The following is a 526,562-nucleotide window of genomic DNA, read 5'->3' as shown; positions in this document are numbered from 1 at the left end:
GAACTGGGCAGCTTAAGAGCAGGGAGCAATTAAAGCAGTACTGTGTTTTCCTAGAGAGTAAGCAGTGGACTACCTCTCATTATTCCAGAGTGAGGCCTCCAGGTCTAGGGATTTTGTCAATACAGTATGTCCAGTTTTTCTAAAAGTGAACAGATGGCACCATGCCTAGGCTGGATAAGAGGCCTGGTGTACCCAATACCCAGCAGGCAAACCAGCTGTGAAAAGAATTTCATGTGCAGCCTGTGGGCAGAGAATTCCAGTTCTGCAAATCTTCTCCCCTTGGCACAGCAACAGGCACGTCACCACAAGACTATACATCGCTTCAAATCCAAAGATTAGCCTGCATCTGCAAAGTTGTGCGTTTATATTTTGACTAACATTTTTTTTCCCCCCAATTTGAGACCATCAAGTTTGTGTTTGGATATTTCAAAGCGTTGTGTACTTTGAGAGCAAACATGTAGAACACAGTAAAGAGTTCTTATGGTTCTGTTGCAGTGAGTCACATTTTCTCAGCATGTTTTGGGTTCACTCTTACCTTTGATGGCAAGGTCAGTATCAGCCATTACTTAATGGTACAGATGGCATGATAATCCACCCCAAAATGACTTTCCTGCAGAATGGATGGCCAAGATGACAATACCCCTGTCCACTCAATGGTTTGAAGAAGCATTGACAACATTAATACTGTAAGTCAGGAACATCTCAGTCAAAAGACCTTAAGTCAGTTAAACATTTACTGGATAATTTGGAGTGATGCCTGACAATTATTGGGTCTAAAATGGAGATTATTAAAAGAGAGTGAGAAAGTCAGGTCGAGAATTCAGCCAGTACCCTGAACATGTGAAAGAAGTACTAATGAAATAAACAGGTTTGTAGCAAACTTTGGTTTAGCAAGCGAGTCTTTGTGGCCTGTGAAAAATGACATGATTACTTGAGATGATTAAATGCACTAAACTATATCAACTGTAAAAATGAATAGTCAGATTATGTTTTAATGTAGATTATAAATGTAATGCATATTATTTATGTTTGCATATTACCCCCACATGATGGCAGTATTGAGAAATTAAGCAGACTGTATTATACATCCTTTATAATTTTAACAAACACACGTATACACACACACACACACGCACTACTGTATACGACCAAAAGTATCTGGACACCCCTTGGTCTGTTTCATGGTTTGGGCTAGCCCCCTTGGTTCCAGTGAGGCAAATCTTAATGCTACAGCATACATTCACAATAGACAATTCTGTGCATCCCCAACAGTTTGGGGAAGGCCCTTTCCTGTTTTAGCATGACAATGTTAAAACAGGAATTTGATTGTTGATCCCCTTTATGAATTTAAAAGCCTCAGTGAACTACAAGAGATTCTTCAGGTTCAATTCTGTTAGTAGAACGAGGGGACATAAATGGAAATTAGCAAAAGTTAAATGCCATACAGACATTAGAAATATTTTTTTAATGCAGAGAGTGGTCAATGTGTGGAATAGCCAGGCAGGTCACATAGTAGAGGCAGAAACTCTGGGGATTTTCAAGACCAGGCTTGATACGGTGTTACACACCAGTCTGTAGGTAATCGGAGCACTAGGTCAGTTTAGTCAGAAAAAGTCAAATGCTAGTAAACAAGGCCATCATGGGATAGAAAAATCAGAATAAATCAGAGACAAAGCCAAAACAGTGAGAGTGTATCAAAATAAGCTGTTTGGTACATTGTTGAGAAGCAAAAACACACTGGGGAGCTCTGCAAATACAAACAACCTGGTAGAACACAGAGGACCACTGTAGACGATAAATGAAAAATACTTTCAATTGTGAAGAAAACCCCTTTTCAACTATCAAACAGATCAAATATGTGCTCCTTGCTCCAGGATGTAGGCATAGATAAATAAAATAAATAAAATACAGGGACCACACCAGCATAACTTCAGTGGGTTCACCACAAGATGCAAACCATTGGTAAGCCTTAAGAATGGAACAGAAGGGTTAGAGTTTACAAAAAAGCACATTTAAAAAACCTATGGACAGATGTGATGAGTATTAACCTGTACCAAACTGAGAGAAATAAAATAAAGTGTGGCGAAAGAATGGAACTGCTTATCTACAGTATATATTTCTTCCAAAATATATTCCCTCATTTAGTCGGAAGACCCCCGTCAGCTGTTCAGTTACTTCAAGTTTTAAGGTTGTTTTTCTGCAAGTTATCTGCAAATCCTTTCCTTTGGTGCCCAACATTGTTATTCCGTTATTCCCTCTGGTATTTGAGAAAACTTTTCTCTGGCAGCGCTTCATCTTCTAGCCTGCTCGCGTCCCACTCTGTCGGTAAGTCGTAATTTCAAATCTCTCAGCCTCTCTCTTCTTCTCTTATCTCAAGGCAGCCATTACAGACTACCTTTATTTTGGTCAGGACTGAATCTTGCCGCCCACTTCCATGAGGTAATCACAGTCTTACAGGAACCAACGCGCATTCCAAGAATAATATCTTGCTTTCAAGGAACAGGCGCCGCATGCGCCATCTGGAGCACGTACTCTCGATATGCCAGTGGTAACACCTAGTCAACCACATTCCACTCCTCTGCAGGTTTCTGGGGAGGCTGCCACCGCCGCATCAGGACTCCATCCTGCAAATAGTAGGCCCCAGTCATCACTGCTTCTCCAGCCTGAGCATCAGCAAGGCTAAAGGCCTCATTCAGAGCACAGTCGGCCCATTGAGCCCCCATCGATGCCTCTTGACTCAGGTGAGGATTCTGCTATACTCCCCTGAAGGTGGTAATGAAGACATCTGATAAGCCTGTAAGTAGTCCTTCAGTACCGCTGAGAGGCACAATCACAGTTGACTCTAGATTGAGCTCAAGAAACAGGCCATAAAAACTCTCCCCCCAGTCCTGCCAGGAGAACTCCACTACTAGGAGAAGTAGGTGCACGTAGGTTGATCACTTTTCCCAGAAGCAACGACTGAGCTGCACCAGTGTCTCGCAGAATTTTAATTGGTACCTCCTCATTACATTACATTTATTTGGCAGACACTTTTATCCAAAGCGACGTACAAGAAGTGCATTTCATGGTCATAGACAACTGCTAAACACAGGTTCAGTAAGGTACAATACTTATTTTGTACAGCTATTTCTAGCCAAGAACACAGTTTAGTTCACACAGTGAACACTATTCAGACCTAACCTCTGCAAAGCCAACTAGGCAGAAGAATAAGCTACAGTATTAGGACAAATACAAATTACCAAAAAGTGCTGGGATGGGGCAACATGTAACAAGTGTCATGAAAAGGGGGGGGGGGGGGATTTAGTCTGAAGAGATGAGTCTTCAGGCCACGGCGGAAGATGGGTAGTGAGGGGGAGGTTCGGAGGGGGATGGGGAGTTCGTTGTGTGTCATCTGCATAACAATGGTAGGAGAAGCCATGTGAATTGATAACTGAACCAAGAGATCTGGTGTATAAGGAGAACAGCAGAGGACCCAGTACAGATCCCTGCGGCACTCCCGTAACAAGGGGATGAGAAGCAGAGGCAGACCCCTTCCAGGTGACCTGGTAGGACCTATCTGCAAGATAGGAAGCGAACCAAGACAGGGCAGTCCCGGCGATGCCCATCCCAGCCAAGGTGGAGAGGAGTATTTTATGGTTGACCGTGTCGAAAGCTGCAGACAGGTCAAGAAGGATCAGGACAGCGGAGAGGCGTGAGGCTCTTGCAGTGGCAAGTGCCTCCGTCACAGCTAGGAGTGCAGTCTCTGTTGAGTGCCCAGATCGGAAGCCAGACTGGTGAGGGTCTAGCAGGTTGTTCTGACGGAGAAAAGAGGTTAGTTGTTTAAGAACTGCTCGTTCAAGGGTTTTGGACAGAAAGGGTAGAAGCGATACGGGTCGATAATTCATTACATCGGAGGGGTCTGAGGTGGGTTTTTTGAGAAGTGGGGTAACGAGCCATCTTAAAATCAGAGGGAACATGACCAGAGGAAAGAGAGGAATTAACAATGGAGGACAGATAGGGAAGGAACTCGCTGGAAATGGATTGGAGAACTGTAGAAGGGATGGGGTCAAGTGGACAGGTGGTTGCACGATGAGAGGTGATGAGTTGTAGAACATCGGAATCCTCCAGCATCTCAAAGGAGGTCAGTGTGGCTGTGGGTTTGTCCCGGGGGATTGGGGGGCTCACTGGATGGGCGAAGGAGTTCCGGATTGTAGCCACCTTTCCTTCAAAGGCAGCCAGAAAGTCATCTGCGGAGAGGGAAGAGGGAGGTGGGGGTGGAGGAGGAATGAGGAGGGAAGAGAAGGTGGAGAATAGTTTGCGTGGATTAGAGACACATGCACTGATCTTAGATTGGAAAAATGAGGCTTTAGCTGACGTGAGGGCAGATGTGAAAGTCGCCAGCAGGGTATGATATGCGGTCAGGTCATCAGAGGATCGGGATTTCCTCCACTTCCTCTCTGCAGCCCGCAGTGATGTTCTGCTAGAGCGTAGTGACTCACTCAGCCATGGGCAGGGGGGTGAGGAGCGTTTGAAGTGGTTGAGTGGTTTGAAGACCACCTCCTGTCACTGACACTGTACCTTGGGACATTAAAGCGTCATAGACATTCTAAGATGCCTTAGCAGACACCACCTGCTCGACAAGGTCACACCCAACTGATGGCACAGTTGACGGCATCACTAGTGCCACTCTGGCAGATGCCCCCTCCCTGGGACGCTCCGAGCACAGAGATCTGATATACCCTAACCTTCTACACCCATGGCAAATAATCGCCCGTCCACTATATGAACCACCTCAACCCCAGGACACAGACCGGTTAAAATACCTCTGGCTAGACTACTTCGGCTTGGACCCACTGGGGCCTAACCACCCAGCAGCAGGAACCTCTGAAGCACCCATGCAGTCACTCTGAGGTTTCCTAACCCCAGACCCATTTTCTTCACCAAACCTTGGCTTATCGGGGCCCCCTCACCCAGTTGTACCGTGGGGAATCACCTCATATTGATCAGCCAGCGCCACGGCTTCCCAAGCCATCCCCACCTGGTACTCTGCAGTATATACCTCCAACACCAAGGCATAATCTCTCGGAGTTGCTCCAATAAAACCAGCTGAGGCCCACACAGCTATCAACCTTACGAGTGGTCAACCAGCAATCAAAGAGGATTTCCTCCCGGCGGCAGGCATCAAGGTAGGATTTGCCAGGCTTGCACTTGAGCAGAAATGCTTTCTATGAGTTTTGCACACACCACCGTATGCAGTCAGCACAGCCTTCAGCCCATGTTGCACCTTTCCAACTAATACACTCTGGAACAGCAGTGGCAATTCCCAACTGACCACCTTTTCGAAAACCTCAAAAAATACATCCACCTCATCAGAATCAGTATAAACTTCACAGCTGACCCAATGTTAAACAATAGCTCAGCACCCACATTTCTCTCCCAAGGCCCCCTCTCATATTTTAAAGTCATGCCAGGCCTAACACACACCGATAACTAATGCAAGCTAACAAATAGGAAAGCAGCCACTCCCACACAATCAAGCAAACGTTCCTTTAACTGCAGGTGCAGATACAACAGTTATGCGCCCTGTGCCAGCACACCCAAGGAAACCTATCTAACCTAGCAATGTGCCCCCTATGACATGCCAGTAAGCCCCAGTGTCGCAATCCCAGGCTGCACAAAGGAACCGTTTACAAGCACCAAATGTTAGGCCTAACTCCCAAACTAATTTTAAAAGGCATAAAAATAAAGGGGTAAGCTAACCACCATAAACTTGATAATGAATTGTAAACAAGCTTTTTAATTGTTATAAGAATGAACAATTGTAACCAGGTTAATTTGGGATCAATGTTTAAAAGTAGACTAAGCTAACAAACAAATCGCCGCTCACTTGATTACAAAACATATGGCTACGCATAAGGCTCATATCTCGGACGCCAGCCACCAATTGTTAACGCCCGAGCACAAGAGGTAAATCCAAAGGTATCCATAAAGCAACGTTTCCTGTCTAGTTGACACTAATTGTATCGCTTCCGAAATACGCCACGTGCCGCACCCTAACACATCGTGCAGCCTCCCTTATATGACCCAAAATAGCAACAAAAATGTTGATGCCTACCATACAGACGCCTTGAATTCACGCCGGTGCTCTTCGGCGTCACTCGGCTAGCTCCGACAGACCGTCCTAGTTGGACGGACAGCCCCGTCAGCTGTTGAATTAGTTCAAAAGTTTTAAGTTTGTTTTTCTACAAGTTAGCTGCAAATCATTTCCTTTGGCCCGCGACTTCATTTTTCCGTCGTTCCTTTTGTATTTGATAAAACTTTTCTCTGGCAGCGCTCCGTCTTCTATCCTGCTCGCGTCCCGCTCTGTCGTTAAATCGTAATTTCTCCATGTTCCTCTTCTTCTCTCCTAACGAGTCGGCCATTACGGACTACCTTTATCTCCGTCAAATTGAATCTCGCCGCCCACTTCCGTGAGGTAATCACGCTGTTTTAAAGGAACCGACGCGCAACACAAGATTAACATTTTGTTTTCAAGGAAAGGATTCCTTCCATACAGTTACAGGTAAGCACACATAGGCTACATCGTGGGTCATGTATTTAATTCCTTGTTTTTTACCTGCACATTTTGCACTGAAATGATTTTGCAAGCTCAAGATTTAGCTCAATTGGCAGAAGACTATTCTGAAGATAAATTACGCATGCCTTCCAGATTAGTTTATCCTTACAGTAGGCTACTTCAAACATCTAAACACAAGCTGAAACTCCATGACTGGAATTCCGAGGTAACTTGGCTAAATTGTAAAGGAATTTCTTGACAAAAACATACTTGACAAAAACACACAGGGTCATAATCTGTAGAAATGGAATGTGATTTTAAACTACAGCATGAAAAAAAGAAAGTTACAGATGGATTAATGGCATCGTATAGAGGAATTATGACACACAGGACAAAAACCTCACCCTAGGACAGCTTGGACAACTGTGAAAGCTGGCAGCTGAATTCTCTCTTTTGGGGATTTATAAATCCACTAAGGTCATTATGGCAATAAAGACACATTTATGTTCTGGAGGGAAATATGAGATTGGGAAGGGTAAGCTAATGACCAGTCCTGGATGGGGAATGAGGGGTGAATGCATCATTGGGCTAACTTGTATAAAAGGTTTTCACATGATTCTCTGTATGGGGCTGGGTGGCGAGGGAGGGGGTGAAGTCATGGGGATCTGTCGTTTCTGTAGCCTAATAGTCTCAAGGTATTTTAACAAAACTGTACTGCAATAAAGTGATACAAGTGTTTTGAATTGCACTGCTCTTTCTTTTTTTGCTGATAAGAAATATTGGACTGAATTTAAGATTCAACATTTCTCAACTTTGATCTTTTGAATTGACAGAGGTGGTTGCAGGGACGCATACCGTAGGCATTGCATTGACAGATACGAGAAGTTTTTTTGTTGTTGTTGTAATTACCGGTTGGCACGGTGGAGCTGCATTGTGGTTAATATACCTACAGCAGGTAGACAATAATACAACACCGTCTAAAACACGGTGTTTCGGCATCACTTTTAAATGTGCCATTCCCCCCCCCCCCCCCCAAGTCCTTCTGCCTGCTTGTGAGAAGGAGGCTTCCGAGACATGCTTCACCAAGCCACTCAGCTTCCTTACTTCATCCTGATCTTAACCGGTGTGGAAGTCCCCCAACCCAAGCACAAACACTCCATCCACAAGACCTTCACTGAAGTGGTGCAGCTATTTAAGGATATAAAGATAGATTTTTTTTTTTTTTTTTCAGAATGAAGATCAACTGGAAGGAGCTCTGCTTTGATGCGCAATCTCTGAGCCGCCCACACTGTCTTGCTTCCTCTCACAGCTGTGTTTTCCCTGTAATGCTCCCAAGTGCGTACAAAAATCCATTTGGCTGGCAGAAGGTATCAGGGCTCAGGGTTCACACTTGCGGAATTTGGTATGTGCATTAACGGTTAGATCAAGCCATGAAGTTTTTGTCCTGTCCAACCATATGGTGATGCTGTAGAGATCCAAATATTTTTTTTTTAAATTCAAAGATTCACAACAAATTACAGTTCCTTAGCTGAAATGTTATAAAATGATAAAATGTCTCCATAGGAACATATATATTTTTTATGGGTCATTCATATGCAATTTAATTTAACTTTTTTTGGTCTTCAATGAAGAAGTTGATGCCTGGTTTGTGTAAAGTAGAGAATGAGCATTAAAATGAGATCTTAATGTTCTCATCTGCCCAAGGATATTCTAAGTGCTGACATCAATCTTTTGACATCAAGCTGCTTTAAAAAATGTGGCTCCTGATATGTTTCAAGACCAGGCAGGTTGAATATTGCACATAAGACTATATTGTTGCTAAATTATCAACAAGTCTTCTTTAGATATCAAAGGAGGGTGCTCTTCACCCAAGTTGTATTGTGAAAATGTTATCAGTCAACAATTTCAGTACCAGAGACAAGTGCACAGAATGAATTTGTAATGGAATTTGGAAGAGATCTATCAACAGTTATCACAGGCTGGCTTTTTCAGGTGAGGGCTTAGATGTGTATTTTAACTGATTAACTTATTAAGGATTCATTCATGCAGAAAATTAGTGGTTAAGAATATAATCCTGTCAGATATCTAGTTTTTGGATTACTGCCTTTGAGAGACAATATAATGTGACCTGGCAGACTTTGGACTGTCTCTGTTTTTTCCCCTCAAAGGCTGGGGAAAGAATGTCTTTATTACTTTATTACCTTCTGGAGGAAACAAAACTCAGCTTGCATATTTTACCGTTGTCAAGCAAAACTGTCGTTGGTAGTTGAACTTAGACCGTTGTTATGCAACAAATAGGATATAACAGGCCAGATAGTCAGATTGTAACTGTTTTATATATCCTCTCAAACACATTCGTTAGTATGTTTTTATGTGAACATTCACTTTCATGTCTTGACATCCGAGGCGACAGAATGCATTCACATTCCACAAATAACTGGCAACAACAGCAGAAAACATGCACAGGTTGTAAACAATTTGCTGTTGAATTGATTACTTTCTCATCATCAATTCCATATAGGCTAATCGCAAAATGACAAGAATAGAACGAATAAAACTCAGACTTGCATGAAAATTTTAATTAGCAGTGGTACAGCCACCGTTTGCTTTCCTTCAAAGTTACTGCTAGCCAAGTAGCGAAGTGTGCCCTCCAGATGCAAACCATGCACCATAAATTAGTCCATAGTCTTCCTGGTCTTTTTGTGGAATTGAAGAATGGCAGAGTAAAATTACGGCAGTCTGAAAAAGCAAAAGGGACGATTACTAGAATTAACCTGTTATTTTACCCTGACAAAAAGTGTGAAAGGTGATTTCCGGTTTGCTTTTACTGTATCACCAATGTAAATTACGCATAACTACCGCATACCTCACATAACTGTATCAAGCGTTTTGAGTCAATTACAACGGGCTAACGAAGAAAATCCGGAAGAAAATATTCAGCAACCAAATGAAACCGTTTGAATGTTTTGGTACATAATATGCTGTCCCAGCACGAATGCTTAGCATTTTATAAAACAAATACTAAAGCAAGAAAAGAACAGAAGAGCACACGTTACAATTCCAAGACGTTGGCAGGCTATAACCAAAAGTAGGCTACTGCGCCGCATAACATACAAGTTTGATTTCAAGTTATTATGAAAATAAATCTGTTTACGGCTGCAGATTTTTTAAAATGGCAGTTGAAATAAAACACTGCAAGTAGTCGACCAATCAGAAATTTTCAGCGCTTGCGCCCCACCCCAAAGGTTCCGGTACTTTTGGAAAGTACTACCCCTCGAGCAGGAACTTTTTTGGGTAAAATAAAGTCCCCGGAACTTAATTTAGACCCTAGTTCCTGCGGTCGAAACGCACTGAGTTCCTCAAAAGGTTCCTAGTTCCGGGGTAAAGTTCCTGCGGTGGAAACGCGGCTTATATAGATAATGATGGTTGAGGCCTGATAGTTTAAATCTATATTTCTTCAGAAGCAGTTCCAATTTCAAGCAAAAACCATCATGGTGCAATTTGGTTTTGTTACATTAAAAATATTTAGCCTGAAGGTATATTTAGCCACAAGGTTTCTGGCTGGATTTAACAATTATGTTTCAACAAATATCACTTCTGTTGTTAAAAAGCAGAAGCATGGCTTGATATTAACTCCTGTCACCCACAAAATGCAGGTATAATTCAGTGGCGGTGGCGTGTAACTGCATCACTCTTACCCATCGCTTTGGCAGATGACCTTTGGTAGCATTTTAGTTTACAAAAGGCATCTGAAATAATGAAGTAAATCTGAGGTGCTACTACACAAATCTGAGGTGCTACTACACTGGGTGCACACGGTGTGATTATCCCATTGGCCCATCCAGTTTGCTCTCTCTTAGTAGTCTTGCCTACATCTGCCATCAGACCCCTGCAACTCATTCAGAATGCTGCAGCTCGTCTGGTCTTCAACCTCCCCAGACACTCCCACGTCACTCCCCTGCTCACTACCCTCCACTGGCTGCCTGTTATAGCTCGCATCAAATTTAAAACATTGGTCCTAGCATACCAGGCAGTCAAGGGATCAGCCCCAGCATACCTCCACAAGATATTCAAACCCTACATGCCAGCCAGACCCCTCCGTTCTGCTACCTCAGGACGCCTGGCACCTCCCCCTCTTCGCACCTGTGCTTCCCAAACACGTCTCCTGTCTGTTCTGGCCCCACGATGGTGGAATGACCTCCCCGTGGAGGTCAGAACAGCTGAGACACTGACCCACTGCAAGCGACGACTGAAGACTCACCTCTTCAGGCTGTACCTCTCCCCATCCCTCCTTACCTCCCTGTAATCTCTTAAATGACTGTAAATTTAGGGTTGTAACTAGGTAGCTGTTTCGTAGGTGACTTAGTTAATGCACCTGTCTTAACTACTGCTTGTATTTTTGCATAGACTGCGTTGTTGCTGTTCTCGTTTGTGTTAGTGTTAATCAGTTTAACCTTCAGAGTTCAAGTTGAACTATGCGGTTGTTCCCTGCACTTGGACCGGTACTTCTCTCTAGGGTTTTCGACATACTTGTTCCTGGTTATGGTTATACACTTTGTTGTACGTCGCTCTGGATAAGAGCGTCTGCCAAATGCCTGTAATGTAATGTAATGAATATTGAGCATTTGGAAAAAGCAAAAAGAAAACATGCATCCTGGATGCCTGTATGGTGGGAGTAAAACATTTTGTAACTAGAGAATGGCTTTGCATCCTTGACCCTGTGGTTGCTACTAATAGTTTGTATTGCATTTGCTTACTTGCTGTTGGCAAGTAGTGTTGCAGCACTGTATTGCACTGTATTCAGTTCTGTAAATTACCCTGAGTAAGATAATCTTGACAACAACAAAAATACAGTACTTGCATCTTTGATTGCAATGACATCATTTCATGTTTATGGCTCATTCAAACACTTCTGAGTATCTCATACAACATTTTCAACAACATGTATTTGTAACATTAACCATGGCAGATATCTTCTTCAAATGGCAATAAGGCCATTGAAAGCATGTGATTAAATAATTAAATTAATTAATGGTTTATCTGTTTTCAAAGATACATGATATCAAAAAGAAACAGGGCAATTCAACACTGTGTTCATGGCTTTGTGTGATACTGCTGTGCACCACCTATCTGACTCATGTTTCTAGTCTCATTCAAGAATTACAAAGAGGGGTAGCATAGGCTGCTCACAATGGTCAACATGCAATGAAAAAAGTCTAAATAAAAACAGTGGCTTTATTGTACGTTGCAGTGTATCGTCAATAAGATATTATTAAGAGAGCTGATAGAAACATATGAAAGCCATTAAATTTGCACTGCAACATTGTTTGCCCAATTACTGTCCTGAGAAAGTATTGCTTGTGGCTCAATGTGAAATGCATCCATTTTGTTGTCAAACTAAAACAAAAGGTTCAAAATGCACTATATATTTGTTAAATAGATCCTTAAGTGTACTATTACATTGCTACATTCATAGAGCTAGGTATTCATTGGTTCAGTTGAGGTTAACCCTTTAAAGGAAGATTAGGGGACAATCTTAATCCACGAACTCAGACAAGTACCAAACTCAAAAATGAGCTGAATTAAAAAGGAAGAGTCTGCCCACTGTATATGCACCTGAGTAACATGGATTTATTAACACCAGAAAGTAATGTTTCAAGCCTTCAGACTGATGAAGAGCCATTAGGCTTGAAACATTAGTTTCTGGCATAGAGATATTGTTCAAGGAAAAAGCCTTTCCCTATCAACATTAAAAGTTCAGATGTGTGAGGTTCTTGGGCTATAACATGAAACTTGAATATGTCACATAATGGTATGATTAATCAGCATTGCTCTCAGTAGCTAAGAACTCAGGTGTTAGCTAGCTGGTTTGATGCCAAGGACTGTAATGTGCATGCCCTCCTCCTCCTGTCCAGTCTTGCAGGAAACACAGACTTTCCCTCAGACCTGCTGCACCTTGCCCTGTTTCTTCATCCTGCACAATTTTATTTCTTACAAAATGACTCCAATTTCAGCAAGCTGAAAAAATACCCCTGAGCTCCAACACAACCCAGTTCCTCTTGCAGTTTGACATGCCCATTTAGACTGACAAATGGTAGCAGGAGAAGTGTTGCATGGTTACAGTATCTGGATAGCTGAAAGCCACATAAATGTGGGGATATGAGATATTTGTATATGTGGCAATACTATGTGTCACTGGATGCTCGTTGAGGGAGTGTTGTGAGTAGATGAGTGTAGTAAATTGTCATAATCTGTGAGATAAGGTGTTTCCTCTCTACGACAACCGTATAGGCTGTTAAACCGTGATCTAGACCTAAAACAAATATTTACACTTACAATTCAGAGGCACATACCAATGCACTTGGATCAGATCACTGAGAACAACAAAACTGCACTTCATGTCTTGTCTACATAAATAACATTTCTGGGTGAAAGGAATTTGCAATCTTACCATACCAAAACCAATAACTACAGTGCTTAAATGGGTTTGGTGAAAGGATGACAACAATAAAGGTATACTATATTATTAAGTGATGATTTTCATCTTAGTTCTGTTGGAGTTAATGCTTAATGTTATATATATATATATATATATATATATATGTGTGTGTGTGTGTGTGTGTAAACACACACAGTATATGAATGATGGCTAAAAGTATGTGGACGCCTGACATCCAACAAATCCAAAATTATGTCCATTAATATGGAGTTGGTTCACCCTTTGCTGGTATAACAACCTCCACTCTTCTGGCTTTATATCAGATGGTGGAGCATTGCTGCAGGGATTTGCTTCCATTCAGCCAGAAGAGCATTAGTGAGGTCGGGCACTGATTGGGCGATTCAGCTGGGCTCGCAGTTGACTTTCCAACTGATCCCAAAGTTGTTGGATAGAGTTGAGGTAAGGGCTCTGCGCAGCCCAGTCAAGTTCGTCCATGCCATTCTTGACAAAACCATTTCTGTATGGACTTTGTTGTGTGCACTGGGGCATTGTTATGCTAAAATAGGAAATGGCCTTCCCCAAACTGTTGGGGCAGCACAGAATCGTCTAGAATGTGTTTGTATTCCATAGGATTAAAAAAATGCCTTCACTGGAACTAAGGGGCCTAGCCCAAACCATGAAACAGCCCCAGACCAAGGGGTGCCCAGATACCGCACACACACACACACATATATATATGACTAACATATGTACTAATATAACTAATCAATATTATCCATAGTTCATACTTGTCGTTTAGATGGGAGGGGGCCATGGCTTCTCTCTCTCTCTCTCTCTCTCTCTAAAGCAGTAAATTTATCTTATTAACCTTATTTTGGAGACCTGCGAACAGAATAAATGATGATCTGCTATGCCTAAGGTAAATACCAAGTGATATGATATGAATGTTATAAATGCTCAGAGGGACTGCCCCTCTATGGGACTTGGACATGCATTTGGTTGTGTGGACTCCCCTCAGCAGAATAAAGAACACTTCTTGTTTACAGTTCCTGCCTTGTACTTGTTCACTGCAATCTAATAGTTTGAGCACCATGGTTCTAATGCACTGTCACTTGATATTTTCTTGTTAGTATATTACTTATTTAATGGTGCGTTCTTGATGTTACATTGTGTTATATTTCTTATGACCACTCATGTTGTAAGCACAAGCTGGTGTGCTTTTTGGTAGCTGTCTTGCTGAACACCAAGAGGATTAAGTCATTTTTTGGCAGGGTTTGAGCATGTCAGCCTTTAATTCACATTGGAATGACAGTCTCCACACCTGCCGTATACTCCATTAAGCTTTGCCTTTGTCAAGTGAAGTGGTTGCCAGAACATGTAATTACATGCTGTGGAAGAAAATAAATAGCAATTTCTTTTAGAAGATGTCTGTGTTGAGCAACAAACAAAAGAGGTATGCATATGTTTACAATAGACATCTAAAATAAGAATTTGAATGATACATTTATAATTGTGACCTGGGAAATCAATATTTCCATATTGTTTTTAAATACCATTGGCTACCTAATTTCACAGTTTTCTGAGACTGAATTTCGTGACACTGGAAAATATGACAGGCTAAAGAACGTCGATTCTCATCGACAAGTCAAACTTATAGACCTTGGGGTTAACCACAATTTTCAGTCACTGATAAAAAGCTTTGGTGTAACCAAAAAATAATCATAGTTCCTGGAGCTGTCACGCGGACGTGACATTCAGGTACACTACACTAACAGCAAAACCGAGTGAACTCGTGCGGTGTTGAAATCCTAAGCAAAGCTTCGCTTTGCACTGAGTGATGTACTTCAGAATCCGTGGTCTTACTTCACAAACTTCACTGTTTAAAAACTTCCTTTTACTTCCTCATGCCACACAGTAGGCTAGTCTTCGTAGCGTACCTGGCGGAAACGGTATTCTACAAAAACCTTTAAAGGTAATTTCTACAATCTCGAAACATCTGGGGTACGGTAGGCTACCATCCCGGATGTGTCACTGTACTGATAAGGTAGAGCAACGTCACAACATGCCCTCCCACTCACTGTGAAGTTAACAAAACGTAGAGCATGCAGAAGTTTATTGAGGAGGAATACATAGCCTACGGTTCAACCGGAAAGCACCAAGTTGAATTACAGTATAGAATTTCGCCCTCTGGGTGTTCGGTAACTTAGTGGAAATATGGAATCTGCCACAGAGAAGATTTTAGTGGCGCTGTATATGGTCTTCAGTAAGTAACCTACATTTTAATTGTTTAAACTATGACGAGTAGTGCAGGTTTTCTTGATTAATTAATTCTGCGATTGCTGCAACGTATAAGGGAATGATATGTTCCAAATTCTGAGCGCACAATGCGATTTTGAATTCAGTTTTGCTGACATGTTTACCTAAATCCGCAGGTAAACCTTTACAGCATAAGTGGATTATACAATCCTGAACGCTGTTTTGATTAACCTTGTTTTATGACGTGTGCTTTATAAATCTATTTTTATTGACATTTCACCAATTAATTTTTTCCCGTGTCCATACAGAAATGAAAATTGAAAAAGGATGACCAAAGTTTTGGCATCAGTTTACTTGGATTGTCTTTTGAAATTGGCTTTCAGTCAGTTACCCTCACTCATGATGAAATAAATAAGTAAAGTAAAATGAATGAATGAATGAATGAATGAATGAAACAATTTTTAAAATATAAATAATAAATGTATATATGAGGCAGCAGTGCAAGGAGGTGATTGTTGTAGTTATTCTTTTTTGTGAACAGTATGGTATCTCTGCACATATTGGCTGCAGTTTACAATACTTTAGATATAAGATGTGCAACCTCCCAGATATAGAAATGCCCCATTTTCAAAATATATGAGATATAATTGCAGGACCATGTTAGCTGTAACCAGGCTAGGAGACGGAGAGTTTTCGCCAGAGCAGAGATTACACTGGCACACCCACAGGATATACTAGTCTGAAAGCAGCCATTGTATAATTACGCTGAACCCAATAAGAAGGGTCACTGGAGGTGACATATTTTTCAGCATATGACCCCTGTGATACAGACCTTACTGTCCATATAACCCAAACAGTCTGCAAAGTCCTTTTTACTGTAAAAACTTTGCTACTGAATACTGCTACATATAGGGCAAAGCTTCCTTCCTACTGTTGAAGACCTGAATGATTGTTAGCTAGGTTACAAATATTTGGCCTTTATAAAAAATACCATATCAAACACCATATGAAATGGGATAGATATGTCAATTTGTAGTTATGTGTTCTGGACAGCTGGTGAATAACTGTGCTTTTGTGTAGCTGGAGTGTGTCACTGCAGGGGTTATAATGAAACGGGAAGTTGAGACATTTTACGGTTGATGTGGACCAATACTTTGAAATGTTGTGTAATATTTTGCTTATTGAATGCATCTATAAGCTTTGAACATCATGAATGAGATTTTTTTTTTCATTCAGGACTAATAAACTATTGACTTTGAAAGTAAAAACTATTTTTAAAATAGGCAATTTCCCTTATTCCAAGAAAATGTTTGCTTTCCCTTCCTGGGATTAGCGTGGACTGGTCACTGAACATTGAAATGGAATTACCTGCATCACCAGAGATTTGGAATCACCAGCTACTATAATTAAAGCATTTACTTGGCATGGATTTGTGCAAATTAAAGTCAGTCCACTTTATAAAATGGATAAGCCTATCCTAGACCTCGGTAGGCTTTGGCTGCCTTTACCTTGCAACAAGAAATTTGGAAACACCTGTCTTGGTGGCAGTTTTGCATGCAAGTAAATGCAATTGTGTCTCTGCAAGGTAATTTCGCTGTGGAATTCCAGTGGAAATGTAGCAACTGTCACTGAAAAATGGGGTGTGGCCCAGGCCACAGCTTAAACCCCCTCATGCCCAGTCAGTGCGTTTCCTCGTTGTTTCCATGGAGACTGGGATTCCAGAGAGGGCTGGCACCGGGACTAACAAAGAACACTTTTAAATGTAGATGACAATACTTACTGACTAAGGCAGAGAAACCTTCAGCTTTGGCCCTTTTCACCCTGCTGATACTGTCACAATGTAGTTCCACTCAGCTGCCTGCTTTGTGGTTGCTAAGCTGGATAAACCTTTAATAGATTGGTGTTGTACAAACCATTTTAGGTGGATAGAGTGTGCTGGCCTACTTCGTCTTCAGTACCCACTGAAGCAGACTGCCAGATTTTTTTGTTAAAACAGCCGCCGTATTGACATTGCTCTTGAACTGCACTCATTTCTCAATGCTCATATTTTTAAGGAAAGTGTCAGTTATCCTACCCTTAATCTTGTAACAAAACATTTATATTCTAATAATGTTCTGACAATGTTCAGTATATTGACAGTCGACATTGTTTTGCCTATTGTAGTCATTCTATTATAAATTAATAATAAATGAGTTTGAATGACTTTAGGAAATAACTCATTTCTCAGTTTACTGCATGACATCCATCTTGAAAGGTCAAGTCTACAGTCACTGAGCTCATTGTAAATTTAAGACTATTTATTGCACATTGAGCTGCTAGAATATGATGATATCCATATCAGCATGTTAACTGAGATATAGCCCACATAGCCCACATTCCCTTTACTGCTTAAAACCAAGGCCAAAATCTGCGAGATTCAGATTCAGATTCAGCTTCAGCATTATCATAACATCATAATCAATTGTCCGTCTAAGTTATAGTTTGGCTACGATATGGATATCTTAGGCTGGGTGTGAATTGGACATATATCGAGCACCCATGTTGTGACCAAAGAAATTATTATAAAAATGAAATGCATAGTGCAGTTGTAATTCTCATCGAGGTCATTCAAGGTTGTAACGTTAGGATAGCTGCATATTGCGCATAGGCTATGGACATGTTGCATAGGGAAGGCCTAAAATTCAAAATGAGACTTTCTCTCTGTGTCTTCTTTATAGAGACAGGAAGGTACCTGGTTTTTATATTTCTTTTTGAATTCATTACATTATTGTTTTTGTGCTGTTGACTGCAAACACTAATCCTTCCCATTGCACCAGTTTTTTTTTATTTTTTTATTTATTTATTTATTTTTTTTAAATCTCACAGTGTTAATTTGCCCTATGAAGTACACTGTGAAGAATACTTTTCAGTACTGCTGACAAACACAGAATTTCTCTCACAGGATCGAAAGACCTTTTTACATTATTGGTGGTTGCTAGCTGATTGAAAGTAAGCTATGAGTCCGGTGGTGGATGAAGTTGCACCGGGTTCCATGTCGGTGGCTTTACTTTGGCATGAAGTTGCAATATTTTGGTTTAGTGATACAGATTTATACAGATGAACTACAGAAGTGCAAGAATCCAAATAAACCTGTTGCGACTTGCTTTACATCCTGTGTTTTTGTGATGCACCGAGTCTTGGCTAGTTATCTGTCTTGATGAGAGAGGAACAGCAAGAGCCTGTGTGGACTGGTATGTGTTTTTGGAACATAAATTAATGCCAGTACAGTATTAAATTGCTGCACATATATTGCTAACCGTATTTTCAGTTTCACACTGGTGAGTGTTCAACTCAATGTTCAGTGTTTTGACAACCTATTATAAGATTTGTTCTTATTGAGATACTCCCGGCAATAGGCGCCAAAGGCTACCATGCAGGATTGAAAAAATATAAGTTAAAAATCTAGAATTCATTGAAAATCCTTGAGCTGCAGACTCTTCACTGTTGTTAAGAAATTTACAGATCTAGGGTTCAAACATTACTTTTTATATCTGTGATATATTGAATTACAGCAATGGTCAATTATCTTAACATAAGCCTCTTTTTTCTTGGTGGAACACAACTGTGAAAGTTGTATTGCTTTGTTCTAGACCACTGAGTAAAATGCAGTTGGAAAGGTTTGTTTTATGTGAGGAAAAATCACTCCAGCCCAAACTTCATTAATGTTGGCTTTAACTGCACGCAGACACGCACGCAAGCACCAAGAGGCCTGCAAACAGAAAAAGGAATGGGTCTAGCACATAGTTCCTCTGCTTCAACTAACGTGTGGTCATATCCGATCAGGTTAGCTAGGTCTGTCATATGCCTTGGAGGTTCTGCTCATCAAGATATATATATAGCTGTCCGTTTGATTATTTGATTCTATAGTACACAAGCAGAGTTTCTCAAAACATCTCTGAAGTGCCAAAATACTTATTCAAAATGTCATTGTACTGGCATGCTTTGGCTGCAGTCTTATGTTATGTACCCACATCTTGTTCTAACTTGTTCTGATTGCTTATTACTGATATTGCTAGCTCTAGGTCACCAGCAATGGATCACATTTTCAAGGTGCAGATGTTGTTTTTCATCGGATTTGCCCCAACCTGCCATGACACAGTATAACCAATACTTAATTTTACAGGTTGCTGCATCAACTGTTCACACTCTTTCAATGTTGGAACATCGGGAGCCAAAGTATTCACTGGTCCGATGACTGAAGAGTTTGGATACGTTGTGAAACAGTTCATTAATCATCAAGGCAAATGGTAAGATGAGTTTGCTTTGTGGAAACCTTGCTCTTTAAGCATGTAAATTTTAGCTGTCTCTTGATGAGAAGTGAGAATAATTAAAGAAGAGACTGCTTCAGGCTACCTGTTTTCATGAACCCACAGTGCACATACTCCTGTCCCCATATCACTTTACTGATTAAGTCATTTTCATAAGCTACAAGATTTAAAGTCCTTTTTGTATTTTCATACATCTGATACACCGTACAATTGATATCCCCTGAGGGACATCTCCCAACCCTATGGTTGCATCTTGGTATCTAGTAATGTTCTGTTTATTTTTCCTTCACAGGACAGTTGCAGGCGGTTTTAGTTTGAAATCCTTTTAGTCAGAATACAGTGTTCTACTTCCTTCCAATAGTGACTCATTGCTTTGACACCTTCTGGCCATCTGGGAAAAGGTGATTTTTATCATGCTATTCCGGTTAATATTAGCATTTATTTTCATGAGGAAGTTTTCAAAAGATTGCATCTGTGACTTGAGAAATCAGTTGTTTACCGATTTTGAAAGATTTTCTTAGCTTCTATTTTGAGTAAATTTGGCATTTCCTGTAAGCTTGTAGTGCTCAGGACAAGTTCTCACAAACGTGTTGCGAATGTTGAGAAACCTGTGATATAATTTGATAATATCGCATCATTTACTTGTGGATGCAGGTTCCAGTAAAAACATAAACTTTGGATACACGGGGGTGGGGGTCACAGTATCCCATCATTCCTTTCAGGAACCTGCAAATATACAAACATACATACAGTGCTGGCCAAAAGTATTAGGCTGCCTGTAGTTTTATTTTTTCTTTTACTTCAGGTAGAGAAGAATTCAGTTAATATATGCACATTTGTTTAATAACAAACTAAAATGGTATTAAGCCTGTGGTTTAAAAAATATATTAAAAAAACTTAAGGTAGGCAAGATTTCAGTCAGTTTAACTAACCCAACTGTATGGGATTACTCAAACCACAACATGGCTGCGACTGGACAGCACTGGCGCGCGCTTCTGCAGTCCTCTGTGTAAACCAGGAGATTGCAATTTACAGGCCTCCAGTGTCCTATAATTCATTTTGTTTCCAGGAGATCTCTCAGGAGATGTGCTTTCCCTGTCTCAAGGGAAATTATTTTTTGCCTTCTTTCCACGAGAAATAAACACGTAAAATTCTACAGTAAGTTAATCTATGCATGTAGCAATATAGTACATTAAGAGGGTTTAATTACAAAGAGATAGCTGGAAATAATGCCCTTCCAGCCCATGTGTTTTACAGGGACTTCAAAGAATGGACTCAAGCTTGATCGCAGAACAAATAAAAAGTCTGTTTTACCTCACCTTGATCCACCCCTTAGCCTGAGTCATCAAGTTAGACATTACAATGAGAACATCAGGAGAATGTTGCTCACCCAAGAGGCTACTCAGCCACTTGCACAATCCGTTGTCTGGACTACTGTAGCGCTGTACTGGCCAGCCTATCAGCAGCAGGCTACCGCTGCTGATAAAGAACGCTGCTACACACCTGGTCTCCAACCTGCCTAAATGCCACATGCCATTCACTGGCTTCCCACTTTCAGTTCAGATTTCTCACACTGACATGCAGTACCAAGCTGTGAATGGTACTGCCTCTATCTGTAGACAGACCTCTTTGTTCAGTTTCCACTCGTCAGCTGCCCTTCCTGGTGCCCACATCCCCCAGTGGTGAAACAAACCTTCCCCAGTCAGTCAGGAAGGTAGAGATCTCACTTCACCTCACCTTTTCAGAATACAGCTCACTGGGGCTACCATGTGCAGTGCACCTTTTTGAGCCACAAGTGGTTAAATTACAAATTTTACGCATTGTAATTGTATGCAACTAATGTACTAATGCACATTAGAAATCCAATGTGCCTGTAAAGATTCAAATACACTCATTTATTTTGAAGTTTTTTTTTTTTTATGGACGGTTGACGCTGAAGTCAAATTAATATAGGAATTGATCATGAAGGAGTCAGTGTAGCGTTGAGTTATGGAGGTAAAAGATTCAGCAACATAGTGTGATATGGGGCTTGTAATTGGGGCATTTAAAAATGTTTATTAAAAAGACTGTGTGTGTACTGTGTGCAAGATATACATTTTCTTCAATTCAGCTCAAAGGGATATTTAAAAAATATATTTTTGTTTTACTCTCAACCATGTTAAAACCATTCAATATGAGAGAAAAGACTGTCCAGTCACAGCCAGTGGTGCTGCAGGTTAATGTGTAATTAACCACATCCCGCCACTGTGTGGGTGATTCTAGCAGAAGAGCAGGAGTAGAGCCAGACGATAGAGGAGCTAATTACACTGCATACTCTTAGCCAACATGCACTCAGTGAGCTTTCTTTGTTGTTTCCTAGTGTGCAGTCACCAGTGGACATCTGAGTAACTCTCTGACGACACTGCATTCCTGTAAATCTTGAATACTACGCTAGTTAAATCCATGTCCACTGTTGTTTCACCAAGCTGTTCAAGCCATGCTAATAAAATGGTTTTCAAACCAAATCATTTCATTGTATTATAGTACAGTATATTTGTACGGCAGTACATAAACAAAGCATAACCTGGGAGTTTGAACACTCTGAACAGGCGGATTCAGTAAAACACAAGCATTACAGACATTATTTAAAATTGTTCCATTTGTTGCCAAAAATGCTCATGCACTTTTGGAGTACATTTTCTTATCTCTCAGAAATGTTTCTCCTCGCATACATTTTTGGTACCAGTTGTGATGTTGCGTAACTTCCTCAACAGCCATCTAGCAAAAGCTGCTAACAGCTGATATCTACATTCTTCCGGCCTGAGCAAGTGAACTCTACAACATAATAGAACCGATAGAAAAAAATATTATATTCCATAATTCTGTAGAGCAACATTGTACGTAATTGCTTTTGTGCGAGCACTACGTAGATATTCATCGCAGTTGTTTACTGGTGATATTTAGTCCCATGTTGCAATGCTGGTGACTGGTGAGATGTTTTTTTTTTCAGGTCTCACTTCTTGTCCATGTGCAGTATAATAAATCTGTATGGAACAGGCACAGCCTCATTACAGTGTCAGATAACTGCTCATCTGAAAGTCCACCTTGTCATTAGAGTTCTAGATTGGCGTGAGTCACTTTATTTTTGTCGTGGGTAATTTACGCACGGCATTGAGCAGTGCTTTCACACACAAGTCGCACACAATTTCGTCACTCCCCGTCTCATGATTGTGAAATATCCTTTAGTAGTATATTTGCTTTACAAACAGGATGTGGGATGTGAGAATACCTCCTTGATATTGCATCTGTATGATTTCATTACTCATGCTTCTCGTCTAGCCAGCATTGAGACATACTCACTAGCTAATTCCCACACTAAATCTGGTCATCTTATTATAAGCCACCCACACTGGCTGGAAATTCCCCTTAAACCCCTACCATCTCGTGGCTTACCATTAATTTTTTTTACCCCTAGGTTTCTGAATATAGACTACAGAGAGAGTCTATATAGAATAAAGACACAGCAATAGGGAGATCCACCAAATGTACTACAGCTCCATTTACTCTGTGGTTCAACTGTACATTTTTCATCTCTCTTACTGTACGTTAGACAACATATTCTGATAATTTATGAAAAGAGCTGATGAATTTAATATTTGCAGACAGAAATTTGAACCTCTTTCAGTTTGCTACCATTTATAGCGGTGTTCTTTAATCCATTCAAAGAAAGATGTCAGTCTGGCAGACAGATTGGGAGGTTATGCTCACTAATCCTACACACTTTCTAATTCTCATTAATTACATTTTGTTCAACATTTTGTTACATTTTTTGTTAAATTTTTATTGCTGCATCATGAACAGCACAAACTACCAAATGGTAAAACTAGGTTAAACAACTGTACAAAGCTCTCAGTGTATCTAATTCAATGGTTGCCTCTTGTTGCAGACAATTTGCGGATGTGGTTTTACCATGCCAACACATAGCTACTGCAGTTATAATCAAGTAATAAAAATGAAAGGAAAAGATTAAATGAACAGCAGTAGTCAGCTAGAGCAAACAGAGTTAAGCTTTGCACTTAACGTGATTACAATATACCGTGATATTTTCACTGGAATGAAATTGACTTCACTTCCTCTGTTGTTTTCTGCTCAGGCTCCTGGTTGGTGCTCCCTGGAGTGGCTACCCACAGAACAGGAAAGGAGATGTTTACAAGTGTCAAATCCCAGGGTCCACAACCACTTGTGCAAAACTGGACCTGCAAAGTAAGCTTCTACTTCTCAGAGAAAGCACACCAAATGTGATTTTTATCCCACACCACAGAGAGGACGCTCTCACAGACATAACACTCTCTGCTTAGCGTTTGGATATTGAAGGAGATTTGCCAAAATGTGCAGAAATTCCCAGGTAAAAATGCTCTGTTCAGTTCTAAACTTTCCATTCTGTATTTCAGGATATGTCAGGATCCCAGATGTGAAAAACATTGACATCAACATGACTCTTGGTTTGACACTCACCCGGCCAGCCAGACAGGATGGATTCATGGTAAACTAAACTTGAAAGCGCAAAATTCAAAATTGTGAAAATTGGGGAACCCATGAAACAATGATGTGTTTTGGCATGACGAACATTGGTATTTCAGTTGCTTTTTACAGACGTGGTCAACGTAATTAAAGTTTGACTAATCAACTTTTTTGCGACACAGTTGTAGGTTTCCGAGTTTGTACCCTGTGTTACTGACTGTTCATATCACACTATATTCGCCATAAATGCCTTCTCATTTATTGTGTGAAAGCAGTGGGCCTCTCAGTTTAACACTGCTGCTTGTCGTCTGCTCTGTAGACATGTGGACCTCTGTGGGCCCAACAATGTGGCAGCCAGTATTTCACCCCTGGAATCTGTGATGAAGTGACCCCCCTCTTCAGTCCATTATCCTCATTCTCCCCAGCCATTCAGAGTAAGACCGCCCACCCAACATTCTTCTGTAATCAACTGAAGACTATTTAAAAATCCTTATGTTGTTTATTTTTTAAATCGTGTTATATCGTTTCAGCTTGTGGGGGTCCAATGGATGTCGCAATTGTTCTGGATGGGTCTAATAGCATTTGGCCTTGGAATCCAGTTGTTAATTTTCTCAAGAAATTGTTAGAAAATTTGGACATTGGTCCAGATAATACTCAGGTAAATGATTTGATTAAACTTGTTTACATAGTCTTTCATTATGACGCCCTAAAAGAGGAAATCCACAATAAAACTGCAATAGATGTCTTGATGTTCACCGTTTGTACATCAACATCTTGCCTGGATAGGTTTTTCTCAAGCTTCATTAGAGAAGGTTAGCATTTTATGTTGTACCAAATCAAAGATCTCTAATCTAATTGAAGTGTTTATACTACATTTGATTACACTAAACTACTAACCTTTGCACACTATTTTTTTATTTAATGATAGTGTTTTGCAGTAGGTTTGTACATATTGCATAATATTTATATTTATTTTTAAAACTTGTCATTATATTTAAGCAGAAAATGTTACTAACAGTGTTATTAGCAATATAATATATTGCTGTTCTATATTCCACCTAAACCTGTTGCATACAGTAAAAATAACTATTTTACATATGTATTTTTTCATGTTTGCTTCCAGGTGAGTGTTGTTCAGTATGCAGTTGACCCATCTTTTGAATTCAAACTGAACTCCTATAAAACCAAAGAGTCCATCATTGCTGCTGCCTCAAAAATACCTCAGAAACAGGGTACTGAAACAAATACATTCCACGCCATTGAATTTGCGAGGTATGTTGGCTATACTAACCACATATTCATCGCACAGACACACACATACATACTTATACTGTGTATGATGTTTAAATATGCACATGATTATTGTATTTATGATATTATCACAAAGTAGGCAATGATGAAATGTATCAGGATAAGAAAATGGGGTGTCTTCTCTCCCCTGAAATCAGATGTAAATCAGAATAGAGCGTTACCATGAACAGGTATGCCAGGGTGAATCTGAAAGAATGCCGAAACCCCAAGCAAATGTATTTGTGTGAGAAAAATCGGAGTATGCTTCATTCTAATATAAATAATTAAATTAAAAGTTAATGTAAAGCTGATTGATGCTTGTGGGAATATGACTAGCAATTTTCAGAGCAAACTGCGTGTTAACATAACATAACGTAACATGACGCCAAGCAGCCTATAGTGCTGAAACAAAATAGAAAAAACAAAACACATATGCTATATTTCCAGTTTTACTTCATAATTCACTGCCTCTGTACTTTCCAACAAGCTTTATTAATGTCATTCATTTGTTGTGACACGGGATAATCAAGGATGTAATGGTACTGTACATCTTGTTTTAAGGAAGAACGTTTTCTTGCCAGAAAATGGTGGCCGTCCCAGGGCAAGTAAAGTGATGGTGGTAGTGACAGATGGAGAGTCTCATGACAAGAGCATGAGGATCGATGTCATCGGGAAGTGTGAGGAAGCCAAGATCACACGCTTTGGCATTGCTGTGAGTATGGAGGGACTGGTCAAATCCCTGCCTTTAAAATGCTTCATGCATCAAGAAAGTAAGTTTTAGATCATGGGTTCCTGACCCCTTGTGGGGTCACGACCCCTTGTGGGGCCAGCTGATTTGAGGAGAGGTTCACCTGAAAATTTAGGGGAAAAAAAGAAAAATGGAATAAAAATAGAAAAAAAATTCTATTAAAAATAGAAATTTGTTGTCTATTTAAAATATGTGAATGTAGGCTACTACATGTGAGACATCACAACAAACCACCTATAATAAATAAGCATGAGGCACAAGATGCTGTGGTATATTGCCAATGTACTCACGGCTAATGGGTGTTGTTAGGGATGTGTGGGTGAGGTGTTGGGGTCACGTAATTTTGTGAACAATCGTTTGGGGTCGCATCAGAACAAAATTGGGAAACCCTGTTTTAGATTGCAGGTTTTATATTTTTTGAATTATATATAATTTGGTATAAGCTTATTATTTGTATCATGGAACACTAATAGATCACAACGGTTATATCAAGGATTGACGGTGTTTGTAATAAATTACCAAATGTGATTTATTAATCAAACGCCTGCTCAATAATAAACATATAGTTGGTAAAGTCAGAAATATCATTTTCACTATTCAAGTCAGAATAATATTTTAAATTTTTGTTGCTTTAATTTGCTTTTTGGATCAATAATGCATGAGCCCTTTCACCATCATTAAGATTACATATATTTATCCTTGTTATTCCTAGGTGCTTGGATACTACTTAAGAAATGAGTTGGACACAAAAAACCTCATTACAGAAATTAAGTCAATTGCTAGTGCCCCAGCAGAGAAGTACTTTTTCAATGTCTCAGCTGAAGATGCTCTTCTGGAGATCGCAGGGACACTTGGGGATAGAATCTTCAACATAGAAGGTACATTCTGTTGTAAAATTATTTCATTTTACCAGCAACTGCATAATTTCCCCAGTAAATGATTAGAACATACTTATGTTTACTATTTATTTGCACTGTGTTTCATATCTATCTCAAAAATGCACTGGGAATAGATGCAGAAAAATAAATGAATAACCACCATAATATAGATTAATCACCCAAGGCTGAATAGTGCTTTTTAGACTGATTTTGTGTCGTCGTCTTCTGATAGGAACTGGGAAAGGAGGGGAGAATTTCCAAATGGAGATGTCCCAAGTGGGATTCAGTGCTCACTATTCCACTAAAAAGGTATAAATGATCCCATAAGTTACAAAAATGTATTCAGAGTTTGAAAGTTTGAAATGATTTTAACCTTCGGTCCTTTCCCCTTCACCCGTAGGATGTCATGATGTTAGGTGCTGTAGGAGCCTATGACTGGAGTGGCACTGTGGTCCACAAAACAACCCTGAAAACAGACACATTCCCCAAAAAAGCCTTTGAGAAAATCTTGGAAGACCGAAACCACAGTTCTTTATTGGGTAATACCATTGGGCTGTTATTTAATATCAGTTCAATACTGGGTCAAATACGCAGTTTTGTCTTGTTTTCAGAACTTGGTGGTGTTTTTTTCTCATCATTTTTGTTTTATATCAGTAAGCATTTCCCCAATGTTGCATTACAGACTGCTGAAAAACAAGCTTGGACTGCATTCTATCCTCTTAGTAAATATGCTTTTATATGTAGTACCTGCCACTGTTGAGGAAACAGGATGTGGTACTGCCAGAAATACCCTGGGCAGATCACAACGGTATGCTTCCTGTATTTGTGCAGGCTACTCTGTGACAACACTGTCTGATGGAAACACAGAATACTACGTTGCTGGTGCACCTCGTTCCAATCACACAGGTCAAGTCATAGTCTACACTATCGATGCCCAAGGGCAGCCAACAGTCATCGATTCAGAAAGAGGAGAGCAGGTAGGTTTTTTTCTGTAAACATGGTAACAAACACTTAAAATATGCAGTTGCATTTACATTAGGCTAACATGATTTTCTGAGTCATGCAATAGGTCTGTCTTTTGTCGCTCTTTGCTTGCGATCCTAGATTGGCTCCTATTTCGGCAGCGTCTTGTGCCCCCTGGATGTGGATAAAGACAGTGTGGCCGATGTGCTGTTGGTCGGGGCTCCAATGTTCATGAGCGAATTCAAAAAGGAAAAGGGAAAGGTGCACGTCTTCTCCGTCACAAAGGTGAAGCACACTCACCGTGCCGAACGTGTGTCACTGTGTGGAATTTAGGAGCTGAAGAATCAGCGGAAAACATTTCGGACGTTGGTGGGATAGGCACGTCTCTTGGCGTTATCTGAACCCGGTTCCTCTGTCTGTTTCAGGGCGTTCTCAGTGATCAGGGCTTTCTGGATGGGCCGTTCTCCTCGGAGAATGCTCGTTTTGGCATGGCCATCGCCGAGGCGCCCGACCTCAACCTCGATGGCTTCAACGACGTGGTGGTTGGAGCCCCGCTGGAGGACAAAAACAGGGGCATCGTTTACGTCTTCAACGGAGACAGGAAGACCATCAGAAGACAGTACTCACAGGTGAGACTGAAATCATTGATTTTATATGGAGGAAATGTTATATATTGGATTATCAGTACTCAATGCTGCTGTATTTTTGCAAATGGTAAGTTCTGGTGATTCAAAAACAGATTTGGGACCTAGGCATAGTCCAGTAAGAAGCAATCAGTATTTGCAATCATCCTTTGATAAACATGGGTAAATTGATTGCATGATTTAAGATCAAAATGCCTGAGCACTCCCACTTTGCCCTTCTTAACTGGGGAGAATTGGATTATTGAATTGTTGCCGTTCTCGTTGTGTTAGTGTTAATCAGCTCAACCTTCAGGGTCCAAGTTGAACTATGCGGTTGTTCCCTGCACTTGGACCGGTACTTCTCTCTAGGGTTTTCGTCATACTTGTTCCTGGTTATGGTTATACACTTTGTTGTACATCGCTCTGAATAAGAGCGTCTGCCAAATGCCTATAATGTAATGTAATGTAATGATTAACATCATGGATTACTTTCAATGCATGTATTTTAAGAATTCAGTTCAATCTAAGGTTGATTATTGACAGTATTTTTTTCAGCACAGCCCAGAACATCAGCCTGTTTTATTACATTTTTTGCAACTGACTACTAACGTTTGAGTTTATTTGGATTATTTTCTAGAAAATTCTGGGATCTGAATTAGATCCCAAACTGCAGTATTTCGGAAGGTCTCTAGATGTTTACAGAGATTTGAATGATGACACAATCCCGGATGTTTCTGTTGGAGCCTACGGCAATGTGGTTCAGCTCTGGTGAGTTATTCTTAATGGGATGCATTAGTTTATACTAGGGCCGGCCCTAGGATTTTGCTGGCCCTAAACAATTCTGTGGGATGCGTTCGACGGGGGGGGGGGGGGGGGGGGGGGGTTTGGCATCTCTTGGTAAAATCATTCTTACATTACATTGTTATGAACTGTTTGGTTGCCTTTACATTTTAAATTTAGACCACTAGTTCCGCCATAGGGGATGAATAACGTAATTACAAAAATAACTTAATTTACCTTCGATAAACAATGGATCGTGTGGCCCCCCCCTCGTGGCCGTGTGGCCCCTCCGGCGGTTGTGGCCCTAAACAACCGCATAGAGCCTTTATGCTACGGGCCGACCCTGGTTTATACAAGGCTCGGTGCCTCACAGCTATACAGATATCCCATGTGCAGAGAATGGAATGAGATGTGCTACATCAGAGAATTTGAAGTAGTACCCAGTGGATAGAAGCATTTTATTTTCACTGGCTATCAGAGCTATTATTTTCAGAAACAGCATGTGCGTTTGTATCTGTTGCCACATACGGGGTGATGTGGTACATCTATATGAACCGTTGCGTCGTATCATAACCAGGTCAATACCAAGTGTGTGTTGTTCTAGGACCAAGGTGTAAAATCACTGCATTATGGTCCAGCATTATGAAGCGCTAATAGAATCTGTGGTTTCAGGTCCAGAGGGTTAGCGACTGTGAAGGCAACCGCCACCTTCTCACCTGATAAAATAAGCATCCTCAGTAAACCCTGCACTGTCAATGGGAGGAAGGTCTTCTGTTTCAAAGCCAAAATCTGCTTCAGTGCATCGTTTAAGCCAAAAGTACCAGTAGGACCTGTTGGTAAGAGTGTCTTTTCTGACAATTTCATCCTAAGATTATGTAATCGATGTGATAAATAACTTTTATTGTGATAAAACGAATAATGGGTTTACATACCACGAAATATCTTGAAATGATTTGTTTCTTATAAATCTCATCCAAAAATCTGTTGGCAGCGTTCTCTGTATTCGACAATAATTTAACTTCCTGTTTTACTCTCATCCCCTGTGGCAGCTGTTACCTACAAACTCACCCTCGATGCAGATCTGCAGTCATCTCGTGTCAGTTCAAGGGGCCTGTTCACTAACAACAATGAACGACATCTGCAGAAAGATATCGCAATTTCCGCACAGGGAGTGTGTGAAGAATATGAGGTTTATGTTCAGGTCAGTGGAAACTCAAACAGCCTCATCTGAATCAGTAATTCAGACAAAATAAATAAATAAATAAATAAGTAAATGAATAAATAAACCCAGTTTGAAGTTGATGACCTCTTATAAAACTACTATTACAACATATTAGAAACACACTGTCAATGTCTAATACATCTGAGAATGCATCATAAATGCTCTATTCTAATAATTTATAGGGCGTACTTTCTTGTAATGTGTTATTTTCTGCTGAAAGACTTAATATTGGAACAGACCTCAAGCCTCATCGGACATAACCACACCTGCAGACTTAGGAGATGATTACAAGAAAAAAGATTGCAACCCAAAAATCACAGATTCCAACACTGGCTGGAGTTTTGCTATTGTTTCCTTGAGCATGGTATTAAATTGAATTGGTTCTAGAAAAATATCCACCGATATCAGACATTCCTATTGGTTTGCCTCTGCTACTTTCGAACAGGAAGCCCCTGACTTTGTGAACTCCATTGGCCTACGAGTGGACGTTGACCTGCAGAAGCCTGACGCCAACCCTGTACTTGATGCATTCAGTCCAAACGCTTGGGAATTCTTTGTGAGTTTCAAATACATGGCAGATCTAATTTGCACTGTGCATTTAGATTGTACCTACTGCATAGTAATATTTTGTTCATATGTTGGCAGATCCCCTTCTCCAAGGAATGTGGTTCTGATGATGTCTGTGTAAGCGATCTGGTGTTGAACGTCAAGAGGTCATCCGACACATCAAGGTGAGCTTTCGTCAGTGGGCTCTTACAGTACAGTGTTCTTACAATACAATGTTCCATTGCGAACAAAACGCCTAGGTCTATCCATTCCATACAAAAACATGCAGTTATACCAGCAAGTGGGCTTCAGTCAAATATTAAAGCATCAATGGAAACTAATTTGTTCCAGTGTTTCTGAATTCCCCATCAGCACACTGAGCTTAGGGAAACATTGTGTGGCTCACTGCAGTGTCTTATTGAAAGAGTCTGTTTTTGTCATTTTTAAAGCCCGCTCTTGCATTATTAACATGAAAATCTTTTCTGGGAAGGTCTTCTATTTTGGAATTGTTATATATTTTCTAATTTGTGCTTTTTATTTTTTGAAAAACCATAACTGTTGTGGAATTCAAGTGGGAATGGACAACATCTAGTAAACTTGTGGTTCAGACTTTTTATTATCAACACCAATCATCATAAATGTATTGCGGTTATTTTGAACAGTAAACTTGTATCATGTCTTCAGTTTATCAAAACAACATGAAGAATTTGTATGCTTTTCAGCTTTATCATCAGTAACACTCTGGAAGATGATGACTGTACTTTCATATTACTAACTTTTTGCATATTATATTTTACATTACATTACAGGCATTTAGCAGACGCTCTTATCCAGAGCGACTTACACAACTTTTTACATAGCATTTTACATTGTATCCATTTATACAGCTGGATATAATAATATTTAATGTTTCATTAGCATATGTAATTATTATAATGCATTACTAATGGTTTAAGGAATTTATTATAAAACATCAGACTCACATGAAGTTATTGTATTGCAGCTCCACCCCGTTTTTGGTCAGCAACAAGAACAGAAGAGTTTCCTTTGACATTTCTGTGGAAAACAAGAAGGAGAATGCTTACAATTCCAGAGTCATTGCAACGTTCTCCAAAAATCTGTTCTACGCATCTATAACCCCACCTGTATGTCTGGCTGCCCTTCATTTACTAGCTAAAAATTAACTGATGTAATATATTGCAATTTCAGTTCTTAATCTTATCATTATCCTGATAAAAAAAATCAACATTACAGTGATTTTAGGTCTACATTTGATTCTTTTAAAGGGCACCTATATAATTCCAAGTTCTGTCATTGTGACTGTGGTAAATAGATAAACTTTTCTGTCGTTTTAGAGTGATGGAACTGAGGTCAAATGCGCCTCTCAAGAAACTGGAACGGTGTCCTGTCAACTGGGATACCCTGCTCTCAATACAAACCAAAAAGTGAGTCTGACATGGCCTGCATTGCTGCTTCACACGTTGTGTTTTATTTATTTCTCCTTAATTTAACCAGGAAGTGCCATTGAGATATGAGATCTCTTTTACAAGGGAGACCTGGTCAAGACAACAGAAGCAATAAAATCTACAGTGCATCACACATAAAAACATATAACATACAGTACATGAGAAAAAGTGCTTGAATGAATCCAAAACAGCATATTTTCAATGGGGACCCAGGCTACAGAAAGCCACACTCTTTCTCTAAAGAGTTTTGTAACACCGATTTAAATTTATCAGGTGTAACCGGAGTATCTAAATGGATAAGGTAGTGTAGCCCATTCCATGCCAAAGCAACGAAATGAGAAAAAGACCCTTTCTTAATTCAGAAAGTTCTCTTCGTTTTTTTCTTGGCTAACTTTGAGAATTAGCTACCATGTGGACGTGGTTTAGTAGCTACGCGAGGCAAAACATAGTAGGCTACAAAGATAGCAGGGAAGTTTCCCAAAAATGGCCTTATATATAAAAACCTACATGTGTAACTTCCTACATGGGCATGATAGAGCTGTGCATTGTGAGCCACAAACCGACAGATGCCAAGTAAACCTGGCCTACGACCTAGGTATCTGTACATCCCAAAAGCTAGACCTATAATTAAGCTATAATCTACGGCTAAATATTTATGGTAAAAACTAGCGCATGTTGTGTAGCCTAAATGTTGAGGTGTGTGTATAAACAGGAATACAGCATGACTCATCTACCAAGACCAGCTGTAAGGAAGATGACCATGTGTGCAGGGTTTTCTAGCACTGCTTCCAGGCCTCTTGTCTGGTGCCTTTGTTTCTTTGTTCAAGTATTACGTTTTGGTTCAGGTGGGAAAAGGACGATTATAACAAACAAACAAACTAAAACAATATGCACACGATGGTGAGGCAACAAAATGTTTAAAGTCTGGTGCTGGAAGAGGTTGGTAGGTGCTCCCAAAGAGTCATTGGTACATAGACTGGATCCAAAACAAAATATTTCTATCTAACCCAAAAACTAATCATAATTTTTTTTTTTTAAACAGCAGGGACCCCTCCAAAATTCTATCAGTCACGCTACCTGTCTGTAATTCTCTGTAACAACAATACTTAATTTTTACAAAATGCTTGATACACAAAATGAACAGAACAAACTACAGCTACAAACTCCTCCGTCCAAAGTCTCTCCAAAATGGCCCCACTTGACCTGCCGTCTCCTCCACTTCCTGTCAGACGGTCCTAAATTCAGACTTCCTGCTGAGGGAGGGATGTGCCCCATGTCTTGCTGTGCGTGAAGGATGCAGTGTGTGTGTAAACTCGAAGAAACAAAATATAAACGAAACGCATGTGACTAAACTAAACGTATGAGCAGGTGACCCTGTCTTAACAAATGACCTTTAAATGCGGTGAATCTTCTTTCTATAGGTGACGTTTGGAATTAACTTTGACTTCAATCTGAAACAGCTGCAGAGGGAAGCACAAGTTCACTTTGAGGCTGTAAGGTGGGAGAAAAGTTTGGTCAGTTTTTGCAGTTGAGCATGTGATCATACATTTGGAATGTGGCCCCAACCTTGTTCCGATTTCTCTTCAACAGTGACAGCACAGAAGAATCTCCCAACAACAACAAAGCTGATATCTCTTTTCCAGTTCAGTATGACTCTGAAATCAGTTTGACAAGGTATGTCCTGTTATGCTTTAACGAAATAAAAGATGAATATACCCATACAATTTCAAGCAAATAATTTTGGCCGGGAAACCCATTTTCATTTCAAGTTCCTCTTGAATGAAACTGAAAATGAAATTGAAAGAAAAATGCACAGATATGGGTACTAAAGTACATATAAACTACCAGTTTTCAGTTTCAATAAAGTTATCATTAAAGGGTTACAACAAACCAGTGTGGTAAGCCTTGTAATCTTGTAATCTTTATCTCTGCTTTTTGTACTCTCTCTGCTTTTCTCCGCAGAGAGGCCAATATAAATTTTTATGTTGTGAATGAACACGCCCCAGTAAAGACTACAGTGACAGACTACAATGACATTGGTCCAGAATTAAACTTCGCACTGAAAGTAAGAACATTTCAGAACATGTTTGCCGCAGTACGTCATGTTAGTGATGACATAGTGAAACTTCACGAGCCACAGAATGGGTGGAGCCCTCCCATGAGTTTAAACATCCCATTCCGACCCATTCCGTTGGATTTACTGGTGTCAAGTGATTTCCGAGAGCAGGCGCAGGACGTGCACTCTGACCTAAACTGGCTGTGATTAAGCTGCGTATGGTTTCTCTTTCAGGTTTCCACAGGGAACTTCCCGGTTAGCCTGGTCTACCTCACAGTCTCCTTCCCAGTTTACACTAAAGGAGGAAATCCATTGTTCTACTTAACAGGAGTCAACACTCAGCCAGTGAGTCAGGCAGTACTTCACCCACTGACCCTATATAACTGCAACTGGCACAATAATAGTTCTCGTAAACACAATGGGATAATTGTAAGCCAGGATGCCTTGAAGAATAGAGAACATGCGGGATTTCCTTGGAAATTACCCACTGCAGGGGTGGTTGCAATCTACCCGGCTATGGAGTTAGCATGTTGGCAGCAGGTACAACAGAGACTGTGTCTCTTTATGCATGGTCCCCTTCCTGTTTCCTGTTCCCTGCAGGTCAGCGATGTGAGCTGTGAGGTAAGCGGCCTGATCGACCCGCTGAAGATCAAGCAGAAGCCCCACACAGCCTCTTTCTCCAAGGAGAGCCTCAGAGGGCAAAAGGAGTTGGTGAGGCATTCATTTCTGCCACAACTATGCAACATCTAAACCTTCAAGGATTTGAAGAAAATTGGAACATAATGATGTTTGATTATAAGAACCAGTCAGTTATTTTGCCTGCTATATAGCTTTATTTGTGATGATTCTGATGTTTATAAATGCACATACAGTACATACTTTGTGTTTTGCTTGCCTGGCAGGACTGTGAGAGTGCCACATGTAAGTCTATGAAATGTTTGCTGAAGGATATGGGAATAAAAAGTCATTACTTGGTCAATATCACCACAAGGATCTGGAATGGTACACTGGCCTCGGTAAGTTTAACATCACAATGTGTCCTGTGTAATATGAATCCACTGCAAAATGTTTTACCTGCGACAACTGAACAGAAAGCTTACTGTACCAGCTTGAAGGCAAGCATAGATCTTTTTAATTCACAATGTTTCTTTCTTTCTTTCTTGATGTACAGTCAACCTTCCAGTCCATTGAGCTCGCTGCAACTGCAGAAATAGAGACTTCGCAGCCTGAACTTCTAGTCATCAGTCATAAGAAGCTTCCGGTAATGAGCCCAAAATTAAACATCCTCTTTGTGCTTATACTTCATATCTCTATATTACATTCAATAAATCTTAATTCATGAGAAATAACAAAATAATCAAACACATTTGATTATTTTGTTATTTCTCATGAATTAAGATTTATTGAATATAATATAGAGATATGAAGTCACGAGCAAGCCAGCTTAATAACTGCAGTTTTTACGTTAAACTATCCAGTTTATATGATCACTGTCAGTGTACTTTGTGTAATCATCAATGTGTAGTTTTCTACGGTCAGTAATTCTCCTGGGAAAATGCATAAATGCACATAACCAAAAACAAATCAGATACCCATCATGGTATGTCTTGCTCTTGAATTTGCTTGAATTTGCTTTCAAAGAGTGTTTTCCTTTACAGAATTCTTTATACTCAACGGAATAGCACTGTGACAGAAATGTTTGAAGTGCTGCTTTCTTCAGCAAACACTGACCTCTTGTGGTCAATATGAATAGCAAGTGGAAACCAACAAATTATCATTTCAGCAAAATGTTCTCATAGATGTGGCTGCATTTGTCCCTTTCCCCATCTGCAGGTAGCAATAATCATCAGTAAGCCAGAGGAGACAGCAGATGTGCCCATAGGAGTGATTGTGGGGAGTGTGATAGGAGGTTTGCTGCTATTAGCCATCGCAGTTTTCCTGCTCTGGAAGGTAACACTCTCTATGTCCACCCACCATGTTGAATTCAATGGCATTATTGCCTGTAACACAATCAACCTTATGCTTTAACCTGAGCTTAGAATTCCTCTCAAAGGAAAGTTCAAAGCAGCCCACTATGCGCTGCATATGTTTTCATTGAAATAATTAGTAATCATTATTTCAGGAATCTCATGTGACAGGATTTTTTTTTTCTTGTCAGCACATGACCTGAGAGCACATACTACAGGGTGCAGCTGTGTGCATATCTCACAACAGCCTTACTGAATCTCTCGTCCGCTTATTAGCTATGCTTAAACGTGCGTACAAGTGTGCAAGTCACATGCCAGCACCTCACTTGGCCCGATTTTTTTTTTTTTTTCAGTTTGGCTTCTTCAAGAGGAAGTACCAGCAGCTGATGAAGAATGAGCACGAGAACGAGGACGAGAGAGAGTACGAGAATGTCGGACTGCAGGCAAACACTGCTTGAGTCTTCCCTGCCAGACTGGAGGAGCCGGAAACGGCTGCCTGAGAGGTCCTCGTGCTCGCCTCTTCACCGCAACGGAAAAGGGAAATTAATTTACGGAAATCATTTGACACCGGGACCCCCGGAAAAGCAGGCCTTGCACTAGCTGCGGCCACCTAGCCGCAGACTCCGTCGACCTCTTTCGCTGGGTGGATGTGCTTGTTGCTTTGCAGGAAGGCTCGTTTAAAGGCCTGGGACGTGGGGGACACAATGAAATAGATGCCTCGGAGAGCCAAAATGAAACGCAGAGTTCGATCAATGTTAGATAAAGCTGACTCTCAGACTACAAAGCACAATGATAGCACTGTGTCTGCCTGCAAGCAGGAAAATTAAGTAATTACTGGACTTTTCCCCCCTAAAGCTGAACTGAAATATTGTTTGGCTCCTGATGCCATACTTGTGTATGGAAGCTTTAGCACTTTTCTCCATTCAGTATTGCTGCCTCAGTGTAGCTGATGGCAATAAATACTTGCATATGGTTTTAGCATTAAGTAGGATTGGGCAGGCTTGTTTGCTGAGGATAGCAGGATGGGGTTAGAATTTTTTCTTTTCATTGCAAGACATGTATCCTATCCATCGCAGGGCCCACACACCATTACTCACACACTGATATCTACAGGCAATTTAAACCTGCCAGGTAGCCTAACCTGCATGTCCTTGAACTGTGGGAGGAAACACACATGGGGAGAACACGCAGACCTCCACACAAAAAGGCCCCAGCGTGGATTCAAACCCAGCCCTTCTTGCTGTGAGGTGGCAGTTCTTCACTGTACCACAGTGCCACCCGTCTTATTTATTAACTGTAAATAAATTACTTGAAAATACAGATCAAATGGAATGTGTCCAAATACCCCATCTCTCGCATACGGCGATGTACTACTCAAAATAGGTACAGAACTTACAGAGCTGTAACTCAATGTAAAATGAAACTGCTGAAGCTGAATTGTTTTATGGATGGTAACACTGGCTGTCTACAACCCCCCTTGAAAAGCAATTATTTAGCAAGTTAAAATTTAACATTAATGTTAATGTTTAACAAATACAAAGCCATATAATGCAATATACAAGTAAGGGAAATCATTCCCAGAACTCTGTCTCCATGATGATCATGCTAACAGTGCAAAACCCAAGATATCAATGCCATTTGGATGGGCTGAATACAAAAAGCTCCAATGACAGAAACCATTCCAGATATTCACTTTGCGTGCTCAACTACTACCATTATGTTTGTTTACCAGGGACGGGGTCAATTTCATTTCAGTTTAAGAAATGAATTGAAAATTGCACATTTAACTCTTTTTTTAAATGATTAAACACTGTTACTTCGTTTCCTGAACTGACTGAATTGAAATTGAATTCCCGCTCTGTTGTTTACATAAGATGTACATACTTTATCAGTTATACATGATCCAGCATTTCATTTTCCCCAACAAAGGTGAGAAATATCGGCCTTGTTGTTTGTAAACATTACGCAGTTCCCATCACAGGTATAAGTGCAAGTTTATGTGGTTCACATATACCAGACTGATGGAATGTTGTGGACTTTTGCATTTCTTTGCAGGAGTTTTTTTTTTTTTTTTCTATAAACGGGTACGATGCTTCTGGTTTCTTTCAAATATATTTTGATTTCTATTTTTAAACAGATTTCAGGACCCCTTGTTCTTGATTGTTGAAAAGTATTTTATATCTGCTGGATGATGGATTTTTAATAAATATTTATGAAAGGGGTCTTTTGCTCTGTTTTTTGTAATTGCCATATGCAAAAGGCTAGGTACCCATAAAACAGACCCATGTATAAATGAAAACTAGCTTGCCTCATTGTCATTTTGCCATTATGTATTAAGCACAGATATTTAAGAATAGTTTCACACGTACCACATGTGCAAACAAGTCTGAAATCTTATTTCTTGTTCGTTTTATTTCATGTTCAAACTGGCACAGCACAGTCTATTTTTATGTAGTTTCTGTGTTCCACTTGGGAATAAGTAGAGCACACTGCACACATATTCACATTCAATTCAAAACAAACTGGTAATCGTTTTACTGTTTTAATAAGGTAACAGTGGTAAAATCGATAACAGATTGCTAATATACAATTATATTGGTGGATAAATGGAATTCCGGGACTGACTGTTGTTGACACCACCCATCATTACTTGAGCATCCCCTCAGCCCACAGGCATTCCTTGTTCTCCTTCCAAGTGGAATCTTCAGTTTCATAGACCTCCTTAACATTAAAATATTAAAATTAAAATTAAGAAGTTATCAAATCTGGGCACACAAATTACATCCAGCAATTTTCACCCAAAGACAATCTTAACAGGCTTTGGCTTAAGAATAATCAAACTTTTTTTTTTTTTTTTTTTTTTTTAAGTTGCAGCCATCTTTAACTTCAAAGAACATGCTTTGGTCTTGATTGATGTGGCACATTTGAAGCACAATGCAACCCTTCATAAAATTCCTGTTCAATACTGCATGCTTCATCTGGGCATGCTCATCTGGGAAGCATGACACAACATGCCTGCTTTGTTTCTCTACTCTGGTGGAGGAAATTTCCATTTAGACTTTAAACTGAATGGCGTGGATGACATTAACTAAAGTAATGCATCTTAAATACACCAAAATACAATGCAATAGGCATTACAGATAAGTAAAAGGTTAAATACAAGATTCATTTATGCAATACGATACTGACAAGCATGCAATTACCTATATATAAATAATTATAAATAATTACATACATAATTTCACTAAGTTAGGCTCTACAGATATACAGAATTCAGGTTGAACTTAATCTGTTCTGAATAAACCTGACCAAACCTCACTACAATGGTGTGTATGAGAGAGAGTATGATGGTGTGTGGTGTGTTTCATGGCCTAAACGGCCTCTCATACAAGCACACACTTTTCTTCCCTTGATGCATATACAGTAAATGTATCTGTGTATGCTCTTCACTTATACTTTGGATTATTAGCTTTTATAATCAATACACACACAGGGACACACCATTTATGAGCCCTTTAAAGAAAGTTTTTTTTTGTTTTTATGACCACATTTATCATAAAAACCTTTAAAAATTCCATCTTTAATACCTCTTTTCAATTGACAATTAAATCCCATTGTTCAATACATGAGAATGTTGACTCACTTTTTTCCAGATGGGCACACTTGCTTTCAGTGCATTGATGCAATACGCAACTGCATCCAGAGACTCACTCCTGTGCGGGGAGGAGATGGCGATGATGACACTGGCTTCTGTTACCGGGACAACACTGAAACATTGGGAGACATTTCTAAATATTTTTCCTCTGCGGGGGGGTTGAAGAACATGTACAAATATAGAGTAGGCTGCTGGAGGATCACTATTAACTAAAGATGATGGACCTGCATGAATACAGTGCTGAATCCTGGGAATCATGGATGTTGAGATCCGTCATTGGGATCTAACTTACTGCATGTCAAATCCACACAATCTGATGGCGTTAGGATTCTGGACTACGATACTTAAGCAGGCCTGCTGGAGGTTCTAATAACTGTCACTTTGCAGGCTCCACACCCCTTCTTTATGAATTCTATGAATAAATAACGTCTCACACCCAATAGTCCAATTCACAGAAATTATGCAATATAATCTTTGACAAAAAAAAAAAGTTTAAAATAAAAAAGACTCACCCCAGTCTGTGATGAACACAGATGTGTCTAACGGTTGACCATCGTTCCCTTATCTCACTGAATATTTTCTTCAGTTGTGACTCTGCCATTGGAATGTAAGCTTCATATTCAAGTTGAACAACCTTCTTTCCTTCAAAATTGTTCCTAGTGGTGCCTGATATTAAATGAGAAATATTACCAGCACCTCCATTGACAAACATGCGGTATTATTTGAAGCTAGCTTCAAGACCCACCAATGAACATGGAGACAGCTCCACAAGAAGCACACAACACATCTTCAGATACAGCACCAGCTGAGAGCTTGTCATGGGTAAGCTTGATAAGGTCCTGTGGACCTCGGTCATGGTCATTCATAACTGAGACAAACAAGATGAAAAGGTGTGGCATATCAAATACAATAGACAAGGGTTCCCAAATTGGGATCCACGAGTACACACAAAGGACAATAAGAGAGTCCCAGGGGTTTATATCAAAATCAACATTTTCCCCTTTCAAGAATTATTTTGTTTATTTCCATAATTCAAAAGTGACATTTTAGGTTGACCACTGCAATAACTAAATATTGTACAAAATACATAGATCTGACACAAATCCATGAAATAATGAGGTTACAATTTAGACACTGTTCCACCGATGTACTAGGATATGAAATCTCTCCATGCCAGATAAAGGTACTGTCCCAAAAGTTGGCCATGTTATTGAAGTAGGTTGGGGCCCACAGTATGATAATTGTAGCGGGCCTTAAACTGTTTGGGAAGCCCTGCATCAGGAAATAAAGGATAGATATCTGTTTTTCACTTCGTGGCTACTTTAGTTTCATTTGGAAGAAGCAAAAGTTCGAAAGATAATACAACTCGCCTCACCTGAGATCGAGGCTTAGCCACCGCTGAGCGGAGGAATGACAGCGACCTCGTCACCTTGCCGCAGACTCACGTGCTGATTACCCAGGACCACGTATTGTTGACGCACTGCAATCACCACTTGCTCACGAATCGCAGACAGTCTGATCATAATTTAACACTGTCAGCAATAATATTAACCATCTTACTAAGTAGAAAGTGAGGATTATTATAAATCTGATTATGCATCGATAAATGCAGTGTTAACTATATTAAAGGCTACTAGTAAAATTATACGTACCTAGGATGTCGGTTTTCCAGTTCCTGCCACAGTTCTTGGGACGTTAATTCTTGAGGGACACTAATGATCTCCGATTTGAGTCCTGCCAATTCTGCACTTTTGGCAAAATAGAGCACCAGCACCTATTGCCAAATGAGAAAGGTCATCCATGCGCTTGCTCTCACAACTATTGAACCCTGTTGCAAATTGCGCACGTAGCCTACCTATTAGCAGTAACACTGTCATTTGCAGGCTACGGTTCACCAATCTCAGCAATCTTTCACGCGTTTGACTTATTCAAACTGTATCCCTAGCAGTTCACGTAGCACAATTCAAGCGACTTAAAACAATAACGAATTAGTTTAATCAAGTTATTTTAAGGTCTTAAATCACAAATATGTGATTAGAATGCTCTTAACTGAACACTCGAATGCTGGTGTAACGGTCACTACTGGTGACTGAAAGCAATGGAACCTATTTTTATACAGTCTATGAATGGAACACTGACTTAGCATTTTGAAGAAGCAAAAACATTACAAAATAAACCTACAATTCAAAGGGTTAAAACAGTAGCCGACAGGTAAATAGTATACATTTCAAATCGATTGACTGGTACATTGATAGTGGTATTGCGACCGCTCATTCGAAACAGGTAGGCTAATATTAGAAGCAGAACAAAAAATAAACAAACTGTTATAAGCGTATATAAATATAATAATCAACATAAAAATAACTGACCTCGGTATTCATGAATGAAACTTGATCTTGTTACATAAGCGCAGCACAAAACTTCTTCCCCTGTCGTCTGTTCCTATTGCTCGAGCGGTCTGTCAGCTAACTATTTTAAACGGGAAATGAAGCGGATGTACACGCCTACTGATTGCAGTATGGATTCGCCCAGCAGCCGTCTGCGGTCTGGGAAATCGGAAGGACTGAATCGGCGGTTTTCAAACCTGAATTCTCGTTTGTGTCCATGTGTTGAACAACGCAATTTTACGGAGACATTTCACACGAATTTCTCCCAATAATTTCTATACGAAAGTTGTCCTTTTGAAGAGTTCATATTCTGAGTTTCAAATTTAGTCATGCAGCTAAATATTATCGAGTAGAAAATTACATAACGGTAAAAGAAAACAGAAAGTGAAAATTGCTTTGGTGATAAATTGTTAACTACAGAGGGAATATATGATTACACTTTTTCCATTTACTGTATGTGATTGAACTGTGGGTGTTTGTGTTCCTCAGTTACGCTGATAATATATGTGTGAATGGATTCACACGCACACACCGTCACATGTTTATCAAGACAAAGAAATATCACTTTCTGGGTTTATTTATTTATTTATTTTGCTATTAGTGCGTGTTTTGGCTCAGATGTTTCTAATGACCTGCTGGCCTTAAATGGTTTAAATGGCACATAATATATGGTTGACGTTTGTTTACTTTAGAAATTGACTGCATATTAAAATGATATAATTTAAAATAGCATGATATTCTTCTCAAAAATGTATCAACATGACAACAAAAAATGGGACAGTTAACACAGAGATTCACATTTCTTAATTTGTCACAAATTGCAGATTCAGGCAGCCAGTAGCAAAATGTTGTACTTTGAAATGCAACCTTGAGCACGCAAGTGGCATTTGTTCTTGAGATTTCCTCCAGAATCACTTCTGTCAATAGGCTACACAGTGTTGAAATAAAGTCTGTGTGCTCTCTTTCTGACGTAGTAGCATCTGTCTAATTTTCATTTAACTTTAATAACAACCTGTAGCTGTGCAAAAATGTGGTTGGATCCATCTTCTTTAGTGGAGCACATATGAGACAGTGTTGTGCATTTCCTGATAGAAGCACCAAATTTCACACACATGTAGAACAAGTGCCAGGCAAGGTTTTATACTATAGTGCCAGTGCAGATTTTACCTAGAATGACTGTGGTGGGTATTTTCCACTCTACAATTCCATTAATTAAGTTCAGTGGACAATAACTTCATGCAATATTTGATTAGTTGGACCATGATGGCTTAAAATGTTTGTAGGGATGTAGACAAGATAAATAAATACATCAGAGGTATAATTATATAGTACACTGCTGTTTAATTTGAGCTTTGATGATGGATGCTACTAAGCGGCTGTTTACCTCTGTGTGTAACCACTGTTTATATTCACTGATAAAATAATCCTTTGTGAACTCACACACAGTTTGATGGAAACTAAACACAGAACTGTGTTTGCTATTTGTATTTATGGATCATATGCATAACCCTAACCCTAACATGAATATATCTGATTGTCTTGTTTTGTGGAGGAAAAATTGCATTATTAAAAAAACATGCTGATGCAATTTTCATTCTAAATTACAGCATATAATTGCACAAAAAATTTGAAGTGCAACATTAAATAACTTCACAAATTTGTGCTGCCAATTTATAAACGTCTCTGGTAGGCTTCTTACCAGCAGGTGTCACCAAAACATAACAGTTAGCCTTCAGAATGTCGCGTATTGCAACTGTGTGTGCAATTCATTATTCACTTCTACTGTATTGGCCTGGAACGCACCATCACATAGATTGTTGAAGTGCAAAAATATAATTTCATGTATATGTTGATCCCCTTTTGCATGAGAGGTGCAACAACAGGGATATATACTATTTGAAGAAAGGATCCCATAAGTGCACTCTTCGGGAAGCTGATGTATATAGACATTGATCTCTTACTGAAAAGTAGATTATACCATCAAATTAATTCATGTTGACATTTTTGTATGCTGCATTACTTGTGTACATTAATGTGTTCAAACATGCATACACTCAGAGAGGTGCATACACTGCAAACATTCACAGCACAATTATAATATGAACTTGTTGGTCTGGATGTATAAAGCTGTATTATAAATGAAAGAAATAATTACAAATGTTTTTTTAATTTTTATTTTTTTATGAAAAACAGCTTGTATGTCCATACTATATTAAGACTATAACTATAATGTAAAACTATGTGATTCATAAATGCAATTCTTTGTTGGTCAGAATGACAGATTGGGTTCAAATTGGGTGAGGTTTTATTTCACTCAGCAGTAGTTACAATGATACCTTTTTGTAAAGCTGGTTGTAGGATCAGAAAGAATACTGAAGGTAACAACTAGGAGAAATTAGATCTTTGTCTAAACACATGAAATCAGATAAGCAGCTCATTAAAAATCAAGTTTTGATAGATAACCATCTAAATTGGATATACATATATATATATATACTTACACAATATCAAAACGTTTACACCAGAAGCAATTTTAAAAAAGGAAAATAAAATTTGAATTTGTCAGCTGTATCAAATATGACTGTGAACAGGACCCTTGCACTCATGTGAGAGGCAACTTCACAAAACACCTGGCAGTGCTTGACCTGCTCAAATTCAACCCAGAGTTTTAGTCAAAAGGGTCCCATTGTGTGCATGGGAACCATTGTCTTGTGTTAAATCCCGTAGAAGTGCAAACTAGTGGATACCGTCAGCATGACCTTTGGGGAAGAGTTCATGCTTATTTGCACAATCACAAATTGACAAAAATACAATTCTCCTTCTTTCTCATTTTTATTGTTCTTTCCCATCTGTTGTATTTACTATGCATGTGTATTTATTGTGCCATAGCTCTCCCATTATTGATGCCTTTTACTCATTTTCTCTCTGCTTAATTGAGCTACAATACTAGCATTCTTGTTATGTAATGCAGTAACCCCAATATTACTACTCAGACACATTACTGGTACATATTTGAATACAGTTGATCTATAGTTGGATTAGTATATTGTAAATAATGTTTTCAGATGCTTGAAGATGAGCGTTTACTGTGCATATGTATGTTACGATGCTTCGATATTTAAATGATCTGCTGCACAGGGGACCTTTGTGAAAGAAACCTCGGTGTCAAGTATGTCCTCTGTATAAACATTTTTTTTTTCAAAAATTGGTAATTACAAAAATAAATTATTATTATTATTATTATTATTATTATTATTATTAATGATAATAGTAATAATAATAATTGTAATAACACTACTACTACTACTACTACTAATAATAATAATAATAATAATAATAATAATAATAATAATAATAATAAATAGATCATCCCGGAAAGGAACGTCATCGAAACAAATCAGCTACTATCTGCTGCTATCATCGTCTGTCGCAGCTTTCAATGATAATAATGATGATGGCCCTCAGCGAATTGTTACGATTGAGTCGCGAAATTTTTGGATCAGACAGAATGCCGTTCATGGTGTCTGCCGTTAGAGGGAGCCTCATGTTACGTTTTACCTTAAGGCAGACAGTCTGGAATCACAGCACACAGACGGCGCGGCGACTGAAAACTGTCATCTTCCGCACGTGGACTTGTATGTGCATACAATAGATAGGCGTTGCTCAGAAACGATCTATGTTCAATGTATAGAACCCAGTGTAATGCAATACTCTACTCTGACGCCTATTTGGAAACATCGTTGGGTATATTTAAAAAGCTTGACCTGGCTGAGAGACCCAAACAACTGTCTGTTCTATTATTAGCTTGTATTCTGGTGTCTATTATTGCCTTTCCACGCAGATCTCATTGTAATACAGCACTTTTATTAAAAAGATTAACACTATAATCTGCAGTTGGTGGAAAACTATCTCTTATCGCAGCGCAATTCTGAGCAGGGGGTGTTGGTAGAACCGGACCCTTGTTGGCATGCCAGTGTGAGGACTATTTTTTGCAATTAAATTTTGACATGGAAATCATGGAGTATTCGATTTAAAGCAGTCAGACGCAGTAAAATACAACATAGAAACCCTATTGTTAAAATGTTGGTTATATCGTTGTTGTATTTTTAGTTAGCAGCCCTGAGGGCTGAGTAACCTTTAGATATAGCCTATAAATATATAGCCAAATGCAACAAAATCAGTAGAAGTCGCAATATACGAAGTACGCAAAGTCGCTAGAGTGTTAACAACAAATTCAAAATACAGCGTAATAGGAAACATTAAGATACATACAATTATTGCCGAGTAAAATTACATTTAATGTGTAGCCTAAACGTGGATATGTTTAGCCTGTACATTCTAACTGCAGTTTGAAATCGCAATGTATTTAGAAATTCAGATGAACAAAGTGGATGCATTGTTCCCAAAACAACGCAAAATGACCCAAAAAATAAACGCGCATTAGCGGGATTCATTGATAAATAGACTGTAACGGGCATTTGGACGTAGTTATTCCGAGTCTTTAATAAATACATTGCTATAACCGCTCGTTTACTCCTTGCCTTGAACAATAGCATGATATAGACGTATTCAAGCACCCCTGTTACTATACTTCGTATCACTTCACTGTGAAGTAAGACGCACAGCACAGGCTATACAAAACAGTACAGTTTTCTACATTACTGTTGTGAGGGAAAGTTTCGACTAGACATGTCACCTGATTGAGATTGGGGGGAGGAAAAAAACTTTTTTTAAAAATCTTTCTCCCCACCCCCACCGATTACAAGACCGCCCACCACAGACAGTCAGCCAGAGACCCCCTTATAGATTTAAAAAGAGAGGCTGCATCCACAGTCTGACATTCATTCAACAGTGCCATCGTAAGCAGATTACTTTTCCGCTGCCCGTCTGAATAGTTCACTTTGTCTCCACCATGCTAAGGATGCTAGAAAAATACCAGCTCCACCCGGGCATAATTTTATTATTCATATGGCTCAGTTATTTCATTGAGGATCACAAAGTTCAGGGTAAGTCTTATTACTTGTACTACTTAATTCCGCTGTATCATGATTTGTATTTTCTATTGATTTGATTTTTTTTTATCAGCGTGTGAAATAGCTTGTGCGCGTGTGAGGAACAATTATGGAACTTTGCGACAATGCTATTTATCGTAGGCCTACTTTACTCGATTTTAAGTTTGTTAATAAAAAGTGAAAATATATCCATATGGTCTTGAGTGCCAGGATATGAAACCGAGGATTCCAAACTTAATTAAATGAAACCTGAAATAGAACATTAGGTGAAATATATTAAATACATAGAAAAGAACTAGCTTTTCTCACCAGCTGTTTGCATATGTACAGGTAGCGTATCACATTCCTCACAAGTGATGTGCTATGCATAACCTACACTTATGCAGTCATATCTCGGCCGCTGTACGGTTCGCAAAAAAGTGAAAAAAAGGAAAGAATAAATCTACTGTTATCTGCCAAATTTAGCGATAGTAGTAGCCTACAATTTAAGTCTAGGGCTGCAAAGCAGAGTTAAATCAGTCGTATTATTAGTCGTAGTTTATTAATGTCGGACACATAACACATGATTATCAGTCTTATGCATCCTCTGTTTGTCAACTTATCTGAAAACTAAATGTAGATATCTTAAATCAACTTTTTTTTAACAATCCCTTTTGGCGATGGTAGACTCTAACTTTACGCAGAGTGTGTTGACCAACGGTATTGGAATCATGCAGAGCCTCCAGACCCCCCAACCAACTAAATCAATTGGCATTCAGATTAAGCAGGAAAGTAAGGTTGTCTCTAAGTGTCTACAGTAGTTTTAAAACTCAGTGACTTAACGCCGACTAGCCCACAGCGTATAAATTATTGACGTGCAATGAATAAATATGCTACAAGCTATGGGAACAATGAGAAATTTAAAGAAGCAAATTTAAATCTTTCCGCGGGCGACTTTCCGCCTGTTGCTTCACAGTGGCTAGTTAATTACTGAACTCAGATTCATCCTTGGAAATGCTGAAATAAAATCATATTACCACTCTTATGAGGTTAACGGCATCCCTTATTAACGAACATCTAAGCAATTAACGATATTTTGGAGGAATGTTCTGTGCGGGTACGGAAACCTGGTTAGAAGTGACGCTTGCAGCCTGTCTGGCGTTTTACGCTCTTTTCCTGAACAGCTGTCTGATTAAAACCTCCCAAGGTCGTAAGCTGGTTTTAAGGCTCCGACTGTTAATAGCTGGGCTAAATTGCCTAATCATAAAGAACCCTGACTAGAAAGTGTTAAAACAGCCGCCTTAAGTTTCGAAATGAGTCGTGGTACCGCCGTGCAGAGGACAATACGAAACACAGGCTGCACGTGTTGCGTCTGGGTCACTGGCTTCAGACATTAACCCGACTGGCTTTTCACAGCTGGTAACTGCTGGCTGCAACAGGGGAAAAACGGAAGATGCCAGGTCCTCTACATGCCTGGAATGACCAGAGAGGAGTGCTGCAGAAGTGGAAGACTGGGGACTTCATGGACAGAGGAGGATGTGCCGAATAGCACCTTATTTCGCTGGATGATCTTCAATGGGGGAGCTCCGAATTGTATACCTTGTAAAGGTACGCATTGAATGTGAACAGCCTATAAACGGAAAATCTTGGGGTAATAATTAGCCCACGTCTAGAGGCAGCCTAAGTCCACACTTACAGAATTAATTGGCATACATTGGGCGTTTTGTATTCCGAAAGCATGCGTCCTCGCCCAAGAGCGATGTATTTTCATTGTTGGCAGTAAATAACTGGCTGTTATCAATTGCATGGCTGATTAATTAAATACATATTTGATTCATTGTTTGTAGAAACATGCGACAGTGTTGACTGCGGTCCAGGAAAGAGATGTAAAATGAACAAAAGGAACAAACCTCGCTGCATCTGCGCTCCTGACTGTTCCAGTGTCACTTGGAAGGGACCTGTTTGTGGGTCCGATGGAAAGACATACAAAGATGAATGCGCCTTATTGAAAGCAAGATGTAAAAACCACCCAGACCTGGAGATTCAATACCAGGGCAAATGCAGGAGTAAGTGCTTTGGCATGTTCGCCGAGTAATTGTTGCCAAAAATAATTGGCTGTTAACGCTAATGGCTTTAGGGAAATATTCAGAGTATTCGTTTGGAACCAAGTTGCCGATTAAACATGTTAATACGTGATCATGAGTAAGATATTTCAAATATGTATATACACCATTTGAAGGAAGTCATTGAGCATTTTCAGTACTGTTGATATGGTATATATATATATAATTTTTATTTATTTATTTATTTTCAGAGACTTGCCATGATGTCCAGTGCCCTGGAAGCTTCACGTGTGTAGTGGACCAGACCAATAATGCCTATTGTGTCACATGTAATCGAATTTGCCCTGAAGTAATATCACCTGAACAATACCTGTGTGGCAATGATGGAATCACATATTCCAGCGCTTGCCACTTGAGGAAGGCTACCTGTCTCCATGGCAGATCTATTGGAGTCGCATATGAGGGAAAGTGCATAAGTAAGTTCTGTGTTTGATATTGTCTTGAAATTAAAAGTTGAGACTCTTGTATTTCAGTTACACTAACATCTAGTATATGACACATATTTTTGAATCATTTACACTTAGGCTTTGATAGCTTTGCTGTGCCAAACAAAAATGTGGATTGATTTTTTTTGTAGGGAAAACAGGAACCCACAGTTAGTGTCTGACCACATTAAAAGTTTGTCTTATATAATATATGAACTGATGACGTCTAGATGTCAGGACACATTCATTAAAGGTTTGCTTTCCTTTTGCTACCAGAGGCCAATTCATGCAATGACATCCAGTGCAGTCCAGGAAAGAAGTGTCTTTGGGATGCGCGTATGAGCAGGGGGCGCTGTTCCGTCTGCGAGGAGACGTGTCCGGAGAGCCGGTCAGACGAGTCCGTGTGTGCCAGTGATAACGCCACATATCCCAGCGAGTGTGCCATGAAGCAGGCCGCTTGCTCTTTAGGAGTTCTCCTGGAAATTAAGCATTCTGGATCTTGCAACTGTAAGTAGCCTAAAAAAGTGAAAGACCCCCCATGTATTTTAAGAATAACCCTCCCCGCACCATCCCTTTCCTAACACCCCCCCCCCTCCCCCCCGCCTCCCTCCAATGATTACGCAATAGAATGGACTTGGGAATGGGACTATTGCATGTTCTTTTGTGTTGGCTTCTTTCATTTTTACATTTTGCATTTTCGGCAAAACAATCGAACAAGTAACAATAAAGAAATAAAAGAGAGGACACAATTCTAGGAACTATTGAGCTGAGGTTGTCCTTCACAGCTAACAAGACTATATTCCTATGTCTAGCTTTTGCTGTTAAAACCTTGATATATGATAGACAAGTGTGTTCATTTTAGTAACCTGTTACATAGCAGGTTGCCTTAAAATACTCTTGTCATTGTTTTAGTGTTGTTAATATAGAGCAGCATTCAAGGCAATGTCTTAAGAGCTTATAAACATCACAGTCATTATGATATTGTATGTTAATTGTGTATTTATTTTCTAACTTTTGGCTGTATTCAATCACTTCAAAATGCACTGACATCAACATCTGCTATGACATACAGCTCAGTGTATATGTACTGTATATGAAAACTGCAGATACATATATTAAGTATTGTACATAAGGTGATTGTAAAATTGGTACCATTGTTTAAATTGACTTTAGAGTACAGCATTATTATGTAAACCACCTGCCTACCTTTCTACAAGCACATAACACTGTTAAATGTGCTCAATAAGCTAAGGCTAGCATTATATCCTGTAGTATCCCCAATTAAACAAAATTACATTCCAAGCAGCTATTGAAAGAATGTCTACAGAAATAATTTCTGTCTATTCATAAATTACATTTGTTTTCCACCTGTTCATTTTAAACAAATTACTTTAATGAAAGCCTGCCTTGAGGTATGGGAATGCACCTGAGGGACCAACATTATGATCACCTCATGAGTTTCTAAGTGTGGCATTTTACAGTTTGCAGGAAAACCTTTGCAAGCTTTTCAAATTATGCTCTCTTATTTCTACTCTGCTAATAGACATTAACATCTTTGTTTGCTGTAAATAGTTTTGCTTTGGTTGGAAATATCCAAACTTTCCAGGTAGATTATGAGGGATTGTCCATTTCCTATTGTTGTTGTATTTTGGTTGTTTTTATTTTATTTTATTTTATTTTATTTTGCCTTATTTTGCATTGTTTTATTTTTGATCTGCTTGTATGCTTGTTTTCATTGTACAATGATCTGTAGAAAATACCTCAAGAACATGCTGCCCCTTGGCCTTCAAAGGTCAGCCTGTGGAACACTGTCTCATCCAGCCCAGTAGCAACAGCTATATGCTTGAAACAAAAGATAACTTAAAAAACAAAAGAGCAAATCCTAGATCACAAGAGCACTTTTTGTCTGCTTTCAGGAATCTTGACAGCCTGAGCCATTGAAACATTAGACCCCACTCTCTTGTCACTGTACTGACTTCCTGGATTATGTAAATCTTGTTGCATAATGGCAGATGCTATAGCTTGTTGAACACTGCCAAGTCTGGTAAAAACAAAACATCAGAGTAGTGTGGCTTCTCTAAGGGCTTTAACAACATGCAATGAGATTCTGCACTGTTGTGATACTTGTTTATGCAACAGCTGTATTCCCCTATATAGCCATTACTGAAGACCAAGAGGAAGAGGAAGAAGATGAAGACCAGGACTACATGACTTATTTCCATTTATCTCCAACAGTGGATGGATAAACTACCATCAATAGTGGAACAGCCTTTATCCATCGATAGTGGAGCAGCCTTAGGGCAACAAATAATGTCCATATACTGTACATACTGTATGTGTATGCTTATTTATTTTTTAATAAAAAAAGGAAGTATACATATAGTTCAGTCTGCTAGATGTTTATTTATACTTTGTTTGTTTTATAATTTATACATTTACAATGTCTGGCTGACTATATACCATGTTATTTTGTATTTTCCAAAGAGAAGCAGTGTTATTTATTATGAGGTACAATGCTACCATGTAAAGTATAAATCTTCTGCAAGCTGTAAATTGCAATCCGTGAGCTGTATAAATCTGCTTATTGATGTCACTTTCTGTATCACAGATGTTTATTTCAAGCAAAAAAAAAGCAAAAACAAAAAGTATGCTAACCTGTTTATTTATTAAGAATTTATCATTCATAAATGTACATAAATGGCTCTGTTTTTGTTTACAATTCATAACTGACCAAAGGGACAATCTCAATGGTTCTGCAAAAGTTCACTAAATGGTGCAACACTGTCATATTAAAAAGTAAACTTACCAAATGGTAAGCAGTTGTTTCATTATGTCCTGAAAACAGATAAACACAGATTCAGTATTGAGTTTTCTACATTGGAACATACAGTAAATGGGGTCTAGAAGATGCTTTGTTATCTCAAATATGCCATTAACATGTATAAATTTTATATGTGGTTTTCCGATGTGTTTGCATTACACTCAATGTGTTACTCCATTTTGCAATTGCAGAACTTACAGAAGTATGTGATATACAGCATTAATTAAAAATATATCAAAATTATTCACTATGCTTTTCTGTTTTTAATTTTTTTTTTCAAACATGACACATTAAATACAGATTCAGTTATAAATATATAGTTTTGTATTTTTTTTTATGTAAATGTCAAATGTATATAAAAAGTTATGATGGTATTTGTACAGATATGAAGAGTGAAACAATAAAAACATGGATTTTTTTCCTTACGGGTTTTTTCCTGTTGTTACTTTCATGTTGCCTCTCCTCATATAGTTAACACTTGCATATCAGAAAAGCATCATACCAATGTGGATTGTAAGCATGGCATCCTTTGTTTTTGTTTTACATAACATAACATAATGGCGAGAGCAGGCCATTCAGCCCAAAATGCTTGCGATTTTCCTGACTACATAAGTGCTCTGATTACCTACAGACTAGATAGTATCTAATACCGTATCAAGCCTAGTCTTGAAAATCCCCTGAGTTTCTGCTGTTTTGTATTGAGAAAAACAAATTTTCCTGAACTTTCACTTATATACTTTTCAAATATTGTTCTACTTAATCAAGTATTGCCATTTCAAGTGTGGATATTTAAAAGAGGACATTGGGTCAGTTATCTTATGCAAGAAACATGATTCAAAAGGAGATATACAGTGATTAATCCGCCTGATGGATTACTTTCCAGCTTGCACAGTGTTGAAACCAATTATAGACATAAAGGGTCAAAAGAGAACTAGGGCTTTTGTTTATCTGAGAATTAGCATGATTTTTGGTGGGTTATATTAAAGAATGACTAACAAAGAAACTTGTAAAAGTGACTCAGTGGCTATGCTGGCAGGGTTGACTTCTGGCCAGGATCGGAGCAGGTCCGGCACCTTGTTCTGTTGTTCTTCAACACTGGATGGATAAACTATCGTCAATAGCGGAACAGCCTTTATCCATCAATAGTGGAACAGCCTTAAGGCAACATGTCCATATACTGTACATACCGTATGTGATTGCTTATTATTATTTTTTATATAAAAAAGGAAGTACACATATAGTCCAGTCTGCTAGATTCGTATGTATATTTTGTTTCATAATTTATACCTTTTCAATATCTGGCTGACCAGCTTTCCAAAGAGAAGCAGTGTTGTTTATTAAAGTTATTTATCTGGGCTACTTACCACAATCATTGACCATTGACACAATCATATAAAAATGGTGTAAACATCAAAGTTACTTTGTCAAAACTTGATGCTGTCAGAGGGGAAGTCGTTTCATAAATGAATAGGGAAGACTTCATGGGGCTAAGCGGAACCAAAAATAAGTCAGTTGCTGGTGCCAATATGTCATTTCTTTAACATTATGTTAGATTTTAGCACTTTTACCACGGCTTAGATGATTATATGCATTATCTTTGTCAGGAAATTTACCTTGAGGTACCAATTTTATATTTACGCTTTAGGTGAGATATGGGAAAGGTGAAATGACACTTTTATTATCCTCATTCATCAAAGCTGAAATGGTTGTGTAGTTTTGCGTCATTGATGCTGACAAAAAATTGGAATGAATAAATTAGTTTTGCCATTAATTTGCGCTTTACTTATGTGCATACTCTGCCTGTGTCGTTGCGTTCCTATTAATGAAATCTCGTATTTATATTGGCTGCATTGAATGCATTGTTAGCTTAATTCGTTTTCACCAATAAGTTGTCGATACATAAAGACATCTTTGAAGTTTGAAATAAAGTATTTCTGATCATCGAAATTTTTGCCGAAGTATAGAGGAATACTGTACCCGTTATATATTCACCATGCAAATAGATGGCTTTAGTTTGGACTTGACTACTTGCCGTAGGATTTTGGTATCGTAAACAGCGGCGTAGTCAATTTCTCTGGTGGAAGTCAGTATGAAGTGAGCTGTACTGTCTGAGTGAGGCAGCAAAAGCGTAGCTTGCAGTATCCCAATTCTACCAGGTAAAGATTGATCGTGGCTCATTTGATTAAATGTAAACACATTTAGTCCAAAATAAATATGGATGATTGTGATTTATGTCACAAAGTGACAAATTGTTGTGATGCTATTTGGATATACCTAGCTACTAATGCAGGAGAAAGAAAACGCGCTCCACAGATTAGATGTTTGCCGACCAGTCCAGGCTATATATCGATACTTATACGACACCGGCCTAGACTCACGATTAAAGAGATTTTTAAAAAAACGATTACACTGTAGACTATCACTAGAATGTTAGATTGTTAAAAAAAATGTTGGACAACCTAGGCTAAATAATCTCGCTGTATTGCATGTCGATTAGTTTGTCCTCGCCATCTATCTAGAAATCATTAGGCATACTGGACTATGTCTAATTAATCTGGATTTTCTAGCGCTTTCAAAGTTTGCTGTGCAGATTCCTGCTGTAGAAATATCAGGAAAAGCTGACTGGCCTCCATTATAGCTAACGTTGATGTATGCAGTTGTGGTTGTCTGTCAACACCGTGATGAACATAGGATGTTTGCTACCGATAGCTCACTTGCTGTCTAGCCAGGCGAATGTGTAGCCTAGCTGTGCTTGCCGGTGTAGAAGGTAATAGCAGCTGATCCAGCAATAGTAATTTACGTGTGATTTTGTTGATTTGTTTGGGGTGATTTCAAACTTCTAAGATAACTCAGTATTGTCTGGTAATTTCAATAAGAAAGCAAATTCTGTTAAAAGTGAGTTTGCCTAATTTATGTAGTGTCCTAACCTGTCCGTTGTAGAACTCCGCTTATTAGCCATCAGCGAGTCAGAGCATTGTCGTGGTTTACTTGTGTTAAAGTGCAAAATCATAAACACTTGACTTCACACTAGATAATTTATTTTGTCTGAAAGACTGTCGTGAAGTTCACAGTAGGCTACATGGCGAGATACCTCTGTCTTATCTATCAAAATATGATTGACCCAAATCACGAAACGACATCCATTGTGCCAAATATATCTGTAATTGCAGACTTTCAGATAATCTTCATTTTATTTTATTTTCCCCCACTTTGAATCGCTGTTACAAGTGGATTAAATATCTACGCGAACCCCCCATGCATTTCATACTGCGCGTTTACAATGATGTCATCATTCTTGTACATTATGTGCTACTTTAATTTCTTAGAGGGTGAAGGCATTTAGCCAAAAGTGTTATAACTGACTGGCAGAGCAACCATTAGTCAGCCATTTTCAAGGCTGCACATCATCTTAACCCATGGAGTGCATCTCAGAAATCACAGGAACGCATCACATAGCAGTACTAGAGAACGGCATGCAGTTCTGAATGTTGATAGTGGTACAATCAAGATTCAGTTTGTGGTTACTTGTCTCTCAGAGTAGCGATGCAGACCATTCTGTCTGTGTGACCATCAGTCAGTGTTAGTCCTGAGCCTGCCTAGTGTAATGAACCCTCATTATGGCAAAACATCTGTGATCATTCATAAGTAGAGAAACAGGCAGTAACTAATCCATTCAAAAGAAAATATGTTTACAACACTAGGTATTCTATAGGATGCACCAAGTCACACATAGGCTATTTGGCAGCCCATTCTGTGAGTATCACGTTGAATATGCGTTCTTATTCTGAAGTGAAACTTTCACATTCCACTGTCTTGAGAAAATTAAAAATTTTAAGTAGACAGAGTTTATCTTCCTCTGTGTGTAATTTTACCAATTGCATTTAGCCTAGTTACGATTTTATAAGTTCAGGGCTCATATTCATAAAGCATCTCGGTGTACAGGTTCCCCTGTCCGTATTGTAACCTTATTCATTATAAACAAAAAGGCAAACCTGATCCTAGATAAGCATTCGTATGTGATGCTTTATGAATATAGACACTGATGTTTCATTTATTTTTTGCAATGAAGCATCAGTGTCTGTATTCATAAAGCATTCGTATGTAATGCTTTATGAATATAGACATGGATGTTTCATTGCAAAAAATAAATATAAAATTACAATTCCCTTCAAAGCTTCGCATTTCAAAGCAAATGCACTGTATGCAAATCTTGGACAGGATTCAAGATTTGCAGTCTTCACTCCACTAAGATTTGTGCAATAGTTATCAAATATGCCAATTTCACTATTTTAGACAAATCAGCGAAACCTAATCTTACTCCATTCATGAACAGTCTTTTTTTGTGTCTACAGTCATTTATACCCAGCAATATTCAAATTCTGGGGAAAAGGCCATTTATTAAAAACACTGACTTCATGCATATAGTAGGTCAGGCTAAGAAATGAGAAATGAACAGGGCAGTCTCAGTACACCCCTCCCTGCACACAGAACGGTGACATTGTCTGCAAAGTGCTGATGGGCAGTTAAAAGGCATGTTTCCTGGAGCTGGAACACTGCCTCACTCAGATTCCATGGCAGTTGATTGGCCTTGCCCTTTAATGACACTGTGGCAGAATAAGGATCCAAATGAAGTTTCTCTGGCTGTGGTGGATCCTGTTAGTGACAAGCCGGGCACTGTCTGTTTGCACAGAGCCGCACAGTCCTCGCCACTGGCACTTTCCCTGTGACCGTGGGCTGACAAAAAATGCAGTCTGTTGTCAGCAGGGTGAGGCAGGAACTTGCTTGAAACTCAGCAGGCAAAACTAATGGGGTTTATAAAGGCTTTCAGTCCCGTTCTCTGTCTCAACAATTTCACTTCGTGTCCCGCTTACATTACAGTCATTCCTAAGGTAACGTATTTACCGGAGGTGTTCTCTCTTGTTTCACTGACATCAAAACCTCTTGTCCTGCAGGTCAGCAAGGCTGTCATGGCGATGGCGCTGAACTTCAAGACCTGTGGCTGGTTAAGGTGGATGAGAAACTGGTGAGAATCCCTGAAGCTGAACACACCTGAAAAGGGAGGAAGTGGGGACCTGTTAAGCGCTCACTTTGGGTTTAAATGCTCGCTCGCTTTAAAATGAGCAGCAGGTTTAATAGACTATAAATGAAGTTCCTGTGGAAGTGTTAAATGGGAAGGTGTAATAGGGGTCAAGAGAACACTCAGAGGTTCAGTTGTTACTGTTAGCTCATGGCAGAACTTACCACCTCACAGATTTGCACAAGCACTGAAACTGATAGTCAGTTGCCAGCATGTCTTAGACAACACCCACTTTGATTTTATTATTCTGTTTGAACACAAAGCCCTATTGTCTCATCGATGAACTTGCACCGAACACTTTGGATGTCTGAAAATACAGTGTAATTAAAGTGCAAAAATAAATATTTTGAATATCTGTTATTACGAAAAATAAATAAATTGTGGGGAAAAGTGTGCTGGGAAAAGTGTGCTGTGAAAACTGGGCATTGGGCATTGTTGGACAAAAGAGAGCTTTCTCACTCTCAGTATGATTGAAAATAAATGTTTTACACCATTTGTCTTGTTTATAGAAAATGTGGGATTTTTAAAATTCTGAAATCAAGCTGTGCCCCCACTATCCAATGTCATCCCACCACTGGACATCTTCTTGGATGCAGAACAATAATAAACCTTGGTACCTAAAAACCAATGATCTTCTTTATTCAGCCTCCCTTAACAGGTTTGGCTACATGTCACATAAACTATTCATTAAAATGGATTTGAAGTCTTAGCTTCTGCAAAAGGGAAAACTATGGATTGTTATGTACCTGATGCCTTTCTATAGGACAAACATTCAAGTGAGCTTATGTTCATAGGTGTTTAATTGATTGGTTTCGTTACTTTAAACCTTAAACGTGAAAAGGAGAGTATTCATAATCATGTTCTGATCCATTGAAGGAGCAGTCGAATGATCGTGACAGTGTCATCTGACGTTATCTTTGAATTAAATGCACTGCATTTAAATTAGAGGTTTGAACATCCTGACAGACACAGCAGCTGAGATTGAATTCACATTTACTGGAATTAACTTTTTGATATATTCGATATGCTAGTTGTATCTCAACTGTATAAAACCACAGGTAATTGGGTGGTATTGCTAATGTCACACTTTACACACGTATACTTGTACTCGTGCTCAAATGCTACACATTTTGTCTCGCATGCATTGCAGTGGCACTTCTATCACGTTCCATCATTTGGAAAGAAAAATATGTCCTCTCCTGTGTGCTGTGCACGTGCTTTCGTGCCAGCCATATTGTGAGAAAGTTATGGTATGCAATGTGTAAAGGCAGTCACTTGGAAATAGCCTCTAGAAATGTGGATGAACGTGTCTCTACCACTGGTTCTGTCTGGTGCAAATGGCTGAGTTAGCTTTTTGTCAGAAGATCCCATTTCATAAACTACAACAACAATATGTGTTCTCAGAAGTTTAAGATCAGCTCACTCTCCCTTCTGAAACATTTTATTTGGAACTAACGTCATTTAATATAAGTATTGAAACAATGGGGGATGTAAAAAAAAAGTTTTTGTTTTTCATTTTTCATTATGTTCCAAGTGTATGTAAAATTAGATATGGCAGGGTTAAATGTTTTGTCATGGTTGCACAATCTTTGCAGGACTGTGAGAGCCAGGATTAAGATCGTCATGGGAAAGGATGGAGTCACATCCCAAATTGTTGGGTCATCATTTTCTCTGGTAGTGTTACAGAGGCTGTGTGTTTTTAACATTAACACAACTCCTGACCCGAGCTTGGCACAGTCATTTTCTGATTAAGATTTCAGCTGCATGAGCATTGATCATTTTACACACCGTGGAAAATGAATGATTTGCAACTGCTCATTGAATGACTGACACGAATGACACAGTTACTGCTCATTAACTAGCTTCTGTTCTTGGTCATAACAGGGGTGTGTATTTTTTTTTTTGTGTATTCACTATTACAATGTATTCAATCTTCATTCAGCTGGTATCATCACGAATATTAACACACAACATCATGACAAATGTAGTTCTTAACGTTTGATTTCACTTGACCTTAACCTGAGTAATAGCAAAACCAGATTAAACAACCTTGTAGCAACAACATTTCTAGACGACTCTTCTAATTTTGTCAAATTGAGAGAGCATTAATGGGCTCAAAGATCAGAGCAATGAGGATGAAGCTTCATCTCTAAGGGTACTAAAATAATATTCCTCTCAAGGGATGAGGATGGAGGCCCATGGAAGCAGCAGCATTGTACACAAGCTCTTGATAGTATTACTTCTAGACAGTTGACACATTTATCATCTTTTCACAACATGACAGCTGAAACATGCATCATTTGAGTGATGAACACCTCACTCTCTTCAAATCCCTCTTTCCAACTTTTCTGCTTCTCTTCAGAACAGATTGTAAAGGCTAGATTAGTCAATTAGTAGATCAAAAGATCATTTGTTATTTTATAATGTTCAAAACTGTTACATTTGAAAGATGAAAGAAGCGTTTTGAGGTGATTTTGAGGGCACAATGATTAAAGGCAATTGCAAAAAAAAAAATGCACACAAAAAAACAGAAAAGGAAAATGAATTGTCTTTCAAATGAACACATTTGCTTCAGTTACTAGCTTTGCCTGTCACCCAACATTGTATCAATGAAGGTATTCAGAGTTTCAGAGTTGGACCTCATTAACTCACAAGTAGACATTTGAGGCTGGTGGTCTGTGAGAGAAAAGGTAGATGGCGGACCAAACTGGTCATCCCAGACTGTGGCCGTCCTGACAGACAGTCCTTGGCTGCTGCATGCTTTCAACTCTCAGCAGGATCCACTGTGAAGTAAAGCAGAAGAGAGAAAAAAGAGGGGGGGAGGAGGTTGAGCAGTCAACACTGACTCTCATGAAGAGGGTGACTGTTCCAGCACTGTTGGCCATGGAGGTTTGTGGATCACACTGTACAGTTTCAGCCAGAGGGGACAAGTAATATGCAGACAGTTCAGCCAGTGAATGTTCCTTGGCTGGGGCAGTAGTCGATCTTAAATGCACCGTCCGTTACTGTGGGGCATTTCATAACATTACCTAGCAACAAGGCATCCACACGTCTCTCAGTCTGCACCACAGTTCTGCTGTCTTTTAAGGGGTTCAGTACAAGAGAGTGTGAATTGTTTTTTTCAGTCATGCATAACCACCTGGTCAAATGAGGTCCCTGCCAAAGAGTGGTGCGCACTTATATCATGTGCAGCTATGTTTGAAAATAGAATGCTTCTGGGTGTATTGATTGTTATTATTTCCAGATGGTGTTCAGATGAGCACCCCTGCCAAATCATTTCTGCAGTGTGTTGTCATGTCACCCACTACTCCAGCAGCATTCTGACTTTTGCACAAGTTATGCTGTATTCGATTTACAATCAAAGCATAAGGGGGCAATGGAATGATGGACAAACACAAGAATTATGCAGCAGTTCACATGAAGGTTTTTTCAATGTATTAATTCTCCCAAAAGAGTTTGACCGTGATGCCGCAAAAGCATGTACAATTTTAAAGCAGGAATTTTCCACCAAGTATATTTCTGATAGCTTGAGGTTGAATATTTAATGTATTTCTAAGAACTTAAGTGTATAAACTGGCCTCAAAGAGTGTTCAAATTATGCAGAGCAGTCCATCTTTGTGGTTGTGCTCTTATATGTTGTGCCAGACCCCTGCAAAGGTTCTGTCACTGATTTTTACATATTTTATCTGCTTTTTGTTTTATAGTTGGTAAAACGTTTTTAAACCAGTACTCAGTGTTTTCAGTGCCCTGATTCACAGCGGGCTTAATTTATTGCAGATAAAAAATACTTTAACCATCCAATTTTTTATTTGAGAATTAAATTAAAACCCAACCGAAGAAAAGTTTGCTGGCTCTTGAGCTCTGTGGGGCCATTTTCTCTTTGTTTCTCTCTTGTATTCTCTTGGGAAGGTAGAGTTGAATCCAGTTATGGTCAACAAGTTGTCAACACACAGAATTCATTGACCTCGAACAACTCATGTTTGTTAGACTGTGGCGTTTTAACTCCTACAAGAAGTTAAGTCACCAATGGCACTAATGTAAGACTATCACAGGGCATATTCCCCACACCACTTAGCAAACAGTGTCAAATGAATCCCTTCCAGTAAAACATTTATCTTCTTGATATACCATCATAATAATCTAGTCATTTTAGCAGTAATTTTGGCCTCAGTTCATGCCTGAAATTTATCAGAGTGTACCTCTCTCTAGACAAATGTCATGCACTCAGTTCCTGTCAATCTTTATGTACACCTGTATTTGCTATTCAGATGTAATCATGTTATAATAATTCACTCTCATTTCCTTATCTGATTTCTGAAACACCATGCTTACCCAGTTAAAGGTTTGTGGTGGAAACCACATGCTTGGATGAATAAATGCATCTGCATCGAATGACCTTGCCGAAAAATAGAAGGCAGGATTTCTGGTTCTATAGAAACCTACTGTGCTGCTGTCAGGAAAGACCTTTCCTGATACAGTGAGTGCAGTAAAGTCTGGGACAAAGACATATTTGGCTCTGTACTCCAAAAAAAAAAGCATTCAAGGCCAAGCATAGGCCAAACTTTAGGCTAACCAAAATCAACTGTTTTGAACATCATTAAGAAGAAAGAGTCAGGAAGAATGTAATACCTTTAGATAAAAGCTGAGAATGTGCCTAATCGCATGTGAATTGTTTGATTACAAATTTAAAATTGTGGAGTACAGAGCCAAATCAATGAAAAAATATGTCTGTCCCAAACATTGTGGCACTCACTGTATATATGCGATGGCAGCTTGTTATCCAATAAATGCGAACGTTTTATCTACTGCCAGCCCTGCGACATGTATGTCCTTGTGAGTAACAGTTGGAGAAATGTTTGTGAGTATTCCAGTGCCACATGGTTTACAAAGTGGAAGAAAATGATGATTATTATTATTATTAGTAGTAGTAGTAGTAGTAGTAGTAGTAGTAAAAGTAACTTGACATTTTAAGATGAAAAACTATGATGCCTGTCATTCAATAAAGCAAACAATCTTGGGTAATGATGTTTGTTTTCTCTTGCAGCACCTTTGCATTGGAAGTGTGCAAATATGCAGCAATACACACCATGATTTTATAGTCATGAATGCTCTAGAATGACTCTTTTTAAACAGTAGGGGAGGAGAATGTGACAGTTTTTGGATTTCTCTCTTTTGCTATGATGATATTTAGCCTAGAATTACGAAATTTTACTTCAAACAGTTTTGACGTGTCAGCAGTTTTTAGCCATTTAAATTGCTTTCATGACTTAATCGAGTCAGATACACTTAAAACCAAAGTACACGTACACCGATGTTATGTTCATACGCCCAGTCGCTATGATTTTTGCAGAGGGGTGGAATAATTGTAACAGTAAATTGAAACGCCATGTGATGTGCATATGCCGGTTTTTTTCTGAACATACAAATGTTAATCAAGCAAACACATTTCCAATGGTAAGGTGAGCTCAACCACCACCTCAGATTATGAAACATGGAGCTTTGTTCATGAAAAAAGTCTGTGCGTAAACATTGATGCACAAGCAGGTTCGTATCTTACCATGAAGTGAGTTGTGGTAACGTCCAAATCGATTAGGAAAGCTGCTTTTGTTGGTTTCTTAACACCCAGGTAAGCTTTTGCAAAGCAAATAGCCTACCATACACATACATCTGGTGTGTGTTTATTATAAATGCCTGTGGCCAGGTTTCCTTTTCATTAATGACTTGGAGCATCCAGTAGATGAGGGTGTCAATAAAGCAAGTAAATTAGCTTACATTTGACATTAACTGAACTAAACACTGAAGTAACTTCAACTTCAAGTAAATTCAAAATTCTCTCCATGACCTTCCCTGGGTAGCAACCCCCTCGTTTTACCTTTAGATGGCATTCTGTAAACATAAAACAGCAGAAAAGCACATTGTTATAGCAATTCAAGGGTGGCATAACTATAACAGCTGTTGAATTTATACAGACGGGGACATAATGTTCTTTTTTGTCACCTAGAATTCAATTCCCCCTCAAATATACTCCAAAAACCACATTAACTTTTCAAGGACAGATAACTGTTTATATTATGATTTGATTTATTATAAATAAAAATAAGGCCTTATGCCCGAAAATTACTTCCGGAACAGATTTTTACTTGGCTCACTCAAAAACTGTTTTTTGGAAAATACTTCCTGCAAAGGTTATCACACTGCTCCGTTTCTATGGGAAGTGGTGGAGAATTCAGTGCACATGTACAAACTTGAAATGGCTGGGGTAGCCACATTGTTCCTTAAGTTATTAACCATGTTACATTTATCAAGCATTACATTCATGGTGGCTCTACCCTACTTCCTGTTAAAAGGGGTATTGTTTGACATGGAGGCAGAGAGAAGAGAATGGAAATTTTTTAGCTCAATGTTTCTTTAAAATTTCTATTTATGACTGGACTTTTTTTTCTTTTTTCTTTTCTTTTTTTTTTTTTACTGAATTTGGGTTGTTAACTTTTTAATCAGTTGATGTACTGCAGATGATGACACAATTCCTAACATAGCCTTTCTGGGAGTTTACCATTCACTTTGGAGTAACGAGTGAGAGGCAAAAATACGTCATTCAATAAAATGCACCATCCGTAGACAAATGTAAGTAATGACACAAACCATAAATGCCTCACGAGTGCTTTTTTTTTTTATCAATCTGAATAAAATCAATTTGTGGCATATCAAATGATGGTAATTAAAGACCTGCGTGATTATGGCTGAGTCCCCAGTTCCCCCTTGGCTGCCAGCTCGGGCTTGCTTTTGTAAGTAATTACTGTTTGATTAAGCATGCTGTGCTGCTAGAAAGCCCGGCCGGTTGGCCTGCGATGCAGTGCTTGACACGGAATGTCTGCACGCAGTTAGTTATCCAGTTAGGCAGAAAGGAGGAGACTCTTCAGGGCGGGCAGATCATCCAAATAAAAGAAACACAAGGACCTTAACTGCTTGTGAAGCCTTTTTATAGAGCTTGTCAAAAGCACTTCAATCTTTAACAAGTTGACAGGAGCGAGAGCTGACAGGAGGTGATGGGAGTGTTGAGAGCTTTTGGGGGTGGGGAGGGGCGAGCAGGGTGCACTGAACAGGTATCTGAGTATTCGGGACACGTCTCTGTCCCAGCCTGCTGATTTGGCATGCAGAGACTGCCCAGTTATGCACCACTGTTTCATCTCATTATCGGCACAATACTTTCCATTGCAAAGGCAAATAATCTGGTTATGCCAGCTGCCAGACGAAAGTCTTATTAAGAAAAAAAAATGTCTGTCAGATTCTGGGTCAGTCCTCCAGTGGAATTTAACTCTCAAGTCTAATATAGTAGTATATGAAGATAAGAGCACAGAGGGAATTCAAAAGAAGACACTGGTTTCATAATTGTTCAAAAGGACAATTATGTGTATTACTGTTCTGGTGCTTTATTGCTTTTTTATTACTTCCATCAACATGCATACAATGTTTTCTGGTTCACAGTACGCATGTGTAACATAAAGGTCTGGTCCTCACAAAAGTATAGCTAGACAGCCCCTCATCATCAAAGGCATTTTTAGTGTGTGAGGTCAATGTGGCTTTAATGGGTATGAATTCACCTGGTCTGGCTGGCAGCAGGAGGAGGAGGAGGAGGAGGATAAGTAAGCCAGCCAAGAATCATGACACTGCCTTCACACACACACACACACGCACACGCGCGCATGCACACACGCACACACACCAACTTTCTGTTTTGTCTAATCTAATCTTAGATGTTCTTTCTTTGCAGTAACTTCAAGCCTTCAGCCTGGAGTCCAGGTTATATGAGAACATGAGTCCTTGGAGGCTGTAGACAAGTGACCTTATGTACTTTCTAATTATTGTTTAATTTTCATTTTATTACTGTCTAGTCCTTAAAGAACTCTTTAGCGCTGTCTCACTTAGTCCCACTGTCACACACAGGGTGGTTCATTTTGGTGAATATCTTGTGTTTTAAAAACAGGCAGATTAATTTCTGTCACAACATGACTGGCCATTTGTTGATGTGAATGTTCTTGTGAAAATCCTGGCCAACCATAAATGGCATTTTTTAAGACACTGTTGCCATGCAGATACGACTACGGTAATCCAGAGAGAGTTTGTTTGCACAGATACAGGCCCGTCTAATCACAACGCCTTTTCTAATGAAGGCCAGAAAGCATATTTTCTAATATAAATTGCAAACTGTACCTCACAATTTTCATTTGAATGAATTTCATTGCAATTTCGTCATTCCTACTGCAACAGTTCTACCGCATCATTATATCTTTAATGGGACTGTGGGCTTTTGAGAAATGTTATTCTTGCAAAAACAGTATACATTATGAGCATAGTGGAGAACAGCAGAACAACCAAGCCCACTACAGAAGGCAATGTGATCTCTATGATCAGGATCAGTGGATCAGCCAAAGCTAAGTACTGTGTAGTAAGTGGATCATAAGCTGCGAGACAAGGCAAGGCAAGACATAAAGGCGAGGCAATTATGTCTCTGAGTTTTACCATCTTTTTTGGTAAGGATTGAGATGTACCTGTAGTTGCTACATGTGGACCACTGCATTATCTTATTTTACTCTCCAGAACTTAATGTATGGGCGGTGAACACTTAGTAAATGAATTTCTTATTGTTGAGTTCATTTGTATCGGTGTATTCAGGAAACTCTTTTCCCTGCTCATATCATGGAAAAGGCAACCAATAGATGAAACGTTTACAAGGAATATGTAGGATTGAATGAAATAGGTTTTGCTATAACTTGCACAGTAAGTGAATCTGCATACATTCCTTCTTTTGATTTCTTTTCAAGACAACATCTGTTTTGATATACTACACAGGCCTGTGATATTAAGAGCTTTTGAAAAGCATTACCTGGGGAGAGTAAACATGCCTCTAACAGATGATATTTTCATTGGAATCTGAAGATGTAATGTATTGTACATAACATGCACATTAAGTTTTATGAAACGTAACCGTTGTTTTGGAATCATGGGATATTTTATTCCCCTATAACCATCTTTCACATTTCTTTCCCCATTTCCTGTATTGACTGGCCTGTTTTTTTATTGGCAGGTGGCGTGTGTGGCCCATATGACAACTTCATATCCACATTGCATGACTACCAGCCTAAAGTCTAGATCCCAGGCTAAAGTCCCGGTCTAGATAAAACTGTGGCAGGAAGAATGATAAGGGAAGCGAGCGGCGAATGGGTAATGGGAATGAAAACTGCAGACCAATGAGCAACTCAAGGTCCCTGTCTGCCTATCCAAAACGAAATAACCTGGCTAGTATTCAAAGGCTTGCCGGGTACAGTGCGGTTATGAATGCTGCACTTTGGGACACTTAATCTACTGGCTGAGACCAGTAGTCCAAATAGTGTACCCCCAACAGAGATTTAAAATTCCACCCAGAGTTCAAAAATAAAGGAAAAACAAAACAAAATAACAAAATAGTGTCCTGCTGGAAGGATTTGTAATCCAGCTGAGAACACCCGAGCTAACTGGAGTCACTGTACGGTGAGCAGAGGCCAATCTGATGACAAACTGGAAGAACAAGACACACAAGCGCCTGAGACAAATGTAAACAGAAAACTTAGGACCGGTCATAACGCATGGTTAAGTTAGGGTGAACGGAAGTCCCCAAGGGCTAATCAAGTTCACATCATGCTTCTGTGGGCTGATAACATTGTCCGATTCAAGTTTTGTGTATGATATTAATAATACTGCAAGAGAACACGGCTTAGGCTATTAATATTCACTTGTCCACTCTCTCCATAATGAATGACGTCATCAAACCTATTAGCCACACTGTCCAAATTTCATAGTGAAAGGCTTAAAAGTTTACAGCGACATGAAGTTGTAGCTGAAATAGGAAATAATATTGTCCTGTTAATCAGTCCAGGCTACATGAGACAAATGCAGGGCTTTCTCTTCAAAAGAGAACTGTCAGTTTGTGCCTGGCTTTTTGAAACATTTTAGGATTACATATTGTTGTTCGATTTTATATATATTTCCCCGGTTTGCCATTATTATGTTACTGGCCAATACATCCACTACCTGTTGCAATCATGAATCATCTATCCACCATTCTCTACCAGCTCTGTTTTGGACAGAATGTAGCAAGATTGTCCTAAAGGCCAATGTCAGACACGTTTCCTTGTACTTGGATTAATGGTGCTTCTCAATGTCAGCTGGTCAGTTTAAAAAAGAGAGGGAAATATATTCCAAAGCCCCAGAGATTTGGATAAATTGTCTTAATGTACTATCCCACAAATATGTAATCTGGTGATTTGCCATCAGCCCGTGTCTCTCTAGGACCAGGGCTGGGGTGATTCCTACTCTGGGAGCTTTGGGGAAAAATATCTAGTATAGAAACTGCAAAAGTTCTGACTCTAATCAAAATTAATGTTGAAAATGGTCTTACAGCTCATTCATTATGTATTCATTTAATTATAAAAATTAATTATTTATGTAAATTATGAATGTAATTATAAATTACATATTTAATTATACATTCATATACAATTAAACAACAAATGCAATATAAATAAATAATTCTTGCTCCATCCATTTTTCTTGGTGAATAAATTGCATTTTGCTGGAGAGGGGTGGGTAAGGGTGCTTGAGGGGGTTATTTTTTCAAGGCTTAAAAAAAAAAATGGCCCAGCTGACAGAAACACGGCCCTTGGAGGTGGTGTAATATTGCACAGCACTGACTGTATGGAGAAGGGCTTGGATTCAGCTTCACTCAGGAATGTTTCATGATTGATCTGAAGAAGGAGGGGACCGGGCTTCTCGTGGAGACGAGGCCAAATGCTATGAATAACGAAGGGATTTAGAAAATCATTTTAATTTGTGTTGTTTTTTTTTGGGGACATAAGATCTGAGATACGGTTGAGGGAACAGAATTCAGAACATTTTGAAATGCGGTAGGTCCGGCTCCCTGCAAATCTGCAGCAGCTCCCATGCGCTGTACTCTCAGAAGAACTGGAGGTGTCAACAATATGGTCGCGCTTCGGTATGACGAAGACTTTGTCGGCCTTGTGTTTGACTGTTAAGCCTGGTATTTTGTCTGCATATCCAGGTATTGTAGGCATTTGAATAGTGTCAAGCTTCATAGTTCTCATCTGGCTTCCTGTACGCAGAAGAAGAAAAGTGGCTGCCGTGTGGGTTTTCACTTTGTAATCTCCTTTCCCAGTTTTCCTGGGAACACCACATTCCAGCCACAGTCACTCTCATTGTATGGGGCATTGTGTCTACGTCTGATGTGCAGATGGCCCTCTAGCTTTTGTCTAATGTCTGCAAATATATACTAGTCTAGACTTTTAATATCAGGGACAATGGACTGAATTTATGATAGATTTGTGTTTTCAGTAATTATAGCCTGTCTGTTCTCCTTAGAAGACATTGCAGCTGAAGCATAAAGGCTTTATCAAGTTTTGCTTGAATATGGTTGCCTGTGGGTTAAGGAGAAATACTTAAGTACAGAAAAAAAAAACTTTTGATCAGTCTCACGGGAGGTTCTGAAGACTGTAAGAAATGATTGTAAACAAAAATTGTTGAATTTACACAGTGGTGGGATGGGATGAAATTTAGTTATTCCAAAGTTGTTCATACCATTAACTAGTAACGTGTGTGTTCAAAGTGGATAGTCATTATAAAATTTAGTAGACAATCCCATGGGTTGTGAATTAATACTTTGAAGAAAATAGCAGATTTTGATAATCCAGGGAAATCAAATGACATTGCAATTTGTAGACAAACATTTATCTTCAGACCGAATAGGAAATTTAAACTTAGCTTTCGGTAGTTTTACCTATAAAGTATTGGTCTGGTCTGTTAATCAGAAAAGGATTTTTTAGCTTAAGAAACATTTTGGTTGATAATACCTGTTTATATACAGGCCATTATCTTTAAAGTGAATAACGCTAGGTTGTTTAGTTTGTTGTTTCCAAAACCTTGAAGTGGAGTAAATGGCTCATGTGTCCATATACTGCGTTGATGCCTTCGTGACTAATTCCATGTGCAGAGAGATCTTAGCCCCTCAGGTAACTAATTAACAATTAAGGCTTTCCTTGTCAATCAGCATTATTTGATGAGTGTTGATTCAAGGGTTCACTGAAAGATCGTTCACTGCAAACTGTAAGTCTGTGTGTGCATGACGTCATTCATTCTTGCAGGTGTTGAAAATTCTCCTGCCTGTCTGAAGTTGTTATGGAATTCCTAAAAAGTTTGCACCCTTAAGATTAGAGTATGTGCCAATTGTGAAGAGCAGTATTTTGATGAGAAAATGTATGTGGTTACCAGTGGCAGGGTAAAAGAGGACAATGTAAAGATTTGTGTTGTAGAGTCTGATGGTAAAATATTAATTCTCATTAAATTTCTCATAATATTTATTATTGGTTTTTCATGGCAACATTGACAAATATAGAAGACTCCCTTTGTGACAAGGCTTAAGATTGGATTGAAATAAATATAGGCATTTCTCTCTTATCCATTCTAAATGTCAAGTACCTTTGTTGTTGATGACTGTAAGGTCAATTAAATTCATTCAGGATAAATTAAAGAGGTATTTGGGCAAATATTGACAGTAAAATGAAGACAAAAACATGTAAAAAGGTTTTGCAAATGTTTACATTGGCTTACCAAGCTCTTTGTGGTTTCTGAGCTCACCAGTGCTCATTTTCTTCTTAATGATGTTCCAAACAGTTGATTTTGGTAAGCCTAAGTTTTGGCTTATGTCTCTGACTGTTTTTTTCTTATTTCTCAGCCTAATAATGGCTTTCTTAGTTTCATTGACAAAACTTCAAAGACAATTAAAAGGCTAAAATCAAAACAAGTTACTGAAGGCTCTGTTATACCTGCACCAAGGAAGCAATTGAACACAATCAGAATCAGAAATCAGAAACACCTGTGATGCCATTTGTCCCAAATGTTATGATGCCCTGAAATGAAGAGGCTAGGTATGAAAAGTGCTATCATTTCTACAGGGTGAAACCAAAATGTGTTTCCAATTTGTTTCATTTTTTTTAGCTGGCCTGGTTATATGAATAAAAAGAACATACAGCCTACAATATTTGGTGCTGCTTTCTTTAAATTGCTTTGAGCTACTCTTATCATTTTGATGGAGTCCAGGGTAAGCTCTTGCCCATAGAAATATTACTTAAGAGACCAGTTTCCTCATCATTGGCCACCATTCTATGTGGTGAATGATCACAATAGAGAATTGCAACGTATTTTATAAGTGGGAGAAATCATCCCGTCTAGACAGGGAAAAAAAACGTACTTTCAATAGGACATTTTTTGGGCTTCCATGCCCTTTAGGTGTAAAGTGTTTGATGCCAATCTCTTTTCGTTGTCCTTGATAGTCCTTTTGGTTTTGTAACCCCGTCATTCATTATAGTGGCTTCTATTAAAATATGTCTTTATACACCTTCCCAAATCCAAATCCTGTTCCGTCAGGTCCTAGCTTTGAATTGCACAGTGGAATATCAATAAAACAATTTCCATGTCGCCAGAAGCTATTGCAGCTTTTGTGGAATCATTTTCTTTCATTTAACCATAGCGAAGAGGGCGGGCTGGTAAAGTATGACATCAGGTTCCCAAGCAATGGTTTGGATCCAAACCATACTTTTAATGAGACCATCAATGAGAGTGACTTCAAAGTGTGCATTGTCACTTGCACTGCTTCCACAGCTCTAAACGGAAAGGTTATTCATTGTCAACAGATCATTATTCCAGTCAATAAAAGTTCTATGTTTAATGGCTGGCTGCTTACATTTCAGCTCAAATTGAGTAAGAGCTGAAAAATTTTACAGAAGCTGATTCACTAATAGTACTGAACATATTAGCGCTGTTAAGCTGATCAATATGGCTTCTTAAAAAAAAAAAAGGAAAATAAAAAAAACACACCTTGCTCGTCTAGGTGCAAGGAGTAGACCACTACGATTCTGCATTGACAGTATACTCTGGGTATTTTGTTTACTGTTGTAGCTTTGATTTTTTAAGTACTGCATAAAAAAACACTTTGAATTGTTTGTTATTCTTCTGCCAGTTAGGGCCAGCTTTCAAGTTTCAGCTGAAGGGGGAGGGACAGCTTTCAGCTATTTCCCAGTCTATTAAGTGGCATAAAGGAATTACATACAAAGTTAAATTTTTTACCAAACAACTTGCTATAAATAAATATCCTGCAATTAGTAGAAATACACGGTCATACTTTTTTTTTTTTTTAACAGTGCCAACATCCACTGCCTTTGAAATGTGATCACAGAAAGGCCGGACTTATTGTGCATCATTTCTGTTTCATGTTATTCTCTCCTGGGTTATAAAAAAGCATTTTCTCACTCGCTCTAGCATAATGCGGGGCAGTGGAAAATGGATCCACACGGCGGAAGCACACACAATGTAGCCAAATGAGTCTGCACGCTTCAGTAAATCTGCCTTTGATGAGCCTCAGAATGCAAAGCAGCGAAAGCTGAAAGAATGCTAAGTGCTCCCTGATTAAGCAGGTCGTCATGCGTATAATGTCAAGTAGATGGAGGGTTAGGTCGGGTTGTCACGTGTGAGTTTTGCCCAATTAAATTAAAAATGAAACGAAAATGAATATCCACTAGATATTGGAAAATGTTTAGATCGAAGGGGTGTAGGTGCTTTTTACATGTACTTTGAGGCTCTTTCTATGTTTGATAGCATTACCTGCACTCTCTAGTTTGAAACACTACTGCTTATAGGAACCTCTGGATTTAAATCAATAGATGCCAATTGATTTTTTCGTGATTGTTGGTAGCATTTTCATTCTCTATGCATTGCAATAGTTTAATGCAGTTAAATATGTATAAACAACAAATGTCCTTTATTAAAAAGGGTTAATGAAATGCATTACTTTGGATGAGCTAGCAGATGAATTGATGAGGGATTTTGGAAGCTGTCTGTAACAAAGTATACTTGTTTGAGTTTTCTGAATTTACAGGTGTAATGGAAATGAAAACTAGACTTTTTAAGAAGATTAGAGTAATGCTTTCTGCCAGACCCAAGGAGGATGAAAAGAGAAAAAAAGATTTAAAGTTTCAGTGCTCCAGACAGCTTTATAAAGTTGTTCAGACGTGGTTAAAGTTTAAAGATTAATCCGAAGAGTTCATCTGTCTGCATACTAATATGTTTGTCTGGCACAGCAAGTGACTAAGAGAAACTCTTATTGGTCTTTATATATTTATTTCCCACTACCGAGATGTAATACCAAATACTGGAAACTGCTTTTTTGTATTTTATATCCTGCTTGCAGAGAAAGTGTGAAACACAATCAAAACACTATCATAGGCAATAGGGAAACAGGAACACACTGTCTCAACACTCTAACCTGGGGTCATTAGAGAAAGTAAATTACTTGCTTAAGTTATCTGTGAAATATGATGAAAATGTTTTCTTTCTGGAGCATTTGGCATTCTGCTTCTTCGAAAGAAATTACTGTGGAACTTCCATGTAAAGCGGTTCAGCTTCCGCATATCAAATAGGATGAAGTGAAGATTAAATCAAAATGTGATCGCTATGCCAGGGCTGTTGGGTGGCTCGTTCGGTTAAGGCACCATGGCGTGCATGGATGAGCCTCATGGCTCGGATCAAATCCAGGCTGTGCCAATCCCCACCGTGGCCAGTGGGTCTACGGAGGCGATTGCATCACCCAGGGTATGGGTGAGTTCAGTCGGTTTGGGACCTGCTGCTGGATCGAGAGCCCTTGGACTGCCCTTCTCTCAAAAAGAACCGGTACCTGCATCAGGAACCGTATTACTTTCTTGAGTTAATCTGGGTATGTAAACAACTTAATTAATGTTCTCACTTGTCAAAGTGGTCCCTCCTTTCCCATGGAGCTCCTTCCAGCCTCCTCCTGTATAATGCACTGTCTGGATTTATATACGCTCAGGGAACAGCCATCTAATACATTACCCAATCATGTACTCCATTTAATTGTTGTGAAAGTTAAAACGGTAACAGAAATACCCGTGTGGACATGTACCGTAGAACCTCAGTTACTGAACGACCAGCTATCCGTACATGGTGTGAAACCTGAAGTAGCATTCACAGTTACGCCTTAGTACTCTCAAGCTCTGGTGCAAAAAGACAAGCATTAAAGTGATATGAATCGCACTCTCCATTCTTAAAACGTTTCATTACTGGTATAGAAAAAGGTATACGAATGGGCACAATATAACTTTGAAAAATTAGGTTTGATGTAAGGAAGGAGTAGAAGGAAACAATGAAGAAAATGTTTGCGAATGAAGGCGAAGATTACAAGTCAGTGAGAACAAGATGTATTGTTCAGAAAGACAATGCATATCAAAATTATATTTGAATGAGATCCTGGTTTAAGCTGCTTCGATTTTTAGTCAAATTAAGCTGAGTTTTTTTTGGCTACGAGATGAGTGGCCTATTTAAAAATAAACCAACCCACATCAAAATATAGCCTCATTGCCTTATGTTAGGCCTAATTTTCACATTTTCATTTATGTAAATTCTTCAGTGATGGTCTGTCACCACATGTATCAAAGTACATGTCTCTGAAATATAAGCAGTATTCCCACAACTGTACTTTGTACTTATTTAAGAAAGTGTGTTTTTGCCATTGGTTTTGTAGTTCGTGAACTTCAAAGGCAAGGGTCCAGAACTTGGCAACGCTTTGTAACACAGTACATTCCGAATATGAATATGCCATGAAAACTGTTGAAAGCTTTCTTGCAGTTATAAAAAGTCTGAATATTTGTCTATTTTACACTTCTGCTCCAGACCCTTAAAATGATGGATGCCATTGATTTGAATAATTACATAATCAAATGATTAATGCTTAACAAATAGAGAAAGAATTGCAAGAAGCATTGTATTGCTGGTTTTTGGTAGAATTGTTTTTGTAGTTGCTGTTCCTGGAACTGACTGAAAGAACTGGAAAGTGAATATTGAAAGTGAAACTTCTCAATTATATAACCATGTTAAACCCAGATGCTGCAACCTTTTTTACAAATGCTTTTGAGAAGTATTCATTTTTTTAATTATGTATTGGAATTTATGACATTTCTGAGAATATTCAATCGCCACTAAGTATTTACTTTTACATCTTTTGGCAAATTCACAAATATGGTTTCAAGTTCTGTATGACAAGTTATATATAACTATTATCCGCACAACTGGTGCTAAGGTTTCTTTTTAAGGGTAAATACAAGCAGGGTAAGTACAGGGTAGATAAATACAAAATTCCAGATGTTCTCTGATGAGATTGGTCTTTTTAGGCTGTGGCTGAAAATGGCAGGTGAATCTGCTGCAGTGGTGCTGTTGGGGAGGTCGTTTCTACACTCATTTGTGATCTTGATTAGCCACTGCGTCCTTGCCAAGTCAGAGTCAGAGCCACCCTCATTGGTTGAACTTAGTGGTCAAGCTGGCAAATAGGACTTCACCATAGGCTGGATTCATGATTTCAGTGCTTTCCAATATATAATATTTGATTTGGTCAAGTGAATTTGAGAATGCATCCGTATACATTTTACAAATTGAGATTGAATAAAGACAAACACACCTTGGGATATTTGTTGATCAATAGCCTGTTTATGCAAAACATGTGACAGCTTTCTCCCCCCCACATTTACTTTCATTTACTGCAGGAATAATTGCAAAGACGCGTTACACTTCTGAAACACCAGGGTAGGAAAGACATGCCCGTTTTGACTGCCCACCAGGTTTCTGCTGGTTTCTGCATTAAAATATCTTTGTGGAGTTGTCCGTTTTCTGTGCAGCCACATGAGCTCTACAAATTCCGAATTGTGTGTCAACATTTTTTCGTTATGTTATATTAATAAATATAATTCATTAATATTATTTTAAATTGGTGTAAGTTTCTAATAGGACTTTTATTTGATGCTTATCTTGTATAGAACCAGTAAGTAACTGTCAGTCAGTATCAGAAATATTGTGTCTTCATTCAGAAGGTTTCCTTCCTCATATGTTTATCATTAGAAATTCTGAAAATAATTAGATTTAAATTGCATACATTTGATGGAGCCAAAGATATAATATAAAAATATATTTTAAAAATAACTTGTGAAAACCTTTGATTGGCATTGATATTTTTAATATGCGTGACTCTTCATTATTTTTTTATTTTTAGGTAAGGATTTTAGGGTTCAGAAGTACCTTACTATAGAAGCTGTCTGCATTTAGTACAACCACTTGAGTGACAAAATAAACCATTTCATTTGTACTGGCTGAATCTTTTTTTTTTTTAAGGGAGAGGGGTGTAAGAAAGTGTTGCTCCACCTACCTGTTGACAATAAATCACAGTGGAAGGAGAGTAATTTGGTTCAAACTGTGCACTGCATGCATTGTCCAAGGGGCAGACGAAGTTTGACAGATATATAAACCCCCACCCAAAAAAAAAAAAAAAAAAAAAAAAAGGGGTTCTCACGAAAGAAGAAGAAAACAACAGAAAGCATCCGTGGCATGCCACTTAATTTGAGTTCAGGTCTCTTCAAAGGATCACGTTTAGATGGGTCGGCTTCCTCCTTGGTTCTCAGGGCTAGACTAAAGTAGGAAGGTCCTCTCCTGGGACCGAAGGCATGCCATGGCATAACACTCTCATTTTCCGCTATTTATCTCTTGTATTCTTCCTTTCCTCTTTTCCATTCATTGCTATTAGGTTGTACTTTTTTTCTCTCCCCCCCCCCATCCCTTCTTTATGGGGAACCTGTGATTCACCACTGAGGCTGAGATCAAAGATACCATTGATCACTGACTCAATAAGGAAAAGCTGAATGGTTTAAGACCAGTTTAATGAGAGCCCGGTCCAATGAACTCACTTCCAGTTATAACCTGTAGGTTTTAGTGGCATTTTTTCCACGTATGAAACTTTGATAGATCATTTTACAATATGCATTATGCTTGTAGTACTCTGCTAATGATCATGACACAAAAATACGGAAGCTTCTTGTGCATTCTAAGTTAAGCGGAAATATAAGGGAAAATTCAAATGAGAATCCAAATTGAATTATTTACCGAAAGTAAAACAATTAACACTCAAGTATTATGCTATTAACATAACACAGTAAATAGCCGACTAATATCAACTAATGATTATGCACAGGTATCTGAATATATATTCTGCATGTTTTTAAACTCAGTTACTCACAACATGACTAACATTTTTCCATTGAATTGTTTTTTCCTGGGATTGTCCAAATAATAAATAAATAAATCAGACATCTGTGACCTGCTTGTGGAAAACGTGCACTTAGCATTGGTTACCCAAAGTAACGCCTCCATTAAATAATCAAACGTGATCATTCGCTTTCTGACAAGTCCACACCCCAGCATGCTCATCGTCGGAACAGCCTGAAATCGATAGATCTGCCAATTAATGAAATCAAAGCCTCCACAGCTGCCTCGCATTCAGTGCTGTCCACAGACAGTTGCGTGGCATCGCGTCTAAAGAGTTAATCAATGGCTTTGGTAAAGGAGAAAACCAGAGTCCTCCCTCCTGTCCCGTTTGAAGAAGATGCGTGTAGGCAGCCCGGAGAAGGGCTGAAGATTAATGTTCCAAAGGGGGGCTCTGACAGCCTTTCCGCCAGTCGCTGTCCTCCTGGGTGGGCCGATTGGTCTTGGATGTCACTTTTGCCACTTAATCTTGTGTATCTGAAACAGCCTGACGCACACGGAGAGCCCAGGCTGACCAGCTCTGTATAGACGTCAACTGGACGGACACATGAAAGGGAACTCCGCTCTTTTATTATCATTTTTTATTTATTTATTTTTTTTTTTACCTCTTCTTGAGAACAGAATTATGACTGGACTTATCACAATGAACAACAATGAATGACAATTATTTGAAAAAGTAAACATCAAGTATTTTGTTTAAAAAAAAAGTAAATTATAATACAAAAAAATGCATATTAATCATAGGAATTAGAAATTTGCATTAGTTGATTGCTTGATCCAAATGAACATTTTCCATAGGTATGTCATCCTGACTTTCCAGCTATTCCTAAATTCAGCTTTTTCTCAGTTTACAGGTACATGCATAGATATTGATTAATGATGCATGCCTTTATGGTGAACATATTCACCAAAGTATTCCACTTAATTTGGCAGATGGTGATATTTCTTTAGCCAAGTTTCACCAAAATTTAACGACTCATGTAAAAGAATTCTTCCTCCGGTGTGAAATGAAATTGATGTTGAATCCCTGGTTTTTATGGAGCTTGCAATGAATTGCCATTCGTGTCATGTACATTATTTCTCTCGTCACTCCTTGCCCCTTCAGTAAGAAGCGTTCATCATCACTTTGCTTCATCCTTTCATCCGCGTACATTAGCGAATGAATGGATGCAGCCCCTGATCACAGCCTCCGAAAGAATTATTTTATGGAATGGAGGAATTCCCAGACACATTACGGCTTTTAAAATCAGCAGCTGTTCCCTTTCTCGTGGTTATGTCTGGCGTGCAAGCAGACTGGCCGCTTGGGTAAATCCTGGCATGACACTTGACACGAAGTGGCAGGCCATGGCTTAAATGTGGACTAGTAATGCGACAATCATCATTTAACGTGCTAGGTGTAAATATAGAATGACACAGGGGAAGTGCTCCACTACTTAAAATCATGAGAAAGTTCATTACAGTGTGGAGAAAGCGATGGGTAACTGCAAGCCTTTTGAAATGCCAAACTTAAACTGGCAGAAGACATGTACAAGAGAACATGCAGGTAATTAATCTTGAAAATAAGAAAAATAAATCGAAGCTGGGGTTGTAAATGAAATCGCAATTGCACATGGGTCTAGGGTGTCATTTGTTTACATCATTAAAAACAAAAAGTGATGGTCCAAGTACCTGAAAATTAGGTTACAATATTGGAACAATTGTTAAGCATGTTTTTCTATGTGCTAGTTAGTACCACTCAGTTTAAATTCACCTCCTTCTCCACACTTCATGAATTAGTCCTCTGTCTTTCTTATGTCATTCTCATTATCTGAACCCCACCTCTTTCCATATCGTCTGCTTTAAAGGTAGCCTCATTTGCTGCCAATGGATATTTTTCTTACTTTATCTTACCATGTCATCTATCCTGTGGCACCCATGACCTGTTCACACCCTGCAGTCTGTAATCTAACCCAGCCAGTCCAGCCCAGCTACCCAAACTACTGTTCATTCACTTCTCTGGATGGGCTCCACTTGTGATGACAAGAACACTCGTGCAGCACTATATATAATAACAGGAGAAAGGGCCATCAGTGCCGACATCACTGATATTTACCCTCACATTCTGTCCCACTGGTGAGTGAGCAGAGCTCCTGCATTCACCAAACCAACGCAATTTCAAATGGTGCAATCCAAACACAGGTGTTCTGTCTGGACGGAAGTTACTTGTATACTTTGAGTGTGTTACTCTTCTCTTTTACACTTCAAACATTTGTATTGGAGTATTAAATGCGGCCCACATAGTGTCGTCGCGGAGATTGCTTTCCACTGTAAACTGTTTGGATTGTGCGAGTTCGCCTACAGAGCTTGGCCCACAGTCTGTGATGACAACATCTAAAGGCTGTGTTGTTTTGAAGGCAAACGCAAAAAGGTCATTTGCTATTTACCATCTAATGTGGATTGATTTATTAGCTGCTGCTTGTTTGAATACACATGTTGTTACCCTCTTTTGACCAAGTTGGCCAAGTGCCCACCAAGTCTTTTCTGAGTACAATAGGGCAGACAAAGTGGTTTCATTTCTCATTTGCCATGTTTTAATCTAAATAAATCATCCCTGCATATTTACATTTGAAGTCTGAGGGCTCCTTCCCTAGATATGAAATTTAATGTACAACGTCTAATATCACCAGTATCAGCTGATATTGTCTATTAAATAACACATTTAATAGATGTGTAAGATGTGTAAACAGGCTAAGCTCCTTAAGATTTCTTTGTACTGGCAACCAAGAAGAAATGCTACCAAAGTTCTTGTGTAATACATAAAAGTTAAAAAAAAAAAAAGTATTTACTAAATGGCCAAAATGGGTCAAAATCACTATTAGGGTGTAAAGTAAAGGAACTTGCCTCATTATGTGTCCTGCTGCTTTAGATTTAGAAGTATTTACCTGGATGAAATAATGTCACTGATACTGTTCTCAAAAGCATCAGAGGCCTGTTATAAGAAACAAGCATAAAACATGAATAACATAAGTTATTAAGTTAATAAGAGTTAATACGTTTTTCAAAATGCATTTTCAGAAACAACTAATATTAACTATACATGTTTTCTTGTTACAAACAGGTTTTCGGCCATCTTTGTACAGATTTTTTCCCTTTGCTGACTCGTTGTTACACATAAACATTAACACATAGCAGAAGAAGAACAATGACAAGTGAGGCCTGCAACGTAATCATTCAATACAGCATAAGCTGAAATCTTGGCCATTGACTGGCATGCCAAACTCTGTTTGAACTTTTTTTCTTGTTAACCTGGTTTCTAAATTTGGTTGGTTGGCTAAAGTACTTATTTTTCCTTTTCCCACTCCTGAGGGGACAGCCTAGAGGTAAAAGAAGTGGGACCAGTAGGAAAACCCCATTGAATCTCTTGACTACAATATAGTAAGCTTGTCTTTTTTGTTCTTAATTAAGAGCCAGATTTCTTTCCATCGCTGATTGTGTTTGCTGTCAGTGCTGTTGATTTGATGTGTTAGCCACCAGGGAATATTGTGTTTGTTGGTGAATCAGCTCTTGGTGAAAGGACCAGCAGGGGATCAGGGGCAGGATCTATGTGCCTGAACAACTGTCTTCATTTGACCAGCTTCCCGCATTCCTGGAAGTGAAGAAGGGATAAGGATTCAAGAAGTGTCAGTTAAGACAAATAAACAAACAAGCAAAGAAAAATAGAACAAAGCTCAGTTCATAAAAGGGTTTTCTCTCAAAGAACAGAAAGGGGATACACACAAGACCTAAGCTTACCTTGTAAATTGATGTACATATGAATAATTCAAAAACAAATGACAGTGGAATTTCAGGAAAGGGGTTTAGAAATGGGGGGGCGGGTTAGAAGTGTTTCAGGAAAGGGGTTTTTCAGAATTATAGGAAACTTTGACATGAAGACACTAATTTTAATTTTAATAATTTCTTGGAATGGCTGCTGGCATTGCTCCAGACTTAGTTTTCATATTGTAGCTAAATGTTTCACATTTATAATATTATATATTACACAGGATCTCATTAAAATATTTACAGTACTTATTTTATGTGAAAGATGAAACTCAAGACAGAGCTATTGAGAGCACGGTGGCCTGCGTCACCTCCGCCTTTCAGATCATGTTTATTTAACCAGATGTTACTGTTGATATGCGTAGGAAATGCCTCAGACCAACCTGGAGGGTCGTTGCTCAATTTCCTTACTCATCTCCAAAAACGAAACAGAAACAAAAAAAGGCACAAACGCACACGGCCCACGGCTGGCCGGGCCAACCCAGTTTGACACCGAGCGAGGATCCACCCAGGGCGCTCCCGACAAACCTTTGTTTGTTTTTAATCCAGAGCTCTGAAGGCATCTCCGCATGGTACAGTCCTGCTGTCAGGCGATCAGCCCCCTCACTGAGAAGGCAAAAAAAAAAAAAAACAGGTTCAGGCAGAAGTAGCAGCAGCAGGATCACGGCATCGAGCCGGTTGTCAGAACATCCATTACCCTTCTGCCAATGAAGACTAAATTCAGTGAAAGGGCTGGGATGTTTTGAAAACTGTGCTGGACTCAAAGCCTCCCAGTTTCTAGATTGCATAAGTTATAGTCACTGTCTGGATCATTGGATGGTATGTTGTTTTCCAACTGTGGATGCTTCAACTCTGTTGTCAATGGTGGGAGAAATGGAAAATCACCACATAGACCTCTACAGATGGGACAAGTCCTCAAGAGGTCCTACTTACTCATGAGCGGCCTTTTTTTGTTGAAAGAAGTGTTAGGCAATTTGTACAAAATTATAGTACTCTTTGCCTGTTCATTTTTAATTTACATATCACTTTACAAATGCCCTGCATTACATGTCCTGTAAAGGGCATTTTTCATTAAAACAGTACTGCCCATGCATAACAATGATTTATTTGGGCTTAACAAAGTCATATCCTACTTTATCATACAATTAGAAATAGGGTCAGTTGAAACAATTATCACAGTTTTGATACAACTGCCACAGAGTAGAAGCTCTGATGCCAGTTTAGAACAAACAGTTGTTCAGAAACACTGTAGTGTGACTTATTGCTTCACTAGGGTCTTGTCTATTCAGACTTGCACATTCATGGAGTTCCTGCCTTCCTTCCTGTAATGTTCTCAAAGTCATTATTACAATGTCACCAAGGGTAATCTACTCAATATTATGCTGCAGAAAAATGGTTAAATGCTGTGGTTTTTTCACAGAATCAAGCTTTTGGGATTTTTACATTTATTGTTAAAATGCTAATTGAAATGTACATTCATTCTTTTGGCCGCACTATGCTTAAATTATAAAAGGAATAAATTAATTAATGACTATTCATTGTGATTCTAAATATTGATGTAGAGGGCTTTGTTTCACACCAAATGGAGACATCAAGAATTAGTCTTTTATAGAAAATATCAACATACGGCTACAATTGTTTTTTTTTCTCTGACAATGAACTGTGAAAATAATCGGCCCACAAATTGCAGGTTCTTTATTCAGCCTTTATTTTCATTGTTGGACAGTGGGAATCATGTATAAATTACACATATACACAGCAGAACTTGTGAATGACCCACCAAAATTAACTGCTAAATATAGAATATTTCTTCCAGTACAAACATAGGCATATGCCCAGTCAACTAACAAGACTATCTATAATAAATGTACAAATTCCTTGCTATTATAAATGAATTACAAAAAAGGCAGCTGAATTGGCTAACAGGGTATAAAAATTTGGTTGATTCTATAAATACAACAAACGCACCAAGCATACTCTAAAAAAATAAGTAAAAGTATGATAAGACCTTTTTTCTTTTACACTAAGCACTTTGGAACACCTGTGGCACATAGTGTGTGAAAACTGGGACCTGGAGGGTTGAGGTTCTTAACATAAGCGGTCATTGATAATTATTCACTGAATTTATTTCACTACTATAATGTTAGAGGCTGGAGTGTATGGGCACGCGCACTGGGCGAGAAGTGATGGGCTCAAAGGGGTCTTACCAAGCAACTGGAGGAAATTTGAGAGTCAGATGACCACTGTTCAGGCACAACTGTCATGGCTGCTGATTGATAGTGTTTGTATTCTACACAAAGAGATATGCAACAGACAGCCGCAATTTCGTTCTTTTTTCTTTTTTTTTTTTGTACAAGGGTGTTTTACATTCAAAAGCAATCACAACAACAACAACAACAAGAATGAGAAACACACCTAGAGCCTCAACCAATGCCTAGATATAACAAACATTACATACTTTTCTAAACGCTTGAGCCAGAATAAAACATCTTTACAAGATAAAGTGCTTGTAAAGGCTGTACGTATTGTACATAAACATGTTTATAGATTCTTATAGACGGAGGATGTGCAGGCTTATGCCCACCTAACACTACAGGCTAATTTCACCATGATGTGCTTTGTCCTTTGACTAATACATTTAAGCATTATTTACTTTTCTTGATACTGACATGCCTTTGTGAGCTCTGAGACCACCAGCATTATTAAAAATAGGCTCAAATTAGAAAATTCACAAACGTAGAAGATAACAGAACCATGTATTTGCTTTTGGTCTATGATTGATTATTCTTTCCAGAAGAAAAGATAATTCACAGTTCTAGGAAGCTTCTGTCAATTTAAAATAATGTCCTCATTTAGAAAGAATAAAAAGCCTTTAAAGGTCTAGAGGTTGTGCTGCTATGCTCTTTGTTTAGTGCTAGAACATGCATTTTACTCTAACAAACTAGGAAAAGCTTTCCTTAATTTAAGTTGTCTATCAATTTCTGGACAGCTTTAGATCCCACTGTTACAGTCCTGATGGGTTTCCAGAAATTAACTAGATTAGGTCATAGATATGCAAAGACACTTAAAATGTTTGATGGTTTAAAAAAAAAAAAAAAAAAATCCTGTTACTTAAGGCCTGACTACAAATGTGCCACTAAAACATTTCATGTTCTCAGGATAGGTTGCATTTGACAACCATGCTTTCCAGTCATTCTAAATATCAAGAATATGCATTTAAAAATAGTGTTCAGTAGCAATACGCAACGACACAGGCATTCAAGAAGACACATTTACTCCAAAAAATTCACTACATTTGAATTAAACCATATTTCTTTCAATAAAATGGCACACAGAGGAGTAAACAATATTTATTGTTTGCACTTTTTTAACAGCTTATATTTTCCTATACCATTGATCATATTGAGAGGGCTGAACTGATATTTGTGGTCTTTCTTTATGGTGCTACGTGGTCACTGACTGTCTGCTTTTATTGCTGTAATAGTCATTTTTGTCAGATATTAAGATCCATTTTGATTCACCCCAACATCATCATCATCATCATCGTCGTCATCAGCAACAGCACGGATACAGTGAGATACCAGCCGTTTTCTAACAGTTTGTGTTTGGGCTGTAGTCTATTTTGTCTTCGAGGTGAGCTGCATTCATAACCTTCCTGGTTCCGTGTCCTTCTCTTCCAGCAAGGAGATGAGCTGAGTGAAGCTTTCCCTCACAGCCTCCATGTTGTCCACAGAACTGGCTTCTAGTATCCAACTCTTTCCTCGTGCCAGTGGTTCCAACTCAAAATACTTCTTGATCTAGAAAAAGGGTAGAGAGAGGGGAAAAAAATAAGTAGGAACAATATCCGCGCTCTTTTCCAAACCTTGTTTCTCCGAGCCCCCAAACTCCAGTCCAAACACACGTCCCTCCTTATAAAAATGAAGGAGCCGGTATGTTGTTTTATTTGGTGACATGCTTGGCAGATCTGGCCTGCTCTGGAGGTTTGGTGATGGATCACTTGCTTGGGAAGTGGAATGGAAGTGACAGCCCCAGAGACCAAAGGCCTCAAACTGTCAAGTGGAAACTTCATGAAAGGAAAGTGGAGAAGCGACCTGCCGCTCCAATTAGTTTCCCATACACAATAAACAATCATTATGAGTCGCTCAAAGACACTGGAAATGCTCTGCAAAAATCCTGAACCCAATGGGGACAAGATGAGAAAAATAACTGGAGGTTCACACACTTTAAGAAAAGGAAGCTGCAGCAGCAACAGCACAACCCCTCCCCCAATCTTAAATAAATTTAAATGAAATAAATGACGTGTACACAGTTTGTTATTAAGAGAGAAAAACAAAACCATATGCTACATAAAAGACAGCTGAAGGAAAAGTGTCTCTTTCACCAAACAATAACTTAACTGAATTTAACTTAATTTCACAATTTCAAATTAGAGTAATCCAAGCTATTTTCAAGGCTATGGAAGGGTTTGCATTTCTCTCAGTATGGCACCTAAAGTTGGACTCTGGTTACTCAGATGTATAAAATAAACTCTGCACACAGAGGTGCTGTAAATATATAAATGCAATGTCATCAGAAGATCTAGTCTGTTATAAATCACCTCAATTATTAGCTAGTGTATGTCAATTGCTACACTCATAAGGCTATCAGCTTCGTAATTAGGAAATTACTCTCATGTCAAATGTGACAAAACATCAATTTTCCATAAAGAGCAACTATGCCAAAAAATGTTTTTAAAGGAACCATTACATTTTATGTCAAGTTGGTTTGGGTTTTTTTTTATTTTTTAAGTTATAGGAATTAAAAATTTTCTGCCATTTCAGTAAATTGACAATAAATTTCAAACAGACTAAAAGAAAACACCCTAAGCATTAGAAACAGGCGGGAATAAACTCTGAGCTCCATTCAATTGTAAAAATATGTAAAGATCATCAGTAATCCACAAAAAATGCTGCACATGCTTTGACGGCTCCCCATGTAAAGCTACTTGACTGTACTTGAGAATCTCACATGGAGATGCCAAAACACTGGCTTACTGCAGGAAATTACAAATCAATTTTTTGTATTTAGGACTTGAGCGTTTCAGTTTCACCTACATTCTGTGAGCTGAAATATCATACACTGACAGTTTACTCACACACACACATGCACAAGCAAATACATGCATGCACAAAAAGGTGTAACATACTAACTTTTAGAGTTTCAGTTTTTTAATATTTTTGAATGAATGAATGTTTGACTTATCAATGAAATGTATAAAACAAGACCAGCTATTACAGCGCTATTTGTAGTAGTAAGCTCAATGTTTTATTAAAACATTGGAAAAAAGGTTACCCAATACTTTGCTGTTATAATAACAGATTGCTGTCAGTCTTTACCTAACAATTTTACAGAAGACTTTATAGGGAAGAGTGAATTGCCAAAGTTGTACAAATAGAATCACGAGTACATGAAATCCAAGGAAAGAAAAAGAAAGAAAAAAAAAAACTTTGGAAAGAAGGCTTTTCAATGGTATGATCTGGATAATTTAGGGTGTTAGGAAATCAGCAAAAATCTAGTCTCCTGTTGTCCAAAAGGTTACTCTCAAAATTCTGTGTCACATCCTCAAGGACAACACAAGTTTGAAAACAAGCTAATCATGAATCACAGATTTTACTTTGCACAGGGTAAAAATATAAATGTTCTCGTTTAGTGAGCTAAAGTCTCATGGAATTTATACATCTAACCGGCAGAGGCCAAAATGGTCATTGGACAACCTTGACCTTTGACTATGAACAGAGCTAAACGCCATCCAGATTTCAGGAGGCCAAACATCGCCATGGCTATTTCTATATTTCACCACACCTTCCCAAAATGTTCTAGATTTATGGAGAGTTTCACCTTTGACTCCGGGCTCTGACAGAGAACTTTCACCTTTGACATTTAGCCGCCATGAAGAACAACTACTATCACCAAATCTGGGCGTTATGGCCACACCCTTGACGTCTGGCTGGGAACGGACGCATGCACACACACGCACGTTCACACACTTTTTAATTTTCCATCTTGTCACAACTAAACTTGATCACGACCTTTTTCCTCCAGATTTCTGACAAGCTGTCAGTCAAGTCAGTGGTTCATGGGAAATATTTTCACACTTTAGAAATAAACAATTTGATCAAGAACTCTGAAGACCTCAGTGCAGTGGAGCCCATGGCACAACCCGCCACGATTTTTTTTCTTCACCTTCAACCCAAACACGCACTAAAATCAGATTTCAGATTGCTCAAAGCTGCCTTTACCATCTTCACTTCAGAAAGGTAAGATGAACAACCCACAGACTGCTAGATTTATTTCCCTCCCATAACATATGGTACTATGCAAGGTCTTAAACGGAGCAAATCGGGTTCAGTTGTTCTGCCAGGCTGCAGCTGCCATCTGATATGTGAAGGAATATGACGTCTGGAGAACAAGCAAATGATTTCTCAGAAGGTACTGCTATGTACTGCATACAACACGACATACACGATTTAACGCGACTTTAATATGACAGCAGTATACAGCAGAACGGTCATTATTTAACAAGGACAGCATAAAATGTCTACCCAAGGAGCCTCAGGCTACAAGCATGACTTGATCCCACTGGTGTAACAGTGGTTCTATGGTAGATTAAATCACGTCAGCATAACAAGTCTGGATTTCTGGAAAAAAGAACACCCTGAACAACATAAACAAAATCTATTTAGGAAAACGTGAACCTTCCCAGACATGCAGCATGTATGTCATAGGCCCTCTTCTGGAAGATCCAGGGCATGCACTGGCAACCTGCCTAAACAGAGTAACTACACACATCCTTTCTACAAGCACTCATTCCCCACGAACATACACAGGCCCCACACTGACCACAGTCTGACCGCCACACCACAAGGCTCACGCTGTGCTCAGGAAATTCATACATGTACATCATTAGTGGTTATTAAACAAACGACGGAGAAAATAGACTGCATTTTTTCATGCTCACGAATCAAATCATTTTCAAGACAGAACTCTTAAATTTGGCACTCTGAACAAACACATTGTTGGCTTTCATGGCTGACTTAAATTAACTGTTCTCAGAACTTTATCACCACCAATCTTTATCCAGTGAGACTTAATGTTCATGCCACTTATTGTTATTTAAACACAACACAACTTTTTTTTCCCTTCTTCCAAGAATGAATGCGATTTATTTTTCCTGTGCTCTGGGAAGGAATCATAAAGCGGCGATTAGTAACTAGCTTGTCCCCGTAGTGTTCATTGACTAGCCTTTTCTGTATGAAGATACATCACACTCACACACACACACACACACACACACACACACACACACAAACCGGGAGTTTATACCAGTTCCTCTGGGATTAACTCTTAAGCATGATTCGGTTTGTTTAAGAGCTGCATGTGACATTTGTCAGCCTCCACAAGATGCTGCCAGATGGCTTCTCAGATGAGCACTGGGTCGCCCAGTCTGGCCTCTTCCAGGTCGTTCAGACCCAATGCCTGGATTTATTTAGGTGAGCAAGCTGATCATTTCTCTGAAAGGTGTGTCCATATGGAAAACGTTGCATGCTGGTCTCTACCCTGTGGTCTACCACAGCTGTCTCACACACATCGAATATTATGATCAAGCTACCTATCACACACCACCCTAGGATTCTCTCTCTGTGTAGTCTGAGCTGAAATAATACACCTAGTTAATTTTCACAGGGTTCCTGAGTACTGAAAACACAAACGTGTGATGTAATCATTTTGATTGAGGGTTCCTGGTTATGATTCTCTAAATTTATACATGGTCACCTAACCAGCCATGAAGTGGCCACCTATGGCGCTTGCCAACATCGCTGTTTACATTCTTATCGACTTTCTAAAACATTTTCTTCTTTGTCTTTCGGGGTCTGGGGTCTTTCGTAAAAAGCACGGTAACTTCCGGGTGGTGTTTGTGCAGCGAGATACGCTGATGGGGAGAAGCAGCAGGTTCTTATTCAGTACGTTTCAAGCACTGACAACTGATGGTAAAAAGGCACCACAGTGACAGGTGAAGTCACACTAAACAAAGAAAGAAAAAACCTTTTTACTCCACATCCTGTGGACTGTACAGCAGTTCACTGTCACAACCTTGTCTGTTCCTGGATCCCTCTTTCAGGCATGGTAACCTGGGGCTTGTAGAAACAATATGCCTCAAACACAAGGCTCTGATACTCTATCAGATTCCGCCTCTGTTTTCAGGAGTTGGGAATGGGAGGGGCAGCACCATGTTTCAAATCCACAGAACACCAAGGGGTTTTCACTGATGTATGACCCACAACGGCAAGAACTGATCCAGCCATTTGGAAGTAAAGGAAATGAATTTAAGAAAACAAAGCCTCCTTTGAGCCAAGCGTCCAGAGCATGCCAAAAAATTCTGATTAAGATTTCTTCATTTGGGACCGCACTACGGAATTACACAATCTGGGTTGAGAGAGCCAGGGAACAAGAGTTGCCATTTTTTATTATTATTATTGTTTTTATTATTATTATTATTATTATTATTATTATTTTCATCATTATTATTATTTCTAACTTATTTACTTATTTTCACTCGGTCTCTATGCAAGCTAATGCGGAAGGTTCACGAGGAACGAAATGATAAGTTGTGGGTCGGGGACTACGTGCGCAGGAGGCTTTTAAAGGACAGCACAGACGTGACTCGTCTGCTTCAGACAGTGCCAGCTGATACAGCAAAATGCAGATGTTCCACACGGCTCCGCGTGGCCAACACTCAGTGAGAAGGGAGTGCGCGGAGTGCACAGCTGCCCTTTGGCCAGAGACATCATTACTACGTGTGGTGTCTAACAGAGCAGGACACTGGGCTCAGACCAGCTGGGGTCAGCAGAGCACATTTCAAGGCCTCGACATCTACCTGACTGGGGAACGTTTTCTGCGTCCTGCACAACACCCTAAAATTCCGATTATTCCTGTGACTTGCGTACATGAACCATGCATTAGTTAGATATAAACCATCAATCAATTGTGTAAACACAAACTCCTTCCTCAAGGCCAGCTCTTATAGTAGGTATTGTAGTAGGATGGGCATTAGTCGTTCTTCAGAAATAAAAATGTTTTCGCCTTGGTTTTTCAAACCACGTTGCTAGGTTTTCGGTTAAATTCCTCTCTTGCTCTGCAACTCACGATTTTGAATCAGGAGGAAGTGACCTGTGGCAAATTCACTGATTATGTAGTGCTCCATCTTAAGGACAAAGACATGAAACCATTTTAAGTGTATTATTGAGTCAGCCTTGAGTCTTCATTATCTATTCAGCCTTTCTGAGCAGGTAAAACAAACAAGAGCAAGGGCAGACGTAAAAATATTCAGTCAAATAATATACATGATTGTTAATTGATCAACTTTTTTTTTTTTTTACATTAACTGCATTGTGTTGCAGAATCAGCCTTACAATTTCAGTTAAATGTACTGCATTATGTAGGCATGGCTATGATATAGCATCCGAATGAATCTGTGACAACCAACCTACATCCAGCTCCAACACAAGAAAGTTTATTGGTAAAAGGAACTTATTGCACTCGAACTTCCAATATTTCAGGAATACCGAATTCAACCTGTATGGCTGCAGTGTCTGCTGACTTCTGGTGCGTTTCTGTGCTAATGTTTTTAATTATTGATTGGCTAAGATGTAAACACAAATTATCAGCCTAATCGCTGAGGAGAAATGATCAGCCTAATCACTAAATAGTGCTAATACATACACTACAGTTCACAGGTTCTGGGCAAAAACAACAAACTAAAACAACAAAGACAAAAGAAAGTAAAACCCGCTGGTCTCAGCTGGCCAACATTTCAGCTGACCAGTTCCTTTGTCTTTACGTGATCCTACAAACCAAACTCAGACTCGCTCTCTCGGTGTGAGCTCCTGGTCTCTGCCCCCAAACTGTGGAGAGGAACACACCTTTAAGCACCTGGGATGATTAGTTAACGCAACCCAGGTGCGTGTGCTCTCGCCACCAGCCGACGCACCCGATACCAATCCGCTTCTCTGGCGGACAGAATGTGACGAAACCAGATATATGATATATGATATGATATAACATAGATATGATATAAATGTAAAGGATATGAAGAAGCCAATGTTAATCTGCAGTACATTGCTGAACCTCTGCTTATGGTCATCAAAAAGGACTATGTCCACAAAAAATAAATAAATAATAAAATTAAAAAAATACAGGATACACTCCAAGTCTGATACAGTACTGTTAAATAAGTACAGTGTGTGTAGTTCCCAAGCTAAAGGAGTAGATAGTCTTTAGTAATACATTTTTGTATCAGAAACTTATTGTATCCAGAAAGAGAGAAATATTTAGTTCCTGGCACATGATAACAAATAATCTTGAACCAAATTGATAAACTTCTCCATGCCTATTTAAGCAAACAGTAAATATCTACAACGTGTGTTGTTTTCTGAGGAGAAGCCCGTTTCCATTCCATTCCAATCGCTTGTTGGGCCTTTATGTGCCAATTGTGAAGCTCTGTAATTGTGAGACTCCATCTTAAAAAAGAAAATACAAAAAAAACTGCATCCCATCACAGGCTCCACCTATTGGTTGGGGCAGGTGATGACAGGCCAGAGAAGCTGCTGTCTCCTAGTGAGTTATCTACCGAGCTGGGAAAATGTAAACATTGCATGCTTTCATAACAAACATTTTGAAATGTGCATTTATTAAAAACAAACATCACTTGTGCTTCAAAACCTCTTTTGGAAATTCCAAAATACAATACACCACAATGAAAAACATCGATACAAGCCAAGACAGACACCCTTGCAGCTGGAATTCTACCAACTGCATAACTCTTAAAGTTACTGGCATACACAGACGGTATTATTTTTTATTAATTTATGCAGGAGCAGACACCTCTGGCTCAGTCTTCACATCACAGCCCTTTGTGCCTCCCAGAAGCCCTTGCACGGCTGGCTTCATGGTACTTACAGCTGAGGAAGCCCTGGCATGCGGAAGGCACCGAGCGCGGCTAATGAGAGAAAGTACCTTACATCAGCTCAAATATCACAGACAACCAATTACTCTGTCTGAAAAGCTGCCCCGCAAAGCCATCGGTCACTTGTAAAATGGTCTGCTACACAACAGAAAAGATGGTGTTTAAATAACATGAAATGCACTTACCATGAAATTGATCCTCTTTCATTTGTTATTTCTAAACCAAAAGAGACTGAAGTTATCAGCGTGCGCACATACGCAGAGGAAGATAAACGTAATCTCCCAAAGCCCTTTAAAATATCTTATTAGCAAGAAATGCTATTGTCTATAAAGGCAAGGCAATTCACAATTAAAATTGTAATATTTACAAAACCTGACTAGTTTATTTGCCATTTTACCAGATGTACCTTTAGAAGCCTTAAGGTTTTACCTGACACGTTGTTTCCCAACTAGCCATCCAAAACAAAATTAATGAATATAAGATTACTGGGAATTTTCTTCCAGGGCACCAGAGAGACTATCTATTAATTAAAAAAATAAAATCAAACCATCAAAAAAAAAAGTGTAAAAAAATAACATAAAATAAAAAACTCATGTCCTACACACTGATGTGTTTTAGGCAGGGGTGTCCAATCTCATCAGAAAAGGGCCAGTGTGGGTGCAGGTTTCTGTCACAGCCCAGCTCTAAGACACCCGATTCCACTAAGGTCTTGATTAAAGTTAGTTGAATAAGGTGTTGTACAGCAGGGCTAAAAGATAAAGATAAGACTGGACACCCCTTGTTTTGAACATTAGTGGCTTGGGAACAGGAGAATTATAGACAGAGTTACGTACAGTGGAGCAGCTTTTACTATAGGCATGCTCCAAACTTATGTACAGTGGAGCAGCATTTACTATAGACATGCTCCAAACTTAAGTACAGTGGAGCAGCGTTTACTATAGGCATGCTTCAAACTTATGTACAGTGGAGCAGCGTTTACTATAGACATGCTCCAAACTTATGTACAGTGGAGCAGCGTTTACTATAGACATGCTCCAAACTTATGTACAGTGGAGCAGCATTTACTATAGACATGCTCCAAACTTAAGTACAGTGGAGCAGCGTTTACTATAGGCATGCTTCAAACTTATGTACAGTGGAGCAGCATTTACTATAGACATGCTCCAAACTTATGTACAGTGGAGCAGCGTTTACTATAGACATGCTCCAAGCCGATGGGCAGCAGGTGCCCTCCTGGCTTCACTTAAAATTGAGTAATCATCGCAGGTGGCACGATCCAGAGGGTCTCGTCTAGGGGGTCAGGAGGGGAACCCGTCATGGTTCTCTGAAACCAAATGGCCCCAGCCAAGATCAATAATACCCACCAGCCCCTGGCCAAGCCTCAAATTAAGAGTTAAAGCGAGACTACGCCAGGCTTAGATTTACTGTCCAGCATTTTAAGATGGGAAGAGATCTCCCCAAAGAACAACAAGCAGGTTCAAAGCGATTCACTTCATACATTCTGCTCAAAGACAGCTGACCGGTGCCAGATCACAGCCGTCCTCAGGGGCTTCATAAATCTACCCGAGACGGCACTGGGATATTCAAACAGACGTTCTGCGTGTCCTCACATCAACAATGTTATTGCACTTAAGCCAGACCCAGATAATGCGCTTTCCATATATTTGTGCATGGCTGATGCACGGTAAAAAATGCCACTCCCACATTGCCATTTCGATAATGAAGAGGTTGACCTTCATTTCTTTATGAAGGTGTAATGAGCAACAAAACACCTGGCGAGGGCCAGATCTTCGGAGGTCCGATTTGGACCCTTTCCCAGGTTTCCTTCTGAAATACTTTCCCACCGTTTGGTTCAAGAAAAACACAACTTCTGAATTTAAAGCTCGGATCAGAAATACTTCTGATCCAGTGATCAAATCTCAGCCTGAAACGATAAAAAAGCAATAAAAAAATGACATAAAAAACGGCCATGTGACACAGCGTATTTGACGCGGTGAAAATCAAACTGACGCACGCTGTTCCCGTGCGCTGGGATCGTACGTCCACCTCTGTTCGCGTTAGCGCTCGGAGAGAGAGATCAAGGACGGGGCGGGGCGATCGGGGGCTTTCTGCGACATCAAAAGCGGTGAAGTCACGCCGGCGGCGGTTTCCCAGGCGATAGTCGGAGCGCGGGACGGCGGGCGGGATTCGCGGAAGGCCGGCGCGGTGTGCGTTTGGGGTGGGGGGGGGGGGCTTTTGTAGGACGGAGAACAAATGTCAGGGTCAACGGCTGGGCCGTGACCCCGCCCCGCTCGCGGTGACACTCACTCAGGCGACGAGGGAGGTAAAGGGCGAAGCGGTGTTCGCCCGGCCCTACTGCAGATTTACAGTAACTCAATTTATTAGGGTCTGCGGGCTCCCTGACAGCCAACATCTGGTCTCACAACTCCGGTGGGGAGCTGGCAGTCTGCCCGCGCTCCTCCAGGCAGACCAAGTGCACGGGTACCTTCCCCCGGGTCACCTCCCCCCCAACCGCCCCCCACCCCCGCCCCCGCACCGCTGCGTGGGCCACACAGAGGAACCAAAGCCCTGAGCCTCGCCTCGCCCCCCTCCCCCCCGCCCCCGCCCCCCCCAGCACTGACAGGTGACCCGCTGGAAAGCGGCAGAGCCCACTTCAGCGCACACGGCGCTCCCCGCAATCAAAGAGTCCATCTGAAAGAGATTTAAAACATACACAGTATCTGCGCGCGGCCCCCCGGGACCCGCGCTTGAAAGCCAAGGTTTCTCATGTTTTTCTACTTGTTAGATTCTTTGAATGCGTTTTTTTTCCTCTCAGAAACCTGGACGTCTTTTTTTTTCCTAACCTGACAGAGTCTGCCGTGTCGAGTACAAAGTGCAGAACACACACTGGTTCCGCGGAACAGCCAAGGGTCGAGTAAAAATTACAACAACAAAAAACCACAAAACAAACAAAAAAAAACCGACATACTTAAACGGCACATTGTTTGACATACTATAACATAACAGATATAATATAACAAATATAGTCATTTAATATACCAAGATTCCAGGATGCCCAGATTGTACTAAAACTTACTGGAAACATCATTCATGTAGATAACAATAAAGATCTTACTCACAGCCGCTAACTCAACATGTATAATGTATTAATATGAAAATGTCAATGAAAGTTTTCAATCACGAACACAAACACTCGGAGAGGGAGGCACTGTGTGGTTATGATGCTGCATGGTCACACTCTCTAATTTCCAGCCTAATCGTCTGCATTACACTGCATTTGCACATGATTTAAATATTAAATCTACCCTATATCTCAGCTTTTCTATTTCATCACGCGCTGTAAACCCAGATCCTAATCATTCTCTTTCCAAGACGACTGTTGAGTGTAGTAAAATAAAGGGCGTGTAAAATTAATTCAGATTGTATCACTGTAATAACAAAATCAAAACTCAACAAGTCATTCCTGTTCATGCTAATAAATGCTGCAGCACCGATTGACTGGAATCACTTAAAACCTTTTGATTAATTTCGGTGTCGTTCTCAATACTTCTTCCAAATGAAATCCCAAGCCTCTCCCCCATTTTTCCCTCTTTCTTTTTTTTTTGATTCGGAAAAAGTGAAATTCCCAGTGTTTGATCTCCCGTGACTCAGCAGCGGAATGACAGATCACGTGAATGGGACTTCGGAAATCCTGTAGCGGTCTGCGGTGGCCAGCCATCCACCCCGCCCGCCAGACAATGGGGAGGCGACCACAATTGGAGGGCCTTTCCCCCCCCGCCCCACCCCACCCCCCCCCCTCAAAGAGAGCCCTGGGCTGAATGGGGCCTGGCCGCTGAATTAGCCTCTCACCCCACGGGACGGTGGTCCAGGCAGGTCAGGGTTCAGCCACATTGACAGAGACGTGTGGGAAAGCCAGGCACAGTGCCCACACAACCTGGCCTACGTCGCCCACCCTCGACGCCTCGTCCCCCCAGGAGAGAGCCCACCCCACCCCACCCCACCCCCCGGCCCGCCTCACAGAGATGGGGGGGTGGGGGTGGAGGGAGAGACACAAAGAGCACAGAGACAAACAAAGACTTCTAAGTGACTTTCTGAATTGTGTCCTAAGTTCCATTTCACTTTAGGAACGGTAATCAATATATCCTTCAGCAACCACTGACTGATTCTGAGAAAAGCCACACTACAAACGGAAATGCAAGAAAAATATATATAAATAATAACATTATTATTTTAAACACTACTCTTACCAGGATAAATAAAAAAATCGGGACTAATGTATTTACATGAAAAACAAATTTCCCAATTGTTTTAAGGAATTGACCCACGGCAAATTTGCTTTCGAACCACTCAGACTAAATATCAAACTCATGGTTGGGGCTCGCTGGGTGTCAGGTTAAACACGGGGATGTAACGGAGCCTAAGTTTACCTGGAACTATGCCGACAGGGTGGGAATGTGACACTGGGGGTTAAGCACTTCTGTCCGTGGAGCTGGAGGAAAGGGGGGGGGGCTTTATCTCCGACTCTACCACGATTCAGTTACATGCGCGGGTCAAACACTGTGCAGAAGACCTCCAAGTAGCCAGAGAAATATTTAACCCCTCTTGGGTCACTTCATTATCTGCATATCCCCCCCCCCCCCCTCCTCCCCCCCTCCCTCCCCCGCCTCTCCCAATGTGATAATTGGATGTTGACGTATTGACCAAAGGCTTTCCGGTTACTAGTGTTACCGTGGAACTTTCCCGTAATTCCCTTGGATGTCCTTCCAAATGAGAGCAGAACGATTGGATATAATGCAGACACTCCTGACAACCTGCGTGCTACTTATGCAACACATTTTGGCCACGCTACTATGCAATATATTCTATTAAAGGGTATTTTTATACATTTTGGTTTCACTATGTAGAAATGACATCACTTTTTATTCATAGTTCCTCATTTCAGGACACTAATGTTTGGGACATATTAATGTTGCGTAAATGAAAGAAGTCGTGTTTAGTACTTTGCGCCATATCCTTGCAATGACTGCTTGAAGTCAGTGACCTATAACCAGGGGCTGAGTAACTTCTTTGGTGATGCTCTGCCAGGCCTGTACTGTAGCTATCTTCAGCTCATGCTTGTTTCAGGGGCTAGTAGCCCCTGAAACAAGTTTTCCCTTCAGCATTCAAAATTCATGTTCACTTGGATTCAGATCATGTGAATGATTTGTTTTTAACTTTGAAAAACTCCTTTGCTGCTTGAGCAGCATGTTTGGGATCTTTGTCTTGCTGTAGGATGAAGTGCCGTCCAATGAGTTTGGAGGCATTTGGTTGAACTTGAGCAGGTAAAATGATTCAGAGCCCACACCTCTACCCCATCAAACAGCTTTGGGATGAACTGGAATGTCAACTACGAGCCAGGCCTTAAGCCCAACATCAGAGCCCAACCTCACTAATGCTCCTGTGGATGAATGGAAGCGAATCCCCGCAGCCATGTTCAAAAATCTACGGAAAAGCCTTCCCAGAAGAGTGGAGTCTGTTACAGCAGAAAGGTTTGGTCCAGCTCCATATTAATAGCCACGGTTTTGGAACAAGACGTTCGAAAAGTGCACATGGGTGTGATGTTCAGGTGTCCACATACTTTTGGAAATGTAGTGTAATTGATGGGGCTCACTTAACTTCAAAACTAACTTGGAATTGTTATATACACACATAAATGCTCTTTCCCAGGGTCAAGTTATCGTGTAGGGTTCCTGCTGACAGTGGGCCATAATCTTCAGGCACTGTACATACAGTAATGGGCTTCAAAGTACTTCCAATCAAACCTTGTTTCAACCAAGCTGACCTGACAAAGGATGAAATGCAAATCACATGCATTAATAGTAACCCAGCGTTGCTAATGAAATAAATTAGGATTTATTAATTGAATAGTTCCATAAACACAAACACTTATTCGCTCAAATGACAAATCGAGATTTCCTGGAAATATAGATTTTTTCCACTGCAGAGAGATGTCCTGCAGTATCTGGTCTAGTGAATGTGCACTTTAATTGAATTGAAAAGTCACATTGGACAGAGTTGTGCATAATCTACTACACATGAATTGATGGAGATCCAAATCAGCCCATGGAATCTGCTCAGCTTCCCTTGTGTCCTTGTGTCCAGAAATGACACCTGTATAAGACCAGTCACTTAGTGTGCTGTATGTCATTGGACACATTAATGTTAGAGATTCCATATTTTCACAGTTTTTAACTGTGCCCACAGGTAACGGGGGCAGGGCTTGTGAAGAATTTATATGTTATATTTATAAATGTATATATTTTTTTTATTTATATTTACAGACATAATTAGCAATAGGTGTAATAAAAAATTATTTTAAAAATAAAATATTTATTTCAGGAATTCTATTATTGATTTGCTGACTGGACATTCAATAACGAGATGGTTTTCTTGACCAGTGTGCCAAAACCTCATACTAGATATTTAAGAAAAAGCAGGCGAAGCAGAGCAATCATCAAATGACAAGGGCTGGAGAATGATGTAATGTGAGATCAGAACAGGGAGACTGCAGACAGGAAAAAAAGACTCGATTCTACAAAGCCACATTCAGCAGCAGCAAGCGCTTCAGACGGCGCATTCGCTGGTTTAAATCAACATTTTCGTCGAATCGTTTAACAAAAATGCCAACATTCGTTTTCTTTACGGCCACAAAGTACATATTTATCTATTTTGAGAGCGCAGGGCTCTTTTGACGTGCAGAGAATTCATTGACGGGGACATCATTAAGGATTTTTTCCGCACTTAAATCAAGGATGATTGCGGCAGGCTGCTCTATTTTCATTAGGCATCCCTGTCGGAATGAAGAGGAGCATCATTTGTTAATGAACAATGATCTCATTTTGAAATTACTGCAATGCCGATACGCCATTTAGGGAAATGTACTGCTTTCTTAATTACGGAGAGGCACTTGTTTGGCTGAGGCCTCGTCCCGCAGCATCATTCTATAAGATTCTGCAACAAAGGCAAACCACTACAGGAAATTGACCTCTCATAAATACGACCCTGCGATGCTTGAGACACTTAACAGGATGTACTGTGATACACCACGCTATAAACAACGCAGGATTCCTTGAATGCCGCCACAGAATCCAACATCAGTGCTATGCGATGTACTCAACAGCCATCGTAAATACCATGCCAGCAGACTAATTAAATGCACTATGACTACACCTTTTCCTCAAATGGAAACACTGTCTAATCTGCAATACTGGTGCATGGTGTGGCAGACAACAATTTAGCCAATTTGTCTTTGAAGGATTGAGACTGATCTCAGTTTGGCATCCAAATAGTATGCTGGTATCAGGGATAGGCAATCATAGCCTTCCGTTTGTCCCACTCCATGTGCACAGAGCACTGTGGCAGGCTAACAAAGGCCACTTCCTCTTTGAAAATCCTTATTTCAAATGAAAAACCTGAGGTGCATTCCAACTGCTTATTTTTTTTTTCTCCTTTCCTCGTCTCCTTTCCTAGTATGGGAAGCCAAACAGATCAAAAGAAATTGTGAAATTGACGTCTGGAATCGCGCGTTGTCAACGTCGGCTCATTCTGTTCGCTTATTTTATCTGCTTGCCTCCTTTCCTTGCTCCTAGCTCCACCCATCGAAGGACGCAAGGAAAGGACGCACGGACAGAGGAAATGAGGAAACGTGTTTCCTTGGAACGTCTGTCTGGATTGGATATAACAGCACAGGCACCAGATTACAGTAAAAAGGAAGCCAAAGTTGGTGAGTTCATCTTTCACTCATAAATGATGTAAATGCTGAGGAAATGATCTTGAAGAATACAGGACAGTCAGGTGACTGCAAAATATATTACAACTGATATTGCATCTGAAGGTCTATGACTTTGAGGGCGTACCAAGTATGGATTATTCTAAAACATATCTCACATATTTCAGGCTGGATGATTTCGAACAAGACTCTATTCAATTCTCACCCTGCATGTTGTTTTTTCCTCTCTCTTTCTCTCCCTCAAGGTTTTTCTGAGGTGTCTTGAGAGCAATCAGATAATATTTTATGTGGAGTTTCGAAAGCGCTTCATGAAGGGATTCCTGAATGGTGAAGTCTTGTGTTGATAAATCCCTGGCCGTGTATCCTAAAAACAAGGCCAGGCCAGATTTTGAAGAATATGTTGTATTTCAAAACAACAGTTACTGAGTTGTGTGTGTGTGTGTGTGTGTGTGTGTGTGTGTGTGTGCGCGCATGTGTATAGTATGTGTACGTGTGTGTGCGCGTGTGCGTACATGCATGCGTACGTGCGTGTGTGTGTGTTACTTATAACTTGAGATTACAATATAACCTACCGTAATACAACTAATTTTGCAAATCATATTTATTTTTTATTTTTTAAAATCAAATTATGGCACACAACTCCATTTACCTGTTCAGTAAATTACAACCAAAAACTACTTAAATCAAATCTGATACAAACTTATTCCACCCACTTCTTCACACAGAGGGAGTCTATGAAACACAGCTGGTAATAGTGCACTAATTCTAAACACATTATGGAAAACCCCAGATTTATACTGTTAAACATTTACCCATCAAAAATATGAAGACAAATAGGAATTTGGCTGAAACGTAAATATTCATATCTGCTTGTGAGATGGCGAGATTCTGCTTGATTTTTTTTTTTTTTTTAACAACTAACATGTGACAAGTTACATTTCACATTCAAAAGGCAGGACTCTTGCTACTACAGGTCTCTGAGAGGGGCTTGCTGCCACAGAAAATGTGAGAGTCCCAGCCAATCATTGGGTTTTTCTCCAAAGAGGTAAAACAACCAATAGGAAACTTGCAGCCAGAAAATATTATTTTTCATTGATTTTCCAGTAGAATCTCAACGGTTCAGTTACATGCAAACGATAAGTAACCAGGAGGATCATGAGAGTTAACCGACATAACCAACTTTGAATGACTAAGGTGGACCTTTTCCCAAAAAACCAAACTCAGCTGCAACTACGTCCATATCAAGGAATGGGTACACTGGAATGATTTCAACATAATAATAACTAAGGTATACACGTGCAAAAACACCATTTACTTGATTTCCTGATGTATAACGTAACTTCGTCAGAAGTTACCCATTAAGGAGTTGCATGCACCCATAAATTGAAACAATTCTGATAATTTGAAGAAATGAGGGGAGGGGGGGGGGGCAAACACAACAGAGTGCTTTTCCCATGCTGAAAAATGGCAGAGTAAATGTTCCCATTCATATGGGCTTGAACTTCATATAGTCTCATCAGATGGCACTACCTCAAAGCAAGCACCACACACTAAAATTACACTTTAAATTAAACAAGTTGAATGTGTTACGCTGCCGCTATTCTCAGTAAGGGGAACGAAAGAACTTTTTCTAAGCCCATTTATTTCCGAATGCACTGAAGACGCTACCAAGCTACCTGGCCTTTTCCATTTTTCTCCTTGACTCCGTCCGCTCTGGTCTGATTCACAGGCCTGAAGAAGAGTCAAACTTGACAATGACGGGGACAAAGTGATAGACCTCTGACAAATCCTGGCAAAGGCTATTTTGAGACACTGGGGGGGAAATGAGTAATTGAATACTGCCACCCCATATGTTACAGGACGTGAGAATGATCGAATTGACGCTGGCATGTGTGTGGACTATTGAATTGATCCGAAAAGGTTGCCATCAGGTGGCAGTTTCGCAGTCTTGAATGTCACTCGAAAAAGACGTCAATGGGAGGTTTTTCTGGCCGCCTGACGAATTTGGAAGTGTCGCTGAAACTTTTGCAGAGCTCGAGCCAAGTAAGGAGTTGTTTTGACAAGACAACGTTTCGACCCCCTTTCGAGGAGCATGCATTCATTTCCAGACAATTTTTGGCCAGACACCATTGCGTTTGGACACAGCAGCACATGAGCACCTCATTGACGTCCGTGGAAGCTTAAAAGCAGATGGTAAAAATGGCATACAACCTCAATATTGTAATACAGCATTGTATTCAGAATAAACTCTTTACTCAGGTAATGTGTGAGTGAAGGCCATGCCAGCCATATTCCCCAAATCAGACAACGCATCTTCGAACAAAGAAAACAATTAAAGCCATTGCAAACTTAGCATTTTTCCTAAAAATGCTTAATCTGTGAATAGAGGAAAAATAATACAAAGCATGATTTTTAAAGAAGGACTACAGACTCCCCAGTCGTAAATCAATAAAATGAACATAATTTGATTGAACCTAGGGGTGTGCCACCTGAAAAAATATTGCAACACCATTTCTCAAATTTCTTCATTATCTTATTTTAAAATGGCTTGATCAAAAAATGCTTGTGTTTTAGCCATTAATACAATATGCATAGGAGCTGTATGCATCACCACAGACAGCACCCTCACAAATAGGGACCAGAACATTACAAAAAACATCAGAATGAATAAAAATGTTCCTAATGTACCAAGGGCTTAGCCTTTCACACACATGTTATGAATTCAGCTTTCAAAGCTTTGGACTGAAGTCTTTTGGAAGGAAATAACAAGAGTACAGGTCACATGTCCCACAGTGAAAATTCTGATACACAGTTCTGCTCCTGATTAGTGGCTCTGGTGCTTTCAGCAACAACAGAGAGTGCCATGGCACTAGACACTAAATCTAAAGTGCAACGCCGACAACTTTTCTGCGAAAACAATTGACAATTTTACATGCTCATCCACACATCGCAGTGGACTGTCATTAAGTTCCGTTGCTTCCTTGGGAAATAAGATGGAGCGCTTGTTCGGACTGAGGCCTGTGCCACCCTGTCTGTCCCCGTTGAGACCCCTAACCTGTCTGTCAGCTCAGCTCAGCTCCCGGCATCCTCTGACAGTACAAGCTGCAGGGAGGAAAGGCTCTGTGGAAGACAAGTGGGGCTTTTCATCAGCACGGTGGCTGGCCAAATCCACTCAAGCCTCTTTAGCACGGCTTCAGAAAGCCCTGTTTACACTCATTGAGGGGAGCATGATAACCATTGAAAGCAGCAGACTAGGAATATGGCCTATTCATCAGACAAGGGGGAACTGAATGACTGGGCCACATTCACCCATTCAAAACTTCAAAACAGCCTCCTGAAGGTCACAGATTTAACCACCATACCCCAGAATGAATTTTGATTGACATGTTCCTTGCTGGTGGCCTATGGATGTATTTGGATATGGAAAAAAGATTCATACAGAATGCCAATAGACCTTTACATTCGTGGGTCATTTTATAACCACGTTCTCAATTTTCCCTTCAGCGGGCAACAATTTTTTAAAAATCACTTGCAATGCTCAAAAGTACCGGTTTAACTATTCAGAAACAAATAGCCTACACTATCACTTGTTTTTAAGCAAGTGCATCCATTAAATTTTTAATTGTTGGAGAAAGTTGGGGCTGACATGACATAGGCAACCAATATCAATTCGCTGTCTTAAATAGAACAGATAGCCACAGTAATCACATTTTTTCAAAGGCAACACATTAACAAAGTACCGATGCTACATTCTTAATTAATAGCTGTCAAGAGACTCAGAGTGAGAGGGAAAAAGTGCTTGAAGGCATTTCATATGTTTAGATAATCTCCATGGTGAAAACAGCCACAGATTAAGAAAATTACTCCTAATAGACACTCAGGCTATAAAAAAATTAGATGTCTTTATGGAGAAATAGTTTTCTGATAAGCAACATGTCTCTGGGCTACACTTTGAAGGATCAGATTGTGGTTTCATTCATTATACAGCGATAGTTTTCAAAACTATGCCTACAGCATTCGCATCATCTATAGTAAACATGCGGTTATGTCACAGTTCAGACTTGAAGAACTATGTCCCAGGCTAAACCCAAAACAGGCAACAAATCACAGAAACTCTAAATACACCCATTGAGAAATTATTGGATTGACTCAGGCAACCTGAAAACAAAATACCTGCCTGTGAGGAACAGATGTTCATTTTGTGTGATCTAACAATCTGAGAAAGAAACAACATTACATACAATTCAGGGACATCGTTGATAATTACCTCCAAGAGGACAATACGATGGGGGGTGGGGGGGCTACAGGAATTTAGTGAATATTTGGTTGTCTGAAAGGGGACCCAAGCTGTTGCCACACCTTAAATCCCCTTCAAGGAAGAATGGTTGTAGTATTTGGAAATAATTACTTATAAGGAATGATCTGATATGAGCAGCACACATACACACACACACACATGTGCACACCCCCACAGGCATGCAAGCAAGCAAGCAAGCACGCACGAATGCATGCACACACACGCACACAGGCATGCATGCATGCACACACACGCACACAGGCATGCATGCATGCACACGCACGCGTGCACACACACACACGCACACGCACACACACACGCACACAGGCATGCACGTACGCACGCACAGACACATTCACACAGGCATTCATGCATGCACGTATGCACGTACGCATGTACGCACACACACACACACACACACACACGGGGCATGCACGCATGCTGGCACACACGCCATCCGAGTTCTCGGAGCCCATCTGTGAAGTCTCATTTGAACATGTATTGGTATTGCCATCTGCTGCATGTAATAGGCCAGTAAAATAAAAAGGCCCTCAAAAGTAGGATCCCTTCCAATAAACCTACTGTATATCACTAATGATTTTACAGGCATGTTCACATCACACAACTTCACATCACCAGGAGTTTTTACACCATTCAAAACATTAGGAGGCATTTAACCTAAATTTAAATAAATAAATAAATAAAGTTTTCATACCAGAACTGGGGTCAATATCATTTCAAAAAAACATATAGTATGGCATGTGCAGTGCCTTGCTTTATAAGATTGCACTCCCAAAAGCTGGATAAGTTACCCCCAATGACAAAGTTAGAAAAAACTTTGTTCCTGTTTTGTATGAAAAGTGCACATGCAACCGCAATCATTCTCCCAGTGACATTATCTCGGACATTATTTCAAAACCAAGTTCAAGATCCCATAGTTGATTCATGAAAAAGTCTTAATAATGTCTATAATGTCTATGAGATGTTGGTGATTTGACGGGAACTACACTGCTATGCCAAATCAGAAGGCATTTTTTTGGGCTTGACAGCATTGTAAAAACATTCAAGGCAATAGAAATTACAAAAAATAAATGAAGCTACACTTGGTATAGCCTTCATCATTTCCAAAAAATATATAAGCTTATGTAAGCTTTCTTAAATATAAATTTCAGTATTTAACAAACTAGGGTGACATCTTTTAACACACATCCGACGTCATGCACATTTCTGAATGTGGCACATACAGTTCAGCAGTTTATTATTTGATCAATAAAAGTCATCACATGACTAGGAAGAAATCAGCATTATCACTGAAAGGTTACGGAAGGGCCATTTTTTTTTTCAATCACACAAATTACCATCACTAAAAATGAATCGTTTTTGTCATTGTCCTCGTCCAATCGAGAACACCCCGTGCTTGGATAACTCCCTCCGCCGCTTTTTACATTCCGACGCGGAGCGCCTCGCGTCCCTCCACACAGCGCACTCGCGGGCACGAGGAACCAGACGGGCTAATGGACCGCGTGTCCACCTGCAGCCTCTCTCCCGAAAGTGCGCGGGGAAGACTTCAACTTCTGCAGTCTGCCGGTCACGCAGCCATTGTCTGAGACGCATAATTGCTGCTTTCAAGAACCGAACGATTAGCTCCGTTTCCAGACTATAAATGCCCAAATATAATCTGCCGACACAGACTATTCTGAGAGATGTCAGCGCCGTGTCTGGCGGTGCTGCTGAGGAGTCCTAAGGCTCGGGCACCGCGGCACAGACGTACTTACTGTTCCTCAAATACAATCCAGAGCCCCCCAAGCACGGTGAATCTCGTTAAATCACATCACCGAAGGTTCTCTAGCACATTCCATTAGCCCCATGCGGACTTGGCTTGTGAGAGTTTTGGCTTTTTTATTTTTTATTTATTTATTTATTTATTTTTGATGGAAAATGGAGCGCAGAGAGCATCTTGCACAATGCACTCCTTGAGGCAGCGTAGAAATAAAATCATGCGATACGATTTTTTGACTTTTTCCAAATATGAAATGTGTAGTAAACAACAAAACAAGAACTTGACAATGGTGAAAATGTTATCACAAACTATGCAAAGTTTTCATAAACTATGCATATTAAAATATACATTTATTTACCAGAATGCTTTTTCCAAGACAACCTACAGAGTGCATGAATTCTTACATAAAAAAAATAAAATAAACCATTTATGTGCACGCAGAAATAAATGATCACATTTGGTCAATTTCTCAACTGCATACATCATGAAGACAACCTCAGCTTACATTCAGACTGCACACAATGTGGATTATGATACGTTTATTTTGAAAATGAACAAATTGCATATATTGCCTTTCAGAGACACAAACGCTTAAAAAACTGGATCCCGGTGTCTCATGGCTCGAAGAACATGATTTAATTGGCTGACTGAGTTCACCGTAAGCAACACAGAATAACAAGGTCAAAAGCAACTGGAACGGCTAAAAAAAAAATAAAAAAAGACACCCGTTTATAAGATGCTTTATATTGTACACGAGGGAGATATACAGCAGGACTGGGTTACATTTAACTTGACTGGCAGCTGAAGAAAAAAAAGGAAAAGCTGCTCGCAGACAGAACAAGGCCGGCTAGGTCAGCGAGATTTGCCAGACGTGGGAGATAACACAGCATGGGCGCGACAAATTAAGCGAACACAAGCTCCGGGCCCAGAGGCACCGTTAAGGGAACGCCGCGGTCAATAACCGAGCGAATCCGACGAAGACGTTTAACCTCGTCCCCACGGAGGACTTTCAGACAACAAGAAGAAAGCATCTGCTGGAATTATTCCGCCACTGCCACTGCCGGGCCCTGTGAGGTCCTCCTCGTCGGCCGCGTGTGCAGACATCGAGCACAGACATCGAGTACAGACGTCGAGCACAGACAGGTCGCGCTGACACGGGCCCGAACGCGACAGCGCCCGCGACGCTCACCCGGGAAGCGCGTCGCGTTCGAGAGGCGCCGCACAATAGACTGACACCTTTTACCCCTCCGTTGCCATTCAAGTGAAAATAATCACCGTGGCATGACAATGCGCTGGCGTGCACGCGCGTCTGCTGCCGGGTGAGAGACCGCTTCGAGGCCCGTCGTGAGCTGGTCTGACGCCTGAGCAAACCCACGGGGATGTTTTTTTTTGTGAGACCCTTTTCATAATGTTCAGGTGTAGACCCCCAGGCTTTTTTTTTTTTTTCTTTCCCTTCTCCACCTCCAAAAGTTTAATTCTCTTCACCCACGTACTGTGGCAGCCGTTAGGCCGAGGGGCAGGTTTATTAATTAGCGTACGTTCACAAAACGCCTGCCGGCCGCGACGGGGTCACGGCGAACGCGGGGACAGGTGGACGGGAAACCGCGGGAGAAGCCGCGGTTCGGCGGCGCTGGCGAGGCTCACGGTGCGACAATGCTCCCCCTGTGACTGTCGAGGTGACCTTTCTCCCCGAGCGCTCCGCGCGGGTCCTGCCAAGCGCAGCACAATGGTGTCTGGGGCAACTGCGCTTCGTGCGTGCAAACAGAGCGCAACATCCCCGGAGAACAGGCCGAGTGTGTCGCCTTTTGTCGGGCGCACAAAATGGCCATTGTCTTTGAGTCTCGAACCAACCTTTCTGGGCGGAAAAAAAAAGCGAGAAAAAACACTGTTAAATTGATCTAGTCTGACTGCATAATGAGCAGGATTGTTTTTTCGTTTTTTTTTTTTTGTTTCTCCCCGGCATATTCACTTTAAATTAGGCATGGGAATGCCAGTGAGCGCTCAGAATGTCCCCAGTGTGACTGTTCCGTATTTATTTAATATCGTGTTATTGAGCGTTTGTCCCAGGGCCATCCGTGCTCGGCTCCTCGTTCCGCCACACCTGTCCTGATGCAGTTAGCGAGTTCCTGAGCCCGAGGCTGTGCTTGTGTCTGCACTTACGATGCGCTTTCTGTTAACAACACAAAGCCCCACCAGGCCAGTCCTCAACCCCAAAGCCAATACTGCTACTGGCAAGAAAGATTTTAACCCTTTCCAGACTTAAACAACCCCCACTTTAGCCCACACAATCGCTAGGATGGTGCCAATTTCAAAACTCCATAGACAATACAAAATTATGAAATACAAATTCAGAAATTTAGAAAATTCAAATTCTGGCAGCACACCGTACACCACTTTACAGAATTTGCGTGGAATATATTTCAGTTATGGGTTAAGAACTGAAATGCACAAGTGTGCATGGTGGATGCAATATGAAGCAAATCTATGCCTCCTGTAAGACAGACCCACAGCCATTCAAAACAAATTCCATGTGTATTCAGAACCACTGACTAAGTAGAGTAAGTAGAAATATGCAGATTCAATTTCTGGGAAGTGACCTACCATGATACTCAGAAACAAAATTCTTATTCTGAATTACTGCAGTAAAGCTTTCTTAGCTGTGTTTCCACACATTCCAGGTTCTTCTCAAAGCGATGACTTTAGTGAGAGGTGGGCACACTGCATACCTCGACCCTTGTTTGCTCAAAACAGCCCACCATTATGACATATGCAATCAGGCCCAGATCTGGAGCTTTGTTCTGAACTCTGAGAAATATCTAGAAAAATGTTTTGTTTTTTTTCTTCTTGGCCACATGAATTTTATCGGTTACTCAGATCAACAAAAATATGCAAAACATAACACACTTGATTATATAACATGCTGTAAAAATCTTTAGTGATAAGTTTTTAAAACATTTAAAAAATACTACAGTGCATGATTGTATTGTATGAAAAAACTGTTCCTATCGTACATAAACATTTCTCACAGGGGGTTGTTTAGTAAACAAACCTGGGTGATTGCGTAACTCAGCTATTTCAAGCAACTACAATCCATCAAAGATGCTTCTTTGAAGTGATATAAGACCAACTGAGGCATTTAAATCTCCTAGTACTGAGACTGCAAAAGTAATTTACATCTCACATAAAAGAAGCCATGACATCATCCGTGTTAAATAACCCTGCATTCCATTTCCCACAGAAATTGGAACTTCGCTCAGCTACTGTAGTTGATAATATGACCCGAGACAAACGTGACTTGATTCTCAGAAAACTCTTTCTTAAATTTCTCGCGGACAAAAAAAAAAAAAGGAGACTGTCGTCATGTTGCGAGGACATGCCTGAGCATGCCCCGTTCGCCATGCCACCTTAATTCTGGCCTGTCAAACACTAAAAGTACGGAGAGGCCCCAGATCAAATGGCCAGTCGCTATCAGTATTTACTCTGAGGAGAGAACAGGAACTGTAGGGGTTAGCGAAAGGGCGATGCTCTGTCTCCACCAGAGCAGGAGAAGCCACCTACTGTGGACACATTAAGATAAATTAGGAAAGTCAGGTGAACAAGGATGAGAAAATCCGTTCTGTTCTTCACAGAAGGAGAAAGTCTCTGTGGGTTTGATTTATGTCACATCGACCACTGAAATAAGGGCTATGGCTTACCACCACTTTGAGATTACTTCATTCATTTAAAAGAGGGCTTTGTCCCCAAGACTGAAAACAAACTCCCGTTACTCAGAAATGTGCTAACCGACCTTATTTTGGTCAACTTTAACAGCCAGTAAATTACTTTCTTCAAGTCACACATCTCTGGTAATGACTCTTCTTCTCGATACTCTTTTGAATTTAAAAATCAAATTACTCAATTTGTAAGAGTTTTGGCAAATATAAAACCTGACTCTGCATGAAGATCCCTTTATTCTCCATTTCCAAACCTTCACTGCAAACTAAAAAAAAAAAAAAAAATGTCAAAAAAAAGAACAGGTGCTCAGGTTCCAATGCAAATGCTTTCTGCCTATCAAAGCCTGTGATGAAAATGTTTTTTTTTTTTTTTGCAACAAACATAAACATCTCCGAGCAAGGCATGCACCAGCCACACATGCCGGACGGATAGAGAAAGCCATAACCCTGTCGTTTCTTTTTTTTTTTTTAACTACCGCAGGGCGCTAGTCAGGAGGTTCAAGTGCTCTTTGTGAACCGGGCGTGCTCACTTGTCAGAGAACACATCAAATGAGAGGTGGGGAAGGAGCGGGGCGTTTTTCTTCTCCCCTCCAGTGTGAGAGTGACTGACCGTGTCAGGCCTTTGTGCCCCGGGGGGCCAGAGAGCATCCTCTGCGAGCCCTCAGACTCCCAGAGGCCTCATTCAGGGGTAATGTACCAGACAGAGAAGATTACTTACTTTATAATGCCTCCTGCTTACCAGAGAATGCCTCACCCCATTGCCCAGTTCCTCTTTGATGCCTCCCAAACGCATTGATTTAAAAACAAGGGAAGGGGAAATTCTCTGGCGGCGGTGTGGGAACACGCTCCGCTGTGTTCGCGCGTATTTCCTGATGGATGCCGCGGGGGAGCTCTGCATTCAGCCACCCCCACCCCCCACCCTCAGCCTTTCCCGCCACTTTTTTGGCCCCGCCCACTCGGTTTAGGCTGCATACAGTGAGGCCCGCAGAGCCTGACGTAATCCATGCAGTCTGCCATTTACTCAGAAACCCACCTCCACAGCCTCTACAGGTTCAGTACTGCGAACGGGGATCGTTTTCAGAGTTTACATACGGTCACTCACAGACACACACGCGCACAGACACACACACACACACGCACGCACGCGCACGCACACACAAAGAGGGGCTGACGAGCAGCGAATATCCAATCCACAGGCCGTTTAGCCAGAAAGAGCGGCATCCACTCATACGGAAATGTTTTTTCTAAATATATACCTGACTTCCTGATGAACCCCGCTGCGCATGGATCTTTAAAAAGCCAAACGAACCGAGGTCGCGGCATCTCATCTGGACACTTTCCACAAATCGAAGGGCTGTCGACTGCCCGCATCAATCGGACAGTCGTACGGCCTGAGCACGCGGCTCTGGCCAGCGGTGCCTCTGAAAGGAAAAACAGGTAGCCTGCTGGCAAACATCAAAATGAACTCCACCACTGTGAACTCCGAAAGGAAAACTTTATTGTGCACTTTTTGAAAACTACACAGCCCCGGAACTACGAGCGAAGGCTACGGAGAGAAACGGACACGTGGCTGATGGAAACCTTGACGGTTCACTGAGCCATCCGATAAAAGCAGCGATCATTCAGCGCTGTAAATTAGACACAGGAAATAAGGGTCATGCCAGGGTCAGCTGAATGTATATGCTAAGTGTTTGCACAGTTTATATGAGGACAAGGAGGAGTAAGAAACATGATGAAGTTTAAATTTAAAACAAAATATTATCCTAGCCAAATACATCACCAATTCACAAAGTTCATGCCATAACATATATATAATAAATTATATATATATACTGTATATATAATGATAATTTTCTGAAATAGACTAAAAAACTTAAATATAGTTAAATATAATTTGCTGTTAATCTGAACTTCTGCACAGCCTCCACAAGAGTGAAGGGAGGGAAAAGGCAGTGGGGAAAGAAGAGCTATTTCTCAGGGCCAAAGGAAGACCATTTTCATTTACTAGCTACATCTGTATGTGACTCAATGTTCATTTTCTTATACAGATCTGACATTTTCCCACGGAAATTCTTCCACTAAAACACAATGAAAAAAAGGATGAGAGATAACATTTACAGACAATAAATGTTCAAGTACAGGTGGGAGAAATTACAACTCTGAATAACAGAGAAGGTGTATCAACCACTTCCTTTCCAAATCCCCTTACAGTAGGTCTGCTTTACTTTATGCAATCAGCTCGCTATCATATGGCAAAGTAAACATGTGGAGCCACTGCTGCTTGATAAAAGCGTTTCCTAGTCTATTTTAACCGTTATTATACATATTCCATGTCATGAAGGTAACACTCAACATCTGTCTTTATGTCATATCTCGATTAAAGGCAGATGCTGAAAGAGCTTTTCCCTCAAACTTCTGCAGGTTTTAATGGCGGCATAATTGCAATTTTATTCTTCTTTTAAATCACCGAACGGGCATTTGACATGGCACGTCCTCGGACGAAGAACACGAGGGGGAAGTTTGGTGAAACGCCACTGGGCTCGGTGAAGGTAAGACATTTGCCCCCATTATGTCTCAGTGGGAGGCCAGGGACCACAGACAGGGGTAGTAAATTAGCGCACGGCCGGGCCTTTGCAGGGTAGAGTTTCGGCAGCAATGCTGTTTTTATTTACGAGGAATACAAAGCTCGGGGGCAAGGCACACTCGTTCTCGGAGCGCAAATCCCTTTCACAACAGGGGCGGCACAGCCATTCATAGGTGCAGTATACCTTACTGGAATATCTGCGCATTTTGTGCAAAGATTTTTCAGAGCAGCTGCCCATTCACTTTGAGGTCACAGCAAGGCAGTACGGTGAATGAGCAGTGACTCTGCAGAACGTTCGGGGGAATTTTCTCCAGCAAGGGAAACACTGGAAATGGGGTTTGGAGATAGGGGACAGGGGACAGGGGACAGGGTAAAGGGGACAGGGGACAGGGGACATGGGACAGGAGACTGAGGAGAGGGGACGAGGAACAGGGGACGGGGACCAGGGACTGGGGACAGCGGACCAGGGCACAGGGGACAGGGTACAGACAGGGAACAAGATAAAGGAGACAGGAGACAGGGGACAGGGAACAGAGGACCAGGGAACAAGGTAAGGGAGACAGGGGACAAGGGACAGGGGACAGGGTGACAGGGGACAGGGAGGGGACCGAGCGGCACACTGCAGGCCAGACCCCGGCACACAGGCGGCTGGCATGGGGAGAACCTCGAGCTTGGCACCCGACCGCGGAAACGCTGCCAATGTCGGCTGAGTGAATTCTGAGCCCCCGGGGGGAACAAACAGACCTGTTGTTTGGGCTGCGGGTGCGCAGTCTGAAAAGAAGGGGGTGGGCCGCACAGGGACACATGAGGACATGAGAGCAGATTCCAGAGCAGCAGCAAGGGCCTCTCCGCCGCCGCTGAGAAAAAATGCTCAGTTCCACGTCTCGCAATAAAAAAACTCCCACAATGTTAATTCAACCAAAACCCGACATTCAATTCAGCCATTACGTTTCCTTTTTTTTTTTTCCTCCAAAAACGACATTTCTACGTTAACAAACATGCGTGCGGCACCAGCGTCAACTTCAGCGTCAACAAAATGCCGCTTCATCCAAAATTGCCCTGGAATCCAGCAAACTATCTATTTTATGTGTAACACCAGAATCAAGCGATGAATCCTTCTCATCTACCTCGGCGTGGATTTTCCGGAGTTACCTGAGCAGGTGCTCTAGCCAGGGCCAGCTGGGGCCAGCGGGGGCCGCGGGGGCCGTGGGAGGCCCCTGCAGCGCCGGGCTGAAACGGGCAGAGGGTGGCCTCCCCCTGGAGCTCCGGTGAGCGTCGCTCCTGTTCGGGGGGGGGGCTGGGAAGCTGCTTTTCATGTTGCGCAGACAAGCCCAGGGGACCAGTCTGTCATCGTGGCGCGATTAACACAAAGGTAGCGGGGTAACGATAAACCACCGCAGCAGGACAAAGTCTACAAACAGCACAGGAGAGACGCCCAAGCAGAGGGGCCGGGGAGCCGGGGGGCTGGGGGCCAGGGGACCAGGGGGCAGGGGGCCAGGGGACCAGGGGGCCCGGGGGGCCGGGGGGCTGGGGGCCAGGGGACCGGGGGCCGGGGCCCTGGGTCTCCGGCATCTGCGGCACGGAGACGATGATGCACGGCCCCCTGAGTTACCGTGGCATATTCAGTTAACGGAGGAGCCCGTAAACTCCCCCCCCCCCCCCCCCCCCCAGTACCGCACGGCTCTGCGTAACAGCCGTCATAACGTATTTAAAGGGTGTCCCCCCGCGTGCCAAGGAAGGGGAAATAAACAGGCCGGGAACGTAAACTGTGTGCCGAGCGGGGGCCAGCAGGCCAGGAAGCGACAGAGCGCTCCTTCTGCCGCTCCGCACAACTGCAGCTCATAACCTGTGCTGTCAGAACAAAGGGCCCGAGCCAGGGGGCCAGAGGGCCAGGGGGCCAGGGGCCAGGGACGAGGGGAAGCCGCGACAGCGCCGGACCCAAGGGGCTGAGCGCGCTCAGTCCGGCCCGCCAGGCCGCAACCGTCAGGAGTCAGAGCGCGCGACGCTCCGAGTGAGAGCACTCGAAAGTCGTCCGCCATAACGACGCTTCGAGCGCAAAATGTGCAACGTGACCTAAACGCACACGAGCTGTGGACCAGCCGGCCTGACAGCCTGATGATGTCATCATCTTTTTTTTTAGTTTTTTTTTTTTTTTACAGGAAGTCTACAGAGTCAGCGCCGCCAAATGTGAGAACACAAACAAAACCGATGCCGTATTCTCGTGGAACAGTGTCATTTAACACCGAAATGAAAACGAATTTTTTTAAAAAAACCGAGAAACTGGAAGTGCACAGTGCGATGAGTAAAACCATTCTAATGAGTGAACCATTCGAGTTCCGTAAACAGATGGAATCGCCCGGCATTTTCCATTGGACCAGATAAACAGTGCGGGGGTCTTAAGGCTCAAGCTGTGGACGTGAACAGCGGTGACCTTTAACTACATCACTGTGACATCAGCACTGGAAGTGACAAGAGGAGTGGAAAACACAGTGACAGCTTTCAGTGTGTTAGCAATCATACTTGCAAGACTTCACAACAAACAAGTCTGCGATGAGAAAATGGCACACCACTGACAAGAAAAAAATCTCCGGAAGGATAAAAGGATAAGATATTAAATAAAAGTGTGCATGTGCATGCAAAAAATATATAACATTTAGAATATTTCTACTAAAATATGATGATGCTCAGTTTTAAAAATAACAGCTTAGCCAGACTAATAAATCGATATTAATATTAAAAGTATATACTGTAAATTGACCATACCATCATTCAAAATTTGGATATCTGAGTAACAACTGAAATACTTTTTAACAATGCTGGTCAGTCTTATTAAGAATGATGCCCAAATATACATATTCACAACTTTATGATGCCTGTGTTTCTCCTGTACTGAATTATGCTGCTGGCATATGGGGCTTTAAAGAATCCAAAAATGCCAATTCTATTCAGAACAGAGCCATACGTTGTTTTCTGGGTGTACATAAATTTGCTCCAGTTCTAGCTATTCAGGGTGATATGGGGTGGGTGCCTGGTCCTATACGACAAAAATGTGAGATGGTCCGCCTGTGGAACCGCCTGATCAGTATGCCAGAGGATAGGATAACCAAAAAGGTCTTTCTTTGGGATAAATTACACCGCACCCCATGGACTAAAGAACTTGATGCAATTTTTGAGGAGGCTGATTTACAATATATTTACAGAAATAACTTAAGGTGTAATATTAACATGATTAAATATAAGCTTTTATCCAACTTTGAAGAAAAGTGGTCTAATGATATATTGCTGAAACCAAGATTAAGGACTTATATTCATGTTAAGCAAAACTATGGCCCTGAAACATAGGCTATGTTATGGCATACCTAACCAGAAGCCAAAGGTCCCTGGTTGCCCAGTTACGAACCGGTATCCTTCCTCTGGCTATTGAGGTAGGCAGATTTAATGATGTAATTGAAGAAAAAAGACTATGTCTGTTATGTGATCTGGGTGAAATCGAAAATGAAATCGTTTTTAAAATGGCTAACTTTGTCTCAAAAGCCTGGAAAAGAAGGCAAGATGGATTGTTTGTTTAGTCTCTAATGAGGCGTTATTATTTACGAAATGATTTTGAATATGTTGCAAAAACTTGGAAAAGAAGATAAGAAGTTTTGGTTATGGAGGCTATACTCTTTTGTACAGGGTATATGTATCAGATATGTGTCTGTAGCATTTTAATAGGTCTGGGATTTACTCTGGATCTGTTATATGCAAAATGTTGGTGTCATATAAGCCCATGTGGGCTGGGCATCCATGTGATGCATGACAAAATAATAAAATTCATTCATTCATTCATTCATATACATGAATGCTAACATTTAGCTGCTATATGGTGACACAGACAGGCATTTGAGCATAATTTAAGAGATGAGATTCAGAACGTAGTCTCTAAAGTTATAGGACACACAGCCACCCCCATCCACCCCCATCTCCACTCCCTCACACAAGCACCCCCGGCCCCCTCGCCCAAAAGACCCTAAAATAGATTAGACCATTACTATAATCCTTCACCTTAACATCCTATATTTAATAAAGGAATAAACAGCTTTTGATTGCACAAATAGAGAAAAGAGGAGTCCTAAAATGGAACAATAACATATTTCAGTATTCCTAACGGGCCCTGCCAAAATGCACAGCGCATGTAATTAAGTTTGAATGGGCAAATTATTCCAGTCTAACTCTCCCAAACCCCTGCCACAAAGCCATTGTTTTTGCACTTTTGGCTTGAATAAGCGCGGCATGACTCTGGCAGAAGGAAGGGGGGGGGGGGGGGGAGACGGGGGGGTGGAGGAGGAGGTTAAATGGAGGAGGAGGTTAGGATGGAAGAGGAGGTCAAATCACACCTTGTATAGAACCGCTGATACTTGCAAGGTTCTTGCATTCTAGAACATCCTTCTCTAGATGCACAAAATGAAAAACTCACAGAATCAAAGATGAATCAAGAAGACAGACAATGAGTCAAACTAGACTCCATAAACAGTGGTGCGCAGTCATGTGCCATGGAGGGCCAAGAGTATGCAGGTTTTCATTCCAACCAATCACCACACCAGCTGATTTCACTAATCAGTTCCTCCTCTCTGGTTGAAGGTGTGTTAATTAGTGAAATCAGCTGGTATGGTGATTGGTTGGCATGAAAACCTGCATACTCTCGGTCCCCCACGGCACGTGATTGGGCACCACTGATGTAAAATGTTAACAGGAGGAATATTTTCTGAAACACATCCTATTTTTTTTCCCCCCTACATCTGTGTTTTGTCACTATATTGGAGGACAACCATATTATAAGAAGGTGAAACGTGCAAATGCTTCTACTGTTTGGGTATATCAGCAAAGGATGAAATCCTTGTATCACAGTTAATCCCTCATCCATGTGGATATTTCCTTTTCACACGGCTATTGAGATGCACTGTGGAAACTGGCACTGGGTTTCAGAATGAAGTCTGGACATTAGATCTGGTAAGGCTATTTTTATGTATGTCAGACAGTGGGTTGATAAACAGACCATCTGTTGGGATGATCTTCACAGTTTCAGCAGTAAAACTGTCAGGCTACAGTATTAGCACTGTCACCAAGACATTTCCTAAATACTTTACAAAAGCTTCTCTTAGTTTAATAATTCTAGTCTAATATTATTTTTGTTGAGAATTTTTCTCCTCTTCACCAGGAGCTGCGAGCACATAATCACAGTATTTTGTTTTAATTAAAACTACAACACATTCATGTTAAATTATGATAAATAAATAGAACAACCCTGAAAACCTACCATATTCAGGATATAGCTAATAAATGGTAGCAGTGCACATGCTGGCCCTTGCTACAATTCCATGAAATGGTTTCATCACTATCATTAAATATCTTTTTTTTTTGTGGCTACATTACAGGCAAAAGATGGCAATTCAAGCAGGGCCCAGAAGGCTTCAGTCTAACGTAGCCTCTTTTCCCACAGTGGATTGCTTTCTGTCAGTAAGAGTGCTCACTGCCACTAAACCTCGTCTTGATCAACAGCAAGTATATGCATGCATGCACACTCGCACCAGCACACGCACGCATGCACACACATGCCTCTAAACCTCATCTTGATCAACAGCAAGTACATGCACGCATGCACACACACACAAGCACATGCACGCATGCACGCACGCACACACACACAAACACACCTGCGCCTCTAAACCTCATCTTGATCAACAAGCAAGTGCATGCACGCACACACATACACGCGCACACACACACACAGTCTTACACAAGAAACCCACACCGCTTTATGTAAATATGTAGACTTTCTCTCTTGTTCACAAGTGTGAGCTCTCTCTCCCTCACACTCACACACGCACACGCACACACACACACTCAGTATCTCATACACCCCCCCCCGACACATAACTGCATACCACATACTTTACGTTTATATGTGGTTGTATTTTTTAATGCAGGTAACTTTACCTCATGCCATTCCACCAAGTAAATTTCCACCTGGATGGACTTCAAATATGTGACAAAAGGATATCACAGAAATTCCATATCCTCTGCATGACAGTGTAATTCCTTTTGCCTCCCAGCCATGTCTGCAAAACTCAGACAGTTTACTTCTGCGTGTAGACATTTTTACCAGCGGCTCCACGCTTGCCAGCCTTCATTTTAATGTTGCGCTCAGGGTTTAACCCCTTCCTGCAGCCACCGTATTTAAACGACGGAAAAGGTGAGCCACAAAATGTTGAAAATGTCTCACAAGCCATAGAATGATGGGCTAGTAAACATGGTTAAAATTAATTTAACTGCATGGCCAGTGCATGACCATGCACTAAAAACATAGGAATGTAGAATATCAATGTATTGGCTCATAAAAGTGCAACGATACAAAATGACCATTGAATAAATAATATTCTAAACATGTAATCATATAGTCTAATAACATGCAAAACCAAAAATTTAATAATCATGGTGAATTTACAAGCTCACATACAGCACTGCCACGCTGACTGACTACAACTTTTGTGCCCTTTGAATAAACATCAGGCTTTTAGATTCCCAGTTTCAGTCTTTGAAATATGAAATGACACCCACAAGAATGCTTATGTTTCTGAGAGCATGGGCACAGCATAGCAACATATTATACTGTCTGTTTGTTTCAATAAAAGACGTCTTACAGTGTTATTTCAAACTGTCAAACAGTGTTATTTCAGGTTTTTCCCCCTGAATCAAACCTAATTAGTAATTACATTATTTATATTACAAGCTCCCAATGAGTTGAACTGAAATTCATATACTGTAAAAAAGAAAAAAAAATAGATTTTTTTTTTAATTTTTAATTCAAACCTACAACTTGTAGAATTAATTTCGGGCCAATATTAAGCAATCCAGTCAAATCTTTTGGCATCTTATTTCAATGACTCAATGAGAAAATTCCCCAGATGAATCAGCACTCTTTGCCCACTTGATCAGGATGTCACAGTTGTGACCCCAATTAAGGCCGAATTAATTTATAGGCTAATCTGGGCACTTGATTCTTCTCGGGTCGCGGGTCAGACAGCAAAAGGAAGAGCCACTCACAGGCATAGCGGGGAGCGGGGCCAATCACTCGCCGGCTCGGTCATTAAACGCGAAAGTCCCACAGTCTAGGTCACAGAGGTCCTGGATCGGCAAAGCGAGGGGTAATCCCCGAGATCAATGCCTCGCCATAAGTTAAAGAGCAGGTAGGGCAGATATGCACGGGGCAAGGCGGCTCGTTTTCCATTGAGGAAGCCAGCACAAGGGTACGTCTCCAATCGTGAGGGCAAAGAGAAAGAGAGAGGGAGCGAGAGAGAGAAAAAGAAAGAGAGAAAAAGAACGAGAGAAACAGAGAGGCATTTGTGCCAAATAAGCGTGCCTTGTCAATGCTAACTCCAGAAGCATTCTTCTACCAAATGAAAAAACACAAGCTAAATTGTGACCTAAATGAGACTCTGCCACCTAAAGAGACCGCAATCTCAGAATAACCGATTCTGCTGGGCCAGAATTTCTTGAAATGCACAGCTGAGATGCAATTCCAAAAGAGCCCCTGGTTTAGGAAACAGGAAACAAGAGTGTGTTTACATCACAGTACATTTCCTTGGTACATAGAAGGAGTCTCCTCTCCTCATGGAAAAATAAAGCTGCTTGAGCTAATGACTCTGTTAGCCGTCAATCGGAGCGGGTTTCAGACGGCCCCGCCCACACAGATAACAGGTGTGGGCGGAGTCAGCCCAGGCTGACTTCCTGTGCTGTGATCCCAGGAGGAACACGGGAGGTCACTGTCTGGCCTGCCGCCGAGAGGGCAGGAGACACGGTCGGTAACGTGATTTACGGACGGTGTCGTGGGGGGAAGAAAGGAGGCTTATCTCCCCGCTCTCCTTCTCCACCCTGTGAACCAGCCAAGCATTACCAACCTTGCACCGTGTGCCAGAGCTGGCCTTGGGAAAAGCAGCTCCCTCAAATCAAGGCCAATTCACATTCGTGGTGGGATTTAAACAGGCTTCCTGAAAGACTCCCTAATGCTCCATATTAAGCGATTTAGAAGAATATGCTGTCAATGTGTCAAATGAGCTTGAAATGTTCAACTATATCAGTCTCCTGTTAAAACAGAGGCATATGATCTTGTCTTTAAATCGCATCATATGCAGCCAAAACAAAGACGACTACAGTGTCTAAGCTAAGGTCATCAGACTCACGCTGTGAATGCACAAAGCTTTCTGAGGGGTTAGAGTGTCTGTGAGACTTGTTTCTGTCTTGTTTTCTAGGGATCGATGAGCAATCCTCACAACAGATACAACCTGTTTTTCTCCAGCAATAGACAGCCATAAAAACAGAACACCAAGACGGTCAAATGAGTTGCCTGTGAAACGAGAACAAAAAGTATTATCTCATACCACATGACAGCCAAAACATGTTTATTTTTGTCCGCATTCAATCAGAAACAAAAAAGAGACACAATTGGAACATTAGATAATTAACAGATTTGATTTAGGAATAAGAGTTGAAATGTTCAAATATCTGCAAATTACACATTCGATGATAATTCGCGGTAGTTACCAACGCAGCGAGACGCAGCTGGAAACAGGGTACAATGTTTGTAACAGACACCAGAGTGGCCTGGACGGAATTCAAGCACTTGCTACTTGAGATCAGTCTGGCTGGATGTTCTGCGAAAAGCCTTAGGCCCGCAGTGGCCAATTGACCAAATGGCGGGGGTGAAACACTAGACACGTAAGAAAACATCTCGGTCTTTCCGGGCCTGTCTGGAATGGCCACCCCGGGACTGGGCACTCAATCCCCCTCCCCCCGGGTCACCGGATCGCTAATTACCCACAAGGCCCTGACACCGAGCAAAACCACCGCTTTCATCTACCTCTGTGAGCCTCTTCCAGGCCTTGTTATGGGACTTGCGCTCGCCAATTACCAGAGATCACAGGCAATTAGGTTTTGGCAAACTGCCTATCGCGTCAACCGGCACCTGCTTTGCACTGATGCTACCTGACAGTGCAGCAGACTGGATCATTACCATGGAGGGACCGGAGGAGAGAAACACACAGTGCCTTTTGAGGGAACAGATCCTCGTCATCGCCCCTACCAACACAAGAAAGCAAAGGTAAACAGGAAGCCTTTCCAAGGACACCGTCGTCACAGGGACTCCCCCGAATGAGGACTCAGCAGGAGAGTGGGAGAGCTAATGATCAGCTCTGGAGTTTCATCTGTGTAAATATACAAGCAAGGAACGGGGACATCAGACTAGCCAGCTGTGAACAGTTCTGTGCAGGACAGGGGCCACGGTATTATGCGTTTTGAAGCTCAGTTCAACATTTTACAGAGGGGTTGTTGTTCACAGAAAAGATTCATATTAAGGATACATGGAAACATGAACAGTTATTGTTATTATTATTAGTAGTAATGGTACCAGTACTAAGTAGTAGTACTAGTAGTAGTAATATCACCTAGGACCTAGGACCTAGAAACTGGATTCAAATTGTCGTATACTTAAACCTGCAGACCAATCAATGTGTGATAACGTTGCAACACTAAGCTAATGTACACTAACAGCAGAATCAACAGCGAGTCTACAACTCTGGTCATTACACCCAAATAAACAAAAGGCTTTGATTCCACATATACAAGCTATAAACTATTGAATTATCGCTAACTAATGGTATTCAGATTCAACCTTTAATAATAATAATAGTAATAATAATAATAATAATAATAATAATGGTCCAGAAAAAAAAACACAGGCCACATTTTTCCATATTTCAATGAACAAAGTTTGAAATTTACCTTCCGTGAATGCAGAAACTTTATTTCGAACACACAGACGGAAAACAGTGAAAACACTGCATAATCAGCATGCGCACTTGAGCTCTGCTCAGCTCTTCATGCGGTTTTATACTAGACTCCATTCATGTTCAGGCAGCAAGAATCTGAGGTCAAAGCCTATTCAACACTCGATGCGGTCTTCACATTGATCGTGTTGTAGCTGTCACTTTGCGCGGGACCTGGGAAGTGATGCAAGCACGCCGTTAAACGCAACTTTTTGCTGTGCACTTCAAGGCCAATAAAACAAGCATTCAAGCTACCCGCCCATATATCATTCAGACCCCACTGAAGGGAGCAATAAGTGCCTCTTTGAACGTCTCCAGTGTGTGGGCATCACGTGAAGATGTGCCGGCCCTCAAATCCGGGATTCTCAGAAATACTGAAACTTTTATGACTGGTGAAGGGGATCTTGTTGCTTCGCTCGTAAATCATCAGTCAACGATTTAATGACTGAATGAACATACTGAAAGGGTATGAAGACCCCTTTGTTGAGGGAGCTGCTTACTGACAGTGGCAAGACCTTTATAATTGAGATCAGGAAAACGGATTTGTTCCATCTTACACACCTGGTTCAATAAATAATTGATTAAGCACGTTTACATGGTAAAGATGTGTCGAAGCGCACCCAGTATTTGTTATTGGTTTTTCAGCATTTGGTTAGAAAACCAGTTGGTCTACAACTATCAGGGCACTATACACGGTATGTGTACGTATGCATGTGTGTGTGTGTGTGTGTGTGTGAAAACACACATACACACACACACACGTAGGCCTATATATACTGTATATAGCCCTCTTATGTTTTCATTTAGAAAAAAACCTGAAGAAACCGGCCTTATTTCGAGAAAACAAAACTCAAGTATAGGCTGACTAGTTTTCTTGAAAAGAGGATTGTACAGTAGAAGCAGTTTTACCATCTGGAGATGGTTCTGTCATTATGTATTCACTAAGGCTGGGGAAAAAGCCTTACATTGGGATCCCATAATATTTAGACAATGGAGGGTAACTGGGGGCCAAAGAAACAAACAGCCATAAGAGCAACACTGACACGCGGTCCCTGAACACATCACAGCTTAGCCTTAAGGAACACATAGAACAATACTGAGCCACATAAACACACTTAAAAGAACAACACCTACAAAAGTTTCATGGAATTTGTTGTTTTTGTACGATGAAACCAACATGGCACCTAATATACTTGCTAGAGTTGGAATGTTAAAAAATATAGCTAATTATTTTTTCAGTCATTGTCCTTCATTTTAGGTATAAACCACACAAACAATAAATCATGTACCGGTCCCTGCTTATTAACCACAAAATAAGCACAGCTGTATGCTAGCTGAGGTTACATGGTATTGTATATGCTGGTATATTTACGAAAGTAATGTCAAGTGAAAGGTTATGAGCAAAAGCCTCAAAATATGTCAAATTTGGCCAGTTGTTAGTCCTAGAGGAATAGATGGACTGACCCCAAATTTGGTGCCTGTTCCTTGGACTGTCCTCAATCAATGTGCCAAAATCCACCAAGTGGTTCTATGGGCTGCCACATACTCCAATTGCAGAAACAATAAAAGTGAAAAAAAAAACTTTGCAACAGGTGCCTACCCACCATTGGTGCCTTGCCAATAATAATAATAATAATAATAATAATAATAATAATAATAATAAATGATTTCTGAATGTCAGATAACCAGTAACAGATAGCAATGAGAAGCAGGATTGGGGGGTCTTCCTGTTATCATTTGTTTTCTTATTAAAATATGGCCAATAGTTCAGCATTTCAACCCTGCGTGCAATGGGCAACCTTGGGATAACACAAAAATGTAACTTAGACCAGGGAGTTAACCAGTTAACAGGAGAATGGGATATATCAAGTGTGCCAAGCGGCCAAAACCCTGTGGTTTTCCTACTGATATCAAATAGCTTTCCCTCAGCTCCCTTATATGAGCTTACAGGGCTGTGAATGTAAAAAAATATTCCAACGTGTGCCAATGTAACATATATACTTACATACAGTGTTTGATTTCATTTGAGTTCCTGGGGGAAATCAAAGCTTTCACAAAACATAAAAATTTACTAGAAGACTATTGTTCAATGGTTTTGTTGATATAAAACACTTAAGATTATTCAGTTACTAAGGGCAGACGGAGTCAGTTGGGGCGGGCAAGTTCCAGCAGCACACCTCATCTGCTAAATTGCTTACGTATGGATCATTTTTGGCAACTGGAGGCAGGTAGCAGAGATTTAATTAGAAACCATCAGTTATAAAAGACGTGCAGGAAGGACTCAGAAGCTGAGGTTTTTAAAGTGACAGTTATATGAATGGAGAAAGATAACTTCTACATGCTGCTCAGAGGATGTTCCTTATCCCACAAAGAAAATATCACCCATTTATTTGACTATTAAACAATAAAAACGTCCCCTCACAAGCAACCTTCAGAAGTTAAACTTAAATGCTATCAATTGCTACAGAAAGAGCAGTTGGCTTCCTACTATAAAACGCATATACTAATCTGTCTTTATCTGGATGGAAACACATAACAGACACTTCAACAGAAAATCACCTCACACTGGTGAGCTCCTTAAATCAAGTATCAATATTTAGGTATTTCCATTTAGAAATTTAGCAGGTCAAAACTATGCGTTGTTGTGTCAAGAGTACAAAAATACCCAGATTTTGTTTAATGTGGTGAACCGTGATCAATCAACTTTGCACCGAAAAGCTAAGACGTGATGAAACATACCATTCAGACGACTTTTACAAAATCATCTCCTTTTCCTCACTCATTTGACCATTAAAGATTTCTCTAGGGCAATGGCAGCTGGAGGGTCCACTGGTTGGCTTCCCACAGTGGAGACACAGGCCTCACTGTAGATCAACAGATTCTGCCCAGGTTGGGTTCCAGCTTCACAAGTTAATAGCGGAGAGTTACTCCCCCACTTTAAAATGGAGGCAAACAGCGGTGACCTTTATCAACGATATGACGTCAAGTTGTCCACCTTGGTTACTCATCCGAATGAACGATTTAATAAAAAACATACATAAACACACGGACTAAACAAAAACAGCATTCGAGGAATGACCTAAGCCCTTCCATCCTCATAGATGTAAGTTAATAAATAAAACTAACAGTACTTGATTTGTGTAAATCTCGATTTCCTGCAGGACCAAGGGCAACAGTCCAGGAAACGGCACATGAAGGATGACTCATCTTACTCACCCTGACATAGAGCATAAACAACATGGAGGCAAGACCAGGATGGGAATCAGATGCAAATCAAAAAATTTAAATCATTTGAAGGATTCCTGGCCCAAAGTACACATGCACAGCAAGGGCAGTGAACAATCACCCATACACGCATTACCGAATCATTTGATAAATGCAAGCTAAAACAAAACCGCACTTTAGACAAAGTCTACAATTTAAAACGAGAGAACTGCACAACTGCAGCAGTTTATTCATTTCAAAAGACTGCGGACAAAAGCCTGTTAGAGATGCATGTGTAAACACAGGGCAAAGTTCTGTGTCCTCAGAACAGAATTAGCACAAACACTAATGCTCTGACTGTTGCTGAGCAGGTGTGGTCCTTGCATTGGAGAATCCCAAAACACTCTCTTTACACCAATGCCTTTTACACCGACTATTTACTCCAGCTGGCCATGTGAGGGGAAGACTCTTGCAAGAGGGACATCAACGTTTCTCTGTGTGAGACTGTAATCAACCTCTCCTGAAAAGAACACCATTTCATACAAAAATGAGCACTTCTCCTTTCCCAGTTTCTGTACTTTCAGAAATGACGTCTTCAGTCATGATCTAATCCAGTTAAGTAATGAAGAATCAAGCAATGGATCAAGGATAAGGCACTTTGACTAATTTGGAGAATCCTTTTCAGCTATGGCTCAGAGTGTGTTTTAACAATCTTGGGCAACAGCACTTGGACGCAGTAAGTACAATGCTACTCTTTTGGCTGGGCTTGTATAAATATGTATTCGTCCATGTGTACTGCAGATGGTGAATGTCATGTCTTGTCAATCTGTTATGAAGGAAAACATTTCTAAATATTTTTTAAGCAAATTATCCAGAAGTAATAAAGATTTACGGTTACGGTTCGTTGTTAAATACACCACTTGCATTCACAATTCATCAAATATTCAGAAAACTGGCTATTGATCCATCAGCTGAAAATAGAGAGCAGAGATAGCCAAAGAAATGTGTCCAGGCACAAATGTAAACATCATAAAACACCTTCCTCACTACCTGGCATTCACGTTCACTCTACTAAAAGACAGGTGAGATCAGAAACTGAGCAAAACAACATGGAACAGGCTGGCCTGAACGTCTTCTAACATCATTAGTCGCCTGTGACTCATGGCTTGTTTTTCTCTCCAGGAAATGGCACCAATTACACGCAATCAAGTAAATGATCATTTTAAATAAAGCTTAGAAAGACTGCATCGTCGCACGTATTTGTTAAATATTGCAAGCACAACTAATATCAGTCACATTTTGTAGGACTGAATACCTGTGCTGTCAGTTTCAAAATACAACTTTGAAAATATATAAAAGCTGAAATATGCATTAAGCATTAAACGCATTAATTATGCACAAACATTTCAATAAACTGAATGATGAATGATGATAAGTACTTCTTAATTACAGCAGCTCAAAAACTTTTCAACCAGCAAGATGTTAAGAAATATATTGGGTTTTAGCGGTACCACTAAATACATAGGGAATTAAATTAATAGATTTAACTTCACATATAGGAATGGAGATTCAAAAAATACTCCCACACACTGCACCTCGCAGCAAGTCTTAAATAAAAGCACGAAACCATCCAGACCCACGGCGCACCTGTACTAACTATATAGCTAGCTAGCTATGGCATGACCTCACCTCTGTAACGTTATTTGTTGTCCTCCGTATGTCCATACATTTGTATCGGTGGTTGTAGCTGTGTGTCCTTAGCTCCTACTCATGCGTGCAGGATAGCATCCGTACACACCAACTAGGTTAACTAAAGTAGGCGGTCCGTGAACGTGAACATGTTATGGTTAGCTAAAGTAACATTAGGCGATAAAGCTGTGCTTAAAAATGTTGTGCCTTACCACCTGCGCATACGTCCTACTAAACGTCCTAATAAACGAAGCACCACCTGCACATGCGTCCCATAAAACGTCCCTCAAAGGTCATCCATGAGTGAGTGAGTGAGTGACCACAATTTGCCATGCATAGCCCACGGCGGCAGTCCTACCTGCACGTCGTGGGAACAAACACTTCAGAAACAAGCTTCCTCAGATGTCTAGGATTGATCTAGAAATATTTATTAAAGATTCTGTGCAAGATACAGTATGCAGGAGTAATTTCTCCAAGCAGCTGCTTCTCCAAGATGATCAAGTGGGAAACCCTTACCTTTGCCCAAATATTAATAAAGCAAATAAATATTACTCATAATCCAATAAGTGATTGAGTATCAGCTCTGATTTAGTGCATTTAAAGTAACCACTATAACGCTACATCTATGAAAGGGCCATGAATATAGCTATATTTCCCATCAAAACACAAAACATTCCAAATTAACCATTATATTGTTAAAAACTCAATGTTAACTGTCAACAAGCTAGTGTATGAAAGTAGTTATTGATTAGATACTTTAAAGATCTTCTTACCTATGATCAGCCAATTGAAATGCAACTTTGCACATGAAAGGTTCAATTCCAGTGAAGTCAAAAAAGTTAAATAAATAAATTATATTGTAAAAGCGGTATATTCAAATGAACAAATACCCGCTTTACACTGGAAAGTATATGCGTATATCTGTCCAAACCTTTCCAATAACGGTGCAGCTTATCCGACAACCCATTTGCAGCGCAAAGCGATACGGTCGGAAAGCCTTGCGAAGTGTGTCTGCGATCTGCAAGAATGGAGACGGGGCTATCCTCTTACTGCATTGCGGAATAATATCTGATCCACCACAGGACGGGGAAACACCAGCTTTCAATTCCACTCAGCAATGGAGAAGTCATTCAAAATCAAGTAGTCTGATGAAAGCAGTGTTTCTCCCTGAGAACTCTGAGAAACACTCAGTGTTTCAAATATCCTCATCCAGCACAAACACATAAACAATAGATGGAAGGGCTTTCTCTTGATGTTGATTTGTAGTGAAGGTTGAAATTATATCAAAATAAAAAGCTGTCAAAAAACAAAACCAAATGCATAAATTTCATTGCAAAAAAAAAGTATAAGATGACAAAAGGAGAACTTTCCTTCACAGATGTCTTAACCTCTCTACAAGTAGAGGAGCTGTTAAATCAAATGGCTTAAATACAGACATCAGATTTCTCTAATCTCTATACGGCTGACTGGTGCATTTGTTAAAAAAGGCTTTCATAATAATGACAATATGATCAGCCACAATGCTGATTTTACAGGAAAAATACTTTGTCTCTTGGAAAATGCAACAACCCTGAGAGGCAGTGAATTATAGAATTTCAGCAATCCTTGGCATCATAACAGACGGATATATACCTATTTAGTAAAGTAAATCACAGTAGAGCGATGGTGTTTGATCATCTGAATGTGAGAGTGTATTCAGACACTGAATTATTTTGGGCTGTGCTTCATTCTAGGAGTAAACGGATTCTATTGATTCTCCTTGTCTATGTTTTCATCCTTGTTTTTTTTATATACCCTTTCCTGACTCTTTGAACAACGTGTTCCTTTTCCCAGGAACCTATTACACAAGTCTAGCAGACAACCCCCCCCCCCCACCCCCCAAAAAAAAAAACAAAGAAGAAAAACAACACCGAAACTGGGTATTTTAAGAGTTTCACAATCCAACTGAGCAGCTTCAGACCACCTTTCAACAGCTGAATTCATTGTGCCACAGAAACCGGAATACTACACAGAATTTTATTTTTTCTCAGTTAATGTGATGGTAAGATTTCATAAGACATATTGTTTGTTTGAAGATTTAATTGTTCTGAAAAAAAAGCTCGTCTTCACTTACAAAGACATTTGGCAGCCTAAGTTCTCCTAGATGTCCACAGAAAAGGACTGTAACAATATTGCCAGTCACGACTTATAAAGATGGCCGATGTGCTATACGATTTACAAGTGAATGGGAGAATACTGTAATTAACGGTTTCAGTGGGGGAAAAACAAAGCATACCAAAGGATTATGATACTCTGACAATGTTTTCACACAAAAGAAAGAGAAAGGAGGTGGTCACTCTTAATAAGTCAGAAGTGGACTAAAAAAACAGCTTCGTTCATAACCATAACATAATCTCTTCAGGATCAGCCAAATGCAGAAAAAAGGAATAACGCCAAAAGACACAAATAGACATGTACAGACACAAAAACAACTTCCACCAAGACTTCAGAAAGAGGTCTTACGGTACACAAAATCCTAAAACCCCTGAGAAAACAAGCAAGTACCATTGCAACGGGATGGGTGTGAAATTTGGTGTGGAAAGTTACTGGCAGTACGGATTCTGTGTCAGGACGTTACCTGCTGGGAAAGGAAAGCAGGGCACGTGTCATAATGAGCGTTGTATGCGGCCGCACTCTCCGTCTGGCCATCGTCTGTGGCCAAAGAACCGCATCCTCTGCTTCGGTCATGCCTGCTCCCCCTCACCCCCATATCACAGCTCTAACACCCCCACTCTCCACAAGGGCAACAAGAGCCAGGAGAGTCAGTCCAGGTCAACTGAGAAATAAAACAACACCCTCCTGCAGGGTCACAGAGCTCAGCCATCAAAAGGAAAGCCCAGGTCAGAGATGCACTGCTCCATCTTTAATTCAGAAAAGGGACTGTCGGAGGACAAATGCCCACGGGAGGAGATTCTTGAGTGAGGGCATTATTTCGCCGTCATATTGAAACTCTAATAGACAATGCCTGAATAACTTTGCAGACAAGAGAGAGATTGAGCCGTACGACTCACAAATGCATTTGTCCAAAAGCTCACACACACAACAATAAAAAAGCCTATTTTTCCAAGAACTTGTTGCCCTTTTGCAAGTCAGTTATTCTTATCCAATTGAGCTACTCATAAGACGGTTTATTGACTTTGAAGATATCTCATTTACAATAAAGTTATAACAAGAAAAAATGTATTGCTAACAGCTGAGCCATTTAGCATATAGCCAATGGCAACACGCATCCAAAGCAATAGAAATCCGCATCTTGGAAAAGCTCAGTGTCAAATATCTGTCTTCAGCATCGAGCTGTTTGGTACCACTGCGGTGGGCCCTTGTGTATAACATGGAATGTGTCATTGGCTTAAAATAAAAAATCATGATCTCCCACTAACGTAATCTTACACGCATAAGTCTCAATCTGAAACCCCCCTTTTCCCAACAGGGGAACTATGCTTAGCTAATTGTAAAATATTTGTGGCAGCGGCTCAGAAGAATAGTGGCAGACTGAGCCGATTGTTTCAGCGGTACATTTCGCAGAGGAGTTTTCGCTGAGTAGGCCACATTCCTATAGGCTGCGAGAGAGCCAGAAAGCATTGGCGGAACACACCGAGGATGACTCACCGTTTCTTAAGAGGCTGCCCCTCCAAGGAGAGCTCTAACAAGTTACACGCTCTTTTTTTTTTTTTTTTTTTTCGCTTTCTGGAAAAGGTTCAACATTCTGAACGGGAAGCTGCTGCGCAATAGGGTAAATGACAGCGATTTCCAACAAGTCGCAGGTCACATCCTCCGCCAAGAGGCCGCGAGAGGTCACCGCAGCGAGGGCGCGAATCTAAGGTCATATCACCCCCCCCCCCTCACGTCGCCGTTTCGGGTTTCCCCACACTCACAGAGTTCCTTCCGTGACTCCGCACACTTGAATGCTGCCCCGGCTTGCCCCTGCTCTTAATTAGCAAAGGAGACGAGCCTGCTTAGAGGCCTTGGAAACGAGTCGCACCGTATCTGAGAAATAAATGTTCTGGAACAGCTGGAGGTGCGGTGAACTGGCGCGAGTGCCGGTCGGGTTGCTGTGAGGGGCTGGATGCAAGAACGGCGAAGCCTGCGAAGAAAGTCGCTCCATTCCAAAAGTGTTAAAGCCAAATCCCAGCCAGCCTGGGGGCTCCATTAAGCTGTTGTAATTCCTAATTAACCCCTCGCTCAGAAATGAAGGGGGGAGGGGGGAGGGATCCAGGAGTTCAACAGCACAACTCAGAGACACTGTGTCAGCTACTGTGTTTATACCTGGCTCCCACTATCTCCACATTTCCACATATTTCCAGTGTATTAATACCACACAGCTAGGAAACACTGCAGAGGGGCACAACCCTGAAGAATCTACGCTGAGCAGGCTTCCTAGATGCCTCATACTAACCTGATGTTGTAACTTGTGGAGGAATAGAAAGCTGATACTTAGGCGTCCAGGAAGAGATTTGAGCACCCCTTAGATTCCAAGAAAATGATAACAAGTTGATATCCCTTATTTATTTTGTGTTTAGTGCTATGTTGACCTCAGAAAGAGACTGTATAGTTTTACCTCAGAACCATTTTTGCTTTTTGAATACAACTCTCGTGACCACCTCTCAATAAATAAATAAATTTTAAATTTTTTTTATAATTGTAAAGTAATTTCAGGCATTGGTCATTACATGAATATCAAATTCCTTTTTTTCATATCATACCCTCTTTTCTTTACCAAGTACCAAATAACTAAAAGCCACAAGACTTAATGGCTTATAAAAACACTGAACTGTGAAAAAAAAAAATAGAGGCAAATATTTATAAAAAGCACAGTCAAATGCATAATGCTACAGGGGGATATCATTTTCTCAGCAGAAACATATTTATGGCCCACCAAGGAGTATTTCCCAGCCAGTTAATTAGAGTGTTGCAAATTGGACGCTGAGGGTTAAACCACAGAGCGATTTCATCACAGCACAGTGCAGATGCACAGATTCATTTCAACACTCAGATGTCACCCCACTCAACCCGCCATCCACCCACTCCCCCCCGCGCACGCGCGCACGCACGCACGCACGCACGCACGCACGCACGCACGCACGCACGCACGCACGCACGCACGCACGCACGCACACACACACCACCTCGACCCCCAGAGCATTAACTTTCTCTCTCACTCTCACTGCCGCAGACACACCCACTTCCTCTGTTTGAGGAGGGCGTCGACCACAAGAAACGCGATGCTCGAGCAGCGGAGGCAGACCGCGACGCTCCGCCTTGCTCTTACGGGGCACGTCTCTCCACCCACAGAGGAACCGCGCGACCAAAACCCGAAACGGATTTGCCCCGCTTCCGGCCCGCTGCAGAACTGAGCGTGCGTGCACGTGCGCTGGGTCGGCAGCCTGTCAGCCGAGCTGAGCCACACAATGGTCTGTGGGTCTTACTGTATTTAGGGATGAATACAGCACACCTGTGGATCACAAATAGAACAGGGATAGCTTCCCCCGGGGAAACAATGAGCTCTGGTCAGAAAAGGATCATGTCCACCACCAGTGGATAATCCATTCTGGGGGAAAAAAAAAACCCTCATGTAAAAAGTCACAGGCCATTGCTCCAAGAGTGAAAAAGTAATGACATCGGACTGAATGTGCAGTTCTAATGCAAATACATTTTACTATCTGACTTCTGATGTAAGTTCTGTTATACATAACTGCACTGGTATGCAGAAGACACAGAGGAAAAGCTCTGTTTAGGTAGACCGTGAATGCTTTGCTGCCTGTGTGGCATAACCTCACCCCATTGGATAAGGACTACGTCTTTAAATACATGGAAGACAGATGGGCCGAAATTCAGAACAGGCATCCATTTCATCCTGAGGTACTGAAGCAGAACAGGGGAAAAATGTGTGTGTGCATGTGCGTATGTGTGTGTGTGTGTGTGCGTGCAACCATTTACCAGTGCGAGTGCCAGTGTATTCCTGTGTGTGCATTTTCTTATGTTTTTTTTGGGTAGGGGAGGATCATACAGCAGCTTTCAGAGTTCCAGCAACAGTCTACTTTGCAGAGATGTCAACAAGAGTTAAGTACATTCAAAAAGTAAAAATGGTTCCAAGGAAAAACAAAATCTCTTTCTGTGGTCAACATAAAACTAAATATACTGTAAAATATATTCTCTTCTGCTTGAAAATATACCTTTTGCAAAAAAATCTACAAAATTCCAAAGATAAGTTATTTCTTTATTTTAAATTGGAAACATGCTTTCCAGAGATGCCACTGGCTTCCTAGGGCCCTAAAGGCAGGAGATGGATGTCAGCAAGCTAGCCACTGACACGGTTAAAGCACAAAATAAAACGTTGATCAGTTTATGTGTGAAAATCCTAGACATACAGTGGTGTACTGGAGTACGGCAGAAACAGTCTGAAGAGCAAGCCTTTTGGAAACTGGTGCTTTGCAGAACTGCCTGAGCCTCAATAGATGGCCAAGTGCCCATTTAGAGGATGTGCACACTTGGAGCACACCACTGAGATTCTGCTAACTGCACAACGTCCTTCAAACAAAAACACAGGAAGCAGGTAAATGTCCCAGTGCTAAAGAGGGAGCCTTCCAGGCCACACGTCACAATCAATCAGCACAAGGCAATATTGACTTTGTGCACAGATCAAAGAGCTACCAGCCAAACACAGCACTGTGCAACTGATTTATGGCATATGTATGTAATAAGCAAGAAGGACAGTGTAACATTATCAAATTCAAAAACAGGGAAGAAAAAAAAGAAACACTGCCAGGAAAACTTGGAAGTGAATCTATAAAATCAAGGTCTCTGAATGAGGATAAAGACAAAAAGGCTACTCTTTCCCCTCTAAAGACATCCTTCTCTTTGAAACCAAAAAAAAAACATTTTTAAATACCGATGGTGTAAAACGGTACGAGGGAGACGGAATGATCTTAGTTTGGCATAATGTTCTGCCTGCAACAGTGTGAGAAATGAAAGCTCCTGTCGACAAACGGTTATGTAAGCTAATCAGTTGTGTTTTTCTTTCCGTGTCTGCAGACTTAACTTTGACTGGGCTGTCAGCTTTTTTTCCTTTTTTTTTTTTTTTTTTTTTTTTTTTTTAAGTGCAACAGACATCGGAATTTAACAGGTGTCACCACAATGGAGGGTGAAAAAATGTGCCCAGAATGAGAATGTTTTTCAGATACGAATGTCTGCAGCGCACCTCGACGGTGCGCAGGGGTGCACGGCAGTTTTTGGCAGACATTTCGGTCTGCGTGGGAAAGAGGCGCCCGGAGGCGGGGGTGGGGGTCCCAGCCGGCCGGGCCGGGTCGGCTGTGGGCGTGGCGGACAGGCGGTGGAGCTCTTATCTCGCGCCGTGTCCCGGCGCAGGCTGCAGGGCCCGCTCCGTCTTGCCTGGGCGGCGTGGGAGAAAGCGATGACGTCTCCGGCTGCCGCGGCAGCGTCGGCCCCGGCAACGCCGGAACGGAGAAACACCCCGCATTCCACCGTCTCCGCTGTCCGCCTGCCAAGTTTCGCTGCCCCGAGCCAGACATCTACACCAGAGAACCTCTGACTCACGGGGAAACGCTCGCTCTCCCTGCTTTACCTCTGCTCCACATCTGCGGTCCCGGTGGGGACTAAGCAGGGCACAGTGAGGAAAAGACCAGGGCTGGCCCTCAGGAAAATAACAGCCAAGCGCTCTAAAACTATGATGCAACCGATTTATTAAACAACCAGTCACATCCTTCTTCAGGAATTTTTTGCACTCCCTTAACCCTAATGTTCCGCTGTCCTACACTTTTCCCAACTGTTCTGCATCACCTTTTCCATAAAACATGGCTTCTCCCACCAAAAAAAAAAAAAAAATTGGGGGCCTGACTAAACCACCTTTCACTGCAAGTCCACGCCTTTTTAAGAATTTCCTGCTAAGGAGCATGGAAGTACGGGGGGCCTGTGTCTTTTTCCAGGAACAGGGGAAACTTTAATCACATTTCCTGATATTACACAATGAACATTTCACGTTCGTTGTGTAATAAGCAGGGGAGGAACACCTCGTACCAGCTCTATGTGTCTGTGGGCTCATCTACTGTACAAAAATCCCACTAAGACACTTGCTATTAGATTTATGATGCTTCTACTACACAGAAAATGCAACACAAACCAAAAGCTCAATCCCATACAATAAAATTTTTAATTTGCAATCGCCAGGACACCCAGTACTCTGACATAAGCTGTAGTGTACAACAGTAGGAAATCACACAGACACAGTAATGCGTATGTAATGTGCTTCTTGCCCATCCCTCTCAAGTGAAACTCAACTTTCATCTCCTCATGCTGACTAAAAGCACAGAGCCAACCCTGCCCTCCCTGCACACCAGTGTTGTCATTTCTTAATGCTGCCAAAAGGAAGTAGAAAGTTTTTCCCATTGTGTAACAAACATCACTCCCAGACAGACAGAAGTTTATACAATGAAGGTTGTGATAATGAGGTGGGTAATCACATAATATTCCATATTTTTATTTATTTTTTTAATCCATGGCTAAGCTCTGCACCTCTCTCAGTAGACCCAGTAGTTTGCAAGCATCTAAAGTGAGTCTAAAAATCCTCTTATGTTAAATAAACTAAAACTACAGCAAGCACAGCGGGACAGAAATGCAAGTACCACTTAACCACTTTCAACCGCAAAATGAAAAGAGCTACTTTTAAACACCCAGAGCAGACCCTAAATTCATGCAGGGGTGTCTGTGCCTCTCATTGCAACCTGCCCAAATAGAATATAGTCATACAGAACACTCATATTAAGCTTCACTCTCTGTTTGTTTTCATCTATAAGTCACCAGTTACAGACTTACCAGGTGAATGACACATACATTCCTTACAAACAAAACGAACAGTCCCCTACACAGAAGGCCTTTATCACGGCTGCTTTCTAGTACATCACAAATATGATTGGTATGTAACAGTAACATAAGAAACTGCTAGTAATTGTCACAAGCCATGATTAATTTGCCCGTGGGTGACATAAGAGTCATTGGCACCATTGTACGTCAGCAGCAGGTTTCCGTTTGTTTTCTGCAACAGTGCACGATGTCTCTCTACTTTAAGTGACTCATCATTCAGTGGTTCATCGAAGAAGAACGCAGGGAACGCAGTACGTGTGGCAGTGGTCCCGACTGTTGAAGGAAGTAGTAAAGCTGACACACAATCTGAATGAGTCCAGTCGCGAGGTCAACTTCACAAGAGGAGATAACGTACTGAAAACCAGGCTTCCTATTTGGCAGAGCTCAAACTGAAGCTTTTCCATACTTTTTTTTCCAAATTTGGGAAAGGTTCTAGACGAAGCCAGTGGACTGGGTCCCGCGCCAGACGGCATTGCCCTCTGGATCTTCTGGATCGCGACCGCCAACCTCCCTCCAAACTCAACAGTGTGCAAATGTGAAGCGACTGAAAATTATAAGCACATCTAGATTCAGTCCACGAGAATTAGGCCAGATGAATCGCGAAGGTGGAGAAAACCAAATAAAAACACCTGAGATGCAAATGAAGCCACATGAGCACTTAAGACGACAACTGCTTTCACCTACTCTGCCCTCAGGCACATTCGCCGCGGGTGACAGCTTTCTTTTGTGCTTCAAAAGCACTATATAAAAATCTGCAGCAGACAATTTAAAGGAATTAATTGTAGAGACTCCTAGACCAATTCTGAAGAGTGGTGTAGAGTTTTGGGTCAACTTGGAATATCTTCATTTGGATGACCAGACAAATTAAAAGTAGATGTGTTTTACTGGACCAGCGTTATTTTAAAAATCTAACATTTAAAAATCTAACATTGCTGTGCAGGTTGTTATATGAGGAACAGTGTGAAACAGCAACGCAGTGCTTAAAATGTACAGCCGTTTCTTACTTCTACTCATGAAAGATATCAAAGACATCTGACAGGCTCCTTGATACTGAGATGCAGCTACTTCTTTCACTGTCTGTCTGTCTCTCTCTCTCTCTCTCACATGCCCATGTCCCATTGCATTTATTTTTTTCCCACGCTCCTCTTGTCAAGACTTCCCAAGCTGAGGAGCCACTCCAAGGGGAAGTGACACGCCCCGACGCAGGAGCGAGAACACCAATATCACGCTTGCGTCGCCGCAACGAAGACCACGGCTCACAAGTACCTCCCTCACCTCTATTGCGACCTTTTCTCCGCCTGCACACAAACACCTGGAAACAGTGTAAATGAAGAGGGCCGGCAGCCTTTCAGAAGACGGTGACGCTCTGGTTCGGGTCCCTGGCGCTAACAGCACCCCATCTCCACACATCTCCACACATCTCCACACATCTCCACACATCTCTACACATCTCTACACATCTCTACACATCTCTACACAGCTCTCCACATCTCTCCACATCTCTCCACATCTCTCCACAGCTCTCCACAGCTCTCCACAGCTCTCCACATCTCTCCACATCTCTACACAGCTCTCCACAGCTCTCCACATCTCCACACATCTCTCCACACCTCCACACACCTCCACACACCTCCACACACCTCCACACACCTCCACACACCTCCACACATCTCCACACATCTCTACACATCTCTACACATCTCTACACATCTCCACACATCTATACACATCTCCACACATCTCCACACACCTCCACACACGGCGCGTGCGTTTACCTCCTGTACGGAGCGCGCGGCCGGCTTGTCCTGGTGGTTGGCCAGTAGTAGGAAGGGGAGCGTGCAGAGCTGGGGGTGCTGCAGGGCCGAGTGGAGCTCTGTCCGGGCCATCTCCAGGTCCTCGTCCGACGAGGCGCTGTCCAGGACGAAGATCACACCCTGGGACCCCTGGTAGTACCGGCTCCAGTACTTCTTGATCGAGTCGGCGCCTTAGGAAGAAAAACACGATTCAAAATCATTATCCCTTTATTTAAGTATTTATTTATTTATTTAAAATAGGAGTAGTCCTGGCTCAAATACGTATTTGTTTTGGATTCAAATACTTGTCTGTGCTCTGTTGATCTTGCCTGGTGTAATGGAGCCTTCCAATATGACCAGAAGGTGGGGTTTGCACTGTTTTGAGAGTATTTCATTGGTTCCAATACACCAGACAAAATCAGTAAAGCGTAGAAAATTATTTGAATCCAAAACCAATACGCATTTTACCCAGGTCTGAACAGGAGAGCAGAATTTTTTCCACTTCATTCAGACAGTGGGAAAGCAGAGGTGATTACAGACTGAGAAGGGATTGCAATGCACAGTGCCAGGGCAGTGCTCTGTATGTGTGTTTACAGTCACCATATGGCCTTCCCTATTTATACATATTATTTTAAACACCAGATGTCATGTCACTGTCCTTATCAATTGCAATTACTGGAAGTGCATGTGTCCAAGGCAACGAGCAAGGCTTACAAGTACAAGAGCACTAGTTCAAGTGTAATAGCATTACAATAGCACTTCATGCAGTGAGATAATTTAGAATATACACTAAGTAAGGGAAATGGTGATTATACCCACACTTGACTTCACTAAGGGAACGAGTTGATAAAAACAACCAAGTACTTGACTAGACAGTTATTAAATATTTGGTGCCTTCCAAGTATTGAAAATGCTGTTTATTCAGTAGACAGTCCTGGATGTAAAAGCTGAGAATGCTTTAACGCAGCTGAAACTACCCATCCCCGACAAGCGACTGACAGATGGAACTAAAGTACATCATGAAGTTTTAGTATTCCACCACATATACACAACTGAGCCCGAGCTGTTTCCGTGGCCTGGCAGGGATATTTCAAAGTTCTTGAAATTCACTTTTTAGAATAAATATAGAGCGATATCGTGTTCCAAATTACAGCCAGGAACAAGCCAAAATATAGTTTCAGCACCTGAAAGTGGTCTAGCAAAAGAAATACATTTCTCTGTTTAATCCGCAAATACCTCGGACAAAATGCATTACCGCAGGATAAAGCAGCCAGCTTGAAATACAAAGGGGAATACAACTGGACCCCAAGCAAATAAAAATGATTTCTTTACAATGAGACTGGCCTGTGTTTGGTGTTCACATATTTACAACGCATTTCCAGTGCTTAAACATTTCTCAGATAGTTTTCTCAATAGTACAACTGTACCACCTGACCAGTCTAACTATTTTGACAGTTGACACTGGAAACAGACCGTTGAGCATTTTGAGATACCGCTCTCATAAAAATCATCGAGGAAGCACAATTACGCATTTTGATCACTTTACCCTTGCGTGCCAACCATTGCCTCCAAAGACTTGGCCCGTGGGAAATGAGCATCCAAACGAACTGTATTTAACACACAGATTTTCTTAAAAGTCAGCTCCGCCAGTTGGAAAATTACTGTGTACATGGTTACTTTCAAGTGTACATTCTGACGGCATCTCTACAGCGTAGTTCAAATGCCACCGATTTATCAAAAACACATGCTTTCTTTTTCCTTGCTGCAATTTGGGCAGGATCTGTTCGCCGAGGTTCGGCGCACCGCGGCTTTCGTTAGGGTAAGTAATCTGCGGCGCAGTGTTACATGCTAACAAACGGAGTCGCTGTCCGATGTCTCCCTTGGTCCCCTTTTTTAATTTTGAATGTCGGGGTAGTTCAAGCCTGCAGGGATGCAGAGGGGTACGGTCAATAATAAGTCTTGTCTTCCTCTACCGTGTACTTCCTTCCACTTTAATAAAGTTACACTACATTTCAGCGACTACTTCCTGTTTTCCTCTGCACTTTGTCTCCACAGCCCATAAGAGAGAGAATACAGCAGGATGACACAGTGTGATGAATTTAAAACATTTAAGGGCACACAATTCTTCAGAGTTCCAATATTGCTTCATTACAGGAGGCCTTTGGTAAGCCTGTCTCCATCAGTCGAAAATTGCAAAGTCAAATCAATGGCCTCAAAACTAACAAAACTGCATTCTTGTTTATTTTGGAACTTGCATACATTTCCATTATTATTACAATTAATTGATTATTGAATTGCTCATTTCTGCCACCTATTGGTTACTGACAAGGGGCTTAAGAAATAAATGAGGGGCCAAGTCTCTGGTTTTTTCTTTTGAAAGGTCTGTCATTAAATGAAATCAGATGGAAACATTACCTTACGCAGTGCAATGTAAGAAAACAAATAAATAGTATGATTAGATTATTGTTACAAGCTTTAAAATTCAAATAGCTGTGTTATTCCAGTGGTGAGAGTTTTATTCAGGTGGCTAACTAGCTACACATTTAAAAAAAAAAAAACAAAAAAAAAAACACAGCTACTTGATGCCCCACTGAATAAGTGACAAGTTATTTGTGGGAGGCAAAAAATATACACAAAAGTGTATGTTCAAAAAGGGGAATTGCACTGATGTTATGAATTATTTGTTTTCATGATTTCCTTCTCAAATAGGCTATGCCAAATCCAAAATGTGTAGTTACGGTATACAACTCTGACAGTCAAAATGAACATTAGGTACATTAGTGAAGGTGCAAAAACAATCTAACAACACCACACAATAATGGTAACTTCAGTACTGTTTTGTCCATTACTTCTCATTCCTCAACACTGAATATAATGTAATCAAGGTACATTTGCACACATATGTGTATTACACAGTGAGGACTCATTGTCCAGAGAGTCCTCAGGGCTGCGCTTATTCATATGAATCAAATAATAAAACGGGACAAGCTTCGCCATGTGTGAGTAGGACACAATGAGTCAATTAATGTTATAAAACAAAATAAATCTGGTAAAAATTCTACTTTTCCTGCAATATGCTTCTTTTTTCAAAAAAAAAAAACTGGCACACATTCCAGACATTCACAGCACGCATGTTTGAATCCGAAAGCCATTCTCTACCCTCAGTCTACAACGGTAGATTTTTTTTAAGCTTATCCTGAAATAACCTCGTAGATCCCGAGCAGGCATTGTGCGGGCGACTGCGATAAGAGCGCGATCCATCAGCGTAAAAATTATTTTTATGTTCTTTTTTCATTGCACACTTACAGTGAGTGAATGCCAGCAGCTTTGATGACAACGGTATTTCAAAACTGACTGGTAAACATGCACTTATACTCATTAGTGTCCACTATTCATTAGTGCCAATGACTAAGATATTCAAGACTAAGTCAAATTAAACTGAACAACATCAACCATATAACAAGCAATTTCTGAAATATTTCTAGTAATACACAAATCATGATGGCTTAATTTACGAAATAGATTTTCCAAGTCAGGTTATTATAATAAAAGTATATATTAAATTGAGATAACAAGAAATTGAGAAAATAAAAATGACCTAATGGACAGGAATTGCAAATCCCTCTTCTTGCCAGATGGATTGTGGTAGTAAGCAGTACTGCAGGGATGTTCTGCTCTACTAAGTCACACTCCAGTGCTGTCAGTTTCTGGCCTCAAGTGAACCATTTTCATACAATCTCTTCTCCATTTAATGCACTGTACATGGTTTCACTTTGATCCGTCAAAATGGATACCCTCAGCTTGTGTTGGGGTTTGTACAAATGTGTTATTGTACAGAAATTAAAGCAGTTTCAAGAAAAAAAAAATTGGGTTCACTGCCATGTTTTTGTTTAACTGTAGTATATGAACACAAATTCTGACAAACCATATTCAGTTAGTTATCTTCACTTCCATGACCCTGGCTTTGGATCCTTCTAACTTCACCTTTAACAGAACAAAACCGTGTTGCTAATCTGAGTTTTACTTTTATTGTTGAACTCAAGTCAAAGGAGTCTCCTTTGAAGTCCCTAACAGAAAACAGACATCTGTGGGGAGAGACTTTGGAACTGGGAAAGCAGGGGGGATCCGTCTTCAACAGGCTTTTCTAGAGGTAGAAAAGGGTACCAGGATGCAGAATAGGCTTTCAGTATTGTTAACACGTTTTCCATGTCCTGAAATCAAAAATCCCCTGCAGCCAAACAGCCTACACAATGAGACTCCAGAGTGTAAAGTCCATTTAGCAACGCTTTAACCATAAGAACCCCCCTGTAACGTAGCTAATAAATAAATAAACAGAATAAACCTATGATCAATCCGAAGAGCAAGATTTGTCTGGGGAAAAAAGCAACCTTCCTTTAAAAACCCCATTTGGAGTCAAAACTCCAAATCGGAACAGAACGGATTCCACAGCTTTAAGCTTAATAATAATAATTAACAAATGATTTCAATTATTTGCAATTTTTACAAAAATAAGAACAGCTAGACCGTACGGCCACATAACAGCAAAGCAAACCACATTATGATCAAGTCTGACGATAATGCAAACCACATTGCAACAAAAAATTATTACGTTTCTGTGGTTTCTGTGGAGGGGAAAAAGTGTGAGGTAGGCCTAAGTGTTTTCAGATATCCTGTCTGTGGTGGCTATCAAAACACAGGAGCAGGGTCTGCACGGTTCTGTCCTTGAAGAACTCAAACTGATTCAAAGAGGGAACACACACCGCCATCAGTGTGCTGCCTAAAGCCTAATTTATACTTATATATTTTGTCATATAACAAAAATTACGTATTTTCAACTGACGAGTGTTGTCACTTGTCGAAAGTGTCATGTGACGAAGCTTTAGATTCACAATCAACACTCTTCCTCAGCTTACAAATAATGTCCTCCTTCCATTATGTTTTAATGGAACACATTTAAGAATCAGCCTCAAAGTGGGAAAATAATTAAAATAGCAAGAAAGGATGTGAAAGATAACAATAACTCAAGAAAATGAGTTTGTAATTTCGAACGACCTGTGAAATTAATTCTTGCATTTCATATTTACTTATTCCATTTTAGATTCACTAAAGCCATCTAGGTGAATAGCCTTACTCAAAATGTATAATGCCAGCATCCCACCTAGCGCTTGAACCCACAACCACAAGCCGAGTTCTGTCACTGTTATGAAACATGGCCGCCCCACACACTTTAACACGGATGTGTGATGTCACAGATAAGCCCACGGTATTACAGGTATCGCAATGACAGTGTATTTATGGCCCTCACTTTTGCAGCAATGCGCCATTTTCCCCAATATGGAGAGCACTGCGTAGCACGGGCACTTCCTGGTGGGACTGAGGTTGGTAACCCGCGTGGTATCTGCAGACTGGGGCAATAAATTAGCAGGGACACCAGACATGCCTCCAGTCTTCCACAGGGGCCAACGCAGGCCACCATCGTAAAAGTCCCCGGCACAAACAATTCTAGCAATTCTGACAATGCGATGGGCACGCGGTCATTGCAGTGAAACGTAATACAATTTCTCTCTGCAGTTCAAGGTTAACACTCCTGTCATGTCCCAAAATCAGGGGTGGGAAAACTACTTCGTTTTTTTTTTTTAATCAAAGCCTGACCTGCCAATGAGGTCAACTAAAGGCACCATCTGAAAATCCTTTATATTGACTTCTACATTTAAAGCTTTAAAAAATAATTAGTAGAGTAGAGCACAAGTGGAAATAATTTAGAAGTAAAAAAATTGCTAGAAGCTGTGTTTTCCTGACTCTAAAAAGTCACGGACCGACCAATGTAGGCCACAGATTGCCTTGATGATTGCGACCTAACTCTGCTTAAGCGAAACAAAATGAAAGGTCCATGAACAATATACAACTGAGCAACTCCTGAGGTTCTTAAAACGTCAAGGTGCTTTGAGGATTGTCAGAGGAAGAGGACGTAGTTCTACTTAAATTAGCATCGCTTGGGAATTGGTGGTAAAAAGGCATTTCCCTGTTTAGACATCAGGAGTCGTAGTAATGAGTCGTTACCCTCTCTGGGCAGGAGGGAGCTGCCTTTGAGATGCACAGCTTGAAACCCTAGCCCTTAAATGCTCTCTGGTCTACAGCTGGGTTTCTCTCCTCACCATCAGATCTGTTCCAGCCGAAAGCACGTCCACAGCTGAGGGTCAGCAAAGCACTGGCAAAACCGAACCGCAATGGACGCAGTGAACAAGTGACATTTGAAGGAGTCCGCCACTTTGTACACGGGGCATTCGAGTCCGGGGTGAGGCGGCGCTCGAAACGGTCTAGACCGTAAGCAAATGAGAAGCAGAGATGGGTTAAATGGCCTGCTCCCATCATGATGTTTGCTTATTGTTCTTAATGTAATGAGGTACAACAGTGAACTCATTCAAGTCAAAAGATTTTTTTGGTTCAAGCATTTTAGTAAATATCAAAAGAAATGTGCCATAAACCACAATAGCCATTTAGCAAGTTTAGTAACAATAGCTATTTTAATAAGTCCTTTACATAACATCATTGGGTCATTTCTTTTCTTGAGAGGCTAGACGGGATATTGATGCACATTTGTGTTTCTTCACAAAGCACACTGGAATTTGGAGTCTGTACCACTGCATCAAGTGCATCTCTATAATTACTGTATTAACAGCCGAGACTGTTAAATGAGGTCATTTTGACATCCCGTTGCATGTCCATTCAATGGCTATTCAATATGTAAAGACTTAACGGGGAGCTTGAGATGTCTGTTAGTCAACATGCTGTTCTGAAAACAGCACTCTCTAAACAGATTTTGTTCCATGAATTCACAGGAACAGGTTTTATTCAGCCGCCAAAAGAATTGATATTTAATACACTAACTCAGGAAAAACAAGCACAAAATGTTAGACCGGGCTTTTGAATCCTGCAGAAAATAACAGATCATTTCTGCCTAATCCACTCTCACAATCTGACATTTAAAAGAGAAATTTGCTCTTCAACTCCAAGGCTCTTTTTTCATTTGGTTGTCACCCCCCCCCCCCCCCCCCGAAAGGCTCATTATGTTGTTTAGTTGATCTGCCACTTTTTCAGCTACAGTATAAACCTCTGAAGTTCCCAACGTCTTTCAAAGTGACTAAATTACCCTGCATAGCCAAATATGTGAGGGCCGCACCTCTTCTTACAATGCTAAACCACAGACGGGTGGCCATCACAAATTCATTCCACCAAAAGAAAAATTGTCTTTTGTCTGACTTCCATTTGAACTGACTTGTTTTCCATTCAACATTTACATCATGAAAATGCAGACAAAATGTGCACTGAAAGGCAGAATGCATGAACATTCTGGAACGTGCGACATGAATAATTATGGTCTGTCCATAATCATCTGGACCATAATGATACATGTGCCCACAAAGCTATGACTAAAGGGCCATACAAGAACCAGTGATTTGCTCTGGACTGAAACCCTGAAAAGTCAAGAGACACCATTATTTTACAAAAGGTAATGAGATATGCTCTCTGGTCTACAGCTGGATTTCTCTCCTCACCATCAGATCTGTTCCAGCCGAAAGCACGTCCACAGCTGAGGGTCAGCAAAGCACTGGCAAAACTAAACCTCAATGGACGCAGTGAACAAGTGACATTTGAAGGAGTCTGCCACTTTGTACATGGGGCATTCGAGTCTGGGGTGAGGCGGCGCTCAAAATGAGCTAGACCGTAAGCAAATGACAAGCCGAGATAGGTTAAAACACCAATAAGACTAATTCCCTAAAAATGTTATCTGGATGGAACAAAGAGCAAGAAGAGCAGCATGTGTGAATCACAGTGAGTAGGGAACGGGAGCAACGGGTTGTATCAGGGGCATTACTAATCAGATACAAGAACCACCATGCCAACGTGCACATCCTCCTGGAAGCTTTCAGATGAGCAAACTCCATAAAATGTGCAGAGTCATTCCTCTGTGGAACTACACTCACTGCCTACATGGCCAAGACAACAAACAGGACCCATAGTGACACAAACACTCACATTTGCTTTATGTGGAAATCTTATAATGACAAGTAAGTGAAGGCTCATATCCACATTGTGCATCTTACTCTTAGAACGACGTTGCTGCTGTACTGTCAAAATCAATATGTTAATTTGGATTGATGCAAAATCAAAGTTTACCTCCAAGTTCCTTTACATTTAGGATGGCATTCTGGAATGGTACGGCTTTGATACTAAAACCTGAAAGAAAAAAAAGAGAAAGGATCAAGGACACATTTAAACTGGAATGGGGTTTTTTTTTCCAGTGAGGGTTTAACTACTCAGTGTATTGAACAAGTAACCAATGCAGCTTGAGTGGCATGAGAATGACACTGAACGTCTCGCTGAACTGTTGCATATATCTGAACGCGGAGGGGGGCAGAGACAGAGAAGGGGCCACTGCCGAGAAGGCGCCATGGCAGAGACGCGAAGCATCTCGTGGATCCGCTACGTCACCAACTCTCGCTCTCTGTCTTTTCTCACTCACAGTTAGCCCACAGTCTGCCCATAGTGGCATTTAAAGGCATGGCGGGTACTTTGCATCTATGACACTGCGCCCTTGTTAAAACAACACATTTCATAAACGCATGTCCATTTTGAATTCCATGTATTTGACCCCAACTTACTTCTTATGGAAATTCCATCATCACCTCTGATTCCTCACCAACTAGATTTGTGTGCTTATTTTTACTTTTATTTTTTCCCTATTTTTCACCAGTCATTCTGTACTGGAATGTTTCTACTATTATTATTTATTAACTGTGATTATTGTATCAAATAAATCACTTACATTGACAGTATAAAATAAATATTTAACAATGATATGACAATTTCATAATTGCATTTGCTAGTACCACAGAGGTGCAAAAACGAATTCAGTTTGGCCATACTATATAAAATATAATAAAATATAATGGAAATTAATTGTATATGGTTAACTACACATCACACATTTTGGGTTAAATATTCAAACAATCATCTGGCCATAACATCCCTTCTCCAGGTAGTGGGTGGAGGCACACATCCATCAACATTTTAATAAAAGCTGGTACATTCCCGGGCACTGAAATGATGAAAGTACTTGAAATTTATTCTAAACAGTATTTGGAAATTATCTGAATGAAGTATTTGAAAATACTTTAATATGTTGCATATTTGTTTTTGGAATAATATATGAATGAATGATTTGAATAATTGTAAATACTTCAAATACAAGTATTTTGTTTCTAAAGAAAGTATTTTCAAGTGCGTAAAATAGAAATAATTTGTTTTGGGCCAATTTATTTGTTTATAACTACTTCTAATACATCAAAACTAATTAGTATCTGTATTTGACCCAGGTCTGGGATGGCTAAACTGACATGCAGTACAAGATGGGATCATTACGTGTTGAGAGCTATGTCATTGTCGCAAGCCAAAGTGATTCTGGTGTGAAGTGAAATATGTGAATTCTGTCTATTACAGCTGGTATGAGATCCACCTGGACATGGGCCCTCCGCTTCTACATTAGGACTGCACTGCTGCACATTTCATCTCAGTGATGATGAGATGTGACATGCCAGCACAAATACTTAACCACAATAGAATTTCTGGAAAAGCGCACTACCTGACGAAACCGCACCAGAATCTCTCTGTTCCTGGTACAAATCTCTCAGGAAGAAAAAACGGACTCCCTGCCAGAATCACCCCCCCCCCCCCCCCCCCCCCAAGAAATACTACAGTGAGCAGCATGGGGTTTTTGGTACCAGTCAAGCACAACTCTACAGAGTGCGTAATATTGGTTTTGTTTTCTTGTAATGCACTGTTTTTTTCCCCTCTGCTGGCAGTAAGCGGGCCTCACCTGTGGTGGGTACGATGTTGTCTGCTCCCTCGTTGCAGAGGCGGGACAGGAGGCTGGTCTTGCCGGCGCCAGTCAGTCCGATGCACACCACATCGTACTCGGGTCTGGGCGGGGGCGGCCCCTTGCAGCACAGCGCTCTGAAACACTGAGACAGAGCCACAGGGTACATTTCACATAGTGGGGGGGATCTGACAGACCAAAAAAAAAAAAAAATGCCAGGGGTATTTGGAACAGGAGCCTGGACTCCTGGTTGGTGCGCTCCTTTTGAAAGGTCAGTGTTTTCTGCGTCATGTTTTGTGCGCTTGCGATGGGTACAGACAGTGATCAGACCCTTAATGATTCACAGCCTGTGGTGGGAGGCCCAGAGAGACACTGAGGGGCAGATGCCGTAGGAGTCACAAGTGAGACATTGAAGACCCGCGTGTCGCGTCCCGAATCCACAACTAAAAAGACCCAATTAAGACAAAGATCAGCTCGGATGATTCAGAGCTTTTCGATGCCCTTTGATATCCGGTGTCTTGTGACAGGAAACAGCCCAAAGCCACACGCCAGGCAAAGACAGGATTGTTTTTGCCTGCGCCGGATGCTTTGTATTAGACCTGAGAATATAATTTTGTGCAGAACGTCTGTAATATCTGAGGAACATGTTCCACTTTACTCTAAATTTCCTCTTCCCCCACAATTTTTCTCAGTGGCATCATTATTCAATTACCACAGAAACGAAATGGGCCGACTTTAGCTAGCTGCATCTTGCGTGGGGGGAAAAAACATTTTCAGGTCATTGGTTTCTATTCTAACGGGAATATGGGTTATTGCATTACTTATGTCATTTTAACTGAAGTTTAACTGAAATGCCAAATGACAACAACAACAAAAACAGTTAGCTTTTCTACTGAGCACGTCAGAGATAGGCCTTGCCCCTTGAAAAATGAATGGCGGCATGATCTGCCCACTACACCTGTAGGCTCACATGTCTAGACACCGTGGACTCGCTCCATCGGTGCCAGAGGGCATTTTGGAGCCCTTCACAAACACGCGGCGTAGCGTCCGACCAGGCTCGATCGCCCCGGCGACGCAGAGCCTTCGCCGAGGCCACTGCCGCCCAATCCCAGCGCAGGTGAGAGGAAGGGCAGAGACCGTACGGGCGAGGCCCAGAACGCCACGCCCCTCGGCTGCTCAGGACGCATCCCCGGACGCGCCCGGGTGCCGAGCTGCAGACAGGCGGCCTCCGCTGACGGAGGTCGCCACACGTGCGGCTTGGGGAAGCAGCGGCGGTGCTGAAAATGACAAACCGAATTATCCGCTGGGGACAAGACCGCATATCTGAATATGTAAATAATCAAATACGCCAGCTTGTCACTAAAGAAAAAATAGAAGCAAGTGAAAGGAAAAATAATATTTCTATTTATATTGGACGCATGCATGCATGACCATTCCAAAATTTACTTTGGCAGGGAGGGATTTTTCGCAGGTTATACATCAGAAATGTACGCAGAATTCATTACAGCCTTTACCTCCCGTCTCGTTTCTCTTACTGTAGATGTAAAACTAGGCAGATCATCTTACTGCCTTAGAACAACAGGCAGGCCTGATAACCTTTAACCTCAAGAGCACAAGCTGAACATACGCATTTCCCAAGCTGTGAAGACCACAGAAGCACAACTCACTTTCTATCACTTAAATGTTCACCCCCTAAATCATTGCATTTCCCTCATTTTCAAGGCACATGAACATTAGAAAGTTGATGAAGAGATCACAGAATTTTTTTATCCTTACAGATAAATGCACCAACGAATGAGTAGGATGTATGAAGGAAAGTCGGACACTATGGATCGGTATCGTATGCTTCATGACTCATCCACTACTGATCACAGCTCAGCCTGGCGATCCGGAGAGGAACGACCGAGCGGGTCTCAGGAGCAGGGCAGCACCCGCCCCTGGTCCGTCGCAGGAGGAGGACGCCGGGTCGCCTGGCTCTTCGCCCGGGCGGCACCGGGCCCGTGGGCCACCGGGGGGGTGCCGCGGCTCCTGTGTGAGAACCCGTCTACAGCGCGGGAGGGAGGGACGGGCCTCTCGCAGCGCGGCCCGGCCGCTGACCCCGGGCCCCAGGCCCCGGGCCCTGGGCCCCTGACCACGCGAGGGCTCCCTTTAGGACCGGGCAGCCTCGGCTCGGGCCGACCGACGGGGGGGGGGGGGGTGATTTATGAGGACGCCCGGTCAAAGGGCCCGGAGAGAAAGATAAATAAGTCCGGGGGGCGGGGGGGGGGCGCTCAACCCGACACTTTCCAGAACCCCCAATCACGGGGCTGCGTCACTCAGGACGTTTCCACCAGACACGTCTTCGGCCTGTCCAACGCCCACCAGGCTCCCCTTCAACTCTAGGTGGATTTCCAGAGACGCCTGGGTGGCAAGACAAGCATGCGAGAAAGCTCCCTCCTTGTCTGCGAGTTTAGCTACGGCTACTCGGGGATATCCTCGTTCATTTCGAACGCGATTGCGCGCGTCTCACGCTTTTCTCACAAAGGGTTAACTCGCAGCCCCGGTCACGACACCCGAAAAACTAATTTTACCCGAGGCCGCTTTTTCAATACGATAATGCGAATTCTTTCGGTTTTGAAGCGCAACTTCCAAACAGCGAGGGTGGTCATCCCAAATCCCTTCCCCTGATTATATGCGGCGAGTCATACAGACGTTGCCAAGTCTCCTCTCTAAGGGTGGGGAGAGCTCGATGCCCAGCTGATTGATCGCTCCTTATTAGATTGGACGTGTTTTAATTGTGTTTCTGTAAAAGGGCCTTCGAGACGTTACCTCACTGTTGTTTTGGTAGTTGTAAAAGCTGATTAGCCGGGTTTTATGTAAATGAGGAGCACAGACGTATAAATATTCCAGGCTGATACTCCCCGTGACATCGCCGCGCCACACTCCCAGATGAAATGCTACGCTGATAGGTGCACTGCGTTTCCCCCCCCCCCCCCCCGCCACAGACTCCGCGACTTCGCAATTTAAAAAAAAAAGATGTCAGGACATCAAACGGCTGATGTAATTAAGAGGCCTGGCGGAGGGCCAAGCCTTGGCCCCGAAACAAAGATTTAACAGCATTATAACCAGCCGCGGCAGACATTCCTCACCGCCGGGCCAAATCCAGTCCGCAGCTCCGCGAGATTAAATCTCAACGCGAGGGTAACCGACGCGGGACGGCGCAGGGCAGCGCAGCCGACTGAACGTCACCCCAAACTTTCTTCGCTCGCCACCGAAGGTCGGGGACACAGTTAAAACATTTCACAACTGGATTCGGTAGGAAATCCACGATATTATTTTAGCGCTGGAGACACAACGGGACCCTTACCACCGGTGACCGTCATTAAGGGTCGCTTCCGACCCGCAAGGTGCCCGTTAAAGGTCCTCCATTTTGCGTTTGTGAAGACGCGGCTGTTTCTCTGCAGCGATGGGAAAGTGAACTACGTGCCGGCCAGGCTGGCACGCCGCACACTCAATGCTCAGCCATCCGAGGCATGCATCGATAATTCGATCTATTTTAAAGGCTGGCATGTGTTCTTAGAGCCAATAAATAATAATGTTGTGGTGTGAAGGAAGTGCCACATACCCAAAGCTCATGCCCTGCTTCTGCTTTTGGTGCTTGGCATTAGCCACCTTTTCCCCAATGGGAATTAAATGAATACCTTTCTTCTGTCCATACAGCTGCTGAGTACATTGATAAGTACAAACAAACATAGCTTTGTGTAGAAACACAAATTTTCCTGGCAGAAACCGAAAATGAACTTCAGCGAAGCGCTTGCTGCAATTATCATCCCAATGAATAAAAAACGCATGCGTTTAACGAGTGTACAATCAATTAATTACTCCTTCAGGAGAGCATGTCACTCATTAGTGCAACTGTTGTGGCGCATGCAGCAGCATCTGTAATTGGTATTAAACGGCTAGCTAATTCATCCAATATGGATTCCGACAGATGTGCGCAAACTGAACGGCTTTGGCCCCGACGCAGCATCTGCTTTGCATCCCCGTTTGCCGCCTAATCGCTAACGCGTGTGTCAGCCCTATGCTCCACAATAAGACGTGTTTTTAAGTGCGAGCAGCACGGGGATCCACGGAAACCACGTCTCTGTGGCGTTCGCCGACGACGGCGAGTCCAGGTGCAGGTCAGGTGTTCCCGGGAAGGCGTGCTTTCACGATAAGGGCTGGTTTCACAGTGGAGGACAAAGAAAGCAAACCATCTCTCTTCAGCTTCTTTCATTCGGTTATAACAAACGCCAAGAAGACATAAAGCTAAAAATATATACACCCATTTTCCATATCTGTCGTCCGAAGGCTGTTATTTAGGGTGAGGGTGGTTGGATTTGGGCGGGGGGGGGGGGGGGAGGGTTGTAAAGTCAGGACAGAACGCACCCTCCCACCTGACACAGACGGCGGGGAGACGAGGGACAGGCTGAGCTCGCCGTTCCCTCCCAGATCATCCAGACCCCCATCAGCAGCCATCAGCAGCCCACGGCCAGCACTTGTCAGCAGAGCTCAATCATGACCTTTCAAATGACAGTCCTTTCCATGGGGCTTCAGCTGGGGGGGGGGGGGGGGGGGGGGGGGGTCCGGAGAGCCACTGAGTGATATGTATGTAATACACACCAGCAACAGTCATAACAGACCTCCCCTCACTGTTGCTATGGTAGCTGTGTATGTGTGTGTGTGTGTGTGGGGGGGGGGGGGGGGTGATTGGAGGGTGGGGGGTATTCATTCATCTTTTCTCCACAGTTGTTCACATTCAACCCCTAAGCTGTCTCTTTGAAGTGGTTCTGACGGGGTGGGGGGGCGGAGGCGGGGTGCGGTACAGTAGAGTCACACATGACACAGCGGGAGGGGGCGCTTGCTAAGAGGCGAAAGGAGAAACGCGGACCACTCGCGGCCACCGGGCTTCTACGGTCGCCAGGCCAACCAGATGACTTCCTGTTCCTGTGCAAGGCGGGGGGCTCGAGTCGACAGAGAGCCCAAGAGCACGACCACTAGCCACTTCACCACCCCGTATGTGTTCTTACACGTTTCATAACTACACCTCAAACCCGCCCTTGCTCCTTTCTAAAAGGAAAACCAAAATGGGGGTGAGAATCGAGTGTACCTGTTGCTACAGCTCATGCTTGATAAGTTTATTTGGATATTAAAAATGAACAAAAATGTATGTTAATCCAACATCATCGGGTGGTTAAACAGTAGTTTTACTTCACCTTGGAAATAACAACAGAAAAAGGCTCGATGACATGAACTTATTCTCTGGCAGCCAATGCTCCAGAAACCAATGGACACACTGAAGAGTGCTCAGTTACGACTGAACATTTCACAGACTAACATATCTGTCATGTGGCTCACTGCCGTACTGTATTACAATGTAATTCAGCGGTACAAAAGTACAGGCTTTGTTTTATGGTATTAGATGCAATTTTATATTTAACTTTTATAAGGAAAACATGCGTATTTTGAGCAGAGAATGAAAAGGGAGCATCTTGTCCCAGTTTTGGTGGTAGTTTGGGTGCCATGTGCTTTTCCCCCCCTCTGCCATCCCAGCACCTCTCTCTCTCTCTCTCTCTCTCTCTCTCTCAAACCTGATTGACAGCAGCGTGCTGCAGGCTGGTCCACGGCGGCTCCCCCCCCCCCGGCAGAGACGGCTCAGGAGCAGGGCCGTGGGTGAAGCCACAGCGCCACCTAGCTCCCTCTCTCAGCCCTGCGCTGCGCTGCGCTGCGGAGGAAAGCGAGGTGCCTCTGCTAAAGCTCTTAACGCCGCTCGCCCGAGAGCGAGCCTCGCCGGCCGTCCCAAAGCCGCGCCTCCGGCTTCCGCTCGGCGAACCTGCGCGCACGGTAGCCGCGGCAACGCTCAGGCTCCCCCACGCGAGACGCGTAAAACATCTCCTCGGAGGCCCGGAGGAGACCCGTGAACCGAAGCGGTTTATTTTGGGGTCGGGCCGGACGTCGCGCCGCCGTTCTCTGAAACGGAAGCCCGGGACGGCTCTTCCCAGAATTCAGCACAGCTGAGCGGGGGAGACCGGCTCGCAGACGCAGATAAAGAGAGCCCGGGGAGGGACCGAGGAGGAGACGGCGCGTAGCCGAACCCGGACGCGCTCCGAGTGAGAGAGAGAGACAGGGGAGAAACGCAGCGCAGAGAAACACCGAAACAGACGCGTCCTGTGCTGGGGTTTCTAGGACTGGACGGGACGGGACGGGACGGGACGGGAGGAAAACGGGGCGGGGCGGAGCAGGGGCGTCCGCCGGCGACAGCGGCGTCCCGTCCGGCTTTACGAGCGGGGCGACCTGGCGATGGAGCGCAGGACAGAGCCAGACAGTTTTGTCATTTAATACCCCCCCCCCGGCCCCTGCCCCCCCACCCCCCCGCTCCCTCGCGCCCCGCGCGGCGCAGTAACCAGCGTCGGCCTCCCGCCTAACATGGTAGCTCTGACCCCGCGTCCGAGAGGGGCCAGATCAAAGGCTGGGAGCGGCCTTGGAAAAACATTGGGACTGAGAACGGACGGGACGTCTGTCAAAAGGTGAATCCCACCGAGCGGAGGGCCGGATCGGGTTACCCCCGCGTGCCCAGATGAAAGAGCCCCGCTAATCGCCATACACGGGCTCTCCCCCCCCCCCCCCCCCCCCCCACCCGCTCCCATTAAGCGGCCAGCAGGGCGGCGGCCCCCGCCCCCGCCGCCGTCCCCAAACGCGCTTCTCACCGCCTAAAAACTCTCAGCGCGGGCTCCTCTACGTTCGCCTCAAATCTGCGGGGCTTCGTCTCTTTCTCCTGCTTCTTTTTTTTTCTTTTTTTTAGATTCCAGGTTCGGCCTCCTTGCGAGATTTTGGGAACGGGGCAGAGAGCGGCGAGAAGGGGAGGTGAGCCGGGTGTCGGGGGGGGGGGGGGGGGGGCAGTAAATCTTGTTGTCACTGACAGGAAGGCTGTTGTGAACCATTACCATAAATCTGACAAACGCTAATTTGATGGGAGGCTGTATCTGTCTGGTCCGAGGCCAGTCTAGACGGCCTATTGAGAAATCCTGCGGCGGGACTGTTTGTTCCCAGTAACACCATCTGGATATGGCAATAAGAGGCGAGCGGCGCGGTTCACACACGGATCAAAGTGGGCGCTTTCCATCGCCATTGTGGGGTGTGTGCGCCTGCCCCTTCGATTCGGCGGTCTTACAAAACGTTTCCAAGATCTCCGAATTCAAAGGGGGGCCCGCCTAATGAGCCGCAGAGCGCGGCCGCGAAACACGCGTGTCCGTGCCAACGCCGCGAGGGCTCAGACGCCGAGCGGGCCGGCCCGGAGCTGGGCCGCGGATCGCGGAGGGGCCGTCCCCGCGGGGCCCCGCTCCGAAGCAGAGGGGCCCCCCGGTACCGGGCCGGACGCGCCCACGCTGGCCGAGCGGAAGGGGGGGTCCCCAAACAAAACCAGAACGGGTTCACGCAAGGAGAGGGCCAGGAAGAGGTCCCTCTCGAACGCTAGCCGCTCGCCCACGGCTCCTCTGTGGCGGTTATTCACGGGGAGGGGCCCGACGTGGGGCCCCGGTGACAATCCAGCTTCCAAACGCCTCCAAAAGTGGCCCCCGCACAGGGACACATCCAGTTTGCTGTTCTGTTTTACGACTGCTAATCCCCAGTCCAATCACAAGAAACTCGTAAGCACACTACCCTGTTACACAACCCTGACAAATTCATTATGACGACGACAGGCTTCTGCAACGGTATCTTTAACTGCCTGACAGGAGACGACACTTCAAAAAGTCAACTGTTTATTTGCTTTTTTCTCTTGATTCTGTGTTTGCTTTAGCTTTTTTTCTGAGGGTTGCAAGTTTCACTCTATTTAGCCTAACCTTTTTTTATGGGACAACTAGAAAGCATAACGGGAGCATGATACATGATCCGAACAGTAGGTCCTGCAGGCAGTACTGTCTCACAAGAGAACATGGGGGACGAGCTGGGGGGGGGGGGGGGGGGGGAAGGGCATGGGGGCCCATATAGCTAAAGCGTCCCCAAACAAAGAGTAAACATCTATCTGTCTGAAGTCTATCCCGGAACCAATTTGAATTTCATGACGATTATTAAAAATGTACTCATTAAGGGGGGGGGGGGGGGGGGGGCAGGAAACAGGCCAGGAAAGAACTCACCCACAGGAATGTTTTCATGCTTTCCCTTCTTTAATCTGCCACTGGAGAACACAGGCCACCGCATTCATGCACAAGGAGGGCATCCTCTTAACCGTTACTGCACACAGGGGGGGAACAGGGGGGGCCACACATTCGCCCGGCATTTGGGAATATAAATCTTGTAATTGGGAAGGGTGATTAGCCGGGACGTATTAGCATAAGGCGGCGAAACCTTTAGCTTTCCGGGCACAATATAGCCCGAAAAGATGTTTTCCGCACTGAGATGGAGGATCAAAGCCGGAGGGGCCCCCTTTTGAAGCCCCCTGACATACAAATGCGAGGGCCGAGGGGAAGGAGCCCCGGCCCAGAGACATGGGGGGGCCCAGACCCCCGGCATCAGCCATCATACAGTTTCATGCGGCATCTATTTATCAGAGATGGGCCTAATTTTTAATAAAAACAAATCTCCGGGGCCCCCCTCTCCTCCCGCCAAGTGTGGGAAAGTTCCTAAGATAAACACGTTTCCGTCAAACGGCGAGGCCGCGCTCCGACAGCCATTTACAGGCCCCATTGTTGCGAAAAAGATGCGGACCGACTCCGAAAAAATAAATCGGTTTTTTAAATTTCGACACCGCAGCCGAGAATCAGGTTGACACGGCGGAATGCGCCGCGTTCCCCGCCTCTTTTTATGCAAATGAGTTCCCGCGACCGGCAGGAGCGGAGACCTTTGATTCGTTAACGGACGGGATCCCTCGTGTTCCGCCATGCGAGCAGGTCACAAAGCGTAGCCCGTTCCTTTCAGTAGCGACGGCTGTAACGTAGGCTACATACAGTGCACAAAAGATCAAATGTTGCAAAGTAATACGCAGATTTAAAGACCTCAAAAGTTTTTTTCCAGAAAATATTTTAATAGCTTTAAAGACTTGGAAGTAAAAATATTAAACACATTAATGAAGGCAAGCAGGTGCTATTAATACTAACAAGTGTATTTGTCTTTTTTGTGTTTTGTTTGACGCTTGCGTCCTAATTTACAGATATTATGAAGAAAGAGAAAGTTATTGGATCAAATTCCTTGCATCTTTGGACCCATCCTAAGTTTTAGCTACTTTTTTTAAATGAATTCCCCAGACAGTAGCAAACAAAAAAGGAAAATAAACATTTTAAGGGCTTCAGTATTGCAAACATTACAGTACCAATATGTACTGTACAAAAATAACTATAAACAGGAAATGGTTGTGTAAGCATTGTCGCCGAGAAACGACCTTCTGAGAGAACACAGCTGCAATATGAATGTCGTTTTACACTTCATACGCACTACCTGGCACGCCTGAACACGGTAATACCAGAGCTCAAAGGACACTCTGAGTAGAATCACTTCATCACCCATGAAACATTAAAAATATTTGTTTTGAATCTGGAGTGAGTCCAAATGGGAAGTCCTCTAATCTGCACTCTCTCAAAGTCAAGAAACGGGAGCCTAATCACATTATGTCCCGGATTTCATCTGTCTATTGTATTTCAGCCACGGGGATGAATGAATAAACCTCAGCTTTGCAACCCAACTGCAGCCGCAGAAATACGAAGCCCTGGTGGTCACAAGGAAACTTCCTGAACTACTCGGAAAGACCAAGGAGTCACCGTGGTCAAAAAATAAAAAATAAAATCTTGCTTGGTAGTCATTTTTCTTCACTTGCCACAACAGTCAGATCATTAGACTGTCACAGATGCACATTTTATACAGAGAGATCACAAAGACCAGCTGCACTGGAAGAAGGAGTGTCTGCTATTTGAAGGCAAGCGGTTAACTACGTGCACACTCAATCCCCTTCGTTCTGACAAAGGTTCAAATGGATAGCCTATACAAAGCGTGTCCACCAGTTGCTGCGCATTGTTGAATGTGTACAAGACGTAACCATAAGGAGAGCATATCCAATTTGCAGTGTTATCCATAGCATAAAATTGCTCTTTGAGTGACTGCATTAGTGAAGCCAGGTGATTTTAGCTGAATTACTGCCTTCCTGCCGACTTCCCACAATGCACAGAGCATCTGCTATGTAAGACGCAGAGCCCATCGAGTTCCAATCAGCCTGAGCAGACTGTTCTTGCTTCCCCCAATGGGATTACCAGGTACTGTAGATGCTGTCCAGTGGAATTAGTGCACGCATTCCCAAACCGTATGAGATGCGTAAGCGGTGATCATGTTCTTTCAGGTGGACGAAGTAGACAAAATCAGTGCGTTACCTTGGGGCGAAAAGTAAGACGGCGGATAAACAGATGAACAATGTTTTTTGGCATTAGCTAAAAAATTAAAAAAAACAATGTTCAGACCAAATGCAGACCACAATACTTCAGGGGTTTTGCTCAAGTTAGTTATGTGGCCGCTAGTTAGGCTATGTTATGTAGTATTTTAACTTATCTGATGACCCTTGTCCTCTAATATGGATACTCATGTATTTTATCTTGTTTCATGTATCATGTATTTGTAGTGTTTTTTGGAATGTTTTTACATCCAACCCGGGCAACACTAATAAATTGTGCATGGTCTCTGATAAATGAATAAATAAACAAATAACTAATCATCTCCTGACAGGTTGAGAAGAAAATGCGGGAGCTATAGATTACCATGGACGCTGTAACAACCAAGTATAGCAACTCACAAGCAAAATAAGTCGATGCAATAACCAAGTATAGCAACTGACAAGCAAGAAAAGTTGATGCAATGCATTCTGCCCTTGCAATTTCCAAATGTGGACTGTTTTACGTTCAGATCATTTCAACAGTTTCTCATGCTTTTTGAGAAAGTACAGAAAGACGAATACGTCCTTTCGGCCAACATGAAAAGACTCAGTAAGATTCTCCCAATTACAGCCCTGGGCACTGCCGACAGGTCTGTGCTGAACAAACAGAGCTGAATGAGCCCATTTGCTTCATAAGCAGTAAGCATGTATTCCACTATTACATCTAGCCTATCTAGCGTGTGTGTGTGTGTAACCACTACCCACCATAGGCTAGGAAGCGTCTGTTCTATAGCTCCCGGTACATGGACAGTAATATTCCTGTTGCGGGCGACTAGCACAGGTGTTTTTCAGCTTTACTGGGATTACACTCGTATAAAATGGATCTGGCCCAGATCTCACCCTAACTCGTCACCTTCTCCCTCACGCAGCCACAGAAACTCCCATGTTTCACTGCAGCCACAGCTCTGCGCAACACTGAATGAAAGCAAACATTAAGACCGCGGACAGAGAAATTAAATACAGTCATTCAGAACTGCACCTTGTACAGTTTCCAAGATTAAGCTACACGTTTTTCTTCTTTTGTTTTCTTTGAAAATGCCTGGCCTGAGGGTTCCACTTCTGGGAGCGGGTGGGTCAACATTTGGATTTTGTCTTATCTGCTCTAGCATTGCATCAGTTCCAGCTTTGACCAAATTCTGCTTCAAGAAATTTCAAGTGTTTCAGATTATGCGTTTCATCCATATGTCCAAAAAGGTTAAATACCAACTGATCAGGGAAGTGTACACGTGCGTGCACAAGAGCATGTGTACTTATGTAGGCTACATGCATGAGAACCGTGCAATCGCTAAGATAAAGAGAAATGGATACTGATGACAATCTTAAGCTCATTTTCATTCGTTTCTGCTGAACTTTCTCCTCAATTATGCACATATGTGCTGCAAATATATATATAAATATTTATTTATTTATTTATTTTTAAATAAGCGCAGAAAAGTCAACAGTTGATCTTAAAATTGTGAAACTGACAGCTCGGACCTCAGGAAAACAAAGTAAAAAATGATCTGAACCCCTAAGCAATAGTACACTATTGACCACGGCGATATGGTAAGACAGTAACTTCACAGAACGTATTTTAACTTTCACAAAAACACAGTTGAGTTTACGTGTCTCCTTGTACAAAGGTAGTGTTCTCAATGCACTGCGCCTGCATTAAAACTGGGCTGGCATCCCCCAATTAACTATGCAAATGTGCATAACCCCTTCATGTGTTCGCGGGGTCCGGACCTCGTTCTTCACCCTACAATGTCGCCTGACACCACTTCCCCTTCAGACACTGTATTCTGAAATATTTAGCATATTTTCTTTTACATTTCCTCCACACTGGGTCCAGTTCCTGTCCAAAATAAAGAGGAGAGCCCTTTGAGGGCTGGTCAATAATGGAGACTATTGTGGCCTCCATCCCCTCGGTCGCTTTCGCATCAAAGGGGCTCCGGAGTTCTTGCTGGGTGCAGCTGAATGCCGACCAGGCCCACCCCCCACCGGAGAGCCCGAGCGTGGGTGCGGGGGTGGGGCCCGTCGCCACTCTGCACCAAACAGTCAATTAGGCAAAAATGCATGACAAAGAATTCCAACATTGTTTCAGTTAACAGTAATGATGGCCCGAGAGCTCGCCCCTCCATCACGTTTCGCTAACTTCCACCGCGCTACGTGCGCCGGCACTGAGAACACTAACGGGCTTCAAAAGCAGGGAGCGTTCTGTGATTACTAATTAAAAAAGCCGTTGACTCTGGGCTAGCTTGTACGTTTTTTGCGCAGCTGAAGAGCTCAAAGATATTCTGTAGAAGAAGCACTTTGTGAGACTTCAAGGCAATTCCAGGCCCCTCCAAAGTTTTCACCAAAGTCAGGTTTGCACCATTTGCACACTTCCTTTGCATGGAGAATGGCGAGTTATACTTTCCAACTGAAGGTCCCGTGACTACAAATGGAGGAAAACAATAGACCTTCGTGTAAGACGTGTATCGCAAAGAACCAGGGCCATGCTTACATGTCGCGTTTCCTTTCTTGAGTCCTTTTCAAGTTTTTAAACTTTTAAACTTTTAACATACTTTATCCCACACCCCTCAACAAATCTTGCAGAGATAGTGTTCCACAAACAGCACCATCTAAATGCATTCATTAGTATTTAAAATGGATTTAGGCCCCTGTGGGCATACACAAGTATCTTAAGCCCAGCCCCAACCTCCCTACTGTTGTAGAGATGAGGGACCTTTCCAACTGGCTCAGACTACAATAAGAATCAAGTAGCCCAACTTATCCTGATACAATTAGATCACATAAGTCAGGCCCAAATTGGAGCCAGCTTATTGCAACACTGACTCCAATCTTCCCATCCATTTGGGAATGGAAGCACAGAAGCAGGTAGCTTCATACACTAATATGTATTGACATTCCAAAAAAAGCAGATAACATACTTCAGCTCTGCCTGATGGAATTTGTTTTCAGAGCAGAGGTATGAACGGTGTGTTTTCAGAAAGCGGATACGGTTGAGAAACAGGACATCGTATGGCAGGGTAAGGAGTACACTTCCACATGAGCCTGTATTTCAAATGAGTGGAGAAGCACTGCCACCTGTTGGTAGATAGCGTGAACAGTGTCGATTGGTAGATTTTTTAAACTTGAAAGTTTTCAACTATGCTGATAATGAGAATTACCCTTACACCTTGCACAGGAATCTCTGTTTGAAGGAGGAAACCTCTATCACAAATGAATAATTGAATATATAGGCCTACATATATAGACACACACACACAAAGATAAATGATATGTCTTGGACAACAAAAAATATATCAGATAATTTCAAAACTAATCCTAATTCTGGTGAAAAGTTGCATGTGTATTTTATAGGCAACTTTCGAAAGAAGAGCAGGGATGAAATGAACCAGATGTCCATAACACAACACTTTATTATACATGAAAAAGCCATACCAGACCCTGCAGCAAATGCAAATACATTCCAGAAATGCTGCATATATGGCACATATGTTGCAAACACGTTGCATAAGGTTTTCATGGCTGAACACAAGTACATCCCAAAACAGGAAGAAACACTTCAAATGCCTCAAACTTAAATCATTTTTGATTGAAGCAGCCAATGAGAAATTTTATCATTATAAGATGGTCTAAAAACATCTTTACACAACAAGTATTTTGGGTATTAATGGGCCTTTAATAGGGCTTTCTTCCCACTTAGATGAAAGAGCAGAACAGAAAGAGGAGAACAGATTTCACAGAACGAACAAGGGAAAGGATGGTTTGCAGAGGAGAATGGTTGGGTCGCTATAGCAAATACTTCCCATGGAGTTATGAGTAGAAAGGAAATCTTATACGCTCTTGTTTTCAATAAATAAAGGTGAAAAGATTCTGGATCAACTCTTTCAAAAAACGATTGTAAATACATCTGCAGTGAGACGAGGTCAGACAGGGACACTGCAAACCTGAAATGCCCGAGGTCCAGTCTGACGTGGGTCAAATAACAGCCCATGTTTGCCAATCAAACTGGCCTGCAATATGCTTCTTCTCCGAGTAAACAATTAAGGTGATTGATTACACTTTGCTTACTTAAGCAGAGGTACTATCGGCTGATGGAACCAAAGTTATGATTGCTTCGCCATGTGTTACTACAAATATCAAGAATATATGTACCGCAAAAAATCTGAAACCATATGAGATTTTCATAAAGCTCCCTTCCCTGTCCACTCTTAGTCAGAGACCTGCGCCTCCACATGCTAGCGCACCCAGAGAAGCAGAGATGAGGCCCAGCTGGGGCGTGTGGTCCCAGGTGCCCTCGGGCTGGAATGATGCCACACAGAGCCAGTGTCAGATGTGAGGGGGGGGCGCTGCGGGGGCCAACGCATACGGGCGTCACCCAGGGAGGAGGGCCTTCAGCGGGCAGGGCATCCGCACCCCGCCCCCCCCTCAACAGCAGCTCCGCTGCCCAGCTGGGCATCTGCTGGGCATCTGCGATCCAGCTGCGTCAGGTGGACGCTCTTTTGGGGCTTTTGTTTTGGCTGCATTGAAGTGGCTGAATACTGGGAATGCAGAGGAGGTGCTCACGCCGTACATTAAACTGTGTGCTCATCTGACTTATTTTGCCACTTCACCTGAACACCTGTGGGCCGTCCTATTAATCATAGGATAACTATTCCTGGACTACTCCCTGAAAAATATTATGTCTGTGGAATCCATGCACATTTTAAATAATTCGGGAGGAAAAATTCAGCTGGAACTGAATGACGGCGAAGCGCACCTCCAACTGATTCCTGCTAACCTGTAGGTGCCTGGTATCTGGTAAATGGACTGCATTTATATAGCGCTTTTATCCAAAGCGCTTTACAATTGATGCCTCTCATTTGCCAGAGCAGTTAGGGGTTAGGGTTAGGTGTCTTGCTCAAGGACACTTCGACATGCCCAGGGCGGGGTTTGAACCGGCAACCCTCCGACTGCCAGACAATCGGTCTTACCTCCTGAGCTATGTCGCCCCAGTATCTAGGTGGCACTTAAGGAATGATCAGGAACCCAAGGAACATGTGGCAAACAGGTTGCATAAGGTTTTCGTGGCACAAGAAAAACACTTAAATGTCTCTTAAACTTTTATTGAAGCAGCCAATGAGAAATTGTATTAATATAAGACTATTATAAAAATTGATTAGCATAAGCCTGCCTTATGCCAGCTAGACAGAACCTACTACTGTGTCTAGCAGCTGCAACTCAGCTCAGACTCCAACAAACAATGTCTCTGTAGGGTTTAGGCAGCAGTGTAGTATAGGGGTTGTAACTCAAAGTTTGTGGGTTCATTTCCAGCTGCAATGCTGCTGTTGTACCACTGAGCAAGGTACATAACCTGCATTACTTCAGTAAATATCCAGCCCGTTTTCTATCAGTAATGATGCACGTCTTACATGTCCATTTCATGTCTGGCGTGGCTAAGCTTGCAATCTGGATTACACAAAAGAATAAAATGAAGGGCGGTGATTCTACAGACCCAGTGCCAGTGGTAACAAGGTTAGCAGCTGCCCGACCCTGTTGAGCATGCATACTATAAGCTAGCCAATAACCTGGAGGCTTTCAGTCACAGCTGGGCCAATGGGGAGTGTCGTGTGGAGCACAGGAAGAGGAAGGTTTTTTCCTTTTGATGATACATTTTTGTGTTTAGCACTCAGGGTAGCAGGTTAATAAAGGTTAATATTATTTAAAATAAATAATAATAAAAGCAGCCCCCTTTCCCTAAAAATGACTGATTCACTTTTTATTCAGTGCATTTTCCATTGTCAGCTAACTACTTCCTCACAGGTGTTTATAATTATTAATAACTAAAATACATATATAGAGTATATACATAGAGCAGATAGGAGTTATTTAATGCATCAATCAGATTGCCAGTGATTTTGCAATAGAGAGCCTTATAAAACAACATTTGTCATTTAGTCATGTACCACTAGATGGCACCAATAGATACCTAATGCTGGGGTACGATGTTTAAATCTCTTTGCTCCACAGCTTCAGACAACAGAACGTAAAGTCAACAGAACGCTATCACGGGCATTACGAGGCGTGAGCGGCGACAGCAGCTTGTTTTATAGTCATAATCAATACCAACAAATGCCAACCTGTTAATGAGAAGCTTGAGCCACTGAGGTTGGTGTACTCCTGAGAGCACTCTCTCCATGACGGACTCATGTTTCCCTACAGCGGCATAGTGCATGTCTACCGAACAGGCATTGTGTCAGGAGCGAGGGGAGGGCGGGTTTACTCCTGTCATATGCAGTCTCAGACAACAGGCCAAACCCATCTCAGCCCATTTCAGCACTGCCTTGGTCTCCCTCCAGAGGCCCCAGGTTATCAAGAGGAGAGCACCGTATCAGTCATCTCTGTGACTTTATCGTCTCGGTGAGTCAGCTAATGCAGAAATGAAGCTCATGCTGAGCGCAAGACCCTGAGAAGCTGAATGTCACTTCCAGCAAATCCTCCCCCACTCACCACCAACACAGCGGGATGTGCTAACAGGAAGTGCGCCTGTGGTTTCCCAGCTGTGACATCAGACAGCAGGTCTTGAGACAGCGGCCTCCCTGCCATGCAGGTGCACACGCGCAGGCGCACACACACGCACATACACGTACGTGCGCACACACACACACACACTAGAGCAGCGGATGGCTCTGACTGTTTCTGGAAGACTGGGGACCAGTTGCATGCAAATGTTAACTGAAATCAATAAAATAAAAATAAGAATGCAAATACTGGCATCAAGGTTTAATTGACCTCTCAACAAATGTTTATAACACAAATTGCTTTATTTCCCCCCAATTTTCTATTTTACCTTTAATTAGATGGGCAGTCAGACGTAGGGGATAATTTGTTAGCCAGATGTTAACAGATATTTTTGTAGGAATGTTTGTGTGTTGAGGGGTTAAAACTTCTGCTGTTCAAAAAAATGACATCAGGATCTAACAGCAAGTCAGGGGTTTGGTGTAGCCGAATGGCTCATGTGAAAAACAGAACCTCCCACAGGACAGCAGCGCTATCACTGCGCTAGAGCTCAGGACTTTTATTTTGTTCCATTTCGGCCCCCGACTGTCCCAACAAGCCTTCCAGCAGCAACTTAATTTCCCCAAGAGGCCCCCCCTCCAATTACCAGCTAAGCACACACCTGCTGAGCTTCACCATAAAAACATACAGCAGCGGTAGTGTGACCTGGTAGAAAGGTTATGAAAGATACGAACAGTACAAAAAACTTTTTTTAAACAATGCAAATACTGTAGTTCGACATATTTTCATGTAGCCTATTTGAAGCTTTATTCTAGTTTTGCACAAGAGAGACAGGAACAGCGGGCTAATAACAGAGCATTAGCTGTATGCCGAATGTTGCTTGTTGCCGCATCTTCAAATTTTGGAGAGGGAGACATGTTATTGTAACGTATTGTAATGTATGTAATATCCTTTTTCCCAGAGAAAAGGGAAATCCCTGTTTATGAGAATTCTATGCCTTCAGATCAAAATGGATCAAACCATCTGGAACAGGAAGTGACATAACACCGCCAATTCATCAGGGTACTTCTGCCCAAATAGGCACACGCTCACAATGTGTTGAGAACTTCATATGTAGTGTTCAGAGACAAGTACACTTATTTCAGGTGATTTACTCCCCCAAATCACTAGACACACCAGGCAGATTCCTTCAACTGCAACCTAAAACTGCCACCTTACACCAGTCAGTAGCCTACATCAGGTCTGTAGTTTTGCAATTAAGTGAGGATTTCCTGACCTTGAATTTTTAACTTCAGTCCTTTTTAATAGTATTCCAAATCACAGACTTAAGTCACTTCACCAACGACAGGAATAGGCTGCTAAAAACCTAAGAGCAGGATCCTGCAGTTATTCCCTCCGGTTACCATTTTTTTATGGAAGGCAATTTGTTTTGTAAGTTTTATATTTGCTTAAAAGGGATGCATATAACCATATCATCATGCAGTTTTGAACCGCTCACCAACTTAGTAACTCATTTTGTACAGGATAATACAGTAGGAAGTACAGTCTGAAAGTATTTTGAAAGACAAACTTACTGCCGTTTTGGTTCTGCAATCCAGCAATTTGGATTTGAAATGTAAAAATCCATATTAAGTTAAAGGGGAGACCATCTGCTTTAACTCAAGGGTATTTGCATCCATATTGGGTGATCTGTATAGGAATTACAGCTATTTTTATACATAGTTCCTCATATCAGTGGACTTGCAAACCACGCCCTATATACTGTAGTTCATTTATGATGTACTGTACAAAGATTTTATGGGGATTTACTAGATGATTAAAACAGTGGGACCTTGGCATGTATTTGAATAATACGCAATCATCATGTCACCAAGCCTAAGGTTTCCAATGGTCTTCCGTAATCAGTAAAGACTGACACACACACAGTGTTCAGAGCTCCAATCTCAGGTCCACTCCCTGCACTCAATGTGGTAATCCCGTGTGAACATTGTCCAACAGCCAGATGTGACAGACTGATAATTCTGAGGTGACACCATGCTATTGGCTCCACCTGTACAAAGATTACCCTCCTCCAAACTGTTCGCAAGTGCTGATAACAGTCTATATCCCAAACTGAGAGTGGCATAATGAGACCAATGGTGTCAGGACCCATACAAGGGGATATACCATAGCTATGTGCCCCGGTATGGAAACTCCCCACCACCCAACCTACCCCTAATCCTTGTTGCCAGGGCAATTTCAGGTGAAGGCCGAGAGGACCCATTTACCAGCCGGACAGGGTAAAAAACAGGAAACAGATGTGTTGTGATTGATGACTCTCAGGGGAAATCTACAATGGTACCTGCCTGCTTGGCAACAGAGGAAATAGGAACCTGTTCACCACTAAACTCCCAAAAGCCCATTTTGTGAAAACCTATTGGGAATGTAACATTTCAATTACTGTGTAAACTGTTATTTTCTCCAAGGGAAGTTCCATCAAAATAAAGCACACTGCAACTATGGCACACTGTCCTTATCAACTAAATAAAAATTAAAAAAACTGAAAGACCTGTACAAATAAAAATACTGTGACAGGCTATTATAACTTCCTTTGTAAATTTTCAGTGAGACAGCAAAGTATTACTCTCTAAAAATACACTAGTCCACTTACGTTTTTAACATAGGCTATCCAAAAATTCTCTGTGTACAGGCATGGCCATTTCCTTTGTTAAAAATCTTGGAATAAAATGTAAGTGGACTGATCGTAGCAGCAGAAAGACAAATTCTGTACAAATACTTTAAAATGAGCGACATTTCAGCAAACTCAGCTTTCTTCAACCACATGGAGGTGTTGACCAAAATGTCACTCATTAGGTGAAGTGTTGCCATGTCAACGGGAAAGGCATTTAAAAGTGTCGAGTCTCCATTTAGGGCCCTTTGTTAGATTGGCAAAGTGCATTTCCCTTTTTACTTTTCTTTAAAAACATTTGCAGGACAAAATGGATTACGAATTAGCAACACAATTAATTGAACAATATCAGTTTGAAACCTTCTATAAATGGTACAGGCGATGCCATCATGGAGGAGAGATGTCTCTGAAGACACCCACACGAAAAAAAGCAAGAATCAGCCACAGCAGTTAGGAATGGCTGGATGAGGCCCCCGACAGAGGAGGGAAAAACAGGCAGCAGCAGCAGTCAGGACCAGAGACCTGAACAGGCAAGTGTGCCAAACGCCAGGTCTGAGTGAAACACCCTCCCCCCACGTACAACACGCATACACACAAACACGCTCACACGCACATGCACGCACATGCACACACACACACACACAAAGATACACACGCGCACACACACACGTATACACATGCACAAACACACACACACACACACACACACGCACATGCACACACACACACAAAGATACACACGCGCACACACACCCACACACACACACGCATACACACACACAAACACACACACACACACACACACACACACACACACACACACACACACACGTAAACGCAAACACACACATCCACAAAAAAACAGCGACGGACAAAACACACAGCACGCTCAGCTCCCAGCCCATTAACCCTCCACACTACGGCGGTAAGCAGATTAGAAAGCCTTTCATTGGAACGGCAGGTCGGCCCCCCCTCACAATGGCGGTCATTACGCGGTGCTGCAGCAGGACATGCGCCAGACGGAGGATGTGGCTCAGTGGGTCAGGAAGCCGGGGCGTCCCACACACACTGGAACACTCCCAGTGCACAACTGGGTCATCAGACAGGCTAACTACGGCCCTGACTGCAAATTAAGTCTCAGAGGCACTGTGCTCCTGGTACATGGACAAAAGTGACATAAACAAATGTGCATCCTGCTGTACGCAAAATAATATTCCACTGATTCGAATACACTGCTGGACTGTCCCCCCCCCCCCGTTTTCTAATCAGAAAATCCAATGCAATCCAATCACATTGCTAGCATAGTAAAGGTGACTATCAGAAGATTTTATCGATGACAGGTTCATTTTAACTGGAGCAGTTATAAAAAGGAGGCACTTTACAGAGGCTACGAAACGAAGGCAGTCCCAGGAGCGCAACCCTCTGTGGGACGGTGATAACAACTCTTTCCTCGTGGTTAATGAACAGTGCACTGCCGCGGCGTACCTGGCCCCACACAAATATCACCAGGTGTGGAGAAAACACAAGAGCTGATAAGGAGGTTAGCTTTATTAGTTCTGAAGTAGAACATCCCCACCGCAGTGAACAGTCTTTGCTTCACCAAGCACCACGCTGCACATCTGCAGGCGTATTTACACGAATGAAAAAAATTGTTGTTTCTTCTCGAAGATTATGCACGCGGGGATTTATCATCCCATGTGGTATTGCGATGACTAGACGATAAATATGCTACAACAGCCAAAGCTACTGTTAAGCTCGGCATAGACACAGATGATTTACTACTGTTGTACCACAAAAGCCATTGCAATGTCATTTTAGTCCCCCCCCCCCACACCCCTTTACATTAAAAACACTGGAAGATGGGAAACAAAAAATAAATAAATAAATGGCAAGAGAAATACTTGATAGTCCACAAAAAAAACAGCTAATTGTATATTTTTACCATTCAATGACAATGACAGGCAAACCATGGAGCTGAAAAACTGACTTAGTCTTTGCTTCTTCACAATTACAGTGATTTTTTAAATTAGTCTGACGCGGTATTAGAAATAAAAATAAACACTTATTGCAAAATAGAGAGTGCGTAGGCTGATCGGTCAGCCTGTCTTCATCAGTCACCAGTCACTGGTCTCTAATATGGCGAGTGACCTAAATGCTGTGCTTAGAAGAGTCTTGTAAGGACCGGACTGCTTGACAGTTCCGTGCACACAAGGGGACCCCAAGCTGGACTTTGACAGGTCGGAGGAGGAGGCAGAAGAACCCCCGTGGCGTATAAACATCCTGCAGTTGCCTTTGGCTGAGGCTGGGCACAGATGGGGCCCCGGGCAGCAGCGTACACCATGTCCATCTGCCCCGACCGTAAGCAGGGGCGTGAGGTGTGAACCAGCCTGGAACAAGCTCTGTGCCTCAATCGATTCTGTCTGACTGACTGATGAATCTGAGCCTCGCTGTGGGCTTATGGATTTATAGCCACGATGAGGAACTGCTGCCAACGTGCGCAAAATGAGCTCTTTGGGAGTAATGAACAGAAACCACAGCTAAAGTACATCAAAACCCCCCCCCGCCGCGTAAGATCTAAAATCGGCTCCAGACACACCCCGCCACGGCACAATGGCATGACCTCGGGTTTTTTAACGCTCCCAAATAAACCAGTCTTCCTTTACTGGAAGTTGTGCTTTGTTTTTCCCCAAACATATCACGGATTCCCACCCAGCTTGTTCGGTGCACTGAAGAGGCTGAAAAAAAGAGAACTGTTATGAATGGCATCCTGTTTGGCCCTTCGGAAGGCCCTGGGCAGGAGCTGCAACCCGAGCAGAGACCGGCAGGACTTTTATTAGGAACTGCGAGATATTCGTGTCCTGGGACGGAGTCAGAGACCGTTCACATCCTGCCATTCAAAGCACGGAAACAAGCTAAGTATATAAGCTGGAGCAACCCCAAACACTTCCCCCCCGCCACCCTCCATCAACCGGTCAGGAGAAGCAGATTTATGACTCAAACTCATTCAAAATATTCAGTGACGCAATAGGTGGTGCCTGGCTTCTATCAGTTCATTGTTTTTACCTCCTTTGCCTTGAAAACAAGAAACTGTGGACTGTATTATTGTTTGCTAAATTAAAATCTGCTTAAGAGTCCTTCAAAAACAATTCAAAGGTGTTCAGTCAAGGTAAACTTAGAATAAATGAAACCACATTACTTGCCAACACTATACTATCATTTAAACAAATATCAGCATGAGGAAAAACTTTTTTTTTTTTTTGAGAAGACTTGAAGCAGACTTAAGCAATGTTTGGGACATAGGGGGCAATCCTCAGAAATGAGTACCCTTCTGAAGAGACACATTTATGTATTTAACCCAGCAGAAGACATAGGCCTACACGCCTGATAATATTCTTCATGGTTTCACTCACTCTTATCTATTTACAAACTCAGGATGGCACCAGGAAGCAGCCAAGAGCTCACACATACCAGCTAACTTATTAACTTTTCACTCACCCAAGAGCAACAATATTCCACCTTTTAAGACGCACGTCTGTGAGCATCGCAGATGCAATAAAATGCTGCGGCGCGAATGGGAATGTGCTCGCTTGCACACTGTGTGGATCGCGACAGGCAGAGTATAAACGGAGTGACGGAGTGTAGCACAGTGGGTAAGGAACTGGGCTTGTAACCGAAAGGTCGCAGGTTCGATTCCCGGGTAGGACAATGCCGTTGTATCCTTGAGCAAGGTACTTAACCGAAATTGCTTCAGTATAGGCTATATCCAGCTGTATAAATGGATACAATGTAAAAAAAAATGCTATGTAAGTCGCTCTGGATAAGAGCGTCTGCTAAATGCCTGTAATGTAATGTAATGTAATGTAAAAACAGCCAGAGAGTCACTACGTTTTTAAATGACATTTGGCAGTTTAGAGCCATGGTACGCCACTTCAAGCTCAAGTGCACGCAAACCAAACAATGCAATTTAAGCACCACAAAGTCTCAATAAAACTGATTATTATTCAGAGAGCATTCTGCGCCAAGTAGTTCCAAAAACCCTGCCTAAACAACTGGCAAAAGCGCATACCAGAACGACGCTAGGCATCATAAAGACAATTTGAAAGCAAAAGCGTTTACTTATCACCGCAGCACAGAATTGAGTGAAGACTTAAGTAAGTAAAGCACCTGGAATGTGCTGCTCACATAGTGTGGATATAGGGGCTAAACAGGCCCCTATATCCACACTATGTGAGCAGCACCTTCCAGGGAACTTTCGTCTCTGCTCAAGGCAACGCATGGAGGAACGTCCAAACGCAATGGTGTCCGCTTCTCACTGCATTCCTGCTTCCAGGATAACTGCTGTTCTGCATGAATAATATTACATTCTTGAGGCAATACTACAATTGCCCTCTGCCACAGCCACCAAGAATGAAATCTTGGGCATTTAGCCACAACGTACTTACACCGCAGTCCGATTCAAGGGGGCCCACTGTGTTTGTCTGAAAAGTTTACAATTTCACAACTGAAAGACTCCAGGAAATTTTTCCTGGAAGTTTACAAAACTCCTGGAAATGTTATATCTTCTGCTACCATAGTCCAGGCTGTATTACAACAGGGCTGGCAGTCACTGCCATCTGGCTCAGTTCCTTGTAATGAACTCAGTAATACTAAAATTCAACTAAACAAGTGAAACCAAGAGGCTCTCTAAAAAGAGCCAGCAATAATGAATGCTTTCTAATTACTTAAAGCTGTAGAATCTATGCAAGTTCTTCAGGCTGTAGAATGAACAGTAGTCCCAATAGTGGTATAAAATGCTATCTAATTTACACTGGAATGCTCAGTGCATTTTGTTGCATAGCTGGGAATTATTTATAGTTGCATTAGCATTCTTATTTTGCTTAAAGGAAGCTGCTTTGGTGCATTACATCTGGCAGTCTAATATTAAGCATGTACAAATTATATAATTATGTGAATTTAATTAATGATTTAATTAATAACTTACTTTAAGTTGTGTTTTTTGTATGTTGCATTCATATAGGCTATCATTTATACATTAGGACATTAGATTAAGCAAACAATGAGTGCAATTAGTGAAGCATAAACTTACATTCAAAATGCTAAGGCTCATTAAAGCCTGATGAAATATTACAATCTCACTGAACTAATAGCTTTGTCCACCCACCCCCATTTTTTAATACAGATGTCACATGTAAGACCAAAACTCAAAAAGATTCAGTGTGAGCTCCTCTGTGTAAAACAGAGTAGCTCAAATGACATTATCTGTAATATGGCCTCTAACAGAGCACCACGCAGCCACAGAACTTTATCTTGGGCCAAGACTGTATATCTTTTTAGTCGCTGCAGTTTAAAGAAACTGATAAAAAAGAGTTGCAACCTTTCGAGATGCTGTAAGCCTCTGAATAAAGATGAGGAAGGTGACCTCAAAAGCAGGGCACGAGCGCAGCACCATTTCGGGCAAGGAAATCTAAAGATAGAACGGCAATTTTACACTCCATTGCCACAGCAATTAGGGGCCTGAAGAGGACTAATCGGAGGCATAAACTCCTGTCACCAGGAGCCATGATATCCACAGCCTGAACACTTTCTCCGCAGACCGAGATTAGCTGGATTTGCGAGAGGAGTTAACGGTTTCATTCGTAATAATTTGGCCTAGGCTGCAACAGGTGGTGTCTGATTGTTGTGAAATGGGAAATGTGAAAGAGGTGAGTGCCTTGCTATAAGTGCCATGGACCGCAACATGCATATAGAGTCAAAATCTATATTTGTCTATTTCTTTTTGGTGCTACTCTACAATGAAAAACTCCTTACTCAGCAATAATAAAGTATTAAAATAGCCCCGTAATATTATAATATACTGTACTCCAATTACTATTACAAATGCTTTTATACCAACTGCTCGGATTTCAATTTTCTTATTTAGAGAAAACAAGTTTTGCGTCTGTGATATAATTGCTACTCTAATTAAACCTGTGTCATTAACAATCCTTGCTTATGCTCAACCACATCAGTATCTCCACATTAATGCAGTGTCACCATTGTCTTTACAAACTTTCCTCTTGGTTGAATATTACAAGCTTGTTGCTGTCTTTTATGACCTGCAGCAGTAATGTTCTTACAATTCAACTCACACGGCATCCATTATGAATCCTGAACAGTAAGATATCTCCTATTGTGCCATCTTAAGATCTAAAAGACTTGAATTTTGACTTAACTATTTTGACCGATTTGATTTCAGATTTTCATTAAATTACAGATGGCCGATTCTTAAATTACATTAAGACTGTTCTTACTCTTTTTAAATGTTTTTTTAACAATGAGTAGGCCTATTTGCTCATGAATATGTTAAAACATCAAAATCAAATGTTAAAACATCTCAATGGAAACCCGCTAGGCACAAACAAAAATGGATGGCTACAGTATATTTTATACATCCATCCACCTGCATTTTGTCATCTTAGTTCCAGGTTTCAAAAGGCAGGAACAAGTGACTTGTATGTGTATTTTTATCAAAAGTCACCATCACCTAAAGGTAATGCATCAATAAGGTGCAAATTAAGTTTAAATTTCAAGGACAAAAGAACATACACATATGATAAAGAAAGCAAGGGATTATGGTGCTTTCTGTGTCAAGTGTTGGGAGGACGTCGTGGTTAAAGGTGGTCAGAACAACATAATAAACCAATGGGCCTCAGTGACCTTTTTAGTGGGATCCAAGGACGTCTCCAAAAGGTCATTTCAAGCAGGCTTATTTCCAGTCAAAGTAATGTTTATTGGCAACACAGTCCAAGAAAGGCCATCCAGGGAGTTTTTCATTGTCACTGACACTTCTGGCTTGCTTTGAGGCTGTTTTAGGCTACGGTATACTACAAAGCATATTGTGAAAAATACTTTGTAAAATGTGCTAAATAAAACTTTACTGAAAATCTGAAGTTGCAGATTTGAGCCTGTATGTTTCCAACAAACAACCCCATAATCAAAACTACCGCCTACAAAATTTTCCTGGCATTTTAATCCAACCTCATACATAACATGTTGAATATACTCATCTCTCCAACATTAAATCACCCATTATCGTCACACTAAAGAAAGAAAAACTACATTTTGAGCCTAACTTATGCAACTTGTCAGCTGGTAGTTTGGAAGTTTTGATTGGCCAATACCCACCAAAACAAGCTTTTCTCTTAGCATGTCTCCTCCCTTCCAGCAGACACACCTGAAAGCTAATGTTCTTCCTGAAAGCTGATGTTCTTCTGGAAAGCTGTTGCTGCAGCAGCACATCAGCTCAAACCTGTTCTGACTTGTACTGCCACATAGCATCCACAAACAACGCTATAACTACAGAACACAGAGACTTCATCTTTGCATTGCCTGCAGCATGAGAAGAAAGAGACCAAGCGCTTTTCTTCACTTCCATGTCAACAGTAGCATCCTAAAATATTATGCAAATCATGGCAAAACTGCAATCATGTTATTCGTCACAAGACATAGAATTACACAGATATAAAGCCCAAGAGAAGCTTCAGAGACACGCAACTATATCTTGCAGGTGATATGACATTGATATGAACTAACATATAGCAAGATACATATTATTGCACAGGTAAATATAATCAATGGGACAATACACATAAAACATTTGAATATATACTGAATAATCTATCCATGTTAACTAATCAATATAGCTGCTATAATAAAATTAATTGGCTTTAAAAAACACCATTCTCCCAGTATTTTTGATCATGTAAATTTTTTTTAATTTTTTTTTTTTTTTTTTACATCAAACAGGACTGACGGGAAAGTTAAATGAACACTCCAGCTAAAAACAAGTCAACCATAAATGCAACCAAATATTCTGTAGAATAGATAGCTGAGAACAGTACCTTCATGGCTACCAACAAGTTCACCTACACATAGCCTAGCTAGCAAAAATATTTCAACAGGAACCTTTTTTGCAGTTACTATATTTGACAGTTATTTAACATCAATGACACCAATAAAATATTTCTTGAGCCTAAAACCATAATAAATTTGAATGGCTGATTATCAGTAAACACAATTTTCAATAGAAACATATTCTGGGTTACTTTAATGCTGAACTAGTCACACTACCAAATACTTGTTGATATATACAGATCCGCAAGGCTAGTGTTTTTTTTTTACCTCTCAGAAATTCAACCCATGCCTCCATTGTTTGCGACACCGCAGTTCTACCCAAATAGAACACAAACACTCCCACGATACGCGGTAAGCTCGTCAAACCGACTCACAAAGTAGGAGCAAAGACAGGATGCTACAGTAACTAAGTGTATAAAACAATAAAGTAATCAGTCATAAAACACAGCCTTTCACATACAAAGAGACATCCCAAAACTGTACAACACGCACGCTTACCGTGAAAAAGCCAATCCGGCACAGAGCAAACGAGAGCTGCAAACACTCGGACATCATCCACGGCAACAGCGTTACCGCCGACAACAAACAAGCCAGCCAGGGTAATTGAACAGGGCCAAGGGGGAAGGCAGAGAGAACAGTAGGTAGGCAAACACACTTAGTCAACGCGAGACCCAGAGCAGCAAAGGACGTGCAGCAGTCCTCAACTTCATCTGAGAGACGGGGACTACGAAAAAAAAGGGGGGGAAAGACAAAATCTGTTCTCATTATTTAAAACAAGATTTTTTTTAAATCATACAAAAATAAGAAACATATTTAAAAAGATCCCTAAAAAAGATCTCTTTTTTTACAAGTGTAATGTAAAACTGAACAAAATGTTGTGTTCAAAATTACAGCCAGAGCACATCTACAAAGCATATCTTTGACAGAGTTAGATCAATTTCAACCTCTTCCCTCGTGTCCTATTCCACACATTTTCAAGGATCTGATTCACAGGTCATGCTAGACTTGCTTGTTTGTGCTGTTCCTCTCAGAACCGCAACCCCCCCCCCACCCCACCCCACCCCACCCCACCCCACCCACCCCACCCCAAACACACACACACACACAGAATAACTGCATTTTTTAAGTTCTGTTCAAAACTATTTTGAACTTAAGCAGTGTTTACTGCACAGAGTCAAGGGTAACACTGGAAATACTTCAACTCAACTTTTTGAATGGAGAAAAAATAAGTGACCTGTTCTTCCGTACCTAATGTTTTTTAATAAGTGAAGTAGGTTACTGATTGCCTTCAGAAGTTATACATCTACACTAGGTGTCAGTAAATTGCAGACACTAAAATGAAAACCTTGTGAAAAAATAAAACTTTTAAATAAAAAATAACTGTCAACCGAACAAAACACATTGCACCAGCATACTGTGACACCCATGCCTGGATAAAATCATTGAACATACACACGTGAGAGAAAATTTCAAAAAAATCAGGACAACATCCTCCTCCTTTCTGTGTAGCATGTGCATTGACCTCTGGCAAGCAGTGGAGTCTCACTGATCACTTCTCCTGTACAGTAGTAATGACCATTCCTGTTTTAGATATCTACTTCAGTCAGGGGGAAGTAGTGAGTAGTTGGTGCTTGTTTGTCCCTGCCTGTAACAGGTATGAGAAATAATGTCTCTTTCGTAATGACAGAGTCATAAGTAATCCAAGCAATAGCCTATAAAATTCGGGAGAAATTTAGTGGAGATACACTTAAATATGGGTTCACTTCAGAATTGTTCGAAAATATTCGACAAAGATTTGTGTAAACAATGTTCAAGAGTTTAGATTACTGTGGCTCTAAAATAATTCTATATTTAGCTTTTGAGATACAAGTTAAACTTTGTCATACTATAAAATATCAAATTGTACACATCAGCCATTAAAGGTCCAGCATATTCACGTGTATTTGAAAAACACAGAATATGATTTTCTATAGGCTATTATGCACACAGAATGAAATACATTTATTTACTACTTATTTAATTGCAATTTATTTTTAAACGAGTGTTTGCAGTGGATCTACTCTCTCAAAGAACCACATTAAATGTGTTTAGTCACCCAGTTAATGAACACAAGGAAGATATCAGAAATCACATCCCACTGCCATCAATAGAAGCCCATGACACAAAATTCATCTTCAAGCAGTTCAGAGATTCAGGATTACTGGCATGAAGGACCTAAGTGTAGTAAAATCAAAGCACAATCCAGCCTCTGCACATTCCAAGGCTTGAAATTAGCCCAGCACCTTCGAGTAATGAACGACTTGAAATGTTTCGGATGGACAAATATGGACATATTGGGTGCCTGTGGAATCAGGGGATGAAGGTCACTCTGTCACTGTCCCTCAGTTTTGAAAGTCACTCCTGAGCCCGGCTCACTGTATCCACAAGCAATGACTGACAGTGCTGTGCATTATGCGACAGCACACAAATACCCACTCTAATTCATACAACAACTGACCTCTCGGTTTCATTCTGAAATCCCATCTGCTGTTCTCAGGCCAGATCCAAGTGTGGAACACCCGGTTTAATGTTTCACCCTGCACTATTGTCTGGGTCAAACTGGGACGGATGTTGTTTTTGAAACCCCGCCAACTAATTGCACACTAAAATTCCAAATTCCTACCTAGCCTACTTGCTACGGTCTCCATAAATGAACGATCAGTTGTCGTTTCTCGGGGTATTTGATTAAATTGCAACGCCTACTTCACAACTTATTCAATTATTCAACGACGGAGTTTAGCACAGTGGGTAAGGAACTGGGCTTGTAACCGAAAGGTCGCAGGTTCGATTCCCGGATAGGACACTGCCGTTGTACCCTTGAGCAAGGTACTTAACCGAAATTGCTTCAGTATAGCCTATATGCAGCTGTATAAATGGATACAATGTAAAATGCTATGTAAAAGTTGTGTAAGTCGCTCTGGATAAGAGCGTCTGCTAAATGCCCATAATGTAATGTAATTAGCTGATCTGGGGGTCGCTAATTAGAACTGCCCTAATAGCAGGCCACAGAAATAAATGGAACCAAAATGCTATAAAACAGTCTCTTCATATTTCTTTGTAGCGATCTGAAAAATACACATATACGCCATTCTATATCCTTCATTCATTTTCATTCTAATTATAAATTTTGGGTAAAACCAGTTATATGAATACCCGGCTCTCAAATCTGAAGTTTAGATTCCTGAAAATATGGACAGTTCCCAGGCTGTGTTGTCTTTAAAAAGTACTGCGTCAAGCCAGCCAGTCAACACCTTTCAACCATCCTGTATTGTAACACGCAGAGCCAACGACATTTAATCTGTCTTTAATAAATGAACCTTTTCATGTTCATAATCACACAAGCATAATGTTCAATTCCTAATGCCATGCACAGTGAAGAGTTTGGGTTTCATACACCAAATTGCCCATATGTACAAGCTGAAGAAAAGATTACTTACTCTTGGCTACTCCATATTTTCTAAAAAGCCTCGTTTATTTTGAAGAGCTTGTCATGGCAACCGAAAACATAATTCTCGCAAGGTTACGAGGATGGGCGTTTATGGGATGGATTCTACAATAGTGCACAATAATGGTGCAAGTCCTGAAACCAGGACGACTAATTGGTAGCTCACATAGTGCATAACATTGTGCAGAGCTGTTGTGTGCAGAGAAAATATTGATTATTCTGAAAGACCTGCACAGCTAGGCCTAGCTCAGTGACCTCATTAAGAAAATATCCTCTTAATGTTGGACCTCACAGTACACAATAAAACAGAGACTCTATCTTACAATGTGAATGTGCCTCACTGGTAAAATATAATTTTTAAAAAAAACATCTAACACATTGCTGTGCCAAAGTGGACTGTAATTAACCTCTGGGAAAGAGAATTGTGTATTGACTTTATGAGTCAATTAATTCTGAAAAGCCACAGGGGACCCTTCAGATATAAATTTTCCAGTTTTCAGGCGATGAAAGTAATGCGTTCACTGCAAAGCGCATGCAGAGTCTGAAGGAAACGCCTCTACCTGAAAAAACACACACCGTGTAGGCCTAATGTCAGAGATGGTTCGTGCCAACAATGAGGGAAACGATTCCACCCGTTAGTTCAAAACAGAAATGCGAAGCAAAGAAAGCAAAACAAATGGCACTCCACTCAAATAAGGCTTGGATGGAACTTTATTAGACTGATTTTCTTTTAAATCATAGTATTAAAAAGTGTCCATTATGATCAATAAACATACTGGACCTGCAGATCTTAAAACAGGCTGAATACTCCTCCTTTCCACCATGACCACTCCCTTTGCTGCAGGCCTGCAGCTCTTGAGTGGATTGAACCCTGTATCCCTGGAGCGTTCTTTAGGGTTTCCAGGGATGGCGTATGTCCTCACTATGACCTTCCTCCCGGTGTCCCTCAATGCTCTGTACTTGGCTGCCTCTTTTCTCATTACATTACCGGCATTTAGCAGATGCTCTTATCCAGAGTGACTTACACAACTTCTTTCATAGCACTTACATTGCATCCAGCTAGATATAGGCCTATACTGAAGCAATGCAGGTGAACTACCTTGCTCAAGGGTACAACGGCAGTGTTCTACCTGGGAATTCAACCTGTGACCTTACAAGACTAGCCCCTTACCCATTATACTCCACCCATCATTTATTATACCACCTCTATGCTGACGGTACTCTCCTCTCCTCCATCTGACACTCAGCTCTCACAGTGCATCTCAGCTTGCCTGAAGGACATCTCTTACTGCAGGGTGGTCCGTCACATCAAGCTCCATCTGATAAATAGTGAAATACTTTCCACTTCCTCCATGTCCACTCCACTGCAAGACCTCTCCCTCAGTCGAGATGCTAATCTTCTGTCGAAAAACCAAAATCAGCTGTTTCAAGGGGTAAAGCAGCTGTTGTGAAAAATGTAGCTCGGCATGTTTCTTGTGTCAAGGAGTGTCATGTTTTTACTGCAAACACTACGGTAACCCCATTAGGCTGAGATCCACTTCTTGTGATTTCTCATGGTTTAGCTACCTGGAGTCAAATTCTGCAAGCAATGTCCCCTCACTTCCATGGGTCTTCATGCTCATGACACTTGTATAGATGAAACACGAATGAAACACAATTTGAAAGCGCTTACTTTTTAATAGAATCAGAGCACCAAATTTCTCCCTGGTGCACGCCACAAAGGAAATCAACCAGAGCAGCAGAGCAAATAGGCCGCCGGCAGAACTATAAAGAGGAATGTAGCCTAGCAGAGTCTTTATAGGTCTCTTTACAGGACCACTGTTTAAAGAGCAAAGAAAATGGCAGTTTAATCCACACATTTTAGACATTTAGCAGATGCTCTTATCCTGAGTGACTTAGACCAAAATAACAAAAGTGACAGAAGCTGTTAATGTTTTTGGTAGCTTTAAATTGCACATCGGTTACTGCCATTAAACCAGGACTGCGTTCCCCACCTGATGCAATGACACCCATTAACATTGCATCAAAATCACAATAACTCACAATTATACAGCAAAACAGAACAGCAAAATGCCAGAAATAAACGTTAAAAAAAAAAACAGGGGTGCCCAACCAAAAAAATTCAGCAGCAATATTAGAACTGCTTTGCCCTGACCACAGATCTGTCTCTGTTGACAACAGTATTAATCTGCACACCTTGTCCAGAATTCTTCTGTTTTATTTTCAGGAAAGAAAATACAACTTCCCATGCAGAGCAGTTGGGGGAATTGCAGGTTTTATAAGAAGCAGACCAATTGACAGACATAACCTACATGACCAAAAGTGTGTAGCCTAATTAGTGTGTTCGGCTACTTCAGCCACACCCATTGCTAGCAGGTGCATAAAACCAAGCATACAGCCATGCAATCTCCATAGACAAATATTAGCAGTAGAATGGGTCGTACTGAAGAGCTCAGTGACCTTAAACGTGGTCACAGGATGCCACCTTTCCAACGAGTCAGTTCCTCAAATTTCTGCCCCTCGAGAGGTGCCCCAGCCAACTGCAAGTGCTGTTATTGTGAAGCGGAAATGTCTAGGAGCAACAACAGCTCAGCCAAGAAGCGGTAGGGCCACACAAGCTCACAGAACAGGACTGCTGAGGGCCGAAACCGGTAGAGCATAAAAATAATCTGTCCTTGGTCGCAGCACTCACTACCAAGTTCCAGACTGCCTCTGGAAGCACTCAACTGTTCCCAAACTGTTCGTTGGGAGCTTCGTGAATCGGGTTTCCATGGCCGTGCAGCCGCACTCAAGCCCAAGATCACGATGCGCAATGCCAAGCGTCGGCTGGAGTGGTGTAAAGCACACCGCCTTTGGACTCTGGAGCGGCGGAAACGCGTTCTCTGGAGTGATGAATCACACTTCACTATCTGGCGGTCTGATGGACCAATCAGGGTTTGGCGAATGTCAGGAGAACGCTGCCTGCCCAAATGCATAGCGCCAACAGTTGAGTGTGGTGGTGGAACAATGGTCTGGGGCAGTTTTTCATGGTTTGGGCTACCCCCCTTAGTTCCAATGAAGGGAAATCTAAATGCTACAGCATATAATGACATTCTAGAGAACCGTGTGCTTCCATTTGTGGCAACAGTTTGGGGAGGGCTCTTTCCTGTTTCAGCATGACAAAAAGTGAGGTAAAAAAAAAAATTATTTGCCAAGTTTGGTGTGGAAGAAATTGACTGGCCTGCACAGAGCCCTGACCTTAACACCACCACACATCTTTTGGATGAGTTGGAATGCCGACTGCGAGCCAGGCCTTATCGTCCAACATCAGTGCACAACCTCATGAATGCTCTAGTGGCTGAATGGAAGTGAGTCTGTTATATAGGCTACTGCACACTGACTGAATCACTGAGGAAAATAATGTGATTGGCAAGACTTAACTCCACTGTAACTCAGGTACAACAACAGTTTCCTTGCCCTTAACTTTGTTTTTTTTTTTTTTTTCGGACCTCTCAGCATTTGATAGTTGGCTCCCAGGTTCTCCTGTGTACCCACTGCACACTGAAATCACTGACGCTACCCCAAACAGGTTCCCCTCCTACCTCTTAATCCACTCCTGCTCTTAATCCCCTCCTGCCAGGTCAGGTTCAGACTCCACATCCCATATCCCCGTACAGAGGCCCCTCAGGGCTCTGTCTCTGGCTTCTTTCTGTGCTCCCTTTAGACCACATTACTTGGCTCTGTAATCTATGATTTCACCTGTCACTTCTATGCCAGTGATAACATTTGCATCGCTCCTTTCACGGCACCAGTGCAGGTAAATCATGCTCAGGTTTCATACACAAAAAAATGCTGTTCAAAACAGATCATTTTGATAATAGGCCAAGCAAGCTGCTGCGCAGGCCTACAAGTCAAGTGTAGATCTGAGTGGGTAAGTTCGTAAGTGACCATGTACCAAGCTTTCCTAATTCCTACTAATGTTTTTTAAGTTGAGAAAATATTTTATGCAAAGCATCCACTTACGCAACGTTAGTTTGAAGAATGCCTTAATCAAAATTTAAACTCCAGCACGAATGCAATACTTTGGGTTACAGTGAAGAACAACTGCTATAGTTCAGTTCCAAAACATTTTCATATTTGCAACATGTGTAATTTAATTATCTATTGCTCATTCTTCCTTGAGAATGTAAACAAATGCCATTAGTCAACAACTATATAGCGTATAGTTGTAGCAAACATACAAGTACAAAATTATCATTAAGTAAAAAAAGGTTAAAAAATTTAGTATATAGCTAGTCTTGATAAAAACAGCTATAAGAGGGCTGCCCTTGGACACATATAGCTTGAAGTAGCATCCTTTTCTCTGTCAAATTACACAGCAATCATAAGGTACAGCAGAGCTGTTGTTCCTACACAAAGGCCTGCTTGTCATTTCCAATATATCTTTTTTCTCACATTTAAATCTACACAGAACTAGCCAATGTAAACGGAGCATCTTCTTGTTGAATTCCCAGAGAATTACTTCAGATGTGATTGTTTTTATCCAGTCATGTTGAGTGGGTCTTTATCATTACACTGCTGACACAATAAACACCTCATGAATCGTACAACTCGGTCTCTGTGGAACAAATACTGCAGTGTTTGTTCATATTTGCATGTGCCATTGCATCTTTCCTTATCACACGTTAGAATATGTTGGTCTTCATGTAAGACCTGACTCGCATGCTCTGCAGGAACAAGGGCAAATGGCCTTTGGTGGTTCAATGAGTCCATCTATCTTCCAGTAAACAGTTCATAATAGGCCCAGACCTTCCTTTCCACCCGTTTTATTAAGGGCTTCAAAGAGGTGGGCCATATTTGTAAAGATAAAAAGAAAGGACTCAGACCAGTCCTCATTACTTGCAGCAGGCGTGACTCACATAACCAAGTCATGGCAAACTGCAGCATTATCAAATGGGTGAGATCCTCCCCAGTTCATTAAAAAGGAGCCCTTAATTACATCGCTCATCCAATCTATATAATTTCTAAAAATTACACACTTTGAAATGCAACGGAAAAGAATCCCAAGGATTAGAAACATACTTTGCACTGGTGCAGGCCTAATGCATACAGCTTAATTAAAATGTACTTTGAAGTGGCCAAGCTGAATTATTAAGCGAAGAATTGTATTACCCTTTGTCTTCGATCAGCTCATTCCAACAAATCCCAAAATGCCATCTCTCCTCACTATGGTTCAGTGTGACCGCCATCCTAGCTCCCTTCCGCGAGTACGTGTGAAGAAATGCGAATCGTTCCGTGGGAGTGTCTCAAACAACAGGAAATTTATTTATAGAAGTGGAAGCCGTATTTTCCTTTGAGGCCTACAGCCTTAAAACAATTAAAGCACCAACAAAACATAATTTCAGGCAGACTTTTGGAAGGGAAGCTCCAGGTTGTCTTAATTTTCAGTTCACAGCCACCCTAAGCCTATAAGAACAGGTGACCATCCATTATATCATAATGCGAATCAAACTGCTTAAAAAACCCTTTTCATGAAGTGAAATCGAAGGAGTGCAAAGGAATGACTGATCTCAGATTACCCACCCACCCTTAAGATTAAAAAGAGTTTTGTTTATTTACAAAGCAGCTGGACACAAAAAAATACACAGACCTCCCTAATAACATTCCTTTGATCCCAGTGACCCTGTTAGAGGACTGAGAGTTAGAAAGCAAAAGACATTGCAATTGCTATGTTTATCATTACCTTTGTATAAATAGATGCAATGTAAATGCCCTGTGGAATGTTGTTTAAGTTGCTCTGGATAAGAGCATCTGCCAAAATACCTGTAATGTAACGTAGTCTCCACTGGTCATGATCATTTTCACTTTGTTTATGAGAACATGCCTCTCTTCCCAAAATAATATATATATATATATATATATATATATTATTGTTTTAAAATACAAAATTACAAAGTCATGCGCAAACAAGTTAATGTACGCAATAGGTTAATATAAATAAACAAAAAGTCTGATGGTGTATGTCTTGAATCTGATCAAGATGGTAAAAAAAATAGCCTACATATTAAATGACGGGTAACAGCAGCAATGATAAAGATAACGCGTTCAAACCAAAGCAATTTTCTAAATATATGGCAGCAAACAAAACAAAAAGGGCAAAGACAAAACATGTTTTAAAAGACAATGATATAATTTCTGAATATATTCAATATAAAATGTTAAGTGTGATTGATTATTGTCCCAACTTTCAATAAAATCTGAAAAATTCATAAAAGCCCTTGGGTTGCCGAGAAGTTCAAGTTACGCGTGTAAATCCTTATCATCAAACACTTGATTGCATCACTGCAACTACCGCGACTGGATCAAATTAGTTATACGGGCATTGAAGTTCACATTAAAATCCCTTTAACTCGGAAGCTTACCACTTTCGTGCCTGGGGTTACAATTCAAAACCACCCAAGCATAAGGTGCGGTCTAGCTTTTCCAAACGTAAGGCTGCAGTAGCACGCTGGTTACAGGTAGGCGTCTCTATGCAGATCATCGTAACACACGTATATGGTGTTATGTAGCCAGAGCTAGGTCAATAAAAAAACACACAAAAGATATCCTATAGTAGGACTTCATTTCATGAAGCCATAAATGCACATATCAAACCGATACATAAAACAAGAGTATGCGACACATAAGTAGCTAGTCCACACTATTCGGTCCAAGCCATTTGCTCCAAGTTAGAAACTGCTCCACAACACAAAAAATAAATAACAAGCTAGTGAGTTAGCAGCCCAATATCAGATGTAAGTGAAAGAAAGTTCCATACCAGATAATCCATGTACTGCGTTAGTAGATGGTCGATTTCTTCCAAAAGATGAAGTTGTACAGGTGAAGTTGTTTCTTTTTTGAATAGTTCGTGAATAACGGATGCATTCAAAAGCTGTATTGATGGCACGGTGCTTTGTATTCCCCGCCTTCCCAATGGACAATATAAAGTCTATATAATAATTCCTTGTGCTTCTGGTTTCGATATGCCTGAAAGCTTGATTATGTAACTGTACTTAGAGTACCCTGCCAGCTGTAATCTTCCTGCAATTTTAGCGCGGGTGTTTTTATGCTGCCCCTTACTTTGATCACGAAAATTCCGTGTTTGGTTGAACAAAATAGCCACAATCTTACAGGAACTATGAAAACCCCTTTTCTTTTGCGTCGCGCAGTCATCTGATCAAGCACGTGGTACATACGTAACACCATCAGCTGTGAAGCCACGATGAATGAACCATTTGACACGTGACCAGGGTACATCCTACTGCTTTATTTTGGTAGTTGTTTAATGCTTTTTGCTGATGGAGGGGATGGGTTGCACAACTTGCACATAGGACGCCGTTGTATTTAATGAGGCAATGTTGTGAATTAGAGCAATATATTAGATCAAAAGCAGACGGAAAACAGCAGTAGTTGGCCAAGTTTAGTTCTAGCCTACTTCCCGTTTTCGTGACCAGAATGCTTAAATGTCACTGCATGTCGTTTCTTATGTCATTATATGTCGTTTCTAGATCATTTTAACCTATATATATAAATGCGTTGATACTGTTATTTTCGTCAGATACTTTCTCACAAAAAACGTTTGTACAATCCGCCGTCGAAGCGTCTGCAACATTAGTAACTTAGTAGCTATTACAGAACTACCACAAAATAGCTTACTACAGAAATGTTTCTGAGTGGAAATGTGACGTAGCTCTTCCGCCAAAAAAAGTGTGTGCTAATTTTCAACATTTTTACAACAGTTCAAATGTACAGTATAATGTAACGTCACATGAAACCCTCTATAATACAACCACAAGATGGCAGTCTTTGTCTATTTTTCCCGATGCCCTATATTTTGCTCTTAAAACCTAAATCAACTAACATTATTTTATTTATATTAATATAGAATTTACATAGCCTATGGATGTTTTTCAGTGACGGGGAGGATTAATCCATCCATAAATTATCTGTACTCACTTATCCGGGCAGGGGCGCGGGGGGTGCTGGAGTTTATCCCATACCAGTGTGTATTGAGCGAGAGGCAGGCATACAGCCTGGACAGGTCGCCAATCTATCGCAGGGCACTCACACCATTCACTCACACACTCATACCTAAGTGCAATTTAGAGTCTCTAATTAGCCTACCTGCATGTCTTTGGACTGTGGGAGGGAACCCACACGGACAGGGGAGGACATGCAACCTCCACACAAAGAGGCCAGAATTCAAATCCAGGACCTTCTTGCTGTGCACCAATGTGCCGCCCGAGGAGGATTTAATATTAATTCATTAGAATTCCGATTAATTCATTTAAAATTAGCCTGCAAAATTGGTTTGTATTTTATTTTTTTATAAGGTAGCATTTGAGCCTACCCCAGTGGTTCTCAAACTCGGTCCTGGGGTACCTCTGTTTATGCTGATTTTTGTTCCAATTGCAATCCCAGAATTTGAACTGAATTTGAATCTGTTCATTTTTCTTAATTATCCTATGCTTTTTATATTTAGAGGGATTATTTACTGTCTAAAGACACATTATGTCATATGTATACCAGTAATAATAAAAATCCCATATGGACATTGCGGTTAAAAAAAATTAACTGATCAAATCTAATTAGAGACTGTGGTGAGGCTCCTAATTGGCGAAAGTTTGGACATATCTACTTATTTACATTAAAGACAGACTCATCAAAAAACTGTGGTCGATTCGTGTTGTCTGGCTGAGCGTTCACTGTGGCTCCTCCTTCGATTATTTCAGACTGACCGCTTGTAGCAAGCGCTGGTGCAATTAGAAGAGCGAGTCTGCGGCAGCTGGAAAAGGGAATTGCGAGAGCTGTAACTTCAGATTAAAAGGGAAGACCGTTGAATCGGATCCGATTTTTACCGAGATTACAACACGAAGGACGGGATGCTTTAAAAGCTGTTTTGAGACCCAGTGGTGATATGCCGTCGGACACTCACAGAATGATGAGAAAATAACCAGAGGAGCCACTCTACAAAGTAATTATCTGGCTAGTTGTGTGAGTTCAGTTCGAGTGGTCGAGTACTAGCGAGTCACGAGCCTATTTGTGAAACCGCTCTTGTCCTGAATTATGGCGCAAAGGGCGAGGGCTTTGTATGACTTTAGTTCAGAAAATCCTGGGGAAATATCAGTGAAGGAAAACGAAATTGTTACCCTGTACTGCGAACAAGACATAGACGGGTGGTTGGAGGGGGTGAACAGTAGAGGGGAACGGGGGCTCTTTCCAGCCTCCTACGTGGAAATTCTCAAGGACGACACCGTCTCTTCTTATAATAACAACAGCACATCTGGGGATGGGTTCCACAATCCCAGGTATGCCAACGTCCCATCAGGTGGCAATGACGCCTCATACCCGACTCAGGATAACGTAACACAAGATCCCACTTACAATTTGACGACTTTCCCCATTGCTGCTCAACAGCAGCTCAGTTATCAAACCAGCCAAGGGAGTGACGACGATTGGGATGACGACTGGGATGACAGTTCGACTGTTGCGGACGAGCCTGGTGTTGTTGGAGGGAGTTATCAGGATTATCGCAATGGACCTTCTGCCTACAGAGTATCCGCTTCAATGCCTCGAGGCGGGGGCGCGCAGCAAGCTAAGAGTTCGGCTACTGTCAGTAGAAACCTTAATAGGTTTTCAACCTTTGTCAAATCCGGTGGTGAGGCTTTTGTGTTGGGGGAAGCATCCGGCTTTGTGAAAGATGGAGACAAAATCTGCGTTGTGATGGGTCAATATGGTCCAGAGTGGCAGGAGAACCCTTATCCCTTTTCCTGCTACATCGATGACCCCACCAAACAAACTAAATTCAAAGGCATGAAAAGTTACATGTCTTACAGATTGACGCCTAGTCACACGCAGAACCAGGTCAATCGAAGGTACAAGCATTTTGATTGGCTTTATGCCAGGTTAGTGGAGAAGTTTCCCGTTATTTCGGTTCCCCACTTACCTGAAAAGCAAGCCACGGGCAGGTTTGAGGAAGATTTCATTTCCAAACGAAGGAAAGGCCTGATATGGTGGATGAATCATATGACTAGTCATCCAGTCTTGGCTCGATGTGATGTTTTTCAGCACTTCCTCACTTGTAGTAGTAATGACGAAAAGGCCTGGAAACTGGGCAAAAGAAAGGCGGAGAAGGATGACATGGTGGGTGCTAATTTTTTCCTTACTATAAGCACTCCTGCAGCCCCACTTGACCTACAGGACGTTGAGAGCAAAATTGATGCCTTCAAAGCTTTCACAAAAAAGATGGACGACAGCGTGCTGCAAGTCAACGCAACGGTAAACGAATTTGCCAGAAAGCAGATAACGGGATTTAAGAAGGAGTACCAGAAAGTTGGACTATCTTTTAGAGTCCTCAGCCAAGCTTTTGAGCTTGACCAACAAGCTTACTCGGCCGGTTTAAACTATGCGATCGCATACACAGGGGAAGCTTATGATGCAATTGGAGACTATTTCGCTGACCAGCCCAGGCAGGATCTTGATCCTATAATGGACCTTTTGGCTCTTTACCAGGGGCACCTGGGTAACTATCCCGATATCATCCATGTTCAGAAAGGTAAATCGCCATATCTTCACTTTCCTGAAGACCACTAATCTTTTGCAGGCAAAAATATTAACGCAAAATCTTCTAAATGGCCTGAGTAATTATTGACGTCCACTGCCAATCATTATTATATGAACCCCGACAAGACTAAAGAAAACTAACACTAATCTGTGATAGTACACAAGTCATAAAAGTGTTATTGTTGAAGGTGTTGTGTTGGGGGGGGGGGGGGGTTTAACCAATATTCACACATGACATCTTTGCTTTTATGTGTGCTCAGGTTAGTGTCTCAAGTTTTCACAAGAAAGGTGTGGCGCGTGTTACTTGAGGCTCTGCTGAGAAATGTCTCAGCAGAGCCTCAAGGAATGACCGATGCACCTCAACACACAGTTCTTCTGATAAGATGACATGCAATGATATCCTAATGTATTACAATGATGTATTTACATAGGTTTTATATTGACAATTCATTTTAATTGCTGGTCATATGCAAAAAGTTAAAGTAAATTCTCCCTCTACTGTGTAATTGCACAGAAGTGTGTCATACAACAGAGTGGCTATCGCAGAAGTGTGCAGACCCAGATTTAAACACTGCAGGGCACAAGGTTGTTATTGAAAATAAGATGTTAAAGTCAGTGTTTATGTTCATGTACTGTTGCAATTATATAGCATAAACAGATGCATAACACATGGCTACTTTGAGGCATGCAGCTTTTCTTGTGAGGGCTGTATGGAATTTGCATTCCGCGGGTGAATATTTGCTTAGATTCACAAACCCAATGAATAACTGCATATATTTATTGATTGAGACTTCAGTATTGTACCCAGAATAGGTTAGAAAGGCATTACAGGCCTCACGACATGGCTCGTAAGAGGTAAGAGCGATTGTCTGGCAGTCGGAGGGTTGCCGGTTCAAACCCCGACCTGGGCCTGTCGAAGTGTCCTTGAGCAAGACACCTAACCCCTAACTGCTCTGGCGAATGAGAGGCATCAGTTGTAAAGCGCTTTGGATAAAAGCGCTATGTAAATGGACTGCATTTATCATTTACTGTTGCTTTGGCACAGTACTACTAGAACATGTTGGTTTCAAGGTTATGTCCAAGGGAACTGAGGAGGAGGTGTTGTCAGCCTTGTGTAGTTTCAGAATTTTCCTTTGAAATACTTCCAGTGAAGAGATGCAGTCAAATAGGCTGTACAATGGAACCACATAGGCTGTATCAACAAATTCTTAAAGCAATGTTTACAGAAGACATTAGATATTTGTAAAGTGGGGCCTGTGTAGCTTAATATAAGAACTGTTGGGGGGCATATCCTGCGAAATAAAACTCCCAGTTCCTCAGCTGCAGCTTGGCTAATTACCCATTGCCTATTGAATCTTCCAGCCATAGTCAGCTTTGCCCCAATCATAGACAGTAGGCTGCATCACTCCACTGAAAATGAGTGCTTTAGATAGACACTCTAACCACCACACACTGTATTGGTTAAAATTTCTATTTTTTTAGCTGCATTTAGTGATAATCGCAACTGTTAAAATCTAGTCATGCTTAACTAAGAAATATATCCTGATTACACAGATTATTGGTGTACTTTCACACATTGATGCTGAAGTTGTGTTTAAGAAGCGTTTCGAGAGCTCAACTGGGTCTCGACTGCAGTGGGGAGCTGACATAAGCATGTTCTCTAAAACAATGTCTGGCTGGCCCCCCCCTATTTGAATGTTCAGCCTGGAGCACTTATGTGGCAGTCTCCAAGGGCTGTGCAAATGCACTCTTAGTCCACATGGCTTACGGTACTGACCCCTCCCTAGCAACAGAGGACTCTTCGGTTGTCAAGGGGAACTTGAGTGCAGTTGTGGTCTGACATTGCACATATATAAAATAGCGTCACAATATGTTACAATTTTTATGGCCTGTTATAGAGGCCTAGAGAGCAAATCACATGATCTGGGTATTGAGTGCCACTGAGTTCCTGGCTTGAATTCACCTGAGGCCTCCACAAGGGTTTGCTTAACAGTCGCTGTACACTTCAGAGTTAAATAATGCAACAACTGCAGAGTACTCCGGTATGGTTCCTGCCTTGGAGACGATTCATGAAGCAGAAGACGACTTGTTTTCTTACCAAGCTGCAGTGTTTCTTCTGTGTGCTCACTACAAACGTTTGTCCCTGACATGGGCGCGTTTCACAGCTGAATGTGATTTGAAGCAGCAGTACTGTTTGCATTCTTCAGTCGGCCACTCATTTGGAAACAACCTCTTCTCATCTTGCCTTTAACCTGAACCGAGTGTGTTCTCAGTATCACTTTCTGCCAACGGTAAGCTAGTCTACTTGCTCACCCTGAACAAATGGGTGAAGCAAGTATGAAGAAGAAAAAAAACAAACTGAAGAATTAAAATGAATGGTTTCATTCATTTTTATTACTATTTTCTTTATTCATAGCATTTGGTCTTAACAGAGATTTTGCTTCCAATGTGAATGTCAAATTTCTAAACCTAATAGCCATTCCCATTATTTTGATAGTCAAATTTGATCTGAATAAATACAATTTATAATGATGCAAGGCTGTATAGACCACTATTTATTTTCCATCAAAATCATGGTCCCAATCAGAAATGTGCAATTCCAGCAGCCCAAGGACACCCCACTCGTAGTGGTCTCAGTTGGATTATTTTCATTTGCATCCAGGTGCGATCATGTCACTGTGAGAGGTTTCACATATCGTTTCAAACAAACCCAACTGCGTTCTGTTCCAGTCAAACAGTCAAATGCACTAGAAAGTGCCTTTAATCTTTGTTCTGCCCTGCCTTTGACTGATGATCACAATTCATGCAGAATGCAGCTACATATCAGTACTCTGTGAACCCTGTGCTAATTTATGCTATTCCTTTTCTTAAGTAGGTGGTCAATGCTGACAGAATTATTTGATCATCACATTTTTTTAAAATCTTTTTTTATCACGCTTCTAGTTGAGAGACGATATTCATCTTGACCACGAGCGCATTCTGAGATTGGTGCGTGTTAAGTGGGTCACACGCCTTCGCTGGCCTGGCCTTGTGTAATCCTCATTACGCAACGGGACGCGCTGCTCTGGAGCGGAAGGGTCAGTGGGGTACGGTTGGGCCTGACTCACGGAGGGGTGACATCCCCAGCCTGTCCCTCGGGACCGCTCCCTCACTGCCAGCCCAGATGAATCATTCTCGGTGTGCGTTGCCTGCGAATGCCTCCAACCTCCAAAGCTTTTTTCTTGTACCAGGAACTACTGAACTTCCTCATGTTTCTTTTTATAGATTTAAGACTAGACAGGTTCAATCCACCTTAATGGGCGATTAGCCTATTTTTTTGCCCCATCCAAAATTTTGATGAAGCTGAAGAAGTTAATGTTGATTAATGTAAGGATTAATGTAACTTTTTTCCCTAAATTTTCAGCTCTTGCAAAGTTATATTCACTGGAAACATAACAATGAAAAATCATAATAAACTAGGGAATTTGTTTGAGTAAGCCAACCCCACCCCATGAACGTATCCATGGGAACCCCACAAATATCCACATTAAAACACAGACCTGAGTAAAATATGGTTGATGTATAGGGTTTATCATTAGTTACTGGAATCAGAATACAGGCATATGGACCTGTTTTTCTGTCACTGCAGAGTAGCTACCCTTGTAATAATCGGGCAGTAAAATATCTGTTTAAGCAGTTAAGGTAGGCGCCACATTAAGGTATAAAATTCACAACATTTAGGGGCTGGTTAAATGAGCCAAGAAACCTGCTCAGGAGGATGTGTCCCACCATCAGCATGTCCCCTACTCAGCATTACACCACGGTGCTGCCACAGGCTTGGTGTGCAGTAAGAACACAGTGACATGGGCAATGTGGAAAATTGCTCAGTGAAGTTTAAAAAAACAGCTCAGCAGCAGATGTTTTTGTCGCTAGGCAGCCTTCTCTGCTGTTTTCAAACCATTACACAGTTGCACTTTAAAAGGAAGTACTGTATACTCATTCACAGCAGTACTGACCATTTGAGCTAACTGCATTCATAAAATTAGTAATTATGAGAGTACGACCAAGCGTGTTGATTTTGCACAGATTGTTTTCTGCATCATTTGCCTTACTAAAGAAAACGGGGAAACCTTTTATTAATACGCTGATTTTACAGGAAAGTGTACAGCATCGCCCTTAATCAAATCTGCAGTGTGTGATTACTGTAGTTTGCCACAGCTGTGTGTGTACTGGGAGCCATTTACACATATTTTACTTACTGAAATATCAGTTCTCTGTTATATCTACAAATAGTTTTTCACAGAACCGTTTGTACATCGTGATGGATACAGCTGTTGAACAATTTTACACATTAGTGTAATTCCTTGAATTAGAGGGTTGAAATGGATTTCAGAATGAGAACTGTGTTTGAATAATGTGTGTACTATCTATCTGCCATTATCAAATTCTGCTTGTTAGGCTTAACATACAACAAGGTCTTCTTAGCAGCCCTTTGAAGTCTTGCTTTCAGCTTTAATTTTGTTGTGTAATTCCTATGGCATTTAAGCTTGGTGGGCATTGCTTGTATTTTGCATGCTATTACTGGAGTTCCCACTTCTACTCTGAATGCTCTAACCGTATCACTAAAAATAGATTTAGCACTCATTCACATGCAACTTGAAACTAATATTACTGGACAAAAGTCAATATTTAGTTTGCCTCAGGCCAAAGAAACTATGAACGTATGATCAGCAGGTGAGCATTGTTCACATTGTTCATACATACAATATGTTCATACAGGCGTACAATACACTCGTACTTTGCACTCCTAAAGCCTACTCTGTGCAGCCTTCTTCCTTGCTGTGGCTTTGTCTCTAATACGTTACAGGTGAGGTTTGAAGGGTTTAGTCTTTCTGTCGAAGTAATAAGGACTGCTGCTGATGGCAAACAAAATGGCTGAACCGTATGGATCTGTGGCTCTCATTTTGGTCGCTCGTGTCAGAATGGCTGTGACTGACCTGCGGACTGACCTCTCTTTGGTCCACAGGGGCGCTGACCAAAGTGAAGGAGAGCCAGAAGCACGTGGAGGAGGGCAAGATGGACGCCCCCCAGGCGGAGGGCATCGGCGAGCGCTGCAACATCATCTCCTGCGCCACGCTGGCCGAGATCCAGCACTTCCACCAGACCCGCGTGCGCGACTTCAAGGCCCAGATGCAGCACTACCTGCAGGAGCAGATCGGCTTCTTCCAGAAGATCACCGGCAAGCTGGAGGAGGCCCTGCAGAAGTACGACAACGCCTAAGGGGCGAGGCCTGGGGCCTCAACCTCATCCCCAACGCCATGCCTTTCAGTCTTCACGTGGACAAGAGGGGATTAGCAAGCAAGCACTCGTTTAGCAATACAGGGGAGACGGAGTGCAAACTCTCATCCACGTACCTGTTGCATGAATGCTTTCCGGTTGCTTCCTGGATGCCTATCTGATGGCCATTCTCTGAAGGATTCTACCGTTGATAAGAAGATAGTGGATTATGTTATGACCCCTCATCAGACTGAGATTGTTAAGATAATGGAGTTTATGTTTTTAAGGTAACTGCAACAGCACAGCCAGTAAAGGCTCTCAACCCAGCAGTGGTTATAGCTGAATAGGTGGTTGCCAGTTGTGCTCAACATATTCATGTATTAGTAAATAGCATGCACAATGAAAGTTATAAAAGTTATAGCTTTGCTTACTCTACCAATGTAGCTTTTGTTATTAGCCTTATCGCAGCAATTTTAAAGAAAATGTTTATGAGATATGCGTTTCTCTAGCCTCCAAGGATGCTCAGATTTATTCTTCATCACCGTTGATTGGCCTTCCACCTCTGCCTTGGGTAATCCCTCCAAACGCATTGGGCCCTCCAAATTTTTAAATCAACTGTTTACAAGTTCCTAGCAGACCAGCTATTGTCACTCTGTGCCTTGTAACGATGTCTTTAAATTATCTTTTATAAATTTTAAAAGATATATTTTCAGTTTTGTGTTATTGAGTCCGTCATGCATTTCCATCTTGTGATATTGTGTTATAGTTGAATGAGGGTAATACCCTGGCTGTACAGACCACTCAGGAAGGAAGTGGCTGTTGATTTACACTGTCCATAGTGTACTCGTGGAGAGAGCATACCCGCCTCTCTCCATTGAGGCATATCTAGTGAGAAGGGGGAAATTTCCAGGAAAAACATAATTGCTCCACAGGATTATGTATTTGTCCCTTGGAATTCCAAAAAAATTCACCTGAGAGATCTGTCTGGCTAAAGAAAAAACAGAGGAGTGGAATACCAAGACTGAGGTGGGCTTTTTTTCCCCTTCCCATCAGCAGCAGGACCCTCGTGAACAAACTCTTGATGCCCTCGTCGCAGGAGCTCAGACAGCCCTAGCGTGTTTAGTTTGAGGAAACGTTCCCTGGTCTCACTTCCTCAGACTGTAAAAGGGTGAACTCGGTCCGTCTGACGAGAGCTGTTTGTCCATAATCAGGGATTACTTGTATTTTTTTTTTTTTTCAAACAATTAGTACAATATCTGACTTTGCAGCTCCCCACTGTAGTTTTATTATAATTCATAGTGCTGGAGATGTGAAACTTGTTTTAGCGTAGAATCTGGAAAAACAAATCTAAGCAAAATAAACTCATCTTGTACAAAGATGCCTCATAATATTTTTTTTTTTATTGCCACAGTATCCCTCTGCCAGCTTATTTTCAAACACAGTTGTTTACTGACGTGGTTCTCAGACACGCTCCTAGGGGCCCACTGTGAATGCTGGTTTTCATTCCCACCTTGATCCCAATCCCAGAATTTTTCTTAATTGGATACTTTTTATGTTTTGAGGGATCGTTTGCCTTCTTAAGGCACATTATGTCAGAGATAGCTGTGCATGCCATGAAGAATAGAAGTACCATATTCACATTGTACCATATTGCAAATTATTACATAAAAAGCAGTAAAACATTTTTAATTGATTCAATTAAAGACTGTGGTGAACCAAACAAACCGTTTGGTACTTAATGAAGAATTAAACAATAGCGCAAATGACAACGAGCCAAACCTGCATGGTCTTAATAAGTTTAAGGAAAGAAATTGTGACACTTAAACACACATGTTCAATGACCTTAACTGAGCAAGAGATTGACTGTAGCAAAAACAGGATACACCACAATGATCTGAGTTTGAGAACCACTGGTCTATTGGATCAAACCTGTTTGCGGGTGTTGACTAACCTTTCATAGAAGTACTCCTTTTGATCACAGTCCTGTTTAAAATCCAAGCTTTCATCATTCAAATAGAATATAAATAAACAAATATTATACAATTTATGCAGAAAGTGTTATAGAACAGGAACGTAAAGGGTTTTTTTATTAGGTTAATTCTCATAGCACTATATCATGTTCAATTTAATGTTTTTTGTACCCTTAATATGCTTAGGACTATATAATTTTTACCCTCGAGTTTGAGGGGGATCAGATGACTTTTACTTAGAATTTTATTAAAATACATAAACAGAAGATGCGCTGCACTTGACTCTTTATGACTGTGGGACCGTATGCTAATGTCCGGTCTGCTCATGGTCCTCTGAAGAGTATGTTGGCATGATGGCAGTTACAATAGACGAGTTATCTGTGCCGCAGGTTTTGTGACCAGTCACAACTCTGTGTGGCTTTTTGACAGGGTTGCCAGTTTGAGAAAGCAGAAATAGAGGATGGAAATGTGCTATTAAATGCTATAAATAAGTGTACGTGGTCTTGGTGGGTGGTATGACAGCTGTTGATCACGAGGGAATTTTTCTCTTGAATAAGTCTTTCAGGCCTAAAAATAATTTGCTTATGCAACAGAGACTATTTTGTGTGTCCACCTGTAAACAACAGATATCTATCAGACATCCACCCAGTTATGTTGTTTTGCTACTGAAAAAAATAAAGAAACGGATCACTTGACATTTGCATTACTTTGCTCACAGGATAGTAAGCCAAAATGAACAGGAGCATACCTTGCCAGAACCGATGCCCTCTTGACTTACTTCAGTCCAATGTTAGCTGCTGAGTATTTGATAGCCACTTGTTCAGATAACATTTATTGGTATGCCATGCGTTACTGCTATGGACACATTAAAATAATGGATCGCCATTGGTTGTGTGAACAAGAGAACCCGCTAGCAATGTCAGAAATGTTAAGATGGGAATGCTGCGTGTTCCGTGTCGGAAAGCAGCTCATAAGAATTTGTGATGATGTCAGCGATGGCCTGACACAGCAGAGAGGTATATGGGCCATAAAGCCAGCTTCATGTTATTGTGCTGAGTGTCTGTCACTGGATAATGTCCATATAGTAAAGAGTGATCTTTCAGTTGGCCAAGCTGTTGTTGTTCAAGTCATTGGAAATTTGCTGCAGGCTTGCTCTTTCACCCTGTGAAGCTTCTCTTTTAAAATAGAAAAATCGACTTCTAGACTTAGATCTTATTGGCATTTAATCCCTAAGAATATCAATGATGTTCTAAAGCAAATAATTCTTCTGTTTCATTTCGCAAGCTTCATGACAAAACATGACAAACATGTTGAGCTTGTTTTTGGTACTTGGAAGATTTGCACATTTTAAATTTTTACATAATGTAAATATATTGGAAGCCTAGAGCTGATAATCTTTTTAAAATCACATAAAAATGTATGAGCAAAACAAATAGACAAGCCATTAAATTTAAGAGTGCAACTGTTTCGTACCGAACGCTGCAATGGTATACATTAAGATATGTTCTCTGTAAAGCCATTTTAGTCCAACTTTGAGAGCAGAGCTCTGTTTTTAGCCTCATGGCTCTTTGATGCTTGGAGCTCAGAACAGGCCAGGCACACTGCATGAAGTCCTTAGAAAGAGGTGCTCACGTGTTTATGTATGGTTTCTCTTATTTTTCATTGTGTAAATCAGTTAGATGCAAGATGACAGCTTGCAGGTTCGCAGAACAGAGGGGGGATACATCTAAATGGCATCTTGATTATATGACCAGCAGGACTGTAGTCTTTCTCTGGGGCATTTTTAAGTGATTCACATGAATAAAAGTGTGGGCCATTTTCCCAGAATGCAACACACAGTTTCAGATGGCCTCTCCATCACTGCTGGAAAAATATCATTAACAGACTGTAAATAGACATTAATCAGTCCTCTTATATTATTCACAAATAAAAACGAACAGCTTCTATTCATTGTGTGTGTATGTGCAATCTCTGTCCTGACTCAACCTAGAAAAAGGTGTTATTCATCCCCCATACACATAATTAGGAAAACCCTCTTGTGGCAGGCACCATTTGTGTTCTCTCTTGCTCTTTATCTGCATTTTCCTCTTCATTCTCATGCTAAAGCTACACAAATCATCTGTTTAGCAAGTAAATAATGTCACAAATATTTATATTTTTCTTATTCCCCATCACCACACTGTAGTTCTGAGTCTAAAGACCAGTGAAAACAATGTTCTTCAATCAAAACAGTCCCCTAAAAATTAAAGACCTCTTCCATGTTTTGTTGGTAATATGTAAGTTAATTTTAAATAAGCATCGAAGGAAGCAATCTTATCATTTCAACTTTTAAAAAACAAAGAAATGTTGTTTTGCTTTTTTATTTGTATTTTACTTTTTTCTATTTTTACTGGTTTAGGTGTTACAGCACAGGGGTGATGTGTCCTGTTTGCTCAGATATCACATTTCATGTTTGCATCATCGAGATTGAAGATGTAGTGTTCCACTTCAGAAGAATTAAAGGAAGCTGACTCAATCAACAGCACCTTTATTCAGTTGTCAAGGGTATTGTGATCTTATAACTTGAGGGCAGCACTTCCTTAATAAATTAAGCTGGCATTATTTATAATGATAGGGCCCTGCTGAGCCTAAGCAGACTATAGCATTAGCAAGAGGCTGTAAGAATGTGTCGGAGAATTATCAGATGGAATGCCTTCCAAAAACTTAGCAACAGCAGGGAACCAAATGTTTTTGCATGCTGCAAAGCTGCTGACGTTAGCTAGAAACAGGGAGTGTAGCCAGGACGAGTTCATTGTGTGTTAAGTACTGTTCATCGTCTGGGAGAATTTTGGCAGGATTATAATAGCAGTAGGCCTGCACAAATGTCCAATATTGATTTTGAATTTATTCGGACAAAAATCATTCTGGACTTCAGATATTCACATTTTCCAACTCCTAAGAGAGAAGGTATTAAATGAATGGGAGCTGTCTCAGGAGAGATTGACTTGATTTTTCTTATTTTCCATCATTTTTACCATGCTGTGCTTTACAGAGGACATTTATGTGGCTGCCAATAGTACTCATGATGTGCTTTTATGAATATTTGATGACCTTTCAGTTAGGTTACCACCATGTGCTGTTTTGTTTATTTGCTATATTTATTACTCAAATCTAAAAAATAAACCTACGGTTTACAAATATATTGGCACAAGCACTATGTACAAGTAACTTCAGCAAAGTGCTGTAATTTATTTTTCCACTGAATTTCATCTGTGTACAGAATGTGGCCACTGGCTACAAATCTTGAATCTTTGAACTAATGAGTGTGTCTATACAGAAAAAAATTATGGGCTCAAAGAAGTGGTTTCAAAAAATAAGTGTCAAGTTTCAGGGACAAATCGCAAAAGATTTTGCACACACTCATAACAAAGGAAAAATGTGCTATCTGCATGTTTGAGGAGACAAAATTGCAGACAGAACACAAATTGCTACATGCAGTGGACTTGCTCTTGATCAGTGGGTGAGTCAGATATTTTATTTAGAGGGACTGTAGGCTGGAATGTGCATGATACTCTGCTCTGACCTTGGTACACATCTTCACTTTCAGTCTCTCCCACTTCAGAAGCAAACCCTGACCCAACCTTCCTCACAGCTGTTAAAATCAAACCATCTCCACTGACCTGGGTCAGGGACTTCACCATGTTAGACTTCTTTAATCTACATGTTGCACTCAATTATCTAATCTTTTGTACAGTGCACTCTTTGGACCTCCCAAAACACAGTTTAGCCCATTTCTCTAAACTAGAAGGGAGGAAGGAATTAAGTGCCAGAGCTATGCTGATCAAGACACAATTTATTAAAACAGACTTTTGGAAGGATGCACAACAATAACATCTTTCAAGACAAATGTATTTATTTACGTGGCCTGGACAGTGCACAGCCACATGTCTGTCCCAGAATTAGCCACCAAGCCACTATAACTGCACATGTTGTCTCTGGGCAGGTACATGCTGAGAACAGTACAGGGCTGAATACAATGGTTATAATACAGTGGGCATCATACGCAAACACATGGAACCATATCCCCATTGTCACTGCTACATTTTATTTGCAGGCAGCAGTGTAAGCTTTGATGAATGAATATTTGAAATCTGATCTGCAGTCCTGGCCCAGTTGAGCTCTTGAGCTCATTGCATTCTGCAGACTGGGTGTTTGGTCTCATAGATCTCTGTCCAAACACATGTATGAAATTAAAACCGCTTGTTGTACCATAATGGAAATAGCACTGAAGTATGTAAGTATGAATTTTTTTTTTCATGTGAACCACCTAAAATACTCTTCACAGTTAACATAAATATTTCTGAAACATATCAAAAGGTTGTAATCTAGAACATCTCTGCAGTTTATCCAGGGAAGAAGAATGTTAGTGGTTATACTGTTTTTCATCTCACAATGTCTGAAGCCTTTTTTTCGGCTGCATGGGGTTGGAACCTTGAGAAATCTGTTTCAAATGAACAGGACTCTGATAGCCTTTGATCTCTGTTTGTCCCTGACCTGGGGGGTTCTCCATAGAAAACCGACTCCTCCCCCCACCCCTTCCCAGTTCAGATTACATCCTCACTGCTTTCATTATTTATACCAGACTCTCCTTACCATTCGCTCCTCACTATGGCTTATTTGTCACAGATACAAGTGCTTTACTTTATCCCTGATCACCGAACAAATGTGTGAACAAGTGGCTTCATAGCTTTTGTGGGAAAAAAAATAGATTAAAAAATTGAATGTTTGTGCATTGTTTTGTGATACACAATGAACTGATTTTTTACATAATGTTTTAGTTACAGATTGACCAGTGTTGCCTGTACATTTTCAAATAGCAGAGTTTCAGATAAATATGAAGTTTCAGGTTCAACATAACCTTTCAGAAAGGGATGGGAAACAAATGCTGATTAAAAGATTATGGCCAAAATATTTGTAGCACAGGATAGTGCAGTTTCTTACTGCAGTACATTATTCATTTCACACAGCTTATTTCCACACTCCTTTTTATTTTCCTCCAGCTTCCATAGCATACCCTGCAGAGAAGCCCTGAATACTTCAGTATGTTAGAGGGGGTTCTGCTTTTAACTACTCAGTTCAGATGAATTATTAATGTGTCTTTGGTTTTTTCAAAAAATCTAACGGGGAGTCGATGATATACGATAGCTTTGCTTCCCTATACATTCCTTCAATGATCCTATTCAGATTATTCGTTTGTCTACACCAAGCCCGTATATCAGTTTTTGATGTACATAAATCCCAACTATTCCTGCATAAATCCATTAGGCAGAGAAGGAGATCCATATTTCAACTTATTATGTCCATATGACTTCATGGATGCTATACTATTATTTTACAGTTCACTAAGTAGGATTTTTAACTTCAAAGACAAATGTTCGAAGAGGATAGAAGGTATTGTTTTGTTTTAATCCCAATAAGAAAAAGCAATGAAAACTTTTTTTCAAACAACCATAATTGATACTGTCTTTCATTAGTTCAGAATGCCTCAAAATGAATTTAATTCACAATAAAACAGGCTTGAAATCTATTTTACACGCACACTGTGGAGTGAGATATAGAAACAGGGTGCTGTAACACTGTGATGTAAATCATATGGGTCTTTGTTTCCAGTCTATGGTACGACAAGCATCTGGTCATATAATTGATCTGTTGTTGGGAGTCAGTAGTGTAGCTGAAGGTCTAGGACTGCATGTCTGTATGGGGTCAAAGTTGAGCAATTTGTCAGGATTTGATGTGAGCAATGTTCCATTGCACAGTGTGTTTTATCCATTAAATCAATCAAGATAAAACCAAATTACTATATATTGAATTATTTTGCAGCATAATTTGTGAAATAATGTAGCCTGTAATAACATGCAACTAGCTTCTACGAGACAGTATGGCAAGTGTTATAATTCAATCAGTGAGAGCTCACAGTCAAAACAAGCAGAGAAACTGATGAGGTCACACAGTCTTGCATAGTGGTGTGAGGCTGAAGTGAAACACGCTATTACTGTAAATTTAGATTAATGGGGCTCCTAAAATTTATCAGCACAAAATGTAACATGACATTGACATGCTTCATTTTATAAACAGAAGAAAGTCTACAGATTTCATCTACTTCTACATTTCTTATGAAACTCATTGTGAGGTTTTCTTCAAATGTTATCATTTTAGCAAATATGTTTTGAAAATCATAACCACACAATCTAAGACACTTTCACTCTTTGATGTAAAACTGCAATTAAGAACTGCGTGCAATGTGTGAAAGAAAGACATGGTCTGCCATCTGTGTTAGTGGCAGCTCGTTTCAGTGCTGTAGTTAGGGAGAAAAAGGGATGATCTTTTCTTTACCTGGCAGAGGGTCCAGAATGTGGGAGGCTGAAGGCATTCTTCAGCGTCCTTGTTTTCATAAGCCTCGCACAGGAAGCCCTCACCACCAGGCCTCATTCATGCGCCCTCAGAAACGCTGACTGGTTCCCCCCCTCTGGCAGCGCTCCAAGAGAGGCCTAATTTCACAAAGATGGGCTCACTTTGCTCTCTGTTGGAAGTCTGAAAAATGCCCTCTGTTCAATGGGCTTCATTTACATCACACAATATGGCAAACAACAAACTAAAGCCGCATCTCTGCATGTTCATGATGACCGAAAAGACACAGTAACTGTACTGTCAAAAAAAAAAAATTAAGATCAAAACTGAGAAAGCCTTAGCCTTCTCTCATTTTTATTCCGCCAAAGTATAATGAATCCTACTGACATCTCCTTGTTTTTTAAGTGGAGCGTTTTTATTGTTGATAGTTTGGTCTGATAGAATAAATGCCCAACGGTAGTTCTGTTATCACCAAAAGAAAATGAGAAACAGGAGAAAAGACAAAAATCTCAGATTCTTACATAACCCATCACAAGAGCATTCAGAGCCCTATTTAGCCAGCACAAACACAATGCATTATTTGTATGTTAGAGGTGTGCAGAAAGTTAAAAAGTGACAGTTGCATGGTGATTGGTATCATTGTTGAATTTCTTACTGTTTACTCAAAGTGAATGCAACAGGAGCTGGATCTGTCCTTTGTGGATGAGCAATGTGTGTTGTGTGTTTTTATTTTACAAAAAAAACAATATGTGCCTGTAATAACACTTGATTGTGGCAATTTAACACAAAAAAACATCAATCACTCGACCATATAATTACATTGTGAGATGCAAAATACTATGCAGCTAAGTAAATAAATGATGTGATTGTGGAATGTGAATTATACCATGGACACTACATAAAACAGTAATTCTCAGACTGGATGAAACTTAGGGTAGCTACATTTTTATACAATGCTATACTGGTTGCAAAGGCCTCGACACACTACACAAGTGGAAACAATGGTACAGAAGAATTCCATGTCTGCCACAATCCCAACGAATTACACTTCTCAAGCCTATAATGTTTTATGTCTGTGGAAGAAAAACATGCCTGTGGCTAAAAGCTCCTAAACTCCACATAAATGTTGATTTACAGAGATGATACTTCCATTTTGCTATAGGTCTGCTGAATTCATGGGAAGTGGTAGATGTTCAGTAGAATCGTAACACTTCAATAAGTTTGCTGACACAAAATGATGTCAAGAGTGTGTGTTAATTGAGACTCCTTGTTAACAAATTTCGCATTATTGCTTTAAGTGAACATATACATTGTGAGCATGGCATTAAAGGTACTCAGATACCTTTATCATGGCCTGTGGAGTTTCTTTCACATGTCTTTAATTAGTAAATATGTGTTCACAGTTTAAGTCAAACCTTATGCCAATAGTGCAAGCTTTAAGAATGAAGGTCATTGCTATTAATTTTCCTTCTCCCTAAATTGTAGCCTTTTAATTGTTCTTGCATTTTTTATGTTATGCTGTAGAATAGCTCAGGACAAAAATGTATAAATTTGTGTTCATGTGGGGGGAAAAACTCAAACTAAATGACTCTTTTTGAATAAAATGTCCTTGTTTTCTGAAATTGAGCACTTTTACAGGCTGACTTAACCAGCAAGGGCAAGAAACTTCAAAGCGTTCACTGGGTGTGAGTGGTTATGCCTGTGCTAGATGAGTATGCCTGTGCTAGATGAATATTCCCCTATCAAAGCCCACTAAACCAAAAATATTTTTAAAAAACTATTTTATTTTATTATTATTTTTTTACAAATGTTAGCTTCAAAGGTTTTACAGCCTTTATCTTTTTTTAACCATTTCACTACAATGACAGTTGAAAAATGACTTTATATATGGGAATAACTTGAGTGATTACACACATACATGCACATAAACAAATAAAATAGAATAATAATTTACATGTAATTGGTACATGTTTAGCACTAAATTCAAGATAGGATGGCTGTGTTGTGGATCATTACAGTGACATTATGGCCACAATTTTCAGCTAAATGCATTTAAAATCCGTTGTAAATGTGACCCACATGGCAAACACACATGTTGGCAATCTTTAGCATGGGTATCTTTGTACTTTTTTTCAGGTCTCTTCAGAAGTTTAACACTCAGCTGGTGTGAAAATCTTTTCCCCCAAAATAAAAGAATAAACCTGCAAGTATTTATGTGGAGCACATATGGGTTTTTATTAAAAATCACACATAAATACTGAATAGGAAGTGACCATTTTTACAGAGGATATATCAGAGCATACATCTTCTTCAATAATGTGACATTTTTAAAAAAAGCCCTCTTATGCTGGTTTAAATCTTCAAGATCAGCAGACGAACTGATTCCCTTTATTTCACCACAGTTTTACAGAAAAAAAGAGGGAATCCATTTTGTTCTAAACAATTAACAAGTGTCTCATATAACATAGTGGTTACATTCAGAAATACATATTTTGGAAATTAAAATACTATTTTAAAATAAATATACAGTACACTGGTGCAGCTGAAAAACAGGCAACAACAAACTTAAAGCAAAAATAAAATGTTGCAGCTATGGTGAATTTCACAAAGGGTGAGGTGCAGAATTAGTAAATCCGTAAGGGACGGAAAAGGCATTGACATTATCAGTCTCCATACAATGTAGTTAGTGGGGTGTGGGTTACATTTCAGTGATAGTCATTGGCTTTTGAATAAATAAACCCCAGCATATATGTCAAATTCAATGCTTTCATTTTCCTACCTTGAAACCAAAAAATAGAAGAAATAACAACAGACACGATTCAGTGTATTTCATTTGAAGTGGGAACACTTCTGGGCACATAGTTCATCTGATGTATGATATAGATGTGTGAGGGTAATTTCAATTAAATGAAAACGCGATTAAAAATGTTCATCTGGCATCCATGTGCTGTATGTATTTTTTATCAACCAAACTGGGAAATAGGACTACACTATTTTATTTAAAATAATTTTCAGATTCTCGATAAATAAAGCTCTTAGTAAAGTACTTCAGTAAAGGATACAGATATACAATTTCGTTTCTGAATATATCTGATGGTTTTATTATTTCTAATTGTCTAAATATAATTGTCTAATAAAATGTCTGTTTAGTAAATACGATACTACAACAGAGGCAATGAATTGGCATGTGAAGCTGCTTTATGAATTCCAAAAAAGGTAGCGTAACACTGTTTTAGCTGCTAATATTCCAAACCTCAATAAATTGTAAGCATCTATTTGAACTGACAATGGTGATGCTAATAACTGATTCTGCCCTAACAGTCCAAGTCAGTAGTACACGAGACCAGTAGTACTCAAAGTAGGCTAATTCCTTTCATCATTCTGAAAGAGGATTACAATTCCTGAGAAAAAATCTGTATAAATCGCCAACCGACATGCCCTTTTTCATTTCTAATGCAGTTTAATTTTTGCTTACCCTGCACATTTTGGCACATTGCAGGATGCAGTGTATGCAGTTTATGGAGCAGCACATTTCCTGTCTGACTGACTGTCTGACCTTCCCACATATGTACTCTTGACAATAATAAAATAGCGTATGAAGATGTAACTAAAATAACCAAAACAATTATTCTCATATGAAAAGTAACTTACATTCTGCTCCCAATTACTCATAAAACATCAACAGAGAAAGAAAAATAACAGTATCTGTGCAATTCTGAGGCAACAGAAACACCCCCACACAGAGCCAGCTGTTGGGTGGTGCCTGCTGCCTTGAGTTTGACTTTCCTTCTTAAAGTTTTAATAAGGTTCCAGAAGGGAAATGTAAAAATCTCTCTGGTTTGTGGTTGAATGCCACCTCAAATCTCCCTATGCACTACAGTTAAATCCATTCTTTAAATGTCCTACTGCCATCATTTACATTTTATTTCTTAAGACAGAATGTTCAAGCCTCTGTTCAAGAGAAATTAGATTTTGTTGCTTAGCTAATTAGTTACTGAAAAAAATGTGTGCTACTGTTAACACTGATTACAGTATTAATTAACAGCAAAGGCCTACTAAAACTATTATCAGAAATGTCAAGATGATTTTAGAGATCAGGTAGACATTTGGTTCAGAAATGATGTCAATCTTAACTAGCAGTACAGACTTTTTCATGTTTACTAGTATAGTTGTTTCATACCAAGACATGTCTACCTGCCACAATATACACAAAAACACATCAAGCAAGGAAAAATGTCACAGTTTCTTTTGTAGTAACATCCCAAATGTCACATTTACACAAAACATTTAAACTTGATACATTCTGGAATATACAGAAAGAACAAGACCACCAAATTGAGGAAAAGATCCACAATTCATTGTCAATCTCTCAAAGCATACCTAAGATCCCACGAAAACAGTGTATTACTAAACATTTGACAACCATTATCTGTCACTTTATTTGCAAACTCATAGAAAATACTATGAATATTTTTGGCAGGTAACAATTTCCAAAAAAAAAAAAAAGAATAAAATGGCCTTGTGTTTAAACTTATTCCTCTAGCCGACCAGCAGCTGAGAATTAAGTAAAGACCTAGCAGGGATTCACACCCAGTACTGGTTGTCCCGCAGGGTGGGATGGGTGGCTCGGCAATGCTGGGCAGTTTCTGGATCCAGATTGTTCCAGGAGCAGACGAGCAGAGAGGAACCATGGGGGCTGACCACAGGAACCAGGGCACCCTCGTGAAACCCATCCAAAATGGGACTGCCGGGGCAGCTGGGGGTCATGGGGGTGACGATGACTGAGGGCACAGTAAGGCTCCTCTCTGGCCGCCCCAGATAGGGACTTCCTGGGACTGTGTTGCTAGACAGGTTCTGGATCAAGCTGGGCTGGGCCCGCTTCTCCCTCCGGTGACGGAAAACCAGCATCAGCACAACCAGAATGATGATTAGCAACAGGCAGGCCAGCAGGGGGAGGATGATGAGGAGAGGGTCGGAGGCGGGCTTGGGGACAGACTCCACTCGCACCGGGGTGTTCTTGTGGGGGAGGTCCCGCTTCCCAGAGGTGGTCTTTGGGACAGTTGTGTCGGACGCGTGTGTCCGATTATGGTTATGATTACCCCAGCGGTGCCGGCCTTTGAACTTGGATAAGGTCTTGTGGGCCCTGTGTGTTGGTGCCACAGAGTCAGACACAGTGTGCACTGGGGACACAGTCACTGCAGTCACTGCAGTTTGGTTCTTCAAGGCAGATGCGTTAGTCGGAGTGGGGCTCACCGTTATGGCTGGCTTTCCCAGAGTGAGATCATGTGGTGGCACAACGGTGAACAGAAACTCTCCTCTTGCAGGCTGGACATTATCAGCTTTTAAAATGAACACAAACGAGTCATTGAGCTGCTGGACCCCAGTCAAGTTTGCGTTCTCCTCGATGGCCACCCGTCCTTGTTCCACATCTTGGAAGGAGAAGGACGTGACAGGCTGAAACGTCCCGTCCATGTCAAACGTGGCTTTGACCAGCTTTCCATGTTTTGGAGGGGAGAGGACTTCAAAGTGAGGGTCGCTGCCACTAAGGACGGCTAACTCGGTGGCATTGAGGGCGTCCTTTCGTAGTTTCATGGGAATGCCGTTAGGGATCCGTACACCTTCTCCCAGGTGGATCAGGGCCGTCACGGTGATGTTAACCACCTGCTCCGTTAGATTACTCTCGGACGTGAAAGCAGTGAACTCAAAGCTGTCCTGGGACCACGTGAGGTTTGTCATAAGGTAGGACAACCGGCCAGACTGGAGATCGCTCTGGTCAAACACAGCAGCTTCCTCACTGTCTATGAGAAGTTTGCCATGACTTGGAGGCCCTGTCACCCGGTAATGGATGGTTGTGTTTTTCCCATTGGTCTCTGCAGCCAGATGCTGAGATGTGATAACTGCAGTGGTCTGACCCTGCTTTAGCACCAGGTCTGTGTTATTTACAAGTGAAACCGTGATCTCAGTCACCTCCAGATTGAAAAGTTTGTAAACCGGCCGGTGCTGACCATCTGTAACACTGAAGTAAAATACCCCGGAGAAGGGGCTTCCGTCTTGGATGAAATAAAGTTTATTGCTGTTGATATCTGCTTGGGTGAAAGCCAGGACGGACTCATTCAAACTGCCCTCCATGGCCAGAAAGCCATTGTTGGGTTTGCTGATCACAGTATACCTGATATCTTCAGGAGGGTTGTCCATGTCCACTACGTTCAGATTGTCTGGCCCCACGAGAACCACATCTCCCTGCACCACCGTCACGCTTGGGCCCTTGGTCTTGAGTACAGGAGGCTGGTCGTTGACAGGTGTCACCGTAATGTTGAAGGAATCTTCCACCACCTCACTGTCATCCATGGGGCGCTGGGCTGGCTTGCTCTTCAGGTTCAACCACGCATCGAAGCTGAAGCTGTCATGGGTCGTCTCTGAGTTGTCGTGTATGTAAGTGATCCCAAACTTGTTGAGTATATACTGGGAGAAGTTGGGCTTCTCCTTGGTCAGATTACGCTCCCCCACGACGATGACCCCATGCTGAGGTAGGGAGCTCACCTGATACCAGACTTCATAGGACTGACCCTGCGACTCAGGCAGCTTAGCCATTAGATTAGAGGCGTCAAGCTTTGACTTGTCAATTACTACTCTGTCACCTTCAATCACCACGGCACCTGGAGAGACAAAACAACACATGCCAAATAATCACTGTTTAACTTACAGACTATCGTTATTTTTGTTATACAAAATAAAAACTGTCAACTGGCTTACAGTTAATCACATCGACATAATTTTTGGGTACTTATTCAGAAATGCAGTCCGATAAACAATATTCCATTAAGTCTAAGGTCTGTGGTTTTAAATTAGGCATTTTCTCTGTAGGCACTATTTGTTGGACATAGAAAGCACCTTACCTGTATTTGCAAGGAGAAGCGTTCTATGTTCTGGGCCAGTGTTTTCATACGAGATGTCAATTGTAAATATTTGGGCTTCAAGGGTAGCGGGGGGAGATGACAGAGTGAAGCTGAATGAGTCCACAGCTCTCCATCCCACAAATTCAGCACCGTTTTGTTCATAAAATATCACACCCTCGTCCACCTGAAAGAAAGTTATTTAATGTCTTTATATGCATCCTATGATATCAACAAGCAACTCCACAATGGCACACCAACTCAGCCCCCAAAAGTATGGAGTCCACAAATGAAAACATGCCAGTGTTGATGACACAACCATGTTGTGGCAAATCAAACCACAATGGCTCTTGTACCCACCATGCTTTGGGTGAAGGAGAACACCTCGGCAGTGGAGTTGTCTGCCTGCTTTTTGACCAGCTTCCCTAATTTTGGTGGACCAATGACGGTAAAGACAATGGTACGATTCCCTGTGATGTCATTGTCATTGGTGACTGCTTGCAGATCCTCAGTGGAAATTGGCGTTGAGGAGCCTGTACAAAAGAGGACAATTTTATGAGTTGCATCACAATAATAGATGCTGGTAAGTGTCGTGTAATCAAGAACCCATTCCACTTGTATTTACTGACTGAAATCAATCAGTCTGATGCAGCTGATTGAGGAGCTATAAACATATTAGACTGGACAGGTACTTTGAGTATCCCCCTTGAGCTGGGCATGGGTACACAGTGTTTGTGACACATCCGCTCACATTCTCTAGTACGGTGAACATGAATTACATTTGTGAGCTGATTTCAATATTTTTTTTCATTATGAAGGACAACCACAGGGAGTGTAGATAATGGAGAACCAGAATATAGCTTGTAGTAGTATCTGGATTCAGGCATTGCTTGTAGTAGTATCTGGATTCAGGCATTCACAGAGGGAATTACATAACCATACCTACAGTTATTTTACACTTGGAAGTGCAAATACTAAGGACCTTTAAGAAAAAATGAGAAACCAGGCAAAATGTTCCACTGAGCATCAGACAGTTTACTTACAGAGTACAGAGTAAGTAAACAGTAGGAAAACATCCAGTTTATAAACTAACAGAGGTTATAGGAACATTTAAAACAAATATTAAAACATTTATTACATGAATATTTTTAATGTCTTACTGTTTATCCTTCGCCCTTTACAAAATAGACTGAGTTGAACAAGAACACAGGCAACACAACAGAAACAATTAAAAGATAATTTGAAAATATTTAGATTCAAAGAATGCTAAATGTACATCAAAGGTATTGTGATGCAAACCATCCAAAACAATCCTCATGTGGAAATGGGTGTTGGTAACTGGGATCAAAGAGATTTATAAAACTCTTTGCAAGGCTAGAATTCTTAGAGTGGTATACCTCCTTTATCACATAACCTTGAAGTAATATACGATAAAGCAGGACAAAGGTTAAAAACTACAGATATTTGAAGTGAGTGTTTTATTTGATACTCTATATCCAGATATAAAGTAATCATTCCAAGGTACAATACAGTAAGTGCTTTGAGGTAGGTTGTATTTTCTTACACAAATGGGCATGATTTAGAGCAGGTTTAAGTAAAATACCTGAATATAAACCCACATACACATTTTTCATCACAAGGGCAATGTAGGTAATTACATTAGAGAGTTGTGAGCACAGTTACGGATGTTTCGCACATGCTCATTACACTTCACGTCTGAGGAACTCACAGAAGCCAAATTAGCACCGTTGATCACTTTTGACCTGTCTGTCCACTCAGGAGTAGCTGAACAGGGGGACTGTAGCCTGTGGCAGTCTGTTCCTGGCCATGACGGAGGCCAGCTGCAGCGGTAATGAGGCCCTGGGGAATGTGTGAACAGACTGCCGCTCAGGCAATAACCATTCACAACGCCATCAGAGGTCACCAGACAGACTCCGGCCGGACCCACACTCACAGTGCCGAAACACTAAATGCCGGTTTGCCTGCTCACTGCCAGCTGCCCCGACTCCATCCAGTCCGTGAACCAGCTGTGTACTACCAGCGTTCGACAGCATAATCAGATGTTGCTAGCTTGCTGCTAGCAGAGAATTTAGCCCTAGCAGCTATTCATAAAATCAAAATGACTGGATTGGTCCTGGGTGTGCCTATCCTCAGCATGTGTTTTAAAACACGAGGGAACACAAGCCAATGGTTAGAACAATAACAAAGCAAACAACAAAATAGGCAGGTAGTACTTTCCAGCACTGCTTTGAAAAATCCTTTGCCAGAACATCAAGCTCTCTGCCAGCAATTTAGAAATAGTTGGAAAAAAAACATGAAATATAAGCCATTCAATATTTTTGTGTGCTTCTTGCTTAGTTTGTTGATTTTTCCTATTGTCTTTGATGACTGATTAAGAATGTCATTAGCAATGCAGACATGAAGGGTTTAGCACACAAGCTTGCTGTCAGGACTGTTTGCTTCTGTTTTAAATAATAAATGATAAATTGCCTCATGAACTTCTGACTAGATTGTATACAGCAGTGATCCTTCCTTGAGATAGAGATAGTCATTATGATTAAAGCTATTAGGAAGGCTGTGATTAAGTATATAATCTACATGATTACTCTGGATAAGGCCAGTAATGTGAAAGGTAAAGATGACACAGATAGACAGGATGCACCTGGTCAGAGAAACTCAAGGTTATCGCAGGGAAATTAAGGGAAGTCATCTATTCCACATCCTGTAAAACATCTCACCATTGTGCCACCTAAAATGACGCGGTATTGAACGTGACTCTCCCCTCAGGCCTGATAAGTATCCTTACGCAGCACCAGGGATGGAAAGCTGTGATATGACCTTCACAGCCTAACCAGATACACAAAGCCAAAGCAGTCCCTGCAGTCAAATCTTTCTTCTCGACATAATAGCCACTAATCACACAAAGTGTTTGACTCAACGGTTGATATAGACACTGATACCATTATTAACAAGGTTAAGATAGCAAGCAGTGAAAGTGCCCTTACAATGAACTGAAACCCCCTACGCATATGGCCCTCCAAGTATAGTCTAATGAAAGACTGGATGAAAGCTACTAGTTCCTTTTTTGGGGTAAGAAAGAAAGGTATTGCCACCACAAGTTTCACTTCAACTTTAAGTAATTAAGCCATTTTGCAGTAGCATATTGGTGTATCAGAAAGCACTGGCAACTTTCAATGTTATTATGAGTTACGCTCTGTTCAATATTTATATGATTTAGAATTGTTTAAAGATGTTTCACCAAGCTTTTTAATCTCAACATACATGTACATCTCCATGTTTCAATATATTACAAAAACATTACACATCCAAACGTTCAACAGTAAGAAATGTTCATGCTGCAAAGCAGAGGCTATCCGACTAATGTTATTTTAAGTACATGCTAATGAGGTACTTTCGCATATGAATAATGATAATAATAAGTATGAAATCCAGAGTAGTTGACAATGCATTGCTGATAAACTGGAGAGAACAGGAGAGAGATTCAGGCTATAAACCCACTGGTCAGGGCTGAAGTTACAGGCGAAATCATGCCACAGGAACATTACCGGGGAACACTTTCAGAGGCCAGTTCCTCTCCACACTGAGGACCAGCGTCCTGGCCGTGATGCTGAAGATCTGGCGGGGAGCGAAGTTCACCCCATCGTTCACCTGGAAATTGAAGCCCCCTGACATGGCGCCTGTACAAAGGAAAATCTGCATCAGGTCTTCACATTCCCATTTCAATAATTACTGTTTTCTCTTGTAACTTTCATTTAGAGAGGACTGGCACAAAGAGTGACACCTTGTGGTCATGGATGACAATATTTTACTTAAAGGAATTACACTTCATGAAGAGCTGGGTTTAAGATTTATTTAAAGTGAGTATAAAAGTCTCTATAATCTCTTTAGTTAAAAAAAACGATATACTATCTTTTCCTGGGATTGTCCATGGTATAAAGGGGTTCATATCATCATACCTAGTAATACTATACAGGACCAGGGGTTAAACTGACCCAATAAATACCCAGGTATGCTTTGGTGTGAAATGCAAAGCCAGGTTTCATTATTAAAATATACTGCATTTAATGTTGTGTTACGCACGACTGATGAATGTTCTGAACATGTCGGTGTGCAGACAGGTTAATTAACCTTTTTAGGCTAATTTTCAGCAAAATAATAATGTTAATTGGTGAGTGAGTATGCAGTCTATGACTGTTTCTCTGAAAAGAGTATGAACATGTATCTATTAATATCAGCCATTGCATTTTGCTGCCATGTTTAATAAAATAACTAAATAAGAGTGATCAGATTGTCACTAGCAGTGCATTGACAACACCATTACATTGAGCTCAATAACATTTACTCTCTCCGCTGGTCATAATTTATATTTATATTTATATTTATATAAGTATATTTTCTGTTTTAAGTGCTAGCATGGTGATTGATAGGCAGCTAACCATAACAGTGATTGGTTAGATCAGATCAGACATTGATATTCTACACACACCAGTGTGCCCATGCTCCCCAACAGCGATAACAGAATGGACACACGCCTCTATGTGCCTATTGGTTCATTTGTTCCCCTTCATCAATCTAACTAGAGGTGGGGGAGGCCACGAAGATGAACAGAAGAGCTGCTATGATAATGCAAACTGGCTCATGACTCACCACTGTGCACCAGCACCAGCTGGCCCTGGTCGATGTGCGCCTGGGTGAAGTTGAGGATGGGTCTGCCGGGGGCACTCTTCAAGGCCAGGTGGCCATTGCTGGGCGGGGTGATGATGAACTCCAGCTTCTCCGGGGGTGAATCCTTGTCCTGGGCTTTCAGGTCATCGGCTGTGACCTCCGTCACGGAGCTCACCCAAACCTGAAGAACAGCAGCGGGAAATGATCTAAACGTCTCCACAGAACTACGACGGCTGTCACAGGCTCCCCTGATTCCAATTTAAATTCTTCAGCTTTGCATTTGGGGTGTTGGGTCATACCTCATTTCACGCAAGTTGTTTTTCCCTGGGTAAAAATTAGAATATTTCTACCCACATAAACATGTTAATGAACTTAGCGGATCTTTTAGGAGCCGGATTATTAGTGGCAGTAGGCATTCTCAAGGAGTGCTGGACACTCTGACATTGTGTATGCAGCAGAGTGCAGTAAAAGTATGAATATGAATCCAGTGAATTACGATGAAGCCCTGAGTCTGTGGGCCGGAGGTGCAGTTTGGAAGACTGTGATTTATGCTGCAGCGCTTACAAAGCCTGGGGGGGGGGGGAGGGGGGTAGGAGTCTCTACTGAGGGAGAGACCTCAGGGACTGTTTTTCAATTAGCACCTGATAGACTGCAAACTCCCCAGGGAAGAACTGAGGGATTCCTTAGTGCAAACAAACATGAGTCATCCTCCTAGCATTCCAATCACCACCCCCCCCCCCCTCCTCACTCCCACCCCCTGGCCAAAAAAAAACAAAACAAAAACAAACACACCAAAGCTGTAAAACTAGAGCAAAGCCACATGATTGCTCCTCACATGCATTTTGTATAATGTTCTTTAACAATATCATCATTAATGCAAAACAAAAAAAATGTAAACAGTAAATTCAATATTTCACCATAGGAACCATCACTGTGTTCATGGTGTGTTCTGTTCTGTCCCAAACTATTTTGGATGTTGATTGATCATTTTTGAGATCCGGCAGTATTGCCACAGCAGTTGTAGTCTTGTATTTTACAAAATAAGTTGTATAAATTGATAAGAGGAGAAATGCACAGCAAGTCTGCTTAAGTAGTAAATTATGTACATACAGCAAATCCATGTTCCAAATCATAAGAGAGCAGTGTGGTAGCCCAGCACAGAAAACTGTCTAACTGCCAATTTTAAGACAAATAAAACATTTTCTTGCTTCTACACAGAGGGATGGAGTTCTTTCTTATTTACAAGAAGCCACTGTATCCAGTTTGTCCAGTGGTTCACCATCCATGAAGGTCTAGTTTTCTTGAATTAGGTGACACTGATGTCAAACTTAATGAGCCTATTTTTGCAGGGTCTTATGAATTATTTTCATAAAACATATCATTTTAATGGTAAAAATGAAACTAATTTCTCATGTTACTTTCAATAAAGTTTTCTATCAAAAACTATTGACTGATCATTTTCTTTTTTTCGCTTGGCTTGGACAGTATTACAGTTGTTATGAAAAATCCTGGGAATGCCACTGTATGTGTGTATGTGCATAATAGATATGACTAAAAATATTAACATATTCAGAATACATTTCTGAATTGATTTCAGAATTTATGTAATGCTTTCAAAATCCCTTGATGAAAAGTTGCCAAATATGTTAGGTGCACTCCTGCAGTTGCCCTTGACCAAGGCACTGGCCTCAGAACTGGAGTTGGTCCCCGGGCGCTGCACTGCGGCTGCCCACTGCTCCTAAGTAACTAGGATGGGTCAAAATGCAGAGGACAAATTACCCCACGGGGTTCAATAAAGTATGTCTTATCTATCTTCAGTAGTTGACAGTTGAAATCTGATTGATCTTCCGTGCATTATAATAATTTAATAAGTGTAGAGTTAGTGAGCCACCTGGTGGTACTATTAGTGTACTGTAGTGTACTGTGAGCAGTGGCTCCCAAATTGTGTGTCAAGCTCCTTATCATGACAGAGGTCAATGTGGCTTGAGAAATGTATATGGAAAACAATACCCCATATGAATTGTAAGCAAATATGAGGTAGAATTCAGCTGGTAAATAGGCACAAACCCTAATATTAAATCATTCTTTTTTTAGTGGGGCACGATAACACGTATATTAAAAAAACGTGTACATTGTATTTTTTAAAACAAGAGCAATATACATTTTAAATGTTCATTTTTTCACAAAAAAGATAATTGTGCCTTTTGTTTTAAATTAAAATGATATTTATACTTTATAATGTGTAACAAGGCAATGCACAAAGTAAACTTTGAACTCAACTGTGTTTTATCTAGGGGTCTTTGTTGTTAGTTTATTTTCATCACCAAAATTAATTTAGAATGATGCAAAGACATTCTATGCTTAATGTCTCGGCGTAAGTTAGGTCAGAATAGTGTTCACTGTGTGAACTGAACTGTGTTATTGGCTAGAAATAGCTGTATGAAATGAGTATCGTACGTTATTGAACTTGTGTTTTATAGTTGACCGTGACCATGAAATGCACTTTTGTACGTCGCTTTGGATAAAAGTGTCTGCTAAATAAATGTAATGTAATGTAATGTCTGTATATTGAGTGAGTGTGTTCCGAAAATTCCTGGGAGATTTAAAATACATGAATTACATTATTAAAAGATCTATTAAAAGAAATGTAGGCCAATAACATATCTACATAATTGCAGTGAATGTTGCAATGATCTGTGAGAGAAAGAAAAGCAATGGCTCAAAGTAAGACAGTACGGAGAACATATCTTCAATATCAACCCTTGTATCTAGAATTACCTGTATTCATCTTGCCCTAAAACTAAAATAAGAATGCATGCCTCTGTAATCTCCGAAAAGCTAACACAAATAACATAATTGGTTTTCCCTTAATAACGGTAAAATGATATTCTATAAAAGCCTGACATACACATAGTAAAGAATTCAGTGAGAAACATGATCCTGCTGCAAATGAAAGCTCAGACAACAGGACCTCCTACTGACACAGTCATTCAGCCACGTAGAAAAAAGAGACTCACAAACTTCTTTATTCTGGAGCCAAAAGCTGCTGCTTGACAGAGGTTTAAAGTAGGCCAGTGCATTACACATTCACCCAGCGAGTGTGACAGCCATTGGCACGATTCCCTAATGGGCCCCAGTTTACTGGTTAGCTTCATTTAAAAGGACCTGGCCTCACTGACCCTGATTTGCATGATTACCCACCCCTGCACTCCACCTCTTCCCTTGAGCAGACTGGCAGAAGGCCAAAGTGTCTGCTACTCTAGGCTGCAAACCAGAAATGGCCCTCCCGCGTTTTTTGGATAGCTTCACCAGTCGCCTTCGGCCAGTTGCACTACCGCTTCTAAAAGCATTCGACAGCTGTGCCAAAGTGCTCTGAATATCCCCGCTGAAGTTAGATGTGGTGTAAATTGGGACAGCTCACCCTCAGGATCCTGTTGGCTGTTACAATCGGAGGCTCGTCATTAACTGGAGTAACGTTGACAAACAACGTCCGCGGCAGGCTATGTTTCCGAAGATCAGTGTCATTGGCAATGATAGTGAAGTTATCAGCTACGGTCTCACTATCATCATGGACGTAGTAAATGAACTCTTGTTCAACCTGAAGTGAAAAACCAATGAAACAAACATATGTTAGCAAGAAAAAAGTTTCTATCCTAAAGGCAGCAAAGACAAATTAGATACTGTATTGAGAAGGAAATATTAGTAAACATTGAAAAACAACAGTAACAACACTAGTAAAATGCGACAACACGTTTTAACTATTTAAAAAAATAACTGACTAATAAGTGAAGCAGTAACCCAGATATTTAGCATACTGTAATCTCATATTGACATCACAAGTTATGACCATTTTTCCTACCTGTTTCCTGGTGAAAGTGGTTATGTGTACCCCTGGGAGGCGTGAATGCTCGATGTGGCCATGATGTGGAGGTTCAGAGACAAAGTACTGGAAGTCAAGGCCAGCAAAGTGTTGGTTGGTAACTTTGATGACCTCCTCGGTCAGTGCTTTTGTGGACCCCTCCTTCAGGGAGACATTGAAAACCTGGAGCGGAATGAGCTGTGGGATGATGTCCACCCACATCCTGATGTCACTGACTTCAGTGATCCCGTTGGTGGCATCCAAAACGAAGGTGTCATTCACCTGGTCAGCAGTCACCTGTACATACTGGATATTCCCCTTGTTGATCTCCTTCTGGGTGAAGGTCTGGATCGGTGTCCGCTCTGTCCCCATATAACGCTCCTCACTCTCCGCAAAGCTTCTCAGGTAACCGTGAGAGGGGGGCACCTTTACAGTGAACTCAATCTCTGATGGCAAGTTATCCTCATGAGTAACCTGAAAATGTACAACAGTATACTAGTATGACAACAGCATGATACAGTGTGTTTATAGGATACAAAGAAAGCACAGTGATATTGTTTTCCGCTTGCCTGTAATACTACTAGAAATGTTGTCTAGAAAAGTCTGAAATAATAAAAAACTTGAAGGTGCAATGCTAACTGTTTTAATGACAAGAACAAGAAATTCTAAACAACATAAAGAACTGGAGGATTTACAGAATAACTCTGGAAAAGTGTGTCCTTAGGCAGTGTTGAACAATTTTTAGAACTGCATGTCATTGCTTCACTTAAAGAAATGTAAAGCACAGTTTGCTCCATACAAACAATGAAAACTAACCTCCAGTTGCCTTTTAGTGATCTTCACAGGCTTGCCTTCCTCAACCAGGAGAGTGTTGTGATGAATGATCTTGGGAGGCCGCTGGTGGCTTTCCAAGTATACCTTGACGTTCACGCTGGCATCAAGGCGCATGTCCTTTGCTTTCACTGTGAAGTTGAAAAAGTCTCCCAGGTTCCTGCTATCATCATGACGGTAGACCAAGAGGCCTAGTTTCAGGTCATGCTGGGTGAAAGTGTCCACCAACAGGTTGTTGCGGTACAGCCCGCCATGCTTTGGTGGGACGTAGAGCTTGTAGGTGATCTCGGAGTCTTCTCTGATGTCCATGTTGGTGAGCACGCTGAAGTTGCTAGAGCTGAGCACTCCCTCTTTCCCTTTCTGCACCAGCAGGCCCGTGTTGTTGCCTACCTTCAGGTATGCATCCTGCGCGCTAACATCCAGCAGCGTTGACGCGTAGTGCTTCCCGTCCGACACAAACAGAACAAATCGGCCGAAGCTCACACCGCGATGCACAAAAAGCACACGCTTCTGCTCCAGATCCTCCTGGTAAAACTGGTGGAGCTGTTGGGACGTGTCGTTCGCCAGGACGAGCTCCCCCATGGGAATGCCACGGCGGGTGTAGACCAGCTGCCCATCACTGAAGTCTGAGTCTGCATCATGGTAGCAAAGGTCCTCCAGTGTAAGTAGCCTCTGCCCTTCCCTGACCACGTGGAAAACTTTATCGATGATGCGCACAGGCTTCTCGTCATTGACCAGCTGGATTGAGATGTTAAAAGTTGCCTCCAAAGCACCATTCTCTTCCCTAATAAGAGTGGACGGAGACGCCTGACTGGTAGAGGCAATGAATGTGAACTGGTCGTATGTGGTTTCGCTGTCGTCATGTACATACATAAGCCGTTCCTCCAATATGTCCTGATTGGTGAAAGCTGTAATATTATCATTGCTGGAGGTGGAGCTGGAGAGGTTTATACGTTTTAACTTCCCATGTTTAGGGCTGTTGATCACGGTGTAGAACATTGTTTTGGTGCTTAACGTTTCTGAAAAGAGCCTTTCTTTGGTAATGACCTTGCTTTCCCCTTCCATTACAAACAGGCCTAAATTTTGTAAGATTACACTGTTGACATCAGCCTTAATACTAATCTGGAAGTCATAGCTTGCAGAATGAGCATGTCTGGAAAACACCTGGAAGGTGAACATGTCCCTTGTGTCATCACGTGGCCTATCAACAAGCGCATACTCAACCTTCAGATCTGTGATATTCTTTTGGCTAAATGCTGAGTTTTTCTTTAATACCTTATTGTTTAGGAGAACATTTCCTTTCATTGGAACTGTCAGAAGTCTGAAGTAAAGCGCATCTTCAGAAAGTTTCAGCCCTTGGGCAACCGCATAAAGATGGTCAGAGCTCAACGGTACTTTACGCACTTTGTCCACATCTACCATTTTATTTCTAACCAATTTATAACGGATCCACTTTACAGATATCGGGATGATTACTTCATCAGTGGCCATGGTTCCAATACTGACCTTACATATGAAGTGATCTGTGACATTAGTCATCTGAATCTCTCGGAAGGTGCTGAGGTACCTCAGACGCTCCTTCTCCAGCAGCCTTTGGAAGAACACATTAGTGGCCTTCCATTCCCCACTGGAGTGCAACCTCTGCAGCTCCCCGAACTGAGGTGGCTCTGTCACATCATAGCGGATCTCGACTACCTGCTTCACAGCATTGGTCTGCACAGCCAGCTGCTCTGTTCCTATGACGGCTGCATCACCCTGTGTCACCTCTAGTCCTGTGTTGTTGGCAATTCTGTGCTCCAATGGGATGGCCATGATCCTCAGCACCACAGTGTTGCTCACTTTGTCTCCATCACTGACTCGTAGCACAATCCTGGAGGTCCTGACCCCAGTGTGGACATAACTTATTCGCCCACTCTCCAAGCCCATGTGTGAGAAAGTGGTCACCGCTTTGCCTGGACTGTCCTCGCTTTCCAAAAACCCAGCATCCGCATTGAGGTTTCCTAGTACAGAGAAGATGAGGTCGGTGTAGTTGCTGTCTATGTCGGTGGCTTTTAGGATATCACTGCTCAAGCGCTTCTTTGAGTTCTCCAGCAGCACAAAAAGGTTCCCTTCAGGAAGACTCAATTCAGGGGCGTCGTTAGTCGGAGTGATGGTGATGTTGTATTGGTACAGCTTATTCCCCTTCAGGTAAGCAGGGACTTCCCGCTTACTGCTACTGAAAACGGAGAACATGAAGAAGTCCTGTGGGTCTTCTGAGCCCCCATGAATGTACATAACCCTTCCATGCCACAGATCCAGCATGCTGAAGGTGTTCTCCTCTTGGTCTTGATCTATATCCAGCCTTAGCTGACCGTGCACTGGCTGCTCCTCAATCCTGAACACAATCTGAGACTGGCGAATCCCCAACTTCTTAAAATCCAGGTTCACTTTTATGTGCTTAGACTCCAAAGATGCTCTTCCACCTTCAGGAACCACAAGGTCCTTAAGCAGTAGGAAGTTCTGTCCACGTTTCTTATCCAATCCCTTGGCGAGTGTGGACAAGTGGACTGGTGGCGTTGGAGTCACATGGAGAGGCACTGTGGGGGTTGGTTCTGGTTCTTTCTCAGGCTCACATCCCACAGATATATCTTTAGTGACCACAGTGTTGGGAAGACCCATCTTTAAAGTGTTGACTTTGATGTCCCTCAGGCAGCCTTTGAAAGAGCCTCCTCTGACTCGTTTTCCTGATAAGGAGGCGAGCCCCGTTTTCCTGACCTCTGTGCGTGTACTGTCATCAATGCCCCCAATAAAGAGGGATCCCTTCAACTGCAGAGACCTGGCACGAGAGCTGAGGCTTGTTTTCACAGTCTCTTCATCCACAGTCAGCTCAAGGCTCTTGGCGGTGAAGTGAAGCTTGACAGGGTGCCACTTCAGGTCATTAATAAATGTCAGGGAACGCAGCTCTGTCTTGGTCCCACTTTTTCCCACAACCGCAACCAGCAAGCCCTCACGGATCTCCATAGCGACAAAGTCCCCCTGACGTGCAGCGCTGTACAGGATAATCCCCTCTTCAGCTGATGTGTGCACTATACATTCAAACACACCCTCCTGCTGCACACTCCAGAGTGGGAGGGAAATATAGGCTCTGGAGCTGAAGAAGCTGATGGGATCATCGACGCTGGCCAGGAACTGCGGGCTGCAACCGAGCGAGACTTCATAGACGCTTTTGTAGCCAGAATAGGGTCTGAGTGACGACAGGAGGTTGTGCTGATTGAAGAGCACCTCATCAATGCAGCCTCTGAAGCCTGCTGGGTAGCTGGCAAGATAGGGCTTGTCCAGGCCTCCCGTACCACCCACATAGAGACCTTCCTGGATGTTGAGCTCCCTCTCTGGCCCTGGCATCTTCAGGCTGGTGTGGAAGTGCTTGTCCACTGTTAACGTGACGTCGAGGTTCTGGTGTTTCAGCTCCAGCGAGTGCCAGGCCAGGTCGTTCAGAGGGGTAACCTTCTCTGATCGAAGCGTGCGCACTCCAGACCCCAACTCTAACCTCACCTGGAGAAGAAAACAATAAAAGGCCTATTTTTCTGCCAACAGCAATAGCAGCTTGTGTCTTTAACAAAGTCAAGGCCAAAAACCAGATATAATAAATGGATCTGTGAGACTCACATTAATAGGAAAGCAACCTCAAGCTAACAGTTTTCTTTCATCCAGCTAAAAATCCCAAATATAAAACACACTAAATTACAAAAAATTCCCTTTTCTTTATACTAATCAACTTATTTCTACATCTATTATACACAAGATTTGGATGAATACAATATTCCCGTACTGTTTTTTTTTTCCATTGGCTAATTTATAGACTACAATTCTGCATGTCTTTCAAGGACAAACTTGTTAAGGCTTGTTCAAGAACCACTATTCAGAGAAAAGCAATGTAGGAAGAAGTGCATGTCTGATTCATTTGGAAAGAAGAAATTTAATTTGAATTTTAACAAATGATATACGCTGTGGCCCACAATGTAAGGCATGGGATTAATATAAGCTGAAGAAGCACTATCACAAGAACATTTCAACATTTACAACTGCCCTGGTCAAAGTTAGCTTCAGTTTAATCTTCACTGGTGCACTGACCTGGAGCTGACCGGAATGTAGCTCCACCAGGCAGTACTCATCCTGACCTGCAGCCAGGAACAGCAGTCCATTGAAACTGGATGTGCGGAACCTGACGTGCAGCGTGGTACGGCTGGAGGACTCCACCGTCTTCAGCTGCACAAAGCCATCACCATAGAAGGAGGCTGTGGATCAGATTGGAAATCTTTATAAAATCTCTACGAAAGCTCATTCAGGGTCCAACATAGAGTTTTGCTTAGTTAACTAAGTGTGTGCTTTCTCATGAAAGAGTAGCACATTGGTGCTGTACCTTGATTTATACATTACAATCAACAAAGGCCAGAGCACATTTTTTTTCTAAAATAAGATTTAGTTACAGCATTGTGGACCGCATCCCACACATTCCTACTTGAAGATACTAAAGAGCAACACATTCCAATGATTTCAACCACATGCATGCCACTTTCTTCTCACCCACCTATTTGTACAAATGAACAATATGGTGCTAGTTGACCAGAGGTTGTACTTCCTTCATAATATCTATGTATCAAGCTTAAAATAGGCTAAGTGTCAACTTAAAATAATAGGCGGATTTAAAAACTTTCATAATCATAATTACGATGATTTTAAGGCTATTTTCACACAAGAACTGATGCATTCAAGTTATCAAATCCTTATCTACCCAGAAGATACTAAGCGACACAGAACACTAGTGCAGTTGCAGTATATAAGCTAAACTTCACATAACAGTAGTCACACTAGCCCATGGTATGCTGCATCTTTGGAACACAGGAAATCTTCAAAATCTACATTTTACACCAATTCACTTGCGTTCTTATAAAAATAACAATTTTTGACATAATATTCCAACTCAATAATAACACAATAAATGTTATTAAATAAATGGCATAATCATTTCAATATTGCCATAATTAGAATGATGCCCTCTTAATGATGAATGCATTAGGTAAATGCATTATAGGGGTTGAAAGCTCTATATTAACAGGCATACTGAGGAAGAGATCACACATCACACCCGGGTGATATGCCCTCGATGTTCCCAGCACTACTTGGGAGCCCCTGGCAGAGCATTAGGTGCTACAAGCCACTCATATCTCTCCTACAATGCCAGAGGCGGCGTGGCGCCACTACAGCACAGAAATATGCTACGGGAGTACAGTTCAAACTTGTGCGGGCATGCCCTCCCCAGCACCTCTGAACGGACATGAAAGGCAAGCTGACATCACCACCCGGCCTTTGACTGAGAGACCCGTGCATGGCGTAGGTGCAGCTGTTTCTCCTCCGCCATGATGTGGTGTCCTCTAATCTTGACGAATGTTCTCTGGTCGTCTGCTCATTAACTCTCTGTGCATTTGTTTATGCCCCCTTTCATCATTGCTGGAGCCTGGGTTAATGTGAACCCAAGCTTTGCTGTCCTGCAACTGCTTTTCTCATACCTTACATATCCAAAACAGACAGTACCACACAATGGGTGCTTCAGTAAGGGGCACTATCGAATAACAACTCGCTAATGTGTTCTGGCAACTTCTGGACCATTAACTGTATACTATAGCAACTTATGCAGTCCTAATTCGCTGAATTCAATGAATGTGCACTAATGCAATCAATGCTTTTTAAAAGCATTAAGTGACTGCTTGTCCTAATGCAACATTTAAACTTTTGGAACACAGTGGCTCTTATGGTTATACTCAACAGTTTTTCCTTTGGCTGAGAAGCAAAAACAACTAGACCTACTTCTCTAGTTTGTACTCTAATTATCTCACCATTGGATCTGAACATTTAAATGGTCTGCTTATGGTCAACACTACAAGCAGAACTTTAGGATTAAAACAGTTGCAATTATGTCACTTAAATGCAAATTGAATGCTGCTGCCCTTCTTTTAAGCAAACCTTGCACTTGACAGAAATACCATCAAGACACAATCTGCAGCAAATTCAGACTAAAGTAAATGCATGGAGATGAGATGAAATTCACCATAATGTGAAACATAACGCCAGTTCTTCACCTGCCTCCAAACAGACAATGGCCTACTTTTCTTATTAAGAGTTGTTTTTTTAAACACCACAATTTTGCAAAGATGGAAAACATTTTTCAACTACTGCCACAATGACCAAACCCATTTATCTGTGCAATAAATAATCACACTGAAGGTAACGGAAGCGCAGAAGCAAAAGATACATATTTTAACTTCAAAAACTTTTCTAATATGTTCTTGTAAACACCACCTGTGATCAGTATTGATATTTAAAACGCCGTTGTTCTCTGCCAAATGGATGTACACGTTAAATGAAAATGTCTATGAAGTTTCAAATTCAAGGCTGGATTTCACTTAGGTTGCCTCTGACTTCAGCCTCAGGGGACCACATTTCTAACTGTATTCTGTCAGCCAAGCACAGAAACAGCAGCCTGCACAAAACTGCACCTGCAAGGATATCAAATAGAAATCTTTCCCGGAGGTTACAAAAGAAAGGCAAAGGAAAATAAGCCTGTATCTCAACTGAAAGCTGTAAATATTGGCAAACCCAGCTATTTATCATGACCTGTCTAAATTATGGAGACATCAGAGCACCAGGAAATTCCTAACAAGGCATCAGAGGAAAAAATGGGACAGAAATCTGAAATCTGAAATAAAATATGTAAACGTTGTCTACTATATTAACAAAAATTATTTTCAAAATTACACTGAAGACGTGGCAACTCTGCCATCAGGATAAGGATACATTTCCATGACCTATAAGCTGTAGGTTTCTGGTTATAACAGAGTGCTTTATATGTGTGTTCAAATCTTTAATTTAATTAGTGCGTACTTTCTGGTATGCTTTTTTAAGGTTGTACGTGTACCATATAATTAGTCTGTTTGTATGGGTGGAGCTACTTCCAGCAAACAATGTAAAATATGGCAAATATGCAATAAGTAATGACTACAATAATGTCACAACCGTGTGTAATGATGTTAAGAATAGTGATCAAAGTGGGATCTCCTGGCTCTCTCATTATCTTGAACAATGATCTTGGACTTAGAGGAGGTTCTTTTCTAGAAAACCATATCCTCCAAAGTTCAAAGCAGGGTACTGTAACTGAGTTCCCACAGGCAGGTTTCATCTACTATACACAAAGAAAACAGCATTATCCCATAGCACCATCCAAAAATAAAACAATGGGCACAGACTTTATTATACATTGAAAATAAAGAAAGCAAACACTATGCATAAATTACTTTTACAAGGCTTACCCTGTAGGCCTACGTTTCTTTAACCTGTGCTGTATAGTATTGTACTTTGGTATAGGCTACTACAAGATAAAAATCGTTCAAACAACCAAAACTCACAAAGGATGGATTTTTTTTGCATAAAACCAAAGAATAAAGATTAATCCCCCCCATGGCAGGGTCTCTCCCACTTTCATTTCCCTCATTCCAACACACACTACACACTGCACAAATAAGAACCTAACCTAGATACCTTCACAGGGGCTAACCCAAAATAGCCTAAATAAGGAGAGCTGGATCACTCAGAGCTCAGAAACAACACGCCTTTTAATAAAAATAAAAAAACTGGGTGAATTCCTCAGGTTGATACAGAAACGTCAGTCACCCTTTTTCAGGTTAATCCCCGCGATTCTTCTTCATGCATTTTGGACTATCCCATGTGAAGCACTTTTCAGCTCCAGTTGTATAAGCCGATCTGAAGTGTATTTGGCATATTCTTTTATACTCCACACACTTTTGGCATTCTGATGAAGCTGATCATGGGAAGTGAATCATCCAATTCAATATCACGAAAATTTAAGGCAAATAGTAATACACTGAATGAGTATTCCCAAGTTAGGTAGCATATAAACTGCATAAGCTACTTACTTTAGAGTTAAATCATGTGTGATCTGTAGCAGCATACGACAACCTTCTTCGTTAATCACTGCAAAGCCCTGCTAATCATTAGCAGGTAATGCATTAATGCATACAGGTTAGGCTGACAGCCTGCTGACACCCATGAAAAAAAAAAAAAAAACATCTGACCTAATATTTCAGGAGAAAATATGTAAACAACTCAAAATAGCATGTGGAACTTCAGTGAGCCATGGAGAAATAGGTTAATATGGTCTTAAATTCTGAAATTTCCTTATCATTTTAAAACCCTGCATATTTTAAACAGTATTTTTTAAACCCTGGAAAAGCTAGTTCCTCCTTTGAAAATGCATGTATACATGTATGCATAATGGTACTGGACATGAGGAAAGGACAAATGTCCCCTTAAGTTGGATTCTCTAATTCAACCACAGTGTGTGTGTGTGTGTACTAAGAACTAAAAGCATCTGCAATAAAATATACATTACCTATCACGCAGGTCTGCACAAAAATGTGTCACAACATAACACACATTATCAGTGCTTATTTTTTCATTCCATCATCTAAACCGATCATCAGCAACACTGGTACTACTGACACAGAAAGTCTAAAGTAAAATATAAGGATTGGTTATAACGACAGCTTTCTCCACATAATTCGTAGACCCACGATACACAGTAGAAATAGAAAGCGCGTGAAGAAAATACAAAATCTCCAACAACCCGCACGTGTATGTTGTGTCTAGGGTCTAGGTCAAGGGGACGACACCTAACACAACACAAACTACACCATCCCTAGATTAATAATAATTAATAATAGGAAAATATAGAGGAAAATGTGAGTTTGTGATAACTCGAGTAGCAAGCTCTCTCTCTCTCTATATATATATATATATATATATAATATATATATATATAGGGATTACCGATCTATTTTCAGTCTGTTATTCGCATAATATAGTTACAAAGTAGTACTGAGCTCCAAAACAGCCTGTAGAACCACAGCCAGTAGCCTACTGCAGCAATCCATTTTGAAATGGATCATCGATGTTTCAAAGTTGCTCAGAAGCAAGGTTTTTTAATGACTTTGTAGCAGCACTATAATAATATGTAAAACTACATTGAGAAAAGCAACTTCGCAGAGGCAATCTCGCATTTGTTTGTTTATATTCCAGTCGAAAAAATATTTAGGTAAATTGGCTAATTCTGCACCTCGCAAGACGTTTTCTGGGGCTCACCTCCGAGTGCGATTCGGCTCCACAACGGCAGCAGTACTAGTCCGCTCCACAAAAGCCACATGGGACATTTTATAACGGCGTCCATTGTTTGCCTTGGAAATTCTTTCGTAGTCCCCTTTTCCCCAACTCCTGGTGGAATCGGAACAGTTGATCACATTTTCATTCCTCGACGACAAAGCCAGGCACTCGATGTCTTCATTCACAAGTTGCACTCTTGTAGCCTACCTACGTCCCCCTCGCGCAAAACAGCGTCAGAGCCGTACAGTTTAACTCCGCCTCGGTGTGCTCCAGCTCTCAACCAGCATAGCATACTTTTCACCCTTAGCAACTGATCCGGGGTCAGAATCAGAAACAAAAGTTTAGGCTTTCTGGGTTGGGGTCTGATTTGAGACAGGCTAGGCTGATCGTAATGTTGTCGAAGGGGAGAAGAACAGGGTTAACCCCAATCCCTCTCAATTTGTTATTAGGCTATTAACAAAGAGTTAGACATGTTCACAACTTATTCACTGTTATGTAGCCTAACAGGGGAATGGTCAAAATGATTATTATAAATAAAGGTTTTTCTTAACGTTTTTTCCTTTTTGGTTGATAAGCCTGCAGTGGCCTGTTTCTCACAACTGTTGGTAGCCTACGTCCAGCTGTTCGTAGGTCTCAGTCCACGGACGTGTCAGATGACCCTCCGCAAAACATGCAGTTCGCATTCCCTCCACTGTGACCTACTATGCTCTTCCCTCGGCCGAAAATGATATCGGCCTAGGTTAGACCACTGGTATTTAAACTTGGTCCTGGGACCACCCTGTGTATGCTGGCTTTCGTTCCAACCAGAATGGCAGTTTCAGAATTTTTTTTTAAGTTGTAAATTTTTATTAATTATGTTTTCACTTGTTTAGAGGGATTATTTGTCCTCTTAAATCACATTATGTCAGAAATAGATACAAGTCACTTACTGAGGTATATTGCAAACAACTACAAAAAAGTTATACATAATTTAACTGATCAAGTGAAGTATTAGGGCGGCACGGTGGTGCAGTGGGTAGCACTGTCGCCTCACAGCAAGAAGGTTGTGTGTTAAAAATAAGTTCATGAAAGAAAAATTGTGAAAGAACTTAAGAACATGTGTTCGACATTCTAATTAGGAACCTATTGATTCCCCTCAGTGCTGAATTTAACCAGTTTTTTTTAAAATTTAAATTACCTCTTTTTATGCAGTTGTTAGCAAAATAGCACAATGTGAACATGTACTTTTATATTATGGTAGGCCTATGCATAGCTATTTCCGACATAATGTGACTTGTGAGGCTAAATCTAAAAGTAACTAAATAATAATCAAGTAATTAAGAAAATGTAACAGCTTGTTAAAATTCCGGGTTTGCCGTTGTGTCTAGAACGAAAACCAGCATGCACCGGAGGTCCCGAGGACCGAGTTTGGATTCCAGTGGACTGAACTTCAAGCGTCAACCACTTTTTGAACGGGTTTTATTTTAATCACCAGGTTACCTTTCATGCGTAAGCAAGATATATATATATTCATGTGTTGTGTGCTGCAGATCAGCCAATATGTTACATGTAGCGGTTTGTTGGCAGCATATGAATTTAGCTGTACAGGCCGCCGGCTACTGTAAATGGGTCTAGGCTGTATTCATATGCTGTTGCAGGGAGGCTCTTGAAACCAGCGCCGAATGGTCCTGCGGCTGCGATTGGTTGTCTCTGCGCAGTCTCCAGTCTATTGTCTTTTGACGGACCGCCGGCTTCCTGTGTGTGTTCTTCGTATGCTGGCTGACAAGTACGCAGGTCTGCACATTACCCACTTCGTTTTTATCAAATGATTTCATTTTATGTTATTTGGCGATGATAACCGGTGAATATAAATTGTACATGTCTCATGTTATTATTTTTAAGGTTTTTTCCGTCCATGCCCTCGCTGTCGCGATGGTTACGAGCCTCAATCCTGTTGATGCACAATAACCTTGACTAGCCACGACCAAGTAAGCTTTAAAATGTCTTCACATATCCAGACACAATTCCCGAACGTAGATTTAAACCGAGTGTTTTGCTTTTATTGACTTTAGTGGGAAAACGTCGTTAAATTTTACTTCAGCTTACCCCACTGAAGTGTACTAGTGCTATTCTTGAGAGTAAATGCACATTCATGATTTGTTAGTGGAATTGCAAGGTCCTCTGTTTTTCTACGCGATGTGCTGTTAGGCTACAGGTGTACAACGTCAATGTGGTAACAGCTAGCATATTCGAAATCATTGATTACTTTTCTGTGATCGTTTGATCGAATAGATGACATTCGGATACCTGGGCTATAGTATTGGACAATGGAATGTGGGTTTCGTCCCTTTCGCCTTTTAACGTACAGCGGGGGTGCACAAGGGCCGATGAGTTGCAGGATTTTGTGCCAACTTCTGCTCTTAATTATTTAATTGGCTTCATCATATCTTGATCTGACGTTTGTATAAGCACCAGCTACAGCTGCAGACTGCAAGTGTATCCTAAAGATTTTGCTGAGCTCAAATGCATCAATAATCACTTACATTCTTAAATTCGGTGCTTTCATGTACAAATATTTATTTTCAAAGGTGTACTTGGATGTAAACAGTTTAAAAAAAGTTTACCTTGTCTTGCATCATTGTTTTAGGAGCAGGCTTTGAAGTGTATATTTTCTGCACCACACTCATTTACAGTTTTTTCTGTTTCCTTTCCTTTAGTTAAAGTGAACAGGGCACTGTCCATTGGGTTCGTGTCTCGGGTGAAGTAAGTGCAAAAAAAAAAATGTAAGTGGAAAACATCCTCATGCACTCAGTTCTGTTGGTTATAAATATTTAGAACATTTATTTTTTTGTTATTACTGGTCTGATGTCATGTGGTCTTTGTTTTATTCTTTAGGTTAGGGCTGAAGTACGATGTTTCCCTGCCGATGGCAGCTGGGGCTTTGTTTGTCGTTATTCCTTACAGTATCTCCCTCGTTGCCCAGTGGATGTATGGGTGGCCAAACAAACCAGGGTATAAAAAATACATAGAGGCTCTAAGGCCAAGGTAAATCAACATATACATACATACATTTTTTGGGCTAGTATGTTTTCATAAGGTGGTCTATTTGTGTAGCAAGTGCATGAGAATTGTAATTTACCTGTGTCATCCGAATAACTTATTCCTAGGCGGATATACTCTCTAACTAGAGCTGTTTTGGAAATGCTCAAGTATCTTCAATATGGGAAACTGTACTTTCAGTGGAAGTCGTGGTACAATGATACTGATAACCATAAACATTATGAAAAGGTAAGTGCACCTAAGTGAAAGCATGAATTATGTAAAAAGAGAGTAGACTATTTACATTAAGGATCTGTGAAAACAAATGACTAATTATTTGAATACAGAGTAGACTGTATTTGCATTTTTTTTGACAGCTTCTAAGCATCTAATGATTGGCTTGTTCTAATTCAGGGTGTCATTTTTGGTCGTCGGGGGAACAAATTGGATTTGTACTACGCCCCAAATGTGGACCATTCAGGTGGTGTTGCTACACCTGTGGTTGTTTTTATATATGGAGGTGCATGGGGTTCAGGAGAGCGATCCATATATTGCCTGTTGGCCTTGCAAATGGCAAAGGAACTCAATGCCACTGTGGTCTGCCCAGATTATGCCACCTATCCAAAGGTAGAGTATTATGTCAGCCATATTTAATAAACTAAAATGGCATCCATTTTTTTTGCACAGGTTATGGCATTTAAATGTGCATATACTTCACAATAGTTTTTGACAGAATTTTAGCTTGTGTAAAATGCACACCAATTTTATGAGCTGTATGAGCAGTAATAGGGTGTATGTGAACTGTATTATAATGTTTTTTTTATTTCTAGGGGACCGTTTTACATATGGTTCAGGATATTACTGATTGTCTTGTTTGGATAGGGGAAAATGGGCATAAATTCAGTATGGACAAAGTAAGTGAATCTAATTTTTTTCATTTTAACTGAACATACAAACAGTTCTGTCTCATTTTCACCGTTATGCAGAAATGTCAAAAAAGCAATTCACAGGAACAGCAAGAAGTTTTTTATTTATATATATATTTATTTATTTATTTATTCATTAGCACAGGTTCCTGGCATTCATATGAAGCTTTTGCATCAGCTTTAATAGTTATTGAGTTATTAAAACATGCAGTACAGAGCTGGGTGAGAACTTGGGTTGAGAGTTAAAAAAAAAACAGAGAAAGGACAAAAATGCAAATAGAGTTTTGCTTGTCACATCTGACACATGCCATCATATATAAGTTACTGCAGTAATTGATGCAGAAATGAAAAAATATATATATTTATTTGTGCATTGCACTAGGACAAATGCTTTGTAATGTATTCTAGAGTGATACTTGATAGAAGTGTCATTGACCTTTGTCTGTTTACAGGACAATGTTGTATTGATTGGCCACTCCGCTGGTGCTCACTTGTGTGCACTGACTGCACTCTTTCTGGTAGAAGGCATGGAGGAACTGGCAATAGAACCAGCTAAACAGAAGGAAATTTCCCTGTCAATCAAAGGAGTCACAGGTGCCAGCAAACTCATACCATAGAAAGCAAACAGCTCTGAAAGCTTTTTGTCACATTCCCATAGATTATTATTATTATTATTATTATTATTATTATTATTTTTATTTTGGGAGACCATACACCTTCAGAAGAAACAGGAAATGCAGAGCAGTGTTAGTACTGAAACAGCAAGTTCAAGGCAAATATTTACTGCATGCTTTTTATGGTTTAGTATGTCCTGTGATTTTATAGTGCATCAGAACACCATACAGTGCTGTGAAAAAGTATTTGCCCCCTTCCTGATTTCCTCTATTATTGCGTATTTGTCACACTGAATGGTTTCAGATCTGTAGACAAAGTGTAATAGTAGACCAAGGGAACCTGTGTAAGCACAAAGCACATTTTTAATTATTTCATTTATTTAATGAAAAAAGTTATCAAACACTCATATTAAATTTGGTTAATTGGTCAGTGGGCAATTACTTTTTCACAGGGGTGATATGGTTGTTTTAAAACTGGTGTCCTCATGAACAGTAGGACAGGTGTGTAAAAGAATTCCCTTTACATATAAAAATAAATTAATTTATGATAATGCACGTCTCAAGCAACAGCAGAGTTTCGGGATCCGAACCAAACCATTTTTATAAGAAATGGAAGAAAGATTTTGCTTAAGTGGGTTGTTGGCAGTTTCCATTAAGTTGAGTTGTCATTACACGAGTGTACAGTTAGGGATGTAAGCAATGTAAAGAATTTTTCCTGTGTTCCAGGCCATAGATAGTTTTGTATTGATGGCCTTGAGTTCCAAGGTTAGTGGAAACCTGATCAATATTAATATCCTCCAATGGAAAATGTATCTTAGGGCATTAGTGCATAGGGGATATCTCTGCACATGAAGGAGATTAATGTGTCTGATTTCATTATATATAGATTTTGGCCTGTTAATTTAGTTTACAAAATACATTTTCCTGCTTGTTAAGTTGTGACTATTAATTTTGTATAATGGGCGAATTAATGATTTTGGTTTTTGCATGGCTGTTCATGAAATGATATTTCAGGGTTGAGCGGTGTTTACAACATACCGGACCATTACCAGCACGAGAAAATGCGGGGGATTGAGTATGTTTCCACAATGCACAAAGCCATGGGGGGCGTGGAGAACTTTGAATTTTACTCACCTACAGATTTTTTAAAGATTCTCTCAGAGGACAAGCTGAAGAGGTAAGTTCACCTTACATTTTTGGCAGAACTAGCGAGTTTTAGTGCTTCACTGTGTTTTATCATTTAGCATGTTTTTAAAAGCATTATTTACTTGCATTAAGCCGATTTATATCCAGCGTGATGATGCAAACATGAGTGCAAAGGTGAAGGATCACAGCTCAACCTTATACTCAAACTATAGCAAGTACTGCAGGAAGCAGTAGTGCATTTCTGTCATTTCTGGCTTTGGCCAAATAAATAAAAAAGCAAACCCTTGCCAAATAAAAAAAAAAATTATATTGCATTTCCCTACAGCCTATTTCATCCAGAGTGGTTGAATGTGTAGGCTGACAAATAATATGGCATAAGGGAATATGTATGTTAAACCTTTCAATCATAAGGGACAATATGGTGATCACAAGGGTCTTACTGAAGTGTATGCAAGTTGTTTTCATCTTTCAACTGTTTTTTTCTACTCTTCATGTTAATTGTATAGAGTGCCTCCCTTCTGCTTGATCCATGGAACGAATGACATCATCGTGCCCATGGAGTCATCCATCAGGTTCTCTGACGTCCTCGCGTCCCTCTCCGTGAAGGTCTCCCTTCACCTCCTGCCTAAAATGGACCACACAGAGATTGTCACGGACCTCATGGCCCCCGACAGACACTTCTACCGCACTGTCTATGGCTGTGTCAAAGAGGAGTACAGCAAGTTCCAGGGGAAATGCTGAACACTTGGAATGAGTTCTGTTCTGAACACCCTTTTTTGTTTTAACACTGGTTTACTGCAATGTTCAGTTTCTTTCGTACATTTCGTTGATGTGGAACAATAACCTCAAAATTTAAATAGTTGTACTGACCATATTTCCAGTATTAGTTATCTGAGCACTTTTTTCTTTGTACACAGTAACACTTATTTCCATTAGTGTTATTGTATTATTTTCGGTTTCGTATTGAACAAATCTGACAGTTTCACTAGTCTTGCATGTTGTTTTGTAATTAACTTATCTTGATATCATTGCATTTAATGACTGAAACAAGCATACCTTGAAGCAATACCAGAGAGAATGATTTGCATGCATTTATTTTCTGCAGTTTTTCCTAAACTCTGCTTCTCCCTGTAAGTGCTCATTTACCCTTCGCTAATGAAACTAAAGTACAATTTAAAAATTTTACTTTTTGGATTTTAGTAGTTGGATTTTAGCAGTTATCTTAAAAGTCAATTCATTGCTCCCCTTTTTTCTGATAAGGTTGCAAATCTTGGGGCAGCACATATATATATAACTGGAAACTAATAACTAATGTCAGTATGAATTATTCAGTATAAGCGTTATGATTACCTTAAGATAATGCTGTACAGTGTTGGCCACTGTAGTGTTTCCTTGTTGGCTCATGAACCTGAAAAAATGTGTGCAAGCAGCCAAAAATGGCAGCAAAATAATTCATGTTTCAGTGTTTCTTTTCCAGAAAGGGTGCCGCTGCACAATGAAGCAGTCACTGCAGATGGTGACAGAGAAGGTTCTAAGCAGATTACTAAATTTACAGATTTACTTTTCGAAGTCTGACGGTTATTAGACTATTGTACCCTACACTTTACTCAACATGTATGTAACAGAATGTATTTCAGAATGGCACTGCTAATGTCTCCTAATTATAGTGGATCCTATTATGCAGAAGCATGTTTTTTTTGTTACATTATGAAGGTAACATTTGTATGTTACTGCTTTGCCGTCTTTCGCTTAACTTATGTATTTTTGCAAATTTATTTCTCATATTAAAACAGGACAAGGCTCTTGTGACTCTATGCTGCATGCTTTATTTATGCATGTCTACTGTGTGGGCCACACAGACCATGTTTCTTTCAATTTAATTCTCACCAGCCTGTTTACATTGCATTATATTACATGAACTTTTAGGCATTTAAGCTTTAAAGGTTGAATTACTTTTATTTCACAAGTGTTTCACTGTAGCACCAGCAAATCATAACATTATTTCATATAAGACAGGTGATAGCTAAGAATGTTCCCAGCCTTTGCTGAACGTGAAAGTTGAGGTTCCTCTGTGTTCACCTGCTAAATCTTGTTTCATTCCGTTTGTGTTGAAATAATCCTGCATTCTGACTTCAGTGGTCCAATGATTTATTGTGACTCTTTTTGAATGAACTGCTGTGAATCCTGTCATAATGAATTAAAACCATGTCTGTGTATTGGGCCAGGACAGGCTGGGGGCTGAGCTAAGACGTCAAGTACTGTATGCCAGATGCTTCAAGATATTTGTAAGATCTTCTGAACAAAATGCTAATTTTCTAGCTTTTGTTGTTAAAAAACAACAATTAAATGAATGAAAAATATTTTTTGATTTGTTCTTTGTAAAGTGAGGAAACATGATCCCTTTTACTTTTAGTATTAATTATTTTATTAGTCATCCATTTTCAGTGTATGATTATAAATGTACACATGAAGTGCTCAACGCTGCTTTTTTAATAAGTGTTTTCTTTCACATTCATATTATATACATACTGTAGTCTCCTGAGAAGCAGACGCCCCTCTTGGTTTTTTCAATTTGTTCAAACAAATTGTGTTTCTTCTCAAAAAGAAACCTGTCTCCAACTATTTATATTTTAAATTGTGCTTGCAAGGTTATACATGTATGTCTGCTATCTTTTCTTCGATGCTTTACCGAGCTGTTCTGTTCTGCATTCCACCATTTTTCAGCAGTTGTTGCTGAATTGAATTTCAGCAGAATGGGGCATAATTTTGCAGTTTCTCCCAAACTGGCGGAATTGTTTTATCTGGTTTTTATTTTTTTTCATTCCATTTGGAAAATGTCCACATGAAGTGCTAATTTGCGAATGACACAGTGCAAAGCATGAGAACATGTAAGGTAATGGGACATGCATATTCTGAAAGAATTTGCCAAAATGTTTAAAATGCTAAATAAAAAATATTGACATGCTTTATATGAAGCATAGAAGCTATCATTGAAATGGCACACAATATATCGATATATGTATCAATATCAATAGACTGTTAGCATGGGAGATGGCAAGATGATTTTGCATGCAAAATTCATTTAGAAACTGAAGTTGTTTTTTTATCTTCAGAATGCTTTTCAGGCCTTTATATGTATAAGTTTGTTTGAAAAAGCGCCTGAATTGACCAAACTCCCATATTCAGGTGTATTATAAAATTAAACTGATTATGTCATTAGTCCTGATGGAGAACACACATTTTAAAATACATTAAAATGAAATCGCTGCATACTTTACGCTGAACCAAAGCATATTTTTAAACCAACAGCAGGTGTCAGCATTCTCTTGCATATTTCATATGTTTGCCATTCAGAGCTTTATCTTGAACATACAGACAGGTGACGGATTACAGGAAAAACCTGAATAAATGAATGGAAGTACATACTGAATGCAGATGCTTCTATACAGGTGTACTGTATGATACAATTAAGCAATTAACATCCTATCATGCTCTGTGGCATGTATAAAAATGCTGAGCAGGACCAGTTGACCTCGATTTTGGATCAAGATGGCAAGAGGAAAAGATCTTAATGACTTTGAAAGAGGCTTCGTTATTGGGGCATGGATGGCAGGAGCTTCAGTCGCAAAGATTGCTTAACTGGCTAGTGTTTTAATTGTAAGAGTGACTAAAGTAACATCTGCATTTAGATGTATGGGAAAGACATCAATAAATGGGGTCGGAAATTGTGATCGAAAGCACACATTCAATGACAGTGAGTAAGTGCATGTGTGGCATACACCAAGAGAATGATACAGGCTTGAATGCTTGACCCCTACAGTGTCTCTGGCTCTGTTATGTTGTGGGGGGCATTTTACTGGCATGGTTTGGGTCTACTTGTCCCCCTGCAAATCAATACAAAGTTATTCTGAGTGATTACCTTTATCCTATGATGAAACATCTCTATCCTGATGGGAGTGTTCTCTTCCAGGATGACAGTGCCCACATCAACAGGCCATGAGGGATCACTGAATGGTTTGATGAGTATGAAGATTATGTGAATCATGTGTTATAGCTTTTGCAGTCACCAGATCTAAACCCAGTTGAACACCTATGGGAGATTTTGGACAGACATGTAAGACAGTGCTCTCCACCATCATCATCAAAACACCAAATGAGGGAATATCTTTTGGAAGATTGGTGTTCCATCCCTCCAGTAGAGTTCCAGAGACTAGAATCTATGCCAAGGCACACTGAGCTGTTCGTGGCTCGTGGTGGCCCAACACCTTACTAAGACACTTCATGTTGGTTTTTCCTTTAATTTGTTACCAGTTTGTCAGTACTAAGTGACATATGTTACTTTCTGTTATTTATAATGCTAACCTTATGCTCTGTATTTTACAGAGCTCCATATTAAACCGTAAAGGGTGTTTTTACTAACCTTGAAAAGGAAAAGACAACACATTGTTTTCCCAGGTAACATATGAATAGGTAGCCTATTGTCTGTGTAATGACAGATATAACAGATAATATGCACAAGTTCATTCAGTGTTTTCCATTTATCATTTACCATATTATTCAGAATGATCATTTATATATAAAACACAGTGCATAAATAAATAAAGCTGTCATCAACAGTTTCTCTTTCAAGTAAATGCAAGAACCAGTGTTGCAATTAAGTTTGTAAAAATAATTTTAATGCAGTAAATAATTGTTATGTAACAATAATAACGCAGAAATTGAAACATCAGACGGTTATTAAATCAATGTATAAATATTATCTTTTTTTTTTCAGTCCAAATATAATTTCGTAGAAGACGAAGGTTAGACTAATCACTGAATCGGGTTGTCTGAAACATGTTTTATTGGGTACTGGAGATTCAGCAACTCTATTCTAGTTTCCTTTAAATATTTTGGTTAGTTTCCTATTTGTTCAGCAGATGTCAGTGTCTGCCTTACATCTGTTTTCCAAGTATTCCCTTTCGCCGTCTCCGATCTGTGACACCAGCCGAAGGTTGTAGCCTACTGTGTTACCCAGAATGCAGCGAAGGAGTAGCGCTGGAGCTGTCTGTGTTGTTGGATGTTGAGGATTAAAGATGGCCACCAGCAGGAGGAGCAGGGACAGTAACCGCGTCGGGATTACGGCGTTATTTATCATATATGGATGAAAAGAAGACCCAAGAAACGTCATTAATTCTTTACAAAAACACCTTCCTTTCCTTGACCCCGATCCCTGTCGATATAAACACCGATTCGCTGGTGAGTTGACAATTATGGCTTACCCCTGTTAGCTGGATAGCAGGATCACAGAACAGGGGGGCACTGAAATACTGTTAACATCCTTTCCCATTCTAAAAAAAAAAAGGAAGGAAAAAGAATCGTAGAGCGACTACATTTAGTATTGTGTTTGTTTATTTGTACAGCACGCTGACATTGTTTTAGTAAATAGCCTTGATGTTCAGGATGGTTGTATTGTTTTGATCGTTGCGAGCCAGCTATAGCTACACAGAAACGTTATTTATTATTGTTATATTTATTTACTTTACCAGGAAGTTCAGATTTTTAGCCAGCTACAATGTTTCTTTACAAATATGTCGATTGTTTGTTGCGGGTCAGTGGCCCATTATAGCCACAGGCCTCTGTATAGAAAACCTTCGTTGTGCATTTGAAACTGCAGTGTGGTATTAAAGGAATATGATGACCTCGAATCTTTTGTTGGCTGACGTTCATGTGAGTATATATCGAAAAATATGTTATGGAAATATAGTGAGTATATGCCTTGCTTTAAACGTACTGCTTACTTGCCGGTTTGTGTCATTACAGCCCCTAGTAATATTTTTAAAAAAAAACTTTTGTCCATTTCGCCAACATAAATTGTAATGTCTTTTTTAAAATAATATTGTGAATTGAGTCAGTGAACAAAATTGCATGTACTGATGCAAACGCGCCTAGATTTTTTATAATGTGTATGACATTTGGAGCTTGTATTATTATTTCAGTGAAGTGAAACCGAGGCTTGCAAAACTGATTGATGTTCACGGACTTGTTTTTCAAGTGATTCAGTGTATTTGTGGAAGTAGTACAAAATGAGTGTGTACGTTTGTTTACATTGCAGATCTCATGAAAAAAGACAATTTTTGCTATAGCTAACATATAAAATAGCTGTATATAAAATTTCAGTGTGTTTCAATAGATTTTGTTTTGTTCCGTTGTGTTTATTTGTTAAGCAGACTCCCGTCTGGACTTGCATGCAATTGCATTTTTTTTATATAGTGGGTCTCTTATGGGAGCAGTTTAGATTAATTGCCTTGGATATTAATCTGCAAAATCCTGGTTGCAGGCATAGTTTCCTTACAACCTGTATAATATTGCCTATTTTAAAATACAATTTGTAGAGCAATGTAAACTAGCTTCATACTTTTTTTGTAAACTTCATGTAGAGGACTTATTCATCTGGGGTTTATAATAATTTATCTTGTTTTGTAGGGTAGTATCTAATTAGCACAATGTTCATGCAGAAGTGTCTCACCAAGACATAAAGTTTACATGGTGGCATTTCTATTGCAAACAGATGACTCTGGTATGCAATTACCTTCTCTAGGGATGCCACAGTGTTCCATGTTGTGTGAAAGTGTGAGTTAGTGTGCATGAGGAGTTCCTCAAATGACCTAGTTATCAAAAACTGAACCAAAATAATTACCTAATTGATAGAAGTTTTTATACAACAGGATCAAAGTGTTTCCCCACGTTTGATTAAACCTCTTGAGGGTGTTTTTTTCTGTAGTTAGACCCTACTGAGTTAGACCCTGATGATTTAATTCCCTCCTGGTTAGGACCAATGTTTTGTAAGAGTTTTTACTGAGGTCTCTCTCTTCCCACTCCCATGTGTTACTAGTTTGTCTTAGTAACCATTCTCATCTCTGCTACTCACTGTCCACACCAGCTGGGGCTACAATAAGCCTTCAGCTGATTGAGGTCAACAGAGGGCAAAAAAGGAAGTTGAATGTGAAGGGAACAGAAACTATGCTATATTAACCACCCTACAATTATGTAATGTAGCTACATCTGATGCTGCGTAACGTCTCATTGTCCAATGAGATGGTGAGTTGCTTTTCCCAGCAATTGGAATTTTTCACAGACCAACAGTCAGCTACAATAACCCGCTGTCCCAAAAAAGCTAAAAGTCCCCTTCAGATGGGGTTTGCTAAAAGCTCATACTTTCATGCCATCACAATCACATTTAGAATTGCCTAAACACTCTTAAAAGGTGACCAGTATGTTGGAGACATCTTGAGAAGTGGATATAAATTATGTCATGGAGCAAATGTTCAACGGCAGCATTTCCCAGTAGTGAATTAATATACGACCATTCCGTCACACAGAGTGATCAAGGTAAAAGCCCATTGGCCTTGGTTCCGCTGATGATGCTGTCATGCGGCTGTCATCCGTGTGTGCTCTGTTCCGAACCGTGTTTTTCCACATTTTCAGCCACATCTCACGTGGGTAAATAGTTAATTGTTTGCGGAGGGAGTTTTTGCGCGGCAGTGAGAATATTTTGTGTTCAGATGTGGTGGGTATGTGCACAGCTTCCAAATGACAGGGGTTGGCCATATTTTAAATGCAATTTTTTTGGCAATAAATATTTTTAATATCATTGAACTTAGTTATGCATGTTTGAAGGCAGGCTGTATTTAGCGATATTGAGTTTTTAATGGCATGTGCTAGCCCGTGCTTAAACTGCACTTTATATCTTCATGGTTGGTGTTGCAGTGTTCTGTTTTACTTGCGGTGCCTTCTGCACTCTTCAGTATTTACGTAACATTATCATTACATTTTTTCATTTTCACAATGTGCTCTTATTCTGCAAAAAAATTCTCTCGCTGGTGCAGTCAGTAGTACTGGCAGCCATGACGCGGGATTAGTGTTTTTTACTGCTCTGCTTTCATGCCGTTATTGTGCCGGCCAGCCTGTATCTCCAGTGTCACTCTCCGGTGTCTCTGTGCAATAGCAGTCAAGTCGTAAACCACGGCTGAATGCTTCGTTTTCCCCGTATAAGGCAGGTCACATGATTTATTCAACGCTGTGGTGTGATTCATTACACGGAGTTGGACAATTTTTACTCTATATTGAACTGGCTTTAGTCATATAATTCCCGTTGTTTCCTATTTATTCCACTTTTTTCATATGGCTGAATATGTGGATCTGTATATAACAACTAAAGCGACAATGAAGTACATAGTGAGGTTTGGTCATGACAGAAAAAAATGACCCACCTGCTTCTAACAAACCACAGATGTCATGGAACACATGAAATAATGGACAAGATAGAGAAGTAGTAAAAGCAAGTCCTTTACTGCATTCCACGGTAGTTTATTTGGGCAATAACCTTTCATGATTCAAGGTCCTAGGGATGCTGCATGCCCATTGCTGGCCAAGTAAATGGCGAGAAAGGAAGAAAGAAAGATGTCTAGGGACGAGTCTGAAGATGTGACTGCAGTATTCAAAACTGGATGGGCGCTGTACTGTTTCTCAAAGACCTCAAACTGGTCTCACACAGGTGAGACCAGGATCTATATAGTGACCTTTTACAGGGGAAACATTGTGTCTTGCTCTGAGGACTGTGCTTCTACAAAATAGAAATCTGTATGTACAATGAATGAATGGTCTATGTATATATGAGGCTTTTCAAACATCTCCAAGCAGTTTGGTGAGAGGGTTGAGATCCACCTGCGTAGCACTTAGTCTGCCTTGGTGATGCATGATGGACATTTTCTGGGCATTACATTTATAGGAGTGCTATTACCTGCAATGCACCACAGTTTGAACCATTCCAGGGACTACTATAAGTAATTGAGATTTCTAAGTGGATTCTGCCTGTTAGTGGTACACTTACCTGTTTTTTTGCAAGACCTGGGATTAATTAAGCTGCTTTGCGCTTGGCGTAATATTTTTATCGGAGGGGCAGTCACTACACATCGGTTTATGAGGATTTGCGAAGATTTCCTTTCCAGTTAAACTGTGGATATAATGAGATGGCAGGTCAAGAGAACCAATGAAATGTCTCAACAAATTATACGTTTAATGGCAAAGAGAGGTCATTTAAGCCTTGGTTTCGCATCTCATCTGAGGAGTGAAATCTTCTCATGTATCTCCTACAGCACAGCGTCCAGGCCTTTGCAGAGGCACATTGGTTTTCTCCTTGCTTCAGAAGGAAGACTGCTCACTGTTAGTGGGTCAACACCTACTCTTTCCAAGATAATTATTGACCCCTTTTTATAGTTCAGTGATGCTGGTAAGGATCTTCCATGGCTATTTCAAGGGTGGATAACGCAGGGTGTATACAAGTCCAGTTCACAGCTGAGTTCTCACCAACTGATGCATTAAATCGGTTGAAATCATGCAATATCTTGTGTGAGAAGCTGAGGTCATTAAAGAGAAATTCCTCCCCATATATCTACAATTAAATGTCAAGGTTTAGCCTGCACTTTTAATCTGAATAGGAATGTGCATGTGAAAAGATGGGATAAACCACCTGCCACAGTACTGTGGAATGAAAAGGCTGTTACATTGCATAACCGCTCTATGAGTTTAGGTCTTCTGTAAAAAAAACCAGACTGGCCTTGGGTCCTTCTGTGCAGTAGGTTCTTTTCCCAGTGCACAGGTTCTACTCACCCCTTTGACTATCGCAGCTTGCAGAGTAAATGGAAATCTGTGCTAAGGTCACCGTTAGCTCTCTCTAACCTGAGTCTGAACTGTGTGAAAAGTTTTGCCTGTGGTGCTGCATGCCGTTTGAATTAATTTTGGTTGATGCATTGCCACTTTATGGGCCCAGGTTTCTGAAATAACCACTTTGAATAGCAGTGACATCCAAACAGCCTGAGGGCCTTTAGAGATGTGGCGTAGTTTGTAGCATTTTAATGGTATGTGTGTCTGTTTTTTTTTTTTTTTTTGCTTCATGTGGGTCAGATTTATGTGTCTATGGGAAAACCAGTCACAACATTTTTATCTGCAGTTCAGTTTACAGTGATCATCAGCAGGAAATACAATATATCAATGTTAAAGAGTAGGCTATAAAAGCTTGAAATACAGTTACCCTCTTTGTCGAGGCTTGAAGATTATATGCTACAGGAACAGTTTTAAATAGGTATTGAGCTGCCAGTAGGTAACATGTATGTCAGTTGTATGCCGGCTTGACTGAACAACCTAATTGTACAAGCTTCTCACCAGATAAATTTAGACTGATTGTCATGCGTGTCACGTTGGATGAAGTGAATGCATTGTGATTGGGCCCAGCCAGACCAAGTCACCCCTCTGTCAAGTGAGTAGGTGTCCGAGCAGGGTGTGATATCAATAGTAAAACCTGCAGTGATCTTCAGATTGACCTCTTTGACAAGAAGTGTGAGGACAAGGGTTCTGCATTCCCTTTACCTCTACTTTCCCCCCAATGGGTCCCTGGCATGCCCCATTCATTTCCATGTCACAGAGCTCATTACTGAAACATGGGCCATTCTAATAGCGTCTGCCTTATATGAGTTATGTAAAATATATTACTGCATTTGCATGCAGAATATGAAGAAATATCAAATGGCCTATGTGTAGTTATTTTTGTGTTGCACGTTCAGTGCTTTCCCCAACATATAGTTGCAAAAAATCATTTGTGAACCCTTTTCTGCAGTAATTACTCATTAAACCTGGTCTGAGAAGTTATTCTCCTAGAGGTTCGCATACTTTTTACAAACTAGACTGTGAATGTTTACTAAATGATGACAAGTATTGACAAGAAGTACAATTATTTGTTTAGTCTATTATTGTGACGCAGATGAAGATCAGACCACATTTAATGAGTAATTAATGCAGAAATGAAATCCTGGTTATGAAATGGTTCACAAACTTTTTCTTGCAACTGTATACATGTAGGCCTATGTGCAGTAATACTTAATGAAGGAACGTTAGCCAATTTAGTAAAACTGGATGATGATAGTTTGTGGGACGTGAACATAACACTAATTAAAATGATAAGCTTATTCAGAGCTTTTGAGAATGATCCTCTCTCATTAGATGTTATGGCCTGCAGGATAGAACTAATCCAGCATGACTGATGTGTTCTGTTGGGTCATACCATTCAGGACAATGCATACTCATCTCTCATTCACAGATCACATCTTACTGTATATGGCTTCATTCAGACATGCAATTAACATTTTCCTTCATTTGACACTGAAAGGCTCTATTCCAGTGATTTGTGTACAAGAAGGCACATGGTGTATGTGTGGCGTGCGTGTGTGGCGTGTATGTGTGTGTGTGTGTGTGTGTGTGTGTGTGTGTGTGGTGTGTGTGGTGTGTGGTGCGTGTATGTGTGTGTGTGTGTGGTGTGTGGTGTGTGTGTGTGTGTGTGTGAGTGTGTGTGTGTGGCGTGTGTGTGTGCGTATGTGTGTGGTGCGTGTGTGTGTGTGGTGCGTGTGTGTGTGTGTGTGTGGTGTTTGTGGTGCGTGTGTGTGTGTGTGTGTGTGTGGTGTGTGGTGCGTGTATGTGTGTGTGTGTGCGTATGTGTGTGTGCGTATGTGTGTGGTGCGTGTATGTGTGTGTGTTTCCTGAACTACAGGCCTGCAGGGCTTGCCCCATGTATAATTGAATTAAAGTGTAATTATAGAGCGGTTTTGCACAATCTGCATAGTAGGCCATAGTGCCTTGGCTGGTTATGGCATCTGAGATCCAGAGAGGAAATAGTCTTATACACCCCCGGTCACATACGTTCCCTGCATTCCTGCAGTCAAGACATCATATAAACTGAGGGCTGAAAAAATTGCATGGCTGTTCATGGAAGGAGACAGTCTTTGCACCATATTGACTGAGTTTTACTGAGTCTGTGGCGTATTCGTTGGGTGCCTGGTTTGTTTTTATTTTTGGAAAATTGCTGGCAATTGTTGTCTAACACTTCAAGCTTGGCTGAATGGCACAGAATGGTTTGGCTACACGTGGCTGTGTCTGTGGCCGTGGCTTGTTATGTGATGCCGCAGGGTAGTCTGGAGATGAAGTGCTCATGGTATCGCTCTCAGCACAGCAGACTTTACATTTAGCAAGCCCGTTTGGCAGTGTACACCAGATTTATTCACATTAGCCGCAGGGTTTTGTGTGTAACAATGAAACAAGTCTGATTAGCTGTTATTTATCCTATCATTTATCTGTTATTTATCTGTCAACATCCTCAGGATCAACAATCACATTATTCTGTTTAGTTGCATGTCTGTTTATCTGTTTCTTTCTTTTACTGCATACTGTAATTGATGAATCATACTGTAAATAGCAAAGAACACAAAATAAATCACACGTAACATGACAGAACATAATGACGAGAACAGGCCATTCAGCCCAACAATGCTCACCATTTTCCTGACTAGTGCTCTGATTGCCTACAGCCTAGATAGTATCTAACACCATATCAAGCCTAGTCTTGAAAATCCCCAGAATGTCTGCCTCTACTACATGACCTGGCAGGCTATTGCACACATTGACTATCTGCGCATGAAAAATTCTTCCTAATGTTTGTACAGAAAAACTAAATGATTATTTTCACAATTGTTGTTATACAGTATTTTACCCTATTTTCATGTTGCGGTCAAATTCACCATTCCTGGCCATTTAAGGTAGTGTGAATACACTTGTGAATACAAAAGGTGCCAGCTTTTTGTTTGCAAGCAAGGTTGTTTTTAATATAGAAATAAACCATGAACAAACAAAACAGTTGTTGAATAAAAATAAGTTGATTTCTAAATTTAAAAAAAAAAACGTGGATGTCTATTAGCCTATTAACGGCAGGATGTAGATCACTTTAAAATTATGCATGAGTGGTGCTGACTGAGTCTGTGGCAAAAATGGTAGCGGAATTTCCTCTTGCTGGAAAAGTCATTTTTGAATGAGACATTGTCTACCCTCTGAAGAGCTCGGATGGTATCTTCCGCTCTGGGTCTCACTGAGCCCCCCCCCCGGCCATTCCCCTGCGTTGGAGCTGGCGACAGGGGGCTCAGCTGTGCCAGCCCTTGCTGGCTGCTTTGCACACTGACACAATAGTGTCCTGGTACTCCCAGTGAAGGGCCAAGGTCCCGGCTCCTATTGAAGCCCTTCTCTCTGGACCTGGAGCAAGCCGGCTGCTGGCAGTGGCTTTTCTTTGGGATCTCACAGCAAACGGGGGGTATAATATTGAGATGCTGGAGGGACATCGGGAGAGCAGCAGGTATACATAAGGCTCCTGAGCTGGTTAGGCTTCTGATGTGTACTAAGAGCTGACTACCGTGTTATTTATGTACCATCTGATGTCTTTCGGTTATTAAGAGTTACTGTGCTGTTTGTCTTAAGGCCTTTTCACAAGGTGTAGCATGTGGTTCAAATGTTGGTTACAGGTTTATCTACATATTTTAATATTTGACTCAAAGACAAGTGTCAATAAATGCAGAATGTGCAAGTCAGTAGTGTTTCTATTTTACTTGTTTTCTTAGTAACTCAGAATGACTGCTAATCCATTGAAATTAACTGGTTTAGGCTATACACTGGCTCTTAAAAGTGTGCATACTGTGTTTTCTTTGCTTTGCAGTATTTTCTTTCATGTATTTATGACTGAATTGCAAGCAATCTCTGATGAAAAAGAGAAGCATTTTAATTGAAGAACTCATGATTAGCATGTCATACAAATACCAAATACCAGTTTTTAAATTTCATTCATTTCTTGTAAAGTATGTTACATGTAGCAGACATCCACTGTTAAGCAAGGTGCAGAACATGAATTTGGAGATGAGGTAGGCTAATCATTGTGACTCTCAGTGCAACCCTATGCATTTTAATGAATCACAGCACATTGTCACACTACAACATGGGAATGAAAAAAGCTAAGAAAGAGCATCCCATAGATATTTAAGTGCCATTGGCTGCAATTTACATTTTGAAGTGATGCTGAAAATGTGAGGTGTGTAATTGCTGTTGAACTGACAGTGATGGAGCCCTGTAAACTGAATACAAGAAAAGAAGCTGTGAAAATTGATGTAGTGACGACAGAAATGGAAGACTAAAAGGAATGTAATAGTCCTTGTTTGGACCCCCTGTTGCTCATGTCCTTTCACTAGCTAAGCAAATGGACTAAAAGCATGGTTCCCTTGTTTTTTTTGAGTTACCTCAGAAATATGTTTCACTGGATTCTCTGACACATTTGAAAAAAACAAATGCAAATATTTTTGCACCTTACTTGTACTTTAGCACAGTAAGCCACTGTGTGCTGATATGAGCAGAGGAAGTGAAGGTGCACAATTTTAAACTGTTTTTGTACCATTGTGTGCACCTGTGACTTATAAACAAATGAGAAATTTGTTTTCCTTCCAGAAGCACGGATGCTGTCAATTTAAGATGGATTTAAAGTTCCATCATATAAAAAAAGTTATAGTCATCAGAAGTCACATTTCATAATCATCAGTGTCTGGTATGGCAAGTGTTTTAGTTGATATCATCCTCCCAATTGGTAAACCCTGAAAAGACTAAAAGCAGTCTAAAGATTAAAGCAGCTTTCCACTGTCATGATGAAATAGTGTTAGGCTATCAGTCTTTGAGGATCTGTGGTCCTATTCATTGTGGCTCTGGAAATAGGTCAGCTGCTTTAGGAGCATTTTTAGTTATGTAAATTTCCTCCACCCATCAGTCATCAGGTTTTTATTGTGGAGCTTCCTTGTCAGTTCCTTGTTTACTGTTGACATTTGCTCCACCCTTGTTGCTTGGTGAGTCCTCCTCACCTCAGTTTCAGTTGCTGGATTGGCATTTGGTTTAAAGCTTAAAAGCTGTCTTTGAAAGTGCTGCCTGTGTTTTTTTTTTAAGAACAAGTTTCTCAAAGCATAATTAGTTAGCCTACCTTTTTCAGGTGGTTTTTTTGGAGCGCCTCAGTTTGAGAATGGCACAAATGCTGCACAAGTCTAAAAAAGCTGAACGGCTGGTTGATGCAGTTGTGTGCTTTATTAAAACTCCCCATCGTTTTTGACCAAAGCATCGAGAAATTGTGATTAAGTCTTTTCTTGTGGCTGTTGTCAAGTGAACTAATGTGAGGATATTGGATTTGGTGCACCATATTAAAAGGTTTGCCTGGGTGACAGAGAATATGCCAGTTCAGTGTGGAGTTTCCTAATTAGGCATTTATTTGCATTTTATGGTATCATCTTCACAAAGAAAAGTGTAATGTCAAGTTGTCATGCCCAGAACTAGATTTTAAAAATCCTAATTGTTTTTAAAGTGTGGGGAAAATGTAGCAGTGAGGCTAACTCAGTGTTTAACAGGTATTAAGCAGTAATGGAATTTCTGTTATGTAATGGAACCATTCAGATGAACTGGTTTGATGGTCAAACCAAAAATACACATAAACAAAAGCCTTGAATCTTGGGCCAATAAACTATGTTAATGCATAGCACTATGTATTCACCAGTGTCTAAGCCTGGCATGATGTCCTCAGCGAATGTTCCCAACATACATAATTGTCCTGAGAGTGCATATTTGCAGCATCCTCAGCCCCTTCTGTGGCATTTAATCTAATGTTGTTCACATTCTGTTATTTTCCTTCGTCTGATCACAAAGATGATCACTAGTAATATGCACACCTTCCAAAATCCTCGGGCTCATGTAATGTGCAATATTTGTCGCCGTCAAGGAATTAGGGAATCTTAACAGAGGAAACGTTTGTACTGTACCAAAGTATTCTATGGCGACGATCACGCGTCCATGTCAATACTCACAGCCTGCGTTCAGCGTGATGAATGCTTTCTTTGCTCATGCTAATGGGCTTGGAAGGGACATTTTTCCTAGCGTTAGCTACACAGTACTTGCATGGCAGAGGTGCACTGTAATTCCCTTTGTGTCTGCCTCGGGGGGGAGGGGCGCGAATCAGGGAGAACAATGCGGGGTCCTGTAAAGTGGGCGGGGATATTTTCAGTCCTCCAAATGCCACTGCCAGCTTCCCCCTGGCCACCTGCCCGAAGAGCAACAGGCTGCCGCTCACTCGGGGCTCTGTTTGCGGAGGCCATGACTTAAGCATGTTTGTTTTGTAACACTGGTGCGCATACTCTAAAATTAAGTGTCAGAAGCCTTTTCCCCAAGTGCTGTCTATTCAGCAGTTTTTACTTTTAGCTTTGAACTTATTTCTCATATTTTACAGTTATCTTGAACTTTATTTTGTCATCATAGTGCACTTGGAATCACCGTCATGGAATCTTAACATAAACAATCTTACGTTTTTCCTTTGGCTGACAAAAATGGTGGTTGACGACGTGGCGCGAATCCTGTAACTAGCACCATGCTGTGTGGGGGCCGAACAAGGCTTCACACAGGGCTGTTAGCAGGCCCCCAGGCTGCTGGAGAGTTAGCCTCCCTCTGAGCGAAGCAGGTCAATCTGGACGGGCTTCACCTGCGGTGCCCTGCCGGTGCTTCCCTTCCCATCCCCCGGCGCCAGTCAGGTCTGAGCTCCCCGGGCTTCACAGGCCGCCCAGATAGACCGCTCGTGTTTGAGAGACATGGGAATGGAAGCACATTAGGCTTGAAGCATCGATCGGCGGAGCGCGCAGACGGACAGGGAGTCTCTCAGGGGGCCTGGAGACCTCAAAGGCTCGAGTGCTCTCCACTTCAGTTCACCTCTGAGGGACAGGGCAGCGCAGGTCTGTGGCACCTCTGTTTTGGTGGACCTTTTAAGTTCCATGGTCAGTTTTCTTTGGAGGTTAGTCACAGGAACTTCAGATTGGGCGCTGGGGTAGTGGTGGACTATGTTTTGAAGTTCTTTCTTGTTCTGGAAGGTGTTAGGGAGGGTGTATTGCTGTCGCTGTGAAGATGTCATCTGTCTCCTTCCTGCTGTTTAGTTAGTCTTTTCTTCCTGCTTTAGGCGTGCTCCTGTGGGGGTTTAGGCCAGGGTTGTCTGTGAAGCATATTGTGAAAATTTTGGACTGTCCTGTTACAGTGCAGTGTCCACTCTTCCTATGGATAAGCTTACACTAAGGACCACCAAAGAAAGCCAGAGGAAACAACCCACTGTTATCAAATACAAAGTTTAAACTTTTTTAATTTGTGTTAATCTGTTCAAACTTTTCATTAAAAAAAAAGCCAATGCCACTGCAAACTATTTCATTATGGTTTGTCTTACTGAACTGTTTTTGATCAAGTAATGTAGCCTAATTCCTTTTTTATCTCTATTTCCCATTGCTTAGGAAAAAAAGTTACTGTCCAACACTATGAAAATGTCTGCTGCACATCTGTGGTGCTTTGTAATGAAAGCAACATGTGACCATGGGAACATTGCTGTCAGTCATCCTCTGTGCTTAAGTAGTGGCAGTTTATGTAGATAAGTGGGAAGGGCAATGTGTTACTTGATTGACAAGAAGACTCTATTGACCTCTTACTGAGGGAGGACTGAATTACAGGTGGAAAAACTGTCCTAAACTGGTGTCCTTGGTTTTAAGTTATGCATTATATAAACCTAATTTGAAGTGAACCCTTGTTCCTTTGACGTTTTTCCAGTCTAGAGTGGGCTGTGATGACTGTATCTCTGAGCAATGCATCTCATTCTTTGTAGCTATTTTTATATTTAAAATGAATCATTATGGCCTAGTGACAGCATGGCAGTGTTATCACACAAATGAAACATGATTCTGATTATTTACATCACAGACCTGTTTACTGATACACTGCGTGACCTTCAGCTCCATTTGCATACACACAAAATCAAGTGTCCGTGGAAGGAACACAAAATATGTGCAATGTATAGTAAGTGCATCCTCCTATTAGTTTATAGCTGTAGCTTCTTGATATTAAGGGCACTCAACTGGGAGATGGGAGTCTGTGCACTCAGCATTTGTTTAATGAGTTATATTCCATATAGTGGCATTAGTATCCATTTTTTATTGCTTTTCGTTGAAAATGAATAAAAATGCTTTCTTTTAAAGATTGCATAGTTGTCAGTGTTGGAGGTTTCAAGTGCGGCATTCAAAGCGCTTGAGTCTGTGGAAGAAAGGTTTTTATAAAGAGAAATTGAGGTGGAGAGAGGCATTGTTCCTCCAATTGCACTGTTCTTTCCGCCTCTGGAAAGTCATAAATATTACATCTAACCTACTTTACTGTCACGGGCTGTCTTGGCAGCACCGGCAAATTAGGTAATATAGGCTATCCGTAACCTCACAAAATCTACCCATTTCTATACCCTGCGCATATTTTGTCGTTAAAAATCTGCTTGCTTTACACAAGAAACTTCCCAGGAAGAACATATTGATAGTGCTGCCATTCAGTTATTCATATGTAGGCCTAAATGGAGTTGCTCTTCATTCTACCTTCTCTCCCAATGACACATACTATACCATGTCTGTGAGACTGAAATGAGGAGTCTCTTTGACCTACTCTGTCTTAGTTTTCTTTATAGCTGACTACTCCAATAACTGATGATGGCTGTTGGCAGTTAACTGTTTCCTAGCTGTCATGTGGGTAAGGTACACTAAAGCACTAGACAGGACCTGAAGATTTACTGCAGGGTCACAGTAGATTGAATTTATGTAGCAACTTTCATGGATCTCAGAGTACTGTGCAATGAGAAAGGTAATTTGCTTTCATCATCAAATAGCAGCTGCCTTTTTTTGGTGGGCCTCATAAAAGCTGTATATTTGCATATGCACTCTGCCAGACCAACCACTAATCTAAAGGGTTTGACAATGTGGGCATATCTGGAATCAGTACATTAAGAAGAAATGAAAGAATATTATCTGTTTTCATTTATCATTATTAGATTCAGTGAGATTTATCTTATTTGGCTCTGAAATAGCATCTGACTGGTGTCAAGGAAAGCTTAGCCCTTTTAATCTGCATATTCACCTACAGCTCTATAATCAGATGGGCGCTTGCGGAAGTAGGAGTGGAAGTTAATTGTCTCTATAGAATGTACATTTATAAATGCAATGTTTTATAATGGAAATACAATATATGATGATGCTTATCATTGAGAAGTTTATGCCTGTTGAGAACCACTGACTTAATACATAGGTGGGAAACTTTATCAAGTGTCATATTATTTTGTGAACCTGAGTACTCCGATTTACTTGTTGAACTGAACAGGCTGCAGATTTCTTGTTTTGCTTTACCGATCTTGTGACAGAAAATCCAGGTGGTAACTTCTCACTTTCCCAAAAGGATGCAATTCAATGAGGAAAGACACCGGGATGGGTGTGTTTGTCACATCGAGCACGAAGGGAAATAATTTACACTCAGTCTGCAGTCAGCAAACCGAGCCCAAAAAAGATCAGCATTACAGAACCGTGTGAGTCTAGGGAGGCAGCCGGTGTGTTCTGAATAAGGGACATTATTGTATGGACCCTTTGCACTATATTACATTTGGTTAGAATCCATGGTTTCCGTACTGTCAGCAAAGGAAAGATAACATACAAATTCCCTATCGGGAAAAGTGTGAGAATGCAGTCCTTTAAATGCACTGAACGTGTGTTAGCTACTTTTACAGGCTGTTCTAGATCTTTTGTGAAGGTGCATACCGGTGGTGGCTGTGAGCTCAGAATACTGTACTTCCTGTGTAGCCTTCATATTGCTGCACATTCCATTGCAACAGGAATTTTTTGAAGTTCATTTCGGACTAAACTAAATCCTTAAGGTCTGCTGTTTTTCCCTTTATGTTGAAGAGCAGCTTGTGGCCAGATGTGCAATAGGGTCTTTTTTGGGAAACACGATTCTTTCCCAATACTAACACTGCTCTTCTGTGATGACAAGCCTAACCGTAGACCCAAATGTCATAGACTCTGAAAGAGAAACACAGAACACAGAAGTAGACTCCACAAAAAGTGGAATTCACGCAGTGACAGGAAGATATATACAACATAACATAAATATCACACAAAAGACAGTTTATTAATTGGATCTTTGACATGATCACCTGAAGAATCAAGGAAAGTAAGTGGCCAAAATAAGACAGCCATTAAAGCTGCAGCCTATTAGGACTGATCTAACTTTCCAAATAAAATGATCTCATGAGTAAATGCAGGCTAATTCAATTTGAGTGCATCCACCCCTCAACATTACTTTCTGTTTTGTTCATGAAATGCAGTTGCCATGCCTTTTTCCAGAGGCAGATTTTTTGTAATTTGTACGGATGTGTTATTTATATGTCACGGTGGTTATTAAATGTCACTCTCTTAAATGGTGTGAAATGAAGCCAGATGTAATGCAGTGTTCGAAGGGAGCTGTTGTGGAAGATAAATGTGATGAATGTGACAGTGCAGGGCCTGTGAGTCTCCAGGTCTGTGCAGTGAGTTACAGATACGTGGGTGTGGTGTGGGGATGGCTGGTTTAAGCAGCCACACCTGCCCTGGGTCAAGCTAATTAGACCTGGCCAATTGGATAATTGGTGAAGAATTAGATAATTGGCCAGGCTAATTGGACCCAGGAACAGGAGTGGCTGCACCTGTGCGTAGTGAGGTAATCACTGCGCACAGGTTAAATCTGCCATCCCCACCCACACCAGGCAGCTTCCGTCATGACAGGGTTAACATCTGCTCATTTGGCTATACCATCTTGCCAAACCCTCGTGGAATAAATGTGGACTGTTTGAACATCTTCTCCCTGTGTCTCTGTGCTGGAGGGCCCCAAAGAAAGCCACTTCGGTGGCCTGTGGCAGGCGTGTTTGCCACAGTGGGCTTCGATGCTGGAGTATCAACTGACACCAACACTCTCAACTGCTCAGTATTGTTTCTGCCTTTATAAACAGAGTGACTGATTTTCCTTCTCCTGCTTTCCTTTGCCCCATACCATATGGGGTCATATTCCCCTTTTCACTCTTTCTTCCTCACTCTATCCTACTTCTTTTGCATTGCATTATCTCTCTCTCTTTCCTTTACCCTCCCTCCATCCTGCTACCTTTCAGGGCTGGCTTTGTCCTGAAGAAGCCGCTCAAGATGAACATGGTGAAGAGGATCATGGGACGGCCGCGGCAGGAGGAGTGCAGCCCCCAGGACAACGCGCTGGGCCTGATGCACCTGCGTCGCCTGTTCTCCGAGCTGTGCCACCCGCCGCGTCACATGACCCAGAAGGAGCAGGAGGAGAAGCTGTACATGATGCTGCCTGTCTTCAACCGGGTGAGTGCCTGGGGTGAGAGGGTGGAGCCCGTGAGTGTCAAATGTCTCCCTCTCCAGTAAACAGACAGACCTGGCCAAACCGAGGGAAGGGTTTGCTCAAGGCTGTTGACACTCAGAACTTGCATAAGTGTTTATTTTATACGTGCTTGCGTTACCTGTACACCCTCCTGAGTGCTCGCTGTCGATGTCTGTACGAGATTATGTGTCCGTAACAGTAAATGGATCACCAATATGAAGTGATATGTGTCTTCAGGGGCACCGTGATTCCTTTGATCACCACAAAATAAAACCAGACACCACAGAAGTCACTTTACTTTTTGCTCCCTGTTTATATTGGCTTTTTTATGTAAAGAATAAACGTGACATGATTGGTTGGTTATAAGAGAGGGAGGTGCCTGTATGGGTTGTGAAGGGTTCTTTAACAGAATGGAATTCTTCAATGAGGCACAACTGCCACTCTTAGTATTCACACACTCATGGCGAAACATTCCTTTGCCAAAACGAGTCCTGTTTTCCATGTAGTGTGAGACAAAGTCCTCAAGTGTAGCTTTTGTCTATATAGCTGAAAGTATGTGTACACCTGACATCCAACATCTCATCAACAATTATGGGCATTAATATGGAGTTGATCTGTTCTGAAATATACAACAACAAGCAATAGCATTATCCTGTGTTCAGATGTATGCCAGCAGCAAGGAATTTGTGTCTAGATGCGAATTTGATGATGAATGGCTCTCAGACTGTTTACAAATGTACTAACATGTGTGAAAAGTCATTTGGTTGTCTTTAAGGGTGATTAATGTGAGGGGGAATAAAAAAATGACTCTAAGCTGGTTAATTTGATAAACAGGGAACCCCACTGAGTACCCACAAATAATTTTAACAGATGTATTTTAGCGTTAATTCAATCTTTTTTAAAAATTAAATATTCGTACATGTTACGGGTTTGCACTAGTTTTCTTAAATGTGTAATTCAGCAGAAGAACAGTTAGGTTTGAGTGAGTGAACCTATCACTTCATGAAAAATAAGTGTAAAAATGAGCAGCAGCTTATGCAGTGTGTTGAGTTAATGGTCTAGGCCTATTTCACGACATTATTTTGCAAATGTAAATGAGTGGGAAGGCATTATTTGATAACCTACACGTGTTACTATACTGAGGAGTCTGACTTTTTAAAATGTTGCTTCCTGAGACTGTTGTGTTGTAAAACTTACATTGTGAAGCAATTAATGTACTATTTAGTCCAATTAAAGTTGAAATGTTTAAAGACGTGTGAAATGGGACATCCCAAGTGCGGATGTCTTCTTTGGAAGGCTTGTGACCCCGTTTCTCTCACTTCCCTCCCACATCACAGGTATTTGGGAACGCCCCGCCCAGCACGATGACAGAAAAGTTCTCTGACCTGCTGCAGTTCACCACCCAGGTGTCCCGGCTGATGGTGACCGAGATCCGACGGAGAGCGTCTAATAAATCCACAGGTGCGTCCATTTTGAGGGAAAAGCAGAGAGATGTGCCACCTGTGCCACGTTGTGCCACGCACAGATATTCACCTCCTTACTTGAGTATCTGGGAGCCAGGAGGAAGAGAAGGGTTCTGGAAGTAGTTTAGGTTCTTTATTTGCCAAGTCATCAAGTTCTGTGCTATATCCTGGTTTAATACACACCAATTTTGATCTCGGCTCAGCGGAAAATAGTTGAATGTTGAAAACTTAAGTTCATGTGATCTTGGGGGCTGCAGCCTACATTCTGGGAAACGTGCGCTCTTGATTTGCCGCTCTTCCATGCCCTTGATGCAAACCTTTGTTAACAAAGAAATACCCTGCCGTGGCTCGTTGTCTGTCATATTTCAGCTGCAGGAAGTTTGGATGGTTCTCGTCTGGGATGTATGACCTTACGTCACTCTCCCATATGAGCCCCCCACATGTTTATTCTGTCTGCCACATGGCTGTTGGCAGCACCTGGGACTCACCCTCCTACAGCACGTTGCAAAGATATAGAAATGTAAACATGCCTACTTCACAAAACAGAAGAACTTTTGCACCTTGTTTACTTTAAATTAAAAAAAAAAAAAGAAACTTTACTGTTTGTATTGAGTTCCACAAAATTGCAGAATGATTGACTTAAATGAGTTGAAATATAATTTATGACTGGGCTTTACTGAAGGTAATTATCACCTAGCAATCCGAGCTACGACTGCATTTGGGAAGCCCCTTGTGAGTAAAGATGGCAGTTAGAAAACAGCGAAGCTCATTTCACTACAATTATGATGCATCCATTGTATAAACTCGTTTAGTTCTGAAGCAATTTGAATACATTATGTTTTTGAAGTGGCATTGCTTATTCAGTGACAGCGCAAACAGTGCCAGAGTGCTTGTAGAAACTCCAGCACATGCTGAAATGTGAGTGGCAAACATTATGCATTGTTCATAATTGCACATCTGGTTTGTTCCTCCGTGTGTCATGTGATATTTTCTAGTGGAACCTGACATTAGTATATTAGCTGTATCTGTGGTCTATTCGGTTTCATTTGGGATCTAATTATTTCAGCGCCTCTAGAACCTCGCAGATCTGGAACTGGGAGCGATATCTTTGCTCTGAAAGAGGCTTGTTGTGTACACAACGCTACAACGTTCCTGCGCCTCAACCATAACAGCAATATGCACACCCACACACCTCATGCATGCATGCACGCATGTACACACACATCTCCACCCCCAACCCCTTTCAGCCACACTCCAACACAATCCACCATTTTGGTCTTCAGGTGCTACCAACACAATCCACCATTTTGGTCTCCAGGTGCTATAATGTGTGTCCATATGTGTATGTTGATCGTCCCCACACAGAGGCCGCCAGTCGAGCCATTGTGCAGTTCCTGGAGGTGAACCAGAGTGAGGAGGCCAGTCGGGGCTGGATGCTGCTTACCACCATTAACCTGCTGGCCTCATCAGGACAGGTCTGTGATTGGAGGGATGGGAACGTGGGGGAGTGGAGGGGCGGATCTAATTCTTCATACCCGAACAAGTGTTCGTCTGCTGCCATTGTGGATTACAAACCAGCGACACTTACTGCTCGCAACCAGCGGCAGTTTACTTGAAATTCAAAACGTCATGTCCAAGCCGTTTTTAGTATTTCTGTTTTAGAGAAGTGTATTTTTTTTATGGTTCAGCAAATTTAGCCGGGTCATGTCGGGTGAAATTATCTGAAATCAATCGGTGTTCTAATTCTAAACTCAGGTTGCCAGTGAGCAAAAGCTGCTCTGGCACCCTCGCCCCTGCTGATGTCATGAGAACAACAGAGCCCTTTCTCGCACTGTAAAAGGATGGCCTTCGTGGTCCTCTTTCAGCATTCCCATTCCGTTCATCCATCCTCGGGATTTTCCAGGTTTCTTTCAGAGAGCTGGCATGTAAGAGATATAAACTGCCTCCTCTCCTCCCCCGGAGTCAGAAGTCATTTCTGGCATTGCGGGGAGCGCTTAGAATAAGGATATGGCACTTTGTCCTTACCACAACAAAGAGTTTGAGCTTGAAGGGATGTACATTATCCCAGTGCCACTGTAATGAACAATTCACTCTAAGGTTCATAATAAGCCAATGAAGTAATGATGATATTGTGCACCCAATGGATGATTCAATTTTGCTTTTATATACAGTACAGCTTGCTCATTATGTATTTAACGTTGGCTGGTACTTATTTTGTGTGTTGTGCGTTAATGTACATATACAGTTTTTCCCTAACATTATCTTCCATGGCCCAGGCAATATTTCTCTTGTAGAGCTCTCAAATGCGGCAGTTTTATGTTCTTTGAGCAACTGTGTAACCTGGGCGTTTGCATTAAGTTGAAACGGCAGATATGCATCATTCAGCTTAAGATGGCGGCTTATTTTTTAATTCGATTGTTTGTATACGTGTGTGCTTTTAAATATTTTATGTGGCTTATTTGCATGAATGAGCATGAATGTGGACTTTGGTTTCATTTTCCCCACCGCTGCAAGCAGATGAGCAGGTCGGATTCTGTTGTTCTAAGCTCACCTGCTTTGGGACCATGCTGGCATTCTTCTTGTGTAATTAGATTCAGAGCTATCACTGGAGCAGGTGACAGCTGCTAAATTTTTTGTTTAATATTTGCTTGTTGTATCACACTTTCCACACACCTGAGACCCACTGCAACACAAGTTTAAATAAATAATGTCCAGCTATGTAAATATGCTTGCTGTGGGGAGACCAGACATATTCCTTCTGGAACACTGGAAGTTAAAACAGAAAGAGTCTTTATGACTTGCTTTCTACGGGCATGGCTTTAGAAAGCAAAGAGGACGTGGGAAATGGGAAGTGTTTTTTTTTTTAAGATCAGTTTTCACTGAAGCTTTGAATCTGACAGTCAGTGATCGTTTTGAGAAGTTAAAGCTTCCTGCAGTTCTTTCAGTGGGCAATCAAAAAAAAAGTTACCCACATGCTAACCCGATTTCTTTTGGAGAATAACAGTGTTCCATGTCTTTCTCTCTGTAGAAAACGGTGGACTGCATGACCACGATGTCCGTTCCCTCCACGCTGGTGAAGTGTCTGTACCTCTTCTTTGACCTGCCGCTCGTACCCGAGGTCCCGGGCGCGGCGCAGACCGAGCTGCCTCTGGCCGACCGCCGGGCCCTGCTGCAGAAGGTCTTTGTGCAGGTCAGGAAATGTGTGGAGCCTGTTCTCTCTCTTGCTCTTTCTTGCTCTTTCTTGCTCTCTTGCTCTCTCATTCTCTCTCTCTCTCACTCTCTTTGCCCCACTCTCTTGCTCTTCCTTGCTCTCTAATTCTCTATCTCTCACTGTCTCTGCCCCACTCTCTCGCTCTTTTTCTCTCTGGCTCTCTCTTGCTATCTCATTCTCTCTCTCACTCTTTCTGCCTCTCTCTCTCACTCTTGCTCTTTTTCTCTCTGGCTCTCTCTTGCTCTCTCTGCCTCTCTGTCACTCTCGCTCTTTTTCTCACTGGCTCTCTCTTGCTATCTCATTCTCTCTCTGACTCTCTCTAACTCTCACTCTTTCTCTCTGGCTCTCTCTGGCTCTCTCATTCTCTCTGCCTCTCTCTGTCACTCTCGCTCTTTTTCTCTCTGGTTCTCTCTTGCGCTCTCTCTCTTTCTCTCTCTCTCTCGCTCTCCCTCTCTCCCTCCCTCCCTTGTCTCCTGTAATTCAGCACTCCAGTGCCAGTGTGAGGGCTGAGGGACGGCAGAAAGCACAGAGCTGTCACCGGCTCGCCCCCCTCAGCCCGGGCTTGTCGTATACATGGCGGTCACGCACGCATCATCTGATCCCACTGAAAATATCCGTCACAGAAACGAGCTCCCCTGCTATCCCCCGCACCCCTGGGTGACTCTGTAATAACACAGGCTGTTAAAACGGGCCTTGTGTTCATACCGATATGTGTTCATTACTACTATATGCTACTGGGATTATTTACTGCTTTTTGCATGTGATATATGATGTTTAACTAAATGCTTTTCCTGCCACAGCTAAATTCTTGTTTGACACACGCTATATGCGCAGTATTTTAAATGGTTATGTAGTCACAGGCAGGAAACATTCTGTATCTGATGATGGGCTCTTTGTTGTCCGTACGCCAGATCCTGGTGAAGCTGTGCAGTTTTGTGTCTCCGGCCGAGGAGCTGGCCCAGAAGGACGACCTGCAGCTCCTGTTCAGCGCCATCACCTCCTGGTGCCCCCCCCACAACCTGCCCTGGAGGAGGAGCGCCGGGGAGGTGCTGATGACCATCTCCCGCCACGGCCTGAGCGTCAACGTGGTCAAGTACATCCACGGTGCGTGTGTGTGTGTGTGTGTCTGTGTGTATGTGTGAATCTGTGTGTGTGTGTGTGTGTGTCTGTGTGTGTGTGTGTGTGTGTGTGTGAATCTGTGTGTGTGTGTCTGTCTGTGTGTATGTGTGAATCGGTGTGTGTGTGTATGAATGTGTGTGCGTGTGTGTGTGTGTGTGTGTGTCTGTGTGTATGTGTGAATCTGTGTGTGTGTGTGTGTGTGTGTGTGTGAATGTGTGTGTGTGTGTGTGTGTGTGTGTGTGTCACTCTGTATGTGTGTGTGTGGTGTGCTGAGAGCTTTGGGGATTACCGTATATGCTTGCTGCTACAGTGAGCTTTTCTAGTGTTTCCATTTTGGACATCAGTTTTTCCTTTAGTTTCTAGAGAGGAATATTCAGTGTGTAGTGATTAAGTGAAGGCCCTGTGTATTGTTTTTGGAGAAAAACACATAGTGTGAAAAACAGTTAAAAATAGGGGACGTGTGACTTGGGAAGGTCAAACAAGGTAGACATCATTGGGAACTGAGGTAAATCCAGGACTATGAAACAGATTGTGTTTGTTGAGAACTGGCCACGGAAGAGAAGGGAAAACCCGGTCCCTAGGTTCAAACTCAGTCAAAATGGTATTAAAATGTCATACATATAAGTACTGTAACTTGCCCTAGTTAAATCAGTTTTACAGTACTTTTGCTTCCTGAAGACCCACCAGTCGAAACAACTCGTCGCATAGGCTACTGTACCACACTGAGTGCAAGTTGAATTTGATGTCTGTTGTTCATTCTAGTTCAAGCATGCTGTCATTCCTGTATAATATTGTGCATCTCCACATCAGCTGTGCATGGATGGGTCCACATCCAGATTTGTCATTAACATAATAGCTGGAGGTAGCCTAAAGTTTAAACTGCACAGGTTGCAATGAAATCCAATTAAAATCATTTGTGTCATAAAATCGTTAAGCTATTTTTGCAACAAACACAAGCACAGTGGGGTCTGATGATTTTTGTAATGTAATAAAATAATAATAATAAAATGAAACCAATTCATTTACTCCCATGTTTTTTTCCCCCATGTTTTGATATCTCTTCTGTGCTTATAGAGAGCATTGACAATTAAATCCGCAAGTAACGTGCAACCCATACAATGCTCCAAGCATGCGAATGGCAGATCCAATTTATGCTAACTGGCTAGCCTGAAGCAATCCATGGTGCCAGTCACACCGTGAAAACAAATTCTCTTCTTTTCAGCTGCCATATTGAGAGTGTGAAGTAGCCCTTAATGAGATGTAGAGCCGGATTAATCTGGAGGCTTTGATATAATTGCTCATGCCCTCAATGGTTGTAAGTGCATTTCACGGAATCCCCCTGTGGCTGTTTGTTTCACATCTGCAGTAGTAGGATCTCTGTGACTGTTCTAATTTTAGCATTATAGTAATTGTTAATTACCGTGTCATACACCAGCCAACCTCATAGACCTGTATTTTCCCCCACACACACAGAGAAAGAGTGCTTGTCCACGTGCATTCAGAACATGCAGCAGTCGGACGACCTCTCGCCCCTAGAGATCGTGGAGATGTTCGCCGGTCTCTCCTGTTTCCTGAAGGACTCCAGTGACGTGTCCCAGACCCTCCTGGATGACTTCCGCATCTGCCAGGGGTACACATTCCTCTGTGACCTGATGCTGAGGTAAGCTTCGGCTTGCTGGGACAGCACGGACGGAAATCAAGGGCTCACAAAATTCTTTAGGGCGCTGGCAAGATGTTGCATTTTTATTATGACGACTCCTCTAGATTATGAGTTTAATTATTTAAACTCATAGTTCTTTGAAACATGTTACAATTTTGTTAATGATGATGATGGTGATTTTGTCATGATTATGATGATTATGATTGTTATTATTGTCGTTATTATTATTGATTGACTCAGCAGGTGCCCTGTACTCCAATGTCTCTTTGTTGCACACACCTTAGAGTAACCCGACCCTTTTTTCCTTTCAGGTTAGAACAGGCCAAAGAGGACGATTCCAAAGATGCGCTGAAGGACCTGGTCAACCTGGTGACGTCTCTCAGCACGTACGGAGTGGGCGAGCTGAAGCCGGCCGGTCTCACCACGGGGGCGCCGTTCCTCCTGCCCGGCTTCGTGGTGCCGCAGCCCTCCTGCAAAGGTGAGATCCGTGACTCTCAACCCCACGAAGACCAACCGCCTCTTTAATGTGTTAGTGTTAAACAGTTTAACCTTCAGGGTCCAAGTTGAACTATGCGGTTGTTCCCTGCACTTGGACCGGTACTTCTCTCTAGGGTTTTCGTCATACTTGTTCCTGGTTATGGTTATACACTTTGTTGTACGTCGCTCTGGATAAGAGCATCTGCCAAATACCTGTAATGTAATGTAATGTAATGGACCTGCATTGACCTGCGTAACACAAAAGATCAGGGAGCAGTCACGTCGCTTATTAACATTGCTTGGTTTAGCCGAGCACACCTTCCAACATGTCGCCTTTGTTGTGCTGCGCATTAGTTGCTATTTTATGTTTGAGTGGAGCATTGCTTTGAGTTTTCATCTCATTTCATGATGTGTAGAAACAGTTTACTGCTCAGCTAGCAAAACACTGGTGGAGCTGCTGGCATGCGTTTGCTGAAGTGCTTTGCTTTGTATGACGACATGGGAGCGTTTCCCATGCGCACACGTGGACACAGAGAGGCACATGATTTGTACATCTGGGGCATAGGAGATCAGTACTGAGTCATAGTACAACTGCTGAGCCCAGCTATGTTTCATGGTGCATTGTGTGGCCTCTCACATTTGGTTCCTGTTTTTGGTTTAAAGAAAAAGTTAGACCTGCAACACTCTGTTCCAGCTATATGTCTTCATTAGAGAATGTTTGTCAGAGACCTGACAAAGGCCCTTCGTCAGAAGCCTGAAGAAGGCTCATGAAGGCTGAAGCGTCTGTTTTTATGTCTTAAACATTGTATTTTTGACCCAGGATTTTGAATTTTCGACCCAGCACCTAAGACGGGATGTGTGTGCAACTCTTTGGGGTTTTTGTGTTTTTGGTTCCTCTCGCATGTCACAGAGATAGATGTGATCCGTGGGAACAGATCAAAAGCAACTTCACAGGAAAATTTTTTATATTGATATTAGAGGATGTGGGGCATGATTTTGGGGCTTTTTATTTATTTGCCGAAGCCAAATATGTGTTTGCAATAAACAGTTCTAGTTGCTTGGGAATTAGTTTCCTGTTTCATACACAGTCTAGGTTATTCCGCTTTACACCATATGTATGTCTTTATATCTCATTCAGTTGGGTGCAATGTTAAAATTTTATAACAAAAGGTCCATTTAGAATGTGAGAAGAAAGGTCCCAAAATTTGAGTGCACTTGTTTCTTTTCAAAGGGCTCACTGCCATCATCTAGTGTCTGGAATTGAGTTCTGCAGCAACCCTAGGCTAGTACAGAAAGAACAATTTATTGTGTGTTCTTAAAAAAAAAAAAAGTGTTTCCCATATTTCTTTAAGTAAAAAACTTCTGAAAATTTGCAGAAGAAGAATTAATTAATATATAAAGATGAATAAAACCACAGATGATACGGTGTAATTAATGTCCATTTGTTTGTGAACTGCTGTGAACTGAGCTTGTTGAATTGTTAAAAAAAATTGTTCAGAACTAGGATTCTGACAGAGAGGAGGCAGAGATTCCTCTGAACCTCCTCTCGCACCTGTTTCCCCCAGCTGCAGCCCTCCTGCGTCATCCCCCTCTTATCTGCAGAACTTATAGATCTCCCACTGTCACGGCAGCGCATCACCGAACAAACAGGCACATTCGACTCCTTTTCTTATCGCAGTGCTCGGCAGAACAGCGCATTGCAGTCCTGCCCCTGAGGAAGTTATGAACTGGGAGGGCACCGGAGGAAAAAGATTAGCCATTAGATTTAGCGAGATCCCTGGAAAACGTGTCTGACAGTTTGGGAGGGTGTCGGGAGGGTGCCTGGCCTGTCCTTGCACCTGTGGGGACTGAGCGTTTACGGATCTGCTGCTTTGCAGTTTGCTGTCTCAGGCACCTCTCTGGTGATAGCAAGGCTCTTCCCAAATCCTGGGAATGATCTAGAAACTCAGTGGCTCTGGCATCTGTCATCTGTGACGATGTGGTCAGCCAAGGAAGACTGAGCCAGTGGTTTTGGATCAGTGAAGTAGGCTATGCTGAGGTGAAATTGATGGATTAATGCAAGTTTAAAACATGACGCCCTTCCTCATACAAATGAATATGAATATGCATCGCCTCGCACACTATATTTCTGCTGCTTTTTTAATTCGTCCCCAGGTCACACGGTGAGGAACATCCATGCCTTCTCGGTACTCCAGAACGCCTTCCTGAAAGCCAAAACCAGCCGCCTCACCAGCATCATTCTGGACGCCATCGCCAACATCTACATGGCCGACAACGCCAACTACTTCATCCTGGAGGCCCAGCACACCCTCTCCCAGTTCGGCGAGAAGATCTCCCGGCTGCCCGAGGCGCAGGCCAAGTACTTCGAGCTGCTGGAGTTTGTAGTCTTCAGCCTGAACTACGTCCCCTGCAAGGAGCTGTTCAGCGTTAGCGTCCTGCTCAAGTCCAGCACCTCGTACCAGTGCAGCATCACGGCCACGCGCACCCTGCTCAAGCTGGCCCGCCACGACCCCGTCTTCAGCGAGGTCTTCCGCGAGGTGGGCCTCCTGGAGGTCCTGGTCAACCTGCTGCACAAGTACGCCGCCCTGATGAAGGACCCCACCCAGGCCCACAACGAGCAGGGTGAGGAAGCGTGGCCCCGCTCTGGTTTTTTGCTGACGTGTGAATGAAATGTGGAGGGCCATGCTGCTTAGCCCTTAACTGGAAGAGCAGCCTCCTCGATTCAGATGGAAAGATTATCAGTGGGCATTCACGGGAGTTGTGTGGGGTTTAGTGGCTACTTTCTTGCTGTTAAACTATAACTATAGCAACTGTCGGTTTGATTTTATTTGGATGAGTTTGTGCTCTGTGCTAACTCCCATTCATTTTGAAATATTTGAACTGTTTGCATTTCATCTAACAGTATCTGCCTTCAGAATTCCAACTGTCCTTCAAATGAGTTGCATATGTCAAGGCTTGTGGTGCAGTCTGTAGGGTGGCTGACTTTCAGGCCATATACAAATCGCCTGTCTCAGCTGGGGCCCTTACAAAGCTGGTTCCTAAATTATTTTTATGTCCAGAAAAACACCTTTACAGGGGTTTGTTGGCTCATGTAATCATTTTACAATGTATTCCTTTTTAAACTAATCTGACTGAATGTGCAAGTTTCAAACTGTATAGCATTTTAAATTCTCCACAGTCTTGATAATGGCTAATTATCTGATTATCTGATAAAAGGATTAGCTTATGATAATTATGCGCATGCATAATAAGCTAAAGATCTAATTATGTGTAAATTTCTCTTACTGATGTTCTATGCCATATTTGAAGTTTAGGTAGCTATAATATGATCTTTACTGAAAATAAATTCAGGTTGAATGGGCTTATCTGTAAAAACATTGTTGGATTCCCCTGTCTAAAGTTATTGATCCTAGCTGCATAAATGAATCGCGTGCCATTATGAAGTTTGTGTGATGAACAATGTTAATCATGCGCGCGGAGACGGGTCTATATTCTGCGTATGGTCATCGATTGGCGGTTTGTCTCCTCTTTTGTGTGTCAGGCGAGTCGAAGAACAACAACGTGGCGGAGGAGCAGAAGCAGCTGGCCTGGCTGGTGATGGAGACGCTCACCGTTCTGCTCCAAGGGTCCAACACCAACGCAGGTGCGTGCTCGCCCCCCCCCCCCCCCCCCGCCTTCGTATGCCCCGGTCTCCCATTAATCCCGCCTCAATTCCCTGCGGTCTCTTTCGGACGTAATCCATCGATAGGCGATGTTATCCGCCCCCGTCTCCTTCGTTTGGGGAACGGAGATGTATGCACTTCGCGCCGTGAGCGAATGAAAATGCAGCGGACAGGCTCAGGTTGAAACGGTCGATGGCTCGGTGAGAGGAGGGCTTAGGCAAAATAGCTACTTCTAACTAGCGGCGCTAATGTTGTGGAGCTGCCCGGGAACGGGGTGACTCTGTCCTGTGTTCTCTCTGCCTTGGGCGGAGGCCAGGACAGCTGGACCTGCTTTGCTCCAGGGTGGAGGAAGCAGGGAACTGGGCCTGTTCACTTGGGATGGAACAGGCACGGCCGCCTTGTTTGTGCTGTTACTCCCTGTTGCCCAGGCTCATGTCAGGAGTTCATGTCAGGTTGCTGAAGTTACCTCAATAAACCCAACTTTGAAGCCCCTGTCCTTGGCTCTACAAAATACTAAAAAGTAAAAAAAAAAAAAAAAGTATTATAAATTATTCTCACTATTCACAGCCGCATCAGGGAGTGTTGGCCTCTCTTCGCAGTTGAGATTATGTTCTAATTTGGAGTGTACTGGAGGGTTTAAACCTGGGTGTTAAGTGGCAGTAATTACAATATTGATTGAGTCGGTTTCTTAGAAAGACGAATGGGGCTTTTTGCAGGCAGCATCTAGGTCATTAATCGCCGAGTCTGGACTGACTGACAGACTGATTGTCTCGGTTAAGTTTATGTCCTTATTCAAGTGCTATGACTGATGGGTACTAGTCTTATCATATGAGTCATAAACAATCCGTGCCACACACCCTTTATATTTCCACACTAGAATTATACCTGCGTGTTTGAAAATGAATTTTACAAATTCCTTTGCTTTATAATGTTGGTATTTATAGTATGGTACGTATTTGGTAGCTGTTTGAAAGCTTTAACAGCTGAAACATGGTTGATGTTTTTCTGCCTGTGAAATGCACGTGAATCAATTGAAAAGCTCTTCTGTTATTTTTGATTCTTCAGGTGTATTTCTTTGTAGTGGTTTCAATGAATAAATATTTGATTTGTTTCAAAGTTTGGTTGAACTCTGAATCAGCAAGTTTTGGAAGTTTTACTTGTGGGAAGAGTGCAATATTGGAGCAGGCTAACATGCAAAAAGCTATTCTTCATAAAGTGGGTGCTGATGAATATTTATCCTTATTACTAACTTCAGTTAATTTCAACAGTCATTTTGAATCACAGCTGTATTTGCATAGGTCACGGTGCCTTTGCCTTGGTGCTGGCGTGGTACTGCCCACACAATGCAAAACTTAACTGAACATTTTTTTTTTAATTCACTTGACATTTAGAAAAGAAACATTTGAAAATTTCAAGGCTGTAGCCTTTGGTTGTATTTGCGGGGTTGCTCTGATTGCCTCTGATGCAGATTGTATCTTGCAGTGAAGATTGCAGTCTGTATGATTTAAAAATGTTTGTCTGTTTCTCAATTGCACGAATACTCAAGTCCACTCATTTATTACATAACTAATATGACCTATGAATCCGAATAAATGAGAAATAGCCAATGTTTTTTTCCTTCTGATTGCATCTGAGCATCTCTCCCTTTCTCTTTTCTCCCTCCCCCCCCTTTGTACTTGTCTCAGGTCTGTTCCGGGAGTTTGGGGGTGCCAGATGTGTCCATAACATAGTGAGGTACCGGCAGTGCCGCGAGCACGCTCTGATGATCATCCAGCAGCTGGTGCTGTCGCCGAGCGGCGACGACGACATGGGCACCCTGCTGGGCCTCATGCACTCCGCCCCCTCCAACGAGCTGCAGCTGAAGACCGACATCCTGAAGGTACGAGCCTGGGAGCGCGTATAAACCCCAGTCTCTGTTACCACACCTCACACTGCTTCCGTCTGCTTCTGTTTTAGCCTGTAGGGTTCATTAAATGGTAAATGGTAAATGGACTGCATTTATATAGCGCTTTTATCCAAAGCGCTTTACAATTGATGCCTCTCATTCGCCAGAGCAGTTAGGGGTTAAGTGTCTTGCTCAAGGACACTTCGACACGCCCAGGGCGGGGTTTGAACCGGCAACCCTCCGACTGCCAGACAATCGGTCTTACCTCCTGAGCTATGTCGCCCCACATTAGAGTCTGTTTTATTTCTGTACAGAGATGATTACTGGAACCAGAACCATTTGCCATTGTATTTGTGCAAATGGCCCGATCACTATATTACTGTATATTATTACACTAATGCATAAACTCAGTAATTAGGTATTTCTAAGAGAAATCCATGACCAGGGCAGCTTCCCTGTTTGAGATTTTTCAATCAAAATATTTTTTCATGGGGCTGAATTTTTATTAGTGCAACTGAGTAAAGGACCATTGCTAAGGGAGCAACAAGGGTGTTTAACCTGTTTAACTCTAAAAGCCACATGCAGATTCCATTGGGTCTATTCTATGGACTATTTTAAATTCTGAAATCAATTAAATGGCCACTTCAGACCTACAATTTTTGAGCTGTGCAAATTACCTCCTGCTCTGCAAGTGATCAAGTTTTCATTTCATTTGTGCATATTTTCTCAAGAAACTGCAAATGTGTGTTGTTTAAATGCATTGGTTTAAAAGTTTTGATTTTGCTGCACAGATAGAAGCCACATGTTGGCACATAAATTGTAGGTTGGTGTAAATAGTGCTAAATCTCTTTGGCTATTCTTTGGCCTCTTCCTCTTTTTAGATTAGAGAAGGCAGATTTCAGACTTGGCAGTATTGGCTTCTTTTTAAAAAAACAAAAACATTTTAAACACAACGGTTATCTAAAGTTTCAAAGACACAGTGCTCTCAGTGCACTGTTGTCTCGGATGATTTCTGTTTATTTACTTTTTTATTTCCTTTTTCCAAATCTATTATCAGTATTTATAGCCAAATACTTCACCAAAGTAATGAAGCCTTAGTCAGAGTTGCAATGGCTGTGCCTCACCTGGGTATTACACCAGAAACCTTTTTTTATTTTTAGCTCTATAATGTCATACACTACCATATTATGCTCTTATTGGGTTTCCCAGCCATCCTGACCTCTGACCTCTGACCTCTCCCCACCCAGTCCCTGTTGGCGGTCCTGAGAGAGAGCCACCGAACCAGGACGGTCTTCCGCAAGGTGGGCGGCTTCGTGTACGTGACCTCCCTGCTGGTCGCCATGGAGAGGTCGCTGTGCTCGCCCCCCAGGAACGGCTGGGAGCGGGTGAACCAGAACCAGGTGTTCGAGCTGCTGCACACCGTCTTCTGCACGCTGACGGCCGCCATGCGCTACGAGCCCGCCAACTCCCACTTCTTCCGCACCGAGGTGCAGTACGAGAACCTGGCCAACGCCGTGCGGCTCCTGGGCTGCTTCTCCGACGCCAAGAAGCTGGGCCCGGCCGCCGCGTTCCCCTCCAACGTCCAGCCCTTCCAGAGGCTGCTGGAGGAGGAGCTCGTGCCCCTGGACACCGTGTGCCCCACCCTCAAGCACGGCAGCAAGCTGTTCGTCTACCTGTACAAGATGGCCACCGACTCCTTTGACAGGTTAGGAGCAAAGCGTCTTCTGATGACTTATTTTGTGTTCTGTGTGCATGAACCCCCCCCCCCCCCTCCCTTAAATGTTGGTATGGTGTCTTGGTATTTTTTCTGTTTTTTGTTATTTTTCTTACGTGGCCCTATGCAGATACAAGATAAGAATTTGTGAAGTAAAACTGTGGCAATCTGCATGCTGTACTCAGATGCCATTTTTCAGAAAAGAAGAAAAGGACTGTGGTTGTCAAATAGGATTAGGTTAATCCAGTTAGCCGCTGTATTTTTGCCCTGAAAAACGCTTGCAGTACTCACCATAATCCAACAATAAAGCATGGACTTCATCTTCATATTCTTACATTTGGGTGTATGGCACTATTATTATCTATTTCTTTTTTTAACATCTACTGTTAAATCTCAGAGATACAATTTCCAGAGTAATGTATTAAACTGTCATGAAACTAGAAGTTGCACAAGCAATTAGTATTTATCATTACCATGTATTTTTCATGTATTTTGTTATCAGTAATGTAAAGAGATAAGCCAGAAGCCAGAATGGGTCACTCTTTTAAAGCTATTAAAGTGAGAACAAAGCAGCAATCAGCAGTATTTGATAGAAGGGCCAAAATCAACACTTTGCAAACACAGCCAAAGATAGCAGGTCACTGAACTGGAGATGTATTGCTGTTATTGGATAGCCAATAAGGGGAAAGAAAAATGCCCCCAGTTACCACTGTTCTGATTATTGGCTTGGTTAATTTAATGTTTTGGCTACAAAATGAGAATAGCCCAATTGAAAATACAGCTGTATTAGCGTAAGTAATGATTCCAGTCAATGTGTTTGTATCTCAAGGTTTTACGAGGATACGCTCCACAGTACTGCATGTAATAGAGCTCTTTGATCTTCTGAGATTCTTTTCATAAACAGTATGACAATGAGTGGGCCAGCTGCAGTGTTGACACTAATTCTAAGTCGTAGTTTCATAATATCTACAAGTGGAATTTGTGATCTGAACAAGTATTTATGATTAGCAGATTAATGCTAGGTAATTACATACTATAGCTACAGAGATCTTATTTTGCAAGGAAATTGCTCATTTCTGTATCCTTCACAGTAGGTACAAGGATTCTGTGGAAAGCTACCTTAATTTCCCATAATGCTTTTAGTGGCTGGCCTTTTGTAGTACCCTGTGCCTCAGCATGAGATTGCCTTTCTTGATTTCATGTGTTCAGTCCTTGCAGTGTTAGCGTTCACATATGGGTGCCTTTTATGATAAGTGTTCATAAGTCATTGTTTGGATACAGTGCCATCTGTTCGGTCTGTGGGAGCTTGCTGCTGTGCTCTGTGTAACTTTCAGTGGAAAGCAAAGTCTTTAATCCCTGTCTGTTGGAGGCAGAGCAGCGGTCATCGGTGGTGCCTCTGCACTGGATTGGAGTGGGTGGTGTCAGTACAGGGACACCTGCTCTGTTTTCACACACAATTCATCGACTGATGAAAGAGCAGGTGGTTTGGCTGGATGGGTTTGTACCCCAGGGGAAAAGAATTAAGCATAATTCCTGATTGGCTGTGTCTTTTTGGTTCACCGAACTTCTGACAGCTGAAAAACTGAGTTTTGATCCATGTACAGTGTCGCCTTTCCTTGCCTGCACAAGTGTGTGTGGTTAGGTGTGTGTGTGCTACAAGTCTACTCTTACTGTGTGCTTTTTTCTGTGCTCAGCTCTCTGCTGTAACTAACTGCCCCCCCCCCCTCTCTCTCTCTCTCTCTCTCTGCCTCCTGCTGTACTCATGTAGCCGTGCTGAGCAGGTGCCCCCCTGCCTGACGCACGAGACCTCCCTCCCCTCCCCCTGGGGTACCCCAGCGCTCGCCAGGAAGAGGTACTGCGCTCAGCAGTTTCCCATGCTCTTCTCCTCCTCCTCCTCTTCCTCTTCCTCCTCCTCTCCAGCCCCCTGTTTTCTCCTCCTCCTCCTGTTCCTCTTCCTCCTCCTCTCCAGCCCCCTGTTTTCTCCTCCTCCTCCTCCTCCTGTTCCTCTTCCTCCTCCTCTCCCGCCCCCTGTTTTCTCCTCCTCCTCTTCCTCCTCTTCCTCCTGTTCCTCTTCCTCCTCCTCTCCAGCCCCCTGTTTTCTCCTCCTCCTCCTCCTCCTCCTGTTCCTCTTCCTCTTCCTCCTCCTCTCCAGCCCCCTGTTTTCTCCTCCTTCGTTGTTGCGCAGTGCTCTGCTCTCTCTTCTGCTCGTCTCAGCTGCTGCGGGCTGCTGTGGATGCTCTCTCAGACAGGCCGAATTTTCCCATTCAGCAGATAGTGCTGATGTGGGCCTGAGTCCTCCTCACCTGCAGCACGGTGAAGGCTCTGCACTTCCTGTGTTCTGTTAGTGGATGAGGTCACTGTGGGAGAAGAGGTGCTGGCCACTGTATCGTGTTGGCATTACGTTTGATAAGCACAGCCCTGGTCAGACACCACAGCTCAGCTAATGTCAGTCACAGAGTGTCTTTAGTTGTTCTGTCAGACACGCTTCTGAAGTCAGCGTGAGCCTACAGTGTGGCAAGAGCCAAGGTGAAGCCAAGCTAAAGTGTTCCTATTCAAAAGTGTGGAGCAGGCCCTTTACAGTTATTTTTTATGGTTTGTCTAAATGTAATGTAATTGCTAATAAAGGGCTAGGAACTGGTAAACCTGATGAGCCTCAAGGTTTTTAAAAAAATATTTTAGATTTGCACAATGAATAGTTAGCCCGAACAGCATTTGGCTGTGTGATTCATTCCACTTCCCACAATACCTAACTCATTCCATTGGATTCCCCTGGCAGACATGGCTACCCCGGAGTGTCCTCTGTGGCTCCCACCTTTCCCGCCAAATCGGCAGCCGAGCTGAAGGTCCACGTGGCGAACCCTTCCCAGCATTCCTCAGACTCTGTGGTCATCCACCCTGGAGCGGGCCTGGCCATGCTCGACCTCCTGGCCTCAGTCAGCTCCGACTCCCAGCCAGAGGTACGTCCTCTGCGCCCACCTCGTCATGCTAGCGCACACCCCTGTTAGCGTAGCGTTTGCTTATCGCAGTTAATAAGCCGGTGGCGTAGCTTCATGACACCAGTCACCTTTTTTCCACGCTCACCTTTTTACTGGGAGGTTCCTTACTGAGAATGCTGGACATTTGAACAGATAATCAAATCCACTCCACTATCAAAAACTCCACTGTCTAGCTAGAGAATGGATGTTTTTTTCATGCAGATGTTTTAGTGTTGAATAATGCTGGCTGAGAGGTTTGGGTATGCTTCCTGTTATGTAAGGGTAAAAATATGAGTTATTTTAGTCTGTTTTTTCCCTCTTATGTTTGTCTTGTACAGATGTAAAATGTGAAAAATGTTGAGCATTCGTACTCATACGCTACCCTTAATCCCACTCGAAGTTCCTCTGCAGTCACAATGCTATTTTTTTTCTGTTGCGTAACACATGATTACAGAATCCTGATGTTATTTGGTCACGAGTGCATTTTGTGGTGTAATACCATTTTTGCGGTACCGAAAGGTCTTTTTTTTGAGAGGCGTTTGCTCTGTGAAGTCCTCTCGGGAACACTGGCACTGACCGCAGCCCGTGTCCCGTCCCTGCCCCCCTCCCAGCATGCACTGGACCTGCAGCTGGCGGTGGCCAGCATGCTGCAGCTGCTGGTGCACTCGGAGCGGAACCAGCAGATCATGTGCGAGGCGGGCCTGCACTCCCGCCTCCTCCAGCGCTGCAGCTCCGCCCTCGGCGACGAGGACCACCCCCTGCACCCGCCCCTGCAGAGGATGTTCGAGAGGCTCGCCTCACAGGCCCTGCAGCCCATGGCCCTCAGGTAGACCCAGGGGCTACCTCTCTCACTACCCGCAATTCCCAGCAGGCTGGCTTTCAGTGCCTGATGTAATAAATTAGGCTGTCTCTATCTTATAAAATGCTCTAGAGTATATCTGGAGTGACTCCTCAGCAGACTTTTTATCGCAGGTAATATAATGATCTTAGAGATTACTGAGTGCCTAGGCCCTGGTGTTATGAGGATGCCTTTACTGTGTATTAGATGAGTTTATTCAGAAATCAGCCTGGGGAAATGTATTGTGTCCTTTGAGCTTTTGTGGATTTTAGGAGATGCAAGTAGATGGTGATTAATCCTTATTTATGCTCTGAACCACACTCTAAACTCAAATGAAGTGGCTCCTGGATGCATGTTCTAAGAGATGCTCACAATATGAATTTTTGGTTTTAATTTTAATCTAAATCAGTAGTTACTGCTATGGATATATTTTTTGAAAGTATATACAGTAAGAATTCAGTTTCTAATATGAACATAACATTGGCAAAATGTAGCATAACATATCAATCAGAACAGGCCATTCAGCTACAAGGCTTGCCATTTTCATACCACTAAAGTGTACCAAGTGCTTAGTGTTTACCTGTAAGATGGATAATATCCAGCACTGTATCAAGCCTAGTCTTGAAAACCCCCATTTTCTGCCTCTACTACATGACCTGGCAGGCTATTCCACACAGTGACTACTTTAGGTACTTTATGGAAATAAGCAAGTCGTTCTTCTTGAATGGTACACTGTACAGGCTACCTTCTCCCAATATGCATTTCCAGCCCCCAATTATTGAATTTAATAGGTCAGTGAAAATTAAAGTAAAAATTCTTGTGAATTTATGTGAGATGTTTCGCTTAATTTTCCGCATAAACTTTCTTTCTCTTCTTAATCCGGTTTACAGATATTGAAATTCATTGAGTGCTGCTCTGTGTCTACCAGCTGAATAAATGCACTGTGAACACCGTACAGTCAAAGCTTTTGTCTTGCTTTGCAGGGAATTCCTTCGCTTGGGCAACCCATTGAATTGCGGTGCCTGGGACAAGAAGCTCTTAAAACAGTATCGCGTCCACAAGCCAAGCTCTCTCAGCTATGAGGCAGAGATGAGAAGTAAGAAAAACTTGACTGCTCTCTCTCTCTTTCTCTCCTGTGTGCTCTCTCTCTCTCTCTCTCTCTCTCTCTCTCCTGTGTGCTCTCTCTCTCGCTCTCTCTCCTGTGCGCTGGTACGAGCGTTCATAACTACTCTGCTCTATGTCCCAGAGGCAGTGGTTTATCTCCTCGCCCCTAAATTGATGTACTGTCACCCTGCTATGATTGCCAGTGGCACTGTGGAATATTGTTTTGTGAAATTTCTGATTAATGTCTCGTCCTGAACTGCAGAGAGAGAGATAGTGGAAGGAGGCGCTGATTTTAGCTTCAGCAGCAGGTCTACAGCACTGAAATCGCTGCACTTAATTACCCTGCGCTGAATGTTTGACTGAACTGAGAATGGAATTAGACTTCCCATTGCTTTCATTTGCCCGGGAAAGGGCCAGTTTGGGATTTGGAGGTATCCTATAAAGAATGCTCATTTTGTCTTGGTATTCGAAGAAGTGCACCACGCTACACAGTGGCTTGTAGGAAGGCAATCAGGCAGTGATTAACTCAATCAGGGTTTTTAAAAAACGATGCCGCTCATTGCTGTAAATTCAGAAGGACTGTTCAATCTGCCAGTGTTGGAAAATCAGGCTAAACAGGCGCGCGGCAGGCCTGCTTCTGAAGAGAGATCGGTGAGAGTAAAGTAAACGCCGTTCTTTATTCTGCGCTAATTTCACCGCTGTTCTGGCTCCAATATTTCACAGGGAAACAATCACAGCGACGGCAGACAGAGAAAGCGGCGTTTAACCCCGGGAACAAAAGCAGCTGTAAACCTTTGTCCCGAGCCCCCCCCCCCCTTCGAGCCCCCCCCCCATCGAGCCTATTCTGAGGCAGTTACCGCTCGAATCGCTAACGCGAGCCTTTTGTTCGGCCGTCCCCCCCCCCCCCGCAGACAGCATGACCATGTCGACGGAGGGCTTCGGGCCCGACAGCGTCTTCGCCGTGAGCGAGGACAACAGCCAGTACCGCATCAGCCGGAGCCTGGTGCGCACCGCCGAGGGCAGCACCGTGCCGCTCACCAGGGTCAAGTGCCTGGTCTCCATGACGACGCCGCACGACATCCGGCTGCACGGCTCGTCGGTCACGCCGGCCTTTGTGGAGTTCGACGCCTCGATGGAAGGGTTCGGGTGAGACGCGCCGTCCGTGAACGACCAATCCCAGTTTATCGTTCCAGCGTGACGCAGTAGTCCACGCCTGCATTTATTAAACAGTATTCCTGACCGGACTGTAGGTGTTTACTCTGCGACCGCTTTTGACAAACAGTGTCGAGGTGCAACTGAAGACAGCCTCACATTTCCACTGTTTGAATGAAAACATTCAGCGTAAGCAGGAATGGGTGTCATATCAAAGGAACAACAGCCCAAATCCACATATGGACAAGACTATTTCTATTTGTTTAATCTGTTAAAGAGTTCTGGGAGAAAGACACGGCACGCTGACGTGTGACTCCCTGTCTCTCTGTCCCAGTTTTCTGCATGGAAAAAAAAAAAAAGGCTCCCCATCTGTACCCATGAAATATTAATGCAAATTCTCTGTTCTGATCCTGCCAGTGCTCTAATAGGACCTGAGCTGGAGTCTCAGGCGCTGACGTGAGGGGGGGGGGGGGTGGGTTTGGGGGGGCCTCTTTGTTGTTTCCCCGTTGGCTCCTGAGTGCATTCTCCCTAATGAAAATGAGCGTCTGGGAATCAAAGTCGTGACAGCTCTGTAAACCCCCCCCCCCCCCCCACCCCCCCACCCCTTTCTCCCCCAGGGCCTAAGAGCCACCTGACACCCCACTGCTGGTCTGAATCAGACCTCGCTTCTCTCTCTTATCACAGCACCTTTTGTGTCTGACATCATGGGAGTGAGTTAAAACAGCAGAGAAATTGCAATCGCGTCATCTTTATCTGCATAACGCTTTTCGTACACGACTCTTTCATGAGGAGAAGACGTAATTCTTTGTTCCTGGTAGAAAATGAGAGGATTTATCAATTTTAGCGTATGTTTTGGAGGACATTTGGTAATAAAGTACAATATTCAGAGGTTCCTTCACTTTCTCTAGCACAGTTTATCTAATGTGTTCATTCTGTCAGTGAAATGATGATGCTGGAGCATTCCCTGTTATAAGTGCTGAATGTTAAGGATGTGAGGGCTCCACTTTTCAGGGTACAGTTTAAAATGTTAAGTGATCCTTTTATTTTACCCTCCAGGTGTTTGTTCTTACCGAGCCTCGCACCCCACAACGCCCCGTCCAACAACGTCAACGCCTCTGGGGTCAGCGACGGGACGGTGGTCAGCGGAATGGGCAACGGTCAGTACTCCCCTTAATAAACATGGCCGCCCCCTCCTCGAGCGAGCACTCAGCGATTCACACGTGCAGCAAAGCCGGCATGCCTGAAATAATGATGCACCCCCCCCCCCCCCCCCACGCCTCCCCTGGTGCCGTTCGGAAGCCGACGGAAAGTGACGGTCGTCGTGGGGAGAGCGCCTTCGCCTGTCGGCGCTCCTGGCTGAAACGCTCCTTAAGGAGGAGGTGCACAGACGGCGGCTCATACCGGCCTGCCTTCTCTCAGACACCCCGTGTGCATTATTAAGGAAGTGATGCGGGGGGGGAGGACGGTGTGTGCTTTCTGCAGATAGACGCTCGGTCACGTTCAGACCACAGCTCACGTCCTGTGACCTGTTTAAAACGTAAAACCTCAGTCCTGCTGGAGAGACGTTCGCTGAGATTACTGCAGCCTGCCTTTAAGGCTGAGCTTGCGTTGTGTCCGGTTAGCAGTCCAACAGACTGACTGTCGCGATGGTACCTCCCTAACAAAGAAAAGTGTTCACAGTTTTGTATTTCTTAAGTAAAATTTGGGGAGTAAATTCATTTCAAATCAGGGAAAATAAAGGCTCATTCCTCAAAAAACAAACTTGTGGACTGGTCTATATTTTATCAGTGATTTGTTATTTATTTAATTTCCAAACAGATGCCCTTATCAGGAGAGCTGTGAGCAGTGTACGATTTATTATTCCAAAACGTGTAGATGCTTTTTTGTATTTCTCTGGGTACTGCAAAACGTTTTGTGTCAGTGTGGAATTGCATTAAACACATAATAGAATTTAAAGCAGAGACTATCAGAAAGGAAATATTTTTAACACTTTCTAGTGCATTCAAGTGAAGAGTTGATCCAGTATTTTTTTTTTACCTTATTTTAACCCTATTTAACCAGGTTAGTCTTATTGAGATTAGAAATCTCTTTTTCAAGAGAGACCTGGCCAAGAAAGCATCGGTCGATTACAGACACAACAAAACATTTAACATAATGTAAAAGCAGACAAACAGCAATGTTCAAAGTATGATGTACAGCTGAGTGTTAAGAATACTGATGGTCCTCAATTCTACTGCGGTTACTCATCCGTTCTGCCGTCTGCCCTCCCCACCTCTCCCGCAGGTGAGCGTCTCTTCCCCCCTCCCTCGGGCCTGACCTACTCCTCCTGGTTCTGCATCGAGCGCTTCAGCGCCCCGCCCCACAACCACCCGGTGCGCCTGCTGACCGCCGTGCGGCGGGCCACCTCCTCGGAGCAGCACTACGTGTGCCTGGCCATCGTCCTGTCCGCCAAGGACCGCTCGCTCACGGTTTCCACCAAGGAAGAGCTGCTGCAGAACTACGGCAAGTGCACCGCCCTGCTGTCTCTTCGTATGGGCGCCATTCTGGAGCAACCTGGCCGGTTAATGTATTCCCCCCACCAGCAACATCTGCTCTGTCTTTGGGTCATATGGGTTGCCTTGGTAGAGCATAAGCTTTAACATGCTTGCCAATACTAAGGTGGTCTTGATGGATGAGTGCTCTTCTGAGACCTTCGGTATGCGCTCCGTGGTGGCGTAGGCAGGCGGGTTCTGAACCTGTGTGTTCCCCTCGCCCGCAGTGGACGACTTCAGCGAGGAATCCTCCTTCTACGAGATCCTGCCCTGTTGCGCCCGGTTCCGCTGCGGTGACCTCATCAGCGAGGGACAATGGCACCACCTGGTGTTGGTGATGAGCAAAGGCATGCTAAAGAACAGCACGGCTACACTCTACATCGACGGGCAGTTGGTCAACACAGTCAAGGTAAGGACTAGTGCCCAGGCTCTTCTCTTTCTATGTCTCTTTCCAGAAATGAGGGCACGCCTGGCTGTTTTAAATGGATAATTGTTTTTGTTTTCAGTGGCAATTACTGTTTGTGTCAAATGTGGTTTTGTGAAATCTGCTATTAATGAACATGGATAAGCAATGTTTAAAATGTGCAGACCTGGATTTTCTTTTGTTTATATAGATTTTGCTGCAATGTGCGTATTGTACTGTTTATCAATAGATGCCCAGTGCCAGTTCAGACATATTCACTTATGCCTTGGGTGTCAAACCTTTATCTCATCTCACTGAGAATGAATGCCATCTCTGAGGTCTTGTACATGATCTTGGCATCCCATGCTCCAAGAGACTCCAGCAGAGAGAGAAATAAATGCACAGGAGCCTGTTCATTTTTCTTTTGGATTCCTACAGCAGGGATATTTGATCCGAAGCCTGGAATTCTATATCTGACAGATTTTCCTTAGTCTCAGTACTGGCAAAAGGGATGAAATTGGTAGCTGTAATTAGTTTTGATAAAATGCCTGAGCACCTGGTTGGAAAACAGATCCTTGACTGCAGTCTGCTCGGAAGAGTACTGGGAGTTCCATTTTTAGCATCCATAATGGGCGTCTGCATTATTTGAACTGCCTGCCTGTCTGAGGTTTCTGTTGCGGTCTGACTGCTTGTGTAGTAATGTGTGTCAACTGGAGCTGTGTTTCCTGGTAAACAGGAAATGCGGGGACAACGTTCGATCTTGAGCAGATCACAGGAATGTGCTTCCGAATGTCAAATGCTCTGCTGGTACAGAGAGAAAACCCCGGTGGAATCAGTGATGATGCGCATCAAAGCACGGATGTGTCTGTGAAAATGTGCAGTGTGTGGGTTACAGGGTGTGTGTGTGCTAACATTACCAAAGTTCTGCCAGGCATCAGACACACTTCAGATTGTGTGTGTGTGTGTGTGTGTGTGTGTTTGTGTGTATCAGCACAAGCGAGTGTGCATTTGCTTCTGCATATGTGTGCTTGTACCATACATTTGTGGGTAGGCTTGCGCATTAATAAAAATGCATTCTCCGAGATTCACTGTGTCATTGCAAGGCACAAATGAACATGGCTGACACGATAGATCTCATGATCCGTGGAGGCCATGTTGCTATTAGAAGGAGAGGGTGCATACAGTGACAGGACGGGCCAACTGACTCATCCTAGAGCACAGTCATCTGTGCTGAAATATATCTGCTGGGTGTTCATCCACCACACACTTGCCCATCTTCTACCCACAATTCAGAGGAAGTCTGTGGTGTCAGCAGAATCGTGATTTTCTTTGTTGTGGGTTTCCTGTCCAATGTTGACTTTCGGATGTGTACTGCTAACACAGATGCGTGCAACAGTTGGTGGCCCAAAAATGTTGCTTTGTGCTGAATACCGCCTTGCTGTTCGTGGCATTGTGTGAAACAAGCATCCATGTACCTCCCCATTAATTCTTAAGATGTCCAAAGCTGATATACGTTCTCCAAAACAAAGGTTATTATGTACATATTTAATTTTTATTAATTATGCCATTGCCATCTCTCTGCTGCTGTCTGTACAGCTACACTACGTTCACAGTTCACCAGGCGGTTCGGGATCCACCAACCCCCCTGTGGTGAGCACGGTGTACAGCTACATCGGCACTCCCCCAGCCCAGCGCCAGCCCTCCGCGCTGGTGTGGCGCCTCGGGCCCACCCACTTCCTGGAGGAGGTGCTGCCGGCCACTAGCGTCTCCGCCGTCTACGAGCTCGGCCCCAACTACGTGGGCAGCTTCCAGGCTGTCAACCTGCCCTGTGAGTTTGGTGTGCGTGTATGCGCGCGTGTGTGCGCTTCCGTGTGTGCGTGCGTACGTGTGTACGTGCGTGCCTGTTTTCTGTTACTCACTTTGTCTGGAAATAAATGGCTGATGGCGTTTCACCATTTCATGATGAAAATAATACTTTTTCTAGTAGCTGCATTGGCCATTATCCTGTCAGGAGGCATATAATAGAATAAGTAATGTGCAAGTTTTTGTTGAAATGTGAAATGATAGCAAATGCTATTGAGTGTCTCTTTTATGCAGGAGATGCTTATAAATCACTTGTGTGCCTCAGGTTTAATCCCTTCTATATCAGGTTTTGAAAAAGTTTGTTTGATGCAGTGTTTATGACGCTTTGTCACTGGCCAGGATGACCAATAGCATTCCTTCCTCAGGCAAAGACCCTAAAGGGGAAGCTCCGCCTCCATCCCCTGTGGCCCTGGTGCCTGAAGAGAAGGTGTCCTTCAGCCTGTATGCGCTGTCTGTCTCCTCCTTCACCGTAGCCAAGATCAGGAAGGTCTACAACAAGCTGGACAGCAAGGCCATTGCCAAGCAGGTGGGGGCCATCTCATTAAAAAAAAAACATCTAAGGTTCATATAAGGTTCTCCTATGAGAAAATAAAACCCAGATATTCTTAGTTGTATTACCAAGCATTAGATTGAGATGTGAAGTCAGCTCACGTCTTAGTGTGTTCAAAGTCTAGAGACCCGTTCCCTGGGGTACATTTTCACTTATTGGACTTACTTTGCTTATTGACTTTTTTCCAGACAATTAAAAATGAATTTCACGCTCCAATTAAACGTATGTGTATTCTTATTTCTGCAATGTCCTGTCTGAAAGTACATCCTCTACAGAGGGCAGTGAAGTAATCGAAAGTAAGTTAATGTTAAATGATGGTCTAGCGGTAAAAGCTGGGAGAACAGCCCCAGGTGCCCTTCAAGATTGCTTCTCTTGCTGAACTGCACCATGATCCTGCAAAAACAATTTGTTTTTGCCCACCAAGGGGATATAAGCCAGAGCCGCTGGAGTCTAATTACTTCTCCCGCCTCCTTCTCACTCCCTGTTTAAATGATATATCCCCTTGTCCTCTCTCTGTGGACAGAGATTGGGAGAGCACCCAAAGATTTGGATCTACAAGAGCAACAGGCACCACGCGAATGTGATAACAAAAATGGTTAAACTGATGAAGATAACACCTTCATTCATAATTCCTACAAATTAATATAATTACGTACTTAGAAGAAACAGAAATATCCCTTTCACCATTGTTTATCAGAATGACTTGGTGTTAAGGCTTCAAACAAGAATGCGTGTAAGTAAAGTAGGTGAAGTTTGTTAAGTAGGTGAAGTCTGTTATCTCCCATCTGTAGTGAGGGATTTTTCCTCCCAGGATCATTAACCTGTCTGGCTTCTGCAGCAGAGCCTCTGTCCTGATTCCTGTTCTCTGTCCTCAGTTGGCCGTCTCCTCCCACGAAAATGCCACGCCAGTCAAGCTCGTCCACAACGCGGCGGGTCATCTGAACGGCCCAGCACGCACAGTAGGCGCTGCGGTCATCGGTTACCTGGGTAAGACCCGAAGTCAACACTTGCAATCATCATGTGACTCATCACGCCGTCATTAATCAGCTCTGTTGGTCAGAGCCAGCTCATTGTGGGCTGTCTGAGGCAGTGCTGGAACCACTTAATTTATATGGTTCCACACACAAACCGATTTCTGCAAGACTTTTATCTCGTGTAGCTTTTAGATAAATTCTTGCACAGACGCTGACAAGTATTGATCGCGCTAAACTCTGGTGTGAAATACCGCTGAGCTTCACAATGAATGGCAATCGAATACTGCACAGCCACAACTTTTCTTTGCTTATTGATCGAATCCTGTGGCTGTGGGAGATTCACGTTCACAGGTATAATGTCTAAGATGCACATTTCTGTCCAAAAGAAAGACGAAGTACCCTTTGTTCACGCAGACAGGCTTACAGCTTGAGTTTTAATGGAGATTCTCCCGTGTCTGTTCTTCAGGTGTGCGTGCGTTTGTTCCGAAGCCGGTGGCGACAAACCTTCAGTACATCGGAGGCGCGGCAGCCATCCTGGGCCTGGTCGCCATGGCGTCAGACGTGGAGGGGCTGTATGCGGCGGTCAAGGCCCTGGTGTGTGTGGTGAAGAGCAACCCATTGGCCAGCAAGGAGATGGAGCGCATCAAAGGCTACCAGGTACAATGGAGTATATCCCTGTCTGTTTCTCCTGCATTGAGGGCTGCAGTGTGCTGTTAGTATTCAGCCTGAAGAGCGGGATTTCCTCTGTCTGCTCCCTGTTTAGTCTGAAGGGTTTCATCCACATGGTGTAGAGTACTGTCCTAATGGAAATGCGAGTGTATGAACAGATGCTGAGCTATCTCTGACCCTGTCCTGCCTCTTAGCTGCTGGCCATGCTGTTGAAGAAGAAGCGCTCCTTGCTCAACAGCCACATCCTGCACCTGACCTTCTCTCTGGTGGGAACTGTGGACAGTGGCCATGAGACCTCCATCATCCCCAACTCCACTGCCTTCCAGGACCTGCTGTGTGACTTTGAGGTGAGAGTGAAATGTGCACCTGCGCAGCAGACTTGGAAAGGCTGTCTTCTGTGGACCTTTCAGCATTATTCTGCTGAAATCCAAATTCAGTAGTCTGCAGCTGTTCGTTAAATATTGTTTTGTCGAGATTGTTGATGATATTGAAGGCATTTGAGTTTTGAGTCACAAAACGTATCCTTTCTGGTAGCACTGAACATGGTCGTGTTTTTCCTCTCTTTTTCTCCCTCTTTACCTATCCATCTGTCTGTTTGCCAATCAATCATCCAGGTGTGGCTCCACGCTCCCTATGAATTGCACCTGTCCCTATTTGAGCATTTCATTGAGCTCCTGACCGAATCCAGGTGAATGCATTTGATTGTCTGACTGATTTATGCGTATGTTTACAGATCACCTATGGACAGTATATTTTAAGAATTTAAGGAGTAATATATAATTTTAATGATTTTATTATTTTCAGGTGCCCTTGTTGCATTTTACACAGCTTACATGGTTACATATTATTCATTTTAACAGCTGAATATGTATTGAAAAAATTCAGGTTATACACCTTGCACGGAGATTGCAATCAAAGCCTCATACGCATGTTTCTGTCCAACACCGCCACCCCCTATGGAAAAAAATAACTGGTAACCATCTTATGAAACTGTCTTGAAGTTTCTGATCCTAATACAAACTAGAGTTCAGAGGTACAGCTGCCCATATCAGGCAGCAGTGCTATCCAGAGAGGTACGTGCAATGGCTGTGCTCTTGTTGGGAGTGTGTGTGAGGCGTAACTCGTGCTCCTCCCCTCTCAGCGAGGCGGCGAAGAACGCCAAGCTTCTGCGGGAGTTCCAGCTGATCCCCAAACTGCTGCTGACCCTGCGGGACATGTCCCTGTCCCAGCCCACCATTGCCGCCATCAGCAACGTCCTCAGCCTGCTGCTGCAGGGCTTCCCAAACAGCTACGACCTCCTCAGGTACTGGGATATGCCACATGCAGTAGACTCAGCATATAGACCTTCACTTAAACGCAACCGGACGCAGCCAAGCATGCTGTGCTTTATTTGTGTCCGTACAGGTTCGGCCAATTCGTCGCCTCCACATTACCCACGTTTGCAGTCTGTGAGAAATTTGTTGTCATGGAGGCCAACAATGAAGAGAAGGTAGATGCAGGTAAGTCATCTTCAGTCTAGATATTGTTGTATTGTGATATATCATCGTTTGGTGTGGTAAATGAATCTGAATTTGATGCAGTGTTTCATTCTGTTGTGCAGGTACTGAGGATGATTTTGGGGGCCTTCTCTCTGCCAATCTCATCTTACTGAGAAACAGGCTTCTGGACATCTTACTGAAACTGCTCTTCACTTCCAAAGAGAAATGTGCCGTCAACACACAGTGAGTCTCATGCACTCATATCCCTGCTTGTCCTGTACATACATTCCACTTGCTCTCAGTTAGCTGCATGCTAATGTAACATAAGCAGGCAGATTTGTTTTATAAGCACACGTCTAGGATCAGCATTTCTTCATTTTTCATATCCGCAGCCATCTTGTGTTGCTCCAGTCTCCGATCCTGGGTCAGCGCTCGCTGCTGCTCTCGCTCTCGAAACCCTCGCGGCCTCCCTTTACTCTGTTTGTGCTGCCCCCTGCAGGGCGTGCGAGGAGCTGGTGCGCACGCTGGGCTTTGATTGGCTGCTGATGTTCATGGAGGAGCACCTGCACTCCAGCAGCGTGACGGCGGCCATGCGGGTCCTGGTGGTGTTGCTCAGCAACCAGCCCATCCTGGCCCGATTCAAGGAGGGGCTGTGCGGCGGGGGCTGGCTGGACCACACCGACTCCGTGCTCACCAACAAGATCGGCACCGTCCTGGGTGAGCCACGGCCTCAGGGATTCCACTCTAAATATGTAATGAAGGATGTCGGTTTTTAACCAGATGGGCCACTGCTGCTATATCCTGGAGGAGTGTCTTGAATATGAATAGCTTCTGTAAATAAGCAGCTGTGTAAATAACTAATATGCAAAACTAAGCTCCATTAGTCATCTTGAATAAGAGCATATGTGAAGAGAAGAATAAAGACCGAATCCCACTCATAGGGACCCGGTAAATCCTAATGATCCATTTTTCTAGTGTAGCGTTTTAAGCACTTCTCCACGCTCTCCTCTCAGGTTTCAACGTCGGCCGAAACGCTGGAGGCAGGTCCACGTTACGGGAGATCAACCGGGAGGCCTGCCACTTCCCAGGGTTCCCTGTGCTCCAGAGCTTCCTGCCCAAACACACCAATGTGCCGGAGCTGTACTTCCTGCTGATGGCCATGTTTCTGCAGCAGCCTGTGAGCGAGCTGCCGGAGAACCTGCAGGTAGGACACTGACCGAGCTGTACACTTAACACACACGCTGCTTTACTGAACACTTATTGACATGCTCATCTTTGAACCAGATTCTGATAAAATTTAACTGTGGTGATTATAAGCTATATGGATGGTAGTTTGGATGTGTGCTTTGAAAAAACATTTGCAATGTCACGTTCTCATCATTTTAATTATTATTTCTAAACGCTACCTCAGATAATGAACTCGTTTAAAGAGTAATTGCACTCGCTGTTTCAGCTTGGCTCCACCTACTACACAATTTAGAAAAATACTTCCTGGCGTGGGTGGAGTAGGTGTGTACTCATCTCATTTGCATAAAGTATTCTCTATGCAAATGAATTTGTGCAGCGCAGCTGTGCCTGGCTCATGAAACTCGGATCAACCTGTCAAGCTAGATTCAGAAATTACGTGACCTATTTCTCACCTCAGATGTTTTCAGAAACATAGTGGAGTATGAGATTTTATGAACAGGCCACCATGTTGTTCCTGTTTGAAATCGTTGGGCCGAACCATGGACCGCAGTGCGTCTAACCAATCAGGTGTTCCATTGTAAAAGTCAATGGACAAATTTGTGGGTGGAAACAATGTTTCTGCTGGATATCTTGATTGACATTTATATGGCAGAGTGGTACCTCCACAGAGGTACTCTGACATCATGATTGGGGCGAGGCCAGAGTGGAATGCAGGAAGAAAATCAAACATTAGAGGGCAGTACCAAGACGCTTTTGAAACCGTTTTTAACAGTATTTCTAACACTTTTTTTCTGCCAAATGATATTCAGAAATGTTGAAATATCGGCATAGATTAAAATGTTTCATTATAAACATTTACAACTAAAAGCATACAAACACATTTACAGCTGAAAAAACATCATCTAGAGTGTACAGTAATTACTCTTTAAAGAATACTAATTTGACTATACTACCTTTTGCCATTTGATCAATTTGAACAACATTCCCAGTGTAGAAAAACAAATCATTTGAAGAGGGGAATGCTGTCATTGCAACTGAAGTTAAGAAACAGGTTTAATAATAAAAAGAACACGATGAGCTCAGTTTGTACACAGTGACTGCATGTACTGTACTGTAAGCTGTCGTTTGTCCCGTAGCGGTCCGAGCCCGGCGAGTAACAGTGTTTGGTAATGTAAGTTCTCCTCGCAGTTCGACCTGGACTCCATCTGGACGTTCATCTTCGGGGTGCCGGCGTCCAGCGGCGCCGTGGTGGGCTCCATTCACAACGTGTGCACCGAGGCCGCCTTCCTCCTGCTGGCCATGCTGCGCAGCATGCTCAACCTGGTGAGCCAGCGTGCGTCTGCCGCACTGCATTGTGGGTTAAACTCACTATAACCCTGCGGAAAAAACAATGTTATTATTGTTATGTTTATATCATGGTATATTACATGACATATGATGTATGTGTATATACTGTATAGTATACATATATAGTTCATGAAACGCGTGTGCGTGCGTGTGTGCAGGCACATGTACTGTACATTAATAAAAACACATTTTAGATTTGAAGACATGTATAGCAACAGAGACTGTGCTTTGTACAGGACTGTGGTGATTGATGGTGGTTCTCTTCCGTACCTTTTGCTCTGTGCTTCCCTCCAGCCCTGGCAGTCGGAGGAGGAGGGCTCCTGGCTCAGGGAGTACCCCGTCACGCTCATGCAGTTTTTCCGCTACCTCTACCACAACGTGCCCGACCTGGCGCCCATGTGGCTCAGCCCGGAGTTCCTGTGCGCGCTGGCAGCCACCGTCTTCCCCTTCAACATCAGGCCCTACTCTGAGATGGTACGGTTCAGAGTCCGCTCCAATGCCAAATGTCTGCTGAATTCAGTTCCTGGCGGGTAGATCTACTACCTTCGAACAATGAATACTTTTACACTGCACAATCATTAATTAAATAGGACTTGTCAAAAGATAGATGGGCTTTTTGAAATTTGCAAAAATGCAGGGAAATTAATGCCAAACAGCCCTTAGCTATAAGGTAAATGTTTCAGTATAGAGTACAGTAGGGGGATGTTTAGAGGGAGGATATCATTACATGTGTTGAATGTGAACAGTTAAAAACTCAAATGCCTGACAAAAATATCCCATTTGCCCTTAGAACAGGTAGAGGTTGTTTTGTGGACAGAGCAGTGTAGACCATTGGGTACATCTCTCTTACCCTGTGTCCCAGGTGAGTGACCTGGACGACGAGGTGGGGTCTCCAGCGGAGGAGTTCAAGGCCTTCGCCGCGGACACGGGCATGAACCGCAGCCAGTCCGAGTACTGCAACGTGGGCTCCAAGACCTACCTGACCAACCACCCCGCCAAGAAGTACGTCTTCGACTTCATGCGAGTGCTCATCATGGAGAACCTGTGCATGACGCCTGCCACCAAGCAGACGCCAATCGTCGACCTGCTTCTGGAGGTGAGCCCCCCCCCACTGACCATTCTGTCTGTTTTCTCACAGGGAAAAATTTAAAAACTGAAGTCCTTATGGCTTCCAGGTGATTTAGCTCTTTACGATACTTGAGTGTAGCCCTTGTACTGTCCCATGGCATTGAACGTTGAGCACTGATTATGGCGAGGAGTCTCATTGGGTGACGCTCTCTCTGCCCCCTCCTTTTGATGATCAGAACCTGCAAGCCACCTGTGATGTCACTGTGGCCAGCATCGGGTTGAGACTATGTGGGCCCCAGGGCTATGACAACTTTAGGCCCCCCCCCCGCCCCAAATTTGATAGCACAAAAAAGCACAGGCTAAGTACTAGATTTAAGCCTGCCACCAACTTACAAATAGAATGTAGCAAAATCAATAGCAGCTCACATCTCTGAATTACTACTGCTTTCTGACAACCGTGCATGACGATGGAGCAATAGCTTACCGAACATGAAAGCAGAACCAATACACTGCGCATATGTAGTCTACTGCTACTCAACAACCAGCCCACAGATGAAGGACCAATTATAGCGTGCAGTCACTTGCAGATCAAAAATATTGTCAGCAGCATAATAGTGTCGCATACCATAAGAATCTGCAGCGAGTCAAATCCAAATGAAAATGGACAGCTGCAATAAGTGCAGGCCTACACAGCAGAGGAGCCACCTGCTTACAGGCCTAATGCAGTCTGATAGGCTTTAATGATCTAAATAATAACACGTCACATTAAAATTCAAAGTAGATCAGGGCTTTAATGAAACGAGCCTTCTGATTTAGAAGCTCTTCTTTCTGGCTTTTCAAGCTGAGAAGTTTGTATTTTTAAATCCAAGGTGCTGAACAAGTCACATTCCGAGGACTTGAGAGTGAGGTTGCTCAGACTTTCTTGTCCAATGGTGATCTCATTTTGTTCGTTATTAGTGACAGTTTAGAAAAGGAATGTTCCCCAGATGTGTTGGTTACAGGAGAAGTTGCACAGATGCTCAAGGCAAGGTCAACATTCCGGAAAAAGTGTGTAATGTTCCTTTCCTTATTGCCTGTCAAAGTTGTCTTCCGCATTCTTATGACTCATTTGTGGCTGACTAGCTGGCATCAGTTATGTTTGACATCTGAAGGAAATTGTATGTGTTTGTGTGTGTGTGTGTGTGTGTGTGTGTGTGTCCATGCACTGTGGTAGCTGGCCAAAAAAAACAATATGATCTTGAACTGAAATGCATAATAAAAAAACACATTTTACATTGAATATCTTTGTTACATGAACACTGAGCTAGTTAAGCAGTTTGGTGCAGATATGCAATATTTCTTCAATTTAGCAAGTGTCCACAAAGGAGGTTGTACTATGCTGTTAGCTAGGCTGTGTTCTGTACGATTTTGCTTTGACAGTATTGCTGTAGCTTTGAAGCAAATGGAGTAGATCTATGATAGAAAACATTCTCTAAGCACTTGCGCAGTGAAGGGATGGGCTTGTTGAAATTCCACGATGCAAAATGTCAGTGGTGTTGTATGCTTATTTGACCGTGACAGATTCTGTCCTTGTTTTAAGTCTTCATCATCAGACATGATTTTGTTGCTTTGTAATAACACTTAAAACTATGCTGCTCAGTTCCCTGTGATGGACTTGTGACCTGGCGGCTTCTGTAATGCTCTGCACTGCTGGACCTGCGGGTATTGCTTCTTTAGATGACCTTCAGTTCGACTTACAGGGGAAGTCAAGGCTCTGTTAAAGGAGTTTTCATGCAACTGCAAAAATATAAGGAACCTTTATTGCTAATGCATTAATGCAGGTAATCATTATATTAATGTTAAGTTTCAGTTTACTCAGATATAATTTACACTGCTATAGAAGGAGAAGCATGGGTTAAATTTGGGTCAGTATGTAGAGGATTAAACATTTGAAGCTCTAAAGTTAAGTAGACCTCTGGTGATCTAACTGTTTAATCCTAGTGAGAGCCTGACTGTGTGGTTGTACTGGTGAGGAGGTGGTTAATCAGGTGTATTCACTAACATTACACTGCATTAACGAATAGCATACCTGTGTTATTTTCACCAGGCCTCCCCTGAGCGATCGACTCGGACGCAGCAGAAGGAGTTTCAGTCCTACATCCTGGACAGCGTGATGGAGCACCTGCTGGCTGCCGACGTCCTTCTCGGTAAATCTTCAGCCTTTTTTTTTTTGAAGAATGAACTTGCTTCGATGTGGCTGTTACAGAAATGTTGTTCTTGAGCTGAACCGGGTCCGCTTTCTGAAGTCATTTTTTCCATTCACTTTGAGAGGATCTCTGTTGTGAATCCAGCTACTGTGGCTAACTTGAAATTTCCGTTGTTTGTCTTTCTCGTGTGTTAGGCGAGGATGCATCCCTGCCGATAACCAGTGGAGGGAGCTACCAGGTCCTGGTCAACAATGTTTTCTACTTCACCCAGCGTGTGGTGGACAAGCTGTGGCAGGGCATGTTCAATAAGGAGTCCAAGCTCGTGGTGGAGTTCATAGTGCAGCTCATTGGACAAGTAAGACCACAGTTTTGTCTATAAGAGGTGTACAATATACCTAGAAGGAATTATCTTGGATGCCCACTGGACCTAATTAGCGAGTTTGTATACCAAGCAATCCAGAGCTGTTTATCTTTAGGTATAAATAGTGACATTTTAACTTCAGAAATAATTTATGCTTAGGAAGTTAAGTATATAACATTGTGCTATGTCAGCTCCTCTGAAAGATTAAGTTATATTTTAGTATTGTATTTGCTCAGCAGGTACACAGCATGTGATTCCTGTGAGAGAGTACTTCTTTAGAACAGTTGCCTGGATGTATATGTAAATCTAATTATTCTGGCTCAGTCTCCCTCTGTATCCACCCCCCCCCCCCCCCAGACATACCAATGTGTTCAAGGCAGAATCTCTGTAGATTTTCAGGACTAGGCTTCATACGGTGTTAGATGCTATCTAGTCTGTAGGTAATCAGAGCACTAATTTAGTCAGGAAAATGGCGAGCATTGTTGGGCTGAATGGCCTGTTCTCGTCATTATGTTATGTTATGTTAATTCACTGAGAGTATATAAATGAACAGGAATTATTCTGAGAAGTTTGTATTCAGCACACTTTTGCTGGGTATGCTGCCATCTGTTGGCACACAAGGTGTTTTTGTAGCAAAAAGCGCTCTGCCCAGTGAATTTCAGTTTACATAAGCTTCAGATAGAAGTGCTAGTTATTTTTTCTGGCTGCCAATCGAGGCAGACTGTGGGGATGCACAGCAAACTTCATTTTTAGCATGCACTGCTAAACCAGTGACCAGGTTCTTTATTAAATCAAACCCCAGCCTTTAACTGTTAACTGTCACAGCCAGTTATTCAATTTGGCCAACACAACTGCGCTATTGTACATTAATTGTGCATTAAGTAAAAATAAATAAATAAAACTCACATGTAAGACAGGAATGTTTTAAAAATGTTTTTAGTGACTAGTATATTTATACAAGAGTAATTGGGTAGAGTGCAGTTAAACTCTCTTAACCACAAGAAAATTTATTATTTTAATATCAACCCACATAAAATATGAATTATGCAGAGGTCTTAATCTGACTGCAGATTGTCCCAGTAAGGCTTTTTTTGTGCTGTGTGCTCTCCCCCCTTTGCCCAGTCCAAGCGGAGGTCCCAAGGCCTGTCCCTGGACTCCATCTACCACAGTCTGAACAGGACCATCCTGTACCAGCTCTCCAGGCCGCACAAGACCGTCCCCCAGCAGGTGGCGCTCCTGGACTCGCTGCGCGTCCTCACCGTCAACCGCAACCTGATCCTAGGGCCCTGCAACCACGACCAGGACTTCATCGCCTGCCTGGCGCACTGCTTCATCATCCTGCACGCGGGGAGGTGAGGCCCAGCCCGGCTCGTCTGATAGCGGGAGAAATAGGGACTGTTGTCGTGCCCTGCAGTGTCTGTGAGATGCTGAGGCAGGAAGATGCTGAGGCAGTGGAGGAAATTAAATTTTGGAGGGAGATGATTGGCTTTTTCAGGCCTCACTAACCAGGTTGATGGAGAGCCTTGGCCGGTGGTTAATTACTATTGCGAGTTTTGCTTCTTTGTATGAATGAATGCATACTGTTCCTATGTGCTTGGCCTCTAAATAAGGTGTGAAATGCAATGATGAGACTCCTCTGTTGCTCGGTTACTTGCTGCATGCCATTAAAACATATGTGTTTACGGTGATTCAGGATTGAAACCGAAGCGGGCTGCTGCTGTCAGTCCTGCAGCTTTAACTGTTCGAGCCGTGCGCAGTGCGCAGTGTGTGAGGTCACTCTGTCTCTGCGCTCCCTGCAGCTGCGTGGACGGCTTCGGCCTGGAGGCGGAGGCGCGCATGACCACCTGGCACGTCATGATACCGTCCGACGCCGAGTCCGATGCCACACACAGCCAGGACGTCAGCGAGGGTGCGACGCGCCGCCGCAAGCCCCTCCCCCCCTCCCTCCTCTTCCTCTCAAATGCAAATGGCTTCATGTCACAGCTCTAAGGGCATGGATTAGGACAATCGCCAAAGCAGATGTGCTGAGTTTTACTGTACCACATTCTGTTTTGGAAGCTTGGAGAAACCCTGAAAGCAACCTTATTTTCTTACGTTAAAGGCATGTCTAAACCAGATGATGAATGTTCTATCCTGAAGCAGTGTTTTCAGCTGAAATATATCAACAAATATATCATGGTGGTGTACCAAAATGTGAATATACACATGCAGTACCGAACACTACTAGCTTACGTGACTTACACGCAGCTGTGGTAAATATATCACCGGCTGTCACTTTGCTGTCACTGTGCAGGTCGGCAGCTTCTGCTGAAGGCGGTCAACAGAGTGTGGACCGAGCTCATTCACAGCAAGAGGCCGGTTCTGGAGGACATATTCAAGGTCCCCCTGCCGGCCAGCGACCGCGGTCACGTGGACATGCTGTCCGCCCGCGCGCACATCGAGGAGCCCGCCGCCAAGAGCTGGCTGAACCACCTGGGTGAGCCGTCTCCGCGGAGAGCTGCAAGCCGCACGGAGCTCCCTGATGTCATAACTCGCCTTTCATAGATCACTCATTTATCGCCGGTTTGTTTGGAAACTTTAAGTAATAAGTGGCAGTTTTTCCTGTGAAGAGACAGTTTTATGCTCCTCAGAATGAGGAATAACACAGAGCAGTTTTGTATTTTTGAAGCTGGGCCCTAAATGACGTGGTTTTATCTGTCTGTGACATAAATCCAGGCTCACTGCTGCCTTTGGGTACCTGGGCAGCTCAGGCAGAAAATTCTGGATGCTTTGTAGAGATGAACGGCCATGAAATAACCTGTGCTGCCGTTGCCGCTTGTTTTTCAGAAATGACACTGGGGCGGTTACCATGATCAAGTCGTCCCGAAGGCTGTGTCTCTGTAGGTGAAATTTCGAAGCATATCCTGACCTGCTCCCCCTTTTTTTTTTACAGCGCATGAGAAGAAGTGCATCAGCCGAGGAGAGGCGGTCGCCCCGGTAACCCAGTCCAAGCTGTCCCGGGTCAGCAGCGGGTTCGGGCTGTCCAAGCTGACCGGGTCGAGGCGCAACAGGAAGGAGACGGGCCTCAACAAGAACAACCTCTCTGCGCAGGTGCTGCGTGCGTTCCTGTGTCTGCTTGGTGGCGCGCATGCATGTGTGTGTGCGAGTGTGTGTATATGTGTGTGTACGTATCTGTGTATGAAGTGCTTACTTACTATCATGCACAGGTCTGATGTGAGGAAGGCTCTTGCCTCCTTTCTCTGCAGGAAACCTTCCAGTGGATGTTCACACACATTGCAGTTGTGCGGGATCTGGTTGCCATGCAGTACAAAGAGTATCAAGAGGTAAGAATTATAGACAACACACAGCATTTATATAAGAATCTTCACCTTCTTTAAAATACATATTTCCCATAATTATGCTGATAATGTCATCAAAAATCTTTGACTTTGCCAGTTGTTATGAAAGAACAAATATAGTGGGAAGGTCTGGCAGACAAAAGACAGCTTCTAATGTGAAGACACAGACATCATTCAGGCCATTTGAATGGGAATGCCAAGCATATTTCAGTGCTGACACCAGTACAGAAATTCCAAAACATCGCTGAACAAGTAAAACGTGCTCCTTCTCAGAGGCACAATGCTGAGGTCATATAGAGACCCCCACCGTTTTGCTCTTCTGTTGATTGCGCTGACCCCTCCCCCTCCGCCCCGTCTCCCCCGGGCAGCGGCAGCAGAACGCACTGAAATACGTGACGGAGGAGTGGGCGGGGATCGAGTACGAGCTCCTGAGGGAGAGGGGCCTGTGGGGCCCCCCCATCGGGTCCCACCTGGACAAGTTCCTGCTGGAGATGACGGAGGGGCCCTGCCGCATGAGGAAGAAGATGGTGCGCAACGACATGTTCTACATCCACTACCCCTTCGTGCCCGACACAGAGCCGGACCCCAGCTCCCAGGTAGGATCCTCTTCCCCGAACCTTGCCCCTCTCCTCCTCTGCTTTAGAGGTCACATGGCTCTGTGCTAGGGTTGAAATCCTGAACCAAAGTGGTCTTCCTTCGCAGTGTGACCAGAACATTAAAAAATAAATAAATAAAGAACTAAAGGTTGGGCCTGGTATTATTACTATGGGCTGTTTGTACTTTGATACATGTTGCAGTCGTGAATGGAGATTCTGGAGATTCTGAATGCTTTTTCTTACATTCAGACGCAAGGGTCACATTCTGCTTCCACCTTCAGTGCCCATATTTTTTCCCCACTTGATTTTTACTGTAGGTGTATCTATAGATTGTGCGTGGAGATTATACAATGCAGTCGACATAAGGCTGTTTGGTGCATTTTTGTATATGTTCTCTTTTAGTGGGGATTATTTAAAGCCCAGTGTTTATTTTTGAAATCCTGAAATTTAAATAATCATCCATCCCAACTTATATTAATCTAATTCTGCATAATTCTTTTTAAGAGGTTTTTTGGTAACTGATTTTTTGAGATCAGCCTGTTTAAGAGAACCCAGGACACACGTGGCTGAACTTTAGCATTGAGTGGATTGCTGTCTTATGTCTCGGCCCAGCCTGCCGCCACTGAGAGCCCCACCCCAGCTCCCCCGCTCTCTGCCCCGCCCCACGTCCCAGCGGAGGTACTGGCACGGAATGCGAAGCAGCTGTGGAGACCTCGGGCTCTTTAATCATAACCGCATGGGGCCCCGGGGGGGGGGGGGGGGAGCTGCGTAGAAACAGCCCTGAACGCCTTGTGTGGATCTGCCTGTTAATTGTTTCTTGATTCTGGGGTTCATGCTGGCACATGACGCTTGATTGGATTAACACAGGCTTTGGACTTTTTGACCTGGTTTTACCCCTTAGCAAGACCCAGGGGCCACTGGAATATAGACCATCTTACTTATGCAGCTAACACTCCAGAGGTGATTGAAGTAGCAAGCACTGTAGCTATGTCTTAATATCCAACAGTAGTTTAGTTTAGTTTAGTTTATTTATTTAACGATTCACTTTAAAAGGACAATTACATGGTTGCAAACACCAATGTACATGCACAATTAAAAGAGCATCAAGGATAACACAAAGGGTTATGTTTTACATGGAACATTTTTTGTGCTGAACCACAAAAATGGAAAAAATGACTGGTATGTGATGGCAGTTTCATTTGCTAACGTTCACTGCAACACCCTGCTCAACTTCAAGGACTTACCTACCAAAGGGCGGACTCACCGATAATATATTTTCTACTGAAATTAATTATTTGTAAACCTCAAGCTGTAGATGGATAGTCTCCCCAAGATCCCCTTAAGCCTCTTACCCACAAATCCCTCCGTCTGGATGCTGCCGTCTATTTGCAGTGCTCACTTTAAACGAGGACAGCCACTCAAAAGAAGTACAAGCAAATTATTTGCCCACGCTGATGAAATCTGTTGAAAGGCACTGGTTCGTCTGTCAGCACTCTCATATGCGACCTACAATGCATTTCATCTAAGCCTGAGTGTTTGCATGTTAAAGGGTCATTAATTGCGCTGTTTGCTGTGCTCATAATGGCAGAGTCTAGTGCGTTTGGAAGTAGTGATTCAGACTGAGGCAGTGATGTCACTCTGTCTGGCAGTGTCTTCGATTGAACTGTAATGATTGTGGCATGACTTCACTGCCTGTCGAGTGGTTTGAACAGTTTTATTTTACTTGTTTGCCTTTGTGATGTAATTTCACCCCCAAATACACTACACGTACAAATGGAGAATTATAGGGAAAGTTAGTTATAAAGGGACTCCCCTTTGTTAGCCGTACGTTAGCATTTTGTTTGAGGTTTGGCGTTTTTGTACATGTCATAAGCTGACTCCTGTTCCCATCACACAGAAACCCATTCGCTACCGGAGGGCCATCAGCTATGACAGTAAGGAGTATTACATGCGTGTGCTGTCGGGAAATCCAGGCATGTACCAGCATTCCATCGAGCATAGTTCTGAGGGGGAGACAACTCAGCATGAGCCTGAACATGGGGAGGACACCATCGCCAGGGTCAAAGGTAAACTACCCACAATGCTGTTTGGTATGGTGTATTTTTTTGGTCGCTTGAATTTATCTGCTTTGAGACCTCATTACCTTGCTGTGGTTCAAAGGTCGTGGGTACAATTCTCAGTTGGGACACAACTGTTGTTCTCTGGAACAAGGGATTTAACCTGAACTGTTTGAGTAAATCCCTTGCTCCAAAGAGTTGTATAAATGGATATTTTGTTAGTCACTCTGGATAATAGTGTCTGCTACGTCTGCAACATAATGTATTAAATCTTCACATTTCAGTTTTTGAGTCACCAACTTCGTTATAGGGATGGATTTATTTTATACTTCAAGGGGATAGTCCAACTTTTTGGGAAATTTGCTTTTTGGCTTTCTTGCCCATAGTTAGACAGTAAAATTGATACCAATTGCATTTCTGTGCATCCAGTGGAGAAATATTAAACAATATTTATACTCACTGTGCTGCCACTATGGATGGCTGCAGGCAGAAGCAACATTAGCTTTGCTGAGCACAGGAATGAAATTGGTATCGATCTTAAGGTCTGGCTATGGGTAAGAAAGCCAAAAAGTGACTTTCCCAAAACGTTGGACTATCCCTTTAATATTTTTAACAAGGCTTCCCAACCTCAACGCCTGCTATGCACAAACTCAACCGTTTTACACAGACAGGCTGAACAGGATGAACGAGCGATGAACACACTGAGGTTTGGAAGGCCTGTCACCATAGGGAGGTCCCCTTCAAAAGAGAAAGATGGAGCGTTTGGCTGTGTTTAACAGATGTCACGTGGTGCCAGGTGTCGTGTTGTGAGAGCTCCTTGCAGGAGTCCTGACCTCTCTGCCCCTCGCCCCCCCCCCCCCCCAGGCCTGGTGAAGCCCCCGCTGAAGCGCTCTCGCTCCACGGCGGACGGAGCGGACGAGGACGGCCAGGATCAGCTGCAGGACCCGTCTCTGGAGTCCGGGGCCTTGGACGAGGAGGAGAAGACCGATAACACCACCTTGCTGAGGCTGCTGGAGGAGGGGGAGAAGGTGAGGCGCTGCAGCCTCTGGAGTTTGGGTTTCCACACATTATTAATCTGCATGCTCACAGCTTTAAGGATGACTGTGATCCACCAGAGGTCCAGTCCTGTTCCCAATGGGCTGCAGTGTATTGGAGCCCTCCGTCTAGCCACTTAAGACCATTATTCACTGTCATGCAGTATCTGGATTTTAACTGAACAACTTTCCATAGTTCTTTTTAAGATGGGGTGACTGTCTGAAATATTTCCCCTCAGGGTCAGGACTGAGCAGCCTTGTTGTGCTGCCCGTGACTTCATCGGGAAGCATGGCTTTGGGCTGTTTTCTGTAAGGCCAGGATAAGGGTCTGCGAGTTATAACATGGTGTTCTCTGCGTGCAGATCCAGCACATGTACCGCTGCGCTCGGGTTCAAGGCCTGGACACCAGCGAGGGCCTGCTGCTGTTCGGGAAAGAGCACTTCTACGTGATAGACGGCTTCACCATGACAATCACCCGGGAGATTCGGGACATAGAGACTCTGCCACCAAAGTAAGCCTGCTGGGTTCAGGATACGGCCTGCCGAGACAGGACTGTGGAATACGGAAACGTGGAATTTGGAGTTCTGTTGTGTTCAGTGGCACTGTTGCCCTTTAGCCCTTCACTTGTAGTCCTGTTAACTAACAGGAATATGCCAAATGGGAAGTACTCTCATTGAATTAAAAATGTGGAAGATATGCCACTGAAACAGCAAACTGCATGTACAGTATGTGAATGTCTCCAGTACATATGTACTGTAAATACTGACGTGTGCATCTCTGGTTTCCTTGTGAAATCACCAGTTTTCATCCTGTTGTTAAATATAATCTGCATTATGTTTTCTTTTCTGCAATTCTGATAGTGTTTTTTGCTTGAAGATGTATTTGCAACAAACCAGACACTTAAAATATTGCCCAGTCGGCTTTGTTCCAATTGGTTTTTTGCTATAAGCTTCTACCCAGAACCAATAGATGCTCACACTTAAAAAGTTATTTTACAAACCCCGTTATAACAATTGTATGCCACGTAATGGATTAATGGTCTGAATTCAATCAATATTTTTCTTTAATGTTTCATCACAAAGTTCTTTGTTTGCATTTGGGGAAAAGGTAACACTATTTTATTTGTTAGTCAAAGTTAAGGACAAATATTGATTGAATCCAGATCAATGTCTTTTTTTCTGTTTCTCATATCTGCAGTAATAGAAGTGCGATTATTAGTTCACCCCTCCAATTTTGAATGTATCAATTTTTACTTCATCTTTTTCTTCATTGATTTTTACCTGCAGTATGATCTGTATATTCTGTGAAGGCCCGGTGTGATGTGCCTGTGAGTGTCCCAAAAGCAAGCTGCAGCAAAAGCAGCTGATGCAGACGTAGTCCCCGTCCCCGTCCCCACACCCCTGTCCCTGCGCACGTGCGTGTGTGTATATATAGCTGTGCTGAGGTGTGTCTCTGCTTGTGGACTCCAGCATGCACGAGGCAATCATCCCCAGGGGGGCGCGGCAGGGCCAGAGCCAGCTGAAGAGAACGTACAGCATCTTCGCCTACGAGGACATCAAAGAGGTGCACAAGCGGCGTTACCTGCTCCAGGTAAGGAGACCGCGCGTAGTTACGCACACACCAGACCTGGGTCAAATACCTATTTTGTTTTGGATTCAAATGCTTTTCTGTGCTCTGTTGATCTTGCCTGGTGTAATTGAGCCTGCCAATATGACCAGAAGGCGGGGTTCGCACTTTTTGAGAGTGTTTCATTGGTTCCAATACACCAGACAAGATCAGTAAAGCGTAGAAAATTATTTGAATCCTAAACAAATACGCATTTGACCCAGGTCGGATACACAAATGCATAGGCTGATGTATGTCCACCGGCCAGCCGAATAAACAAACTGCGCTGCACACTTTTTGGGCGCTCCCCGTGTCAAAAAAAGTCATACCTTGGGCTGTAGGGAGGCACATCCAAGCTCTCCTCATCGGGGAACTGGCATACCCCTCTGTCAGGAATCACATCCCCCCACTGCCAATTCTGCAGGACAATACATCATTGGTTATTGAGTCACCCAGGAAAAAAGGGTTTAATGTGGAAAGGTATTTCCTGCATAGTCTGCCGTGTACGTAAGTTTTATAGCCTGCTGCAGTGACCACACAGCCCAGCAGGTGACTGCAGAAGTGGCAGCTGGCTACACGTTCATTTACCATTTCATGCCCAGAAGATAAAGGGATAAACAGGGTATAAAAGTAATAATTGTCCCTTTGTTATCTGATTCTTCCAGTGGAGTGTAATAATCATCCCCCACTTCTTGTTATTTTATTTTCCAGCCAATAGCCGTAGAGGTGTTTTCAGGTGATGGGCGAAATTACCTGCTAGCTTTCCAGAAAGGAGTTCGGAACAAAGTCTACCAGAGGTATGTACAGGCCCTTTGAAAACTGGGCAGCAACTTGGGGGTATTTGCTATATGGCTAAACCAGTCCACTTTTTTTCACTATTGCTGTATATTTGTAGTCCTAATAATTCTGGCTCCTCTACTTCTGTTTCTTTCAAGGTTCCTGGCAGTGGTGCCATCTCTAGCTGACAGTTCTGAGTCTGTGTCAGGCCAGCGGCCCAACACCAGCGTAGAACAGGGGTAGGTGCCCCAGTCCCAAAAGCAAGAACGTTAAGAAGGAACGTTATTATATGACATGTGAATATTATTACAGTAGAGAACATTGTCATGGTATCCTCTTGCAGGAATGTTAAGAAGGAGAAAGGAAATTGTTAGATCAATACTCTTTAAGCTGCATCTCCTTTTGTGTCGCACAGGTCTGGTTTATTGAGCACACTCGTGGGAGAGCGGTCTGTAACTCAGCGATGGGAGGTAAATATGAATTGCTTTTTCTCATAGAGGACTGCTTTTTCCACTTATATTGTTATTTTTTGATTTTGATATTGTTATTTTACTTTATGATTCTATTTTTTTGTATGATTTCCAGAGAGGGGAGATCAGTAACTTCCAGTACCTGATGCACCTCAACACGCTGGCAGGCAGGTCCTACAATGACCTGATGCAGTACCCCGTCTTCCCCTGGATTCTGGCCGACTACGACTCAGAGGTAACAGAGCAGGGCTCCAGAGCTGCTCGTCCTGCATTGGCATCAGTGCCATCATTTCCTGCTATTGGTGCAGAAATATTTCAGCAGCGTGTCTACACAGTGCATACGGTAGAGAGTCAGCCTGAATACATGGCCTCAGACGTTTTGAAAACAGGCTGCTGTTATTTTGGGTGCCTGGCACTACTGGACTATTACGATGACATCCCTAAAACACAATTTTCTTTATAAGCCACCAAAGTATTCAGCTGAACGGTTCGGAGAAATACTTATTGCTATCCTTGCCAAATCTTATTAATCTGTTCTGCTGTGAAATCACTTCCTCGTGGTCCGTAACGTTTTCTGTAATGGCCGCACAGTGAAGCTGTGTGATTGTTTACTTACAGTATGAGCCGGTGTAGTTATGGATAGGTCAGGTTCACTTTGGTGAGACGTGTTTGTTCCTTCACAGGAGCTGGATCTAAGCAATCCCAAAACGTTCCGTAACCTGGCCAAGCCCATGGGAGCCCAAACGGATGACAGGCTGACCCAGTACAAGAAGAGGTTTAAGGACTGGGAGGATCCCAATGGTATGTGTTCTCCGTAGTTTTGGACGCATGTTCAGATGTTACATTTTCAAACGCTTTTTTATTATTATGCCTGACCTGACTTGCCTTTGGATTATATTCAGTTACAAGCCCAGTTCCTTACCCACTGTGCTACACTCCGTCCTGATGCTACACAACAGCGGGGGGATATTCGTGTTGGCTCTGTGAATAATGATTGGAAACGATTCTACAGCCAGTTGCCTCAGAGACATTCGGGCCAATGAGAAATAAGGACGGAGTGTAGCACAGTGGGTAAGGAACTGGGCTTGTAACCGAAAGGTCGCAGGTTCGATTCCCGGGTAAGGACACTGCCGTTGTACCCTTGAGCAAGGTACTTAACCTGCATTGCTTCAGTATATATCCAGCTGTATAAGTGGATACAATGTAAAAAGTTGTGTAAGTCGCTCTGGATAAGAGCGTCTGCTAAATGCCTGTAATGTAATGTAATGTAATGAAATGAAATGATTATGTGTAGCGTGTTTGAGTTGTTCGGTATGTGTACCCTGTGGTACACGTGGATGGATCACACATTCTGCCCCCTCGTTTCAGGTGAAACCCCTGCCTATCACTACGGCACACACTACTCCTCTGCCATGATTGTGGCGTCCTACTTGATCCGAATGGAGCCCTTCACACAGATATTCCTCAGGCTACAGGTGAGAGCCAAGGCCCAGTATACCCATACAGGCCTAAAATGTAGCAGCGCGAGCTGCCTTCTAAAGAGAACGAGAGTCTAAAACGTCTACCAAAATGAATTACTTCACGCTTCACTCATTCAACAGCTTGGCACTATATGGCATCTGTTTGCACATTCGTTTAAGCTAATACTCTCCAAAACATCTATTGCATTAACATTAGATTAATGCACCGTCATCCTCTTCCCAAAAGTATTTGCGATGACCGTTGTACCAAAGAAGTTTTATGTGTAATGGTAAACAAAGTCATGAATCAGTTGTCTGTTTAGACTGGGCGATGTGTTGTTTAGAGAAATAAAACCGTCCGTCATTCTCTGTGGCCTGACTTGCGAAGGCGCTGATGTCAGAGTTAGCGATGCCTCATGTGTCCTTCCTGGGGACGCCCGCAGGGGGGTCATTTCGATCTGGCCGACAGGATGTTCCACAGCATCCGCGAGGCCTGGATGTCCGCCGCCAAGCACAACATGGCCGACGTCAAGGAGCTCATCCCTGAATTCTTCTACCTCCCGGAGTTCCTTCTGAACTCAAATAACTTTGACCTTGGTAAGAGCGCCTCCTCTGCCTTACTCTCTCCCTTTGTGCGTGTGTGTATGTGTGTGTGTGTGTGTGTGTGTGTGTGTGTGGTGCCTTCAGCTATGCGTTGTGAAAGGGAATGCAAACAGATCTTTGTTCTCTGTTAACAGGTAGCAAACAGAACGGCACCAAACTGGGGGATGTGATCCTACCCCCATGGGCCAAGGGGGACCCCAGGGAATTCATCCGGGTCCATCGAGAGGTAAGGGATGCCCGCTTCAAATCCAATCGGGTGGTAATTGACTACACACAATTAAACTGTATGAGGCCTTATTCTTTCATACAGTTATCTCCCAGTCGTCTTTTTGTCACGTGTTTCTTGTTGAGTTTTGAATATGAAATATTTTCTGTAAACGTTCTGAATTCCATGTCTGGGTGAACTGCTTTTGACATGATGTAAGCACTAATGAATCCACCCTTGCAGTCACACAGTGGTGCAGTGTAAGTTGTCTCTGTGTGTGTTCTGTGCGTTCCCCCCCCCCAGGCTCTGGAGTGTGATTATGTCAGCGCCCACCTGCATGAGTGGATAGACCTGATATTCGGCTTCAAGCAGCAGGGCCCTCCGGCCGTGGAGGCCGTCAACGTCTTCCACCACCTCTTCTACGAGGGCCAGGTGGACATCTACAACATCAACGACCCGCTCAAGGAGACCGCCACCATCGGCTTTATCAATAACTTCGGCCAGATTCCCAAACAGGTATCAAGTCAACAAGTCAATTTTGAACTGTACTGAAGCTGTGTGATTCTCTCTAGAGCTCAGTTAGCAATTCACAGCTCATGTTTTCAGATGGGGGGGATTTCCCCATCATTTCTTCCCCATATTTTCTCACTGGATTGGAATTTAATTAAGTGACAAAATGACTTTCTACTCAGGTTTTCAACCTGAAGCAGGTTTATCCTTTTTTTTAAATTTTCCCTGTTGACCCAGAAAAGTTAGAGCTTGTGATGCGATGTAGTGGTCTCTCTGGCCCAATGAGAATCAATCGCTTGTGTCTCAGCTCTTTAAGAAGCCCCACCCTCCAAAGCGAGTTCGCAGCCGGTCGAATGGGGAGCCGCCGGGCCTGCCTGCCTCCATCAACACCGCTGCAGATAAGATCTTCTTCCACCACTTGGACAACCTGCGGCCCTCGCTGGCCCCTGTCAAAGGTAGGACCTAACAGGATGCCAGGACATGTGTGCTAATTTCACCCTTGTCTCCTAGACTTATCATGGTATCAATCTGCATTCATGCGTAAGAATATCTCTCCTCCTAAGGTAGTCAATCACAGACCATTGTCGCTAATGCTAGCTCCTCCGCTTCCTTGTGTGCCGCAGAGCTGAAGGAGCCAGTGGGTCAGATCGTGTGCACGGATAAGGGCATTCTGGCCGTGGAGCAGAACAAGGTTCTGGTGCCGCCCGCCTGGAACAAAACCTTCGCCTGGGGCTACGCTGACCTCAGCTGCAGACTGGCCAACTACGAGTCTGATAAGGTCTGTTGCCCGTTTTATTATCGCATCCTTTCTGTCTGTATCTGTTGCCGAGCGTACATTCAATTTCAGATAACACAGACCAGTGACTTTTATTTGCCTGCTGCACTTCCAAAGGACTGGCTGACACATGATGTAAATATCCACAAACCGAGTCATTTTAACCAGTCAGGCTTGTTATGCGAGCCCTCCATTTTGTTTTATCTGAATCCGAATTCGTTGTTTGTCATGCATTCTTCAAATTCATTCTGTCTGGGCCATTTGCATTGATCAAATGAAACAATAAGCGAAAAAATAAAGATCTAATCTGGATTGTGTTGTGCATTTTTGCTCACACGAACAGCTAAGAGATTTTTTGAATGTCTTTACAGATATATAACTGAATATTGTATATATTATGTTGTCTTGTGTCGAGTTTGGTCATCGAGAGAGCAGTGGATTTGTGATGCTACTCTGTCTGTAATTTCATCACCCATTTGCAGTTTGTGTGCTGGCATTGTCCTGGCTGTCTGTCAGAGGAAGCTAGACAACGGTGATGTGAACTCTCTTGTTCAGGCGGTCATTGTGTACGAGTGCCTGTCGGAGTGGGGCCCGATCCTGTGTGCCATCTGTCCCAACCCCAAGCTGGTGGTGACCGGGGGCACCAGCACGGCCATCTGCGTGTGGGAGATGGGCACCTCCAAAGAAAGAGCCAAAACCCTCACTCTTAAACAGGTAGCTCACCTGGGCTGTCTGCATTCATCCCCGTGTGCTCAACCTGTGTCAGGAATTTTTTCGCATTTGATGCATTGATCAACAATCTTAAAATTCATATCGTTTTTATGAAAATGATGGTACATGGCAAGGCAATGTGATGGTATTGGACTTAATATATAGACACTTATTTGATGCCAAATGGTTTTATTTACTATTAAGGAAGCATGAAATAGGTTTCTGAGCATATATAAATAAATATTTACACATTTTTCGTTTTGTTCGTATTTTGTGTGCCTTTTAAATATGGCATACCTGAAGCTGGCCAAAAGGTGGATGCAAAGAGAATACGATGTAAGTGCACACCTGTAGTTTTCTCTGTGTGACATCACTTCCTGTGCCTGCAGGCCTTGCTGGGACACACAGATGCCATCACGTGCCTGACGGCCTCCTCTGCCTACCACATCATCATCAGCGGCTCGCGAGATCGCACCTGCATCATCTGGGACCTCAACAAGCTGGCCTTCGTCACCCAGCTGAGGGGTCACCGTGCCCCCGTCTCCGCCCTCTGCATCAATGAGCTCACGGTGGGTGTCCCTCAACACTTTGGGTTCTTTATGGTGGAGGGAGACTAACCTCATCAGAACTGCCAACAGTGTATTTAATTCGCCAGAGTTATGCACGGCAGCTTTTTGCCACAAAAACGTCCTCCCAGAAGGACACTGAATAGTACGGTGTTAGATGATTCTGAATAGTTACAGTGGACTGACTCAGTGTAGTGATTTTATGAAGATGGTGTGTGTAATATAGGTTATGTGTGTGTTTGTGTGTGTGTGTGTGTTTGTGTGTGCGTGTGTTTGTGTGTGCGCGTGTGTGCATATGTTTGTGTGTGTGCGTGCGTGTGTGTGTTTGTGTGTACGCATGTGTGTGTGTGTGTATGTGCGTGTGTGCGTGTGTGCGTGTGTGTGTGTGTGTGCGTGTGTGCGTGTGTGTGCGTGCCTCTGCAGGGAGACATCGTGTCCTGCGCAGGCACCTACATCCACGTGTGGAGCATCAACGGCGGCCCCATTGTCAGCGTGAACACCTTCACCGGGCGCAGCCAGCAGATCCTGTGCTGCTGCCTGTCCGAGATGAACGAGTGGGACACGCAGAACGTCATCGTCACCGGCCACTCCGACGGCGTCGTCCGGGTAACGCCCAGCCGCCTTCTAAGGCTTTCTGTTCTTGGGTCTTTGAAAGGATCTCACTCATTCCCCAGTGTAAATGTGTTCAGTCAGTTTTCTCTGTAGTGGGAAAGCGAAGTTAACTGCTGAAAACAGTAGGGCTTCATGCAGGGTTATTGTTATCCGGAGAGAAAATTTGCATGTGTATTCCCGCAATATTAAAGCCTCTGTGTGTAACAGTAAATAAAATTTGCATGATTAAAGGCTCAACTCTGTTTCCTTGGTGGCTGTGATTCACACTTGGCTTTTTTTTAAAAAGATTTATTGAATTTCAGCAGAATTGAAAGAAGAAACAAACATGTACTTTTTGAAAGTGTTCATTTTGAAGTGTCATTTTGAAGGTGCTTTTGTAAGGACTGAGTATGTCATTCTCACTGTTGTTGTTGTGCAGTGAAGCACACCAGAGTGTTGTACTAGTGACACTGGCTTCCTGTTTTGGTTAATGATGATGACGCGTGGGTGCTGAGTCATTGGGGTCAGGCATGTCCTGGGGTTGGAGTTCTGTTATGATGCTGGGGCTTTGTGTTCTCAGTTCTGGCGGATGGAGTTCCTGCAGGTCCCAGAGACCCCCGCTCCGGAACCCGTGGAACCCCCCGATGTTCCGGACTGCTGCGGAGAAGAAAAGATAGGTATGTCAGGATGTCTTCTTGCTGCCTGTGCCATTAGTTACTTCTCTATTCTTGATTTTGACACACTCTGGTAGTTTGCTGAGAACAGATTTTAAAGTCTAAATGTTTTTTTTGTGTGTGTTCATGTGTACTTGTGCGTGTCTGTGTGTGTCCGCGTGTGCATTTGTATGTGTGTATGTACGTGCCTTTGTGTGTCTGCTCGTGCTTGTGTGTGTGTGTGCGTGTGCACATGTGTGTGCACGTGTGTGTGCGCGTGCGTGTGTGGCTGTGTGTGTGCATGTCCAGAGGGCCGTGAAGCTCACGATGAGGACAGCAGCGACTCTGACGGGGACGATCAGAGCATCAGTCAGGAGCCCAAAGCGAGGGCGGTGCCCAGCCAGCCCAGCAGTGCCATGCCCCGGCCCAAGGGCGCCATGGCCCGGCCCAAGGCCTCCTGGTCTGCCGACAGCAGCTCCGAAGACTCGCGCCGCTGGTCCGACACCTTGAGCCTGGACGAGAAGGACGGCTTCGTGTTCGTCAACTACTCTGAGGGCCAGACGCGCCCAGCCCTGAACCCTCACCCGCACCCGCACCCGCACCCTGCCCCACACAGTGTGGTCCCCCAACCCCTACAGCCCGCCAACATGGAGACCCGCACCTACAACCAACTTAGACCTGGTATGTCCAGCTCAGCACGCAAGCTAATGGACTTAATACAGCTGGTACCTTTTTTGTTCGGTTTCAATCAGCACATTTGGATTCAGTATTGCTACTGAGCTTATGTTGAATATTGGGTCTTTATAACAAAACATAATATAATAAGCTGGATCTGTTTCTAAGAGATTTTAAATAAAAGTTAAGTTACAGATAAGCAAAAAATAACCTTAACCAGTCAATCTTGATTTTATAGCACCACTTACAGATTGTCACACAGTGCTTCAGAGTGGACATCTCCCAGAGAGAATTATAAAAAAATTTAAAAAAACAAAAACAAAACCGCAAGAAAAAATGTCAGTTGGGTATATTTTAGAAAAAAGCTGGAAAATTATTCCATAGCCCCTTAAAAGGCAATTAAGCTGAACTCTGATGGTATGTATAAAAACATATTGTACTCTTCTAATATTGAAATTAATCCCTGTCTTATGTTCTTCCAATGTGACTGAATGTTACCTCATGTGACAGCAAACCTGTTCATCTTCGATGATTATTTTCAAAAACATTAAATAGAGAATATTTGGTAATGGTGACACCCAGTCTCCTGTTGGTGGCTAACACCGATCCTCTCTGGGTCTCATGGACAGGCTACAGATGGGAGCGTCAGCTAGTCTTCCGTAGCAAACTCACCATGCACACGGCGTTCGACCGCAAGGACAACGCCCACCCGGCAGAAATCAGCGCGCTCGCCATCTCTAAGTAAGTCAGCCGCGGCAGCAGCGCCTCTGAGCAGATCTTTTATCCGACTTTTTGCTCAAACAGCAGAGTTTTGCTAACAGGATAGCATATGGTTTTACTTAAGTCCCAGAAACACCTTATGTGCTCATTGGCAGTATTTAAGTATTTTTTATTTCAGCTTTATAGTCTTTGAAATCTGTATGTTATAAATATAGATGGAACATTTATCAACCAATCACGGTGCAGGCATACTATGATTACTGCAACTGTAACGTATTGAAACAATACGCTGCATGTGATTATTGACGAGAAGGCTGACTTACTGATCGCGTGCGGTCCAGGGACCACAGCAGGATCCTGGTGGGCGATGGAAGGGGCCGGGTCTTCAGCTGGTCGGTGAGCGAGCAGCCGGGCCGATCGGCCGCTGATCACTGGGTGAAGGACGAGCTGGTGGACAGCTGCTCCGGCTGCGCCGTGCGCTTCTCGCTGACCGAGCGGCGGCACCACTGCAGGAACTGCGGCCAGCTCTTCTGCCAGAAGTACGACCAGAGCACCCAAACACACCACCTCACTCACACCGGTTTGGCACCGCACCTACAAAACATGCACTTTTATTTATTATTTATTATTCATGCTATTTATACTTGTTTAGATTAACCTACAGGGTCCAAGTTAAACTACACGGCCGTTCCCTGCACTTGGTACTGCACTTCCCTCTATGGTTTTCAGCACACCTGGTTGTGGTTATACACTTCGTTGTACGTCGCTCTGGATAAGAGCGTCTGCCAAATGCATGTAATGTAATGTAATAGTTTTCGGCCTATATTTGTTCCCAATTTGGAATGCCCGTATGTATGCACGGACACTGCTCCCTTCCCACAATGCCCTCTGTTGTCGCACGGAGCTCCAGAGTTAACGACGGACCCGCACTCTCTTTCTCCAGGTGCAGCCGCTTCCAGTCGGAGATCATGCGGCTGAAGATCTCCTCCCCCGTCAGGGTTTGTCAGAACTGTTACTACAACCTGCAGCACGAGCGCGGCTCAGAGGAAGGCCCCAGAAACTAGCCCTTCCCCAACGGTCGCTCTCACACCTCCTGTATTTCTCTGTACCATGTGTAAAAGCACTGCTTTAGAAGAAGGGATCACTGCAGAAAGCCTGTTCAATGTTTTGTGTGTTGCAGATAAGCATGATGGGGACTGGGCAGTGGGGGAAAAAGGATTCTTAATAATCCAGTAGCTTTTGATCTGTTTTTTTTTTCTTTTCTTTTTTTCCCTTTTTTTTCCTCCCCTTGTTTTTGCAGTCTTTCTGTTAACGTCCACTAAACTTCAAACCACAGGCTTTTTAGATCAAGAACTTTTTTTTTAGATTTACGGTATGTAAAGGCCTCCTTTAGAAGTATGATGAAATTGTTTATATTGTAAATAAATACAATGGCCTTTTTAACTCCAACAGAAAACAAAACTATTGAAAATGATTCTGCCTGTTAATAGGAATCGTGAGGATTCACTCTTGGCTTTAAAGAGAAAGTGTTCAGTCAATGTCAAATGGAGAGGGGGGACGATGAATGTTAAATAAAATGAATAGCTTGTCTAAAAAGGATTAAATGCAATTACTATTTTAAAAGGTTTTTTGTTTACAATATGTATTTTGTTAATGTGTTGCCCACAGTATCAATATGTTGTGGCCTACAAACAAAGACTTGATTACAGTCGAAAAGTCTTCATAGTTTTAAGGAACAAGTTGAATATTCATTTTACTTTCAGTTTAATGATTACTGTAAAAACTACTTGCCTTTAAGGTGTGATTGCTTTCTAATTATGATGATACTATTCAATTTTGCTTACAGTTTAGATGCACATGACTTAGTTTGCCTTCATTTAAGGTTACGGAAGGAAATCAAACTTCGTTAAAGGGTTCTGTGCAAAACACAAAGGCAAATGGGATCGTGATGGCAATAGTGCCTAAGAGCAGATTCATTCATTCAGATTCAGCATTCAAATTCATCCAATCGTGTTTCACCATTCAATGGTAGAAGAACCACTGATGTAGTGTTTCAGGGAAGAAATACTACAGCACTTTCCAAGTCAGCTCAAATTACCATTATAGAAGCATCACATGATCAAAAATAAATTTAGAATCCTAGCACATATCAATTGTTTTGCATGCTCAACCATGCTCAACCTGTTGTCTCTGATATGGTAATAGATATGCAAATAGGGATTTACATCTTTATGACCACAAGCTGCTCCACTGAACATATCATTAAACTCTTTTGTCTTTCATCATATCATGTTTCATGCACAATGAATGCAGTTTTGTCATCAGTGTTAATGTAATTCCAGAGTGCTCATTTATAAAGTAAATGTGCGCGCGTGTGTGTGAGAGTGAGAGAGAGAGAAAGAGAGAGAGTGAGAGTGAAAGAATGTGTCAGACCGACATTTGGTTACCAAAACCACTGGGCATTGTGTAACGTCACTGTATACCACTGTTGACACAGTCAAACAAGGGATTGTTCGCCTGTTTTGCTTATATGATTAACAACTACCGTGCATGTGCAAAATATTATCGTTCTGTCTGTTTACATTGGGTTTTAAGGATGTATATGTAACAAAGTAACAATTAGGTCGTTGCAATTAATGTCCAAAGAACAGTGCTTTCTCCTGTATTTTTCTGGGGGAAATGTAAGTATACTTTTAGACACTTTTTAATGTACGTACTTGTTATGATTTGCCCCTAAGAGGTGCATCTTCACATAATTTCGTAATGTCCAGTGCTGTGGGAATGCATGGAATGCATAAGTGGATTATCATAACCTTATGTGTCTATTGATTTTATATTTCATATGACAAATTAGACATTTCCCGTAGGTTTTGATTTCTTCCTCACCTAAATTGAAATAGTGCCACATAAATTTAGGTTTCATCATGTGAACGAAATCTGAAATTGGAGTCAAAGTGAGATGTGCAATTGTTCATCATAAACCTTTTTTTCCTCCCTTTCTCCTTAACTGTCATCTGTCTTTGGTACTGTGGGCAACAAGTACATTTAAATGCTGCTTTAACACGTAAAACTTTTTCGGCTTATGTTTTACAGTCAGACGTGAAATATTTTCCTACACATTTTGTCCCACGTGAAATGCAGTAGTCCTTTTCCTATGTACAGACTTAGGCATTACTACCTTCCCTCCTCATAGTGTATACTCATCATTATTGTTATTCATGTACTGTATATATATCTTGCCTACAATCATAACATCAAATTGATTGGACATGCTGTTGATTGGCAGCTTCCAAAATGAGATGGCAACATTGATCTGAGGTTTGTTTTGTTTTTGGGTTTTTTTTTGTTTTTTTTTTGCACCTTCTGATGTATAGACTCTAAGGAACCACAAATTAATCAAATGCATTTTCATTTCAAGTGCCATCATCAACATTGCATTTCTTTACAGAAAATGAACTGTATAAAGTATTTATGCAATTACTTTGGTTTTTAACATTTTTATTATTATAATTTCAGCAGGTTTTGTTACTTTTGTTACATATCAATTAACAATGGCTGACTTTCTGTGTCAGTGCAATGTACATTTTATTTTGTTGGTTTCATTCCGTACGGCATTAACTAATTACTTTAGCCCTAAAAAGAAGAAAGAAAAAAAAAACACTATGTACAGCAACGACCAGAGTACATTAAATGGAAAGGGTGGAATTTTGTACAATATAAGAAAAATGGACTGAGGAAATTTTTTGATTATTTTTGGTGGTCTTGTGCTAGACTGCATTACAACAGTATCTAATGTGCAATCTGTGATAGCTGAATGTTCATTCATTGTATATTTGTCTTCAAAACAACTACAGAATCAGAAAGTAGAATAACCCAACAAAAATGTGTAACTTTAATGCAATAGATCTGGTATTTAACTTTTTTTTTAAATTTCAATTAAAAAGTCCTGCTATTTACCACCAAGAACATCCTGGTCTGCTTCTTTCATTTATTAATGAGTTTTCAACATATCCAGGGTTTTTCCTAGTATATCGACATTGCATAGCTCAGAGTATCTTAGTCTTACACCACATGACCCAGAGAAATATACTGTATAATAAATATTTTTTTATGTCACACTGGCTTAATATTGGCTAATAGTATCATGTAATAATGCATGCAATAATAAATTACAACCATTGCTATTGAAATCATTTTATGGAGAACTCTTCTTGTACTCAAGGAAAATGACAACCTGCTTAGCTTGAAAAAAGACTAATAAATTAACTTGTAAGGAAATGTAGATTTTTCAAATGAATTAATGGTTGATACGATGCATTTTTGTGCTTTTAATGTGGATGATGGTGATCTGATGAATGCACTGTACTACATTACCTGGGGTTCCCATGGAAGCAATGTCTTAGCAACAGCAAACATCAAATGCACAAGGGAAAACTAGTACCAGGGTCAACAAGCGGAACAACTGCATTAATATTAAGACATCTGAAATTATTTTTACTAGTCGTAAAAAGTAGTCGCTATGCAGTCATCCTTATCCAAAATGTCTTATAATGTATAGTATTTGCAGGGAGCTTCCTTTGTGAACAAATTTCTCAAATATTCAGATAGCATGGGAAAATCTACATTGTCCTGAAAAGTAGGGCAGCAGTGTACATGGATGATTATTGAATGGTCCTTATAACCATTAAGTTCAGTTCCAGGGCAGGATACAGTTATACCTCTGATCAAGGCACTTCAGTTGCTGCCGTTACATAAATAAATCGTATGTAAAAAAAAAAAATAATAATAATAATAATAACCCCTTGTTTGGTCACCAGGGATACCATCATTTGTGAAGCAAATATAGATGAATAATAAATATTGGGCTCTGAAGTAGGTTTGTGTGGGTCAGGGACCTCATTTTAGTCAGTGACTCTGTAAAACCAAGAAGCATGGAATATGGTGCAGAAGCATTTGTTCAATAGGCAATGCACAATGAGGTTCAGGTTACTTGTTGATTATACAGAGAATTATGTTCCAACTGGAGTGGTCTCCCTAATAGCACAGAATGGATCACATATTGCTGCAGCTGAAGAACCCATTGAGTAGATATAAATTCCCTAAATAAACATGAATCACAAAATGTGTAACAACGTAACAGTGAGGGTAGGCGTTATTAAAATGTGAATATATTATTGTTATATTTGTTGTCAAGTTGCCCGTTTATTATATATTATGCAACATGGAAACCCATTTTAAAAATCAAAGCTTTTCACAAGACAACATTTAATTATACAGAACAATTTGTTCACATTATCATCCTCAGTATCACTACTGTCATTAAAATGAATTCAGTGAACGTTGGAAACACTATCTATGAAGGGTGTGGTGTGCTTTGTCACCATCCAGTCATAACTGGTACTGTAGTTTCACAACATAACCAGTCAGTGAGACGATTATTGAGATGGATGGTGACATCAGGCACTCAATGACAAATGTTGATCATTTATCATTTATTGTTTATTCTTTAATATTTTGCATTTGTTGTTATTGTGTTTTTTTAAAATTTATTTAATAATTGCACAATTCTTTTAACTGAGTGCGCTGGATATCACAGATAAACGTAATTGCCAAAGGATCACGACAGAAGCTAGCCTGGGAACTCTGGTGCTAATTATTGTGCCAGGAACAACAGAAAGGGTGTTTTATGGACTCACGGTGGAACCCACTCGGCTCATGGTAAATTAGTCACTTCCCACCCCCCCACCCCCACCCCCCCCATTTCCGCAATTGGATGTTGTTTTGGCAACTTTACAAAATAATGAATCATAAACAGAATGCACTAAATATGACCTTCAGATTTCCCTGAGATCAAACAGAAACTAAACTGGTTTATTTTATTGTCATTTTAAGAAATGATGTGGCATTTCAGAAATGAACACAGCGATCTACATTTTATGAACACATTCTACATTCTATCATGGAAATCAACTGTGTAAACTGTAGTTTAGCATTTGTCTTCTTTTCATTTGCTACTTTATCACAAGGGGTTGAATACACAAATATTTGTCAGGCAGTTTAGATGGGACTTTGTGAATTCACATAGGCTAATTGAGAATTTGTATTACTTCAACGTTACCTACATTTTTAAACACTTCAACATGAATATTCACAGTAAGAAGTAGGCCTATAAGCGAAACAACCAGGTAGTATGTTCTGAACGTGTTCTACCATGTTCATGTGACACACTCTGTCACTTTCATTTCAGGAAAACTGTAGTACAACTAGAAACTTTCTCTGATGAAGTATGAGAGGTTCCCCTTCTACCATTTATGAACTGTTAGTCTGTCCTCCAAGACCTTGAGAATAATTTCAACAACCAACTTGTTATACAGAGGCATGGCTTCAACAACAGAAAAAATAGGCAACTAAGTTGAATTAAACAAAATACGTGCTGCATAGCATCAAAACTTTAAATTAAAATTGTATTTAGGAATCTAGCATACAGCTCATTGAAAATGAAATCAAACTCATGCCAACACGCTTACCCTACCTGTCTGACTCTGAAGTAGTTAAGAATGACTGCTGTTTTCTGGAGGAGAATTTGCTAGCCTGTACTGACACTATGGTATTTACTACAACAGCATTTCAGCATATGAATAGTCAAGTGTTGCTTCGGGGGTCGGTCACTGCGGAGCTCGCCTGGGCAAGGTTGAACTATAAGCAATTGCGTCATAAGAGTGTGTGTGTGTGTGTGTGGGTGATGAGAGAGAGAGAGAGAGAGAGAGAGAGAGAGAGAGAGAGAGAGAGAGAGAGAGAGAGAGAGAGATGGGGGGGGGGGGGGGGGGAGCGAGAGCGAGATTCTGCAGCACTGACCCTGCAGGCTGAGCTGCTCTTGCGGTTATAAACACAAACGCACGCATTCCTCTCAGTGGGCAGCTGAAAGTATTGTGCTCTTGACAGTTCTCTGCAACCGCTCAAGCCGGGATATTCAATGCTCTGTCAGCATTTTAATGTTACCAGTTAGCTAGCCGGAGTACTACGGCTGTTATTAATCACAAACTGCTCTTTTCTGGGGCTTGTGCCGTGCGCGGAATTATTATAGCTAGCTTCCCAGCTAGCTAGCTAGCTACGGAGAAATGACTGAGCTCAGAAAGCGAGGAAGAGGCGGGGACCTTGACAGTACAGAAAACATCATTGACAAGGTAAAATAAGGATATATGCGTACTGTACGCTCTGGGATAAAGTGTCTTTTGTCATTTTAAACAAGTATAATGCGTTTTTGAAAGGAAGAGTTTTACATCTTCTGGGGGTTAGCTAACTAGCTAATGAGCTAGCAAGTGAGCTTGTCAAACGCTCAGTTGTGCCGAGCAGTCCAGTGCGCGGACACTGCAGTGCTGTTGGTAGCTAGTCTAGCCCAAAACATTGTGTTTCTCAGGTATTTGGGATTTTACGATTTTTTTTATTATTCGCTGCTAAAAACCTCTTTTTTTTTTTTTTTAAAGCTAGCCAACTTCATTGACAGTTGTAACACTAAATTAGATTTTTATAAGATTAGTCTTTAGTGGCTCATCTGGCAAAAATAGCGATGTTGCCAGTTAAGTGTGAAATATATAGACTGCAACTAATCCTGAATTACCGTAATCTGCTTTCATTTTGGCGAGTGAATACAGCCGTGTGCATAAATATATGCCTTTCTCTGTTAAAAGAAAAAAAAGAAATAGCCTACATTAGGACAAATCGTCCGGTTAGATATGCGAACAAGGAAGTAACAGCGTACCTCCAGGTAGCTTCTCAAAATATTGCATTCCATTGGTGCTTAGAGTGAGACAAGACTAGAGTGGCAGCCTTCATCACCAAAAGTATTAATTTGGCAAATAAATGTATTTAGCGTAGAACAAGACATTTACTTAGCCTGCCATAGTTACGTTTTTTACATTTAAAAGCGTACATTTAAAAGGAGCATTCAGTTCTTGTTTTGAAATGTTGTTTGACTGGTTTCCTAGACAGGTTGTACTGTGTGACAATCGAGAGTACAAAGGTTGCCCCTCCCTTCGGTTCCAAATAAGGAGTTTGCGAATTCAATAAACATGTGCCTAAAGGCGTAACTTACTCACAACGAATAATCACGATGGGCCATGCTATGTGTTATCGTCCCATTGATGGTTATCTTGTTTAGATATGTTTGTCATTCCTGATCCTTGTATTTGAAAACAGAGGCTCTCCACAAATGTTTTTAACTCTTCCAAATTCATGATTTAAAAAAAAGGTTTGTATTACTGTAACCACAACTGACAAGTGTCCACATCTGATAATGCTAACAGCATCTACAAAACAGTTCTGATTGGGTACCAACTCAATTAAAAACTAGTGTTGGTGAATGAAGCTTGCTTTTCTCATAACTTTGGGTATGTATGGGTATGATTAAAACCAGTGATACATTTGTATTCAAATGTGCCTGGACATTTCCCCCCAAGTGTGCACAATGAGATAAGCTCATAGCAAATTCTGACTTTGTGGTTACACAAGACTAAGCTAAAATCCAACCATGGCAACACATCCAGGTTATTTCACTACATCAGTGCAGGAATAGATATGCTGTGTACTGTAGCTGATTTTATGTTGGCGCAACCAATCACATCACACATTCTCCCTATTAAAAACTGGCGGTACCTTAATGGTGGACCCATTAAAATGGTGCAGAACTCACAAACAACGTGTGTGTGTGTGTGTGTGTGTGCATTTGATGTCTTCACAGAGTCTAGTAAATGGATTTGCTTACTGAATAGCTAAAGTAATATTCTCCATGCCATTGTCTATGCATTATCTTCCAAAAAATACTTGATAGTTTTAGGTTGTATGAGGAAATTTTGACAAAATAATTATGTCTGAAAGGCTACCAATGATGTCTAAATTGTACTGTTCATGGTGCATAGTTCAAAAAGTAGTTGCCACGTCATATTACACATGATCTATTAAGAAGGGCGCACAGTACAGTAGGATAAATTCTGCAGTGCAAAAAAAGTGTCTTAACAAACGTTTTAACAATGTAATGAGACTTTAATCTTTTTTATAGCTTGTTTTGAGTTACTGTTTGCTTGACAAGTGAAATTATCTTACCCCATTGGCAAATCTTCTGATGAGTTAAACAGTCTTGCCTCATTGGAAATATTGTCTTATTTAGCAAAAAGTAATAGAACTAAGATTTTAATAATAGTTCAGATTTACTGTTTGCAATGTGGCTGCAATCTCAGTTGTGTTTTCTCCTCCATTTACAATAATTCATCTTTTTGCAAAGGTACCAGACAGATAGTTGTCTACCACCTTTTACTTCCTTGATTCCCTTTTAAATGCTTTTACAAACTGGCTGGGCAGGTTTAGCCTTTATTTTTGACGTTCAAGTGGATTTAACCTGATCACATTGATCTTCGGCTAAATGGTTATTGTGAAGTGGAACTATCCATGTTATCTGAATCGCCAGCCAAATGAATTGGTCTTACCCTAAATGAATTAAGCTGACCCTACACTGTGTCCCCAACTGACACCACATGACAAGTGAATGCATTTCACATGGTACGCTATTTGAAAATAAGTGGACTGGAATGAACTGAAATATACGGACAAGCAGAGGTCCTGTAACGTCAGGGACTCAACAGAAACCCAATTCTCTCAGTGCACAAAGCGCCAAATCACAGCTCTTAAAATAGTATCATGGGATTTCAGACTTCCTGGGAAGACTTTGAGCATTCATTTCAATGGGACCTGAGTGCACAAGGGAGCTACATAAACAAGCTACCATGATAATTGAACTCACTGGTATTGACGTTTGAGCTTAAACGGTAGTCACCTAAAAGTAAGCTAACGTGCTAATCGTGTTGATAATTGGCAAAGTAAATGTGGCGCGTGAAATGTGGAAATTTGAGCATTGTCAACAGGCCTACCCTGTTGGTGCTACTGCTGCATCATAATAAATTAGCAAATTGTCCTTCATTTTATTACAATAGATCTGTTTTTTGTCCATTGTTATGATGTTTTTTATATATTGTACTGTCATGATTGGGATATTTTGTTATCTTCTGTTTGTTTAGTTAATAGCCATGGTTCAGGATGTGAGGTCTGTTTCTGCCGTTTTTGTTGGTCATGACCATGAAGGCAAAGTGTCTCTTTCACTTCCTGAGTTTAACCTGACATCATCTGAACCCCAACAAAGATGTCACTTTGTAATGTGGGATTTTTTGCTCAAGCCAGTTACCGAAGTATAGATGCAGTTGACATTACAGAAACAACAGCAAGCAGTTCCTTGTTGTTACAATGCCGGTAGATGCTCATTTTACTGTTTTTTTTTATTTTTGTTTTTTTATTATTATTCTTATTTTTCTAGGGGATGTTTTTGCAGTCAATGGCTTCTTTACCTCCAACATATGTAAATTAAGGGAAAACATTTTTTACATTGTCCATAAATTTATACTATTCATAATTCTGAATTGATCAGGCTGCATTTTATATGTACAATCCTTTTGATGTAACCAGATATCTTTCTGAGAGAGAGAGGGAGAGAGTGGTCTGTCCACCATGCTCTTTAGAAAGCCTGGCCTGCTGAACATAAGCTCTCTTTCTCTCTGCCCAGAAACACACAATGCATTGTGCTATCTTATCCTTTGCACAGTGGATTTTGTTGCTTGGTTCCAGCAGCTTACTAGGGCTAAATGGCATCCAAAGTCCATCCTGCATAGCTTTGGCTGTCATCAGCCAAGTTCAGAGCGCTGCTGCACAAGTTAGAATTCCTAATTATAGGCCTTTTTTTTGCCACAGAAGCAAAGCATTTAAATGGCCTTCTGAGCTGCAAGGCTGCATCCACTCTACTGTATAATCAAGCCGGCTGTGCATGATGCACACCCCACAGATGGTTAATTGTGGTCGCTAGTGTTTATTAGACAGTTATTGCGTATAAGAGTAATGGTGGTGTGGGACAGGCCCAAGCGATGCTTACCTCATCCTTGTTCTCTGTAGGGATTACTGCTGTCTGAAGTAAGTAAGCAAGCATTTGATTACCTGGAGTGGCTGTTTTATCCCCTGATTTTTCAAGGTTGTGATGCTTTCAGCCACAGGGAGAAAGCTGTGTTTTCTTGTACTGAAAAATGCTTCTCTGGGTTTTCACTTGACATAGGCTATTTCATGGCATGCATGGTTATTACTGATCATGCTTACATTTGTAAAAGGCCTGGTTGTTGTATGTTGGTGAAAAAAGACTTCTGAGCCAAATCCCAATTCTCTACCAAGTCCCTCAGCAGGTCAGCAAATCACTTCTGTTCAGTGAATGTTGCTGCTTTAAACTGTCACCTATTGACATGCAAGGTGAAAAAGGAGTTGGGAATTATTTGTTGTTATATCTATGCAAACTCAATGTGACTGAGTCAAAGTTAAATATCTTGTTTGAGAGGCATCATGTGAGTAATACAGTAGGATCCAAAATATTGATTGGATCCAATATTCACACTATATGATGTGAATCACAGATTCCAGTGATGTTATGATGAGCAGAATCTTTCCAGGATTACTCAGAATTAAAGGTAGAGTATTATTTAATAGGCCTACCTTTGTCTGTGTAGCCCTGTTCTCAGCTATTGAGCTTTTAAATAAAAACTCAGTCTTCCACATGACACATAAGGCAGGCTCTGGATGACAGTGCCGCAACACTGAAGCTGTGATTCTAGATTTGAGTGTCAGAATTGCATGTCGTTTGTTGGAGACTTTGCCAGCTGCTTTGCCTTGTCTAAGCAAGTTTAAATGGCTGAAGTATGGTAATTAAGCTGACCCCACACTGTGTCCCCAACTGACACCACACGACAAGTGAATGCATTTGTATTTTCTTATGAAAATGATCCTTGACTTCTGGTGTGCTATATGTTTTACATGGCGGTGATTTTAACTGGACTCTTTCTCTTAAAGATTGGCTAAAATGAGTCCACTCTCACCAGAGGCGTCTTCTGCTGGTTGCTGTGTGGGCTGAGAAAACAGACAACAGTTCAGTACAGACAGCAATACTAGACCAGGATCAACCTATGCTTGCATGTGTGTGTGCGTGTGTGTGTTGGGGGAAGGGGTTAGGGTGCAAATGAGTTGAATGAGTCATCCACTCATGCTCTCAGACTCCATCATTTAAATCCAGCATTTCCATGGGCTGAACCTCTATGGAAATTACACACACTGTGAAGGTCTTTGACATTGACAAGACACTACAGAATTTCATTAGAATTGGCTTCATAGGTGTTGCTTCCTCATTAGCCTGAAACCCAAGAGTAGATTACCTCTGTAATGCTCATGAATATGAACCCAATCTGACACAGGTTGCCCCTTCTTTTTCAGGAATGTACCTTCAATCACCTTAGTATCACTCACTAATTATAGTGGTGGATTGAGGGCTTTTATCTCGTATAATTTTATATCGCACCTTCGCTCCACGTTTAGTACGTTTTTGGGAAAGGAAACCCTGAAAGGAAACAGTTTCAGAATTAGGTCAACAACTTCTTCAAGCATGGCTCAAAGCTGGATCTCCCAACATGTGTGCCCAGCTAGAACAGCGCCGTGGTTCAAAAATAGCTTTGCTTAAATACTCAAACCATGACCATGCAGGATCACCAAACTCTTCTCCTCCACGGCATTATACCCAGATGCCACCCACCCCGTGCATTCCAGGAGCCCTGAAGCTCTGATGCTTCGAAGCTGTGAAGTTCTGCACTGGAAAAACGTGCTCATGACACACAGCAATAGCTGAGGCAGACGTGCAGTTGTAGTGAAGCCGAACAGCTGGGTCACTGCAACTGCTGATGTCTGAGAAATTGCCATGAGTGTCAGCAGCTCCTGTTGTGCTGGAAAAGCTGAATGTTGATGAATGAATGAAATTCTGGACAGTTGCTGTAGGCCCTATCTCAGATTAATCTGTGCTGTTCTGTCTGGCGTTATTGCCTCCACAGCAATGGCTGCTATAACCTCCAGCTCACCTGATTTTTTTTAGCACCAGTCTGATGTGATGTACGCAAGGAGCAAGAAGTAGCCTAAGCCTAAATCTTTGAGACACTTGGTAACGCATTATATGGCTGTTATTCATCAATGTTTTCATTATTTTGAAAGAAAATAAAATAAATAATAAATAATTAGTATATCGCTTTTGTATGAAAGGGTCTTATCTTAGCATTGACAGGGGTCTGGGCCAGATCAAAAGTTTTTGAATGAATGAATGAATTAACTATTGCATGTGTATAACACTTTTCTGAACCCTCAAAGTACTTTACAGTGATGAGTGGGAACTTACCTCACCCACCACCAATCTGTAGCACCCACCTGGGTGATGCACGGCAGCCATTTTGTGCCAGAACGCTCACTACACATTAGCTAAGGTGGAGAGGGAGAGAACATTTTTTAGCCAATCACTGTGTAACAGTCTTCCCTCTGTCTGCATGTGGGACAGTCATTTTAAAGATCTATTCTGTGAGAGTAGGGGGCCATTACTCATTACTGGCTTGTCATGTTTCCTGGTTACCTGGGGTCATGCCTTTCTGCTTCAGTGGAGCTGTTGCCTGGAAGGGAACTTGACCTCCTTCTTGTTAGGTGTTAAACGGTAACCGATTAAGAAGTCCAGCTCTGGATTTGCTCATCCCTGGAACAGAGGAGGGCTTTCACACCACCCATAGGCCTATTCCTTCTTTGCCAGACTGTTCAGTTCAGTTACGTTCAGTAGTATCTTTAGGGGAATTTGTGTCCAGCATTAAAAATACACTTAGTTTGACACCATATAGAACCCAGACATTTGTGTGATGTAGAATTAAGGAAAGACATAACCAAAGGCAGTTATAGCTGTGATGTGATTTATTTTATCCATAGTGTTGGAAGAATCAGCTCTGATACTGATTTCACAGACAGTACAGGGCTGCATTGAATTACAATCAGCTGTTGTTCCCATGCGATTTAGGGAAAAATATAGGCTAATGCTCCGTTTATTAGACTACATTTTAAAGTGTAAAAAGTAAACAACAAACACTTTGGTCACTGTAGACCATCATAGGTGTCTGGTGAGCCAACAATATATTTTTGACTTGAACTTCTGAAGACTGCATGACCATCTAATGGTCAGTGCAGTGTATAGTTCTGTGATAATGCTGACCACTTTCACAGTAAACCCTGACGTTTTGACTGTATAGGCATAGCCTATATCAGGGTAAATCCTTCATCGTGGCAAGACTGCAGCCAAGTTTTCACATCTGACATCCTCTCGCTTTCATTTGAAAATTCAGATTGGCTTGATCTGACTCACTGTGATTAAGGCCATTCTCATTCTGACTAAATTTCTTCAAGAGCTCCTGTCAGTTCATTAACCCGGCTGGGGAATCATGAATCATGAATTCACATAGCAGTGTAGTATAATGGGTAAGGAACTGGTTCTAAAGGTCACAGGTTCAATTCCCGGGTAGGACACTGCCGTTATACCCTTGAGCAAGGTACTTAACCTGCATTGCTTCAGTATAGCCTATATCCAGCTGTATAAATGGATTCAGTGTAAATGCTATGCAAAAGTTGTGTAAGTCGCTCTGGATAAGAGCGTCTGCCCAATGCCTGTAATGTAATGAATGAGTTGTGACCTCAGTTGTGGCCATTTTTGTTTGTTAGCATGATCAATGTATTTTTAGTGGTAGGACAGAATAGTATTATCAGGAAAAAAGTAGGCATATTGTGAATTTTACTTGCTTTAACTTTTTTTTTTCTTTCCTTCCTAACTATATGAAGCTCTAAAACTAAAGATTTGTGTGTGTGCAGGAGACAGATGGAGAGGACAGATTGGGCCTGCCTGGAGAGGCAGAGGGAGAGGGAGATGGAGAGGTAGGCTCCAAAGCAGAAACCCCAGATGTGCCACCATCGGTAGACAACACTCCAAAATGCCTCAACAAAGCTTTGGAAGGACTGTCCTCCAGGTGAGCAGTCTCTGAAACGGTTAGTATTCTAGCACAGTGATGCATTAGTTGCATTAGTCTAGTAGTACTAGCAGAGTGTTGCATTAGTTGCATTAGTCTAGTAGTACTAGCACAGTGTTGCATTAGTTGCATTAGTCTAGTAGTACTAGCAGAGTGTTGCATTAGTTGCATTAGTCTAGTAGTACTAGCACAGTGTTGCATTAGTCTAGTGCTAGCACAGTGTTGCATTAGTTGCATTAGTTTAGTGCTAGCTGAATGAGAAAAATGCCGCACTTTCTTAAATTTGTTGAAAAGAATATGCATTGTGGTGACCAAAGATGTGACCAAAATTAAATCTTACCACAATGGTCTTCACAAATTTTAATGTGTATAATGTACATCTTGAATAAACATAAATCTCATTGGGTATATATCCTAATAACATTTGTTGGACTGTTGGGTAGCATGTTTTTTCCCCCTAGATTGTTTAACTAGGTTGTGGACTGTTGGCTGCAGCGAGTTTTTTGACAAATGTTTTTTGATGTTTTGCAGAGGATGTGACCTCATACACATCATTCTGTTTAGATGTTAAATGGTTTTATTTTTTTTAACAAACATTCAGCTTTAGGCATAAAGTGGGCTTACGTAATCTGCTTAGCTCAGATAATCATGGCTAAATAGATTTGTCTATTCATTTTCTGTGCATCAGGGGAAAGAATGAGAGAATGGGGGTGCAGGCGAAGCAAAGGATAACCCTTAGAATGTCTCGTATTCATGTCAGTTTATTTGAATTGATTAGGCTGTCTACTGCTATTTCTGGTAGAAAACTGTATTTTAATGGCTGCAAAGTCTTGCAAATGTCAGAACATCATTCGCTACCTAATTTGATGAATGAATAATGCTGAATTTCAGTTAAGTTCTGTTCTAGAAAGTGTGTAAAATTCTTTATTGTGTTGTAATGCCATTGGCAAGTGAAGACTTTGGTACATCATGTCATGCAAATGAGAAATTAGTCATTTTTAATGCATTGAACTGAGTGAAAGAATAATGCACACAGGTGTTCATACAACATATTTCAAGATGTTGATCAGTATCAGGTCCTTTTCCTGATCCAAGTATGTGCTTTACTGTTGTGTTTGCTTTTTGTATTCATTTTGTTACAGATGGAAAAACTGGTGGGTTCGAGGGATTTTGTCACTGACAATGATCAGCGGATTCTTCCTTATCATTTATTTAGGACCTATCGTGCTAATACTAGTGGTATGTTTCCTACAGAGTCCTGTTATTCTATTTCTATTCTATTTCACCTGTACAAAAAAGAGAAAAGAAAAAAACACAATAACACAAAAACATACAATAATGCTTAAAGGATATGCTCCTCAATACACATGTACACACACACACACACACACACACCCATATGCATACTGTAAAGGCACGTGTGCCTATTCACAAAAAGGCACTGCAATATTAATCTCCCTGGTCTGTGCCCCATCTTCAGTAGAAAGTAGAAAGAAGGCTTACCACCCTCTCAGGTGTGGTAAGCCATCTTGGCTGGAGTACCTTTTCAACATCTGAAGAGGTCTTGACTCTTTACTCTAACATTTGCTTTTATATTATACATTTTATTTCATATCATTTTCAGAAATGTAACATTAAATAACTTTTTGTCCTCAAAAAAAATAAAAAATAAACTGATAGAACTACTCAAACTTTTTAAATAAGTTCCTGTTTTAATTTGCTGTTGAAATATCCTTTTGGTTTGGTTTCTGTTTAGGTAATGATGGTTCAAATCAAGTGCTTCCATGAAATTATTACCATTGGGTACAAGGTTTACCACTCCTACGATCTTCCCTGGTTCAGGACGCTGAGCTGGTAAGGGCAGTAATTCAGTCTCTGACCTGACCGTTGCTCACCGTGGAAATGCACACTCATACCTCCTGCACTGGCAGACAGATATGTCTTCTGCTTATAATGAAACTGTCTACATCCAGTTTGGCTACTTTAACATTTTGGAGCGCATGTATTTCTCATCATATGCTAGTGAATGTGCTGAACCACTGAGAGATTTACAGACGGTTGAGTTCCTGTATGTGAATATGAGTTCCTGTCACGGCATATTATTTGGTATTTCGTGTTCATCTTGGCTGTCCATAATGGCTTTGCGGAGTGACGGTAAGAAACCACTGTGAGAAGCGGCTTGGTGATCGCCTCTGTCTTGGCTCGCAGGTACTTTCTCGTTTGCGTGAACTACTTTTTCTACGGCGAGACGTTGGCGGACTACTTTGGCGTTTTGGTTCAGAGGGAGGAGCCGCTGCAGTTCCTGGCGCGCTACCACCGCTTCATTTCCTTTGCCCTGTACTTGGCGGGTGAGGAAGGGCGACCGGGGGGAAGGTGCACTGCGCTAAGACACGCTCGCTGACTTTATTGCCTGGATCTGTAGTCAGATAGAGTGGAGCTCAGCTGCGGTCATCAGCGTCAAGGCTGATAGCTTATTTACTGACCCTGAGGTTTGTATTTAGGTATGGTTATGCCACAAGAAGACCAATCAAAAGCCTGCTTTGGTCAAATCCTTTAATTAATAACAGAATAATTAGGAATATTTTCTTTCCCATTTGTAGAAAGGTTATGAAATTAATTTTGGTTCTCAATGACTTATGTCGATAATTGTGTTAAAATCTCACCCACTTGGGATATCTGTGCTTAAATCAAAATGGTTTTTGGACTGTTTAAAGATTTCACACAGAATTATCCTATAACTGATACACAAAATTCGCTTTGATATTCACTGTTGCAGCACTGATGTATATTAAGTGAGAGGTCTATCAACCCACATGTTAATTAAATAATCAGTTTTAATATACAGTACAAACACGATCAAACATTAATACTGTGCATTTCAGAGTTCTAATGCTTTGACTAGGACTTTTAGATTAATCTACAGCATATATACATAAAGTTCTGAAAGCAGAAAATGCTGAGATCAACAGTATAGCAGTACAGAGTATGTAAGAAAACTCAGCCCACAGAGTTATGCAGATTGGACTCTATGGACCAGTTCATGTAATAATTTGTATTATTAATGGATAGTTCAGTTCAGTTTTACCACATATTTTTGATCATATAACAGCAAATGTGCTGAACCACCATTCAGAGGCAGTTCATTCCTGTCACAGCATATTATTTGGTATGTGATGCTCATTTTGGCTGTCCATAACGCTTTAGCCTAGTGACAGTAAGAAATCATAAAATCTGCCCTATGTAAGAGCACTGACCCCTAGCTGAAAGTCCGATTTAAGCCTGTCTAGTTATCATCACTCTAATTCAGTGTGTTGCTCAAGGTTAAGGACACAGTGCACTGAGTCAGGCCTGGGGCCTTGCTGAATCTGCAGTTGAGTCTCAAGCAGCTCCAAGGTGCTGGCAGTACAGTCACACTGCCAGCATGCCGTGGAGCAGAGTCATTACATAAAAGGGTGATCTGTGCTTCCCTTTGTTCCCTCTGAATGAAACTGACTGCATGTTTTTTTGTTGTTGCACTTTGCAGGTTTCTGCATGTTTGTACTGAGTTTAGTGAAGAAACATTACCGCCTGCAGTTTTACATGGTGTGTATCAATGAAATTACCACAAGCACTAACCGTACAGAAATAACTGCATGCTGACAATCACCAAACTGGGGGCAAAGCAAGAAACGACTTTGGACCCAAGCTTATCACAAACACTATATAGTGTATGCCACCCACTCATTCTAGTATGTACATTGTGTAGTATATGGCACAACAAAGATATTTATATTTGCTCTCAGGTTTGCAACATCCTTATGACCTAAAACATGATAAAGTCACACTGGTTTCATCACAAAGAACCCATAGCCTGGTCTAAGACACGCCACATTGATTTGTGTAAAAATGAATAAATCTTCTTGCATAAAATATTCTATTATTTATAGAGTTTACCCATTGCTGAATGGGTTGTAGAAACCTTTAATGCGATTTGCTCCCTCTTACCGTTTAATAATTTCAGAAGCTTTGAGTACTTTACTATTCACGTTTATTTAAATTATTGTGACTCTGGGTGGATTACTATGTCTCATTTGTTTTAGTGTGTTCCCTATGGTTCACTGGCAGCTGCCGCCTTTGTCTAACTGTGTTGCATTTTTCTTGCTGCTCTGATGATATTTGCATCATTCTCAGTCGTTATTTTATTATTTTACCTTCAGTTAATTAGCGAGATCCGTTCCATTGTTACAGAAGTATGTGTTTTTCTTGGTTTCAGTTTGCCTGGACTCATGTAACGTTGCTGATTGTGGTGACACAGTCACACCTCGTCATTCAGAATCTGTTTGAAGGAATGATCTGGTAAGCAGAGATCAAATCCTCTGTAATGTGCCTTTTCAAAGCAACAGCAAAGAAACTACTCAACTGCAGTGTGAACACATTTTTATAACACACTAGTATTGTCTGAATTAAATATTCTACCTTAAACTGGATTACTGCTAAATAAGTCATGAGGTATACGTCAAGAAACATGCTTGGTTTAATAATTAGGTGTTATTCATTTGCTTTTTAAAAATACATTGTACAATGGCCATACAATCCATAGTGTTTCATTATTTCATTATTGCTTGTTGCTTAGGTTTATTGTTCCAATATCCATTGTGATCTGCAATGACATCATGGCCTACCTTTTTGGATTCTTCTTTGGAAGAACACCCTTGATTAAGGTAAGGACAAGACCTTTCAATACACTTAATCTAGTAATTTAAATGTTGCTGTACATTATGTTTTTTCATAACAATAGATTGTGCACAGATTACCAGAAGTATGTCCAGATAGTTGTGTGTCCAGGAAATATTTAATCAGTGGGAATACATTCTACTTCAGAGTGACAGCAAATACAATATACACAGCTGTCTCTCTTTGGCCCAGTTAAACAAACTAACCTAGAGAAAAAGTAATTCCAACCAATCAAGGCCCTTCAATCAATACAGGGTCTGCTCTGATTTGAACAGAATGTACAGTATGTAAAGAATGGTATTATTCACAAATCTGTGTCTGGTGCGAAGATAAGGTACGGTATGTTACAACAAAAGAATTAGAAAATACATTAGGTTACTATAAGGTACTCTGTATCAGTGCCTTTGCATAAGGGTGCAAAGGGTCCCTGTAGCAACAGAAACCACTAAAAAGAATGAAGGACCAGTTAAATATGTTCAACTTCTTGAAGTTCAGAAAACATAAGTTCTTGAGAACTGCTGAAGGTATGGTGGTCGTGTCCTTGCAGCTCTCTCCAAAGAAAACCTGGGAAGGTTTCATCGGCGGGTTCTTTGGCACCGTCGTGTTTGGATTCATAGTGAGTATGATCGTATCGTAAATACAGCACAGTACCCACGTCTGGGCTTTCCCATCACCATGACTGGGGCTTTGTCTGGTTCCTCCTCATTAAATATTCTAATACAGTAGATTTCCTATTGGTTTCATTGCAGTCTGGGGGACATATACATGTACTGAACCACATTGTATCCCCCGTACCCCTGCTTTCAGTTTGCCTACCTCCTGGCCCAGTACCAGTATTTTGTGTGTCCGGTGGAGTATGACAGCGAGACAAACCGGTTCGCGGTGGAGTGCCAGCCCTCGGAGCTGTTCGTGATGCACGAGTACACCCTCCCCGCCCTGGTGCAGGACGTCCTGAGATGGGTAACGTCTGTGGCCCTCACACAGTTTGATTCATGGCCTTTTGATCTCACAGAACCGTACACATCCATCTCCCTTAGCTAAATTACGAGCCGTGTGGTTCATTTTGTGATGGTGGCATTGGCTGCTATCAGATTGTGCGGTTCTGTCCAGCGGTGGAATGTTTCAGTAATATTTGTCTGTCACAGTCCAGGTGCTTGACTGCTTCACAGATCTCCAGCTATAAACCTATTATCCTACAGTACACAATAGGCCTGGACTGCCATGCCGGTGTGTTGTTCAGCTATAGATCTATGCCCAGGTAGGCTACATGCTTCAGATTGCAGGAAAGTTTGAATGGCTGACAGTTGCTGTGGGTGTCTTGTCTTCCTTCACAGAAAACGGTGAACATGTACCCGTTTCAGATCCACAGCGTCGCACTCTCCACCTTCGCCTCGCTCATCGGTCCTTTCGGGGGCTTCTTTGCCAGCGGATTCAAAAGGGCATTCAAAATCAAAGTAAGCCCACGCCACCCTCCGTGTGCCGAATGTTGGGGCGGTCCATTTGGGACCTCTCCAGAAACAGCCTCCGCCACGGTGACTTTGTGCAAACTTGCTGCAGTGACGTGCTTTCGTTCTCCGTAGGATTTTGCCAGCACAATTCCTGGTCACGGCGGAATCGTTGATCGCTTTGACTGCCAGTACCTGATGGCCACTTTTGTTCATGTTTACTTAACAAGCTTCATCAGGTAATTAATCATACCCGTGAAATAGCTTTCTGGTTTTATGTTCATATTTTGCTAAAGTCTTACTTCTTGGTGTGGCAGAGTTATCTCAGCCAGTGACATTAGGCCTTAATTTTGTATGGAGTATAAATGAAAGGTAATCTTGCAGGGCCACCAAGTTTAGATATGTGCTTATATGTGGAAAATTGCCTTGTTTCAATTGATGCTACTTGCTAGAGCCCAGTGAAATGCATGCAGTGTAGTACCTGTGAGGCTGCTAGCTGGCTGATCACTGCTCTGTTCAGGGGCGGATCTCACTTCATTGTTTGTCTTCCAGGGGCCCAAACCCCAGTAAGGTGCTGCAGCAGCTACTGGTGCTGCAGCCGGAGCAGCAGCTCAGCATATTCAACCTGCTGCAGTCGCACCTCAGAGAGAGGGGCATGCTGTCCGCCCCCGACACTGAGGAGCAGTGAACCCCCTTAGAGCCCAGTCCTGTCCCCCCTCGCACTGGGGGGGCACGGTCGTCAGGCCCCATGACATCTCATCACAGCCCCCATGTGACTCCATCATCTCAGTGACCAAACAGCCGCTCCGAACATCGGGGGTCACCTTGGCGATGTCATACGGTCTTCTTGCTACAGTAGAACTTGCATGACAATACAAACAGCAGGAAGCCACACTGAGATTCTATTGATTTTCGTTATTATTCCAAAGACTCTGGAGAAATAAGAGACGTCTTCCACACGACAGGATCCAGGTTGTGGGGTACGATGGGACTGCAGATTCTCTGTGGAGCCGCGTCCATGTGCTGTTGCACTCATTCTGGTTCTCCTTAGGAAAAGAGACAAAAGACTGTTCGCTGTTCCAAAAGCCCCGCTCTAGCAACAAACACTGGGGATTCAGCTGCTGAAATGTTTCACCGTCATAAATCGGGGGCGTATAACGAGTTGTATGGAACGGAAATGGTCTGTTTCACAGAGATAAAAAAGGATCCAAACAAACGTACTTGAAGTAGATTTGTAACATTACCAAGTGAATGGTGTGGTGGTGTACTTTAGGTTAGAGTAGAGACCTTCTTCTGTAGCTGCTGTACTAAAGCTGTGCTATAGCTGAATACTGGAGGTTGACTGTAGCAGGCATGGCAATATATATTGTAAATATAATATTATAGCAACAGCACACTCTGATACACACTGCACTATGCATGTGTGTGTGTGTGTCTATATATGTATATATGTATGTGTATATACATATATACATATATATATATATATATATATATATGTGACTTGTTAAATACACCACATTTTAAAATGAGAAATATGTTATGCAATAATGGGGATGTCCCTTTTCATTTTTAAACTATAAAGCATGAATAATTTTCCACTGGACCGAGTCGTTAAAGAGTGAAAGCGAAGGCTAGGCTGTCTGGTTGCTGTTGTGCGAGGCAGCTTTTAGGAATGTGTTCGGGTAGCTCTTCTGTGCGTTCAACGTGGGCCGTTGTACATGGCTGTGCGACCTCTGTCTAGTGAGCCAAATACTTGCGTTGCACTGCAGTCTGACTGATGAATCATTCCCCCTGCAGTCTGAATCCCTCTGCAGGCGTGATGTCATCGGGCCCTGCTAGCACACAGCGTCAGACTTGGGTTTGTTATATTATTTTCAGATTTTTTTATTTTTTATTCTGAGATGAAAGGTGCTTTTGTCACACAATTAGGTGAAAACAGCACCGGATATATTCTGAAGAAACCTTCACTGGCTTTCCGTATTGAAGGAGTTCTCATGTTGTGCTTGTATTTCTGTTTGTTTCTTAAAACCGAATCAGGCATCTGTTAGAAACTGTATGATGTGGGTGCTGACATTAATCTGAAACATATTATTGAATTTCCTGGATTTGAAGGTGCACTTACAGAATGTTTACCAAAGCTGGCTGGTTTAAATATTATTTATTGTGTACAGATCAATATCAAGCTGTTTTGAAGACAGGTTTCATAAATCCACCAGTTTTCTTTTTAAACCAATTTAATGTGAACATCAAAAATAGTCATATACAAGGCATTCGGGTTGAACAAGGATTTGGCTAACTGGCTACCTAAAAACCATGCATCCCTATTTAGATTTCTTTCTCTAGTAACATCCATCAGTTGTGTTATTTCATTATTCTCTCGAATGGTCTATACTGGTATAATGTACATTATTTCGAAGATGTACTTTATGTCATTATCTGTAGTTGTGCTGCATTAGTGATAACCAATGCAGTGAAAATGTTACATGGTTCCACTATGCAAACCGTTATTAATATGTGGTCTAGGATGAACAAGCTTTCGTGCACTTGCTAATCAAACAATCAACCAACAGTTAGCTCTACAACAGGTTGTAGAAGTCGGATTGTTGTCGTAACCCTATACTGTGGAACAAAGGACCGGACATGGGGTGGTCAGGTTGGACTATACATAGGTCGTGAGTTTTGGTATTAGACAGGCAAAAGTGGTCGGGGTTTAACATAAACGCTTACCTATTGAACCACTTGAAACCAACAGCTGGCTGTGGAAGAGCTTGGTCTAAAGGCAAACTTGTATTTCAGTTCACCAGGGATGCGAAATTGACTACAAAAACAGTTCACTGTCATCCATAACTACTCTGCTACGTTGGGGGAAAGATTGTGGTTTTGTGTTTTTATTTGAATGTTTTACTACGGTTATAATTTATGGGGGGCAGGTGATTTAATACAGATTGTGTATTAAGATTTATTTCCTGATGCAAAACTTTGTTTGTAGAGTGGGTGGGATTTAACGGGTGAAATGAGTGCATAGAACAGGGCAGAAGGGAATGTGTCACAAGAGACCTGTACAAGCAAAAAAAAAAAAAAAGTGTTTTGTAAAAAAAATATGTAATTATTATTAGATGATACTGTGATGCTATAAACATGTATGGAGGTGGATCTTATATACATAAGATGAATAAATTAATTGAAAAAAATTGTTATGACCCATACTTTCCAAAATGTATTTATTTAAATTTAAAACCCTTAGGTAAGTGAGGATTTTATACTTAATGTGCAAGCTCAATCTGAGATCTGTTTTAATTTATAACTTATATTTTTAAATGATTGATAAAGCCACTAATGTAGTTTGCAATATTTTGGCCGCAAGGCTTCTCAGCTCTATACGTAATTAAAACTTCTTTGGATGCAGTGGTCAATATAGTAATTACTTAAAAATTAAGCAAATGTAACTATCCGCAAGTAATCATGTTAATAGGCATTTAGGACTTGTCATTTCAATTGCTTTCAAATGCTTGTCCTGAAATAGACCTATATCAGGGGTGCACAACTCCAGTCCTAGAGAGCCAGTCTGCATGCAACGTGCAACAAATTACCTTAGTTTTAGTTTAAATGAAATGAAAATCTTTAGGATAAGCTTGCAGTCTATACAAATGTCAGATCAAAATGGGATTGAGCTAATGAAATACTGTTGTCAAGAGTTAAAAGGTACAAAATCCCAAAAGCGTTTGTCCCTTGTGCACCTCTGGCCTGTATGTTTTAAATGAATACAATGCAGAGCTATACATACATTCAAACCCACATAGCCTAGTTTATTTTGTAAACGGAACATTCACAAGCCAATTCAGTGCATTCTAAAATATGATTTAAATTCTCTGTCAGACACTGAACTGGAGATCATACATGTCTTGGCTCCATTTATCACCATTGAGCACTGACCAGTCACACATTATTTAGGACCAAGGGCAAAATACAAAAGTAATATTTTTAGTGCTGGCAGGATATACAATTTCCATGTATATTCCATGTGTATGTTTCACATGAGACAGCTGCTGCCTGCTAATTATATCTATAATCCATACCAAAGTCATGCATGTGTTCACAAAATGACCATGTAGACCGAGGGTTAAAAAAAAATCTAAGTATCGTCTCAGCAGAGATCTCCCTGAATATCAAAAAGCTTTTTTTATAATGTGCTGCTTATCTACATTCATTGTGAATCATCTCACAACTCTATCATGCACAAATTAAGGCTGACATTTAGAAAGGTTAGCCTTGTTGACAGGCAGGAGGTAAGCTGAAGAAATCATATCAAATGTGAATTGTGTGTGGTTGAAAGAGGCACGTTTCATTGTTTAAAGTCTCCAGTTTATTTTAAACTTGTTTTGAAGAGTAACACGGCTGTGGTGATTGCCACTGACCAATTGAAAACTTGCATGGCCTGGCCACAACTTGGGTGTTACTGTGGCAACGTTGCTGGAGGTAAGAAATTAAAATGTAGCAGTATGGCCCTGGCGTTGCAACAGCAATCACACAGCCACTATTGTTAAAGGACACTTGTACTGAGCAGGCTGCTTTAAACTAATACGGCAAAGCTCCAGTACTGCTACATGCTGCATAATAGTACACTGTCCTGATGTCCATGTCTGCATATTCTGTTCATAAATTATGTCCTGTATTTTTTTTTTTTAAACCCAATGCATTAGTTCCACGGTAAGATTTTAGACAATGTTTCCTCCTGAAAGACATAAAAATGTCCAAATTAAAAGGATAAAAGTTTTTTTCAGTAATTTTGAGGCTACTAAAATGTTCACTTCCCAAAACTGCAATTGCAGGAAGAAAGTAACATAGCATAATGAAAAGTAATTGCTAAACTTGTCGTTTCTGTGAACAGCGGAGGACAGAGGTAGGTGTGTAGAGCTAAAGAATTGAGTAACTACATTCAAGAAGGATCAACAGGAAATGGTGTTGTATTCTGATGGCTGTCTTACATACCAACTCTACAGCATCACTACAGGTGAACAAGCTAATTAGGTGATAACCCCACAGCCTCTATTTATAGATAGGCTATCAACAAGTACTTAACTTGTAACCCAGAAAATTCAACTCTTAACACAGCAAATGCAAAAAGTAATAACTAGAAGAACTAACTAATCCTTATCTTTACTAAAAGAAATCTTCTCTGAATGTTGTTCCCAAATTATTTAGGTCTACACACCTGCTTTTAAATCAAAGGATTGAAATAAGAGCTCAATCAATATCTATTTAAATTGTATACTACTCTTTGGATTTGCTGCCATGTGTTAAGTACTTAAAAACCTACCGAATAGAGGCACTGATTGGAAATTCCTCTCTAATTAGTTTGCACACCTGCGGTGATGCTGTAGAGTTGGGTATATAAGACTGCTATTAAGCAGATAGCATCATTTGATTGATGAAGGCAGTGTACAGAAATGTCAGAAAATTTTAGCCTCAGCTTTAAAATGTTGACTGTTGCTCGTTTCTGAACTTTGATTCTCGTGCCAGGAATGTCACAAAATCTGCCTTCTATTATCTGAAAAATATTACTAGAGTGCAGTCTTTTTTTTTCTCTCTCAGAGAAATAGAGAGACTAATTACTCTTTTTACTAGCAGACTGGGCTATTGTATTGCCCTCCTATCTGGTCTCCCCAGAAAAGCTATAAACCAACTAAAATTAATCCAGAACCCTGCTGCCTGAATGCTGACAAGAACCAGAAGGAGGGCACACAGTACTCCTATTTGAAAGCTTTTCTTAAACCAAAGGGCTCCATTTCTCTTTAAAATGCATATTACTTTTTAGATTTGCTTCCACAAACTACTCGTTAATCTAATTGGTAGTTCCTCTCTAATTAGCTTGCACACCTGTGGTAATGATGTGGAGTTGGATTTGTAAGATTGTCATCAGCAATCTTTCAACAAACAATCCAATACCATTGAACTGATAAAGGCAATATGCTGAAATGTTTGAGTCTTTTAACCTCATCTTAACTGAAAACAGGGTGGGGGGCTGTTACTGAATGTGTTTACCTAGAATTTGAAATTGAAAATTATATGTTATATGTTCTTAAAAGCCATTCAGTATGACCGGATGCTTTTGGTAAAATTGAGCTTGCTGGTACTGCAGTCTCTCTGGAGCTCCTTAAGGCATACAGGTGAAAATGACAGATGCGTAGAGTGCAAACAGGCAGCACTTTGTTTCTTTGTTTGGACTGAAATGGGACGTGGAGGAGTTAATTTGTGTCTGCTGATGTAATGAGCAAACAGTTTTGCTCATAACCATAACTGCAGCGCAGAGTTCTAAACCAAAATGTCTTTTTTTCCCCAGCCTATTTCTAATGACGCATTACTTCATAATTAAGACGTACTGTATATACGGTTTGTTGTTGTGGTGTGGACATAATGTATGCAGTCACAACTAAAGTTTAAGTTTCTAATTAAACAACTAAATTGTGCAGCATGTGCAAGCAGCTCTTGAGAATATATTCACAGAAATGACACAAATTACAAAAAGCCTGATAAATATTTTCCTATTCTAATTTAAAGACGATTATTTAATTGTCCACTGAAAATGGTTGAGAATTGCATGTATATTTATAAACATGCTGTCAATAAAAACGGTTTGCATGATTTTTTTTTTTGCTCTGAATATTAAAACAAGTCACACTGTACACTTTAAATAGCAAAAACAACATGCATGAATTCAATTTGGCTATATGAATTTTTAATGATATCCAACAAAATTCTGTTAAGAAAAAAATCAAAATTTCAGCAGTATGACATCATTTCAAACTGCTGTGACAAGAGTGACCTCTAGTGGATTTTAATCAACACTGGTCAAAAAAATAAATAAAATAAAATCAAAATGACATGCAGTTTATCTAGTCTAGACCAGTGGCTCCCAATCATGGAACATAAGTATTTTCATTCTTCTTGGAATGCACAGCTATTTCTGGCATAATGTGGCTTAAGAGGGTAAATAATCCCTTTAAACATGAAAATTACCAAATTAAAAATGAACAGCTTGTTCAAATTCTGGGATTGCAATTACAACTGGAACAAAAACTAGCATACACAGGGGGGCCCCAGGACCGATTTTGGGAACCAGTGGTCTAGATAATAGAACAGTTATGAAATTAAATCAAATAAATATTTTACATAGGGGAGCACCTTGGCCAAGCCAAGTTTAGTTGTACATGCTAAAATGGTTTGTAGTGTTTTCTGTGTAATTTGCAGACCAAGGTCTACATTTAAATAGGCTTCTGTCTTAAGACAGTATGACAGTTATACAAAGTACATATACACGATCTGGACCTGCTTATGAAAGTGTCTGTGTGGCCTAACCACTTAAATCTACTGCTTTATTTCATGTCAGTATTCTATAATACATATTTTAAAAAAATAAAAGCAGGTTTTCCACAAGTAAATGACAGAAACAGACACGGCAACCACAAAAATGAAATGCTGTTAATTAATGTTAAAGTGCATACATGATTCCATGGCACTATGAAAAAGAAGTGCGCCATCAGGTGTCCCCTCACACCCACCTGATGGGACATACAGGAGGATGACATTACACAGAAACAACCTTTGCAAGCTGTTTCTTATTCTGTCCTTATTTTTTTCTAGAAACATCTCCTCCTTGAATGGATTTTCTCTATCATCCAAAAACAAACCTCAAACACTGGAGACACATGAACCTAGCCTTATCTTAATGAAAAATCTACATGCACATACATGTAGAGTTTTTCCACTGAAAAGAGAAATGTCAGTATGACCCTATAACCTACTGCTTACACTTTAGGATATGAGTAAGTATCTACATTTTGAATCCCTTACATATGATCATTTTCTATATTTTACATTAGCTCCCTGAAACAATGTCTGTCAGACTGGGTATTGGACGGTGTGAGTAACAAGTATTCTTCATTTCAGTATTCAGATCGAATTACAAAGCAAAAAATAACACAAAACAAAAGAAAATTAGAATGGAAATAATAATTGTGCAGGATGTTCAAAATCTTATCTCCAAACCGGCCACACGTGAAGCTTCAACTTCATATAACATGACCATACTTAAATTACATTTAATCTAATCTACTGACCCTGTTCATTTTATTACTCATTACACAAAGCAATAAAACGGATACATTGTTACACTGAAAAACATAAATGTCTTTTGATTTTAAAAATCACATTCCCAGAAAAGTACACACAGCTACAATATAACCTTAGTACCCGCTTCAATCCAACAATCTGTGCAAAAAGTTTTTTCATATTAATGCTTCCTATTGGAAGAGCATCAACTGTGGGATCTTATAAATCAAGATCATAAACGGGCTAGGGCAAATCTCACAATCTGATTGGTCAATAGCTGTGGTATAGTAACCATATACCACAGTTATGACGTCTAATGCTTCTTTACATTTTTATATAAATTATCACACCATGGCTAAGCAGTCATTCAGGTTAAAATCAAAAACTATTACATGTAAAAACCATCATGAGTCACAAAATAGAAACATTTGAAACTATCTGATACAGGTCATCACAATACACCACTGCCTGTTGTGAGATACTGCCTAAATATAAATAAATATTTAAAAAAACAAATAAAAAAACAGGTTTTGTTAGTCCATCTCAAAATCAAATGAAAAGCATGCAGTTTTCAATATGTGACCTATCAAGAGTAACAGGCCTTTTCTTGGGTGGGTGTGTAATGTGGTATTACAGTTACAGTAAATTTACCTCCATCAAATCTTTGGTGAGCTTAGGAACCATTTGTGGCCCAAGCGACAAGAGTACCTTAAAAACCACTTCAGTGGGAACTGGGCTCGATTTCAGAACAGGACATAACCCTCCTAAACAATTGTGCTCATCTTTTAAATTCTTGCCAATCTATGACACGCACTATGAGGGTGAGCTTACATGCATTTACATTTTAGGGCGTAGCTGTGATAAATCAACAGTAATGGTGATAATACATATCGGTAAAAAGTGAACTTTGTGTAAATAACGGCTGCTTTCTGAAAGGAACCTGCACAATGACGATAATCAGGCAAAGGTTTAAGCTGAGGAATAAAGAAAGATCAAGCCCAACAGGTAACATGCTCTAGTAGGTCCTAATAATCAGCTTAAAGTGGTTTAGCATGGTGGTTAGGGCTAAGTTGCTAAAGGAAACAAAAAATGAATCAGGCTTTAAATATATAAGAACAAAAATGCTACCAATTAGGAGCTGACTTCAATGTGAAGCTTTGGATCCCATTGGGGTCCACAATATGAAAAACAAAGAAGCGTTCCTCCTGCAATACTGAGAGTCTGTTATTCCGTCTACATACGCGATCCAAAACTTCCAAGGCTACCATAATTTCCCCACCATGTCCTGACAGATCCAAAACGCAAGGCTACCATCACTCTCCCCACCCTGTCCCGGCAGAACCAAAACGCAAGGCTACCATCACTCTCCCCACCATGTCCTGGCAGAACCAAAACGCAAGGCTACCATCACTCTCCCCACCATGTCCTGACAGATCCAAAACACAAGGCTACCATCATGTCCCCACCATGTCCTGACAGATCCAAAACATAAGGCTACCATCATTTCCCCACCATGTCCTGACAGAACCAAAACACAAGCCTACCATCACTCTCCCCACCATGTCCTGACAGATCCGAAACACAAGGCTACCATCATGTCCCCACCATGTCCTGACAAAACCAAAACACAAGGCTACCATCACTTTCCCCACCATGTCCTGACAGATCCAAAACACAAGGCTACCATCACTTTCCCCACCATGTCCTGACAGACAGTGTGAGCGGCTGGGGCCGGGCTGGAGCTAGGTGGCCAGGTCGCTGAAGGGCAGGCGCAGGTCCTCCTCCTCCAGGGCACTGTGCGTGGCGGGCGGGGTCGGGCAGAAGAGGCGGCGCAGGAGCGCCAGGCCCAGCCGCACCAGCAGCCGCAGGAGCAGGAACGCGACGGGCACCGCCATCTGCATCAGGTGGAAGACGGGCGCGCTGAAGCGACTCAGAGCGCACGTGACGAAGAAGGTGCCCAGCGCCACGCACGGGTACAGCGCCAGCTTGGCGAACATGAAGGCGTGGTCGCGCCCGCCGTAGCGCACGTACGGGTGCAGCGTCTCCCGCTCGCTGAAGAGCGCCGCCACCCAGATGGCCAGCTGGAAGACGCCGGCGAAGAAGATGATGACGCAGCTGATCTGGATGGCCTCCAGCTCGTTGCGCGAGTTGCGGGGGAACTCGTGGGTCAGCTCGTAGGCCAGCGGGAGGCCGCCGACGAAGGCCAGGGAGAAGGTGTTGAGCAGGCCCATGAGGCGGGTGGTCCTGGTCACGTGCAGGAAGAGCGAGTGGTGCACGAACCACAGCAGGCCCACGGTGGCGAAGGAGCCGAAGTAGGCCAGGAACTCGGGGCCGAACTCCTGCAGGGCCTCGATCAGGCTGCTGTTGAACCTGCGCTGCACCACGGTGGGGTCAGGAACGTTGTCTTCGCTGCGCACGCAACAGAGAAACTGTTACAGGCTCAGGTGCACGCCACAGTAAAGCAGTACAACAGTTCAATACTGAAGTTCTGTAAGATATCTGTCACCAAACCTCACAAATAAAGCACCTCCTTGCATTAACTGTCTTCATTTACATAAAAACCAACCAACCATGAACTACTGGGAGCTGTTTTCTTTCGCGATGATGCAAAGGCTATGTGGTCTATTGAAACGAACTGCTCTGTAATTGTCTTTAACATAAAAATTGAGGAATTACTTTATTTGTACATTTTAGCTCATTACTGTGTTAAACTATCAAATGGTGTACAAAAATGGAAAAATATAACATTTGCTGAAATTACTTACACGCTGCTATGCAGTAAGGACTGTGCTAGATGTATGATACTTAATTAGATGGTCATAATGAGACTGTAAAGCTTACCATATGTCTAAGATCAGAAGAGTGGCCACAATGGCATACACCCCATCACTGAAAGCCTCCACCCGCTCTTTACTAAGAGGTTCATTTGGGTGGTACGAATAAAACAGCATAGAATCAGGGGTCTCCTCCATCTGGCCTGACAACGCACGCACATATGCAACCAGTTACTTCACCGCAAAAATAAAACAGCATAATAACACCCATTTGCATAATCGCATGAAAGATACATCAGTATGTTTTTGTACATCAGTATGTGTATGATACCCACAGTAAAGCAACCAAGAGAACAAAGACAGAATATCGTGTTCCTTACCAATGGCTTTGTTACGACACCACTTCAAAGACTGCGAAATATAGGGCAGGAAGGTGACGAATGCTAGCAGAACGTAAGACTGCAAAAAAGAGTCATCCAAGACAATTCAAATGAAAAAAATACAGTATATCCATGCTTTATTTTAACATCTGATTGCCATGCAGTGATTGTCAAACTGATGTCTTAACTGCAAAGTTTCAAAGTTACTCCACTCAGACTTAAATTGGGTACGTAAACGCCAAGTAAATTAATGAAAATAACGAATTTTCTAACTAATAATAAGTGATAACTTTTAATTGAAGACTATGACAGACGTTTCAGCATTAAGCTTTCATCACACTGAACTGCAAAACAAATTATTTCTTGTTTAGTACGCTCTATGTAAGTTCATTACCTATACTGTTTATGTTATAGAGCGCTCTTTGCACATCTTTATCAAGGGTGTTCATAATTTTGGAAGGCACTGTGGGTTATATATTAACATTATTTATTATTTACATTTACATTTATTCTTTTGAAAGACCACTCACCAAGGGGAAGAAAATGAAGGAGAAGATGATCGCGATGAAGCAGAAAACTGGCACTCTTAAAATCACCTTCAAGATGTGCCGCTTGTAAAAGCCCTGGTTTTCCGATATCTGGATCTGGTCGTTCAGCAGGAAAGGGTGGCTGAATCCATACATAACAATTACAGCCTGCAAGCAGAAGGACAATGGGTGACTGGGCAGTTCCGAAGAGCACCTACATGTCGGCCTTGAAATAATTCCCAGTACCTCCTTACCTGTATCAGACCAATCACTATGACGCAAGTACAAAAGAGGAGGATCCCGAGGATGTTTTCTGGAAATGTTGCCATCAAGGAAAACTACAGCAGAGGAAACAAACCAACAAGCGATCTCATTTCGACAGAAGGCTGCGCAAAAAAACCACGTGCTTTTGCGCTCAACAGGAACCCTGACAAATGCAGCTCTACGTTTGAATGCAAAGAATACAGTTAAACATGATATTTATAGGTTACTGTTTAAAACGTTTTAACAGTGAAGTGGCATAATGCACAATGATCTGAATTTCCATTATAAGCTGAGAGCTGGGGGTCACTTTAAACTGCATCTTGGTTAAAAGCCTCTAAATGAGGTAAGCTTTAGGCCTACTACAATCATAAAGATTGTCAAAGCTATTTCTCTTATGGCTTGGAAGAAATTGCCAATGGCTACGAGAGATCAGCTTTCATTCTCAGGATCTTACACTGGAAGAGATACTCCTCGCACCTCCGGATTAGAGGAAACAAAAGCACCTTCACCCCAAAAAAGATCTGAGCGACACGCCTGCAAGTGGACCCGCACACTCCCCACGAGACACAGCCAGACTAAATGGATTGATAAGTACTTACAGTGTAAGGGAGGAACGTTATCAGCATCATACAGGCCTAAAGAAAAGGAGGAAGCAAGCATTACTCACAAAGTAAAGGCCTAGGTCGCACATTCAGAACCAGTGCATCAATAGTCAATAAACATTGCAAACCCCTCTCACATATAGAAATGCACATGCTTCATGCTTTTAATTTTTTTTTTGGCATATTATTCAAAAACCAATAATCTATATATCTTCACTCACTTTAATGGCCTGAACTCCTCCTAATTGTGCATTAATGCATTTCTAAAAAAAAATTACCTTTATATTATAAACAATAATTTGTACAAACAATTGACATTACTGTTATATTTGAGAGCCTTTTTTATAAGTCATTTGACAAGACTCACAAGATTTAAAAGGGCAAGGCAGTCATCTATGCGCTCAATTACTTGAAATAACCTGTAAAAGGACAAAAAATTAAAGATGTCAAGTACACGTCTAACAGACATTCCATATCTCTCTCCCTCTCTCTCTCTCTCTCACACACACACACACACACACACACAACACAGTATATTATATGTCCAGTACATATCCACTGGCTTTGCTAATTAATGTGAACTGAATATATTAATTGTTGTCCAAATATGATCATTGCTGTTCTGATAGATTTATATCATCACTATTTAGTGCAATATGTTGTCGAAACATTTTGTGTGTTTTAGGCTGTGTGTTGTTTCTGTTGGAAGTGTAATACTGTCACTCTTAGGAATAAAATAGGGGAAACAAATGATTGAAGAAAAACCATCATTTGTGGGCATAAACCATCAACATTTTGTTAATTTGAGTTTGTGCCCCAAAAAAACGTTTTGGGTGCATTATGCCCCTGATGTCCTCTGTAAATTCCTTACCTGATATGGGCAGCCCACGCAACGGAGACTATTAAGAATGTCATCAAATACACCGCAACCTTGGTAGTGAGAAGGTGCTGCAAACTCTCTTTTAATTCCTGAAGAACAAAATGGAAACATAAAGGAAATAGCTGAATAATAATAATAATAGTAGTAGTAGTAGTAGTAATATCCATCCTCACATTTGTTCATTTTTTTATTTTGAGCAATATTTAATTGATGTTTCCTGTGACTGTACCTGATCGTCCTGAAATTGTGTATGTGCCACAGGTAAAATCTGAAAATGTAAAACAATGTCATTTGAAAAGCTTTGGGAATACAGTACATTCCATAGGCACCATTTAGCCACAGGAAATACGTTAGTTTAAAAAATACGTTTTCAGATAAAGAATGACTTGACTCTTTTGCAGCAACCCTTTTGGTCTCTTAAGATGACTGTGCAAGTCACGTTGAATCTGCCTTATACAACTAGGCGGGTTAAACGACAAATAAAAGAAAACAGGAGCCGCAGCTGTGCGGGTGTCTTCTGCACGGAGTGCGCCCAAAATAAGCGTGATTTTTAAATCTTGACATAAAGTAAAATCATGCATTCAATGTATTTACGCCACCTACATTGCAACATTTAGTTCAAGTTAGCTGGAATCACTCATTATGTTACAGTACGTAACACAGGCTCACCAACCGATTTTTTTACTGGTTTGCAAGAAATAACAATATTGCAATTCTATTGTAACAATAACGAATTCAACAAACGGCAAGACGATGCATTCTTTCGTCCGATTTACCATAACAGTTGCTATAATGGAAATGAGTGCATCACTGTAGGCAAGTAGCCGGTGCGAGGACTGTGTGCTGTACCCTTCCCTCTCAGACAAAGTAACGCTCTCCAAAAATAAATGCGTATGTCTCGTTGTAAAGCCTTTCTTCTCCATTTCCTCGTTAACGTGATGCTCGATAATTTCGCTGTCTTCGTTTTCCTCCATTGCAAGGAGACCCTGCTACGACAAAATGGTCACGTACAGATTCAGTGTTTACAAACACAATGTACAGCTGTCTACTACGAACACCTGACTTTGCGGCAACAAGGAAGTGCTTTGCTTGAAGGAAGTGACACACTCGCACTAGTTACTGTAAATCCGCTCTCGCGTATTTTCCGTCCTTAGCAACGGATCTAAGATCAGCTTACACACTCCAGTACGATCTCTTACCATTCAGTGTGAAATGCTCTTTCTGATTCAGGATCAGCGACTTTAAAAAAGCCTAAACCTAAAACAGCGCGATTTTGTATTTAAAGTAACAGACACAAAATTGATCTGAAGTCTTATATCATCTTATAGCCTATATTTATGATAAAGATTTTGGAGCAATGTCATACTAATCAACAACAACAACAATAACAACAACAACATTATTATTATTATTATTATTATTATTATTATTATTATTATTATTATTATTATTGTTGTTGTTGTCAATTCAAATTATGACCGCAACTAGATTAAACTAAATATTTTCTTGTGGAATCTTTAACATATTAAAAGCATTGCAAAATCTAAAGGGCATACAACTGAAGCTAAATAAATAAATAAATAAATAGTATATTTCCTCTGAGCGCCAATGGGCCAGCTATATGGCGCATGAGATAACATGTCAGGACAGATGATCTGGACTGTTGTTTTTGGCAGAATATAATTCTGTTCTAAAAAAGAACAAGAAAGACGGGGAAGACAACCACATAACTCAGCCTTTTACAGATTTACTTTGCATTTACATTTTTCGTTAATATTTTCGACCCAATGAGATTGTAATAATAGAGACCCATAATATTTCCTTCCTAGTTTATTTGCAAATTTAGTGGGTTCAGTGCTTGCAACATATTAAACTCAAGAGAAAAAGTAATCCTTCGAAATGTATAACCTGCTGATGCTTTAAGTTTCATTGGTAATTCCATGGGGTAATTTTAAAGGCTACGACAAGGTCATGTACTATGATATGCGTGTGCACTAGTCTCCCCTTCAAAACATGTAACTGAGCAAATCCGTTTCATTCGCATAAGGACCACGATGATACGGTAAATGTTTACTATTTTAGCAAATTGATTTATTTTTATCTGTTTTCAGTAGATAAACTCAACGTATTGTAGTATTCGAAGAGCGCCACCAAAGGAACATGCTTGAAGTATGTCAAAAAACAAACAAAAAAAAAACTGTTGCAGTAGTTTACGTGGTCGTTTTAAGAGCAGACTTTCTTTACAGGCTACGTGTCTTCGGAATGGGATTTTTTCCCCTTTAAATTGTGTAACGATTTATAATAGTTGTAAATCATCTCACATTTTGGATCTATTTCCTCGTGCGTAAATGAGCACACATACTGTATGGCGTTTCTGGCACAAATTTATCAATGCAATGGCGCGCTGTAGATTTCAACTAGATTTTTGTCCTTATTGGGCGGACTGATCTAAAACAAGGTGAATCTTTTTTTGACGGAGAATGTGGACAGTGTAGCATCCTTCGGCACGCAAGCATGCATCAAGCAGTGAGATCACTTGTGTTATAAATATCTCGGTGCCCGCAGAACAACTCCATCCACTGCAGCTATGGTTGTCCCTGCTGGAGCTGTAACGGCGTGCTTGCGCGCACAGTTACCTGTGCATCGCACCCGGGATCGACAACAAAATGCGAGAACTTGCCTAGCCAAAAAAGCATGCACGTTTTAGTAAGAATGCGCTTTCCTTGCTGGTGTTTTCTTTTTGCACGTCTGTTTATCTTTGCCGCCGTGACAACGTCGGACCACGTTTCATTGGGAGATCAACTTCTCGAAGAAGGTATCAATTCAGGGCGCAGGACTGGAAGACTTTATTGTAGGGTTGGCATTGGTTTTCATCTACAGATTCATCCGGATGGCAGAGTTAATGGGAGTCATGAACCCAACCAGTTGAGTAAGTTAATGAATAATTGGTAAGCATAATGTTTGTGCACGCTGCCAGTATTCTCGCTGCAGGTTTATGACTGTATTTTATTATGAGTGCATGTTCTGGAAATGCTCATTTGGTCAATTACTATATGGCCGTTAATGAAAACCTGTTTGTAATATGGTACAGTATGCAGCTGTCAAGCTGTCATCCTGGCGACAAGCCCTTATTCAAAATGGTTATCTTACTTCAGCTAGATGATGCAGATTGAATACAAAGCACATTTCTATCATGTTCTGTATTTTCATGCCACTTAAAAATATGACCCTACTGGTACGTAAATAAAGGTATGCTGTTTTACTTCAGCCCAACTGACCTACAATCTCTTATACAGATGTTGTGTCAGTGTACAGTGACCCACTGTAATTGCTATAATCACAACAGTGGCTGTGTTTTGGTTGAAACTTAACTTGAAACGTACAGTATGGCTTTAATTCCAATACAAAATGACTAAAGACAGAAACAACAAGCTGCATGGGTTACCCTAACTACGATGTAACTAAGATTCTTTCTTAGTGCTTGCATCCCAGGGGGTCTATGTTGGACCATTATAAATCGCAGAACAACACTCCAACACGTTGGCAGTGTTTTACAGATATTAGGATTCTACTTGGTCCTCTGTTGTAGATGGCCCTCTAAAGAATCCGCAGTTTTGATCCAATACTATTTATATAACAATACTTCTGTAACTCAGATGTCACTGGACTTCAGGCATTTTAATACTTGGGAAAAAAGAAAGTAATGAGTACTCATTACGATCTGATCTTAATCTGTTCTTTGCAGCCATATACGAAGTCTAAAAGCAATAGGAGCCTGTAATCCAGAAATGAATACATCTCAGTTTGTACTTTACAGACGTTACTTGATTGAACTTGTTTTAGTCATTCAAATAAATAAAAAAATGCTATTGTTGCTTTCACATTACTGTACACAATGACTGTGCACATTATTGGATCAAATTTCAGACATGCTAGTTGAGAACAGAAAGGGCTACAATGTCAAGAGTGACCAGTTATTCAGTTGGCAAAGTAATAGCAAGATTTGCTACGGAGCCAAGTGAACATGCTGATTCACAATAAATAAACGAAAAGTCCCACAAGGTACACCAACCTGATGTTAGTCATTATAGTGGATTATTGGGGGATGTAGAAAATGTAGTTATTTCGTCCATTTTAATCAAATTTCAGACCTTTTTGTTTTTGAAAGGCAAGTGATCCTATTCTGGAGAGAAATAAGTATTAGTAAATGATACAGTACTGAGAACCAATAGCAATATAATAAATAGCTAAGAAATAAATTGCAATCTTACTTTGCTATAAAATATATTATTAATGTATTAACCTTAATTTTGCCAAATAGCTTTAACTACAAGCATGTGGATCTCAGTAGGGCTGTTTTTAAGAGAGACGTATTGGCAATCGGCGTACGTATCTTGTGAAAGCACACCTCCTTTTTGCACATGCTGTGACTCTGAAGTAGGCTTATGGGAACATTTGCCAAAATGTTATAAACAGTCCCTAGATTTGGCATTTAAATAAACTGTAGTGGTACCTAGTTGAGTCACATCACCCCATCTGGTATTGTTAGGTTAAATTGTGATTCGTTGCTGGAAGGTTGCCTCTCTTCACTTCTTTCCATGTGCCATTTCAGGTTTGCTGGAGCTCTTTGCAATCTCTCAGGGTGTCGTAGGGATACGAGGAGCTCTCAGCAGAAGGTTTCTATCCATGAACAAAAGGGGAAGGCTCCATGCTGTTGTAAGTATGTCACATTTTAATCCACTCCTTCTGAAGAAGCTCTTTAATTGACATCTTTCATTTCAGAAGTTGTTAATTCTTGTCAACTCTCGTCCCCCAAAACCCCCACCCCAGCTCAGAGAGCTCAGCAAAAATAATTTAGTTGCGTTATATAATTGTCCAGAAAAATGTGTTCTTTTGTCACGTTTCATCCTGTTTTTGTTTCTCTTCTTGAAAGAGTTCAAATCTGCACCGCGCTCACACAGCCGACCCGCTGCGGTTTGTAAGCCCGCCAGCTCCACAGCCATTCTGCTCTGAAGGAGCCCGGCCGTCTGATGGAGGCAGCAGTCTGTTAGCGTGTGTTAATGGGAAGCCCGGATTAAAAACGGGGCTGGAGCGGCTGATAAAATACACCAGAGGAGAAAAATCAATACGTCGCGTAAACAGAGTGAGGTAGCGGTGGAACCAGAAACCCTCTCTCTCAGCATTAACGGCGGCTCTCACTCTGATGCCGTTCATGCAAACAGCGCGTGCCCAGGACTCCTTCATCAGTTGCGTGACATAGTGGTCTGGAAAGATATGAGCAGCTATCGACTTTGTGCGTACAAGAGGTCACAAGCTATTAACTTTATGTATGTGACGGGATGCAAGGATGTTATTAGCTTTGCACGTTTCCCTTTGTGCTCCGAGGTGCAGTGAGTGTTCATTAAGATTATTAGACAACCGTATGTAAGTTTTCTCAATGCGGGAACTTCACAGTTCGACTGCAAAGTTGAACTTGAGTTCAGACGAGACCTTTTGCTGTTTCCAATCAGAGAAACTAACATGATGGAGGATGCTATTCTTGTGAGTGTGAGGAGGAGGACATCGTTGAAACAAAAAATACTCGTGATTATTCAATGTTCATGTTGATTGAAATCAAATTTACTGTATTGTGCAATAGTGCATAGATGTACTAAGGCTGCACTTCAGTATGAGAATATAGCAACGTTGCTATGCTGTGTCATGCTGTTATACTCTCATATTTAATATTGAGGAGCTTTCATACTGAGCAGTTGTCTTTCTATTGATTGATAAGGAGACTAATGCACATTGTTTTCTTCTGATGGGAAGTATCCTTTAAACATGTAATCAATTCTAATAACAGGCAAGGCTAATGGTTGTTCTATGTTTTGAGTGTTGATGGCTATACATATTTTTAATAAAGAAGCTGAAAACACATTAATTACATTTTTGGACACATGTATTGGATTATATTTTATCCCTTCTAAAATACACTAATGGTCCGATCACCACACATCAGTGTTTTTGAAGTACAGCAGATCTAAGACAGAACAATATGTACTGCAACATGCAAGGGCAAATATTAATTTGCAGCAGCCCTTGGACAGAGACAAGCTGAGTTTTCAGATATTACAGGTGTAAATAGGATACAGTACAGTCTGTAGGTATTTGGACAGTGACACGAGTTTTGTAATTAGCTGCGACCGCAGCTGTATAGCTCTGTCTGTCGGTCGGTCGGTCGGTCGGTCAGTTGGTTGGTCGGTTGGGCCACAAAAGTGTCGCACCCCGTAGCGGCTACTGTTTTCGCCCCAGGAGGCTGAAATTTGGCATGGAGGTTGGTCATGACCGAAGGTAGAGCTGAGTAACTTTCAGGCCGACTGACCAAGAGGGGGTGTGGCGATGGGCGTGGCCTATCACAAAAAGGCGCATAACCCCCAAATGGATTCACAGATTTGCACAAGGTTGGTCATGAGCCAAAGAAGAGGTCACGTGTTTGTGTGAGGGTGTGTGCGTGGATGCATGCACACATGGATGCATGCACGTGTGCGGTCGCAGCTATTGTGGATTTGCACTTGTTGTTTTGTAACTCTTCAGAATTTTTCAACATTCACATGATCAATAAAGACAGGTGAGCTTGTTCCAGTGGCAGCCAGACATGCCCAAACTGTAACACTACCTCCATTGTGTTTTACAGATGAGGTGGTATGCTTTGGGTCATGAGCAGTTCATTTCTTTCTCACGCTTTCCTCCTTCCATCACTTTGATACTGGTTAATACTCATAAGTCTCATCTGTCAATAAGACTTTGTTCGAGAACTCAGTGTTTTTTTGTGTGTACTTTTTAGAAAACTACAACCTGACCATTCTGTTCTTGAATGTCCTGAACCCTCTGAGGTTATGCTGATGTAGTATTCTTTTTATGGTAGTTTTCGACACCTCTATGCCTACATACTGGACAGTGTTCTTGATCTGTTTGATGGTTGAAAAAGGGATTTTCTTCACAGTTGAAAGCATTTTTCAGTCATCCACTGCAGTGGTCTCCCATGGTCTTCCAGGTCATTTGCTATTGCTGAGCTCACCAGTGTGTTCTTGCGTCTTAGCAATGTATCAAACAGTTGATTTTTGACCCACCCAATGTTTTGACTACGTCTCTGATCAATTTATTCAGATTTTTCAGCCACAAGGGGGCCTTCTTTACTGATAGTGGCACTTCTCATGTTGAGAGATAGGAGCAGTTTCCAAATGATAATTCTACACCGAGAATCAACTCAAGATCTTTTATTAGCTTCATTGTGCATGAACTAATGATGCAAAGACATACAGCTGGCCAAGAAACAGATGAGCAGCCAATTATGCAATGAGGTTTTCTCACCTAAAATGGGGGACCCAGAAAGGGCTAGAAATTCATACACAGATAACCCAGTATAAATCCCCTCAAATTGAAGCTGACAGTCTGTAATTTGACCTCATATTCATTGTTTCATTTCAAATCCAATGTGCTGGAGTACAGAGCCAAAACCACAAAAATTGTGTCACTGTCCAAATATGTACATACTGCACTATATTTGGAAACATTGTCACTTCATCAGTCTATAATTAACAACCTCGTTTCACATTTTATTTATGCATTTACCCTATGTTTGGATACTATATGGTCATATACATAATCCACTATGTTTTACTATGGAATTGTTACACAAAGTACACATCACTGTTGTCTTCCTTACTGAAAGGCATGTTTGTTACTGAGTGATAAGCTGAATGTCACTTGTGTGACAAAGTTATGTACAAAGTATTTTCAGACTTCGTTCCACTGATTTGAAGGAAGCTGGTGCTTTCTGTAAGCTATTATAAGCCACATACTGTAAGTCTACAGTTTACTGCCGTATTTGGTAAAACATCATAACATACAGGATATAATTTTACTTCAAAGGCTGGATGAACTAGAGGTGAGCTATAGGCCTGTGAAGGTTTCTGTGTTGCGATGAGCTGTGGGTTTGAAAGACAGGCACAGAGTTCTCCAAATAGTTGCTGTATGATTGATGTCTCTCAGGAACACACCCACTAAACAATCACTGAAAGTGTCTCACTTAGAATCGTGATTATCGTCATGGGTACTTGGTGGCATTGTGCGCGTTGGATGGCCTTACCTCCTGTCATTTCTGGCATACCCGTATAGTTTGATGTCATGATACGTGTCTGACAAGTTGTCATTTTTCTTGCCCTTTATCATGTAGGGCTGGCAGGACGAGGAAGGTCTCTGATGTAGAAAAGTTTGTTCCTGACAAAATTCCATGTTTTTGTTGTGATCGGAATGTTGGCGAGTGAACGAATGCTTTCGTGTAAAACCTATGATGCTGAGTATGACCCTAAGTCGACAGATCTTTAAGCTGCTGTTTCAGAATCACGGTCCGTGGTCCCTGGTCCCAACGAGTTTTTCTCTGTGCTTTTCTTTCAGGAAGAATTCACAGAGGAGTGTAAGTTCCGCGAGCGGTTGCAGGACAGCAGCTATAACACATACTCCTCTCTGATACACAGGAACCACCGGAGTGGGAGGGAGTGGTTTGTAGCTCTGAACAAGAGGGGCAAGGCCAAAATGGGCTCCAGTCCCCGCGTGAAATCCCAGCATGCCTCCACGCACTTTCTGCCCAGGTTCAGCCTGCCGGAGAGGTCCCAGTGGGGTTTCACCATCATGGACGAGAGCAAAGAGGGCCAAAATTCCCCCCATCCTGCTCCACCAAAAGCCCCTCTGCCAACGGTCAAGGTGGACAGTGGACAAAAGCGCACTCAACCAGTAAAGTATTGGCCCAAATTTAGATTTGGATAAATTCACTCTTGAGACAGAGTGAGAATTTCTTCAGGACATTTGGGCTAAGACATGGACAGGCTCATCTTGTGCTGTATGTATCTTTATTAAGCACATGAATCTAGAAATTAAATAATTCCAACTAGAAATTTAACATGGCAACAATAAAAGGGCTGTGATGACTTACGGATTTACCTTTAAAATGATGAACTGAGATGTAGCATTTCTTTACTTCTGTGTATGTTGATTCCCTTCCTGGTTTCCATAAACTGTAATGTAGTTTTATCAACTGAAATTATCCATGTGGACGTCTAGCATCTTTAATGTTCCAGTTCTGTTTTTACCAGCATAATATTTGCACTAATTTTGTCAGTTAAATGCTACAGTGTTCCTCACAGATGTCACTGAGTCCTCATCCTCTCGCTGTGTACAGATTTGGTGTTTCCAAACTGTCAACAAATGAATAAAAAAAATACCAGAAATATAAGAAACCCTTTTACTTATTCATTACATTACTTTGCTGTGTATATTGCACTGATACAATTGTTCCCCCTACAATAACCACTAGAGCTGTTTTAGGAGGTGAAATCCAAGCTAGGGTGGAGTACCCCTATGCCAGGGTCTATGCTTCCTGAACTGACAGAAGGGGGGAGGTCAGACTGTACAGCTGTCACACTGGGGCAAAGACTCTTCCCTTAACAATTCAGCAATGGAAATGTTTGTATCTCTTAGGTGTAATCCTTTAATTGTCTTTTAGTCTGCTTAAACAGTTAACAATTAACCTGGATAATTATTAATACATACATACTGTACTGCCTATTTTATAAAAAAATATAAAAATATTTATCTGAAACTTAATTCATAATAATTCATTTGTAAAGAACATTGAATGGGAATGGTAATTTTAAGATTGTTTTGGTACATTAATTTAGTCCCTTTTGTTAAACATGGTTGGGGTAAGGTTAGAGTATTTATTTGTGTCGTTGTGCTTATTAACACCATTTTAACTAGGCATGAACACTAGATGGTGAAATAATCTTAGGCTTCAGCCAGTCCTGTCCTTTAAATTTATAATATGTACGTGGTTTATGTTTTGAGCTACATTTGCATAAGATGAGGTTAAAGTTTTACTCAGACCTCTCCTTTTTATAAGACAAGTCATTTCAATAGGCACACTGATGCAAACACATAGTCGCTCTAAAGCTCGGGGGGATATTTGGCTATACTGCCAGAAAGCATTCTAGACAGATACTTCAGGAACACATTATTTATCTGAAAATGTAGACCCAGGACCCATTAAAGTCTTTCTATCAGAGCAAGATGTGTTGAAAAATGAAATGATGGCTTGCAGCAGTTCTCTAAATGTACAGCTCTGATGAGCCACTGGAAAAAGATTTTTCTGTAATCACGAAGATGATCCGTGATTGTCTGTCTTGGTACAGCTTTGGAACACATTTTTTGTTCAGCATTTATAAAAAGTCAGACAGAACCTTTAACGATTTAGTATATTTCAACACAGAAAAACAATATTACTGACAGCACAGACAGGCCGCTTGAATAATTTCTGACCCCCTGCAAACTAAAATAAACATTTACCTCCACAGAATACATTTGTTTCGAATGGAGCAATAACATCTCGATTGTCCTTGGCCTCAGGATTAAGCACTTCTAATAAACAAAGCCTCATGCATTGATTTGCATTCCACAAGACCAGATCATAATTAAGATTATGCCAATTACGTACTGTCCTGTCAAACATTTGTGAACTAGCCCTATATTAGTAATGGATTTATTGTTTATCTAACTGAACCAGAACAGGGTATTGCTGTCCTCGCCCCCCCATGGACTTGGACTGCATTGCCAAATGACACGTCATCCTCTGACTCCTTGCTTACTTGTGATTTGTTAATGTGGTGCTCAAGAGATGAGTACTGTAAACATTTAGGCCTGTGGAGTTATCCAAGATAATGAACTTAGAGTGTGTTTTGTTAAGGCTGAATACTCGAGGGGAAGCCACAGGAATGTTGTAGAGGGTCAGCTTCATTTGCAGGGGGGCAGCAGAGGTACAGATAGATTGCGTTACATAATTAATCTTGGGGCTTTGTCCAAAATGTGTGGAACTGTTCATTTTCTGGTTTATGAGCTATTAGCAGCCTCTGTGTCAGAGAAATGCATCAAAAATGGGTCTTAGGGATACAGCGTTTTTGGATGCTTTTGTAAGTCCCTCTGGATAAGAGCATCTTATAAGTGGAGTACGCTATAATAGTCATTAAAAATGGGCAAAAAACACCCAGAATCAGTACTGTTCAGAATCTGCGATTTCATACATTATGGACCTTACCATAATTAAATTGCTCAAAAACTATTGACCAAAGAGTAAGAAGGTTGCTGCTGTAACAACTCCACTAGGGGAAGCTGTTGTTCAATGAATGCACAATATATGTCAGACTGTCAAGCATGTAAAGCATTGCAATCTTGCAGTCAAATCAATCAATGATGCTCTTTAAAACGTTAATGGCAAAATGACAATGTTTATATAGGATCATTACTTAGTTGCCAGAATTAGTTTCCAGTATATACACGTATATATATATGTGCCGTCTCTGGAAATCTTTTCTCATGATAATAGAACATGCATCCTCTGAAAAAGATGTATCCAGCTAATGCTGTTCACTGTGCAGTACACAGCCTGATGCTGTTCACTGTGCAGTACACAGCCTGATGCTGTTCACTGTGCAGTACACGGCCTGATACTGTTCACTGTGCAGTACACAGCCTGATGCTGTTCACTGTGCACTACACCGCCTGATGCTGTTCACTGTGCACTACACAGCCTGATGCTGTTCACTGTGCAGCAAACAGCTGTACGACACAGAAATCACGGCCACAGTAGGCAGTGGCTCAACCCAGTGGATTGAATACAGACTGTGAGATGCATAGTATACTGTGTGTATTCTGATATTTTAATGTATATATTTTTAAAATTGTTTTACGTTGTTCACTTCGAAGTACACAGCCTGATGCTGTTCACTGTATATATATTTTTTAATTGTTTTATGTTTGGAAGCTTATTTTGGTCACGAATCTATTAATGTCATCAACACTTTTGACGCAAACCCACTTTTTAACTTTAATCGGGGCCTCAGTGTTTCTGGCCCACCACAATTTGTACCGTAACTTCACACGCGTGACAAAGAGTAAAAAACTGACAGGCTGCCTGCCTGATTTTTGTTTTCTTGTAAATGAGCCCCATAGATTAAGGCTGCGGGCATTGAAGTTATTTTGAAGCGAGCAGCCCAAATGCATTTCCAGCGCGCCACATGAAATCTGTTTAGCTTTGCAGGAAGTGGGACTTTCCCTCCGTGGCTCTGCACGCTCAAGGCTGCGCATGGCCCAGGTCATCTGATGACATGTGGCAGAGCCCTTGATCCTCCAAGCCACCAGGCAGCCCACACGGCTCAGTTTAGATTATTATGTCACTCTCTGAGACAAATGCATGCACGGCTTTTTGTTTGCTTCAACACATGGACACGCGGGCATGCATGCATGCCCGCAAACATCCGGGCACACACACACACAGAAGCACACACACACCCACACATGAACACACACACCCACACACATGAACACACACACACGCACACACACAAACAAACAATGTACTCTTGGTGCCTGTGATGGAGTGTGGGGGTTATAAAGTGAGTCTTTGCCAGCATGCTCCTTGGTTCGGGGGAGGTGGCGGTGTGAGGCAGCAGGGAGTATGGATGTACAGCTGACATCCTGATAAAGTGCTGAATCGAGGCCAGTAGTGCAGCTGCACAGGAGTTGAGAGTCTGCAGAAGTTTGACTCCCCATGACTACAGACACGAGAGGGACTGCTCAAAAGGCTCAGACTGTGCCATAAGCATACATGCATGCCTGGACGTCTCCTGTGTGTGTGTGTGTCCGTGTGTGTGTGTGTGTGTGTCTGTTTGTGTGAGTTGAGGCTTTCTTGCCCGTGCTTGTTTTTCTATGGTTAACATGACTGAGGCTAAGGTCTAATGACTCAAAAGCCAAGCCTTCAGTCAGAGGAGGAAGGGATTCCCAGATCAGATCTTGTGTGTACTGATGGAGAGAGCACAGGGCACAGACAGTGCACACCAAACGGCTCATTTGTTTTTTTACACCTCAAAAATGTCTGATTTTGAGAAACCAGTAACCCACTGGAAGGTTGGTGTCTCCTATAGAAGCTCATTGTCATCAAACCATCAATCCTTCAGAGGTCGACAGCATAGCCAAGTGTCACATTTCACACAAGGTGTGCCTGGATAGCAGCACCATCAGAGCCACACACAGAGCAGAGGGATCCCTGCAGTCTTACCACCAAGAAGGAAACCTGAAAAAAAAGTGCTGAAGCAACAGGAAGATCTGATGGCACAGCTGCTTGATAAATGCTGCCAGGCCATCATACTCACCTCCAACCGAAAAGGCAAAAATAAAGGCGGTGCCCTCGGAAAGAGTGGTTCCAGGAGTGGAACAACTGCTGCTTCTCCATAGCATGTTTGACGTACTTCCCCATCCTGGTTACTTTCTCTGCAGGAACAGTTATGTGGAACATATTTGTAAGGACGGCATGCCCGAACGGTTTCGGGCAGACTACCAACCAAAGAAGGTCACCAAGGAGGTCGCAAAATACATTTTCACAACCTGGAGGACAGAAGGAGTGGAACAGCGTATGACAGGAGCAGATGTGGGTAGTTCTCATCACAGGCAGATGTACCATACCTGCATATTCATTTGAGGAGAGGACATCTTATGCTTGATAGTGGACTGTCCAGCCTGAGGTACTATACAGTACATTCCCCCCTGGTCTTCACTTCTTGCATATCCCTCCATAAATCTAGATGCTATAGGAGCCTCACTCAGAGCTCCTCACTGCCAGAAGCCTAGGGCTAACCCTAGATGATCAGCTGCCCCTCTCTCTCCATATAGCGGCATTAAATTGGGCATGCAGATTATTTCCAGCACGTTGTCTGCACCTACTCTACACAGCTCCTAGCCCAGGCCCTGGCACACCTATGCCTGGACCATTGCATTTCCTTCTCATCAGGCTCCCTGCTCGTGCCACCAAATGTGTAACATAATGAGAGGATGGGCAGCCCTCTAAAAGACACGCAAAAAGCAGAAAGAAATGCACGGGCAGGGAGCTGTAACTACTCTACAGAATCCTGGGCAGCACCTTCCGTTCTAGAAATAAGAGAGGGGTGGTAAACCGCAAAAGGCAACTCCATAGCTCATAAAATCTGGACACCTGTCCTTTTAGGGTGCCAAGAACTGCACAACCTCAGGAAGAAAAAAGAAAAAAAGAAACAGATCAAAACCACCATGAATCCCATGTGAGTGTTCTCTAGTTCTCTATCTAAAAAAGCCCTTGTAACCAATGTTTATGAATAGGAAAGCCCTTACAGGACAGCGTCAGCCCAAGTCACCATGGAAAAATTGACAGGAACTTTTGTGAATAACCTTTCACGGGTTCTCGTCCCAGATTTTCCGTTTCGTCCCAGGGCACAGAGAAGCACTAGGACTACCCTGAAACACATGCTGGCCAGCCATGTTTTTTTTCTCCCCTCAGCCCACCAGTAATGTCGGAGGGGCAGAATTCATGTGCATTTGCTCATGGCAAATCAACAAATTGTTTACAAGGCTTTTAGCTAAAGCAACTTTAAAAAGATTAATTACACATGGCAGGCAAATGTATTACATGTGGAAATGATTGTCTTTGGGTTTCATTTTACACTGTAGATAAGAAGGGGCATTACCATTCCATGCCAGTGTGATGCCATGCCACAGAGAGATCTGTGCTGAATACAGACATAGAGAGATCTGTATAGAATGCAGGCACAAAGATATCTGTGTTGAATACAGACAGCCACCAGAAGCCAGTCAATAGTGTTCAAAAGTCATATAGAATGTATGAATTTTGGCAGGTTGAAGACCAGGTTGGTAACAACATTCATAAGTTTGTGTTTTACATTTGTCTCTGTTGCGTGTGTGTTTCGTCTTTCCGCTTCGTCGTCTGATTGGTCGTTTCCATATTCAATTACTCTTGAAAAAGCCCCCGTTTGCCACCTAGCTCTTCGAACTCGTGGTTGATGAGTTGTGTATAGTGATTGCTTCGTTTGACTTTACGTATTTTACCCTATTTTTCATTGACTAGCCCTTCTGGTTTGTTTACAGATTAGATCCTGTGTATGGCCAGTGACTCATTCCCTTTGATTCTGATTTTTGCCTACCCTCTCTGCTTTGTTTGCCGATTGGAGTTCCTTTGGGGGTACGCCATTTGGACTTATGGTTTCCGACCATCGGCTAACTGTCCGAAGTTCAGCGTTCAAAGCTGCCGTGTGCCCAGTGCCCTTTGAAGACTAGCCAGAATTCAGTTACATTTGGATAGGCCGATAGGGACCGGAGTAACTGGTCGGTTAGCAGTATGTTTCCCTTACCGATTTCCCTTTCATTCATTCACCCTGTTACGGTCTGACCCTAGACCAGGTCATAACAAGGGTCTGATGGCATATGCTGATAAGCCGGCCAGCAAGGCATTACAGTAGTTCAGATGAGAGATTACAAGGTCTGCAGTCAAGCTTAAACAATAAGACAAAGATAAACCTGCAGAGAAAAACCCTTCCCTCCTCCTGGTTGATGTTACAGCCAAATATATGTCCCCCAATCATTACACTGAAATCTATTTAAAATCATTTGGAGAATCTGTTTTGATGTGCTGGTTTGGAGCCTTGACCAAAGCATGCTGATTATGTCCTCACACAGTGTTCCTTGTTTAACACGTTTTGAGCTCAGGCATACGACTCAGGCTTTGAGGAATGTTACACACAGGGTAGCCAGAAAATCACCTGTGGTGTATTATGCAAAGCTGAGCTCCTCATGTCACTCGTTTCCTCAAATGACACTTACAAAAACAGGTTTTATTTCATACAATATTATGGGTAGATCTGTAACCTTTAAATTGTACACATCCATAAAAACTTTTTAGAAGTAATGTGTCTTGCTGAGTGAAGTGTCTAACCTTAACCCAACAAATTTTGGGAATAAAAAAGAGTAGTATCCGCTTGCAAATGAATCAAACTACAGCTTTTACTGAATAAATGAAGACAATCAGTGAAATAAAACAGCAATTGCTTGAATTGTTTAAAAGATTCAAAAGAGTGTTTTTTTCTTTTCTGGGCACGTTAACATCTTTTAAACTTGCGAACTAATAGACTCAGAGTTGACAAACTGTGCTAGGGCCTAAACAGAAAAAAGCCATTTCCAAGATGGAGATGGAAAAATAGAGGTGTGTGATCTGAGATTTCCCCCACACCATGACAGATGTACCCATTATCAGTTACAGACCTGTCTTTATTGTGGTCTGTTCTCAGAAATGCACAGATGGAAAAAATATTAATAATAGAGCTTCGGTACAGATGGGAAAGACATCACTTCTGTACCTGTTGTCAGAAGCATGCTAGATGTTCTTGCATTGTATCACAGTGTTCATAGCCTCCGCTAACCCTCAGCATTCATGCTATAAAAGTGCACGGGTATCTCTGAATTACCCTGCATGTGCATACAGTACGTGAAGCACAGCACACCGTGATGGGCTGCTGTCCAGGTTGCAGTGATCATGCTTTGGTGCTCTGTGACTGCTGGATAATGGACATCTGAAAATGAAGAAAGGACATTGAAAAAAAGAAAACGAAAGCCGGTGAGCAATAATGAAACAATCGTCACCCTACAATTACTGCTATAACAGAGTATCAGAGCCAGCTCAGCCCTTGAAAAAAACAGGTAGTTCAATTATCAGACTGATTTAATTTACCCAAGATATTAACTTTCCAGTAAAATAAGCTTTTTTCCCCACATAAATTAGCCTTTCACTCAAGCACCGTTGCGCACTCTGTACGACATTCATCAAACAAACCATCTAAACTTGTTGCTAGTAATGAGAAACGAGCTGAAACACAGTGGGGCCCGCTGGTTGAAGCCATGCACAACATCAATCCTGTGCAACAACAACCTGCTGTTTAGTTTAGAAATAAAAAAAAGAGAAAATATTGCACAATGACACTTTCACAGAACCGACAAGCTTTGAACAAAAATAAAATTGTGTGAACCAACTAGGAGGCCAAAGGATTGGAGAAAAAATAGACGTTTTTGTTGCACGGTTCTACAAACAAGCCCTCGACGGGTCACCGATCCATGATAGTGTTGAGGGAGGTTATCATGCGCAAACACACGTCACGGGATGAATATGCAAACCTGTGGGTTTCGGGCGGATAGCGTTGCACACTTATACACAGAAGTGTGTAATGTACTGACGCGCCAGTCACTCCTAGGCACGGGAGGAGAGAGAGAGTGTGAAATGTCTGAGACCCAGGTCACGGGCTTCTTGTGAGTTACGCCACGCACCTGCGAGACAGGGAAGCAGTGTGAGGCGGGCTCTGCTCTTCTGGGAATGGCATTGGCCCCTTTTGTTTTGCATCTTAAGGTCAGGCTTGTCCAATCAACTTGCCCACCCCCCACACGCTACCCCTCCCCCACGTGCTCAGTGAGGCCTGCGCTCCATTCAGACCCCTTGCTCCCTGAGACCTTTCACACGCGCAGGTGTATAAACAGAGCTGTTTTCAATTTAGGCTGACCTCGCCTGTAGTGTGCATCTGATCAATGAATGCCCCTGCACCTGTGGTAATAAAATACCAAGGGAACGGGGAGACGGTACCGCGAATGCTAATCAGATGTGGCCCTGTTGTTATGCTGTTTCACTGCGGAGAGAAACATGTCGCTCTTAACAGCTCTGCTGTGAAAGGGTGTTGCCAACCAAGCACAAGTGGACAAGGGAAGAATTGTGCCCCGTAACATATCAGAGAAAAGAAGGACAAAAACAAAAGGACAGAGTGAAAGAGGTACTCACCCGCGAATGACTGAAGCAGCTTACAACAAAAATGTTTTGCAATCCAACTTCACAATGTGTAGTAAGACATCAGTAAAAGGAATAAGCTGGTTCAATTCCATTTCCTTTCGTACATCAAACAAAATGTTGATGCTCGTGTTTCCACAAAGATTCTGCCACATTTTTGTTTCTACATCTTTCTTCTGAGCCAGTTAGATGAGCTGCCTGTATGCTGATTTGCATATCAAGACCCCAAAAAGTGTACTCGAATACAACCACAGAACTTTATGTGCACGGCATTATAGTTTCAGTAGTACATTTTGAATTCTGCGACAGTTGGTCTTGTATTATGTACATGGATTTAGAGAGTACTGGGACTGTTACGATGAGGACAAAGATAAGAGGAAGTGTCGGAGGAACATAAACACTTGAACAGCGCCCCTCGGTGCGTCTCCGCCTGGCTCTCGTCCAGAGCCAAATGCCACCAGATGTCCTGGCCTCAGGTGTCTCGGGCCTAGCTCTGGAGCTCCGACGGCACATGCTGCTATTGTGGCCCACCACAACCGCCCTCTTTGTCCAAATCGCTGAAAAGACTCTTCCACTCCCTGCTGCATGTTAAGAGCCGTCACCCCTGTCAACTTAATCCACAACGCAAACAATAAGCCCAGATTAATGTGCTAACATGTTAAACCCCCTGATTGTACGACTGAAAGAAGATTGCTGTTTCACTGATAAGCAATCATACGGAGGTAGCAGGAATCTTATAGAAGGCTGCATGTTAGCTTGCCCAAATTCTGACTACAGTAAGACAGTGAGATTCTTTAAAAATGTGCAACCTTGACTAAAACAATTGCGTTTTAATTTAAAAAAAAAAAAAAAAACCTTTAAGAAATGATTCTTTGAAAACGATGGACAAATGGGCGTGACTTCAGAACTTTCCAATGCAATTATTTGTCACTAATTGGGTTAAAACAAGTAGCTTAAAGCTACATTTTACAGGTTCCCAGTTATGATTATTTTACAATAAATACACTTTAAACATCCTAAAAATACATTTTGTTGAAGAAACACCATAGTACTGAAGCATACTTTTTTTCTTAATAAATAAAGCATGATTCATTACGTCCACTGGAAACTGGTATATTGAAAACAGACGGTAAAATAATAACACACCTTTGAAGCTTTTCAAATTTTCAACCCTTCTCTTTATTTCGGACGGAGATTATTTTTTTAACCTGACCATTCACGTCAATGAAATAATAAACTATACTGTGTATATATATAGGCCCTATGTGTGTACTGAAAGAGAGAGAGAGGAAACACAATACAGTAAGAACTACTTGCCTGCTACTTGCGCACATTTACAGTCTAAACAGAGGACAGCTGTTCCTTTCACAGGTGGCTTTCTGACGGAACCGTGTGCATTTCATTCAGCAGGCTAGCTCTGGGTTTCAGAATACTTGATCAAGCCATTCATGTGTATTATGATTCTCCAGTACACACACGCAAAACTTACACACAGTTGTAGTAAAGAGGATTCAGCTCATTGTCCTCACCTCGTAGTCCACATGATATGCTGCAGAATGCTGCACAAAAACCCTTCTCTGGAGCACTCTGGCAATCTTTGTGAATGGGGGCTTACCTGCTAAGTCATTCAACTGATTCCAAAAAAAAGCTTAAAAATAGCACCAAAAACATAATGAATTCAGTTTGTTTCAATGCAGTCATTTCAAGCTATGTTTTTAGTTGTAAGCATGTTGATTATCAAACCGCAGGACTAATCCATGTGAGTCACTGTACTGCACACTGCATTGTGTATACACAAGTTACCATCTTTGCTATTTCTTACTGATGAGCTATCCTGAGCCTCATTTCACCACGGTGGATTATAAGATTTGTCAGTTTACATGGTGTCAAGTCCAAGTTCTTTGGCCAGTTTTCACTTGAATGTTTGTTTGGTAATGTGGGGCTACCACAGTCAATTATTGTATTGATTTATGATGCTTTTTCAAAGAAACTGAAGCCAGACAACTGAATGCATTTTATGGAAATTAAATTTTGAATGTTCTTCCCTTTTTCTCATGCAAGTTTGTCCAACTTGTCTTACGTATCCTAGTTTTTAAGATCTTCATCTGTATATACTCTTGACTTTGATTCCTGAAGGGGTGGAAGTTTTTCACAAAAATGGCTAATGTTAAAGACACTTTCACAGCATCTGCAGTCATTGTGATATTAGTCATGTGATTCTGGTCATGGCTGGTGCTATGATCATCATGTGGATTTATTTTCATGGATTACCTCTGCCATTACAGTTGGAAGGGTGTTGTGTGATAATACCGTGTGTCTGTTAGTATAAAAAAAGGGAAAAAAATGATGTGCACTGAAAAATAATGGGAAGAGAAGACAATTAAAGAACCAGAGTGATGTTTACTCTGGATATTGAACTAAATGTGTGAGCATTTCATATAGTATATTAGCACCCGTATGTGGTTGAAATTAAAGGCGTTTCCATTTCTTTTTGGCTGAACAGCAACAGCGGGGCCAGCCCTATAAACGCGAATGTCTGTGACTGAGTGACTGAGTGATGAAGTTACGCCATTGGTCGGCCGAGTTATGAAGTTACACCGTTGATCGGCCGGTCCAGCCATATACTAGGTTTTGACCTGGTCTTGTTTATTCAGTAACAAGGCAAATGGACAGGAAGAGTGATGTCATGGAGGAAGGAGACACCCTGGCCATTACAATCCTCCCTACACATCTGTCGCCTTTGAGCAATGGCATGAGCAGCCAGGTGTTCCTCTACTGGCCCGTTATGCACAGTTATCACTGCCAAGATCTGGGCTTGATCTGGGATGCAGGCCATGAAGCCACACTGTGCAATGTGCAATGAAATGTGTGGTTACTTTTTGTTCACCATTTATGCTTCTTGTTTGGCATTGTGAAATCAGTCCGGTCCTATTGCTATATGAAGAGATTTCAAACAAGAAGAAACATTTAAAGATAATTTGTTTTTATAGGCAATGGCATCTCTGATAAAGTTTAGAAACCAAGAAGCACTCAACATTCAGAGCTAGAGGCCAGTCAGTTTTTCTGTTGTTCATTGCAGGACAGGAACAGCAATAAGGTGAGTTCAGGTCCATATTACCTCAGATAAGGGCAAATGTAACAAATGGAGCATCGCGTAGTTCTGGCAGGCCACGAAAGTCAAGCGCTCCGGCTGAATCAGCTGATGGCTCAGCTGAGTGATGTTCGCCTATCACAGTACATTCACTAACAGGGCGGTCTACTTAAACAGCCTCCCTCTACTCATTCGGCTGCTCCTCCTGCATGCAAGTGCTGCACGTTGCTTCGTAAATCCCCTCCACCACCCCAGCTCCATCCCCATGCGTCAAGAATTTGCATTTCTCCATTCCTATGTGTTAAGAATTTGTATTGCTCCATCCCTATGTATTAAGAAATTGCATTGCTCCATCCCTATGTGTTAAGAACTTGCTTTGCTGCTGGATCTGTTCTGTGTGTACCCCTCTAGGGGGGTTTGGCTGCTGGCCTCCCGGCCTTATCCACGCGGGCTGCGTGGTTGGCGGGAGAGCTCCAGAACAGAGCCATACCGCCAAACATAACTGTATTGCCTTTATTGTCAATAAAGTCTACTTTGATGACAGTGGTCCTGACAGAAATGCATATATTGACAAAAGGGAATACTTCTGAAACTGCATCCCAGTAATATCTAACTCTTTCTCAATTTGAATTGTCTCAGATTTGTGATTTCAGTTGTGACAGTGGACAATTCAGGGCTTCACCATAGTTAGCCAACATTCACTGAGACTGCTGCTATTTCTCATTGTGTACATGAGGCTGGACAGTAAGCTTTAGAAAATGGCACATGGCATGAGATGTGGGCAGCTTGTACAAATAGCATTCAGTTGTAACCAGATCTAGTCAGCCACACAGGCTGATCGGACATGGGAAGCTCATGCCTCCTCAACAACTGATGAGGAGAAGTCACATTGTGGGATGTATTCATTACATATGTTTGCACAGGACTCAAATAATACACTTTCCAGAAATTCTTATAGCCTTTTGCTACTGAAGAATAGAACCCAGCTGCACTCTTCTAAAGCCTAGATGAGAATTAATTTGACTTCAGTTGAAATACCTGGGTTGTTTTATATCTCACACACACTGTAAGTGGAAAGATATACTGGTATACTGTCATAAAAGAATCACCAAGGCAAGGGGAAATTAGAAGCTCAAAGGATTATCAATACATTATATCACAATGGAATGTTGAACTGGCTTGCAATCTCTGTTTTATTTTCATTCTGATGCCACATTCAAAATTAAATTGGACCCCAAGAAAACTTTAGACGCCAAAGAGTTCAGGTGAAATTATATTCTGTGCACACATGCACTCCATACATTTTACCTCATTGTAATCAGAGATGACTGTTTAGGAGCTGAAAATAATTTAAATGGGCATGCTACATGGAATTCCACTGAACATTCAACAGCCCAAAAATAATATTTTCCTTAAGGCCGTTTTTTTTTGCGATTCTCAGTGATTTATGCCAAGTGAGATTCTCAATGAATCAGTTTCTTTTTGAATGTTAACATCTGCCAGCCAATTGGATGTTCTAAAATTGTGGTTTTAATGAGGAAACAGTGTAATTTCAAAGAAAGAAATAATCCTTTAACTCAATATATCTTATGTTTTACAATAATATATTAATATGAAATAAAATAAAATTCTGCAGCAGCTGGGTATTTGTTTATCTGGTAAAATTTAAGGAATGCCAAGAATCGTGGGAGCATGTTAATCTTCCTCCCATAAGCTATATTTTAGTGACATTTCCCTAATAATGGTTTGAATTTTTAGCTATAACAGATTTTGCTTTTGTTTGGAAACAAGACATTGGTAATTTAATGATAATTAGGTGGGTATGGGTCAAATTTGTTTGTGATTTGTAATAAAAAGAAGCCAGGGCTTAGTGTCATGGGCCATATTGAATTTCTTTTATAAAAGATCCCATGCAGCAAACATTGCTTTTCCTTTCAGCTGTAAAAACAGATAGCAGATTGGAGCTGGAACCGAGTTGGAAGACAAATCATTTTTCAGTGTGGAGGTCAAAGCAGAATTGGGTATTGTTGGATATACTGTTGGATGTTGTCGACGAGGGGAATTGCGTGTTATTAATTAAATCAACTGGGAGTAAACTGCATCAGAGAAACGGTACTGGTATTTTATGTGCTACTTGTTTGGTAATATTGCTTTCACAATATTTTCAAAAACCCACCTAATTTTGACAAAAGTGGCCCAAATTTCATCTACCAGCCCAACGCTATTTTTCCACTCCCAATGTAGTCAAAAGGAGCCCAATTGGGCGGAAACCCACCCAATATGGCAACACTGCGTGACAGTGAAACTCCGTCTTCAGCATAGTTGTCCTGAATCGTCTACTCACACATCTAGATTCTAGAACACAGAGTTTGTGTTTTCAACTCATCGTTTGGTTGCAGGAGCACTGCAGGAGAAGAAATGGTAAATGGTAAATGGGCTGCATTTATATAGCGCTTTTATCCAAAGTGCTTTACAATTGATGCCTCTCATTCGCCAGAGCAGTTAGGGGTTAGGTGTCTTGCTCAACACTTGACATGCCCAGGGCGGGGTTTGAATCGGCAACCCTCTGACTGCCAGACAATCGGTCTTACCTCCTGAGCTATGTCGCCATAGAACCTGCGATGCGCATTTATAGGGTTTTTCGTTTACTGTGGTGTTATGAATGTTATATTGGACTGTGTGCATTTTGGGTTTAATTGCATGTGACTCAATTATGTTATCAATAAAATTGAAATTCTAATGATTACTGACATGGCACTGACTGTTGAACGTAACATTTCATAGGCTAAATATTTTTGGAATAAAATAATTTATGGCAACTCTCCCCTACATGTGAAACATAGCCAGTGAGCTTGGATGAGATGTTCCCCCTAGCCCAAGTGGAATCAGTGTTGTCATCCAGCATGCTTTTGAGTTTCCCAATTCAGAGTTAAGTGTTTCAGCCTTGCTCAATGACTTACATTACATTACATTACATTACAGGCATTTGGCAGACTTATCCAGAGCGACTTACAAAGTGCTGGCTCTTGACAGTAGTAAGTGGACACTCTTCCTTTTGAGACAGAATGAAAATAATGAAAGATGTGATAATAACTGCTACAAACTGTAAACAAATGATTTATTTCTGAAATACCAATTCAATCATATGAGGAGAAAGGTTTATGACATTTTCAGCTGTCTGTTCCATGGCAGTACTATATATGATAGACAAGTGCTGCCTCTGTAGTGGACAAAAAACTGGAATAAACGATGAAACCGCATTTTCATTATATGACAATGCAATGTGTGGAGAAATTAATTACTCTTTCAGGGATGTGGTTCTTTAAAAATGAATGCTCAGCACACTATAGCAATGATTCTAAACTTAATATGGAAGTTGTTGTTCATTTCCTTAATCAAAACTTGGTAGGAACAGTATTGAGGGAAGCAAGGAAGTCATTAGTTAGGGTATGTTTTTTGTTAACTTTCCTCCTCCGCTCCTCATATTCACATAAAGTCCTTGGCTCGTGTGTCCCATCAGCAATCTGTCACTCACTCATAAGGACCAGGCTCCCACCCCCAAAAAATGTGCTTCCCCTGCACTTTCAATAGCATGTGTCTCCTCTAAGACTTTCATTTGGTGGACTGGACAGCATGTAATCTATGTTTCATTCCTGCTTGTACTGTAACTCTAGTATACATGGACGTGGAAAAATTTCAGGTCCTGTTCTTCATTGTTTAGATCTTAGTGTGAGCGAGCAATTTTCAGGCCAAGGTCAGCTCACAAGCACAAAGGAAGGAGAGCTGCTGAAAAGATGTTTTGCTGGGGTTTTTAACAAGTGCATTGTGCTTTATTAAAGTCACATTCATGTACTTTGCATCTTGTAGTGTTCAGTGTCCTTGGCTGTTCAGCTGAGAAGGTCATTCTGAGTTGAGTGCATAGGGGCCAGCCACAGCTTATTATTTATTCACTGATGATTACTGTGTGACAGGGGAGGTATTATAACAATCCAGAGAGTTGCAGCACAAGTCTGGAATGCCTATTATGATTGGCTGCTGGGTGGCTCATTCGGTAAAGGCATCATGCTGTGGGCTCATCCATATCTTTCTCGGGGCCCTTACTAGAGGTTCTAGGGGCCACTTCATTCTGTGCACCTATCTAATGTCAGCTGTAGCACATACGCTTCAATACGCTTCAAGGTTTGACACGTTGTGTGTTCAGAGATGCCCTTCTGTACAAATACATAATAAACCATAATCATGTGGTGTTCTATATATCTATCTTGGTAATGCTTTTTATCTTGGACAAGAAGAGCAAGAATTTGTATTGCCAACAGACATGGGAAGTATTATACCATGAGTAAAGGCAGGGCTTTGCAGTAGTTACAGAGGAAGGTGGAAGGACCTGTTGAAGCGCAGTTCTTGTGCTGCGTTCAGGAGTCCTTTTCATTGACACAACAAAAGTGATCTGAGCCACACTGGTCAATTTTCTCACAGCAAATGGAGGACTGCTATGCTCATAATGAGCAGGAGATGAGAGACCGATGAGCTCAGGTAACACTACGAGAAGAGGATCCTCTTGGCGTGCCCGACTCGATGAAAACATTTGCCTCACGCAGCAGTCTGTGAATACGTAATGCCATCCGATTTTCAGACGTGCGCAGAGGCATTTTTATGCCGTGACTAATGAATGTTTCAGCCAGGATTACATCCCAGGTTTCTATTTTTACTTTGGTCCAGCTCTTAATTTGAAGCTCTCACACTTGCTCGTGGGGCTGATTGAGTAACTGGTCCCATCACTGAGAAGGACCACCTGCTAACTCCAGGATTTCTCTAAGCATTTTACACTGGGGAAAAAGTGAAAACAATATGCCTTGTACATTCCTAAAGCATTGATGTAATCTCGGTAGAAATCAACACCGATGCACACCATCGTCATTAGCTCATCTTCCCCATGACATGTAAATATATTATTAGACGGCAACGTCATAACTGACTGTGCTGAAGAATACTTTTGTACACACCGGCTGCCCTGGAGGAATGTGTTGCCTAAATAGATTAGATGACAGTGATTCCAGACCAGCATTTTTCTTTTTGTATGATTTTGTAACATTTGCTGGCACTGTGCTTTATTTTAAATGGCCCCGTCTATTTACTTTCCTGAATTTTGTCCTTTAAGTCATTCTCACTTACAGTATTAATATGCTTTATTAAAACATCACTAACAAAGTTCTTCCTCTGCCATGACAGAGAGACGCTTTTCACCCTCTCTAGTATGAACATGAATAAACTAAGAAGTGCACTTTTGAGCACAATTCAATAAAATGTAATGCCAAAATCAGCATACGATCACAATGCTTACTTTACAATTAGGCAAAAGCGTTTTTCAAAAACAACCCTTTACATTGTGTGGGGGATATTCTGTCAACATGAATCTCCATGCACAAAATTTATAATGAACTAAGAGTGAAAGAACTAAGACTATCTCTGTTACTTTGAAAACTGTGGTGGGTTTCTCTTTTGGTCATTTACATTCATTTATCCTGTAAGTAAATGAAAACAATTATGTATTAACTGGATAAGGCCAGCCCAAATTGAGGTATAGTTAGATTTCTTATACATATAACAGTTATTTCAATCTGACCATATATTAATTGTTGTTTTGTGGTCACCTTTGCTTGACCTTGATTGAAAGTTATTAATAAACCTTTTTTGTTGTTGTAATATTGTACTATACATACCCCTTTACTGTAAGTGTTGATTCACACATACACTCACAAATTCATGCACACACAGACACACAGACACATGCACATGCACATGCACACGCACACGCACACACACACACAGTCCCGTATTGCTATACTTGTGGGGACTTCCCATTGACTACATTCATTCCATAACCTCTAACCCTAACCCTAACCCCAACCACTACATGCCTGACCTTAACCCTAACCTTAACCTACATTAATTGTAACCCTAACCCTAATACTAAATCCTAACCCTAAAACAGCCTCTTGACCTTGTGGGGACCAGCAAAAAACTGTCTATGTGGGGACATTTGGTCCCCACAAAGGTAGTATTACAAGTTCACACACACACACACACACACACACACCTACACACACACACACACACCAATTCAATGACTCTATGACATGTTTGTAAAGATTTACTACATCCATATTTGCATTTTAGGGATTTGTCCAGAACAGCTTTCACAGCTTACATTCTTTGCATATAATCCATTTATACAGCTGGATGTTTTATTGAAGAAATTCAAGTTAAGTACTTTGCTCAAGACTACAACTGCTGAGCCCCAACTGGGAGTTATACCCACAAATTTGATTTACAGGCCCAGTTTCCTAACCATTACACTACAGTGCCACCTACACACCCATCTAAGTACTTTCCCTTGGTTTTTCTTTTCATAGACCATCTCAATTAACTGCGAATGTTCCGACGTTGACATTACATTAGTCGACAGCAATATAAAGTTATATCATAATTGTGAACATATGTAGATTTGATTTTGTTAGTGTATTCCCTTTGAAAAGGAAAACAATGATATAACTTACAATATGCAATTTCTTAAAGAATTCCTTGTCAAAAATATGTTTTCAGTTTTCAAATTTCAGTTTTATTTGTTCTGTATTGTGATGTGTGTTTCAGTGATGAAAACTCTGATGCTAATATCTGAAGACTGTTTCCAATTACAAGCCAGCAGTTACACAGAAACTGTTTCAGGGAACACATTTTGTGATAGAAGTCGTCAACAACTTTCAGCCGTTGTAATGTTCAGTAATCTGTCTATTATTAATAACATATTGCATTCCTCTTCAAATGACTTTATTAAATAAATTACAGAATTATTATAGATTAAAATTATTCTCAGAGGTCTACAGTGTGTGTTTCAATTATTCAGTCTGAATAAACAATGTATGATTGAAGAAATGCCATCATGAATAGAGACGGACATGAGAAAAAACAATATTTGTATCTGAAGGGATACTGAGGTGAATTAGCATTTCAGTAAATCCCTTCATCACCATATATAGTCACCATATAGAGTGACTTGAGCCTCATGGTGCACATGGTGGCCTCCTTAATGCTTTTCGAAATACAGTGACAGTTTGTAAGAGCCTTCATCTGCCCCTCTGAACCTAAATTACCAGAGAGTGGGGCTTAGGGGCTCATTAGGAATATTAAATCCCTGCCCAGTCCAGCACAGGTGTGTGACTCCTGGCTTCAAACTCAATTTCATTATGTCAGAAAGTTAATGCAAGCGCTTAGCGGTCTGCCAACCGTGCGCTAAGACGAGGGTATCATGTTTGGATATGCTCGTTAAAGCTCTTTATCCTGCAGGGTTTGCTAGTGTCCTCCGATGCAAACGCTCATTCTTGCTGCTTACTCAGCCTATAAACAGGTTTTAAATCTCACAAGGAAGGCATTCTAAACGTCTTTCAAACTATGCTGGGATGCATATTCAAAGTGTGTTTGCTGTTTTACGTAGCCCATATAGGTGCCATTTGAAGGCATAACTGGCTTTACACTTTCTTTGTTTGAAACAATTTATATTCCTGTACCTCATGTCTAAATTTAAGAAATATATAGTAGTGTAAAAGCAGTAAATTAAAGCATGCATAGCGGTGTGAAAAGATTGATTATTTAATATCTAAAATTGAAAATTGGTATTAAAATATTTCTGAAGTCTGTTGAAATCAAACTCTCTTTTTTTGTGTTTAAAATTGACAGCACCTTCGCGAACAAAGCCAGCACTTGTAGAGTTTCCCAATCACATGCTGACGAGCCAAAGGACAAAATTTGCTAGCTTAGCACAGAACTGATGAAGGTGCAGCATGGGGAATTTTGGATGAACAGCAGGGCCTGATTGCTGGTAGTGCAGTGTGAACTGTTTTAAACATCAGTGCCAATGTTTTGTCAGGTGTCGAAGCCTAGGTGTGGGCTAAGACTGTTTTCATCTGTTAGTGGGCCTCATGAAAACCAGCCCACTGACAGATGAAAACTGCACATAAACTGAACAAAAGCAAGTCAGAGCTGGAAGAACTAAAATTAAATGAAACTATTTCCCAAATGACAAGTGTTTTATTAACAACATTTTTTAAAAATATAAGGAAATACATTTGAGAAACTTTGAGCTGATAAAGGTTGAGTTAAGTTTGCTTTCACATTATGGATTTCACTTTGTCTGGTGTCATTGATGGTCTGTGGTTGTCTGATGGCTGTGGTTGTGGTTGTGTCCTGTTATATTAATGTGGCATAGTGCTTCGTGATCTTTTTGTTATTTCTTGCTTTTTAATCCTTTTTTAATCCTAATTTCAATTGGTGCTGAATCATAATTGTTGGTTTAAGTTTACTGTCAACCCATTGGAAACTTTTTAGACTAGTTTCAAATTTATCTAGACCATATATTTTTTAATGTAGTGAAGTTTTGCACAAACATTATTATCTCAGAACTGCATGCTGAAAATCTCTTCTTTTCTCCCTGGTTTTGTACAGGAATGTTACTTTGTTTGAATTTGCTCCCATAATCTTTTATTCTGTCAGGGCCACTGTCATCAAGTAGAACTTTATTGACAATAAAGGCAATACAGTTATGTTTGGCGGTATGGCTCTGTTCTGGAGCTCTCCCGCCAACCACGCAGCCCGCGTGGATAAGGCCGGGAGGCCAGCAGCCAAACCCCCCCTAGAGGGGTACACACAGAACAGATCCAGCAGCAAAGCAGTTTTTAACACATATGAATGGAGCAAATGCAATTTCTTAACACATAAGGATGGAGAATGCAAATTCTTGACGCATGGGGAAGGAGCTGGGGTGGTGGAGGGGATTTACGAAGCAACGTGCAGCGCTTGCATGCAGGAGGAGCAGCCGAATGAGTAGAGGGAGGCTGTTTAAGTAGACCGCCCTGTTAGTGAATGTACTGTGATAGGCTAACATCACTCAGCTGAGCCCTCAGCTGATTCGGCCGGAGCGCTTGACTCTCGTGACCTGCCAGAACTACGCGATGCTCCATTTCTGTCAGGGCCACTGTCATCAAGTAGAACTTTATTGACAATAAAGGCAATACAGTTATGTTTGGCGGTATGGCTCTGTTCTGGAGCTCTCCCGCCAACCACGCAGCCCGCGTGGATAAGGCCGGGAGGCCAGCAGCCAAACCCCAAAACAACCATATGCCGATATGCTATCAATAAGTGTCTCCGGCCGATGTGATGACTATGTGTACGACCACCTGGAGGAAGCCCTTCGTCCAGTCGAGCCTTTCGGCTTGAGGCCGTCTATGTTTTTACATGGATCAGTGGTTATGTGTACCAACGCATGTTGGACATTCCCTTGAGGCCAATACTTAGATGTAATATTAATTAATAACCCCAAGGAACATACTATGTGGTATGATATTAGGCTATGTGTACCGACGCTGTCGGTATTTCCCCTCGAGCGCCACGATTTGAATTAACCGGGGGAAATATACTACCGACTACGTCAGTGTAAATGAATCCTCACTCGTTGCATAGGCCAGTAGTAGCAGCAGCAGGAGCAGCAGTGATGTGAAGCACGTGTTCAACGATGACGTGATGACTATGTGTACGACCACCTGGAGGAAGCCCTTCGTCCAGTCAAGCCCTTCGGTTTGAGGCCGTCTATTTTTTTTTTTTTTTTTTTTTTTGACTATGTGTACGACCACCTGGAGGAAGCCCTTCGTCCAGTCAAGCCCTTCGGTTTGAGGCCGTCTATTTTTTTATTTTTATAATGGATCAGTGGTTATGTGTACCAACGCATGTTGGACGTTCCCCTGAGCCACTAGTTAGATGAATTATTCATTAATAAACCAGGGGAACATACTATGTGAGATGTAATATTAGGCTATGTGTACCGACGCTGTCGGTATTTCCCCTCGAGCGCCACGATTTGAATTAACCGGGGGAAATATACTACCGACTACGTCAGTGTAAATGAATCCTCGCTCATTGCCATCCATACAAGCATGCATGGACAAGACCAGGAGGGGGCAGCAGCAAAACCCCCCAAAGCAAACATGCGCCGACATGTTGTTAGTACTTAGTCTCTGACATAGGGCGACATAGCTCAGGAGGCAAGACCGATTGTCTGGCAGTCGGAGGGCCGCCGGCCCAAACCCCGCCCTGGGCGTGCCGAAGCGTCTCCGAGCAAGACACCCAATCCCTAACTGCTCTGGCGAATGAGAGGCATCAATTGTAAAGCGCTTTGGATAAAAGCGCTATATAATGCAGTCCATTTAGTCTCCGGCTGAGGTGATGACTATGTGAAATGCCATTCGGCTACCGGAAAGGCCCTTCATCCGGTCAGCTCGAGGCTGTTCTAACATTGTGGGTCAGTGGCTATGTGTACCAAGGGTTTTTTTTTTTTTTTTTTTTTTTTAATATTTATTTTTTTTATTTATTTATTTTTGATTTTTTATTTTATACTATTTGTAATGTTAAAGGCTATGCCTACGTGTATGGCCTTGGCTTCTATCAATCAAATTTATTTGTATAGTGTATTTTACGGCAGTTGTCACAATGCATTTTACGGACAACCCTGACCTGAACCCCCACAGGAGCAAGCCTAAGGCAACAGTGGCAAGGAAAAACTCCCTGTGGCAGATAGGAAGAAACCTCGGAAGGAACCAGGCTCAAGGGGGAAACCCATCCTCCTCTGGTCGGCACAGGTTGTCGATTGTGACAAGCATGTCAGTCAGTGGCTCAGCTACCTCGTAAGTCCAAGGCCATTCAAACTAATCACCAAATATCATTAGGCTATGTGTACCGCAGCTTGTTCGTATTTCCCCCCAGCACAGAGATTTAAACCAATTAGAGGGAAATATACTACTCATATTAGTGTAATGAATCCTCGTTCAGTAGTAGTGCAGCAGCAGCAGCAGCAATAAACAGCAGGAGCAGTAGCATCAGCAACAGCAACATCAGCAGTAGTGGCAGCAGTACGCAGCAGCAGCAGTAGCACCCAGCAGCAGTAACAGCAGCAGCAGCAGCAGAAGCAGTACCAGCAGCAGCAGCTTCAGTAGCAGTAGCACCCAGCAGCAGCAGCAATAGCAGCAGCACTAGCAGCAGCAGTAGTAGCAGTAGCGGCAGCAAGAAACTGATTACAGAGGAAACATTGGCGGCTGCGATGCCGGTACTTGCCAGTAGACAGTAGCAGCCGTGCTCCTATGCTGCAAAGCTCATAGCTTTTGAACGGAAATTGTCAATGCCAACGGATGAAGTACATGTCCAAAGCCCCGTAGCTTCACTGAGGATGCTGGGAACCATCACTGCTGCCGTTGCCACACTGGAGCAGGAGTGGTGGTGTAGAACTCCGGAATGGGGACCACATTGCCAATGAGACCGAGGCGGACGGCAACCAGATTTCGTCATGGCATTTCCCAATGAAGGCTCCTCAGGGCTCGCATGGGGGCGCCACCACAGGTACCGGGTCATGGAGGAGAGGACGGAAAACAGTGCTAGTATGCAATAATGACACAAGTTTCTTCATTTTCTTAGATGAAAAGCTTGAGGAGTATACGATATATAGCTAATTTAAGCATATTTGCCATGGTGAGATCATATAAAGAACCATGAAGCATAAGGAAATGCAGTTTCCAACAGTGGGTACTCCGGGGTTGAAACACTTGCCTTAAGAGAGACCAGTTGTGAACGCAGTTATGAGGATGAATAGTCTATGAATCTTTTTTTTTTTTTTTTTTTTTTTTTTTTAAATTGTGGGGAAATGCCTTATGCAGAGATTGGATGAACATATTACTGTTTCTGCCCATCAGGCGTCACGATGAGGCTAATCTTGCGTTGCGCTATCGGAAGCGACTCCTACCAAACGGATACGCTGGAAAAGATGCATAGCCTGGTCCCGAAAGCCGAGACGATTGGCGATCGTGTTTTTGAGTTTCGCTTACATTACATTACAGGCATTTGGCAGACGCTCTTATCCAGAGCGACGTACAACAAAGTGTATAATCATAACCAGGAACAAGTATGACGAAACCCCTAGAGAGAAGTACCGGTCCAAGTGCAGGGAACAACCGCATAGTTCAACTTGGACCCTGAAGGTTAAACTGATTAACACTAACAACGATAACGGCAACAACGCTTAATTCGCTGACATAAGGGCCACTCCGGGCGAGGGTAGGCATCGAAGCAATAAGGTTCGAAGAATTATTTCTCAATACGTCGTTATTTAAATATTATTATATTATATTATAAACAGTTGGGCACAGTGGGCTGCTTTAAAGGGCCACAATGCATTACTAATATGCTTACCGAATGAGTATATTAGGAGAGGAATTGGAAGCAGTCTTTTTTTTTATTTTTTTATTTTTTTATTTTTTTTATTTATTTATTTATTATTATTAATTAATTTATTTATTTATTTATTTATAATTCACGTATTTATTTATTTTATTAGCCATCGTATTGCACTCTATTTAGACGAAAATGCAATGTACGATTAAAGAAACTATGACAAGTTGCGAAAGCACATGCTACAAATCTGCCTGGAACCAGCCATACCGGCAGCAGGTCCAAGGATGACGCGCCACGCCATTCGCGTGTAGAGACGGCGAAGCCAATACCTAGGCTATGTGGAGCATGTCCGTAGCAGGAGGTATGATTTTTTTCCTCAACATGTGTGCTCAGTCGTGTGGTCACATGCCTGATCACATGCACGGTGAAGAGGTCAGAGCAGTGACGCGGAGAAGGCTACATGAAATCCCTTCTCCGCTGTGATAAGCCTAAACGCCCGTTTAGGTGTCATGGAATACAACGATACACTTATGAATGCGGAACGTACGCATTCGCGTCTTGCAACAGCACAATATTGAGAGAACCAGTTGGATAAGACAACGTTAGCCTATTTTGTCTCATTACAATAAACATTAGCAATCCCTAAACATTCAGCAGCGTGATCTGACAGCTAAATTAGATAGCCAACCAAATTATATCCTCGCAGATTTAACACCAATATGAATTTAATGTTTTTATTTTTTCTGTCGCGATGATTGGGTCCTGATAGGGAACCGGCTTTTTAAGCGCGAATCGTGAATCAGTGGAGAACAACTTTCAGAAACCGAAAGTTGAAGCCGAAGCTGGTTTGCATTTACAACATTGGCTGTAGCCTACTTGCCGGTAACAGTCCAACACTCCTTGTAGTGTAGCGATTCAGCGAAGGGTAGAATGCAGCTTTGAACAATTTAGACATCTCGGCTCTTTGCAACACGCCCTGCCGCCCATGTTCAATCTGCCAAACCTATAACAGCCAGAGTTTAACTGCGATCTCGCAGCCCAATTTTTCCGGAATAACTGTTTACACCAGGAAGTAGGCATGGGGCTATCTAGTAGCTGCGTGTTAGCGACTGTCCTTAATCCGTCAGCCGTTCGTAATGAACAAAAGATTCTTTATCGATACGCCTACTTTTTCCATCTCAGCCAAGCGTGAGAACTTTGGCGTTCTCAATTCAGACATTTCCGCTTAGATTTACGTGCACGAACCCCAAATTCGCGTAAAACGGTTGATTGGAAGACCCCGCTCTGATCAGTAGAGGATGTAGCGTACGACCCAATTCTACTGCGTTCAGGAAGGTAGCCGAAAACATTCACGCCAGGAATTCTTTAGCAGTGACGCATCTAGCTTTGACTCTGGTGGTGAGAAACTCGACAATAAGCATGCAATTAACTTGTGCCCGCATATGTTGGAACGTTTCCGCTTTTAGCGAAAGACTTGCGATATTCGTGGAACCAGCCCCTCTGTGAGACGCCCCCGCAATCGAACGTGTATATTCGGTGTTGTTAATTTAGCGACTTTTAGAGGAGGCCATAGCTACTTTCTATAGAAATATTTGGCAACACTGTATATTATGCACTTACGCTAGACTCAGAGCTCAGCAGAATTTAAATAAGGTTGATGACATTACCCGGCAAAAATCTGCAGCTAGCAGATATGGACGTGGCAGCAGCTTCCAGGCTTGAACATGGCGTCCTCCACGGAGGGGCGGCGTCGCCGCAAAGCAGCGCTCCTTGAATGAAGCTCCCTGGCCAGTTAGCAGTGAGGACAGTGCACCGGTATCCTCAATATTTGGAATAAGCCGCTTTAGACAACGCTTTGCGTGGCTGGCCCCGAAATGGATCGCCTGCCTGCTGCAGCTAGAGCTTAGAGGTAAGGAGCAATGCAAATGAATAGCGAGACTTCTTCATAGTGCCTAGGCTGTGAGCTTAGACTAGCAGCTAACATGTAGCAAGTAGACTTGGTTTAGACTGGCAACGTGCCGTAGGCTAGCTGGATTGCAGGAAGAAGCGCCGATTTACGAAGCAACGTGCAGCGCTTGCATGCAGGAGGAGCAGCCGAATGAGTAGAGGGAGGCTGTTTAAGTAGACCGCCCTGTTAGTGAATGTACTGTGATAGGCTAACATCACTCAGCTGAGCCCTCAGCTGATTCGGCCGGAGCGCTTGACTCTCGTGACCTGCCAGAACTACGCGATGCTCCATTTTATTCATTTTTGTGATGATGCCTGCATTAAGATGTTTGTTTTAGAATGATACACTTCATCAGGAATTTGTCCAGAACTCAAAAAGGAAAATATTTTACCTTTACCTTTCTGTTACTTCTTGATTTCTTGATCTTTGCATCAGGAGGTACGCTTCACGAAAGCCCTGTCTTAAAAGTCAAGAGCACCACTAACTTGTAATAATGTTTCACTCTGACCTTTTAAATGTGTACTGTCTAATGGCCGTGGAAATAGCACGGGCTGCTGCATTTTACGAATGACCTTTCAAGGCTGTTAAAACAAATATGAGGAGAGATGCTCTCAGCCGAAATGAATAATAATAATTGCCAAACAAGACTGGGGAAACAGTGTGCTGCTGTGTGTGATAGTAAAATCTTTTTCAGACAGTTTGAATGTTGTCTTTTCCAGGACATGGGCAAGTGCAGGAAAAGAACTCAAAGATAACTTCCTGAAGGTCCTGGCAGAGGGAGAGGTGCCCCACCGCAATGGGGAAAATGACTGTGCGCACATTACTGAACGATTACACCGGCTATGGTATTCCCCCTAAGATATTATTGCAGTCCTATTAAAGTTTAACTAGTCCCACTCTGTGTGGTTCAGGTGGATTACATCAGTCTGTGGATGACACATGTTATTGAAGGACACACTGTCCCTGTTTATAAAGGGAAATATTTCACATGGGAAACATCATTTCCTTCTATTTCTTCTATGTTCATTATGCTTGATTAACGTTCATTAATGTGCATGCCTGTTACTTTAACATTCAGGGTAAGGAGGTGTAGGCAGTGTTTCAGATTTCTGACAGATCTTCCAAATAAACCTACCACAGGGTTTGATTATATGTTTGTTATTATATAGATATAATTACGCTTAAGTCCCACCACTTAGTTTTCTTATCACTTCCTCTGCTCGTGGACCTTGACACAAAGTTTATTTAAGTCTGTCAACAACGTTGTTTTAGGGCTTTAAGCTTTGCTGCAAAGCAACTTCCAAAAAACGTCTTACAAATGTTTAAAGAGACATTAGAACTATTCATATTGAGTTTCTTCACAGAGCACATTGTTGGGCTCCCAATAACTTCTAGCCTACATTAGGTACTTTTCACATGTTTTCAACACTGGCTAGCTTCAGGTAAATTTATGCTCAGTCTTTAAAAAGCTAACAGTATAAAAATGCATTTGTAATATATTGAGTTTTCCCAGTACATGTCTAATTTCCCTTCCTAATTAGCAGCCGTTTGAAGTAAAACATATTACACTATCAGTAAAACAGCTAGCAAAAAATGTTACAGAAACAAGCTTTTTATAAATACTTGTTCATTACAATTAAGACAGATATATTGCAATTTTAGTCAAGTTTATTTTAATGTTATCAATTTAAGACAATATTAACATTGTTGACAAACATTAACAATATTAGATACAAAAAACAACAAACCTAAATTGAAAGTGAATGGTGACATATTAACAATGACTTTTTTGATAATACACACATATGTGACCTTAAATGTGGTGGGCATACTGGCACTCCCAGATTAGTTTCTGTGAGTTGCTCTGACCTTTCTAGTCCCATCAGGCAAATCGTTAACTGTGACTGATTCCACTGAGTTAAAAGGAGCTATGTTTATTCATACTAGTACATTTTGTGCAAGGGCATTTTCTAGTACAAGGGCAATAGAAATCTCCTTTTCACTGCAACAGCAAAAGAGCCACATGAAATAAAATAAAATAAAAACAAAAAGGGACTATGTAGGTAGGGAACAAGGGTTCTGGCAGTTCCTTAATGGTGTAGAAGGCAAGGTTTTTGGCTATCACAGCTCAGTGAATATCTGTACTCCAAATAAAAGCATTTATTTTCTCTGGAGAAGGTTGCCTTACAAGACAATGCTTTATCCATAGAGCATGTACTTACCCTATGGTTTGAAGAGCATGACACTGATGTTACAGTACCATACTGTATGCCATAGTTCAGTCCCCACATCTGAACCCAGAAAAACATGTATATGATATTTAACTTCCATAAGGTAAGTGTGAGTTGACTGAATATCTCGTGGAAGAGTAGTACCATGCGCCTCTTGCAGAATCCCAGACACCGACACCGTCTGTACCACCATGCACACAGGCCATAATCACCACACATGGTGGACCCACACCTCATTATATGGCTTTATCGCTCACTACCTATACCAAAAATTAGCTTATGCTAGCAAACTTGTCATCTTTCCGTGGATTGCTCTTTAAGCTAATCAGAAATATGGATTTTGATATGATATGAAAAGCACCCACTGGTGAGTCCCCAGGACTGTGTCTTCGCCGACTGATGTGTTCCAGGCTCCTGGTACAGAAAAAAACAAAATCACACTTTTCATTGTGTTCACCCCTCCCCTCTTTGTCACCCCTTGGTTTCCCAGAAAAACACACTATTCATCTTGTACAATGTAACAAAACTGATGTTTTCACAGTCAATAAAATAACTGTGCTCACTGATTGTAGTGCTGTTATTTTCATTTTCAATGTCATGGTTAGTAAAAGATGTCAAGATTATGTTTTAAAAAAAATACTTTTATATATCTTACATAAATGTTCTCAGTGTTCACGTTAAAGTGGATACTTGGCTTTTATATTTTAGAAAGACAGTTGAGTACAATCAGAGCGGATTTGTCCCAGATTCACCTATGTATACTCAGATTCTTAACAGTTTTATTCACACTTCAGTGTGATGCATTATGTGACATCATATTTTTAAATCAATTTCAATTTCAAAGTGCTTCACTGACATGGCAAAAACAGGCATTTTTGCTGCCAAATCAATAATTTTGTTTAAAAAAGAACTGTCTTTGTTTTGCCATCTGAAAACTGTGACTCACAAACGTCAGTGTGTACCTTGCAAAAGGTTAAACAGTTTGAAGAACGATAACCTTTCATGAGGTCATTAACCACACATGGTTCCACAGTGAAAAGGGAGCCATTGAGCATTCTTCTATTCTTCTGTCTTATTATGTCATCTTTAAGAAAATATTCTAACCTTTCATCTTTGTTAATCTGGGATCCAGTTTTTGTTCCATAAATGCCACACTCCTTTAGTTTGTGGATCTAATTGTGGATACTAATATGATCCTATTAATGACAATAATGATGGTCTTTTCAAAAAGTTCTCAAAGGCATACATATGTATATTGAATTCTGTGGTCCTCTAATAGTCTAGTAGAACTACTGGGGGAAAAGCACAGCAGTCATGAAATATATGTTGCGATTATAAGGCTCAGACTTTCTGTTCAATAAAGTCAAAGACATTAAAAAATATTAACAAGCATCTTACAGTAGGTGTTTGATGAAGTGAATGATTTCCAGATCATTTACCTCCCACGTTAGGATGAGTCTTTCATCTTGCTTTTAAGTCATGGCCTGTAAGCTAGGGCTGAAATTACACCTGACAGTAATACACGTTCTCCTTACTCCTGTCTTTTCTCTGTATCTTCACAAAAGGAATTACAATGAGCAACCCATGGGCTTTAATGAAGGCCCATACACTCCTCCTTTTGTGCTGCAGTTAAGCAATCTTCCTCTTCATTTCCCCTTGGCCCCGAACGCAGGGAGGAACTCTCGTGCTTTTTTGAGAATGGCAGGGCAGGAGCCGCACGCCTTCCAAATTGGGCCTAAAAACGACTATGCAGTTTTCTCAAGCTGTCCCTTTTGTGAACATCCCAGCCTCCGGGCTGTTTGAATATCCATTCAGGTCCCCCCCCCCCCTCCTGCCCACGCTATTTTCAGCTGCTGGTTCCTGCTGCTTAGCATGCACCCTGCCTTACTTCCATGGCCACGTTGCGAAAGCGGTGCTCCCCTGTTGCCAAAAGTCACACACAAACAATAGGCACACCTGGGCAGCTTTGGGGTTATTTACACTGGGTAAGAAGTTAATGTTTTATCCAAACCAGGTCACACCTGCACAGGATGTCTAATGGGGTCTATTGTTGAAGGTGCTCTTGTAGTTACTCTTTGAGGGGGTAGAGGAGCGTCATGATGCCAGCAGTGGGTAGTATCTGTTGCACACACTGAAGCAGTTTGTTATATTCCAATTGTTCAAGCTTCAATTCCTGGGAATGTTCTGGGGTCACGTTCCCAAAATAAAATGACAACATGGCAGCCAGGAAGTTCTGAAGGTTAGGCCTGACACAAAGAACATATTTTCCCAGTTCCTCTGAGAAAAAAAAAAAAAAAACAGTTCAAGCAGTGCGTAAAACAGTTCACATGCTTTCATTAATTTCCCTTTTGCATAAGTGTGGAAATCACAGGATTCGCAAACAGAGTCAAATAATGGTATGAGCATTTAGTGCCCAAAAAACCCCTAGTGCCTAACACTGTGAAGCATCCAGACAGTCAGCCATACTATACTGAACATTTTACCATTTTACCACTTTAGCACTGGCTTCCTGTATTTTAAGCTCTCAACAGTCCCACCAACACGCTGCATCACCTACATCTCCCTCAACTCTTTAATGTGTCCTGGGCACACTTTCCCATGACCGGGGATTGCCTTCTGTTCCCAGGACGCGTGCCTCCGAAATGCCCTTATTGACCATGTAGATTCTCCAGAACCTGCTAATGTTTAAGGCAGCCTGTAAAATCCAATTCTCCCATCCGGCATTTTTTTAAATTGGCCATCGCTTTTGTTTTGTTCTCTTTTTTGCTTTTTACAGTTTTTTCTGTGTATGTTTATCCTCATATACTGTGAAGCACATTCAGATTGTTCAACTCTGAAAAGTGTTTATATTTAATTTTTACTATCACCATTCTTACAGTTCATTGCACATGTCACTGTCTATATCACATATTCCATACCACATCATATTTGTTGCTAATTGTTATACTAATGATAATTTTGCTAACGATGTAAAAGTATATAAATTGAGATAATCTACAATTCAACTGTGCATGAAGGAAAATAGCTTTTTAAAATGTGCACTCAGACAACAGAGTCCATTGTATTTCTTTAATTTCCAGGAATGCAGTGACATAACAAATTGGACAACAGACACACATCCTATACTCCACAATAATTCTTGTTTCCTGAGGTTAAAAACATATCACTAATCATTCTGCTCTATGATATGGAAACGCATGACTCATGGGAGTGTTTTGCATATGAATTATGACTAGAGAGCTCCAGCAGTGTGAGGAACACTTATTTCTCACCATTTGGTCAAATGGATATTATGATAAATCAGACATGGACAAACAGACTCTTAAACATCTGTACATAATCATAAAAACGAGACTGTACGTGAATAACTCGTGTTTGTTTTATTTGATTAATGCAATTTTTAAAAGCGAGACATTTAAATGAAGATGTATTGGTGTAAGTCACACTTATATTGTGGGAAAATAGCTATCATTTTTCTCATGAGTATTTTCTTGTTCATTCATTACTCATAGAAAATAGTGTCCTTCGCTGTATTTCAGAAAGACTGACATTTTGAACCACTTCCTAGTATTATTTTTCATTTGGGCTTAACTAAAAATTCCATAAAAGTCCATAATTGTCCATAATTTTTGTATTTCAAAAATCTTTATCCTTACTTATGGCAGCCATTATACCGAATCAATGCCTCCCAAAAAGGATTTGTTAGGTATAAAATATTTAAGCCGATAATAAGGCCATAACCTTGAACCTATCTGTAAAAGAAATCTTTTCTGAAAGTGTCATTTCATTGGTACGGCTGAGAAAATAAATTCAGCATACATCAACTCAGAATGCCTAACCAAAACATTATCACACCTTAAAGTGGTGAGGAATGGTTTTCACTTGGCCCTTGGCCAAAAACGAAAACGAGGACTTCCCTGGGATTACAAAAGCGGCCCGTTTGTTTTCGCAGGCGCTAAAGAAACAGCTCCACGAAGCTGGATGTGCTGTGCGATTTCTGCGAGAAGGGAAACCTCTCTCTCGGCCTGGAGGTTTATTGTTCTAGAGAAGCTCAGCTTGGAGCTTCACATTGATGACAATGACGGAATCTTTACATTCGGATTCGCTGGTTCTGATGTCCTGATTGGTGGGTTTTCTCCAACCAGACTCCAACCAGCGCGTGCAATTGGCTGTTGCTCCGGGAAACTGAACATTATTCTGCAGAGAACCATGCCTTTGAGACCCCAGGGAGAGCCGTGCCCATTGGTCCATGCCCTGTATGATATTACGGTCAGCTGTGGTGACCGCGCATCACATCTAACATGAGAAAATAAAAAGTTTTACTCACACCTACAACATTACAGCACATCAGGTGGCACCCGCTGCCAAATGCGTTTTTCGCCTGGAATCACAACGCCGAGCTCTTTTTAAAGTGCCAAAGCATAGAAGATAACATTGAGAACAGAAAGATACAGAGAGGTTCATAGGGATTCATGTATGGCATGAATAAGAGTAATGCGTTGATTTAAGTCTTCCAGAAGGGAGGATCTTTCATAAATACCCTTTTATGGAACTATTCAAAATGGGCTTTGGGCTTGGACTGTATTCTAACCTAAATGTTTAACCTAGAACAATATTCAGAAAGGCATGGTGAGTAATGTAGAATTAAAAAAGGGACAAAGCTACCGTGACCTTTCCATATACCCTCTGACCGAATATGAGCACACTGAATTGCTTCACACAACCACACAAAAAAAACTTACTGGGTTATTTTTGTTTCTTCCTTATAGGCCTTAGTGACTTACAGTAAAGGAATGCAGAAAAAAACCAAGGTAACCTTGCTTACGGATATGGCTGGTTTAGTTTCTGTATTAAACACAAGAAGGAAGCATAGGCACATCCAATAATGGGTGCTTTTATGAAGGAAGTGTATTTAGCAGACACTCAGAGCGACCCAGAGCGACTTTCACAACTTTTTATGTAGCATTAGCATCACATCCATTTATACAGCTGGATATATACTGAAGCAATGCAGTTTAAGTACCTTAAGTGCTATTAATGACTATGTTTTATATATACTGTATGTTTGATCTTAAGTAGGTTACACATTTTAGACTGTTTAGGTGAGCTTTTGCTGTTGTGATATAATAAATCCATTTTAAATCTACATATTTTGATGATTATTTAATTTAAATTTTAATGGGACCATACACAAGTTTAAAATTTTTAATTTTTAATTCTGTTCGCCTCAAATAAAAATTCCTGTGTGCATCCAATTTCAAGATTGCCCACATGATGCCAGTTGACATTCCTTGTAGAACACAACTATGGAGCAGTGGTCAAATGTTTTGGCAGGCACTAGTAAATACTTGTAATAATTTGTCAAAGCTCCATCTTTTAAAAGTGGCTGGGCTAGCAAGAGGGTCCACCATGACTACTCTGTGCATTATTCATGAGGAAAGATTGCCTGGAAGCGGTTCTTCAATAACCCCCCAACAACACCGCCCCCCCCCCCCCTTCAATGAACAGCTGCTGGGACTCAGAGAGACACCATTTCAAATATGTGCTTAAAGATTTTTATGAGCAGATGAAAGATGATACACCGAATCTGATTTCTGCTGCTGTCTTGGTGTCTGTTGTTTTGAGTTTCAGCATAATATATTGGTTATAGATTGACAAAGGAATTTTTAATCAAGGGCTGGTGTTTAAAACACACAAATTGAGTCACAAACAAATCATAGCTGTGTCTTTGTTTTTTTCATTGACTAATAATGACCGTACAAGTTGCAGAGGTCTGCTTAGATTATCTGCCCTGATTTAGGAACTGCACACAACTTAGCTAGGCAGTGAACTCACAAAATGTTTTGAGAAGGAATGTTTTTAAAAGAACATTTCATGTTGGTGCTCAGCACAAAATGAAAAGGATTGTGGGTAATGATCTTGTGACAGACTGGCATCCAGGCCAGGAGGTCAACTTGCACTTTCAGCTGCTGTCGCTGGGACAACCAGGTTTGAACATTTCTTCCCCTGGGAAGGCCCAGCAGCATGTTTGTTCACACTCTGCACCTTTCTTCACTCCAGGTGACAAGCTGTGGCTGGGGGGGGGGGGGTATTGGTCTCCGGTCGGTCTCATTGTTATCAAAATTATTTACAAGTCGTGGTCGTCTGCGTCCCTTTCGTCCACAGCAAAAAGATGTCTTCACCAAGCACCTGCTTATCCACCCTTGGTAACCGAATCTGGACTCTTCCACACAGAGTCATCAGGATGTCGTTATTACTGCTACTCCCTTTCACAGACATCCTTTTTCAGGGTGACACACAGCACATGTGCAGACATAGCACAAAGGAGCGTTTAACCTTTGAACTAAAAAATGTTAAAGGTTTTCCTTCTCTCTTTTTAAATGAACATCCACCTGCCTTATGTTGGATTACAATTTGAAGCTCCTTATATCTCCTGTAGATTAAAAATTATCCATTTTTTGTGAATTTATTTGATTTTTTCTGTTTATTATTTATTTTCAAAATATGTAGACTTCTGGTTCAAAGACTGCACATATATAAAAGATGGATAAAGGAGGAAGAAAAGAAGGGGAAAAGGGGAAGCTGAATTTGTTTCTAAGGGTTAAAAACACAGTGACCCCCAGTTTATGCGGATTTTATATAGGTAACAAAGCCTCTTGTCCTTAATTGAATCTCCCATGTAAACACACCACAAACCGTATGAACTTTAACTGGTGTTCAGACAATAGCTAGCATATTAACTGGGTTGCTATTGCATTAACTGGCTTGGTAGCTCAACATCTGCAGAGCTAATTCAGCTCTCTTGTGTTTTATTTATGAACAATATATTTACCACATAAGCAGTCTCTATTTTTTGCGGAACATGTCTGATGTATTTGCTAACGTAGTGTGGAGTCAGATTGGGTAAGTTGTTAGTAAAGAGAGGCTACATTCGAGCAAGAATGCAATCTAGGCTGGGGATACAGATGTTTCTGGCACCGTTTGGGTGGAGGGAAATGAAAGGTCGAAGCATAATTGTGCAGAAAACTGGATTGTCTGTGTGATGACTTGGGTTAAAACATGAGAGTGAAAGGCCTGCCACTCTGCCAAAATGTGAATTTGCCAAGAACGGGGAAAAGCCTCTTAATTGTTGTTTTGGTATGTAAACTCAGATGGACCACCATGTTGCTGAGGTTTGGCAATCGAATGCAAAAAATGTTGCAGGTGGAACTGCACCAGCAGGATAATCAGCATGTGTATCCACTGCTCTGACAGACCCTTTTCTTATTTATTTATTTATTTATTTTTTTTACCTGTTTGGACATTATGAATTTCTCCGCAAGCATTTATAGCCATCTAAACTTTTTTTTTGTTTCTTGCTCTTGTCAGTTTCACATCCATTGCACAATTTCTTTCCCTCTACACAAGCCAGTAAGGTGAACTCATACTGTGACATCAACCAGGATAATTTCTGAAAACCTGACATGCCAAATTCCCCACATAGTTTAATCTCACTGTAATGCACAATAGCAGGTGCATCAACAGGTTTCCAGCGGTGAAGATAGGTTGAAAGACACAAACTTTTACAATGCAACATCGCCATTCTGGGAAGCTGCATGCCATTTAAAAGGGCTTAAATGTGTAGTCAGCTTAACCATTCACTGTATCTGCAATAATTTCAGCACTTAAGGGATGATATTAAGAACGAAGGATATTGGATCACATGCCACTTTCTTGAAACCACTGAAACCTTAGATACAGAGAGAGAGAAAAGAAGAAAAGTAATTCCAAGTTCCAAGGTTGATTCTAGTTTTTTAACCAGCTCTGTCAGCTTGTCTTTTTGCTTTGCTGTATCTAGGCTTCCTGGCATGTGCCATTACAGCAAACTAGCAACAAAGACTTTGTTGGAATCTGATCCCAAACCACAGGCTCTGTAGCCACGCCCACCCTTCCCCACACAGAAACAAGCACCACGCCCAGAAACGTCCCACACATATTTTAGCATAACAAACACAGGTAAAAAGTGCACAAATTCGGTGTGTAAAGACTGAGATTGCAAGTGTATCATAGATATCCCTTAGCGTAGTTATTTTATAATATTTCCAAATAAAAAACCTGCATTGTATGCCTTTAATAATTGCATAATGAAGTACCCTGGGCTGTGTGAAATAATTTAGTTACAAATATGCTTTTTTGATCTCTGCTGTTAGATTTTAGTTAGTTAGTATTACTGTGTTGTATACTATGTAGCTGCTAACTTCATAATTTATTATAAACTATGTTAAAATATCATTTTCATTATGTTCACTTTTAAATATGACACATATGAAGCCTGTTTCTTTTTTTACATATTACCCATAGAGAAAATTTAGGCTAGGAATTTTACCTAATACTGAAGCTACTTTAAGATCAGTTGTAACATGTAAAGGTGCATGGATGAAAAGATAACAAGACAAAGAGGCATGCAGTGAATAAATTTAAATCAATGCCATAAGAGGAGCTTCTTTTGGGAAAAGGAGGGCTTGAATGGTGGGGCTCTTAATTGAAAATCGCTTATATTTCTGTTCAATAGCAACAGCTTCTGGTTTTCATTGAAAGCCAAAGGGGAGCCCCTGAGTGGAGAAGCAAGCCAACTAAAACACAATCATGTTTGAACACCTTTTTCCACCAGGAGGGGGAAGAACAACTTGTTCACTTTAATCAAGATCTTAAAACAGTCCAAGACTTTGATAAAGGCCTAATCTGTACTTTTTTCTTTTTTTTTTTACTTCTCTGGAAAGGTGTACTCTGGCTTATGTCATCCACTTTGATCCTGCTTTGGGAACATAATGTTGGACATGCTGGTGTCTCCTTTGTAGTTTCCTTCACACACTAACCAGGCACTGATACAGTGAATTAAATCCATCAATTCGACACATCCCTTCTGGGTGGAAGAGTGCTGTGTTTTTTAGAGTGCGGAAATGATGAATCAGTATTTTCCAAACTGTGTCATAGACATTGCCCTCTATCTACAGAGGAACTGAAAACTGTAAAGTGTCTCCATAAAATACATGGATAACAATATTTGACTTGGATGGATTCCTGGTGATGAGGCAGATGAGCACTGCACCACACCTCTTGGCAGGTCCAATGGATAAGAGCCATGGCAAGGAACAAATTCCTAATAGAGGTTGTTCTGTGCGCTGCTTAAACATACAAAATGTGTGAGACATTTTTGTTAAATTGTGTCCAACGAATTGTGTTTACTGAAAAAGTGTATCCATTGAATGCAATGTGCATGACTATGCTATTAAGAAATGAATGTGCATTAATTTTTTCAAATTGAATTGGCCTGGGATAGTAGCCTATATGATAATATATATAATTTACTGGTGTAGTGATAAAAGAGAAAAAGGTTTTAAGGATGATGGCTATAATACTAATAATCATATAAGGCAGGGATTTCACAAATGCGTGCATATATAATGCATACAACAGATAGTAAAATAAATTCGAAATAAAAGGGGGGACATGAATTATACTAGTTCTGCTGAATTACTCACGGCAATCTCCACATTTACTGGCTACAGATCTCTCTCTCTCTCTCTCTCTCTCGCTCTGTGTACACGCATGCGTGTGCATGCGATGTGTTTGTAAATACATCTGCTGCACATCTTATATATTTATGACCAACCAATCAATGTTAATTTATTTGTATAATTCCATATTAAATCATGTCCGGTGGCGTCCAACTGCCTGTCGTGTACCAGTGTTTATGCTAACAGCCATAACACCTTGTGACTTTTTCCTGCCTGGTGGCTGAAGTTAAACAGGGCTATGCATGGTTTGTGACTTGGATGGGATACGTCTTATGAAAACAAAGTTTCAGCTGGAAGTTGTGCTCGCAGGCCAGTTAGAGGACGGTCTTCCCCCAGGACTGAGCAGAAAGGCCCATGCCCCAGTGAAGTGGGGAGGGGGGGCTCTGTACTGCAGGATGTACTGCAATCTTTAGGATGAGACATTAACACAGTGTGGTCCTGACTCACTGTGGTTATAAAAATTCCCATGGAACTTCTTTTAACGAGCAGAGGGTTTCCCACTGTCCTAGAAAAATTTGAAAACTGGCACTCGATCTGGCCACCTAAGCATCCTCAGGTTTAATTGGCTTAATAATTCCCCAACTCTCAAGGTCAATTATACCATGTAAAATTAACAATTTTAGCCTGTGCAAACAGGGGAGGCAACATTTTGCCATGAGAAAAACCCCCCCCACCTATTTACAGTAATGTCAGTTGTGAGCAGTATGGCAATAATACATCCAAATGACAACTCAATATGAAAAACAAATCAATATCAAAACAAAAATACAGTATGCATGCATTAAACAATTGGTCTAGACACTGCCACCAGCTGAACAATATTCCAAATTTTTGAAGGGCAGCCAACTATCCTTCTATTGTTAACAACCTCCTTAAAGTTGAGCTCCCTGGCTCTGACTCTCTCGATAGAAAGTATAGCCAGTTTATTCAGTCTCACCTGGCCTATAGCCTACTGCTCCTCAGATAGTTATTGATTAATTTTAATTTAGAAAATGAGCACTCCACTGTTGCAACTGTGACATGCAATGTCACCAACAACAGCAACGTATTGAAGTCACACACGCCTCACCAAAGGTAGAAGTTACGGAACGATGTTCCACAATAAGCGTTTTTGCAAGTTTGGTGAATGAGGTGTATTGAGCGGAAAGATTATTGGAATATCCCTGTTGTAGTGGTCAGACGTTTTGCCACAGTTCATTCGTGGGCTGGCGACTGCTTTTAAAAGCCATTGCCAACTTGGTGACCATTTTCTGTTGGTCTGTTTCCTCTTTTCTCTTTTGAGATCCACGTTTGTGTTTATAAGGCATTTGGTCGTAGCTATGGGCAGGACTCCTCTTTGCTATGCTATCTTCCTCACTAGCTAGCTAGCTAGCTAGCTGATGTTCAAATTTAGCCACAAAATACTAACAGTTATATTATTCTGCTTCATCACATGATAAAAAAAATAGAGACTTTATATTGGGCAACAACATGCACAGGCTTATTTCCCCCAAAAAAATCCTATAAGAAAAGACACTACTGTCAAACAATAGGCTGTCAGAGATTATTTTATTTATTTAATTAATTAGCCAAATTTGTAATATTTTACCTTTAAAAAAATCTGACCTGGACAAACAGCAAATACCACCCATACCACCCTGTTAAAATCGCCTATGCCATGTAGTACCTTTGAAGCATTTTTCATCTGCTGTGCCCATATGTAAACATGGGAAGGTCAATTTGTCTTGCTTTTGATCAGATATGGATAGCTTGATGGTATTCAAAGTTTCTAGCAGAGATTAATAGAGATTCTGAGCAAAATATAGAAAAATGCTAAGACTATTCAGTCAAATAGAGGTTCTCAGCTGATCAGCCAGCATGTTTGGTCCTCCAATATGCCAAACGGGATGTAATTGAGTAAACACAGTGAGTGTAAACTCCAATATGACCACATCCCCGTGCTCCTCCAGAGACTACACAATGGTGGTGTCACTGTCCTAGTGAGCCCCAGTGTTGGCTCCCGCTCCAGTGCAAGGCCTTCCCTGTCAAAACAATGTCATGGTGGGCCACACTCTGTGTTGTGTGGGTACTCGTACAGTTAGCCACAGAAACCCACAGCACCCCATACCGCTAAGCAATAAAGGGGAAAGTCTGAAAAGGCCTCATTTCGTTTTGTTTTTGCATAGATTGCCATGGAGACACCAGAGCAGTTTGTGGGGGCATTTTTGTCCGCGTTTTGTTGTTGTTCATTTAGATCACTCTCCCTGGGCGTTCGGTTAGTGATAGCTGAGCATGTTGTTTCCCAGATCTGAGTGTGGATCCTTCCTCCTCCCCACTGAGTTCATTAAATTGGTGTCAGAAGTAAAGTGGCGTGCCTTGATGGGAGAGAGCGGTGTCCTCCACGGGTGGCATGCGTGTGAGGACATGCTCAGTGTTCACCGAGGAGCAGTGGGTTGGCTGTATATTATAATTATAATTTTAAATTGAGTGTTGCAATTAAGTATTTTTCAAGGTGTTCAAAGAACACCCACAAAAGCTATCTTTTCAATTTTAACTTTCAACCAAACGTGAATTAAACAACTGACAGCGTTATCATTTAAACATCTCTTTGACAGTTTGCTGGGTAGGATGCAACAGCTTAATTTACAAGCACAAGGGAATCCAAATCAGTATTTATTTATTTATTTATTTATTTATTTCCTAAATTCAGAATGCACGCATATATTTCTTGGCAGTTCCCTAGGGTTTAATGTTATCCATAATTTTTCGTCATTTTGGACATCGTATGGTAACCATGGCAAATACGGTTACTGTGAACACTATAGCGGTTAGCTGTGTGGCGGTGGCAGGAGATAAGGGGAGTGAAGTGGAGTGAAGTCGCAGGAATGTGCTGGTAATCCTGACGAAGGCCACCCGCAGATGCTGGATCACCGTTGAATTCGGTGTGTCAGGTCTGAGAACCCCACATCCAGAGCTGCGAACCTGGGACAACCGCAGCCTTTGTCCGCACTTTTTACGCCTCGCATGTGACCGAGCTGCTGCGTTTGTTACCTCAGAGAGAATCTCACGAACGCCAAAGGCTCCCTCTCTCAGGCTTAGAAAAGATTTATAGGGCCGCTGAAAGGGAGGATAAGTGGGAGGAAGAAAAGAAAGATTACGAGGCTGCGTCTGACCTCCAGCTGCCGCCCCCTGCAGGTTGTGGAGGGCACTGCAGGAGCCCTGGTCAGTCTGAGCACGAAGCTGACATAATCCAATTAATCTACATTTTCACTGGGTGTCTCTTTGCCATTGCGAATGAAAAAGAAGAACTCTCACACCCTCAGCTGTTACTCAACAAAATCCACAGATGGCACAGAAGTCCCACCGTTACCAAAAACAACAAGTGTAATTTCACCCTGCCGCCAAATATTTTGACACTCCTGCGTTAACAACTATTAATGCATATGCAACTATCCTTCTTCTGCCTGGCTGTGTAGTCTGGAGGTCGTAGGCATGCCTGAAAAAGGTCAAGCCCCACACATCCACCTTGGCCAAGGTAACGGACAGCAGGCCTCGATAAGGCAGAACACTGGCTATTTACCAGCCATCCTGTTTGTCTTTGATGTACTGGCTGTGTATGTTTTCCAAATGGTGATGCTAATGATACTATATTTAATATTAATGTACATGGAGCTATGTTTCAGCAGAGACAAATAATGTTCCCTGGCTGGTAATGTATCTATTTGCGTGAATGAACTGCCTCTCACATACTTAACCAAATTCATTCATCCTCTGCAAAAACAGCACTCTCCCAATACTTCTTAATGAAACTTTGCGCCTTTTCCCCTCCAATGCTGGACTGAAATTCAAAAGCTAAAGAGCATGTTAAACAGTTAAACTGATTCATTACAAGCAATGCAAGGCAATACCGCCCGCCATATATCAACGATCAACTGTGCAAGATATTCATTTTCTTTAAGCACTGCAAAATAGAAGCCATCAAAGCAAATATTTTCCCAGTGGACCTTGTTATAAATTTAACACCACACATCACCATGGCAGTTATCAGTTTAGAATTTTTCCCGCTAAGAATTATGACATCTAGTACCAAGGGGAGTAATGGTAGTTACAGCAGTAAAGATGAGATTATACAACCTGGAGAGTGATGGACCATGCCCAAGCATGTCCTTAAAGACCTGTGGCCTTTGGTGTTTACAGATGTGTCACTTTGGCATGATTTACACAGTAGCTGTAGTTAAAGCTGCAAGGAGCTATGGGATCTGTTTGTGGACAAGGAGGGCACACAGCAACTTTACAACTCATGCTGTTTACTGAAGATTTATCTTACCGCCCACACATTGGCATCATTGACTCCGAGATATTACTAGATTCCATTGATTTCCCAGAACCAAACATCCCTTTAGATTAGAATGAGCATAGTGTGCGGCAGCTGTCCTATTTATTTGTGGTGTCCGGGAAAACTGATTTTTGAATTGCATTTGTGTCATTTTTTAAATCATTTTTATCATTTGTCATTGATAGATAATGACTTCCCAGAAAAGGCTGTTTTTTTTTCATTCTTTTTGAGCTATGGCATTAGTGACTATGAAAGATTGTGTCAACTGCTTTAAAATGTGGGTTTCTTATCAGTAACTGTTAACTTTCTTCTTCCCCACAAATAGCTACTTGCCTTTGTTACCAGTTATGCTTATATTCTGGGATTGAGTAGAATGTAGGATATTGACGATTTGCTTCATATTAGGATGAAACATCTTAGTGACATTTCCTCTAAGTGCACACTGCACTCAATGGTATTTCAGAATTACTGAGTTCATAAAATGTGATTGTTAGCATCAGGCATTTTAAAAATACATTCCCTGTCTGGATCCAGTTTAAATTAAGAGTTTTCTTCTGTGGTTTATATTGTGCTATAATAGTTTTATTTAACATTTTTAACTTGAGTACTCATTGGTTTGACAATTCATATTAGAAACAGTTTATTGGACCACCATCTGATAGTGTTACAATGATATGTTCACTCATGAATTTCAAAAGTTATTTGGAACAATGTCGTTGAAAGTTTTATCCTGCAAAGATGTGTCCAGGACTTTAAAGGAAATTACATTTGCCTTCAATTATTTTTACAGTCAGATGGACTGGCATTCGGTTTCAAATACTGTGACCTTCTGCACAATGTGCAAAGTTGAACAGGAGGGTGATGGCGAAGCTGTCCAAATCATGCTGTCATTGTAACCAACACACATCTGTGCCAGACATTTCCCATGCACTCTGTTCATATAAAAACAAGTTGAATTTTCACAACCGACTTTTAGAAAGTGATGACAAGCCTTGCTTTTGCATTCATCCAGAGCAAGCCAATAAGCAGCCTCATGGTGTGCATTTTCACAGCAACATAGTTTTCTAGTGATTAAAAGGAAAACTAATTTAGAGACAGAAGTTTGCAAGATACGGTTTCATTTGAAACCCTTTAACTGCTAAGGGAAATGTGTGGTATCATCCTCATCATGCATTTCTCCCCCCTACAATTAGCAAGCAAGCTATCAATAAATGGTTACAGTTAAAGATTTAAAAAAGCATAAAAGTTAAAATCCTATACCTAGTTAACAGTCTACCATGTAAAGCTTTGACACGAAGCTGGTCTGAAGGACATTAAAACAATGTTTTTTAGGTAATTGATAACTCCTATGCTAAAATAAACAAAATAATGAGTTGACATACAGTAGGATTGTAACATTGACTGCATCATGCTCATTGTGCTTTTTGGACAAGACCTGAAAATCTGATCAGAAAGATACATTTCCCCTAAAAAGTGTACTTGAGTATAAAAACATTTACTCTCCACACATGCTAGTGGGCCAGTGGGTTTCAGAATGACTATTTTTTTTCTTTCTTTTATCCCCCTTCTGAAGTGTTCATATGTCTGTAGCAGAGGTGGAAAGTCCAGGGGTCAGAAAGTAAAAGTCCTACCATGTGTTTCTTCCACCCATGAACCCACCCACCTGATTTCACTAATTAGTTATACTTCCTGGCTAAATAATTGTGCTAATTAGCAAATTCAGGTGATTGTAACAAAATATCGGGGAGGACTTTTTGAACCTGCAGGATTTTCCACCTCTGGTCTGTAGGTATCTCTGCCTTTTCTCCAGAGTTGATGAGAAACCATCCACACCTGCACACATTTGGGGGAAAAGCCCACACCTGGGAAAATTTAGGAAATGCCTTCAGAAAGCTGATAAATGCTAGTCCCTCCTCTCCTCAACTTGACTTCCTTGCCACTGTTGAAAGTTGCAAGGTTACTGCATGTAGCTTTGTTTTCTTTTGTCAAAGAGTGTTTTAATTTATTTCTGTGGACCTTTCTGGGTTTTTTTTTGGTTTGTTTTAGTTTGTTGTGTTTTAGTTGTCCCTATTTGTGGGGAGAATGGTGAGTGGTTGCCAGCTCAGTCAAACCTTTCTGAGGAGTTAGAATGGTTTAAGCACTCGTAAAACATATAGCGGCTCCTTTGCTGTATGTAGGACCACCTGGCAAAGCTGGCAGAGATTGTGAATGGGACTAATTAAAGGGGGTTGTGCAAAAAACATGAAGGGTGAATCACTCTGATCCAAAAATAAAATGGGGAAAATTATAGTGCGAGTGATAACTGCAGCAACTATGAGTTTCTGAATTATGGTTATTAGGGATTTCATGTGTTTTTTAATGGATCTTAAACTAATTAGAGTTGTGAGCTGTTAGTGGCAGATAACCTTTCATTTACACCAAGGGCAGGCAAAGTACTGTAAGTTGCTGTTCTGCAGGAATGTTAATGCTGTTACTGAGCAGTCCTCTTTCAGTAATTATAGGAATGGACAAATGTACCAGATTGCAATAACTGTGGTATAGTTATGCACCATGAACGCAATTCTTCAGCCCACATTGAAACCTGGCAGTTTTATTAAGACTTAAAGCATTTTAAAAGTAAAGATCAACCATATGCATAAGTGAAATGTTTAAAACAGTGGTCTCCGACCCTGGTCCTGGAGAGCTAGAAGGGTCTGCTGGTTTGCATAATGACTCTGCATTTCATGAATCAATTAGAGCAGTTGATTACACAGTTAACTAAACTCACCTGGTGTCTTTGGTCTCAATTGGGTGCTGATTTTAAGGTGAAAACAAGAACCAGCACACCCTGTAGCTCTCCAGGACCAGGGTTGGAGACCACTGGTTTAAACAATGCTGTGACATTTGGTTCATCAACAATCCAGCATCATGATATTGTGAAAAATGAATCTTAATTTATATTGGTTTATTATAAAATCCTTTTCAGCAGAATTGTACATTTTTTTCTGGTAGTGCAGGCCAATATAAAACGATCTGTACCTGTAAAACAATCTCCATTCAGTCAGATTCACATTTGGTTTGGTCTCAGAAATATGAATTTGGCTATTGTTGGCCACATGCCATATATATTACACAATTCACGTCTATTTACACTGTGTTCTGTTAACATGCTCATAACGCATAACATGGAGCTGCCAGTTTTTCCTCAGTCAACAGATGTAGTCAGTCGGTATACAATATTACTCTGCGTGTCACACTGAACATTTGCAGTGAAAAGGTGCATTGAGTGTCTACAAGTTGAGTTCACAGATTGTTCGTACACAGAGACTCTACTCAGAGTCCCTAACTGTGAGTAACCTGTTACAGACAAAGCAATTCACTTTGCGGAATTTATATGACAAGCATCTTTGTGGCTTTATTGTATGCTAGGTTGATTGTGATCATCGTTGGCTTCCGTGTTTTGCAGCTGGGGTTAAAAAGGGTTAGCTTTTTTCTGTATAGCTTGCAGAAAAATGCTCATCACTGTTCTGAAATCGATTGAGAGGCATCTGGTTGAGTCTTGCTAAGGAAAGCCTGACTCCTGCTCATCTCTCAAGTTCTCCGTGTGATAGGGTGTTTGCCGTGGGTTTCAGGTATGGAATACCGAGCAGTTTAAAAGCCGGCACAATGTCCAGACACCACACATCCAGCTCGTTAGCATGCACAAACCGCATCCCCAGCGCTCGCTGTATCCTTCTGGTTCCGGATGACCCTTACTGGATACAACACTGTCACATGATTGTATACTTCAGCACATTGCTTTGTGCATTAATGATGATGCTGTTTTGAGATCCTATTGGTCAATTAAAATTGCCCCCCTTTTTCAGTTCATATCTGTTCAAGTGTTTTATTTGTGTGATCCAACATTTTTAATTTTGATCTTTTATGCTAACTGTTTTATTGTAGAACGTGTGATAATATTTTACAGTTAGTCTTACCCCTGTACAAATTGGGATCTGTGGGAATGGACTATTATTTTTAGATGCCGTTCTACACAGGCTCACACAACTGACTATGCTGTCAATTACTGTGCACTGCTGCCATAGTTTCGCTAAAATAAGTAACTAATATAACATGTGACTTCATTCAGTCTCAGTCGCTTTGGTCATGAGTTTGTGGATGTACGCACAAAGTGCTCCGCAGATGTGCACTAAAATTAACTTTGCTCCGCCACAAGTAATTTAAAAGCCTAAAGAATGCAGAAAATGAGCAGAGGAGGAGAGGAGGAGGGGAAGATATGCCGACATTCGGTCACTGTGGCACAGAAGGGCTATATCTGCGACTGCTTTGATTGATTTCTGTTACTCCTACACGTGCCAAAATGCAACCGCTCGCTTTTCAAACCGTAATCCCTCGTGGAAGGAAGGCACGCCTCCAATCTGGACTTTGAGCAGGGCTGCTGGACTTCACCTTCCTGTGAAGCTTCTGAGTTCATTTTTAGCAGAGTACGTCCCCAGCACTCGTACTATATCCAGTTAGAATAGGATTCCCAGTAGTCATAGGAGGCCATGCGCATTGTTCAACCTGCCAAAAAGAAAACAAAATAAAACCATTATTATTTATCAATGGGAAAACTGTTACGAATTCTGGGGTATGTTTCAATGCAGCAATGAGGAAATTAAGGATGGTCAAGCTGTGCATCTGCAAGTCCACATGCAGTCTGTTATTTGTCACCGGGAGCCTCACCAATTCCTAGGAAAAAGTAGAGCCGAACACCGCAGGTCAGGCTTTTAGCAGCGGGTCAGTCCACCATGTTTACGCTCCTCAGCGCTGGCTACATAAACAGTAGATGGTGGCCTGGGGACACCTGTGCTGATGAGAAGAACCTCTGTACAGCGTGTGTGTCCGGTTTTGGTCAGTATCTCAGGGGTGGTGTTAGGAGCAGCTGCGCTGGGCTTGGTCTCTCAGACAACCTCTTTCCGTTATATGAATTATTAAATACAATCTAGTTAACACCTGACATCAACAATTCAAAGGCCTGGTCAGTTCATTAATGTTTAGTACATTTAAACATGCTTCCGTCCCCCCCGCCCGCCCACCCCCCCCCCCCCTCCCAAATTCCTTTTAATACTATGTTTATTGGATGAAAATAATAATACGGAACTTCAATAGTCTATGCGTGTTTTATTCCGGTTTGTTATTTTCAAAGCTTCTGAAGTTTAGAATTCTGATGCTTATTTCTGCAGGTCATGAACTGACCTTTTATACGTTACATCTCTATCGGACTGCAAAAAGCTTGTCCTAAATGCAGAGTGCAGAGGTGCTCTGTAGTGATTTTTTGGTGTTGTTTTAATGGAGTTGCTCCTGTCATTTGGGGAAAGCACTACAAGACAGGTATATTATCCCAATCAAGTGAATACAAACTGAAATGCGGTGTGCCACCATTAAGCATTTAAGTGTTATTAGACAGAGGTTCATGTAATTTTGTTGTGCAAGTCATTTCTTCTGCCTATAATACACAATAAGCAGTGCTCCAAAAGTTGCAATCATCTTTTCAATCACAGGACCCATTTGAAAGTATAGGATGCCAAATGGAGTTTTAATTGAAATATTAAAGTGGTTTCCTAGAAGCAGGATAGTGTTTTTCTGATATTGAGCTCCCTGTAATTGGAAGTGAGTGAGTTCTAGCCTCTTATTTCGTTTTTTTTTTTTGTCTCTGTTGTGAAAAAGTAAGGTTCAGCGCCATCCCTCCCACTGATCGAGCGAGCCTGCACTGTCAGAAGAAAGGGTTCCAAAAGGCTCCCCTGTGTCTCCACGGAGGAAAGCCATCTAGTGCAAGCGCTCTTTGTTGGGCAAAATGGTTCAGTCTGGGAGCTTTCACACTTTTCACACCTACCATAGATGGTTCCACGAAGAGCTAAAATGGGTTTCCGTACCACGACAGGCCAAATAAGCCTTTTCCCGAGAGTGTAGCCTGCTTTGCCTTCGTTGGACGACCACAGTTGCCCTCGAGGCTAACCACAGGGCGTAGCTCTCCGCTCTTCTGTGTTTGGAGAGGGATCATATGACACCCGCCCTGGATTTATGCATTGTAGTAAACTTACAGCAGCACAGCTCTTAACAACGTATACAACTTAGTGTGACGATGCCTTTTTTTTCTGAGCAAAGGTAGCAAAACCCTTTTCTATTTGCCAAAAAACTTCTGATGTTTACTTGATTGTTTACATGCCTTTTCTGCTGTGAACATTAATCTAATCATGCTCAAATATCTTGTCTTTACGTTGACAATATATCATATGCTGTAAAACACTTTAAGAGGATATTGACATTTTATATCGGCGTTGGAGTCTACAGCCCCATCTCTATGCAATTTTCTCTCTTGAATTGTGTCTTATGTATAATGCTTCAAAAATGCTTGAACAAAATAAAAACATTTTCACCATTGGTTTTACGACTGTGTGCAGAGTGCACATCAAAATAAAATATGGAATATAAGTTCACAATTCTTCTACCACAAAGACATCTATTTATTGGCCTTTCTAAATTAAAGCATAAGGAAGAGCTTCCAGTGTTTGACTGCTTCGTGTATGGTAAATATAGTTCGATATTTTATTGGTGTGACAAGTTCAGTGGTGGTACAAGTGGTCATTATATGGTGCATGTAGTACGTATTTATGCTGTCAAGCTTTGTATAAATTGTAATCCATCATCACAAGAATAGCAGCTGTCTAGCCAAGCAGAGATTGCTGTAACTACTGTGCTCAACTGAAGAGACCCAAATTCCATTACAAGCTGTGTGTTTTGTAATGTTAATACCCAGGCCATGTCCCTTTGTTGGTGCTTTCAATTTTTTGTGAAAAATAGAACTTTGAAATATGTGAATTGTGTGAGAATTCTGCACTGCTAATGTGCAGCTTCACAGGGTTCAATAATGAAGAGATATCCATCAGTTTACTGTATATTTATTTATTTCCCCAACCAAAAATTAACTTATCCTTTACTTAATAATAATAATAATAATAATAATAATATAAAGAAGAAGCTTATGGGTGATACTAGTGTTATTCGTATTATACTCATAAAGATGCAGGTTGTTCGGTTTTTGTCGCTGAATAATACCCTTGGCTTTCCTGGCTCCACTGTGTGTTCAGATGCCATCTGGGGAAGCAGAGTCTGTATCACATGTCCAGAGGAAGTATAATTCTGTTAGAGCCCAAACGAGCAGCACACCTCAGCACATCTGCTTTCCGCCACTGCATCTATTATACAAACCCTGCTGTGTGAAGTCACTTCCAAGACAAACAAGCCAGTGAGATCTCTCTGTCTGGGTTGCTATACATGCATCTCTCTCTCTCTCTCTCTCTCTCTCTCGCTCTCAGTCGCTCTCTCTCTCTCCTCTCTCCCTCTGTCTTTCTCTCCCCCCCCTCTCGCTCTCGCTCTCTCTCTCTCTCTCCTCTCTCCCTCTGTCTTTCTCCCCCCCCCCCCTCAGGAAGCCCTAAAGAGGAACTTAAAAAAAAAAAGGATTCAGACCTCAAGCATTCCTGTCATCTACGCCATGTTTTCATTACCCCAGCAGATTTACACAGTTGTTACAGACGGCCCCGGATGCCTCCTAAAGAGCAGCCCGCCAACAATAAACAGAGGCCAGCAGACGGCCGCAGACACCTGCAGCCTCCCTGGCACTGCCGGACTGTTCCCAGATCAGAGGATGCTGAGGGAGACTCGCGCTTTAAAGGCAAGCCGACTGGACAATGCAAGTGATACTATGCAGACAGTGGAAATGTGATTTACATCACTGTGCGCGCTATCTGAAGAGTTACTGATGTTGTACTACGTGAGATTCCATGGTAACATTTTTTTTGTTTGTTTTGTTTTGACAAGCAGAACCCAGTCCACTGGGAAATGATTTTATAAGGTGTCGGGTGTTCGCATTATTGTGTTACTGTACAAAGTGCAGGGCATTCTCAGGACACAGAACTAGATGGTGTTAAATTGTCAACCTTTGTTTTTGTGCATTATTTTCTGGCCAGGAAGGCCTCAAATGTCATTCATGGATTGAATGTGAAAGCGCGTATTTGTAACGTGCTTCACTTTATTCTGCCTCATATTTTTCATTTTAAGATAGCTGGCACTGTTCGACTTATAAAAAGGCCAGTTATAATGCACGCTGTATACATTACACAAAGATCGTCCCAAATACAGCGTCCCAAAGGTCTCTGTTTACGCGATGAGGCGGGTGACATGCTTTTTGGGGCTTTTGTGCCCGCTGCGCGGAGACAAAGAGGGCTCTTTCAGGGTTCGGAGAGGTCGGGACACCTGTTGTCAGGGGCTGCTGAAAAAAGGGTGCAGATTTACAGCCTTTCAGCCCAACGGTGCTCCTCCATGTTTAATTTCCCCCGGCTCCTTCCCTTCCAGAGGGTTCCTGCCTGTGACACAGGTTGACCTGGCTTTCCTCTGCCGCGTCGGCAGGGGCGGCGAGGGGTTTACGTTATAAATACGGAGCCATTATTCTCACTCTGCACTCCTGAGTGCTCCCTGCTTCCACCTGGCTGATTTATTCAGATGCTGGCCGAGGAGCACAGAAGGAGCCAAAATGGCAGCAGGCCGGGCTCCCAGCCAGCTGTGAGCCTGATAGCATCTGTTTAATAGATATAAAGAGACTCCTTCTTTCGAGCATTCGATTGACTCAACTTTATCCTTTGCAAAAAAAATAAAAAATAAAATAAAAGTTCAAACACCTTGTGATGGTTGCACTTATGACAGCAATAAAAAGGTGTCTTAATTCCCTATAACTTTTTGCATGGATCTAAGACATCATGAACAATGCAGGACACAATGTGAAGAGCCAAAACCAATCTGTGCGCCCAAGATGATTTATTTATAACAGCATCTTACAAATTTTCTCACCCATGGGCATCCATATGCTTTTAATTCATTTCTCTCATTATTATTACGCTCGAGATGAATTAATCCGGTACCTTTCTGACTGTGCAAATGACAGGTGTCTGTATTATTTGTGACATTTTAACAGGTTGGATATGTCTGGGGAGGACTGACTCCCTACCTCTCTGTAGGTGCCCGCTGTGAGATGTCAGAGAAGAAGATAGCTGAATACACCCCCCCCCCCCCCCCCCCCCCACCACACACACCTGTCACCCGCTTTTTTCCTCGATATTCAATTATTCTTATTTGTTTAAACACAAGCAGCTTTCATTTCAGTCGATGACAGTTTTATGGAAAGCTATATTCTGAAGCATCCATTCAGTCACCTTAGGTGACTTTGGCTGCCTGCACACTCCCGGGTTTCTACATAGAAGCATATGTTGGAGCATAGCTGGAAATCCCATGAAGATAGACACACCTGGACCGGAAAAAGGAGTATCAGTGTTCTGGCAGAGTTAAAAAAAAAAATATATATATATATGTTTAACGGAAATTGCCTATATTCCATAGAGGTTTCTTTTATGATATTTAATGGTAAAAAAAGGAATATAACTTTTATATTATAAAAAAAACTTTTTTACCCAAATCTGCTCATGAAGCATGCAGGTTTCTATATTTGCTAACACTTAACTGTTTGATTCAATTAGTTCTTCTTCATTCTGAAGTTTTAGACACTGTCCTTGAAAAATATTTTTTCAAATTACACACTACACAGGTGATTTCACTGAAAATACAATTTTTCCTCACACAATTAGTAGAAAAAAAAGTAAATTAGAGTCTTGGACATGGTGTCATAATGAAGACATTGTGGAAAATGTTGTGGAGTTTCTGTACTGTCCTGGCTGGTTCTGCTCTCCAGCTCACAAGGTTAAAGCACAGACTGTCAGCTTTAGTTTGCAGGTATTCACAGAACAAACTCAGTTGTCTTTGTTGATGATTTGACTGGTGACGGCAGCTCAAGATGAATTGTGAAGTGTACATAAACATCTTGTCTATGCTGATGCAACCAAATGTCTCAAAACGTATTGGACAGTGCTGCAGACATACTGCTATAAGCAACCAAGGAGTTTTTCAAGGTCAAAAAGTGGAATGTTCCTGACTGCTCAGATCATCTGAATGCAACTGAGCTTTTCATATCCTGAAGACAACTGCTGAAGACAAAATTCCCCAGAAACAAATAGGAATTAAAGTTTTGCTGCCAGAACAGGCCTGAAGGATCATCACCTGGGAAAATACCTGCACCAGCAGCAGCGTGTCAATGGGTCATTATTTCAGATTATGTCAATTACCTTTGCTTTCCTAAAATGGGGGAATAGGTATAAAAAGGGCAGTAATTCCTTCATGGATCACCCGATATGGACATAAACTCAAATTAAAGCTGACAGTCTGCATTTTAACCACATACTGATTGTTTTATTTAAAATCCAATGTGCTGGAGTGCAGAGCTAAACCAACAACAACAAAAAATGTGTCACTGACCAAATGCTTATGCACCGCTCTGTATATGACCAAAAGGGCTTCCGATATATTTTTCATGCTCAACCCACCCACGCACACACCCACATGAGCATCACCATTTCCTATGCAGCCAACTTCCTGCCATTCCAGATGTGTCTGGAGTCTCTCTGATGTCTATTTAATGTCCTGTCACTAAGCAGCCATATGCTTCTGCACTCTGACCATTTCCCCCCTGAATCACATCCAATAATCCTGTGGGTAGTGCTGCTGCTGTCACAAGCAAATGCTGCTTCTTCAAGAGCTCAATATTAATATTTATATCAATATTACTTATTCCTCAATATTAATGAAGCGATTAGAAGTACAAAAGTTAGGTATGTGAAGCTGGCACTTTTAATATTTTCTTTTTTAAGACTCTGAATAGAGTGAAAAATGCTGATATATGCCACAAAAAAAAAGGATCATGAAACTGACATTGTTCAGATTTATATTATTTATTTTTACAATAATGGAACATGTTTTTGGACATTGTCCCTAAATATCACAAGGTATGATTTGGTAAAAAAAAAGAAAAAAAAGAAAAAAAAAAGTGTGACCCAATTCTACTAAATGCATACCTGCTTGCTACATTACAATGTGTGCACACTAGGATGTTTTCGGTATGTCATGGAACCTCTCAAGCCATAAAATGATAGGTTGGGTATTCTCCAGAGTTGTCAAATTGTATTACATCACATCGTTTAGTTGCCTTTTGGTTCTGCCTCTTACCATTTCCTGGCAACCTCGTGTGACTGGGGGTGCCCAGGTATCAAAGCCTGAGATTACACAGCAGGCAGGGTTAGTGAGGCATGGGTGGAATGCCCCAAGATCTTTACTTCACACACAAGAAGCTCCGATCTCAGCATATTAAAAATATTCAGTAATTATTCAGTAATTTAGTAAAAGATTTACCACATGCACCTTATCATCATTTTCCTATTTCTTATTCTGCTGGGCTCTCTTCCTTACTGAAGTTGATCTTAAAACAGGAATACATTTGATTTTGTTTATTTTTTTGGCAAAGGAACACTTGGGATCTGGCCATATAGGAGAATCTATTACATCCTTTTGTCTGGCTGCATGATGCACTGCAATGTGCTTTGCATAGTAGAGCTGGAGGATTTGAAAACGAGCCATGGCACATTGAAAAGCCATAACATGAATCGTTCCAACTGTTTGAGCATGTGTCATGGATTTCTCATTTCCCACCCCCTGACTGAAGCTATAAGTGAGGTTCTGCATTAAGTTGCTTGGTTGTAAAGTAGGTTACAAGTGACTGTGTGTGTTTGGGGTGGTGGGGGGCAGTTTGTGTGAGGTTGAATGTTAGCCACATTATTTTCATTACAAAACATCAGGAACAACCAAAAAATAAAAATAATTCAAACGTGTGAAAAGTGTGAAACAAAAATGTTGGGTGGATATAAGTGTCACTAAACTGGTAAAACCTAAAACAATAAGATAAGTTAAATCTATATTGAATTTTTATTTTTATTTTTTTGTTTTTTTTTACATGAGAACTTTGCTTGCCACTGTTTGCAGAACACATGTACCATTGCATTACTCCCAGTGATCCAAAGCAGAGAGTAACATTAAATTGCATACTGATGTAACTCTCCATTACTCTTGCCAATGCATATTAACAAGTCTTCATTTACATTTATGAAGCTAAATATAACTGGTTCATCATCACACAAAAGTGATTAAATAAAGAATGCCAGTTGGCACTTGAAATGTGACCAAACCTAATTTTAAAAGATGTGCTCCATCATGCCAGAGACACCCCCATTGTATAAGGAAACACAATAACACAATCATACGAAAAACACACAATTCCTAATACGATAGACTATGTCTTCATTAACATGGCTGAGAGGATCAGACAAGTGTTAGTTTGCAGATATGTATTACATGCAAACTGAGGTCCTGTTTGTACCCTTTTCCTGAGCTCTGCAGAGCTGACCATTCCCATGATTCATGTGCAGTTGTTGGAGGAGGTAATTAACTCCCAGGGGTGGGCCGGACCACATGGGCGAGGGTGGGGGAGTACGGGGACGAACAGACATGGTCACGCCTCTCACAAGCACCCCCGAGTGATAAAAATCACCCCCTTCCAGATGTGCATCCATGGCCTTGAGTTTTGGGAGGATGCATTTGAGTACAACAATATATAGTTCTAGATGTGGTATGTTGCCAGTATGTAGTCAACAGCAGCAGTAAACTCAAATTTTTAGAGTTAATATAGATGAGCTTTCTTGTGACGTCACACTGAGTGTGTGAATGCAGACAGGGGGCAAAAGATTGCGCAGTCTATGTACCTTCAGTGGCAATATCCAGAATGCTTCAGCGTAGACAAGACCCCATTCTGAAATCATTCTTTTATTTAGATTAGATGTAGCTATTTAATGACAAAAAATATATAATGATGATAATAATAATACCACAGAGCTGCATTTATAGCCATAACTAATTGATGTCATACATACATATACTCTGCCAAGAAAAACACAATGATTTTATACAAATAGTTTATTGCACCTGAAATCATAATGATGTTAAACTGGTGCAGAGGATTAACTAAAGGTTTGGGGCATTTTCATTATTTTAAATAGCTGAAAAAATTGCAATGGATAGCTTTTGTTGAAATATTCTGCAGGCTCTTTTGCTGAATTATTGTAAACATGCCAGATGCATTTGCATTCAATACATAGTTCCATGACTCACATTCTAATGGTAAAGACTTTATGCTTCACCAGAGATTGCTACTGAAACAAATCTCCTCTAACACGTTCAGCAAAATTTTGACATCAGACAAACGAGGGCAATATTTCAAAGTCCAATGCAGTAGAGTGTAAGCTTTCAGTGATTTATTTTTTTACAGTCTTGGTCATTACCATTTTACATCTGTTGTTTATCATGTATTAAATGCTGTAAAGCAGGAGAGATATGACATATACGGAATGGGATTTTGTTTCCCATTGCGTTATCCCGATCTTGCATAATAGCCAATTTTCTTTTTTATTTTTATTTTTTTGTAGGCAACTCCTTGCATGCGAGCCTCACACGGGTTTTATAAAGATTCAGCTCCCAGTGGTACTCTGTTCTTGGACCACATCTCCAGCTGGGGAGTAACTGGGGTCCAGTAAAGCAACCTCAGGCACCTCAAAGTGTGACATTTGGAGTTATGTTACTATAAAGCAGCTGGCTCTCGGCTAAACCGCTAAAATGAGCTAGGGTGTCACATGGGGAACAAACACACTGTTCACATGGCCTCATGCATGTTTCATTACTCAATGAGTTTACATAGATTACAGTAAAATTGGTAGAAAATAAGTTTTTTTTTTGCGCTGCAGAAGTCATTGCATCTCACAGCAAATGGTTGCTCAAAAATGCTTTATTATTAACTGATCGTGTTGTCTGTTCTACTTTCTTTCCCGGAACTTTGGCTACGAATGCACCGTAAAGTGTTTGCTCCGGGGAGCACTAAAAGACACAATCATGGGTTGGATTTATTTATCTTGTATAAAAAATAACTTTTTGATCGGTGTCTTGAAACATTATTTCCCCCCATTTTAAAACCACCATTTAGCCCTCTGTTGGTTTATTTGCAGCACTTATGACGGCTACAAGGTGATGCCATTTCATCAAGAGTTCTTGTCCATCAACAGCAACTATGGCATACAATTGTCAATGTGTTTGAGACAATGGACTGTTTTGGTGTATGATGAAAATGACACATTTGACTACTAATTGTTCAGTTAATCTGAGGTGTAATGCAACTGGATCTTCACTTCAATTATTATATTTAATACATGTGTTTCTATTGAAATTATAACTGTATGGAACCTGAAAGAAAAACCCAGTTGGATGACTAACATGAACCCAAGTGCTTGACCTTTAAGAAATGCTTATTTTAAGAAAGTACTAAATTAAAAACAGATTTGTGTATTTTCAGAAATAATCTGTACTGCCATTCCATTTGACCAATAACATTTGTTTCATGGCATGCTTTTATATATTATATTGAAATACAATGGCACAAATGGTTTCAATCTGCTTAATCATATTAAACCTTTACAATTGTGTGACGTTAAAATGAAAGTGTTTTAATTACTTGGACATGTACTGGTCTTGAGCCAAATGGAAAACAAAAGCTTCAAAGATTTTCCATTGGTAATGCACCAAATATAGAATCCAATTTTTCGTTTCATTCAACTTTTTTAGTTTGAGTGAGGTGCAGCTAATTGCTGACGCATCTTCAACAATGCATGTAGACCAAGTTACTTCATATGAATGAAAAATCCAATGGTGAATGCAACGCTCCTGATTGGTGCATCTAGGTAGGGCACTTGTGAGTCCTGCAGTAGATTAAATGCTTAAATGGACCAGATAGAACCCAGACCATGTGAATGTTTATAGACTTCACCAGTGCTAATAGTCATGTGGCTTATGCTTATGACCATGCTTTTGCCTTTGTAAATGACATGAATGGATGAATGAACAACACAGACCCAAACACAGACTTGTGATGTTATATCAATAATTATCAAATAAATCACAAACATTACATCAAACATGTCACGGTAATCTATATTTTTAAATAAGTTCAATATCTTAGAAGGAATTAAGGGGATGTGCACAATCGCAAAATATTCTTTCTAAGCCAAAACGTATTGGTTTTTGTCTGCTTATTTGTACAAACAACAGAAACACCATAATCATACTATATGAGGGGAAGGTGGGTTTGCAGTAATCCTGAAGTTATAACTGATTTTCTTGCATGTTGCACGCAATTGATTTTTTTTTTTTGAACCGTGTTCTGGTTTAAAATTGCAATTTGTAAGTGCAATCTAGGCACATATCGCTCTAGTGAAAGGTGTAGCAGTTGGTAAGAAGGGCATTATACCATAAAGTATATGGTATGCTTCATTTCAACACGCGTTTCACCCACAGAAACAACAGGTTCTTTTATGAGAGGGTGGGGCAATGTGGGCCAATCATTTCCATGAGATAATTTCCAATAGGAATTTATATTATTCCAAAAGGAATTTATGGCACTTGCCAATACAGTAATACTCTTCACTGCAAGTCCCCCTTGACGTGTACATATAACTGAGTTTCAAATTTTTAAAAGTATATCACAGAGACATGTTGATTTCATATGATCATTCATCATTTATTTTTAAGATAATGAAAATTTTAAATGTCAATCCACACGCAAACTGTATTAAAAGAATAGCCACTGACTCTTTGCTTTAATGCACTTACTCACAGGCATGGGGGAAACCACATTTACATGCACCCAAAAGTAGAACTACAAGCAGGTGAGAGTAGTTTGGGGAAAAATGTGTAATTTCAGTGTGACAGTTTTAGTTAATGAGACATGTAATGAGTCACAGTTTCATTTACAGTTACATTTACTACTAATCCAACTAGACCGGAAAGCAACTGATGGTGCACATTCTGTACAATTTTGAACTGAGCATGTATATTTCTGAAGTCTTTGACTATTCTGTTGCCCAAGCACACCCACCTCGAATGCATGATGTCCAGCTGCGACTATCACTGCATTATGCTCAATGATTTCTGCTGAACACTAGGCCACTTCTTTCCACTTTACAATCCAGCAGCTGAGCTGCGTTAGCCAGGAGCCAAGGGCTTCCACAGCTGACCTGCCAACGAAACTGAGTGGGATTTATTTTGAGTATAGCATGTTACGAGAGCGTAGCATTGATGGTTTGAATTGTAACGCAATCACATTCATAAAAACCATTGGACCACAATTTAATTTGATTGTTAAATATAGCAACGTTTTGTTACCACAGCCGCCACTGTTTGTATTACTACTGTGAGGAATTGTGAAGATTCTGATGCAACAAAAAATTACCTCTGCAAGTGCATTACGTAGCATGACATGCGCAACAATGACTAGGCATGCATGTTATGCCAGTAATGCCTGCAAAAAATCAATTCATATTATTAGAATATTCAGGCAATCCACACACCTGTCAGACACCCCCCCCTTCAGTGTACAACAAACTCCACTTTGGTAAAAAGAAAAAAAAAGAAAAAAAAAAGTAGGACATTTTCCTTTCCACAAATATTGAACTCAGAATTGGCATTATGTGCACTATAGTTACACTAATGTCAACACAAAGGTTTAGCATTTGCATGCTGATGCATGATTCTGGAATGGACAGCCGCTGTAGCCACCATCGGAACATTCACCATGAGATGTTTGGTGTCCATTTCATTCACACTAGTGGAAATGGAGACCTTCATACCAACTACACATGGAACAGAAAGTGACCCTGAGAAGGCATTACAAAGCTTATAAGAACCATTGCCCCTCTTTTAGTTTTAGTGCCCGGGGTATCGGAGCTATTTTGAAAACTCAGAAACGGACGAATCAATGGGTTTGCTTGTGCTCTCTTGTTAGGCTGCAATGAGTGTGCAGTGTGAGAGTGGTTAAACAACCTGGTAAGCATGCCTAATAAAGACCAGCAGAGTGTCTGAGGACCAGGCTCTGACAGCACACAGGTGCCCTGTGCAGAACACCAGAGCCCGGTTGTAGCCTCCAACATTTAATTCCCCACAGGGCCAAGGCCTCGCTGGAGCAGAGATGCAGTCTGCATGTTCACATGCCAAACAGATTTGCGTCTCTAAGCACTTGCATCTTTAAACCCCCTATGTTTTTTGGGTGGACTGGAATCTTAATAAATAATAATAATAATGTGCTGATGCATTACACACATGCATGCACGCACACCGTGGGATGCATGGTGCAATTAATTTTACTAGTGGTACCTCCCAAAATGTTCAACTCCAGGATCAATGCCTGCATTTTCAAAATGTAATTTCATTTGTAAAAGATTGTGTTCAACCATCTGGCGATGTCTATACGAATACACCGTTTCTCCAAATAACAAGTAGCCTATTGGACGACATTGAATGAGACAGAGTATAGAACAGAGTCTTAATACTGACAATATTCCATATCGTTTAACACCACATTTCAAATGGACCGCTCTGGGCGGAAGAATCGGGGCGACCTGCGGCACAATATAAGATCTTCAGCTTAGGCTACTGTGCGCTGAGCTGTGCATTGTGTTGTTGTTGGTAGGTCGGTGTGATGAGAGATGTTTGTCGTAAATAGGCCTACAGATCTTTTCCTTAAAAATCTTTAATAGACGTTCAACTCGAACTAAATGCATGAGTAAAGTTTGGTATTAATGTTCTACCCCCCTCACGTGTCCGTTTTGTTTGCAGACAGCTCATCAGACTGCAAGTAGGTAACAAACTCCGATACTGAAAGTGAGTCCAAAATGTTGCACCATGTGCTAAACTTCTATGTGGCAAGGATCTACACGCAGGCACAACGATGGTTCAGCGCGACTGCGGTGCGTAGCACAACGTAATTTATCTTCAATGAAAGCTGAGAAGGGGTGCGATTGGCTGTCGATTCCGAGATCAGCCCAGATCTCAGATACAAAACGAGGCGGACTCGCCTTTTGGAGAACACGGCTAGCAGTAAACTGAGGAGAAAGAGGGAAAAAAATCCACGAAAATACAAGCAATCGCCAAAGGACTCTTCCATAACTCATGGGTATTATAGCTTGTGACAATAAGCTTCTGGAAATGGACAGAATGCGTTCTTCGTGAGAGTCATCTTTTTCAGGTGATGATATCATATCTGAGAGATAAAGTCACTTGGAACTCTATACGGAGCTTACAATTTTATTTATAACGTGCGAACTTCAACTTTGAATTGAGTCATGGCTCACTGTCAACACGTATTGCTGCTGCTTTTTGGATGGGGTTATATTTGCGGTGGACATTGTATTATGCTAAAAGACCATTTCACTGGGCTAAAGAGAAATAAGGACTGGAGCGATCTCAGTAAAGAGCGGGGTAAAGATCGCCCTACCAAGGAAAAGAATGACTTGCTCTTACAAGACACAGTGTCGGAACACATGCAGATGTTATATGAGAAATACAATAAAGAAGGCTTTCATTTCAAGGACGGAAACACGGTTCGCAGCTTCAAAGCTCATTTGGGTATGTTCCATATTTGCATGCATTTTCACTGCATGTACTGTCAATATGGTATTGAATAATCTAACAAAGGTCTGTACGGTTATTATTATTATTATTATTATTATTATTATTATTATTATTATTAATAGCACCGCACATGTCGAGTTTCAGTTTGTTTAGTCGTCTTGTAATACTTCGTAAGTTGGTTATACAGCAGAAATGCACCTGCTGATAAAACTGGTTAGTAAGAAATTAATGAGGCTCGTTTCTGAGACTGGAGAGAGAGAGAGATATTACAAAGGGCAAAACCTACAATACATATACTGAAACTTACGTAGCCTATTTGGGGCATACGCTTTTTGAAGGTTTCCATTTTTCTCTCCCAGAATAAGGTTCGGAGAGAAAAGAACCTCCTTTTAACGCTTAAGTAATATCATCCAACGAAAAAGTTAGGAAGGTCGTATGGTACATCTTTAAATCAGCATTTTAAGCATAAAAGCGGTTTTAGTGAATGGTTAGCAGGTTCAGGTAAAAGAAACAAAATTATCTCATGGCTGTCTTAAAATGTTTAGAAAAACGCTGTACAGTTCTGCTTCAGTATTGCCATCAATAATCAACAGGCAGGTGCAGCGTCTCGGGCTATTGTCTGCCTCCTACTGGTATACTATGGAAATTTACGAAAACTACAGGAATTCTGAGGAATACTATGTACATAGTTAACAGCATGGAGGGCTTGTTTAAATATTTGATGATGATGATGATATGATAATGATAATGATGCATATGAAGTGTTCATTTCTGATGGGTTTCGGTTTTGTATATTTTTAGGTAATATCAACAGCAGGCAACTTCAGATCTTTAACTTAACATCACTAACCAAGTCAGAAGACATCCTCTCAGCTACATTACATTACCACATAGGTGACCTCCAGAACAGCAGCCGTAGGTGCGCTGGACCACAGGCATTTGGCTGCCATCGATTGCTGAGACAGACTCCTGTTCACCTCAGCATCTGGAGTTTTGCCTCTCTGAACAACAGCGCACAGACTCAGGGACACCTCCTTTTAAATGTCTCCACCGCGTACAGGGATGTTGCGTACTGGCAATGGAAAGACATAACGCACGCCATCAATCAGGCGAAACGTCGCTCTGAGCTGCTCATTGGTTTTGACGTGGACCCTCGAGGGCAGGGTCCCCGGAACGCCCTGCCCTCAGACCGGGCCCCCTACATTCTGGTGTACGCCAACGACTCCGCCATCTCTGAGCCGGAGAGCGTGGTGTCCACCCTGCGCCGGCACAGAGGGGCTCTCGCCCCGGGGCTGCGCGGGCCGGGCGTGGACGCGCTCAACAGCACAGTCGAGCGCAGGCCCAGGCGCTCGACCGACGTCCTGCTCCCTCTCCAAAACAACGAGCTGCCGGGGACCGAGCACCCGCACGGGGCCCCGGGCCGGGAGGAGGAGGGGAGCCCCTCGTACGAGCCGCCCGAGGACCGGCCCCCCGCCAAGCGGTCCCGGGCGAAACCCCGCAGGCAGCAGCAGCAGCAGCAGCAGCACAGGCCGGCGCTGCTGCACTTTGACGAGCAGACCATGAAGAAGGCCCGCAGGAGGCAGTGGGCCGAGCCCAGGCACTGCGCCCGCAGGTACCTGAAGGTCGACTTTGCGGACATCGGCTGGAACGAGTGGATTATATCCCCCAAGTATTTCGATGCCTTCTATTGCTCGGGATCCTGCCAGTTTCCTATGCCAAAGGTACGTTTTAAAAAAATAAAAAAAAACTTTTTCTGTGGTAAGAATATACTGCCATGCCCAGCGATATATTGGCGGCCTGTCCAGGGTGTGTTCCTGCCTCTCGCCCAATTCATGCTGGGATAGGCTCCAGCACGCCCTGCGACCCTACCCAGAATAAGCGGGTATAGATAATGGATGCATGGATGGATGGATAGGCTGCCCGTCTTCTTTAAATGGTTTTTCCCTTGCAGACAGTACAGCAGAAGGTGTTGTCTGCACACTGGTGAGATGAGCAGTTAGTGCAAATGTTGTCAGTCCCCTACAAGGTACACAGTAAAACGTCCAGTGCTAATTCATCTCTAACAGTGTTAATTCATATCTATTCGAGTTAAATTAACCCTGTTAGAGTTTAATTAACACCAGGCATTTTACTGTGTACATAAATCACTTCCAATCCAATGCTTCATGCACTGTATGTTAATTCTGTCTGCTCAGTCAAAGGAACACACAAATACTTTACACTTCCACAAACATATGAGCAAGTGCAATTTTCTGAGTAAGACCGCTTTTAACTAAAGATGTCACACGCTGAGCAGTAAAATATTTCCCAAGTTTCTCCAGCTTAATTCCAACATTTCCTAAGTATTTATGCCCAAAGAAACTATAATCAAAGATTATATTGTGCCTTTCATAAACCCTTTTATGATTACATTTAATGTGAGGTTTTAATAGTTACACTACTGATACATTATTGACCCAACATTATTGTTTTCCAACATAGCAGTGGGTGTCGGAATCAGAAATGCGCATTAAGAAAAGCTACTTCAGTTGCTTTTTAGTTCTGCAGTGAGATATCATACTGTAACAGCAGATCTGTAATGAAATAATCTGAGATGCTAGCTGAGCAAATTTGATTGTCAGATTACACTTAATGTTTTTTCTAGAAGAGATTGCTTTGTGAGTTCCGCTACTTATACTCGCCTTGATTACTACATATGATTTTGGAGTGCCCTCTTGTGGTTTAAGAGCTTAGTGGCATGTCAGTATGTTTGTTCATCCATAATAATGTATTTGGGAAAATTTGGACACCTCTGTGCACCTCTTTGCTAGGATGCTTGTTGATGGCAGGGTTTGAGAGGTGTCCAGTTGGAGGTAAAACCCACACCTTTTTCCAAACCCGTCTCAGATAAAGTCAGGTCCTGATCCAGAAGGATCTATGAGTTTTTAAATGAGATGTTGAGTTTGAGTATTGAGTGAAATTAAATGCACAGACATGCAGAAAGCTACAGTGATTTAGATGACTTTTTGTTCAGATTATGGAATGAGTTCCAGTTTCATATTCATAACATTGTGAGCTCTCTGCATTCAGTAACTCCCTACTGTTGAAGCTAAAACATTCCAATTGCATGCATTGTGTGATTCATCGGGGTGCATGACCATGTATGGTATTGTCACAATGGGCATTTTCTACTGCAATATGCAATTTCAGAAAAAAAGGGCTCTCTGGCTTGTCTCCATAGGGGAATTATTTTTAGTTCTGTATTGAACCCAGGTGTGAAAAGCATGAAAGCTCCCAGATTGTCTGACAAAGAATTCTCGGACTAGATAGGGTTCCTCCATGGAGACACAGAGGAGCCTTTTGGAACCTTTCTTCTGAGAGAACCGGAAACTAGCTAGAACCTCCCGTAGCTAAGAAACTGGTTAAAATAAACAGTTGTACCATAAGATCTGAGTGCCTCGTGGGTCGAAAGAATCTGCATCCGCATCTGATCCCTGGTGCCTTTTCTTCCCTGCAGTCAGTGAAGCCCTCCAACCATGCCACCATCCAGAGCATCGTGCGGGCGGTGGGAGTGGTGCCCGGCATCCCTGAACCCTGCTGTGTCCCAGAGAAGATGTCCTCGCTCAGCATCCTGTTCTTCGACGAGAACGCCAACGTGGTCCTCAAGGTCTACCCCAACATGACCGTGGACTCCTGCGCCTGCCAATAATGATGCATAGCTTCCCCCTCCATTTTCATTTTGCACTGGAACAGAGACCTCACCCGCAATGCTATATAAACGCAAAAGACTGAAATGATTGCTGAAGACTATCTTTTACTCTTGCGGAAGCCTGAATGCCGAACAAGGGCCACCCTAAATCCTCAGACGTGCTTGCGGCAGAAGGGATCACTCTGCTAACACGATCAGCTTCAGCAATAAATTTTATGAAATTTTCATGATATAATATTGGTTCTACACCACTGTGCAGTCTGATATAGTTGCTGTCGGAACACAGAAGTCATAAACTGAGAGAATGTCCATGAAAGCTTTCCTCTTTTTTCACATAGATTGACTGCAGTACTGGGGTTACAGAACCACAGGTTTCAAGCACAAAAGTCTGTCTCTTAGGTGCAGTACAGAACTTTGGATGGAGAACTGGACCAAGGCTATACAAACCTGGCTGTCTCTCCTCCCTGATGTGTATGAAGACAGCCTGGTCTGAATGTCTAATTTAACCTCACATAATGCATTTCTGACCACAACATGCTAGTTAATAGTGTGCTACCACTGTCTTTTATCGATTATATTCACTACATGCAAAAATCAAGTGTTCTCTGGGTTGCTATACATGCCTCTCTCTCTCTTTCTCTCTCTCTCTCTTTCAAAAGTGCCTTTTATATGCCAAGTATAGCTTGCAAATATTGCAGTCACTCCTGCTGTTTTTGTTTTTTTATTTTTTTATTTTAAAGGTACAAATATTAATGTATTAAACAGTAATACCTGAACATTTTAGGAATTAGGTAACTCCACAAAAGCTCTCTTCTGTTTCATACATCCAGACTGTAGTTTTTATGTACTTGCACCAGCAGCTGCCAATATTACGCAAGTTATGAACTTCACTGCCTGTGGATGGTCTTCACTGTGGGACCCAGAAACCAATGAAATAGCAGGGAAGCAGGGGTTTAGCATTCCTTGGTTGCAATAGCAAGAGCTGTTTTCATTAGGCTATTAATTGGCAGCTATATACAAATGCACAAATAAAGTCTTCCAATGGCAGATCAAGGCACTGTATTTCAAAGGAAAGTAGATCCAGACTCATGTAGATTCAAATCGTCATTGAGTCAAAACACCTTCTCCTAATACTGCAGACCCTCTTTGGATAAAACATTTAAACAGACATTTTATTCCTCATAATATTTGATTATTCGGCCATCTTAGAGTTAATGTGGTGATTCATCATCAATTCAACTCAATTCAATAGCCTTGCCAGATATGCCTCTCTCTGGATGTGGTCTTTTGAACATTGACAGCAATGAAAAATATACATTGTCAGTGTTTGAGCGACCATTTTTTAAATGAATTACAGAAGTATGAATTATCCGGAAGCAAATATAAATGTATATCAAACAGATTAGATACGCAGAACCCTATATCCTCTATAACTGTTGATTTAATATTTCTGCCCCTGTAATATTTTCTGCATGTTTATTTTTCTCCACTTCGCCATATATTGCTGCTGCTTAATACCCAGAGATTATATTGTATTTTAATCAGTGTACGTTTGCTTGTACAGAATGTAAAATGCATACCGGTGTGATGCAGAATACAGATGGATATATTAGTTCAATACAATGTTTATAAGAATAATTAATGGAGCACTATTCAAATGTATAAATATAGACACTAGGGATACATATATCTGAGTTGATTTAACCTCATGTTTCAAAAAGAAAAAAAAATTCTATACTTTTTTATTGAAGATAGGAACATAAGAAATAAGACCTGGCTTTTGTTGGTGCAAATTATAAGTTATTACAAAAATTTACTTTCTGAGAAAAAAATAAACCATTTGCCTGTTTTAACCTTTTTAAGAGTTGAATAATGTTACTGTGTGACACACTTCATGGGTCAGGTTTTGTAATTAAATTTGAGTTCAGGAGTGATAAAGTTAACCCACTTTCCCGGTTAGAAATGTTGGTTTAAAAAAACTCAGTACCGTATCCTTACTTGACATTAGACCTTACCCAACTCAACCCCATCACAATAGTCAACTGTGTAATTGTTACCAACATTTAATCTATTTTTAGACACACTAAAGTTGGTTAACCAAGTATTTATTTTTTTAAATAGATGCATACATTATATAGATATGTATATTGGTTTTGTATATACTGTATGTCTATAACAGTTTGATTACAATGGTTTTTTGAAAAACGCAAGTGCCTTATGAAGTATTTCATTCACATAATGTTTTGCTAACTAGGGCAAGCAGATCTGTTCTCTGAAAAAAAGAAAAATGAATTGGAACTTGAAATATGAGGGTTGTTTTTTTTTTTTTTTGTAAAAAAGAAAGTGTGTGAAAGTGAACTCCAAGGAAAGTGTTTAGCTGTATGAATAACACTAAACACATGGAAACTCAATGGCCCGTTACAAGCCTCATTTATAAATGCTGGCCACATCCAACCAAACTGGGGGTTTGTTTTCTTACAGAATCACCCCAGGGGCATTTTGCAGCTACCCAGTAATCACTTCTGAAGAGTGTTTTCCTGGTACCATAGGTTACCATATATCAGATTCAGGCGACCCCAGCTCACTGGAATTTCCATTTTGGCTGGAAAACAAACACCCATGCAAGCCTTCCTAACTTGGACTGCAGCGCTTTTTCAAATCTGTTTAAATTTTTCAAGCAATTCCATGCAAATGTGTATTCATCGAGAGAGTGTAATTTCTGCAATGTCTTATTGTATTTTAAATTCACGATGCAGTAATATCAGAGGGTAATTCATTGCTATTTTTGCAAGCAAGGATCTGTGCTTGTAGCAACTGTATATGTAAGGGGCAGCTTTGTATTAGTATTTGTCCTTTTCCAACCTTTGCCCCAATACATTAACATGCTATAGTGATCCATGATTAAGAAGGGTGTGTATGATTAAGAGGGGGGTGTATTTTATTAAACCAACCAATTCATTTTTTATTTTTATTTTATCCTAGAAAACAAGAAAAAGAAGAACATGATTTAGTGTATGAAGGAAAAAAAGGACATTACTGCAAGCTAAATCACATCTCTTTTGCAATAAATAGTGCCAGATCACTTTTTAATTAGCTCATTGTATGTTTTAAGAATCAGAGCCTCCACATTGTACATTATGTATTGTAAATGTTTAGTTGTAGGTAAAACAAGATGTCTGTACAATAAGCTACATAAAATATGTATTTGTATATGGAACAGAACATTTAAAGATGCTTTTACTAATATCTTGTGTACTGCATTTTTGTGATTATGTAAGCCTGATTTATGTATAACTGTGAGCTGACATTTGAACTATACATTTAGCACCTCATATTTACACTCAAAATAGTGGAGGCCGTGTTTACTCAAAAAGTGTAAACCCGTACAATGCAATACACTTTTTGCCTTACTTTTATATGGTTTGTGCACCATATATCTTGCATTTAATGGCATGTATAGTTATGGCTAGAGAACATTTATGCTTTCCAACTGAATGTCTCTCAACAGCAGTGACATCTCTGTATAATTGTACAGGGATGTTGCTGCTGTGCACCCTCTACAAGGTAGTAGTGCTAGGTCACCTTTCTTACTGTTAGTGATTCAAAAATAGAAAATATTGATTAAAGTTTTTTCCATTTTATGCATTTAACAAAGTACATGTTCAATATTCGCCATTAGGGGGGACATACTTAAGTATTCTACTTACATTTGCATCTTAGCATAATTTTAAGCTCTCCCAACAAACCTTTGGTTACTTGAAAAACTTAATTCATCATACTATTAAAATATAAATAACTTTTAGGGACCTTTACATTAAGTTTAAATTTTGTGTGAAAAGACAAAAAATACCAAATAAATAAATAAATAGAAAGAAACATTAGAAACGTGGCCAGTACATGAATAATTGATACATCATTGATACATCATTTTGGCATCAATCTTGCCCTGAATTTAATTTTCAAATAACCATTCAAGGTGATCTTTAAAGAAAATTATCCACAATAACAGGAGACCAGCAGCTGAAAAAAATGCCTCCCTGCTGAGATGACCATAAAAAAATACTTCTTTCAGTTTAAGGTATTAACCGACATATTTTTTTCTCCAATCACTCATTGCCTTCACTGAAGATGCACAAAGCCGTTTGTTACAGCAGTCATACATACTTAAGGGAACTGGGGAGAGAGAACACACTGTGTGTCTAATCAGCAGCTTGACTTCCAAAATACAACAACTGCCAGTGGTTTCATAAACAAGGGCTTTTGTAAACAGTGTGGTGAAGAGGGATGAATTGACAGTGACTCCTCACGAACGGTGCGGGTAATGGAAAACCAATGTGATTGACACTGAAGTAGCATGGCGGAGTTCACAGAGTTTGGGTAACACTGCTGGGTTACTCTACTGAAGTAGCATGGCAGAGTTCACAGAGTTTGGGTAACACTGCTGGGTTACTCTACTGAAGCAGTGGCAGAGAGCACAGAGTTTGGGTAACACTGCTGGGTTACTCTACTGAAGTAGCATGGCAGAGAGTACAGAGTTCGGGTAACACTGCTGGGTTACTCAACTGAAGTAGCATGGCAGAGAGCACAGAGTTTGAGTAACACTGCTGGGTTACTCTACTGAAGTAGCATGGCGGAGTTCACTGAGTTTGGGTAACACTGCTGGGTTACTCTACTGAAGCAGTGGCAGAGAGCACAGAGTTTGGGTAACACTGCTGGGTTACTCTACTGAAGTAGCATGGCGGAGTTCACTGAGTTTGGGTAACACTGCTGGGTTACTCTACTGAAGCAGTGGCAGAGAGCACAGAGTTTGGGTAACACTGCTGGGTTACTCTACTGAAGTAGCATGGCAGAGAGTACAGAGTTCGGGTAACACTGCTGGGTTACTCAACTGAAGTAGCATGGCAGAGAGCACAGAGTTTGAGTAACACTGCTGGGTTACTCTACTGAAGCAGTGGCAGAGAGCACAGAGTTTGGGTAACACTGCTGGGTTACTCTACAGAAGCAGCATGGCAGAGAGCACAGAGTTTGGGTAACACTGCTGGGCTACTCTACTGAAGTAGCATGGCAGAGTTCACTGAGTTTGGGTAACACTGCTGGGCTACTCTACTGAAGTAGCATGGCAGAGTTCACTGAGTTTGGGTAACACTGCTGGGTTACTCTACTGAAGCAGTGGCAGAGAGCACAGAGTTTGGGTAACACTGCTGGGCTACTCTACTGAAGTAGCATGGCAGAGTTCACTGAGTTTGGGTAACACTGCTGGGTTACTCTACTGAAGTAGCATGGCAGAGTTCACAGAGTTTGGGTAACACTGCTGGGTTACTCTACTGAAGCAGTGGCAGAGAGCACAGAGTTTGGGTAACACTGCTGGGCTGCTCTTCCAGGCTAATCATCAGCATTCACCCCCTGACTCCTAATTGCCCCCAATGAAGTAGAAAACACCAGGGCAGTAACAATCCTTTTAAGTTTAGACATTTTAGAGAAGCTGCCATGAAAAGGACATAATCATTTATTCAAACATTTAATGAGCTGTCTTTATATTTACTTTATATTAATTTATTTGGAGATTACATCACTTTTGGAAGTTTATCGTTTTTGTTTATATGGGGTTTATGAATGGCTGTTCTGCAATCAAACCTTTATTACAGACGAACCATCTGCTATTTGAATGCGAAAATATTTGAACCTGAAAGGACCCCCACATAGTTTTCCCTGAAAAGGCATAGCGAAAGAGCTAGTTCAAAACCAGTCATGACAAAACGCACATTTTTACTGGCTTTCTGGTTTTTTACTTGCCTGTTACATTTTTCTGGCTTACTGGAATTGAGTATCACAAATTAGGGCATATTGTCCCCCAAGCATGATTTTAACTGCAAATTTGCAGTCAAGTGGCACTGACAGGGGTGCCGACAAGTTTTGACAAGACAAAGATATCTTGCAGGCTTAAGACACAGGCTCCTTGGGGAGGAACAGATCAGAATTACATCTAGATTCAGGAAGTTTGTTGCAAACATATGTGCACTTTTTTTGGCTGGATTTCGGGGGTTGAGCTTATGAAGTCCATGGCCCACGTCCTCATGTTGACCACTAGAATTGTAACAAACGAGACAAAGGAGAACCTGAACCTGTTCAGCAAGAAGGCCATTCAACCCAGTCACTCAAAAAGGCTGTCATTAGGATAAAACAGGGCCCTTTGGCCTGGAACAATACTCAAAACGAATGAAGCTTTTAAGGTACAGTATGCCACATCATGAAAGCGCCAGCCAATGTGAAATATTTCTTTAACACTGCCTGAAGGTATACAATCTGAAGGTCTGCTTCAACAAGCCACGATAGGTACATGCTTTAACCCATTGAAAATGCTTTAGGTCATGCTTCCTGTGGTTCCATTAAGAAACAGATATGTAAGGGCCACAAGCTCCCCCAATGAATTCTGCATTCGCAAAACAATTTATGTTAATGCAACCCCATATTTTATGTGAGTGTGTTTTTAAGTTATTGCAGCAAACCAATTGCAGCCTTGATTATACAAATGCACAGCATACATAAATATTAATTTAGGGAATTTGAGCTATTAGATAAACAGGTATTTGTTGACTGACTTTGGTTAAGTTTAGCATTGTACGTGCTTATTATATCACTGAAGCAGTGTACTAAGCAGATACAGCTCTGCATAAGCACAGACCATGGCCAATGAAGGTGAAACCGTCCTGTGAATTTTTCCTGAACAAATAGCCTGACAGGGTCCAGATTTAGGAATACAAATTCAAAATGTATCGGACATTTTTATCATTAATCGTTTAAAATGTGTACGTATAATATTTCAGAACTTCCTGCGCAGTAGCGCGGTCTCCTCTGAGGTGAGCGATTGCTTTGACAGGTTAATCTTGCAGACTCACGGCACAGGGTGTGTCCAGAGGGCACTGTGGGTTTTCTCTCTCTATCGGAACCTTGTGCGAAGACGTGCACCCTGAGAAGAACTGCAGATTTTCTCAATAGAGCATTGTGGGACAACTCGGAAGCAACCTGAAATGGAGCCTAAAATTTGTATTTGGGTTGGTTCACCTGATATCGCTTTTCCCAGTTTCCCCCAATGAATAATGCAGACTGTGGCCATGAAATTCCATATTTTGGACGACTGGTTATTGAGTTTGACTGACACGCGTTCCCTTTCTTTTCTACATGGGTTTGTTGACTAAATAAACACACACTGCCAATCTCATATAACAGTTCAACAAATAATGAAGAAAAGTTTCTATTTTGCTTATTTATGAACCTTTTGAAGCCTAACAATAACACTCTGTCTTCTCCCCTCAAATGTCAAGATTCCTGGCAGGCGGTCAAACCCTTTAGAGAATTTGGAAACTGTAATGGCCTCAAAGTAGATACTTGAACTGTTGTTTTAGATGCAAATACATTTTTTCTTTATTTTTAAAATATGACAATTCACATGATTAAAGACATGTTGCATATACTTTGAAGTCCACAAAGTTATCTTTCAAAAAATTTGCTTGGAGGGATAAGAACAATTTAAGACAAATTAGGGTCAGCTCTATTGAAACGGTTTCCAGCTGAAGTTGCTGAATCAGCTGCATGTGGAGCTGCTGCAACCTGAGCCAAGATAGTCATCTTTTCTGCCTTGGCTGCATTACACAAATGAACCATTTGAAGGTGCAAATGAATTAAGATTTCACTGACCACATCACCTTGGGCTTTCTCCAATCACTTGATAGCGTGCCCGCTAAAGCCAATTTGCAAATGTCTGTCTTGGTGGCTTGCAAAAAAATGTAAATGATTTTAGTGCTCCAGGGTAAATTTACTGCAACATCCTAATAAAAAAGGTAGCTATGCTTTCAGACGTTTGTTACTTATTAATTTAAAATACAATATCTTTAATTTTGATGAGACAAATTCAGCTGTTTTGGCATTTACTGCTACAAGTTAATTAACTACCTGAAAATAGTGTCACGGTTTCTGTGCAGGGTAAATCATTTTTCCGTGCCTGCACCGGCTCAGTGATTAGCATTCCGATTAGCCACTCGGCTAATCGTTATTTTGGTGTGTGGGGACGATTAGTTTCGAGCTTGCAGATTAGCCACTCGGCTAATCGTTATTTTTGGTTCCTGTGGGAGGATTGTTCCTGCTCTAACATTCCTTGCATTCCTGCAGGATTACCTCTGATCTGTTTCACCTGTTGGTTGCTCACATCATCCTCTGATTACCAGCCACACCTGTGGCTGGGTATTTAAAGCGTCAGTAGGCAGTGGAACGGTGCTTGAGTGTAACGTGTTTTGCTCTAGCCAGTTCCCTGTTGCTTTTCTGAGCAAGGTGTAAGGGTTTTAGGAACCAAGGAATTTAAAAGAATTCTGACTTCAGTTTGTTTTTGTTTTTTTGGGAAAAAGGTATTAGGACAGTATATGTCCAGATTCTGAGGTTGGCGGTTTTAAGGGGTTATTGTGTCACCTTCGGGGCACAAACCTTTCTGCCTCTTACTAACCAGTTTCCCCCCTGGTTTTAGTTGGCCTCAGAACGTCTTCTGTTTGTTTTTGAAAAGACATTTTCTTTTTCTCAACTTCGGTTCGAAGTCGTTTATTCGTCATTTCTCATTTGCCTGTTCCTTTATTTTCTTTATATACTCCTTCTTCCTCAGTTACCCGTTTAGGGGTTTATTATTCATTATTTGGGATACGTCCCTTAGGAGTATAGCACCCCCTTATTTCGTCTCTCACTCAGTGGTTACTGGCGTGCCCTTTGGTAACTTATAGATCCCCTGTTTGGTCGCGTCTGGTCTTCACACTTCCCCTCCCTCACAAATAGAGGTTCTGATTGGTAGTTCCTCTCTAATCCACACATCTGTCCAATACTTTAGTGTTGGGTATATAAGACTGTCATCAGCATACAATAAAACACCATTTCATTAATGAAGGTAATATGCTGAAATGTTTGCTTTGAGTTTAGCTACTTCAAAACTAATGTTGCTGTGTGTGGCTTGTTTTTAAGTGCAGCTTATTAAATTTATTTTACACTGTCAGAGCTGTCATTTTCACTGTTCTTCCAGGACTCTTTCCTGATTAATTGTAGAAACCCAACTTGCAGTTTCAAGGATCAGTAGATGGGGATAAGGGACCATGACTTTTTCTATTCCTCTGAAAAGGAGCTTATCTGTGTATTGAAAAAAGATATGTAAACACAATCAAAACATAATAAAATACAATTCATTTGTACATTTATTTGTACCGCTTGCTGTTTCTGTTTTGCAGTAGGCCTACAATAGTACTGTGCCAATAAACTGTGGCTGAGTAATAAAGTACTGAAACTAAGATCCATGAGAAGTTTATTTCCTCCAGCTTGTTGGTTGTCAGCATGATAAACCATTTATGTTTTACCAGTATGTAGCTTTTGAAATTGGAGACATCCAAGACAATGATATTCAAAAAGAGGTTTAATTAATTGAAATACATAAAATACTTTTCTTAAAATAATGTGCTTATCAGAAATTATCTAAGTTTCATCATCTAAGAAATCAACATGAGCAGTTCATTATATTCAATAATTTTAAGAATGATATATTTTTAATGATCAATTTTGGATTGTACTCCGAGGGATAACACCACAAAAATTAATATTTACATTTGAAACTTGCATTTTACAGCTTGGTGTGACTTAAGGTTAGAAGATACCTGGCTTGTTTTCTACTGTGCTGTACACTGTAGGAACACTTGATGGCGATAGAGGTATGCTAATATTCTCAGGCAGAGCATGAATTGGCGAGGCGCAGTACTGCAATACAGTACAGCTGAATTGCCTGCATATTAATCCCTCATTTTGAGTAATGTGATAAAAAAAAGTACAGCAGTAACCATCATTCAGGTGTTATTGCTGTATTTTTTATATTTTAATTATATAGGTTTCATAAGAATTTGGAATGCGGGTTAACTTGAATACTTAGCCTTAAGAGGAAAAATGTTTTTTATACTGTGATAAAGAAAGAACAATGTGAACAAAACAACAATAAAATAATTTGTTTTTTTTATGAATCTGTCAGTCTGGTAATGTGTATACAGAACGGACCGTGCATAGATTTTGTGGTTGTAGTGCTCCATGCATTTCTCCCTGGGGTATACTGCACTATAGAAAGGCTCAGTTCTTCCCTGGGTCGTATAATGAAACGGTCTGTTAATTCCGGCCTCGTCTCGCTTTGGTTTATTATGGTTCCTTTCGACCGTGAGCGTAACTGTATCTGCAGCTCCAGGTTCGAGCGCCCTGCTGACCTCCCTCTCCCCAGAGGGAGTTCACAGGTCTGTCGCCGCTGCAGGTCGGTAGTGGGCCCCTGAGGGCCAATGCTAATCTGCTGTACAGAGGGGCCACCGACTTTCTTTTATGGCACAGGCAATTTCATTATTCGCCCTCTCACCATTGTATTTGTAGCGCTCCAGCTCCTTTCTTCACACAAATGGAGGAGGAATACAACTCGCAGAAACGATTCAAACAACAAGAGATTTCATTCGGCGTCTTCAAATTTCTTTTATTTGTGGTTCTTTTTCATATACAACTGCTTCAGTTTATGAAATCATCAAAACCAGCTGGACACAGTAAATGTATATAAAGTCTTTACACAACAAACCTGAATGTCATTTGCCTTAGGAAAATGCAAAGAGGAGCTAAATTAGACAGTTGCAAATAACCTCAGCTTCATTTCAAGTACCCTGAAAATGAGGTTTTCTTGTACAAACATGTATAAGAAAAATAAATGTTAGCGAAAAAACTGAAACTATGAAAATATGTTATGTACCTAGTACAAAATTAAATAGGAATGCAATGAAAAGTCAATAATACCTAAAACACATGACAGCACAAATCATATCTGCAAGAAAAGGAAACGCATAAATAACTATCACGAACATACAAATCAAAACAAAACCTTTCCAGCATTTCCTTAAACTTTCAGATCATTTGTGTGGAGGTTTTCCATGATGGTGCCATATGTTACAAAGCACTGAATGCAGACTCCACCCTCCTTTAATTGCATTCAACAATATTATCTACATACATGCACACACAAACACACACACACACACACCCCCAAACTCGCTTTACTCATTTTATGAACACTCATCACCCACTTAATCCCACACAACTTTAGGTTACAGTCCTGCCTAGGGGAGACGGGCCGCAATGGGGTTGAGTTTGGGAGAGGGGGCAATTCCATTTGCCCCCCATGCGCACAAATTGCAACTTTGCGTTTGATCCCACAAAGTGGCTTGGGCATAGCATCCTAAACTGGGGACACTGTAACTTTATACATAGCCTACTGTCCATTAACATTAAAGGCTAATACCCCTGACATCATAGGGTAAGGGAGGTCTGCATTAAGGTTTTAGTGTATTACAAGGCTTTGTGTAGCACAAAACAAAATGACATCAACTGCTGTTAAATATGCATTTAACATGTTTCTAAATCTCACCGGAAAAGGTGACTGACCATATTAGCTTAGAATAACACAGTTCTCATATTTACAAAAAATATTTGATGTCCATGATAAATCTAAAATATTGGCTGAGACATTTTGACTCTCCAGGTAAGTCATCGATGCAGTTAGTGCTCTGTCCTAAGCGCACACAATGCTGGCTTTGAAAGACGCTTTCCAACGTGTCTGTCATGAGTGAGCCAACCAGCAGCCCACTTCTCACACCACGGAGAGAAGACACATTTTCAAAATGTGAAGGAAAGCATCTGCATTAGGTCCCCTAATGCTGTATGGAGCAGGCTCGGCTTTGTCAGGTAATCTGTCTGTTGCTCTGATAGGTGCACAAAGCAGGGGCGACGCCTTCTTCGCTGTTCTCTTTGTCAATCAAAGAGATTTTAAAAAATCACAAAGAGACTGAAATCCTTCCTGAAATGTCCAGTTTGAGCAGCAAAGTTGCAAGACTTGACGTGTGTTGCTGTGGAACTCCATGACCATCTTCAGAAGGTTGGATTGTCAGTCCCTCAATATTGGGATACATTTAATTTCTCAGACACAGTGAGTCACATGACTCATCTCCCGAAGGGTCTTCACCATTTATACTCTACTTAGCAGAGTAGACCTGCAAGAAAAAGAAAGAAAAACCATGAATCAGACTATTCTTTTTGTCTTACTCTTCTTTTTTTTTTTTTTACTCGGTTGGTTTACAGTAGACATAATAAATCAGGAAAGGTCCATTAAAGCTCCTTTCAGGGTCGGTGAAAGGCAAGCATAAATCTGGCCGTGCACGGGGAGAGGTGCGAGACCCTCGGCGAACACTCCGCCCCACAGAGGGAGGCCAGAGGTCTCGCTGCATTCGGCCATTTTAACGCTCGGTCCTTCCTGGGTAGGGCGAAGGCTCGTTTCCTTCCTGCTGAAAGATTCAGAGCCACGCTCGCTCTCTCGCTCGGCCCCTACTGCTGACTCGGCACAAATTCGAACGCAGAGACGCTGCTGCCGGAAAGGAAGAGAGGAACGCCCGACACTTTGTGCTGGATCAGGATATAAAAAAACTGCGTTCAGAGCCAAGATGTCTGCCTCCTGGGCCAGGCAGCGCTGGAACGCTGAGAAATCTCTGCTTCGGTCTTGTGTCCTGCAAGGCTCATCTGACTGGGGCAACTCAAACGAAACGATCATTCTGCCGACAGTGTCATCGTCACGTCATTCTGTCGACGTGTCGTGCGTGTCAAGCTGAGGCGGAGATTAAATTAAAAGGGATGAGGGTATGTTGTCCAGTCAGGACTCAAAAGGCTTTGACCAAAATAAGACTGGATTCCCGTCGCTCACGGAAACGCGCTCTGACACGTTTGATAAATGGAGGGTACGAACCTAAGAGACTTCCAGCTGTCCTTCTCCATATTGTTCTCCGGTCCTTCGCTCTCATAGGAGGCCATGAACAGGGCTGTGGGAGGGGAAGAGAACACACATATAAATGTCACCAACTCGCCATAGTCAATTCACAGAACATGCTTATACCTGAGCCTTCTACCTATGTGCACAGAGTAAGGAGTACTGAGAACAGATTCCTTAAGTATGATCATACTGGAAGGACATTTCATAGGGATTTTGTCCTAAGCTAGTCTGAACAATGACAGTACAGCCGCAAACATATAAATAAGGGCTGGCAAGGCATTATGGTAAGTTAGCTGGTTCATATTAGTATTGACAAATTGAATCAATATTCATTTATTTATTTCTTTGTTTGTGCATTTGTTTATTCACCAGATTGTACACCAGCAACAGTAAACACCTATGAATGATGGTCTCCCTGCATTCTGCATGCTGATTGGGTGGAAGGCGACAGTAACTGATTCAAAGAGACGTACCGTCCTCGCTGAAGACAGGCGCAGTGAGGAGGTACTGCAGGACCTTGCGGTCCCTCTCAAAGGGACACTCCACCTGCTTCCAGGCCATGAACTCCCCCACCTGCTTGGCCAGTTCCCAGAATTTCTAGAACAAACAAGGAAAATGTTTACTGTAGTGTAATGGAATTTTAAGTTTTACTTCCATATCAGAGGCAGGGATGGTGGGCTTGTGAAGACACAGCTGACATTTCTGAATATACGTTGCACTTCCCTATTTTTATCATTAAAAATAGCCTGGAAATATCCTCAAAATAGAAGTGTCATTTCAAGTAGGAGAGGTTACTCATGGAAACTACATTCACATTAAAACTCAAACAAAATGTTACACAAATTGCCTTGAGACTCACTTCAAAATTAACAAGTCCATTGGGTAGCCTGTTGGCATATCCTTCATTGAGGAAATAAATATCCTTGATCAATAGGCTGAAGAATGGGATGACAATCTGCAAAGGAAAGATAAAACATGTTTTAGAGCCAATGGCATAGACATGAAAAACTAGGTACAGTTCCAATATTACAATTTAAATACATCTCACAAATTAACAGGGAAAAAAGTGAACAAAAAAGAGTGAAGAATTCAGTCGTTATGACTCACCAACATGACTAAAATCAGCACTATTGCCTTTTCAAATGGGTATATGTCAGTTTTCTTTGGTATGACTATAGAAAATGGAAGCCAGCACTAAAAAGGATTATTGCTTCAATAGGTAACAAAATAATGTGCTGGGAGATGTCCTTTACAGTGTGTGTAAAAGAAAATCCATCTTTATCCAGCAAATAAAACATGCTTTTGGGGGAAAGGGAGTTGGAAACGGTGCCTATAAGACATTCCAATGATAAACGGCGCTCAATATTACTGCAGGTCTAATACTCATACCCACTGCACCAGCAGCTCATGGGTGCTGGGGGGGGGGGACTTGGAGAAGGGGGGGGAGGGGGGTTGTTTGCTGCTATCTGACAGGGAAGCACTGCAAACTGAGACATGCAAAAATCTGGAGTGCAAATGTTGGCAGGCCTCCTGGTTCTCCAGCAATGTGGGGGGGGTAAAGCAAACAGTGCACAATCCTCTGCCCAATCACACGATCCAATTATCCCTCAGCAGACGCGGCAGCACAGTGGAAGTGATTTAACTCGGGGACAGGCAGGCCACTTGAATTCAGATGCATGTGGAAGAGCAAGTCACGGTATCAGCCAGATTTCATGCTTCTTTCGGGTCTGCGATATAAGCCTCAACCAACACATAACTAATGGTCCACTCAGGGCCAAATCTGCCCTATCTTGACTGAGCTAATGCTAATGTACAAAACTATTTTTACCTTGGGGCTCTTACAGTGACTGACATAACCTAATTAGAGTTTGAGGAAAACATGTTATATAAATGTTACTGCTGCTGGGAAGAGGGGGAAAAAAAAAATTCTGGTCTGCTCGGAAAGATCATGCTGTCTAAGAATTCCCCTGAGTTTGACTGGGAAAATTTTGTCTTCTGACCTCGTCATGTGCGCAACTACCCCTTTAGGGCCAATAGCACGTAGGCAAATTCACTCTTCAAAATGGCACCTGCAGCGAAATACTTCCAAAAATCTAGCGAAGAATTTTCAACCACAGTCACAATCCAAATTTGTACTGGTATCATAGTAATGACCGAGTACAGCACTGCCATTTCTAGATTGCTCTCTGTGGGCAAGAGACCGCAGTACAAAACGTGAAATGGCCGCTTGCCATATTTTTCCAGAAGGGAACAGTACACATCTAAAAAGAGGAAATAACATTTCCCCCCTCCTTTTTGACGTCAAATCCCTTGGACAGCCCATTCATGACTCAACCCTGGACCATTTGTGTCTAAATTTTAATCACAGAATTACATAACGCGGATATTAAAGGTGCCAATGTTATTTATTGTTACTCAACCTCACTTATTTATTCATCTGCAGAAGCTGTTTGTATGTGGTTTGAGTCCCCACAATAATTTTTACATTATATCCAATAAGTCATCTGACACTCACATTCACATTACATAATAACCAATTGGTGTACCGTTTCAATTCCACGGAGGGAAAAGAACGTGTTCACAGGTCATTTCCCCATACATTTTGTCTCCTTAAAGGGGAAATGCATTCTGTATTTATCCATATATCTCAGCTTACGTCGCACACACGAAAAGTGCAAAGATTGTTTGATGCAGAAATCAAATTTTAAATAAAGCACTAAAATGATTCCAAAAAACATCTGCGTTGTGGACTACGCCGACCTGATTTTGGGACTGCTGGGTTCAGTTGTTAAATTGCGGATGAGACACGTGTAGCATGTGCAGGTTTAACAGCACAGGAAGGCTCAGACAGTCTGTGTACTGTACCTTCTCTCTGGCGCTGTTGGCGGTTATGGCTCTTTGCGTGGCTCCGCGCAACGCCGTGCGGTAATTGTAGAAATTGCTGGACGGGTCCATTTGGTGCTGCAAGGTTAAGAGAAGCCAAATATTACAAAGAGAAGAGGTGGAGAGGAGAAGAGAATTCCCCTGTGAATCATTATGATTTTTTTTTACAGTTCAAACAAATACACTGCGGTATAGTTACTGGTTGGCAGACACATGCATAACTGGATTTTACATGGTTTTGCTTCTTTTATAATTGTGTGCACAGGGCTCTCAGGATCCTGTTGATGTCTATCCTTTTTTTAAACTTTTGCATTGGGTGAGTCGAGTGACATGCAGCTTGCAGGGTGGCTGACTCTCGAGCCAGGCAAAAGTCCCACCCCCCTGGCGGGCTGGGGTTTGATCCCCTGCCAGGGCACCGCCTGAGCTGTGAGCCCTTCTCTATCTGCTATTCTCTCTGCTTTCTACCTGTCTCAATGCAAAAAGAAACATAGGAAGCAAGGGATGACTGGGGAAGTCTGCTCTCCTTCCAAAGAAGAGCAGGTATCAGGGCAAAGCAGCACTTCAGCACGGCTGCAGAAATCCCTCACTAACCCTGGCAGGAGAGGGGGAACCTGACGCCTCGTCCAATACCACTTTCCTGGGGCTGGGTACAGGCAGCCTGATCCCATAATCCCCCCCCTTTGTACACGGTGGTTAAGTTCGGGAGTCCTGCGCCTGTGCACACACCCCCGCAGCCCGGCCGCGCTCGGGTGGTGGTGGGGAGGGGGGGGGCGGGGGGAGGCGCATCTGATCTCCAGGTCCGCCAGCTTCGCTGAGCTCTGCGCAGCTGGGTCCTCAAGACCCCGGCACTGCGCTACGGCAACATAGAGCTATCAAAATGAGCCCTGTACGGGGGGGACACACACCCCTGATGGAGACAGCAAGCGGATTCCACGGAGGCACCTCTTCGGCTGTTCATTTAAAGCCTCTGGTGAATAGACACCCCCTCGGTCACGCACAGGAAGTACTGACTGACATGCAGCAGGTGCCTCCATGGAAGATGCCTATACGTTTCATGAAAGAGCCTGATTAAATTTCCCGCTCCTTACGTTAATAATGACCAAGTACAAACCAGAGGCTGCAATGTTTAGAAAATTAGCCAAAGAAATAAAAAAGTGGGGATTGACAAGCTACTCCTTCACTACCTTCGCTTGATAAAAGAGACACTTGTGGACTTAGAGCACATGACGGTCAGAGGTCTGAGTCAATCGTCCAAGAGGAGGGGCCCTGAGGAACCCACGCACTCGTGCGCATGTCATACGAAGCAGGACCGACGCCTGTGTGATCGTCTTCCTGCTCATCGCCACGAGCGTGAGCCCACGTGCTCTCCACCCGCCGACGCACTTAGTCATCGCCCCCCACAGCGCGGCGCAGTCAAGCCCACGCGGAGATGCACCTCCGCACCGCGCACGTCCTTACCTCCAGGATGTCAAACTTGGCCGTCTTGACCTTCCCCCAGGTCTTCCTCAGCCTGGACACGGGACTCATGTTCATACCAGCTGTGAGGAGGCAGAAACGGGGGAGTGCTTTAGAGATCACAGCACCAGGGTTACAGCAATGGCGGTGGTATTTGGGCCATTTAAACACCCAGACAGACAATCTGCTGTCTTCCAAGTCCCTTCCAGAGATGGCAATGTATCCTGCACATGAACAATGGCTTTAGAGCGCGATGCTGTTGAACATATGGCAATGGGTTGTGACAATGTTAACTCAGTCCTTCTACTGCAGAGGAGTCTCCCCATGGCCCCACTGCAGACTCAGACAGACTCGCCTGTAAGAGGCACACGTTTACTGAGAGACAGAGAAGATAAATACTGGGTTACTGTAGCGCAGAGATCCTGTTTCTTTTTCTGCTATTTATCGTTTTGCGTGGCATACTTTAGGCGCTCTGCCTCTGACATCTGTCGTGAAAATGGGTCGTAGAGATAATATGACATCTGAGAAGATAAATCTGACTGAATGAGGTCAGAATGTAGTTTTTAAAAAATTTTATTTCTGTTTAAAACGCAAACTGTTTCTGTCAAGCCATTGTTTTCCTGGCAACCCCATCTCCAGAGGAACAGCAGTTTATTGACAAAGGATTTTTCACTGCTAACAGGTGCTCGCCACAAAAAAAAAACATTAAAAGCCAGCGATACAAAATTGTGTGAATGGTACTGAGCCCTGGGGCCAAGACGCCAGCCCGGGCACTCTTTCACAGCACACACAATGTCAGAGCCGTGTGCCGCAACGCAAACAGAGCGCAACAGAGGACAACCTTTCTCACGACTCGTTTTGTTCTGTTCCCCGGAGTTTAATTTCCCCCCTCCGTCTCCCGGGAGAGGGGCATGTGCGAGGCCTTGCCACGGGACAGGGTCTCCAGGGAGAGTCAGTGCTGAGACAGCTGGCTCCCCTCTCCCACTTCAGCGAGCCCGCCAATACCCCCTCTTCCCAGCCTGCCCCGACCATCTGCCTGCACCGAGCTCCACCAACGCAGTCCGCTTCGGCATCCCCCGCCCCCTCCTCTCGGCATCCCCCCCCCCCCCCACATGGCCAGCTGGCTCCCTGGCCACCTCCGTATCGGACTCCCCCCACTACTACTGGGGTGGGGTCCACGCTACCCATGATGCTACATGTGTCAGAAATCAGTTCAGGAGCATTTCGATACACGTTTGCTCTCTGATTTCCCTGTCTCTCTCCGGATTCTATTTTGTTGTTGTATGCCATTATCTGGGATTCAAAACTGCTGGAAGAATAACTATTTGAAAAAACAATAATTTGTTTGTATGTTAACTGAACATATGATTAACGGCAGGCAAGCAATTTTGGTAGGCAATGTACAGAAAAGAGGCATCTGTCCATGCATTTTGGAATAACTGATTTAAAAGTGATGTGATCTTCCTGGAAAAATACTCTCACTATCTCAATTTTCTGGTTGATGCAATGTTGGTTTGAATTTGCAGTGCCCATGAGTTTTACAGGAAGAAGGGAAGCACACAGTTTTATTCTTTCCATTTTCGTGCTGGGAATACAATTCCCCAGAATCAACTGAATAACCATACCCTGCACATTTTAAGATCTCTGTTTTGAAATGTCAATTTACCACTATTTTAACCCGAATCTGCAAAAGCAACCCAACTAGAATGTGCAACATGTCCCAATTTATCATATATGGATCACATGCAAAGATTTTGATTATTTACCAATAAAACATATAACAAAGTTATAACAAACGGTTGAAAAGTTTAATTTATAGAATTAACTGAAGTTGCATTACAACTGTTGGCCATGAATAACATTCTGCAGGTGTTTGTCAGTTATTTCAGTTGGCTAGAAAATAAGAGTAAATGCCATTGTTTCATTGTTTCAAAAGAAAACATCTAACAGTTAATTAGCTATATGGCTACTTATTATGTCAGCTATACATTTGGAAATGCCAAATATCCTGAAAACTCAACCTGCACGTTTTGTCAAGCTTTTTCAATTTTCCATAATTATTACAACACAGAGTGCTATGTATGGTTTGGGATACAAAGTAAATCTTTCATCATGGCATACATTTGGTCAAAACATCCTGTGCTTTGTCCGAAACCTTTTCTGAAAAGAAAACTGCCTTACTGAGACTTTTTTCCCATGAACAAAAGCTTTCTGTGAGGCACTAAACCTGAGAGACAGATTTAGAAACAAAGCATTTCTTGCAGGGGGAAAAAAAAGGTACTCACAAATAATGGCCATCATGGAATTGAAGTTTCCGATGTTGAAGCATTCCCGTGCCACATCTATGAGGAACTCGATGACCCGCGCTCTCTGCTTCTTCTTCACGGGCTGCGCGGGGAACAAAGGAGAGCAATTAACCCTTTGAACAACATGCGGTGGGACAGAGGATAAGGAGGCGGACAATGGCATCAGAGGGCCCTCACCATGCAGATCTCCGTGGCCACCAGATAGCTGAGCCTGTTGAACCACTCCACGTACGACTGCAGGTTGCTTGCCTTCTTGCGATCGCTGAAGCAACTCTGTTGGGAAGACAAGTGACCGTCTCATTCACAAAACTCCAAAACACTTCAATAAGTTTTTTTTTTTTTTTTTTTACTCAAGAGCTGTGAGATGACAATTGCATTCTATTATAGTTGCAGCTTTGATGGCAATACTTCTTGTGAGTGTTGGGCGCAGTCTTTGAAAATATTTTCCCATTCCCTGAATTTATGCAGGCTATTCAGATTTGGATAAGTGGACATTCCCATTTCAATAGCAGCTACCTTACATTCCACTCCTTTCTCCCCTGCCTCTGAATGAGTGATCAGACTTCCTTTTGAAGGACTCCGGCATCCATCATTACTTTCGGTGTCATGCCTCCCAATTGCAGGCCAGTGGAGGCGGGCCGGCCAAGGGGTCACAATCAGAAACGGGGGTGGCAAAGCGTTTGGCGCCAAATCCCCGGAGTTGGTGTTGCCTAGCAACCAGAGCTATAAACATTTGCTTGATACAAAACCATTTAAGGAGTCCTTGGCCAGCCTGTGTTGAGTTGTTGCTGGGCTATTGTTAACAAATATGCTATTCTACGTAATTGACAAGCAGAACTGGAGCTATCAGGTCTTTGTTGTGTCTAGGCTCCCCAGTCTGCCAATTCAAAGCCACCTCTATATTTAGAAGGAGGAAGGACTGGAGATTAAGAAACAAAGGGGAAATCCTGGTCATCCAGAATGTGATTAAGGTTAGACAAGTTAAGTTTAGCTTTGTTTCACAGCTTTAAAATCCATAACTAAATCAGATAATACCACAAACATTCATTCCAAAAAAGCATTTGCCTTTACCTCTTTAATGTTTATGTTTATTGACAGCATTCAGCTTTCTTCAGTGCTCGAGGCAGTCAGGGTGATTTAATTTTAGAAGCATTTTTATTCTCGATTGGTCGACCAAATCCCCCATTAGCCAAAACTCTACATAGACTTGCCGAGAGCCAGACTCTTATGTAACCGAAGAATGCATGTGCACGATCTTTGTTCTTACGGAAATAGGTCACATTACCTTATCATTATCCAGAGGGTCTTTCTGAACAAAAGCTTGGATAAATTCCTCAGGGCCAATGTAACTTAGTCGCTCCTAAAAAGCACAGACATCAAAGACAATGCAAATTGACTACCTCATATGATGCAATTTGTTAACATTTTTACAAAATCTCAAACTGTACCTCTAGAAAATGTACTGTAAAATGTTTATATAGGTAAATAAATAATGAGCCCCAGCATGTTAGTAAGAGAGCGGGGGGTCGTGACACAAAGAGAATCCTGGTGTAAATCACCAGCTGAAGCCGACAGGAAGTGCAGGGCTCACTCACCAGCTCTATGTGTGTGAGCTGCTGGGCCAGAGCGAATGGGTCATTGCAGATGGACAGGATGTCCCTCTGGATGGACAGCGGCTTGGCCTTCAGCACAGCCATCCTGTCGGTCGCCGTGGCGTTCAGCTTCGCCAGCACCTCCTCGTACTGGCTGAGCGTGGTCAGCTTGCGGATCAGGGCCTGAGTCATCTGGTGGAAGGCCTTCCGATAAAGCTGAGCGAAGCAAGACAAAGAGAAAGACGAGATCGATATTTACGGCCATCGCGGTTTTACCACGTTCAACACGAGGCTCGGGTCTACTGTTACGTGTTCGGCGGGAAAGACGCGAAGGACCAAAAAGGCTAAATGTCATCAAGTGAACTTTGGACCGCTGCGTGTGCATTTCACGGGCGAGCTTGCGCATGGGCTGTGAAGGAGCTCCACCGGGGCCGAATGAAGCACCCTGTCATCACGGAGTCACAGAGTGCACTCCATCTCGTGATTACTCAGGATACTGGATAATCACATGACACTATCCGGCCGCTTCAGAAAACCGCAGACTTAGCATGGGGATAGACCCTATTTCTCCTCTGTTCACACTGCAATACTTGTCAATGATCTTCATTAATTCAAAAACGAACCTAATCTTTGTCACTTTGCATGACTGCATTGGCTAAACCAAAGAATGCAAATATACAGTATATATAAATATATATGTAGATATCTGAAAGACCTGTACAGGCAGAGCTCTAGTCCTGCAGTTCAGACGGGGTAATTTAGAAGGCCCGGCTCCTCAGTGATAGATGTGCGAAACCAGCGCTAAAAATCCCCGCTATTTTCCAGAGCTGTCCGTGTGATTCCTGGGCACCAGGGAAATTGGACTGTCCCCCATCAATCAGCCGGGTACAGTGAGGACACCGGCAACACAGCCAAGCAGGGGCCCTATCGGTACCTAACCGTAATAAATAAACGAAGCATTTCTCCAGCCTATCAGCTCATGCCTTGACATAAGTCCCTGAGCCTTGATCACGTCAGGTGGTTATGGCAGGCTAAAATACAAATAACAGAGCTTCGATAATTATGGTGTATGATCTCTTTGAGACGGCGAAGGGACACACATGCTAAGTTCTGAGTACAGGTTCATGGTAGCTTATCAAAAAGAAGAAAAAAAACTGTGCACTTGATGAATGTGGATTGGTTACGATGATGCAGTTAGGAATGAACACAATAGAAAAATAAAGGAGTTCTCCTGCTGTGAGTCATCACTCCATACTGCATCAAATGTTAACTGTGCAATAATGCATATGCTTCTGTTCCGAGAATTCAAAGTGCCAGCTGTTGAACAACCTGTAAAGGGTCAATCTATAGCCCTTATATTTCATAAAGTAACCCTATGATGGTGAGGCACTGCTCGTTTTCTACACGTTTGTGTGGCTGGGTTGGAGATCCAAGAAAATATCACCGATTGCCTCTTTAAAGTTCACCGTCTGAAAAAGCACCACACTCCATTAGAAACAGAGGATGAGTATATTTAGAAAAGAATCCTGGGAATAACAAAACTATCTGCCATTTTCAAACCACATGCTGCTCAGTTACGGTGACATACAGTGCTAAAAAGCTCTGTTGTTGTTGTGGTTCCAAGCCCAGGTTTGGCAACAGAATGAATGCTGGGAAAAAAACAACTGCTGGTCTCATGGCACGACCTTGCCTGCAGAGTCCAGTCAACTCCCTCATTAACCATTTTCAGTCATGTGATATCACGTTGTGGCGCACAAATGGATTGCCTCTCTGTAAACAGAGACTGGTGGAGCCTGGTCACGTTTACACAGATACACAAGCACTCAGGTCAAGCCCAGGGCACAGGTCATCTCTGGCTTCGCTGGAAAGCAGTACTCTTTATATAGTTCACCACTTCCATAATGACAGCCTTTAAATCCCATGTTAAAAAGAACAATGTGGTCTGGAGTCCACTGCAAACAGATGTTTGAGGATTTATTCTATTTAGGGCTTTTACCATCCTGTCTAATTCCTGTGATTTTGCACAGTAGGTCAGTACTGAGGTAAAGGAACAAAAGAAATGGTCCAAAATGGACATCAACACAACAAACTGCAAGTTAGGTGCAGACAATTTGGTGTCTGATGTGCGTCTTTCTCTCTCTCTCTCTCTCTCTCTTGGTGTGTGTTTGTGTGCGTGCATGGACCATTTATAATCCTCTTTGTTGTGATTTGGTCTTACATGATGAGTTCTGAATATTGAAAAGCACATCTGAAAACAGCCCTCTTGTCTTCATGCTGTCTCATTACATAAAGAAAAGCATTGTACTTGGCCCAGTTCTCCAAGTACTGTAGGCCACCAAGCACACACTGTGCAGGGAACATCTCTATAGCCAGTATCTGATTTAAACAGAGGTTGTGCAGTATAAAACTCCGGTAGTTCATAATGTACAGTAAACAACTATTGCCTACGTGTGCACTGATATGACACTGGCCTCTATGAATGCAGCCTTATAAGCAGCAGACAGAAACCTAACTGAAAAAATAGTCACATGTAGACAGGGCTGCCTTTTTTTACTGATGAAAATATCTGGATAGAAACAGCCGGAAGCCACCTATGCGTAAACATAGTTTAAACCCACTGATGGACATTATTAAAACTGAGGTGGCCAGGCAGCCATATCACGGTACAAGGCCCCTGATCCCCAGGGAAAATAAACTTTTCTGAATGTAAAAAAAGGGTCTTCATTGCACTTTTTATTCCCATAAGTCAATGCAAGGCTACGTCAATGTCAGAGAACAAAGGTAAGGCAGAGCCCGGGAGCCGCTCTCAAGAACATACATGTAGGAGTCTAAGATCCATGCGTGAACATCAGGAGGAGGTCACCGAGGTCCCTGATGAAATTGATCCTCAATGTAGAATCAATATCCAGTTCATGTAATGCCAGATGACTCATCTAAAGAGGGCTAATCTTTTTAAGGAAGTGTAAATCTGGACAGATGTATGAGCGTCTCCAATCACTGACCTTCTGCCTGAACGATCAATACGCTCCCTTCATCAATGATCGGGGTGTGATTCCCCCTTCCCTCAATATGCACTGAGAAACCACTGTCATGTGGTAGTGGGGTTGGGGGGGTGCAGTGAACACAAGTTCTATTTGGAAAGGAAAACGTCTGATCAAAGCAGCAAAAACAAGACTGGAATCCACTAAAGGGATGATACCATGATTCACGACGTGCCAGTGTGGGGGTAGCGGTTTATAGATCCGACCATGAAAATCTCTATGACATTTGACATTTGCTAATAAAGAAAAGATTCATCTTGACAGGTTTTTTTGTGAAGTCCACATTAAGGTGGCTACAGAAGCTTCTAGAGAAAGGGGATGCTAAACCTATATCATGCAAGTCAGCACGAGTGGAACAATTCAAATGCTGTCTAAGGAAGAGCCCTCGAGTTGACAAAAGCTGCCAGAATCCTGAACAATGCAGCTTTTCTTTTTATGCAGTCGGGCTCTGCAAACTGCTTTGTGGCTAGATAAACTGTCCCCTCCCCAGCCTTCGGTTTTCCGACTGCAGCTCCGGCTCCTGTACAAACCATTTTGACTGCCAAATTCAGGACGCTGTGCGTCTTTCTCTGTTCTGAGGCTTAGTTCAAATGCCAGCTGTGAGTCACCAAACAACTGCGACAGCAAATATACAGCGTGCGTTTAAAATGCACATATAAAAAAAGTTTTCACCCAGTCCAGGATTATCTTTATAGGAATTCTTGCTGCTCAGAAGGCATGCTTCTTGTAGAATTCTGATCGTGGAGTGTCTCCAGTGGTGCCAATTTAAAAGCAGGCATGCAAACACACCCCCCAAAAAAGAAAATAAATTAAAAACAATAAACGCCCTATTTATGTCCTTTTGGCATTCTTTAATGGCAGAAGTGCCGGATGTCTTTCCCAATCTTTGAGAGACAAATGTCTTCCTGAGACCTCATACACTCCAGTATGCATGAACCAGAATATAAAATCATGTTTTATAGCTGAAGCTCTGTAAATTGATGACTATGGAATGGACTGAGACCAATCTCACAGATTAGTGAGGAATGGATCACACTAAGAAGAATATCATTAACCCGACAGATATGAACGAGACTATCAAAAATGGCCTCTCTAGCATGCCAGAGCAGGAATGACTCAAGCGTACGGGAGAGAGAGTGGCTGTTGTGCATCTCTGCGTGTGACAGCTGGGACGCACAGAGGTCAGGCCGAATACTGACCTCATCTCCACACGCGATGCGGTGGGTGAGCTCCTTCAGACTGCGCATCATGCGCTCATCCCTGAAGTCATAGGGGAACGTCTCCGTCCACTCGCTCAGCAGCTGCGCCATCTTTGGGGCGATCTTCCGCAGTCTGACCTGGAGTGACAGAACAGGTTAAAACACAGACAGATACACAGATACACACACAGACGCACACAGATGCACACACATATTTTACATGCACGGATGATGCAGGTTTTGTATATTTGATAAATAAGGAAAACGTATACTTTTTGAAATACATTTTCTTATATTTCCAAGTGGATGCAATTCGGTATCTGGATTTGGGTATTTGCTAATAGTGGGGAGGTGGTCATATAAAGTCTGACAGAATAACAATATGCTACGGCTTGAGAATTATGCCTCATGTGAAAATCATAATGTCAGCCTACAGACACTTCACCACAAACGTGCAAAACTGTGTCTGTAAAATTCAGGTGTGGGTGGCGTGGGAGTGGGCAGAAGTAGGACTGGGCATTGGACGGTGGGAATAAGTATGACTGGGCAGTAGGCAGAGGGAGTGGGTGATGGTGTGGGTGTGCCGCTGGGTACCTTGTCAGCCTGGGGGTCGCTGAGTCTCTGGTGCTCCACGCACAGGTGGCACACTCTTGACATGAGCTCATACGGATGCAGGAAGAGGCGGGAACTGAGCAGGAAGGTGAAAATGTACGTCCTCTGTGAGACAGAAAAGATTTTGTTCATGAGATTTCACTATAATTCTCATACACAGAGTAAATTACACAGTGAGTATGACGGTGGATTAAGTGCCAGCACAGGTATAGAATTGCAGATAACACAGCAGTGATTAAGTATAAAGCTGAAAAGGTATATGTATGGACATTTATACTCACCCGTGTCACCACTTCCCATATTATCAAAGAATACAGCTTTAATGTAAAGAAGACCCGATTATGTTGTACTTTGTGAGTGGTATAAAGATATAAACTTACATCAGGGTAGTAATCCACATTGGGCACTAAGTGTTGAATGAGTGCTTCCAGAGACCCTGACACAAGGTTGTTGTCATGGTAATACAGGCCACCATAACCGTCTTCCTTTGTTTGGTAGACATTGTTGTTAAATCCGGTGCTGCCAAACGTGGCCGGAAACGGTGGTGTTTGCGGCATGTTGCGCTGTTGGGGAAACAAGCAAACGAGCAAACTTGAGTGTGTGACAAAAGGAAACAAGTCTAATAAAAAATAATACAGGAACAGGACTAATTTGATTATTTGTATACTTCCTGTTACTGTAAAAGAAGGTTTATGGGATCACAGGTATGTACTATGACCCATATCAAGCATCTGTGTGATCAACTAAAACTTCACTCACAAGCTGCCTGTACAATTCTCAAGGCTTCAGGAAACTTTAATGCATAAAAAATCACAGTCCAAATAAAGCTATCTTTCGACCACCATCACATCAGCTACCGCAAAGTTCTGCCTTACCCTTCTCATGTAGCGGTTTAACCACAGTCATTTCCCCCATCCCTTCACACCCTCGCATGGGATTTGACACAATGCACCCATTCACACACGACATCATCATAACGGCGAACCGTTTCTGACCTTGAGAACGCACGGCTCTCAATGAGCCGTTACTCATCCCTTAGCGCCTCCCGCAAGCCCGCCGGTACAGACGGAGTACGCTCCAGGAGAGCACGCGGCCATGAAAAGGCTACTCCCAAATAAATCTGGGCTCACCCCCTCGGCACGCAAACAACAACTCGCGGCGGCGATCGCGTCCCTCCGCGAGTTCCAGTTACCCATCTTCCCCCCAGGCGCCCTCCCGTCTTCCCCACAAAAAAAGCCCTCTATTTCAGGGGGGGGGGGGCTCCAGATTTGCCTGCTGGTGGGTAGCCCACGGCATGCCAGCACGAGCCAAAATCCCCCTAGCCCCTTTCATGCGGGCGCACTCTGGGCGCTGGGCTATTAAGCGATTAGGCAGACTCTTCAGCGCGCCGTCCCGGTCGCAGATACGCTCCTTCGCACCACTGAAAACCACACAATGGAGGCCATTCACCGTCCCGGCGCGGGCCACGGGGACCCCGAACAATGGGGCAAGTCCACGGCCACCGCCGGCCTATTGTGGAAGCCGTTTGGCGAATTACAGCGGGGGCCGGGGGGGTCGAGGGAAGGGACACTGGGCCGCTGGGGAGACCCGTACGGCGTGTCAATCCCTCCCTTTTGAGACCACGCCCTTTAGATATCTGCGTGAAAACTTCATGCGGCCCGCGTGTCCGAATAAGTCACACGGGCACCCCCCCACATCTTTCCCGTCATGAGGGACCCCGTACCACCACGGCAACAGGATCAGCAGCGTGAAGAAAAATCGATGGCGAGAGAGCAGCTTTCCTAGCACGAAACTCTGATGACATGAAAGGTGCCACGATCAACACACGAGAAGCACAAAAGCGTTCAAATTAATGTACTTTATACCCATTTCAAGTCGGTCTGTAAACAGGCCTGCGATGTCAAATGATTCATTCAAAGAGATTGTCCGACAATTATTAATGAGCTTTTGATAAAAAGTCTTCTTCCAAGTTTGTGTGCTTAATCCTAGAATTCTTTTTAAGCCATATATACAAAAGGGATTTAATACCCCTGAAATGATTCTATCATGTTGTATAATAATATAATAATGCAACAGAAAATGTGCGAACACATTTATGCATTAATATTATGGGCAAAGTATTACATAATATGTACAGTATTTATGTAATAATGGGCTGGAAAGGGGGAGTGCTGCTTGACACAAATGCTTGAAAACACAAATCACACAAGTCAGCAAGTGGTCGTCTAAAAGATAACTTGAGTCAAGACATAATGTGGAAGCTTCACTCTCAGGGAGGTTATCTGTGCATGGGGAAAACTGAGAGTCAATACCAGATGAATAGCTGACAAGTTGGGTCATAGGAAAATAACATGACCACTGCAGTTAAATAGTAATGAAATGTATGACACAGCATAACACATCTCCAGAAACCATCACATACAGCAGGGATGCAATATAGTAAAAATCCAAATCGAGATTTTACAACATGGCATATAGTAACTATATCCTAACTGATCAGAGTAACAGCCTTGTTTATTCTATATGGCTTGTCTAGTTGTGTACCAGAAGAAAGTACACTATAAAGTGAGGTGAGGCACTAAGAACTAAAAAGATCAATCCCATTAAAAAAAAAAAAAACTGTTTCTGTCATTCACAGTCCTGGGAACTGGAACGTGCTAAGTACTGGTCCTGATTTATAAGATTTCAACTCTACAGTACATTACACTCGTCTGCAACTTGAAGCGTCCCTAACTGGATAGATACATGACACATCCCGTGGTTTTAAAAAGATGCATTTCTTAAAAGAGCTAAAAGAAAAACAAACCACAAACACAACAAGCCAGACGAAATAATCAATTTCATAACTGATTCAAGCCATACACAACAGACACGTCACCACACCGTTCAGTGGTGCATTCCTCGGCACAATACATCATGTAGAAATACAGACACCAGAGATTGCCACCTTGGAAATAGTAGCCTAGGCTACTCCTTAGATATACCCTTTGGAATGAGAAAATCTCCCAAAAATGAAATCCCCTGTTCTTTTGTGTTATTTGAGAGTGTAAGAACAGCTAGTCTAATGTTCATAAAGTAACGTAATAATAATCTCTAAAGTCACCAGAGAAAACCAAATTCATATTAATTATGTTTCTTGAGGATAGCGCTACCGAGTCCAACACACAAAAAGGGTAATTTAATGTTCCAAGATCATGTGAACACCTGGGAATATGTTTACTCTGGCAACGCGCCACTTTAATCGCCTACATAATTTAGGGTTTAGATAGCCCAATTTTGTCACGTAAAACGTAGTTCCAGGCAAGTGCATTTTATCAAAACGCAAATATTCTGTGTGGCTTTAGCCAACATTCACAACTAAAATGTTCTTTCTTCCATATAAATTGTGCGCAGACCTGCAGTGACTGTAAAGCGATTATTTATTTATTTATTTTGGATTAGCCTACTATTTATCAACTTCCAACGGCAGCAAGACCGATACAAAAAAGCTTTATGAATCACAATCCTTGATGTTCACGTGCAAATTGGTATTGCTATTCGCAAAGGTGGGCAACAAGAAAACCGTATTTGTGAGCATAGTCTGCAGTTCTAAATTTGTACAACATTTATGTATTCTCAGCATTAAAATGAAATAAATACAAATAATACATGATCTGGCTAACTTACCACCAAATGAACTGGACGGTAGATTTAAAGATCCTTTGGAGACACAAAAATCAACAAGGGAGGATCCTCGGGAACATGTCAGAATCGTATATCCAAGTCTTTTCCCTACGCTCAATTAAGCGAACGAATTTGGTGGGGAAATGACAGAGAGTCAACTGATCTATCTTTCTTTGTATGTATCGTCAAAGATCAGCACATAGTTATCACAACACAAAGAAGTATCGCAGATGGTTAAATTACGCTGTGATCGCCGCAGATCTGAACATCCACACAGAGCGATTCGGTCCGCGCATTGAATAAGCCACGGCAGTCCCACAAAAACAAGGGTGTTCAAATGTATTAGTCAGAAAACCGGGAAACGCAGCCTTCTCATACGCTTAGAGGCGTTTAACTACGAGTGCAGTATCCAATCACAGCGACGAACAGACAAATCGAAATGCCACAGCGACCCTATTGCTTCATGTCCCGTACAAGCCAGCTCTAGCAAAGCGACTAATTAAATCGGTCTGTATACAGACAGCATACGCAACCTTAAAGATAGACGAAATATGGTATTTTTCCACGATGTTTTCGCCTGGTAACTTGATCACAGAAAGGGAGGTGTGGAATAATATCAAACAATTTTATTTTACATCCTAAAACTTATCTTAAAATTGGTAAGGGACAGGGCAGGGGTTAGTCCAGTTCCACAGTCCTGAACCGGCAGGATGAGATCAGTAGTACAGACTGCACTGGCGACATTCCTGGAATAGTCGCATGGACCATATTAATTGGTCTTCATATGTATTGATCTTTGGCAAGATAGTGCATCTCTATCTATTTCGGTTTAATCGTTTCAACATAACCTAAAGCATTAGACACGTACATCAACTGAAACTGTTTAGTCATTTCATGGCGCTTATACCACTCCAAAACTTTGTCATTAGACAAGGTTTGTAATACAGACCATGTTTTCTGCTAAGATAATTCTGTTTGCCCCATTGCAATTCATGAATGTTTAGCAACTAAACAACAGCAATTCCCAACAGTATTAATGATCATGTAGCTCTAACTCAATGTGTACTGCGAAGACTTTAAATTGTTGCAGTTTCCTAAATAGGTAGGAAATGCCATTTTAAAGCTTTTTTTTTTTTTTTTTAACTATTCAATTTAAATCCACAAGCTCTTCCAGAATAAAAGAAAGATGTGGTTCAGATGGAGGTTCATGCACTGATGTTGCATTTCTCAGTCAGAAGTCACAGGTTCCTGAAGGAAAATAGCAAAACCGACCATATACGTTTCTTTTTCAGGAATGGTGGTTTTGATTACAGCACAATATGTGCATTTCTGTAACAGGCTGCAAACACAACTGAATCTATGTTAAATCTATCCCAGTGGTTATTAGTACACAGCTAAAGATGAATTGTTTGTAAATTATGTTGTTTGTAATTCCCAGCTGGTCTGATCTTAAGATAATATTAACTTTCAAATAACATATGCTAGGATCAGCATTTTTCAAATTCATCAGATAAAACCAGTAAACCAGTTAAACCTGTTTAATATTCAAATCTGAGATTCCAAAACTAAAAGCATGATAACAGCCCTCTGCCCTTAGTCAAAGTTCATTATCTTTTTGTGAACAGTACATTAAGTACTGCGCATTAGCAATGCAGTTTATTCCACATGTATATTTTATTATGGCTTTGTGGATTTAAATCCTGGTCTGAATTCCCAAATTATTTGGAGCGTGCAGTAGCTGACTTGTCTTTACTCAAATTGCTACTCATACACATTAGTTCATCACACCATTGTTTCCTTAAAAAAAGCTAACCTCTCAGCAAGATACTCTTGTTATTCAACGAGAAGGTATACATCAACACCTACTTTTAACAACTGAAAAGACCTGCCCTCATTCTGCTTCCTGGCCACTTCATCCTGGTTAACTGGTGTATTCACGCCTACGTGTTAAACCCACAATGCGTAGTCACGCGTTGGAGAGTGCCTCTTCTTTCAGGTAGCAGCTGAAAATATTACCACATGCATTGCCCCACAGCATGAACTGACACCCACGCTTAGCAACTCAAATGGCCCAACATCTCAAAATGACACATGCAAGGGAGCATAATCATTGCATACCATTGAAAAACCTTGCATTTTTTCCATTCACTAAATTCAGAAAACACAAATTACCTCAATGTACAGTATGATATCCAATGTAGTGTAGTGTGCAAGTAGCCAGGTACATATTCTGAATTGTGAATTAAAAATAAAGATCACGTATTAGATATATTTGTACACTTTGTTGTACGTCGCTCTGGATAAGAGCGTCTGCCAAATGCCTATAATGTAATGTAATATATAGGGGTAACAGATCTGCTGGACAGTTTTTTTAAATAAGTGATTTGCCAGACTTTGCAGGAGTATCTCTATACCATTATTAAGGGGAAGTACAAAATGTACTGGAGCAAAAAATAAATCAGATGCACAAATATTAATCCCTAAATGTAAACATAGATGTAATCACAATCACCCGAAGATCAAGTGCATATAACAAAATGGGTAATATGAGTATAAAAATATATCACCAATATCATCATGGACAGTTTGACAGATTGCCAAATAAAGAGTTGATTCCTTCTGATAGCAATGTCAAAGCTAAGGTGGACTTGGCTTTTGATCCCTTGAGCTGGGATGTAATGGAGTATTTGGGATTGGGGTAGGTGGCGGAGGGTGGGAGGAGGTCAGTGGGGCATTTTATGCTGGGTTTGGGGAGGTTAAGCACTCACAGGGGGCTCAAGCTTCCTGCTGGTCTCCTCCCTCCCCCCTAGTTCAATTGACTGTGATCCCTAGATGGCTATAATCTTCATCCTCTTAAGTATTGCAGGTTTGGTGCAAAGGCCTCAAAGAGCCAATGGTCAAAAATTATTGCTCATCATTCTTCCTGGCCATTGTGCACATGATGATGTGCAAAATAAATGTTCCCTTTTTCCCTGTGTACTGTTAAATCAGTAACTCAAATGTATATTTAATTTGCCTCATGAAGTATTTTGTTCTTTTAATTGTGGAATTCTTCTTTTAATTTTTTTTGAATTTTTAATAGTATTCACTGAAAGGGAGTATTCATTCCCTCCATGAAAATGATGGCACTAAACTTGAGTGGTTCTTTGGGCTTGCCATAACCCTTTGATTCCCAGGCAAATATCCCCCTTATACATGCATTCCCATTCGAATGAATACATTGCCTCCATTTGGTGACTTGTGCCGTCCTAAGCATGGCCAACCAGGGAAAGACCTGGGAAGACATTTACGATCATCTTATCTTTCGGGTACTCATACCATATTAAACTCAATTAGATAAAAATAGTGCGAACAAAATCGCAGCACTAATTCTGCCAGCCCATAATAAGCTCTGCGTGATTTTATCTCATCACAGCCAGATTTTATTACCACTGATTAAAACAAACAAACAAACAAACGAATTAATTAATTAATTAAAAAAAATGTGTTTTCCTGCAGAATCTTCAGCTGAACACTAAACGGTCAATTTTCAATGAACCAAACAGAGAGGGATTCGAGCCCTGCACAGGGAGCGGATGGGTGAGGCAGCATTAATAGACTCTTCCGCTGAGCAGACGAAACCTCAGCCCATCAGGCCCCATCACAATTACACAGGATTAGAGAGACCAGACACTGCACTGTGAGCCTATCAGTGCTACTCTGGAGCTACTCTGAGCTACTCTGACCCACAACAGATTGTCTCTTGATCAATCTGTGGTCTTGTGCGCACTTTCATCACAGGAACATAACTGAAATATCCTACAAGAAGCATTCACTGCAGCTTAAATGCATTCATTCTATTGGGGAAAAATTGGATTTTTAACAGGAGGTTCACCTTGTGAATCGTTTGATCTTCCCCAACATTCATTCTGAATTTTATCGTAGCGGATAATAATGGAAAAATTGAATTTTATAAGAATTTTTATGATTGCAACTGCAATTTAGTTTATACGTGGAGAAGCACACGGGGGAAAAGCCCATTAAGAACAATAGGCTGCTGCCATTCCACTGTCTTCAGCTTAGTGAGCTTGCAGAAGTCTGAGTGTGTATTTAAGTGACATGATCTGCTGTGGCAAAACCAGGTCAGCGAGCACAAAGGAGAAGAAACCATAACATGCATAAGCTGATTATGTCACTGCACCTAGAGGTGGAATGAAGAAACACACAGGGCATCTGCCACTACAGAGAGGGTCAAAGCTGGGCATTTCTTCATGTAGTTTTTCATTTCTGTGGCATCAAGGCAGTCAAGCGTGCTAATCTGGGACACAGAGCACGCTTGCCTGTGTGCGCGTGTGTGTCTGTGTGCTTCTGTACGATCAGCATTCTTCATTGTCCCTCCAGTCACAACAGTAAACGCTTATTTTCTCCAAGCACACAAAAATTATGTTCTGATAAAACTCTTTTTTAAAAAAAAATTCGGACAACAACAGCAAAGACCGTTCCCAGAACTGTAAGAAAATGAGCTGTGCAGTTCACTTCAAAAGGCTGCCAAAGCATGGTTTCCATTGTAAAACCAGACAAATATTCATTTAATTTGAAGAAAGGATCCCACCATTACTTCAAGCAGCAATCTGTCTTTCCTCTCATGCCATCTGCGCTTTTGTCTCCTGTGCACTAAATATCCGGCACATAAATTAACCTAGCAGTCCACTTTGTGAAACTGCTTAGAGCAAAGGTTCATCTTCACTGATGGGAAGCAGGGTATTGGCTTTTGCAATCAATAGTAACATGTGTTATCCACTCTCAGGAATCTATTTGCATTGGTCTTTTTTTTGTGATATGAAACTCACAATATGCAGAATGTCCTGAGTTCTGTCACTAATGCTAATCCCACATCCACTGCACTCTGTCTGAGATGCGAGAGTTGGTGCACTAATCATTAATCAGGCCTTGTATACAGTAGCTCCCAACGGCACACTCTCACAGAAGCGTTGTGGCTACACAGCCGTGCGCTCACTGTTCTCCGGGCTCTCTGAATCACCCTAAACCACACAGATCCCACACAGCTATTCTGCCTCACTTCACTCAAAGCATGATGAACGGAACGGAAACCAGGTCCACACAGCGTGGGTGAACGTGCACCTTATTGCACCTGTCTTAGTGTGACACACACGATACTTGTCAAACACACCCTCCAGTCTACCAGCGAGCCGTACACACAATGCTGAATGAAGCTCTCTTCAAGTGATCAGAGGACTCAGCGTGCATAGTGAGTCTGTTTGAAAGATTCTAACTAATATGTGCAATCCGCAATATATGCTAGAACAACCATCAATGGAAATTACCTGTTAACAAATCCTGTGACACCAATTATGAAATTAGTATAATTCTCAGAGCAAGAAAATGTATTGGCTCTGATAACGCATTATCAAAACAAATGAAAAGTGCATTCCCATGTGGAGTTAAACACAGAGATGCTTCGGTCTGTAAGGTTGGGTTACATAAGCACAAGTAACAGATTGCCTCTCTGCTGCCAGAGCAGGTCAGTGTGGTCAGATGCAAAGTCGCCTACTGTTTTTCTGAGAAGCTCCGATAATGAACTTATATTATATAAGCTGCATGGGATTGCTAAGTGTGCTTCAAAAACAAACGCTAACAGAGTGGATGACTCATGAACGCTCTGAATAATTACATTTCCGGGAAGGTTTGAGTCAGATCATGCAGTGGTCCCAAGGTGAACCGTATTAATGCCATCTGGCGCAGTCTTCAATATCAAACCGCAAACCAAGTCAACAATTTTAAATGTGAGTGCTCTCATGGGGGACCCTGTGTCAGAGTTGGAGGCTTATTTCTGTGGATTGGATTTTAAGGGCATCCTTGCAGGCCTTGGCTCTTAAATCCTTAGGAATGTGGAAACCAGAATCATTGTGGAAACCCCCGTTAGTGATTGAGGACAGACCAGACCACCCCTCTTCAGCAGGGCTGAATTCCGGCAATCTGACACCAGCCATACGAGTGGAGGTCTGTTCCTTGCATTGCTTCCCCCGTTACAGCTAATCACAGCGGTATCAATCACTGCACTGTGCAGAGTTAAACTAAATGAATGGACCAAACATCGGTAACTGTAAGGTCCTATAGAAACCATACCATCCATCCCCTGCCTTCTAAAAAAGTTCTCACAAAGTTCTAGAGTTCTACCAAAATAAATATTTCCTTAAGGCATGTCCTTTATTACTTATCAATAGTAAGAAGATAAAAAGAACAAAAGAGCAGGTCTTCTTGTGAACAGTGACTTACGAGATATTCTGCAATAGAGTTGAAGCAACAATTCTTAGCTCAAACTCAGTACATGGAAATCAGTACATTTTTTATTATTATATTTCAGTACGGAAAATGTGCAGTTTGCTTTAAATATAATTATGACCGTATAATTGGATGTATGCTTGTCTGAAGTGTTGTGTGTTATATCTGTTCATGTATCTTCACATTTGGAGATACTTTACAAATTTTAACAATACAGCTGTGTAAATCAAGAGCAAGGGGAGAGATGTAAATCATCTTTCTTTGTGTGCATATAGTCAATGCTACTGGGCCATGCAGAGCTGTACAATCTAGGATAGTTCGAGGAAGTGCAGTGGTGTTATCGGTGTGATAAACCTACCGTCTGAAAACATTCAGAGTGTTTAGAAGGTCTTCCAGATCCTTCTGCTGAGTGCTTGAGTGCTTGCCCATTGCTGTCTCTCAAAGCTGATCTGTTAATTGGTTCTGACAGCAAATATTTGCAGAAACTAATTTTGCTGCTAGTTGACATACCAGCTAAGTTTGAAGTGATATGCCAGAAGAATGCTGTAGAATCACGATGCATCAAAACAAAGAAAGAAAGAAACTAACAAACAAGTGAATAACATTTCATATATGGATTTTTCTAAAAAGCCATACAATAACGTGGCATTACTTGCTAAATTTGATATAAGCCATTTACATCCTAAATACAATTTGTCATAGATGATGAATACATGAGAAAAATGTTGTTATTTGTGTAAACACAGTTATTTTAGCTGCACTGAAGACTAGGCCCAGAGACAATGTACTTTGTGTCACAGAGAAAGTCATGTTGAGTTCAGCATGTATTCACAAGCTGCCTGCAGGTGTAAAGTATGGAACGGTGCCAGCAGACCTCTGGGACAAACAGAACACTGAGACTTGTTGTTCCCTCTTACTAAAGCTGCACCCCCTGCCCCCCCCTCAGCTCCAGTGTGGCTCCGAGCCGCACCAGGAAACAGACAGGGAAAGTGCCCGGTGAGACAGAACAGGGCCACGGACGGATTAGGCAGCGCTCAGCACTCGTCCCCTGATGCTGATAACATGGCGGCACGCACACTTGACCGGAAGACAAGAGCAGGAAGGCCTGTGGACGAGCCTTTGTATTAGCGCAACACGTAGCTTACAGCGTGTGGACATCTGCAGCAATGACATTTAAAGGATTGGCAATGGACCTCCCCAGTGAGTGACTACAGCAGCTACAGAATGGGAGTATTAGCTCCACCAAGGAACGTATGGCTAGTAATATTGTTATTACACAGTGTTGTTGCATCGTTGCCCAGTTATTGCGAGTGGCTTGCGTTCCGAAGCCCACACTGCCTGCATTTTTTGGGGGGAGGTGGGGGGGGGGGGTGGCTTGGGCCACCACTGTGACACTGTAAATCAAGTCACGGTGGGAGGCGTGGGCTTTTTGCATGTCTGGAGCGGCACAGCACTGGAGGCTATTATGTCAAATTGAAAGGGAGAGCTTGAATTCTCGTCCTGGAGAAACGGGCTGAAAGAAGGCTAAGAGGGGAGAGCCCACATAAAGGACATGGCGTAGACATTGATGCAAGTTAAAACATCAAATTAGGCCAGTTGGATTTGACTTCCTGATGAATTGATCCGTAGCTGTTCAAGACGCACTGGCCATGCAGAACCATTGTAAATTGACATGTATGAATGGACATGCGCTCATCTGGTTCATTAGTCTGAGCTCATAGCGCGTGTAATCGACCAGATTAGCCCTGGCCTTCAGCTTGTCCCTGTACTGGCTAGATCTTACGCTACAAGTATTGCACACTCTGTTTTATAACGCACTGCAGCACAGTGGAGTACCCGAGCGAGCGAAAAAGGCCCTGTTTGCGAGTGGCCCTGGTGTGGGAATGGCACAAACATAATTAGCCCCAGCAGCTGGGGAAACAGGGGTGGTCTGGGAAGTGGAGGAAGCTGTGGTGGGCAACACCCAGACAGGCACTTCGATTCCCATCCCCCGCCCTTCGGGAAGGGCGCAGGACAACAATGAGTGCGTCACCACACATGTCACAACAAGGGGGTGGGGGGATGGGGGGATGGGGGGGGGAAGGGGCACCTGAGGAACAAGCTGTTTTTGGACTGGCCATTGTTTATTTACACAAGTCTAAACTTAGTCATTCTATAGGGTCCACATCTCTCACATACCACAGGGGGTAGAGAAGGTTTGTTCCTCATGGTGTTCCTCAGGTCATTATTGTTTTCCCCCTTTTCTAGAAAATCCATCAACGATCTGGTCTGTTATATGAAAAACATGTGCCCCTCTTATTTGACAATCATAGTCCACACTGTGAGAAAGTGAGATATTTTACTTTTTTAATCATGCTCTCAATCATCAACTTCACAAGTGAGATCTTTCATCATACTGCGTAAAGACAGAGCTTGTCAACGGCTTTATTGTTAATGCCAGTATGCAATCAGCAAAGATGCAATAGTTCTTCCCTCTCTTAACAATATATAACAAAGGGATATAACGAATGGATATGGATCACATTTTGTTTAAAAAATTAAAAAAAACCCTGAATATTTCACCATGCTGAGCAACATTATTCCTGGCACTTTGTTGTCCAGCAAAGCATTATTGTGTAATATTCTTTTGTACATAAAAACTGTGATGCAATTTTCAAATGAATTGCAAATAAAAAGAAACAATAAAAGATCACACACATCTCTGGGGATATATTTATATAAGAGATTCAGATTCAGATGACTCCGACTCTGCGTGAACTCTTGGTTCCGCTTTTTGTTTTAGCCCCCACAAGAAAGTCTGAGTCACTCTTAAAATGAATTTGCAGCTGTGATATTTGCAGCTTGAATGTGCTGCTGTATATATCTAGCTGGCACTATTGCTGTTTTTAATTCACTCAGCAGAGGAGCAAGCTTAGCGTGTACAGTGATAACACACGTCTGAGAGTTTTTTCTGTGGTTTATTTTACCCCTTAACTGGCTGGGGTAGTGCATCTAAGATATTGCCACTATCCAATCACTCTCTGCATTGATTTTAAGTCTACCACCATTACTCCTCTTTAAGCTCTTAAATAGACTGTCCTCAGAACTTCCATTCAGTAATAGTGTCTGGTCTGAAAGAGAGAAATTAAGCATTCCATAACAGAACAAGGTTTTGTGAAATGGAACAAACCTTGTATGCAGAATTTCGCAAAAACATTCAAATGTATGCATGGCAGCATTAGCCAATGTCCATTACTGATTGACGTATAGAGCAGCACGGTGGATAGCACTGTCGCCTCACAGCAAGAAAGTCTCAGGTTGTAGATACGAGTGTGTGAGTGTGTGTGAGCTGTGATGGATTGGCAACCTGTCCAGGGTGTTTTTCTCCCTCTCGGATGGATGATTAAATTGTACAAATAAAATTGAAAATACATTGCGGCAGAATGCATTGTGACGTTGTGACCTGTCCACCGTGAAAGACATAAAACTAAGAAAAACATTAAGTATATTTCATATATTTTCAACATGGCAAAAATCCAGAATGTTAACAATAAATGTGAAAGGGCCACAGAGGCAAGAGCACTGTACTCCCCCACAAATAACACAAAGACCATGAGAGAGAGAGAGAGATTTGCGGTACATCACATAAATTATTACATCACATCTCTTATGTAACACTATGCTGTCAGTCTACAGAATGGGACTGACATTTTATGACACATTGAGTTCATCTTACCGAGCGTCTTGTACAAGCCCTGCCACTGCCTGACACTGCAACTGGGCAAATGCTCACAGCTGAGGTGGTGGCTGGGCTGCTTTCAGTACGCACACATGCACACGCACGCATGCACACACATACACACGCACACGCACACACAATAAATACATTTTTTAAATCAAAATTCTAGATGAGGCTTTATGGAATGGAACCAATCACAGTTCAGACTTGAAAGGACGAAAGGACCTGGAAATGAGAGTTCCAGCTGAGCCACAAAGAATAAACCACTGTTTATCCTGTCAGGGCCAAACCACTGGTCTTACAGTGACCTGCACTTATGAAACCCAGGTCTTCAAATGTGAAACTTGATGAAGGGTAAGAAAACAGCTTCCACGAAGCCGGTGTACACTATACTGTGTTTTGTTTGCTAAGTTGAAAAAGCAGGAAGCCAAAGGAAGTTCAGCAAGGTTAACACAACCCACAGTGTGGGTTGATGGTTCCACTTATGTAAGGCAAACAGCTCGACTTTATTATTGTTTTGGTTTTCTGGAAATTTGTGTTTATAGAGAATAATGAGCTATAGTGCCACTGTGCTATTTGTTTTTTGGGGTTTTTTTTTTTAGTTTGAATTCTGGTAGCCACAGTGTACACGTTTTGCATTTGGTCAGCCTCGAAATCGTGCAAATGCAGCTAAGCATAGCTAAGCGCAGCCAAGTGATTGGCATGACAGTAACCACAGCTGTATATATTTTTCATTGCAGCAGTACATCTCCCTTTTTGTACTGCAATGCCTGATATCATTAAGATGCAAAAGGGATAGGTAATCAATGTGATGCAATCAATAGTATTTGTGCTTTCACTCATTTCTGGATGTTCCTGCAAGCTTGACCCTGTGCAATGTGTTGACCATATTTAGGAAGGCGTTAATGCTAGCACGTATAGCATACGTGTTCAAGCACTGCAAGGAGAACATGCAAATAAATAAAAATATATGTTGAACTGTTATTCCACAGTCTCTGAGAAATATTCCAGCATTCATGATTCTAAATGGAAAAAGGTGTGCGGTTAGATGAGAAATTTACAAAGTTCAAGCTAATATTTATTTCCTGTGCTATAAGTTACATTGAGGAAATGTAATATTTTTATAATCTTAAGATCTCTAAAGAAAACGAAAGCCTCACCTATGTGTGGCCATACCCCCCATTTAGATCTCTTGACCTTTGAGAGGAAATTAACTCAAATGCAAGTGGAGCTTATTGAAGTGTAGAGAAACGAGGAAAGGGTTATTTTAAGGTGTTACATATAATTGTCATATTGTTTTTAAGTCAAAGGGCAGGTCACAATGAAATCACACTGTATGCTGTACCTGATATACCAACATTATGAAGGTGGTGCTTATTCTTGCTTTTGTTTACAGCATTTCAGTATAAAATAGGCTGAACAATTTTCCTCTTTTTTTGACACGTCTTCTTTTTGGGTTAAAAAAATCCATCCAAGTGAAATTTCTCATTTAAAAAAAATGTCTGGTTAGTTTTTGCTATTCCTACATTTAATTGTGTATTTTTGCTATTTCTGCATTTCCTGCAGATGCAAGACTGATGATTATATATAAATACAAAGTGTTTATTGTCATATGAGTGGGGGTGTTTTCTATCCCTTCTCCTGTGCTGATTGGGAACCATCTACACCTGTGCTAATTGGGAAATGCCTGCACCTGTGCTTACTGGGAACCACCTGAAGCTTATATATTCATCCCTATGGTCCACAATTCGAGCAATCTCTTTGCTATACCTGCTGAGCAGTGTGGGGTCCTTGCTAGCCCCCCCCCTTATTTCTTTAATGATTTAAATATAAATATATTTATTTTATTCAACAATTTATCTATAGTTGCTTCATGGGACTTCAGTTTTGGGTTTGTTTTAGTTGGCTGCATTTTGGTTGTTTGTTGGCAGGTCTGGGATGTTTCAGGTCAGCCTTCCCATTGTGGCCTGAACTTCCCTTTTGTTTTTTTTCTGGTTATTAGTCCACTACAGTCTATTGGTTTTGGGTGATTAAAAAAAAAAAGCATTTATTTTTAAATTGTAGATAAAATTACTTTGTTGCATTTTTACATTTGCCTTCAAACTGATTCTCTGCATTCATGTTTCTCATTTCTAAGGAGGCAGTTATTGCTTTCATGGCTAAATGTTTTTGGCCACTGGAATAAAAATTCAATTTATTTTTTAAAAATTGTTTGACACCATCTTCCATGTTTCCAGAGTAAGACTCTCCCAAAGAAGAAAGCTTTTAGCTGGGTTCTGGTGACATCCATGACCTCGCAGCACTGCTCTCTGCTACATCCTCCTTCCTCCCTCTGTCCCCACATGTCACTCCTCAGCTTGGGTATTGCTCTCAGGAAAACCCCAGGCCTTGACCTTCCTCATCAGTCAGCGTTTGTCCTCTCGGTGTTGAGCCGCTGGGTGTGAGGTCTGACCTGTCCACCTTTTCAGGCCTCTTCTGTCTCAGGGGTAATAGTGCGTGCAACCCAACTCCTAACTGACTCCGTCTCAGATCTCTCTCTCTCTCTCTCTCTCTCTCTCACACACACACACACAGTCCCTCGATCATTCACTCACACCCACTGAGAGAGAGTAGAACCCAGTTCTTATTGTAAAACTCAAACCAACTTCCTAATAAAGGGACCCTGAACATAATTTTGGAAAAATTACTATATTGATTTTATTTCTTTTTTGTTCTTTCTCCATTATGAGTTAAGTGACAGCATTCTGTGCAACCAAAACCCTTTAGCTTCACAATTTAAACAATTACAAATGCAATATCTAGTCATCTTCTTGACTTCATGGAATGAATGTCTGTGCCAAGTCTGTGGGGTTATATGCAATGGGATTGACTATGAACTCCCTGGAGTCCCTTTACCATTAGACTGATACAGGATAAAGGCCCCTCTCCTGAGAAATCATTTAGTCCAAGATTAGTTTTATAATTTGTGATTCTTCAACATTGTGTGCTCCACTGGAAGGTTAAAGGCTATGTTAAACCCGCGAATCTATGCACACGCATGCATGCACATGTACACATGCGTACTCACATACTGAATGTGTACGTAGCGAGGACAAAGGGGAGGTTGTGGCTTGTGTGGCTGCTGTTCTTGCGTTAAGAGGCGTTGTGTTCTGTGACCTATGACCCCACCTCCCATATGATGTCTTAGCATCCCAGCAGCTGGGATTTAGCCTCATTTTACGGGCTTCCAGACTCTTTAAAAATAATAAGGGGGGGGGGGGGGGGGGAGATGTGAGAGTGACGCTTGCTCTCCCCCAAAACATGAAGAGGGTTTTATCCCCTAAGCCTTATTTTCCTATCCCTGAAAACAGGTCATGAATTATTTATCTTTAGACCTTCAGCTTGAAACATTATGGACACCACTGCACTGGGTTTTCTGTTGTTTTTTATTAATCAAAAAGAAACCTTTCCACATGAAACTAATTTGCAGACATTAAAGTAGAATTATTACACACCTATACGTTGCGATGCAACCATAAAATGAGCAGCCTAAAATCCAATTGTCCAATTGTATCAGGTTTCTTACTCTGCCAGACTCACACACCAATGCTGTGGAATAGCATTTATCATCCCACACTCTGTTCACGCACCAGGGACTGAGAACTTTGTTCCGGGAAGTTCTGAGGCTGGAATGTCTAGAGCGTCAGACACCCACAGGTTCACTGCTTCGCTGACAGCTTCTGTCTGACAGATGATTGTGTTGCCACTATCAACGGCGAGCTTATCATCTCACAGCACAAACAGGCAACCCTCAGATCGGCTGCATGCTCACGTCTGTTCCCTTGGTAATTTATTTCATCCAATTTAATCTGGTGAAAGCGTCGTTGTATGCACAAATTACCATTAATTAAATGGTAAAAATATAAATGTATGCACTGACATTATTATTATTTTTTTTTTTAAACAAAGCAATGAACAACTTTTCCATACTAAAGATGGTTAAATATTATGAAAAGACTATTGATGCTATTAAAAATTCATAAGTTCTTCAAATAGTTCAGCTGGAGATGCTAAAATGGGGTGTGATGAGTTGACAACTAATATCTTATAAACCTCCACTAATGGCCACCTTATGTACGCATGCACATGCCAGCACTTCCAGTTCCCATACATTATGCACGACTAACAAAAATATCTTTGGTCTGCAGACTTTATTCGCCTTTCAAGGAAAGACACAGGGCTGCCCTATTTGAAAATGTGGGAGTGATCTTCTTAAAAGAACCTGGTTAATCAACTTTATATATGGGAGAGCAACACTCTTCAACGCAGTCATGAATCCTGCCAATACCAGGCCTTATTCATCCTACTGCAATGTGCAATGCAGCAATTCAGTGAGCAGCTTTTAGTCATAACAACATGTTAGAATACATTGCCTAATTGAATGGGCTCTAATCTGATCTAATCTTATTTTAACAAGGCAAGCACAGCCCCCCATGTGGTCACAGAGCAAACAGAGGCTTTAAGAAGCTGCCCTCTGGGGGCCCCTGAGTGGTTCAGCCAGAATGTGCACTCGGCACTAGGTTTTGCCACGAATAAGTCGTTTCCATGACCACACCCGGAGTCCACAAAGATGGGATAGTCCTGCCAGGAGAGCGGTGTGTGCAGGTCAATCATATCTTGAGCTACTGCTGTATTACTTTCTTCCAGCAACGTCACAAGGAACCCACAGGTTTCTAGTTGTAGAGACACATTTGGCCAGTGTAAATAGAAGTTACTGGCTTGCAGACAGTTGCTTAGCAGCAGTGCACAGCTTCAGCTACAGTGCCCCGTGTGCAGGTATAGGTGGCTGAGCGGTAACTCTGAAGGCACAGCTAGTGATTCCCAAGCAGTAAAAGGGATTTTAAAAATGATTATTAACTCTCACAAAGAAACGTATGGGTGTGGACTCTTTAACCAGACCGACAAGCCCTGTTCCTCTTTAATTTTAATAAGCACTGTGTACTGTGATGACACTGTTAAACAAAGGATACTGGATAAGATTGTTTAAAATAATATAATATCAAAATGATTTTTATTAATATGCATGTTCGCTTCATATATTCCATGTTGTCTTCAGTGAAATCTCACATTTAATTTGCAATATTCGCCTATTTTTAGACTTTTCCATTATTTTGCAACATATTTGCCCATCACGGGCACCTCCAAAAAGCAAGCCTAACGCACTTATTTATATTTAGAGGTGAATGTTTTGGTACAAATGGAAGCACAATTGGAGTGGTATGAACTGGAATAGACTCATTCCTATTGATCCAGGCACTGAGGAGACAATCGAGAGTCTGTTTACCGTCAAAAGCCATAAAACTCTTGGGAGTCCCACACTGAGATTGACAGAATGGGGCTATAGGCATAAAACAAGTATTTTTCAAAAAGAGCATTTAAACTGGTTCAAAGAAATGGTGGATAGTATTTCATGTGTAACACAGACAGGGAAACGTTTAACTAAGGCCAGCTGGTTCCCCTCATTCATGTCTGTACATGGCAGTAGAGCTTTTGAAAGATTTACATTCTTAAAGAGATCTTAATGCCAATACTCTACGCCTTCTGTGGCTCAACTTTCTTCAGAACTGTATTGCATGATGGGATAAGTGGACAGGTGGTCCTGTAGGTCAGTCGCATCCAGCCCTTAATGAAGAGTATGTGTTTGCTTTGAAATTCCCTGTGTTTACTGTGGGTAACGCTAGGTAGTACCTTGCTACAAAGATTGAAGTTAGGTGACCCTTGATGAGAAAATAAATTAATATTTTGATAACTACTCCAAAACAAAAAGTTAAAAGACAAATGCTGAATACCCCCTGTGAATTTCTAAAAATAGCATATTTGTTTTGTTAATGCAAGAACCTTCAATAATCCTTCATTCCTTTCTTCTTTTCACTTCTTTTAACATACATTATTTTTTTAAATTCACATAAGTAAGATGATCATTTAATACGGAATAATGGATCAGCCCCAAACGGTGTTAAAACCGGTCATGGTGCACTTGAGAGATGACTGTCATGTTCACATAATTAGAACTGGGCCTGAAACAGATGGTGGGGGTGGGGGTGTGCAAATGGGCTGTGAAGTGCTTTGGGTTTAATGGGTGGCGAGAGATTTCCACAAGCAGCCAGGGCACTGACCCCAGGCCGACAAAGGCCAGCTTTAATACTATGTCCCTAAAACTGTTTGCCTGCTACCTCCAAAGAGCACATACCAATGCGCTCGGCAGCTTCGGGTTCCCAGTTAAATAGCATCAGCAATGATAAAAACAACCAGTAGACCTTTTATAAAAAGCTAAATTAAAGATGCATCATCAAAGACAGCTGCAAAACTAAGAGTACAGACACAAAGTACATTTATGAAGATTTTTACAGCGTGTAGACTATTTACTAATTTATTAGGCATTTAGTTATTTGTTCATATATGAATACTGTTGAATCAGGGGGAATGCAGAGTTTAACTAGACTACTGCCATTGTGTCAGAGCAGTGCCAAGACTCTTCCATGCTTTAACAGACATCACTTTAAACCAAGTGCTGTGCAAATCCATAGATCTTTACAGGTAATTGATTTGGTAGATGCAATCAACAACAACAGTTTAAAGTCCTTCTAAAGGATACACACTGCAATACGCATGACTCTTCACATTAATATGAGCAAGAATGTTAAGACTAATGCAATTCTATGCATGTAGAAGGCAGATACCACTTTCTCCTGAAATCAATACAATGTATCTGGAAGAACCCAATGCCTTAAGTAAGGCTACTGGTATACCTCCATGATAGCATGGCTACTGCACGCTTTATAGCTTTCAACAAGCCTGCATCTGAGGCAGTTTTAGTTCTAAAGCAATGTTCCCCCAGGAGTTCACTGCCAGACAGGTTAAACAGTTCCATTCAGAAGAGAATCCCTGTGAGGCAGACAACATGACATGAAAAAGCAAACGGTTGCTGTTAGACAGAACTAATTGATGCCACCGATCATCGATCTGGCAAGGGACTATTAAAGTTATTAAAGTAAAAAGGCTTCGCATTTCTCGCTCTCTTTGCGAGCGAGTTCCTCTGTTGTGTAATCACACCTTGTATATAGAAGTGCTCTGCTGACCCTGAAACATTCTTTGAGGCATTTCAATTGCTCGCGGACTATGATCATTCTGAATCACTCTGGCAGCGGATGCTAAGAATGCCACTTGACTTCGCTTTGCATGAGAGGAGTGTTATGCAACAGAATGCCTGCCTCCACACATACCCACATATCCTGGACAGCACTGCGCTGTTTATATAACCCAGATTTCCGATTTTAAACAATCGTTTCCATTTTGGAGACTTTTGCTTGGACGAGGGCGAAAACAAGAAAACAGTAAATGGCCCAAAGACCGTATCTCCTGGCCCTTTGTTTGTCGTGAGTTATGGGGCGCTGTCAAAGAACAGGACATTGTTATGTAAGAGATATCTGCTGATGTAATGTCACCGGGAAAGCCATTCTTTCCAGACCAAAGCAAAGTATTAGTTTCACAAGTCAAGCCCAGAGACGTCTAGCTGGTAATTGTACTCCTTTGCATGACTGGCTGCACATAAAGGTGTTCATAGGAACACAAATGACAAAGCAGAGAGATTACTGCTGGGTATGAATATATTTTATGGTCTGTTTAGTGTGAGTAAAATTGGAGAGATGGTAAATGAGAGTTCTCTGATTCCTTGGTTCTTGCTCATTGTGTCACGTACTGGTGTGTGTCATCCTACCACAAATAATTTGGAGACGTTGATCAACCCTTCTGGAAACACTGTATGTGCAGATAATGTGACTTCACAAACCTTTCAGGTGGTTTCACTTTGAAAGAAAATATTACAGTCACTCATTAGATGCCATGTTGTTTCTTTTGAATACATTTCTGCTCTCATTCCCTTTTTATTTACTTTGTTAATTCCTCTGTTTAATTACTCAGTGGTTATGCATGAATATGCATTTTTAAACAAGGAGGATCAGTTCTAATAGTATTCAGAGTGTGTTGAGGATGTACAAATCTGTAATAAAATTATAATCCCTTTCACTGTACATTTAAATCAGTACATAAAGGGAAAGTAACTGGCATTTTAAAGGTTTAACTATTTAACGATACTGATCTACTTAAAGCAGGGAAAACAGTGGCTTTAAACATATATGTTGAACATAAATGTAATTTTTGTTCATACATTTTGTTTCTACATTCGTTTCAAAATATGTTTAAAAACCAGTATGATGGCTCCTCTGACTACATGTTATGAAATGTGTCCTCGCTGAAGGTCATGCCTCAAGGAAAGATTGTATTTATAGATGCACACATGCTGGGACGCTGAGATCAAAGAGATTTCCCACACAATGCACATTCCGCTACACGGTTTCAGAAGTGTCAGACGGAGATTATGTCCTACAGAAATATGAATGGAACCACTCACAGTAACAATGCGTTGGAACTATTGAAGCCATAACCAAACTGGAATGCAATTTACTGATTTGGTTAGTTTTGTTGTGTACATGAACCTGAAACCCAGCAATGGGCAGCATGATAGAATCTGCATCTCATTTGAGCGGCAAGCTCAAAATTGCATGTCAAAATGACCTTCTAGTAACTTCTGAAGCGTTCAGCCCTGTCGTTCATTTATGTATGAGACGACACTTAAATAGTAGCCTAGGAAATGTATTATGCTGGAAGCGGACTACTTCCATTTCATGCAATAATAATATCAGCACGCAGTGTATAAATACAACACTTTCCACCTCCAAATTGAGTGGGATATAGAAAGGCAAAGGGCATCAAAGGAGAAAAAGGTATTTCCATCTATTTTAAACGAACTATCCCCATACACTGTAAAGGGTTGATACCAGTTTACATCCTATGCATCCTACGCATATTCAAAGTGAAACACATTCATAAGTAGATTAATAAAAAGCCCAAAAAACAGTGTTTAATCAATGCTGAAGAATTAAATTGGGACCAGTCATACTGCATCTGATTGTAGGCTCTACATTTTGCTGTGTTATTCTTACACTTCCCCTATGTCAGAAACCCTGACCTTGGCACCAACTGTTAGTTCTAGCGTGAAGAACGGCACAGGAAATGAGGGCCGCTGTTGAATCAGGCACAAGGGCGGATTTGCTCCTGTCTCCCTCGGCTTATCCGCAGTGATATGAGCAGCGCTTCTGTCCTGTGACAGTTTGAGAAGAGGCCATTTTCTCTCAACTCTCCCTGCACAGGCAGTGATGTGAGGCGCAGAGAGCCCTCGACCAGCCACCTTGCCGCAATGCAGGGATGAACCAAGCCTCTCTGGTTTAAGTGTAAGGGTTATGAGTAGCTTAGTAAGGCTTTCTCCCACTCACACTCAACAGAAAATGAGACAAAGTGTAGAAATGCAGGGAGCACAAGCCACTCAAAGATCAGACTGTACACCACCTTACAAAATGAAATGCGAAATACAGTGTGCCCCGAAGCTAACCGTGAAGATGAGAACTCATCATCTCTCCTGACTCCGCAGTGGTCTGTAAAGACACATCCCTTCAAACTGTGCCTTGACTGACTCTAACACTACTCCTCTACGACTTTGGCCCCAGTCTAGTATCACTCTCATGCATCAACTGCATTTTGATCTTCTAGCACTTTCATGTCACACTTGTATCTTCATCTTGATGTTGTGACTATCATATCTCTTGTAATCATGCCTCACCTCTAGTTCATGACTTGCCCTAACTTTACTGACTCAGCCTATGCTTACTTTATGAGAATTGTACCTTATCTGACCTGCGTTCTGTAGTTGTTTTAACGACCTTCAGTATGCACTTGTTGCATTGACTTTGGACAAAAGTGTCTGTCAAATAAAATGTAATGTAATAAATGTTATGTATTCGACACAACACTTTCTTTCATATTTCTCTTATTCTTAATATGTCATTCTCCAGACAAATACAGTGTAGCTCTAATGAGTCACAAGCCCCATCTGTGTGCAGAGCAGGAAGGAGTCCATGTGGGTGTTTGCTTGTCAGTGGTTTGTTTGTGTTCATGTGCAAGATGGCGAGCGCACATACATTCAAGTGCATATACAAAGGTGTGTGTGCGTGGGTGTGCATGTTCACATGTATGAAACAGAAGGAGTGTCCGTGTTTGTGTGTATTTTTGTGTCTGATTGTGAGTCTCTGCATATGTTTTGTGTGTCTGTGAGCTCACACAGCCCTGTGTTTGTGTGTATTTTTATGTCTGGTTGTGTGTCTCTGTGTATGTTTTGTGTGTCTATGAGCACACACAGCCCCTTGTTTGTGTATATTTTCCTGTCTGGTTGTGTGTCTCTGCGTATGTTTTGTGTGTCTATGAGCTCGCTCAGGCCCGTGTTTGTGTGTATTTTTAATGTGTGGTTGTGCTTCTCTGCGTATGTTTTGTGTGTCTGTGAGCTCGCTCAGGCCCGTGTTTGTGTGGCGTGTGCAGGAAAGGCAGTGAGAGACCAGACACCGCCCTGGTCTCTCCTCGCCACCGCCACAGCACCAGCGCCCTGCCACTTTGTCCCATTAGTCACGCAGCAGTGAGACCAGCCAGCGCTGGCACCTGCACCCGTCCCAGCCGCGCCCTGCCCCCTGGGGGACCGCGAGCAGCCGTCTCTCTGACAGGGAGATTTCCCTACTCTGGACAGTCTCCAGGTTCGTGTACCGGAGCTCCCGGTAAACTGGGCACAGAATCTCTTCTACGAAAATCATGTGCAACTATGGCAACTGCAGCAATATGAAGTGCGGTGAATGTAATGTCTTCTGGAGTATCACAGCAATGATGTTTGCTTTTACAGTGTGTTAAGGTCAGCCTTCTCTTTGCCCATAATGTAAAAAACAATTTAATTCCAAGTAGCTTTTCACATTTTGAATCAACCGTGAACTATTGTACCAAATCCCTGAGAAAGCATTGTAAAGAGCTATCGGCAAAGTGATGTCTGTCTTCAGAGAATTATAAACGCACAGCCACTTATGAATCAGATTAATACTGCTTCAACTCGTGTGACAGGTTTTAGCAGCAAGATCTGGTCTGAGCGATAAGACCGTGTAATCACGTGCTCGCGCAATAATCTCACCGAGCTGTGGCAAGCAGGAAGAGAGTGGCTTATCTTGTCCCGCTCCTGGTATCCTGCTGGGTGAAAAATGGAAAATGCAGCTCGCGGGGGCAGAGGAGGACGTTAGAGAACCGCGTATTCGTCTCCATCGGGGTTCTGGAGGATGCGGAGAGTAACGTGTCCAAAGCCAGCAACAGCCCAGCGTGCAAAAGCCGAAATCCAGAGGGGTGGTAATCTAGGTTGAGGGACGTTTCGACAAAACCGGACTAGGCTAACCTACAGCTCAGGTTTTGTCCAGATATAACCTGGCTATTTCCAGGCTGGCAAGAAAACTCACTTTTCAAGCAAATATAACCAGGTTTTTACCTGAACGCCTAGATGGTGTTCCACCGACCTTTCACCAGCTTTACACCACAGAAATGTTCCCTGGAAATAGAGTTCATAGTCTGGCAGTAAGCAAAGCTCTAAAGTTTCTAAAAACATTTTGAATGATTATTTGAATATGAAGCACGTCGGAACTGAGTATTACATGTTTCAATGTAACTTAAAGAAATTGAATGTTTTTGTTGTTGCCAAGATTCCACTGTATTCCTATCATCCCATGACAGTAGGATCTGACATGCTACCGTTTCTGCTCTCAGAAGAAGAGAAGTATTACAACTTTCAGAATATACTGTGAGCCCAGTTAAAACCACAACACAATCAAACACACGGTTCAGTTGTTGGTGTTGTTTTAAGAACTGAGGTTTTTCCCAAGCTCCTGATAAACCCCCAAGGCTTTTGTGTAAACGCAGCAGAAGACGCTATGCATTTCAACACAGATTATTGCGGAACACATTACACAGTGGTGAAATTGTTTAACTTTTAAATCCTTTTTTATTGTCTAACTGGGATATCTATAGATGTCGGGGGAGTATTGTGTAAATATGACCAGCTGTTTAATTGATACCAGCAGGAAAAGGTTTACTTTCCTGCAGTACAGAACGCCATAATGTGCAAAAAATAGACAGTCATTGGCAAGGGGTTAGCACAGTGGGACAACTGCTCAGTTTTTATTCATATATATCTTCTGTGGTTTACTGACCTCCATGACACTTTAGAAAGGAAATTTTATGAAAACAGCAGAACCGTTCCAGTTATAGTGTTGTGCAAATGCCTTGATATGGGAAACACTGGTTTGCAATCGCCATCTAAGTGTAATGACTTGACATGGGTTCTGGAAATTAAAAAATTAAAAAATTAAAAAATTAAAAAAAACATTAGTCAGCTCTCAGCTGAATTAATTGGTGGTTTTCTCGTAATCTATCTAAAGGTCATTAACAGCGGCAGTTTGGAACAGCGGGACTGTACGTACACTTTAACAAATGAGCTAACAATTCCTGTGCCCTGACTGAAAATGCCCTTGTAGGTCATATGTCACAGCAGATATGCATGAATAAAACATTGTCTACAGAAACAGGCATCTTAACCCCTTGAGGGTAGCAATACCACCCCCCACCCCCTCCATTTGTTTTGGCTGAACATAGCAATGTCTTTATACTACGACGCAGCACAGTAGTAGCTAGTTAATTATTCATGAAAACCAATCACTGATGTCCCTTTGAATAAATGGAGAGGCTCTGGTGATTTATTTGTGTGAATCCTTTCTTCAGAGGTCCTTTGTGTGTACATTCTTGTCCTGTGAAAAAGTTACCTCCCTTTCAAATACAGTTGCAGCTCCATTGCCTCAGTCATGTGTATCTATCAAATTTGTCATCTGCCGAATTACATTTATTAATTTATTTTAAAAGTTATAAAACATAAATAAATGAATGGCAGAAGTGCAATTGGTTTCTTTGAGATTGGCATGTTTCCTGCTTTACATTACATTACATTACAGGCATTTAGCAGACACTCTTATCCAGAGCAACTTACACAACTTTTACATTGTATCAATTTATACAGCTGGATATATACACTGAAGTAATTACGGTTAAGTACCTTGCTCAAGGGTACAACGGCAGTGTCCTTACCCGGGAATCGAACCTGCAACCTTTCGGTTACAAGCCCAGTTCCTTACCCACTGTGCTACACTCCATCCTGCTGAAGTAGTAACAAAGGAAAGGAAGAGTAAACACAAGCTTTTTAAATGTTTTTTTTTCTTCTTATGGTGTTCACCATTCAGGTAATTTCTTGTGACCTGTCTCTGCGCTGTTGACTTTGCCCTGACCTCAGGTGTGCTTTAAGCCAAGGGTCCCAGCAGGGGCTGTGGCCTCTGGCACAGGCTCAGAATAAAGCTACACATCTCCTCAGGAAACGGGAAGAGAGTAGAAAACTGTGACCCAGCATTTGTACAACTCCAAACGGAAAGCGAACACTATGTAAACAGCCCCAGGACCGTGCTACCCAAAGCAGAAAGAAATAGAAGATTTCTTGAACTGTGCACGGCGGGAGCTCCCTTGAAATATCTTGTTCATGGGGTTCTTTGTGTGCTTTGAAATTGCAGTGCTGCTGTTGTGATTGGCTGTGATATGTCCGGAGGGTTTGGTATTTTTGTTAGTGTTATTGCTGGCAGCACTGTGATGAGGTGGTTTGGGAGCTTGAAAAAAATTAAAAGAAATTGGAGTTTGTAGGTTCAACTCATGGGTGGGGCACTGCTGTTGGAAGTGGTGCTTATCTGAATAGCTTCAGTCATATAAATACACTCAAATGGATGACAAACAATGAAGTGCAAGTCAAATGCTATGATGAGCAAATATACATGGCAAGACTCTTCTCCCCTTAGTTTTTGTGGTTACCTTATTTCACTGTTTTATTACTGTGTTTTATTATTGTATTGTATTGTTTTGTGACAAAGGAGTTTTTGTTAGCTGGAATTCCATTCGTAATTGTCATTCCATAATATTGGAGTTTTAATTTCAGCAATTGAAAATGAGCTCCTTTTCAATTTCATAATTTGGAGAAGATAATATTTGGTATTTAGATGTTATACTGCTCATTGATATATACAGTATTTTTACTTAAGTTTCTATGCTAATATGATTTCCATGCGGTTAATGTTACTTTATGTGAAAATTCAACTACTGCAGCAAATTTGAGCTGGAAAGTCAACAAAGGAATAAAAATTCCCTCTGGGTGTTCACTCCCATACAACTTCTTTCTTTCGGCTGGAGCTATTGGACATCAGTCTCAGAATGTATAGTCTAGGGACTGGTGTGGATAGGGATGGTTTAGTTGTGCGTCAAACCTCTGTTCTCTCCGCACAGTTTCCCAGTGAACCTGATTTTTGTATTTCTCAAGAGACGGCTTTCATCTGACAGCATATGATATTTTTCCTTTATATTTCCAAAGCCTGCTCGGCCTGCTATTCCTATATACTGCTATGAAGTGGGAAGTTGTAAACATTTTTTAAAAAATTTTCTTTTATGTTCCCTGAGTTTCCCGCGTGTGTATGAGGAATTCTGAACGCGGTACATTTACACTGCCTGGTCAGGCCACATTGTGCTTGAGCATAATTCTATTCAGGCCATCAGCCCCACAAAAAAGACTGGGGGAAAAGTGCTTGTGGTCCCTGCCTGTCCACAGTGACTTTTTTTTTTTAGCAACTAATGTCATACCAGATCCTATCCTACTCTTTTGTCGGGGGCATAACCTAAGGTGCTAAAGACAGTAGTTGAGGTTGAGATTAGTTCTCTTCTAAACACAGAAAACATCTGTCAAAAACATCTAAAGTAATCTTTAGATGTAAGCTGATTGAGTGAAAATAACTTTCACTGATCCATTGCCATTCAGGACATTTGCAACTTGGATCTTTGTTAAACAATTATGCATCTTTGGATAGATTGCAAGCTTAGAGTATAGCTAGCTAGTTAGTTTCTTTCAAATTTTTCACTGCTTTCTAAGTATGCATAAATAGTATGAGCATTAACATATGCATTAACTTGTTAACAATAATAATAATAATAATTATTATTATTATTAGTAGTAGTAGTAGTAGTTGTTGTTGTTGTTGCTGTAATAATAATATTGAAAAATGTTTTTGTTTTAAAGGTATTTTTGTGAACTCAGAACTGCGTCAGAAAAAACAAATTGTCACAGAACACATATTGTAAACCAAAAAAGACATAATGGTCTCTCTGTGAGTGGGTGGCTGTAAATTATTGAAATATGACTTGTGTTTGTTTTCAGTTTAAATGATGTGGAGGGAATGAATTGAGAAGAGTCAGAAACTTGACTATGCCCAGTAGACACAGTTTCAGTGGAAAAACACTCCATGAAAGCACTCCAGTCATGCAGAACATCATAACTACAACACACTTCATACTCTCACCTTTAGAAGAATGAATAAATACATGAAGCCTCGTAGACCCTGCAATTAACAGTCCATCACTTCAGCAGTGAATCATTTGCTCTTTTATGTTTGGGTTCAGAGAAAAATACCTGCAGAAAAAGATCAAATCTGTTGTCATGCTCGAATGCCAGAGTTCTAAAATAAGGCACAGGACAGGACACAAGACAAAAATCAGAAAAGAGCCTCTTTCATGTGCGAGCTACCAAATGATTTTTCCGTGGTAAGCGATTGATTTGCGACAGTGAGGGATCCTCTCCTTTAACAAGTAGCACTGCCGTTTGAGAGGAGAGGCTGTAAACATCTATCAGTGGCCCGTTGCATAACCAGAGCGAACCACGCAGACGGGGGGGTCCGTCAGTGGTGCTCAGGCCGCTTCGGTTCTGAGCAGAGATGACGGCAGGGTCGCAGAGGCCGCCGAACACAAGGCCAAGTAGACAGAGCTCGTTGGTTGCATAACCCACGGCCAGCCCTGACTGCTTGGTGTAATGGCACTGAAAGGACTGACAGGAAGCGCTCAGAGCCCTGCTGATCCTCACACTCAGAGTAGCACACTATCGCAACCCGTCCGCCTGCCTGAGAACACCAGGCCCTGCCTTTCAGACCATGACGGACTTTCTGGGTGCTCACACACGTTCAGCACAATGCTGGTTTGACCTTCTGCACTGATCAACACATTTACACTGACAGGGACTTTTTAGCCAAGCTGCACTTATTGATGGTTTGGACACTTTGGGCATGATAATGGCGATCTAGCACTTGTTTGCTATCAAATCCTAGCACTACAAAAAAGACTTATTTCCAACAAAAACTACTTTTTTTCTCCAGGTTTTAGTCAGTTAATTTCATCTATCACCCCAGTTGTCCCCAGTGTTACCTGTATTAACTGAATTACTACTTCTGCATTTGACATTTAAGTCAACATTTACACTGCCCAGTTCCGCCCGTGTGGCACAGGTCAGATATGTGAATGTGTAAACATGAAAAAAGCACATGGGATTGTATGTTTTCTGGTCCATTTTGGGATGATATAAATAGGCAAAAAATCTGAACTGGGCATCAAGACCTGTGATGCGAACATTGCCTTAGGAATTTTCCAAATCTAACATTTACAAACCGCTATTGTGGGCCATTAAACAATGCAACTGATTGAGTTTATCAGTCAAATAAATCCCATTACATGCATAACAAACCTCAATTTGCTTTTTATAAACAGGCTTTCAAATGCAGTACCATCCAAATGAAATCTACAGGCATGGAGAAATACTCTTAGAACAATGATGCTGTGTTTTATTAAGAGCATTTGTTCATTCACTATAGCACTTCTAGCACCTACAATGAAATAAAGTGCCTATCGTACGCTTTTTATAGAAAGTGTGCGGTACTGTACTGAGAGCTGAGAGGTGGGTGAGCAGAAGACTGGATTATATGAGTGAATTTCTAACAGTCCTCCCTCATGTTCCTGTGCTCGGAATATTCAGTGATTCTTCAGTTTTGATCAGACACGCCTAGCAAGAGCCTCTCCAGCCCAGAAACCACATACTGTGCCCCTGGCTTCTAACTGCATGAGACATGCCCCTGTGGAGAAGGTTAGCGCACAGGGTAGCATCTGATGGAGGTTTTTTTGTAGACTGCCAGCTAATATGATGCATCACTGAAGACCACAAAGGGGAAAGCAATGTGCCCTCCCTGTAGGAAATGCCATATTCAAAACAAGGAGAGCTACAAGTCAGGTCTTTATACAGTATGTATAAGTATATACAGTATGTACATTGTTTAAAATATGGATTTTAAGCACTGAACTGATTTAAATTTACATATTAGATTCCTATTGAGCATTTCCATTAATATTAATACAGTAGTATTGATAGTAATATGTCAAACATATGATGCCATTGCATGGTGCATTGGTGCATAATGATATTTAGCAGCTTCAGGATGGGTCTATTTCAATACTCCTGAGCAGGTTTGCTCCACGTATGTATTTTTGTGGAATCTGTGAAAGGATAGGCCTGTTAACCTGACTGAAAATTCCAATAAAATAGGGATAAAAATTGATTTCATAAATATCTGCCCCGTACCCAAATGAAATACGGAGCAGTTCTCTCCAGGAAAAAGATTTTAGTTTCCCACCAGGAACTTTTTCCATCTTGTGATTTTTATTTCCTCTTATAGTATTTTATCAATTAAATATTTATATTAAATTATTTTTATACCAGACCAATATATTATATTACCTTCCAATATATTACATTTGCTGAATAATCACAATGATGATAATGAAACCTGTGGCACACAAGAATATAAATAAATAAATAAATAAATAAAATTCTACTTTGTCGAAGATTGAATATTAGTATTAAAGATGGGTCAGTGATGAAAGACAATAAAACAGCAGTACAGTTTACAACAGCTACAGGACATCATTAGTTTCTGTAATATATGTGGTAAACGATGCATACTTAATATTGATAAATAAAAACACCAGGAGAGTGGTTTGTAAATGGCCACATAAAGGAACACAGTTTTCAATTTTCCGCATCTGATAATCTGCAGCTTTTTGAACTTAAAACACATTCAAAACATTTCAATTTTCTAGGCAAGTTCTAAATGTAATGCCATTTGAAAACATTTAATGCTTTTTATTTATTCTTGTTCAAAAACAAATCATTGTGAATGCTGAAGTTTTTGAAGTTGACTAACATCCTTTAATTGAAATCGATGTTCTCTGGAAATGAAAACCAGTGGAACTTTCATCTTTCATGACACTATTTCAATTACGCCAAAAAACCTGGTAAATTATGTGGAAAAACAACTAAATCCAGACCAATCGACTTTTAATACATTTAAAGATGCATTTTATTGTCACAGTCACTATCACTGGTTACTTTTATTTCAGGCTTGAAAACCCTTTTTCAGGATATCACCCTCACCCTCACCACCAGAGGATATCCAGGAAACACAAAAGTAAAAAATCCATCTTAATTACAGCCCCATGGGAGTCTGGTGGCCAAAAGAGATACCTTTATAGTTTTTTTTTGGTGATAAATGGGAACAGAGGTGTCTATAAATCTGCAGGCTTCATTATGGGTCCAGGGCTAAGTAATTAAATAAGCCGTTTGCCAGTTGGCAGGCCTGGGCATTCCTTCCTCAGGCAGAGCCACTTTGCCTAATATATCTTACTCACCAAGTGCCGGGGCGCTTAATTATGTCCTTTGTTGCTGTTAATTGGGTTTTTGTGGTTCCTGCCATTATCATTTACATTTCAAAACAAAATGGAGTCCGTGGGGGCAATCCTTTCTGTGTGACAACCAAAGATTAGATATTGATGACTTTTTTTTTTTTGTATACGTTTTCTTCAGCAACATATTGTGTGAACATACTTTCACACATATTGTATGGTCAGCATTAGTGGTTATGAAAGTGTATATGCAACTTTCAGTTTGTCAGGGCCTGATGCCAATTTTGAGCAAGGCTCAACAATATGTTCAGCTGTATTTTACTCTCTGCTATGAAATATGTGAACTGTAATGGATTGAGTATTCAAAAATGACATAATGAATTACGTATTGTGCGGTACATGTTTTACTTCAGCATCCTTAATATGTCTTGCTCAAGGGAGAGTGACTGTCCCCAGTCTATGACACAAATGAATACAGTGTGTTTCTTCATGTCATTCTTAATTAAGTTGACTCTTACTTCTGTAATCTTGAACAGATAATCGAGATGAGCATCATGCATAGATTACAATTTGTATATGTTGTCCTGGGGGTACTGTAGACTAGACTGTGGTAATGAGACCAAATTGTGGAGTTCCTGAAATATATAGAAATTGACAGGCCATTGTAATTACGAACTATTTCTTCAGCAACACAGACAAAGTCATGATGCACACAATCTTTATAATATATATTTTTTGATAATAAATACCTTTGAAAATACATTTCTTTTTCTTGATCGTAAAATTTTAGTTTTTTTGTCCTGAACCTACAGCATAGATAAGCATGTGACTGTTTTTAAAAAAAATACTACACAATAAAATAGCAGGGCTGTGGCAGGCCTATCTCAACATGGCAGCAGAAATCATCAGCTCTCTACTCCATTATCGCTGGCCGAGAATTGTCCTGCTAACACCGCCCATTACGGAAAATAGCCATGTGGCCGCATGACTCAGAGAACGATGCCCCAGGGAACCGGTCAGCTGACTGATCCGGTCCCCCCCAGCAGAAGGTTTTGAATGCACTGGCCCCCGGTTCATATCCACCATTTCCCCTTTCTTCTGCATGTCGGTTTCCCCTGCGCAGCACAAAGTGTCTCTTCCCACACTCCACCCCTCCCACGGGACCCCCTCCCTGCCAGTAGACACAACAAACCCACGTCATCACTTTCTGCTTTTGGGGTTGTGGCGCTCTTACCCTCCCTTGTTCATACCGCAGATGTTAAGGGGATATAAAATGCAAAATAATAATAATAATAATAATAATAATAATAATAATAATAATAAAACTCTTTAAAGACAGATGACAACATAAAGATATGATTGCCATTTTTCTTTTGATTTTTCCCCCCACAAATAAGATTCTGATATTTCTAAGGAATTGCAAAAAGGAACATTTATAATCTTCAAGAACTGTGCTTGGGCTTGGTTATTGTATTGTAAGTATTCCTTGTTCTCTCTTCTGAGGACCATGATTGCTTCCCTGCTCTTTAGTTCTCCATTAAAGTGGAAAAGCCATACTTTATGGTTAGAAGAGTCTCCATAAAACATGGAATTCCTGACCAATACAGGAATCCTCTTTTATTTAGTAAACATTGATTTGATTTATTTGATTTTTGATCCCCTAAAGGCCCGTTTCAACATCTTAAAATTTTTTTGGACAATAGAATTTTACAACAATTACTGTTTTGAAAATAAACAACTAGCCTGATACATGTGTTTTATATGCCCACAATTAGATGCTATACAATGGATCAACTTTCACAGGCTGAAAGGCAAATTATGCATCCATTACAAAAGGAAACTGAGTCATTAAAGCAATACATGCAGAGATCATTTCCATTGTTACATCATAATCCTTATATTCATGAAGCCACAATTCCATGCCAAATATGTAGTAGTTAAATTATGTAGACAGTAAACAGTAATTACTAGAATCCCAACATTAGAAACTAGCCAAACAATTCAAACAAGCTGTATCAACGGTACTTTACATCACCAGTCTACACAAGAGAATCAGACTTACCGTTCTGTGATCAAATGCTGGTCTTTCATTGGTCAATGTGCCAAAGATTGTGGGCTGAAAAACAGAATACATTATGAATATGACATCCTTGAAGATCACTGATCACTTCTTACTGTTGTGTCCTGTGTTTATTTTGCCCTTTTGAGTCAAAGTGGGACGCAGTCGTACCTTTCACCAAAGTTCAGTCAGTCAATTAACCGACCAAAACAAATGCATTAACTCACATTCCTGCTACTGAGTGCTCAGTAAAGACCTGATCATTTTGCAGTCAACCCTTCAAATCCATTTTAAGTCTTTGAGAAAGAATCAATCAAGTAACTGTCACGCTCTTTCGTCACAGCCACTGACCTAGCAAACCAGGCATCTTTTAAATTCTGCAACTACACTCACGGAATAGTTATGCACTGACAGGTGTCTAAACTGAGAGTAATGGACATGGTCTGAAGTTTATTTCAGTGCAGTCAGGCCATCACTCATTAAATTAATTAAAGTTGAAGCCTTGCATAAATGGCTAGTCAGCGGACTAAAGTGCTTTCATGGGCAAGCTTAACACAGAGCTCCCAGAACAATTTAACAACTGACAACGAAGACTCTCAGCATCTTATATGACATCACACACTGCAGTGGAAAGAAAAAGAAAACACTGGTTATATTCAGCTCTCTGAGATCAAAATTATTTAGCACCAGTTGGGTGTCATTATTTCAATAAACAAATAGGTTATTGTGATCTGACCTCCATCAACCCAGTTGCATCTGGGAGGGTTTCAACCGGATGTTTTCTCCTTTCTTGTTTCATGAAGGGGACCCTTCTGGTCAGTCATGCACCTGTAATATGCCTGTACCAGAAATTTTCATTCGCAGTCATCTTCTGGCCCAACTGCGGAGGCTTAGCTGGTGAATAGTGTATAGTGAAAGAAAATACAGAGGCCAAATGCTAACATCTAGAAGGAGCTGTGTGCTACTGTGCATCCTGCATGGAACAGATGGACACTTGCGATTGGACTTTGCAAACTGAGGAAGGCAATTTTTTAATTTTTTTGATTTCTGACTTGGATCCCGTTTTAATTGCATCACGTCTCATCAGTCTAAACCCTGTCGGCCCTGCATCCTCTCTGTCTGTGGCTAAAGACTTTGAAGATATTTTCTGACAAAAATGCCCTTGAGGCCTGTCTGAAATTTTAATCCTGCTGTACCTTTCTCTCCTTTCATGTGTAAGGGACTTTCTGTTCTCTCCACCCCTTCCCCCGCATGACCTCGTCCAGCCGTTCAGCCAAAGTGTGATGCTAGACCATTGCTAGCTGTACGAAAAGCTGTACAGTAGAATGAATATTTTAATAATCACTATGGCCATAGTGGTCTCACACAAACTCCGTTAGAGCTGAATTACCACTGGACGTTTTACTGTGTATGTATTTAAATTGAACGGATATGACACTGCCATTTTTATAGCTGTTCTCTGCATGGGAACTATATATTGACAACTGAATTTATTTGGTCTTTGGTGGGTGATAATGACAGTGCAGAAGCCACCATGCATACCAGCTATTCAGCAGAGCATTTGCCAGCTGTCTCAGTGGAAATATGTCATATGGCATAGACCAGAGGCCATTTATGTAATCTCTCTACCTTGAGTGACACTGGCAATAGTTATACACTTGCATAACACAAACAAAGAATCAGGAACCAGGGCAGAGCAGTGGTATTGACAAGCGTGTCAGCCATGGAGCTGGGCGTGTAGGCAGAGATGCTTGTGTAAAATCCCACTGCTCTGTGAGCTTGCATACTGATGTTCCATTATCCACTCTGTCTACGGTGACAGTAGGGACATGAATCTTTTGATGGTACAAGGAATCTGCCTTAACCAGTGTCATCACTCATTTAGGGCGACTTTGGTCATTGTAGAAGTATTCATCATCCTTTGCACATCAGCAGAACTAAAGGTAACGGGCATCAATCTGGCTCAAACTCAGCTGTGCTTGTGTAGAAAATGACTGACCCACCCCGCAGTGTTTAACATGCGGACAATCTTCTTAAGCATTATTACACAAGGAGGTTTGATCCATCAAACCTTAACAAGATCGCATGAGCATTTAAACATTCATTATGTTTTCGTCTATTGGATTTGGCACATATTCCATCTCACATATTTTTTTTTCATTTTGGGACATTCTACATGGACTAAAGACGAATCCAGCGAAGACAAAATGGAGAGCAGATAATATCCATTTACAGAATAAAAATTCTACCTAGGCTCAACAGAATAACTATGTGATACATTAGCCTAAACTAATTAAATTGCTAAATTTAACACCTGTGTATTTAGAGCCTTCGTTTGTACTGTATGGTAAATTGAGTGTCAACAACATTCAATACAACAGCATCTCTTAAAGCTGTAGAACAAACTCAATGAATGCCTATAGGTACAAATCAGACAAAATGCTTTGAGCTGTGTCTGTTAGATCATTAGGTGAAATTAACGAGATGCAATGATAAAATCAGATGGACATCTGAACGCAACAGAAAACAAAGAAGTCCCCAGACAGACTGCCTATTGGCTGTGGAAGATGAGATGAAATAGCTGAGGAGTCTTTGGTAGCCTACCCAAAAAGGATGTGCTTAGCAGTCAGTTGGTGCAACACGGTATGTTTGCAAGCATTGCACAACTTACTGTACAGTTTCTGTATTATGCACCAGTATCAATTATATAGAAAGACATTTATGAAAAAGTGCAGTCTTTTATGGTTCAGTCAGCTGTATTATTAATTAACAAATAGTCAAATACTAGCAAACCATTTTTGTCAGTCACTTTACAGAGCCTGTTTATTGGTGCATTAAGAAATTGCTTTAAGATCTATATCACCCATTTGGGGAATTGTACGCCACCTGAAAAACTTACACTGCAGAATACGTCTTTAGAATATCACAACTGACAAATGTGTTCAATAGCCTTATTGGGGCTACTAAATGAAACAGCAGCTGCAGCCTGGATAACTGCAGTGTATGTTAAGCAAGTGAATGCATCCCATAGGTGCTTTGGAGAAGTGTGTGGGTTCTTCCAGAACCACAGAAAAGGGATGGATGCACTTGCCCTTTCACCCCCTTTTCGTTCTGTCTGATTGCACAGAAGCTGTACGTCAGTCCACAGTCAAATAACGGAGAAAACTTAATTAACTGAAAGTCAGTGGTGTTACTCCAGGAGTTACTTGCGTTCTGCTTCTTTGTTTTGCAGTGTGATCTTTGTTTCCCTGAAGATGCTATACTCAAGGGTGTCATTCTGCAGTAGTGAGCCCATCTATAGGTCAAAGCTAATGCTGTAACAACCATTACAGCAATGAGCAACGCTTCTGTCGCACATTAAGCTACATTCAATACATACAATGAAGGCTGAAGATGGATTGCTTTGATAACATTATTGTGAAAGCTAAGGCTCTGCAATACCGATGGCAGGACATCTGCTTTCTGGCTATGCTGAGGAAGGTGATATCAAACAGGTTTAATTCTGCCATTGTTTCACTGTCATAATGTCATAATAAAGTCTTCAAAGGGGAAAATACAAGGGCATGAAAAAGGGTATCCTGTGACTCAAAGTGCTGATGGATAACTCAAGCACAACAAGTCCTCTCTCAAAATATGGCAGAGGACACCTCAGATGTGTGGCTTGGACAGGTTTCCAATAGACTGTCTGTGTGTGTTTTTTCTTCTATTGATTTCTGTCAGCAAGTACACATGGAGGGAGTACATGTTGAGGATCTATTTATATATTGCACCTTTCCACATGACCAAGTAACTAGACAATACAAGTTACAGAAATCACACAGTTGGATGACATTTCTATTTTATCTCAAAAGATGGAATTCCACATGCCATGCACCATTAAAAAGAAACTACAAGCATTGTAACAACTGGAAAGTGCAACCAGCAGGAGAAATGTACATTGCACATGTAAAAAGTCAGGAGTTAATGGCTTATTATACACTCCTAAGACACCAAAATACATACCCTGATAGTAATCTCTCTTCTGTGTTTCCCTCATGTACGGTACTTCTGTGACATACACACAAGCACTGTATCATCAACAGAGGACTACTTCTCACTAAATGTCTTAACTTTTACAGCTGCATTGGACACAAAAGTAACTTAAAAGAGGTATGTAAAATTGATAAAGGAGTGCATATTGCCTTTCTGACCCAATAAAACAAGACAGTTTTGTCCAGTATAAGTTTCGTATTTTTAGCAATGACTTGAGCTGGGCCTTGATTTACTTTGTCTGCTTCCTGAAATTTTGTGTGAGAGTAGCTTTTTCTAAGCTTTCTCGAACTAGTGCAATAAAGTTATTGATGTTTACTACCGCCAGCCTATCTTGGGCCTTTACAATTATTTTCTACAGCACACACCACAGTTCTCTTGTATCTTGCACACCATACTCATGTGGTCTAAAAGTTACAATACTTTGAATACCGGTTTAAGGTTTACCTCAGTAACCTTAAAAAGCAGAACAGAACCTTGTGCATGTAGTGCATATAGAGTGCCAGCATATGTGGGTAAAACGGCTTCCTTTGTTAGCCACAGCTTGGAGGCTGTGCATGAGAACTTGTGACGACCTCCGTCAAGTGCGTGAAGCCTGTGAGGCCCAGGCTCCTATGGATGAAGAGAATTGGAAACCGGAGAGATGAAAGAGCGGTCTGAAAATTCAGAGATGAACCATGCTGGTAGACGTGCGAGGGATCAGAGCTTTGTCCCCTGATTTATGCAGGGGTGCACGGTGTGTGGTATTCTCTGGGTTCCATTGTTAAAGGGGAAGGAGCACTGTCTATTGAAGGTCGAGGGCTTTTTTGTTCAAGCGTTCAACATCTTTCAAAGGACACAAAAAAACCGACAGGACATTGTATGTTGTGAAACGCTGTGCTTTCATGTTCCAGAGTTGAATTTTTCAGTTATTTTTGGTTAATGTTGGTTAATATTTTCAGGTTAATATTCACAGAGATTTAGAATCCCATCATTATTTCACAGAAGGAGAAATGACTGTTATTTAATGGCTTTATGTTCTTTTACATACATTGTGCATTCATTCATGGTCAGTTTTTATGAGTAAACATTGTTCCTTTTCCATAATTAGCATAATTACACAACAACATCAACAACAACCACCATATAAAAAGAAACTATTTTATTTCTAGTGTGATGCAACAGTAATATTACAAGTGGGAAACAAAGGATTTTTAAAAAACTAAAAAATGTTTAACATACCCGCTGCTTGGAAACAAGTCTGAGACCCATGTGGGGCTGGCTTCTGGACTGCAGGGAGAATAAGAGAGAATTAAACATTAGGTTACACAAGCCATTACTATTTAAAAGCATTTCATTATATTTTATATATGCAAATTAAACGTGACTTTACTGATTAGTGTGCATCTGAGCAGCTCATTTTGCACGGCTATGGTTTTCTGGCCATCTACAGTACAGTATAAAACTGCAACGAATGTGATCTCTATTCCAAATGTAATCTCACAAACTTTCTGTTTCTCGACCAGTTTAGCCAGCTATTTTAAGCATTTGTTCACGGGGAAACCAGTGAAACCGCGCCATTTTAACCGTCTGACTCCCATCCTGCGCTCCGGTCACACGGAGCCAGAGTCGACCATTCGGCAGCACGTCGGCTTCCGCTTCTGGGGAGTGGCCGACACTGACAGCTGACGAACGACAGAGGTGGTGCCGTGTGCGCCACGAGCGGGGCCATTTATCACACCTGCGTGACAAATCTCTGGCCTGCCGCGCGAAAACAAACGGCGCTCTGCCCCCTCGCCCAGCAGGGGACTACAAACAGGGAATTAAGGGTCCTGCAGCTGAGTCTATTTCACACCAGCTGCATCAACATGGCAACCCCCCCCTACTGAGGAAATGCAGGTTACTGAGTCAGGGTCTGCTGACACCCACCAGGGCAGGGTACTGCTAATTTACATCCCAGCCTCAGAGCCAGCTGTGTTTAGGTGTAGGCCACATGGCTGCTGGCGAAAATGAGCGGTAATTCACATGACTAATTTCTCAATTAAAGCTTTCATCATTCTGGATATTGCGTATCTCCAACACTGATAAAATATACAAATTTACAATGACTTTAAAGACTCATTGTAATAGCAGCTATTCCCACAGTTAACCAAGGGTTTTAAACAAAAATCTGTCACTTTTCATTGTCCCCTAACACATTATGTAGTCTACTTTATCACAAGTGCCAGTTCGCTAAAGAAAAACAGCAATAGGATTTAAGCTATTTAAAAAACTAAGTGCATTGCTTCCATATGGCAAAGCTATTTCAAAAACTAAATTCATTTCTTCCTTATGGCATGTAAGAGAATGTGTAGCAGAACACCTCCAGAAGAAAGTGATCGAGCAGGAAGAAAACCTCAGATCTGAGAGGAAGCAGTAAACAGGGAGGACCAGTGGCGGGGGGAGGGGGGCTTGGCATACTCTAATAATATTCAATCCCAGAGCAATGCAAGTAAAAGCACTTGCCCTTGGCTACTGGTCACTAATGTGCCAGGATTGTGGAACTGGTGGGTGGGGAACTTTTGCTAATGCTCTAACCTCTCCTTTAATTAGATGACCATACTGAAAACCAATCTGAGAATGGAGAGGGGAGGGGGGCGAGAGGGGGGGGCAAACTAAGGACACATTGGCTCAAGGAGTGCATTCAAAAATTCTGATAATGGCTTGTGGTGTCCATTTTTATATAATTTTCAGAGGAGTGTTCCATGCAGACTTGTGCCCTTTATATAGAAACATTTAATGTTACAGAATGCTAAATTAAAAACTAATATTAAATATTACATTAAAAAACTAATTTTTTTTTCATCTTTAAAAAGTGACATGAGTATGAAGCAGTTATTGTACATTACATTCATGGAATTAATACACCCTTATGCTCTTGCTTTGCATCTGGTTGTGTCACAAGCAGTCTTACTCATTAATGTTTGAATAGGATCTTGCTCTGTGCTCCTGTGCCTGGTGTTCAGATGGTTAATGCAAAAGGTGTCTCTTCTGTGGGCTTATGGGCTCAGTCCAGGTGTTAGGTTATTCATTATGTTCACTTTGAGGGCGTTTGGTAACACCCAAGAGGGTGTTTAGGGTGAGATGGCAACCTGGCGAGTCAATTGTTTTTAAGGATGCACATGCGCAGATCTCTGCTGGACTATTATGGACAACACAGGGTGAAATCCTGACAAATGTTTCATTTTAAGAGACCATTAAAGCTGGCAAAGCTAAGGAGCATGGGAAATCAAGTAGAAGCACACCTTTGCTCTCCTTTGACCTATGTTGTGATAGTGCTAGTGTAAGTGATATGTGTTTCGTGTGGTTTCTTCTTGTGCATAATTAATTTCCACAATGGTCTTCATGCTTTACCTCAATAAAGTATTATCTGACTGAGGAATAACAGATTCGCTGATATTGCTGATGGATGAAGGACGAGGCATCGTGTTGCCATGGTAGCAGAAGTCTGTGCAATGTATTCTATACGGACTGAGGAGCTTCAGAAAGCCAGCATCATTACCTCAGCTGGCCCTGAGTCCATGTGCCTTTCAAAAGTTCAGAATCTGAAGTACATACTATTACAACTGCCCTAAATGGAAGTCCAAACTGCTAAACCGTTAGCTGATTCCACTATGACATATACATCATTACATGCACTGTTTAGCTCACACTTTCACCTAGAGCACCTAATATTCTTGACAATTACATTTACTTTACATAACACAGAGATGTAATTCATGGGATCAATTCAGGCCTGCAATCTTTACTAAACGCAAAATGGACATGCCCTTCTCAGGAATCTGAAAGCGTTTGTTTACAAGTGCAGCTCTTTAAGCCTGTCTTCATGTGACGTGGCAGGTTTGTGTTAGCCCTGGGTACGAGCTGACAGGGGGGAGAACTGCCCTGGGTCCCAGCACTGTACTCTCAGTCTGCACAAGCCTGCTCCCAGCACCTCAAACCCAGCATTACACAAACGTCACAATGGTTAAAATGGGAGAAAAGTATATACATTATAAAGTACTACAGACTGGGCATTCTCTTCAGTATCATCTTTTGCAGGCAATTATCCTCTAAACATTTCCTTTTGAAATGCCACTTCAGCAGGAATAATGAGGTTGCAATTTTCCTGCGTCTTTGCTTTGTTTTCATGAAATGGGCCTCTATGGTAACCATTATTCAGATATTGTCATCTCCCTGCATGGGTCATGTTGTTAATGAGGAACTGATGCTTCCATCACACATTTCTTTCAGATAAATAAGTCATTTTCACGCTTTTGGCTGACTGTGGAGAGGAGTGGGGTGTGACTGTATTACATTATTAGAAAAAAAACAAAAACAAAACAATCCTTTGAGAAAGAGGTCATCTAGTTTCATATTATTTCTACAACCCAGGAGTTTCTCAATTTGAAAATTTGGTTGTCATAAGCAATGAATGTTTAATGTTGTGAGGCATTGCATTAACAAGCACGATTCATTCATTGTGCTGAGTGTCTTGAAATTAAGAACATATCAACTGAAAACAGCCGCAGACACCAGGGGCGTAATGGTGACTTTTTTTCTTTCATCAAAGCAATGATGGCCTAATTTAAGAACCATTTAAAGCATCGTGGCATGCATTTGTCTTTGTTGTCAGCAATTATAGTAGAGACTTTCACTCAGCTTGGAGTGAAAAATCACTCAAAACTCAGCCATCCCCACTTTACCCCTCATTTTTCTGACAATGCTTGTGGGTTAAATGAACAGTGATTACAGCAGCGGTATTCACTGAACAGCATTTAATTTAGCAGAACCCAACCTTGCATGAAGATTCATTTATCAATGGATATGCCTTAGTTTTGTGTATGTTTCCGCCCTCTAGTGGTTAATAAACAAATAGCAATTTCTGCATTGGCCTGGGATGTAATGAGATAAGAGAACCAGAGCTGTCAAGACAAAATGAAACCATTTAATGTGACAGATGGGCACAGCCCAACAGATTATCATAAACCAAAATAGCCCATGCACCCCTATGCACAAATAATAAATGCTAAAAAAAGGGCCACAATGGAAATAAGCCTTAGGGTTTTATTGTGTTTTTATCCTTCTGATGATTTCTGTATCTGTGGCATCTCTGGCTAGAGGGGCCACTTGTATTTTAATGATCAATAAAGAATTTCAATCAATCAACAGGTATTTGCCCACTGACTGCCACTCGTGCTTCTTGATTGGCTGAATCAAATTCAAATTCAAATTCCTACAGCCAATTACAGCCCAGCAGCCTGTGTAAAAACCCACCTGGCGGCCCACCTGTCAGCCATCTTTTCCATTGATTTGTGTGAGTTTGTGCCTGGTCTAGCGCTTATTATTTGTGCATAGGGGTGCATGGGCTATTTTGATTTATGTCACATTTTCACCTGTTGTGTTTTTTTTATTTTGTGTTAAGTTTGATTTAATTTTAAGATGGTCCTGGTTTTGTTTTATTGTTTTGGCTTTAAAGGGAAGTAACATAAGTTAAAAGTGACATGGTAGGCCAGTGGTTATGTACTATTCACTGGTTGGATGCTGCTGTGCTCAAGACTTGTGTGTGGAGATTGTTGCTTATGCTTGGTGAGAGTTGTTGACAAGAAGTGAAAATTATTTTTTAAGTTTGCATCTCTGGTTTTTTATTCCTGTGAGGAATTTGTGGTGATTTTGATATCATTTTCTTCTGTTTTATGGCTGCGTTGCTGCTGTGCTGTTCAGAAGCGTTTGCTACTGACTGGACATTGCTGCTGTCTTTGCATTTTCTGGACTGATTATGTAGCGATCTGATTGTGATGTTGTGAATTAATTGTAGGTGTATAGATTTTAGCTGTGTTGTTGCCGAAGCCCTGGTACTGACTTGAGTTAGTAGCATTTGAGAGAGTAGTTTAAGTGAGGCGCTAGAAGCAATGCTGCTGCTGCAGCTGCACAGGTGTTGGTGGTGGGTTGTAGGTGGATCTGCCAGAAGACATCAAAGGTAAGGAGCTGGTTATGTACTCTCACTGGTGGAATGCCCCTGTGCTGAAGTGCTGTGTTTTTTTTCTTTTGGCTTTTTGGAGATTGTTGCTTGCTAGAGTAGGAAGTTCTGGTGCTGATTTGAGAGTTAGTAGCATTTGAGAAACTACCCTCTAAGTGAGGAGCTAGAAGCAATGCTGCTGCTGCAGCTGCACAGGTGTTGGTGGTGGGTTGTAGGTGGATCTGCCAGAAGACATCAAAGGTAAGGAGCTGGTTATGTACTTTCACTGGTGGAATGCCCCTGTGCTGAAGTGCTGTGTTTTTTTTAATTTTTTTAAATATTATATTTAATTAGGGCAAAATGTGTAGATTATTTCGATTTCCATTTTGGTTTTGTCATTGTTTTTCTGGACCGATTATGGTGTTGTGAATTAATTGTAGATGTAGAGATCTTAGCTGTGTGTTGCTGATTTGAGTTGGTAGCATTTGAGAAACTACCCTCTAAGTGAGAAGCTAGAAGCAATACTGCTGCTGCAGCTGCACAGGTGTTGGTGGTGGGTTGTAGGTGGATCTGCCAGAAGACATCAAAGGTAAGGAGCTGGTTATGTACTCTCACTGGTGGAATGCCCCTGTGCTGATGTGCTGTGATTTTTCTTTTGGCTTTTTGGAGATTGTTGCTTATGCTACAGTAGGTGAGAATTGTCATTGAGGAGTGAAGATTAAACATTTTGCCCTAATTAAAAATATAGATCATTTTGATTTCCATTTTGGTGCTGTCATTGGTTCTTCTCGACTGATTATGCTGTGATATAATAATATTATGATGTGAATCAACTGTAGGTGTAGAGAACTTAGTTGTGTGTTGCTGAAAGTTCTGGGACTGATTTGAGTTAGTAGCATTTGAGAAACTACCCTCTACGTGAGGAGCTAGTCAATGCTACTACTGCTGCACAGTTGGTGTTGGTGGTGGGTTGTAGGTGGATCTGCCAGAAGACATCAAAGGTAAGGAGCTGGTTATGTACTTTCACTGGTGGAATGCCACTGTGCTGAAGTGCCGTGTTTTTTCTTTTGGCTTTTTGGAGATTGTTGCTTATGCTACAGTAGGAAGTTCTGGTGCTAATTTGAGAGTTAGAGAGTAGTTTCTCAAATGCTACTAAGTGAGGAGCTAGAAGCAATGCTGCTGCTGCAGCTGCACAGGTGGTGTTGGTGGTGGGTTGTAGGTGGATCTGCCAGAAGACATCAAAGGTAAGGAGCTGGTTATGTACTTTCACTGGTGGAATACTGAAGTGCTGTGTTTTTTCTTTTGGTTTTTTTGGAGATTGTTGCTTATGCTACACTAGATGAGAATTGTTGAGCAGTGAAGATTATATTTTAAATTACGGGGAAAATGTGTAGATTATTTTTATTTCCATTTGGGTGCTGTCACTTTTTCCGGACTGATTTTGCTGTGATATGTGGATTAATTGTAGGTGTAGAGATCTTAGCTGTGTGTTGCTGATTTGAGTTGGTGGCATTTGAGAGTAGGTCAGGTGAGAAGCTAGAAGCAGTGCTGCTGCACTTTTGGTGGTGGGTTGTAGGTTGCCAGAAGACGTCAAAGGTACGGGCATGCTTATAATTATTTCAAAGCTGGTTTTTGCTACTAGTTTTCAAATGTGTTGATGCTTTTATTTTTTATTTTTTTGATGCTGTGATTTTTGATGGATAACTGATGCTACAGTGATGTCTGTTTCATGGTCTTAAAGGAATATAGGAACTTGGAATTCATTAGAATGGTTTCAGATTTGAGTGAAGGGCTTTGGTTGCTTTTTTGTGCTGGTATGTGGTTTTTAGTGACGTGTTGGAAAAATGTTCCTGGCAGAGTCGTTTGTAGATGCTTGCAGATTTTAGCTTTGAGCTTAGAAGGGCTCGGCGGTTATCTGCGTTGCAGATTAAATTATTGTCTGTAGTAAATGTGTAAAATAGGATTTTTGAGTGGTCTGACTGGCTTACTGATTGAGGTTCAGAGTTTGCTTACACTATGGACACCATAGCCATATGTGCCCTGAGATGGATAGTGGCGACATGGTTCAGGAGGTAAGAGCGGATGTCTGGCAATCGCAGGGTTGCTGGTTCGATCCCCTGCCCTGGGCGTGTCGAAGTGTCCCTGAGCAAGACACCTAACCCCTAATTGCTCCCAACGAGGTGTGTGTGTGTGTGTCTGTCTTTGGGTGTCTGTCTTTGGGTGTCTGTCTTTGGGTGTCTGTCTTTGGGTGTCTGTCTTTGGGTGTCTGTCTTTGGGTGTCTGTCTTTGGGTGTCTGTCTTTGGGTGTCTGTCTTTGGGTGTCTGTCTTTGGGTGTCTGTCTTTGGGTGTCTGTCTTTGGGTGTCTGTCTTTGGGTGTCTGTCTTTGTGTCTTTGTCTGTGTGTCTTTGTGTCTTTTTGTGTGTGTCTTTGTCTGTGTGTCTTTGTGTCTTTTTGTGTGTGTCTTTGTCTGTGTGTCTTTGTGTCTTTCTGTGTGTGTGTGTGTGTGTGTCTTTGTGTCTTTCTGTGTGTGTGTGTGCGTGTGTGTGTGTGTGTGTGTGTCTGTATGTCTTTATACAAAGACACAAGCGCTATAAATGCAGTCCATTTACCATAGGTGCACCTTTAGCCCAATTCATGCTGGGATATGCTCCAGTCAGCTCCCTCCCATCACTGCCCTCTGGTGAGAGAATGTGAGTATGAAGAGAATGAGACGGAAGTAGACAAGCTGAGTGGGAGAAATCCTTCCACTGGAGCTGACCATATCATGGAATTGGTCTGATGAAGATGATGAAAATAAGCTGCTGATATGCTATTCACTTGTGGAAGAGATGCTTGAGTGGATGCAGATGGAGGAGAAGAGCTTTGTTATCCTGCTGTAGAAGTGTCATGTTTTTCGGGTGAACATGACCAAGACGGATCATCGCGCTGTAGAACTAGGCATGGCCTGGCTTGATGCAGAGGTTGGCTTGCACTACATTGAAGGTTTGGACCAGGATCTCGTCAAGGTAGACACTGCAGGCTGTTGCTGGAATGTCCTGAAGTATCTTTTCCATCAGCTATTTGAACATTGCGGGGCTGTCTTGGGATGAGCCGGTGCCAGGAAAGGATCCTGCCAATACCCGCTATGGGGGTTGAGTGAGCTGAACTAGTTAGCACCTGCTTTGCTGTCCAGGATGTAGTCAATGCTGGGAAGAGGCTACAAAGCTTTGCAAGTCACTGTGTTCAATTGCCTTTTGTCCACACAGAATTTGAGGGAGATTTTTCTTCCACACCAGCACTGTTGGACTCTCAGCGACTCTTGGATGGGCAGATCATGGCTGCTGCTAACCTCTCCCAGACCATAGCCTCCACTTCTTCCCCGCCCTGGGTCTCGCATTAAGACTGGAAAGACTTTGTTCTCCCGAAGGGGCTTAACAAGCTTGGAGAAGACTGTGCTGACAGCACCAGGCCTTGGGTCTCAGGAACACCACCTTTCTCCATTTTCTGCATCTAGTCATCTGAGTGATTTCTTGTCCTTTTCAGTCATTGTGTCACAGGGTGAGCAGTTGAACCACCTCCCAAGGCTCCTGACTGGCTTCTCTGTTTGTGCTGGAATCTGCTCTCCATCCACTTTGAATCAAGTGATTGTCATCCACCTTGTCCTTGCGTCTCTTCAGTACCAGCGTCCTTGAATCGCTGGGTCTGAAGCTCATCCTTGCTTAGGCAATGGATCTGTCCAGGTCTTCAGACACTCATTTCTCCTCTTTCACTGACTATGTAGTGATGGTCATGCTCTCTGTGAAAGTTCATGTCAGTGGTTGCCACACCTTGGATTTTGTCTTGGGCCCTCTGCTTGGTCTTTCAGCCGAGTCCACAAGGATGTAAACAGCAGCTATGATGAACACTGCACCTTGTTATTGCCCAGCCTCTACTGTTTGGTAGTATAGTCACGTACTGTTACCCTCACCCTGAAATCATTAAAATAAAAACTATTAAAAATAAAAAATAAAAATCTAAAAATTAATTAGTAGAAATACCTTACCTTAATAAATTAGTTAAATTAGTAGACCTTAATAAAACTCAAACCATAATAAAAATGTATTTTAGAAATTTATATTTAAAAAATAATTAACTCAAATAGCAATAAAAATAAACAAAAATAAATAAATAGTAATTTAGAATAGTTCAGGATGAGGGTTATAGTGTACGACTCTACAACCAGAGGCTGGGAGTGGCATGGTTATGGGGTGCACAGTGTCCATCATTGCTCTCGTTTACATCCTTGTGGACTCGGCTGAAAGACCAAGCAGAGGGCCCAAGACTAGATCCAACATGTGGCAACCACTGATATGAACTTTCACAGAGAGCATGACCATCACTACATAGTCAGTGAAAGAGGAGAGATTGGTGTTTGAAGACCTGGGCAGATCCATTGCCTAAGCCAGAATGACCTTCAGACTCAGCGACTCAAGGAGGCTGGTACTGAAGAGACACAAGGACAAGGCAGATGACAATCACTTGGTTCAAAGTGGATGGAGAGCCGACTCCAGCACAAACCGAAAAGCCAGTCAGGAGCCTGGGGAAGTGGTCTGGCTGCTCACTCTGTGACATGGTGAGTGATGAGGACAACACACCGCACACATGGCTGGGTGCAAAGGGTGGAGCAGGGTGGTGTCCCTGTGTAAGCCAAGGTCTAGTGCTATCAGCATACTCGCCAAACTCCTAAACCCATTCCGATGTACAAACTCACAGTATCAGCAGTGGAACCAGTGGACAGAAACATTTGCGCAGAACCTCCTAAGATTCCAAAAGCTTCAGCAGAATTGGCCTTAATGGCAGGGGAACAAAATGGCAGATGCCTTTCAGAGAAGAGATTGAGGACTGCAACTGCAAGAACTAAGTGAGGTGAGCATCGATCAAGGTTCACATTGTGGCTCTGTGATTTTCAACTGATGGAAAGAAGACTTAACACTAGGGCTTATTCCCCTGGACGATCATTTGCAAAGCCCTTCGATGAGGACTGTGGAGTTGGTGAAGGAGCACAAGCAATACAATTGTGCTGGAGATAATGGTGCCATAGGAAGAGAGGTTGGAGGAAGCAATAAAATAAATCTACTGAAGTATCAATCACTTAAGGATGAGTGCATGGGGAAGAGCTGGGCATCTAGGTGCTTACCAGTGGACATGGGATAAGAGGCTTCTAAGGACAATGGATGCAGAGGAACCTGAGGATTCCTGGAGCAAAGACCGCAACATACAAGACGATGTGAAAAACGGCTAAACAAGAAGCAAGAGCATCAAACCATATTTGACTGAAGAGTGCAGAGGAGTGGATCAGCTACCTGGTTCAGGCCAGGCCATTGATAACAAAGTTGTCCTCCAAAGGAGGGGGTGGTGGGCAAGAAAAACCTAGAGTCTTAGCCAATGGAAATAGACCCAGGTTGTTTCCCAGGTTAGTTACTCTGAAGGTAGCTTTAGTGGTTTTTTTTTTTTTTGTTTTTTTTTTCACCGTGGGTGGTAAGTGAATTCTAATTCACCAGCAAAAACAAAGATGTCCTCCAAAGAGTGGGAATGGTGGTGTGAATTGTAGCATGGTTGCACACTACATTAGTCCCCCGGTGGCTAGCTAGCCTCTGCTACACTAATCTTCCCTGCCCCCCCCCCCCCCCCCCCCCCCAGATTGGAGCAGGACAAGCTGAGTACTGACGTGGTATCAGAAGGTGGCTGGCTACGGCAGGTGATGAAGACCAGGTGCTGGCAGAAGACCCGTTTAAGGGGGTGAGGTGGTCACAGTGCGGAATGAAGAACCATTGCCAGAATCATGTCCAAGAGGCGCCACAGGATTGTACAGGAGCCCTCCCAGTCACTGAGCATGTCATGAAAAACAGGTTTGATGACCTTAATTGGATGCAGAAGACTGAGACGAGCTTGCAGTAAAGGTTAGTTCCTCAGGTCAGAGGTCAGTGCTGATCTTTCTGTCCATTAGTTCAAGGATGTAAACAGCAGTTTTGATGGACACTGTGCCACCCCAGCCTCTTGTTTTATATTACAGTCACACACTTGTATCCCTCATCCTGAACTTATCGAAGTAGTTCTGTAGGTTAAATATAATAATAATAATAATAATAATAATAATAATCGTAGTAATAATAATAATAATAATCGTAGTAATAATAATAATAATAATCGTAATAATAATAATAATTATCATAGTAATCGTAATCGTAATCGTAATCGTAATAATCGTAATAAATTAATTAAATAAAAATATTAAACTCTAAACCTATCCCTAATAAAATGAAAATATTTAAAAATGGAAATAAATAAATAAAATAAATCAAAATAGAATCAATAGAAACATAAATAATTAAAAAGAATAAATAAAAAAAATAAAAAATAATAAAACAATTAAAATAATTTTTAAAAAAAAAGGTTCAGGATGAGGGTTACAGTGTGACTGTTTTTCCAGAGGCTGGGGCTGGACACGATTGAGGTGCATGGTGTCCATCACAGCTGCTTTCTGCATCCTAGTGGGATCTGCAGAAAGACCAAGCAGAGGAACTAGAACGAAATCCAAAGTGCCGCAACCACCAACATGAACCTTCATGAATGGCATAACCATCACTACTCAATCAGTGACAGAGGGGAGATGGGTGCTTCAAGACCTGGACATATCCATTACCTGAGCAAGAGTGACCTTCAAGCCCAGAAGTTTGAGGATGCTGGTACTGATGAATGGCAACAGCAAGGAGCATGACAGCATTTGGCTCAAAGTGGGTGGAGAGTAGATTCCAGTTCTCGCAGAAGCCAGTCAGACGCCTGGGGAAGTGGTATGGCTGCTCACTCTGACAGTGAGTGTGAAGAGGACAACATACCGTGCACCTGACCGAGTGCAGAGGGTGGAGAAAGGTGGTGTGCCTGTGTAACCTAAGGCATTGTGCGTTCCTCCTCAACCTCCTCTAACCCCTTCCAGTGTACAAATTGAGATGAGGTGCTGACATTCCTACAATGATGGATCGGGGCTTCCCAAAGCTTCAGGACAAGCTACCCTTCAGAGATGACATTGAGGACTGGGCCTGCATGGACAAACACTCCAGGTCAGCAGTGAACAAGGTTCACTCTGTGGCTTACTGTGATTGGCAGTGGATGAAGAGGAGTCTCGCCTTTTTGCAGTGGACCATCACTGCTCTCAGGGTAGGAGTGAAGGAGCACAAAGGAACACTTATGTTGAAGCTGATTGGCTTGCTCAAACCTCTCTTCCCATGGCACAATGAAAACAACTGAAGTACTACTGAAGAACTGGGTGTATGGGTGGGTGTATGGAGAACAGCTGGACAGCTCAGCACTTAACAATGAAAGTGGGATAAGAACTTTCTAAAGACAGTTGATACGGGGGGGGGGGGGACTGGAGTAAAGAGTGCAACATACAAGACGATGTGCAAAACCACCAAACAGGAGGAAGTAAGAGGATCATACTGAAGAGTGTGGAGCACTGGATTAGCTACTTGGCTCAGACCACAGCAATAATAAGAAAGATGTCCCCCGATGAGGGGGGGTGGTGGTGGGCAAGAAAAACGAAGTACAAGATCATGTGCAACACAGCTGAACAGGAGGAAGAGAGCATCACACTGGCGTTAGCTGAAGAGTACGTAACAGTGGATTAACTACTTGGCTCAGGCCAGACTTGCAATAACAAAGACGTCCTCCGATAGGGGGGGGGGGTGTGTTGGTGGACAAGAATAAAACCAAAACATGCCAACAAGTATTGTTGAATGGATGACTTCAGATTCAGCATAGGTTGAATGGATTCAAATTCTTCAAAAAGCCAGTCGGAAACAGTGGCAGGGCATTGGATCAGCCATACAGTTCATTCTGGGCCTGATCAACCCAGTCTGTGCATTCTTCAGAGTGTGTGTGATAGCATCAGAACAACTACTGATGAAAGGACCTCATCTGAGGATAACACCAGAGGCAGTAGTGTCATTCTGGTGTCCACATTTGAAGGGTAAATATGTGTAAATAATTTTATTAGGAGATGAGGGCAGTTTTTCCACATTGTTTATGCCCCCAATTTTTTCAGTTGTACTGCAGGATTGGAAACTCCTGCATCACCAGGATCACAGCATTATTTCAGGTAAGACTCTCACACTTTATTTCTGTTTTTATTGTATGCAATTACCTGTAGTGGCTGAAATGTTTTTGGTTTGGTTTGTGGTATGATCTCATGACATTGCAAATTGTATATGTTTCAGCAACTCTGCTTCTACTTTGACAGCTGTTAAGTTCTTCCATGTTAATTATGAAGGACTCACTAATCTTCTGTGAAAATGCATAATTATTACCAGAAAGCAGTGTGTCACCTGTTGGATTTTTCATGTTGTTCTGTAACACAGTACCAATCTTGATCTTTCCTCCAGAAATTAAATGGAGCAAAGACAACATTGTCTGGCAATAACAAAGGTAAATGTACTGTTTCTCTTTATTGCTTTCATGAAGTAAGGTTTTGCCAGATTTAACAAAGACCGCACCAAACACCAACAGATGCCGAGTTAAACTTTGCTTTGGGTTTGTAGCTGTTGTATCCTAATAGGGTGTGCTGGTTCAAATGGGATTTTGAAGCAGTGCGGAGGTGCACTAAACATGGTGCAGTTCTCCCATTCTGCTGTAGGTGCTCTTAATCTGTTCAAAAGTTTCTAGTTTTGCAGTCACCACACACACACACACACACAAGGGTAACTCAAATTTGCATTCATGCAAACCAGGCAGTGCACATACAGTACAGAACTCTCTCTATGGTAAACGCAACTAGCCCCGATTTAAGCTCCTATATACAGTAAAGACGTTTATGGAGGATAAAACCGCAGCATTCTGTGGGCGATTTGAACTTTAGGTTTTTTGCAGGCTACGAATAAGGACAAATTTGAATGCATAGGCCATATGTCCAAAATTGTTATATATATATATCATACACTGAACAATTCGACCTCACGCTCTCCAGTCCGTAATTTTGTCAGTGTGCCACCATGATATAACTGTTCAATACGTGAGTTGCCTTGGTCAAATGTGTCTGTGGTTTTAAAGAAGACAGGCCCAGTATGCACAGTGGAGCTCCCGTTGAATCCATATGGCCTGGCAATATTGTAGCCGGTTAACTGAACGTGTAGATGGTACATCATAATGCAGTGTATACGTTCGGTGAACGGCGGGTAGATGTGGTGGAAAAACAATAATTGGGAAGTAATAGATTATTATTACTGAGGAAAAAAAGCAGGTTAAAGAAACTTGTTCCTGGCTGGGCTTGAACCTAGGACCCTATGATCCATAGAATGTAACATTGACCACTGAGCCACGATTTTGATTGGTTTGTGAAGGTGAAGGATTGGCTGGTGTTGGTAAAATGTCCAATAGGGAGACAAATTAGTGTTTTTAAGGGCTGAGTGTCTGTGGCTGTTGTGGTTATTTCTGTGGGGAACCCTGAAAAGTGCCAAACTCTCGTTGCTGTATAGGTATGGGACATGCCGCCCCGCCAAGACGTAACTTGGCGGGATGGCATGCCTGCCATCCCAATTTCCAGCCTAGTCTGTGGTTGCTAGGCTGACTGGCTTGCCTGACATTGGACATTTGACATGCAAGTCAAATTGCATGGTTTACATACTCCAAATCAGCTTTTTTAAAGGCTAAAAAAAGGAATACATCAAATTGTCCTTTTTGATATGCTGTGTACATGTGAGACATTATTTAATATGTCATTCATAATGTGACTTGCTACATAAGGTGTTATAATGGATAACAGCGCTACATTATTTATTATACCACTCTTTATAATAGCATTCCTGCTATGAGCATCCCTGCATGATATTCATTATTGGTGAGGGCGTGACAGTGAAGGGACAGTGTCATTAGCTGAGAAATGTCAGCGTAGTAATCACACCATCCATGTATTCAGCTCCAGTGGCGTTTTTGGTTCTGATTGTGTCTTATGAGTCAAAATGCTCTCGTGTTTTACTTTTTTACCCCTTTAAACTGAAAGATCACAAATACATGATTAGAATTTTCTTAAATCAACTTTATAATGCTGATGTTACAGCCGCTACTGGTCATTTTTATGGGAGTACCACAGGGATCTGTACTGGGTCCTCTGCTGTTCTCCATATACACCAAATCTCTTAGTTCAGGTAACAATTCACATGGCTTCTCCTATCATTGTTATGCAGATGACACTCAACTCCTCTTCTCTTTCCCTCCTCACAGGTTGATGATAAAATATCTTCCTGCCTGGCTGACATCTCTACCTGGATGGCCATCCACCACTTGAAGCTCAACCTCAACAAAACTGAGCTGCTCTTCCCGTGCAAGACCTCCTTACTTCGTGAGCTCTCAATCACGGTTGATGGCACCACAGTGACTGCCTCTCACTCTACAAAGAGCCTGGGGGTGGTCCTGGATGACCAGCTGGACCTCAAGGAGCACATCAAGGCAACATCAAGGTCCAGCAGATTCCTTCTGTACAACATCAGAAGGATTAGACCATACCCGACTACGCACTCCACCCAGCTGCTTGTCCAAGCTATGGTGACCTCCCACCTTGATTACTGCAACTCTCTCCTGGCACGCCTGCCACCTTGTGGCATACAGCCACTACAGATGATTAAAAACGCCACTGCCTGACTCGTCTTCAACCATCCCAAATTCTCCCACGTCACTCCTCTGCTGCGGTCACTCCACTGGCTACCGGATGCTGCCAGGATCAGGTTCAAAGCGCTGACCCTCGCCTACACTGCAGCCAACAGGACCGCCCTCTATTTTCAGGACATTATTCGATTCTATGCTCGACCACTCCGCTCTGCAGCAGCAGGGCACCTTGCACCCCATCCCACCCGAGTAAAGGGATCACAGAGCTTCTCCACCCTAGCTCCCCAGTGGTGGAATGAACTCCCTGTCCCTCTTCGAACCTCTCCCTTACTACCCATCTTCCTCTGTGGTCTTCAGACTATACCTGGACTAACTGCCACCACTCTGTGAATTTCACTTTAAATCCCCCCTTTCATGACGCTCATGTTACATGTACCTCCATTCCAGCACTTTTTCGTAATTTGTATTTGTCCTAATATTGTAGCTTGTTCTTCCCCCCCTAGTCTGGCTTGGAATAAGTTAGGTCAGAATAGTGTTCACGGAACTGAACTGTGTTCCTGGCTAGAAATAGCTGTACGAAATGAGTATCGTACCTTAATGAACCTGTGTTTTGTACTTTGTCCAATGACCATGATATGTGCAATTGTACTCTGCTTTGGATAAAAGTGTCTGCTAAATAAATGTAATGTAATTGAAAGAAACGGAGTCTTAAACACTGACTTTGCTTTTTTTTTTTTTTCTTTTTCTTAAAATTTTTTTCTAAAAAAACTACTATTAAAAGGGTTAATACGGTCACCTCAAAAGCCACTGAATGAGAAACCCCATCAAACAATTTAACAAATATAAACACATACATTCGCACAAATGTGGAAACAATATTATATTCAAATTTGATATGCATGGCTCTGGCAGGATTGTCATGGTCTTGTTATGCTCCAGAGTGACCTCTTCTGCTTATTTGGGCACCTGTGGACTATCTGTGCCAACATGTGAAGTTCTTTATGTATTCTGTCTGTTGAAATGGGGTCAGAATGTAATGTTTTTACGGGCTGAGTGTCTGTCTGTTGTGGTTATTTCTGTGGAGAACCCTGAAAAGTGCCAAACTCTCGGTGCTGTATAGGTATGGGACATGCCGCCCCGCCAAGGCGTACCTGCCGTCCCAATATAATTGCACACATTGTGCATATTGAGTCACAAAAAATCCTCAGACCACATATTGCTTTGAACTCATATATTCGTAGCTGCTATTTTAATGTTAAAGTCCAAGCTTTCATAATAACTGACTCACTCCTATTTAGAAATGATGTTCTTTCAGTTATTTAACCAACTGAAGCCCTTGGCTGGTGTTCGGAAGAGAGACTCTAGAGAGATTTTATTTAGACTTGGTTTTTGCGCTGAGCAGTGAACCTGGAGTTCCAGTTTAAACATCACAAAGACTTGTCACATACTCAGCGAAATGCTCTTTGTACTGATATCAAGCAGAAATTGCTTTTATTAAAATTCTTTATTGCTAAAATTACCAGAGCTTTATTTCAATGTTCAGCTGCTTGGCCTGCCTTTAAAAGGCAGCAGTCTATTCCACTGGGTAAAGGCGTGGCAGGGTAGTTGACCTAGACTGCAGTGGTTTCAATATTTAATGTTTCGCCTTTGCTGAATTCTGTCCTCACCCTGTGTTAGTAGCTGTATGCCTGCAAAGCATGACATGCATTTCATCTCCCCTATTAAATTGACTGAACAATTCCCTTAAGATATCAGTGCTTTAACAGATTTTATTTGTATTTTTTGTATGAAAAGCGATGAGCTTCTTCAATCACCATATTACAGTATGACAGCAAGAGCAGTGTACAATGATACCTCTGTTTCCAAACATTTTCAGGCATGTTAAAACCAGTGCAGGATTGCTGGATAGAGAATGCAGTTTAGGCAGTTAATGCTGATTTGAACAAGATACCTTTCCATGGGCATGGCTTCTGGACCAATTTGCATGTAAATTCTTTTGCCTCAGATGTTTCCTGTATGTTCTAAGCCAGAGCATGTCTCTGTGAACAGAGGTAATCAATAAAAGCCACTGATTGTATTAACACGTACTTAATTGGGATTTCAGCAGAATGTATTGTTTAACAGAAATCTAAGACCCTCGCTCTTGGACTTGGTAATTTTGTAAGTTTGCACACTACAGTTACCATGTTTTTTCTCTTCAGTGCCACTTGTCTTTTCCATCTTTTGCAACCCTCTCTCATTTCCATACCACTCTGTTTTGAGGATGCTGCTCCTCAGCCTTTCACTCCCGCGTCAGCATTATTTGCACTGTCCTTGTTTCACCTCACTACAGAAAAAAGGAATTACATGCAGCGCGCTCCACCAGCCTCTGGAGAGTTTCTAATTAAATGAAAAGCAAAGCGGACAAGCTAAGCCTTGGGTTTTTCTTACTACGGGATGCGAGGCCTCCAAGCTCAGCCAAATTAACCCAGTTTCCAACAGCTATAGGTTCTTTGGTTGTGAAAAAACTAACTCCAATCATAAGTTATAACAAAACACTAACTGTATCAAGAGTATAATCTACAGTTTCAGTGGCTTATCTTCGAAGGCTATATTGTGCTTTATGCTTTACATTGACCTTAAAATTGGAATAAACTTGTGCTCTCATTCAGAGGGGCATGGCCTTCAATGTGGTGCCAGTGACTAAACAGGCTACAGTATGCAGCAGAGCCATGTGATAGTTTCTCTCAGTTTTTTATTTATTTTTTTAAATTATTTTATTTTAACCACTCCATTCAAAATTAACAAAAAACTGTGCGGGAAATGCAAAGCACAATTGCACATTATTATTTTTGGAGACTGTTGCAACCACATTGAGAGACTTATTTTTTTATTTATTGAGAAGTATGGTTTGGAAAACTTTCCTGTGGTCAAAATATCCAGGACTGAGATTGAATTTCTGAAGCCTGGTATTTGCTAAACGAAAAGCATCTCCCAGTCCATTCTTCTAGTAAACACACTAAGCTTCCACCCGCCCCTGAAGAGGTATCATGTTCCCTTGACAGACCTCTTCAATGCAACCAGTAAGGGAATTGTTGGTGAACCTACCACTGGCACCACGTTGTCCCAGATTCTGGTGTCAGGATTTAGGACGAAGACACAGAGACGCAAGTGCCAACATATTTAACAATGCCATTCTGCGTACCATGGGTGTCGGAATACAATACTTGGCAGGCTGCATTGTCTGCTGGTTTTGGGTGTGTTTCAGCACCAGTGATTTAAGTCATTGATTGGCTAAGGGATCCACATACCTTGTTTGCAAGGCCTTAACTGGCTGCTGATTGGAAGGAAACCACAGCCGCTGTGGCCCACCAGCATTCGAGTTTGACACCCCTGCTGCATAGGGAGTATAGATTTTTGGTTCAGCCTTTACTTTTTCTCGGGGGACTTAATTTCAATGACAATAGTCAACAACATGATAGAGGATAGAAACTACAGAACTCCATATTAAAATAGTAAGATTTCTTCTTTTGGTACAAGTTTTCTAAGATCTATTATTAAAATATATTTAATATTCCATGTATGACTACAAGGTTTTTCTCACTGTATAGTGAGATCCAGAATAAGTCAATAAATTACATTTTGGTGGAGGTTCAGTTCTTAAAATGGACGCATTGAAACACTGATAAATTGTACAACAGCTTTCCTTTAACACCCTTTTTTCTTTTCTGTGGGTAAGACCTGGCCGTTGCCCTTCAGTCACACGCTAAACGGTAAGGAGTCTCTGACTCTGTTTGAAGGCAGTCCTGGCCTGTATTGGAGTAGGGGCCAGTATCTATCTAGCAGAGTGGCAGAGGTGTCAGGGATGACAAGCAGGGGATTAACCTCCTCAGGAAGCAATCTGCACTAGCTGTGTGCCTCTACTCCTGGGAGAGCGACGGAAGGAAAGACTTTCAACAGAGTCCAAGCAAAGGAGCAAAGCTTTTTGGTGAGCTCACAGAGAATCTCAACCTGTGAGCACCACTGCCCCTTCCTCCTCCAGATCTGTGATAGCATTGAGTTACACTGACAAGCTGTCGCAGCTGTGGTTAGAATCTCCCCCCCCACCTTACCAAGATTCAGATTGTTAAAGGAGTTGTATCAATACACATAATATTATAAACATATTTAATATATCCACAATTGCTCTCTCACCCCCGTCCCCAACACCCTCCTGGTCTGTAATCTCAACTAGGACATCAGAAATAATAGTTCTGTGCAAAGATATCATTTCATTTATTGCTTGATAATGCCAAAGCCACTTGAGCAGAAATGAGTAAACGGAGCCCAATTAGAAGAAAAAACAAATGGGACATTCCATGAGACAGCAGAAAACCCAGCATGGTTTTAGGAGGGGGGTGGAGGGGGGGAGTGGATGAGGGTACTTTTTTTGCTACTGGCCTGGGCGGAGTGAGAAATCACCTCACTGTCAGTACTGAATTGACTCAGGAAGGCATTCGAGCAGTATGACTACAATGCAGCCTCACACACTTTACCAAAAGAGGGACGTGGGGGAAAATAATGAGGAGCCAGGGCCCAGCCTGCTTGGCAAGCTACCAATGAGCGCTGAGCACTGTACACCACACCCACGGGGGCGGTGCATTCAACCAGCCAGGAGTGAAACGGTTTTCCTCGACGCGCCGCGATTGAAGTGACGCTGCCCAGCAGAACTGACCTCACTATGTTAGACAGGACCTGGTCACACTGATCACTCGCCAAAGACACCCCTTCGGCGGTGCAGATTCCGGCTGCGTAGCCCCGCTCTTCAAACCCCAGACATCAAACGGCTCAAATGGATCGAATGTTCCCGCACTTAGGCACCCCAGGCTTCTCAGACTGTTAGCAAGGACACGCAGTTCACTGCTCGCAGACTGCAGTCCCCGCACGCGGCTCTGAGCTGAGCGTACAGACTCAGCGGTGCAGGAGGCATTAGCAGCGGTCAGTGGGCAGGAGCAGTGAATAAAGCAGGTGATGGAGCCATCGTGACAATAGCAGAGAGGCTCATCACGAGAAAATCATGAGTGTCCTTGTTGTATTTTCTCTTCTGGTTTCATTTTTCTGGGGTTTACTGAGGAACCGTTTTTTTTTTTTTCTTCTTTCTTCCCTCCCTGGCATCGGGCATCAGACTTTGTCCACCAATGGCATATTTCCGAGAAAGTATCCTGCACTGCAGTGTCTTATCCCCTGTAGGTAGACTCAGCCATCGACTCACTAAAGAGAATATTGATTTCCAGCTGGCCGTGGATCTGCAGTCCTCTCACACAGACGGAGAACACGCAGGTCAGCTAACGAGGCTCAACATGGTTGACTGGAGGACGCCCCTGGTGGCATTCAAAACTGAGACTGGCTCCACCTCCAGTGAGGTGAGGGTTACACTGTTTCATACTAGTTGAGACCATGTCTGAATAGGAAGCTATCCCTTTGCATCCTGGAACCTCAGTTTCAGCAAAGGTTTGATGAGTAATTGATGATCTAATTAGAAATCCACACACACGCACCTGCATTCCTGTATTTTTTATTTATTTAAATGCAGCATTTGTATCCACAGTTGTTTGCTGCCCTCAGTGAGCTTGTAAAGAAATGCTTATCCTTCACAATTACACTTTTAAATGACTTTGCAACCACAACACATAGGCCAGTAATCAACATTAAAAGCACAGCTTAGACAATTAAGTGAATAATTCAGTTGCTGGCGAAGCATAAACCGTGTAAATTTCTTTTACCTCTGCTTCGTTCTTACCTCTGCTCTTATGCATTGATGAAGGCACTTCCGTAAATTGCATGTATGCTTTAAAAGAATACACAGTGAATACACCGAAGTTTTAAAACCACAAAGAAAATGAGTGCTAATTCCTTTCTTTGTCTGTTGGTAAGCAACCATGCAGGCTGTAAAATTAATTATGCAGGTCTTGTGTTCAAAACATAATTTTATCTGTTTGATAGTGAGATAATACCTTTGAAATGTACATAAGCTTGCAATTTTCAATAAGCTAAATATTCATATCTGAGGGGATCTTGATCCCAATGAGATGGAAAAACTGGAAAATACCATTGCCCAGTTCCAGATTATGTAACAACAGGTCTTTCATAATCTCTCACATCCATGAGCCAGTGCTTTGAGAGTTTGAGTCCTGGGTATCCAACATAGTACTCCCCTCGCCTGTGTACCTGCCAGGTGAACCTGCAGCTCCACAGCCATGCTGAGAGGGCATTTTTTCAGGGAAGGTGTGACACACTAACCCAAAATTTCCCTGAAGGAACAGCATATAACTTCAGGCAAGACTGCTACTTCCTCTCTGTCACTGAATGCCTGGGCCAGGCTCTGCCCAAGTAATGAGGAAAAAAGCTACAAGTATGGCAAGTATCCACAGCAAGGACATTAACACAACATAAAATAACATATAGAATGTTTGTGTCAGTCCGTATGCCAATATATTTGATTGACACTCAAATGACAAATGAATGTTTTCAATCAACAAGCAACCTACATGCATCCTGCGACTCAAGATATTAAGGTTTTTAATAAAAATGTTAATGGCTGGCTGAAGCAAATTCAGAGCTGTATGCATGTTTAATTACTTCATGATTTGATTTTTCTTCTTCTCTTCTTTAAATAATGTTCTATAATTGTATGATTTTGTATTTCTTTATTCTCTTATTAAAAGCCTAACTAGGGACAGGAGTTGGAAACTAGCAATAACTTTAATCTCTGTATGTGGTACATCCGTTGCATCAACTTGTTTGTAACGAGATGAAGTGGTACTATGTTAACTTGCATTGTCCCTACCAAATGAACTATATGAAAATGAAATGATTCTGGATGACAAGAGAGAGCTGCCTTACAGAAGAAAAGCCTCAGGACGCAACTGACAGATGACCTCCAGGCACAAAGCAGAGCTGCAGGTACCAGGCACACACCGTTTTAGCTGCTGTGCTGGACAGAATGATGAGCAATGCACCATGTGCTCTGGGGCTGCCATCGCGAGTACACTGATATCTGGAAAGCAGACTTTTCGTTCAAACAGGTGCTTGTCGGTGCCGCACAAGGAGATTAACCGGTCAACGACAGGTTAATTTCCCTCTGACCTACCTCGAACAGAGAAGCGGTGCCCTTCTCCGGCAGAGTGCATCCCAGCAGTTCGGCAAGAAACTTTGCCATATAAAAAAGTGAGCAGAGTTTCCCCCAGGCAGACAATGAACAGCAACAATCTGTATTCCTTAAGAGGAGCCTGACGCGAGATTCCTCTCCTCAGTATACAATCCCTTTCCAAGTCTCGAAGTGAAGTCCAGTGAGAAGACCTCTCCGTGTAAACCTCAGAAATAATGGCAGAGGTGCGTCCAGCAGTCGCCAAAGGGCCAGTGATTCAGTGAAAATCACCAGATCCACCCGAGAGCTTTCATATCTGCCTCCTGCCTTTCCCGCTGAATGCGACTACTGTATTATCAGAGAGCAGGGGCGGGGACCCATCAAGGGGGAGCTCAGACAGCCAACGCAGGGCGAACCCGTCTCATGGCCAGCCGTCCTCAAAGCGGATGCAGTGGCCAGAATTAATCTGCGATCGTGGCTTTGAATAATAACTATCCAATCTCAAGGCTGCAGCTGCTGACGGGAGCTTTGGTGTAATGAATTGATCAGGATGTACAGGAGCTTCGGTGAACGTTCGGGTTTCCTTTATGCCAATCAGTCACTGCATATTTCTGTCATTTCCTGAATTAACTTATGCTTGGGGCCCAAGTAAAATTTAATGCATGGTTAAAAATGGTTGTTAGGTCTGTTAAAAAAAATAACTATTTTTTTATCATTTGTATTTCTCAGATTTACTGGTTTAATTTGAAACCCAGATATGCCAATGTTCAAATGAAGTTGGCCTGTCATTGATGATTTCATCGTAAATCATGGAATTTGCTGTATAATAAAAAAGTGCATTAAGAAGCTAAGGGTCAAGGCTCTTCTTAAAGACTACATTTTCTGCACAGTAATTCCGATTGGTGGCGGATATTATACCAGTGACACAGATCTACAAGCACAGCTGGGCATTGCATAGTGAGAAAAGATGAAAATCAGTACCTGACACCAGACATGGGACCAGGGGCAAACTGCAGAGGCACAGAGTGTGTCATGTGGCCACACAGTCATAATGCAGTGACAGCATCACTCAGTGCTTGATGGAGACTATTCTCTTTGTAACTCACTCTCAATAAACCTGAGTAGACATGCACTTTTTTATCACATACACGCTCTGGGTTAAAAAAAAGTATAAAACACTTAGTTTAATGCACATGATTAATATGTCTTGACTTAAAGTATAGCCAGAATCTCTTATGTGTCCGTTTTCTCATTCTTGTGCAGTATGTTCGGAAAGCAGGATCTCTTCATATTTTTCCCACTGAAGGCAGGGATGGAGGACTTACTGTTCCAGTCTCCTGGCAGTGAGCCACTCTACACTCTATCCTATCTTTGCTCACTTCATAGTCCCCAAATCTGAGCCAGCCAGCAACGGATGATGGGTCAGGAGACAATCAAACGGTATGTATTACATTTACAAATCAACTGTGATGGCAATTTATAATTCCCTGTCACCTTCTCAAACATGTACACACACACACACACACACACACACAAATATATATAAGCACAGATTCCCATACACACACCACACAAAACCACAGCACACTGGATACTCCCCACAGCTGGTGTGAAAACAATTATGCTGCATGAAGTCAAACACTATCTCCACCCTACAAATCCTCAGACAATCCTCAGACTGCTGGCTCTCGCTGGATTTCTGGGGTAAAAGGCCTCTGATGAGGAAAATAAAGTCCTCATTTCACTCAATAATTTCATCAGCGGGGGTGTGTTTCAGCTGCGTTCTGTTACCTTGCTATGAAAACTTCTGTATTGTGACCCTCTTATTCCACATGGAGTGATGGAGCTCACTGGAAATGCCATCCGCACAATGGGGTTATAATCGACCTCACTGCTGAAGCCAAGCTTCTGAGATTACCGTCTAAGTCTCTGCTTTCCACTACACAAAACTGTCCAAAATAATATAATAATAATAATAATAATAATAATAATGCATTTATTTTATATAGCACTTTTCACAGTCTCAAAGACGCTTCACAACGCAAGGAAATCAAGGAAACAATCTAAACTTCTCATTTATTTATGCTTAGGAAAAGAGTTATAGAACACAGGACAGCACAGTTCAGCACAGCACACCACAGATCTCCCCAAACAGCCTCTGCTGCTAGTGTGTTGGAGACTATGGAGATGAGGAGTCAGTCAGTGTGCTTGGAAGAGTATGACGGATTTTTAAAGCTGCACACCAATCAGGCCCTGCACGGAATCCCATCTGTTGATAAAATGAGCTCCTGATTTCATGGTAGAGAAAAATTCATAATCACCTTTTCCACTCTAAGAGACAAAAAAAGAAATTAAAAAAAGATTAATATCGCTAAAAGCAATAATCTCAGGATTAGAATGCTTGTAGTCTGTGAGATTGTAATGCTCCACATGAAGTGTTAACACTGTTGCACAGATCTACATATTCATCACCCAGCTCCATGGACGTAGATCAACTGTGCATCCTGCTGAGGTGCCCTTTGCTCTGGGGGATGTGTGTGTGCGTCTGGTTGTTTCTGGCTCCCAGTGTGGAGTCTGCATCGTGCTCTTTGATGTCAGACTGCCAGTAGACCCACCAGCTGCCCTTCTCTAATTACTCGTGTGCAGATGCAATGATGCTAATTGCTGTGGGTCACACACCTGACCAACATCAATCCAACATCAGCAATAAAAAAAAACAAAAAGGTGACGCTTTCCTGCTCACGTGATTGCGTTTTAATGAAGCGAGAGGGTCGTTCGTTTGGAAACGCCCTGCCTTTGCTGTGTGGCACATGACAGATTCTGAACTCTATCCCGTGGAGTCTCCATATGCTTCTGGAGGTTCAGACTGCCGAGAGCATTCGATCTTCATAGCTTCAGACCTTGGGGGTCCTGTTTGTGATGCACACGTCCCTGTATAGTCGGTCCTGGGTTGCAAGTGCACACTCTGACACACACACCCAACTGGACAAAAAGTTGGACTATAAACCTGGTGAAAAATATGCCAGTGTAGAATGTGACATATTTTGGACATTTGTGTCACATTCCTTTAACAATGCAATTAATTACACCTGATTTACACCTCTATTAAGCAAGTGGGGTCATTTTAAGAGCTGCTCAGTCCATTTTTTTTTATTTTTTAAGCCATGAGAACATTATTCTGTACTCTGTCATGAAGTGGTGATTAGCAGTATAACCAGGAGATATTGCTTATTTTTCTTGGAGCATGGGAGGCAGCAACTGGACTATGCTACAGAAAGAATGAAATCCATTTTCTGAAGTGTTCTTTAGCAACCTACATCACTTCTTTTGAAGAATGGTTCCACCTAGTGGTTATGTATGGAAGTATGTAATGTAAAATTAAAGTCTTTTGTTTTCTGTATTGTATTCAGAACAATCATATTGACCCTGTTTACGTAGTATTTCAGTGTATTTATATTATCCCAAACCAATATCAGTTTGGATTTGAAATAAAACGATGAATATCTGGTTAAAGTGCAGACTCTGCTTTAATTTGAGGGTATTTACATATCCATATTGGGTGATTTTGTAGAGAAAGAACAGAGCTATTCACAATCCAAATCATACCCCCTCATCTGTGAAACATGGTGGAAGTGGTTTCATGGCTTGGGCACGTATGGCTGCCACTGGAACGGGCTTACTTCTCTTTATTGCTGACAGTGGCAGCAGGATGAATTCTCAAGTGTACAGAAGCATTCAATCAAAGGCCTCAAAACTCATTGGATGGAACTTCACCTTGCAGCAAGATCATGACCCCCAAAACACTGCTAAAACAACCAAGGAGTTTTTCCAGGGCTAAGTAGTGAAATCACCTAAATCCAACTGACTATACATTTCAGTTGCTGAAGACTAGACTGGAGGCAAAAAAACCCCTGAAACATACACAGAAAAGAAAATGGTTGCAGAACATCCCTGCCAGACCATCAGCAGGGAAGATACCCGGTGTCTGGTCATATCTGTGTGTCTCTGACTTCAGGCTGCCATTGAATGCATAGGATTTGCAACCAAGTACTAAATATGGCAGCTTTATTCAAGATTTTGTTTGGCCACTAAAAAGTGGGGACCATGCATAAAAAGAGCTGTAATTCCTATATGGATCACTGGATATTTAAATACCCTTAAATTAAAGACAACAGTCTGAACTTCATATTCATTGTTTAATTTCAAATCCAATGTGCTGGAGTAAAGAGTACAGACTGCTCTATAATTCAAATGTTGTGTGACTCCCATAACATTTATAATCTAATAATCTAATCTGTGCAGAAAATTGTCTCCTGTCCACTTAATATATTGGGAAGTACTAACACATTCACAAATGAAGTATTGTATTTAATATATTTGTGGGAAATGAGTGTGACAAGTGGGCTGTAAACATGAGTGCCTGTAACAAAAAGGAAGATATACTGTATATATGATATATGAAAGATCTGATATGTAATACATATCACAGCAAGCAACAAAGCATCGTGGAGCACTGTTCAGGTCTAATATTATCATGTGACACCAAAACTCCAGGGACTAAAGAGGGATGGTTGTAAGAATTTTGTAGATTTCGCAGTTAGGTCATTATTTACCCTTACGCTCCAAAAATGTAAGCAGATCGGCAGAATTAGTTGTTTACAACAGCTTTTTCCTCAAATCAACCAAATTAAAATGCACAGCCTAAAAATCAGGAAGCAGACATTCTACCTGCGTCATCAAGTGCAGAGGACAGATGCATGCTGACCATTAAATGGATCTTCAGTTTCTTACCTTTAATATAAATCCTTGCTTACCTGTAAAAAAAAACCAAAAAAAAAAACCCTTTGTGTCGGTGTGCATGCAAGTTGTACAATAAGGTGCGCTCACATACTATTGCAGTGGTGGCAGATGTCCAATGAGGAGCCTCCATATGAGCAATGGTGAGCTCAAGAATGTTAATAAAAAGTGAATGAACCACACATTTCAGCCCCTTAGTGTCACTGTTCAGCTATTTTACACAGCGTTATTTCACAGGGTTGGTCTACACGCCGTATGAATTTTACAATATTTGGTTAACAGCTTTAGAAATGTGAATTTTTTAAAGATTAGTTTTCTTTCTTAAATGAATGCATAGAATGTATAATTTGCCATTTACAGTGAACTTATATTATTGCTGACATATTCCAAAATGCTTGCAAATGCAAATTTGACACCAATTAATCATATTTCCTAGATTTCACATAATTACATTACATTACATTTATTTGGCAGACGCTTTTATCCAAAGCGATGTACAAAAAGTGCATATCATGGTCAGACAACTACTAAACACAGGTTCAATAAGATACAATACTTATTTTGTACAGCTATTTTTAGCCAAGAAAACAGTTTAGTTGACACCGTGAACACTATTTTGACCTAACCTCGGCAAAGCCAACTAGGCAGAAGAATAAGCTACAGTATTAGGACAAATACAAATTACCAAAAAGTGCTGGGATGGGGCAACATGTAACAAGTGTCATAAAAGGAGGGGGTGGATTTAGAGTGAAATATACAGCGTGGTGGTAGTTAGTCTAAGTATAGTCTGAAGAGATGAGTCTTCAGGCCACAACGGAAGATGGGTAGTGAGGGGAAGGTTCGGAGAAGGACAGGGGAGTTCCACCACTGGGGAGCTAGGGTGGAATTAATAAATTAATGAATGACGCAACATTCTGATGCATCTAATAAAGTCCTTCCGGGGGAGTTCAGAGAAGAAAGTGGGTGTAATGCAGCAAAAATACATTTCCTGGTAATGCAGGTGATGTTGTTTTAATGCTATAAGCATTTGGTACATTCACGGTCATTTAGTCAAGAATGTCCTTGGTTTAAAAGATTATCCTTTTAATGAATGGTGCCTTCATCAAATATTAGCGGTGATTTAATTAAAAGGTAAAAAGCCAGTTAATTAAAATTACACCATCATTTTCTGCTTGGCTGAGGCACCGCTGGTGGCTTTTTCACATTAAGGAATTCCAGTGGGAAATGTGCCAGGAAGAAGCTCACAATGATCAAAAGTGACGCATAAGAGACTGCTCTGGAGGAAATGGGAGATTTGGTTTTTAGCAGGTATATTTAAGACAGTGATTTAATGACATTTTGTCTATGCATTATCTATATATGTTCTATGCGATATCCAATTACGTTGTTTATGAGATGTCGTTGTGCAAGACTTTTTAATAATACAAAAGCAAGCTATAATATTCTACACATGCTATATTCATAAACATATTTAAAATTCCATTTAAGATTCCACCTAAGAATATTCATATATTTTAAGACTTCCAGATTTGTAATATAGTTGTGTGAACTTCAGCAAGTTGTGGGCTTTTGTTTAGATAAATATAAACACCTGATTACAAATAGAAGATGCATGTTTAAACTAATGATTGATGTATTTAAACCAATTCAGCTTTCTGAAAGGGTACATAGTGTAGAAGATCCCTTCAATATTCAATCAGGTTTTAAATCTAAACTAAAATAAAGCAGTAACACGGATAAAATAAATGATATGCTTGGATCAAAATAAAACTATTTTATTGTTAGGCATTCAACACATTTATTACATTATAATGTATCATAAATTTCAATAAAAGGAACTGAAACAATTTCTTACTGACACAAAATTTTCAATATTGTTTACAACAAAAACAGGTATTTATACTTGACATTATATGCTGCATTTAAAAAATCAATTTCATGGCATGCACTTTCAGAGACAAAATTGTTGCATTTCCATACTTTAACATTTTCATATTTAAAATGAAAAACATCAACATTATTCATTTTCTATTTAATATATTTACTGTACATATTTAAATTTTCAACATTTTCCCTTTTTTCCCAGATAACAAGTGCTTCATACAAGAAATAGATGTATTTTGTCAAAAACCATTTGCATATTATACGTGAAATCTTTTGGAAAACAAACAAAAAAACAAAAGTTTATTTTTTTTTTGGAAAGTGAAAGCGTGTGCATTCATAGTGTATGGCCAGTTTCATTACAACAATGGAACGAGACACACAAGTGTTCTCCACCCCGACCCGACCCGACCCAACCCGTGACATCACGGTCAGTTGTGTGAGGTCATGTGACGCGAGAGGTGGTGCCGCTCTCTGAAGGCCTCGTTGCAGACGGGGCACTTGAGCTTCTCCTCCCTCCTCCGTTTGACCAGCGGCTCCACGGACAGCTCCCTCTTGTGGTGGGACCGCATGTGGTACACCAGGTCGGAGGTCATGCGGAAGGAGGCGTTGCACTTGGCGCACCAGTTCTGCGCGGGCAGGCAGAGGGAGGTGAAGGACGGGGGCAGGAGCGTGAGGGCGGAGGGCGCCTGCACCCGCGTCGCCCCGGAGGCCTTCGGCCAGTACGGCGCGGCGAACAGGAAGGGGGTGCGCCCGGGGCCCCCGTCGCGCAGCGCGTCCTGGCCCTGCAGCCTGGAGATCAGGTGGCTGGCCTGGCAGAGCCTGCCTGCGTCGCCCGCGGCGGGGTGGCAGTTCGCCGAGGGGAGGAGCTTCGCGGGCATCAGCAGAGGGGGCAGCCGGGCGTTGGGGTGAGCGGGCTGGCTGAACGCGCTCTTCCTGTCCGGGTCCCGGGGCACCGAGCGGAACGCGCTTCCGGGGGCGGGGCCCTCGGCGTGGGGGCGGGGCCGCGCCTCCGTCAGGGCCAGCCTGACGCTCGTGAGCGCGCTCGGCCTGCCGCCGTCCCCGCTCTCCCCGCTTCTGAGGCTCTGCCGCAGGCTCTCTGAGGCCTTCCTCACCTCTGTGAACGCGCTCTTCTTCAGTTCCACCGGCTCGGGGCGGGAGGGCGAAAAGGGCCGTCTGCTCTCCCCCAAATCAAAGGCCTCTCCGCACTGTTGGGACGCGCACTCTAAACCCTCCTTGGACACGGGGGATTTAGAGGAGCTCCTGCTCCTCTTCTCCTCCTCCTCCTCCTCGGAGTACTTCCTCTTGCTCCCGCTTCTGATCTCCGCCTCCTTGCCGCTGGGTGGCCGTGTTCTGCTGTTTTCCAGGTCCCTGGCTAAGTTGTGAAAGTCGGTTGCAGGTTTCGCGTCCCGTGAGTTCGACCGCCTGTCCGATCTGAGGGGCTCAGGACTGGGCCGCAGGGGAATGAGGTCCCTGTGGTGGAGGCGGTCTGCAGAATCCCCATCTGCGCCATTCATACGATACAGTCCCTTGGTGCAGCAGAATCTCAGATGAGCCAGAAATGGGAATTCAAACTGGAAGCGCTGGTTGCAATCCTGGCACAGATAAGGAGGTGCACCTGAGGAAGCGATAAAGAGGTTGCTCTCAAATTAAGTGCATTTCAACGTCTATTGAAAAACATGTATTGTTTTGTATACAAGCATATTAGAATCTTATCTGTAATTAATGGCAACCAGTGGCAATACAAATAAAGTAAACTTGCTGCTATGTGATGATCAGTTATTTTCCTTAAACCCATCTGGTAACCTCAAAATCTCAGTTTGGCTTTTATATTCAGTTATAGGGAAACAAAAACCACCTTTTGCCAAAATAAAATGCAATAATTTAACAATTCAATGAAATGTCCTTGCGTTTTCTCACTGAATGAAGTAATGATAAGTTATTCTTATCTCTTATCCATTTAATTAATTTTATTTTACTGCACATCTGCCCCACTCATAAACCAGAAGCGATGTTAAACAGATGACTCGAGGTGAATTGGCTACAGTTTGTCCAGCGCGGCATACCTTTGCTCTTCCCGCTTGCCCCGGTGAAGCTGAGGAGCAGTAAGGCCGTGAGGTCTTTCCCGTACCAGACCAGCAGCTCCTCGTCCTTCTCGATCCGGCGCAGGGACCTGTAGAACAGCTGCCCGTTCTTAACGTAGGCCTCTAGGTTCTGCTCCTCCCCGTCCCGGGCCGACTGGACCAGCCGCAGCCACGCCAGGCCCTCCGAGGAGCCGCACCCAGCCGAGGTGTCCACCTGCGTGGCCAGAACCAGCCAATCAGAGCCTCTGCAGCGCTGCACCAGCTCCCGAGAGCTACCTTAGACATCCAATAGCATTGAGCCATGATACGTCACAGGAAATAATGTGTGAAGATGAAAACGGTTTTGATGAAAAGTGCATATTTGCTTTGTTTATTTTTCTTTTTTAACATATTTTTTCAATTCATTTATTTTAGTTCATGGGGGTTTTTGCATAATAGTTGGTAACAATACATATTTAAATAAGCAATATGCTAACATTTCCAAAACCAGTTAACCAGTAATGTGTTAACATTTTCAAAACCAGTTATGTTATTACATAGAACAATTCTATTATAGGCTTATTAAATGTAAGCAATATCTACAGTACAAGTAGGTATTATACTGGAATATGTTCTAGTATAGTTCAGAGAAGGGAAATGCAAAAAGCCTTCTCATATACTGATATATCACACTAAGTTGACAAAATATACTTGTTTTAAAAAGCTTACTCTGAAGATGTAAGGTGCTGTTCGCTTGTCTGTAGATTTAAGAGCAATGAAAGCAATGCTGTCATACAGGGACGTGTGGCTCAAAATGCAGGGGCCAAAAATGGCATTTTCCGGGATGTCACAAGTAGTGTAGACGCTGGTGAAAATATCCGTCAGACACTGCTGCATCGCCCTGGCGTCTGCACCCCAACTTGCTTTTAAAGACAGAGAATCTTCCATCATCTTCTGTTGGAGAAAACATTAGAAGGTGGTGAATACAAGGTCCAGAAAATACATCTCAGGTTCCCAAAGTGAGTATAAGCCTAACAATCAGGTCCACTCTGAGAAATGCCTGTGTTATTTGGACATGGTCAGAAATGATATTCAGTTGTTTTGCAGACATAAAGTGAATGCCAATATATGGGAAGAGAATTATTCTTGTTGTTGTTGTTAATAATAATAACAATAATAATAATAATATATCTCTGAAGAAGCAGGTGTGACTAAAGTATGAATGCAATAACAAATTTAGATGGAATAAAATTTATGAGTAAAATATAAGCACCATTGAAATTTTAAAGGGGATACTAAATTTATTTAACATAGTTAGGTAACCTTAAAGCTCAGATACACAAAATGGCAAAAAGACTTTTCACAATCCTACATTTTCCCTTGGAGACTAATTAAGGCAGTGTGGGAAGTACATTTTTTCTTTTCTCTGCACACTTCTTTGCAATGCAAATAAATTCCACTTATCCTGTTATATATATAAAATCTGTCACAAAGTGGCACGAGTGGATGTGTTTCATTGGCCATTTAATTCTTTCAGAAGTTATGTTATTCGCAAAACTTGTTTATGGTCATGAGTGCAAAATTTGTAAAACACTCTTTCATCTTTTATAAAATCCTTTTCCTAGTTAATTAAGTTAAATGTTCACATTTCATTGAATAGCACACGTAGTAGGCAGCCTCACCTATGTTTAGTGTAGTAAATAGGCAAGTGTCTGAGTCAAACTGTCCAAATACAGCTTTACCGCTGCTGCATTATCACTACATTACAATTAATCATAAATGTTACATCATAAATATAAACCATGTGCTGAGAATGGTTTTATACAGTGGCTTAAAATTGTCCAGATCTAATGCTAAGCAAAATGGGATTTAGTCATTTATTCATATTACAAGCGCATATTCATACAATAAACAATGTTCATTCCTAATATTCCATAATAGTTCCTAATCAACTGGGTGTTTAAATTGATTTTGTAATGCTAAAGTCTCTCTCGCTCTAGAACATGAGCACATAGCGGTCCTTAACAATAGTTATATTTTATTTCAGGACATTTAAAACAAACAAACAAATGAATAACATTTTTAAAGTAAATGTAACAGATGTTTGCATTTTAAAGTTAGCTGTTCTAAAAGGGAAACATGACCCCCACCCTCTCCTCCAGTGGGGTTTTTTGATGGTTTAAAAGGTCACTTCGGCAAGAACCGCAGATAAATCAATGTCAATAGGAATTTAATCTCCAATTGAAGTAATAGAAGTCTAAATGCGCATTCATTCAATCGGCGAAATTGCGTATACACTTGTAAACATGGAATACATTCTTTGCGTTAGAACTGTTACACATGATGCATTCACTTGTCACAACGAAGTAAGTGTGCATTCCGTGTCATCTCCAGATACAGTCTTGCGAAGGCACAATATCCCCATCTCATTGCCCTGCTACGAAAGTGCCCCCTCAAAATTTTCGTAATTGCATACAGACAAAATCACTTACCGTCTGTTAAAAGCTCTATAATCCACAATAATCAAGTGATGCTGCTTGCAGCGTAGCTGTAAAACCAGACAGTTTATACTGTTTCCGCTTTGTCAATACATCACCCAGTTATTTGAAAGTGACAGCGTTCATCGTCCTCCTTGTTTAGTGAGCAGAGTCGTCCTGATAAATCCGATGCTCTGGCGGACTGGCACATAAACGCGAGCACTTTTTGTTTGCAGCGCATAATCTGCCCAATGAGGCGTGTCGCCTTCGGTCTCCTCCACTTAACCCTTTACGGACTGAGGACCCGTTAATACACTCTACCAATCGAAAGTTAGCATTGAATTCCGTATTGTAACTATACAACGCGCGTCATTTTCAAGATTTGCGTCTAATCGTGGTAATGACAAAGTTGCTAAAGGTAATGTGTAATATGGAATTTAAGCACGTTAATGATAAAGCGACAAAAGAACAATATGTTAATACAAATAGGCGAACGATGGATAAATACAAGACGTATTTAAGAAATTTGGGATTGTAATTCTGCACATGTCGGCCTATTGTGCAAGGTATATTACAATGCTTCATTTTCTGGTTTAAATTTGACCGTTGCACACTTTGTCAAGGTCGTTCCTCAAGAAATGGAATAGCCAGTGCTTTCACTATTATAACATTATCATAATTAATCTGCACTGGAAATAGCCTATACCCGCCTCGTGCCTGCTATTTCTCCCTAAATACAATACCAAGTTCATGTGAGGTGGCATGTCCTGCACAACAGCAGACAGTTAGCCTCAAGCAAAGTTTGACCTAACTCATTTAAGAGGACTCATTAATCCCATCTGCATGGGTCAGGCTTGTCTGTTGTATGTATCTACCTATTAAATTTAGTATTTCCTGGTCTCTGTATTTTCTCTGTGTTTTATGTGTGTTTTATTCAAGGTTAGTAGATTGTATTTGTGTCAGATACATACCAAATGGACTATATCACTATAAACAAAAGTTAAATCAAGGCTTTGTGTTAAAAAACACGGTTGACTGCCTGGTTGGGTTTGGGTTTATCATTCATGTGTCAGATTACAAAACTGGTTAGAATGCCTTTGTATAGTCACATAATTCTGTGCAGCTGGCAGTTTACTGAAACTGCAGCAGCTAATACCTGTAGGAACAAAAGTACAATTTTAAATAAATGATTTAAAAAGAGGAAAATGAAAGTATCGCTGTAAAGGCATTATTGCAATCCAGAAGCGCTTTAAATAATCTGTCTGTGGGACATAAATCAATTGAAACATCTCACTCTCCTCAATATCCATCAATAATCAGAATAAGCATAAGATTTCCCATCATTCAATAAAGCTGAAGCAAACATGTAGAGGGTTGCCAATGACTCATTTGACAGTTGTTCTTTGCAAAGCATTTATGTAATTAATGTTATCTGCTGTAACATGGATGTCCTGTGAATGTGCATGATTTCCCTGCTGGAACAGTCTGCCTTCTTCAAGATCAAAAAATAAAATCTCTTTCTCTTTCTATCATTTTTGAGAGTGGGCATAATATTTGCTGATATTTTTCAAAGACATTTTCTTGGCTGTGTGAAATGTAAAAACTGGACAATATATAAATGAACAATAAAACGATGTCTGCCGTTGTCTGCTAGATGCTGTTCTTGTCTTTTATGGGTGGAATTTAAATAGAATTTAAATAGAATTTTACTAAATAGAATTTATAAGACAAGAAACAGCTAGTATGTTTACACTTCAGACTTACAGGTGAATTGGTGTGAATTAAGAGTGCTAATAAAAAAATTATTCTCACTAAGCTGATTTTCTGTGAAATAACCAATACCAATCAAAACCATACTCTTCTCCCTTCAATAGCTTGTAAAGTACATTTTACAATCTCTCACACTTGAATGGTGTGTGTGAGTGTGAGAGAGAGACAGAGAGAGTGAGTCTGTACATCACACACTGGCTGTAGTAGTTTCCTTGTTATTTCCAATGGAGGGCAGAAGAGGAGAAAGAGAAGCAGCTTTGGGAGGCCGAGGAGAGGCGTGAGACCAGCCTCATTCACTGCCTGTGTCCCCACAGACAGAACCTCTACTGTATGCACTGCATGCTAAATGGGCCCCCATACAAAACTGCAGCTAGTCATTCTCCACACAGGATACTAGTAACACTTAATACTCAAATCTAAATGTTGCCTTCTTGAAGCAAATACGTTCTTTTTTGTACTTGCATCAAGATGGCACTCTTGCTCCATATGTATTGTATATATTTTTAACATATTCAGATAAAGAATTTTACTGATTATTATAAACTGAGATGAATATTTAAATGTGTTCGCAATGTTCTGTTAAAGTGGACCTCCTCATACCCTTACTGCACAGTAAAACAGTGTTACAGTAACACTGGACACTGGACATTTTACTGTGTATTTATATATTGTGTAGTGCATTCAAACACTCCACCAGGGAAACATAGTATTTGTTTTTGCATGAGGTTTATAGGTTTTCAAACAAGTTTTTGGGGTCTGTTTATTCCAGAAGAAGAGATGATGAGTGACTGCGGTTGCCATGTGGGGAGGGCTGTTACCATGGTACCCCAGGGACAATATGCAACAGCTGATCCACAGCTCAGACAAGCACGAGATAAAGTGTGTTTTTGGGAATTTTGGTGATCATATGCACACTCTCAGCTCTACTTCTCTATGGCACTGGGAGGCAAAGAATGCAAGCCAAAGGGAGGTCTACTTCAGCTGGACATCGCAGTCACATTTAAAAATATAGGCTTATCTCAGTTATCTAAATATTAAAACTCCTAGGGACCCCTGTGAATGGTGAAATGTAAATGTATCTGTTCGTGAGAAACAAAGGTAAACATTAGAAATTAATTAAATTGATTAAGGAATTATCTGAATAAGGACCATGGGCACACAGCCACTTGATGGGAAACTCTGGAGCTTGCCTGCTGTTAATTTTAAAGAGTTCCCCTTTTTACTAATTTAGAAGGAGGCTATGCTAATGGAATCCAGACATATCCATCTAACCACACAATAAATATTGATCAAACAATGATTCATGCAGCTTGGAAAATATGTGGAAAGTTCGGATGCATGTGGCAGTGGGCAACACTGCAATTTATAACCCTGTGTCAGTTTTATATCTGAGACTGGCATACTGTGTGAAGGGACAAGAGTGACTCTTATCTGATAGTGTCTGTACTGTCGTTTATGTACCTGTTGAAATGAAGTAGTACATTTAGTACAAGTAGTACTACTTGTCCCAAAAAGAGAAGTTTTCTGATTGTTTCGTCCCCAAGATGGTCTAGGGGTACCGGGGAGTAACAAAATGAATGATCATTAATGATTTGTTTTATTTCCACAATTATTTTAATATACAACGAACAAACAGGAGGGGAAACACTGGGCGGTACCAAACAAAAGAAAATAACCAAAACAAAAATATAAGCTACTAACAATTCTAGAAATGAAAGAAACTCACTGAAACCCGAAAATCTTACAAACCTAACTAACTATACTGACTATTCTAAACTGAACAAAAACATACAAGGGTGGTTATTACGCCCTTGTCTATATATATACACAAGTGAAACTAACAGTGACAGTTATAAGAAAAAAAACACCTACCTAAATCCCACTCCTAACCCAACACAAAACCAGCAACCAAACCAGAGACGCAAACCCAAACTCGAAGTCTATTCGGAAAATAAGGTCGATACACAGAAGTCAAAAATAGCATGAAGTCAAAATAGCACAAAGTCAATACAGAAGTGAACTAAAATTCAATTCCAAGTTACTGCCGGGTAACTGACAATATTAGCTATATATAGGCGTGGGTCGGTTCCTCATTGGCCGCCAGGCAGAAGAGGATTGGGGGGAAAACAATGCACTCTTCCTCTGCTTCACCAATTGCGGAGTGACCTGTAGCAGGCTTGACGGGATAATGAGATTGGGAGAAAACAAAAACCTGGCAGGTAACATGATGGATTAGATTATATGAGCTCTACTTAATGCAAGTCTTTCAGGACTTTCAAAGGTCTTGTGTGTGTGTGGGCAAAACAAGCAGGGCCTTAAAAGTATGACTTAGTGAGCACTGGATCTCCATTAGAACCAGTGACACTAAGAGCCGTGTGGCATCACATTTTCATACATACAATCACATTGTGTCCTCTTTGCACACTATTGGCAGTGGGAAGGTAATTCTGCTCTGTCTTGGGCAGATATGGATAATGCCCTCCTTAGACATGGAACATACTGGATCTACTGTTTCTCATGGACACAGAATTACATATTACACCATTTCTCTGACTGACCATTCTGATCCATTCTCATTAACAATGTGCTCAATTCCTGTAATATACTTTAGGTCAGGGGTGTCCAATATTACCCAAAAAAAACCCCTGATTCTGCTTGATTGATCTTGATTGAAGACTGTGTTAAGTTGAATTAAGTGTTGTGATGATGAGCTAAAACAAAAACCTGCACCCGCACCTGCTTGCGGGATGGTCCCAAAGGCCATTCAGCTTTTCCATTACAGCTGTGTCCCACAGTGTCTTCTCTTTTCACCACCACAATAATGTAATTCTGACCTTTACCAGAACTTATCTTGTTTGTTTCAAATGCTTTAACACTGACAGAACCGCTGGCCCACCCATTTAATTGTTTTATGGAAAAAGTGAAATGTGAATTTCACAGTAAATTGTACAATAATTCCCAGAACACTAGCTGTAGATTTAAGCCAGTTTTAATCAATCACATGTGTTGTGGGCTTGGGAATACTGTAGCATACTTTTACACAACAAACAAGTGGTCAGATGGGACACAACAGTATGGTGAAGAGCAGCGACTGTTCCCATGCTAACCTTCCCATGCACTTCAGTGGCCTGTCTGTAGGTGAGCTGAGAATCTGATGGACACTCCATATATTACTGATTACTTTGTGAACAAAGATCTGCATCCTTTTGATACAGGTTGGCATTCATATCCTAAAGCTCAACGTGTCGTAAACTAAAGTCAGTTTTGGCAAGCATTCACAGTTACGATGGAACAACATAGCCAATTTGTTTGTTTAAACATAAAATGTCATACTTTGGCATTATTCCTGCTGTCAAAAGTCTTGGGTAATTTATGTTGCTTTAAAAGTATAACTGGGCAGGCAGTCTCAAAGTTTGAAGTCCAGCTTCTAAAAATAGAAGATGATGTGGGCCTCAGCTATCCCAATCTCTTTCTGTATTTTTTGCTGCCAGTCTGGGCACATATCACATTGTTTTCACACACCACGTAACCTATCCTCAAGGCATAATCAGCATCAGCATCTGTCCTTTGTTTCAGGGATTTTCCAAGAAAAGCATGACTAGAAATTAAATAAAAAAAACTTAACATATTATTTAGTTGTCTGGGGGGGTATTTAGTCCTGGCATCACAAAAAGTGTACTAAATTTAAACATCAGCCACGAGAAAATTACAACTATAATGGGCAACATATTTAATGTCTATATATGTTTTGGGTTTCCACCAATGGCCCATCAAGATATATTTACAAAAACATGAATCACATTATGTGTTCAATTAGCATGCATATATATATATATATATATATATATATATATATTGCTATAGGTATGTTTCTGTGTGTGTGTGTGTGCTATTTTCAACTGCCCCTTTTCTGAAATATGCAGTGCTCATACAACCTCTTTTCAGATACAATTTTCTTTCAGACACATTGAGATTGCAGTAAGTCATTCTACATCAATATAGTTCAATGTCTGTTCTCTAGCAACTGAATCAAATCATACTGTATATTCATATATTGTAGCCCTTTTCCAAAGTGATATGCATTCAGATTTTTATTTAATGAATAAAATGACAGGTTTGGATTGAAATGCCTCTTTAAGGCATACACCTCTGAGGTAAAGGTAATTAGAGCATGAAAGCCCTGCTGTATTGTGGGATAGATGGGGGTTGCTGCCACTCACCAATCAAGAGGAAGCTCTCCTAACTGCTTTAATTGACTGTTCTTCACAGGTCAAGCTTACCAAACGAAGGCCTGTCCACTTTGATTTCCGCCAGGGCTGTTCCAGCAGTTTCACTGGATCGGAGGAAAAGGAAGTGCTCAGTGGACTGCTTTCATCATGTTGGCAGGTTTGGGAATACAAACTATTAACTAAATTCAGCCCTGCCTATCTTTTTTGCTGCAGATGTGTTCAAAGGAGTGAGATGATAGGTGACATTACAGTCTCATTAACTAATAAACCTGTATATTCATGTGAATCGTCATATATTTAAAGTAAGTAGCAGTGAAAGTAGGCCTACATCTCCACATAGTATTATGCATGCTTTACGCTTTCATATATTTATATGCAATTCTTCCCTGTCCGAAGGTGGAAAGGAAAAGGAATTGACCCCCCCTTCACGTCTAAGAGACATCAACTACCCTGTGAAAAACAACTCCTGGGATGGACATTCTTTCAGTTGGATATTAGGGGTGACAGGTGGGGGGGGGGGGACACGAGTTAATTTTGGCACAAATCTTCCACTAGCATGTTGTATACAATAGATATAATATTTTTCACCTTTAAACACCCATAATATCATTTGGTTACCAAGTGGCCTTTTTGGAAACCTGCCTAGACAATGCAGAATGGTCATTTTTGGTGGTAATGTCGATTTTGAACCAGGATTTGCCCAGTATTGTGATTGTGGCTCCATTGTGTTTCTAAACCTACCAGTTAAATCTAAATTTCTTCCAGGAATATTTAAAGTAATTCTGACACCCAAGGGTTATCTTTCTGAAGAGACCAGGGTTATGCCTGCAGTCAAAAGGGTTCATGATTTATTTTGGGTATGTCATTTTCAGGCAGTTTAACTGCAGGGGTTAAACCACTGGTGCCCCATTACAGGAGGAAACTCTTGATCCACCTCTGAGGCAGGTAACTACTACTATAGAGCAGTAATAAATAGCTAGCACAACTAAACAATTAAATGCGACTGTGTTTTTGCTTTACAAGCACAGTTTGGTGAGTTCAGAAAATTCCAAAATAAACACAACAAACAGTGTTTGTGAAGAAAAAAGTAATCCCAACATTTATTTTCTGGTCAAAGTTACACACACACACACACACTCACACACACACACACTCACACACATATACGCACACACACGTACACGCATACACAACGTGTCAGTTAATTGTTCCGCCTTTCTCAAAGACAATCAGCAGTAAATCGCAGACAATCTATCGCTAATTTTTTCTTTTTAAAATTTGGGAGCTCTAGCTTTCAGACGAACGCTCTTAGGATCCCCCAATACATGTTCCTATCATGCACCCACATTTCAAACTCATGAGATCATAGAGGTCTGATGCTATGTTGGGCCCTGTACAAAATGATGTTTCCTGTCTATCTGACTTGAGACACTCCTACTTGAAGCTCAATAACTCATTAACGATGGCTGATACCATATTTACTTAAAAATGTACATAAAGAACAGCATCAGTTTACATTTGAATGTAGTGAATACAGTATAGACCTAGAGCATCAGAATATGATTGGTTGGGGATCATTTTTAATCAAATGATAATTTAACTAAAGAAACTTGTACATATGATCATAAACAACGTACAGATTTGGTGACACGTATTATAACTTGCAACATCTTCACTCAGGAAGTGAGTCAGTGTAGTACAGCACTGCAGTTGTGAAAATGGTATAATCACAGGGTGAAATCATCAGTGTTTATGTTTGCCTTTAGGCAATTTTATGAAAAAATAAAAAATCCTATGCCTTCAGCGAAATGTAAATGTATATTTCATAACACCCAATCCCCCCCCTTCCCCCGCCCAAAACACACACACGTGCATGCATGCACACACACACACTATATGTGCTATACATTTACATTTTATAGAAAAAGTATTTTGCTGCTATTACATTATACATTACATTATAGGCATTTAGCAGACGCTCTTATCCAGAGCGACTTACACAACTTTTTACATAGCACTTTACATTGTATCCATTTATACAGCTGGATATATACTGAAGCAACGCAGGTTAAGTACCTTGCTCAAGGGTACAACGGCAGTGTCCTTACCCGGGATTCGAACCTACGACCTTTCGGTTACGAGCGCAGTTCCTTACCCACTGTGCCACACTCCGTCCTACACTCCGCTATGAAGGGGTATGTGAAGCTGTGGTCATATACATAGATATTTTGTGCATATTCTATTTCAGATGTAGTCCAGGAAGAAAGCAGATACTTTAAAACCTTATACTTTAATGCAATTTCACCATAGGTTGACAATAATTTAGTGTGGTCCAGCTCGAGGGTACAATACAACACAGTCCACAACACGCATGCAATACTCAGTCATACAAGACAATACTAAGAAATATGCAGTAGAATGCCCATGAAAAAGATGATGCTCATAATTCATCCACATTGTAACAACTCAAATAATTGTTAAAATTTCAGGACCAGTTTGAGTAATATTAATATGACAACTGAGTGTACACAATCTCAGGTCAGGCTACAATCCTTAAGAGTTTAGAATGAATTTTTAATTCCTTGCACACCATGAAACACTGTGCTGAGCCTACCCATATCTGCAGAAAACCATATTTGAGTAAGGTCTGCAAACCCTGGACCTGCCTTACTGTGGTCTTTAGAGATCCCATGGCTCTTATCGCAAACAGTATAAGTGTTTCCCTGGTTCTTTGCCAAATTCTCAATCTGGTCCACTGAGTCTGCCCATATAATCACCTCCAGTTCTTGCAGCATAATAAGTCTCTGCCTCTCCACAGCTACTTATGTGTGGCGAGTGCTCTTGTCTATGTGACTGATACACATTGGTGTCAAATGAGGGCAGGCTTCAGGAGAAAATCCAGAATAGTTCCATGTGTGGAGACAATTATATATATAAATACCCGCTATTCACTTTTTCATATACTGTAACTTGATAGTGTACCTGAAAGAATATATATTTTAGCAGCATGCAAGGGGCAAATGGGGAGAAACTTCTCGAGTCCTTCTCTTGTTTCCTCTTTCAAGTTCAAAGAACGCAGAACAATTTCCTCGGCCAACTGTAATATAATGCACCATTTTGTGTCAAGCGGGGGGACGGGAATGGACCCAAGTGCAGAGTAAAAACACAAAAGTCCAAAAATGGGGAAAACAAAAGACTTTAATAAACTAAAACGGGGAACAAAAAGCCTCGCAGGGCGAATTCTACAAACAACAAAAATCTTCAAGAAAAAACAAAAAGAAAATACAAAAACCCAAAAACAAGGGAAAACAGGGCAGGCACAGAAACAAACAGGTCACGGAAACAAACAGGCAAGGCAGGCAGGTAGGTAGGAACCAGGAAACAAACCACAAACAGGTAACGAAACAAAAGGATCCAGCGCCTGAGTGAGGGAGAGGGAGACTTAAATAGGAACCCCGCAGACGAGACACAGGAGGGCACAATGAGCAATCAAGCCACAGAGAGGGAGGGGAACACGAGACAAAAACGCAACTAATAATGGGATAACGAGAACCAATAAAACAATTAACAGAACACAAACCCGAGGTGCCGCCATCTGGCGGCCCAACAGGGAAACACAGGGGGAAGATACAGAACCCTGACAGTACCCCCCCCCCAAGGGACGGCTCCTGACGTCCCAGGAGGCCGACCCTGGGAGGGGGTGAACTGGAGGGCGGGGACAGGGAAACAGAACACAGGAAAACTTGGGACAAAACTCAGGAACTAGGGAAACAGGAGACACAGGGCTGGGCAGGACCCGGGCGACGAAGACACAGGGCTGGGCAGGACTCGGGCGACACGGGGGAAACTCAGGGCCCGCACATCGGGCGACTCGGGGGAAACTCAGGGCCCGCACATCGGGCGACTCGGGGGAAACTCAGGGCCCGCACATCGGGCGACTCGGGGGAAACTCAGGGCCCGCACATCGGGCGACTCGGGGGAAACTCAGGGCCCGCACCTCGGGCGACTCGGGGGAAACTCAGGGCCCGCACATCGGGCGACTCGGGGGAAACTCAGGGCCCGCACATCGGGCGACTCGGAGGAAACTCAGGGCCCGCACATCGAGCGACTCGGGGGAAACTCAGGGCCCGCACATCGGGCGACTCGGGGAAACTCAGGGCCCGCACATCGGGCGACTCGGGGGAAACTCAGGGCCCGCACATCGGGCGACTCGGGGGAAACTCAGGGCCCGCACATCGGGCGACTCGGGGGAAACTCAGGGCCCGCACATCGGGCGACTCGGGGAAACTCAGGGCCCGCACATCGGGCGACTCGGGGAAACTCAGGGCCCGCACATCGGGCGACTCGGGGAAATTCAGGGCCCGCACTCGGCGACAGGGGAACTCAGGAAACCAGGGGGACTCAGACAGGGGCAAGGCAGACATACAGGACTGGACTGGGGTGAGGTAGACACAGGACAAGACTGGGGGGGAAAGACTGACAGACACTGGCAGGGCTCGGGGAACTTACACAGACAGACAAAGGGACAAACAGGCAGGGAGGCACACGGCGACACCGACAGACACACAAAGGGACAGGCAGACAGGGAAGGCGAGGGGGGAGCCCAAAAACTGACATAGGGACTGACACACAGGCAAACAAGACAAAACACACGCGGAACGGCACACAGACAGACAGGCAGACAGGCGGGCAAACACATTGGCCGATGGGCTGACGGCCTGGGGGGCAGACAAACAGGCCAACAAACTGGCTGACACACATACGGGTAGACTAACAGACAAACAGGCGGGCAGACAATTAGACAGGGGGGCCGGGGAACACACGGACACACGGATGGGAGGACGGACACCAAAGGGAGAACGGACACCAGGGGGAGCGACGAGACCTGGGGAGGGACGACCACTGGGGGGAGCGACGAGACCGGGGGAGGGACGACCACTGGGGGGAGCGACGAGACCGGGGGAGGGACGACCACTGGGGGGAGCGACGAGACCGGGGGAGGGACGACCACAGGGGGGAGCGACGAGACCGGGGGAGGGACGACCACAGGGGGGAGCGACGAGACCGGGGGAGGGACGAGACCGGGGGAGGGACGACCACAGGGGGGAGCGACGAGACCGGGGGAGGGACGACCACAGGGGGGAGCGACGAGACCGGGGGAGGGACGACCACTGGGGGGAGCGACGAGACCGGGGGAGGGACGACCACTGGGGGGAGCGACGAGACCGGGGAAGGGACGA

At 41.6% G+C, this 526,562-nt stretch overlaps 15 protein-coding genes and 1 long non-coding RNA gene across 33 annotated transcripts; 9 read left to right on the top strand and 7 right to left on the bottom strand.

Annotated features, from left to right (window-relative positions):
- Positions 1 to 14,885: 14,885 nt before the first annotated feature.
- LOC118212870 (integrin alpha-2-like) lies at positions 14,886 to 38,120 on the top strand. 2 transcript variants are annotated; one of them, XM_035391302.1, is made up of 30 exons: positions 14,886 to 14,946; positions 19,393 to 19,516; positions 23,670 to 23,779; positions 23,968 to 24,059; positions 24,357 to 24,471; positions 24,568 to 24,695; positions 25,161 to 25,309; positions 25,889 to 26,039; positions 26,788 to 26,953; positions 27,186 to 27,262; positions 27,354 to 27,492; positions 27,785 to 27,930; positions 28,058 to 28,201; positions 28,342 to 28,545; positions 29,177 to 29,307; positions 29,992 to 30,155; positions 30,369 to 30,520; positions 30,987 to 31,097; positions 31,187 to 31,272; positions 32,091 to 32,232; positions 32,443 to 32,532; positions 33,975 to 34,051; positions 34,144 to 34,227; positions 34,516 to 34,618; positions 34,844 to 34,954; positions 35,210 to 35,320; positions 35,512 to 35,625; positions 35,781 to 35,870; positions 36,443 to 36,559; positions 36,930 to 38,120. In XM_035391302.1, the coding sequence occupies exons 2-30, from the start codon at positions 19,461 to 19,463 to the stop codon at positions 37,032 to 37,034; spliced, it is 3,465 nt and encodes a 1,154-aa protein (XP_035247193.1). In that variant the 5' UTR covers positions 14,886 to 14,946; positions 19,393 to 19,460; the 3' UTR covers positions 37,035 to 38,120. The 2 variants fall into 2 exon arrangements, with proteins under 2 accessions (XP_035247193.1, XP_035247192.1); XM_035391301.1 differs by lacking the exon at positions 14,886 to 14,946 and adding an exon at positions 15,055 to 15,237.
- On the bottom strand, positions 27,462 to 42,806 carry LOC118212873 (molybdopterin synthase sulfur carrier subunit). Of its 2 annotated transcripts, XR_004762326.1 has the most exons (7): positions 42,601 to 42,806; positions 41,884 to 42,005; positions 41,607 to 41,746; positions 40,744 to 41,099; positions 40,220 to 40,343; positions 32,071 to 32,143; positions 27,462 to 28,470 (listed from the first exon to the last, which is right to left on the bottom strand). XR_004762326.1 is itself a non-coding variant. In XM_035391305.1 (4 exons), the coding sequence occupies exons 1-3, from the start codon at positions 42,610 to 42,612 to the stop codon at positions 41,620 to 41,622; spliced, it is 261 nt and encodes an 86-aa protein (XP_035247196.1). In that variant the 5' UTR covers positions 42,613 to 42,806; the 3' UTR covers positions 40,765 to 40,897; positions 41,607 to 41,619. The 2 variants fall into 2 exon arrangements, 1 of the variants encoding a protein (XP_035247196.1); XM_035391305.1 differs by lacking the exons at positions 27,462 to 28,470; positions 32,071 to 32,143; positions 40,220 to 40,343 and having other exon boundaries at positions 40,765 to 40,897.
- LOC118212871 (molybdopterin synthase catalytic subunit) lies at positions 38,967 to 41,745 on the bottom strand. Of its 2 annotated transcripts, XM_035391304.1 has the most exons (5): positions 41,607 to 41,745; positions 40,977 to 41,099; positions 40,744 to 40,897; positions 40,220 to 40,343; positions 38,969 to 39,297 (listed from the first exon to the last, which is right to left on the bottom strand). In XM_035391304.1, the coding sequence occupies exons 2-5, from the start codon at positions 41,095 to 41,097 to the stop codon at positions 39,223 to 39,225; spliced, it is 474 nt and encodes a 157-aa protein (XP_035247195.1). In that variant the 5' UTR covers positions 41,098 to 41,099; positions 41,607 to 41,745; the 3' UTR covers positions 38,969 to 39,222. The 2 variants fall into 2 exon arrangements, with proteins under 2 accessions (XP_035247194.1, XP_035247195.1); XM_035391303.1 differs by lacking the exon at positions 41,607 to 41,745 and having other exon boundaries at positions 38,967 to 39,297; positions 40,977 to 41,524.
- Positions 42,807 to 47,430: 4,624 nt separating the features above from the next.
- LOC118212326 (follistatin-A-like) lies at positions 47,431 to 53,403 on the top strand. Its single transcript, XM_035390084.1, has 6 exons — positions 47,431 to 47,624; positions 49,026 to 49,217; positions 49,457 to 49,675; positions 49,924 to 50,148; positions 50,434 to 50,664; positions 52,315 to 53,403. Exons 1-6 carry the CDS (start codon positions 47,531 to 47,533, stop codon positions 52,401 to 52,403), a joined length of 1,050 nt encoding a protein of 349 aa, XP_035245975.1. The 5' UTR covers positions 47,431 to 47,530; the 3' UTR covers positions 52,404 to 53,403.
- Positions 53,404 to 55,026: 1,623 nt separating this feature from the next.
- On the top strand, positions 55,027 to 58,668 carry LOC118213268. The gene is made up of 3 exons (XR_004762379.1): positions 55,027 to 55,134; positions 57,931 to 58,001; positions 58,565 to 58,668. It is a non-coding gene; the product is annotated as an uncharacterized LOC118213268 (long non-coding RNA).
- Positions 58,669 to 82,744: 24,076 nt separating this feature from the next.
- LOC118212638 (ADP-ribosylation factor-like protein 15) lies at positions 82,745 to 185,696 on the bottom strand. 4 transcript variants are annotated; one of them, XM_035390755.1, is made up of 6 exons: positions 185,293 to 185,696; positions 175,511 to 175,736; positions 147,537 to 147,681; positions 145,838 to 145,897; positions 137,642 to 137,850; positions 82,745 to 84,850 (listed from the first exon to the last, which is right to left on the bottom strand). In XM_035390755.1, exons 2-6 carry the CDS (start codon positions 175,565 to 175,567, stop codon positions 84,698 to 84,700), a joined length of 624 nt encoding a protein of 207 aa, XP_035246646.1. In that variant the 5' UTR covers positions 175,568 to 175,736; positions 185,293 to 185,696; the 3' UTR covers positions 82,745 to 84,697. The 4 variants fall into 4 exon arrangements, with proteins under 4 accessions (XP_035246646.1, XP_035246645.1, XP_035246648.1 ...); XM_035390754.1 differs by lacking the exon at positions 185,293 to 185,696 and adding an exon at positions 183,648 to 183,739; XM_035390757.1 differs by lacking the exon at positions 185,293 to 185,696 and adding an exon at positions 175,957 to 175,981.
- Positions 185,697 to 187,243: 1,547 nt separating this feature from the next.
- snx18b (sorting nexin 18b) lies at positions 187,244 to 198,248 on the top strand. The gene is made up of 2 exons (XM_035390753.1): positions 187,244 to 189,069; positions 194,083 to 198,248. The coding sequence occupies exons 1-2, from the start codon at positions 187,581 to 187,583 to the stop codon at positions 194,334 to 194,336; spliced, it is 1,743 nt and encodes a 580-aa protein (XP_035246644.1). The 5' UTR covers positions 187,244 to 187,580; the 3' UTR covers positions 194,337 to 198,248.
- A 6,652-nt stretch (positions 198,249 to 204,900) lies between these two features.
- LOC118213201 (chondroitin sulfate proteoglycan 4-like) lies at positions 204,901 to 228,424 on the bottom strand. The gene is made up of 10 exons (XM_035391994.1): positions 228,152 to 228,424; positions 223,070 to 223,233; positions 218,945 to 222,490; positions 218,129 to 218,602; positions 217,691 to 217,867; positions 214,252 to 214,450; positions 213,150 to 213,281; positions 209,944 to 210,116; positions 209,587 to 209,770; positions 204,901 to 209,346 (listed from the first exon to the last, which is right to left on the bottom strand). Exons 1-10 carry the CDS (start codon positions 228,234 to 228,236, stop codon positions 207,275 to 207,277), a joined length of 7,206 nt encoding a protein of 2,401 aa, XP_035247885.1. The 5' UTR covers positions 228,237 to 228,424; the 3' UTR covers positions 204,901 to 207,274.
- A 1,447-nt stretch (positions 228,425 to 229,871) lies between these two features.
- On the top strand, positions 229,872 to 236,233 carry LOC118212262 (probable isoprenylcysteine alpha-carbonyl methylesterase ICMEL2). 3 transcript variants are annotated; one of them, XM_035389979.1, is made up of 10 exons: positions 229,872 to 229,942; positions 230,051 to 230,136; positions 230,866 to 230,911; positions 231,044 to 231,193; positions 231,316 to 231,436; positions 231,602 to 231,814; positions 232,018 to 232,101; positions 232,566 to 232,707; positions 233,742 to 233,904; positions 234,380 to 236,233. In XM_035389979.1, the coding sequence occupies exons 4-10, from the start codon at positions 231,075 to 231,077 to the stop codon at positions 234,612 to 234,614; spliced, it is 1,077 nt and encodes a 358-aa protein (XP_035245870.1). In that variant the 5' UTR covers positions 229,872 to 229,942; positions 230,051 to 230,136; positions 230,866 to 230,911; positions 231,044 to 231,074; the 3' UTR covers positions 234,615 to 236,233. The 3 variants fall into 3 exon arrangements, with proteins under 3 accessions (XP_035245870.1, XP_035245868.1, XP_035245869.1); XM_035389977.1 differs by having other exon boundaries at positions 230,866 to 230,931; XM_035389978.1 differs by having other exon boundaries at positions 230,842 to 230,931.
- Positions 236,234 to 238,899: 2,666 nt separating this feature from the next.
- On the top strand, positions 238,900 to 312,189 carry LOC118212838 (WD repeat and FYVE domain-containing protein 3). Of its 4 annotated transcripts, none has more exons than XM_035391229.1 (65): positions 238,900 to 239,111; positions 254,773 to 254,983; positions 256,337 to 256,460; positions 257,828 to 257,937; positions 259,491 to 259,652; positions 260,585 to 260,777; positions 262,266 to 262,452; positions 262,764 to 262,930; positions 265,084 to 265,551; positions 266,471 to 266,572; positions 268,277 to 268,470; positions 269,724 to 270,181; positions 271,959 to 272,042; positions 272,967 to 273,147; positions 273,777 to 273,991; positions 274,987 to 275,099; positions 276,019 to 276,253; positions 277,316 to 277,416; positions 278,543 to 278,761; positions 279,018 to 279,199; positions 280,790 to 281,021; positions 281,422 to 281,582; positions 282,482 to 282,593; positions 283,047 to 283,237; positions 283,444 to 283,596; positions 283,864 to 283,937; positions 284,391 to 284,552; positions 284,654 to 284,748; positions 284,850 to 284,970; positions 285,227 to 285,444; positions 285,741 to 285,931; positions 287,092 to 287,238; positions 287,557 to 287,736; positions 288,125 to 288,358; positions 290,417 to 290,516; positions 290,711 to 290,871; positions 292,000 to 292,229; positions 292,677 to 292,786; positions 293,171 to 293,353; positions 293,810 to 293,967; positions 294,123 to 294,200; positions 294,584 to 294,811; positions 296,709 to 296,877; positions 297,733 to 297,896; positions 298,265 to 298,413; positions 299,372 to 299,492; positions 300,219 to 300,304; positions 300,443 to 300,523; positions 300,700 to 300,754; positions 300,870 to 300,989; positions 301,438 to 301,555; positions 302,123 to 302,229; positions 302,658 to 302,811; positions 302,952 to 303,043; positions 303,326 to 303,538; positions 303,840 to 303,987; positions 304,156 to 304,310; positions 304,863 to 305,021; positions 305,408 to 305,587; positions 306,008 to 306,190; positions 306,756 to 306,852; positions 307,138 to 307,509; positions 308,133 to 308,244; positions 308,565 to 308,762; positions 309,167 to 309,287. In XM_035391229.1, exons 2-65 carry the CDS (start codon positions 254,804 to 254,806, stop codon positions 309,285 to 309,287), a joined length of 10,548 nt encoding a protein of 3,515 aa, XP_035247120.1. In that variant the 5' UTR covers positions 238,900 to 239,111; positions 254,773 to 254,803. The 4 variants fall into 4 exon arrangements, with proteins under 4 accessions (XP_035247120.1, XP_035247122.1, XP_035247119.1 ...); XM_035391231.1 differs by lacking the exon at positions 238,900 to 239,111 and adding an exon at positions 246,896 to 247,083 and having other exon boundaries at positions 287,104 to 287,238; positions 309,167 to 312,189; XM_035391228.1 differs by lacking the exon at positions 238,900 to 239,111 and adding an exon at positions 246,896 to 247,083 and having other exon boundaries at positions 309,167 to 312,189.
- A 2,870-nt stretch (positions 312,190 to 315,059) lies between these two features.
- On the top strand, positions 315,060 to 330,235 carry LOC118213464 (phosphatidate cytidylyltransferase 1-like). 2 transcript variants are annotated; one of them, XM_035392468.1, is made up of 13 exons: positions 315,060 to 315,407; positions 323,014 to 323,168; positions 324,311 to 324,407; positions 324,925 to 325,022; positions 325,377 to 325,516; positions 326,692 to 326,750; positions 327,421 to 327,503; positions 327,781 to 327,868; positions 328,429 to 328,497; positions 328,689 to 328,841; positions 329,216 to 329,335; positions 329,462 to 329,565; positions 329,879 to 330,235. In XM_035392468.1, exons 1-13 carry the CDS (start codon positions 315,342 to 315,344, stop codon positions 330,012 to 330,014), a joined length of 1,368 nt encoding a protein of 455 aa, XP_035248359.1. In that variant the 5' UTR covers positions 315,060 to 315,341; the 3' UTR covers positions 330,015 to 330,235. The 2 variants fall into 2 exon arrangements, with proteins under 2 accessions (XP_035248359.1, XP_035248360.1); XM_035392469.1 differs by lacking the exon at positions 315,060 to 315,407 and having other exon boundaries at positions 323,035 to 323,187.
- A 5,808-nt stretch (positions 330,236 to 336,043) lies between these two features.
- On the bottom strand, positions 336,044 to 343,963 carry LOC118213278 (endosomal/lysosomal potassium channel TMEM175-like). 3 transcript variants are annotated; one of them, XR_004762383.1, is made up of 11 exons: positions 343,642 to 343,963; positions 343,095 to 343,133; positions 342,857 to 342,954; positions 342,353 to 342,404; positions 341,983 to 342,018; positions 341,374 to 341,457; positions 341,123 to 341,287; positions 340,593 to 340,671; positions 340,280 to 340,415; positions 339,091 to 339,847; positions 336,044 to 339,043 (listed from the first exon to the last, which is right to left on the bottom strand). XR_004762383.1 is itself a non-coding variant. In XM_035392128.1 (11 exons), exons 1-10 carry the CDS (start codon positions 343,837 to 343,839, stop codon positions 339,181 to 339,183), a joined length of 1,554 nt encoding a protein of 517 aa, XP_035248019.1. In that variant the 5' UTR covers positions 343,840 to 343,963; the 3' UTR covers positions 336,044 to 339,093; positions 339,141 to 339,180. The 3 variants fall into 3 exon arrangements, 2 of the variants coding, with proteins under 2 accessions (XP_035248019.1, XP_035248018.1); XM_035392128.1 differs by having other exon boundaries at positions 336,044 to 339,093; positions 339,141 to 339,847; XM_035392127.1 differs by having other exon boundaries at positions 336,044 to 339,847.
- A 1,314-nt stretch (positions 343,964 to 345,277) lies between these two features.
- Positions 345,278 to 352,123, top strand: LOC118213253 (fibroblast growth factor 5-like). Its single transcript, XM_035392085.1, has 3 exons — positions 345,278 to 345,794; positions 347,478 to 347,581; positions 351,302 to 352,123. Exons 1-3 carry the CDS (start codon positions 345,560 to 345,562, stop codon positions 351,668 to 351,670), a joined length of 708 nt encoding a protein of 235 aa, XP_035247976.1. The 5' UTR covers positions 345,278 to 345,559; the 3' UTR covers positions 351,671 to 352,123.
- A 59,674-nt stretch (positions 352,124 to 411,797) lies between these two features.
- On the top strand, positions 411,798 to 419,399 carry LOC118212351 (bone morphogenetic protein 3-like). Its single transcript, XM_035390136.1, has 3 exons — positions 411,798 to 412,461; positions 413,269 to 414,188; positions 415,964 to 419,399. Exons 1-3 carry the CDS (start codon positions 412,179 to 412,181, stop codon positions 416,153 to 416,155), a joined length of 1,395 nt encoding a protein of 464 aa, XP_035246027.1. The 5' UTR covers positions 411,798 to 412,178; the 3' UTR covers positions 416,156 to 419,399.
- Positions 419,400 to 426,651: 7,252 nt separating this feature from the next.
- LOC118213356 (ras-GEF domain-containing family member 1B-A-like) lies at positions 426,652 to 508,857 on the bottom strand. Of its 3 annotated transcripts, none has more exons than XM_035392269.1 (16): positions 508,834 to 508,857; positions 481,654 to 481,701; positions 476,407 to 476,460; positions 442,477 to 442,659; positions 442,079 to 442,201; positions 441,485 to 441,622; positions 437,248 to 437,460; positions 436,938 to 437,012; positions 435,830 to 435,925; positions 435,632 to 435,734; positions 433,350 to 433,429; positions 431,874 to 431,969; positions 429,868 to 429,963; positions 429,482 to 429,605; positions 428,985 to 429,057; positions 426,652 to 428,238 (listed from the first exon to the last, which is right to left on the bottom strand). In XM_035392269.1, the coding sequence occupies exons 1-16, from the start codon at positions 508,840 to 508,842 to the stop codon at positions 428,214 to 428,216; spliced, it is 1,536 nt and encodes a 511-aa protein (XP_035248160.1). In that variant the 5' UTR covers positions 508,843 to 508,857; the 3' UTR covers positions 426,652 to 428,213. The 3 variants fall into 3 exon arrangements, with proteins under 3 accessions (XP_035248160.1, XP_035248159.1, XP_035248161.1); XM_035392268.1 differs by lacking the exon at positions 508,834 to 508,857 and adding an exon at positions 504,109 to 504,474; XM_035392270.1 differs by lacking the exons at positions 476,407 to 476,460; positions 481,654 to 481,701; positions 508,834 to 508,857 and adding an exon at positions 445,763 to 446,220.
- A 2,193-nt stretch (positions 508,858 to 511,050) lies between these two features.
- On the bottom strand, positions 511,051 to 515,587 carry LOC118212429 (PR domain zinc finger protein 8-like). Of its 2 annotated transcripts, none has more exons than XM_035390288.1 (4): positions 515,339 to 515,587; positions 513,576 to 513,797; positions 512,850 to 513,081; positions 511,051 to 512,401 (listed from the first exon to the last, which is right to left on the bottom strand). In XM_035390288.1, the coding sequence occupies exons 2-4, from the start codon at positions 513,795 to 513,797 to the stop codon at positions 511,215 to 511,217; spliced, it is 1,641 nt and encodes a 546-aa protein (XP_035246179.1). In that variant the 5' UTR covers positions 515,339 to 515,587; the 3' UTR covers positions 511,051 to 511,214. The 2 variants fall into 2 exon arrangements, with proteins under 2 accessions (XP_035246179.1, XP_035246178.1); XM_035390287.1 differs by having other exon boundaries at positions 513,576 to 513,800; positions 515,339 to 515,584.
- Between the last annotated feature and the right edge of the window lie 10,975 nt (positions 515,588 to 526,562).

Source organism: Anguilla anguilla, chromosome 14 (genome assembly GCF_013347855.1).
Source record: "Anguilla anguilla isolate fAngAng1 chromosome 14, fAngAng1.pri, whole genome shotgun sequence".
NCBI classification, from domain to species: Eukaryota; Metazoa; Chordata; class Actinopteri; order Anguilliformes; family Anguillidae; genus Anguilla; species Anguilla anguilla.
This window is presented reverse-complemented; position numbering and strand designations above follow the sequence as displayed.

What these genes read in the sequence shown, in the direction of transcription:
- LOC118212873 (XM_035391305.1), bottom strand. An exon ending in CTGGAAAACCGACATCCTAG is followed by an intron (nt 41,747 to 41,883) that starts GTACGTATAATT and finishes AATTATGATCAG; the next exon opens with ACTGTCTGCGATTCGTGAGC.
- LOC118212838 (XM_035391228.1), top strand. Translation starts at nt 247,055, where the DNA reads ATGCTGGAGGGACATCGGGAGAGCAGCAG. An exon ending in CCAGCGCTCGCCAGGAAGAG is followed by an intron (nt 272,043 to 272,966) that starts GTACTGCGCTCA and finishes TTCCCCTGGCAG; the next exon opens with ACATGGCTACCCCGGAGTGT. An exon ending in CTGTAACTCAGCGATGGGAG is followed by an intron (nt 300,755 to 300,869) that starts GTAAATATGAAT and finishes TATGATTTCCAG; the next exon opens with AGAGGGGAGATCAGTAACTT.
- LOC118213464 (XM_035392468.1), top strand. Translation starts at nt 315,342, where the DNA reads ATGACTGAGCTCAGAAAGCGAGGAAGAGGCGGGGACCTTGACAGTACA. An exon ending in TGGTTCAGGACGCTGAGCTG is followed by an intron (nt 325,023 to 325,376) that starts GTAAGGGCAGTA and finishes CTTGGCTCGCAG; the next exon opens with GTACTTTCTCGTTTGCGTGA. An exon ending in CTGTTTGAAGGAATGATCTG is followed by an intron (nt 327,504 to 327,780) that starts GTAAGCAGAGAT and finishes CTTGTTGCTTAG; the next exon opens with GTTTATTGTTCCAATATCCA.
- LOC118213278 (XM_035392127.1), bottom strand. Translation starts at nt 343,839, where the DNA reads ATGGAGGAAAACGAAGACAGCGAAATTATCGAGCATCACGTTAACGAG. An exon ending in CACAATTTCAGGACGATCAG is followed by an intron (nt 342,955 to 343,094) that starts GTACAGTCACAG and finishes TTTGTTCTTCAG; the next exon opens with GAATTAAAAGAGAGTTTGCA. An exon ending in TAGTGATTGGTCTGATACAG is followed by an intron (nt 341,288 to 341,373) that starts GTAAGGAGGTAC and finishes TTCTGCTTGCAG; the next exon opens with GCTGTAATTGTTATGTATGG.
- LOC118212870 (XM_035391301.1), top strand. Translation starts at nt 15,189, where the DNA reads ATGGAATCTGCCACAGAGAAGATTTTAGTGGCGCTGTATATGGTCTTC. An exon ending in ACGCATCTATAACCCCACCT is followed by an intron (nt 32,233 to 32,442) that starts GTATGTCTGGCT and finishes CTGTCGTTTTAG; the next exon opens with AGTGATGGAACTGAGGTCAA. An exon ending in CAGGAGTCAACACTCAGCCA is followed by an intron (nt 34,955 to 35,209) that starts GTGAGTCAGGCA and finishes TGTTCCCTGCAG; the next exon opens with GTCAGCGATGTGAGCTGTGA.
- LOC118212326 (XM_035390084.1), top strand. Translation starts at nt 47,531, where the DNA reads ATGCTAAGGATGCTAGAAAAATACCAGCTCCACCCGGGCATAATTTTA. An exon ending in TGAGGATCACAAAGTTCAGG is followed by an intron (nt 47,625 to 49,025) that starts GTAAGTCTTATT and finishes GGCTTTTCACAG; the next exon opens with CTGGTAACTGCTGGCTGCAA. An exon ending in ATATGAGGGAAAGTGCATAA is followed by an intron (nt 50,149 to 50,433) that starts GTAAGTTCTGTG and finishes TTTTGCTACCAG; the next exon opens with AGGCCAATTCATGCAATGAC.
- LOC118213356 (XM_035392268.1), bottom strand. Translation starts at nt 504,177, where the DNA reads ATGGCAAAGTTTCTTGCCGAACTGCTGGGATGCACTCTGCCGGAGAAG. An exon ending in GCACCGCTTCTCTGTTCGAG is followed by an intron (nt 481,702 to 504,108) that starts GTAGGTCAGAGG and finishes TTCTCCCTGCAG; the next exon opens with TCCAGAAGCCAGCCCCACAT. An exon ending in TGGCCACGGAGATCTGCATG is followed by an intron (nt 435,735 to 435,829) that starts GTGAGGGCCCTC and finishes TTCCCCGCGCAG; the next exon opens with CCCGTGAAGAAGAAGCAGAG.
- LOC118212871 (XM_035391303.1), bottom strand. Translation starts at nt 41,130, where the DNA reads ATGCCACACCTTTTCATCTTGTTTGTCTCAGTTATGAATGACCATGAC. An exon ending in AGCTGTCTCCATGTTCATTG is followed by an intron (nt 40,898 to 40,976) that starts GTGGGTCTTGAA and finishes ATTTAATATCAG; the next exon opens with GCACCACTAGGAACAATTTT. An exon ending in GTGTGCCCATCTGGAAAAAA is followed by an intron (nt 39,298 to 40,219) that starts GTGAGTCAACAT and finishes TTTAATGTTAAG; the next exon opens with GAGGTCTATGAAACTGAAGA.
- LOC118212638 (XM_035390754.1), bottom strand. Translation starts at nt 183,724, where the DNA reads ATGGCGGTCACACTGAACCATAGTGAGGAGAGATGGCATTTTGGGATT. An exon ending in GAGCTGATCGAAGACAAAGG is followed by an intron (nt 175,737 to 183,647) that starts GTAATACAATTC and finishes TTTTTTTCGTAG; the next exon opens with TCCCCGTCTCTCAGATGAAG. An exon ending in AAATGTAAAGGAACTTGGAG is followed by an intron (nt 137,851 to 145,837) that starts GTAAACTTTGAT and finishes TTTCTTCCTAAG; the next exon opens with GCGCCGACTCGATCAAGAAG.
- LOC118212429 (XM_035390288.1), bottom strand. Translation starts at nt 513,797, where the DNA reads ATGATGGAAGATTCTCTGTCTTTAAAAGCAAGTTGGGGTGCAGACGCC. An exon ending in CAGCACCTTACATCTTCAGA is followed by an intron (nt 513,082 to 513,575) that starts GTAAGCTTTTTA and finishes CTGGCCACGCAG; the next exon opens with GTGGACACCTCGGCTGGGTG. An exon ending in GGCAAGCGGGAAGAGCAAAG is followed by an intron (nt 512,402 to 512,849) that starts GTATGCCGCGCT and finishes TCGCTTCCTCAG; the next exon opens with GTGCACCTCCTTATCTGTGC.
- snx18b (XM_035390753.1), top strand. Translation starts at nt 187,581, where the DNA reads ATGGCGCAAAGGGCGAGGGCTTTGTATGACTTTAGTTCAGAAAATCCT. An exon ending in TATCATCCATGTTCAGAAAG is followed by an intron (nt 189,070 to 194,082) that starts GTAAATCGCCAT and finishes TTTGGTCCACAG; the next exon opens with GGGCGCTGACCAAAGTGAAG.
- LOC118212351 (XM_035390136.1), top strand. Translation starts at nt 412,179, where the DNA reads ATGGCTCACTGTCAACACGTATTGCTGCTGCTTTTTGGATGGGGTTAT. An exon ending in CAGCTTCAAAGCTCATTTGG is followed by an intron (nt 412,462 to 413,268) that starts GTATGTTCCATA and finishes GTATATTTTTAG; the next exon opens with GTAATATCAACAGCAGGCAA. An exon ending in GCCAGTTTCCTATGCCAAAG is followed by an intron (nt 414,189 to 415,963) that starts GTACGTTTTAAA and finishes TCTTCCCTGCAG; the next exon opens with TCAGTGAAGCCCTCCAACCA.
- LOC118213201 (XM_035391994.1), bottom strand. Translation starts at nt 228,236, where the DNA reads ATGGACGCCGTTATAAAATGTCCCATGTGGCTTTTGTGGAGCGGACTA. An exon ending in TCACTAAAAGGCAACTGGAG is followed by an intron (nt 218,603 to 218,944) that starts GTTAGTTTTCAT and finishes GTACATTTTCAG; the next exon opens with GTTACTCATGAGGATAACTT. An exon ending in GCTGGTGCTGGTGCACAGTG is followed by an intron (nt 213,282 to 214,251) that starts GTGAGTCATGAG and finishes TCCTTTGTACAG; the next exon opens with GCGCCATGTCAGGGGGCTTC.
- LOC118212262 (XM_035389977.1), top strand. An exon ending in ATAAATTCAGTATGGACAAA is followed by an intron (nt 232,102 to 232,565) that starts GTAAGTGAATCT and finishes GTCTGTTTACAG; the next exon opens with GACAATGTTGTATTGATTGG. An exon ending in TCAGAGGACAAGCTGAAGAG is followed by an intron (nt 233,905 to 234,379) that starts GTAAGTTCACCT and finishes TTAATTGTATAG; the next exon opens with AGTGCCTCCCTTCTGCTTGA.
- LOC118213253 (XM_035392085.1), top strand. Translation starts at nt 345,560, where the DNA reads ATGCACGTTTTAGTAAGAATGCGCTTTCCTTGCTGGTGTTTTCTTTTT. An exon ending in TCATGAACCCAACCAGTTGA is followed by an intron (nt 345,795 to 347,477) that starts GTAAGTTAATGA and finishes GTGCCATTTCAG; the next exon opens with GTTTGCTGGAGCTCTTTGCA. An exon ending in GGGGAAGGCTCCATGCTGTT is followed by an intron (nt 347,582 to 351,301) that starts GTAAGTATGTCA and finishes CTTTTCTTTCAG; the next exon opens with GAAGAATTCACAGAGGAGTG.